General features: G+C 38.4%; 14 protein-coding genes and 3 non-coding genes across 31 annotated transcripts; 7 read left to right on the top strand and 10 right to left on the bottom strand.

Annotated features, from left to right (window-relative positions):
- Positions 1-1,581: 1,581 nt before the first annotated feature.
- On the bottom strand, positions 1,582-161,895 carry ccnd2a (cyclin D2, a). Of its 2 annotated transcripts, none has more exons than XM_056250993.1 (5): positions 161,642-161,895; positions 14,499-14,714; positions 10,666-10,825; positions 5,995-6,143; positions 1,582-1,835 (listed from the first exon to the last, which is right to left on the bottom strand). In XM_056250993.1, the coding sequence occupies exons 1-5, from the start codon at positions 161,702-161,704 to the stop codon at positions 1,659-1,661; spliced, it is 765 nt and encodes a 254-aa protein (XP_056106968.1). In that variant the 5' UTR covers positions 161,705-161,895; the 3' UTR covers positions 1,582-1,658. The 2 variants fall into 2 exon arrangements, with proteins under 2 accessions (XP_056106968.1, XP_056106967.1); XM_056250992.1 differs by lacking the exon at positions 161,642-161,895 and adding an exon at positions 16,069-16,484.
- Positions 161,896-164,435: 2,540 nt separating this feature from the next.
- On the top strand, positions 164,436-193,780 carry kdm7ab (lysine (K)-specific demethylase 7Ab). The gene is made up of 20 exons (XM_056250968.1): positions 164,436-164,583; positions 177,449-177,534; positions 177,818-177,935; positions 178,962-179,122; positions 182,502-182,643; positions 182,764-182,950; positions 183,396-183,558; positions 186,232-186,319; positions 186,543-186,649; positions 186,764-186,855; positions 187,267-187,353; positions 187,613-187,861; positions 187,946-188,070; positions 188,326-188,507; positions 189,039-189,136; positions 189,217-189,377; positions 189,489-189,637; positions 189,743-189,801; positions 190,529-190,796; positions 192,653-193,780. Exons 1-20 carry the CDS (start codon positions 164,486-164,488, stop codon positions 192,739-192,741), a joined length of 2,709 nt encoding a protein of 902 aa, XP_056106943.1. The 5' UTR covers positions 164,436-164,485; the 3' UTR covers positions 192,742-193,780.
- A 4,107-nt stretch (positions 193,781-197,887) lies between these two features.
- cnot1 (CCR4-NOT transcription complex, subunit 1) lies at positions 197,888-229,179 on the top strand. Of its 10 annotated transcripts, none has more exons than XM_056250947.1 (49): positions 197,888-198,046; positions 201,457-201,756; positions 202,289-202,396; positions 202,506-202,604; positions 202,716-202,784; positions 202,877-202,931; positions 203,032-203,235; positions 203,362-203,530; positions 203,759-203,885; positions 204,004-204,117; positions 207,311-207,481; positions 207,583-207,710; positions 207,809-208,049; positions 208,133-208,252; positions 208,365-208,487; positions 211,663-211,814; positions 211,910-212,060; positions 212,161-212,362; positions 212,481-212,618; positions 212,974-213,098; positions 213,212-213,498; positions 213,618-213,696; positions 213,824-214,075; positions 214,158-214,298; positions 214,386-214,565; positions 214,662-214,778; positions 214,892-215,002; positions 215,103-215,180; positions 215,270-215,447; positions 215,526-215,674; positions 215,769-216,065; positions 216,169-216,309; positions 216,404-216,508; positions 217,876-217,995; positions 218,080-218,274; positions 218,551-218,693; positions 218,784-218,892; positions 218,967-219,136; positions 219,228-219,459; positions 219,560-219,805; positions 219,894-220,057; positions 223,236-223,353; positions 223,641-223,742; positions 223,833-224,006; positions 224,131-224,325; positions 224,465-224,645; positions 224,726-224,858; positions 228,088-228,222; positions 228,304-229,179. In XM_056250947.1, exons 2-49 carry the CDS (start codon positions 201,655-201,657, stop codon positions 228,380-228,382), a joined length of 7,209 nt encoding a protein of 2,402 aa, XP_056106922.1. In that variant the 5' UTR covers positions 197,888-198,046; positions 201,457-201,654; the 3' UTR covers positions 228,383-229,179. The 10 variants fall into 10 exon arrangements, with proteins under 10 accessions (XP_056106922.1, XP_056106928.1, XP_056106924.1 ...); XM_056250953.1 differs by having other exon boundaries at positions 224,131-224,280; XM_056250949.1 differs by having other exon boundaries at positions 215,544-215,674.
- Positions 229,180-230,474: 1,295 nt separating this feature from the next.
- Positions 230,475-235,136, bottom strand: setd6 (SET domain containing 6, protein lysine methyltransferase). Its single transcript, XM_056250981.1, has 9 exons — positions 234,997-235,136; positions 234,755-234,838; positions 234,036-234,180; positions 233,808-233,949; positions 233,524-233,718; positions 232,565-232,691; positions 232,307-232,487; positions 232,080-232,222; positions 230,475-230,971 (listed from the first exon to the last, which is right to left on the bottom strand). The coding sequence occupies exons 1-9, from the start codon at positions 235,021-235,023 to the stop codon at positions 230,645-230,647; spliced, it is 1,371 nt and encodes a 456-aa protein (XP_056106956.1). The 5' UTR covers positions 235,024-235,136; the 3' UTR covers positions 230,475-230,644.
- Positions 235,137-241,348: 6,212 nt separating this feature from the next.
- Positions 241,349-245,083, bottom strand: LOC130085277 (cytochrome P450 2F2-like). Its single transcript, XM_056250980.1, has 9 exons — positions 244,846-245,083; positions 244,604-244,766; positions 243,808-243,960; positions 243,525-243,685; positions 242,948-243,121; positions 242,563-242,701; positions 242,041-242,228; positions 241,827-241,968; positions 241,349-241,742 (listed from the first exon to the last, which is right to left on the bottom strand). Exons 1-9 carry the CDS (start codon positions 245,005-245,007, stop codon positions 241,549-241,551), a joined length of 1,476 nt encoding a protein of 491 aa, XP_056106955.1. The 5' UTR covers positions 245,008-245,083; the 3' UTR covers positions 241,349-241,548.
- A 581-nt stretch (positions 245,084-245,664) lies between these two features.
- LOC130085276 (cytochrome P450 2F2) lies at positions 245,665-250,004 on the bottom strand. The gene is made up of 9 exons (XM_056250979.1): positions 249,805-250,004; positions 249,502-249,664; positions 249,165-249,317; positions 248,916-249,076; positions 248,554-248,727; positions 246,570-246,708; positions 246,305-246,492; positions 246,093-246,234; positions 245,665-246,009 (listed from the first exon to the last, which is right to left on the bottom strand). Exons 1-9 carry the CDS (start codon positions 249,964-249,966, stop codon positions 245,816-245,818), a joined length of 1,476 nt encoding a protein of 491 aa, XP_056106954.1. The 5' UTR covers positions 249,967-250,004; the 3' UTR covers positions 245,665-245,815.
- Positions 250,005-254,094: 4,090 nt separating this feature from the next.
- On the top strand, positions 254,095-288,781 carry LOC130085269 (transcription factor E2F4-like). 4 transcript variants are annotated; one of them, XM_056250970.1, is made up of 21 exons: positions 254,095-254,587; positions 267,505-267,606; positions 269,462-269,502; positions 269,611-269,683; positions 270,897-270,947; positions 272,231-272,400; positions 272,515-272,614; positions 273,513-273,664; positions 275,334-275,412; positions 275,927-275,977; positions 276,444-276,566; positions 276,655-276,777; positions 276,879-276,983; positions 277,101-277,209; positions 278,115-278,251; positions 284,909-285,072; positions 286,027-286,139; positions 286,225-286,329; positions 286,447-286,526; positions 286,892-286,972; positions 287,100-288,781. In XM_056250970.1, the coding sequence occupies exons 1-21, from the start codon at positions 254,432-254,434 to the stop codon at positions 287,310-287,312; spliced, it is 2,328 nt and encodes a 775-aa protein (XP_056106945.1). In that variant the 5' UTR covers positions 254,095-254,431; the 3' UTR covers positions 287,313-288,781. The 4 variants fall into 4 exon arrangements, with proteins under 4 accessions (XP_056106945.1, XP_056106947.1, XP_056106944.1 ...); XM_056250969.1 differs by lacking the exon at positions 254,095-254,587 and adding an exon at positions 264,801-265,010; XM_056250971.1 differs by lacking the exon at positions 254,095-254,587 and adding an exon at positions 265,604-265,732.
- A 781-nt stretch (positions 288,782-289,562) lies between these two features.
- fbxl9 (F-box and leucine rich repeat protein) lies at positions 289,563-295,131 on the bottom strand. Its single transcript, XM_056250973.1, has 8 exons — positions 294,734-295,131; positions 294,078-294,179; positions 293,633-293,947; positions 292,343-293,014; positions 290,948-291,166; positions 290,648-290,860; positions 290,091-290,308; positions 289,563-290,014 (listed from the first exon to the last, which is right to left on the bottom strand). Exons 1-8 carry the CDS (start codon positions 294,758-294,760, stop codon positions 289,846-289,848), a joined length of 1,935 nt encoding a protein of 644 aa, XP_056106948.1. The 5' UTR covers positions 294,761-295,131; the 3' UTR covers positions 289,563-289,845.
- A 9,315-nt stretch (positions 295,132-304,446) lies between these two features.
- On the bottom strand, positions 304,447-309,449 carry trim35-40 (tripartite motif containing 35-40). Its single transcript, XM_056251145.1, has 5 exons — positions 309,063-309,449; positions 308,883-308,978; positions 306,159-306,389; positions 305,334-305,544; positions 304,447-305,218 (listed from the first exon to the last, which is right to left on the bottom strand). The coding sequence occupies exons 1-5, from the start codon at positions 309,447-309,449 to the stop codon at positions 304,677-304,679; spliced, it is 1,467 nt and encodes a 488-aa protein (XP_056107120.1). The 3' UTR covers positions 304,447-304,676.
- Positions 309,450-311,567: 2,118 nt separating this feature from the next.
- On the bottom strand, positions 311,568-328,703 carry LOC130085324 (cyclic nucleotide-gated cation channel beta-1-like). The gene is given in 35 exon segments (XM_056251037.1): positions 311,568-311,927; positions 312,317-312,509; positions 312,663-312,809; positions 312,911-313,029; positions 313,161-313,244; positions 313,437-313,534; positions 313,648-313,807; positions 313,887-314,028; positions 314,583-314,705; positions 314,798-314,862; positions 314,956-315,042; positions 315,381-315,431; positions 315,520-315,728; positions 316,221-316,421; positions 316,812-316,966; positions 317,172-317,270; positions 317,502-317,534; positions 318,684-318,837; positions 319,087-319,297; positions 319,299-319,900; positions 321,308-321,341; positions 321,671-321,941; positions 322,813-322,872; positions 323,729-323,869; positions 323,962-324,241; positions 326,020-326,044; positions 326,127-326,199; positions 326,295-326,355; positions 326,461-326,570; positions 327,086-327,176; positions 327,290-327,314; positions 328,060-328,165; positions 328,257-328,285; positions 328,400-328,502; positions 328,583-328,703. Coding segments are annotated over 35 exon segments (4,626 nt in total). The 5' UTR covers positions 328,678-328,703; the 3' UTR covers positions 311,568-311,738.
- Positions 328,704-333,911: 5,208 nt separating this feature from the next.
- On the bottom strand, positions 333,912-345,060 carry mmp15a (matrix metallopeptidase 15a). The gene is made up of 10 exons (XM_056251010.1): positions 344,565-345,060; positions 343,041-343,189; positions 340,782-340,904; positions 340,387-340,691; positions 340,025-340,186; positions 338,094-338,353; positions 337,672-337,810; positions 336,826-336,973; positions 335,887-336,002; positions 333,912-335,529 (listed from the first exon to the last, which is right to left on the bottom strand). The coding sequence occupies exons 1-10, from the start codon at positions 344,715-344,717 to the stop codon at positions 335,087-335,089; spliced, it is 1,998 nt and encodes a 665-aa protein (XP_056106985.1). The 5' UTR covers positions 344,718-345,060; the 3' UTR covers positions 333,912-335,086.
- A 464-nt stretch (positions 345,061-345,524) lies between these two features.
- On the bottom strand, positions 345,525-348,960 carry zpd (zona pellucida glycoprotein d). The gene is made up of 9 exons (XM_056251026.1): positions 348,889-348,960; positions 348,753-348,801; positions 348,580-348,684; positions 347,603-347,811; positions 347,372-347,529; positions 347,062-347,304; positions 345,973-346,156; positions 345,788-345,893; positions 345,525-345,705 (listed from the first exon to the last, which is right to left on the bottom strand). The coding sequence occupies exons 1-9, from the start codon at positions 348,910-348,912 to the stop codon at positions 345,593-345,595; spliced, it is 1,191 nt and encodes a 396-aa protein (XP_056107001.1). The 5' UTR covers positions 348,913-348,960; the 3' UTR covers positions 345,525-345,592.
- A 650-nt stretch (positions 348,961-349,610) lies between these two features.
- On the top strand, positions 349,611-357,758 carry vac14 (vac14 homolog (S. cerevisiae)). Its single transcript, XM_056251008.1, has 19 exons — positions 349,611-350,260; positions 350,621-350,771; positions 350,914-351,081; positions 352,347-352,409; positions 352,496-352,603; positions 352,704-352,813; positions 352,913-353,034; positions 353,109-353,246; positions 353,396-353,536; positions 354,352-354,415; positions 354,656-354,800; positions 355,114-355,179; positions 355,263-355,410; positions 355,523-355,655; positions 355,816-355,990; positions 356,113-356,231; positions 356,765-356,844; positions 356,918-357,068; positions 357,188-357,758. Exons 1-19 carry the CDS (start codon positions 350,157-350,159, stop codon positions 357,348-357,350), a joined length of 2,349 nt encoding a protein of 782 aa, XP_056106983.1. The 5' UTR covers positions 349,611-350,156; the 3' UTR covers positions 357,351-357,758.
- trnag-gcc (transfer RNA glycine (anticodon GCC)) lies at positions 353,642-353,712 on the bottom strand. The gene has a single exon. It is a non-coding gene; the product is annotated as a tRNA-Gly (tRNA).
- On the top strand, positions 353,858-353,928 carry trnag-gcc (transfer RNA glycine (anticodon GCC)). Its single transcript has one exon. It is a non-coding gene; the product is annotated as a tRNA-Gly (tRNA).
- Positions 357,759-358,290: 532 nt separating the features above from the next.
- Positions 358,291-358,362, top strand: trnad-guc (transfer RNA aspartic acid (anticodon GUC)). The gene has a single exon. It is a non-coding gene; the product is annotated as a tRNA-Asp (tRNA).
- Positions 358,363-362,746: 4,384 nt separating this feature from the next.
- galnt18a (UDP-N-acetyl-alpha-D-galactosamine:polypeptide N-acetylgalactosaminyltransferase 18a) lies at positions 362,747-462,232 on the top strand. 2 transcript variants are annotated; one of them, XM_056251013.1, is made up of 12 exons: positions 362,747-362,876; positions 363,635-363,743; positions 421,657-421,849; positions 424,084-424,250; positions 431,839-432,022; positions 433,896-434,093; positions 435,794-435,908; positions 444,088-444,273; positions 446,512-446,649; positions 449,344-449,439; positions 458,763-458,927; positions 461,517-462,232. In XM_056251013.1, exons 3-12 carry the CDS (start codon positions 421,692-421,694, stop codon positions 461,661-461,663), a joined length of 1,554 nt encoding a protein of 517 aa, XP_056106988.1. In that variant the 5' UTR covers positions 362,747-362,876; positions 363,635-363,743; positions 421,657-421,691; the 3' UTR covers positions 461,664-462,232. The 2 variants fall into 2 exon arrangements, with proteins under 2 accessions (XP_056106988.1, XP_056106987.1); XM_056251012.1 differs by lacking the exons at positions 362,747-362,876; positions 363,635-363,743 and adding an exon at positions 385,652-386,168.
- The last annotated feature ends 8,906 nt before the right edge of the window (positions 462,233-471,138 follow it).

Raw genomic sequence — 471,138 nt, forward strand, 5'->3', positions numbered from 1 at the left:
TTAAACTGACACCGATGGAGTAATCTGCCCCAGTTATGAGCTGGCAGTATCAATGAAACTGGTCTGTAATTCAAACACGAGACAAAAAAACAAAACAAAACAAAAAAAACCTAAAGGACAAACAAATAAACTGACAAATAGATTAAAGATCTTAAATATTAGGTGATTTATGGAAACCATAATAGCTGTTGTTTCTCCTTTGGCCTCCTTTCCTGCTTCTCCTAACTCCATATCATCATCCTCATCTCAGCAGCATGCTTCACACCTCAAACTAACCAAGCTTCATCCTCATCATCCTCAATCATTCTTGCCTACACATTCCTTTACTGCTAATCAAATTTGCACACACTTGTTTGCAAACAACTCCATGACTCTTCTCTCGGTCCCTGGTTGGACCAAACACAAATCAGCCTAAGGCTCCTTCAACACGCTAACAACAAAATACGTAATAACAATATAAACTGTATACAATACAACTGTAATATTTAGTGGGAGGTTGCCCCAAAGGACAACCTTACCCACAAATTTTAAAAACAACTATTCTTGCCTTTAGAAGAAATGAGGGAACGTAGCCGTCTCTGTCCGCTCCCTTTTCTTGCCTCCTCATGTTCTGTGCACTGGGTTGGGCTCAGCCCTCAAGCAGTTTCCAGGCCAGTAAATAAAAGCATTTAATATAAGGCACTGATACAGGAGGCCCTCGAAGCATCGTGGAATCATTTGCTATCCCTGTCCAGACCATGTGCCTACCACTGAATCCGTCTCTATGACCAAACACTTGCAGATAGATGATTAAACAAAGCCCACATGACTCACACAAGAGTGCCTGATATAGGGTAACTTGTACACACTTGCAGATGAGCCAACATACACCACACGTAAATGCATGCACACAAGCAGCTTGACAAAAGCTTATTTGAAGTGTCTGTAACATTAGCATCAAGAGACAATAACTTGCTTGTTTAACAGGAATAATAATAATAATAATATTAAAATTATATTAATAGTCTATTGTCGTGATATGAGCCCGTTGCCCTAGCAAAAGAGCCCTGCGTTCTTAGCATACGACTTGTGTCTCACCGCTCCTTTTTAATCCCCATTTTCTGGTCCTAATGCACTCTTAGTACACAGCCAAGTGAATGGGTGCGTTCATTCAGACTCATGGCACATCAATGTGTGTTCAAGTTCAGGCATTCCAAAATGAACCAAAAAATAAAATAAAAAAATCACAACAAAACAGGAAAAAAAACATAGCCCCACTTTTTGTACCCTTTCAAGCCAGTCTGATACAGTAGACTCTCTATTTCGAAAAGCCCTTTACACTATCACTTTTGCATTAAATATCATATTATTATGTTTACACAATCAAAAGAGTTTGCAAAATACTACATGCTTCCCTTCTAAGAGTCTGAGGCACCGTAGAGGTTTTTGCATCATTATCAAATCATTTTAAAAATATCTATTTTTTGTATCTAAAATAGCTTAGATTTTTTTCTTTTTTTTTGTCATTTACGGGAGTATTTTTTTATTGGAAAATGAAGATAAAACTCTACAAAGACTAGCAAGCACTTTTTGTTGGGGTTGTTTGTTTTTTTGTCATTTTTGTTTTTTGTTGTTTTTTTCTTTTCTTGAAGACTGATCACAGCATTCCTGCAGCAAGCTCACAAGTTGATGTCTCGTACATCGGTTGGGGTGCTGGACTGGTCCTGGTCATCAAGTGCTTTGCTGCGCGGGCCACCCTGTTCCTGCTGCTGCTGTTTCTGCTGCTGCCGGCGACCCTCCCTTAGGTTATTCATCAACACTCTCTCAATCTGCTCCTGGCATTCCTTTAACACATCCTGCAATGCATCAGACACATAACGTTAGAAAAACAGGTCACTTACATCGCTGCAATGTACTTATCCAGAATCTCTTCATTAATAATGCTGTTAAAGCAAATGCAAATTCACACTCAGTTAATGGTTTAGGTCAAGCAAGATTTAACCAAAATTCTAACCTAGATTTTTCTGTCTACACCAAATATGCATCTAAAACAATAGAAGTTGCCCTGCAAGCAGAGAAAAAAAAGCTCTACCACAGTTTCCTATGTTAATTACATCTATATCCCATGGATAAAACAAGGTAGTGTTTCACTTGTTTTTTTTTGTATACCCTTTCATTTTCACAACAGGGAATCTCACTTGAGTCCACCAGAGTCTTCTTCCTGCTCTGTATAACCAAGAACAAACTAAATCTTTTTTTTTGGGATAAAATATGAAAAATGCTCAATGCAACCCTGTGGGTGGCTCCAAAGAGCATACAACATATTTAAAATGGCTTTCACACACTGTCACCAAAATGAGCAATGATGCCCTCTAGTGCAACTAAATGGATACGGTGATCAAAGCTCTCCCTCCTATTTAGTGGGTATGTCTGAGACACAACAGGCATCTGTGGGAAGTTTGCTGTGAATGGCCCATGGGAAGGGCCTGTGGAGAATGTGTTGCTTGTGGAGAGGCTGCATTCCTTTGACATTTACTGCTAATTAAAAGCTGATGGGCCAAAGTCTGAAATTATGTTTATGCATGGCTCCTGGGCCAGGCGAGTGTTTCTTGCCTGTAGAAGCAGTCTATTGTTTATCATTTATTTATTTTTTTATCGTTGAGGAATAGCTTAGTGTCTCTAGGTTTTTTTCTTTCATTGTGGATGACAATGCCACCATCCTTCTGGAGATTGTTTCCCACCACGATGAGCCATTATTAGTCATGAAAAATAAATTCCTTGTAGTAAATTAACTAAAGCATAAAACATGTAAAGGAACTGCCTGTGTCTTACCACAAGAATGCCAGGCCCGACTTCTTAAAAGACATTTCCCTGTGCGCTGGTCTTTATAGCTGCACAACCAAATTCATGCCAAGCCCCAAAGGCTTAATTCAGGCAACTCTAATAGCTTCAATGTGCGACTACTGGTAAAACCAGGACTTGCTCTAGAAGAGCTTCTCAATGATTAGATCCAGAGAAGGGTGGCACTTGGTGAGCTGCAGGATGGAGTGGGTGGTCCCTGCTTAATCCAACATTGCCCTGATCAAGAACACCCTCTATCCCACCGGAGCATGGCTACGTTTGTCAAAGTCAAACAAATGAATAAAAATCGGTCGAAACCACAAGAAAGATGGTCTACTGAAGAAACAGCAGTTATTGTGATGTCACTCAGTGTGTGCCATCTTAGACAGAAGAAGCCTAGAAGCATAAAGGAGAGACTTGAGTAGCCAAAAGTAAAATAAAAAATGGTGTCTGTTTTTTTAATGGGAAGTGAAAGCAAGGATTGCCGGGTTCAGAGCAAGGCCATCACAGCATTGAGAAATGAAAGGGATTAAGATGTCCCAGAGGCCTAATGCAAGAGGCCAGGGGGCCTAACACATGATCTTATGTACCAAAAAAGCCTTGAAGTTCTTCTCTAAATAATTTGCAACTCTTCAGCTCCAAATAACATTTCGGTTGCAAATAACAACGTCCTTATGACATTATGACTTAAGGCAAAGGAGCATTCTCAGCATACCAGACCCAAAGTTTCTAACATTTCACCTACTTTTAGAAACTGCGGTATCCCAAAAGAGTTTTTACTGTGCACTTTCTCTTCCTGATTAGTTTTTATAACTGCAGATCTTTAGCTTGTATAAAGCTATATTATACGTATTCTAGAGCACACGGACACAAATTAATGCCTCAACATAAACAAATCAGTCAAGGCCTCATTTAAAAGAACTGATAACTCTGCGACCCTGGATGCCTACAACATCCCAAAGAGCATAATTTACTGTATTAACTGTAGCTACAGTAACAAACTACTAGTGACACCCACTATCAGACAAATATTTAGTGTCTTTTGCTTCTTTCTTAGAGAGACCTTAGGGTGTTTGTGGAAACTTCAAGCCAATTTATCAGCCCTCTTGGTTTGGCATGCATGTGTGTACCTTACTGCTGCACAGAGTATGCTTCATCAGGTGTGTCTTCAGCTACACACACATTCCAAGGACGACTGGAAGAGGCTGGCTGCCCCTATCATATGTCTACTGGAAACTACAGGGACTGAACACCACAAATGTCAGCAGGGTGGGTTCCAGGCTGGCAGCATCGTTTGGCATTAGGTTGACTTTCCTTCATACTCTGTCTGACCGCTCACCTCCCAACCTCTGCCTCAATATGGAAGGTCCTCATACACTAAGGAAAAGTTTAGTACACAAAAACCTTGTTTATTGAAGACTAGGTTTTTCTACTTTACTTCTGCTATAGATATCTAGATAGGACCTCTAAGATTTTCTCAAAACAACAATTCTAATTGGTAAAATGAGTTATTCGTCCCAAACAAATTCAGTGCTCAATTAAACATAAGGGTGCATTCACACATGGTTAAATTGCTTGTTTCGAACCCAAGTTCGATCCTCCCCACCTGCTCCCGCTAAATTGTGTATACATTGTATTTTTTTGCCTTTTGAACTGCGGTATGTTTGTCTTATCTGAAGCTGCATGTGTTTACCCATTGTTGCTAGGTAACGGCAATGCAAGAGAAGGCAGCAAAATGCATTGCGTTGCCCGTCTCACTTTTATAGTTTGATTTTGTTTCTAAAGAACGGGGAAGTCTATGTTTGCAGTTTGTGGGTGCGAAACCAAAAGTGCTAGAATGAAAGCACTTTAAGATATAGCAGACATACCTGTAGCACTGCTAGCAATAACCCTTACACACGTGATTCGTTGCAGTAGCATATAAAAAAGTAAACAAGACAAACTGTTTAATTGCCTTCCTTTGAGGGACAGTTCACCCAAACATTTAAATTCTGTCATCATTTGCTCACCTTCATGTCATTCCAAACCTATATGTATTTCTTCTGAGGAACACAAAATAAGATATTTTGAAGAATGTTGGTAACCAAAAAATTTAGTATTTTTTTGCATTTGTATTTTTTTTGTGCAAATAATTAACCATCTACTTCCATTGGATAGATAAAAACACTGAGACGTTTCTCAAAATACCTTTTTTTATGTTCCATAGGTCATACAAGTTTGAGGGTCAGTAAATGATGAAAAAATGTTCATGTTGGGTGACCTATACCTTTAATTTTTCTTTAGGCTTTAGGCTCAGTGCGAGCAGGGTAGCGTGCATACACCCTACCTGCATGTTTTCAAAGGTATGGCTTGTTGGCATCCAGCAATGTGACGAGTTGTTCATGGAGCAGGCAGTTCATTCCTTCTGCCCTGGACCTCACACTCCTCAGACACTGAGCACCTTTACTGCTGTGGAGGACTATTTGTTTTTCCTCTGCTATGGTGCACAACTTCACACACCACATGCTGGGGCAGCAGTCATTCTACCAGCAGCAGTGCACTCTAGGGTATCTTGGGGAGGGTTGACCTCTTCAGGTCAGGACAGGAATTAAATGTGTTTCCTGGGTTATTCTCTTAATCCTAATTTTCTATTCTCTTTGGCTTTTACTTTCACCCCTAAAGAGATACTAAAAGACCTAAAAGAAACTAAATGACCAGGAGGTTGTCCCTCGTGCGACAGTATGTGTGAATTTGTATGCAAGTCATTTGCATAAAGCCATAGTATCCCTGACACATTCCCCTAGCCCTGCGGATTCTCTCCTTACAGTCTCTCAGTCAGGGTCAATCCCATTTCATTTCCAGTAATTCAGTGGCTGAATGTGAAATTGAATTGGAGCTGGACCCAAGCCCATTGAGTAAATAGGGGAAATGCACAGCCTCCTCTCACAGTCCTACAGGCACAGCAACACTTATCCCACAGATTACCAATAGCGTTGCTATTGGTAAAAAACAAGGAATCATCTTATCATGGTCGCTGTTTTAAATTAGAAAGCATCCCTATTTGATCACTCTACTTTAGAATATAAAAAAACTGAGGTAATCTGTATAGCACACTGGCCCGCATGGAAGTGCCATGTATCATGACTCATTAAAAGATGCATTAATAAAATGTATTGTCAAAGCAAAAATACTCACAACTTCTGTGTTTGTGATCTTGGCGAGCAACTCTGTAAGGTTGTCTCCCCACAGTGAGCGGTTAGTGCTGTTGAGCTGCAGGCCACAGATAGCCGCTGCCACGCTGCCCGTTGCAATCATGGATGGAGGGGACATGGCAAAGTTGAAATCTGAGGAAAGAGCAAACCAGTCAAGATTGGTCAAACTTTGAGTTCATAAAAATGTACTTTATCACACTTATACAGTATTTTGAATAGTAATATCAGATATTATTAAATTGATACAAAATTAACCAAAATCATAAATACAGATAAATGAAGACCCTTTCCATTAGGTCTGTGCACAGTCCTTTGCTAATGACTGCAGCCCAGGATAATGAGGGTTCACTTGGCTTGAAAAGAATCTGAAAAGCACCCCACCCCCATCCCTCTCCTCCAGTCACCCTTTGCAGATCGGCCCCTTTTCTTCCAGCTCCTAAGTAAATCGTGTGCTCCCTGAAAAAAAAGCCCTATAGCCTTTGGAAAGGATGGAATAAAGAGCCACAGTCCCCCTGCCAATGCTCACTGCTGTAGGTCCTTTTTCCACGTGTGGTCACAGGCGTACATCTCAAAGACCAATAACCTTGTTAGCTTTCTCACTGTCATTCATAATGCAAATAAGACAGCTTGTGAACGGGCCTGAAACCCCAAAAGACGACTGACTGCAAGAAGGGGGAGAAAGAAAGAGGAAAAGAAAGAACCAAACAACTTAGGCTGTCTGCCCCCTGCCTCATTGATTTCCATCTTTCTTCTTTTTCTACGACTCCCCCTCTCCCTATTTTCAGACTGTTTTTCAACACTTTTTTACTTCAGACACATACCCCCTAAAGTTGAATAGCATACATGTCATTGTTGTTACAACAGCTCGAGATTTGTGTCAGCGTTGCTGCTATCTTTTGGCATATTGAGTGTGGCCACTGGTGGACGTGGGTCTAGTGAGCAAGAGAGTGTGGCCTCATTGTCCGAAATCATCACCTCATATCATCCAACTGAGAGATGCAACATCAAGTCCTCTCTGTGGATTCCAATTCAACCTGACAGTCGCACAAAAGATGGGTGTTGGGGGAGGGTGTTGTTGGGTTTTAGACAGCAGGGGCGGCTGAGGGGGGCACTAAGCATCATTCTTTAATCAGTGTCCAGACCTTCGTATGGTTTTGGCAGAAGAAAAGACCCTCCTACCCACCTCATTCCCCCCATGCCATTCCTCTGATGCAGGGCCACCTCTGGGCTCACGGTCCCACAATCCCTGGCAGTCTTTGCATTACCATATTGTCATATTCAATTGCAAAGCAAACTGTGTGTGATGGCTCTGAGGGTGATTTTTCTTCCCCTTTCTTTTTAGAAAAAAAAAAAAAAATCAAAGCCCAGGGCCCTTTGATAACTGACGAGCATGCCTTCATTGCCTTTTTAACATTCAAAGCCAGCCATTTTCTCATTTTCTCAACTTATTATACACTCTTCCCTTTGTAGTTTTTGCCGGGCCAGACAAAAATGTCTTAAAAGACAAGTTCTGGTCAAGCAGAAAGAAGACAAAAACCGCATTGCAACTCTTAGGTCTTTTGGGGCAGGGAGAAAAAACAATGGAAAATAGATGCCCACACACAGCTTGCGTGTGCTGAGTGGGTTGCAATCTGATTTTTCACACTCTAGACAAGACAAGTTTGTCGGGGGAACAAGAGCATGCGCGTGCTAGTGGCAGAGCTGGACGCTCTGGTTTGTGAGAGTGGTAAGGGAAGAATGGATGTATTCTGCACGCCTTCATTGATATTCATGCTGAGTATAAACAGTGTATGTAGCTGAGTGGTGACGCCTGTGATGGAAGGCTCCTAGTAAGCGGCGGCTGGCTGGCCTGGTATACCAGCCTCTCACCCCCTTCAATGGACCATTCTCCTGCCCTCGCCACACTGCATCCCCAGAACTGTGCCAACACAGCAAGCTCCTTGGTGGGTGCAATGTGCTGTGTACGCATTTAACTTGTAAATTAATTAAAAGTCCGGAAAGTTGAGGAACGGCCAAAGAGACCGATGATTTGAGGGGCAATAAATCAAGTGCCAGGCTTTCGTGCAGATGCACAGGTTTGCCTTTACAGAAAGTCTTGTTTTAAGCAGTCTTGTTCGACCTGCCAGATAAAGATCAAACGTAAATATGAATTGGGCATCACAGTATAACACTTAGATAAATGGTAAAGCATGTAAGTGAAGAACTTAAAGACAGAGTTACTAAAAGAGTAGACATGTAACAAATATTCAAATAAATGTTCATTCATTGGCACTTTTTTGTAGCAGTTTTTAAACCTAACAGAATTTAAAATGTTTGTTTCATTATGAGGCTTTAAGTAATTAGTTATCAGCAGGTCTTTTCTGGGACATTCATGTATAACACTACATAGAAATGTATTACATTATTAGTCTATTGTCTTTTTTTTTTTTTTAATCTGTCACAAATCTTCAACAAAGTAAATTCATAATCAAAAGTGGCGTGTTGGTCTGCCCTGGCTGTAAAACCATAGTAAAACAGATTAATTCAAAACAGGAACACTCTTTGACTGTTAAAATCCTGTAACAACTTTTTTCAGTCTTGCTCCAGTGCTGAGTCTTTAGCAACAGCAGTCAGGCCGGTGTGGGAGGAAACAGAGCCTCTTGAATGAGAAATGACACGAATATGTCGTTAAATAGAATGAATTAATCGTAGAATTAATTTTCAGTCCTACTGAACTCTTCACCAGTCACTACTGTAGTTATTTATTTTTCCTAAGGGATTTCTCTGATAAGTAACCATCTGAAGAGTGGCAAGATGATCTCTACCTACAAAACATATTTGCTGCTAATATCATAACATGTCTCAGGTCTGTTATTATACATCTACAGACAATCTACGATGGAGAAGTAGGCTGGCTGCCTGGTGCTGGATGTTTAACAGTAAAATGGGGTATAATCACGTTTAATGAGCTTGTTCCTGTGTAGGCCTTCGACAGACTGCCCTCCGGAGAAACGCTTTATCGTGTGCTCCTTCTGCACTGACCCTTACATGCCTCTGCATATGAAATGGAGGGTTGTTCCTTTTGTCTCCTTTCTTGCGGTCTCTAGCCAAGCCTTCCAGCGATTTGCATATCTCTGAAAGGCCCCTCCATGTTATTAATTAATACTGAACTGGTCTACTCTGCCTGACCAAATCTCACAGAGTGCTCTAAACGGAACTGTTTTATCAAAAGCAAAGAACCATTAAAAATTAGCTGTCGTCTTTCCACACTCTTCTCTCCTTTCTCATTCAGATACAGGGGCCTTGATTTATGCATGTCTCAGAAAAGAGGGGGATGCTGAATTCTCTGCAAAGAAAGCAAACTGTACAGAGAAAAGAAAAGCAGCAGTCAGGGCATCTGCCTGGCAATTAAAATCTTTTGGACACCCCTCGAAAATCTGTTGTTTAACTAGTAACTAATTTGTGTATCGCTTATAACAGGAGATTTAACAAAAGAGGTATGTTGCACTGCATCTGCAATTTTTCGGCATCTAAAAACCAAGTTATTTTGTTAAACTATTCATATTATCCCAGCTATCATCAATGCTCATCCTGCCAATTCAAACCAGTTTCTATGGATTCTGTTTATGCCAGAGCAGTTTCACAACAGATCTATATCTATTGCAAAAACCAACAGCAGAATCAAAAGCTCCATGTTTAAAAGACCAGCCAGCTCCTCCTCCTATTCCCTCTCCCATCGTATGCCATTTTCCTAAAGTCAGAGTCACTCCCGAGGTTCATGGGGAGCTGAGCAACCCCAGGGAGGAAGAGAGAAGCCTGAGGGAACAAGGGTGGTGCACTGGATCCCATTACCGCCTATGGTGATGTTCGGTACAGGCTTGGCTGGGAGAACCAGCCCCACAAAGGCTCCTGATTATGGGAAAGTCGTCATGCCCTGAAGCATCTGGGAGGCGTGAGAAGAGGGGATAAGATATGAAAACATGACATGCTTCACTGTTTGGCTCGGCTGGAACAATACACTCCTCACGTTTTCTCACCCTCCTCTCATCTCTATGTTTGATCTCCTAAAGGTGGTCCACCTCTAAGAGCAGGAACAGCATAACCAATGGCTCAACAGCACACAGGAATGTCTTTAACTATCTGCCTTTTGAAGTGTCACTGCATTCAGAGTTAGCCACTGATATGCCCACCAAACATACCAGGCAAACACACAAGGCTTCCAGTGAAATTCTCTCCATTACAAGTCGCTATTTCAGTCCACATAGTTTCTCATGAATGTAATGAGATGGCATCTGATAATTTGCCTGCAACAAGAACCTGAATAAAGTTGCCATAGATACTAAACCCACAGAAGTCAGCTTTAATTTCAAGTTTTGCAAGGAACAAACATGGATCTTGCAACACATCACTTATTGAAGTGATGATGCAAGGTATCAACACCAACTTGACTAGGCAGTGGATCTTTTATCACTCATACTTAACACCAATGGAAGACACATACACGTTGACACTCTACTAAGTTATTGTACAAATGCATGTTGAGAAGATTTCATTTTAAACGAGTGGGATAAGTTCTATGGAGCACTGTACAAATTAGGAGTTAAAAATGCTTTGCAGGCATTATTTATTTCTAAACCAACATCCAACAATCCAACATCTACATTGAATACACTACCTGTTGCACAAAGGGCGATGAAAGTCTGCACATGTTTACGGATCAGGTCCAGCTTATCCTCAGGCAGTGGAAGTTTCCTCATAATGTGTTCAATAAAGTCATTGGGAGTGACAGCAGCCAGGTTCCACTTCAATTTGCCCAGGACAACCAGCTCCCATTCCTGTAAAAAGGTTTGAGGAAAGAAGCAAAATCACTATGGATCCAAACCTCAATAGTTGTGTGATCTGAATCCCTTTGCAGTATTTGAGGTATTAAGATATCAGTGTTTTTGCACATTCAACTGGAGTGACAAATTGCATCCTCAGTGGCTTCCTGTCAATAGATGTTTTCTTTTGATACCATAGACGTTGACAAGATCTAAATATCATTTTGTGAAGACACTGGATGTTGGGGTAACATTCTATATCAACCATTCAGACAGAAGGTGTAAAAAAATTATTTACTAGAGATGAGGTACTTAATAGGTTGGTACTATAGACCTTATGCGCCAGAGAAACGTGCTCGCAGCCATCTTTAGAATTTTGTCTTTGAACTTCAGTTTTTGCGGTAGCTCTATATATTTCTAAGGCATTGGTGAAGTGGATTTACTTATTGTAGAGTTAACTCAAGTTATCATGAGCATTGCAATGTTTTAAGTGGATGTCATAACATATGTCAGTAGACCGGGAAGATTTTAAAACGAGTGGTTCGTTCATAAATCCGCAAGATCTTACCTTCATGCTGTGGAAGTACAAACCGGAAGACAGAACACAATGAGCGCAGCGTTGAAAAGGGGCGGGGCTACATAAGGTCTATATGTTTATATATTAACTCTGCTGTTACACATTCAAATGTTGTTGCTATACATTTAAACCAGATCACACCAAATCTAGCCTCAGTAAAGCTCTGGGACCTCCAGGACATGGTTTGGCCTTGGCTAGGCAAAGCTACAAGCGGAAATCCTAAAAGCTAAAAGGCTGAATGCAGGCACACTTGAGTAGAAAAATAGGTCACTCAGATTGCCTAGTCACTTCACAGAGACTGTCCAGCATCAGGTACTTTCCTCCTTAGCATATAAACATAATTCTGAGTTTGTTTTATAGTAATCTGTCCAGTCAGAAGAGGCCGAAGTAGACATAGTTAAATATTGGACCTGTCATTAGCCCATTTGCAACCACAAACACACTCATAAAAACATTCATTTGTAGCCAAGTTGTATTTAAAAGGCTTGTAATTAGATTTAGATGTAACCTCAAAAGAAAAAACAAGGCTCAATTATGACCTTGAATGTGACTGTTCAACACTACTGATGATACTATTTCGTCTTTTGGGGGTACTCTTGATGCATAACATGAACTTGCTTTGACCTAACTCACAATGACGAATGTAAACGCAAGATGCTCAGTCATTTGGTTTCAGTCAAGAAGACAGCATCCTGCAAATAACCACTCCCCCTTCCATTTTGAACTGAGTAACAGGGGACCAAATGACTAATTGGGGAAAACTTGCATTTGCTGGGACAGTCCTTATGACTGAGCACTCGCTCAAATGGAGGTGGTTTTCTCCACAAATGAACCACATACACTTTCTTCATGAGATGGCTAAATATCATTGCCATTACATTCTGAGACATACAGTAAAGCCTTTACAATTGCTATAAAGCACAGACAAAAGATTACGCTGAACTTGTACCCCTGCAACAGCTTTCTTAGTGAGCAAGAATACAATGGCAGCCATCCGCTGATGCATGATTTCTCCACTTCCTCTCTTTGCTGGATTTCACTGGTGAGTGACTCACCCAAAAGTACAAACAGCAACATGTTCCTGTCTGTTCTCTCCTTAGGGGAGGTGCCTGATGTGAACATGAAGCCATGATGACATGTTGGAGCCACAGTCGCTCAAAACCATTGACTTAATACACCAAGAGGGGTATGATGGAATGTAAACTATGAGCAGAGGCGTTCTCCAAAAGAAAACCAATTACACGCTAATGTGAAAATGTGCCACTGCGTTCTGTCACTTTGGATCTGTAAAGTTTGGGCAGCAAAAATATGCATGTTGATTTTGGTGTGTTGCTTTGTTCTTAAAGGGAAAGTTTACCTCAAAGTGAAAATTGTGTCATCAACACAAAAAAAAGATATTTGGAAGAATGTCTGTTATTTTCATACAATGAATGTACATTGGACAAAAACAGCTGAAACATTCTTCAAAATTGTTTTGTGTTCTGTAGAAGAAAGAAAGTCATACAGGTTTGGAACGAAATGAGAGCGAGTAAATGATGACAGAATTTTCATTTTTTGGTTACTAATTAAGTGCAGGGACAGTTTTGGCAACTATAGAAGGCTCAAAACTACATAATTATGTATTAGCAAACGTTTGAGTACTGTATTTGTGTACATCTCCATCTTTGGTCATATTCGGAGCACATTGTTGAACCTTTATGAGGCCATGAATGACCACAAACACCAGCTTTAAGTAACTTTAGGACACCATATTGTCTTCTGTGGCTATCAACTCAACAGTCCAGTGTCACCTCACCAGTGCACTGATGGCAGCCCTAAAACTTAATTTGACATTCTTGCAACACAGCCTTGATGCAGGAACCCACTTCCTCCTTTTGTGCCCTCCAGTCGTACCTCCAGGCTGTCACTGCGGTTTCATTTACAAGAACTTCTTGCCAGCTAACGAGGACAAAAATGTAAATGTGACTGTGACAGCTGATATTCAGTTGCCTGCATCTGTTGGACTTTGCAGACCAGCAGAAGCTCCACAACAACAACAAAATAACACTAGGCAAGGCTGAAGAGAAAAAACAGGATGCCCACCCACAGCAGCAATTCGCTGACAATTTATGAAAAAATTCATTTTTATCTTTGGCCTGAGCTACTAAAACACTGCCCATTTCCACCAGAAATACAATGCTGAATCAGTAAGAGCTGAGGAAAAACTCACAAAGTGCAGGTGTAACATAGTCAAATGTTTTTTATGCCACACTGTAGCCTACTGTTTTTTCCCCTTGACACTGAGTGATTTAACAGCATATTTAGCTTTCATGTCTACAGTTTTTCCTCTAAATCAATAATTTACTCATATAGTTAGTTAACCTATGCAAATAGAAATGAGAAGAAGCTGAATGACGATATTCCAAAGATGAAAAGTTAGTCAATTGACTGTATCTCTCATTTGACACTTAAGGTGATGATACATGGGAAAACTTTTTGAGCAATGTTGCTGGGCAATGTTGCCGTCAACTGGCAACCAGGTGAGACACAGGGCCCTTGACCGATCTAAAGATTTCAGATCAAAATTTGTTGCCCATTCTCAAATGGAAATTTCCCAAGCAACATCGCTCGCAACATTGCACAAAAAGTTGCCCCATGTATCATCACCTTAAGACTATATTCACAAAACATACACCTAGCGGATTAAGACCTCAGCCCTGATGTTGCTGTGGGTTGCATATTTGCCACTAGATGGCGTAATAGCCCTGTGATGCATGGACACGCACTCAAATACCCTTTAGTTGATATTTGAATGTGGAGAACATCCATCAGGCAGAATATTCTGTCAAACAGAACCTAGTCTTTGTTTTAGACTACTTTTAATTCTTATGTGGCTGATTTTTAAACATACACAATATGAAAAATAATTCCATCAAATATTGCAGTGGGCTACATTCATTTTTAAATGAAAATTAAAATAAGTGGGATGCATTAAAAATATTTAGTGTATAACAGCAGTATGCAATTCATATTTGGGGGAAATTGTGGATAAAGTATGTAAAACAATTATCTAGTAGTTGCTACAGATAGGTTAGTAGGTTTTGGTATGCAAAGAGTTTATTTGGTGCTTACCAGCAGTTCCTGCGGTCTGATTGAGTTATCAGTATAGATGCACAGCTTCTCTGCAGTTAATGGACGCGTCTCTTTCAATTTAGACGCAAGAAACATGCACACTGCTCCGAGCAACTGCAAGTTACATTTTCTTGTTGGTACCACCGCTAAAAATCGGTCCAAGTAGTTCATAGCCAGTGGAAAAACTTCTTCCTCGCATTTCTGTTCCTCGCAGACCTGGAAAGGGCAGGGCATAACTTAATCAGTTCAGAGGAAAAGATGCACGTGGCGCAACAAAATTAGTGTAATTTATGACAATGTCTATATATATATATGTGTGTAAAATAATTATCAAGAAAAAACGAAATATGTCGTACTGTCCATCAGTGACATAGATATGAGGTTGTAAATCGTTACGGTAACATTAGAGATTGATTAAAAAAAAACGTGCAATTCCTGTCTTGTAGTTATAAATGTATAGGATGAAAAGAGGACTCAAACATCTTTGTCAATAAGCACACATTCCTTTGGTTCATTCAGTAAGAAACGAATTCAAATCACAATCATCCGAGCCAAAAAACACCCATGCTACACAGTACGGGATGTGTTTTTTTAATTCGTCATATTTTCATAAAATATTTAAAAATATAAATAAATTGTCTACGTCCACTATTCATACCTCTAAATATTCACCAATCCCTTTTACATCATTCCCGACAATTGACAAGTTATTAAATCGATGTTTTATATGATTAAAACGAGATTTTTTAAACGAAGTAGCATGCGGTCTAGATGAGTGCGTCACCATCGGAGCGAAATATGTTTTTCAAAAATTTGTATAAATTCTCCTGCTCGATTCACCTGAAAATTTAAGACATGAAAATAAAGCTAAGGTCCTCCTCTAACGTTTCCAACACTCAAAGATAAGAAATATGAAAGATTCCGACAAAAAACGAACTTAATTCCAAGGCTATAGACTTCGATCAGCATGGGTTAAGAAGCAGCACGGCCCTCGCCCCTTCCGCAACCATATATTTCAAAAAATTGTACAAAATTATAGAAAAGTAATTCCCAATATATTCAACCATAATTATAAACCTTAGACGCTCATTTATCAAGTAATGCACACGTAAAGAGTTGTTATGATCATTTTGTTGCGATAAAGTTGTTGTGAAAGAAAAACCAACATGGCGATGGTTAGATGTAGCACAGCGGCAAGCATTGAAGTGCATACGTGTGCATGGAAATATTTATCCTAAAAATAAATAAATAACATTAAGCACGATGCTGTCCACTGTGTTGACGGAACCAAAAACTTTAAGAAATATGCGCTTATGACCACTGACATATGTCGATAACCTCCATCCCCCTGCAAATCTAATCGTGAACTTGGTCCAAAATCAGCGCTTATGACTGCAATAAAATAAATAACCCGACAAAATCGGATCTGCCCTTTCGGAAATATTAAAGTAGCTCCTTCAGTTGCATTACACAATGCTTAGGCTACATGACAGAATAAAGGAGAAAACACTTTGCAAGACATTTTGAAGATACGGCGTATAAGCACGGAAATGATCGGATATGTACAAACCTCCAACATCCAAGTTGCCACCATCCTCCGCATAAAGGGCTGAATGTCTTTCTGAATGCATTTAAAATAAGAACACTGGGGAAGAAACCTCTCTTCGATGGTCAACAAGCTCTGTAGTACCCTGTCATCATATAGAAGATTCGGGTCAGGACGGGCTCTTATAATGGTGTCCATTTCGAGACAAAGCAGTTCCATGATTGTTAAAGTCCTTTTCGATCTCGAATATGCCTACCAACAGTAAAATATAATGGTTGCGAAAGATCAAAAAGTGGAGAAAGGACTTTTCGGACACATAAAATCAGTCTACAAGGCTGTCCAGGTTAGTCCTGATCCCTTTGCAAACTTTTCCCCACTAGTCTCTTTCTCTGCTCTGCTCCTCTCGCTGCAACATTTGAGGTCTGCAGATGTAAGGCTGTGTGACGCAAGCTTCACAAGCAAGCAGATCTTATTATTGGCCAGAGGCAACATGCTCGGTCTTCCTCTTTTTTTCCTCCATTCTTGCTCTTGTTATCATATAATAAATAGACTCCACAAGATGGACAGAAAGACAATATTTGCTGGTATTATGGTTCATCAAGACGTTCATCCTTAGTTAACTCACCCATTCATACATACGCGACTATTTTAACGACGTTGGGTAAACATTAACATAAACACACTGCACCCAAGGAAATACTCAACTTTTATATGGAGCCTATCACGAAGTGTTCTAAACCGTCATTGATTTATTTATTTTTTGCATGCTATCAAATGCACATCCTTGATCAATGGTGATGTCAGGCAGAAATTTGCGCAAATTAAACCAATAAATGGTCGAAAACTTTTCTTTTTGACTGTAAGGACACCAAAACGTCCCCTCGTCATCACAAAGTAGAAATAGAACTATCTTACATGAAGCAGCAACGCTTGTGGTCAACGAGATAGCTTTCTAGGAAATGCAGCGAAAGCATGAAGCAACGCTCTCTGGTTAGAGATAGCAGCTGCAATGCTAGTTATTCTCTTGAGCTGCTTCCAGTGTAGGCTATTATATAAAGCATTAGCTATAGTCTCTATTTAGGACCGAAAAGCCAAGCCTCAAAAGGAGATGTGAGCATTCCAAAATTGTGTTCTGCTATACCTAACATGCAGGTGACGGATTTCAAAAGCCCATAATGCACTCATTTATAAAGTAAGTTGCAAATGAGACATAGCAGTATAACCTTTCGTATCATAGGGGAATTACAATTAAATGGCGCTAATGTGTTTTCAAAGAGAACATCTAGTGAGTGAGTTATTGATCGAGGTGCATCTCGAGGTTCTCAAGCCTGTTAGTGATTCCGAAGAACTCAACAGACCGCAGCTATGTAGTCTACTTTTGCAACAGTTGCTTTGTTTCAACACTTTTTAAATGTGATAGGAAATGTCTCTTTAAAATCTTTTTTTCTTCTTCTCGCTGTAGATTGTTTCCCTCCCCTGTTAATTTGCATAGCCAATAGTTCTTCTGCGCGCTTTCGGATTGTTACTGGGCAGACTTTGTCAGTGGAAGTTCACCTTCTAAAACGCCAGAAAGAACCTAATCTATTTTACCGATCACCTGATGAATGTTGCTGCTTCACAGAGTCTGCCCCACGCTGATGACATGAAGAAATTTATACAACTCTACAGCATTTACAGCAATACAATCCGAGTGATGCTTTGATAAACTCATAGATCTATCAGATCTATATTATACCAGATAAACTGATTCTGATTACAATTCATGCAGGACAAATAAAGCAATACAATTTAAATAATATATAGGTCATAATTTTCAAAAGTTATGTCAGCCCATAAGTTTCTATTTTTTTATAATAGTAGCCATAGCCCATACTTTACCCTGACCAAACGCAAGGCTATTATAAATCTAAATGAACAGAGCAAGCGAAAATGATGCATATCAGCTACAAGATCAAATTAAGGTATAATTAAGCAATTCCAGTGACTTAAATGCTGAAACATATAGTCATTTCATTTCCTTATTAAAACATCCGCGTTCCTTATGTAAACTGCAGGGTTGCCCACACGCACCCGACACGTGAAATTTCAGTAATGCAGGGTGTCTGAGTGGGTCTCATCGTTCCAAATGCCGCATTAATTGATTTAAACAATGAGGGCTACGAGTCATTATAACATCAAAGATGCATCCTTTTTTATTGAAACAATATAAAGCTTTCTTTTTCTATCGCACTGAGTGGTTATCATTCAAATGTTCTTTAATAAAACAATAAGACGTTACTCAAATTATCCGCATTTGAAAAGCTTTAGATAAAAAAAACCGTTTTGCATAAACATGAAATATTTTTCTTATTACCATGAAATATAGATATAGGTAGATATTGTAAGTGTGCAACGTTTTGACTCATTAAGTGGTGTCTAATTCAAACCTTCATCTATAAATCAACGCTTTTAGTTTGCTTTGAACTCATTTAAGACATTCAAACAGGCATTTATATATATATAACGTCAAAAAGAGTTAACTATATTTGATTCAAAAATGCCTGTCTCTGTGGTTCACGCCTCTATATTCTAACCTGACCATGCTGTTTTTTCGCGGAATAATGACGTCACTCAAACGCTTCTCTACTGGGCTAAGCAGTTCAAGCTATTTCCCGGATGCCTGCAATTAACGCGATATCCGTGAAGACACACCCAAATAAAGTTTGCTAAACCATCCAAATATCATAGCTGATTATACATTTCAGTTTTTCACACATAAACTTGGGTGTTTTCTTCCATGGAAACTCAGAGCTTAAGGTTTGAGTCTCCATAAATCAAGGAAGCAAATGTGTGGATAATAAGAAATTAATTTAAGGACAGAAATATTTGCTTATTTGTTTTTTTTCATTTAAACTTAGAAGATATAACTCATGCATTACAGCAATAATCTACTGCACTGCACAAACACTTCCTTGATGTGAAACTATTGTTGAAAAAAAGAGCCACAAATACTAAGAAATTATTATTATAATTTTTCTAGAAAAATATGTTAGCAAACCTGAATAATTAAATAAAGCTATTTAAATGTATATTTCCGAAAGGGAGATCTTCCTGTAAACATGTTTAAAACATGTTTGTTTTTTATTATCAGGCACACATAATCATGCTTACTAATGTTATTTTGGACTTTTGTATTGCACTACATTATTTACAAAATCATCCACAATCAGTTTTATTTCATTGCATTTTAAATTACAAACATTTCTTTATTTAGAATATTGTTCAATTCACAATGAATTAATTGAGCAATTAAACTAGAGAGAGAACAATAATCAATAATCACAATTGTTTAGACTACAGATATTATCAAAATCCTGTAGCATTCTCTGAACAAAATACATTTATTTCCAGGAGAAAGTTTTTGAATAAACAGGTGGCCGCACCCAACATTGGCTTCTAACTATTTATGAAGTACATGCATTAAAATTCACTAAGCAGAAAATGTCTTTACAATGATAGCAAATTACAATTAAATTCTTAGTCAAAAGGCAAGAGAAGAGAATAACAAAATAACAGATTTCTCACAGTTATAGTGTCATGCTTGAGCAACAACAGATGTCCTTACTGAATGAAAACAAAAGCACTTAGCCATCCATCACAAAAAAATATTTGATATGCTTCATTAATTGACATAGTTTACAATTATTGTAAATGACAACTACTGGTTGAAACTGCCATTGAGAAAAAAACAAAAAAACAAAAGGAGTGAATGTCTTCATCTTTGGAGACAAAAAAAGTATACACAATTTACACAGAACTGAATTAAATAATCTTTTTTTTTAAACAAACAATATGAGGAGAAATATCTCTATTTAATTGTCTACACTAGTCATGAATTTATCTTAATTCAAAATGCACAAGCACATGAAACTTGCATTAAGATACATTCAAATATTAAATAATTAAAAATATATATTATGATTTTAAATGTTCTGAGGGGGGGGGGGGGAATGAAAAGATATATATATATATATATATATATATATATATATATATAACTATTCTGGATTAGTTCAATCTATATGACTTTTTATCACCTATTATTTTACATATAGTTTTAGACTTTCATGACCTAATGACATGAAATGTTTTATATTACACATTTATTGGGATGAGACAAATTCTTTATAACTGACTTTAATCTCATTAAAAAGACAGGTCAGACAAACAAAGTCTTACTGTTGTCTGGAAATGTCTTTGTTTAGCCAAATAGAGGTAAAAAGTATCAAAATGTGAAAGAGATGCAGAGGAATTAAGCATTGTTGACATGCTGGTGGGGACGTTGTAACACTGCTTCTCAATGTTATCTTATTTACTAGCACAAACCCACAACAGGTGCATCAGACCTGAGGAAATAACTGTATAGAGCATAATCAAGTATAGCAGCAGTCACAAAATAGCATCAGGCTTATCTCCGAATTGAAAAAAAGAGACTTTCTTTGCTTTACTTACAAAAATTACTGGAGGAATCTATGTTATTTTTACCCCATCATCATTACAGACATCAAACGCCAACCTGGACAATGTGTTGACAGACATTTTCTTCAGACATAGTCTGTCTAGTCCAATATGGCAATACAGATCCCTGCCAGCAGCACATGACCAACATTTCAGCATTCATACACCCGACCCCAGAATCCTCATATAAACACGATAGACATCTGTCAAAATGGGGGCTCAGTGTGAAAACTAAAACTCTGCACCTCACAAGTAAATATTACTGTGTCCAATATACCTCTAACAGGTAATGTCTTGTCTTTGTAACACACCAGCACATGTTCTGTTGGACAGCAGAGCCACTGCTGTCTTCCTCTCCTCTGTGCCTCTCATATCACAAGCCCTTGAGTTTGTCACTCACGCAACAGCTGCTGGCTGATACTTTACCATTCCAGTATCCATTTTTTCTTTCTCCCTTCAAGCTAAGAACCCACAAAGAGAAACAAAAGCCTTGTTGGAGAATGCAAGGACATTTCGGGGGCAGGTTATGTCCCTCAAGTATTTGTCAGCACAAAAAAGGCCATTCCGACTTTGCATGGCTGACTCTTCCATTACTGGGAAAACATCCTGAGAAGTTCCACCTGTGAGCAAAGCATACTTCAGCTTTGTCAACAATGTAGCAGTCGAGATCAAACACCCTTTGAGCAGAAACACTCTATCTTGAAACCAACTTGAAACTAAATGAACTTTTGTGTTGTGCACAGACCTTTTCTATCAGCTAAAAACCACCTGCAAGCAAAGTAGTGCTTGAGACTTCCTGATCCAAATGCAAGCTAAACACTTTCACTTTGCAGTTCTGTTAAGGTTCCTGTCATGTTCTCCTGTGATCCCACACTCACACCTGCACTTGTACGCACAAGGTATGGCATCTTGAGGTGGGTTTGCACCTCGGTTGCTCTAGTCACCTATTTGTGTTCTTGGATAAGGACCTGTGGGTCCCCAGCAAAATCAGGTGGGGTTAAAGCATAGATGTGAGAGAGATCGTCTGCAAATTCTCACGTTCAACATGCTTCAGGTGTCACCTCATTTAGGGTGTTCTCGGTAATAGTACTAACCATATATAACTTTTAAAAAAAACACTTCAGAAACAATAAATTAATACTTTAAATGAAAAACAAATTAGCGTACCTAAAAAAAAAAGAATATACTTGACTTTGAAACTTTCACTTTAAAGGATAGTGCACCTAAAAATTACGGTTCTGTCATTATTTAACTCACCCTCATATCATTCCAAACCTGTTTGAAGGAAATTCTTCTGTGTAAAACAAAAGAAGATATTCCGAAGACTGTGCTGATCGCTCTTTTCCATGTAATTACAATGAATGGGGGACTGAACATTTTAAGCTTCAAAAAGGACACAAGAGCTAAGCACAATATAAAAGTGGTCCAAGTGTTCTGGAGTTTTATGATAGCTCTGTGTGAGAAACAGACAAAAATACATGATATTATACATTTATCATTTTAATGGTGTTAATGAGAGAGGTAGCGATGTTCGATTGATGATTAAATGATTCTTTCAAATGCAATCTTTGTAATGAATCGTTTGATTTGTTTCATAAAACTAGTCCAACTCACTGACTCACTGATTCGGTTGCAACAGTTAACAGCTTACTTGAGGGGAAGATTATCAGTGAATAATGGCTTACATTTTTATCTGTTGATCACACAAATCTGTTGTACAACTTCAAAAGATTTGTAATGTCATACACAAAACACATGGACCGCTTTTTGGAGCCTTCAAGTGACTGTTTTAGTTCAACGGAGGGGAAAAAAGGATACAGGTTTGGAACGACATGAGGGTGAATAAATGATGGCATCATTTTCATTTTTGTGTGAACTACTCCTTTATTACCACTGAAGGATCTTAAAGGTTCAATGATAGGCCCCCATTCAGGCCTCCCCATCAGCAAGGGGCATTACAAATCAAATAGCCCTCCATCACGCTTACCCTACCACACATGAATTCAGAGCATAGCACTTAAGTCAGGCTGCAATAATCTGATCCTTTTGGGAAATTCTAGTGTCAGGTGTAATTTACGATCCGTATCTTTCAAGTTCCCCCTGCCCTGCTGCTGGCGTCAAACCCCGGGAGCCACCATGTATGCATTCGAAACATGTGTCGCTTGCTATCTCGCTCGCTGAAGCACACAAAGGTAAAGGGAAGCTTAACATCCTGGGAAAATCTCAAACTGAGTGAAATTACCTTGATCCAAAGATTCCTGCCGCATACCAGCTCGATGAACCCATAACACCACCACAGTAAAACAGCTGAGAGAGATAAAGGGCAGTACAGAGAACGATAGAGTAAAGTAAAAGAGAAAAGAAAAGAATGAAATACTGAAATAAAAATGCAAAGCTGACTACAAACTTTTCAAGCTTTACAAAGCTTTTCAAGTATTGTGAACCACATTCTAGACGGGGTCCCCCAATACTCAAGGAGCCTTGCAGTGAAATGGTGATTCAGCAGCACCTCCCCACAGGACAGGCCCATGATTCTGTTTGGGTTTATTTAAGAAGGGTGGAGGTTGTTTTGGCTGGGATGCTATTGTGTGAACAACACTAGAGGGAAAAATTCAGGGATTTGTGGAATTGCAGATTTAAATATCAGACACAACAGACACAGTACTGTCAGATGTTGCATTCTTTTAAGTTGGGGGAGTCTGAATCTTCTGTGTTTCAATTATGCATTCTGGGCTTTATAATACTGTTTTTTATAATACTGGTTGTTCACACCTTGTTAACCTACAATGAACCAGAGTTCTCGACACACTTCTGAGGTGAACAGAAGACTTTGAGAGGTTCTATGCCTCCATTTCTTAAAACTAAAGATAAGTCTGGACTGCTGAAGGTGTAATCAGTCCTAGAAATGATCTGCATGTAAAAGAGAGGAGAAAATAGAAATAATTAGAGAACATGTTTAGAGTAACATAAACTTATGAAAAGAAAGAGTATGGATATGCGGAGGGTGCACCAACTTAACCCTCTTTAAAAACACATTTAAATAGAATGTAATGAAACAGTTTCAAGCAGAGCCGGCTCTGGTTTCAAGTTACGTGTCGCATAGCACTATAATTTGAACATAAAAGCATACATGGTTTAGGATGGCAGGCAATTGGACTAATAAATGAACATTGCCTTACCTAATGCAGCAAAAAAAAGTTTTTTTTTGCGTTGATGCGTTGTAGTCGTGTCTAGGCGCAGGTCCATCATTTGCTGACACTTCAGGGATGCGTTGTGGTCGTATCCAGATCAGATGATGGACCTGCGCCTAGACACGACCACAACACATCCCTGAAGTGTCAGCAGAGATTGTGTCAACTAGACTCTCCCCTGTAAAGACCTCATCGACACGACAGCCATCGGCACTGATCCTCAACAAACCCTTCTCCATACCATGACTCAGAATCTGGTTGAATTTCGTCTGTGAGTTTGATGATTATCACCAAACTCACAGACGAAATTCAACGAGATTCGGGCCAAAACCAATTTGCTATCTGGGTAGAAAGCGCACAAAGAGTGCTCCCTTTATAATTACTTTAACGAGTTCGATTGCCCATAAAATCTTTAAGATATTAGGTTAAACTTATTTGGCTTGCTGTCCGCTGGAGAGGGGCTCGATGAAGCAGCTTCAACTCGAGCTCTGATATACCCCCCAGTGGCTAAATGTAGGACCTGTTAATTAAAGGGCAAGGTACCTAAGATGAAGGTGGAGTTTGGGGAGGTGGAGGGATACTGGAACAGCTGGGAGAAGTAAGCGGCTGCTTATATACTCTGTTTGTTGATTGAAAGATTGGATGGGCTCGCTCCTCCCTAACTTACGTTTAGGAACTTCATAAAAATCTGTCACTCACCTCAATTCATCACGATCACACAAAGTTCCGCTATAATCAATGAATCTGACTGCACATTGAATCTCTTAGACCCCATTTACACCTGTTATTAAAATGAGATCTGTATGAAGATAAGTTATCCGGATAATAAGTGTTCTGATCTTACCTTTGCGTTTACACCTTGTATTTTTAATGCGTTCTCGTTATCCACATTGAGTTCGGATCTCTGTCCTCCAGAAAAAAAAAGACAAAAAAAAAAGACGTTTGGCAGGTACAAATGCCATCACGTCGTACGGATTGCGTTTACACCTAGTAAAGATCCGAACACAATGCGAGCCAGACTACCTCCAGATGTGGTCAGGCAGATCCGATCACAGCGTATTTACACCTTGCATTAACATGCGTTTTTTATTATCCGGATAACTTATCTGGATACAGATTGCATTTTAATACCAGGTGTAAATGGGGTCTTATAACAAACAAAGTGTAGACCTTGTGTTAAATAAGTTAACTGGTTACAATTTCAATAGTCCACTTGAGACGTTCTACTAACTATAAGTGACTTTTCAACTACATCATTATAGTGATCTAACTCTCATTAGAGTATTAGTAGACTGTCAGTAGACTGCTAGGTTAGAGTTAGGAGAATAAATTTACTTGTAGTTGACAAGTTACTTATAGTCAGTAGAATGTCTTTTAGGGGACCAACAAAATAAAGTGTTAGCAGATAAGCAGACAGTCTACTAATCCTCTAATGACAGTTAGTTGACATGTAGCTGCAAAGTTACTTATAGTTAGTAGAATGTCTAAAGTGGACTATCGAAATAAAGTGTTAACAGTCAACTTATAACGAGAGGATTTGCTAGAATCGTGCCATGTGGATTCTGACTTAGACATGTCTGATTGGCCATTACGTTCAAGAAATCAACAGATAAGTTTGTTATTGGCTACATTGCTCAATGCTGCAAAACCTGTTTTTTTTAAACCTTTGATGCTCTCAAGAGAGCAACACCAAATCTGTTTCACCAATATGCTATAATTACAGGAAAACTGATCCTAGACCAGCAGTTATAGGCAGCTTTTCCTTCTAAATGCAATCAGAAGCAGGAGCAGCCAGTGGTTTGAGTGAGAAAATTTCACGCTGGTCTCAAGTCCGTGGCCAGAGAAAGGCTAATCCTTGCCCAGCCTAACATACACTCCGCTTAATCAGACCATCTTAGAGGGTAAAAACTTTGAACCTGCACGTATACCCATGAAGACGTTTCTAAAAATGTATCCGTAGTGAGAAGTCTTATGATATTGTTACAGAATGTATTATGGCAAGCACTGAGGCTTCCAAGATTTATTTTTTTATTTAAAATGCACACTAATAAAAGATAATGATCATGCATAATTGATAACATTAAATCTATTTAGTCAGACTATGGTAGACATTCATTAGGCAACCTTCTGCATATCATTCAAAATTGACAGCACGGATGTTCCCATCAGCTTGATTTCAAAAATGTGTCATGGATCATTTTCCACTGAACAGAATGAAAATGATAAAAAGAAAAAAAAGAAAAACTGAGAGTGAGTCAAACTGGGTTTTTAAGTCATTTAGAGAAAAGCAAGTTTCTCTAGCTGAATGCACCTGTTCGCCGAGTGCCACTTTGTGAACAATTATCTGCTCTATCATGATCTCAACATCTTGCTCCTGCAAGACAAAATGTGTGACTCCGTTTGTAAGCAAGAAATATATTCTTACATATTATCCCATTGTGGCGACCGGTGAGAATCTTGTGCATAAAATAAGCACAACACACACAGACATAAACACACAATGTCTGAAAGCAGGACCGCAGGGCATAACTTTATCAGATCTGAGTGGTTCTATTCTGGCCTTAAACTGTTTGTTGTGTTTGGAGTGATTCCAAGTCATTTTAGATATTTATCAAATGATACCTCTATTCAAAGGGATTCGGTTCTTAATTTCCCCTTTCCGTTTCCTGAAAACATTCCCTACGTGTTGCTGAAAGCAGACGCCGATGTAGAGTGTGCTCACACCTGCTTACATTTCATGAAACTGACTCTTCATAACTGAAATATTTATCAAATATAACATTCACCTTAAACATCAGGCTCCACAATAGAAAATAAAGAAAATGTAAAGAAAATAACAATTAATGTAATGTTAAAAAATACATATTTACTGTTTATCATATTATTATATTCCATAAAGTAGAACATTCACAGTTTCAGAATTTATTTTAGGAAATCCTAAGGGTTTCCCTATGGGAAACTCAATAAAACCCTGATTTGTTACAAAAATATATGTGTATTTTTCCATTCAGAGCTACCTGGATGGTGGCATTATTATACACATAATGAAATTTTCATTTAATTTACTAGAGTAAATATAGGGATATACAATCACGCATCACTGCATGGTCATACAACAAAAGAAGCACTTTCATTCATTATATTTTTGTATATTTTGAATATCTAGAGAACCCTGACCACCCAAAAGGCCATTCACACTGGCAAAGTAACCTTAAGAGCAGCCAATTTGAGGTGACGATGAAACAACAGAGTTTACTTTATGCAAATCAGCAGCGACATGATGCGCCGACTAACAATCGGTGTGCAGATCTGCCTCCTGATAACACTGAAAAAAAATTTGGTGTAGAAACAATTTATAGTAAGAAATTGCTAGTAAATTTCACAAACAATTACAAAGAAATGGCAAGTAACACATTGAATTAAACTGAATTTGTATTTTCTTGTAAAACACACTCCAATAATCTCTTTTTCAACAACTTTGAAAAGTCAATTTTACTGTGAAATGCCTACGAGCAACCAACAATACAGCAACTTGGCGACCTCTTTTCTTTTCATATGTTCTATATCAGTTTGGAAAGTTTTTACTATATATTTACAATCATGTGTCAGGGCATGGTCATGCAAAAAAACAAAAACATCTGAATATTTCATGTCTTATTTTATATACTGTGTGTTAATAGAAACATCCCTAACTTTATGTCACAGCAACAGAATCCGCATTATGCTGGTTTTAAAGTTAAACTTGAGAATGCAAAATGTTCAATTTAATTCTGAAACTCCGACTGATAAAAATACACTGAAAACATCTTGATCCCTGTTTTTTCCCCATTTCTCGCACATAGCCATGCTTACAGACATGCTTGCCTAAAGCAACAGAGGTAGACTCATTCTTAACTTTCTGCCCTGCTCCTGTCTACATTTAGGGTAGAGAAAGCCATTCATGATCCATTACCTCAGGAATTCCTCCACATAGTTGAAGAGCCAGTCCACATCACAGGCCGGCACTCACCTTTCAATCACTCCTCTGCCCTAATCACGTTAGCTCGTTCATAATCGCATTGCAATTACTGACAGGAGTGTGACCTCTTGCTTTCCGCACTCCCAATCTAATACATGTGTTTCGCCAAAGACAGAGGGATGCTTTGTGTCAGAGAAACAGGGGGAAATGAGGGGAAAAGGAAAGAAAACAACACTGACATGCTGTGTCATGCAAAGGCTATAAAAAGGGATGCAGCCTTTTTCCTGAATCATTCCGGAGTCGAGAGCACTATTTTTAGCGAGGCAGGGGAGTGTAAACAGCACCCGTGGCTGGAACCAGACCTGAAATCTTCTCCCTAAAAAGGGCTTCAGGAGGCTGAAGCCCCCATTTCTTACATATTCCCCCTTCCTTTCTCTTATTCTCTCATTCTTCCTTTCACCCCCACCCCCTTCATCTCTCTGCAAGGTAATCTCCATTACCCTCCCTCCATGCTGATTCAGGATTCAGAACTGTCCACTTCAATCTAGGGCTGTGAATGCTAAGAGGCCATTCAATGTGAGAAGAGAAACTCTGTTGGGGACGTGGGATGGAAATGCCTCGCTCCCCCCGTTAATTTCTCTAGAGCTCGACTTCCACTCTCCAGAGCTTCCCAGCATGTCAAGGGTCAGCCCCCCCCCCCCCCCACCCAGACCTCCTGACTGATGGGTCAACCCCCCCTGACTTCCACAGAGCTCTCCATGAGAATGCCAGAAAAAGAGAATGGACAACAAGCTTCTAATGAACTGGGGAGGGACCAATCTGGACCCCAGTGCTCGGCCATAAAAGATGCCTCGGAGAGACCAAAAGACCTTTAAAGCGATGTCCCCATCCACACTGCTTAGCTTGAGCAGTTCAGGAAGTTTGCCGACAGTGAATAGAAGCAGTTATGAACAGACGAGCCATGGAGAAAGGCAGTGAGGTGACAGCAGTAAAGCTACCTCTGAATTCCTACGCAGGGCCTGGGAGCATGGGAACGCATTACGGGCTACGGCGGTCATGCCACCAGAGCTTGAATCGGTCGCCCTTAGTCAAGCCTTCATCTGCACAATAGTAGAATTGAGTCTGGGGTCCATAAACGAGGTCAAATGGCGTGGTTCTTTAAACTCCTGTCACATGCTCCGTCAAAACCATCATCTAGGTAATGTCGTTACATGTATCCAATTAGTGAAATGGAAAAAGGGATAGTTACATCCCTGAGCTGACCCTGGGAGAAGCACACAGACACACAAGCACACAAAGTTTTGGTAAGCTTCAAAGGGTTCCTATGCTTATTGCATTAATAGGCATTTAACTCTTTCCCCTCTAGCATTTTTTGGGGAAAAAGTTGCCAGCCACCAGTAGCATTTTTGAGAATTTTCACAAAAGTTTCATGGCCCCCCAGAATATTTTGTTGAACATATCAAAAGAAACAGACCTTCTGCTTGAAAAAACAAACAAAAAAAACCTGTTTTATTCTAGCTTCATACTTTCCTTTTTTTATCAACATTGAATGTGGGTAAGTTTCTTAAAAAAAGCCACATTTTGAGCAAAAAGCTGTGAAACTCGTGTTTTTGTCAAAGACTACGTCTGGATGGGTTTTCAGAAAGATGATCAAAATATAGTTGGAGCAGATCAAGTCAATCAACACAAAGCTTCACAGTCCTATACCTCGTCCTGGGTCAACATTTCATTCAGTAACATTAGGCCGTTTTGTTATTTTACATGCTTAAATATAATATCACTGGTTTCTGCTTCTTCTTCACCTGTGTTTCGATCAGGGGATTCAGTACTTTTACAGAAGATGCCTAATAGCGCCCCCTACCGTAAAACAGTGAAAACACGGAACGCCAAAATTTGTGTCAATGGCGGGGAAAGAGTTAAAGAATGTTTTCAGTATTTTTTTGTCCACACAATGCAATTCATTGCGGTCCAATGTAGTTTTTATTTGTGTTTCACAGAGAGAGAAAAAAATCAAACATGTTTGGAGCGATATGAGGTTGAATAAATGATGAGAGGATTTAAATTTTTGGTCAAACAAATTGTGTATAAACCACATCCTAGGATGGTATCAAAAGGGGAATGTTGGTGGTAGCCGCAAACATGTAGACCATCTTCATTGCCAAGCCGTAATTATACCCAATAACACCTTTAACACAAGCAGGCTGTTGTTGCCGTCTCTCAGGGTGTGAGGTCAAGCATTTCCTGTGTCTATGAATGGTCGCCATCATTGGAATTGTCCTGCTGTGGCTGCTACCCTCCCCTCCACCATTCATTGAAGAGTCATATAAAGTTCGGCATCTCTTTTACCCTCCCTTCTTCTCACTTTAATAGACCCACACTTGCGTATACAGTACATGCCATTCATTGAACTTTGAGTGGAGCTCCAAAACAGAAATAAAAGTGCAGGCACATGAGTGTTTTTCAGCTTGACCTTGAAACACAAAAATTCAAAAATTCACTTCAAATGCATTTCAGTTTTCGAGGAACCTAAACCTAAAAAATGTCAAATCAAAACTCACAATGGGTCTGCTTAAAGCGACAGTTCACCCCAAAATTGAATAATTTACTCACCATCATGTCTTTCCAAACCTGTATGTCTTTCTTTATTCTGTGGAGCACAAAAGAAGATATTTTGATAAACAATTTTGGAGTCAATGGAGTCCAATGTTGTGTTGTGGACGCACTACTTTTTCATCGTATGGACAAAAACTGCTCATCAAAATATCTTTGAGGGTGAGTAAATGATGAGAGAATTTTCATTTTTGGGTGAACTTTCTCTTTAATCCTTGATGTTGTCAAACTCCCACCCCCCTTTTCCCACTTCAAGAACATGAGTGACTAGTTGAAACCGTGGTGTCAGGCATGGTGGGCCGGGGGAGCGTGAATCAGTAGTGTACCAACAGGTTTGGCTCCCACACCCTGTAGGAAAATAAATACTCCATAATGACTGCTTATTAAAACATGAAACGTGGGTATGACCGAAAGTGTGCATTCCATAGGAAATCCATAACAAGCAAATACATGTTCTCTCATCAGCCGTGACATTTCAAACACACGGGGGAGAGATTAACTACATATTTACAGTAGGTCAGTGACCGCAATGAAAGATGGCAGAGTAAAAATGTCACTCCGAGCAAATTACCAGATTGTCATCTTCCTCGCAGGTCTGCGCGTAAACTATAACCTGGATCTGATTATTGAAAAGCACAATATTAATAATAAGAAAGAATTGTAGACGGATGACAACAAGAACCAAAGAGAAAAAAAGAGACCATAAATATCACAATGACAAACATATCTTGTGCTAAGATGCATTTTTTAAATAAGTCGGATAAAAACGAATATATAATTTAAAAGCATTCCACCAATGGGATACTCTAAGACAGCAGTGTTCATCTTTCTTTTAGGAAAGAAAAAAAAGGCTTGTTAGCCCCCCTTGATAACCCCCTACACACACACACACACACACGCCCACCCACTCACTGCTCAGACTCTGTCCAGGGCCCTTCAGTCTGCTGCGATATAGATTAGGTTTCAGCTCTGAACTTGCATTAGTGTTGCCAGAATGACAGGGGTGGAAATTTCGAAGAAAAGAAAGGACAAGAGGTAAAAAAAAAGAACAGGAAGAAAGGGGTGTTTTAAATGCTGAGTAGAGGAGTTCGGTTATTATTGGAAAAAATCTAAGAGGTCATTCATGAGCCTGAGCCAAGCTATGAGGAAACTGCTCTCGTGTCTCAAACAGTTGGGGGATCTGGCCAAGTCCTACTTCAGCTGTTGTTCCAGGCCTTGCATTTATCACAGAGGCATTTCCCCCAGAAATCGAGAGACTCAAAGAGGCCAGGCGATTTGTCCCATGTCCTCTCAACCTCCAAAATTGCATGAAAAAGGACATTGTGTTGGAATTCCACGGTTTAAAACACCTAACAACAACAACCATAAAGCAAGACAAACAATGTGACAACACCTTTGTACCAAATCAACATCCTGAAGCAGATCATGTGAAAACTTTAACTTTGGTGAGTAAACCCTCAAGCTATTTCACATACTTTTTCCTGCCCCGCCCCCCTAATATGCCTCACCTTTAAAAAAAAAAAAAAAAAAAAAAACTTTGAGAGTGGGGGAGCTCTGTATTTGACATTTGAGGGGTTAATGATTATGAGAACAAAAAAAAATGTCTTTCCAGGTTTCTGCCATCTGTCAGTTTTATGGACAGCCAAGAAGGAAATTGGGTCTTTGGGTTGTTTGGCCCTAGAATAATGAGCCACTGAAAATGATTGTTATAGATGACCCCTCAGCGCCGTCCTCATATGGATCAAATCCAGCTGCAATCGGCAAGCTTCAAACAATCAAGGATAAATCAATTGGATGTTATGAGGAGAGGGAGGGAGCCAGGCTGGGAGCAAGGTAATGACATCCGCTGTGCTACGGAATGGAGGTGCTGGGAACGCTTTCCCGAGCCTTGTGTCGGCAACAAGGTTTTAAGCTACCTAGGCTGCCTGTACACAATTACCAGGGGAGGTGCTCGGCCCCCTTTCAGCACATGAGACTTGAGGAGTATGTATGTTTTGTGCCGTATGATGGGGGGCTGGATGTTCCTCAGACAAAGCAGCAGATAACATGGTGGGAAGGAAGCAAGTCTTGTAAGACACATTCCATGAGGAGTTATAATGTATAGCATGCACAACAAATTCACATGCACAACGCCAAAGGTGCATTTATGTGTGATGGAAAGTTACAAATAAAATATTCCTTGTCCTTGTCGTGTGTGGCATGGTTCAACTATAATTGCTGTAAAATATTAAAAGATACGATTATGACACACATCACACAGTATAGGTTAGATTCTATTGGAATCTAATCAGTTTGGCCTGAAGCGCTGTTGCAAATCAATCCCCTGAGGTGTTCAGATACAGATTTCAATTCATCCTCATGAAATAATTCGCAATGAGATTGGCATGTGCATTCATTCCAAAGCCATATGACACATCTCCTGTGAATCTTCTGATTGAATGAGCATGCCGAATACCACAGCTATGCTTTGGGAATTCTAGCAACCACCTTAAAAATATTTGGCTTCATTTAGACACTTGTTTTACTTCGTGCTAGCTGTACATACATGCTCTGCAAGTACTGTCCGAAACTATTTATAGCTGCTGTGATGTTCTGCTGTATGTCAACACTTGTGACAACAGATGTTGCTGAATGAAAGTGAAAGCTCATGGCCAGAGTTTTAAGGGACATCTGTGAGCCCTCCCGCTACATCATGCTAACACAGAGGCCCTTTGCCCTCGGACAGGAAGTGCGGGCTGCAGCCACTGCATTGCCGGCGCTTCTCACAGCAGCCTGAGTTATGATGTGCCACCATCATCTGCCGTGTCCCAACAGCTGCCGGGACAGTTGTTGAGCAGTGGTGTTGTTGGCTGTAGCACAATTAAAATGGCCGGTAGGGCTCACTTTTCTGAAAGTGTGTGTGCAGGTTTCAGCAAACCAGTTTTGATGTTTACGACGTGATTTTTTTTTACACACACAACAGCATTAATGACAACAGGAATAATGTGAAGATTAGGCAGTAGGAAAGCCCTGCATCTGCCAAAGTCTTTTAGAGTACAGTCGAAAAGACCTTCACCCATTCCCGCCTCATTTCTCCTATCCAGCAGGAACTGGGGACAGAAGGAAAAGGGAGAAAGGGAGGTGGGCTGTGGAGGGGGCTGCTTAGCACAAAGAAGAAGCCTGGATTAAGTCATGAGCAGCAAACGACATAGGTTGGATTTTTAACGGGTGAGATCACATCCTCTTCCCTCAGTGGCTGAGAGACTCATCCTCAGTCGGACAGCCGAGTGTTCGGCATGCCAAACGGGACATCCATTACTGGGACAGCAGCATGGGCTAGCGCACATACAATTGAACGTGCATTCACACATTAAAGTTGGCTACAGATTCAAATGCAAATTATAATGCAAACATATAGAGTAGACTTCACACGCTACAAAGTTGCAATATATAGGAAATTGCATGCAGACATACTGTACAGCCATCAGTCAAATCTACAACACATACGCACGCCGGAACAGTCGGCACAAAGGGACAAGCAAGCAGAGTGTGTCTGAGCATGTGTGCTGGTAAGTAGCATGGGAGGGCCGCAAGGTTACATAACTGTGCTACAGCGGGGCCCCCTTGTTCTCTTCCATATGGGGACACCAAAGTTTTTGCGAGACCCTAGTGTGGAGGAAGCTAGCACAAGCATTTGTTACAGCACTAGGAGAGACTATACATTTGATGTAAAACCAGATGGCAGATTTGTAGTCACAGTTCAGGCCTTTGAAAGGCACAAAGCTCACGCCGCGCTTCCAAAACCAGTTTGGAAGTAGATCAGTTCAGCGCTCAAATTGACAAATGGAGGTGCTCGTTAACACCACACGAAGCTCCAGGTTAAAACGCTCCCTCCCTGCTGCAGTCGGAACTAACCTTGACCCTCCAACAGAGGAAAGAGGAGTAGAGAGGATACGACGCTCGAGATGGTGCACAGATGGAGATATTCTCTGCTTACGGTCTCGACACTATAAGGAAATCTAAGACAAGGGGAGAGGAAGAGAGAGAGAAGTAGAAAAAACGACCTCAGTGTGTTGTGGGAATTTTCCTCCCTTCCTAAAATATTTCCTGTATGTCTTCGGCCGGGTTGCCTGTTTTTTATCCCCCCCCACCCCCTCCAATTCTTTCTCTCCGCAGACTGCCTTTCACTTTGGGGGGCCCTCAGACCCCCTCAGCCGAGCGGGGAGCTTTCAGGGTACCCTGATGGATGCTAATGGGGGACTCTTTCAGATCATTTTACAGGGCTGGGCTTTGATCTGCCGACTGGCTTGCTCTCCACAGGCTGGATATCCAGAGAACATGCAAATCCCCCCCTTACACACACACACAAAAACACCTGTGAAAAAACTCCAAGAGCATGAGGGAAGAAAAGAAGAGCTGCCAGAAGAAAGACGAAAGTTCACGGACACGGAAGAAAAGAATGAGAATGAGACTCAGAAAAGACAAAGGAAAGAACGGAGGGAGAGTATGTCAAAAAGGCAGGGACAGAGAAAGAAAAAAAGTGAGTGAGAGAGAGAGAGAGAGAGAGAGAGAGAGAGAGAGAGAGACGCTTTAGGGGGAGGGTGGTGGTCAGAGCCTGAGGCGGATGTATCTGCGCTGTTGAGAATTAGGAAGGAAGAACTGGAAAAGAAAGTCCGGTGAGGGAACCTCGTCAGTAGCACGCAGCAGCCACACTTTGAATGGTGGTTAAGTGTGGGGACAGCTGGAGGCAGTTGATTGGCTAAGAGGCTATGGAACTCGTGCTTCCTGTGGCCAGCTGCTATACCCATGGCCCCAAGTGACAAGGGTTATAATTGATTACTATCTGGCAGTTCAGCAGAGTGTATAGAGTGCATAGAGCCGCTGAAGTACAGTACAGCTGGCTACACAGTAAAATGAAAGAAAAGTTTTTTATCCCCCCTCTCTCTCTCTCTCAATCTTTCTCCTTTAGGCCACTGTAGGCATGGCACAGCACATGGTCTGACACCATCTAGCTTTCTAAATCTGTCTTCTTTCTTGTCCTTTTTCTGCAGTCGAAGCTTCAGAAACCCATTCTGCATCCATCTTGAGAAGGAAATGGGCCCCATGTGAAAGCAGACCCCTCAAAATACCTGACTTCAAAGCTATACATTTAGGTGTGCGGATTGCTTGCAGACATTGCACGCCAAACTAGAGCTGTTCCCCCACGTTGCTGGAGACCTTCCTGTGAGCCATGAGCTCAACCCTGTGAGCTCCATATTGGGAGGAAAGACATAAAGGGCTCTTGTGCGCCGGTGCCCGGCTCAGGTCCTAATTCACTTTATTAGTTTCATTGCTTTATTAGATTCCACGCAAAGGGAAAGAGGGAGAAGAAATTATGTACGTTTCTGAAATAAGAAGGATATTTTTGTAGCCTTTTGGAAACAAAAAGCTGAGCCTGATCAAAGCCTCCTGGAAGTCTGGGGTCAGATTGAGCTGCCATGCTTCAAAAAGGGAAGATAAGTATTTTCTATGGCTCTCAACCTTTTCTTTCTCCTCCTCCTCCTCCTCCTCCCCACCCCTTTAAGGTTTAAGTCTATGATGTCATGTTTTGGGGTTCTTTAAAGGAAGGAAGGATGAAGGCTTCTCTCTTCAGCACCTCTTTGTACTAATGGAAAGCCCTCCTCAGGACACATCCGCCCCTATGGCCTCGTGGCATCCAGGGGGCAGGAAACCGCTCCGGCCAGATGAAAAAGAGGAAGTGTGAGAGGAGAATCCTTGCTGGACACGATCCACTCCAACGGAGCCTTCTCACTGTAACAGAGGCTGAATGGAGATGGGAAGAACTCCGGAGTCTGTCCATTAAACGCAGCAGACAGTGTAACCCGTTGTGTCACAGACAGACTTGTTTTTTGTGCACTGAGCTAAGGTAATTTTTTTGATTCTAGCCTCTTTACCAGAAACAAGAATGAGCAATTCAACAATGCATACAGCTAAAAGGTCCATGCGGTGTCACTTTCTGTGTTTCTTTATGACTACGGGTGACAGGATGGAGAATGCTCACCTCAGTGGAAACAAATTCTGAGTCACCTCTTTGAAACGGCGCTATGAGTAGCAGTTTCACACCCCTAAATCAAACTTCACTGGGCCAAACTTACAAAAAATGTCGGATCTGTTGCAGGGGCAATTAACAATGTCATGGATTTTGCATGAATGCAGGAAGAGAAATTTAAGCTTTGATTTAAAATATAAATTTGCATGCCAGTGCATGGATAGATATCCCCTTTACTTTTAGAAATTCCAAGGTTCGTCTTTCTAGAAAGTAAAAATTATATATTCAAAATTCTTTTGTTTGGCAAGAGTACGAAAAACAACACTGACAATCTTTATGCAAAAACTGAAAAATGTATTGTTTTATAGTTGTGTCCCCCACACTTTTGAGATCATATAGCATTGCCTCCTAACTATTTAAGTGCCACATAATGAATTTTAAAGAGTGAATAGTGAAAGAAAGGGAAAAGTCATCCTTGTGATTTGTTCCTAAATCCCAAGCTCCGTTTCCAAACAGTCTAATGACTGTAGAGTGTGAACGGGCTGGAAAAAAGGCCTTTCCAGGAAGAAAGCAGGGAGACGTAGCGAAGAGAGCCTCATGATGACTACAGCATAAGCAGAAGCATCAAGACAGAGCCTCCGCCTCGGCTTTGGGCCCAGACTCCCAGATGTGTGTCATCTTCTGGCTCCGACTGCAGCTGAAGGTAATTTTGCTGGAGAGGAACCAGGGAGGGAACACCCCGCTAAAGCCGAGGCCCACAGACACAGCAGACAGAGCAAAACTTCCTCCTTTCCTTAAAGACATTGTTGTCACTGACCGGGACACTTCGTACCAGCAGAGGGAGAGGCACATGGGTGGAGGAGGGTTAGCGATGGATGATGTGATGACAACTGTGATCTCTCTTCAGACACCAACTCCTGTTCCAACACTACAATGGAAAGCAAGAGCATTACTAACTTCTCAAAACGCTTCCAAATGTGACATAAAAATGAGGGAAGGAATAAGGACAACATTGACTTCTTTACATGTAGTTTTGCAGCCCACTGTCACATGCTTCACTGCACTGCTTTACTGTAGTCGGTGCATTGTGTTTTGGTTTGTCTACGATTTTTCTTGTGAGTTATGGCCTTCTCTTGTGTCTGCTCTTAAGAGGCACCTAAAAATACCCAGTGAGGTAATGAGAAAGCCTCTGCACTATTTACATTTTGGCGAGTTGGGCTTTCAGAACAGAGTCTGCTGAGAGAGGCGAATCTTTGAGATGACTGAGGGGGGAAATTGTTAAACGTTCTACATAGAATGGCACAGATGGCTGGGGCTGAGATAAAAGGGGCAGACATAAAAAATGGAGAAGAAGCCAAGGCAGAGCAGTCATTCAGTGAAACAGTCAAAAGGAAAGAAAAGAGAGAGCGAGAGAGGAAGGTGCGCAAGACAGGAAGACAGAGACAAACACGAGAGACAGAAGTCAAAAGAGACAGAGAGAAAGATGAGAAAGACCGTGGCCCTATCTGAAAACTGAAAATATCCCCTCCTTTTCTGCTCTCGTTCATAAGTGCTGATATGCATGAGAGCTGGAAAGCAGAAAGGAAGATGGTGGCTGCGCAGTCTATACCAATGCTTCCCAACATTTACTGTTGTATTAACCCCACGGCCCCATCAAAAAGGCTCAAATTCCCTTTCATCAACACCAAACTAGAAATGTGTTCCTATTAACTCATATTAGTTCATTTAGCATCCACATGATTTTTTTAAGAACTGGTGCAGAATCTGAGATGAGAAAGCAAGAACGCTGTAGGCTACAGTTGTGAAGTGTGAGGCAAGTAAAGGTCACTGTTGCATAAATCTACCTCTATGCAGAGTCTTTTATATTTATATGCACATGTTCCACTACAACTCTCACTCACACAAATTGCAAAAACCTGAAACCCATAATATTTTCTCTCCTTAAAAATTAATTGTTAATTATAAATAAATAAATACATACACAAATACTACTACTACAACTAATAATACCTGTATATTATATATTATAAAAATACATATAATTGTGTACATTTATGAATATTTTATTTTTATATATTTAAATGGAATTGTATATAAGAATCTTTAATTGATGAAATAAATACGATTAAATCAAATTGTTTTGTTTTTTTGACAGCCCTAATATTTTATTTTCAAGTCTTTTTATAGCAAAATCAAGTCCTGGTTGGGAATCACTGGTCCTCTTTTTCATCTGTTTGAGAATCAACAGAAAAGAAAGCGGAAAAATATGTAAAGTGATAATGTCAAGTCACCTTTATTTTTATAGCCTTTTATACAATACAGATCACAATCAATGATGTAAACTTTACCAAATATGAGACTAATATAAATTCTGCTGTAAAGCAGCTATACAGAAAATAAGTTTGGTGTTGATTCAGTTCTGTTCAATATCTGTGTACAGTTCATCAACTACGAACTGAGTTCAGTTCAGCCTGTACTACTGTTTATAATAGGCATTCCAATTCACCTACAGTATCGAAATCGCTAGTTACGCATGTAACTGTGGTTCTGTGAATTCTGAATGACCGCCAGAGGCAGTGTAAACACTATGGATTATCGCAGCGCCAGCTAGATAGGTCGAGAGAATATACCAACAAAGTCACGTGGCGTGACGTATGCTGAGCCCTGGAGGGTAAAGCTACAGTAGCTCAGCACTCTACCTCGGTACGCCTTTCTCGCGCATTCCGAGTGACAGAGAACTCTGGCGGTCATCCAGAATTCACAGAACCACAGTTACATGCGTAACTAGCGTTCTGTTTCATTCTTACTGACCACCAGAGGAAGTGTAAACACTATGGATGACACATACCAACATAGTCATGAGGAATGCCACCCACCTGATGAAATTAAGGCTGCTCCAGAAGAACCGCAGAACTAACGGCATGATGAGCAGCAACGTTGACCTTATAAAACCGGGCAAACGTGCATGGAGAAGCCCAGGTAGCAGCAGTGCAGATATCCACCAGGGAAACTCCTCTAAAAACAGCCCATGAAGAAGAAATGGCCCTAGTGGAATGGCAAGTTAGTCTCCAGGGCAGTGGTCTCCCTGCCGCCTTGTAAGCCAGCGTAATGGTCTCCACTATCCAGTTCGACAACCTCTGTTTCGACACTGGAGCACCTTTCTTCACACCACCATGGCAGACAAATAACTGGTCTGACCGTCTAAATTGAACTGTAGAGTTCACATAACACTTCAAGGCCCGAACAGGACACAAGAGTTGGGCACTTGAATCGGACCCTGAAGAAGTCTGAAAGGAGGCCAGTTCAATATGCTGATTTATGAACTGAGGAAGAAGGACCTTCGTAAGAAAAGAAGGATTGGGTCGTAGAACCACCCCGGAGCCATCCGGTAACCAACGCAAGCACAGTTCACTAACAGACAACGCGTGCAACTCACTGACTCGTTTCGCAGTAGCAATAGCTAACAAAAAAGAAGTCTTCAAGGACAACCATTTAATGTCAACATTTTGCAAGGGCTCAAACTGGGGTGAGCACAGGAATGCAAGTACGAGTGACAAATCCCACACAGGAAAATGAGGATTCCGAGCAGGGTTCAGACGGCGTACGCCCTTCAGAAAACTGCAGACAAGACGGTGAGAGCCAAGAGAAGAGCCACCAACTGGAACATGATATGCAGAAATTGCAGCAACGTACACTTTCAACGTGGAAGCTGCTTTTCCTTCCTCCAGTAAACGTTAAAGAAAACTTAAGACACGCGGAATGTCGCATGTTGCAGGGTCGAGCCCCCGTTCCTTAAACCATGCAGAAAAAAGCTTCCAACGGGAAGCATAAATCTGTCGTGTGGAAGAAGCCCTAGCATTAGAGATTGTGTGAATAACAGCAGGGTCACAATGCTCCAGGGAAGGATTTAACCCAATGGCCAGACCCAAAGCTGCAGACGAGCCGGGTCCGGGTGCCAGACACTGGCCTCCAACTGGGAGAGGAGGTCCTTCCTGGGGGGAAGCTTCCATGGATTGCCTGTCAGAAGTCTCAGCAACAAAGGAAACCACGGTCTGGCTGGCCATCGTGGTGCCACGAGTAACACTCTGTGCTTGCACAGGGAGATCCTGTGCAACGTCTCCCATAACAGAGGGGTAGGTGGAAACGCATAAAGCAGGCAGTTCGGCCATTCGTGAGACAGCGCATCCTGGCCCAGGGGGCTCGACACTTCTGTCCTTGCGAACCATAAGCGACAGTGGGTGGTCATCTCTGAAGCAAAAAGATCCACCTCTGCTCTTCCAAATCGTAGCCAGATCTCCTGCACTACATCTGGATGAAGCCTCCATTCTCCTGGATGTACTTGATCCCTGGAAAGAGCATCTGCTGTCTGGTTGCACACTCCTGGAATATGAGCTGCCCTCAGTGAAGCGAGTCGTGGCTGACACCATGTCAGGATCTCGTGAGTCAACCATAGAGACCTGCGGGATCTCGTGCCGCCCTGGTGGTTCAGATGGAACACTGTTGAGGTATTGTCTGACCGAACAAGAACATGGCGGCCTGCCAGAACCGGCATGAAGTACTTTAGAGCCAAGAACACTGCCCTGAGTTCTACCAGGTTGATATGTTCCGCGGCCTGGATCGGAGTCCAGCGCCCGGAAATACCCCTCCGATTCCACGTTGCCCCCCATCCTGTGAGGGAAGCGTCTGTCGTGACCAACTCCCGACGAGAGGGAACAACACCCAGGGGCACTCCTGCCTTCAGAAACTCTAACTGTCTCCACCGCCTCAACGCACATATGCAACGGTGAGAAATTATAACCAGTTGATGACGATGTCTGGTGGGATCTAGCCGCAAACTGTTGTTCCATAACTGGAGTGGTCTGAGATGGAGTAAACCCAGGGGGATCACAACTGTAGCCGCTGTTAACATCCCTATCAGTCGTAGGACCACCTCGTACTGCAAAGACACACCCGGACGAAAGCGAGCCAAAAGTTGTAGAATGTTTGTCACACGTTCCTGAGACAGGGAGGCAGACATTAGGCAGGAATTCAGGGTCATTCCTATGAACGTAGTGGTCTGTGATGGAATCAAACGACTCTTTTTCTTGTTCACAGAAAACCCCAGCTTCTGCACATGTCTCAAGAGCAGTCTGGAGTCTTGTACGGCCTGCTGCTCTGTGGGGGCACAGAGAAGCCAGTCGTCCAAATAAGGAAGAATACGGATACCTCTCATCCAAAGAGGAGACAGAGCTGCGCTCACACACCTTGTGAAGACGCGAGGAGCAAGGGAAAGGCCGAAGGGTAGCACTTTGAACTGGTATGCTTGATTCAGGAAACTGAAACGTAGAAACTTTCTGTGATGTACAGCAATTGGGACGTGAAAGTATGCATCTTTCAGATCGACACTTACAAACCAATCGTCTGCTGTCACAGACCGGAGAACATCGGCTGTGCGCAGCATTCGAAAGGGAAGGACCTTCAGGAACAAATTCAGAAGCCTTAAATCGAGAATTGGGCGGAAACCACCGTCCTTCTTTGGAACAAGAAAATAAGTTGAATAGAACCCGTCTCTCTGAACGAGGGGATGAACTTTTTCTATGGCTCCCTTCTCTAACAGTGAACCGATTTCCAGAGAGAGAGCCACTGCGCGAACCGCGTCTCTGACAATCGTAGGAACAATTCTTGAAAATCTGGGAGGCCGGCGCCGAAACTGTAGAGTATATCCCCTGCTCAGAGTCGCCAACACCCAGGCGTCTGCTGTGTTGGATCTCCAGTACTCCAGTTGCTCTACAGAAAAACGATCGACCGCCGGCCTGACTGTCTCAGGCTTTACGTGTGCGATTTTTAGTGGTCGCGGGGGGACGCTGACGGGGCCCTCCCGGAAACTGTCGATGAGGTGGGCGAAAAACTCTCGCATCTTCAGGAACACGAGGTCTTTGAGGGGGCTGTGACTGAGGTGTAGCGTGCCGGCGGAAACGCTGCTCCGATGCGGCATAGTGATGTCGGGTCTGAACCGCTGGCATCCTAAAGGTAGGGTTGCGCTGCACCTGTGTCAGCTGACGAGTGGCTTCAGACAGCTTTACCCGCTTTTCCAACAGTTCCGGAACATTTGGACCAAAGATATGCCCGGGAACAAAAGGAAGATCTCTCAAGGTTTTCTTACAGTCCTCCGACAGTCGTGCTTGGGCAAGCCACACTTGGCGGCGGGCTGCCAGAAGCGTGGCTGTAAGACTACCCAGCTCGCGGGTCACATGGCCTGTCGCCAACAGAGCAGTTTGCAGAAATTGTGAAATAGAGGGATCTGCATTTGCAGGTTCCAGCGTACTGGTGGCAGCAAGAAGTAACTGGCAGATCGTGTTTTCTGCTCGAGTAATGTAGGCAACAGACTCGTATGCCTTTTTTAGCAAGGAATCCGTACGACCGCATTGCGCACTGGGGCATCGCACATTCCCTCGTAGAGCCTCATCAGGAGAGACCACCAAAGCTGCCACAGGCTGCTCTATTTCCGGAGCACGACCCACCCCGATAGAATCTGCTTCAGCCATAGATGCTAGCATTCGAGCAATCTTTGAGCGCCGCTTAGGTGGACCAGAACCAGTGAGAGCATTTGAGAATTCAGCCACAAAATCCTTACATGGTGGCATGGCAAAAGAAGTTGCAGCTGTGGTCTGTCTGAAAAACACATTAGTTTGTGCAGATTGGACAGGTGACTCATCAAGTCCTAGACGAGCAGCTGCCATTCGAAGCACAGCCAAAGTGTCATCGGAGGAGGACTGGGCTTGTCCAGACGACTGAACTGACCCCCCACTAGAGCCCTCTGCTGCTGGGTAACCAGTGAAAACAGCCTGAGGTGATGGTTGTGTAGCAACATCCATAGGATCCCCATGATCGTGAAAAAAGGAATCTGAAGCACTTGTAGAAAGCACATCAAACTCTGAACGATGAGAAAAACAAGGGGAATCAAGAGACTCTTCCCCAGCTCCCTGGTTTTGAACATTCTCATCCTCCTGTGTCATCCTCACAGGTGTAGCAGATGTGACCGGCTGAAGTGAGTGAAGCAGGCGTTTCAGCTCTGCCATCTCTGAAGAAAGCACCGACACCGTCATAGAAAGTGAACCTTTCTCAACATGTGAATGTTCATCATCTCGCGATTTGGCCTTCTTAGCTGGGAGGGGAGCACCAGCTGCCGCCGACGCCCTGCGCTTCCGAGTGCGCGAAGGGGCTACATCTAACTGCCCTAGTTTCACTGTAGAATTAGGGTCTAACTCGGCAAGACGGAGCCGTCGTTCCGACATAGGCAAAAGGCTGCAGTGCATGCACGGGTCCGTGAGAGCCTCTCGCAGATGTTGAACACCCAAACACGACGGGCAGATGTCATGACCGTCGTCAGGGAGAAGATTATTAGGGCACAGCTTACAAGTCAGTGGAAAACCAGTGGCTATCGAGCTGTGAGCCATAGTTACTCGCTAATAACACCCTCGGATAGTACCGTAAGGTTAAGTTAAGCGGGATGAAAAAATAATAAAAATAAAATAAAACGATTACCTCGGGTGAACCGACAGGTAATACCAACAAAAATTTTATGAAAAAAGATAAGAAGTGTCTAAAATGGCCGGCGGATTGAACCGAGGGACAAAAAGTGTTACATGGATACGAGGAAAAAAAAAACACTCTAAGTAACGTTAGATAACTTATGTCAACGGGAGACCGTTAACTCATAGCGCGGCAAACACAAGCCACCGGATTGCACCGAGAGGCACAGAGTGTTACCGACGAAGCAATATGAAAAAACAAAACTCACCAAGTGCCGTTAATTTAAATCCAAATCCTTGAAAAAATCCAAATCCTTGAAAGAGCGTAGACAGGCGCTGTCACAGCTTGTGAGGACGAATCTCGCTGCTCTTGTAAGCTGCACTTGACAGCGCGTCACTCAACCAATACAACCTATCTCAACTAGGCGAGAAAGCGAAAGAGGTAGAGTGCTGAGCTACTGTAGCTTTACCCTCCAGGGCTCAGCATACGTCACGCCACGTGACTTTGTTGGTATATTCTCTCGACCTATCTAGCTGGCGCTGCGATAATCCATAGTGTTTACACTGCCTCTGGCGGTCAGTAAGAATGAAACAGAACTATGGTTGCATAAGCTTCGCTATAAGTCTATGCTTTGTTGCATCAAAACCAATCACTGTTGCATACAATGTTATAAACAACCAACTAAACTTAAAATGAGTAACGTCCAGGCACTGTGAATCGCTGCCAGTGTACAGTAAGCGCTCCATAAGTGTGTTGACATGGAAGGCCATAAACTGAGAAAAGAGAGAGTGAGGCCAGATGAAAGCGGGCAGGGAGTGATGAACTGAGACAGAGCCAGCGGAAAAGAGAACTGTTAGGGCTTTCAGGTCTCTATCCCTCCGGACCACGAGTCATGACGCTATCTGGAGATGAGCCTGTGTGATGGTCTCTAATTCCAGCCTAATGGCCAGAGGCCTCCAGATAATGAACAGGATGGACAGACTTCCAAACCTCCCTGGGTGTGCAAATCTATGAATGATTGGGATCACGGCAGAGACACGTGGAAGGAAGTAAGTGTTTGTCCTCGTCTGCATGTCCTCCTTTCCCTTGTGACAGCGTCATTCAGTTCAGATTCAGATGAGCTCCTAATGTTTCACATTCATTGACACAACACACTTTCCTTTAAATTCCAACTGTGGGAATGCCAACAGCAAGGAACATGCTACTGAGGTCAAACAAAGTTAGATAAGGCAAAAATCGGAGTCATGGACTGGACTCTCTAGTCTAAACACAAAACCAAGAGAGAGAGAACAAGGACCAAATACGCTAAATTAAAATCGGCTTCCTATCAGGGCCTGCAAACGATCTTAACTGATTTTCCTCAAAGCTGGAAACAATTTGCAGGGTCTTGGGTGAGTAAAGTAATAGTGTAATACGGGCCTGATTAAGCTATTAAAGAGCTCGAGAGCGGAGTTACGTTATGTTTGAATGGAAAGGGGCTGAACACAACGAAACATAGATAAGCGGCTATTCATAAAGCATGTACACATACATTGGCAGATGAGCCTTAACTTGACACGTTGCAATACCACTAGCTACAGATGATTCACATTCCCACAGTCGAAATCATGTCAATCACTCCCGCTCCCTCCCACCCTAAAAATAAGAAAAGAGGAGAAATGTTTGGGTCTTATCTGCAGGAAATAGCATTTGATGAAATTACACTCCTGGGCCATAGCTTGAAAGTGATGGCCGGGCCCCTGCACTCATAATCGTGTCCCCTGACGTGCGGCCTGCCCTTGATCCTCGGCCGGACCCCACCAGGAACGCGGAAGGTAGACTGCGGAGGGCCAACTGAGCTGGGTGGGCTCGCTGCTTGGCCCTCGCTCTGGGACATGTTGGTATGTACGCTGGTGCTTCTGTGCCCGTTGAGGGACCACAGGCCTGTCCTCAATGCTGGACAATCACCACCCTGCCCAGAGGAGCTCATCTCAGGGAGATCATAGCTAGATCCTGCCGTATTTCGAACTAAGAACTCATTTCTATACCCCATCCTTGACTTAACATAAAAAGACAAGTATTTGTGTTCTGTCATGTCACTGCAAATTCTTTTCTGATCTAACTACAGTTAAAACACCGGCGTTAGGGATGGGTGATACCATTATTTTCTTTTCAATCTGACACCAAGTACTATCAACTCTACTATCACTGCAATTAATTAATTTGTCTGTTTATTTATTCATTTCCATAAAATGGTGATTACAGTATAGCCATTAAACATTGAATTTAACATTTAATATTGTTTACTCTAAACTACAATTTCTGTTGTTATTTATTAACAACCATGTTTTTAACAGTTTTTTAACAACCATGACAGAACATGAAACTTTCAACAATTTTTCAATTAAATTAACTTAAATCACACAAACTCATTATAGAGTGCAACAGTCGAGTTCCAGAGGTAAAAACTCCATTCATTTTCTCCATTTTTAACGACAACTTATAAAACCTTTACTATGAGCTACGAGGTTGTTAAACGATTTGGTTCTGTTGAAGCTGTCAGCCAGCATCATTTCAACTTAGTTTTAAAATAATTGTGTTCAACAGCAGAATTCGTGGTGAAAACCACATTACCCATGATGCTGCACAGAAAATTACACCAATCAGACAGTTGAAAAAGCAACAGCGCCAAAATAACCCTTTAGCTCCGCCCACTACCATGAAGCACTGTGAATGACGTTATCGATTCGGTCTCCCTAAACTCTCAAATATTTCAATATATATATGCATATTTTGCAATAAACTTAAAATAATAAACAGTATAAATTAGTAGTTTAATTTCTCCATAGTTTTTAATTCGATTTTGCTTTTCAAAATGCTTCATGGGATTGGTTTTTCCCTCACTAAAGCTGCTAAGTACACAATCTTGTACCTTTGTACTTTTGTCTTCTATAAGAGGTCATCATACTATAAGAATATCCTGTAAGTTTCAGAACTGAAAACTTCCTTGTTAGTCCAAAAAAAGCCTTTATTTTAATCCAGCCCAGAGAACCACTCGATGTGGAATGTGCCTATATTTATGATGTCATAGATAGGTGAAAGACCACCTCTGCAGAAGAACATAAATGCCTACTTCATCATACTTCATCATTGCAACTATGGCCCAGTCCACTGGAGTGTCAGTGAGATGACGAGGATCACTGGACTAAAAATAACATTAGGCTACCTTTCAAAGGATCCTAATGATAGGAATATGGTTATTTATTTTCAACAATGTGAATGTCTCAGTTGAGCATTATTTATATGTATTCAGTACATTTCTCAGTGGATTCTTTGGTAAATCAGTCGCAATTTGCAGAAGTCGAGTTGCAATGACGAGATCCCTGCATTCATGCGCTCAACATGTCTGTGATCGGCTACAATGCTCATCCCTGCAACCTTTCATGCCACAATATAAATGTAATGCTATAATCAACACTTTTCATGATTAGTTAACCTTGACAGCTGTTATAGTAAAAATGTTCTAAAAGTTTTCGAGAGAGTTCCACATGTAATACTAGCTATTTCATATGCAAACATGTCAGCCAATCACAGCAGTGGGTGTTTACACTGAAGGAAACATTATAAAACAATCCCTTTAAAAAAAGGATATCAGAAGTATCAGTCTTCTCAATACAGTACAACATTGGTATTGAACACATTAATATTAAAGATCTTCCCATTTCTAATTGCCATTTATTTCTTCCCCAACATGCTCAACTGTTTCACACAGATGAAGAGTGTCAGTCTCGACATGTGATGCTTAATTGACATTCTCATGAATAGAGTCACGCATGCATACGCTGGGGCTTTCCCCATTAGTAGAGACCCCATGTCAGCAGCCCAGCACAGGCCATAGAGCAAAGCCACCGGTCTATTTCCGATACTCGAGCACTTCTCATACTCGTGTATGGGATACCGATTTGCGGTGGCACACAAAGCCCAGGAACACTTCACCCGAGAAAAAAAAGTCCCCCACTCCCTCGCTCAGGGCGCTGCACCCCGGGACAGACTTGTGGTTAATGCCTGACAATTCCAGAGCAATAGAAACCTGGACTGGCACTTCAAAAGCTCAATCTCAGGTTGCCGTCTTCAGCGCATTCACATGTCACACACCCTCACTGCTCGGCCATAGTGTGGAATATACAAGATACTACACGCTCGTGGTTGGGAGATGCACTTTCCACATGATCCCTTGTTTGATTCATTGATGAGAAGTTCTCACAAGTTCTGCAAGCTTATCGAGATGACTATAAATACGATAGACACCCCCGGGACCTGCGCTGTATCCTTAATCCTCAGAGACTCGGAAAAGGAAATCATCGATTCTTCCCACCACTCGCTCTGGGAATGAGAGTGCCTGTGCTTTCCCCTTTTGCTAAACGGGATATTATTATTTTAACGTCCGATCGCGCACTACCCACGCTAGGCTATTTGTGTGGTATGGAGAGAGGACAGAAAGGGCCGGTGGAAGTCTGGACTTATGGAGTCACTGGGGTAGCCATCTCTTCTCAGACAAAGAGCCTCCTCTCTGGGGAACCTGATATTGACTTAGCTTCCTAACCTCCAGAAGGACTACACACAGCAGAGCAATATCACAATGACCTTTCCCAATATTACAGTGTATGTGGAAGTGGAAGTTGCAGGTGAAAAGTACCATGACATTGCACACATCAAGGTTATTTACCAAACCTGTGGTGAAAATGTAACACTGATGTGTATATCAATTCAATTTACAAGAGCACCTCTAAAATTTGAGGTCTGAATAAAAGAATAATACAAATGAACACTTTCAAGTTAGAATTCTAGTCAAATGTATTTATAGAGCTTTACTAAAAATGGAAATAGCATTAAATTATCATAACTGGTCTCCTATCACGTTATAGCAATCACATGGCAGTAAATGCATTGATTAATCGTTTCACATGATTCTGCTTCCTGTGAAAAATAAAATCATGAAATGCACATTTTTCTCGGTATATACGCTGCTTTCGTTTCTGCATGTGGAGAAAAATGGTTTAAATGACGGATAAACCATGGATTCAAATTGGGACCACTAACGCTTTATCGCATTTTAACTCAGTTAACTAATTATGTACAGTTGTTACTTATGGATCGTGACATGTTACGTTTTCCTTATTGTTTCTCACTTTCAGCTGTATGAAGCTCTTGGTTTTCTACAACAGTAACACCAGATTACTTGACTGGCAGATTTTTTACTCAGTAGGGACATTTTAAGGTTACACTGTTACAGTGTAAATGACATAATCAGGTACCGAGTAATATTACTTAAATACATGCACTTACTATAGGATTAAGGTTAGGGCTTTCTTTAGGGTTAGTTACTTATAATTATGCATCATTCACTGTTATTATTACCTTTAATTCTTTCAAAAAGTAATCAGTTTGTGATGCATATTACATGTACCATTTTGCCACCAACGTTTGAACATTTTGTTCCTTTAGAAAACTACATTTAAATGAGCAGATACACTGATTTTATCCCTAAAACCACACCAGGTTAATAGATCCTAGTGGAACTTCATTGACACATTTCGTTTCTGTATCAGCTTTCTAACTTCTTGTTAGATCAGTTTGAATATGGGTGAAAGTGAGCCTTGATGAAAAACCTGTGTGGCACTGCACTGATCTCAGATCTGCTTAGTGTAACCCAATGCATCTAAACAGGGTTACCACACAGGAACTGTGAGCGTGTGCGTGTGTACGTCCACACACTCCAGATGAATACGGAACAGAGCTGATGGCCAGCGGTGAAGACCATGTTCCCAACTGGTGGATAAAAAGAGAAAGTTCATGTGTTGACACACATACACAAACAGACACATGCACACAGCTGCTGTGGAGGATGCTGGTGGTATGCTGAAGCAGAACTTCACTTTTTTGTGTGTGTGTGTGTGTGTGTGTGTGTATATGTGTGTGTGTATATGTGTGAGAGAGCAGCAGCAGCAGCAGTTGCTCTGGCGATGTGGATGTGGATGTGCCGTGCAGCGGCTCTCCCCAAGTTAGCCGGCTGTGGTGATCTGGTGCAGACAGTGCAAACGCAGGCAGATGTTTCCTTCATTGAGTCGTTGTGCACCAGCAAACAGGGTGCTGAATAACAATACTTTGCGTATACATGAGGTTGTGTGTGTTTTCTATATGTTTGTCTTGCATTGAGTTATCAAGCTAGCAGTAAAGGACCAACCAGACATCCCCATGGGATTGCATAGCAAAAAGACAGGTCAATATTCCCTGTCAAATGTTTAACAAAGGTTGTTTTTTTATTTTAAGGAATAGTTCAACCAAAAATGAAAATTATCCCATAATTTACTCTCAAGCCATCGTAGGTGTATATGACTATCTTCTTTCAGCCAAACACAATCGGAGTTATATTTACAAATATCCCGGCTCTACCAAGCTTTATAATCAGAGTGAATAGTAACTGAGATTTTGAAGCCCAAAATAGTGCATCCATCCATCATAAAAGTAATCCATACGGCTCCAGGGGGTTAAGAAAGGCCTTCTGAAGCAAAGTGATGCGTTTTTGTAAGAAAATATCCATATTTATAACTTTATAAACTAGAATCACTGGGTTCAATACACAAGTCGAGTCCCGACGGAACACTGACCCGACGCATGACGCATTGACGAACATGAAGGTCACAAATTGGAAGTCTAAAACAAGAATTTTTAAAGAGAAATGTTGGAGGAGCTTGAGTTTGTTGCCCAGCCCTATTTGTTTGAACCGCGAGAGCCGTCTACTCTCACCTAAGCTTCCGCTACTCCTACGTCCTACACCAGAACTCGACTCTCTCATGAACGCGAAGACAGACGTTACTGGAAGCATTACAGTTTATAAAGTTATGATTATGGATATTTTAGTTACAAAAACGCATCGGTTCGCTTCAGAAGGCCTTTATTAACCCCCTGGAGCCGTATGGATGACTTTTATGATGGATGGATGCGCTTTTTTGGGGGGCTTCGAAATCTCAGGTACCATTCACTCCCATTATAAAGCTTGGAAGTTGGAAGAGCCAGGATATTTTGTAATATAACTCCGATTGTGTTTGGCTGAAAGAAGAAAGTCATATTCACCTAGGATGGCTTGAGGGTGAGTAAATTATGGGATTATTTTCATTTTTGGGTGAACTAACCCTTGATAATGATAATGTATCAATGATAATGTATAGACGAGATGGAAAATTACCATCATGGCAGTAGTTAAAGGACGTGCTGTCGATGAAAATATGAGAAGAAACAATGCCTCAGTATTAACAATTCACTAACAATGTTTTAAGGAAGAAAACTCCAGAAAGAAAATGATTGACCTTCTTTTAGCATTAAAAAGCTACTGTCAGGATTTACTCAAGACATGACAAAGGCTGACCTTGTTGTGTATGCATTTGTAGGAGTTTTCCCTTCAAACGCAACATTTATGGGAGGAGAGCATTTCAATAAAATCACACAACGTGATTTACTAAGGTTTTGAGGTAGTTTACCGCTGTTATTAACGTCAAAAAAATATGTCTTAACCATTTTGCACTTGACATGGCTGTGTTCTTTAATTTGTGCATCGCCATTAGATCTCCGGCAGAATTTTCCACTCCCATTGGCACATTTGGGATTGCGGTCTCATGCTAATTTGCCCTGTTTAGCAAATCTAGCCCTTGGACTCTTGCGATTGCCATTGCACGACCTTGAGTTTATTACCTGGGCTAATCCTAGTGGAACACTTTATTTATAAAGTAAAGGTGGAAGGAAAATTTCAACCGAGAAAAAATGCAGTTGGATCACGAAATATCCCATATACCATCTAAAACTCTTAAACGCTGTAGGGAAATCATGCCAACCCTATTAAGAACCTGGCGTTTTCTCTAGCGTCTTTAATGGAAGAGGAAGTGATACAGGCTGGTCTCCAAATCTGACATTTAAAACAGTACCAGCAATGACACACAATCTAATGAGACAGATGGGTCCAATAAGCGGGAGATTGGGTGGCATGTCTGAACCGCAGGGAGAACAGGCCGCAAGGAAAGACGCACTAAAGCGTTCCAGGAGAACATACAGTAAAGTCGGGGTGCAGAGGGGTTTTAGAAAACTCACACAGCGCAAAACTCAACTGGAGCTCAGCTGCAAGCAGGCAGCTGCACAGATCTGATCCCAGGAACTGAAAAGTGCAAATGTTCATGTCAAAAGTGTCAAGTCATTCTCACCAGAGGTTTTTCTTATAAATGACATGCACGCATGCACCAGTAGCGCGTACATACACACACTGTTCTACTAGAAAATTAGATTTATAAATATTAATAGAACATACATTTATTCTCCAAATTCACCTTTCCCCTGGATAATGTGTTGTGTATAAATCGCTGTTTTGCATTAGGAAAGCAACTTTAAATCATGAGTAGCCTGTAGCTTAGCAGATTAAAGTGGCACCATCTTTACTACAATTCAAACAAGTCACTCTGGCCCAAGCAAAACTTTATACTGTTTCTCATTGGCATCCAGACAGAGGAACTGGCAAGCCGCTTTAAGCCATATGTTCCACTGTCCATAATTACCTCTGTGTCAATACTGAATTTATTTCATAAACTTAGACAACCTCCATTTCAGGATTTACAGAGAATTATTGTATAAGTGAAGAGGCAAGAGTAAATGAAATGAGGTTTAGTAATGAATGGGATGTATAAATAGCATGGAAACCCCTCATGAGAGCATTTACAGGAATTTAACTGTAATTCAGGTTTCAGTGGTTCAAGTATCAGATCATTTGTGATACTGAAAATCTTTGCCGCTGTTGCTAATGGTACGATGCTTGGCCAATGTCTAGGTCAGAGTCTAAAGGTCAAAGAGTTGAAAAAGGAAATAGTTTCCTCATGTTGTTAGATAAATTGCAAAAAAAATTTTTTTTTAATTTGTCAAAATAGATTTAAAACAATTATTATTATGTTTTATATATAAAAATAAATGAGTAAATAATTTCAGTATGCCTTAACTAAGAAAAATATTTAAAAAAAACAACACAGTAAAACATAAACAAGAAAATAAATAAATAAAAATTATATAAAATATAAAAAATAAGGGAGTACATTCTCAGACTTAACTCAGACAAATACCAAAAAATGGTTAAAAAAACTATTTAAAAAATAATAAAATCAAAATGTTAAATAAAAGAATATAGTATGCCTTAACTGTAAATGTATGCAAGGACTGACCAGTAAACATCTAGCATTGTCTGAATGTGCAATCTATTGTTGGAGGTATTAAACAATGAGATTAAAAGGATGCAACATCTGAATCTAAATCACCACAACAAACAGAATATTTGCAGACCTGAGGATCACAGCATGTGCAGAGGAACAACTGAAAGAGCCATTGTCAGCAACACCCGCTCCTGGTAAGACGTGTCCCTATACACACACATGCATTATCACTTTACTGAAATAATGAGCCCTTAAAACAACACCCACCTCCGTGCTGTTACATGAAACTATGTGTATTTAGATACTTGTGGGAAATGTAGAAAAACTCAAAATGAAGCCAGCGTGATAGGATATGGCGAAATTGTCTGATGCCAGACACCGACAGAAGGAAACAACAAGAAAGTCAACACGACAAACAAAAAAAACTAGAATGAAGCACAGTCAAATCTCAAATGTTAGCAAAGAGCCTACCATTCTCCATGTTTATTCTTTGTTATAATAAACAATTCATCATTTCACTTCATAATTTTTAGGAGCACTGACATTACAAGAGTTAAAGCCCTGGTTACCACATAAACACATTTACTTTAAGGTCAACATAGGTATTATTGGGCATGTTGCGGGTTTTTTTGCCAATAAAAAACTTGATCACGTTAACAGCAGGTACTTCCTGGTTCCTAGCAGAGAGCTTCCTATATGCCCTTAAACAAACCTAAAACTTTCAACCCTTGATGGATGCCAAAAAATAGCCAAATTCTCAGACAAAAGGCAGTCTTTTATCATAGTAGGACTTTTTTATTAAGAGTAGTTCGAAAAATCAGACACAGAAGCTATGGAAGCTGCAGTGTAAAACCTTGAACCAGCACTTACTTTAATGTCTGCACAAGCTTTGGTTTATGTGAAATCCATGGCCACCTGCAAACAAAACAAAACAGAGAAACAAACGGTGATTAGGTCGTTCTATATGACTTATTTCACAATCTAAACATGCTTCTGATGTTCTCGGCTGGTGCATGGGGAGTCACGGTTTTGCCTATGGCACTGAACTGTACAGCCCAATGGAGCGTAGTGAACATATCTTCTTTTTTGTGGAAAATCCATGTCCTCCTTGTACTGAAATTGGTGGAATTCCCCTAATGGTGGCCAGTTTTAGAGGAGAGAAACCCCACACTTTCAGACCATACGGGTTTTGTTACTATTAAGACTTTGGAAAGTGGAAAAACTGAAAAAGTTTCAGCACAGTTGAGAAACGTATTTCTGTATGAATTAAACACTGTGAATAAATAAGGACATGGAAAGAGTGTAGGTTGTTAAGAGTACAAGAAGAATGACTCAAAAAACAAAGTGTGACAAACCGTCTCCAAAAACTTAAAGACTTCATGCCGCCACATTTTACTTGAGAGATGCACAATTTAGCTTTTTTGGTTTTAACAAAGAAATAGCAAAGATTAATAATATGCATTTGAACCCTAAGCCATCGAAGGAGCGACACTATAAAGACAGATGGGTGAATTTACTGAACAGTTGCGCCACTTTAGCATTACAGGCCCTGTTCACTGCAGGTATTAAAATCAATCTATGGTGATACAAAGTTGACAGGTGAGACACAATGCTATTTATGACTGAGCATTTGTATTACATTCCAAAGAGCTCTGTTATAAGCCCCACAGTAGAAAATTAAACCATATCCATTTCGACTGGAACGGTTAGGCAACAAGAACGGTTCGGCCCGATGGTAGAAAAGTGGCTTAAGTGGCTCAATGGAAACTTTCCATTGCACAAAAATGTATTTATAATGGAAAAGGGTTGTTCACTAAGGTTGTTCACTAAGGTTTAATGGTCACACTTCTTTTGGCCTAAAAATAAATAAAAAATAAACCTTTAGTCCTGGTTCGCTTAGCATTCACACTGTCATTTTTAACACCAAGCCTAAACATACGTCAAAAACGGCTTTTATGACGTATATTTTGGGATCTTCTGTGAGGAGACACGGTTCTGATGCTAGTACCGAACTGTGATGGAAAACACAGCGACTATAGGTATGCTTGAGCATTCAGTCCTATTTAGGGTCACATCTTGTGACACCATGTCTTTAGTAAACGTTGCGTTCATATTTCTTCAGAAACATACCAGAGTTTGTTTGGAAGCGTTCACACTTATCCAAATGAACTGCACAAAGCAATCGCACCAGGGTTCGTTTTAATCGAACCAAACATACCAAAAGGTTTTTCTTTGGGGAACCAATAATGGCTCTTCTATGACAACACTGCAAAAAAAAAAAAAAAAAATCTTGGAATCTTGTTTTTTTAAGAGCTGACAGTTATTTTCTTTTATTTAAAACCTCTCGTCAGTGCAGTGGCTGATTGACAGGTGAGTAGGCGGCCAATCAGCGCATCAGAGACGCATCAAGACTGATTAGTCTGGCTCACCTGGCAAGAATGGAAAGAAAGTAGACAAGAAAGAGCAAATGTGACAATCCCAGCGCATGAGGAAGAAATAAGGGGCGAGGGGGAAGCGGTTGCATCCCTAAAGCTACTGAGATGTGAAGTTGTCAAAACACATATTTCAATGTGAACAAAGTGAGCAAGGAGTATGCACACAAAAGCGTGTGAATGGGCAGATGTCTGGAGCAGATCCCAGGCTTCAGACTCTCAGGAAACTAGGAGATAAATGATGTGAGACTAAAGTTCTTCCATTGTTCCTCTTGCATTTAGAAGCAGCGCTATTATCGCCCAAAAAATGTCTTTGAAACTTGAGCACTTAGTGTGTATGTGCCATTGAATTACGCTTCTAGGGTGCTTTCAATGAAACCACCTGATTTGATAGTGAAAGGACAGATGAAGACAATTTCCTTTTTCATTTATACTTAACACAGGTGGTCAACAGTAAAAAGAGCTTGTGTTATTGATTCAGTAGTTACTGAATCAAGTTCAGGTGCTAATGCGGTTTAAACTGCATATAGTGTTTTGGATGCTGGTGTCCCTAACAGTCTTCTTAAAAGAATATTCCAGGTTCAAGACGAGTTAAGTTCAATCAACAGCATTTTGCAGCATAATCGTTTGGACTTATCTCTCGTTTACTTTAAGGCAAAAACTCTTTTTTTCACGTACTGGTCAATTTGGAGATTTTGGGCTATTTGTGTTTTAAAGAAAACATACAAAATACACTTATTTTATTGCACTTTATCTATTTGTCTGTAGATTTCAATATCTTTGACGGCCATCTTCTCAAAATGAGTTGTTTTTCTCATGCACTGAGCCAGAAATCACCCAATGTTACAATTTTATTCCTTTCTATATTCTGAAGGGGTTTTTTTACAGAGGGGTTGGTTCATATATCATTTGCCTGATTTTATAAAGCATTTTATGATGTAGTGATAAAAAGAGATATCAAAAATCCCCTCTGTAAAAACCTTTGACTGTAATGTGTCAACAAAATGAAACAAGAATTTTGAATCTGACTTGATCCAATGAATTTACCGGGGCAACAAATTTGTTCAATTGGAAATAACTTTAAACAGACAAGGTTAGTAAGCTATTTTTTTCACAGTTACTTCATGCTAACACACACATTGATTATGATTATGTCTTGAGGCTGTACTATTGAAACAATGAGTTTACACTGTAACAGAGACTGTTGTTGTTTTTTTTAAAGAAGGGGGAAATCAACATTATGCAACCAATCGATTGAGCTTAGTACTGAACCCCAGAATATTCCTTTAACTAGCTGAACCAGCAAGCCACCCGTAGGTCGACCGAATTCGAGCATGTTAATAGTTTCTAACAGGGACAGTACCATTTGTGTCTGTCGCTGTCAACCGTACAGCAGCATATATGTGTGGTCTGTGCTTGTTTTAGCACTGCCGTAGGTGTGGCATAAGTGCGTGTTTCTGCCTGAGTGCTGACTTAGCGCCGGAATATCCGCACCCTCCCAGCAGATTACATGACATATGGGGTTCCCACAGTTTCCATCACAAGAGATGTCTTCGACCCTCTGAAAGACGTAAATGTTACTCTGTCAGTGTTCGTGAAGATTTACTGGAGGTTATGAGAAAACATATGATGTGGTTTCTTACTCCTTGCTACCCTACTGTGGTGTGATGTGCATACGTGTGTGTGTGTGTGTGTGTGTGTGTGTGTGTGTGTGTGTGTGTGTGTGTGTGTGTGTGTGTGTGTGTGCGTATGTGTGTGTGACTGCTGACTCATCCGCTTTGCTTGAAAAAAGCAGCATCAAGTCGTAGCGGCAGAGGATGTGACTGTGGAGGTTCTTCCACAGCAAAGCTGGTCAACAAACTGTGTTTTGGATAACAACGGGAATCAGTTCTTGTTGTGATTCCGATTGCACTTAAAGGGGTCATATAATGGTACATGCACTTTTACAAGTTGATTGTACTGAAATGTGTGTTGGCAGTGCCTGTACACAACCATCATATAATGATAAAAATCCATCCAGTGTTTTTTTTTAATCTCCTTATATGTTTTCCCCTGCCTCAAATCAAGCCGTTCGACCGTGTGACGTCACACGGTCGGACGCCCCTCCCACGATTGTTGATTGACAGCAGCGTTTCAACACAGACCCGCCCTCGCTCATGAGGGAGCTGTCAATCATAGTCTGCGCGGACAGGCGCGGTCATTGTTGTTGCAGAATGGCGTCTAAGCGATTGTGGTGTTCTGTTATTGGGTGTAATAACGAACACAGCAGTCATTTTAATGTTCCTAAATCCGAACCACTGAAGACGCAGTGGCTGAGTTTTGTTTTCAAAGGGAATATTCCCCACGAGCAACGTCCATCAGATTGCTCACACACCAGACTGCTTTATAAATGAGGGTCAGTATAAAGCTGGTTTTGCTAAGAAGCTGCTCATGAATAAAGGATCGGTACCAACTATTCGTGTTCCTGCTGAACCTCTAGAACAACTGAAGTGAGTGTAACGTTTTATTAACCTTTATATTAATATTTATATTAATCTTTGCAAATCGCTTGCACGCTTCACGATGAATGCGTCTAAGGTTTACACTCAAGTTACATTATGGCATGTTTTCTATGTACGACGTTCTCAATATAATTCATAATCCCACGTTTATACTGAACAACGTGTTATGGTTATTGTGTTATTGTGTTACAAACGGTGTACGCACAGAACAGAGAGGCGGGGTGAGCAAAGCTCATTATCATTTAAAGGCATATGCACTGAAACGGCATGCTGAAAACAGAGCTGTTTTTGACCAGGTAAAATAAGTGTTTTCTTACAATACTAATGAGAATTTTTAATTAAAGTATATTACAAACTTTTAATTTAGACCCTAAAGAATCATTTTAGCTTCTACAAAAATGGCATTATATGACCCCTTTAATGATTCTGGTTCATCATCAATTTCTTTAGTGGTGTTCACTGTAAATCCTAATGCTCAAAATAATTAATTGGTTTGAGTGGGGTGAACTTAAATTAAACAAATTAGGTTAAATCAAATGTACTTTTATGAGTATTTAGAACTTTTTTCCTTTGAGTTCACAAAAATACACATTTTAATTAAATCTGAATCGTTTCATTTTTGTTTGTTTTTTGTTTTACAAACTTGTTTCTTTTAATTTAGACAAACTTAAATTGAAGTGAAACTGGACTGGAATTTCTATGTCCCAGCATGCTTTGCCATGACACTCGAAAGGGAGAGTAAATGCTAAAATTAAGTGTTATGTTTCTGTGCAAGATTAATGTTAATTGGGAGATTTAGTAGTGTTTAATGTTTTGATATGCTAATTTAGAAGTTTCTGTTATGTTTTTTTTTTTGGAGGGTTACCATCATGGTGACGAGTGGAGCACGAGCTTGGTTTGAGAACAGAAATATGTTAAATGTTATTTATTGCAGCACTCATTCAGCAATAGATATGCCATGCTAATGCTATCAAAGCATTGTGTTACCAATTAACAAGTTAACATTTACTGAATTAGCTAAAGCTAGCCAAGTTTCCACTACCAAAAATATTTAAGTTGAGATTACATGATATTTTTAATTAAAACATGAATTAGCTTCCTCAAATATTTCTAGTTAAGAATAATTAAAATGTACAAAAGGACATGGAGTACAAAATAAAAATCTGCCAGTTCTGAATTTCTAAATTTAAAAAATTTGATATAACTGATTACCCACATTTTGGGGGGTTTTGCCAACTTATTTGGTTGAAGAAACAATAAAAATTGTTCTTCAATAATGTAAACTAACTGAAATGGTCTCTTACCGATAAAAACCCGAAACGCCGTTGCTTGTCTGAACAGCATATGTGTGTATTTACCGGTAAAGCCATTCTGACAATTTTACGGTAATTTACCGGGATTGCTGTGTGAAAGGGGATAGTGATGATGTCTACACTGGATGGGGCACGGCGCGACAAATCCCAGACAGTAAACTTATGCCTTGTTTATTTATGACATACTCCAAGCACTCTCGATACTTCTCATAGGAAGGACAAATGGATTTGCAACGGTTGCTTTGTCTCGTTCACTGTAAACAACCTCTAGCTGTTGCGGTACAATGTGTCACATCAACGGTCGTGTCCGGTGTAGACACTATTTGATGTAAAATTCGCATGAATTCAGATTTACCTTTTCAGACTGAGGTTGCATTGCAAAACATCAGACCAGTATCGGATTAAGGATCACTTATGGAAGTAGCCCAAATCAGAATAAAAAAAGTTTAGATTCCATGTGGTCTGTGCTGTTCACACTGTCATGACAAAAACAGATCTGAAACACATATGAGCAACAGCTTAAAAACGGATTTGGGCCACATTTACCTGCAGTCTGAACGTAGCCATAGTTTTGGATGCTGGTGTACAAGATGAGATACTGGTGTACCCAAGAAGGTTCTTAACTAGCTTAACCAGCTCCAAACTATAACTGACTAGCATAATCCAGTCTGGAACAGCATGGAAATTCTAACCTGGTCTTTTTAGCAGGGTCATCGTAAAAGTGAAGACAAAAAGTCATTGCTCCTTTATCGTGTTCTTCTCTGATGCTTTCATCTTAATACTGTCTTTCTTTCCATCAGAAAAGAAAAAAGAGCTTTTACATAATGATTGGAATGCTGCTCTTTGTTTTGCGGGTGTGGTTAGAACAGTTCACAAGTGTCATCCAGGTGGGCGTCAAAGGCGAGAGCTGGCATCAAGTCCAAACGCACCTCTTCAATGCCTCCAATCTCCCTTTTTAAACAAACTGCTTTGATATATGTGTGGACAAAAAAAAAGCTGAGTAAACAAGTATGCAATACTGGAAGGACGGACAAGGTCTGTTCTCGCTCTGCCAGCGGGACGGTTTACCTTCCCATTTAGTGAGTACATGGAGGATTAAGCCAGAATCACTTCCTCTCAGTGTCTTTGTCCGTGTCTCTGTTTGTATCCTGGGAGGACTTCAGAGCCATGTTTGTTCACAGCTGACAGTGTCACGCAGATGTTTCTTTGGCGGCAGCACATGCTGGGATTGCATTGATAGAACTGTTTCACCTTGTCATGGGGATGAAAAAGAGGGAGAGACAGCGAAAAGAAAGAGAGATGCAGACAGAGACTGAATAGTCCATGAAAAGGCATTCCTCGGCAGTTTTGTGGGGTTTCTTAAGAACTGAAAAACACTGAAACACAGAGGGGCGTCATGCACCTTTTTTTGAGCTTGGTGGCCAGGCGAGATAAGACATGGTCAAAGAAAATAAAATCACTTTTTAGGTGTAAGTTTCTAAAGTGTAAGGCAGGTTAGTCTAGATAGGAAGCAAATTCTGAGCAAATTCATTAGAACTTAGATCGAGTAGATCGAGTCCATCAACAAAGCTTGCACAGTCGTTACCTTTTAGTGGGTTGGACATTTTTCTCTGTAATATTTTGATTGATATGCCTTTGAATGTGTAAGGATCATGTTAAGCTAGTTGTGCAAAAACAACTCCTATCAGCTCCTTCTGGTTTACACAGATATTTTTTCTTTGCTTGTTTTTTGTATCTGGAGAAGCTGTACTACTTCAGAAGATCACAGAAAACATGGATTGCTGGAAAAAAATCATCAATGGCGGGAAAGCGCCGTGTCATAAATGACGGAAAATCTCTTTAATGACGAGGAAAGAGTTTTTAAAAAAGCTGATCTGTCGAAGGTTTGACTCGATTGGATAGTAAATAGATGATTTCTATCATTTCTGTTTTAGACAGTTTTTTAAAACTACAATGATATGAAACTTAATTCACAAAAATTACTTTCTTTTGGAAGTCACATTCAAAATCTACATGGCTGTGGGACACACGTTCCTAGACACACACACACACCTTTGTAGGATCCATGGTGATTTTCCAAATAAGGTAAAAGGATGTGCGTGTAGAATCCATATCAGTTATTTGTCCTTGAGAACACATGAAGGCATGAATACTTTCTGTTTCTATTTCTACTGAACCTGTAAAGCCCATAACCGCCAGGTGTAAAACACTAGAAAAAATTTGTTAAATTTCCAAGTTCTTTGATCATTCATACAGACTTAAAGCTTTCACCCATCCACCCACAGACACACAAACTCACAAGCTGCAAAAACCAGGGGAGCGGCCCAATCAGAGAGGGACTGCATTCTTGCAGTCTCCTCACTCAGAGCTCACACAACATGCGGCTTTGTGGCCCCCCTCATCGCCAGTTCTGTTTAAGAAGACTTAATGGGACATAGACCATGCACTTTTGTGTTACACTTCTTTCGATATACCGGCACTGACAGCAAGGTTCAGGTTGGAAAAATGACAGGTCCGGGCAGGTCAGTGGAATCTGGACCCGGCACGTGAAAGTGTAGCTAGACAACAAAACTGGGACGGAGAGAAAAAGTTGCATAGATATGAGGTGTAAATAAATTAGCAACTTTTGCTTACTTTAGCGCAGTGGTTCTCAACTGGTTTGGCCATGTGACCCACATTTTCCCATGGTCATTAAGTCGCGAATGAATTTTAACCAAGCAAACACACACACAAGCACTTTACTTAAAGGAGTAGTTCACTTTAAAATGAAAGTTACCCCATGATTTACTCGCCCTCAAGCCATCCTAGGTGTATTGTATATTACTTACACTGACAAAAAAGTAGGGAAAAAAGTAATATATTAAAAAATATCCTGGCTCTTCCCAGCTTGATTAGTACTGCTGATAGTACTGCAACGTACTGCTGATATTTGCACTACGCCATGACGCACTACGCTACTTCCGATGTCATAAGTTGCGTAAGTTGTGCAAGTAGACCGCGTATGGCCGGAAGCTAGAATTTTACTTTGTAACATGTTAAAAATGAATATTTTTCTAATACTTTTAAGTATTGGACACTCTCACTCTCACTACAAAACAACTCTTTAAATAGGCTACTTTGCATAATTTGCATGAAGTCAGATCATCAATAAAGTATCTCCTCTCTATTAACAAAACCACAAACTGTGACACGAACGAACACACACATAGATGTACACGGAGCGCAGCGAATGAAGCTGCTGTCAGTGTTGAACAGCTGCATGGACTTCTCTGGACCGAGCCCAGCCACCTCTGTCCCACAAAGAGCTGCTTGTGCCCTCTCAGTTCGGCTTGAGTCGACATGAAACACACACTCACAGGGCCAGGGTCAGACCCTGTTCTTTGTAAAGGGAGCTGTTGTCAGACCTCATTGGCAGACGGAAGAGTGGAGGTCAAATGTCAGCGGTACGGGGGGTAGGGTGAGGGCTGAGGTGAGGAGAGTCTGTCCTGGGTTGCTGCACCTCAGAGCAGTTGACATGCTAATGCTATCCCCGAGTACCATGTGCAAATTAGACAATGGGTGCGTCTCAATCAGCTCCCTAGCTTCCCAGGTCGTGAATCAGTATATACCGGTACACAAATTCGGCACTGGCAAGGACGGTATGGACCCAGGGCTCACTAAACATTGGGACACTGATGACTCCGGCGACATGACAACATCCTCATTGTACAACATCACTAGTCTACTGGTATTTATGAACAACAGCATAACTGATATCTTTCTGACATTATTTTTTTAATGTTGTTTAAAGTACATTATGATAAATACTTTGCTTATTCATATACGTGCAACCTTTCAGCCATAAATATATTATAAATGTTAGCTAGATTGTTTATTACCTGTCTAGCGATGTATGTTTATGCTAAAATATATTTAAATATATAGAGTTGGTGAACATCAATGCTACCTGGTTTTCATGGTGCATTGTGGGACTTTTTAGGGAATTCAGAGAATTCCTATTTTAACAACATTAAAGTGACATTGAAACGGAGCCTCTGTTTGCAAGCGTCATGTAAAAGCAGGTACTTTCTTTGGCTAACTTAGAACCTTCTCTGGCTACAAACATGTTGTTGAAACGTTTCTCGTGTAATATGTTATTTAAGACAACCAAAATTTTGGGGGACGGAGTCAAGCCATGAGCCAAGTTTGCAGACCGTACGATTATAGTGACACTGACAGCTGATCTGGGACAAAAAAATGAGTTCAACTTTACGCAAATGAGCGCTGATGTTGCCTGTGTACGCAAATCAAAAAGGTGTTGTATGTGACTCAAGAAAAGTTTATATCACTTTCTAACAACTGTTTCTTAACACTGTAAGGTTTCTAAGGACTTGCGCACACATTTCGGCTTGTGTTAAACACAACACAGCGAGAGACATACATTTCGAAATGCTAAGTATACAGTGCACGGTTTCAGTTTGACACTGTCCTTCAGCTGCGTTAGGGACAGTGGTTTGACATTTCTAGGTCACTGAGCCACTCGCTAAACAAGCCTGCTCAGAGATGCTAGGTGTTTCCCAGCACAGTGGCCATACAGCCTGAAACACACGGCGATCCGGGTCTGTGTAGAGTGGAACTTGTTGACAATGGTAAGGCAAACAGGACCTATAACCTTTCCCACGGAGTCCCAGTAACCTGAAGATCATATAAAACACTCCAGTGTTTGCGACTATGCGAACTAGCACATCCTTAGCTGCTGACTCACGATTGGCGCGTATCAAAGCGTGTTCTCTTTTCTCTCACTGTACGAGTTTTTCTCACACTTTTAGATGGCGTGGATCAACTCTGCAACCTTTCTGCCGTTTTAAATATTTATGTCGGTTACGTCAAAGGGGTGCGCGTCTCTCGGCCAGATGTGTTAGCTGCAGTGGTGGAGTGCTGCTCTCAGAACGAGGCCGCACACATCACACGCAGTTTATTTTAGTCATTTCCTCTCCATCCTTCAGCTGTCTGTTAAGCTGACCACTCGCCCCTGCAGCTGTGGCCAATCCATAACCCCCCGCCGCCCACTACTATTCTTCTTATCAGCACACTCCTGCCGACCCACAACTGTCCTCGGTGGGACGCCTCTTCCCGGGCCACCAGTACAGAGTCGGAGTGCTGCCAGATTTGTCACCTGTGGAAACCTAGCATCTTCGCCGATTCGATCTGCTCGGGTATGGCAGCGGTTTGCAAGGATGCACTGGCACAAGGATTAGGCAGATGCTGGGCACTTTATATTGTCAGCAAAATATCAGGATCAAAAAAATGGATGTCAGACTACACTACTGTTCAAACGTTTGGGGTCAGTATTTTATACAGTTCTTTTGAACCATCAAAGAATCCTGAGCAAATGTATTTTTGGTTTCCATTAAAATATTAAGCTCCACAACTGTTGTCGACATTGACAATAATAAGAAATGGAAGCTTTAGCGTTAAGTTCTGCCAGGAAGACTCAATTGCTACGTCACTTATTACCTTCTCATCTATCCAATCGTGTCTAATACTTGCGGTATAAAAGACCAGTACTTACACATGTTTGAGTTCGCAGATGCTGACGCTTTCATTCACCTCCATCCTCCCCACCACCACCAGGATGGTCCCTTCCTATACCTCAGGGGGTCGGCTGCGCCCCTGCCTTCGTCTTCAGGCAGGAAATGCAGAGTCCGGACCCTCGGATTGCGAGCTATGGACGGGGCCTACGCCAAAGAACTTTATTGCTTGCTGGGTTATCAATAAATGTATTTATTGTTACAGTATTTATTCTCCCGAGTCTTTCTGGTAGAAATGTTTTTTTGAGCTGCAAATCAGCCTATTAGAATGATTTCTGAAGGATCATGTGACACTGAAGACTGGATGAATAATGCTGAAACTATGCAAGATTTTTTTATTTGAGTTTAAAAGATATAATTACTTCCACCTCAGAGTAAAAGACAAATAAAAACAAAAGGGTAATTGCAACTTTATTCCTCCTAAATGAGGCTTTATGTCATAATTGCACATTTCTTTCTTTGTAACTTTGTACATCAAAATTGCATCCACAATTCTCATATTTATGAATTTGTATCTCACCATGTGACAATTTCTTATTTTATTTTTTTTATCTCACAATTACCTTTTTTATCTACTATTTGAAGCAGAAAACAAAAAGCTTCCATATAGCCAATTATTTCAGAAGACAATAAAATACGAATATGGAAACAAGAACGTTGGATAACTCAAACATCTGTTTATGCAAATGGTCAGATGTCGCCGCTGACGAATCTGCCATGCAATTTGTGACGCAAGCCGCGCTGTACATGCAAGAACTGAGCAAAGCATGTACACACTTACATGCATACAATTACTGCCTCATTCATCTGCCTGACAGTCAGAAGCATTGAAGCTCAGAGCTGCAGAGGAAGTGGCTGGTATTTAAGACATGCCAACCAGAACTGGTCCTGTCGTCCGTCCGGCTCATCCGTCAGTCCTTTATTTTCTGCCCTTATAATCGGCGTGTCATTTCAGTATGCTGACTTCATTATATCTCAGCCTGATTTGCATGAAAAGCTCCTTTATGCTTCTTGGCTGTTGGTGTCATGTTACTGCTGAGATCATCAGCACAACTGTATTCCAGTCGGCATGGAAAGATTACGCTGTGTGTTTTATTAAAGCCTTATTGCTTTAGTAAAACAGTAGATTGCAATCCACTCAAACTAGGATACCTATGAATGCGTTGCACCAATATATACAGTACCTAGGTGTGCACCTCTATGTTGTATATTTTAGCACAACCAGAATGCTGTATTGACCAATAAGCATCCAAGAACTATCTGTTTTATAAGATGCTATAAAAAGGCATTCTGACATCAAATAGCAACCAACGGTTTACAAACGCACAGTAAAACTGTTCCCCTGTTAATGAAGTAAATCGCTGGCATTCAGTTGCTCTTTAGTCAAACCTAATTTCCAGTGTCTTGGAATTCATTGCTACAATACTATTTCTGCAGAGGAATTTGCTTGATTTCCCCATGTTTAGACTCAAAATAGCCAAATCCATCTGATCTGACAAAACCATGCCAGTTAAAGGTCAGCTTTGCCTCACAAGCCCTATGACCCACAAAAAAAAGAGAAGATCGTTCACATGACAGGAGAATTCCCTGGTGTATGATGGGTGGGAATTGCATCTTTGAGCAGGGGGAATTACTGCTAATAGCCCAGGGTGAACTTTGATTTGCATATGAAAACATGCAACATGATGACATCACGCATGCCGTTTCACTCAGGTGAGGCAGATGAACTGCAGGTCACTTACATTGGGGTAATCTTTGGACCCATCTATGCTGTTGGGTCATATATATGCTAACTAAGATGTATCCTGAGTCTAATTCCCCTTCATACACTGAAAAATCTGACAACACGTTTAAATACTACTAATACTGGTGTATAATATGCAGAGAATGTGAATTTTCTTTATTCACAGAATATGACCAACAGCATTTAAAAAAAATAACACTGTATATTGCAATCCACACAATATAATGGGAGACATATCAGATGTATATCAGATATACAGCGAGACTTGTGTCAGAATGGTTTGATGAACATGAATGTGAATTTGAACATCTCACATGGCCTGCACATTCAGCAGATCTAAATATTTTTGAGCCACTTTGGGGTATTTTGGAGGAGCAAACGTTTTCCTCCACCACCATCACATAGTCACCTGGCCACTGTTCTGGAAGAGGAGTGGTTCAAAATCCATCTGGCCACTGTGAAGGACTTGTATCTGTCATTCTCAAGATGAATTGATGCTGTATTGGCCACAAAAGGAGGCCCTACACCATACTAATAAATGATTGTGGTCTAATACCAGCTGTTTCAGTTTCATTGTCCAACTCCTGTATACACACACATAGGGCCCTATTTTAACGATCTTAAACGCAAGTGTCAAAGCGCAAAGCGCAAGTAACTTTGTGGGCGGATCCCGGCGTTGTTGCTATTTTCCCGGCGGGATAAATGCCTCTTGCGCCTGGCGCAAATCTAAAAGGGGTTGGTCTGAAGTAGCTTCATTATTCATAGGTGTGGTTTGGGCATAACGTGAAATAAACCAATCAGTCAACCAGTCATCCAACATACCCTTTAAGAGCAGGTGCGCATGTTGCATGGCGGATTGCTATTATAACGGCGGATTTACCAGGCGCGCGCCAGGAGCGGTTCACAGCCGAGGAGACCGACGTTCTTGTCAGGACCGTGTAAGACAGAGAAGTGACGTTGTATGGGGATGGGAGAAACCCACCCAAATCAGCGTCAGTTAAACAGGCGTGGGAGGAAAAAAACAACATTTTTTTACATCTTCATGGACACCACAATGATTTCCCTCATGTGTTAATATTTTTCCTTGTTATAATTCATGATTTGCAAAAATAAAAACTGCTGCATCTGTGTTGATGAGAGAATCAAAGTGTATGCGCGTTGTGCACCCGCTACATTATGGCCAAGCATGCGCGCTTAAAATAGCATTATGAACAACACGCAACGCGCCACTGACTTTAGACTAGTTTTTTTCTGGTCAGTGGCGCAATTGTTTTATAGAACAGCCTCCTCTTTGCGCTGAACCGCCCCGGGGAGCGCAAGTGTATTTCTTAGTTAACCGACGTGCGTCTGTGGAGGGAAAAGTCCGTTTTGCGCGGGTGCAAAATAGGAATGATACATGCGTCAGTGTACAAAGTCATTTGCGCCGGGTGCAAGATAGGGCCCATACAGTGTGTGTGTGTGTGTGGGCGCACGTGCGCGTGTCTCAAACACAGAAAGAGAAAAGGAGTGACAAATGAAGAATAATCACTTGAAGATGAAATATAAGCGTAAATGCTTGTGCATGAAGAGTTGAAGAAGAAATTTGTGTACAATACAGGTAAATTCCCTTATTAGGTAATCACTATCCTCGTGTTATAAAATACAGTAATTATATAATTTATATATGTTGTTACAAGTACAATTAAATCAATTAAATACATTTATTTACAGTACCTTTCAAAAGTTTGGGGTCAATTTTTAAAGATTTTCTAAGATTTTTTATGTTTTTGAAAGTAGTATCTTATGCTCACCAAGGCTGCAATTATTTAATTAAAGCTACAGCAAAAACAGTAATATTGTGAAATATTATTACCAATTTAAACTAACTGTTTTCATTTTTAAATAATTTTTCTTTTGATTCCTGTGATGTCAAAGCTGAATTTTCAGCATCATTACTCTAGTCTTTAGTGTCACGTTATCCTCCAGAAATCATTCTAATATGCTGATTTGCTGCTTAAGAAACATTTATTATTATTATTACTAATGTTAAAAACAGTCGTGCTGCTTAGTATTTTTGTGGAAACCAATATACAGGATTTTTTCCCCCTCAGGGTTATTTGATGAATAGAAAGTTTAAAAGAACATTTATTTGAAAAAATATATTTTGTAACATTAGAAATGTCTTTACTGACTCTTTTGACCAATTTAATGTAATTTTGCAGAATAAAAGTATGAATTTATTTTTAAGAAAATCATACTGACCCCAAACTTTTGAACGATAAGAGTATAACTTCAGAACATCTAAAAATGAAAAATTATTTAATGTGTCTGTTTTAAAAATATGAACTTTTACAAGTTCAATGCACATTGTAGCATAAAATTTATTGATGCATTTTAAACATAGCATGCAGTATTAGGTATATACTGTGCAGCTTTCAGTATATAGTCAGATAAATGCATAAATAGTAAGATTAGTGTGCAATTTTGTTATTTTAAACTCAGCCTCTGTCTCTCTATTGCTTGCAGCAGACCGACTCGGATTTGTTTGGTTTGCGTCCTCTATGGGCAACATGAGGTATTGCACTGTACATCTGTTGTCTGTTATCAGTTAGAAGTTACTGTTTTATTGAATTAGGATGAACATTTTTATTCAAGAGAAACAGGAAAAAGTGATTGAACGAGGTGGTGACAATTTCACTATGACATGAGAGGTGCACAAATGATTATCACTGGGTGTGTATGTGTGACTGAAAGGAGGAAGGGGTGAGAGATCGGAAGGGAGTGTGTGTGTGTGTGTGTGTGTGTGTGTGTGTGTGTGTGTGTGTGTGTGTGTGTGTGTGTGTCAAAAACAGAAAGAGAAAAGGAGTGACAAATAAAGAATTATCACTGGAAGATGAAACAACTGTAAATGTTTGTGCATGAAGAGTTGAAGAAGAATTTCTTTTTTTTTACATTACGGGTAAATTCCCTTATTAGGTAATCACTATGCTGATCATCATGATCATCATCTTGTTATAAAATATAGTTAATATGCCTATATATAATGTATATATCTTGTTACAAGTACAATTAGATCAATTAAAAGTATTTTAGGTAAACACATTTACAATTTATAATTTTGTGGTGGGATCAAAAAATGTCATTTTTTTACATTTTGAAACTGTATGATTCAACCATGTACACCAAGAATAACCAAGGGGAATTTTTGAGACCGTGAGATCTGATTCCCACAGCTTCTGATACATAATCACATGCATAAATATCCAGTAAACACAAAAACAATACACTGTAAAAATGTATTGTTAGTTTAACTTAAAAAAATGCAAGTTACCTGTTGCCTTAAAATTTTGAGTTCATTCAAATTAAAAATTTGAGTTAATACAATGAAGGAGATTGGTTTAATAAATAGAAACTCAAAAATGTTATGTTATCTGAACCACATTAATTATCTAGTTAATTTGACAAAAGATAAAACAAAGTTTTGATAAATCATGATAATAATTGTTTACAGTGTAGGCTGATGATGCATCATCCTCCATTTCCACAAATATTATTTCGATACCATCCATGCTCAAATGACCCATAATTCCCATAGCTACTATCTGTCATCTCTCACAGTAGCGAGGGGGTTTGTCTTCCCACAGCACACGGCTTCATGAACAGACGCTGCTGAGATCGCACTCATCGACCCCCCAGCGCTTTTCCCAGGCCTGTCTGATAAAGGTGAGGGTCATGTAATCTTATCGGCTGGACCGCTCGTGTTATTTCCGCTGGCACCCTTTCACACCGCTGTTTGTGCACAAACCACCCCTCCAGAGCCCGAGCCGCCTGCGGTAAGTCTTATCAGCATGAATAGAGAGCAGGGGACAGGGAACGTGACCACCTCAACAAGGAAATGCAACACTGCAAAACACTACAAACACATTCCCTCTCCTGAGACACTGTCGGATCCAAAACATGCTGCATGTAGAACCACTGTAAGCCAATGGAACAGGCGGGAAAAGATGGCCCCTATAGGCTAAGTCTACTGTAAACTATCACTGAAATTCAAGTAGGGGAATCATCGATTATTTCTGCGGAACTGAAAAGCAAGTATGACAGCTGTGGGATCTGAACACAGCTTATTTGAATTGACCTAATTGGATTTGTTTGGCAGGAATTAAAATGAGCTTTGCACTTAATTTGGCAGCCTAACTTTATTTTAGTAGTACATATACCCGCACATATCACTGCCGTTCAAAAGTTTTAGTTTGGTAAGATTTTTAAATGTTTTTAAAAGAAGTCTCTTATGCTCACCAAAGCAACAAAACACAGCAACAACAGCAATATTGTGAAATATTATGACCAATTTATAATAACTGTTTTCTATTTTAATATATTGCCAAATGCAATTTATTCATGTGATGCAAAGCAGAATTTTCAGCAATTTTACTCCAGTCTTCAGTGTCACATGATCCTTCAGAAATCATTCTAATATGCTGATTTGCTTCTCAATAAACATTTCTTATTAATATTAATGTTTAAAACAGTTGCTGCTTAATATTTTTGTGGAAACATGACAATTTTTTCAGGATTCTTTGATGAAAATAGGCTAAAGTTCAAAAGAACAACTTTTTAAAATCTTTTTTAAATTAATCACTATTAATTACTTTCATGTGCCCTTGCTAAATAAGTATTGTCTTTCAAAGAAAAATCATACTTATTATATATTACTCAACAGTAAATGTGATTCATTGACAGATTAAACGAATATGGGGGGAATTTTGTATTCTCTAAACTTCCCACTAAACACTGTTTTTCTAATGGACCTGAATCATAAAAATGCCCTATGTCATATCAGAAAGACTCCAGGTGCAGATGAGATTTCACATCAAGCTTCAAGATTTACAGCAATGATTATTGTAGTAATAAGTATGACAAACTTTAATAAAGTCAAGCCAAATCAAGTATAGAATTACATCATATTACTTTTACAACTTTTGTGCATTACATTCTATATAGGCTATTTACTAATAATTATTATTTATTATAAATATTTTTTGAATATATATATATATATATATATATAAATAATTTAATATTTGTATAAAATATACATAATAGTTAATAATAATAATAATAATAAGTTTAATTTATATAGCGCCTTTCCCAAGCTCAAGGATGCTTCACAATGACAGTAGATAAGCAGTTTACACATAAACGAACAATGGACATTTGCCCAGTCCAAGTAATGAGCGATTGCAGTTGCAAGTCGCATTACATTTGCAATACAAACATATAAACAAAGACAACAAACATTAATTATTAATTACAGACAGTTAACATTGTGACTGTGTTATGTCAAATTAACATTTTCATGACTGAAATACTGGTTAAACAAATGTGTTTTGAGTTTATGCTTAAATTCGTGCAACGTGGTTGTTGTCCTAAGAGCCAACGGAAGAGAGTTCCATAACTTAGGGGCTATAACAGAGAAAGACCTGCCACCCATAGACGATAGACGAAATCTCCGCTCACATAGGAGATCACAGCCAGAAGATCGGAGAGTTCGAGTTAGTTATAATTATATACCTAATTTGAAAATATTACTATCAACAATCATATATTCCTATGTTGTGCGTTTAATCTATAAACGGATGCTGTGAGATGACACAACAAAACTCAATTATAAACATTATAATGCAAGATGCCATGGAGAAAAAAAGGGAAAAGTAATTAATAAATAGCTTGTTACTTTAAAGTTCAGTTCACATTGTGAAGCTGGTGAAATGTACAATGGCAGTAGTAAGATATAAATTTGCTTGTGAAACAAATAACAATGAGACTAAAAATTAATATAAACTCAGCTTTCATTCCACCACATCCTGTCATCTGATAAAATACCCCATCCTCTCTAACAGCGATCTCGCTACATTCAGTTAACGCATGTCTGATCCGTGCTCCCCCTTTACCACCGGCGGGGTTCAAACTCAAACAAAGGAAAACAAGTGAGGTTTGTGCTGGTAACAGGTACCATCTGCGTCTGGTTACCTAGCCGGCAGTGGTGCATGGGAAAAAAGAGGCAGTGCTCCCCTAAAATGAGCTGGCCGGAAGTGGCCCCTGAGCCCCTCAAAGCTACACCAGAACACAATGTCTGGAGGTGTTACTGTCTCCCGTTTTGTGGTGTGAAAGCATGAAACAGGAGCTTTATTTTACACACGTCCTGTAAAATCTAGCTATATTAAGACCAATGATCTCCAAATGGTTGTGAGTTTAATTTAGGATTGTAATCTTTGTGAAGTATACAGTTTATACCAACTAAAACCATAAAACATAACAATCGTTAACTGAAAAAATGTATAATATATAAAAAAAAACTTAAACTTACTTAAAGCCTTTATGTATAAAGTAGCGCTGTCATTTAACATAAAAAGATTGTAAATATGTGTATATATATATACAAACTTATTTTATATGTGATTAATTGTGATTAATCGAGTTGACAGCACTAGTATAAAGGTATTCATAATGTACGTTAAAATGCATTTTATCTTTCCATTAATAACTTTAACCAAAGTTAAATATTTGCAGATTCCTTGTTCGTTTTAATCCAATAGGCGTAACAATAAATAGATAAGTATTATAATATATTATAACTGTGGTTACAAATATTATACAGACCATTATAAAGGTCTGTTCACGCTATGTCGTAATTACCGTACCGATTCTATCACATCGTCGTTCACCTCCTCGTAGAGCTCGTAATTACAACTTGCAAGCTGGGAATTTTCGGAGAGCTCCTACTTGTACCATGTGACCGCTGCAGATTCATTTAGGCGTTGATAGTGTTGCCATAGTAGAACATTACAGTAAATACGACGGCGTGAACAAAGCATAAGGTGCATTATGAGGCATAATTAATGCATTAAAAATAATTGTATAAAGTATTATATGTAAAGGCTTTGAGTAAAGTGTTACCAAACCTATTTTATTTATTTTTTTAAATCTTGGTGCCAAATCAACATTTTATTTTAATTTCATTAAGTTTATGTACTAAAATAACTAAAACTGAAATAAATATTAATAAAAAAATAATATGAAAATGAAAATGGAAGATCTCAATGATCTTATAGGAGGAAGTATAATACAGTTTCTTAAAATGCTCACTCTAGGTTTGGAACAGAGCAATATTGTACTTTGCCAAACCACTGTTATAACTTTCAATCAGCTTTAACTCTGCCAAAAGACACATACCGTCTTTCAATCAAATCGAAAAAAGAAATTTTCTTGGAGCCACATATTCCTTATTTAGGGAGTAATATCCCAACGCAATGCAATTGGGTAGAAAATAGCACTTCCTAGAGCACGTCTCCATTAAAAACCATGACCAAAACCATGACTTCCTCTGCTCTAAATTAGTTCCATTCCTCTTTTTCCTTAGGATGCTCTTTTTGGAACGCATCTAGGAATTGGCCAGAGTCTGTGTTTTGGTTTTTGTTGTGCAATGCACTGGAGCTTGAAGGAAGTGTTGAAAATCACTTGATGACTGTAAGAGCTTCGCTTCAGAGCCGTTGCCAGCTCTTCCATCATGATTTGGGGAGGAACCTCAGGGATACGGATGCTTAAAGGAGCCCATTACGTATTAAAAAGCCAAGACTACCTCTAAACACTCACCCAATCAGTATTTATTCCATTCTTGGTCAAATCTCAGTAGAATATTTTCAAGCACTGATGAAACGAATTAGAGATAATGATGAATTCTTTTGATTCAGTGGGGGTCCATGTGAGCGGGGGATGTTTTGAAATCTCGACCACAAAACTCTTTTCGCACAATTCTCGAATGGAATGAATTCATCAAAGTGACAAATTGCATGTGAATTCACTGAAGAGAAACGGGGGTTGCCATGTATAGAGTCGCCTGCATGTAAGCTATCAAGAAAAGGGAACAAATTAGCCAAACAAAATAGCAAACTGCTATTATGCTCTTATGAATTCAGCCATATGTGTTGTCAGCTACAGTTGTAATCAAAACGATTCGACCCCCACTGCAAATCAGATTTATTGGCAAAATGTACAGACTTTTAACTGTGTGCAATGATAAAATCAAACAAAAGTAATTGAAATAGCTCAACACAATGTTTCAAGTGGTTTCCCCAAATTCAACTGAAAATGCAAATTTTAATAACTTCTGCAGTCTCAAAATTATTCCACCCCTGAATAGAATCCCTTACAACAGTACAAATCTGCTAAACTGGTGTTGTCTCAAGCATACCAGATGCAAATAATCAAGGGCTTCATTAGTTGCAACAGGTGTGCTTGAGCTATAACACATGAAACACCTGAACTGGCTAGGTTTGTTGAGTGTCATGTTTGACTGCATGTTAGAAATATGGCCAAGTCAAAAGAATGGTCCAAAAGGTTAAGAGAAGCTATCATCACACTTTACAAACAAAGAACAGGATACAAAAAGATAGATAAGGCACAACATTTTTAATTTAGATTCAATAAAGTTGAATTTGGGGAAACCCCTTGAAACATTTGTTGTGTTGAGCTATTTCAATTACTTTTGTACTGAAATGTACATTTTGCCAATAAACCTGATTTGCAATGGGGGTTAAATCATTTTGATTACAACTGTACATTAGGAAATGTGTGTTGTGATGTTTTGCTGTGGTCAGTTCTATAAGGAATGTCCCGTGGGGTAAAAATGAGATAATACAATGTTTTAATGCTCAAGTCATTTCCTTAAACACATCACATGAGCTGTGAATGAATGAACCCTGGTAACACAACTTCCTGACAACTAGATAAAGAATTCCAGAGGCTAGAGAAAGAAAACTGTGGCATATTTTCAGAAACCATAAAATAAAACCATAAACCTGATGGCAGAGAGTGTGGAGAAAGGTGGCAAAAACTGACCTTTAGAAGTAAACAGGTCGATCTGTGTGTGTTTTCAATCCACAGATGTTTTCAACCAAATAAATAATCTGTCAAAAAGCAGGTCTTTTTTCCCCATTGGTTGTACTTGTGGATTTATATACACTAACGTTCAAACGTTTAGGGGTGGGTACAATTTTTTGTCTGAAAGAAATGAATGCTTTAATTTAGAAACTAAGTAACACATTACTTTTAGAAGTAACAATCCCCAAAACTGTTATTCAATATGGAATTAGTCGCAATTAGTAAAATCAGTTCAGAAATGACATTTCATTGAAAGTATAGGCTAAGTGACAAAAAAGGGTTTCTGCTCTATATTTGGTCAGAACCTATCCCTTTTCTCTTCAAAGTTTCCTCTTCAAGATAATGCCATGAATCTGAAACAGTTTTTAAAGACTTTTAAAGCTTTGATGTAATTCAGGTGAGATCTGGGACTGACCCGGTGCATAATCTGAACACCTGTAGTTTGTAAAATGGTAAAATGTGAAGGTGACAGGTTAAATACATTTTTGTGTGATAAGTATAAAGATTACCGCTCTGAATCAAACAAGAGGCGTCAATCCTTGAAATACCTAAAAATAACCATTCAGGTTTGGAAAACAAACAAAGTAATCATGTACGGTTAAAATCATTCAGTCAGGGTGAAAGGTGCTGGACAGATCTGAGGCCAAAAATAGGACTTTCATATAATGGCAATGAGTGCCAAGCCCTAAAACGCAGAATCTTCCGCATGTCATTTCCCCCCAGCAGTTTAAGAGCTGTCATATTTGCCCTTTGTCCTGGGGTTACTGATTTGCAGTTTGCTGCTGGCAAGCACTACAAACAGCAAACCACCTCCATGACCTCTGATCCCAGAAGGGGTGGGTCCCACATGTGGGTCAATATCTTTTTATATTAAAACAGAAAATGAGAAAGAAATGCAGGTTTGCATAGGTCATGTAGTGCAAACACACCGAACCCCTCAACACTGCTTTCTGTCACACAAATCAACAGGTTTATGTTGCATCAGAACTACAACAATGACATCAATGTGTTTGACTACCCAGAGGAAAATGTTATTGCTCAGAGTTTGCATTTTCATAGCTCAGAAGGGATAGTTCACAGAAAAATGAAAAACGAAAATCATTTACTCACCATCATCTCATTCCAAACTCGAATGACTTTCTTTTGTGGAACATAAAAGAAGATATTTTGAAAATATAGATTTTTTATAATTGTTTTATCCATACAATGAAAGTCATTGGGTCCAATCAATGTTGTTTTGGCTCTCACTGATATTCATTACAAGGACAAAAACATCCAAAATATCATCTTCTTTTTTATTCCACAGAATAAAGAAAAGTGAGTAAATCATGAAAGATTTTGGTGAACTACCCCTTTTATGGAGTTTTCAATAATGTATAATGATTTACATGTCAATTTTGTCTTAGATTCTCTCTTAAAATTACTTGACTCAAAAGAAACAATTGTTGACATACGATATTATACAGCTATATAACAAATAGATGGCTCATCTAAATCTTTATATGGCTCATTGTTCTTTATAGAATGATAAAACGATAGATAGATAGATAGATAGATAGATAGATAGATAGATAGATAGATAGATAGATAGATAGATAGATAGATAGATAGATAGATAGATAGATAGATAGAACGACAGGCTTTTCTCTGCATATTAAGGTAGGATAAGAGAACGTAATTTATCCAAAAAAAATTAACTAAAAAGTTGAAAGCACTACAGTACAAATATTTAACCTCAGAGCTATACTGTATACGGGAAAGTCTCTTGGTCATTATCAGTGTGTTGACTTGGATGAGTACATTAGACTTTAGTCTGGACAAACCATATGAGAATCTGACCATAACTGTGGGTGGGATTCTGATGCAGATGTTGTCTGTAACTGGGTTTCCACCCGGCAACTGGATAAATCATGAACACCCAGGACTATCATAAGTCAGCCAGCTGATTTGAGGAGCGATTTAATGGCAGTATGGCACAGTGCACAGCTTGACACTGCAGGGTTCATCAAGTCCATTTCTGAAATGGATAAAACCCTTAAATCAAAAAAGAAATCCAGACCGCACAGACAACTCCCCTTTTGTTGCGAAGCAGACGTGTAATCAGTTTTCTTTGGCGTACGTTAAATAAAGTCATAAAGTGGTACTAATGTTTTAATTTAGCACCATGTGTCTGCTGTGTGATGCTCATCCCTGCGTCCCGCTGACCCTCATCTTCAGAGACCAACAGTTGCTATATGGCTGGACCGGAGAGACCAAATAAAATGGAAGAGATGGTAGAAGAGATGGAAAAAATGAGAGGAAGGAGGGGTGGGAGACGGGGCAGGTGGCAGAAGCAAAGATGTGGACAAGCGGACGATACTCTTCCTTAAAGAATTGCTAACAACATTTTTCTCTTTTAAACTCTGTTCAACAAAGTACCCTAAATAACAAAAATGAAGTAAAGGAGTGAGAGTGAAAGATAGAGAAAACGAGAGAATCAGCTCATCTGAGGCTGTGCTGGACTCACAAAGTTAGCGATTACTGATTAGCCAGTTCAGGCCAGCAGGGAGGCTTGTCTGTCCTTGGCTTGGGAAAACAACATGAAAGGATGCCGGCTGTTTTGTGCGGGTGACTTGAAAGCACAGTGGCTATCAGAGACATTAGCCTTATCAATGGCTGGTGCTTTAGAGCTGAGCTATATGAAGCAACAAGGGCACGTCTCCAGCGAGGAGATAACTAGCACATACCTCCGGCCCTATTTGCATGCACCCGGGTAACAGGACGGATGGGACAGGGAGGGAAGTGGTTTAAAATAATTATTTAATGAGACTTTGAATTTGAAAAATCAGCCAGAACTAGGCACTGGTGCCAGACGTACCCCAAATGCCCATTTTGGTGGCATGGCCAGGGAGGTTGGCACGCAACTGGCAAAGCTATGGCTTCCAGATCCATAACATCTGCTGGGCCGAGCTGTCCTTGCTTGAGTGGGACAGATCAAGAGAATTGCAACTTTTGAGGTCAATAAGTGTGAAATAAACTTGGGTGAGGCAGGCTATTAAAATAAGAGTTTGACTTTGCTTTTTGAGCAAGAGAAGTCAATGTCTTTTTTATTAACAGTCACTTTTAAAAAAAAATTATGTAAAGTGTTAAAAGGTTAGTTCATTCAAAAATGAAAATTCGGTCATCATTTACTCAATGATTAACCTGAATTTAACCGAAACCAAAAGGGAACTGTAATTTAAATACTAAAGGTTCAAAAAAATTGCAAAAAAGGTCCATTGTCAATAGCGTAGAGATATATGAAGCACTGCTGCAAACCAAGCAACATTCTGTTGGTCAGCGTGGCAAATCACATGAACAACTTCGAACTTGAGGAGCGAAATCTGCATGACAAAATTTTTCACCCTCACACGAAACATGGGTTCCCATTGGAATGACTAAATTTACCTTTGCGAAATTTTGCTGAGCAATGTTAAATGTGACCACACCTCAAAGGTGCTGTATGTAACTTTCTCACTCAACTAAAGCATAAAAATACCATAATATGTTTGCATATATTGAGGAAACATGCTAAGTTCACATACTCGTTTCTCTGAAAAACACTTCTACAGCCAGTTATTTTACTTTGAAATGTGCGTTTCCAGGTTGGAATGTTTGTTTTGATTTGGTCTGTGATACTGCACGTTGCCAATTTTCATTGTCCATTGCGCTCGTTCCTGTTGCATGTGCTCAAACTGGCAACCCATGTGAGCGCCGTTGAGTCTGAGGAGGAGGGGGCGGGAGAAACGACGATCTCCGATATTTTGAATCGGACTGCAGTACCTATTTAGACTGCACCTTTAAGGCTTTCAAGCTTCAAAAAGGAAACAAAAGCAACATTAAAATACCATAAAAGTGGCACATATGACTTGTGTGCTTTATAACAAGTCTTCTGAAGTCCTATAACCATAATTTAAGGTGAAAATTAAAATCTGCCCCTCGGAGACTAGATCATTGAGTTAAACTTGATTCATAAACTAATCATTCAGGATGGGTTTGAGAACTGGATTGACTAATTCAATGAAAACATCTGATTGAAAAGAAAGATGGTAATTTTCTAGATGGTAATTTTGTGTCATTTTTGAAGTTGAAATCCCTTGACTAGTTTGGAAAATAGCAACCAGCACACTCATTAAAATGCCTGTATTTGTGTTATACTATAAAAATAAGTCATACAGGTTTGGAATGAAATGAGGGTAAGTAAAGAATTCATTAGAGTATTAGTAGACTGTTAGTTTAGGGTTAGGATAAGGGTTCGGGTTAGTAGAATACGTTATATGTTGCAAGTTACTTATAGTCAGTAGAGTTGTACAAAAAGTACAGACTTCGGTACCAAGTCGATACTGAAATTTTAAAATTGTGACGCTTTGAGCACTGTTGAGCGGAATCGTAAACACCTCTGATTGGCCATTGTGTTCATTGTACTCATGCGCTTATCGGATATGTCTGTGATTGGCTACAATGATCAACGCACGGGAGCGTTTGAGAGCACACGGATGTGTTTGAAAGTGTTTTAAAAAACGGGAGCGGTTTGCTGATAGACGCCTGCTTTCAAACGCTCCCCTCTGTATCTGTGTAAGCGCTCGGTGAAGAGCATCATTGATGTATATTTACAACATATTTTTGAAGCGCTGATCAATGTAGCCAATCACAGTCACATCCGATGAGCGCATGAGTACAATGGGCAATCAGAGGTGTGTACGATTCCGCTCAACAGTGCTCAAAGCGTCATATGTTTTACATTTCAGTGGTACATGGTACCGAAGTCGGTACTTTTTGACAACTCTAATAGTCAGTAGAATGCCTGTTGGGGGACCATCAAAATAAAGTAGCAGATATTAAGCAGACAGTCTACTCTCTAATGACTGGCCATTGACATGTAGTTGCAAAGTTACTTATAATTCGGAGAATGTCTAAAGTGGACTATCGAAATAAAATGTTACCTTAAACAGCAGTGAGTTATCAGAGGATTTCGGTCACCAACACCTTAACTCACCTGTGCACACTGACACACAAGAGGCTTTCACAAAACATTAGGCTGACTCCCAGTGGATGACTGCAGTTTGTACAAACATCTAGGGCAAAGTGCATCCTCTCTGTGTCCTACTACTCTTGGCCCTTTCGTACTTTTCCACAGGCTCAGCTGAAAGTCTGGCGCACCTTCAGAAGGACAAAGGTTTCCCACAAGAAAAACACACCGGGCCTTACAGTGTCACCCTCTCTTTCATTGTGCCTGGTTACATAACGCTAAACTAATCAATCTTAGGTCTGACTCCCGAGAAGTCTGACCCTGGGCTGGACTGACATAATTTTTGCCTATGGCACAACAAAAACACTACCTAGAAATAAAATAAACCACTCTTGTGAGAACTTCAATCCTTCTTGTGTGAACTTTCACCTCCACTAGTCAAATTAATGCTCTGGAATATACTCGCTTGGAGCAATTTCGTTACTCATCGTGAGGTTAAACACAGTTCACAAACCTTACATCGCGCTCTGAAGTGGAGCATCTGAATTGCGTTGTGGGATATGCTTCTGTGTGGTGGTACGGTAAGAATTACCAGTCTCTGAAAATATATAATAGTCATAGCAGGAAATTGTATTAGTTCAAAGTCCTCAGCCACAGCGAGGAAAAACCTCATCTCTGCATTTGTCCCTGTCATCGACACAAAGGGAACCACATTTTAACTGGTGATAGTGAGAACGCTCGCGTTCTGTCAGGTCTTATTCGTTCAATACGTGCACTCTTTGTGTGCTTTGCGAGCATTGGCCGCACGTTAAATGGTTGCAAATGGAGCCCACATCAACTGCCATAGTCACATATGACTCCCATGCATCCCGATCCACAGGCTACAGAGGGTCCGGTCAATTAGTAACCAGCAAGGAAAATAAATTGTGGTTTGTGAAGGCTTCCTCGCAGGACAACTTTAACAGATTGACTTAGTAAATGGATCCACGTTCAACAAAAACAGCCATTCCCTAACTGCTGATAATAATCTGGTTTTATTTAAACTAGTAGAGTGTGTGTAAGTAATAGAGATAGCCTAGTATTTTAAGGCAGACCAGGTCTTGACTCATTCATACTGGTCTGATAATTCATGTGAGCAAAACAAAATGTGCATTGTCATATGAACAACCAGTCAGTAATTACACTCATTTTAAGGATTTATAATTTGATTCACTAAATGAACCGGCTCAAAAGAGTCATACGGTTGGGAGTTGGACTACACTGGTTGTGTTGATGAATGAATGTTTTTGATTTACTAAAAAGAGCCACATAATTAGAGTAATTTGTTCTGGAATTGGACTACATTGTTAGCGGTGTATGTTTTTGATTCACGAAAAAGAACCTAAGTAATGAACCAAATTAAAATACTAATGTCCGCACCTAACCGTGATTGACGTTTCCGATTTATCTGAGGACTATTAACCTGAATTCACAGGCTTCACTAGTGTTGTTTCTGACAGGCTGTAATGTAATACAGAGGTATTTCAGCCACGGGAGAAGCCTTCAAAGGTGGTTCGCTCTGGCATCAACAAGTCATTTGGCTGCCTTTGTCACTTTATGAACAGAAACAGCTAATTTTATTTGGCACGTGAAAAGTGTTAATAAGATGCAGAGAAATTTGTTTTAAGATTTTCTCCTTAATGCAAAACAGACACTCCGCTGCAGTGTCTATTTTTAAGTTTCTTATACGGCATTCCTGCAAAATAACAAGTTTGCATTTTTTTTTACTTATGACAACAAAATAACTAACTCTTTCTCTGCCACCATTTGCTTTAAGTTGCCAGCCTGCGCTAGCATTTTTGATCACAAAACTTTCATGGGCCCCAGTATATCTGAACATGCAAGAATCATGCAATAACACCCATTTTAATCTAGGTTCGTGCGTTCTTTTTTATCAACACTTGAATGTGGGTAAGTTTAATAAAAATAGCAACATTTTGAACAAAAAGCTAAGAAAATCGTGTTTTTGTCAAAGAGACACATCCAGATTGGATTCAGAAAAATTATCGAAACATAGATCGAGTAGATCGAGTCCATCAAACACCACAAAAACTTCACAGTCCTATACCTCGTCCTGGGTCAACATTTTATTTGGCAAAATTAGGCAGTTTTGATTTATAAGCCGTTTAATGTCTGATATTCATGTATTTTACCTGTGCATAAGCAATGCTTCTATCGCTTCTTGTTTCTGCTTCTTCTTCGCCTGTGTTTTTATCTTCTTCTTTAGTTTTTTTTTTTTGACGGTTGGCAAACCAGCTTGAGGTGCATTTCCGCCACCTACTGGGATGGAGTGTGAAGCCTCGATGAACGAAAGGAATAATTAAAGGGGTTAGTTCACCCCAAAATGAAAATTCTGTCAGTAATTACTAATTATTTTTTACAGTCTATGGTAAATACTCACCCTCATGTTGTTCCAACCCCGTAAGACTTTCGTTCATCTTCGGAACACAAATGAAGATATTTTTGATTAAATCTGAGAGCTGGAGGATCACTCAAGCCTCTGGGGACCAAGAACGCACCGGTGCGTTTTGGCAGATTTTTTTTACATAGCAGAAAAATAGACTTAAACTACTCCATCATTTCTGGTCATACAGAGTTAAGACATATTCAAAAATAAACTGTTAAATGTCGACTTTTTTATGTGCCCACCTACAATCGAAATAAAATATTGTGCTTTTGTAAAATAAAGAAAATAAACAGGGTGTGCGTTCTGCTTCTCCGTGTCCATGAACTTTTTTTCTGGAGCACGTCTCTAAACTTAAAAAAAAAACTCAGCTAATTCTGATCATTTAAGTTTGTACTTTTAAATTATCTAATTTAATATAATTATCTAAACTTTTAAATTATCTAATTTAAAACTAAAATAAATGTTCTCCATTTATGTTATCTATATAAAAAGAGAGAGGTGTCTGCCATTCTCATTATCGTTCTCGCATCTCATTATTCCGCTAATGTGACACGCCCACGGAGAGCGCGCGCTATTCAAACGCTAATGATCTGAAGCAACACATTGAGACGTGTAAACGCCCATATCAACTCGGTAAACACACTATATTTAGTCAGATTAATGTACTGTCGTCTTGCGTGGCTGTGAGGAATAATCCTGGGACATTTACCTACCTCAGAACAAGTGCTGGTTTATTTTCACTTCGAGGAGCGAGCTGAACTGTAAGTGTTTTTATTCTTGTGCTTTTATTCATGTTCTAATTGCGATATATAATAACGTAGTGTCTGTAAACGCAAAAATAGCCTACTGTTTAAATTTGAATCATGTTTCTGTGTGTGTGTGTGTGTGACTAGTTTTGAATAGATTATAAAGTTTTAACTCTAAAATAGACATCAAATAAGCTTTTGTTAGCAGTTTCTGCCCATATGGGATCGAAACTGGCCTAAGGGATCGAAACTGGCCGGCCCAGAAAAGTTAGACATCGTTAAAATAGTCCAAGTGACAACAGTGGCTCAATTTTAAGTTTATCAAGCGACGAGAATACTTTTGCGCAAAAAACAAACAAAAATAACGACTTTATTCAACTATTCATTTCCTTCTCTGGGCCTTGAGATTTCACGTAGTGAAACTGCGCAAAGCTTCTAGGTTGTACATCACACACATGACCAGCGTCGGCCAATAGTGAGCCTACGTGTGACGTGCAACACAGAAGCTTTGCGCAGTTTCACTACGTGAAATCTCACGGCCCACAGAGAAGGAAATAAATAAAAAAAATTGTGTTTTTATATGGAGATTCTGTACTCTTTAAGAAGATGCGTAATAGCGCCCCCTACTGTATAACAGTGAAAACATGGATTGCTGGAAGATTCTGTCAATGAAACAGTTAACACATTCTGTTGTTGTTTGTTTAACAGTATTTAAATATTATTGAACATTTTAAGACACCATATCAATATAAAATCTAGCACTGCGTGCATTTCTATTCTGTTCAAGTACAAAGTATAGGCTATGCGTCACAAAGCCTTTCAAAGTATACAATGCTGATGATGAAATTTTGTGCTGTAGCCAGGCCCCTACATGTACCCTAGTGTACAAAACCGAAGTATACTTTGGGCTTAAACAAGGATATACACTGTACGTTTATTTTTCAAAAAATGTAAATAAAACCAATAAATCCAAGATTATTGGAATATGTTTTACAAGAAAATACTTTTTCTTACTTGTTTTTCAATTTTATTTAGCAATTTCTGAGTGAATATTATTTCTACACTCATTTTTTCAGCATTTTTTAAAATATATTTTTATACATAAATTGTGCTGAAATTGTGTTTTTTGTATGGGTTTTTTCATAATTAATAACACTAAATTAACATTTTAAATGGAAAGGCCTATAAATAATCCAACAATAACTTGACATAAGTTTTACCACATTTGAAACTTGAGGTGTCAACAAAAAGCGCAGAAGGCCCAACATGTGCATCGAATATTTGTGTCTTTTTAATATCATATTTTGGTTTAAAATTCCCTCATGCTTCTATATCTGCACTGTGCATGTTTTTAGCTCATCCTATTTCCCATAGACCTGTAATTTGAAGGTACTTAAAATGAAGCCGCCACAAAGCAGATCGGCACTGTGGTTCACTGAGGCTTCAGATCCACTAGAGACGAAGCAGCATGGGAAGACAACAAGAGCCATAAGCTCCAAATTATTGTAATTATCATATGCTTTGGGAATTTCCTGTACCAGATAATGGGGTATACGAATGTCATATGTAAAGCGTTATAAATGTGGAATTGTTTCATATAGTCTCTGATGGGCCCAAGACAGACAAACTCTGTGCTCCAGAACTCTGAGCTGCAGTTAAATTCACACATGTCCTCGTGTGCTAACTATAGGAGTGGTGGTCATCGAAGGATTACAGAGCTGAGACTTCAAACGCTCTTTAAAAGGAAGAAAACTAACATGACTGCTACCATTAAAGGGCAGATGCTGAAGCTACTGTACAACTTTCCAAAACCAAACTCTAAAAAACGTTTAACTAATATATTTATACATACATTATACATATATTATATATATATTTCTATTTTCTATCACGACAACTCTCCGAAATTTTTTATTATGGTAATGGATATGACGATGTTAATGTATTTGGTCTTGGCAGAATAGATCTGCTACTGCTGCTGAATTGCTGCTGTTGCTGATTATTGCTTCTGCTGCAGAGCAAGTACAGGGACTTGCTAATGCCAATACATATGCCAATACGCTGCAGTGAGTATGTAAGACATACGGCTGCTGCACAAATATCATATATCAATTACCCATAGCAGATACAGGTGGAGCTGGGGAAGGTGGAGGGTTTCAGATGAACTCTGAAAGCGTGCTACAAACTGCTATACTGAATGGTAACCAGCCATTTGAATGGTGAGCAGCAAGCTCATTGGCTGCAGATGCGACATGAACCAATCAGCTTGCGTTAAGGACACATCCGCCTGCGCCATCTAGTGTTTCTTGACAGAACTAGGCATATGTGTATATATACACACACACACATTACTCTTGCTAGGGAATTGTTGGGAGAAAGATGATGATGATGGCATGGCTAGATTGTTAAAGGGATAGTTCGCCCCAAAAAAGAAAATTCTGTCATAATTTACTCACCCTCGTGTTGTTCCAAACCAGTAAGACTTTCGTTCATCTTCGGAACACAAATTAAGATATTTTGAATGAAATCTGAGCGAATTCTGTCCCTCCATTGACAGCTATGTAACTACCACTTTGACGCTTACAAAAAGTTAATAAAGAGATCGTAAAAAAACTAATCCATATGAATTGAGCGGTTTAGTCCAAATTTTCTGAATAGACACGATCACTTTATATGATGAACAGATTGAATTTAGGGTTTTCACATGAGAAGTCTTGTGCACAAACCAATAAGCTACTCTAAGCAAAGATCAATGCATCTGAGAAACTAAATGGTACTATACTGTCTGTTTGAAGATGTATATGGATCTTTGTACAGCAAAGGCTATGAACTATGCAAACATTCAAGATGCCTAGATTGGCCGATGAGGAATGAAGCGAAGGCAGTGTTTTACATTACAGGAGTCCTTGGAGGTAACTAAATATGTCTGCATTTATGCAGGAAGCATGAAAAGAAAACAGCAGCAATGCTCGCATACAATCCACAATTTTCAAAATGTCAACCCACACATGAAAATACTTTTCAACACACATGACGTCAGATTATAAACGCTGACTTTTTGGCCTATAAGCAGCACCAGTCCCCCCTCCACGGCTCTGACAAGCACCCTGAAGTAGGTGAAGATCAAACACCCCAGCCTGGGGTAAATTATATCAGATTCCACTTTGTTACGAAGGCCTGCGTTCGCTTTCCGACATTTACAGTCGGGCCGAACCTCGCAGAGGCCCCTCGGATCTTTTTCTCTCTAAATCCCGACAGCCGCTTACGCTTGAGTCAGGAGGGGGGGGAAGGAAGAAAGAAAACGCAGACCATCTGACTTCCATTGCTCAGCTCGGCGTGTGTGTTCCGTTCAGCCACTGGTATTTGGATGAGGCGTACAGCGCAGTTACCAGAGCCCTGCTCCGAAACGTGTATGATGTCATTGAGGTTCAATCATTACAGGCTGCAGATGAGGCTGTTCTGGATGGGCCGGGTCAGTTCCCACGCTTGTTTGGCAGAGATCAGCTCCTGCAGCCATAATGTGAAGAAGCTTCTGGACAAGATTAAAAATGGAAAGACAAAAGAAAAAAACAGAAAGAGTGAGGATCTCCCTCGTAAGACTTCCTTTTTTGTGTACTGACTCGTTCTGAATGGCTCTTATGTTGCATTCCATATCAGTGAGTCTGCCCAAGAGGCCCCACTTGCGGGAGTCTCTTGTTCGATAAAGTCAAAGAAGTACAATAAAATACAGTACAGTAAAATGAACTAATGCCAGAAAGCAAGGTCTCTGCTAATTCTTCATTTTAAAGTATTCATGTTGATGGCATTTCAGCTGTTTATCTGTGAGGCATGCGTCTTCAAGTGTGGTGATGCGACATAAAGAAACCTCAATATAAAACCAGCAATTCCTGTAGTTTCTATATTTAAAGCATCGCCCTAACATCATCAAAATCTTTCCGTGCATCCAAATACGCTTACTTACATAGTATATATTATGGGAAAAGCAATTTGTCAAATAATCAGCCGGAATATGAAGTATTCATAAAACCGTAGCCAAAAAATGGCAGGGAACAGCAACATTTTCAATGCCAACATGGTGGATTTATAATACTGTAGGCTACTTTAAGATTTTGAATTCAGAATTGAACATGCCTTTTTTAATGTATTCATTTAGCAGATGTTTTGATCCAAAAAGTCATAAAATGGTAATTTAACTAGAAAACCAAAGTTTGTTCAAACAAATACTGTTTAAAAGGCCTAGAAGGTAGAATGACAGAACGATAGATGGATGGATGGAACAATAGATGGAACAATGGATAGAAGGAACGATGGATGGATGGAACGATAGATGGATAGAACGACAGACAGACAGACAGACAGACAGACAGACAGACACCTACACTGACAGGCACATCAGTTTCAGGGCATCAGGGTCACCAAGCTGGCATCTCAGCTCTGGCACAAGCAGATACCCATGAGGGTGAAGCACTAGCACTGGTAGCGTAGGGGGTGGCAGACAGACAGGGGCCTACCAAACAGCTTGCGACCATAACCCACAGTGGCTGGAGAACAATGAATATAATTATTGAAAAGAACACAGTCCAATTCTGAGAGTCCCTCCCCATCAAGTCTGTTTACTCGCGAGGGGGTTCGTGGCAGGGCACTGACCTCCCTAACGCCAGCGGTCCTTTAGAAGCGGCCGGTTGTCATGGTTTTCCTCCATCATGGATGACAAGTGTCCAGCTGGAAGGGCTTTCTGGGCCATTGATTACTCGACTGTATTCTGCAGATCTGCCCAAGCAAGTCAGAACAGCGGGACGAGGGGGTGCGACGTGAAAACAAACCCTAGAGTGTGACGGATAGGTTTTCTGAAGGTTACAATACTGAGGTAATATGGAAAGATTCTCCAGGGCTCGAACAATAATAAGTGGTGAATCACTGCTTTCATGGACCATTAGGAAGGAATTCCTTTTTTACTGCTTTTTTGGCTGCTGAGAACCCCAGACAACTGTTTGGGAGAGTGTCAGCGGGCCGCCTTTCAGCAGGTAGGCGGTGCTAGCAGCGCATTACCTGTGTAAGCAAAACTCTTGCGGCTTCTTGCAGGTGCCGTGACGTTCCTGAGGGAGAGAAACTGCTATGGATTCCAGCTGAAGAAACAGCTCCAGTTCAGTGCCATATCTCGCATGGTAGTCATATTCCAAGGGCAAAGGGGGGACCGTTTCCGCTGTGCTGATACCCAGTACAGTACTCTTATTCTGCAGATGAATAGACCTTGAAGTGTGTTGAAGAGTCTTGCTACTAACAACAAATAATAGGCAGCTTATGTGAGAGTGGCTGTGTCAAGTGCCACACAGAGTCGATTCGGCAACCGAGGGGCGCCTGCTGCACTTTTCCACCAGCTTTTGAATCACGTTTATTCGAGAGACTCGCTTGGTGTGTGTGCAGCAGGGTATGGTGTGGGTGTACAGAAGCACAGAGCTCCTCTGTATTGTGTTGCGCAGAAGAAGGTGGAGCGGGAGGAGGCGGGGTGCGTGGTTCGGGCTTGATGTAGGGGGTGTGAGTGGTGCCAGAGAGCTCAGAAACTGCAGGGAACTCCCTCCAGATCCCAGCTGCCCAGGTCTGGCTGCAAGCTGCAAGCAAGTGCCAGGCTTCTTAGGCCTTCCTGGAGGAGTTCCAGCCTGCATGGGAGGAGGCCGAGAAAATGCCAAAAATAATGTCTGGGCCTATATAAAGTTAATCCCATGGGTCAGACAATGCTGAGTCATAAAGAAAAGAAACACTCAGGGAAGTTTTTATAGAGGACCTGATTTCATTTGCCTTCAAGAGAAACAAAGATCATATTACAATGCATAATCTGCTATACCTGCTATTTTTCCAAATTAAGTCAGAATAGAAGGAAACTCCTACAGGTCTAGAGCATCAGCACTACATGTTGTCAGAATTAACTAGTCGGTGGGCTCCCTGAAGGTTTTCATAGGGGGATTTTTACATCAAACACTATTCGTCAAAGAATCACGAAAAAAGATGCATCATGGTTTTCACAAATATATTAAGCAGCACAACTATTTTCAACATTGATAATATTAAGGAATGTTTCATGAGCACCAAATCAGCCTATTATAATGATTTCTGAAGGATCATGTTAGACTGAAGACTGGCATAATGATTTAAAACTAATCGCCTACTCAGCCATCATGACTCTATACAGGTCCATATGGTACGACTGAATCAGACGATTCTGGCTTTTCTACAACAGAGTAAAGCTTATCTAGAACAATTTAATGCATTATTTGTCTAACAATCATGGGATTGAGTTTATTTTGCAGATAATTATGGCTTTTGTTGAGCTGATGGTCAGGATAAGCACGTGTTCCGAGCCATTAACTTGTGCGCTTGTTCTGGCAGCGGCTGTACTTGTTTGGTGGAGCATATGTCAAAAACGGTGATAGTGCACAGTAAACTATAACACAAGGGGATTCCACACTTTGGCCAGAGACGCCACACAGAACAGGGAAGGCACACAGAATGTTTTACAAATATTAAATATAAATAAATTGTAACACTTAACAAAAAAGATAAAGGAATCGGTCACCCAAAAATGAAAATTCTGTCATCTTTTACTCACCGTAAATGTTGTTGCAAACCTGTATAACTTTCATTTTTCTGTGGAGCACAAACAAAGACATCTTTTCCTTTTTTTGTCCATACAATGAAGGTCCACAGAGAAAAAATAACATCATACAGTTTTGGAATAACATGAGGGTGAGTAAATGACTGTTATTTTTAGTTGAACTATCTGTTTTAGTTGAACTATATTAATTGTAAACATTAGTTAATACATTAACTATTCTTTTTTACAGTATTAATTAATCTAGGTTAATTGATAAAAATGCTATTGTTCACTGTTCATTCATATTTGTTCATAGTAAAATAACTCATGTTGATTTTGTCAACTTGAAATGTTAAAAATGTAGGAATTACGATGAAACCCAGATAAAAATGCTGTTATAAAATTGCTCATTGTTAGTGCACCCAGAACTGATGCTCAAGATTGAAATTTGTGTTATGCAAATAGTTTTTGCAATAATATATATATATATTTCTTGACTTCCTTTATGCTGGGTACAATACATTGATCGTTCATGTGAGTGATAATGGTGTATCATTTTAACAATAAAAAAATCCAGTCTCGCACGAGAACTCCTATCTCACACGTGATCTTACGTTATCTCCTGTATCAATTCTCACATGTGGTTATGAAACCTACTGTAGACTAGACAGAGATGTCGGCGATTATTCCTATTGAAATGTTTAATGTGTGACCCCCTTTTGTTGATCCGTCAATGATAACGTGCAAATAAATGCTGTGTGAAAAGTGAGAAGAACAGCAATCCGATGACTTTGACAATCGTGCAGTGTGTACCTTTAGTGAATTGAGTGCAAAAACAATGCAAAAAGCATTTGCAAATTGCACATCAAACACACTATTAGCAGAAGCAATTCATTCTAAGTGACTCTCCTCAGAATCTAATCCAAACCTGAATCCAGAATCAAAGTATTTATTTCCCTTCCCTGAAGAGCTATTTCTGACGGACAAGTTTCTTTCTTGGGCATGTGACAAATATATTGTTATTAACATACCACCCTTTCCTTTTGTGTCTGAAATATATCTGATAAGAATAGCCCAGGCTGATGCCGCTGGAATCCCCCCATGACTCCGGAACGACCTGGGCGGTGATCGTGCCACTTGGCAGAATGTATCACTTTCCCAGAGCTCCACAGAGGATGCCTTTCCTTTGGAAACCAGGTAATTCTCGCCTGGAATGAAACAATTGACCTGTGTGTCATCCAGGCGTGACCACACTTTAGCATTGTTCCTGAAATAAGATATATTTGTCCCTTTAGAATGCGCACGATCAGACTCAATCCTATTTGGCCTCGTGCGCTCTTGTTATTCTACATGCCACACACTTCCCTTCTATTGATGAACATGTTTCCACAATGTCTTCCTGACTCGTCTGTGGCGTTCAGGGACATCTAATGTGCACCATCAAACACCTGGATTACATTAATCATGTTCCAAATAGACCAAATGACGGATAGAAACGCTGATGTAGCTCACTTAATAACAAACAGTGCTAAATATCTGTGGAAATGTTGACTTTTTCATTCGTCTCAATCCCTGACCCAATTGAGTATATCCAAATATGATTTTCTTTTTTTAATCCAGGCTCACTCAAAAAAATGTGCCAGTGGCATCATTCCTGCAAAATGTTTCACTTTCAAAGTGCACTAAAAGCGTATTCAGTTTTATCTGAAACAGATGTATGTGAATCTGGCCGTTTTATTACATTGTTTGTTGTACGTATCACTGCAGTTGAGCAGCGCTAAAAGGCTTAAGCTCTAACACATTCTAAACCTAACCGATAGTGTTAACATTAGCAAGCGTGAGACAAAAACACATTTGCTGATGCAACCAAGCCATTTTAGCTTGCTTTTAGGAATCTTTGAGCTCTTTTATCATGACCTGCATTTCATGGGACTCATACCCAAGCGCTCCGCTTGGCAAATCCAATGCTGTACTAGGTGAACTTCAGTGCAAGTTTACTACATCAGAAAAGTCGTACATATGGGGATGGTTATGTGATGCAAATGTAATAAATGGTAAAAGTGTTTGGAGGTCACATTATCATATTTTTGCACAGTTCCTTGCACAATACTAAGTATTTATTTCATCGATAATATGCCCCTGTAATCACTTGCGTGAAAAGAAATAAAAGTTATTAGTGTAGCTGGAAACTGCAGTGAATTATATGTATAGGTACGTTTCTGGAGTTTTGCAACCATGCAGGTAGAGGCACATTTTTCCAATGAGCCTATGTTGATTTTTTTTTTCTCTCTACATATGATGCAGATCTGTATTTTGGATGAAAAACATTTTCATTTTGCAGCATGGCCGATGGGCAGACTTTGGTCCAAGTGAAATGGTATGTTAAACTCTTTGCTAGTTCACACAGTTAAACAGAAGGTTGCGATTTGACTGGTGATCAGAGGAGAGACTGAATACTTGTGCACTTATATATCAAGGTTCTGGTCACACATCCTACACCAAGACCATTTTTCCAGTGCTGCAGTTCCTGGTGATGGTGGTGATAAATGTTCCGACACACAGGAGCATGGAAAAACTCATTTCCTCCTTGGCTCAAAAGCGCCAAGCCCCGAGAGACCCATCAAGGCAGACCAGTGTGAACACAGGGGACACAGGAGACAGAAAAGATAACCTAATCTTTTTGCTCTTCCAGATGAAGCCATCATGAAACCATTCAATCACGTGCAAACGCCATCATGTTGAAGACATCAAAAACTTCTACAAGACACTATAAACTCTAAAATTACCGCCTTCGGCAGACTCGAGCATATTCCCAACCTTTGTAGTCCTTGCTAGCAATTAGCAGAGCTGTGCTGTTAATGGCCTCTGAGGTGTACGCTCCCTTCAGACCCTGCTTTGTTTTCCCATTCACCACATTGTTCAAGAACGTTAACTCGCTACACCGGCCCCTTTGAGCAGGACTCACCAGAGAGAGCCCACCCTAATGCTGGCACTGATGCAGGAACGCATTTACCTCAAGCTCTCCTGCTAACATGCTGAGAGCTGCTGTTTGTCTAGATAACATGACAGAGGAGGAAGGAGAAACGGCAAGCATGCGAGCCAACTGGACATGAAGAAATATTCTTACTTTGTTAAAGTATTTCACATATGGTGGTCGAGAAGAGGACTTCTCTGCGTCTTATATAATATGTAATAGTTTTACAGGTTATCTGATGTGAATAATCTTTAATTCGCCTGACGCATACATCCGTCATGTGCGTATTCTGATAATAAAAAGTAGTTTTTGTCATATTACATTTAATATGATACAATAAAATAAGAAATAGTGCCATTATGATGCAAATAAAACTGAAATATGAACTGAAAATCAATCAAATAAAATAATAAAATATAATATGTATTTGAATACCATAATACCAGACGTTATATTATAATGTAAATAAAACTGATGTGCAAGAAAAATTGATTTAAAAATAAAAATAAAATGGATAAAATGTGGTATAATTGTATTCCAATATAGTAGAGAATACATTGATACTGCCATGGTAAATGTAAAAAAAAAAAAACATTGTGGTATCATGATGGAAATAAATATGTGCAAAAAAACTGATATAAATAAAAAATTATATTTAATAAAAAATACAACATATTTATATTATGATATTAATAAAACATTTACACTACCGTTCAAAAGTTTGGGGTCAGTGAGAATTTTATTTTTATTTTTTGGAGGAAAGAAATCAATACTTTTATTTATCAAGGACAGTAAAGACATTTATAATGTTACAAAAGATTCTATTTCAAACAAATGCTGTTCTTTTGAACTTCCTATTCATCAAAGAATCCCCCCAAAAAAAAAAAAAAAAAATGTACAACTGACAGACCAACAACAGTTTCAACATTGATAATAATAATAAATGTTTCTTGAGCATCAAATCCTCATATTATACTGATTTGTGAAGGATCATTTGACACTGAAGACACTGACACTGGTGATGCTGAAAATTCAGCTTTGATCACAGGAATAAATTACACTTTACTATATATTCACACAGAAAACAGCTGATTTACACTGGAATAATATTTAATACTATAACTGATTTTTGTTGTATTTTTTATCAAATAAGCGCAGCCATGGTTAGCAGAAGAGAATTCTTTTAAAAGTATTTAAAATCGTACCGACCCCAAACTTTTGAACGGTAGTGTATGTGCAACACAAATAAATAAATACAATAAAATAAAATTTAATTTAGTATTACTGTGGTACCATAAAAATTAAGGCAATACCATGATTCGTGTTGCTTTGCATTTTCCCCTTTATTTAAAGGTTAATCTAAGGTTAATCTAAAACATCACACGGACAGCTTGAACGGGATCAAGGCATCTGAAAACCCAGAGAACTCCATTCACATTATTGGATAAACATTATGCTCCCAGAGGCGGTGAGTCACAGCAGCGTCCCCTTATGATGTGGTCTCCTTTCCTGTCCGCTCGTATCCCCAGTACCGACTGCTGTGCCGTCCCTGGTGGTGTTTCTCGGAGGAGCTCAGCGTGCCGCACGTTTGTGACTCATCACAAATTGTGTGTGTGGCGGGGCACAACAGAGCCCTGCGGGGTGTCATAAGTGGCCCGTGCGTATAACAAGCTTCAGATAATAATAGAGTTCACTGCAGTCTGTAGCACACATGGCCTCTTAACCTCTCCCGGTTATTTTGGATAAAGATCATGTTTAGCATTTTCTTCCTAAGCCACAAGCTCAATTGAGCTTTTTAATATATGATATAACAGGATGTTGACGAGTTGTTAGTAACTCACGAGCAAGTGATTGTGAGGTTTCGTTTGAAGTACAGTACTTCACTTTGAATATTCACACTGTCTTAAAACTGATCCCTGGTTGTGAAAACTCAGTGACAGCATCTACAAACCAAGACGAGGGGGGAACAACATCCACTGCGTTCCTCACAGGACTTCCCAGAGAGATTTCAGGGGGATACGGTTACAGAGTGGGCCGTAAACAGAGGAATGTTGCTCAGAAACAGCTGGAAAAGTGCATGAGAATGATGAAGGATTAGGGTCCAGTGCACTGCGTAGGATGAGGACGCAACAAGTGCGCCATTAGAAGCCTTCCAAAAATAAGCTCTTTGACACGCCGTATAGACTCGAGATGGGCCAAAGTCTAGCGAGCCTTTCCAATCAGTGCTCTTTCCTAATAATATCATGTGGCATTTGTAAAGCATTAATACACATTGATAAAATAAGCCTTAAGCCTTTTTTTTGCCAAAAAAGATTATTTGTATTTTTGATTCTTAAATTTCCAGATTTCTGTAAAATGCTGAGGCAGGAATCACTCATTCCCATGTCTACATTTGAGTCGCACCTCATTCAGATCATGCAATTTCAATGGAAAATGCTATCATTGAACCTCCCTTGTGATGCTTAAAACTTTTTACCAGTGGAACACGGAGTTATCATCGAAATATCCAAAGCTGCTATGGTGATCACTGACTACAATTTATTTAAAAAGAAAATTTGTTTTACAAATTTATATGACAGTTCAGGATTTTCTCAGGTCTACACAAATGAAAAACTAGTTTTAAAACTAGACTGGACCGCCATTCAGAGCATGATGTCCTTGTTCTGATTTATATATATATATAAAAAATAATAATAATAAAAAAATAAATTAAAAAATAAAATAAAATAAAATAATTCACGATTTTACACGACAACGGCATTTTGTGGACCTGAAAACTCAAACTTTTGAAAACTGGTTTTAAAAGTGCACGTTTTTAAAAACGATATCATTATCATCTCCGTGTAAACTACAAAAACATGAATTCGTGAAAAAGGTGAGGTCATTCACATGCCTATTACGTGTTAAGTCTATAGACGCTACAACTTCAGTTCTGTTTTGACTGACTGACACTTTACTTAGTAGGTGATGATAAATATCGTCGTACCAAGTGAGCTTCTTGCAATACTGTCTCTCCCCAGAGACAAGTCTGTCTGAAGTCATGGGGTTCAGCGGCACCAGACATCCCCCAGTCCAGAATGGGACCCTCAAACGGAGACCATGCCTAATCTGAAGCTGCCATTCTCCCTGCGCCGCACACTTTTACAGTACGCTGTTTGCATCTGAGCTCTCCGCTTTTCCACTCCATGACTGATGCACTTAAAACAAGAACAAAGCTAAATTTCTGTCCCGCTCTCCCTTGCTGTCTTTGCTACCTTCCATCTCCCCCCCCCCCCCCCTCTTTGAATTTGATGAATCCCCGGAAATATTCATAACTGTGTTTTTTTCTGATAAGCATGCAAAATGGATATCAGAGCGCCTTGGCTGCCTGACAACACCAGGCTCTCTGACAAAGAGAGACTGGAGAGGAAAATGAATGAAAAAGAGAAAAGGACAGCGAGAGTCAAGACGATGCCCCAGCCAGTTCAAAGGGTGCATTCCTAGCATTTGACAGAGGGTAAATGATGCATTTCAAACTCAAATCTATTTCCTCTGTTTTAACCAAGTCAACTGTAAATAATACCGACTCACTAGAGATGTTTCTGGTCCCAAGACATTAAGACATAAAAGTTGTAAAAACAAGTTGAAAACATGCAAGTGGAATCTTCCAAGCTATAGTTTTGAAATCAACATGATTTTGCAAACAATTAATGCAGTTCAAACAATGAACAATCACAGCATTAAACATTCACAATATTGTACATTCTACTTCTGTCATGTGACAAGAGTCCCACAAAAAAGGGGACTTGATCATGAAAAATGGGCATTACAAACCAAAATGGAGTGAGAGCTTACAGACTTCCAGGCCGTATTGGAGCCTGTACCTGCTGGAAACCAAGCAGGTGACTGGGACATGGAAGATGAAAATCATCTCAGTTTATACCAATGGTAACACTTCTTTTTCAAATCTATTTTTACTGTTGCTATAAGTATTATTATGTAGGTAGACTGGTGTTTAATTACTGTGCTTAATTACTATTGGAAAGGCTGCATTACCTAAAACAGTAGTACGAAACAAAGCACATTTGGAAACCGAAGGATCAAGTATTTATTTAATAGCATTTAAAGCTACATGAATAGACAGGAAGAACAGCTGAAATATTGTTATTCATTGATATATCTTTAGAAACAGTTATTCAAAAATCTTTAGAAGCAGATGTGTTGCCTTAAAAAAAACATGTTGTATTTCCTGTGCTTAAACCTTTTTTTTTTACAGTCTATGGCTTAAACACATGCATGCAGGTGTTTATACTTACACACACACAAATACACATTTGAGTTGAAAAATATTTTTTTTAAGTAAAACAGATATAGTTGCCAGATAGCGTTTAATAAATACAATTTATTATTATTATTATTATAATTAAAAGTCTAAATAAAAAATAAAAATAAAATAATATTATAATTAATAATAATTATTAATATTATTATTATAAAAATACTAAATAAAGTTTAATGTTGGTTACAGATATTATTATTAATAATAATAATCTTTATTTAACATTTTAAAAAGTGAAGACACTTTTTTTTGCAACTTATTTCAATATCGTGATAATACAATATAGCCTATGATAAAAGCTTCAGCAATTGTCACAACATGAACATTTTATACCGTCACGTGCTTAGACCCTGACAAACAGACTGTACTTGTATCAAAACTGCTATAGGATCTGGTGTATTTACAGGTTCCAAAATGTTTTGACACACCTGACGGGAGAGTAGAGAAAAGTTTAAATAAATATTTCTAACAAACCATGAAACTTTTAGTAATAATTAATAATAATTGCTGAAGCTTTTATCACTGTATATTGTATTATCACGACATTGAAATAAGTTTAAACTCACACAAAAGCAATACACAAAAATGTATAAAGTAAACAAATAATTCAAACAGATTGAAGTGCAAAAGCATTATAAAGATCAATGGGTAACACTTTACAATAAGGACCCATTAGCTTATGTTAGTTAATGCATTAATTAACATTAACAATGAGCAAAGGCTAAAATTGTTACAGAAGTTATTATTCTTTGGTAACATTAGTTTAAAAAAAATACAACTGATCATTGTTTGTTCACGTTAGCACAGGTCCATTAAATAATTTTAATGTATTATTAAATGTTAAAATGAACATCAACTAAGATTGATAAATGATTGATAAATGCTTTAGAAGTATTTTTCATTGTCCGTTTATGTTAACTAATGGAGCCTTATTGTAAAGTGTTACCGAACAGTAATAAAAATAAAGAATCATAACATTTTCAATCAATATCAAGAGCATGTTGTAGTCCAGATTAAAATATAAAAATGTTTAAGTTTGAAAATAAATAGCCTATAAGTCTTTCAGTATTTAAGTATAGCTGGGTTTCAGTCACGTGATTATGATGACGCACGAAATTCAGACGGAGGGCAGGGAGTGAATAGCGCAATGGACGAGATGGAGGAAAGTCCGTACTGTACTACTTTGCACGCTATTACAAGAGAAAGATATAAACAAAAAATCAAACATATGTTGGACGTGATCCTTATTCCTTACGTTATGAAGAGGAGCGATTTTCAACTGAATTGAAAGATTTTCCTGCCATCGAGGCAGTAGATATCAGCAAGTACCTCGTCTTACAGACATACTTTGACTTTACAAAGTTTGGAAACGTTACACATTACACAAACATAGACACTTAAAGGGGTCATATAATGGTACATGCACTTTTACAAGTTGATTGTACTGAAATGTGTGTTGGCAGTGCCTGTACACAAACATCATATAATGATAAAAATCCATCCAGTGGTTTTGTTTTAATCTCCTTATATGTTTTCCCCTGCCTCAAATCGAGCCGTTCGTTTTTGTGACGTCAATAAAACGGACGCCCCTCCCACGATTGTTGATTGACGGGAGCGTTTCAACACAGACCCGCCCTCGCACATGAGGTAGCTGTCAATCATAGTCTGCGCGGCGCGGACCGGACCGGCGTGGTCATTGTTGATGTGCCGGAGCACTGTCTATGAGCAGAATGGCGTCTAAGCGATTGTGGTGTTCCGTTCTTGGGTGTAATAACGAACACAGTCATTTTAATGTTCCTGAATCCGAACCGCTGAAGACGCAGTGGCTGAGTTTTGTTTTCGAAGGGAATATTCCACACGAGCAACGTCAATGCTCTCATGTTTGCGCGAATCATTTCACACACCAGACTGCTTTATAAACGAGGGTCAGTATAAAGCTGGATTTGCTAAGAAGCTTTGCTAAAAAGGATCGGTACCAGATATTCGTGTTCCTGCTGAACCTCCAGAAGAACGGAAGTGAGTGAAACGTTTTATTAAACTTTATATTAATATATTAATCTTTGCAAATCGCTAGCTGCACGCTTCACGATGAATGCGTCTAAGGTTTACACTCAGTCAGGGTACATTACGGCATGTTTTCTATGTATGACGTTCTCAATATAATTCATAATTACACGTTTATACTGAACAACGCGTTATGGTTTTGTGTTATTGTGTTACAAATGGTGTATGCACAGAACAGAGGGGCGGAGTCAGCAAAGCTCATTATCATTTAAAGTCATATGCACTGAAACGGCGTGCTGAAAACAGAGCTATTTTTGACCAGGTAAAATAACTGTTTTCTTACAATACTAATGAGAATTTTTAATTAAAGTATATTACAAACTTTTAATTTAGACCCTAAAGAATCATATTAGCTTGTACAAAAATGGCATTATATGACCCCTTTAAGTTGTATTAACTCACATTTGATGAAGTGATCACTGCACACACGGCCATTTTCCCATTCGGCTCCTCCCGACCGCAGACGTAGGTTTGCAAGCCGTTTTTCCGGAGTTTTCCGGTCAATTTCTTGCATTTTCCCCCCTTATGAACAACAACTTTTGGTACACGATAAAAACTCCTCGTGGTTTGATCGATTTAAGTAACCATAAACGACGCAAGACATGCATTTTGAGTTTGTTATAGTGCTTTCTAAATACAGCAAATCACTCCCTGCCCTCCATTTGCATTTCGCGCCATGGCAACGCAGTGGCGTGACGTCATATGAAAACAAGCTATTTGGTGCTGCTGAGATGCATACCACAGCGAATACAAAATCTTAAATACTGTTCAGAAACAGAAAGTAGCACAGCTGCTTTGTTTACCAGGTTACTGGGGTAACGGCTGCATTTCTGATGTTCCATCAGTGCCATGCCTCTTTGATGAAGCATACAGCGGTGTTGTACATTTTAAACGGTTGATGGGGAAAGTATTCTTAAAATGCGTTCTAAAAATCGGAATAATTTGTAATAAAAAATTATTCACTGTATTTTGAAGTGCCCACGATAACAATATAGTGGATGTTCATTATCGTGATATATCGTATTGCCGTATACCGGCACATGTCAAGTCAAAACTGAAAGCACCACAAAACAGACACTTTGAGTCCTGCACAAAGCCAATGCGCCCACTAACTATCCCAGAATTCCTTTTCCACTCCTCAAAGCTAAGGGAATAATAGAAAGTTGCAGAAAGCAGGAACCTGCTCTAAATCTATCTGGGCCACATTTATCTGTCTTTTGTTGCCAGTGCTGAGACTGCTGAATGGTGTTGGGTCACAAGGGTAAGACGTCTATTCCTGCTCGGGCTCAGGGGGGTAAAGAAAGCGCGGCGGGCTCACCGGACTGATATTTTTGGAGGAGCGAGGACCCCCCTCCACCCCCGTTTTTTCCTTTTCCTCTTCTCTAAAACCCAAATAAAGTATGTGATGGATGAGCGAACAGAGGCGACACCTCCCCCATCAATCAGACTGAGGTGAACCCCCTCAAGGCCTCTGGAGGACCGACCGACCCCCCCACATCACACACATGCAGCGCTCCGGCGTATCCCGAAACAAAATTATGTACAATTGCCATAACCCAGACAGGAAGGGGAGCGGGTGAAAACGGGCAGGAAGAAAGAAAGAAAACGAGAAAGGAGGAGACGCGGGGCAATAAAAAACACAGCAGCAAATGGTCCTGGTTAGCAGCGTCAGAACAGAGGGGTCTTCTGAGTCCCTGGGCTGTGGGGGGACCCAACACCCCTTTATGTACGGGGGTGTGTGTCCGGATTGGTGCATGTGCACACACACACCAACTACAAGGAGGCAAATTCCTACAGGGTGGCGTCATCAGGAGAAAAGCAACTGGTGCAGGAACAACATACCTCGCACCAAGGAACCAAGACACTCGGACATGAAAAAACAGCACAGAATTCGCACACACACTTATTTTGAAGGGAAAAATTTAATCATTTCAGGCCTGCATGGCGCATGGGGTTTTCCCCGAACTGGCTAATACAATAACGACAAGGTTCTCGCCTGCCACATTGTCCGTTTTTTTTTTTTTTACACAAGTGTCCGTGAGCAAACCTCTAACTACCAGCATGTGCGAAGATGAAACCGCATTAGCTCCACAACAACAATAACCACGAAACATGACAGCGAAGAACAACAAACAAACCCCCAGCAGACCCAAAAGCCTGGTCTTTTTCATGCAAGGCCTCTCGGAGCAGGCAAAGGCGGAGGTGCCCGCTGGAAAACTATTTCCAATAACTGTTTCCACACCTTGCTGTCATCCAAACTGTGGGGCTATTATAAACCACAGAGAACAGAGGAGGCATTGAACGATGAAAATAGATGGACTCGAGGTGAACTTCAGAATAAGTGGCTGGAGTACAATGACATTATGGTCGTGCCAAGTTCGCCCAGCCAAGCTCTAAGGTTGGCATGTCAGTGAAAGCAGGTAGCATCTTCTTCAGGAATCCGTACCTAGAGTTTGCCAGAGGTCAAGTCAGGTGCTGTTGGGGCAACTAGAAGGCCAACATACTCAAAAAGAAGATGACTTAAGGTGCATCGCATTAGCTAAATTTTGTGGGCAAAAGGGGTCATTGTGACTGGACCTTTAACTGATCATGCTAGTCACCGTCATCATTTACACACCCTCAGGCGGTTCCAAACCTGTGTGACATCCTTTGTTCTGTGCAATGCAAAAATAGATATTTTGAAGAAAATGTTCTGAAAATGGTCAGTTGGTGTCTAAAACAACATTGATTGGACCAGAGTCAGGTGTGCTTTTTATTCAATTTAAGAATTTGCTGTAAACTGAATTGTTATCCTAATTGTATAATTCTACTGTATTCTATGTGCATGCAACTTAGCTAGTTTTATTGTAAATGAAAAAAGGAGCTCATAATTTACCATTAACTACAGACCATATTTTCACACTGACACCCCCAAATTGGAAACTTGTGATGGCACTGATGTGCATTCATGATAAATACAATCATCCAACTCAAAAATACAATCTTTCTAACTACCAGAGGTATTACCAAGATATCCGCCAAGTAAACTGACTTGCCTTAAAGTGTCCTGTAAAGGCCCTGATACACTTCAAGGGAAATAGAAGAATGAACTTTGATGGAATTTTGAAGGTTAGGGTTCATTTAGAGTTTGTTTTGGTAGTTAGAAACAACTTGCCAAAGCGACCTTCCCAGAACAGTTCACTCCGACTGGTAAAAACATGCCAAACTACCTTGGAGTTTATGTAATAGATGGGTGTGGCTTTGGGGCTCCACCTTCTTTGACTCGGAAATCTTCGGTTCATTTCTTCTGTTCAGTTCATCGAGGTCAGATACAGGTAAAACATGATGCTTTATAGTAGAAGTTGTAATTGTAATTCATAAACATAAAACAAATAAACAAATAAACTAACAAATAAACATGGCATGACTTGACAGGAGTGCCAAATTGTAAAGTTGGTGCAAACATATCCACATCGCTATGATCAGATGCTTTCTTAACTGCTGTTTTCTCACCGCTGTCATTTTGGTTGTGTGTTTATTTTGTTACTGAGAGGAAAGCGTGCAGCACATATTTACATATTCGGGATGTTCGCTAACAGTATACCGCTGCTCAAGTAATTCGAATGTTTCACCTCCAAGTGAAGAATGAAAAAGAACTTCACCATAAGTATATCAGGGTCTAATGTTTTTCATATTCTTCATAAAGACCCAACCCATGATGTCCTAAGAAGTCCAGGTGTCAACAGAACAGTCTGTTTGTTCAGAATCAGAGGGGATACCATATATACACAACATTAAACGATGGCGAACAGCTGCAAACATTTTCCATTTGAAGTGAAACATTCCTCCAGAAGGCCCTCTCTACTTCTGCAGGCTTCCTCTCGTTTCCATGTGGTATTTGTCCCCAGCTGAGCTCCAGATACTGCAAGAGCTGCAAACTTTCCCAAGAATACCATCCAACCGCATGGCGCTCCCTCGTGTTTTCTCTCACTCTTTCTCTGTTCACCTCTATCTCTCTCCTTCTCTCGTTCGCTCTCTCCTCCGACAGGACCAAGCCCAGCTCTCCTGGAACGCCGTTTCAGCACCAACACTTAGCATTTGTTTCGAAATGTCAAGTGACTGTTTGCATTTCCCATTGGAACTGCCTTATCCATTTTTGTTCCTCATGCTTGTCCCAAACCAGGAAACATATCATTCTCTCACAGTCAGCATTCACTTTATCTTTTTTTTTCTTTCCGGATAGCAAAATATGATCCGTGTTCAACAAAACCACTAATCATGTGAGAAGGGACTAATTTCTCAACAATTTGAGTACAGTTTTAGAAAGAATGTACGGTGGCCGAGAGAGCTCAACTGAAGAAAACACATGCAAATAGAAAAACACCCGCAAATTAAGAAAACATCTTCATCAGTTTCACAACACATGTGTGGTCCAAATACTCAAAACACAACCAAATACAGAAACGCGCTCCAAAAGTTCACAACACAACCAAATACAGAAACGCGCTGCAAATGGCACAGACCACAACGGAAATGTTTCCAGGGGACCCCAATAAGTGACGAATTTGGCTGGGACGTGCTTATTGCTCGTGAGCATCCCTATGCCCTACTCCCTTCGAAGGGCAGACGTGTGGACTTTGGAGTGAGCAGCATGGCACTTGTGTGCCATTATGTAGTCGTTTGGAATGCACTTGATGAAGGGAGCAAAGAAAGACAACGTAATTTCCTCATTATTTTCACCGGATGTTCCCATGACAACGCAGCACCGTGTCCATCAGCTGAATAGCTGTTATTACCAGAAATATCGTATTATTGCTGTTAACATAACTGTTGCAAATAAATATATATTTTATACAAAAAAGTTTTTAAAATATGCGTTATATATCTGTGTGAGTGTCTCAACTTAAAACTTGCCATCTCATCTTTGGACCCTGCAAAAACTTATTTAAACATAACATGACAACATTTGTACAATGTAACTGATGTATAGATTAACATCTTTCCCACATGTTCTTCTTCTTTTTTAATTATTTATTTATTTATTTTAGTTTTCAGCTCATTGTTATTTTCTCATTCTGATGACATTGAACATATTGTTAATACATTTTGTACATTGTCAAATAATTACATAATTATCAAAATAAATAAAATAAAATAAAATAAAATAAAATAAAATAAATAAAATAAAATAAAATAAAATAAAATAAAATAAAATAAAATAAAATAAAATAAAATAAAATAAAATAGCTGTAAGCACGTCCCAGTCAGGTTCGTCACTTATTGGGGTCCCCTGGAAACATTACCGCTGTGCAGCGCGTTTCTGTATTTGGTTGTGTCGTGAGTATTTGGAGCACACATGTGTTGTGAAACTGATGAAGATGTTTTGCTTTGTAGTTGTAAAATTGTCGTCTGAAAGGTGGCCTACTCATACAAAGCATCATGAAGTCCTCCCTCCACTAGAGGGCGATGAACATAATCCCCAAGATGGGGGTGAACACACCTTAAACAGTGCTGTCATCTCACTCAGAACCATTCACTCTGGCTTGATGAGCCTTAAAATTTGTTAGGGAAATAAAATTAGTGTAATAAAAAAAATATATATATATTTAATCAAATTATTTTATTTATTCAAATCAATATTTTTACTGGCCTCACCACAATTTTTACAGTTTTAATATTTATTAATATTGATTAACATAATATTTTAAAATAATAATAATGATAATACAAATAATTAATAATCTATTATTTCAAAGTATTATGTTTAAGTATATTTTTTACATTATTGTACTTGACATATTTTCTAAAATAATAATAATAATTATGTTTATTTGTTTTATTTAAAACAAAGCTGTCTTTACTTAACATAATATTTTATAATAATACTCATTGATATCATTTAAATATTATAAAATAATAATAATAATAATAATATCTGTATTAATTTAAATAAATAAATAGAAAAAAGAAAAACTATTCCATATGATGCAAAAGTTCCAAACTCTCTCAAATTGGCCAAGCGATCAGGATCCATATTATTGAGACCTAAATATATAATACTTTACAAAAGCAGATGTTTTGGTCAACACAATATCTCTAGGAAGACGTAAGCATAAATACTGAAGTGCAGTGCATACAGGAAGTCCCTTTATCTGTACTGATGCACTGTAGAATGTGTGGGCGTGCATGAAGCCAAAACAAGGTTGTGTAGACCTATGTGCTTCAAGCGTATTTATAGCCTCTCCTACTTAAGACAATTTGAAAATGTGGGTGTTGTGTGGTGAGATGTTTATTTTTTCACATCTATGTAATGTCATATGGCATTACAGGAACCCATGTGGGAACGCCTGGCAAAACTAGCCCCGAAAATGCCATTTTTGATTAGGTTGTTGCCCTTTTTTGATCCTTAGATCATGCATGGTCTTGTGTTGGGAACTGACAGTCATATAAAAACAAGAACTAAAGTTTCTCATAACAGCATGAAATCCCCTCATATCTCTGCAAGGCCTTGCGGTATGAGAGAGACAGTGCATTGCGACTGGTTGAGACGTTTATCTTACCACCTTTAGAAATTGAAAGGGAAAAGCAAGTGAAGTTGTTTTCTTGCGTCAAGGGGGCTATTGAATGTGTCGGTGGCCATAAATAACCTTTGTGAGCTCATAAAAATAATGGCGGGGATGCTAACAGAAGGCATCCATCTATTGTGGACACGGAATCCACCTGCTTACTCAATGAAGCCACAAGGTATCCAGTGAAACCTTCTCATTGCGGAGATCTTTATGAATGTTCTTTGTTTATTGTCAGTATGGAGTGACATCACAATGCTAGTAGTTCTAATCTATTTTGATGTGCAGCTCCCAAAATGCCAGCCAACAATGAAGCAAATATCACTGCTGAATACTAAATTTTGTGTCCGCTGAGTTCTCATTGACAAATAATACAGCTCTTTCAGCGTTATTTTCTTAATCTACACTCGAATACCTCATGGTGATTCGATATTAGATATTTTGGGGGGCACATTTATGAAACAGGACATTTAGTTGCTGCTTCAGAGAACATATTGTCCAGGGGACAGAAGGACCTTCAGAAAGTGTCAATCTCTCTGCCCCACTTTCCCTGACATTCTTCTTCTATAGGCTATTGTACTCTTCACCAAAAAAAAGCCTTCCCTCCCATAAGATTGCAGTGCACACCATGGGATCGCCAACTATATAGATATAGGCTTTACATTGCGTGTATATATATATATATAACTACATCTAGATTGAGACTCTAACACAATGCATCACCAGTTGTCTGGATCTAGATTAGATCACTCATGAAATAACCATATATCTAGATCTATATCGCAATGGGAATCACAGCTATCTAGGCTTTAGATTATATCTAAAATAGCTATCTAGATTGAGACTCTAACGCAATGCATCACCAGAGACCTGTTGCATGAAGCTAGTTGAACAAACTCTGAGTTTCAGAGCAGGTTTAGAGTTGACAGAACCATACAAATCCAACCTGGTTTTGATCAGGTTCAGCAGGAAAATAAAAGTGAAAAATAAATAGTGGAAAATAATTATTTAGTATGACCTAAATGTATTTTAAATACATTTTGGTATAGGTTTTTTTGTCACTAGGGAAGTCTCACCATGTATTTCAAATCTGAGAATGATTATTTTAAGATGATGCTATGTAATTGTTTTAGATGAGACTTTCTTTTTGAGCAAACCCAAGATAATGTGAGGTATGAACTGAAACAGTTTGTTTCTGCTAGCAGGTGCTGTAAGGGCAGAATTTCCAAATTTTTTTTGCCTACAGCGCAAATGAAACAACAAGCAATTTGCAATTAAAATTATTTAATTTGTTAAATATTTAAGTACTACTTGAGTACTTCTATTCGACGTTGGATGTTGACGTCAGTCTGACATTGGGTTCTGACTTTCATTTCCAACCAAAATCCAACATCTGTCCGACGTTGGGGTCCAGATCGGGGTCAATCTGACGTTATACTGACGTCCAGTGCCTGCTGGGCTCAGTTTGTTATCCGTATGATATTAATTTATGTTCAACACTCTTACAGTGTGATTGAATTGCAATTGCAATGTCATTTGAAGTTTATGCTGAGTGAATTCTGCATTTCAAAACTTCAATACAAGAGTAGATATTTAAAGTGCACTTAAGTATACTTGGAATAGTTCCACTTTAGCACAGACAAGTATATTTAATACAACTTTAGTTGAACTTCAGCACTGCTTTTGGACAACAAAAATGCATTTAGTACACAATTAGTTGTTCAGACTTTAAGTATACGAATTTAAAGTGTGCCACAAATACATTTAGTTGTACTAAAGTGCATACGCATAAATTGTGCTTAAGTATACTTTTTCAGTAGGGTAGGTATAAACCTTCCTATCAACTCAGGTTTGATCCAGAGTTTGTGATTAACAAGCATGTTCTGCGAACAGCCAATCACACGGAACACGGAGAGTGACAGTTTGATTCACTTCTCAGAATTTGCTTACAGGTGAGTCTTGACATTTTTTGTTCATTCTGCAGATTAACTTTAATACATATATGAATATCTATGAACATGTATGTAGGAACTGTATGAATGAAAAGCTAAAGTCACAACCATTTTCTAGCTCAGATAATCATAGCGACGGTATCAAAGATGGCGATGTCCATAGCAACAGAAAGTTTTATCACAACCGACAGACTGATATTAAATAAATGGGTCCAATAGACATGCGCGTTCATCTATCAGATATTTTAAATAACCAACACTGGCTAGAAAGTACTACAGTACCACTAAAGCAGTAACACACTAGAGTGCTCAACATACAGTATAGAAAGCCCACAATTCCCTTCTGTTGGAGTTCCCATCCAACCAATGGTGACTGCTGGTAAAAGCACCATAGAAAGCCAACAGATGGACAAACTGACTGAAGCTCAGCAGACATACAGCAGCTGTGTGGCCGGTTTAAGATGTGGTTAGGCAAGGGGGCAGGTGACATGACAACATAACAACAGATACACATGAGTGGTAAACTGACACACAGTCAGGCATAAAAAGGAAGGCACTTTTTAAATAGGCTTTCAATTCAGAATTCCCCTAAAATTTCAGCCCCCAGGCAAATAAACACAGAAAAGGAAGTTAAAACTAAATTCAAAAGGACACAAAATAATTTGCATTCGCTCACACGCCTGTTGAGCAGTGAACTGTTGAAGAAGAAGAAAAAGAGCAGCATTGCCGGTCTCCAACAACATGATATGATAGCATGACAGAAATGACCTAGAATTATTTGCGTTATGTAATTTGACAAATGGGTCAAAATAATGAAATTCTTAAAATTGTGCAGCTGTTTGTTTTGGAATAGTGGTACCAAATTATGTTAAAATTGAGTTAAATCTTAATGGATGTGAAGGAAATGCACTGAAATGACCATAATGATAAACTGTTTCATTGATGCACTGATAATACGATGATGCAGTTATGACTATATATATTCAATAGCCATAACTACAAGTCTGAGTCATGCAAGTCATGCTAGTTTTGAGATATAGTCGATTTAGAAAGCATATTCCTCCAGTCGTTGGATCCGTCGACCAACACTTAAACAGTACCGGCTTGTATCTCCGAGGTCCATCTGTGTATGAACTCATTTTAAATTGAAATTCATTCAAATGCATCCAACCTGTTGGCTGGAACTGTGCTATCTGGTTGGGCAATCAACAAGACTTCTTTATTTGCCTTTTTGATAATTGCAGGAATGTCTGGAATCGTTATCGTTAAAAGCAACATGGTTTCCTCGACTACCCGGTAGGCTAATTGTCCATGGCTCATGCTAATGTGGGTTATTGAGCCAAAAAGTGTAACGCAAACACAAAACAATACAGTTCCCATCTCTCTACTTGCTATGGACTGTTTCATTTGCACAAAGTGCTCAATTTGAACTTTACAGTGGATGATTATGAATCAATAGGAAAAAAAAATTTTTATAGACATTTTAATTTTTTATTTAATTTACACACTATATTATAGACATTTTAACTTTTTTTTAATAAAAAAAATATTTAACCAAAATACAAATATAAACAATTGCATATATATATATATATATATATATATATATATATATATACACACACACACACACACACACACACACACAAACATTCAGCTAATTCATATTCATGTACGTGAAACCATCTCTAGGGTTTACAGAAAATGGGTCGAAAAAGAGAAAATATTTTCTAGTGAGAGGCAGTTCTGTGGGTGAAAATGCCTTGATGCCAGAGGTCAGAGGAGAATAGACTGATTAGAGCAGATAGAAAGGCAACAGTAACTCAAATAACCACTCGTTACAACCAAGGTCTGCAGAAGAGCATCTCTGAATGCATAACACGTCAAACCTTGAAGCAGATGTGCTACAGCAGCAGAAGACACACCGGTGTCACTCCTGTCAGCCAAGAACAGGAAAATGAGGCTACGATTCTCACAGGCTCACCAAAAATTGGTCAATAGAAGTTGGAAAAACTTTGCCTGGTCTGATGAGTCTCGATTTCTGCTGCGACATTTAGTCAAGTCATCTTCATTTATATAGCGCTTTTTAACAATGGATTGTTTCAAAGCAGCTTTACAGAGATAAACATATAATTTAAGGTAACAGAAATTGTTTTAGCTTTATAGCGGTTCTTGAATAATGTTATTTCCAGCTAAAGTTAATTATTTTGATTGATTCACCTCCGTCGAAATGATCAGACTTTAACCTCGAACCTGTGATTAACGCTGACGGCGTTCACATGCTCATTCAGAATTGATTCTATAGTTATGTGCTTTTGAAAATATGTGCGCAGGTTTGTAATTCCATACAACCCATGCCTAAACAAACTACTTGTCTTGCCTATAAATTTTTATACAGAAATTTGTTTTATTTTATCACTTCGGGGTACGCGAACCGAAATTCACAACGCTTTATCTGTAGGGTGGGAAAAGGGATCCTCCATAGGGAGAGGATAGTTGACACTTCAGCACTGCATTGTCATCGGGTCCAGGCGAATCTCCTTCGTCAGATCTGGATACGGCCTGGATCCGGCAGGCTGCGGGAAAACCTCGGGATAAACAAAGACACTAATATTAGCGTAGATGCCATTCTTCTTATGATGTAACGAGTACATCAAGATTTAAGGGAAGTGTTCCCAGTTCCGGCTGACCTAATCTATGCAGCCTAACATTGAATTATAGAAGTCTATAATGTATTATGTGTATGCTAGGTCAAAGAGATGTGTTTTTAGTCTAGCTTTGAACTGACAGAGTGTGTCTGCTTCCCGGACAATGGTAGGCCAAAGTTTTGGTGCTAAATAGGAAAAGGATCTACCGCCAGCAGTCGATTTAGATATTCTAGGTATTATCAACTGGCCGGAATTTTGAGATCGCAATAGACGTGAAGGACTATAATGCTTTAAGAGCTCGCTCAAGTACTGCGGAGCTAAACCATTTAGTGCTTTGTAAGTAATCAACAATATTTTAAAATTTATACAATGTTTAATAGGGAGCCAATGCAGTGTTGACAGAACCGGGCTAATATGGTCATATTTCCTGGTTCTGGTAAGAACTCGAGCTGCTGCGTTTTGAACTAGCTGTAGTTTATTTATTAAGCGTGCAGGGCAACCACCCAGTAGAGCATTACAATAGTCTAGCCTTGAGGTCTTGAACGCATGAACTAATTGTTCCGCATTTCCCAATGAGAGCATATGGCGTATTTTAGATATATTTTTAAGATGGAAAAATGCAGATTTACAGATACTAGACACGTGGCTTTCAAAAGAAAGGTTGGTATCAAAGAGCACACCCAGGTTCCTAACCGACGACGAAGACTTAACAGAGCAGCCATCAAGTGTTAGACAGTATTCTAGGTTATTACGTGTGGAAGTTTTTTGTCCAATAATTAGAATCTCTGTTTTTTCATAATTTAGTAGTAGGAAATTACTAGTCATCCAATTTTTTATATCAGCTATGCATTCCGTTAATTTTGTGAATTGGTAAGTTTCGTTAGGTTTTGAAGAAATATACAGCTGAGTATCATCGGCATAACAGTGAAAGCTAACTCCATGTTTCCTAATGATATCTCCTAATGGTAGCATGTACAGAGTGAACAGCAACGGTCCTAGTACTGAGCCTTGTGGTACGCCATACTGAACTTGTGATCGATAAGACATCTCTTCATTTACTGCTACAAACTGATAACGGTCAGTTAAGTATGATTTAAACCATGCTAGTGCAATTCCACTAATGCCAACATAGTTTTCTAGTCTATTTAAAAGAATGTTGTGGTCAATTGTGTCAAATGCAGCACTAAGATCGAGTAACACTAATAGAGAGATAATACCACGATCGGATGATAAGAGCAAATCATTTGTGACTCTGATGAGAGCTGTCTCGGTACTATGGTACGGTCTAAATCCGGACTGAAAATCCTCGCAGATATCATTTCTTTCTAGAAAGGAACACAGTTGTGAAGATACTGCTTTTTGTAATATATTTGACAGAAAAGGCAGATTCGAGATCGGCCTGTTATTGACTAATTCTGTAGGATCAAGTTGTGGTTTTTTAACAAGCGGGTTTTATCATAGCCAGTTTAAAGGTTTTTGGTATGTATCCTAGAGACAAAGATGAATTAATGATATTAAGAAGAGGATATATGACCTCTGGAAACATCTCTTTCAGTAGCTTAGTCGGTATAGGATCTAACATACAAGTTGTCGATTTAGATGAATTAACGAATTTGCAGAATTCTTCCTCTCCTATAGCAACAAATGAATCAAATTTTTCCTCAGGCAGACTACAATGCACTCCCTGATGCAATGCTATAGTAGACGGTTGCATAGTTAGAATTTTGTCCCTGATATTATCAATCTTATAAGTGAAGAAGTTCATAAAGTCATCACTGCTGTGTTGCTCGGACACCTTGGATTATGTTTATTTTCTTCTAATAGGGTTGAAAAATAAGCAGATCTAGCAGCTTTTAAAGCCTCTCTGTAAGCAATCGAGCTCTCTTTCCATGAAATCCGAAATACCCCTAGTTTAGTTTTCTTCCAGTTGCGCTCCATTTTTCTGGCTGCTCTCTTAAGGGCCAGGGTGTGCTCGTTGTACCACGGCGTTGGACTATTTTCTTTAATCTTCTTTAAGCGGAACGGAGCAACTGCGTCTAAAGTGCTGGAAAAGAGAGAGTTAAAAGTTTCTGTTGCAATATCAAGTTCTTCTAAGCTTTCCGGAATGCTGAGATGATGAAACTGATTAGGAAGATTATTGATAAAGCAATCTTTAGTGGCAGAAGTTATAGATCTAACATATTTATAACACGGAGTCGGCTTTGCAGCCTTGGCTAAATGTAATTTACATGAGACTAGATAATGATCTGAGATGTCATCGCTCTGCTGCAGAATTTCAACGGCATCAACATCTATTCCATTTGATAATATTAGATCTAGAGTATGCTTACGACAATGAGTAGGTCCTGACACGTGTTGTCTAACTCCAATTGAGTTTACAATGTCGTTAAATGCCAATCCCAATGCATCTTTTTCATTATCTACATGTATATTAAAATCACCAACAATTAGTACTTTATCTGCAACCAATACTAATTCTGATAGAAATTCCGCAAATTCTTTGATTTAGATGGTTGAGTCAGAATTTAGCGTAAACAACATGAAAGCATGGATCCATGCCTTGCATCAACGGTTCAGGCTGCTGGTGCTGCTGGTTTTGTAATGGGGTATTTTCTTGGCACACTTTGGGTGCCTTAGTACCAATTGAGCATCGTTTAAACGCCACAGCCTACCTGAGTATTGTTGCTGACCATGTCCATCGCTTTATAAACACAGTGGACCCATTTTCTGATGGATATCCTTCCAGCAGGATAATGCGCCGCATGTCACAAAGCTCAAATCATCTCAAATTGGTTTCTTGAACATGACAATGAGTTCACTGTACTCTAATGATCTCCACAGTCACCAGATCTCAATCCAATAGAGCACCTTTGGCATGTGGTGGAACGGGAGATTCGTATCATGGATGTGCAGCCGACAAATCTGCAGCAATCTGATGCTATATGGACCAAGATCTCTGAGGAATGCTTCCGGCACCTTGTTGAATAAGCCACAAAGAATTAAGGCAGTTCCAAAGGCAAAAGGGAATCCAACCCAGTACTAGCAAGGTGTACCTAATAAAGTGGTCGGTGAGTTTATTTATTGGATACTATATATTTATTATTATGAATCATTTGTACTTGATATATGTTACATCAACAGTCCTATTTTAAAACTGATGAGGGCAGAACATTTGGATTGACAGGTAAGGGGTTAAAACGCAAACGTTCCACACTGTTTTTTGAACCAATGACGAGAACCTCTAAACCACATGAAGACGTGCCTGGTTCCAATAATTCTGAGAAAATGCCTTTGCTCATTCTCCATGCAATCAAAAAAACGACTGTACAATGGTAGAGTGAAAGGGATTCTTTTCTTGTTTGGAGCAGTCAGTAGTGCATACTCTTGGCTGGGGTCTGACAGCAGGGCTGCCTGACTGCAGTTCTCATTAGACTGTAAATATGATGTGGTTTGGAAGAGAGAGCCAGTACATATGGAGCTGTATGTGTGCCGCTGTCTGATGTGCGTTCAAAAACCACCAATACACACAGAGCTTCATTATATAGTGGAGAGAGGAGGAGAGGAACACGCAGACATGGAATGGGGCTGTTTTGGAAGGTCCAGGTTGAGTTTGGAATTATTTAACGACGGAGAATCCTGGTCCCAAAAGAACTGCAACAACGTATACTCGCCATATGGGTCACAATGGTCTAACTGACCAAAATGTGTTTATGTTATATTTATATTATTATAAAATTAATATTATATGTACACTGCCATTCAAAAGTTTGGGATCTGTAAGATTTTTTAACGTTTTTAAAAGAAGTCTCTTATGCTCACCAAGCCTGCATTTATTTGATTCAAAATTCAAAAACTGTAATATTGTTGAATATTATTACAATTTAAAATAAGTGTTTATAATTTGAAAATATTTTAAAATGTAATTTATTCCTGTGATGAGAAAGCTGAATTTTCAGCATCATTCTACAGATTTGCTGTACATTGATAACAATAATAAATGTTTGCAAATCAGCGTATTAGAATGATTTCTGAAGGATCATGTGACACTGAAGACTGGAGTAATAAATTACATTTTAAAATATATTCAAATAGAAAATGGTTCTTTTAAATTATAATACTATTTCACAAAATTACAGTTTTTTCCCTTTTTATCTTTTCTTTTTTTTTTATCAAATAAATGCAGCCTTGGTAAGAGACTTCTTTTAAAATCACATACATTTTTACCGATCCCAAACTTTTGAATGGCAGAGTATCTAATTAATTTTTTATATTATTTTATTTAAAAATAAAACCAGCCTAATAATGAATGATAAATTATTAATATATTAAATTATAAAGAAACTCACCGACAAACCAACAAAGGTACGTACTCACCGATTTATAAAGGTACTCACCGACAAATACATACCACCAATCAGTTGCTTTTGAAAATATATTGTGTTGCTATAATGTAATTTGAGCTCTGTTCATTTCCTGTCCCCAAGCATTACTTCTGAGCTGATTGTGGAGATGATACATAAACGATTTGAATTACAATTACTAGCAAGCTGATTTTACAAAAGCACAATGGCAGAGAGTGAACCACCCACTTCACGTTTCCTTTACCTTTGGGCCTGTAACCAGGTGACTGTGCATATTTGACACAGTCGTGGCATCAGAGCCTTGAGCGGACAACGCGCGTTCAAATTACACAGCGTCTCATTCGCTGAACAGCTCAGCAAGCGCGACCCGAGTTCTGAAAATAATGTGACAGGTACAAGACTATATGTCTGCAAAGAAAAGGAATCGATTGCGAACGTGAGTGTACGTTTCCCTTTTATCAACAAAACGTAACGCGTATCCGCCGCACTTGGGCATAATATGGACCCTGCAACCACAACAATTGTTTTGCTCCCTTAAGGTTTCTCACACAAAGGTACCTCTCGTATCAATATTGGTCAGGGGACCCTCCTGCGCCTCCAGAGGCTCAGTATTAAATTTGGGCTCTTTGTGCAGCCGGGGGATTTCCAGCCTGTGAAACGGTGAGATGGATGGGAATGGGCATTGCTCCTCTGGGCAGAGTTACTGTCGCTGTGTGGGAAAAGGTCTCTTATTCGTTCTCTCACACGAGTCGGGAATGACTGTCTCAGTCTTTCCTTTACCTTTAACTCAATCTGTCTCTCTATGCCTGTCTTGTCTTCCTCTTTGGGAATAGGTATACAGTGTAGATAGCCTACACTTGGCCGATCAAGTGAAGAGGCGATTGTTCTATAGTGACATCGGAAGTAGACGTCTCTCCTCTCTTGTCAACTTGGTTCTGTTTATGGATCAAACTGGGCAATGGACCCAAGACTTGTGTGCCAACTTTACATCATCTTTCTGTTGCTTCATTAGCTTAAAGCCACACGCTTCTGGACAATTCTTTGAAAAACATCGAATTTGAGAAAACAAAAGAGCTGGATATCCACATATAAGAAAACTGCATGGATTGATTATGCTTGATTTATGTACTGCACTGTAAAAAAAAAAAAATTACTTTAAAGTTTATTGAAGTATGTTTTACAAGAAAATACTATTGCAGTCTTTCTACTTCGAAATGAACCGGATGAATTAAACTTGACATTAAACAAGCAATTTATGAGTAAAAATGGTTTCAAAATAGTCTGAAAAACTGTATGACAAGATATTGGCTCAATAACATGTTTCAAATCGACAATACAATCTGACAACAATGGTATCATTTTTTCCTTCTTATTCTCTCTCTGGTATCACCTACAAAAGCCTTTGCACACTCAACTTTTTCCATACAATGAAAGTAAGTGAGGACGTGCGCTATTGAGTTGCAAAAATGAGAAGAAAAAATACAAAACCATACAATAGCTTTGACACAAAGGATATTTGGATGAACTAACCATTTGAGTGAAAGGAAATGGCAACTTTCTCATTTAGACAGGCTATGATTCATTCAAACTACAGTGCGACATTCAATGTAGTCTGTCTGTTAAATGGAATTTTACAACAAGAGCACATGTTTATTCAGCATTCATGAGCATCCAGACAAGGAGATAATTAGATATCCTCTCTCTCTCTCTCTCTCTCTCTCTCTGTTAAAAAAAGGCCATTCTTCTGACTCGATTCTGACTGATGTGGAAGGAATCTACAGTAACTGGTAAATCCAATGTCTCCGGTACCAAATCAAGCCTGAATGATGCCCGTCTTGTCACTGCCACATACGTGTTAAAAGCACTGACAAAGCAACATTACTTTAGGGGGACCAAATGTAATTGTTTAAGAAAAGTCCCATGTTGATCAACCACTAATCTCAAAACTGGAAGTCTAGGGTGTAGCCTAACTGTTTAAAAGTTTTTGGGTCGGTAAGATTTTTTATGTTTTTGAAAGAAGTCTCTTATGCTCACCAAAGCAAAAAAATACAGTAAAAACATTAATACCTTGAAATATTATTGCAATTTAATATAAGTGTTTTCCATTTTAATAGACTTCAAAATATAATGTATTCCTGTGATGCCAAAGGAATTACTCCATTACTCCAGTCTTCAGTGTGGAGCCACATGATCCTTCAGAAATCATTCTACTATGCTGATATGCTAATATGCTCAAGAAACATTTATTATTATCAATGTTGAAAACAGTGATTTTTCAGGATTCTTTGAAAGTTCAATTGAACAGGATCCATTTTGGGTTATTGCATTAAAAAACACACTGGATGGAAATTCCAGGATGCACATAATTTCTGTGTACTGAATTGAGGAAGATACTTTTTTTTATCCAATATAGAGGTCATGCACATATACGTTGGAAACACATTTAACTAATAAATCCCTCGATGCGCAAAAAAAAAAAAATCACACCTGACTTTGCCTCAACACTGGATGTGAATGAATGAATGAATGAATCATTCATTCATTCATTCTTTATTTCGAACAATTAAAATAAAAAATAATAAAATAAAAAAGACAGCAACACGTATGCAATATCCATCAATAAAATAAAAACAAAACCAAGAATAAACAAAAAAATGTAGCATAATAATCAACCTGTTCGAAAAGGGATAGGTAGAAGCCCTTGGCTTATCAGGACCTACCCCCAGTAACTACCCAAACCAAATCACAAACGAAACAAGATAAATCTAACTGAACGTTTAAGATAATACAGAAAAACTACTAAATTAACTAATGCTTTATCCTGAAAATTAAGATAAAGATAAAGAAGCAAAAACAGAAACCATTATCAAGCATGCTTTACAAGTTATGAGTTGTCGTTCGCCCTCAACACTTCTGTACTTACCTAAAATAAAACGTTTGTCCCTTTTTTTAAATTGCAACATGTTAACACTTTGTTTGATCAAATTACTCAGACCATTCCACAAAAGCACCCCACAAATAGAAATACACATACTTTTGAGCTTTGTCCGAGTCCTGTGTTGTCTCAAATTTAAATCCCCTCTCAAGTAATAACCCCCATCCCTATCTGTAAATAGTTGTTGTATGTTTCCAGGCAACTGTTTATTTATTGCTTTTTAGATTAATTGTGCAGTCTTAAATTTAACCAGATCATTAAACTTTAGAGTGTGCAATTTTAAATACAGTAAATTGGTATGCTCATGGTATCCTACTTTATTTACTAACCTAATTGCTCTTTTTTTGTATTGTGCTTAATGTTTGTAAAGTGGTTTGGATGCGTGGCACACAAGTGACCAATACAAAATATAAAGTGATTTTTTACTCAATACATTGCTTTCCCCATTACTCCAATACTCTGCGCTATTTTTGTTCTAACTTATTTGATATGGGGTTTCCAAAAGATTTTGTAATCCAAAAATGTATTTTCGTACACTCTTTCTATTTTAACATTATTAATCAATACTTTTACTTGTGTGTCAGTTTTAAGATTACCAAACAGCATAAGTTTGGTTTTATCTACATTTATTGATAATTTATTTAAGTCAAACCATATTTTTAACTTATTAATTTCTGCTGTGACCACCTCCAAAAGTTGCTTCAGATTTTCCCCAGAACAAAAAATATTGGTATCATCTGCAAAAATCACAAATTTTAAGAGGTTAGTCACCCTACATATGTCATTTATTATAAATGATTTTGGACCCAATATTGACCCCTGTGGTACTCCACAGGTGATACCCAAGCACTTAGATCTGTAATCCCCCTATCTGAACAAATTGAAGTCTGTTACTTATGTAACTTTCCTTATGTAACTCATTCAATCTAATACAACTCTTCTGATACCATACTTTTCCAGTTTATTGATTAACAAACGATGATCGATTGTATCGAAAGCTTTTTTTTAAATCAATAAATACTCCCACTGCATATTTCTTGTTATCTATAGCACTGGTAATGTCTTCAATTAACTCCATTAATGCCATTGATGTAGATCTGTTTGACCTGAATCCATACTGACTATCAACTAATAATTCATGCTTCTCAATGAAATTATCCAATCTAATTACATAAAATGTTTCTAATATTTTAGAGAACTGCGAGAGTAAAGACAATGGCCTGTAATTCATGAATTGATTTCTCTCTCCAGCTTTATATAGTGGTGTGACTTTAGCAATTTTCATTTTGTGATTGGATAACTGGACCAGCAGATTGATTTCATCGCACAGCATCTCAAATGTTGGTTTGATCATTCTGAAATGCCTGAGCCAAAGTCTGTCATGATGTGGTTTAATTCCCTCCCAGAAGCGTCTCATTGCATTCCCAAACACCACAATTCGAACCCAAGATAACATGACTACATCATTTAAGAGCCACAGTGCCTTCCCAGATTGCAGCAACTTCAATTTTTATTAAAGATATTTTGCTCTAATTTCACAGGAAGTGACGATTTTGTTCTCCTGAACACATGGGATGGAAATGTTGCTTTATTCACAAATGTCTTATGCAATATTGCAATTTTGCGCATAAGTTAAATTTCAAACTTAAAGAGTTTATAGACCCCTGGACTAAGTTTAAGGAAAGTGTTTGTTAAATGATATCTAATAAAGTAACCTCCTCCTGTCTATAGTGTCTCTATAATGTTGACTGCAGCTCCACCTGACATCACTGGCCTGCACAGAACGCTGGTCCTGTTCCCATGACTTTCTCTTTTCCCACTCCTTTGCTCTACAGCTCCCCAAACCTCAGTGTAAACGAAAGCTGCATTCCTGTGCAGCTCAGTTCAGATTACCTGCTTTCTCTAAAAAGTATACCGATGTGCCCTTGTGATGCAGGCATAAAAAAAATCCTACAAAATGATTGTTGTTGTATATTTGGCTCAGTTTGAGGCATTTATGTGACATGTTTTGTAAAAACAGATTCTCTTCTTTGTGAAAGGATCGACAGTAAACTGAGCCTATAAGTGGGTAGCCGCTTTGATCTCATTGTCACAGCTCCATGGGAAGCCTTTTAACGTTTCCGACATATAGGCTTTATTCTGTTATGCATTTTTTTGATCCGCTCCCTTAATTTTGAGGAACAAAGCATGTATAGGATATTGTCATCACTATCCATTTCAAACTAGTTTAACGGCTGGTAGTCTCATGTTTCTAATTAAAGACAATATCCAAAACTAAATATTAAAAAGTTTGTATTAATTAAAAATATTTTATATTATTATATTATCTTTTATATTTATATTATATTTTATATTATTAAAAATAAAAATGTTAATAAATATAACCGCTTTGATCTCATTGTTTCATGGGGAGCCTTTTAATGTTTCCGAAATACTTTATTTTGTAATGCAGAATATTTTTGATCTGTTCCTTTTTTTTTTTTGAGGAACAAAGCACTTAGGATATTGTCATTGCTACCCATTTCAAACTAGTTTAACAGTTTGCGGTCTCATGTTTCAAATGGAAGTGACAACTGTGTTATTTACTGTACAGTCAGGTGACGGGTGAGTGGAAACCCGATCGATCCTATCAGATAGACAGCGGTTGGGAAGAACATGTCAGAGCATCGCTCCGCGACGACACTTTGAACATCAACCTCGTCTCTTTGGTCAGAAGTTCATCCATTCCGCATTCTTGACTAAGGGATAAAGCTACCCTAATCCCTTTTACCAGGTAGCCAAAGTTGGCAAGCGCTGCCTAAGAATTCCAGCAGCATTCCAGGTCAGGGAAGTTGCTAGGGGCCTGGCTGCACGGTCCCGCACAACAAAGGAGAAACTCCCATTCAAAGAAAAATAGGGTTTTAAAGTTCTGTGAGAAAGTCGGCTGCCACTGAGACGGGTGTCATGTGGAATGTGACACATTTGAGGAGGGCTTTGGGAGCCGTCGGCGCTCAGAGAGGCATGGGGCCGCATGGAGCCGGCCCTCGAGGCCAGACCGGCCAGGAATCATGATGTGACTGCACTAGGCTGTGCTTAATCCCATAATGAGCCAGGCTGCGGAGTGACACGAGTGCAGTGGCTTTGAGGTGAATGTCAGCTCACCTGCCGTAGAGAGCCGATGGTGCCGGCGCACGGCCCGACAGCCATCGCCTGACCTTATTAACACAGATAATAATGCCATGCCATTAACCAAAAGTTCATTTTAATGCAATACAATCGGGGAAACTTGGTGTAGGTTACCCCATCCATCCATCCATCCATCCATTTCATTTTTATTTGATTTGATCAATTTAGAAGAAAATGAAGAAAATGACAACAATTCAATAAACTCAACTCAGTTTAATTTCAATTCAATTTAAAATCATTAGCACAGCACCATTTAACCAATAAGCCAGCAAAAAAGTGATGGGAAAATGTATCATTTATGAGTTATTAACTCTTTTTGTTCCACCTTCAAAACCATGTTAAATTGGGTTTTCTATTATTTGACATTTCCAACCGAAACCAAATATAAAACATGAAAAAATGTAGGTCATAAAGAAAAAAATAGGGTTAGTTGTGAAGTCACCCATAAGTAAAAAGAAACTAAATTACCACACTTATGCAACTAAAAGGTCATAAATTCAGTGGCACTGCAGGTCTAGAAAAGCAAACGGCTGAGGCCTTTGGTACAAGATGCTTCGCTGGAAGTTTGATGCCAAACTGGCCTTTCGCAGCAAACTCAGAAGAGAAGCAGCTCTGCACCTCAAACGAATGCAAACCACTTTCTTTGATTCTGCTTTATAAGGCAGAGGAAATATGAAAAGGTGGATTTCTCAGAAATTCTTGTGGGGCATAAAAGAGGAGGGAAAACAACAACACCACACCAAGCGCAGAGCAAGCGTCAATGTTGGTTGGGTGATAGGGGCTTTTTCCACCCTGCCAACCTGGGCTCTGGGCCCATACCACATGAGAGGAGGGTGGAGCAACACGCTCGCTAAAACCCCTCATCTGCACTATCAGAGTACTCAAGCGTTCAAGCTTCAAAAAGGATGCAAAGCTATCAAAAAAGTGGTCCATATGACTTATGCACTATCTTTCAAGTCTTATGAAGTCTGATAGCTTGAAGTGAGAAACAGACCCAAATTAAAATGGACTGTTTCCGCTCCAGAAGGCAATACGACTGAATCATTCAATCAATGAGTTGAACTTAATAAGCAGATCAATTTGGCATGTGAATCATTCATTTGGATTACAGTAAACTGCATCAACTGGTTCATTTGAAAAGATTCATATCAAAAGATAAGCACAAAACTATCAAATGAGTCAAATGGAATATAGCTCATACCGCTGCACTTATGAAACATGTAGGATGACACATCATGGCCATATTCCAGGATGACAATGTCAAGATTCATCAGGCTCAGATTGTGAAAGAATGGTTGGGAGGAAGCATGAAGAATCATTTTCACACATGAATTGGCACCTCTGAGTCCAGACCTTAAATTCATTGAAAGTCTTTGGGATGTGCTGGAGGAGACTTTACAAAGTGCTGGACGCTTGCATTGCCAATACAAGATCTTGACCAAAACATTGATGCACCTCTTGATGGAAATATCATCACAACATTTATTTCCATCAAGAGGTGCATACATTTTTGGTCAAGATCTTGTATTGCTGATAAATACTGTTCTTTTGAATGTTTTTATTAATCAAAGAATCCTGATAAAAAAAAAAAGTATCACAGTTCCCGCAAACATGTTTCCAACATTGATATAATAATATAAACTATTTCTAATTATTAATAATTGAGCACCAAAAATAGCTGAGCATCAAATTAGCATATTAAAAGGATTTGTAAAGGATCATGTGACACTGAAGACTGGAGTAATGATGCTCAAAATTCACTTTTGGGAATCAGCAATTCATGAATTTCTTATTCCGTGTTTTTTTTTTTTTTTTTTTTTGTGAAGAAAATGTGAGTGGTGCTTGTGCAAGGCAAAAGTGATGGTGTCCTTCACTGGGGACGTAGAGCACCTGTGGGTGGGATGCTGGGATCAGCCTTGCTCTCTGCCCTGCCTCCCAGCTGATGCGTCTCACAAGGCAAGAAGCCCAAGGTTAAAATCAGTAATACATGCCAGAAGAGCACCACCTTAACCTTTACACGCATACTTCCTGCGGAATCCAAAAGATGACCTCCACGGTGCATATCAAAGGCAACCTTCAGGAATCCGACAAATTAAAGAAACAATTCACCCCAAAATGAATGGCATGTTCATGGACAAATAATCATTCGGTTCAATTAATCAGTTGATTCAGTTCACAAAACTGGTCTAAATGATTTATTTACGACTCACTGACTCAAACTCAATGGAGAGGAAGATTATCAGTGAATAGCGATTTAAATTCAGTTTAAGGCATCAAAACATTCATATAAATCACTTTTATGTTGATACTTTTATGTTGCTCATGGTCCTTTTTGAAGCTTGAAAGCATTGTAACTGCATTTACTAACACGTTCAAGTCTCACCCTTTTGTGTTCTGTAGAAGAAAGTAATACGGGTTTGAAACGACATGGGGGTGAATAATAACAAAATTAAGATTTTTGGGTGAACTATCCCTTTAAGTCTGTTTTTTTTAAAGCCTTATGCTGAGCAGCTCCCATAGTGCTTGTGTTGTAAATATCTCTCTTCTTACAGTACATAAACTTCCAACTCTCCTTCCATTCCATCTCCTCTCCCTGCGTGTCCCTCTGGCAATGTTTGTGCATATCCATGTCAGCATTGTCTGGAGGGAAAAACCCAGATGTTCCCTCGGCTGACAGCATTGTGCTCGGCTGATGTACAGCCTCGAGTATCCGCACCACCCCTCGGCTCTCTCTGTCCCTTCTCTTTCTGATCTAGACAAGGCAGTCTTTGCACCAGGCATCGGCTGTTCCTAGAAATCCTGAATGTAGGCCGGAAGCTATGCTACGCTAGCTCCAGAATGCAAAAACTTCTGGCTCTGAGGACCTCCGACAGATTCCTGAGGTCAGCCTGAACCCTGACATCACAACCTCCCAGATTCCAGACAAGCTCCTCTGGGAAAATTGTTGCAAGGAACCAACAAGAACTCCAGTATTACATAGCAAATTGTTTATCATGAATTACAGCTATAAGAGCAGAGGATAGGAATTCTAAAAAAGGTACTCAAACATCTGTGTCAATGACGTATAAGAGTCCATGATAAAACATTTTAAAAAAAACTTTTACAAATCTAGTTTAAAACACGTGTCGAGTTCTTACAAATGTACTTTGTTTTCATGTTGTTTTGGCACGGAAAAACTTTTATACCATTTTCATGAAAAGTTTATATTTAATTACTCAATTAATCAAGTGGTGCAACCATCAAGTAAAAATGTATAACATATTTTCCCTTCAGGTCGCCCCAAATTGTTTTCATGGTGGTTTCATATGGTTTTGAAAAACTAAGTTCACAATTTTCAATAATACAGTAAAAACTGTAATATTGTGAAGTATTATTACAATTTACAGTTTCTAACACTGATAATGCATCAAAACATCATTTTAGAATGATTTGTGAAGGATCATGTGACACTGAAGACTGGAGTAATGATGTTAAAAATTCAGCTTTTGGAATCAGTAATTTATTACTTTTTTAATTAGGCTACTCTAAAAAGTAAAAAAATAAACAAAAAAATAACATTAATAACATTAATAAAAATAGTTTTCTTACATCTTCTTACATCTTTATTTTCCAAAATTATCAAGCTTTTTTTGTTACAAATATTGCAAATTATTAATTCATAAACATCAAAGTTTTTGGGGAGTCACACCACAATGCATTTCACAACATTGCCATAAAAAGGTCAAATTATTTGATATTTAGATATTTAAACAAAAGACTTATCAAATATCAAAAATTATTAATTCATAAATATTTTAATATTTAATACTACCGGTATATCGTTTTTGGGGGGTCATACCACTTGACTTTTCACAACATGAACTAACCTTGCCTTGTCATAAAAAGGTCAAATTATCTGATATTTAATATCATGAAGTTGTAATTTATAGAGTAAATATCATAATTCATATATATTTTTGGAGAGTCGCACCACATGACATTTTAAAGGTCAAATGATCTGCTATTTTAAGACTTATTGACCTTGACACACAGTCATGAGGGTCTGCAGGGGTCTTCTCTATAGGATATCCTGTCCTGTTATATGTTTTTCTCCTGCATGCTGGTCGCACCACATGACTGCAGCAGCTTTCACAACCTAGCACTCAAAACAACATGCAACACACCAAAACAACATTGTCATTTCTTTCTAGCCAAATTGTTCCCAGTATACTAAAGTAGGGGAAAGGTAAAAATTGACAACAGTGATTCCCTGCATGGGAAGCTTGGTATTCCCTCCCTGGGTGGTGGGAAGGGAGGCCAGGGCAGACCTGTCCAGATGGACCCAGGCTTGGCGAGGACAGAGCAGGGTCAAAACAGAAACTAAAGTATCAAAGCTAAGTGGTCTGCTTCCCGAAACTTGGCACTTTGCAGCAGCACTAAGGGGGGATATCAGATAAACTCAACCCTGCTGTCGGAATGGCTGCGTGTAAGGAAATGAGGTGAAGGTCACGACCTGGAAAGCACAGGTCAAATGTGGCGGCCCACCATTGGAAAGCAACCCATGCGATCAGTGCTGCTAACCAGCAGATGGCCATAAAATCTGAGTCGAAGGTTGATGGAGAAGCAGGAGGGTCTCTGAAGGCCAATGTCCGGCCTTTCTGAATGCAATGGATACATAAGTAACGGGGCAACTGTCACATCAGGACCACCCACCGCCCGGCCCGGCATTCCCCCCTTCATCTCTCGGCTAAAACCAAAGCCTCATAAATGTCAAGATTAGGAAAGGAGAAGAAAAAAAAGAGCACAAGTGTTTGGTTAACAGAGACATCTGTGCATGCTTTCCAACAGCCGAGAAAGATTTCGAGAGCTTTCCCGCAATTTTCTCTACTTTAAGTATTACTTTTTTAAGTTAAAACGTGAGCATGTGTGAAATGTTTCGAGTCCAATCTCGTTTAAACCTGGCTGGAGATAGGAAAAGGAAAGCCTTCTTCCTTTGCTAATCCACAACTGATCCAGTCGTTCCACAAGGATAAACCTGGCAAACTGCTAGACAAGACCCTTCAGGTCGGCCCGGATTGTTTTCAGGCTGCTTAGACGCTCAGATGCCGCGCACCTGATTAAAGCTGTGGCAAACCCAGAGCAGACAGATACAAGGTGGTCTCCAGGATTGAAACTAATCACTGAGAAATGTATGACAGGGTCATCCGAGAGCTTAAATTCCATGTTTTGTACAAGTTACCTAGTTTGCAGAGCGCTTGAACCACTAAAAAAAACGCAAGGTTTGATGTTTCAAACATTCAGGGGAATTATACAGCCACTTCCTCTTTGGATCAAGAACCAAACATATTGAGATGGTACATTAATGCTACGTTTACGTCATGTCGGAATTAGTTTCCAATTCGTAAAAAACATTTACAGCTTTGTCGAACTAAATCTCTGACTTGACAACATCTATATGATGTCACATTGTAAACATAAGTAAACATTTAATGGGGCTGGAGCAACGCGTCGACATAATCGATTGCACACTGTTTATGTTCATACCAAGCAGATGCTAATGCTAGTATAACGGCAGCTTAATACGAGCCTGCATATGTTCAGGACTCACAACCGCATTCAGGGGCAGTATCAAAAATGGCGATTTCCATAACATTGGGAAATTTGATCACATTTGACATTGACAATTGACAATTAAACCAGTTGTTTCCAATCAACGAGTCCAATCAAGTGTGAGTTCATCCATCAGATATTTTAAACAACCAAAAAGGACTTTAAATGCTTAGTAACCGAGTGCAGAGAGTTTGAGCTGCGCACCTCACACACACTGTAGCTCCGATGAACGCAAATCATTTGTCTGTCTCCATGAGTATACTATCTCTTCTCACATTATATGACGTGGCAGACAACTAGTTGTCCAGAGCGGTTTGTTGAGAATGCGGTAGTGTGTCCTGAAAATGTGCAGGTGTCAGTTCGATTAGAGAATGGGGTTGTCACGCTGTATTAAAGCAACCGTATTAAGCAGCGCTGCCATACTAGCCATTACCATCTGCTGTAAAATTTTAGTTTAGTGTGAAACATAATGGGGGATTATGAATGTAAACAGTTGGTAATCGATGCAATCGATTAAAACAATCGATTACATTGACGTGTCAATTCCAGCCCTAATACTTTATATTTTATACACACATCTCGCATAGTGTTGGGGAAAATTATATGATCAATAAGTTACAACATGTTTTTACACTGCTTTAACTCATCAAAATAAGATAAGCAATTTAGAAAAAAAAATGTATAAGTTATACAAGATTCAACTAATTTTTTAAGTCAATTTTATGTCATTTAAGTTGAAATTACTTAAAGCTGCAGTCCGGCGTTTTTTCTCTTTGTCGCCATCTCTGTTTGAAATCTGCAATTGCAGTCATTCGCGGAATTAACAACTTTACGTGAATTGTACTTCAACACCCTCGACACGGCACAGCGCGGATGAACACAATGTTTGAGGAGAGTGTGCAGCTGTCAGTCACTCCGCCGGTGTGGATACTGGCATTCAGAATCACAGATTATTCTTTTTGGAAGTATGACCAACATAAGAATTTTCACCGGAAAATGTCATCTGAACAAGTAAGAAACATCCACTTTTGTTCTGGTTCTGACATTGCAGTAGGCTAAATCGCGCTGATTAAATCTAACAATCGCTTATAAGTTATCATATCACGCAAAACCGTGAAAATTATACTTTGTTCTCAAATTGTTAATGTTAACAACGTCAGCATTGCGTGACTACATGTAATGTCCTTCCGATATGTATCCGTGTTTTCGCATGGGTCCGGTTGCAGTCTCTCTTCTTTCTGTAGCCACTCCGAAGTCCGAACGAAGTCTTTTGCATTTTACATCTGGTGAATCTCTAGTTGTCACTGGTGATTGTCGTTTGAACCTTTCTGGATCCGCCATCAAATTGATCCGTTTAATTATATCAAGTGCTGTGAGAAAAATCTCCACCTCCAGCATCCTCACACGCAATATAGCCTACTAGCCGAGACTCCTTCTTTATGTGTACGGATGTGACGTAATGATGCAAAGACATGCTCGAATCTCCCGCGGAAATCCACCAGTACCACTAGAATTAAAAACATTATTACAAGCTTACCGCTTTGAATCGAGCTAAGGAAAGAAGATAGTTTTGAACACTAGCTGGTTATGTATTTTCTCAAATATGTATTTTGGATAATTTTTAACCCAAAAAAAGCTACGGACTGCAGCTTTAATCATCTAAGTTGTACTTAAAGGCAGCAACTTTTATTTACAATGCATGCTTAAGATAAACAAGACAATCCCATCACTTGTGGACAGGATATTTTTTATCATTTGAAATCAAGCTGTAATTGTGGCAGATTAAGCAAAAAGTGAATAATTGTTAGTTTAATAGTTTATTAATATAATGAAAAGTTTATTATAGGAATAAAATAAATGCTATAAAATTAGCCTTAAGACAAATGTGTCAGCAATTTTATTGCAAACAAATGTAATTTCAACCACAAAATAATAATTAAAGATTTATAGATTTTTTTTTTTTTGTTATAATATAATATAATAATAATAATTTGATCATTTGAGAATTTGTTCATGGTTCAGGGGGGGAAAAGCAAATATTTAAAAAAATAACTAATAATTATAATAATAGTGGATACTATTCATTCACTCAGTGTTAGTTATTGATTGATTTGAGCATTGAACATTAAAAACTGTAGTTGTGGAACAAGATGCTGCATTGAATCCCATAAAATCTCCTCAAGGCAGGAGTCATTACCAACCCAATCGGCTGACAACCTCATTTCCGTCTCTGTACATGATCCCATGACTTTAGGTGCCTGTGGGTGGAAGACTAAGAAAGGGAGTCTAACCCTCCATTTAATTCATATTCTCATAGTGACATGTCCCCAGTTACTGCCTAAGTGTTTTAAAGCAATCTCATGAGGATATCCATTGTTTCTAATGAAATTGTGCCATTATGAGATTAAAAATAATTAATTTAAACAAATTATTTCAAAAATTACATTAACAAAAAAATACAATGAAAAAATACATATTTTAAATACAATCATTTTAAAATATATTAATACACTGTAAAAAAATATTGTTGGTTTAACTTAAAAAATGAAGTAACCTGGTTGCCTTAAAATTTTAAGTTCATTGAAATGGAAAAATTTTGTTAATACAATGAAGGAGATTGATTTAATCATCAGAAACTCAAAATATTATGTTATCTGAACCACATAAATTATTTAAGTTGATTTGACAAAAGAAAAAATGTTGTGATTACAAATCATGAACATATTTTTTTTACAGTGTACTTTTAATTCTTTCATATGTAAAGTCTTGAGTATGAGTATAATTATTCTTGTATAGGGGTCTATTTTCCAATAATGAAGGCTACTTATTAACCAAATATAAACATATTTGCTTATGTGAGAAGAAAGTGGCGGCAGAGCTAGAACAAATGAAACTAGCATATCTATAAAGGAAATCGGTTGCCGTGACAATGATCAAATACACAAATATACACAGCATCATCTGATAACAGAATGGCCAATCAGAATCAAGACCGAGAGTGGATTCCTAACATATTCTTTTTCCTATCACTTAAACGTGATTACTTGAAAAATAAAGCGTTTATTAGGTTTCTTTAATCATTATCCTTTTAATCATTAATCATTTCTTTAAGCACTCGATAATAATTAGACAAAATTGTGTAACATAAAAGGTAGGCTAATTGAAGTCACATGACTAAAGTCTGACCGTTTTAATGGTGAAATGTTAGACTAAAATGTCATAAACAGGAACAACACTGGCAATCTTGTTGTTTCTAAACCATTTCCTGTGTAACGTTTCTCTATCCTTTTTATTACAAATCACAATTAAAGCACAGAAAATACTTTTTATTTACGTTCAAATCTAATTCCCTCAAATGCGCCGTCGACTCTACAGTTACACAAAGTGCTCGGTCACCAGATGGTCATTTGGCTCCGACAGACACCTGGTATCAATGAACGGTAATTATTATATAATCAAACTAGCGTACCACCATGTTACTTTTCCCAACAGATGAGAAAGCTCTAAATACATCCTTGCTTGTTTGATGCCAGTCTGTTATAATCATCATCATTGAACACACAGCTAATGTTTGCAGTGCCACAAGCCACGGGCAGGGGCCAGGTGAGGACACCTACTGCTTATTCACGAGTGTTGTGCGTCTGAAGGTACCATGGGGATTGACATCGCCGCTGACATGTCAGCTGTTGTCTATTGTGCCGTATTTGGTTCACCCATATCAATATTGAAGCAACAGTGGAGGAAACAAACGTGTGATACAATCGAGCTTCAACTGCCTTGAATTCTGAGAAGCCTGTTTAAGAAATACTATGATACTAAGAACCAGACGCGTGCGAAGCTTTTGAATTAACCCCTTTTAAAATGAAACGTAAACAGGAAGACATGCAAAACATGTTTTAATACAATATTCTGCTTTTATTTTAGTGCTTCAAAAAAGCATGAGATTGTATACATCCTCAGATGCCCAATGCCCACCCTTTCAAACATGATAATCCTCACCCATGATAAATGTTAAGCAGGAAAACCCAGCGAAACTGGCTGACAGGGATCAACTATTTACACATTTGACTATATCCAAACCCTTTGTAAGATAAAGCAAAGGCGTTTTTAGATACGGTCGGGCCCAAGCCGGGTTCCTGCTGACCATCGTGATAGTCTATTTTAAAGTTACTACGGTAATCTTCCAAGTATTCACATGTTCATTGCTGGAAACAGCAGAACAAATGAGGTTAGAAGTTGACCATGTGCGTTCTAGTGAAATGTGTGGTTATTGGTAGGAAGCATCTACGCATGTCATCGAGCTGAGGCATGCGAAGCAACATTTATGACAGGCCTGTGTAATACGTCAGCAGCAGTAACAAAAACAGAGAGAGCTCACGTAGAAGAGACCAGGGCTAGTTGTCACTTTTCCATTTTACTGTCCAGGAAAAAAGGATACAGATTTGTGCAATAGCAGGGCATGTTGTCACACTATGGGGCAAGTTGTCACAATGGAATCTTAAACAGGATTTAATGGACAATTTAAACAGAAAAATAAATGATAAAACACAAAACAACAGCAAAAAATAAATATTTAAAAGGCTAACATTTTAATTAATAAATTGTACACATTAAGTACAATTCTTAAACATCTTAATCATTTCCCTATTTTAGTTTTAAGAAAACAGAATTTACAAGAATTATTCAAATTTTAGGACCATTTTGAACTTGATATTTGAAACCAACATACAAAACCACTGCTAGTGAAAACACACTTGTGTAATTAGAATTCTGACTCGAAATCGTACTAAAATGTAGCCCTTGTGACAAATAGTCTCCCCTATTTGACGCATTCCCTTGCATCTGACCTCATGTGAATAAGAATCCCGTTTATACATGAAAGCGAGACGAGAGAAAACAAGAGAGAGAGGCCGAGAAAGCAGTCGAGATGGCAGCAGAGCTCAGTGAGCACAGGGGCCCCTTTGCCTGGGAAGTTGGTTCAACGGTTGGGGCCCAGATGGCTCCACACCTGCGAGAGAGCTAAAAGACATCCAAATTTCCCTCACAATATTATGTTCCAGAACAATAACCCAGCTTTCCTGGCTTAAAAAAACAACAACAATAATCCAAAAGAAATTAGCAATTAGTGTATTCAGTGAGTAAATTCATTCCAGTGCCGACTCTACACAATGTGAACTGATGACGCGTATGAAAATGACAAAGACGTGTCAAAAATGAGGCGATGGGGCAGATGTTAATGATGCGACATATGGCTACTCAAAACAGGCTTGTCCACGAAGATTAATGTAAATACTCCAGTTATTAACAATTACGCTTTTAGATTAACTTTCCGGGTAACAATGACTGTTACTGGAGTAAAGGGCTTTTTAATTTCAGTATCTTTGGAAACCAAACACTTTCTCAATTCTTGGCTAACGGTATTACATTTTAGAAACAACATATAGTGTTTTCTTTTTATAAAAATGTTATGTTTGTTTGAAATATTGTTTTATAAGCAATGATCTTTTGTTGAAATATGGTTAAATCAGCCTAATTCAACTCAGAAACATCTAATTGACTTGCAAGTTTAAATATAAAAATGGTAACACTTTACAATATAGGTTCATTAGTTAACATATATGAACTAACCATGAACAATACATTTGTTACTGTATTTGTTAATCTTTGTTAATGTTAGTTAATAAAAATATAGCTGTCCATGTTAGTTCACAGTGCATTAACTAATGTTGACAAGATTTTAATAAAGTATTAGTAAATGTTAAAATTAACTTTAACAAAGATTAAGAAATGCTGTATAAGTGCAGTTCATTATTAGTTCATGCTAATGTAGTTAACTAATGTTAACTAATGAACCGTATTGTAAAGTTACCAAAAATATATATAAACATACTGTATGTTGATGCAACTTCTCACATTAGAAACAGAGACCTGTATATTCACTTAAAAATGTTATCATAACTCATTACCATTTACAGAGATAAGATACATCTACTGAACATTACAAATGACAAAAGTATCAAATATATGCTGCACATAAAGCATATATAAAAACTAACCATTACTAACACAGACATAATCTAATAATTACCATTTTAATGAAATTATCATTTCAAAAAATTATGTTTTTGAAAGAAGTCTCTTATGCTCAGCAAGGCTGCATTTATAGGAGTAAAAATATTTTAAAATATCTGTTTTCTATTTTAATATATTTTAAATGTGTATGTAATTTATTCCTGTAATGCAAAGCTGAATTTTCAGCATCATTAAAGCAGTATTCAGTGTCACATGATTTTTAAGTGATTTTATATTTTATATATTTTAAGAGATCATTTTAACTAGCTACATTACCATACAGATGTGCTGCATTAATCCCTATTATTATAATAAATCTGATAAATATATGTTAAATAGCTAAAGTCTTTTGAATTAAAGGCAGAAATCATTCTAATATGCAGATTTGCTTTTCATAAAACATTTATTTTTATTATCAGTGCTGAAACAATTTTTGCTGCTTAATATTTTGTCTTGTGAGCACATGAAATTTCTTTCAAAAAATCTTAAGTGCATTTTTTTTTTAAATTGAATGCTGATTAATTTTAAATGTTCAGTTATATAAAAATAAAATGCCTTTAGCTATTTAACATATCTTTATCAGATTTATTATAATAGGGATTGATGCAGCACATCTGTATGGTAATATAGTTAAAATTATCTCATATATAAAATATAATATTGCTTAAAAATATCTCTATTAAATTGAAATAGGACTTTCAGAACAAATGGGTTCGTAAAGATACTGTAAAAAGAAATTCCAGTACTTTCAAGGACTTTTCAAGCACTACTTTTTTAGTTTTCAAGGACTACAATCAGAGATCGCACTTATCAAACAACATCTTTAGGATTGTTTAAGGATTGTTTTAAACTCAAATTACAGATATAAGGTATAAAAAATAAACTTACAACGTATTTAATAGTATAAATGAACACAAAGTTTATAATGGCTATTATTATTCAATAAATAATATTTTATTTTATAATGTCGGCGTACTTCATATCGAGGAAAGTTCTGATGGGGGTTTAACAGATGGGCTGCAGTATTAATTTTGCGTGAAACAATTATTTGTGTTTTTTCAAAAAATGTAATTTCATATATTGTATTTAAATAAGTCAAGCACTTCTCAAGTAGGCTACCTGTTTTCAAGGGGTTTTCAGGACTTCAATTTCAAAAAGTCAAATTCAAGTTCTTCAAGTATTTAAGCACCTTGTACAAACCCTGTGATACTGTGAATATGGCCAATAAGAGCTTTTCGCCACTTCTGTGGTGTATCATATCATATTGACGTTCACAAGTCACGTTTCATGAATGGGGAGGCATAGCATCACCTTAAACATCACCTGTAGGAGGGCATCTTAAACTCTACAGCACATGTAGAAACAGCAGGAATCAGGATGAATACGGCAAAGTATTCGCCCCATTCAGCCCGATATTACGAATGCAGCAGTTCCATCTAAAGGATGAAGCCAGTACTGCATTCCACATTCAGATGCTTGTCTAACTGTACATTTCCTAACCATTATAATGAATTCCCTTTATTAAATCTACTTGTGACACTGAGTCAACTGGAATGAGAGTATAAAGCATGTCTAACATGCAGGGAAGCCCCTAGTCAATGACTGCGGGTATTCAGAACGCTGTCCTCAAAGGAATTCGGGTATGACTGCATATAATTGACCAGAGGTCCTGTGAATCCCGTGTGTTTGTTGTCAATGGAATTTTTCCGGCTAAGAAACATGCATTGTCTAAGATGTCTAAGATAAAAATGAAATAAAACACATTTGTCGCCTCACGTACACATAAACGCATATGGGCACGTATTTACGCCTACACTTGGGCTCTTTACATATCGGGGCAGATGTTCAAAGGGTTTGGTACGTAATCAGTGTCTTTTTATCATGAAAAACAAAAAACAGGACTGATTACAGTCGATAAAGTGACTCAATAGTGGTAAGCTCTGGGTAAAGAAAGTAAAACATTACAACAGAGGATTGTAATGCTTTAACCCCTGATAAACTCTAACGAATACACCTAAAACAGTCCTGCATGGTATGCCATTAAAAAAAAGAAAAATAGGGTAGTTTAATGTACAAGGTTGGCTAAAGTCCTAGAGATCAGCAAGTCAGGACAGCGCCACATGGGAAAGTGCAGCCTTGCTATGCATGGCCTTCAACCGTAAAGAGAGTCAGGAGGCAATCTTTAAGAGTGGGCGCCACAGACGTGCACGGACTCATTCATGTCCACAGGAAGCATACTGGAGGATGAGGTTTGACAAGGCAAGTTAGGCCATTCAGGGACTCTTCCCATTTTTAAAGGGACAGTTCACCTAAAAAATAATAATTATGTCATTATTTACTTAGCCTCATAAAGTTCTAGACCCATTTACCCTGGCCACTCTTTTTCAATACAATGAATGTGAATAGGACTTCTCCAAAATGACCAAAAAAAACCTATAGTAAAAATGATCCAAATGAGTCTTATGAAGTCATACAATAGCTTTGTGCGTAAAAAGTTAAAAGGAGCGTAACTTAAGTCGCTATTCACTGAAACTCCTGACATCTGCTCTGGAATGCTCATGAGAGAAGAAGCTATGTCTGATTTGTGAATGGATGAATTAGAATGATTCATTCACAAATCTGACTGAACTGGTTCTAGTGTTCACTCACTGATTCAATTATCCAGTCTTAGAGTTTAACAGCTCACTGGAGGGTATTTGTAGTAAATAACGACTTGGAATAAAATACACAATTCATTTTATGATACTTTTATGCTGCCATTTTTGAAGCTTGAAAACTTGGAATAGAGTGAGCACATTGTTTAAACTTTTTATTGTTCACAAAAGCAAAAAGTTGGAACGTCATGAGGGTGAGTAAATGATAACAGAATGTTAATTTTTAAGTGAATTATCCCTTTAAATTGTACACTGACATAGAAGATCAACAAATAGTTATCCCAACGGAGAGATATCCCTTGTGCATCCAGTATTTAATTCATTACGAGGTACTTATCATAACGGATGTCTGATTAACACTATGAAATACCACTAGATTAAGTCACCAAGGGGGTTTTTGCAAAACGCGAGTCAAAGAGCCACCAGACTGCCCTCTTGTGCATTGTTCTGTAAATGCATAATAGACACACTTTGGATCCAAGAAACCCACTCCAGTGCCCATGCAGCATGCATCTCTTCAGTAAAACACGGATTTTGAGTTCCATTTACTGGAAAAGCAGTGACTGGAATAAGAACAATCTGGAACTTGAGAGACGTTCACCTCAGTATATCCCACCATTCCAGCAGCTGACAGCTTTATGGTTCACAACGCAAAGCAAGTAGAACGGAGCAGCTCTCCAAAACAGCTCAAAGTATGTTTTACATGCCACAGCTAGCATACAAAAACCTTCCGTAGCTCACTGACATCGAGACAAGCATGTGTTTTAGACCTGCTTCCAAGAAAGAAAGAAAGGACTTTGTCCTGTTTTTTCATCCTAAGTGGAGTTTAGGAAGTTCAACTGGCCTGTTCTGAGGAGAGAATGTATCAAGACAACAGCTGGCCTGCTGATGGGGCCTTCTGTTCCCCGTTTCTGAGAAAGCTAGTAAGGACAAGATAGCTATGTCTGGCCAGAGGGAAATGACTGGAAGTAGAGATGAGACGAGGAGAAGGCAGGGGAGGGAAGGAAGCAGCTGGGAAGCTGATCACGTCTGCTTTGACAACATACTGTAGTGGCCATGGTCTCTAAGCCGCTGAATGGAGGGTAGGCCTTGCACAAGAACAGAACGGGGAAATGTGCAGGAGCCCGTGTGCGCTCACAGGAAACCCCAAATGAAGTCAAAATTTATAATAGTGGGATTATGTAACAGGAAGCCATATCTCCATCTGCTCAAGAGCCAAGCCCTGGGAGAAAGGGGGAAATTACAGAATAATGCACTTCAGACGTTAATTCAACGCTTTTGGTTCTTCGGTTCAGTGACGCCCAATTAGACGGCAGTGAATGGACCACAGATAGCAGTCGAGCCTTGTGTAGACTGCAGCAACTGTATCACCTCAAACAATCTATCTGTACTACTTTTCCTTTTTCCATATCGAAAAACATTGCCCCTTTCCCTAAGGCTTATACTTGATTTATGGCAATGTCCAACTTTAATAACTGGACTTTTACAAATACTAAAGAAAATACTATGGAGTGATGGAAAATGCCGAAGTTCACCTAAGAACTTTCCCACTATTTGCAAATACATTACAAAGATGCTTTATGGCCATTTTAAAGGTGTTCCAATCTAGGTGGTTGCTAGATGATTAATTATCAGTCCAAGTCAAAAGAGCACACTCTCAAGACTCTATGATATTCTAGTGTCTAGATATGGTTTAGTTCACCAAAACTGTCTTTTTTCCCACCCTCGTTTTATCGGCAGGCAAAAAATAATCCTGTTGTTTAGAAAAGCACCAGTCCTCAACAAGCCTTACCAATTGAAATTATCATTAACAATGTTAACATGCTACCAAAGTATCCATTAGCAATCAGATTAATGGCTCTATCGACTGAGCTCGATCTGAATTAAATTTTGATCGGATTGAAAGGGGCAGTGTAGACCTAAAATAATTTGATCACTAAGAAAAAAATTAAGCATGTAAACAAACACTTGAATCAGACTATTTTCTCAATCCAATTCGAAAATACCTTGCGCACATGTGCAGTGCCATGATGCGTATGTTTAAATGTTTTACGCCTTACAAGCGTATTTTATTTACCTCTCACATCTTGCAAACTGTTAAGTGCGGAGAATGAAAACTTTGCTAAAAATGCTATTTTGATGCTCTTTCTTTTTAGATTATCAAGGTAATAACATCAATTATACTCAAAGAAGCTCTGGTGACATTAGCAAAGTGATTTTCACTGCGTTCCGAAATGTGCGAGACCACAATTTATAATGGTTGCATTCTGAGCATTACCACAGGGGACAGCATAGTTATTGCACAGGTGTGCCTTAGGCTGGCCAAAATAAAAGGCCACTCTAAAATGTGCAGTTTTATCACACAGCACAATGCCACAGATGTCGCAAGTTTTGAGGGAGCGTGCAATTGGTATGCTGACTGCAGCAGGAATGTCCACCAGAGTTGTTGCCCGTGAATTGAATGTTCAATTCTCTACCATAAGCCGTCTCCAAAGGCGTTTCAGAGAATTTGTCAGTACATCCAACCGGCCTCACAACCGCAGACCATGTGTAACCACACCAGCCCAGGACCTCCACATCCAGCATCTTCACCTCCAAGATCGTCTGAGACCAGCCACCCGGACAGCTGCTGCAACAATCGGTTTGCATAACCAAAGAATTTCTGCACAAACTGTCAGAAACCGTCTCAGGGAAGCTCATCTGCATTCTTGTCGTCCTCATCGGGGTCTCGACCTGACTGCAGTTCGTCGTCGTCGTGAGTGGGCAAATGCTCACATTCGATGGCGTCTGGCACTTTGGAGAGGTGTTCTCTTCACGGATGAATCCTGGTTTTCACTGAAATAGGCCTTTTGTGTACATAGAAAAATTCTTAGATCTTTGAGTTCAGCTCATGAAAAATGGGGGCAAAAACAAAAGTGTCGCATTTATAATTTTGTTCAGTGTATGAAGGTTATGAAACAACATACCACTCTGAGACAAAGTCAAATTTCCAGGTGAGTTTATTTGCGCAATGGCTAGCCAGTTTGCAACTGTAAACAAACTGTAACAATGGTTGATACATTTAGTAAGAGAGAATAAAACTTCTGAGTGATATTCTCATGAGATGACAAACAAAAGAATGGTTCAAATTCATCGGGAACCGTAGCCAAGCACATGATTGAAGCAAGCTTCGTTTCTCATGCTTTGTAGGAGCACTGGCACAATATAGGAAATAGGACAAAATTAAGCAGCTACATATGCACTCTTGGATGTAGAGAAACCCAAAATTGCTGGCTGTAATGGAAATATAGCTTAATTCAAAGAGTAAAATCAAGGAAAGCATTCAATCAAAACCACCGTAGAGTTAATGTAACCAAATGACGTAGGCCGCCGTGAAAAGCTTTGTTGTTCATTTGGAGCCAAACAGTGTTAAGAGAGGGAGAGAGAAAAAGAATCATTACAGTTTTATTGGTGTTTGTTTTTTCTTGCTTTCTTCTGTGCTTTAGGGGTGTTGTCAAATGCATTAATTGGACACATATGATGCAAAGAGTTATGACAGATAAACGCATTCCAACTGGGGGTGTGAGCAAACGACCGAGAAGCCTGGAGACTTACACAAAAAAAAACTCAACTGAAGTTAAACATTGTTTTTACATTAGCTCCCATGCCTGTGTCCTTATCTAAGAGCGTTTCTCTTTAGATTAACCCAAAAAAACACTTTTTAATCATTTTAAGAGCACAGTTTCTGTCCTGTGTTTACGTATTTCCTGTTTACACAGGAAGTTTAACCTGCATATATCAAATACACCTTTTCAAAGTCAACATGAAAAGAAAACTCACCATATCTATTGTCTAAATTCATGTTAATTTATGTGAAAAAAATCCTCCATGTATGTTTTTTTTATTATTATTATTTGACCTTGTAATTTTTCCTCAAAATGTTATAACTCGATCCCCCAGTAAAAGGACAGACGTTTCTCTTGTGACGTATGCCAGACCTTTCCAATAATTTAGTTTGCTTAAATCCCGCCCTTTTCTTACAGTCGACCTAAAGTTTGCATTCAGATCTGCCTCCATCCAATCAACAACCGATGTTAAGACCCGCCCTACATTTTCTCGACATTTCTTTCATTTGGATGTACGTCACAATACAGAAGAACAGATCTGTCGCTACTTCTGATTCATTGCAACTTTAAATACCTAAAATACCAACGTGGAACAAGGGGAGGGACTTTCAATTTTGGAAAAATGAAAAAAAAAACTAAATGTTCACGTGTGTTTCTGCTAAGACTGTTACTATGAATTTAAGAGTACATTTGCACATAGATAGACTCAAGCTAACTTGTTAACAAGACATGGCCTGTGTATTGCATACTCTCCTAGTAGGTACCTATTTTGAATATGTAATTACTTGGTGACCGCTAAAAAGTATGTTCTAGTATGAGTGTGTATATGCAATCCAGGTGTACTACATTCACCATGTTGTCAAATTTCATGTGACCAACTAGTGTCAGTTGCATCGTTTCTCTGCCATTCTAAAAATAGTAAAGTGGCCATGTGCACTTCGGAATCTCTCAGGAAGTACTTTATTACACTTATACATATAGTATAAGTAGTATACTTTTTGCCAACTGTTTTATGAATACTGTGAATACTGTTCTTCGCCTCTACTATATAGTAGAGAAGTACGTGATTTTGGATGCAGCCATGGACTCAAAGCCCCAAAAACTCTAACTCTGACTTCACAAGGACTTTAATCTAACGTACTTCAAAGTGAATCTGCTTGCTTAAGCATTTGTTCCGCAAACGTTTTGTTAACATACTATGAGACTCTAGAAGGTCAGCCAAGGAGTCTGTTAGCATTTTTCAACGTGTAAACTCAGGAAAGTAGCAAGATCAGCACCAAGCACCGTACAAAAAAATTTGACCAGCGGCTAAGTGAGAAAGCATTCTAGCTATGCGCTGGATGGGACACAGGTGATGATTCATAGAGTTTCATCCCTCAAACAAAGGCGGGAGATACGCTACGGCTCGGGTTCCTGACGTGTTTCTGCAGCTGCCTGGCCGCAAACTTCATACACACCTCTTTCTGTTTACTATCCAGAAATACAATGTTTACATTGTGGCTGATGTTCTTATGTAATCAACGTCAGTATGTGTCGCTAATATGACGGGGACCTGTACAGCGTTCAAACCATGATGCTCTAGATTAAACCCATATCACCTGAATAAGGTCAATGTTTAAAGCATGCACAAACAGATTTTAGCCAAGTAGCTATTTGATACTGAAGTCTACAAATGCAACCAGTGGCTTATAGGCCTATATGTGATTAACACAGAGAAGGTTTTTCTTCAAAGATAAACACAGAAGAACCAGACTAAATTTTCTCATTCTGTGCTGCCATCACCTGGAAGATACCAGTTTCCTCAAGTTAAATTAGGTATCCGATTTTAAACTTATAGCTGTATATTCAAGTGATCGCTATGCCAAAGTGGCATTAATATAAGTTGTATATACAGTAAAGAGTGGGAGAGTGACCCCCTCAAAACGTGGATTACACCAGTGGTGGGAGATGACTTGAAGACTCTTTGTAAATATAACAAACTCTGAGAGCACAGTTGAATGACTTAATTGAAATCGAATATGGGACGAGTCCTGTCCATCGTCATGTGCACACTGGCCTTATCAGGACATGTGCAACTTTTAAACCGTCCAGGCTGCACTCTGGGAAACTTGTCCCTGACAGCTGCTGAAACAGGATTGAATCCTGTCCTATGTTTTGTTGTATTGTTCTCTTGGCAGGGAAATTGATTCATTTTTATAATTTTACTTTGTCATCATTATTTTTAAGGAGGTAAAGGATCCTTATAAACCCTGGCTGTCATGACAACAGAATTTCATTTAAAGAAATTGGCAGTGAATGTTTTAGGCAGTTTTTGAAGAGCTTTTGGGCTGGAAATCGTCAACCCAAATGATAAATGATATGATCAATAAGTTATGACAACATGTGTTTTTACATTCTTTAAATCATCAAAATAAGTTAAGCAATTTTCAACTTATACAAGTTATACAAGATTCAACTAATTTTTTATGTCAGTTTAATGTCATTTAAGTTGAAATGACCTAAGCATCCAAGTTGATTGTACTTAAAAATTTAAGGCAGCAACTTTTTTAGTGGTTCTGTGGGAGAACAGAAAACTCTTGAAATGGAAATGGGGGGGGGGGGGGGGGGGGGGGGGTCTTTTTTTGCCAATGTGAAATATAAGGAGAATTTTAAGCCAGATGAACCGCATCTGTGCCTAATTCACAAGAGTGAAAAGTGTTTCCCCATCGGGACAAGAAGAGGTGTGAAGACTTGCCTCTTCTGTCACCACCAGGTTAGTGTTTGGGTGGGACGCAGCTCTCTAGGTCTGGGCAGGATTTCACTGAAAACCTTCAACACTGTCATATGTGAGCGGTGGAGGAAAAGGCGTCTTGAGAAACGAAGACAGCTGGGCCAGCAGTTACGCATTCAGAGTTCTCATCACTCTAGGAAGAGTTTGTCTTTGAATTCTGTGGGAAACATGAACCTGTAACACCAGATTTGCCACTCCAGTATGCCAATAAATACAATGTAATACTTATAATTTAAAAAAAAGTTCACAAACAATCAGAAACCTGCAACTTCACTGGTTGTGCTATACTTGTTTTAATGAGGTGGCTTATATCTGTTTGTCTTTAAAGATAATCAATTCAGACTGAAAAAAATCAAACTGAGATCAATTGATATTACAGTACTTGTATTCAGCAGACACATAAAATGTATTAATAGTTACAAAGACTTTTACATGGTTACAAAATACTTCTATTTCAAATAAATGCTGTTCTTAAAACTTTCTATTCATCAAAGAATTCTGGAAAAAAAACTATTTTTACTGTTTCCACAAAAAAATATTTCATATTAGAATGATTTCTGAAGAATCATGTGACACTGAATAGTAAAGTAATGATGCTTATTATTATATTAAAAATATATATATTTGTAAATGTTTCACAAATATTACTGTATTTGATCAAACACATTTAGCGATGAGCATAAAATATTTATTTTTATTTTGCCATGACTCTGCAGTTTTAGCACAGTGGTTCAGAATAGTTGTGCAGGTATACTCTTACTTGGGCTGAGACTGATCAAATTTTAAAGATTACGTGGCCCGCTGTAAATAACATCTCTTTGAGTCCTTATAAACACAATAGGATCTGAAAGAATGGGGTTCTACTCAGAACATTCAGGCATGTGTCTTTTTTTTAATTTTGCATCTCATGACCCATCCAAGAATCATACAGCTTTGCCTAGTGACTGGTACAACACACAACCCCCATCCAAGAAACATCAAAATTTACGAAAAACCACCCTCTGGAGAGACAGTAACTGTACCTCACAGACAAACACATCTGTTAAAAATGAGCCTTTTTTTGGATCCTTGACTTTATCTATAACTATGACTTATGACAACCATTGTAAGTGAATGTTTTTAGCATGACTAGCCTAGCTTCAAATTAATAGCCACAATCATGCATGAGCAAAGTTGTTTAGAATAGTTTAGTGTCAGTCTGGTGTTTCTTTTTCTTTGGCTTTGCAGACACAAGGGTTTTTCTTACAATACATGAGAGTAATGCCAAAACCTAGAGTTTCCAAATGTCTGATGCCTATAGAAACACAAAGAAGACAAATCAATCCTCATGGACACATGTGCGTGCACAGGGGTTAGTTTGATGTCATGCAGTACGACATCTGAACTATTCTTCACTGCATTGTTACTGGGCAGCAGTGGCCCAAAATTAACCACGATGGAAGGAAACTAGACAAATTGAGAAAATTGTGCTTTGTTTGGCCAGTTTCCTTTGTGGTACCCATTTTACATAAGGTAGAACAATAAAACAGCATAACATCTGGGATTCTATTAAGTTTACGTCACCTATTGGCGAAGAACCTTTAGGTTTTAAAAAGAAAGATTATTTGAAAAATGTTCTGAAAAAAATGTGAGTGGTGCTTGCCCATGCTAGAATGATTACCAGGGTGTTGATATGCAGTTGCTAAGTGTTGCGATTTCTACAGCAATTGATATCTCGTTGAAATAATTATGAAAACGTTAATTAATAAGAGTTTATTTCATCAACGAGACAAAAAAAGGCCAATTTATTTATTGTAATTAAAACATACTGTTGACGAACATATGACAAGGAAAATACATCACTGCAAGATATTAACGCACTAACAGTCAGGGACAGACCTGAAAACCATATGAGGCCTGGGAATCCAACTTTTTCAATCCCACCGATATGACAATGTCCTTTTCCATTCTCTTGACCTTTCCCCCAGTGTGGTCAGCCTCCATAGGGCCCCTCAGGGTGGCAGAGGTGCTTTTAAATGCGATGGGAGGAATCTTCCTCAATTCACTCTGCCAAATGTCTGCTCTGCTATTCCTTCAAAAGAAGCCACCGGGCGGGAGTGTGTGTGTGTGTGTAAAGGCCTTCTTACGATAAAAGCGTATGGCCTTTAAGTATAAGCAGACTCCTTTGTCTGTCTGCCAGGAGTCATTTATATCTCCCGGATTAGTGGGAGCGAGAGCAAAGCCACGAGGCCCGATGTTTTCCAAACACATTGCAGTTAAAACAAGAGGGTCGTTCTGAAACGGCTCACTTGGGGCCTGGTACCCTCCAGAAAAGTGCTTAAATAGAGTGCGATGAGCAGAGACTAGAGCTAAATCATGCTCTAGCATCGTGCACACGAAGCGGGAGAGCGCTAAATAAGGCCAGGCTGCGCACGTCCCCGGCCCACACGTGAGAAGCGCGTTTGATGTTTCTCAGACATCTCTCGCTGGTGCCGGGTGCATTCGCTTGGCCCAAGCAACTTCACGAGACTCTTGTGCATTCAGGGTTGTTCACACGCTCACCGGCGGCTCATCACATGGCTTGACCTCCTTGCGGTGTACAGTTCCTTGTGAACGCAGGAAATGCGCCGATGTCAAGCGCGAGTGTGAATTATTAACCGGTGATGTAAGGAGCCGAAATGTCTGCGCCGATGTTATGACGCTCGCCGAGTAAAGTGAACGCTTTGTGCAGTCAACCCTACTGAATCGGGTCAGAAGCCATCAGCGCAACAAGGCTCCACACTCCACACGGGCATGTGGGATCTCTCTCTAAACCCATCACGAATTCCTCGCTCTTGGCAGCCACTCAAGTCTTCGCCTTATAGCCTCGATCTCTCTCTCTATCTCAGCGTTTCTCCTGTCCGTTCTCTCTCTCTTTTCATCAGAGCTGGCAGTGGAACTGTAGGCTGCATTCTGCACTAATTAACAGCCTTCAGAAGAAGACCACCAAACTGGTGAACTGGCACACTCTAAGCACACTTTGTTTGTTTTTCTGCGGCAGTCAAATGCACAGACTCCATGTCAGCGTGTATCAGGCAGCGACGGGGCCTCTGGGGGAGCTCAACACGCTCCTTCTCTGGATACATTGAGAGTGCAGTGTACCTTTTAAACTGTAAGCTGATATTCTTCCTTTCCTCGTCTTATGTTTCCCATACACTACACGTTATTAATCCTGATTTTCCACTCGCAGACAGTTAAGGGAGAATACTGAAAAAATGGCTGAAATAGGAATTCGTTCACATGAGTGACGATTGCTATGCTTGTTTGACTTATCAAAGACCCGATCTGAGAGAAGCATCGATGTATATTTTGCAGGTTAAATATCTAGAACTGTCTACAATCCAAGTCCTGCAGTGTGAAATGTGTTTTTGACTGGAACTGACATTAGCGATGACAGACAGTTGTGTAGAGTGATCCGACAAATTTAAAAAGTCTTTAACTTTAATAGTTCTCCCGCAAAATGTAATTTCTGTTTGTTTTTTTATAAAGTACATTGATTTGACATTGTATAGACAAAAAACAGCTGAAGCATTCTTCTACTTGTATGATCCACAGAAGAAAGTTAGTTATACAGGTTTGGAATGACATGAGGGTGAGTAAATGGTGACAGATTTTGTTTGAGGGGTGAACTTTAAAATCCAAAGTATACTTTACTTTTACACTTTTTATGTGTACAATTGGGTATGCATACAGTGCATACAAATGTCAGTACGCGTTAATTGAGTCCCACCAGCGCACCATTAAAAGGCTCCCAATTAGCTGACAAGGCAACCCACCAACGATTTAATTTTGAACATTAAGTTTAACACTGGCAATGGCTAGTTTGGAACTAGTCAAGTACAGCTATGCTGTTTACTACAAAAGAAAAAAAAAGGGTCAACCAGCGTAATCCTATTAGTGAAGCTGTTTGAGACTATTGCTAAAAGAACTCTGGTGGGGACACCATCAAACCAGCATCCCATCCTGAGGCCAAGCATCCAAAACACAACATTCTGGTAAATAACTTTCTTACTAGAAAGGCCAAGTTCTAAGGCAGATAATTGATTACTGGAGTTTGGAGCTTATGCATTTATCCAAATCAACGTATGCAAGAGTATTCATGGAACTTGACATACATTCAAGCTATAGGATCAAGACTAAAGACAACGAGTTCATTCGAGCCTCAACAAGGAAGTAGGGCAGCGCAGCGGCATGCTGGAAAAGAGGCGCTTGGCATAACGGCACACAGCTGAACGCAGGCAGGGTGAATGACTCTGTTTCTGTGTGTGTTGGGCAGCAGGCCTCATTAGAGGCCAGGGCGACAGAAGCCCTGCAGATGCAGCGAAGGCACCCCGGCCCTGCTCTCAAAATCCGAAGCCCAGACAAAACCACATTGTGTGAGGATTTATGGGAAGGCTTATGGACTCCATGAAAACAAGGCGCTCTCTGAAAGACACACACTGAGTCGGTGTGATGACAGTCCCTCAATGGTTTGGGGAGAACAGTAAGCAGTGTGGGTCTGTGTGAGAGAGAGACGGACGAGGACTGTGAATCAAACTGGAGGAAGATGACACTTGAAGGGTTCTGGTGGTGGCAGGAGGGGGGCTCGCAACCAAACAGCTGCGTGACGGGAAAGCGCAAGAGGAAGCAATCTGTGAACATACTGTTTGATATCTGAATGGGAGCGGGGCAGCTAGAGGGACCAGCTACATGCTAAAGACTCAGTCAAGAGTTATAGGAAATTACAAAGCGATTCACAGACAGGTCAATGATGTGATTCTCATTTTTAAATAAAATAATAAAATAAAAATATATATATTTCAAATATACAATAACTTGAGTGTATACCTCTTCTATGATTAGCATTTTTTAGAAATTCAAATTTAAAACTAATTTTGAATATGTGATTAGGCATAAAGTGAAAAAGTGACAATTGTCCTAATTTGATAGAATTGATATAATTTTCTATTATTATTTCTTTAAAGCAACACCAATTAACTTTTCCTCAGCGGTCGCCCTACAGGTTGGAAGCAGAATTGTCCATTACTGCTGTCGTAAATAATTTAGCCTTCCGCAGCCTACTGTCGCACACACGTACGCTCGCTGTTTATCCAGCACCGGCTTTGGAATCAACAATGGCAGACATCCCAACCTGCAAGAAGTCATTTCAGGGAGGTATATCTTGGTGACTGGATTGTTGACGGGGGGTGGGGTTGACTAGCTTTCGTGAGGCACACTTGCAAGGTCTCTCGCTCTCTCCCTCTCTGCCGTGCTCGCGCTATGTATGTTATGCGCGCAGTATGTTCTGTCTTGCATGCGCGCTCTAGATTCCGGCAGATTTGATCTAATTTGCGGGCATCAATATGCGGGAGACTCCCAGGCCACAGACAATTTGAGGAAGTGGTGGGGGAAGTGACGTATGCCGTAAAGCAGTCGAATTTTGTAGCTCTTTTTGTGCTCGGGTTACTACCCGAAACCCGAAGTTACATAGTGCAAGTAAAAGCGATACAGACCACGTCAGGCTATGGCAGTTAACCTATTGTAAGTCGATGTACCATCACAAGGGTCTTGGAAATATATTATGAAGGTTGAAAAACTACATAGTGTTACTTTAAAGAAATCCTGAATAATTAACAAAACTGTTTATTAATTTTTGAAAAACTTATACAAAATTTAAGTCATGTGGTGCAACCAACATTCATAATGTATATATACTCTCACCTAAAGGATAATTAGGAACACCATACTAATACTGTGTTTGACCCCTTTTCGCCTACAGAACTGCCTTAATACTACGTGGCATTGATTCAACAAGGTGCTGAAAGCATTCTTGTTGGCCCATATTGATAGGATAGCATCTTGCAGTTGATGGAGATTTGTGGGATGCACATCCAGGGCACGAAGCTCCCGTTCCACCACATCCCAAAGATGCTCTATTGGGTTGAGATCTGGTGACTGTGGGGGCCATTTTAGTACAGTGAACTCATTGTCATGTTCAAGAAACCAATTTAAAATGATTCGAGCTTTGTGACATGGTGCATTATCCTGCTGGAAGTAGCCATCAGAGGATGGGTACATGGTGGCCATAAAGGGATGGACATGGTCAGAAACAATGCTCAGGTAGGCCGTGGCATTTAAACAATGCCCAATTGGCAATAAGGGGCCTAAAGTGTGCCAAGAAAACATCCCCCACACCATTACACCACCACCACCAGCCTGCAAAGTGGAGGCATGATGGATCCATGTTCTCATTCTGTTTACGCCAAATTCTGACTCTACCATCTGAATGTCTTAACAGAAATCGAGACTCATCAGACCAGGCAACATTTTTCCAGTCTTTAACTGTCCAATTTTGTTGAGCCCTTGCAAATTGTAGCCTCTTTTTCCTATTTGTAGTAGAGATGAGTGGTACCCGGTGGGGTCTTCTGCTGTTGTAGCCCATCCGCCTCAAGGTTGTGCGTGTTGTGGCTTCACAAATGCTTTGCTGCATACCTCGGTTGTAACGAGTGGTTATTTCAGTCAAAGTTGCTCTTCTATCAGCTTGAATCAGTCGGCCCATTCTCCTCTGAGCTCTAGCATCAACAAGGCATTTTCGCCCACAGGACTGCCGCATACTGGATGTTTTTCCCTTTTCACACCATTCTTTGTAAACCCTAGAAATGGTTGTGCCGTGCGTGAAAATCCCAGTAACTGAGCAGATTGTGAAATACTCAGACCGGCCCGTCTGGCACCAACAACCATGCCACGCTCAAAATTGCTTAAATCACCTTTCTTTCCCATTCTGACATTCAGTTTGGAGTTCAGGAGATTGTCTTGACCAGGACCACACCCCTAAATGCATTGAAGCAACTGCCATGTGATTGGTTGATTAGATAATTGCATTAATGAGAAATTGAACAGGTGTTCCTAATAATCCTTTAGGTGAGTGTGTATATATATATATATATATATATTTGTGTGTGTGTGTGTGTGTGTGTGTGTAGAACAGAAAATTATAGCACAGAGGACCCCTTCAGACCGCATGACTCTCGCTTAAAGGACAACTCCGGTGCAAAATGAACCTCGGGTGTAATAACACATTGGTACAGACTAAATCGTTCCCTGAGATTTGTTTTCATGATAATCGAATGTAAAGAGTTTTATCTCTAAAAACAGTTTAGCTTATAACGCTAGTATATTGGGCATCGAGTAAGCAAAAAGAGATCGCTAGTTAATACCATTAACAAGGCTCAAATTACCCCCACACTAACACGGCAGCACAATGAGTGTCCTTACATGCAAACCGAAGCATTGAGAACTTTGTAAGTGTATAGACAGTTTAATAAGAAGATACTTTACACAGACAGTACAGTTAGCGCATACAGACAGCAGCCATCTTGGAAAACAGTCTCGATTAGTCAAACCACGAACACGGTGATACGTGAGCTGAACTGTGACTTGGAATCTCATATGGTCCGTTGTTTCCGGAAGAAAGCACTGAGTGCATAAGAGAAGCACTGAACGCAACAGAGAAAATAAAAAAATAAATATAATTTATCTTATCTTCAATATTATCTACACGTACTGTTCGCTCACCTTCGTGGTTCTATTGATCGAGACTGTTTTCCAAGATGGCTGCTGTCTGTATGCGCTAACTGTACTGTCTGTGTAAAGTATCTTCTTATTAAACTGTCTATACACTTACAAAGTTCTCAATGCTTCGGTTTGCATGTAAGGACACTCATTATGCTGCCGTGTTAGTGTGGGGCAAATTTGAGCCTTGTTAATGGTTTTAACTAGCGATCTCTTTTTGCTTACTCGATGCCCAATATACTAGCGTTATAAGCTAAACTGTTTTTAGAGATAAAACTCTTTATATTCGATTATCATGAAAACAAATCTCAGGGAACGATTTAATCTGTACCAATGTGTTATTACACCCGAGGTTCATTTTGCGCCGGAGTTGTCCTTTAAGACTTGTAACATATCAGATAATTTGACCTTTAAAATGTCAAGTGGTGAAACATTAAAATGTAACAATAATGTATAAATGATAATAAATTAATAAACAAAAATAATTATTAAGATGTGTATGCTCACATGTATTCAAGGTGTAATGAAAATATGCATTGTTTTTTACTTAATGGTTACACCACATGACATTTTTATAGTCATTAACTTTTCTTGAAAAAGTTTTTAAAAACCATATATGAAGCATGAATATAATAGTACATTTAACTTGCCGCATCTTTTACTAGATTTTAAAAGGCTTTTCCTTCTCTTTATCATGGGCACAATACGTCATGGACCCAGATATCGATCCAAAAGAAGACAGAGAGATCTATAAGATGTTATATAATAAACCCCAGTAAGTGCTTCACCAGTAATTCATTTCAGGCAGCCCTCCCAAGTACTTCTCCAAACAGATCCATTACCGCCACAACAAAGAAGGCACCCGCCCCTGCTCAGCAATCCTCCGACTAGCGTGCAACTGTGCATGCGTATCGCTCTGATGGCGGGAGAAGGGGGTGTCGAGGTTAAGGCTGGATCCCTGCATGGTCTCAATGGTGTTCTTGTGTTCGGCACCACGGAGGTGACTAGCTATCAGGGCCCCGCTTTGCGCGCACAGCGCCCGCTTTTTCCATTCTGTCAGCACCGAGCAGCACACTGGTTCCTTCCAAACTCAGCGCCACTTCATTAAATGACTTTAGACTCTTGGCAGAGGTAGTGGGAAAAGTCTATATTAACTGTGTGTGAGATCCATGGGGCGGCCAACAAAGGCTGTGGTTGTTCCCCCTGTAAGGGTTCGCTGTGCCGGGGAGGGGATTTGGGACCTTTAGGGGTACCTGCGGGTCTTGGATACTCCTTAGCTTGTTAAAGAAAGTCACGGTGTACTGCAAGTAAGTACCCAAACCTGCGTGATGACATCATACAGAATGATGCATCTGATTGGCCTGTAGACATTGCTGAGTAGTAACTGATTATATGAAATCTGGACAGCGCCGCCGCTCCCACCACGCGCATCACGCGCTGTGCGTAGGGCACCAAGTGCTGAGGGGGCACCAAAAATAGCCTAATGAAAAACCAATCATCAAACTTCTTGTTATAATCAGATTCAGCGCGTTCTTCCTCTTCATTCCGCAGCGGCGCCGAGCAGAGACAGAGAGCACGTCAGAAACACAGGACAGGGTGTGTGTGTGTGTGTGTGTGTGTGTTCATGTGTGTGTTCTTCTGAGCCTCATTGGTCTGTCACTGCTCGTCAATGTCAGAATATTTGAGATGACCAATCAAATCAAAGTAGGCAGGCTTTATGTCCACAGACGCTGAGCGCGAATTTTAACAGTGCAACTCGACGCTTCAGTGTACGGTCAAGTGCGAGATAAGATGTAAGTAGCTAAACTTAACTTTATTTGACAGGTTTTTTTAGGTCATAAATGTTAAACGAATGACAAAAAATAATTAGGCAAACTAATATAGTTTTGTCTAATTTCGCCATTTTTAACTGAAAATAGGCCTGTAACATGTAGCCTAGTGTAATAGTTTAGGCTACTGTCATTGTGAGGGGACAAGAAACATGAACAAAGCCGTTTTCATCATGTTAGGCACAGGATTTATAATGAATGTGTACATATTGAGAATAAAATACAAATTGTAACCTTTAGTAAATTAAAAAAAGCCAACTTTAGGAGGGGAAGAGACAGGGCAAGATAAAAACAAAGAGAAAAAGAGTGTGATGCTGATGAGGAGAGAAAAATAATCAGCTGCCCACTGACATGGTTTTAAAGCTGTTGTTATCGAATTATTATTATTATTTTTTTTTTTGCCTTCACAACATCTTAAAATGCACATCTGTAGTTCAGAAAAATCCAAAATTTCCCCCGAACACCCCTAACTAACCTGCCTCAAATTCGGGATCCCAGTGATTATAAAACCATGCCATTGCATGGTAATGAAACTAGTTAATAGTAAACATTAGACCCTAATCTAAAGTGTTACTTTTTAGCTTTTTAATTTTTTTACAAATCATACCCTCATTGGGGGCTTAGCCCCCCAAAATGAAAATCCTAAATGAAAATGTTTTTTTTTTAGGGGGGGCGGGGGGGGCATCATAAATGAATTATGCTTAGGGCACCAAAATGGCTAGCAGCGGCACTGAATCTGGATTACGTAGTCAGATTCTAAAAAATGTATTATTACATTTTAAAATACTTGTAATCAGACTACAATTAGTTTTTGATTAATTACACAGTTACTTAATATTCACAAAATGTCAGCAAACTAGTCCGAATTCATTGATTCTCCCGAATTCTTCATTTTTATCTTTTTAATGTTCCTTTCTAAAAGAAGTCTATTGCTTATAAATGTTCAGAAAGTCTTCGAGTTGCGTGGAATTGCGCACACAGGCTGGCCACTACTCACGCAACTATTAACAAATTGTTATAAACAAACTACTGTTATAAACAAATTAGGTCAAAAGTAATCTAAAAGTTGTCGGATTATATTACATAAAATGTAATAGATTATGTTACTAACTACAATTTTCATAAAGTAATTTGTATTCAGTAATGGGTTAAAATTTGTAAGTAATCTACCCAGCATTGTCTGTATAGAGGACATACACGAGTAACACACACAAAAAAAAAACTCCTATTTGCTCTACCTGGCTGTCGTGGCTGATGAATCGCAGCATTTGTGCTTATTCATTTCATATCGTGAGGTCATTACTTTACATAGCTGAAGTAAAGCTGACCGACGACGTCGCCGTAACAGGCCTGTCCTTCAGAAATTAAGCTACAGTGATGGTGACGAACAAGCTGGCACCGCCCTTAAAACAGAAAACCACAGATGGGGATTTTCAAAACCAGCGGTTCAGTTTTGACTGAACAGTCGCTTGCGGTCCCCCTCATACATAGGGATCTATTGAGCGCCCTTGCCAGAGCTATTTACACAACTTATTGAGTGTTAAAGGCCTCTCGCCCATTCTCAGCTTAATTGAACTAGCTTTATTCTCAGCTTTATTGAAGCAATAGACACTTTAAAACACTCATTCACACAACTGGCTATGGCGGAAAGTACAATCATTCAGCCGGGTGCACTTTTTGCTCCCCAGGCCAGTCCCGAGTCCCATTCTCATTTAGCAGTAAAAACAGGCAAAAACTATCGCAGCCTATTGCAGAACAATAGCTGCCTTTTAGAGAGCCATGAATGTCACACGCTGTTTTGAGTCCTGTGGCGGAGACTGAGAGAAGCAGTGATGTCAGGATTTACCGTTTGTTTGTGGGAGAGCTGGAATTAAAGTGAAATAAGGAGTGATGAGAGAGATGGGACAGTCTAGAAACAGCAGGATTATGGGAGAGGGTCAGACATCCATCACGGCCGTTCTCAGTCGGCGTGACCTGAGGTTCCCACACAAGTGTGCTCACTGCCTGCTATGTGTAAGAACGCACAAATAAAGACATTCATCCTGCTATCTAAATGAGGACATAGCTTACCATAAACTTAAACAATACTACTCATAAAGCCATGTTACTACACATTAATGCTAATTGCTAACACGAACCAAAAACGCCATGGCCATCCAAACGTGCCACTTCAAATTTTTGAGCCAGGTAAGGCTGGCCACACACTTGAAGATTTTAAGCCCAGTTTTGGGCCCGATTTGCACCCCCCAAGGATTTTTTTTTTTTTTTTTTTTTTTTTATTTAAACAGGAAAAGATTAAGAGCAATCGGGCCTGACTCAGCATAAAACTGATTTTCAGCAGGTTCCTGTTCTGCAGAACATGAATACCTCAAACACAACAGAACTCCAAGACCATACAATAACAAACACACAACAAGCACACAAACCACGACAGTAAACAAGCATCAGCAGGAGGCCATAAAGCCATCTCAGTGGTCACAGATATACCTGTCCATCAGATGGCGAGCACAAGTTTGTTTAAATAGTCTTATTGATGTTATAGATCTGATGTGCTGTGGAGTCTCATTCCAGGCTCTAGTGAGCAAATTAAAGAAAGATCTCTGTCCATAGCAGTTCCTAAAAGCCAGTATAGGGAGAAGTCCATTTGCAACAGATCTCGTAGTGCATACGAGCCTTGAACTGAGTTTAGGAGCCAGCGCAGTCAATCCCGCAGTAGTATGATGACCATTTAAGATCTGATAAAAAAGGTTCAAACCATGGCTTATTCTATAGTTCTGAAATGTCAAGGCATTACTCAAAGATAGTGCAACACAGTGGTGAGTCCAGCCTGGATCTGGGGTGTGTGGCCTGATTCGAGGCTTCTCGCACCTTTTTTTTGTTTTTGTTTTTAAATCCTCAATTGTGTGGCGTTATTACGATTATTTTACTGCTCCCTTTCACGTCGGGACCCACACGTTCCCAAATCATCAAAAACAAACAAGTTTGATATTTACGACGCCTCTGATGTGATACCCGCTATAGCCAATGAGAGCAAGCGAGCTTCACCAACCAGATGTTGCGTGCTTCTATAGATGAAACTTGGCAAACATGCCACGAAAGTGGAGTATTGAGAAAGAAATTCACCTATATTCTTTTTTTCTCCTTTGTTTTTCTTCCCATTAAACAAAACTCACACCAAGAGAACACGCTGACTACGTCGATTGCCCATTTGTTTTTCTTCTCAAGTCACGTTTGATCTTGCTGGTCTCACTGTGAAAATGTTACTACAAATCGACAGCTGTGTGGTCTTGGGGTCCGGAAGAATCATCTAGTGTGTGCATTCGGAGGATTATAATGCTAAAAATCGGTTGAAACTTCCCTTAGGCCTATGTCTGTGGTCTACAGCAGTTTTAAAATCGGTTAAGATTTGAAAATCATCTAGTGTTTCCCAGGCCTAATCCACTAGGCCAAAAAATCTGAAGTGGTAAAAATGCACAAAACAAAAGTTATATGGCCACATACATACATACATATAAATACATATCCTTTTTTATCTTTGAGGATGTGCATGGATAGCCCAGACATGCACAATTTAATTATGAATTCAATGCTCAAGACTATAGGCTATGAGAACCGAATAGATGAATGCTTTGATTCACAAACACACACTTTGTGAATGTGCCACAGATTATCTACCTAAAGCCCGGGACACACCAAGCCGTCGATCGGCCGACTTAGTTTTCTCGGTGTGTTCCGCACAGTTGGATCTAGGCGGACGCCTTCGGCGTTTTTCGGTGAGAGCGAGAACTCTGATTGGCTGATCAGCTTAATGAATGAGTGCACAATAATAATAGCGAAACTGTAGCAAAGAAGTCAAAACGGCACAGAAGGCTGTTCCAATTTTACGTCATCTTACCTGGGTGTTCCTGGGCGGTTATTTTAATTTTAACATGCAGTTTGTGTGACGCAGGCGACGCGATGCGACAAAACAGTCGGCTTTCATCAGTGTCCCTTGGCGAATAGGCTATTTCAATAGCCTATTAACATGAGCGGAGTGGAATAAAGAAAGTCTTTAGCAGGATTGATATTCAAGTAAGCACGCACTGCTTTGTTTATGGTTTGTGTATCTGCAGCGTCGGTTTCCCTTTTTGAATGACGAATATAGATTAATATAGCCTATCTGCAGAAATAGACAGACTCATTTACACGCAGGCGCAGAACACGCATTCTAGCTGACAGTCGGCAGTAGTTCTCTCCATAGGTATCATATTAACGTTATATGATATCTATGGTTCTCTCGGTGCGTTCAAGTCTTTTTTTACAGTCTATGGTTCAAGTGCAGCTTTTCCCCCGACGCGAGGCGACAACACAGTCGGCTTTCATCAGTGCTAACGTTCTTTGGCGTCGGTTTGGTGTGTCCCGGGCTTTAGGCGTCGGTTTGGTGTGTCCCTACCCTCTGAAACCACACACATTCCCTGAGGAAAACAGGCTTTGATCAAAGATGATGATGACCATAACGGGTTAAAACCTGTGATAAAGAAAAAAACAGCATGGCCTTTCTAAAACTGTTAAAACCAAAGGAGGCTTGCTTGATAGTTAAGCACACCACCATCATCCAAGGGGAGCAAGAAAGACGGAGTGATCTCCCAAATAAATCAATTAGGCCTACAATATTTGCGTCCTGTCGACAGGCACTCCTGTGTGATCACCGCGACTCTGGTTCATTTATTTGTTCTAATTAAGAGAGTCTACAGTCGGCCGGGCCTGATTAAAGACCCACTCCGATGAAAATAATGTTTTTCTAGGTGTTAACATGTTCTTGTGGCATTTTTCTGATGTTAGAGGACATACCTTGAGAAAAATCAGCTCAAAGTTGTATTTCTGAGTATTTCTACATTCAAATGGCTGTGAATCAGTAGCAGACGCCAAAATGCCGGCTAAAATCGACTGGAGTTGTGACGTAGTAACTCCACTGGGCGTCTCCACACGCGACGTCTTGGAGTGAAATAATGATCGGTGATCGGTGATAACTTTGATTAACTTCGGATAATAACAATTAACGTGTATATAATACTGTTGCCCCACCGGTATTGGGGGTGTAAGCTAGCGGGAGAGACAGAGCTCTCAGCAACGGGCAGGGGGAGGGTCGTCTCCGTGCCAACGGCTCCGCCCACAACGCAGAGGCGAATTGCTAATGAGCTACTGCCGCTCTGCTGAAGCGAAGTCCCAGAAAACGGCACAGGTTTTGTGATTTTGGCTAAAAATGGCATAATCATAATTTAAAGACCACTGGGAATGTTTAAAAATAGCTCAAAATATGATCGGAGTGGGACTTTAAGCTGTTGATCCCGGGATAATTAAGAGCAGTGCTTAAACAGGGAGCTGAGAAGGTCTACAGCGGAGTTTTCCTGCTGACCACCCGTTTTTACATGCAGTCCTTTCACTCTAGCCACATTTACATCCATAGCTTCTCATTTTCAGACACAAACCTCTCTCTATCTCCCACATGCATCTCTCAGCTGCATCAGTCCCACACTTCGCCCAGATTTTGCGTGCGAGACGCCATGGTCTGATTTCAAACGTCGAGTCACGCTAGCTCTTTCCCAATGTGCGTGCGTACAGTATGTCAATGAACTTTGGATGCTATGTGTCAATAATTACTCTTTATTCATTATTTTTCAGTCGTGGACCACAAACGGCTCGGGTTACTCAGTAGGTAGCCTAATATCCTGGCTGCTTCGTGTTAACGTGGCATATAAAAAGCTAGAATCCACTAGCGGTGAATATGACAGTGCCTCATACATTCTGCCAACGGAAGCAGAGGATATCTAAGTACTAAAGTTCACAATATTAGGGAAAATCCCTCTTTGAGAAGCATTAACCATCAGTAGTTATAACTTATAAGTAGGTAACCATCACCCACAAGTAGGTGTTTGCTGCCACCTACTGGAACACAAGTGATAGGCTACTCAAGTTTTATTATCCTCATATTTCAACACAGATTTAAAATGTGACTGTCATTGTTACAAAGAAAATAAAAGTAAAATATAATTCATATGGGTATAAATCTATTATTTAAAAGACATGTATTGTTTTACAGTGTTGTTATCGGTGATTTAAATTAAATTAATTAAATATTAATATTAGAAAGAAATCGATAAATGTTGCCTGGCAACTAACTGAAATAAATACTTTAAATTTGACTTGCTAAAATTGCTAAACCAAAAACTAAAATAAAAATACGCTAAACAGAAATATAAAACAATAATACAAATGACGAAAGCACATAACAAAATCCTTAAAACTTAAACTAAAATGAAAATGAAAACTGAAAACAAAAAATAAAAGTAAATATTGATAAATACAGTACTAAAATAATACTGTTGATGTATCCATTATTTATATTATTCATATACAATATATAAACCATAATATACATACATATATAAATAATATAAACCATAATATACATAATAATAGCAATACCTTTTAACAATGATATAATATTTAAACATTTAGAAAACTATTAAAAGAAAAAAAGAAAATAAATTAAGAACAAGAAAATTGAGCACAGCTTGTTCCAGAAGGTTCCAGCGAGCCACATTACATGTTTAGAAGCAAATGCTGGCCCAATATGGCATTTACAAAAACGCTTTTTTTATGTTCAACATATATTTCCTTTTTACAGTACCATAAACAGAAAATGTGTTACCAAACTGTCTCTGACCTTAATCTTCCATCCACTAGATGGCAGCATTCTCAAAGAAATGTATCATGTTTCCTTATTCCTTTGTGTTAAGTAAAGCTGTCACGTTCTTTGTTGAGATTTAACACACTGTTTTGTGCTAGGTAAACATGATTTCATAATTGTATGTCATTTTTACAGCATAAACTGAGTCAAACCAGTTTGAGGGACTTTACAAAAGGGATAAGGTAAAAAAATTCCCATGTACAACTTGAGCTATGGTCTTCCTGTTTATAATGCAAACAATTTACCATAATGAATGAGTCATACGGAAGTTAGAGCTTTTATTGCTAAGCCAAGAGAAATTACTATTTTTTTCTTTTCTTGCTTGCTAATATAAAAGTGATTCATGGTTCATTATCTAACCATCTTAACTCGCTATTGTCACTTTTGGCCTGCTTACCTGTATTTTGTAAAAATACACTATTGTTTGTGTAAACTGCTTTCTTTTTGTGAAAAGCTCTGTAAAAAATAAAATTTAACTGGCTTATATTACATAATATTTATGTTCACCTATAATATTTTCCCTTAAACAGAAGCCATTCTCAACAATAGTAATTGTGTAACAACAATAACAATTACAATAGTAACAGTGATTAAGGAAAGAAAATAGTATAGATTTAGATCATATAGATATCTATATATTAAGGCCTAAATGACAATAACATTCTTGTTTATGTCTCACAAATTCCGCTTTCTTTGTTTCCATTCGCATAGATGCCAGGAAAGCATGACGTTGAGTCGACCCAGATGAGCCTTTCACTGTCATGCTATCAGTCCCACAAACAGCTGCTGAGAAGACAACTACCGTCATTTCCGCTTCAGAAGCACAACAAACAAAACAAAGAACGCATGGTATGAGTGTAAGGATGCACACGTTGAGCGAGCATTTTCACTACCACAATGAATTACCTACATTCTCTGTAGGTATAATATAGGTATATACTTTGAAATATAGGTAATCATTTTTGTGTGAGGGAAATCACAGTGACTTGAAGGGATATTGTCAATATTTCGATTTTTTTTTTAAAAGCAACTGAATTAGATTTAGGCCCACATCTAGTCATATATATATATATATATATATATATATATATATATATATATATATTGTATAGATAGATAGATAAATTTTACAACATCAGATGTGTTATATTTTTATATATACTTGAAACATTTCATAATTTTAGTTTTATATATAAATATATATATATATATATATATATATATATATATATATATATATACACACACACACACACTGTATAGTCATTCTATATTCTTCCTGACTGAAACACTGATCTTGAAAGTCAACAATGTCATTTCTCAGAAGCCAAGTCTCTTTAAAACCACAGCAGGTGACAGAATGCGTAGGAGATAAATCAACCATAACAGCCACACGGAGAGATCCGCCATTTTGATTTTAAACTAAGAAGGGTGCTTTAAACACTCTTAATGCAAAGGATTATTGAGATATGCAAGATTTCCAATCAATCAATTAATCAATCAATCTGTCCTGACAAATACACTGCTGTGAGGACCACTGAATGTTCAACCTGCTCTCTGAATGACACAGATCTGAGTGCCTCTGTCTCAGGAGTCAGAGAAGACACTGCGTTGCCGATCGAGCCCCCCCCCCGGCAGGAAGCTCCAATCCTCCACACCCCTTCTCCTCCCCCTCCCCCTCCTCCTCCTCCTCCTCCTCCTCCTCTTCCTCAGGAGAGAGGACTCTGGATGAACGCTGCGCGTGCAGCGCCGAGGCTCTGAGATGAAGGCTGTACCCACATCCTGTGTTCATGTTAAATGTCTTATACGAGCACCTGCCTTGCCTTGCCCTGCCCCTCGCCTTCTGCCATTACCCAAAAACTGAAACTGCTGAGGCATTTTCTGTTTTGTTTTTAGGGTTTTGCATTCTGAAAAGCATCTGCTGGGCAGATTTCTCAAAGGAAGCACTGCATACATCACTAAAAGCAAACAAACACTGTAAAAACACTGTGTTATTGAATGCCATATACCTTCCATCAACAAGGATTTTGAAACCTAATGGTGCACTTGAAACATCCATTGTGTTAGAACGGCAGCAATGACTCGCTGAGCTGAACATTACACCATCAAACTCTAGATTTGATCACTTAGGTTTTTGAAAAATGTTCATAATATTTCCTAAAAATTTATATATTTTTAATGGCTTAATTTAATGACAAGTGTGTGGTGTGACCATAACATAAAAAGTACTGAAATGTATGTATATATATATATATATATATCTTTTTTTATTTTTACTTTTCATAGACGTAAACAACTTCAATATTAATGTCAAAAATAATTTTTCAAAAAAGTTAAACAACTTTTTTTAAACCCATTTTAACTGTTTTTAGAAAAGATTAATAATTAATATCAAGAGTAACCAAATTTCTTGACCTTAGAAAAATATCATAAAAATTAAATTTTTATAAAAAGTCAAAATGTTTCAAAAATATACTTTTTAATCATGAAAAAAAAAATTGGTTCTTGTATTATATGCATTATGCCACACTGACTTTACAAAGTTTTGCAGATATAAATATTTAAAACAAAATTGCTTCACTGCTTTTAAAAAAATAATAATTAATTAATGTAATAAATTACCTTGATATTAACAAAATGTACATTTTAATAAAAAGGTTAATATGTGTTATATTAAAAAAGTCACATGACAACAAAGTGGGTTATGCCACACTGACTTGAATTTACAAAGTTTTCCAAATATAAATATTTAAAACAAAATTGCTCCACTGCTTACTTATTAATAGAAGAATTTATGTAATTTTAAGAATTTCAACCTATTAATGAGGTTTTTTTTTTCTTATTTAGAATCTGTGGACAGTTACACCACCTGGACATTTTTGACGTCCAACCTTTAAAAAAAACTTCAAAATTACTTTTAATTCACACATATGAATTAAAATGTGTTAATAAAACAGTGTATTCAAAAACATTCTTGTATGAATTACATGTTAACGCATTTTGAAGAACTTCCGTACAAAACAAGCGTCACGTCACCGACCCATATAAAAAAAAATACAAAGTGCGTCCATTTGCATACAACATATATTTCACATTTTTTAGTCACCCTCTCCCAAACGATTGCATACATACATACACCTATACGAGTCATGAAAATGTGGACAAAACACCTTGACCCCTGAACTTCACGATATAAAAAAAAAAAACACTGAAAATAAGTAAGCCGCCCACCGATGCTCCCTAGGGCTCAATTGCGCAAGAGTTTATCACTTACGATAAGGATCTCATTACGCTTCATTCTTTTACGAAAGAAACGCGAGACGAAAATTACCACCTTACTAACAATATTCCTGTAGTTACCCATAAAGCTACTCTTTGTGTCACAACAAACAGATTTTGCTAAAGAAATATACCAAAAATCACTATTTTTCACCGACAGACGTCCCGGATGTCTGCCAACATCTTACTTGCGCTCGTTCTTTCAGAGATGAAAAAAAAAAGTGCTCGTATCATCGACGCAATAAAACAGTTAAACTCACACACAACCTGTAGAAATCTTAAACATGCCCCTTACCGAATTAACTGGATTTTCTGGCAGTCTTCGGCATGCGACATCCTCTCGTAGTAAAGTTTTCATACAACGTGCGACTGTGTTGTTTACAAAGTATTGAACAGAATCCCGATTGGTCCGGGTCGAGTCAAGGCGACGCCCCGAAGCTTAAAGCCCATCTGACGCGACGCGACAAACCTGTAATCAACGCCGCCTCATTTCACCGCGTACGTCGCAGATTCGTTAATTATAATGGAACGGTTCTAGACTGTCGAGTCGCTTGCAGTGTATATATAGCCTACGTTATTTATTTAGTAAGTTAGAGAGTTGGGCTTTTACCTCAACTGTAATGATCAGATTTTGCATAAGGTGGCGCCATTGTCAACCTTCTCCTCGTTGTTTTAGGTCTAGCAAACGGGGAAATTTACCATCCTTTCTTTTTAAATAGTGACATTATGTTTATGACCAGTAGGCATCCCCATACTATTAGCATAATATCATATAACTATAATATATATACAATAATTATATATTATTTAAATAGTAAAAAACAGGCTTTTTATGCTCATTTAAATGTTAAAATATGGGCAAGCATAATTGTCATAAAAATTAAATTCACAATAACAAAAAATAACTGGTCCTAAAAATGTGACCTGTGCAGATTTTTTTTAATAGGATTCATTAATATGAAGAGTAACAAAATGTAAAAAACAAAAACAAATTGATATTAACAAAATGTGCCTTTTCAAAAAAAGGTTGAAATATGTTACTTATTTTTAAAGTCACATGACAACAAATTGACTTCATATATAGGTCTATAAGTTCCAAATATAAATAACATTTAAAACAAAATAGTTTAACTTATTAATTTGAGTTTTACCAAATTGTATAATTTATACACTGAATCAAGTCTACACTGCAAATATATATATATATATATATATATATATATATATATATATATATATATATATATATATATATATATATATATATATATATATATATATATATATATATATTGTTGGATGTTGGTTTAACTTAAAAAGTAATTTACCTGGGGCCAGTTGCATAAACCTCTAAGACTATAGTCTTACAAGTTAGACATCAACATTTTTTCTTTAAGACATAGCTTTTTTAAACCAGTAACTTAAAAACAGATTAGCCTAATTTGAAACCGAAAACTAAGACTGACTGCCTCTAACTAACTGCTATGGGTCATAGAACTTAAGACACTGTCTTAACATATTGGCTATTTATGCAAATGGTTGCCTTAAAATGTTGAGTTCATTGAAATTAAAAATTTGAGTTAATGCAATAAACAAGATTGTTTTTATGAATAGAAACTCAAACTATTATGTTATCTGCACCACATTAGTTATAAGTTGATTTGACAAAAGATAAAAAGTTGTGATCACAAATCATGAAAATATATTTTTACAGTGCACATATTACCACTCATTGTTCTTTTCTTAGACACCACATTCTAGTTTGGTTGCTTTTGTATTATTCGCTATCTTTATTCATTTGTCATGTACACTGTAAAAAAAATGTTCTTACAAAAGAGTTATTACAACATGTTTTTACATTGCTTTAACTCATCAAATTAAGTTATTTTCAACTTATTTTGTTATACAAGATTCAACTATTTTTTGTCAGTTTAATGTAATTTAAGTTGAAATGACTTAAACATCCAAGTTGATTGTACTTAAAATTTTAAGGCTGCAACTTTTAAAGTGTACAATTTAAATTTTTTTGTTTGTCTGCTTCCCATCATGAACGGTAGCATTTAAGGCATATGAGTTAAATTTTGCAGAAATATATAGTCTTTTAGCCTTCTCGTCTCTAAATATGTTATCTTATTCCTAATATCATTAAACCTCCTGAAATTAAACGATAATTCACCTGATAGATCAAAATTAAATTTTAAGTTTAAAAATAGTAATCCGATGTAGGCTACTCAAAGTAAGATTTCAAATTAAAAAAGCTTTCACTTTCATACGTTCATATTTCATATGTAAAAAAAATGAGTATTTGCAACTTTGTTATAGCTACAAAAATTTGGAAACGTTAAATTGTATATTGTATTCTTCAATAATAATCTAATGAAAGCAAAATATTATTATGCATGATATTAATGATGAACATTAACTGTTTTTAATGTTAAACTATAGTTTATATTAACAAAAATAACAACTATTGGTTTCGGCTAAATGGACTTTGAAATCTTGGACTTCATCCATAACTCGTTTGCCTAATTTTTTTTATTTGGTTTTAAAGAATTACAACAGTCCATGTATTTTTTGGACAAATACATTAACCGTGACACATTTAAAGGTTAAAACAAATAGAGACATTTACATCTTTCTTATTTTTTAAACATGACATTGTATTTATAGGTATTGTTGAACTTCTGATCATAAATTTAAAAACAAAGGCTTATTTCCCCCAAATTTACATTTATGAATACTAAATTTAGCTAAAAGAAGTAGCAGATTAGTTAAGTAATAGGCTAATCCTTATTATAAGATTAGGAGAAAAAACGAAATAAAACAATTTTAAAGCACAGTTGAAAGCTGGGCGTGATGTGAGCCTTAATAAAAGAAGAGAAATTTGACCAAAAGCAAAATGAACGAGGACAACTCCAAAAGTCGTTTGCCTCATCCAATGCTTTTTATTATCACGTATTACGTAATGCATATGATGAAGTGATTTGCCGTGCCTCGCGCTCAGTGTTTATGCATGACGTCACGGCATGCGCTCGACGCCCCTCCCCTCGCGTTCTTTCTGTGTTGTTTCCGCATAATTAGAGGAATCTCCGCCCAACCCGATTTCAGCTTGGCTGCGTTGTTTGGGGACAGTCCGAAGATGGCGACGGCCCAGCTGTATTGCGTCTGCCGGCAGCCATACGATGTGAGCCGGTTTATGATAGAATGCGATATTTGTAAGGACTGGTTTCACGGCAGGTAAGGAATGAAACCGTTTCTTCGTCATATGTTGTGTCAGAAAGGCAACAAAAACACCCGCGTATGAAATCCTATGGCACTTCGGATGTCAGTAAGCCGCGCGTTGAGCTCGCTCGCTCGTACTGAGACGATTTCACGCTCTGCTTTGTCAATATTTCCAGGCGTTAATCGCACCCGGTGCCATTTTCATGATGTAAACACTCGTGTTGCGCGTAATTCTTTCCGAGCTTCGTTGTTGTTTTACATTAGCATTTGAGACTGTTTTTCCATGGCTTCAGCGATCAGAGCAGCGAAAATGGGTTCACGTATTTTCTCGGTAGCTTTGTGGCTAGGATTTCAGAGCATCAGCTGACATGAACAACTCATGTAGTTTTATTGTCACATAAGGAAATAAATGACAGCATTGACATGGGTGTTGAAGTGCACGTGAGATTGTGTGGTGTCAGACCATACGCCAAGGGAAGGTTATTAATATTGTACATTTAACTGCAGTTGGGTGCTGCTGTACATGTCAAAAAGCAAACTATTAGAATGTAATGTAAGATGAGATGTAACAAAGCAGTAAAATAACATGCAGTAATAATTAAAAAAAGAAAACGGTTAGAAAAGGAATATATGAGCTAAAGCATGATCGAGTGGTGCTGAAACTTGCGAGTGAACTTGTGCATGATATTTTCCTCTTAAGAATTGTTATTGTGGGAAAAAAAATATTATAAACAGTAGGCTACCAAACTTAGTTTCTATCATAAAGTGGGGAACAGAAAATAAAACAAGCATTTTAATAGTTTTATTGTTTGAAATTCACTTTCACCATAATGTTGATCGAACAACATCTAGATATTTTTGGTGACTTGGGATTGCTTTATGTTTTATGCAGCCTATATTGGGACTTTTATAGCTCTTAGCTCGTAAATTAAATGTATTTGACATCCAGGTTGTTTCTTTGTTGGGGTTTCTTCAGCAGTCAGTCTGTGAAGCGTGAAGAAACGTGGGGGGTTTCGATGAAAAGTTACACGGGGAATGGGGGGGGGGGATAACTAAACAAAGACGTGTGGTTGAGTTTACGAGATCAGACCCTTGCCTATTTCTCTCGTTAAGTGCCTTAAATGTGCATTACAGATTGCTTGGAAAGTAGCTTCCAATTTTGGGGTTTGCTAGGTTTAATGGCAGTATTAAATGTAAAAGGGAAAGACACGCTTGTAAAGGAGCGTAGCCCCTAAGGTTTCTGTGATTGTTTGGTCTTTTTGATTGACAGCAGGGGTCGGGCATTTAAATCCCCCAGTTATACAAATATGGGCATATGGTTCCGCCTCTTAAAGGGACCGGTACCGTTTGACTTGTACAGCGTGGAGCTGAAGCTGTGTGAAATGCTCAGGATGAAAAAAGAAAAAAAATTGCCGGAAGGCATCAGAGAACGTCGGGCTGCTTAAGTGTGATATTGCTGGCTGGCACATTTGTTTTTAGTTTACTTGTAAATCTTCACACTAGCGGTCAAAAGTTTGGAATAAAGTTTGTTTAAATGTTTGTGAAAGTCTCTTCTGCTTACCAAGGCTGTATTTATTTAATCAAAATTACAACAAAAACACTAATATTGTGAAATACTATTACAATTTAAAATAACTGTTTTCTATGTTAATATATTTGTAATTTATTCATGTGATGCAAAGCTGAATTTGCAGCATCATTACTCTTCAGTGTCGCATTATCCTTCAGAAATCATTTGAATAGGCTGCTTTTGTGCTCAAGAAACATTTATTATTATTATCAGTGTTGAAAACAGTTTTTGCTGCATAATATTTTTGTGGGAAACGTGATAAACTACTATTTAAAAGTTTTGGGTAAGATTAAAAAAACATTCAGCAAGTATGCATTAAATTGATAAAGTATTAGTTAAGACATTTATAATCTTACAAATATACTCTTGCACTTTCTAAATTTTGGAAAAAGATGTGCGTTTTCGGCCCAAATATTAAACAGCAAAAACTATTTTCAACATAGATTATTATAGGAACTATTATTAACAATTCAGCACCAATATAATTGATGATAATTGAACACCAAATCAGTGTATTAATGACTTTTGAAGGATCATGTGACACCAAAGACCGGAGTGATGATGCTGAAAATTCAGATTTGCCATCACAGGGATAAAATTGCATAATAAAATAATATATATTATTAAAAAAGAAAACACTTGAAGTTGGGCTGCTTTTGTAATCTTAACGCATGACTGAATGCAGGTTTGAATTCAGTTTCTTAATACCAGCATTTCAAAGGCCAATCATAAACCGGTCACAACCCAAATTCCCCACCCTTATTATAGAATATAAATATTTACCGTGGTTTTCAAGCATACGTGCATTATTAGGCCTCTGTATTTAAATTGCATGAGATGTTTAATTTTGCCAAGGGGCTTCTGTATCTCTGTATCACAACATTGTGGTGCCCACTGGCACTGTTGATAACACGGGATAATCATATTTTTGGGCTGCGTGGTTGATGTGTTTTGTTCTGTTCCTCAAAGGTTCAGTGTGTCACTGCTGCCTGCCATCATTGGGATTAAGCTGTCTTGCCGGTTGCCCGGGCCTGGCTGTTATCTGGCTCCGTGCACTGCCTGGTTTGGGAGGCAGGATCCGCTGGGGGCGAAGGCCTCCGAGAATTACAAAACTCCTGATATTCATGCCTGATAGTGACAAGAGGCCCTGATGTACAGTTTCAATCTTGCAAAAAAACCAAACAGCTCATACATGCCTTACCAACCAGGTGCAGGCCAGTTTTGCAAGATTTACAGTGACCTTGGAATGTTACCTAATGACTTGTTTAAATGGTTAGTTTATCCTAAGCAAATCCTCCTAAACCAGTTCTGAGGTCTCTGTGTTTTGAATAATCTGTGTATTTGCATGCTTGATGCACGTGCGTGGGTGTGCTTGTGTGTGTTTGTAGGAGGAGAAAGATTGATGAAGGCTCCACTGCCCAGAGGCAAGTTCAAAGCCCCATTCATCAACGTCCCTCTGAGGTTGAAAACACTGAGGAGAGATAGATGACTTCTGTCTTGTCAGCCAGGGTTTTTAGTAGGATTTGCCCGGTCGAAAAGTCACCCCTGTTTTTGTACGTGACATTAGGGATTCTTAATGGTGACAAGATGATCACGTGCTGCTTCACTAGAATATTATTTAGGATAAAATAAAATAAAATGTATTTTCATACATTGTTTTCTGAAAGAAAATGATTTGTATACAGTTGCTAAATTATAACATATCTTACATGAATATAAATGCATGATTCTAAACTCCATATCGGTTTTCCATAGTCTTCGGTAACAATATTATTTGAGCCATTTGTCAGATGGATTTTTCACAGGCTGGTTATGATTAACGGCCTTAAGTTGGCAACCTATTGATTTCATGACCATTATCCACTTTATGAATGGCACTGGATGATCTCACTGGTCATCTGTCACATTTGCCATAACTAATATGGGCTGTTCCAGTATTTTAATGCATTGAAAAGGGAAAATAGTTAGAGCTGTGGGAATGTCGCCTGAAACCACAGGTTTGGTTTCACTCATCACAAAATACTAGACTCTTTTGAATATCATGAGACACTCCAGTTTGATAATATTCATCATTATGTGACATCATTGATTCAAAATGTATTATTTTGCTATTTATTTGTTTTATTGTTGTAGTGAAATGAGTGATTAGCAATGAACAACTATAAATCTGTTCTGCATGTTAGATAGTGGAAACTTGAAAATAATGAATATAAAAAAACAATACAGTACCATTCAAAAGTTTGTGGTCGATAAGATTTTTAAAAATGTTTTTGAAAGAAGTCGCTTATACTCACCAAGGCTAGATTTATTTGATCAGAAATGCACTAAAAACTGTTATATTGTGAAATATTATTATTACAATGTAGAATTGTTACAATGTTTTCTATTTTTATATCTTTTAAAATGTAATTTATTCCTGTGATGTAAAGCTGAATTTTCAGCATCATTACTCCAGTCTTCAGTGTCACATGATCCTTCAGAAATCATTCTAATATGCGGATGTGGTGCTTTGTGGAAACCGTGATAGATTTTTTCAGAATTCTTTGAATAGAAAGTTCAACACGAGAATTTATTTGAAATCGAAATCTTTAGTAATATCATAAATGTATTTACTGTCAATGGTGAAATGTGTCCTTGCGGAATAAAAGTATTAGAGCCATTCCACCGAAAGGGTGACATTTCTGTCCCCAGGACATTATATGTATAAAATTGCATGAAAATTAACTCTAAAATACATTTTATTATTAAGCAAAATGTCCTGCACATTAAGCTACCTACAAATTTAACATGTATATTTAAAAACTTAGATAAAAACTACATAGAACACTAAAAAATTTCATTTTCTGCATGTCCCCACTCTCCATCTCTAAACTTTACAATGAAATATAATGATTCAAATCCTTCAGAAATCTGATTTTTTTTTTTATTGTTGTGTGACTTTATATCCAATCTGCTTTAAAATGAAAAAAGAAAAAGACATTTTATCTAATATTTGAGATAAAATACACATTTTAGTCATGTCCCCGGGTTTTCACTCAGTCCTGTTACCCTAACACATTACCCCCTCTGAAAAACTGGGAATAATCCACAAGACCATTTTCAACAGTAAGTTCATCTGGATCTTCTGAAGGCAATGGGAAGACCATAAGTTAGTCTTCTCATTTTAATTTCTGTATATGTGATGAAATTGTAACTACGACTGAGAAGGTCAATCTCAACATACTGTCCTGTTACCTAAACTTTTTCTTAGATTTTATTTGTTTATTTTAAAAATATTAACTTTTGGAAAGGCACTAGAAATGGCTCAGTGTCCTCATGCTATTAGCATGTACTATGTGGCCATATGCCATGTATTTGATAACTTTTTGCTTGAAAACTCAATCCTGTTACTTTCAGTCCTGTTACTATTTTTTTCATTTTTCTAAAAAAATTAAATTAAATCACTGTTTTTATCAGTTTTGTTTGGCCCATCATTTATACAATTATTTAATCAATTAAATTGTTTAAAAAATATATAAACTTGAGGCTTTGGTCTTCTTTAAAATGAAAAAAATGGCTTTGTGTTTTTTATTAAAATACACCTTGCCTTAATAGTGATTTTATTGTCACAAATATACATTTTTGGAACAAATAACCAACAATTTCTTTAAAATAAACACTTTCTTGTGGGGAAAACAAAGGAATTAATTGACATGCTTTTAAACTTGCTTTTTAAATGGCACATGGTTTTCGGTAACAGGATTGAGAAAACATGCGCCCATCTTCTGCTTAAACCTTGTAAAAAAAGTAAATAAAGTTGCCTGAGATTGACCAATACACATTTTGAATAGTTAAATATGTGTAGTATTAGATTCAATGTTGAAAAAGATAAAAAATAAAGTTTAATTTTGAAGAAATACAACAAGCAAATGTCACCCATTCGGTGGAATGGCCCATTAAGTTCTTTAAAAAAACAAACAATGTATTGACCCCAAACTTCTGAATGATAGTGTATCTAGTTTAAACTGTAAGGCTCTATACTATTTTTAATGGCAGTTGCAGTCTTGTTTATGTTTTGATCTCCAAACAAAGGTGAGAGTTTGCAGCACAGTTGCGTCTGGAGGAAGTGCCCTGCTCTTGTTGGGGTGATGGTCTTGGCCAAGCTTGTGGGTTTGAAGCAGTAAAGCCTAGTTTCCTATGCTAAATGCTGCTTCCTGTGCTCATTACTCTCAGGGGCTTGCCTGTGTTTAAAACAGACAGTCGGTTTCTTCACAAAGAGACATAAAGTAGGAGAGCGAAAGGCTTTAGTTTATCTTTCTTTGCCCTCATTTTATGTTCTGTTTCCTGCTGCTTCACTGTCTGTTGGCTGAGCTTTTTTTTGCACGCAGTTTCCTCCCCGACTTCCCTCAGCCTGGCTTAATTTAGCAAATAAGTGCAGCCACACATCAAAATGGTGTTCTTTGCAGTGAAGATTTGCCTTGCTAACACAAAGGGGTTAGGTTCACCTCACAATCCTGCTCAGCCACTTTATCTTACTGTTCTATCATTATGCCCAGAAGCAAAGCACTTAACCCTGTTTATTCCAGGGAGTCTTTGCAATTAGAGTGTTGTAGGTCACACAGGATGAAAAGTGTCTGCTAAATGACGAGTAACTCAAGCTCGGGACTGATGGATGCGGGAGTTCATTGTCAGCTTCTGCTTTGACACGGAACTCGGAAACCCTACACTTCCACATCATAATTAGGGAGTCTATCAATTAAAGTCAAGTGAATTAGCTAATTTTGACTTGTTTACCCAGCCACATGTCATTCCAAACTGGTATGACCTTTTGTTTCTTCCGTAGAATACAAAAGGAGAGGTTTAGCAGAGTGTTCACGCTGCTCTTTTCCATACAATGATAGTAAATGGTGTCCAGTGACTTGTGCTACTACTGAAACTTATTATGCAAACACATTTAAAATAAATATGGATTTCACATCGTATTCAAATTTGTTAAACTTTGAACATGCAAATTTGCGGAATTTACTAATAAAAAGCTACTTCGTTTGGAAGTGACCTCTGAGTAAGCGATGATAACGCATAATAGACCTTCTTTGCTCAAAGAAGTTTCGTTAATTTGACCACTCCTTTATGATAGCTTTGGTAACAAAAAGACCAAAATGTAAGTTGTTCACTTTTATTGTATAGAAAAATCTCAGATATTATGCTATAAGTTGCATTTGTGATCCACAGGAGAAAGGAAATCAGCAAAGATGAGGGTGTGTAAAAGATCACTGAATGAGAAGGAAATTAGACTAGAAATAACTAGATGGAATAAATGTGTTCTGTTGAAATTTAAAGTGATAATTTTTTCTAAATTTAATCTATTCTTTCTTCACTGGAAAAAACTATAAGTAAAATTTACTTAATTTTTCTTCGCCAAGCTTTTTTACATTCATATTTTTTAAGTAAATTTCACATCTAGAATTATGTAAACTCTACTTGACTAAGTTAGAAAATAAGTATTTTTAACTTGGCTAGTAAAAGGTTGAGTAAAATCTATTTGAGTTGAAGTTTCCTTTGTAATACATTTCACTCAAACAATATAACATTGAATTAAACCACACTTTTGAAGTATATGCTTTACTTTGAAACATCTAAGTAATTATATTGTGTGAGACAACATATCTACATATCAGAAGTTACGTCACGTGAACGCGGAGACCTCAATACTTGGTAGACAGTACACAATGACAGTAATATTTGATGGATCGTTTTTGTGTTTGAATGTGTCATTTTGAGAAGAAAATTAACTCCAAATGTCACAAAATGGCAAGTTACTAATCCTAACAACAAAAGCAATGATAAAACAGTGTAAATACTGCTGGAAAACAGTGAACAATCAACCTCATTAATTATTCTAGGCCCAGTGCATGATGGGAACAAGTTGAGTAATTTTACTTAATTTTATAACGTTGATATTTACGCTGTCATTTCTACATGCTTGAATTGAGTACTAATGTAGAATTTACTTAGTTTTTTTAATTCTTGCCTGAACTAACTTTTTTCATGTAGATTACATTGTTTTTTTCTGTAGTATTTACTTAACCACAAAATCATTTTTATCAGTGGTCTGCTAATTATTAGAAGCATCAGTAATAGAATCATTGAAGTGATGGTTCACCCAAAATGAAATTTTGTCATCATTTTCTCCATCATGTCTTTCCAATACTGTGTAACTCTTTCTTCTGTGGAACACAAAGGAAGAAATTTTTTTCAATCGGCTCCAATGTGGTTTGGTTTCCAATGTCCTTCAAAATAACTTATTTTGTGTTCTTCAGAAGAAAGAAAGTCATACAAGTTTGGAACAGCATGGGGGTGAGTAAATGATGACAGAATATTCATTTTTGGGTGAACTATCCCTTTAAGAAGCATTAAGTGGAAAATTGGAAGTGGAAAATTCTGAATGGTTAAATTCCTTGATTCCCATCCCTAATTCCTTAGTAGCACAAATCAAGAACAGTTGTGATGGAATGAATAGACACATTCCTTGAAATTCTCCACATTTTCATGCATGCTTTAGTCAGCAAGGAGGCCTCAGGCACAAACCATAGTACAAAGTGGGATTCTGAGAGCGTAGTGGGATCTATGGCTTACATACTGTGAATTCTGCCTGTGAACTTGCCATCACCATGGAGACTCTTTTCATCTGCTTACAGTCTAGGTGAACGATTGGTTAAGCCTTCAGGAGATCTCATTGGTTATGTTGGGTTTGCACTTATGATGACTCCTTCAAAGGAGCCTTCAAGTATCTTCCATCGTTCTTCTACTAAATCCCTTGCTAGGATCTACATTAGACCTGACAAGCCACAAGAAACCAGTCCTCACCCATTATCTCAAGAACCATCAGAAATGTATTGCACTCTCTCATTGGGGGCCCATGGGTACTTCTCTAAAAACGTGGCATTGAGAAAAATGGCCACATCCTCTTTTTGTTTGCCTAGACTTGTTCCATCTCCTGATTTCCACTGAGTAATGACTATCTCCATTCAGGCTAAATGGCAGGTCAAAAGAGCTCAGTGAGGAACGTCTGTTGTCTGAACGTTCTTCAACCATGGCTGCTCAATGCGCTCTCATGTCTTTTGAGTCCAAATCCCAACATCTTTTTAGGGCTTAAAGGCTATTCCTTCCAGACACGGACAACACAGATTTATGATATTGATGGAAGGGAGCCCAGAGTCTTGTTTGTGTTGTAATCTCTCCAGTCAATAAGCTTTTAGTCAAAGGATCATCCAGTATGGCCATCTAGTACATTATCTCAATGTTAATGTTGTTTTTGTTGTGACATGCGTCCTATTTAGACAAAAGATTTGGACCGATGCAGTGACATTCTATTTCCCTTGAGGACACCCCCCACTCCTCACAAAACAACATGCAATACCAGTGCAACAGCGTAAGCCTTGGCAATGAGTAAATGCAATAGCCTGGTAAGATTTAAATGAATAAAATGGCACTGAAACAAACAAGTCCAATACTGCATCTCTCATACTTTAATGCTATTATCATATTTCACGCTAAACCACCCACTGGAGGATGAAAAGTGTGCGGTTTAGCAAGTCTCACGAGGCTTTGTGGAATTTGTTTGTGACGATATTATGGTTGTTGGCCTGCTCATCTGTGTTAACAGGGAAACTCTAATAGTGGAACACAAAGCTGAATGATGGATTTATTCTCAGATATTTCCAAACCAGAATTAAAGGAAAGCAAAAACGTATTAGCTTCTTGGCAAGCTGCCATCTAGGACCTCATATTTGACTGATTTGGTATGCAAATAATGCAATATGCACACAAATATTGGGTAAAATAGTCAATTTATTATTTTTATTGAATGAATTTAAAAACTATTTAAATATAAACATTTCTCTTGCCTTGTCTGCCATCTTTGATTTTATTTTTTGAGCTTGTTCTGCTGGTCCCCTTTTCAAATGTTTCTATGGGTGAGTGCAATTTAGAAAATACATTTTGAAACTATATATATGGTAAACTATATTAATAAATGGCATAAAACTAGTCAATTGTTAGTTCATGATATCTAATTTAATAATTAATGGTAACGAATTGGAACCGTTGTTAAGTGTTACTGTTTGTTTATGCATATATTGATTCATATTTATATATAAATAAACAAGCATGGACTAAAAACATCAAGACTTCAAAAAAACAATAGCACATACTCTGTCATATAATCATTATTATTTAACTTATTTCAAAATGCTCAATTACTTGTTTTTATGTGAGTACTTGACAGCAACACTCGATTATTTCATCACCATTATTTCATCATTTAACTCCATAGCAGAAACTTGCCAATAATATTGCACTTCATATTTTCTTTGGCTGTTGCATCATGCTCTCTTTCTGCCTGAATCTTCTTGTTACGCTAGCAACCCACCAGTCTCTCGTGATGTAAGCTCTCTTGTGGCCTGAACTCATTCAGATTCAGAACTCAAGCAGTCTTTTTTTTTTCTCCCTCCCTGTGCTGTTCTTTTCTCCCATCTTGCTTGGCAACAGATGAATGTTTTAGCATCTGTTATCGTGGCTCAAAAACTCCTGAGTCAAATCTGTTTTAGTGACACAGTGTTCTTCACCACAGATTATTAAGATAGAGTAGGAGTCAACCTTTCTCTCAGATTTGAGGGGAGAGCCAGTGTGTCGTCCAACAGTAGGTCAAGAACTGAGGCGGTGTGATGTAATGATCTCCATGAGTCACTTCCTGCATGTCCTTTTTGGTCGTCTCATCTCAATCACAAGTGTGAGAGTCTGAAGGAAACCGAGGGAAGGAAAGTTCTTGGCCGGCATTTGCAGTGGCAGCTAGCTTTTTGTTTGTTCTGGCTCCTTTGAGGAAAAAAACGTATGTAGATGTTGACGTGGTGCACTCGCTTCCGATTGATCCTTCATTTTAATTTTATAAAACGTCCCCTCATGCCACTCCAAACCAAGCTGGTGAGCATCCTGTTCAGTTAATCCAAATGCTATTGGTACTTTCATGTAATCGAACGTGATGATTTTATCCAGACGTGCAAATGGGATTCGATAGCTTTTTGTGCAATGTAAACATTCTTCAAAATGTTTTTTTTTTTATTCCACAGAAAAAAATAAGGTTCTACAGGTTTGAAACGACATGAGGGTGACTAGGCTAAATTATGTCAGATTGTTTTATTTTTGGAAAAAGAAACAATTTTTCATTTTGTTTTATTCCATTTACTCAAGATTATTTTGGAAGGATTTATAAACCCATTTAAAAAAAGAGAACACAATCATTAGAATAAATTATGTTATGCTCGTGGGTTTTTTTTTATTGTATGCCCAACATATTGCTGCAACAGCTGCTAAACAGAGCTAAAGAAGTGTCACATTTCACTTAAACAGTACACATTTGCTTACATTCCTACAATAAACACTAAGCCAAAAATCATATTGTGCTAGAAGCGTAGAGGATTTCACAAATAAGTTTCCTGAACAACAATCAGCTGACCCAATTCCTTCACCACTTTAAATGATGCATAAATCATTTGAAACTAAAAAACAAAAAAAGCGCTGAAAACATGTTTTAACAGGACTGTAACTTTGTTTTGTCTGGCAGCTAATGTTGTTAATAATGTGAGAAAAAAACAATAAAACCCACATTTTCCCAGTAGGAAGGCTAATTTCAATCTTTTGATGTGGACACCACCATTGCCACTCAAATGCCACTGTTTCCCACACTGGTTTCCAACATAAACATACTCCCCTCCCCCGTTCACCTCATGTCTCGTGCCCTGGAGCCCAACCAAATGTAACCTCACATCTGGATCTCTGGTTTAGCCGGGCTTGTCTGGGGTTAAACATAATCGACTATAGATGACCCAGTCTGGTGTTACTCTCCGGTCACTGCAGAATCTGTTAAATCTTTGGGATTCATCGAGGTTGCTAATCAAGGCTACTAGTTTTTTTTTAAAAAGCCATGGTGCACCACATGCAGATTGTTTGTTATATTGCAGTGTCAGACTATTTCAGGTTACTTCCAGCTAGTCTTGCGTTCTCCACGTGAAGCCCTCATTGTTTGGAGCACTTCACTCTGGGTAACGTAACACTCAAACCAAGGAGTTGGAGAAATTGCTTTCTTTGGCAACATCGAGCAAAACCTGAGCCAGAGAAGTGTGCAAGGCCTTATTACCTGCCTGGCTAATGAATCTCCACACGATGCCAAGAGCTAGCTTGTCATATGACTTCCTGTGAAACAACATGCCTTTAAGCTAATTGGAGTGTGCGGCTGGAAGTGGAAAAATTAAGAAGTGGGGCAAAGGGGTTTTGAGCTATAAGATGCCTGTTGGCAAAGCTACCGAGCACATGTTTTAATAAGCTCCATCTCCAAATGCGAGTCAGTTAGCATATTGTTATATAGCAAGAGTGTCATACAAGATCCTGTCCTCCTTCCTCAAAGTAATTCCACTGGCTAAGACTGGGTAATCATTGCGTTATTAGAAATCATCAAAAAAAAAATTAAAAGCTACAAATGGTTAAATGATCCATTTCAATTTCTGGTAAGGTTAAATGATCCATTTCAATTTCTGGTAAGCTGGTAAGAACAGCTTTTTTGATTAGCTAGATATAATAATGTGCTACATGTCATCATTAGTATTTGTTTTTACCATTTATTTGCATTAAGAAGCACAATATACACTGAAAAGTTAAGTTTAGGGTCAGTAAGATTTATTTTTAAAAGAGATATTATATTGTTATATACTATTATAAATATTTATATTGTTAGAAATATTTTGTTACAATATAATATTATTTTCAAATTTCAATATATTTCAAATATACTTTCTATTTTTCAAAGAATCCTGAACAAAATGTATCATGGTTTCCATAAAAATATTAAGCAGCACAACTGTATTCAACATTGATAATAATAAGAATTCTTTCTTGAGCACCAAATTAGCCTATTCGAATGATTTCTGAATGATCATGTGACACTGAAGACTGGAGTAATGATGATGCAAATTCAGCTTTACCATCACAGGAATAAATCACAAATATATAAAAATAGAAAACACTTCTTTTGAATTGTAGTAGTATTTCACAATATCAGTGCTTTTGTTGTATGTTGATAAAATGAAAACAGCCTTAAAAAAATCGTAGTGTATACTGTTCTTGCATTTTGCATAGCTGTTTGAAGGACTATGGCTGCTTATTGACTTTGGCTTAACTTGCATCAAGGATTCATTAGTCATTGATTGCACATACAGTATCCCCAGAAAACAATTTTGTGCATTTAAAGAATTAATTAGTTTGTTTGTTTTCTTGCAGCTGTGTTGCGGTAGAAGAGCACCATGCTGTGGACATTGACGTTTACCACTGTCCCAACTGTGACGTCCACCACGGACACTCCCTGAGTATGTATCCACTTTTTTGACTGTTAGACCCTATTGGTTCACCCTTACCAGTAAATTGAAATTAAGCTCCTCAGACTTTTCATTTTCATGTTTGGAATATGTTACCAACCGAATTATCTGATGGAGACATGAACTAGTTTAAGAGGATGCTGTTCATGTCTGGTCACTGTGATCAACAAGCAGTAGTGCACAACAGATGTTATGGCATTGTGGTAGTATAGTAATGACTGCGATTATTGTTCCGAGGCCAGACGTATTGAGTTCTCTCTGCCTGATTTTACAGTGAAGAAGAGAAGCAACTGGCACAGACACGACTACACGGAGCCAGATGACGGCAGTAAGCCAGTGCAGGCTGGCACCTCTGTGTTTGTGCGGGAGCTGCAGGCCAGGACCTTCCCTAGGTATGTGTGCCAATTGTGGGATGCCAACACAGTCACGACAAAGCACTCCAGCGCTCGGTGCCACCCATGATGCCACACGATTCACATGGGCACAGCTAATGCACTTCTTTGAAGACCGCTCATTGTGGCAGTGGCCTGAAAAGTTTTATTGTAGTGCAAGTCAGTACTTCAGCTAAAGTAATAGTTCCCCCCAAAAAGGATATTTTAAAGACTGTGCTTGTCGCTCTTTTCTATATAATTTAATGACAAGCTTCACTAAGGTTGCAAAAGCACTATAAAATTACACTACTGTTCAAAACTCTCTTATGCAGTAAAAACAATAATATTGTGAAATATAAAATGTTTAAATGTCCAGTTTAATATATTTAAAAATGTCATTTTATCCTTCAGTGTCACATGATCCTTCAGAAATCATTTTAATATGCTGATTTGCTGATCAATAAAAATGTCTTATTATTATCAAATGTTTAAAACAGTTGTGCTGTTTTTGTAAAAACCATGACGATTTTTTTATGCATTTATGTGAAAGGGAAATCTTTTGTAACATTTATAAATTCCTATACTGTCACTTTTGATCAATTTCATGATTTCTTGCGTAATAAAAGTATCAATTTCTTTAAGAAACTAAATCTTACTGGCCCCAAACTTTTAACTGTGTATGTTCCAAGTCTTTCCACATCTTTTTGTAAGAAACAGACCAGCATTTTTTCCCCAGTCATTATTCAGTTACAAGCTTTGCATCTATGGAGTTGTAAACCACTGCAATTAAATAATTGAGTCAGTAACTTAAATCAGTTTGATTAATGAACACATTTTTTAGACCTTTTCATGTAGACCAAATCGTTTTATTCATGCATTGAACATTAATACTTCTCTCATGAATAGCTTTATCATATTCAAGATTTTCAGTGAACAACTAGTTTTTTTTTAATATAACAAACTGTTTAAATTTTTGTCTGAATAGTTTATACTTCATGTTAATCACGCCCGCTCTCTAATCAGTAATTATCCTGTTTTATTCTGCAGTGGAGATGAGATCTTGCAGCAAATGCAGGGCGGTCATGTCACCCAGAGGTATCTGGAGAGACATGGCTTCCGCTATCCCATCGTTGTAACCAAAATGGAAGGGCTTGGTCTCCAATTACCTCCGCTGGATTTCTCCGTCAAGGATGTAGAACGCTACGTTGGTAAGGAGGGAGATGAGTTAGTATCATCCTCTTCCCCCTTTTCCTTCCACCTTTACCCATTGTTCTCCACATTATAGTACTGAGCAGCAGCGCTTCACGCTTTAAATATTAATTCCATTAAGAGTTATCTTCATGTAATGGAGTTGCATTACAGTCCATCCACTGCGGGGATCAGATGTTAATCTTAGGTGAGTCAAATGGGTCTAACCTTTTAGCAAACATTAATCAACCCATAATGAAGTAAGTGTGTAGATAAAAGTGGTGTACCTTACACCAGCCTAGAAGGCCTCATCTCATTGAGAGTCTGGTCTTTATAGTGTCCGATTACACAGCCGCTATATCTTTCCCACTGAGCTTTGTCCGTAAAGTTTAGGTTACAGCTGGCTCCTCTACCTCTCACATTTGTGTGTATAACATATTGTTATCATGATACACACAGCGATCAGCTGCTCCATTTGGGTCCTGGAGGGGTGCCTGTAGCCCACTGGGAATGAAAGTGTGGTTATACTGCACTTACTGTGAGGCTACTGCCACACCTTCTGGTGTCTGTCGGGCCACTGCCCACTGCTAATGTTTTAGCCCTTTACCAGCCTGCTAAGTTTCTTTTCCACAGATTTTCAGATGTTCGCCTCATTTACTTCCAGTTCACACTGAAGAATATGATTTGTAGTGTGTTGTGACCCAACAAGTTTGGTCCAAACTTTTAGGCATTTCCTCTGCAAACACATGCTAATTGTTGACATTTTCGCTCCTGTTCCTGCAAATGTTGATTTGCTGGCAAAATGAGCTGTTGAGATGCATGACGGGGAATTTGTGTGAAATGTCAGTGATGCTTGTTTATTTGATCAGCTCTTTAACCTTTTCTAAGCAAGGAAATATGTGTGACTTTTTTTTTAGCAATGACCGTCGATAGCTGCGACATCCCTTAGCATTGTTTCAAGCTGATTTCTAAACAGCTGGCTGATGCACAATTTTTTGCTGGAACAAAAACCAAAATTAAGGATTTCATTTGAAAACTAGAACCAATAATAACATTTTGGTAATTAAATTAAGGTAATTTAACTTTATATGCTGTTCTGGGTGCTGTGTACTCTATTAAAGTTGAACTAAGTAACTTTTTTACCTTAACCGAACAGCTTTGGAGTCATTGTAATGTTTATATTACTGATTTTGTGTTGAATGGTGGTCGTCTCGCACCCCCCTGGTGCCTGTGAGCCCCAAAACCACCCTTGCAACTTTGGGCCGGCGGGCCGCCGGCCTCAGTGTTAGGAAGTATCGTGTGATATCAGGTCTCGCGAGGTAACGAATTGCTTTACGGCAAAAAACAGATCTGATAAAATTCTGATAAAATGAGCATCAAACAGAAATAACCCGGCGCCGTATACATGTGGTGTTCGAGGCGCACATACAATACAGACTGCCGACAGTTAAACAGGGCGCGCGCAGCTCTTAAAGGGGCCATACCTTATTTCCACTCGTTACAGCGTCCATCCTACTGAACAGGTACCGGTGTACAGGGGGAGGGGATCCGGCCGTGAGTGCGAGCCATCTCTGCGTGAGTGCTATTCACGACAGTACAAGTGCTCCACAGCGACTCTAGGGGTCGCTGTTTGACAAAAACGGAATTCCTACTTAGTGCTGCTTTAAACCGTAGTTTTTAGGTAACCAGCATATTGCTACTCTTGCATCATTTCACGGTAAAGTGCGTCCACTTTGCTGACTTGTTGGCGGCATTCAAAAGCTGAAAAATGCTCCCTTCGGAGGATGCATTCTAAGGAAGGAAGGCATCAAGGCACATCCGAATCCAATGTTAGCCTCACTTCCTGTCGTTTTTGAAGGCAGCATAGATGTATCCTTTGCTGCCTATAATATCCCTCAATTCTGTGTGACAGTTGAGCTAAAAACAAAAACAAAAAAATGGCATCTGAAAGTTGTAGTTGGTGGTCAGTTTATGTGTAACTGTACGTTTTTGACTTTTAATGTTATTTCTAGCAAGAAATTACTATTATAGTAATTAAATATTCGCTTGGGTATCACCAAAGCTCGCTCTATTCTGTTGTAGATCATTAAACCGTTCCAATGCCTTAGAAGTCTCGTGAGGTGCCTTTGTGCGCAAATGCTTTCTGCTAAATCATTTCATGATAAGACTGCAAGGCAAGAAGACAGAAGCATAAGCTTGGTTGGGCGCACAAAATAACAGTTCACCGGATTAAGTGCTAATTTCACTGTTTCACTCAATGATTTCAGCCCTTCAAAACGATCACTAATCTTGCTGTATATAAAGAACACTTCCCATTCTTTTCTGGTCTATGTGCAAGAGATTGTGATGTGCTTTTTAGCATTCGTAGCATAAAGCTAAAAACATTAAATTTGAGAAGTGTGAGAAAATCTGTAGACTGATGCTATGCGAGCCAAAAATCTATGTATATAGTTGAATTGCTTGATGAATGTTCAAGTTAACTGCAGTGACGTTATGTCTGGGGCAATGCACTAAAAGCTCTAGCTTTTGTCTTTAATGCACTTTTGACAGGATAGCTGCCCAGCTAATTCAGTTACTTCAGTGGGCAGCTTGCTTGCATGGCTCCCTAGCCAGCAAAATCGAACATTGTGGGTTTTTCCCCATTGCCATTTGCTTGTAATGAAGAACTGCACTCTACGCCTGCTTTTGTGAAAGCCGCTTTTGTCCCACACTGTTTTGGGTACATTTTATGTCTCCATAACTATAAAAATGTTTGTTGTTACTGGTTAAAAGGAGTACTTAATGGCATAAATGTTATAATTTATGCACATATAAACACATATTACAGTCTTGGAGCTTGAAGTGCCTGGATTTTTTTTTAAATCAAACCCGTATTTGTGGATTTGGAACCATAAAGGATCCGATAGACATTTTTATTAGCAGTGTTGCAAGTCATGATCCCAGAACAGCAGTAAAGGATCTCTTTATGGTCTACTTTGTAGGATGAGTTTCTTTCTGGCTTGGTACACTAGGGTGCCGTTTGTGTACACAAGCACCAGCTGTCCTGCTCGGTGTTTGAGGTTTTTCCCAGCAGCTTTCTGGTGGGGTTTGATGTTCTGCCTGCTAGTTGTCTTTCTCACAGTTATAAACATCAGCTGATTTCTTGTTAAGAAACATCAAATAAGATCTTTCATTGTAGTTTCGGTGGAGAGTTGGCCTTATTTGAGGACAATGGGAAACTTTTTAGTACCAAGAGTCTAGTCATTTGACATGATGGGCATTTAAAATATGATTTATGGCCATGTTGATTATTGCAATTTATCCCTGTTGAGTTTGTTTGGGTAATGATATTTGTTGTAGTATTCTGTTCCTTTGATGCCCACTCATGCACATCACTCAGTTTGCTCCCTTTGCTTATAGGAGGTGACAAAGTGATTGATGTCATCGATGTGGCCAGGCAAGCGGACAGTAAGATGAAACTGAGCACCTTTGTGAAGTATTACTACAGCCCTCAGCGGCCGAAAGTCCTGAACGTCATCAGTCTGGAGTTTTCAGACACCAAGTTAGTATTGTTTGAGAGCGACTAATTTGCAATTACTGACAGATAACACAAAGGTGCCTTTTTTGAGTGCAGGAAAAAAAAACTTACATTTTGATGACAACTTGAATGTCTTGCACTCAGGATGTCAGAGCTGGTGGTGGTCCCCGATATCGCTCAGAAGATGTCTTGGGTGGAGAACTACTGGCCTGATGACTCTTACTTTCCCAAGCCGTTTGTGCAGAAGTACTGTTTAATGGGTGTGAGGGAAAGCTATACCGACTTCCATATTGATTTTGGAGGCACATCTGTGTGGTACCACGTCCTGTGGGTAAGTTTGCATCACAAACCTTTGATCTTTCTATTCATTAGATATTCCTGAAAAAAATGTATCACGGGTTCCACCAAATGAATGCTTCTTGAACAGTAAATCAGAACATTAGAAATGATTTCTGAAGGATCATGTAACAATGAAGACTGGAGTAATGATGCTGAAAATTCAGATTTGCCATCACAGGAATTAATTACATTTAATTACAATTAAACTGTATTAAAATAGAAAACAGTTGATCTATACAGGGTGGGAAAAAAGTTATTTTAAATTGTAATAATGTCACAATATTACTTATTTTGAATTAAATAAATGCAGCCTTGGTGCGCATGAGACCTCTTTCAAAAACTAAAAATCTTACAGACCACCAACTTTTTAAAGATTTTTCAAAAACACTAACCAAAATGAGTAATGATCAATGACTTATTAATTGCCTTACCTGTAGGGGGAGAAGATCTTTTACTTGATAAAGCCGACCCCGGCCAACCTTGCACTATACGAGGAGTGGAGCTCATCCCCGAACCAGAGCGAAGTGTTCTTTGGGGAGAAAGTGGACAAGTGCTACAAGTGTGTCGTGCGGCAGGGAACAACACTTCTGATTCCAACGGGTTAGCATTATTTCTTCTTTTTGGGCACATCAGTTTTATTTTTTATTCTATTTTATTTTATTTATTATGATGCTATTCAAATAAAATAAAATAGAATAATTGAAATTAATTAGCTTTTTTTGCTGAGGTTGCACAATAAATTAAATTATACTATAGTAACTTTGAGGTGTATGTATTTTATTTTATTTGTTATTATAATTAGGTCATCCTAAGGTACTTTAAAGGGGACCTATTATGCCCCTTTTTACAAGATGTAAATATAAGTCTCTGGTGCTCCCAGAATGTGTCTGTGAAGTTTCAGCTCAAAATACTTCATTCTTGCATGTCCAATTTGCCCCTATTTGGCTGTGAGCAAAAGCACGCCATTTTCGTGTGTGTACCTTTTAAAGGAGTAGTTCACTTTAAAATGAAAATTACACTGATTTACTCACCCTCAAGCCATCCTAGGTGTATATGACTTTCTTCTTTCAGATGAATACAATTGGAGTTATATTGACGCTTCCGAGCTTTATAATGGCAGTGAATTGCAACCAACAGATTGAAGCTCAAAGTGCATCCATCCATCATAAACAAACTCCAAACTCCGGGGGGGTCCGGCTCCGCAAAGCGAGGAGTTTGTGTAAGAAAAATATTCATATTTCAAACTTTATTAAGTAAAATAACTACCTTCCGGGCCAAACGAACATACGGATTTGACTTAAGTGTAAAGCGCAACTCGTGCGAGTAAAGCGACATACTGCTGATATTTACTCTACGCTATGACGCACTACGCTACTTCCGACGTCATAAGTTGCGCGTTAGCCGCAAGTAGACTGCGTTTGGCCGGAAGCTAGAATTTTACTTTGTAACGTGTTAAATATGAATAATTTTCTTCCACAAACTCATCGCTTTGCTTCAGAAGGCCTTTATTAACCCCCCGGAGCCATGTGGAGTTTGTTTATGATGGATGGATGGACTTTTTTGAGCTTCATATCGATGGTTGCAATCCACTGCCATTATAAAGCTTGGAACATTTATTAATATAACTCCGATTGTATTCGTCTGAAAGAAGAAAGTCATATACACCTAGGATGGCTTGAGGGCGAGTAAATTTTCATATTAAAGTGAACTATTCCTTTAAATCCAAAAAAGGTGATGCTCCCCACCCCTTTTCCAGAAGAGGGCAGAGCCTTTACATATCATGCTTCAGATACTCTGCAACAAACAAAACTGGGGAATCTCACGCAGCTAAATTGTCAGGAGCAGTGTTCAGCCTTATATGTTTGAACCGGAGTCGGACACAGATGAAGAGACTCCGGAAGAAGTTACAACGTTTTTAAATGGTTAGTTGTTTATGTGATGTAGTTGTTGTGGAGTTAGCTTTATTCAACTTATCGATTAGCATCTTCCGCCATGATCATCTATAAATTGTTGTACAGGTGCTCGTGTGGAAACTGTAGTAGCATGTTGGCATCAACCCATCTTTGATAATCAACTTTTGTGCAAATCCAGCATTGAACTGTCCGGCGTAAAATGATTTGCACAAACATATAAGACTTTACCTAATTTCTTCGGCACATTTCCTTCATAAATGAAATTCATCCACTGTGTCCTCAAAAAATGATTTTACTTTCTGATGGTGCAAAAACTATACCTTTCACATTGAAGGAGAAAAATGAAGTCTTATTCATTTCATTTTAGGGTTATTCAGGGTTTATTAGGGACACACGAATGTTGGAACTGGTATTCCACTTACTGTGGAGCAGCTGTCTTTTAATGGTGGTTCCACAGGAAGGCCAGGGCTGATTTGTGTTTTTCGTTTCAGGTTCAGACGTAGCAGGAATGAGCAGCCACTCGTACCACCCAGAGAGCCACATGAATCTTAGCTACATCTTATCCAGTATATTGTTCATTAGTGAAGCTCCACAGCCTTTTTTGAGTTACAATACAAACATCTAGTGTATCGTCATCATGACTTCGTATTATATATGAAGTCAAATGATGGGGTATAAATGGGTGGCATCATAAATCTGAACATTTCATGAAACCTCACACTCAAAATGAGCAGGTCATGAGGATACGTGGTCTCTTAAATGAATCTGGTTCCCAGCTGTGTTGATGGCACTAGCAGACCGGTTTAAAACTTTCACATCCCCCTGCTGTGAGACAGACTTCAAAAGTCCTTCAAAAGCTACGATATGAAAGTTGCTCATTGTCAGGGCTCTGCCTCTGAATCTGATGTATATTTATGCTTTCCCACACTTCGCATGTGGCCTGTATGTTGAAGCGTAGACAGGAAGTCGTGGATGTAGTTGACAGACTGGTTGTTTGGTGGGCTCTCTGCAGTCTGCAGTGGTTTTGAAACACTGGGGGTTTGATTCACCTCAGAAGATCTCAGTTAGCCGTATAATCATGGCCCACCCACCAAATGTATGTGAACTTTTGCTTGCCATTAAAGTCCTGTAAATTTACTGCATTTACACTGTTTGTTGTAGGAGCATGTTGGTAAAGTTTGAACTTGGAGTGACATATCAGTGGATTTTGTGAAATTGGTCTCTCGGTCCAGCTTTGCCGCACACCGGATATGAATGTCTTACTGTTGGCTAGAAAGGGACAGCTGCAGTTCAGACCAGATGTCTGAGTGTGTCTGCATCTGTCGGTCAGCTGTTGACACACTCTTGACCTCTCTTGCAGGATGGATCCATGCAGTTCTCACCTCTCAGGATTGCATGGCTTTCGGTGGGAACTTCCTCCACAACCTCAACATAGGCATGCAGCTCAGGTGAGCGAGTGCTTTCACTCTTCAGAAATCAGAATCGGAGTGCTGTTGCTTCTGTTAGTCTTGGTGTCTCTTAAAAGTTGACCAATGCGTTTTGCAGATATACATTTTCTTTGTTACATTGATTACATTGTCTAATATTATTGTGTTTTTCATATCAGCATATTGGTTTCTGAGTTGTGTACTTGTTGTGGCTCAATTGTAACTACTTATGTCCTCATATTAGGTGCTATGAGATGGAGCGGCGTCTGAAGACTCCAGACCTCTTTAAGTTCCCTTATTTTGAGGCCATTTGCTGGTATGTAGCAAAGAATCTGCTGGAGACTCTCAAAGGTACGTCGTCTTAAAATCACTCAGCATGTCAATACAGGGCACTTAAATCATTGGCGTGCTGCCACTCCGTTCCCTGGTGTCCATCCTAATCGTCTGTTTATTGTCTGTCGTCAGAATCACGAGAAGATAACTGCCTGCCTCCAGAATACCTGATCAAGGGAGTGAAAGCTTTGATAACTGCACTGAGGAACTGGCTAAAGAGAGAGGTGAAGGAAATTGTCTTACCACACAAGAAACTGCATCATGATATCAATTCCGTCATATCAGCAGCGAACCGTACCCCAGACTATCCTTTTTATGCGGACTCTGGGTACTGTTCGCAGGTGCGCACCCGAGTTCGGGAAACAGCGTTTACATCTTTTAAACCAACCAAAATCTGATGTCAATTGAACCCGGGTGCGCACCAAAACTGCTAGTGTGAAATCACCCTTAAAACAACTTAACTCTAAAGCCACCTGCAATCAAACCATTGTACATTGTAATCCCTGCTGAAATAATGAGGGCAAGGGGCATCCCAAAAAGGTCGATATCTGGTGTCAGTGGTACTGGGTAAGAACCTGAGGTTTGTTCTGTGACACAAACCCCTTATTGTCTACCATGTGTGCCCATTTGCCCAGGTCACAGAGCCAGCCAGCGAGGTCCCTGACCATATCAGACCCAACCATCTCATTAAAATGCTCACTAAGGAAATCCAGTACCTTGAGGTAAGCCAGACGGCTTGAAACCATGGCCATACACAGGCTTTTAGAAATACAGAGGTCTGAAAACTGAGCTTGCTTAGGGGGGTTTGGGTTGGATTTCGATTCTCCTGATCTACATATGTGCATTTTAAGTAAACCTAAAATGTAAAGTGTAAAATGGTCTTATTACGAATCAGTTTGTGCCGTCTAGTGTTCTTCAGTTTGAGTTGTTTAAACTTGAGTCGTTGTAGTTGATCTCACAATGCTGTTTTAAACACTCTAGGAGTATCAGAATGGGAATTGTGGAAGCAAGCCAATGAAATTTCAAGGAAGCTCTGTGTGTCCTTCCACGCGGTCGGCACACGAGAGAGGGTCTCACGCGCGCATGAACGCCAGACGCCTTCGTGACCACCACCATCATCATCATCACCATCATCATTCTCACAACCTTAAAGTTCCTTCCAACCTTGACATCTTCGAACAGCACACACAAGAAGTTTTAAAAAGACTTGAGATGGGTCCTTATGAGGAGGTAATTGGGATTTATTAATACCATAAATGCCATTCAGGCTAATCTATCTATAGGGAATAATTTTCCTGAACAATCGTCTTTCAGGATGCCACCTTTAACCAGAAGGTCAACGGCAAGTTCAACAAGGTCTCTACGGCCTCAGCTGCAATGGCAGAGCGGAGTTTGGACACTGACTTGCGACTGGTACTGTGCAATGGACGTATAGTCAGGTATACCACATTAACCTATAACGATTATCACACATTAGTAATTGCAATAATTGTAGCACTTAAAATGACCAAATACAAATGACTCATACTGGCCTTCATGATGTTGTTAAATTTAAAAGGATTATGTAAGGTAATAGTCATTTTAGCACTTTACTTGCAGTTGCAATGTTTTTCTTGTCCTATTTCGGCTTTTTTTGGTCATAAAATATTGGGAACACTTTCAAGTCCTTTTTACCCCTCCGATTGTCCACACAGAGATAACAGGCTGCATGTTGGTGAAAAGAGACCAGGGATAAAGGAAGAGGAGGACCTTAGAGATGTGAAGAGGGATTTACTCAAGGTTAAACCAGTACCTAAAGAGGAGGAACAGGAAGTGGATATTCGAATGAATGAGGATAAGCATCATCATGTAGCCAGAGAAGTGACATCCTTTACAGGTACCCTCAAAAGTGTCAAATTCAACCCTGCAATTTTATTCACAATTCTTGTGAATAAAGTTTTCAAATATTTTTTTTAGTTAATATTATGTACATCATTTTTTTCTCCAAGCGATTTTGTGTGCTCTAATTAGTGTTATTTTAGTGTTATTTGAATTAGCTTTTATTTAATAAATTAATATACATTTTATAATAATATATTTGTTGTATTATCTGTTTTAATGTTTTTTTTATTTTAATTTTTAGTTATTTTTTTATGTGCTTTTTAAGTTAAATTTTTTTTTTTTTTAGTTTTAATGCATCAACTTAAATTTATTTCAGTTTATTGCCACTTTTTTTTATTTCAGCTTTATTTCAATTGACAGAAATGTTTTTAAAAGTGTTAGATTTAGTTAACGATAATAAGGCTAGCTCTAATCACAAGCATCACCCATGTTAAAACAGTTTGTATTACTTATTCTCTCAGCTAGTGCATGAAATCTCACTGATATTTTTGTCCCTGCCAGTAATAAGGAGCTATGTCTTCCACAGATCTTAGTAAACAAGAGAATTCAGATCTCAGGAACAGAGAAACAGTACATTCAGACATCTCATCAGACTCTGAATCAGAAGCGGAGTTCACTACACGGGTATGTTGCCATTTCCCTTCATGCACAGGAAGAGCATAAAGTCCTAGTTTAGGTTTAATCTGCTCTTCTTATCCATGCAGAAAAAGAACTGCTCTGAGGAGGAATCTGAAAGCTCTTCAGAGGAAGAGGAGGATGAAAAGATTAGGAGGAGTGGAGACGATCAAAATGAGGCCAAAAGTTGCTCCGGCTACTTCAAGGAGTCCAGGCAAAGACTTGACCATTTTGAGAAATGTCTTAAAGGGTGAGAGCTGATAGATTTTTTAGATGCCTGACATTGTCACAAGACAACAAAATGCTGGGGAAGATTTTAGGGTTGTGCGTGTGTAAAACTAATCTCAAATCACATTTGCAGTGAGTCTGCTACCTCGCCAAGCAAAGAAGAGGATGCTATCCAGGGAATGCTGTCTATGGCAGGGCTGTTGTATTCTCACCAATCAGAAGATCCCAGCAGTTCACAGGAATCCTGGTGGTCCCGAAGCAACCATCACTCCCCTGACTACAGTAAGACTTCATGAGAGTTTTTTATCGCTAAACAGCTTCTTTTTTCCCCCTATAACGTAAACGTATTATTTTGATGAATATTGCATGTTCTTTTTCAATTCTCAGGTAAGAAGGAGATTGCGTCAGGAGAGGAGAACCAGGATTCAGACAGCAATTCTTCACAGGTAACTTCTTAATGAGTTTTATTCAATATTTGCATACGTCTGTAAACCCAATCTTAATCTGGCATACTGTTTAGAGTGTATCAGTCATGTTCCAGAAGTAAAAACTGTAATTAAACCTTTAAAAACAGACCTATTATGAACTCTGGGGTTGTTAATCAATGGTATATGCCTTTGTTTAAGCCATCTGTTTGCATCATTTAACCTTATTTTTAAAATAATCGTGTTTAAAGCGGAATTCGTGGTAAAAACTACATTACCCAAGATGTTGTATAAAATTCCAGCAATCAGAGAGTTCCACCAATCAACAATATATATTTTGCAGTTAACTTAAAATAGTGTTTCTATAGGTGTAATCAACAACATAAAATGGATAGTGTAATATTTCACCATAGTTTTATTCTGATTGTCATTCGCAGGGCTACATGGGATTGTAGTTTTTCCTTCACTAAAGCCGTTAGTTCTTGTGCCTTTTGTATTTTTGTCCAATTTGCAAATACGTTTTTGCTTCAAATCAAAGTTTGTTATGTTGTGATTTAACTGGTAGCTAATTGGTTTGGCTTGTGGCTTATAATGACTTTGCATAAATTAAAGTTTGTTTTAATTTGAGAAATGAACAAACAAACAAATAATTTATATTTTATTTGATACTAATTTATGCATTTATTCAAAATAGAGGGCACATAAATGTGGCCACTGTTTCAATCTTTTTTCTTTCTTTTTTTTTTAGGAGGGATTTCGGGAGCGTGAGCATTCAGAAGGAGGATATCAGGCCAAACTCATGCATAGGATCCAGGAACACAAGAATTTCATGGACAGCCAGGGCAGTGGCAGCAACAGCAGCAGTGAGGCGTGGAGCAGTCGCACACACTCCCCAGCCCATGGGGAAAGCCTTACGTTGGGCTACCAATACTGTGAGGCATCCCTGTCGCCACCCCTGCACCCGTCCAAGAGGCCTGCCTCAAATCCTCCACCAATCAGCAATCAGGCCACCAAAGGTACGCCATTACCATTTTCTCTGCACATTAAACATATTAGTAAGTCGTTTTACTTCCGCTTTTGTATGCATTTATTTAGTTAGTTAGTTAGTAGGGGTGGGGAAAAAATGTATTCACATATGAATCGCGATTCTATCTTCTGCCGATTCTCAAATTTATTAAATTGATATTCTAAAGTGTTACATTTTTACACTTGTACAATGTACAAACTTTGCTGTACTACAAAGTTATTGACACGTCAGAGTGTTATTAATCACAATAAGCCACGAAAAAGGACTCAAGGCGGTGCTCGTGCTGACAGACACACAGCTGCCTGAAGCTCGAGCACAGATGCCGCCTCAGATGCATGCGATCCTGAATGCAGTTCTCTTTCACAGCTTGAATGCGCTTGAATGGTCAAAATACACATGCAATTATGTCAAAATGCACCTCGTGTGGAGTATTCACAAAAACAGTCTGTTATGTCCTACGTGAACGTAAACAGTTGGGAGCAAATCGGATGTGTAACAGTATATTAGATCCATGCATTTGTTCTTAAATGGACAGCAGCCTAATAAACTGTACCCATCTGTTTCAATGATGTTAATCAAAAAATAATAATCTGAAAATCACTCACTGCTTTTGACTGAATCGCTTTTTTATCTTATTATGAATCAATTTATATTATTCTGACAGTGAAGACTATACAGTGTTTTATTTTTACATTTGATTATTCAATTTCTGTAGTATTTCTTAAGACAAAACTAGGCTACTGTACCTGAAAAACTTTATTTAATTTGTATATTTTTTTCTGTTGTATTTGTCGTATTGTTTGTTTATTTGTATTTTATTTACCAGTTTTATATTTGCAAAAGTTATTTTATTTTATTTATGTACAAAGTAGTTTTTCTATTTGTCTCAGGGCTGCCTTGCTTTATTACAGAAGACTGTAATGTGTGCAATGATTACAGTCAGCTTAAATAACATTTGTTTTATAATACTGGGTTGACTAGAAATAAAGATTATAATATAATATTTATTGTTTTGTTTTATTTATTTGTTTTTAATTTATCTGTTTTTTGTTTTAAAGGGATAGTTCACTTTGAAATAAATTTTTGATATGTTTTAGCTTACCTCAAGGGCATCCAAGATGTAGGTGTCTTTGTTTCCGCAGTAGTTTCAATTTTGATATTTTTAGGTCAAACCGTTCTGGTCTGTCAGTCATATAATGCAGGTCTATGGTCACCACCTCAAAGAGCATGCACAGAGAAGTCCAAATTAAACATGATTTAATGACTCGTAAATGTAAGTACACATTGATGGCCTAAGACACGAAACGAGCGGTTTGTATGAGAAAACGAACAGTATTTATATCGTTTTTACCTCTTGTAACGCACTGACCGAAGCGCCCGTGCCCTCAGATCACTTGGACGTGGCTGTGTTTACAAGAGGTAAAAACGATATCAATGCTGTTCGTTTTCTCACACAAACCGCTCGTTTCGTGTCTTAGGCCATCAATGTGTACTTACATTTACGAGTCATTAAATCATGTTTAATTTGGACTTCTCTGTGCATGCTCTTTGAGGAAGTGACCATAGACCTGCATTATATGACTGACAGACAAGAACGGTTTGACCTAAAAATATCAAAATTGAAACTACTGCGGAAACAAAGACACCTACATCTTGGATGCCCTTGAGGTAAGCTAAAACATACCAAAAATTTATTTTAAAGTGAACTATCCATTTAAATAAAATAAATGCATTTTGTTTGTTTTTTATTTATTTTATTTATATATATATATATATATATATATATATATATATATATATATAATATAATTTATTAATTATTTTTCTCTTTTCTCTTTCTTGTAGGTAAACGTCCTAAGAAAGGCATGGCTACAGCTAAGCAGCGACTGGGCAAGATTCTCAAATTGAGCAGACACAACCCCTTCTTTGTGTAGTACTAGTGATGGGATGCTGAGTGCATGTTAAAGGTGACAGGGTTTTAAAGTGTGTTTGGTTCAACACATTTGGTCATAAACATTGTATTGGCTACCAACCAACCCAAAGCTTTAGAATGATCTGAAAAAGCGCTTTGCCCAACATGGTTTCCTAGTTTTGCTAATATCCATCCAAAGGATCAATGTGACTGAAAGGAAATAAGACAGAAAACATCACTTTTTAAGGCTTTTGGTTCTCAACGCTTGCATCAAAATCAGGTTTTCAAAGCTGAAAGCAAAGACTAGCAGGCTGCTTCCCACAACTAAAAACACTTCACTTCAATGATGTACGCCTTAAACAAGGCAGCAATTGAGTGATGAACTGATTTCGTAAAGGTGCTTTTTTTTTTTTGTCTTCTCATTTTGTGATTGCAACCGACTTTTCCTAGCAAAGAAAATTTGCATTACTGCCTAAAGAAAAAAATTACCACGGTTGATCGCTTGAACTACCCGACCTCTCAATCAAAATGTTCTCATGTTTTAAGAGAAATGAAAGAAAAAAAATATTTTTGTCAGCATTTGTATTCATATTGGCATATTTTGTATTACAAGCTAAGTAGTGTGCGGGGTAGTTTAACTATATTTGGTCCTCTGTTGCCACCTAGTGGACATCCGGAGACTGACTGTTTGAAGCCATCATTTATATGGGGCACGTGACAACACATTTTCCCTTAATTTATTCCTTCTTTTTTTTTATGTTGGTGCTTGATTTTTCTTTTTTCTTTTTTTTCTATACTGTTATTAAATTACATATTTATTACTGATGAAAGAGAACCATTTATTTCACTAAGCATTTAGGGAGATTTGCTGTTCTTTAGGGTCTTAATATGCATCTGTTTTGAAACATGTTTAGATATTTGTGGCCGTACAGACATTTGTGCACGAGCTCAGCCATTTTTCAAAATTTCAGCTGCATTTGTATTACATTGTGGGTAAGAACAAAATGTGTTGTGTAATGGGAAGCTAATATTTAATCAAAAAACCTGCCCAATATTAGTCCCATTATTCAAAATGTTTGAAAAAAAATGAATCCGTACTGAACCAGTAATGTCACCTCCTGTTATTTGGCTGGTTTTTACTGTTATTCTAAATATCTGTTTTTGTTTCCAGAAGTATAAAGTTCAGCTGCCTCATCAATTTCTAAAGCATTGAAACACTGTTTGAACTGGTGCTGTGTATAGTGAGAAAACGAGACGTTTAAGACGGCCATGGAGCGTGGGAGAATGTTTACCCTTTTTTACGTTGAAATGTATTTGGCTACACGTCTTTTTACAAAGAAACGAAAAGAGTATTTATTTTTGTAAAATAAGTCTTAACAGAGAGAATTGTACCAACAACGTGTATCGAAATATGGCGATAGCCTGGCGTTTTGTAAGATGTGTGTGTGATTTGGAGGTAGTTTACTCTGGTTCTGTGTGAAAGACCTCAGGTAATTGTTCACGCTCAAGGTTTTGGATTCCCTTTGATGAATGCCAAATAATGTAATTATAAAAGTCAGGTCTTGCTTTCAATTGTGGTGTCCCGACAGCGAAAAGAGCTGTTTTATCTAATCTTATATGAACATTTCTTGATAAGTATCCCCATGAAAGGAAATCTCCTCCTTTTGTATTCCCATTATGTTTAAAACATTTACAGCAACTTCAACATAATCTACAAAGCTCTTCAGGCAATAACACACATTCCATAAGCTTCCAGGAACTTTTCTGATGGATTTCATTGACTTGCTGAGGTACAAGTACAGCAGCTCAGGGCTCACATATGGACTGGTTTTCTGACTAATTATTCTAAGGGCTTCAGTCAACCCAAAGGTGGACCGAATTGAACAGGTGATCACAACCAGCTCAGTATTGCTACTGTATGTCATCTTCCAATGTTTTTATGATGGTTTATTGTGGACCACGACACTCAAGCATTGTGTTTTGATCCATTTGGAAGATAAAACCACAATGCCATTAATGTAGCACCTGTTGTTTTCCCCCTCGATAAGGCTATTTGTCTGACCAGGATTTGGGCCAAAGTGCAGTTTGGGGGATTGGAGGAGCTTCTGTGTCTATCAAAAAAATCCCACTGCACTAACCATGTCCTGCATTAGCTATGTTACACACTACACTGTTTGATTTTTTTATTGTTGCTGTTTTCTTCAACACGATGATTATCTAAATGTGCTTGAGAACTTGCTGGCCTGCAGGCAGGGTTTGTACGTTGCAGGACTTGTACAGTATTTATTTGGCATTCTCGGTTGTGTTTTCCATTTTCTGGTCTTGCAATCAATTACTTGTTTGTTTATGGTGTGTCCTCTCTCATTTTCAATGCATTCAACTGTTTGAAAATGTTTATATGGTTGTATAATTTTGTTTAATATTTTGTGACACTGTAATCCACAGCCAAGTCTCTTTAAATTGAGATTTTCAGATTTACAATGTGGCCTGTACATATTAAAAGTTTTACGAATGAATATGATGTTTCTGGGTGTTTTGTTAACATTGATCCATGCTCACATTGCTAACCAGCTGCATGAGATTATCAAAACCGATATTGATCGCATTATTTGGGTCCTTAAAATAGCCCATGAGAACTAATTAGAACTGTAAAGTTTTCTTTTGTAATATTTTTTTTGTTTAATTATGTTACATTTACAAATCACACCATATAATTATACACACACACACGCATGCATACATACACACACATATATTGCATACACTACATTTTATATATATATATGTTTGGGTGTGTGTGTATATATATATATATATATATATAGGGCTGTCAAACGATTAATCGCATCCAAAATAAAAGTTTGTGTTTACATAATATATGTGTGTGTAGTACTGTGTATTATTATTATGTATATAAATGCACACATGTATACATTTAAGAAAATGTTATTTATATATAAAATGTTTATATAAAATATACATTATATATAGGCTACATTCAGTCTATATACAGTATATACATGCAAATGTTTCTTAAATACACATGCATGTGTGGGTATTTATGTATTAAAAATAATTATACAGTACACACATATATTATGTAAACACAAACTTTTATTTTGGATGCGATTAATCGTTTGACAGCCCTAATATATATATATATAGTAGAGATCAAAATTAAAGAACAACATACAATTTCCTAAAGTTCAAGGTCACTGCTTAGTGCTATTTAAAGTTATCCTAACAGGAGCAGAAGGGCTGTTTTTTTTGTTGCATATTTCATAAGTGAAATATATTTTGAAGTACAGTATATGAAACCTAAACGAGACAATTAAAAAATAAATGGTCAAAATTAGAGAACTCATTCAGATTCAAGTTATTGGTGATAATGTGGAACCTGGTGCTAATTTCCTTAATTATCTGTCAAACCCTATTTAACTGGCAGCAAACTATCCAATTTTAACTGACTTTGCAAGATGGCAAGCCGCTCTGGTGCCTGAAACCCTACGACACCAGGTTGTCCAGATCAAGGCCAAAGGGATGACCCTGCTATTGCAACAGAAATTGTCCGTTCTAAATCTGTGATTTCTAAAATATTGAAGCTTTACAAAGACACTCACTTATTCATTCAAGTCCCCCAAAACGGCTGGTCGTCCACGTAAGACAAATGCACGAGAGGACAGGGCGATGCGGAGACCTTCAATGGGGAATCGGTTCTACACTGCAAGCTGGAATTGCTCGCCAGTTCAGAGCTGAACACAGTAAGGATCTGTCTCGGCATACAGTGATTCGGACTGAAAGCTCACTCTGCAGTGACCAAGCCTCTCATCAGCAGAAAGAATGAAAAGGCTCACCTTTGTGGAGGAGCATGTTGTGTGGACAGAGGAGAACTGGTCGAAAATTCACTTAAGTAATGAAAGTAGGTTTAATTTATTTGGGTCCGATGGGACGGCGTCAAACTGGGGAAAGATTGAACCCAAAGTGCGTAAAGAAGTCAGTCAAAGGTGGAGGAGGAAGTGTCATGGTTGGGGGATGTTTTCTGCAGCAGGAGTTGGGCCTATACAGCTACATGAATGCAAATGTTTATCAGAACCTCCTTCGGCAACATGCGGTTCCTTCCCTGCAAGCATCTACCAATCAGCCCCCAATTTTCATGCAAGACAATGCCCCGTCACACTGCAAAACGTGTAAAGCAGTTCCTTGAAGTGGAGAAGATTTAAATAATGAAATGGCCAGCCCAGAGTCCTGATCTGAACCTGATTGAAAATCTATGGAAAATTCCTGGCGACAAAGTTGTGGCTAAGAAACCTTAACTATAGTTACCGAACTGTGGAAGAGACTGGAAGAAGAGTGGCCCAAGATCACACCAGAGCAGTGTGAGAATCTAGTGATGTCCTGTGGCCGCAGATGCGCTCGGGTCATTCAAAGCAAGGGCCTGTACACTTCCTACTAAATTTTGACTGCTGTAAGCCTCATATTTTAGTTTTAATGTTTTCTTTTGTGCTTCAATGGTTATTGTTCTCTAATTTTGATTTTGAAGTACACCTTGGTTATTTTGTAAAACATGCTAGTAGAACAATGGTATACCCACAGCTAATATTCCTTCAAATTTCAAGTAACGAAGATTGACAATGTTTCTGAAAATAATAAAGTGTTTATATTGATCTCTACTTGTGTGTGTGTGTGTGTCAAAAGTTTGGAAACATTACTATTTCTGTGTTTTTGAAAGAAGTCTTTTATGATCATCAAGCCTGCATTTGTTTGATCAAAAAATATAAATATAATAATTATATATATATAATTTGCATTAGTTATATTTACAAATCAACAAATAAAAAAAAAATTACACATATATATTTCTTTAATTTTTGCATATTTTTCATGAACAATCATAAACGGATGTTTCATTAAAAAAGTGTTTTCAGATCTATTCAATTCTTATTTAGAAAAAAAAAATGAAACCACAATCTTGCAACAACAACAAAAAAACCCAGCAGAGATCCAATCTACTCTAATTGGCAATCCATTCCCACAGCAACAGGTGTGCGTTTGCATGTGCGCGAAGCCTCCATCACTTTGCACCATTTGTGCGCATGTTGAGGGGTGTCAGTGCGCGTCATTTAATATGTTGCGTAGTCGCGAGCTCGTGCGTCGTGCGCGAGCTCAATAACCACCGCACTAGGTGCGCGCGCGTGCCGTGACAGTCGCCATTTTATTTTGAAAAACCCAAATCGAACCGAGGGAGAAAGCGACCTTTTATCAGTCAAGATCAGAACGAAGAAATACGACGAAAATGATCATCCGCTCGTAATTTTTCCAGGATCGAGGTAACGCGTCCTCTGGCTGCGTTCGGGGTTTAGTTAAAATCTTACAAATAGCTGAATATATGAATTGCTTATCATATGTTGTCTGCTCGGCTAATTTAGCCTTAGCTCTTTAGCGTGTAGCTTACCTTGCTGGTGGTTTTAACGGCCAAAAAGTCTTAAAATCCCAACCGGCTCTGCGCGCACTGGTACGATCACAGTTAACGGTCGTTAGTAGTTCGGTTGATGTGACCATTAATATGCATTTTTGAAAACTTTATGAATATAAGTAACGTTAATGCTCTTGTGGTGCGCGCTATAGCTAACTACATGGTCACTGGAGTGATTTTAGACACCGAGTTTGTTGCCTTGCTCTGTTTCTCCAACCATATAAATTGTGTTGAGTGAGGCCCGGACGACAGCAGTGTAGCTGTATGCAAACCTGCATGACTGCTTATGTTTACTTGCACTGATTTACATGCTCTTATCATGTATACCAAATTGTTTTTACGCAACTATCAGTGCATTTAATACGACTTTATACATGAGTAAGATGTTTGGTTGCCATATTTGAGCAATATTCATGTTAGAACTGTATGATATGGAAGTTTTTGCCAGTGTTTTACTTGTACTGGCAATCATAACTCTTGCCTGTTGTACATTTCTAACATTAATGCCCAAAACAAACAAGCAGACTGGTCCTGTCAGCTAAGTGATCTCGATGAGCATGTCGGGAACAGGCTAGTGCTCGTCACCGTTCGAAACAATGAGGTTTTAGGCTGTTAGCTTAGCCTAGCTGTTAGCCAGCACTGGATTAGCATGACTGCTGTTGAATCTGACATAACTGGCCGTTCAAAAGCTATCGGGAGTTAATTTCGGGATAATACAGTTGAGTAGGGGATAAAACTCTATCCGAAGAGGCGTTTCGTGTCATAATTATGTAGATATTGATAAATAAGAAGCAACTTGGATGAAAGAAGAGTTAGCACTAGGAATGCTAACGGTGTTGTCCACAGCCAAGCTGGGAGTGTTTGATCGTTTGAAGTCAAATTGTTGTTGGGAGTTGTTTCGTGAAAATGACACGTTACCTATTTGTAATACAGGTTCATTTCTATTTAAATAATATAACGTTATCGCCAGTCATCTGTGTTTTACGTGACTAGCGTTTGTAACTGAAACTATAATGTATTATTGCTTAACTGCCCTCAAGAATCATTTGGGTTTTTTTATTTTTATTTTATTTCGATTGTTTACACTCAATATTTCAAGAATGTGCTTTAGCAGTTAAATGAGTTTAGAAAACATGTTGTTGTGGAAATCAGTCTTGCTTGTTTTAGGTTTCAAAACGTCACACTTCATACATATATTTTCTCATAAATGTACTTGCAAGCTCTTGGCGGCTTTATTGTAGCAGGAACCGAACGTTATAAAGGTTTATTTACTCTGTTTGTGCGACCCTTCAACTTTAGTCGAGGCCTGTGAGTCTGAGTGTGAATGACTTCCGGTTTTGCAGCTGTACCGTTCAGTGTCTCTCCGCGCGTTAAAAATAAAACAGAAAGTGACTGAAAATATGTAACTAGAGTTATAAAACCTTTTTAAATTTAAAGTGCTTTAATTGACTGTTACACTGTAAGGTTTTAACGAATTGAGTGTTAGAATCTTAGTATGTTGAACGTTTTTAAAGGGACAGTTCCCCCAAAAATGAAAATTCTGTTATTTGCTCACCCTCGTTACACACCTGTATAGAGGCATCCTAATTTGTATACTTATTGACTATTCTATACCATTGTGTAATATAAATAGTTCAAACTGAAAAATCCAAAAATAAAGTGCTCTTGAAATACCTCGATGATGCACTTAATTACAGGGTTGGTTCACCCAAAAATGACAATTCTGTCATTAATTACTCACACTCATCTTGTTCCAAACCCGTAGTACTTTCAGACATCTTTGGAACACAAATGAAGATCTTTTTGATGAAATCTGATCAATTTCTGTCCCTCCATTGGGACAGAATGCAGTCCCTCGCAACTGACAATTCGACGCTTCGAAAAATTCATAAAGATATCGTAAAACTTATCCATATGAATTGTGGTTTAGTCCAAATTTTCTGTAGACACCCTCGCTTTGTGATTAACAGATTCAATGTAGTCTTTTATTCACACAAACATTGGTCAGCTAACATAAACAGACTCAACCTGCTTGGCGTGTGAGAACAAACCTCTTGCTGAAGCTCAAAAGGGCTGCGTAACATAATAATGAACCTCATTTGTTCTTGCTGAAGCTCAAACGTGCTGCGTAACACATGGAGAATGAACCTCATTGGTTCTTGCGAAGCTCAAATGTGCTGCGTAACATGCAAATGAACCTCATTGGTTCTCACGCTTCAAGCGAACATGCTTGAGCTTCCGTTTACCACAGCTGATGTGTGGAAATTTTAGACAAAACCGCTTAATTCAAATGGATTCATTTTACGATCTCTTTATGAACTTTGTGAAGCGTCAAAGTGCTAGTTGTGTAGCTGTCTATGGAGGGACAGAAAGCCCTCAGAATCCATCAAAAAGATCTTCATTTGTGTTCGGAAGATGAACGAATATCTTACAGGTTTGGAACAACATGAGGGTGAGTAATTAATGAAAGAATTTTAATTTTTGGGTGAACTATCCCTTTAACCGGGGGGAAAAATGAAGCATGGCTTGTTGGCCACTTCCTGCAGTCAACTGTTGCAGCTTTCCTTGTATAGTGGAGGGACAATCAAACTCTGTCGGCATAACCTTATTAGACTAATACATTAGACAAGGGGTCGGCAATACAAAGTACTCACTGCGCTCTCCTAGCTAATTAGGTGCTAAGACCGATGTATCCGTATATAAAAATGCAAAAAAGCTTGCCAACTTCAGCACGCAGAGGGATAATAGCTAAAGAGTTGTGTGTGTACCGGCATTTAATTTAAATAAAAGGCCTCAAACTTGCATACGCATGTACATTTTGAGGTAATCATTCCTCAAAAGTCTCTCAGCCTGTTTTATTTAAGGTGCTAAATACTATTAAAGTGTTAGATTTTTTCCTGTGCTAGCGGACTGATCGCCGACCGCTGCATTAGACCGTGTAATGCATTGTATGTGTATTATGTCATTTGAGTTCCACAGAAATAATTAAGTCCGGTCCCAAAATAAGATATTTCGATGAATGTTGACTTTCATAATATATGGACCAAAAACAAGACATTTCTCAAAATATCATCTTTTGCGTTCATACAGTCATACAGGTTTGGAACAAGTAAATGACCATTTGTTTTTGGGTGAACTGTTTCTTTAATGTGTTATGGTATGGACATATTTTTGAATGTTTTATACGGCAACTGAAGATCTACTGTGCGCGCATTTTAATTTGCTCTTTCTAATTGCTTTTTGTATCTCATTATGTTTGTCCAGATGTTACACTAAGAAGTGCACTGAAGGACATTACTTGGAATCAGCATCCACCCAGAGACTGCTTGTTGGAAACCAGACACTTTTCACACTTTTTGGGGGGGGGGGGACTGACAGAAGTAACCTATCACTGAAGTGACTAAAGGGGAATAATGGTGATTTTGCGCCGGGCTCGGCCGCCTGCTTCCGCCCCAACCAGCAATGAATCTTGACTCGCTCTCGCTGGCTTTGTCTCAAATCAGCTACCTGGTGGACAATTTAACTAAGAAAAACTACAGAGCCAGCCAGCAAGAAATACAACATGTGAGTGCGTTAGTGTTTTGGTGTCATAAATACACTTATGCTATGTTCAGACTGCAGGCAAATTGGATTTTTTCCTCAAATCAGATCTACAGGCAGATTATCCACACTATTAATTACAAGTGATGCAATAAGATTTGTCAAAACAAAACCAACCTATCTGCAAGGGTTGCTTTGGTAAAGATGTAGGCGTACCCGCGTATGTGAGGAGGCTTTCAAAAAGAATGCAGGAAAATATTTGGATCATCTCGCTCTCCAAATAAGCGCCCCATCGAGTTGCAGTGCAGAGCTCCTCCGTCGCACAGGAAAATGGCAAAATCTTTGGACTTACCATTTAAATATCATATGAATACTGGCGTTGTCGTCACCAGTTTTGATGTTATTGTTGTGTGTCGTGTCAAGAGTGATGCAAAATTGTTTATTTTTGCTTGCAGTCTGAACATGGCCGTAGTTTTTAACCTGGAATATTAAGTGAACATTGTTAGTTCCATCAGTGAACTAAAGGTACTCACAATTTGATGCATCACTTTCTTAGATTGTGAATCGTCACGGCCCTGAGGCAGACCGGCATTTATTACGCTGTCTCTTTTCCCATGTGGATTTCAGTGGCGATGGTAAAAGCAGTGGCAAAGATTTTCACCAGGTAATACATGTAGCTTCTGCTTTGAAAATGGAGACTGTTTATCAAAAATAAAAGCATATTAGTTTTAATTTTGTTTAATGTGTTATTTCCCATCTCTTATTTGCTTCAGACACAATTTCTGATCCAGGAGTGTGTCTCTCTTATTACGAAACCAAATTTTATTTCAACGCTTTGCTACGCCATTGACAATCCCCTGCACTATCAAAAGGTTTGTTCATCTACCTTTCAAATTTAACCTTTTATATTCAATGCCAGTCTTGATTAAGTGCTTGTTTATAATACATTTTGTTCATTGGTTGCCTGTCTGTTTTTTTTGTAGAGTTTGAAACCGTCACCTCATTTATTTACTCAGCTGAGTAAAGTTCTCAAGCTAAGCAAGGTTCAAGAGGTGGGCAAAAAGCTTTCCAATATATTTCAAAAAGTCAAAAATAGTAGTTTTCATCAAATTAATGTGAGAACTAAATCTGTCTCTTTCACCAGGTGATTTTTGGCCTTGCTCTGCTGAACTCCAGCAACGCAGACCTTCGAGGGTTTGGTAAGTGTTCACTTCCTGAATTATTTGTTTCAGTTTCGCTTCTGGGGCATTAGATGCGAAAGTTTTCGGCGCAACAAACCCTGGTTGCTTTCTTCCACAGCTGCTCAGTTTGTGAAGCAGAAGCTTCCTGACCTTCTCCGTTCGTACGTGGACGCGGACCTCGGAGGGAATCAGGAAGGTGGCTTCCAGGACATTGCCATAGAGGTTCTGCATCTGCTCCTCTCCCATCTTCTGTTCGGGCAGAAGGGCACGAGCGGAGTCGGACAAGAGCAGATTGACGCGTTCCTCAAAACACTGTGCAGAGGTTAGTGGAAAAGTCTACTACAAGATGGCTGCTTACATGTTATATTTTGCTAGTTCTCCGGATTGAAATCAGTTCTCATGCTGTGCTCTAGAGTCATTTAGTCCTGTGTTTTTGTTTGTGTCCCAGATTTCCCGCAGGAGCGCTGTCCTGTGGTGCTCGCACCACTGCTGTACCCTGACAAACGGGACATTCTCATGGACAGGATCCTGCCAGACTCTGGAGACTTAAACAAGACCATGATGGAGAGTTCCCTTGCTGACTTCATGCAAGAAGTTGGCTATGGCTTTTGTGCAAGGTATTAACAAACACCTAAAAATTTAATTCGTCATCTGCTCATTCCCATGTTGTTCCAACCCTGTGCTTTTTTTTGAAGGATTTTGTCATGTGCTTTTGCCATAAATGTGGTTAGTGTTTAGAAAAAGTTTTGCGCTCCATTGGGGAAAATGTAAATTGATCGAATTTTTAATTTAACTCTTGACATTTAAAGGGATTCCCATGTATTTATTGATTGATGTTTCCACAGTCTTGAAGAGTGCAGGAACATAATCCTGCAGTATGGGGTGCGAGAGGTGACAGCCAGTCAGGTGGCCAGAGTGCTGGGCATGATGGCCCTCACTCACTCCGGGCTGTCAGACGGCATTGGCCTACAGGTACGTTCTCTGTCTGGGTGTGTTTTTGGTTCTGCTGGAATTCTATTGTAACAAAGCTTGATTAAACAGAGATTAGGGAGTGTGAGCAGGTTTAAATAACTGGTTTGTGTATCTGTAGTCCATTTCCAATCCAGTGGGCGGAGGGATCTGGAGTGATGGGAAGGACAAGAGTGATGGGTCTCAGGCCCACACCTGGAATGTTGAAGTTCTGATTGATGTGGTCAAAGAAGTGGTAAGGTTCTCATTATTTTAGATAAGACTGCAGCTGCACATTCTCGGGTTCTTGTTCTTGTCCTAAATGCATGTTATAAGTGACAAAAAAATCAGAGCAGAGTGCATATATGCAATATATATTGCAGTGCATACATTTAAAGGGGTCATATAATGCCATTTTTGTACAAGCTAATATGATTCTTTAGGGTCTAAATTAAAAGTTTGTAATATATTTTAATTAAAAATTCTCATTAGTATTGTAAGAAAACACTTATTTTACCTGGTCAAAAACAGCTCTGTTTTCAGCACGCCGTTTCAGTGCATATGACTTTAAATGATAATGAGCTTTGCTGACTCCGCCTCTCTGTTCTGTGCGTACACGTTTGTAACTCAATAACACAATAACCATAACGCGTTGTTCAGTATAAACGTGGGATTATGAATTATATTGAGAACGTCATACATAGAAAACATGCCGTAATGTACCCTGAGTGTAAACCTTAGACGCATTCATCGTGAAGCGTGCAGCTAGCGATTTGCAAAGATTAATATATTAATATAAAGTTTAATAAAACGTTACACTCACTTCCGTTCTTCTGGAGATTCAGCAGGAACACGAATAGCTGGTATCGATCCTTTTTTCATGAGCAGCTTCTTAGCAAATCCAGCTTTATACTGACTAGAGCCCGACCGATATATCGGCGGGCCGATATATCGGCGGGCCGATATTATCGGCCGATTTTAGGCATTTTCCTAACTATCGGTATCGGCATTTATAATGGCCGATAAATGAATATTTTAAAAAATGCGGGTGCGGTGATTCATGTAAGGGTGGCGCTGCCAATAAAGCACCTAAAAGCTGTCACAAGAACTGGCAAAAGTAATGATTATGAATACAACAAATATAGCAAGGAGACATTTTAATTGTTTATTAATAAACAAGTGTTTTCAGTCAGTCAGCCAAAGATGAAGTTGACGATGCTGACTCGCAATCTTCAGTGAACGCGTGCCAGAGAGAAATGCACATTTCATACGATTACATGAGTCTGTCTGTCTTTCGTTTTGAATTGTTCTGTTTAAAAGTAGACATTTCAATATAGATATATTTCAATTCTCAGGTCTATACGCTGAGTTTCGGTTCATGAGACGAGCTCCAGTTCACCCGCAGGCGCCTCCGTGTCGAGATTATCTATCGTCTGCTAAATTTACTGCTTATAAATTAAATCCAGGCAAATGGTTGATGAAACATTGATTAAAATTAAGATACAATTAATACAAAACGAAATTCACTTTGAAACGAAAGGTTTTGTGCTTTCTGTTTGATGTCTATGTGAAAGTTTCAAAGCATATTTTAGTGCCGCTTTCAGAGCGCTCACGTCCGTAGTGCTGAACTGTCGCGTCTGTAACATTGTTTTTTCCTCATAAATGCGAACACGAAAAATAATAAAATGAATATTTTATGTAGCCTGTGGAGACTGAGAGCCAACCCTTCTTCATCCGGTGGGTAGTAGCCTACTTGTACTTTGCGCAGTGTAATTCACAGAATTGATTTCTCTGCTACAAGCCTCTGTCACGTATGTGAGCTTTGTGACTATTGCAAGCGCGCAGCTGAGAAGTCCTGATTATATTGTCTGCTATATTTAGGCCTATTTCTTATTTATTAAGGCAATTGGTTGATGAAACATTGATTAAAATGCGTGGCGCGAGCGATCTCCGACAGTAAACTGATTCTGCTTTGTCTCGGGTAAACAGCTGTTGCGACGCGAGCAGTAACGGCCGCGTCCGGTGTAGACACAGTGTTAAAGCTCATTCTGCCTGATAACGCTACGTTACAACATCAAGCAATATTCCAAAAATTTATATAATTATAACACTTTATATAGGGCCATTTTGCATTAAGAGTAGCCTAGTTTCACGTTTAGTACATTTTGCTTACTAATTATTTAAAATAGTATAAAAGTACTGTACATATTTAAAAACGTTTTCATATGATATTATTAATTTTACTTTAGTAAAAATATCTTTTTTAGATCTAAAAAGAGGAGAAAAGAGGAGAAAAGAGTTCTTCCTCCACTGGTAGAGATTAGAGTAATTAAGAGTAAAAATAGAAGATAATAAGGTTTTGTCAGTGACAATTTTTATATATTTATTGATACAAGTTATGACTAAATTAAAAGACAAAGTCGTTAGTGAAGATTATGCAACAGTATTTAGAATATAATATAATATAACATGCAATGCTAACTAGTTTGGTTACAGCTCAGCTGTATAATTCTCATTCTATCATTACCCCTGCCTCCATTACATATCTGTGTCACACAAGTGTTTGATTACCACATTTGAGTGATCATTGCAAAACGTGTTTATAAAATATATTTTTTCTGTTTATAGCTACTGTGTAAAGTACCCATCAAAAGTTTGTACACACCAATAGGAAAGTGTCCAAACTTTTGACTGGTATACTGTACTATAATACACATAAATAATATTGCTACTGTATTATAATATACACATAAATAATATCGGCCGATATATCGGTATCGGGCTTTTTTTACTCCCTAATATCGGTATCGGCATCGGCCCCCAAAAATCCATATCGGTCGGGCTCTAATACTGAGCCTCGTTTATAAAGCAGTCTGGTGTGTGAAATGATTCGTGCAAACATGAGAGCATTGACGTTGTTTGTGGGGAATATTCCCTTCGAAAACAAACTCAGCCACTGCGTCTTCAGCGGTTCGGATTTAAGAACATTAAAATAACTGCTGTGTTCGTTATTACACCCAAGAACAGAACACCACAATCGCTTAGACGCCATTCTGCTCATAGACAGTGCTCCAGCATATCAACAATGACCGCGCCGCGCAGACTATGAATCAACAATCGTGGGAGGGGCGTGCGAGCTTGTGACGTCACAGGCTCGAACGGCTCGATTTGAGGCAGGGGAAAACATATAAGGAGATTAAATCAAAACCACTGGATGGATTTTTATCATTATATGATGATTGTGTACAGACACTGCCAGTGCATGTACCATTATATGACCCCTTTAATTAAATCAGTCTTTTTGCGATTGTATAATCGCACTAAGCCATATTGTGGTTTTAATTAATCATGGATCTCTCATTTTAAATGCTTTACCAGGTCTAATGTTAGTTATGCAGCTAAATTTCCCCATATTTTTAGCTGTATTTGACTCTGCTTGTTCTCCTCAGAACCCCAATCTGAATTTCAAAGAGGTGACCTATGAGCTTGATCACCCAGGCTTTCTGATCCAGGACAGTAAGGGGCTTCAGATAGTGGTATATGGGGTCCAGAGGGGACTGGGAATGGAGGTGTTCCCAGTGGATCTCATCTACAGACCATGGAAGCATGCAGAAGGACAGGTAAAGTTTTTAATTGATCCCAAATCATATTAAATTAGTCGTCCAGAACTTTGCAATGGAAATGAAGTAGCATATTGAATCCCTGCTGTTCTGTTCTCCAGTTATCGTTCATTCAGCACTCCCTGATGAGTCCTGAAGTGTTCTGCTTTGCTGACTACCCCTGTCATACGGTTGCTATTGACATCCTGAAGGCCCCACCTGAGGATGACAACAGAGAGATAGCTACATGGTTAGTGCTGAGCCATTTAAACAATCTAGTCTTTCCAAAAAGTGACTGTTTGGTCCATCTGTATGTTTAATATCTTCTCTTTTCCCTTTGGTCAACAGGAAGAGCTTGGACCTTGTGGAGAGCCTCTTGCGCCTATCTGAAGTTGGGCATTATGAGCAGGTGAAGCAGCTCTTTAGCTTTCCCATCAAGCACTGCCCAGACATGCTGGTGCTGGCGCTGCTACAGATCAGCACCTCCTGGCACACACTGCGTCATGAGCTCATCTCCACCCTCATGCCCATCTTCCTGGGCAACCACCCCAACTCCGCCATCATCTTGCACTATGCCTGGCATGGACAGGTGGGTGGATTTGACATCTATTTGAACGACACGGTTTCATTACTGTGTCACTGTGTATTAATGTGCCTGGGTTATGTTTCCAGGGCCAGTCCCCCTCAATCCGCCAGCTGATCATGCACTCTATGGCCGAGTGGTACATGAGAGGAGAGCAATATGACCAGGCCAAGCTATCTCGTATCCTGGATGTGGCTCAGGACTTGAAGGTACCAATCTCCTGCATGGCGTAGATAATAGGTTTGGGGACTGAGAAACAGTTCTTATGCAAAACCGGTTCTGAAACATTTTTTTAAATTCTTATGTTTCTGTACATTGCAGTCTCTATCGATGCTGCTGAATGGTACTCCATTTGCCTTTGTAATTGACCTTGCTGCACTTGCCTCTCGCCGTGAATACCTCAAACTTGACAAATGGCTCACTGACAAAATACGAGAGCATGGGGTAAGTAAACATTCAAATTTACACTACTGTTCAAAAGGTTAGGGTCGATAAGTATTTATGGTCAAACTTTAGTTTGTCCAATTCTTACTATTAACTATGATTTTTGCCTCAATAAACTCCTAATTACTGCTGCTTATTAATAGTTAGTAAGGTAGATGTTAAGTTTAGGTATTGGGTAGGGAGGTAGAATATGGTCATGCAGAATAAGGCATTAATATGGGCTTTATAATTACTTATAAACAGCCAATATCCTAGTAATATGCATGCTAATAAGTAGCGAGACTTGGACCCTAAACTAATGTGTTACTGGATTTATTTATTTATGCTAACCATGGCTGCATTTATTTGATCAAAAATACAGTAAAAGCAGTAATTGAGTTTTTTGCCATTTAAAATAACTGCTATTTTAATATATTTAATTTATTATTTAAAATGTAATTTATTCCTGTGATGGCAAAGCAGAATTTTCAGCAGCTATTACTTCAGTCTTTCTTTAGTGTCATGTTCTTTTAGAAATCATTCTGATATGCTGGTTTTGTTTTAAAGAAATATGTTTAAAACAGTCATGCTGCTTAATTTTTATAATAGAAATTTAGTAATAAATTCTGTTGTAACATTATGAATGTCTTTACTATCACTTTTAATCAATTTAATACATCCTTACTGGGAAAAAAATGTCTAAACTAGAGGTTGACCGATTCATCGGTGTATCGTTATCGGCAAAAATCCACACCGATAGTTTTTCCGGGTTGCGTCCGTTGTTGGAGCGGCTGAGAAGAGTTTGCTGTAGGAGAGCACTGAGAAGAGACTGCTGGCATTAAACAGAGCTAGAGCGGCCTCTAGAGGCCAAATAACAAACTATCACTGGCTGAGTTGTTTACGTTAACACGCGAGGCTGCTCGCAGCACAGAGAGAAAACGCTCCACGGAGAGCGCTGACACTTCAGATGCGCATTTAAAACACCGCAAGCGAAACGGTATGAATACAGAACACTAAAGTACATATTGCCATATCATTATAAAGTAATTTGTGGACTAAATGCTCCATTAGCAGAGAAAGAACAGCAGTATGGTTGCCGTCGAGGCTGAGAGGACTAACATTAGTAGTAGGGGTGGGAATCTTTTACCATTTCACGATTCAATTCGATTCCGATTCTTGAGGCCACGATTCGATTCAAAATCGATTTTCGATTCAAAAAGATTTTCGTTTTAAAACGATTCGATTTTATCCATAATGATCCCGTGCGCAGAATGATGCACTTGAAGCAACGCGAAGTCACAGCGCGCAGCGCTCCGGTTTGAAAAGTTCAAAGCACAAAACGAAGAGATTATATCTGTCTATCTATGCTTAATGTATTATATATATGCAACAGTTTATTGAGCATTTTCTTTTAACAGTTTTAAATTTCAGTAACAGTGCGCATGAAGACCAATTCATAGCGCTCTCCAGTGCTGTAATCTAACAGACACCCGGGTGAAAGGATTATGATTTAGAAAACGCTATAACGCGACGCGCTGTGTGAATGCTGAATGGAGAATGACTGAGGAGAGATGAGTTTCTATTAACTTTAACTAACGACTTAAATATTCATTTTTACCTCACATTATGCTATTGAATGACTTTAGAAGTCTTGGAATATAGTGCCAACACTTTATGGTGCTTTACAATGTTTTTTATGCCTTTAGCTTAACAATAACACAATAGTATACACATTAATATCGGACCTCACTGAGAAGCTGCAGCCGTGGCGGGATTATTTTAGGTGTGGCGGCCGGCCACGGCAGATGAATGTAGAAGCATCATATTTAGAAGCATCAGAAGCTTCATAGAAGCATCCATATTTGCTTCCTCTGATTTGCCGCTCACGTTCAAAAACCGACTGCGTGCATGACGTCCGGACGTCCCGTATAGGCTATAGTTACAAAAATGGAGGCGAACAGCCAGCTGATTTTATTTATTTATTAAATCGATTCTTGGACATTTCAGATCGATTCTGAATCGTTGCAAATGAGAATCTAGATTCTTCTGTGAATCGATTTTTTGGCACACCCCTAATTAGTAGTGGCTACCTCAAGCGATTAAAGCAATGACTAAAGCACACGCAAACCCGACCCAAATGTTTTGTCGCAATGGTTACCATCTATTTCCATTAGTTTATATCCAGCTGGTCACTTTTATGCATTCATTAGCTGGCGAAGTTGCATATTTAAAGCTAGTAACGTGATTTCTTTCTCAACATTGATATGTTCATGCAGCCGACATAAACAAATCACAAACGCATTCGATTTAAGTTCTTTTTTTATCACTACAATACATTGTTATTTTGATTTAGATAATCAAGTGTTCTAAAATAGAAGCAAATAAAGTGAGACTATACATGTAATATAGGTCTACATTTATGTAATTTTAATGCTCTGGCCTTTGCCGATATTTAAATATGGCCATCTTTAAGCATGACTCTTTGGATTTATGGTAACGCTTTACAATAAGATTCCATTTTTAGCATTAACTAAGGTTAATGTTTTAGAAGTATTCATTGTTAGTCTGTTAATTTCAACATTTAGTAATACATTTTAAATGGAGTTTTAATTACATTTTATCTTATTACCTTAATGTACTATGAACTAACATGAATGATCAGGGTAAAATTGTATTTCTCAACTATTAATACATGCAGTAAAAACGTATATTGCATAATGCATATAGTTCATGAAAGCTAGCTTATACATCCTTGTTACCAAATGGGACTTGCAAAGTGTTACCTATAAAATTTACATATTTTTCTAGGTTATAGCTAAAGAAATATAATTTAAACATTAAAATATTACAGGTCAAATATGTTTATGTATTTGTTCTGTAGAACTTCTCATTTTAATATATTCATATTTGTATATTTATTTCATTTAGCACATTTCAGTTCAGCACTGTTTTACTTGGAGTGTTATGTTTGTTTTTAATCCAGTATCCATTTTTAAAAATATCGGTTGAATAATTGGTTCTTCGCATGTACGGTCTAACCTAAATATCGGTATCGGTAAAATCCACTATCGGTCGACCTCTAGTCTAAACAAATGATTTCTTTTCAAAAACTAAAAATCTTACTGACCCCAAAACTTTTGACCGGCAATGTATTTGAAGTCACTAAAGGCTGACGTGTTCTGTCTTTGTCCATTAGGAGCCGTTCATCCAGGCGTGCGTCACGTTCCTGAAGAGACGATGTCCCTCTATCATGGGTGGTTTGACCCCAGAGAAAGACCAGCCGAAGAGTGCTCAACTTCCTCCTGAAACACTGGCTACAATGCTTGCATGTCTGCAGTCTTGTGCAGGGTCCGTATAGAGCCTTTACATGTTTCTAAGCATTTCAAGAAAATGGTTGGGTTGCAGTTAAACACTTAGCTTTGTTGCTGGCTTCTTTTGAGCAGGAGTGTGTCTCAAGAGCTGTCAGAGACAATCTTGACCATGGTGGCCAACTGTAGCAATGTGATGAACAAGGCCCGGCAGCCGCCACCAGGAGTCCTGCCAAAGGGACGAGCTCCCAGCACTAGCAGCTTAGATGCTATCTCACCTGTTCAAGTAACTGTGACCTACTTTACTGAAGATTGCTATAAGTGTCAAGATTCCCTGAACTGCATTTTGATGGTGTTGTACTTAAATCTGTCCTGTTGTATTCCAGATGGACCCTCTCTCTGCGATGGGCTCTTTGAGTCTAGGTGTCTCGTCCACCTCTCATACCCCGAGCATGCAAGGATTCCCCAACCTGCAGGGCTCTGCCTTCAGTAACCCCCAGTCCCCAGCCAAAGCCTTCTCAAACCTACCAAACCCAAACCCCAGCACAGCTTTCCCAGGAATCAACCCCCTCTCTTCGCAGCTCCAAGGTACCATAAGACAACTGTGAATTTAAAAACTCTGAAAATAAACAGTAGTTCAGCCTCAAGTTTGGACCAATTACAAATGATTTAGAATTTCAACAAATTTCTTGAACTACTTCTCAAGGTCCTCTGAGCTCAAGCTTGACTGGGATTGGCTCAGGGTTGGGCATGCCTGCCGTCAGCAGTGACCCCTTCGGCACCAGGAAGATGAGCACACCGGGGCTAAACCCTCCCACATTTCAGCAGAGTAAGATGAAGGCCTGTAAGTGGTGGTGTGGCTGAGAAGAGTGCCAGGCGCCTCAAGCTGTATTTCCTCTCATAACTGGCCCTCAGTTTCTCAAAGTCCTTTTGACATCCATTTCAAAGTGTCTTTAACTTGTGTAATTTTCATCCCTGGGCCAAAAAAGTATAATTACAATCTAAGAGGAAATACAGGTCAGTCTACATTACTGCAAGATGTTTTTGGCAACTAGTTTGTATCCGTGTGAAAATATCATCCAGTTCCTTCCATTAGACCTATGAAGGAAAACAAGCTGTTTGCCAGGAACTTTAGTAGATCTTTTAACATGTGATTTTTAAATGCATAAAGTGCGGTAACTGGGTTTTCTATGTTGTAGCTGACCTTTCTCAGGTGTGGCCCGAGGCAAACCAGCACTTTAGTAAGGAGATTGACGACGAGGCAAACAGCTATTTCCAGCGCATCTACAACCATCCACCACACCCCACAATGTCTGTGGATGAGGTGAGGTTGAATTAGAACTGAATGAGAGGAATGACACTTTTGCTCATTCCTAATACCTTAACTCTAATTTCCCAGGTGCAGCTTTCACATTCATAGTTATTCTTTTAATGTAGGTGCTGGAAATGCTGCAGAGATTTAAGGACTCGAACATCAAGCGGGAACGGGAAGTTTTTAACTGCATGCTGAGGAATCTGTTTGAGGAGTACAGATTCTTCCCTCAGTATCCAGACAAAGAGCTGCACATCACCGCATGCCTCTTTGGGGGAATCATTGAGAAGGGCCTGGTCACATACATGGCGCTGGGCTTGGCCTTACGATACGTCCTGGAAGCCTTACGCAAACCTTTCGGATCAAAGATGTATTACTTTGGGATTGCTGCTCTAGATAGATTTAAAAATAGGTACTGTCACTAGTTTTTCATGTTTTTTCCAGCCAACATACAATTAAGATCTCATTTGGAAGAATTTCTTACTATACTCGGTTGTAAATTTGTTTTTAATCTGAGCCACTCTTCCTCAGACTGAAGGACTATCCCCAGTACTGTCAGCACTTGGCGTCAATAGCCCATTTCCTGCAGTTCCCGCACCATTTACAAGAGGTAACCTATTTCAGTTTTATTTTGGTAGATGCCTACAGCATCTTTCCATACTTTCTCACTCTGCACTAGTCGGTTAAACTTCCAGCTGAATAAGTCTCCTGTTGTATGTTATCCATTTTCTGTGTAGTATATAGAGTATGGCCAGCAATCCAGAGACCCTCCTGTGAAGATGCAGGGCTCCATTACCACCCCAGGCAGCCTGGCTCTAGCCCAGGCTCAAGCTCAGTCTCAGACCCCTAAAGCCCCCCTACCTGTCCAAGCCAGCACCTTAGTGACCACAGCCACAACGACCACCACTGCTGCCAAAACCACCACCATCACAAGACCTACAGCTGTTGGACCGAAGAAGGACGTGCCAGTAAGTGAACACAGACCAATGGTAAATATAATAAAATGACATTTACGGGAACAGTGACTAAGATGCACTCATCTGTTATTTGATGTTTTCATTTCTTCCCCAGCCTTCAATCAACACCACAAACATTGACACCTTGTTGGTGGCCACAGACCAGACTGAAAGGATCGTTGAGCCCCCAGAGAACGTTCAAGAGAAGATTGCGTTCATCTTCAACAACTTGTCCCAATCAAACATGACCCAAAAGGTTTGTTTATTTCATTGGCATGCTACATTTTATATCAAGACGTTTGTGCTTTTAACCCCTAAACCATCTCTTGCTGTTTGTTTGAAGGTGGAGGAACTGAAAGAGACTGTGAAAGAAGAATTCATGCCCTGGGTCTCTCAATACCTGGTCATGAAGCGCGTCAGCATTGAGCCCAACTTCCACAGCCTGTATTCCAACTTCCTGGACACACTGAAAAACCCGGAGTTTGTTAAGATGGTTCTCAATGAGACTTACAGAAACATCAAGGTAAACACTTTTTTTTAAAAATAGCAAGTTCAAGGACATACAACTGAGGTATAGCTATGTTACGGTGACTTCAAGTTGTCCTGTTTTGTTTCTCAGGTCCTCCTTACCTCTGATAAGGCAGCTGCTAACTTCTCAGATCGATCCCTGCTGAAGAATTTGGGTCACTGGCTTGGAATGATCACCCTTGCTAAAAACAAACCCATCCTATACACAGTGAGTTCATTATCAATCACCTGTGATTGAAACATTTACAGATGTTTAAAAAATGAATCAAATTAGTTTATACCTGCAGTGTGACTGCATTATTGTTTTGCTCTGTTCTATAGGATCTGGAGCTAAAGTCTCTCTTGCTGGAGGCTTATGTGAAAGGCCAGCAGGAGTTACTGTATGTTGTTCCCTTTGTGGCCAAAGTCTTGGAATCAAGTCTGCGGAGTGTGGTAATCATGCAAATTTCTCTCCCAGTCTTGCTGTCAGGTGTTGTGTGGGCCAGTTTTGCGAATACCTGGACATAATCTTAATTTGTGCTGTGTTTTGTAGATCTTCAGACCGCAGAATCCTTGGACCATGGGTATCATGAATGTACTGGCTGAGCTCCACCAAGAACATGACTTAAAGGTCAGTCACTTCTCATTGACGCTAAGGATATGGTGCATAAGCGTCTAGTGGTGTAGTTTTCACTGAGTCCCACAATTCGTTTGTTACAGCTTAACCTCAAGTTTGAGATCGAGGTGCTCTGCAAGAATCTGTCTCTGGACATCAGTGAGCTGAAGCCAGGAAACCTGCTGAGAGACAAAGAGAAGCTGAAGAATTTGGAGGAGCAGCTCTCTGCACCAAAGAAAGAGACCAAGCCTCCTGAAGAAATGCTGCCTATAGTTACTACAGGTATAACACTAAAACAGGCACATGTAAATTTGCATGTTTTTTATATCATTTTATATTTCCCTGTTTAACCATAAGTAGACTCAGTTTCATTTACAGTTGCTCCCTCGACTCCGGCCACCACCACAACCTGTACGGCCACCGGGCCACCCACGCCACAGTTCAGCTACCATGACATCAATGTGTATGCCCTGGCTGGCCTTGCCCCACACATCACCATCAATGTTAACGTTAGTCTCACACTATATTAAGTCAATTTATCAACTTTTTATTTTTGAATGCTTTTAAATTGTACACTACCCTTTCTTCACTGTTTTTTTATAGATCCCACTGCTGCAGGCCCACCCTCAGCTGAAGCAGTGCGTGAGACCAGCAATTGAGCGTGCCGTACAGGAGCTTGTGCACCCAGTGGTGGACCGATCAATCAAGATCGCCATGACCACCTGCGAGCAGATAGTCCGGAAGGACTTTGCGCTAGACTCCGAGGAGTCTCACATGCGCGTGGCTGCCCACCACATGATGCGCAACTTGACCGCCGGCATGGCCATGATCACCTGCAGAGAGCCGCTGCTCATGAGCATCGCCACCAACTTGAAGAACAGCTTTGCAGCAGCTCTTAGGGTACGGAATAACTTTCTCTCATTCAAAATTGACACCCTTCCTAGCTCAAAATTAAGACTTCTAGTCGCTTTAAGAATTTTGACTGGATGAACATACATTTCAGGCTCCCACACCCCAGCAGAGAGAGATGATGGAAGAGGCGGCTGCTCGCATCGCACAGGACAACTGTGAGCTTGCGTGTTGCTTTATCCAAAAGACAGCAGTGGAGAAAGCTGGACCTGAGATGGACAAGAGACTGGCAACTGTAAGTCCCTCATCTCTGTCCTTATTGTTACTCCAGGCGAGCAACAGTTGCTTGTCACGTCTAGTGTAATCTGATTCATTTCTTTATCTTGCAGGAATTTGAGCTGAGGAAGCACGCTCGTCAAGAAGGCCGCCGCTACTGTGACCCCATGGTACTCACCTATCAGGCTGAGCGTATGCCAGAGCAGATCAGACTGAAGGTGAGAGCTCTTCCAGGGTTTTTCCTGCATAGAGAATTACGAGGCGGCCGCATCCGTCAAATTTCGTGCCGCCTCCAGCTCTCAACAAAACTCGGAAAGACAGTCACATGCTCAGATACACTTTTTTCCAGCGTGACTGTTCTGTTGCGGGTTCCCGGCCTGTGTCCATTCTCAAACCGTATAGTTTGCCGATAGTGCTGCGCAGATCATAATCCGTGGCTCGGGCAGGCCAAGTAATAAAACACAACATTCCAATTAATCGAGGGTGGATGACAGATAAATCATTATAATGTGTTGTTTAATAAAGACACGGAACTCTCATCACGGTCAAACTCTTACTTTCGTTTTCAACAATGTAATTCTATTCAGGGAAAACCAATCAAGGAAAACATTTCAGGGCTCAACATTAACGGTTGTCCGGGACACTTTTTTTTTTTTTTGAAGGGACAAGTGAAAAAGAATTTTACTTGCCCAACCGGACAAATGCCCTGATTAAAACAATTTTAATATAAAAAAATAAAATAAAAAATAACTAGGGAATCACCGAAAACGCAAGGATGATTCTGATTTTAATTTAATGTAAGTGGCGATTGATAGACTATAGTTGATAATAATATAGGCCTACCGAATCTAGGACTACTGACCGTAACAAAGTTGCGCTGTTGAGGCTCGCTCAGTTGTTTATAAAATATTATACAGTTAAGAAGCATCACACGACCAGAGTGCTTGTTTTCCTGAATACCATCTCGATTAAAACCGAGACACTGATTTCATAACAGTTCAATAAACACAGTTAAAATTAAGTCACTTACATTTTAGACCCAATGACTGTGTTCTGTTTCAGCAGCGAAAATGGTTCTGCTGTGATTTTTGTTTGGAACTATCTCACAGGAACACTCAGCCGTGTTTCATTACTGAATGATTCAGCGTTTTGAACGAATCGGTTGAGTCAAAGATTCAATTAACCATTCATAGAATGACTCGCTCATTAAGACGGTCGCCTGCCACTTACTGGTGGTTTAGTTTCAAAGTATCATTTTTTTCAACATTCCTTATTTGTATATTCATTTAATACAGTTGTAATTTTTCAATGTAAATTATTTTCATTTGATTGGTAACAGCCTAGTGTCTTAATATTCTAATTGAATGTATTGATAAAATTTATCAAAAAAATACTGTGGGAAACACAGTAGGCTATATGATGGTCTAGGAAAAATACAAGTTTTATCTTATTACAATACATGATCAGAATTTTTCCGCCTCGTTTTTAACCTGGAAAAAATGTCTTGGCAAACTTCTCAAAGGTCATTGAGTTGATGTACTCTCTCTCTGACAGTGTTAGATTCTAACTTGCTGCTCCTCTCCAGGTCGGTGGAGTGGATCCTAAACAGCTGGCTGTTTATGAGGAGTTCGCCCGAAACGTTCCTGGCTTCCTACCCAGTAACGACCTGTCTCAGCCCACTGGTTTCCTTGCTCAACCAATGAAGGTACAGCCCCTGTCATTCTTGAAGAGATTTTGTATGGTTGTCACATTGGGTAAGTAACTCACAGGTTCTTTTTCTACATTGCAGCAACAGGCATGGCCCACTGATGATGTGGCTCACATCTACGATAAGTGCATCTCAGACCTTGAGCAGCACCTGCATGCTATTCCACCTGCGCTGGCCATGAACCCACAGACCCAGGCCATACGCAGCCTCCTGGAGGCAGTTGTCATGGCTAGGAACTCCCGTGATGGCATTGCTGCCCTGGGACTTTTGCAAAAGGTTAGATAATCTCTGGGGGACAAACTTGGGGAATAAGCCTACATGGCAGTGTTATCCAATCCTGCTCCTGGAAGGCCACTGATCTGCAGAGTTTAGCTCCAGTCCTAATTAAACACCTGAAATATCTGAAAGGTCTTCAGGATCACCAGAAACTTCCAGGCAAATGTTTTGAAGCTAAATTCTGCAGGACCATTGGTCCTCTAGGAGCAGGATTGGACACCCCTGCAGTACGGTCTCAGCTTAAATCTAACTTCTCTTTTGCTTGCTTGCTCTCAGGCTGTGGAGGGTCTGCTGGATGCCACCAGTGGTGCTGATACTGATCTGTTGCTAAGCTACAGGGAGTGCCACCTGCTGGTGCTGAAAGCCCTACAGGACGGTCGTGCCTACGGTCCACAGTGGTGCAACAAACAAATCACCAGGCCAGTACCACAACTGTGACGTAAACTTGTTTGTCTCAGGCATAGATGGGTCTTAAAGGTCCTAACCCTTTCTTCTATGTCCCCCTGCAGATGCCTGATTGAGTGCAGAGATGAATACAAGTACAACGTTGAGGCCGTAGAGCTCCTCATCAGAAACCACCTGGTCAACATGCAGCAGTACGACTTGCACCTGGCTCAGGTGAGGATAGTGTCTCTCGGACTTCAAAGGAAACTGATGTAAATGAGCGGATTCTTACTCTTCTGTGTTTTCAGTCCATGGAGAACGGGCTGAACTACATGGCCGTGGCGTTCGCCATGCAGCTAGTGAAGCTACTTCTGGTTGATGAACGCAGCGGGAGCCACATCACTGAAGCAGATCTCTTCCACACCATTGAGACACTGATGAGGACCAGTGCCCACTCCAGAGCCAACGCTCCTGAAGGGTAAGATACCATTTATGCCACTGGTTGAAGTGAATGTTATTTTTTTTACTGAACATTTAAGTAATCTGGACAACTTCTGTGTAACCACTAGTTTGCCCCAGCTGATGGATGTTGTCCGCTCTAACTACGAGGCCATGATCGATCGTCACCATGGTGGGCCAAACTTCATGATGCACTCTGGGATTTCTCAAGCCTCGGAGTATGATGACCCACCAGGTCTTAGAGAGAAGGCAGAGTACCTGCTGAGAGAATGGGTCAACCTGTACCACTCAGCAGCTGCAGGAAGGGACAGCACTAAGGCCTTCTCTGCGTTTGTTGGCCAGGTTAGCCAGGTTAAAGAGCACTCAAAATACAAAAGTTTTCTCAAGGCTAGAATTGGCCTGCATTACTTCATTGTGTCACACCTGCATTGTTCTTTCACAGATGCACCAGCAGGGCATCCTGAAGACCGATGACCTCATCACTCGCTTCTTCCGGCTGTGCACAGAGATGTGCGTGGAGATCAGTTACCGTGCTCAAGCCGAACAGCAGCACCCGACCACCAGCCCTGCCATCATCAGGGCCAAGTGCTACCATAACCTGGATGCTTTTGTTCGGCTCATCGCCCTTCTGGTCAAACACTCCGGAGAGGCCACCAACACGGTCACCAAAATCAACCTGCTCAACAAGGTTGGAATGCTTACAGCGGTTTGTGGCTCAATGTTGACTTATTTTTTTTGGAGGTCTTGATTAATGCTGCATTCTTGTCTTGGTGCAGGTTCTGGGCATTGTGGTGGGTGTGTTGATCCAAGATCACGATGTGAGGCAGACAGAGTTCCAACAGCTTCCATACCACCGAATCTTCATTATGCTCCTGCTGGAGCTTAATGCACCAGAGCATGTGCTGGAGACCATCAACTTCCAGACCCTCACTGCCTTCTGGTAAGCACACGGTTTTAGACTTGAGATCTGGTTAAATTTATCATTGCTCGGCCAATTATCATGGGCAAAATCCAGTCATTTCAATAGGAATCCATGAGGTTGGGAATTTGATGTAGGTGAAAGATTTTTCCCACACAGATTTGGTAAAGCTGATTTGTCGCATTTACCAACATGCTTGGTTTGAAAGTGACTTCTTTGTGAGCTAGGCTTCATACATCTTTACACTATTGACAATAGATAATAAAATTTTGCTAATGTGAACTAGGGATGTGCACGAATATTCGAATTTTCGATCTGTAATTATTATTTGAAAAATAAAATACTATTCGAATTTTACTACATTGCTTTGCTGGCCGTAAATGCTAGCCTGACTTCGTCATACTCATATTCTAGTCAGAATGTGAGTCTGATACTGCTCCATAGGGCTTTGATTATGAGGCGTGTCTTAACCGAACCAGGAAAAAAAAACTCTGCACTCAATTGGATAGACCTACAACCAGGGTCCGAAATTAACACCCGCCAAGCGCCAAATGCGGGTAGATTTTCCGTTTGGCGAGTAAATCTCAAAAGGCTATCCGCCCCACTGGCGGGTGAATGTACATACCAAAATCGTAATGTAACGAGTTAACGTTAACGAGTCCTCTTATCGATGCTCCTGCTCCAAAGCTAATTTTTGTCCCGCCATAGTCTTAATTGATCTGTGAGTAATGTAGATGACAGTTAGTGCGTGTGACATAAACAGGGCGCAACTGAAGAACGAGCAGAGAGAGAGAGCGAGCTCCTAAGCGCTGTCTTGCTCTCTCTCCTTGTCACATATTAATCAAAATAAATCGACACGATAGTAAAAGGTCGGAAGACCATAGTTTCATGTGGAGCATTCGGATATATTTTTTCCTGATTTACCGCTGGGTGTGAATTGTGCTAAAATACCTTATCTTCTCTGAAGCGTTCCGCACATTCAGCTGACATAAACCACACTTTAAATTAACGAAAAAAACCTATCCAGTGATTAAATGTTTTCTGTGTTGACACAAATCTTGTGGGATGTCCTAGCTGCCGGGATAATCACACAACGCGAACACATCCGATAATGACACGTCCGATTCGCGAACTAATGACTCCTTTGAACCGATTCATTTTAATGAATGGTTAAAACAACTGATATTTCCAGTCCTTCAGTTACTGATCGGATCAGTCAGAGTGAATGGAGAAAAAAAAATAGGCAGAGTAAAACTAAATATTTTTTTGAAATAATTATAATATATTATTATTGCATATATTTTATTAAATATACAATTAATACATTTAATTTGTACAGAACTATTTTCATATAGGCACCACCACAAAAATATAATTTTAATGTGTGTAAATTGTGTAATATGTGTGTAAATAATAGACCAGAAATATGACAAAATGTTTAAATATAGCCTATATATAAATTAATGTAAATGTGACACAAAAGGCTGTTTTTGGCCGGTAAAAAATATGCTTGGCTGGTGGATTTTTTCATCTACCAGTCCCTGTGGCAGGTGAGCCAAAAAGTTAATTTCGGACCCTGCCTACAACCAATGAGAGCAACGCAGTAAGTCAACTACTTTGCATAGCACAGTTGTCAACTACAGAACTCAAATGCACGCACGCTGGAAGAAGTAAAATAACGAGTGTTGCTTCTTTTTCTTGGTCCTCTATGAGTGCGACCAAAGGAGAAACCACACCGACCGCAGGGCTTTCATTGAGTCCCATCTTCTTAGAGACCATCGGAGCCAGCTGATAAATTAAACTTTTGTCGAATCCTGTGGGAAGGACGGCAAACACATCTTTCCGATCGACAAATGCCTTGATTGCAGTTCTCTGTTCGTCTATTAAAATGAATGCGCTGTCGATTTCTTTTACAACAGACGCGATAGCGGAATCTATACATCTCAGTTCTCCAGCGGCAGTCATCTCTGAGGGAAACCAGTTCAACCCAAGCGCTCTATGATAACGTGATGATTACGTCCCTGCTGATCATCTGTCCATCATCGTATAAAGCCCGCCCTGGCAATTTGATTGGCCCGAATATTTTTTGACTGATCATAATTACTCCTCAATGGAGCGAGTCCAGACCGAACTTCCCGACCAAAAAATGTTGTGGGCGGGGTTCGGGCTGGCATCCAGGCTACATAAATGCAGTGAATCCATGATAAATCCCAAGCACTAACTCGCAGTTATAATTAAATGCACTCGGTGGCGCTGTGGAGTGTGTTAACAAGTTGTGTGTATTTGATCACATAATGTTGTCGTCTGCCTCGCGAAGTTTGGAATTACTTGAAAATGATCTTACTAAATGGAATTACTTTTGATCTAATTAATTAATTAATCTGAGTTATAATATCATCAACACAATGAGAAATCACATGAAATCCAAACAGTCGAATGAGGAAAGACAGCTGTCCATCACTGCATTCACGACTGCAGGTAAGCGCAGCTGGACCCCGCGTGATCCGAAATGATAACTTATCTTATAGCAAAATGATTTTGAGACATATACTTCCTTTAGGTTTCATTGAGGGAGACAGGTTTAAGAACAGAAAACGCAAAGTGCTGTTAGAAACTTAGAACACCGTTATCTGTGTGTCTGAAGCGTTCTGTCAGCAAAGCGCCTTTTCTCCCTCGAGCATAAATTGCTGGCGGTGCCCCTGCATGTGTATTGTTTTTCTCAATAAAAACGTGAAACAATATAAACACGATAATCATATGCTGACGTGTGTGTGTCTGTGTACGTTCTGTACGATATCTGGCGCAATCTGCTTTATTAGGCGTTTTTTTTCCCGTTCGCACTGCTTAAGCATGCTTTTATTAATGCTTTTGTTTTTTATATTTTTTGTTTACACATAGGCCTACTGTTTAATGTTTTCAACTAAAAGAAAACTTTAACATATATTGTAAGCTTGTTGTGTATATTGCCTAATTGTAAGTTTGTTCAGAAATGGTGACAAAAACGTGAAAAAAAATGTAACTTAAAAAATAACGTCTTTTTCATTAAACGTCATTTAAATGAACGAATAATCGAAAATTCGATTTTTATGAGCCCGAATATTCGAATGCAATATTTTTAAAAAATGCCCATCCCTAATGTGAACACACCTTTATGGTTTTGATCAGTCTTTCAGTATTAAAGGACCATCGTCTCTTTCAGCAACACCTTTCACATCCTGAGGCCGACTAAAGCACCTGGTTTTGTGTATGCTTGGCTGGAGCTCATCTCTCACCGCATCTTCATTGCCAGGATGCTTGCGCACACACCACAACAAAAGGTTTGTATTTCCTGTATAATATACATCATGGGTGTTCAATCCTGCTCCAAGAGGACCACTATCCTGCAAAGTTTCTTTGACTATAACTAAACACACCTGAAATGGCTAGTCAAGAGCTTCAGGATTACTTCGAACTTCAAGGGAGTTGTGTTGGAGCTAAACATTGCAGGAAAGTGGCCTTTCAGGGGCAGGATTGGGCACCTCTTATGTCCCTCCACATCCCATATTCATGCCAGTCAATCGCTGACTACCCTCTGTGCCTTAAACGTCTCTTTCCTCTCATGCAGGGTTGGCCAATGTATGCTCAGCTGCTGATAGATTTGTTCAAGTATCTTGCACCCTTCCTAAGGAATGTTGAACTCAACAAACCTATGCAAATTCTCTACAAGGTATTAATACAGTCTTTCCTCAAACTGACCCAGTGAACCACCAGACAGGCTTTTGGTGACCTTGCATTGTTTTTCTCTGTATTCTCCTAGGGAACACTTCGTGTGCTGCTTGTCCTGCTACACGACTTCCCAGAATTCCTGTGCGACTACCATTATGGCTTTTGCGATGTCATCCCGCCCAATTGCATCCAGCTGAGGAACCTGATCCTGAGTGCCTTCCCCCGCAACATGAGGCTTCCAGACCCCTTCACCCCTAATCTGAAGGTAGAGAGTTGCACATCACATTTGACGACATATGTGATACTTTGTGGTTTAGTATGTAGTCGTAACTTAAAGTATACTTGTGGTTATACTGTGGCGTGTATAATAATCGGTGTGTCTCCACCAGGTGGATATGCTGAGTGAAATCAATATCGCTCCCCGCATCCTCACTAACTTCACCGGTGTGATGCCGTCCCAGTTTAAGAAGGATCTTGACTCTTACCTCAAGACCCGCTCTCCTGTCACCTTCCTCTCTGAGCTGCGCAGCAACCTGCAGGTAGAGGGTGCCACTCTGAATCACAAAACCGTTCACAGCAGACTCGTAAGTTAATCTTTTGTGGCGTTATTAGGCTCTTGACAGTAAAACATTAGTTCGCTGAGTCTAAACACAAACTTGACTTGACAACCCACAAATGTTTATTTTTAATGAATAATTGCATACAAATGCACTGTACCTCCAGGTGTCGAATGAGCCTGGAAACCGCTACAACATCCAGCTGATCAATGCTCTCGTGCTGTACGTTGGAACCCAGGCCATTGCCCACATCCACAACAAAGGTAGCACTCCTTCCATGAGCACCATCACGCACTCGGCACACATGGACATCTTCCAGAACCTCGCAGTCGATCTAGACACTGAAGGTGAGATGCAAAAAAAGTTTTGTTTTTGTGTTCCCTCTCTCTAGTTTTATTTACATTGTGACTTATTTTCCTCCTCCCAGGGCGCTATCTATTCCTGAATGCGATAGCCAATCAGCTGCGTTATCCAAACAGCCATACACACTACTTTAGTTGTACCATGCTGTATCTGTTTGCCGAGGCTAATGCTGAAGCCATTCAAGAGCAGATCACCAGGTATGACATTTAATGATTTATTTTTTTAACAAATGATAACAGTTTAAACATTTTTATTTATATAATTTTTATTTGTAAGAACGAATGCAATTATTTGTACGGAGACAATACTTTATACATTTTGCGTTTTCGGTCTCTCCCCAGCCAACACAGAACAGACTGCTTTAGAAGAAATTTAGTTATCATCAAAGGGGTCATGAATTGCTAAATTTAATTTTCCTTCAAGTTTTGACATAAGAGGTCATTGTACTATAAAAATTATCCTGTGAGTTTCAGAACTCAACTTTTCTGTTAGTACAAAAACAGCTTTTATTGAATTCAAAGCTCAGGAAACCACTCGTTTCATTTTGTCACATAATAATGTGTGACGAAAGACCACCTCTGCAGTAGGGCTGTCGCGGTGAAGGAATTTACCTTGCGGTTATTTTGAGTGGCTCAATAGCGCGATATGTATTAGATGGGTATTATCGCCATTTATTTATTTAGATTTATTTATTGCTATATAAATAAGTGTTATGATGTGGTCAGCAGCATGCACAAAAACGAGGATATTTTAAGTAACCAATGTAACCGAAACTAAACTGCGTCTCTGTGCATTGAAAGGCTGTCACTCAGCGCGCATTGTTACGGCAACGAACTGTTTTTGAGTGAGTCAGTTAAAGATGGATGTAATGAAACATGGTGTTAACTATTTTTTACTTTGATCTCCACTTTTCAAGGCTCAGCTGACCAGCAATGCGTTGCATGGGTAACGCTGAAGCTGATCCTTCACTTAGAGACCAATAGCATTGATTCAATTCATGACTCACAAATTTTTTCCATGCTGACCATTCATGGTAAATCCCCTTAAACGTTAAAAGGATGATGCAACAAATATTTCGCTTTCCTTGGACACAGCAACCTTTTTTAACGAATATATATGACTCGACCACAAAGACAGACGCAGGTAATCGCACGCGCTCAGTCGATCTCTCTCATTCACTGTCTGTTTAGGCTTAAGTGTAAATGCAAGAAGCCTCTGTACAAATCACCATGATAAACAGTCTCGTTATCATTATTAACTTATTTAACATTCAATACACATGCACGAAGTTCAAAACAAGGGTATAGCCTTATGAAAAAAGAAAAGGCACGATATCGCGGTTGCTGCGGTTGGCTTGTCAGTACGCGCGTACTCAGGGTTTCCGCGGAGTCATAAAAAGTCTAAAATTTAATAAGAATTTTAAGGCCATAAAAAGTCATAATAACGTCCGGATTTTCCATACAAGGTCATAAATTACATTTAGCCATGTCTTAAATTGATATGCTCATTCATTCATTATCGCGATATAATTTTTCTTGATAAAACGATATCAAGAGTTCGATAAATGTTCGATAATGTTTGTGCCAAAAGCGGAACGAAACTCATTTGAACCGTGCGCCTCACGGACTGTTTATCCGCTCGGCTTAAAGTCCAAACAGCAGCGCAGCGCGAGCTCAGCTCACTAGAGCAGAGGCGTTTACTCTGATCGGCCTCGGTCACGAGATCCAGTGAGAAGCGCTTGAATTCAGCGAAGAACACCAATGTCTCAGTGATTTAAACCAGTAAAGGCAGATGAAACAGCGCTGACGAACAGGAGAAACACTGTGCGCAACGATACAGTCAGAAATCTTTTCCGTCTACAAATTCCCATCATTTACCATGGATTTACTGTAACATTAGCCTACTAATATTAAATGTGGGATATACATATTGAATTGTATTATATTATTAATGTAGACAATGTATTAAAGGACTAATGGAATATGATTACAGTATTTAATGTATTTAGGCTACTGTTTTTCATACATTTCATGAAGATATGTGGCATCAAAGTCAGGCAACACAAACCTGTTTCAAGACTTGAAACAATATGCCCCATTAGCACATGCAGAAACTAAGAAATTAATTTTCCAATAAAGATATTTATTTTAAGGAAAAATGACAAATGTTTGAATGTTCTACCTCAGATTTGTGAAATGTTCTCGTGTTTGGCAAGTGTTTGTCATGATATGTTCCGACAATAAAGAGTAGTTTAAAACAACAATTAACGCTCTGGTTTCTACAACTTTCAGTTAGGAGCAAAAATCTGCCTTTAAACTTGAAAGAAATAAAGATTTGACATTTATCGTGATAATTATCGATATAGACTAAAATATTATCGTGATAATTGTTAATTGTTGTTCCTGTGTTATTGATACTTAGGAAAAGGGAGCCTTCAGTTTGTTACTCTTAAGAAAATGGAACCTTTAAATAATGAAACTTATTACTTTTAATGAAAGTCAATAAAAAAAAAGACTTTTGAAAGGAAGTTATTTTTCGTAATTCGTGTAGGTCATAAATTTAAATCATAATCGTCATAAAAAGGTCTTAAATTCTTAAATTTGACTGACTAAACCCTGCAGAAATAGCCTGACTACGTCAGACTTCGTACTTCCGCTCAATTTCAGTTCGCTTCTGGACTCAGTCTGAGATAGCGACCTATCTCTCAGTTTTCCTCCGGCCTGAAAACAGCCGGCCAATCAACGAACAGAGGGCGGGCTGAGAGCTGTGACGTAGACGCTAAGCGCCGAGTTTAAGATTGTATTTTAGTTAGGGAAATCGGAAATAACCGCGGATATGGAGACACGGGATGCAATTCGCTCTGTTGTGGAGAATATTCCCGGCATTTACAAACTGAAGCCCGAACAAGAAAAGAGTGTTTGTTAAACTTGAATGGAGGTGATGTTTAAGTTGGAGAGAGAGGTGATTGCGTTATGTGATTGGCTTACGGGTAACCAATGATTTTATACTTCAGACAAGCGCCCACACCCCCCGCGAGAAAGAAAACACTTTTCAATTATGCCATTCCAGACTCTGTCTACAAAGCAAAGTGAAGTAGCAGAGTTTGGTATTACCAGGCTACTGCAGAAACCCTGCGCGTACTACAATATTGCGGTTATCGCGACAGCCCTACTCTGCAGAAGAAAATCAACATCACTGCCTCTTTAGCCCCGCCCACCGATTCACTCGTGTCATTTTAGTTCCATTAACTGTTAAGATACAACTTTGGATTTTAATAATGTATTAGTAAATGCTTTAGAATCATTTTTAATTGTTAATTCATAAACTGTTGTCAATTGGAACCCTTTCTGTAAAGTGTTACCAAGAATTCTTATAAATGACAATAAAATCTAATAAATGAAGTTAACTGAAGTGCTTGTCGTGCAGGGTCCTGCTGGAGAGGTTGATTGTGAACAGGCCGCACCCATGGGGTCTGCTCATCACCTTCATAGAGCTGATCAAGAACCCTGCCTTTAAGTTCTGGAGCCATGATTTTGTGCACTGCGCCCCAGAGATCGAGAAGTAAGGTGGCCAACATGACACAATCCATTTTTTCTGCATTTTTACAACAAGATCTGCAACGTTTCCTCTCTCTCTCTGCAGGTTGTTCCAGTCGGTAGCTCAGTGCTGCATGGGACAGAAGCAGGCCCAGCAGGTGATGGAGGGAACAGGTGCCAGTTAGGCTGCAGGAACTGCTCCTGTGCCCAGAGAGAGAGCGCGAGAGCTCTTCCTCTCCCCAACCCTTCATTTGCCCCTCCAACACCCTGCACATCTGATCCACACACAGCCGGCACTGGATTACCGCTCTCCTTCCACCGGGCGGCATCTGACCTAAGGAGTTTCTTTTCTTTTCTTTTTTTTCCTCCCTCAACAATTAAAAATGTTCAATGTAAATATTAAAAAGGGACATTTAAGAGCAGATTTTGAGTATTTCTTTGTCAAAGGTGAGGCACACGCTTGAGCACATTTCACTCCTTGCTGTTTGGCTCCCCCAAACTCTCCATAAATTATTTTTTTGCCTTCAAGACGGATTGACTTTTGTTTGGAAGCTTGGTAGTGGCTAAGGAAGCTGTCTTTTTTCATTTCTTTTTATTTTGAGGTTTGGTTTTTAAGGGGAGAGCTATCAGTGTGGTGAGCTGATGGGATCGGACTGATGTCCTGGACTGCAGGGTGGGGGGGTCACTAGTTTTGCACCTGTGAGGAAACAAATCTTGGGTTGGAGGTTCTCCCTGGCACTTGTACAATTGTGGAAATATTCAGAAATTTGTTGGTAAATTGGATCTTTGTGGTTTGTACAAAGATTCAACTTGCAGAACAAAAAAGGACCAATACAGCTCATTTTGTAAGGATTTCGAATGTTTTGTAAATGTATTGGTCCGCGTGTTGTATTTTGTAGTAATTTGTAGTTGCCTTTAGTTCCGCTACTTATTTCCTGTATGTATGCATTCTGTAGTTACTGCATTAAACACTTGAACTGCACCTTTGTTTGCCTGCCATTTTGATTGCATTGGGTTTGTTGAAACAAGTTGTCATGTTAACTTTTATTTCTGTTCACTATCGTTTGTGACTTTTTTTTTTTCCTGATTTAATTATACATTTAATTTAATGCAGTAAATGTTGTTTGGAGTTTAAGTTATTTTTTCAAAGTCAAAACTGCGTTCAAGTCCTTTTGGGAAGTTCATAAATCATAATCGGGGTGTGTGTACAAGTGATTTTGGTTGGAGTAACTGAATTTTGCCGAACTGGAATTTTTTCAGTACTGACAAATGGAAAGCCATTTAAGCTTTACATTAGGTGTATAATTGATTGAATTTAGAATTACCTTGACAAACTTATGAACTTCAAATGGAAAGATGCAAATTTCATTTGCACGCCTTAAAATCCTCACTGGAAGGACGTTACAGTAGCTGTTTCCACCCACCTATTTTTATGCACATTTTGATAACGCAACAAAGGTAGATGGAAATGCCAAGATACGCATAAACCTTGAAAATACACAACCTTTTTTAATCCGAGATGACTTGCAGATAAACTACTTGCTTCAACAGTGGACAGTGGATGTGATTGGATATCTGGATTAAATAGCGGACAAATTTAATCAGTTTCTCAAATGTTGGTTTGATCATTCTGAAATCCCGGAGCCAAAGTCTGTCCTGATGTGGTTTATTTCCCTCCCAGAAGCATCTGACGACGGCGTTCCCAACACCAGCATCCGAACGGAAGATAACATGACAACGTTTATTTCGAGATGTTGGGGGAAAGAATAGCATTTATGATGTTGCGGCATGTTGTCTTGAAAACATTGGCTTGAAACCCAGCTTTATTCCCAAATATTTTATGCGATACTGCAATTTTGCGCACTCGCATCTCCTTCATGCTCAATGTTCTTGTCATGTCATAATTCTGACGTGACTGAAGCTCAAACAGCATGGCACGATTAAAAAAAAAAAAAGCAGCATGCAATGCAACATAAAAGCGTATGCCAGATGCAAACGTGGCTTGAACCCACCAAAAGTCAAACGGCTAGGTCACAGAACGCGTTTTTGGAGACGCTTTTTTAAAAAGTTGAACTGATTTTACCTTTTTTTGATCGTGTTTAGAATGCAGTGTCATGCGCGAGACGCTACAAAAGACGCAAGGCACGAGCGCAACGGTTATACACGTCCGTCCAGCGCGTGTTTACATAGAAAAACAATGGAAAAGTAGCGCATTGGAATGGAAAAACGCGTTCTTACACACCACAACAGCTCAGAGTCAAAACACAATCTGAAACGTAAGATTCCACATTATTTTACTGAAAGGGAAATGTACAGCATACAAAATGAAAAACCTACAAACTATACAGAGTTTGCAAATTCAGTTACACCATGTTGCCTGAGGACTTCTTTCCTGGTTTGCCAACTACAGTGTTTCCCAGAATGCAGTGTCAGCACTGTATAAGATATTAAGACGCAGGTTTGGTGAGCTGTTGCAAGCGCTGTAGGATGCTCTTCTGACCGTAACGCACATGCAGAGCTCTCTTCTCTCTGCTGCCGAGTTCAGCCAGAGCTCCCTGATCCTCCAGCCGCCTCCTGTCCATCTCTACATCCTCAGAATAAGAGTCCAGCATCAAAGCAGATGCTGTGTGCAGGAGACACTTCCACTCCGCTGACAACCCTGTCAGTCGGCTGAAACTCAGAGCCTCCTCCATTTCATCATCATCCTCTTCGTCTTCCTCCCAGCCTTCGTTTTCACAGAACTCCTCGAAATCTTGCACTGACATGCAAAGGACCTACTCAAGAAAAAAAGAATTTTAAATATACACTACCAGTCAAAAGTCTGGAATCATTAAGATTTATTCATGTTTTTGAAAGAAGTCTGTTTTCTACTTTACTATATTTTAAAATGTAATTTATGTCTGTAATGTCAAAGCTGAATTTTCAGCATCATTACTCCAGTCTTCAGTGTCACATGATCCTTCAGAAATCATTCTAATATGCTGATTTGCTGCTCAACAAACATTTCTTACATTTACAATTTTCAACATTAATCATTTATATAAACATAATGTATTATATAACAAGCATTTTTATGGAAACAATTTGTTTTTCAGGATTCTTTAATGGACGGAAAGTTCAAAAGAACAGCTTTCGATAGTAATAGAAATCTTTTTGTAACATTACATTTCAAGGTTTCTGCAGGTTTTATGAAGATAAATGTAAGACTTTTTAAAGACCTTTTTAAGACCAGGTAAAGAATGTCAAAGGAGAAACATAATGAGTTGTATTAGCAAAATAGTGATGTTCTTCCTCAGTAAGTTGTTTTCCAGTGCAAATGTCTAATGATTCTTAAATCAAGAAGCATTTACTAGAGATGCAAAAATGACAAAATATGTGCAATTGATCAAAATAAAGTGAGTTTATGATCAAAACAAGAACAAATATCTGCCAATGGGCTTAAAAAAACCCAATGTAATTCAAAGGCACATTTTCATGACACATTGACAGATATTTGTTCTTGTTTTAAGCATAAATAATTTCAGCATAATAATTTTAAGCATAATTTTTCAAGACCTCATTTTGCATTTGTATTTTAAGTAAATGTATCTTGATTTAAAGATGTTTTGATATTTGTATTGGTAACAGGACAAAAATACTGAGGAAGATATCCATTATTTGCCATGCATGCAACATTTAGTTCCACGACTTCATAAATGTAAGACATTCTGCTCTGATTTAAGACCTTTTTAAGACCCGCAGAAACCCTACTGTCACTTCTTATCAATTGAATGTGTCCTTGCTTAATAAAAGTATTAATTTCTTCTTTTAAAAAAAAAAAAAAAAAACATCATTCAAGCAAAATCTATAATTGACTTTTTGTCATGTGGATCAAACGGTTACCTTCAGAGTAGTGTAGAGCTCGTTGTAAGTGAGGGAGCCTAATTGTCCGAAGATAAAGACTCCTTTCTCCCCGACAATCTCCATCTCGCACAACATGTTCCATTTGTCCACTAAGAGCCGTTGATCTGCTTCATTTTGTGCCACTGTAAATGCAATAAAACCGTCACGAAATGTATTTCTAGAAGCAAAACAAGTTCCTCTTTTTATAAACATCTGTAAAGTCACACCTTGCACTGCTGCTTTGTACACACTGGACATTTGTATATCTGCGGTGTCATTGCTATTCATAGGAAACGGCTCTGCAAAGCCGTACATGTGGAGGAGCTGCCAGTTCGCCATCTGTCCATAGGTGTTAAACACCTCCTCGCCCTTTCCAATGTGCCGTACGGACACCATCTTCAGACACTCCTGTGCAAGGGAACATGTGAGCTGTGAGATTTAAAAGCATAAACAATAAAAAAAAGCAATATGTCTGCACCACATACAGGTGTATATTCCAGATTGGCGTTGTGCTTGGAAACGTGATTCAGCATGTCAGCCATGGGCACCATCATCGGAGGGTTAGGCTGTTTTTCTTCTTCTTCATCCTCATCCTCTACAGGCTCTTGAAAACTGAGACATGGAAATATTGAGAAACGTATGGAAGCCCATTTCTGTCACATCAGGGGAAAAAAACATGCTTTGGTAAATCATAATTATGCCATAAAAAGTCATAACTATGATATACCAAGTCATAATTATGAGATTAACAAGTTTAAATTATGACATACTAAAATAAAAAATTATGAGATTATACAGTCAGAATTATGGCACATGGTATAGTGAGATTAAAAAGTTACAATTATGAGATAAAGTCAAACTTTTAAGAAAAATTGTGACGTTTTATGTCAGAATTTCAACTTAGTGTGTCATAATTGTAACTTTTTATGTCATGATTATGATTTACAAAAGCATGATTTTTTTCTTCTTCTGTGGTGTAAATGTGCTTCCACAGAAACGTTAGGAAATGTAACAAATAAAATTAGGGATGCATCATGCACCATTATTAACATTCTGGCCGATATGATAAGCATATACTTTATGTTATGACCGATAACCGATAAATGGCCAATATTAAAATTCTACTATATACATTATAATGCTGTGATGGCTAAAATGTTCAGTATGAAATTTTTTTTTTTGATTTCCTAAAGATTACATTTATCAGTGTTATTTATTAGTCACTTTAGTGTGCATTAGATAATGGCAAAGTTTATTTAAATGTATAGCATGCACAATTAAAATATCCAATTTGATATACATCTATTTAATCTATACATTTAAATATCGCCAATAACTGATTTGGTATATATAGTGCATCTCTAAATAGAATTTTATTTTATTTTATATATAAAATTATTGCAAATTGAATTTCATCAAATGTAATAGCTCATTGATATCTCACCTATAGGCCATTACAAATGCTACCAGGCTCTTGTAGAGCTCCAGGTTGTGCTTCTCGGGGTCCCACAGGTCAGGATGGGACTTCATGAAAGGAAGCACTATGTTATTGTACTCATCCTGGAGTTTTTTCAGATCAGTGTTGACAGCCTCAGGAATTCCTGTGCCTTTCAGGACTTTATCACGCTCCTCCTCGGACCTTCAAAACAGAGACATCATGACCATGAAGAACTGAAGGATCCTTGAAGGATATCTTGAAGGTCTGCAGATATTCACTGCAAAACTTACCAAAACATGGGCTGATCCAGTGTCTTAAAGTCTGGCCAGAGAGACAAATATGGTTTCCAATGGGATTGTGAACATGTGTACTCATATAGGAGACCCAGAAGAAGCGGAACCCAGCCTGATGCGCTCTCTAAAGTTTTTTTCCCTAGAAAATAACCATAAATTCAAGATTTGGTGGTTACAAGCCAGCTACAGGAGGTGGAATTGCAATAAACCTGAATGTTCTCATACCTTCTTCAAGCACTCTTTTGACTTTAGTGGTACCCTGATGCAGGAGTGTCTCTCTGGGAATGGAGAACAAGATGTGTCCCTCTTCAATGTCCTCTTTGGCAAGCATGCCATATTCGGCTACTGTACCCTCTTTACTTAAGTACACCTAAAGAAATTAATATCAACTGTGGTGAGTAAATATAAATATATAAAAATATAAAACGCCTCTCAGGCAGATATTTCAGTCATGCAAGTGCAGCTCCTATCTCTTTGAACGAGGAAACATCAAATTCTCCAAAGCTGTTCACCAAGCTTATGATAAAATTTCATATTTGAAACACCAATCTGCCAACTGTCTCATAAATTTTGTTTCTAAATGCTCAAATCATGCCAAAAATATTTCAGGCTGGACCAGCCAATGTGCAATACATTTTATTCCAGCATATTGCGTGTTGCACTTTCTCCTCCCATTCATAGTAATCAGTACACAGTCTTTGTCTAAAACCATTGGTAAATATCTCAAAGGGTTTTATCACCATCATGACAACAATTTCTATAACTATGTAATTGTACTAAAATTACTCAAAAATAAACAAATAAACAAATAAAAAACAGGAAAAAAGCACAACAAAAGTACTAACACAAGCTAAAATTAAAATGAAAACTGAAAATATAAAAAAAACAATCAATTTTTATCAATTTTATTTACAATATACATTGATATTAAATGAACAGGTTACCTTATCGCTGAGCGTCAGATTCACACTATCACACCAAACCAGGAAGTTTTTCAGGGGGTCCAGCACACAGATCTCATCATCTATCTGAAACCACACATGATGCTATGCTGAAGGCTCATCATGATTATACACAACAACTGTAAAACATCTGTGTTTCAAGCTAAAGACAATATTTAAATCTAAATTATGAATTAACCTGCGAGGCTGCGAATAATAATAACTTGAGGAAACGTTGGTTTTACCTTTGGCCTTTTTGTGTCTGTCGCCATTTCATTAAAATGCAACCTCGTCGGTGAGATATTAAATTATATATTGTTTTATGGTGACCACCACCATCCATGTGAGGAGCTTCGGTCACTTCTTCTTCTTCTTCTTCTTCTTCTTCTTCTTCTTCCTGTACGTCTGCAAGTAACACAATAATGTAAAATGGCGCCACCTACGATACTGTTAAGTGAACGACAGAATAAAATAATATAGAAATAATCAACGTATAATCAATCCAACAAACATAGGGTTGAAGTCTGGTTCTCATGCATCCCCAGGCCAGATAAACATTGAGGCTAGATCCTCACTCAGTGAGACGTCACAAGTGTGAGGATATGGAAATAATTCACTAAGCAAACAGACATACATTTACTATGACAATAAAATGAAGCATATAACAGAAACAATGTTATCTTTATCTGGCATAAAGGCTTCAGATTTCTCAGGTCGGCCCTGCTCATTCATTGAAGTCATGAGGAAATTTCCACTTGTCCTTCAAAGACTGACTCAGGTAACGTTAACAGGGAACATATTCTCAGAACTTTGGCTATTGTTCTGGCAAGATTCTCTTATATACATATTAACAAACGTTCTTCCAGTAACATTAACAAAACATGAACTCATGTTCTCTGAACATTCTGAAACTTTAAAACATTTTAAAAACTGGATGTTCTCTTACTCTCGTATTGCGTAAGTTTAGTTTACGCTACGGGAAAGATTCATCTTCTCGAGATATTGAAGCCAAAAATTATCCTTAATTTTGTATTCATTGTCAACGCAGTGCAGCAGCTAGCAGACCTAAGGTGCGTTCCATTCGACAGGGTCCCTACGCAGTGTTCACTGCTCCCTACTCCGCCCTGCAGCGTCATCAAAGAAAGGCAACAACAGGGTCGCGCAGATTATGATATAATTTAGCCTAATTAAATATTGTAATTTACTTTGGTTTATAATTTAAAATCATATAATAAGCCTATATATACAAAACACGTAGCCTATCTAATAAATAAAAATCAAAACATTGTATTAGTTTATTAGACTGCACCTCAGCTGCTTCTCAACACTTTTAATTTGTGTAGATATTCAAATAATAAACTATGGAAATGTAACATTCATCACCCCAACCGTTCATAAATACTCTAGCTTGTATAATAATAACAGCAACAATATTTATGAATACTCAAATGCATACGTAAACTCAGAGCCGTTAGAAATTTAAATTTAAAATCTCTTCCAACGGCTCTGCTCGGGTTAGTTCAGACTGGTGAGGTGATGCACAATGACAGTTGGTTGATTTTCGCTCTCCACTTCCTGTGAAGTGATGTATCGATGTTCCCTTATTCCCTACGCCGTTTGCAGTGCCCTTCGAACTGAAGATGTTTGTTCCCTTCGGATTGGAATCTCACTTAAAGGGATACTCCACTTTTTTTGGAAATAGGCTCATTTTACAACTCCCCCAGAGTTAAACTGTTGAGTTTTACCGTTTTTGAATCCATTCAGCCAATCTCCGTTTCTGGCGGTACCACTTTTAGCATAGCTTAGCATACATCATTGAAGTGGACAAGACCATTAGCATTTCTCAAAAATAAATGACCAAAGTGTTTCGATATTTTTCCTATTTAAAACTTGACTCTTCTGTAGTTACATCGTGCACTAAGACCGACAGAAAATGTAAAGTTGCGATTTTCTAGGCTGATATGGCTAGGAACTATACTCTCATTCCTGCGTAGTAATCAAGAAACTTTACTGCCGTACCATGAGAGCAGCAGGCGCAGGCACTTAGTCCCGGTCACGTTGGAAGTTACCGAGCTGGGGACTATTTTCAGGCGCTGCGTCATATCATTACGCCTGCTGCTCTCGTGGTACGGCAGTAAAGTTTCTTGATTATTACGCAGGAATGAGAGTATAGTTCCTAGCCATATCAGCCTAGAAAATCGCAACTTTACATTTTCCGTCGGTCTTAGTGCACGATGTAACTACAGAAGAGTCAAGTTTTAAATAGGAAAAATATCGAAACTCTTTGGTCATTTATTTTTGAGAAATGCTAATGGTCTTGTCCACTTCAATGATGTATGCTAAGCTATGCCAAAAGTGGTACCGTCAGCAACCAGAGATCGGCTGAATGGATTCAAAAACGGTAAAACTCAACAGTTTAACTCTGGGGGAGTTGTAAAATGAGCCTATTTCCAAAAAAACTGGAGTATCCCTTTAAGATGGCGAAATACCCTGTGAAGTCCACTTCGCAGTCCACTTACGGTCGAATGGAACGCACCTATAGAGCAGGCTGTCTTTACGCCTGGTGTGGCTGCAGGTTTGGATAAATAAAGGCCGAATTTTTAACTATCTGGACGATTGGCTGATTCTGGTGCAGTCAGAAACAGAGATATTATCTCACAGAGCTGGGCTCCTCAGTCATCTGGAAAGCCTGGATCTCACGGTCAACTGGACCAAGAGCTCATTACTGCCCAGTCAGTCAATTTCCTTTTTAGGAATAGAACTGGACTCTGTAGCCATGACGGCTCGCTTATCAACACAGCGCGCGCACCATGTTCAGCGACTGGCCGCGTCTTTCCAGAAGGGCAGCACCGCTCCTCTGAAGACATTCCAGAGGATGCTGGGCTACATGGCTTCAGCTGCTGCGGTACTTCAGCTGGGTTTGCTGCGCATGCGCCCTCTGCAACTCTGGCTGGCCGCTCGTGTGTCTCACCGAGCTTGGAAGTCCGGCTGCGAGCGGATCAGTGTGACTCAGAGCTGCATTACAGCTCTGCAGCCCTGGTTAGCGGCCGACTGGTACCAGCGGGGAGTGATTATGGGAACTGTCTCATACCAAAAGGTCATCTCAACAGACGCGTCCAACTCGGGTTGGGCCGCTCTCTTCGAGGGCAGACCGGCCTTTGGCCTGTGGTCAGACCAGGAGAAAATCCTCCATATAAACTTTCTGGAAATGATAGCGTTCGAGAACGCGCAGAAGCGTTTCCTCCCGTTCATACAGGACCGCCACCATCTGCGCTCGCTGAGAGCTGCGCATGTGCCAGGCCACCTGAACGACGGCCCAGACAAACTGTCCAGGGACAATGTTCCCCCAGGGGAATGGACCCTGCACCCCCAAACAGTCCAGTTGCTATTGCGCCTTTTTGGCAAACCGGAAGTCGACCTCTTTGCGTCACAAGACAACGCTCACTGCCCAAAGTTCTTTTCAAAGAACGAGGACGCGCTGGCCCAAACCTGGCCTAGCCGCCCATTATATGCTTTTCCTCCGGTCTCTCTGTTGCCACAGGTTATCAAGAGAATCAGGGAAACACGCCACTCAGTGCTCCTCATAGCCCCGCGTTGGGAGAACCAGACTTGGTTCCCGGATTTGACGTGGCTGTCACAGACAGCCCCGTGGCCAATTCCGGTGAGGGCAGATCTCCTCTCTCAGGCTCGCGGCTCGATCTGGCATCCCCATCCAGAGCGGTGGTCTCTGCATGTATGGTTGATCAACGGACACCTGTTGCCCTGCCAGACGCAGTTATGAACACAATTACGCAGTCTAGAGCTCCTCCTACCAGAAGGCTCTACGCGTCTAAATGGACTGTGTTCTCCAAATGGTGCGCTGACAAAAACCTGGACCCACGTAGGTGTGGGGTTTCGCGGTTGCTTAGTTTCCTTCAAGAGCTGCTGGATGAGGGAAGGTCCCCTTCCACCCTTAAAGTCTATGTGGCAGCCGTTGCAGCGTTCTCAGAATCGACGCACGGCCAGTCAATAGGAAGGAATGAGCTTGTCATCCGCTTCCTTAGAAGAGCCAGGAGGATGAATCCCCCGAGCCCCCCGTCAGTTCCTATGTGGGATCTTTCTTTGGTTCTCGAGGCCCTGAAAGCAGGCCCCCTTGAACCTTTAGACTCTGCGGATCTAAAATACCTATCACTCAAAACCGTTTTTCTGATCGCACTGTCATCAGTCAAACGTGTGGGGGACTTACACGCGCTGTCTGTCAGCGCTGGGTGTCTTAAGTTCGGACCAAATGACTCAAAAGTCATCCTCAAACCTAGACATGTTCCTAAAGTGATTGGCTGGCACTCCGTTCAGAGCTCAGGGTGCTGAGGGTTTACATTACGCGCTCCGCCCCTTTCAGGCGCTCAGAGCAGCTTTTCGTTTTGTTCGGAGGGCGCACCAAAGGTCTCGCCACCTCGAAACAGAGCCTATCTAGATGGATAGTGGACGCTATTGCAGCTGCTTATGCGTCAAAAGGTCTGCAATGCCCTTTGGGCATCAGGGCTCATTCCACCAGAGGCATGGCCTCTTCGTGGGCATAGTCCAGTGGAATTTCTATTCATGACATATGTGTGGCGGTGGGCTGGGCCTCCCTGTCCACCTTTGTCAGGTTCTATAACCTGGAAGTTCCCGCCCTGCAGGCTAAACTGCTGTCAGTTTAAGTGAGATGTCAGTTCTGTCCAGGCATTCGTGCGCAGGCTACTCTCATATGACTTAGCTCTTCTGGTTGAGCTGCACTATATCAGGTTATGTGCTATATGCTTATACATTGACCGGCGTCGCCACTCTGTATTCCCTGTGAGTGCTTATGTACATGCGCTTATTCCTGCTTATCTGGGATCCCCGGGCTTCTCTGGGACTCATGAAGTGGATGCTGGCGTGCACGGCGTTGACAAAGGGTTCCCGTAGTGTAAGCTAAACTTACGCAATACGAGAGAACCTCTCGTAAGAGAACAAATCGATTACCTAATGTAACCTCGGTTCTCTCTAGATGAGGGAACGAGTATTGCGTAACCTGCCGTGCTCGCGCCACGAGCGCTATTTTGCTTCAGTTGATGAAAACCAGAGATTCAGCCTCCGAGCCCCGCTTATATACGCTAACCCACGCCCATTCTGGCGGGCTAGGACGCGTTGGGGGCGCGAGCGCCCTTCATTGGACGTGATGTCACGTCGGGCTCACTGGTAGGCTGCTGCAGTTGCCGCAGGGCAGCCAATGAGCACGCTAGACAGCCTGCTCTAGGTCTGCTAGCTGCTGCCCTGTGTTGACAATGAATACAAAATTAAGGATAATTTTTGGCTTCAATATCTCGAGAAGATGAATCTTTCCCGTAGCATAAGCTAAACTTACGCAATACTCGTTCCCTCATCTAGAGAGAACCGAGGTTACGTTAGGTAACCGATTCGTTTTAAACATTTAGAAAACTTTAAAAAACTTAATGGATACGTTAGGAAAACATTCTTAAATTCTTATATTTTTGCTAGCTGAGGAGGAGAGGTTGGGAATGATGTAATTTGCCATATAGTATCCAATTAGGATTTCACAAGCACTGTATAAACACTGATTCTATGTCATATCATTGTTTTGATGACTCATGACTGTTAGTTTATTGTGTGTATCCATGCTGGACAGAGGATAAGTGGTTTGGGATCCAAAGATGGATGGATGGATGGATGTTTGGCTGGGTGGATGGATGGCTGAGTGGGTGGGTGGCTGGATGGATGGATGGGTTGGTGGATGGATGGTTGGGTGGGTGGATGGATGGTTGGGTGGGTGGATGGAGGGATGGGTGGCTGAGTGGGTGAATGGATGGATGCATGGATGGATGTCTGAGTGGGTGGGTGGTATGAATGGATGGGTGGGTGGATGGAGGGATGGGTGGATGGAAGGCTGAGTGGGTGGGTGGATGGGTGGATGGGTTGATGGATGGATGGATGGATGGATGGATGGGTGGGTTGGTTGGTGAATGGATGGTTGGGTGGATGGATGGCTGAGTGGGTGGGTGGTATGGATGGGTGGATGGGTGGGTTGGTTGGTGAATGGATGGTTGGGTGGATGGATGGCTGAGTGGGTGGGTGGTATGGATGGGTGGAGGTGTTTTTTCCTTGCATTCATTCAGAATTTAGCTATTGAGATATAAACATTTCAAAATGAAACCAGTCCAAAGGGAAGATTTATGCAAATATTGTATAATATTTGTGTTATGTATTTCACTGGGATATTTGCTAGGGATGTTTCAAAAACAGACACAAAGGCCACATACAACAGCTTGAATAAACATTTATTGTGGCATACATAATAGACAATGTCAATTATTGCAACATTCATTTTCTATCTAGAGGTTGCAACAATTACCACCCACTTTTTCAGCCTATATATTTCAGAAAATATATTTCCTAGAAATTTTCTCCATAGGGATTACAAAAATATCATCAATAAATCACAAACTTTCATTTGACGCAAAATGCATAAATTCAAATAAACTATTGACATAACTTTAATCATACATTTATTTTAAATATATATAGTAGCCTTAGACTGACTTGATAACATCATTTGAAGTGCTTTATTATTAGGGCAGAAATTGTTGAGCTTTTTATTGAGTTTCCAAAAAAGTTTCAATTCCACTTTGGGATTATGGGTACTGTTGTAGATGAACAGGAATCACAAATTTATCACAAAGTGTTTGTAGATAATGCTATAATTAATATTAGATGTTCAAAGATAATCTGTTTATCAAATTATATCCTATGCAGGGGGAAAAAATATTTGGCATTATGATTTATTGTTGGACTGTCTCTCTGCACTTGATGTGCATTCTGTAGGGTTTGGGCGTCATGGTGATCCCATACACTGGGGTGTAATCTGGTTCCCCGGCATCATCGGGCCACACAAACTGGAAACGGCGTAACAGAGTGACCGTGACCAGGAAGAGCTCCATCCGTGCAAGACCCTCACCGAGACACACACGAGGACCTGTAAAACACATACAATGATGATCACAGAACAAGTCTGGAAAAGATAAAACACAAAAAATGTTATACATTTCTGAATGGTTACCTGTAGAGAAGGGTATAAAGGCCTCAGGCTTCTCAAACTGGCCCTGCTCATTCAGGAAGTTGTCTGGGTTGAATTCATGAGGAAACTTCCACTGGCCTTCTTCTTTTAGTACAGAACTGAGGTTGGGAATGATTACAGTTCCCTGACCGAGGAGAAACAGTTTAAATTCGATTTGAAGTAGGAAAAACTCCGGTTTCTAGGCAGGTTTCCTCACCTTTGGGATGTTGTAGCCCATCAGCTCAGTGTCTTTGGTGGTGCAGTGAAAAACACTTAGTGGTACAGTGTTAGCGACGCGCTGAACTTCATGAATCACAGCCTGTGTGTACGGCATATCATGTCTGTCTTCATACGATGCGTGATCTTTACCCCCCAGAACATCATCAATCTCTTGCTGACATTTTGCTGGTGAGAAAACAAGGCCACGTTTGTCTGTTTAAGTTCTCTGAAAGGAGTTAGCTAATATGTTAACATACACCCGAGTTGACAATATCCAGTTAAAAAATGTCAAATTAGCAATAGAATTCAAAACATCATATATTTAGCTTCTTTAGTTCAATTCAGACTTAAAAACTGTAATGCCTGTTCTAGCATCGCTAGTCAAAAAAGCGATTTTTCCATTCCTACAGCTGCCATATTGAGCATTATGGCAGCTGTAGAGACTGCTCTACTGTGTCTGGTTTAACCTAAACCTGCTTTAAATTAAGCAAAAATCTATGTGTGCTTTTTTTAAACAGACCTTGAACCTCTGGGTGGTTCATGAGGTACAGAAAAGCAGTTAGGAGGGTGTTGGAAGTGGTGTCAGTCCCTGCAAAGTGCAAATCCAAAATGTTCATGATGAGCTGGTCTTCAGAAAAGGTGGAACCATCATTTTTTATCTAGGGAATATAAGATATCATTCATTCAGTCTACAACTATGGTGCATTTGTTCAAGAATAACGTGGTGACACAGTTTAAGACCACCAGAGTAAACGCTTCTATTTTTAAAATTACAATTTATATTATCAGCATAACAATTTCGAAGAAAATATTTCCAGATTTAAATTAGATTAGATTTTGAACCTCTGGTTTTCAATTTGGTCTTAGAAGTTTGGACCCTTATGTATGTCAGAAGAAATTCTCACCTTATCAAGCTCATCCAGATAGCAGTCAATGAAATCTCTCGGCTTTCCTGAAACTCTTGTGCTCTTGTGTTCAGCGATCAGACTTATATTTATATCTTTTATCTTCTTCACATTATCAAAGGCTTTTTTAAAAGGCAGGGGCAAGATTCTCAATAAAGGAAGTGTGTCATATATCTGTTAGGAAAGGACATATACAATCTTATACAATTACTCTAAAATACAAGCCCAAATTTGAATGTCAGTCACATTTAGTGAAATGAAAATTTTATAAATATTATTTATTCTAAAAAACATAACATAAAAACCTCTAGATGTTGACAAAATTACATATTTAGAAGTTATACAGGCTTAAATTTTACAGAAAAAAAACAATTATACATTCATGACTCATCCTGCACTACACAGATTTTTGTCCAATCAGAGGCTCTCTAGAATGAGAATGCCCCTCCCCCTATTAGCCAACTGTACCAACTTCCTCTGATTAGCAATAGCATGTAACATCATAGTTTAATAATTGGCTGTAGAGAAAACTGCAATTATCAAGCAATTTAATGGGCGTTTTGATCTAAAATCTTACCATGTTCCATGGTCCATTGAGGACCTTTGAAATCTCTGTAATGAGCTGAACGAAGCACTGAAGGAATTCATTGTTGTAATCAAAACGGGATCCGAACAGAACCAAGCCGATAACATTTGATGCTAATTTGTGGAACATATTTTGAGGATTCACAGTTCCTCCTGTACAAATGTAAATCAAAAAGATTGACATTTTCCTTGTCAGCTGATATATAAAATAAATAAATCATATTGTCTCCATCTTGTCGATCGAAACTTTTTAAAAAACACAAATAAATAAATACCAGCATTTTTGTCTAAGTAAGAAACAATGTGTGAAATCTCTCCCAGAATTCTCTCCTCCATGGACTGCTTCCCCAGGCCAAAGTTCCTCATGGTCATCAAAGCAAAGCGTCGATGATCCTTCCAAAGGGGGCTATAGTTAGCCAATACAACACCTTTAGTAAAATGACGTTAGTTAAAAGTTGTAGGGTTTCTAGCACTAAAGATATTCCAACACATTTTATTTATCTCATATTATAACATGTAGACCTGCGGTTTAACAGACAGGGCTTAGATTAAGCCAGGAATAGACGTTAGTTTTCAATTAGAATATTTAATTAGCTTTTGCCTTAGAAAAAAAAAACATTACTGGTGTGCATCTCAAGACAAAACAATGGCATTGACATATTTTTAGATATACCAGTGCAAGTTGATTTCAGTTCAAACAGTTCAAACATGCATTTTAGTCTGGGTCTAGTCCTGAATCTTGTCTGTGAAATCGGGGGATTGCGTTCCTGATCCTGATATAAACTGTACATTTTATTTAGTCCTGTTGTGTTGCGTTGTGCGCGTGCTCAAATCACTCGTGCATGCTCTAGTCTACGCGACGCGGAGTGATACTGGAGCGGAACAAGTTGGGCAAGTTACTGTGGGTCAACCTCATTCAGGAACGACATTATTGATGCAGTACAGTTGGAAGTATTTTCGCTGGCGGAGCAAAAGAGTCATGTTGTGTCTAACTAATATGTATGTCATTCTTTACTGAACTGTCGCTAAACTGTTATTTACGTAGCTGATACAGCTTGTAGTAGCAGTTACCTTTATTCTCCGAGATATGACTGATCATGGAGTCTTGAGGCCGTCCTGAGAAGTCTTGAGCCTTTGCCACCAGAGCTTCCTTGATAACCTCAAAACTATTCAGAAAAACTGCTGGTCTTGATCCAGTATACAGACTGAAAATATTCCCATATCGTTTTGCAAACTAAAAAAAAAAAAAGGAAAATTATTTTACAAACAAGAAAAAAAAAGAAACGTTTAAACTTAAGATGACAAAGCCATACTCTTTCAAAATCCTTCAAAGGATTGGCCATGTTCAAATGAAGCAGATTCCCAAATACTGGCAAAGGACGAGGTCCTGGAGGAAAATTCTTCGGCCTTTGGATCCGGACTAGGAGGAAGATGAAGAAGATACATATCCACAGGAGAATCAAAGAGCCCAGCATGCTGACTGATGTCCAGCTGTTGTCTCTCGGTCTCAAGCAAAACAAGCTTGTGAACTCAAACCACTCAATCTCTTGGTACTTCTCCTATCTGAACAGATATTGGCAGTGTTCCAGAAAGATAAAATTAACCCAGACAAACAAGCACTGCTCAAAATTCTGCGTTTCTGTATTCACCTGAATTCAACTGGTTTGAACTCTGCAATTAAATACAAATCCCTTCACACTATACTGGTGTGCATCTTGAGACAAAACAATGGCACTGACATATTTTAAGGTATGCCAGTGCAAGTTGCTTTCAGTTAAAAGAGTTCAAACATGCATTTTAGTCTGGGACTAGCTTAAGCCTTGTCTGTGAAACCGGGGGTACAACAGATTTCTATTTCAAATAAATGCTGTTCTTTTTAACTTCATCAAAGAATCCTGAACAAATCTATCACGGTGTCCACAAAAATATGATAGCGCAAACTTGTTTTCAACATTAAATGTTTCTTGAGAACAAATTAGCATATTAGAATGATTTCTGAAGAATCACGTGACACTGAAGACTGGAGTAACAGTCTTTTCATTTTTAGATTTCAACAATGATTATTACCCTACAAATGATTAAGTGAACAAAATAAAACCACTCTGGCACACATTCAGACAAGATGAGCCAACTATTTTGTAAAAGTTTTTTATTTAAGGACTGTCTTAAGATGCATTGCGATTGTTTTTATGACCTTTTTTTATAATATACCGTATATGACCAGTCATAATACATACTGTTATTAAAATAATAACATCAAATCATCTTTTGCAACAGAAAAAATTATAATTTGACTGTCTGTCTGCACTTGATGTGCATTCGGTAGGGTTTGGGGGTGAGGGTGACCCCGTACACTGGGGTGTAATCTGGTTCCCCGGCATCATCGGGCCACACAAACTGGAAACGGCGTAACAGAGTGACCATGACCAGGAAGAGCTCCATACGTGCAAGACTCTCACCGAGACACACACGAGGACCTGTACACCATGTGCGTATACGATTTACAAAATGCACTCAAACAACTCAAAACTATACCTGTATCCGATTCTAAATCCTTTACCTGCAGAAAAAGGCATAAAGGCCTCAGGCTTCTCAAACTGGCCCTGCTCATTTAGGAAGTTGTCTGGGTTGAATTCATGAGGAAACTTCCACTGGCCTTCTTCTTTTAGTACAGAAGTGAGGTTAGGAATAACAAAAGTTCCCTAGAGAAGAAAAGGAAACAAAGTTATGGTTTTAAAGGCTTAAAACTCTCTTTATATATGGTTTCCTCACCTTTGGGATGTTGTAGCCCATCAGCTCAGTGTCTTTGGTGGTGCAGTGAAAAACACTTAGTGGTACAGTGTTAGCGACGCGCTGAACTTCATGAATCACAGCCTGTGTGTACGGCATATCATGTCTGTCTTCATACGACGCATGATCTTTACCCCCCAGAACATCATCAATCTCTTGCTGACATTTTTCTGGTGAAATAAAAGCTATTTTAAGCTAAAGCAATGATCGAATTAATTCAAATGCATTAAATAACCAAAACACAAACCTTGAACCTCTGGGTGGTTCATGAGGTAGAGAAATGCAGTGAGGAGTGTGTTTGACGTGGTATCAGTCCCTGCAAAGTGCAAATCCAGAATGTACAGGATAAGTTGAGCTTCAGTAAACGAGGAACCATCGTTTCCTCTCTGGTGAAATTAAAATAACCACTGATTAGAGATTAATACAAACAACTTTCTCAATCAGGTAAAATAGGGATGCACTAACATTAAAAGTCAGCGTTTTCACAAATTCGCGTTTTTGTAGTTGCACTTTGAAACATTTTCAGGCCCACAAAACGCCGTTGTCATGTAAAAGAATGGCCAAAACGCATAAAAAGTTTTCCGTTTTTAGTTGAAAACGGTGTTGTGTAAAAGGTCCCTAACTTTAAGGCTGTCTATTAATCGAGATACATTTGAAAACTGTGTTTTTGTTTCAAAACGCTCTCCATCCACACTAGCGTTTTCAACCATTTTCTAAAGATTTCTCGTCCACACTGAAATGTCGGAAGACGCTTAAATCTTCTTACTGTACATGCGTTAAACATAATAAAAGCTCACTGAGATGATAACAAGAGACCAGACATAATAAAGTTCTCATGTTATTCTTCTGGCACAATCACTATTAGCAAAATATCTCACACTTACTTACGCGTTCAGGTCACACTCATTCACCACTCTAAGTTTGTTCTAAAATGCAATTGCCCTCATATTTTGCCGCAGGACAGCAATTGAGAATAAATTCATCTTGGCAGGAATGTAATATGAAAATTTTACAAAGTAACATGTATCTTTAGCAACATTGTGAAAGTGAATAGCACATTGCAGGCACATACCGATATAAACATATCTATCGGTAGGCTACAATATGCGTCACATGACTGAACATGCATCCTCGTGTCCAAATACCTCTGTTTTCTATGGAAGTTTGTTTCCGCCACAGAATGAAAAATAAAAAAGGTAATTGCGACTTTTTATCTCACAATTCTGACTTTTTTTCTCACAATTGCGAGTTTACATCTCGCAATTCTGACTTTATTTCTCAGAATTGCGAGATATAAAGTCAGAATTGCGTGATATAAAATCGCAATTGCGTGTTATAAAGTCAGAATTGCGAGATATAAAGTCAGAATTTATTGATATAAAGTCGCAATTGTAGGTTATAAAGTCAGAATTGCGTGAAATAAAGTCAGAATTGCGAGATATAAAGTCAGAATTGATTGATATAAAGTCGCAATTGCGTGTTATAAAGTCGAAATTGCGTGTTGTAAAGTCAGAATTGTGAGATATAAACTATTCTGAGGGAAAAAAGTTAGTCTTTTTTTCCCCTTAGAATTGGACTGATAACAATTGCGAGTTTATATCTCACAATTCTGAGAAAAGATGTCAGAATTTCGAGACATAAACTCGCAATTATGTGTTATAAAGTCAGGATTGCGAGATGTAAACTCGCAATTGTGAGAAAAAAAGTCAGAATTGTGTCTTTTTTTCTCGCAATTGCGACTTTTTTCCTCAGAATTGCGACTTTTTATCTCAGAATTGCGACTTTATTTCTCAGAATTGCGACTTTATATGTCACAATTGCAACTTTATTTCTCACAATTCTGACTTCATATCTCGCAATTGTGAGATAAAAAGTCGCAATTATTTATTTATTTTTTATTCAGTGGCGGAAACAAGCTTCCATAGTTTTCAGAGTCCACATAATGCAAAAACTGCGTTTCAAATGTATCCACTTAGGAGAGCGTCTTCAAAAAGCGTAGTTTTCACAGATGTTTTCAAATGTATCCAGATTAGTGTAGATGTAGCCTAAGTGATCATTAGATAATGGCAAAGGTAATATAAATGTAAAAATAGAGTAAATGATGTACCATTAAATATCCAATATCAATCAATACTAATAAATTAAAAAAAATCTCTAATATCGTCGATAACCAGTATGGTCCCGATATATTGCGTATTCCTAAAAAAATACCATTACAGATGTGCAAGCACCTTATCAAGCTCATCCATATAGCAGTCAATGAAGTCTCTTGGCTCTCCTGGGACTCTTGTCTTTTTGTGTTCATCGACCAGTTGTGCAGACAAATCTCTGGCCTTGCTGGCATTTGTGAAGGCCTTCTTGAAGGGTAGAGGCAGAAATCTCAGCATAGGAAATGTATCGTATATCTGCAATAAAATAGAGAAAATTATTCATAAAAATTCCAAAGGACAACTACAGAAAATATTTGTATATGTCTTGGTCAGTAGATAATCCTGAAACTCGTATTTTAATCAGACTTTTGGGTGTCTCTGTATGTGTATTTTATTAGCTGTGAATATAAACACTTAAAAGATGAAGTGATAAAATGCCTCACCATGGCCCATGGTCCATTGGCAATCTTTGCATTCTCTGTATAGAGGTGAATGAAAATCTTGAGGAATTCGTCTTCATAATCATAACGGGATCCAAACAGAACAATGCAAATGATATTTGATGCAGCATTGTGGAACATAGTCTGAGGGTCAAAGGACTTTCCTGCAAGTACATTGATCTGAATGTCAAGTCAAGCTCTTGTGAGTTTGTTTTGAGATACCGAAAATAAGATTAATGAGTACATTATTACCAACTATTTTTTCCAATTTAGCAGTAACATGTGAAACCTCTCCCAGAATTCTCTCCTCCATTGACTGCTTCCCCAGACCAAAGTTTCTCAGGGTCATCAAAGCAAAGCGTCTGTGTTCTTTCCAAGAGGGGCCATAGTCAGACAAAATTACACCTGCGATAATATGTAACTGTTATTTACGGGCCTCAATGGTACTAAGTGTAATCTCAGATAAGGCTGAAAATTGCTCTGTGGACTCTGTATAAAGAGGAGATTGAGTGAACAACCTCAAAAACATATTGATTAACCGTATTCTGTACAGAGGTATAAGAGTGAAGGTTGATTTGGAAGTATTTACCGCTTCCCTTTGTAATATGGTTGACCATGAGGTCCTGAGGGCGACCTGCAAAGTCCACAGCCTTAGTAACAAGAGCTTCCTTCAAAACCTCGAAACCGTTAAGAACTATCCAAGGCTTTGATCCGAGGTACAGACTGTAAACTTTTCCATAGCGATCTGCCAGCTAAAAGGTTTAGCGTTAAGACATCACACAGGGCTGCTCATTATGCAATACATTACCAGATGTTTTAAACAGATAACTCTTGGCAGTTGTATGGTTATTCTTAAAGTATTTATTTATGTTCAAATAATGTAATACGGTACCCTCTCGAAATCCTTCAAAGGATTAGTGATGTTTAGCTCTAGCAAATTCCCAAATAATGGCAGAGGACGAGGTCCTGGAGGAAAGTTCTTTGGCCTCGGGATCTGGATGAAGAGGAACAGGATGAAGATGCATATCCACACCAGTATCAGAAAGCCCAGCATGCTGACTGATGTTCAGCTGTGAACTGCTCACGTTTCACATTTAAACTCACAGATAATAACACACCGAGCCCTCCCACTTCAAATAATGAACATTCCCATGGAGCATGATGTTGACTGAAGGTTAAAACTTAATATACCAATAATAACCAATCCAAGGCAGAGCTTAATTATTTTCCTGCACAATGTAACATTATGTTCCAGTCATAAAACTGAAATGTCTATCTATCTATCTATCTATCTATCTATCTATCTATCTATCTATCTATCTATCTATCTATCTATCTATCTATCTATCTATCTATCTATCTATCTATCTATCTATCTATCTATCTATCTATCTATCTATATATCTATCTATCTATCTATAAACTGAATCAAAACAAATTGTAAATGTGTTCAGAATTCTGCTAAAAGATATTTTTCAAATAATTCGTAAAGTGAGCAATATAACGTATGGCTTCCGTATGCAGGCATGTATTATGATAATTATGAAAAATTGAACTGCAGCGCGCTCCATTTCAGAGGCATTGGGGCAGATTTCAGACTGCTCCGCTTATTGTCACCTTACCTCACGTAAACCTCGCTCTAGTCTAGACCAAGTCGATATCAATCCGCTATGTGTCTGCATCAGGTCATGTCTGTTCTTCCTATGTGAGTAGCGTACCATCAAATTAACCCTCATTTGGGTGTAGCACTTGTTATCTTCGCTGTCATTGACAAGACACCTGGCTGAAAATAAAACTTCCTTCACCCCAGTAAAACCAATGTAGGCCTAATATATTTTTGTTTAATAATATTTTTTCTTTCGTAATTTGATGGTAATATTTATGGTTTATTTTTGCCATTGAAAAAAAACTGTTTTCTAATTGTTTAAAAAATTTTTTTTTTAAATAATGTATTCAGATTATTTATAGAGTATTTCAGATTAATATAGAGACTAGGCCAAAAGTGTTACTATTTTTTACGACCACTTAGCCGGCTCGAATCATCCCCTTTATTTTTTGTGTTCACATTCCAAATGCCATAAAAGTCACCAAGTTTCGTATAGGCCTACCATTCCGATGAAACTGTGATTTTTTAGAAATTTAAAATTCAGAAATGACCGAAAAGCACCAGAGTTAATGAAAGTATAAATCCTTAGTTTAAACGTGCTCATGTGAATAGCCCTTATAGAGAAACCTAGTTCTGTTGTGTTTGTTTTAGGCTATATTTGTTCTGACAATAGCTTTTAAAACATGACTTTCTTTTCCTCACTGGAATCCCTCTACAACTTGTAATATTTTAAAACAACATTCGGAGGAAATTACTTAACCTGCATGGGCCCCGCCGGCGGGCCCATTTGCCATTGCATGTTTAAAACAATAATATCTTAATAAAAACCTAAAGTAATATTGCCAAACTATATATCATTTGAAAGCTTAAAATCTTTAGTTTTCATATTTGGTGGCTGTTATCTAAAATAAATTACAGAGGAGCAGTAATTTATCAATTTGCAACAAGAATATTTCTTATTCATTAGGAGTATTTAGGCCTTTATTTTGAAATAACAATTAACACGAAAAATCATGAAAGATTGGTAGAAACCTCAGTTTGTTTTCATGCCATGAGTTCAAAAGATAACACCAATTCCATTTTATGAGAAAAAAAGGTCTGAAAATGTTTTAAATATAAAGAAAAATGTATGGATTCTCAATTTCTGATTGGCTGCGAGCTATAACGCTATAACGTAGTCTTTTTATACATTTATTAGAGGTTGAATTCAAATCAAATACTGCCAAACCACCCATACTACTTCTGAATAGGATGTCTACTTCATAAATTGTATGAAAATTATGGAAATACATGGTTCAGATCACTCAAAACATATATGAAAATGGAGGCGCCCTTATATGGGCAGTAATGGAGTCTAGTGAAAAAGTTGGGTACTGCGCCCAAATAAAATCTTACTGAAAGCTCATTTTTTTGGATATCAACCTAAAATTTGGAATACAACTTGATCAGATTTTTGTCTTTAATTTTCTTGCAGTTTTACAGTAAAATATATTTTGTAATATATATATTTTATATAAAATATTAATAATTATATTTTTACATTACACAATTTCATAATCTCAAACTTATATAACTTTTTTTCTGTTTCATTTTTTATCATTTCTAGACTTCTACAATAATCTGGAAAATGTCTTCTTTAAAACAATACCAGCCATAGGTCTATATTCCAAAGCATTCCTGAATTACAACCATTTAAGTTTGGATAGTGATTTTTATGTCTATGCAAAAAAAAGGGGGGTGACAGTTAACAGGTTAAGAGGCAATACTCCAAACTCTAGATGGAATTCTATGTATCGTGTATAAAGCCTGTCAATCAACATTAGAGCGCCACCCTCAGGCTGAATAACGCAAAAAAGTGGCAAATAGCACATAGTGCCAGAAATGTTCTGAGTGTATTATAAAATTATAAAGCTTACAAAATCTGTGTCTATCTATCTATCTATCTATCTATCTATCTATCTATCTATCTATCTATCTATCTATCTATCTATCTATCTATCTATCTATCTATCTATCTATCTATCTATCTATCTATCTATCTATCTATAAACTGAATCAAAACAAATTGTAAATGTGTTCAGAATTCTGCTAAAAGATATTTTTCAAATAATTCGTAAAGTGAGCAATATAACCGTATGCAGGCATGTATTATGATAATTATGAAAAATTTAACTGCAGCGCGCTCCATTTCAGAGGCATTGGGGCAGATTTCAGACTGCTCCGCTTATTGTCACCTTACCTCACGTAAACCTCGCTCTAGTCTAGACCAAGTCGATATCAATCCGCTATGTGTCTGCATCAGGTCATGTCTGTTCTTCCTACGTGAGTAGCGTACCATCAAATTAACCCTCATTTGGGTGTAGCACTTGTTATCTTCGCTGTCATTGACAAGACACCTGGCTGAAAATAAAACTTCCTTCACCCCAGTAAAACCAATGTAGGCCTAATATATTTTTGTTTAATAATATTTTTTCTTTCGTAATTTGATGGTAATATTTATGGTTTATTTTTGCCATTGAAAAAAAAATGTTTTCTAATTGTTTGTAAAAAAATTTTTTTAAATAATGTATTCAGATTATTTATAGAGTATTTCAGATTAATATAGAGACTAGGCCAAAAGTGTTACTATTTTTTACGACCACTTAGCCGGCTCGAATCATCCCCTTTATTTTTTGTGTTCACATTCCAAATGCCATAAAAGTCACCAAGTTTCGTATAGGCCTACCATTCCGATGAAACTGTGATTTTTTAGAAATTTAAAATTCAGAAATGACCGAAAAGCACCAGAGTTAATGAAAGTATAAATCCTTAGTTTAAACGTGCTCATGTGAATAGCCCTTATAGAGAAACCTAGTTCTGTTGTGTTTGTTTTAGGCTATATTTGTTTTGACAATAGCTTTTAAAACATGACTTTCTTTTCCTCACTGGAATCCCTCTACAACTTGTAATATTTTAAAACAACATTCGGAGGAAATTACTGAAATTACAATACCAGCCATAGGTCTATATTCCAAAGCATTCCTGAATTACAACCATTTAAGTTTGGATAGTGATTTTTATGTCTATGCAAAAAAAAGGGGGGTGACAGTTAACAGGTTAAGAGGCAATACTCCAAACTCTAGATGGAATTCTATGTATCGTGTATAAAGCCTGTCAATCAACATTAGAGCGCCACCCTCAGGCTGAATAACGCAAAAAAGTGGCAAATAGCACATAGTGCCAGAAATGTTCTGAGTGTATTATAAAATTATAAAGCTTACAAAATCTGTGTCTATCTATCTATCTATCTATCTATCTATCTATCTATCTATCTATCTATCTATCTATCTATCTATCTATCTATCTATCTATCTATCTATCTATCTATCTATCTATCTATAGGCCTATGTCTGCTGCAAGTCAGAAAGCCTTAAAAAGTTAACAAATGCCTAATGATAAAAACATTCAATGGTTATTCACATAAAAACCTGCATTTCACAGATACCTATCTGTATCTGTGGCCCCCACATGGCCGCTTCAGATGTGCCGTTCTTATCGCCCCCTACAGGCCGTTCCACAGAGCTTCCCATTTTTAGCAGGTCATCCCATGATGCACCGCGCCATCAACGGCTTCAGTCATTCAAGCAGCTCAGCTCTGGTGCTTGTGAGAGCGCCTGTTCTTGTTAGGCCATCTGGGTTCGGGTAACCTGTGTCCTGAATCGGACCGGACCCTGAACGGGGGCTTAACTCTCTCATTTCGAGGTGAACTTCCCCGTCCATGCTATAGGAATCACCGGCCGGTGACGGGAAGCGAGCGTTTGGGCGGCAGAAGCGGTGCTGTCAGCGATATAACAACAGAAAGCGTTCACTATACAAACATAAACCGACCGCAGGCAGAACTGTGGGGATTTATTAATACTTTAAAAGCAACTTGATGGATTTAGAGACCGGAAGAAACGAACTGGGTGCGATGGGAGATTCGCTGCAGCCGCAGACCCCCAGTCGCCACGAGAAAAGTCTCGGGCTGCTCACGACTAAATTTGTGACTCTGCTGCAGGAAGCGAAGGACGGAGTGCTGGATTTGAAAGCTGTAAGCACGAGACGAGCTCATCATCACTATCACCGTCATCAGCTATATGTTTTCAGTATCGCACGCGAGATGGACAGCGCCTGCTGAAAATGCATCGGTTTTATTGTTTGCATGCAAACAGATGCACTCCAGGTTGTATAACAGAACAGAAAAGTTGATTAAAAAGTTTCTTTGGTAAGGGAGGAGGGGGTCGCGTGCATGTAACGTAATAAGTTACAACCCCTCTCTCAACTAACGTTAGCCGACAGCTCGGCTTAAATAAAGTAGTTCCTCCACTAAACCAGGCGAGCCAGCTAACAGGTTGCAAATGTAATGTCACTAGCTACTTGTCTGCGAAGCAAACCCGCTCATGTGGTGTTTGTTGTTGTATCCCAGAGGTTTCTTGCGGTTAAGAAGCTAATCCCACCCGGACTGAAAACTCAAACAAAAGCCTTCAAAACAAGCACGTGCTCTGGAGTTTGGGATAGTTTAGGCCTGTGCGACCAGGCGATGCGCTTCTTTGCTTCCTTTGGGGTTTAAACACGATATTACGCGCCTTAAACCGTATTAAAATACTAGTTTGGTCATTTTAATGATCTTTGATTGTGTATTCAAAGCATCGAAGTCGTTTAGAAATGAACAGGTCCTTCTGGAACTTGATTGCTTTAAGTTGCTTGCTTGTCAACTCTTTCTGGGCTGTTTTTGTCTGTTTTGATAGGCGATACGTCTTAAAGGGACAGTTCAAAGAAAAATAAAAGTTCTGTCATTTTTTTCACCCTCATTTTGTTCCAAACCCATATGACTTGCTTTCTTAAGTGGGAACACAAAAGGAGGTGTTAGGCTGTATGACAGCCTCAGTCACCATTTACTTTCATTGCATGGAATAAAGATGCAATGCAAGTGAATGGTGACCGATGCTGTCAGTCTCTCACATTCTACCTAATACATTCCCCACAGAAGAAATAAAGTAATAGAAAGTGAGTAAATTAGTTTATTTTTCAGTGAACTGCTCTTTTAAAGGCTTTTTATGCGATATATTTGCAATGTGCAAAACACTTGTGTGTTTTGTGTAGTTAGTCCAGTTGCATGTGATGAGAAGAATCAATAATCTCGTTTGGCTTCTTTTGTGTGAATGTGATTTAGGCTGCAGATACTTTGGCTGTAAGGCAGAAAAGGCGCATCTATGACATCACCAATGTTTTGGAAGGCATTGGACTTATTGAGAAGAAATCCAAAAACAGCATCCAGTGGAAGTAAGGCAATTCTGTGAATGCTTTCTGGTGGCTTTTTTATGTTGACATACTCATTGTTCCCATTTTGATGGTCTCTGTCGGTGCATTATTAGTGTTTTGCATCAACACATTCAAGATTTTAGTGGGCCACTAAGAACGTCAGGCATCTTTTCCTTGTGATTCTAATTAGAAGGATCTAATCTTATTGTTAATTATGCAAATATTTGCTATTAAGCAAGAGTACATATAAGAAGATAAGAGGTCCAATGCTTTTAATTCAAGTAAGTTTCTTTATCAAAGAAATTCATAGTTTTATTAAGCAAGGATTTATAAAATGGTCAAAAGTGACAGTAAAGACAGTTACAAAATATTTCTATTTCAAATAAATCAAGTTCTTTGCAACTTTCTGTTCAAGTATTTTAAAAGTACAAAAATATTGAGCAGCCTGACTGTTTTCAAATGTTTCTTGAGCAGCAAATACACACATTAGAATGATTTCTGAAGGATCATGTGACTGAAGACTCGAGTAATTATGATCAAAGAAATGAATTACATTTCAAATAAATTGAGATAAAAAAAGTAATTTTGAATTTTAATAATATTTCACAATATTACAGTTTATTTTTGATCAAATAAATGCAGTCATGCTAAGCATAAGATACTTCTCCCAAAAACATTAAATAATTCTTACAGACCCCAACATTTTGAACAGTATATATAATTATTAGGGCTGTCAAAATAACGCGTTAATTTCGATTAATTAATCTGAGAAGAAATAACGCGTAAAAAAAAATAACGCAGATTAATCCATTCTGTTTTGACCTTTGCGGAGCCGTTCTAGCCGTAGCCACCATTCGTGTAAAAAGAAGGAGGGAGACAAGAACGCGCTGCTTGGATCATTGTTTGGAACATTTACTTATAACAAACGGAGTTCGTCAACTGTACCACATCAATGCAAAGCATCCAGGAGTGTGTGTCTGAGAGGAAGCGCGCTTCTGTGTGTGTGGGTTGTAACTTTTCACGCGCTCTCACGTCACACAACCATTTTCTCACGCACAGAAAAATCGCGCACCAAAGAGAGGACACGGAAACAGACAAGACAGAGCACGTTACTTATATTAAAAAAATCTCAGCTGTCAGATTCTGTCAATTTTATTACGAAAATCAAACAATAAATACCGTTTTGGCGCTTGTAAATGTGACATGACAGATCCCATAGCGGCACGTGAACCGATCATCTCTAGCTAATAGTAAATAAACACGAATGACCAATGTTGAAAGATACAGTAGGGCAGCCTAAAACCTACCGAAATGTATATTCCTCGATCAATCAGTGTTTTTCAACCGCGAAAAGAGGTCAATAAAACAGCTGGAGAACAATTATGTCACATAACATTTAGCCTAAGTTACCTCAGGAAAGCCATTTCATGACCATATCACGTCATAGTTAGCTATAAAAAAAGAGCTATAGAGTATTTTTCTAAATCTATGTAGCCTACTACTATATTACATATGTATTATATTTTTACTTCAAAGTTATCTGTAATAAACACGCATTATATTTAATTTGAGCTATTTTTAACCTTAAATACTACCAGCTGATATGGCTCTCTGTATTTTTACAGCATTGGGTGAGATTTTTTTTTTCTTGAGAAAAATGAATGCCTATCTTGTGTACCTAATATTTATCCAAATGAGTCAATATTGCATTAAATCAAAAGAATGACATTAAATTGAAATCGTGAAATTTGTGTCAAGCAATAATAATAAAAACGTAGCTTACCAGAAATTGTACCATGTAAACATTGTAAGATTGTGTATGCGATTAATTTAGATTAATTAATTACAGAGTATGTAATTAATTAGATTAAAAATTGTAATCGATTGACAGCCCTAATAATTATTATTATTATTATTATTATTAATTATTTGAAACAATGCATAGCACGTGCCAATGAGCAAATTATAAAGTTTATTTTAAGAAATAATCCAACCTAAACATCTTCTGAGACAACTGTTTATATGATTAGGCTGTGGCTATGTTTTAGAGAGCTGTCTGTTCAAGTGTCAACTAATTCACTTGATCTAAATGTCTGTTTCTCTTTTCGTTCATTTGAAGGGGTGTTGGTCCAGGTTGCAACACGCGTGAAATTGCAGACAAGCTGATAGATCTCAAGTTGGAATTGGAGGATCTTGACAGGAGGGAACATGAACTGGACCAGCAGAGAGTTTGGGTTCAGCAGAGCATCAAGAATGTGACGGACGACTCAATAAATAGCCCATATCCTTCTATCTACACCTTTGTCCACTGTTTTTGCTTTACATGCCCTTATGATACTTAAAATTGATCCTCAAAGTTAAGTTTTTATTTGAAAGGTTGTTTGCCGTAGTCTCGTGTAGCCAGACCTTCAGACTTATTGCAGAAGGTCTGGACTCTATAGCAGCTTTCTTTGGACAAGGACCACCCAGAGGCCATCTAACTGACATGTAAAGCAACCAATCATGGTTCGTTTTGTTCAGCGTCATGTTTTGAGGCGTGAAAATGTAATGTCGATGTCCCTACAATAGACCAGACTGGTGTGTAAAACTCTTGGGACATATTTTAAAGAGTATATGCCGCAAACTTCACATACTTGTGAAAATCAGCGTTTAGTTGATTCTGATAGTCGCTCAGCATCACAGTTGTAAACACGGCAGCTTTCTTCCACAAGGGAGTTTGGCGTCACGGCGGATTTGTTTCCAGGTGGACCGCGACACACACGTCTCCTAGAAATCCTGTAAAATTCAATCAGATGATGACTTTGTGTTTCCAATTTTCTGAGAACTGCATACAAGTATATTACTCTTACTATTTTAGAAGTAAGAGTAGGTAGGATGTGGTTCTGAATTCAGCATATGTTTGCGGTTTATCCTTAACTTGACTCACTCTGGCATATGTAACGCATCAAGACCTCTGCAATTGCTTTAAAGGTTGGTTTTTCCCATCAGACACCCAACAAAGCAGCAATGTCACTGGAACAACACATATATGTCATAAAGCTACATATTTATGTTTCCTCATTGCAGTTTAACTCTATATATGTTTGTCTGCCACTAGGTGACACTCTTCTAGCAATCAGAGCTCCCTCAGGAACACAGTTGGAGGTCCCTGTGCCTGAATCTGTAAGTGCTGCTTGTATTTCCATTAAAATCTACTGGATATCTGATAAATATCTGATTGATGAGTAATTCATTTAGTTAATTATATATATGTATACACACACATCACCATGGTACCCAAAAGTTCATATAGTAGTACCATAATTCTTTTTAGCACGGTTCTATTAGTGTTATGACTCTTTCATATAATTTATGCTTCCTAACCTACACAATCCAGAAGCTAAATACACTCACTTTTTTTTGTAGCATGGCAATGGACAAAAGAAGTACCAGATTCACCTGAAGAGCTCTGCAGGTCCCATCGAGGTCCTCCTGGTGAATAAGGATCCCTGTAGTTCTTCTCCTGTGGTGCTGCCCGTGCCCCCGCCAGATGACATGCTTCAGAGCCTGTCCACCCCTGCTTCAACTACCTCTGCTGCTGTCACACCCACCAAACCAGCAGCCAACAGTACGCCATCGCCCGCCTCCACCTGCCAGAGCCCTACCACCTCCACCACCACCATCCCTCCCAGCACAACCACTGTCTCTGCTGCTAGGACAGCCACAGGTTGGACAAAAAAAAAAAGAAGAAAATTTGTCATTAATCAAATAATATCTGAAAACGCTGTTTTTTCCTTTATTACAATGTACTATGATTTTAATTTTTACTAATTGGTAGTGAAGGCTTGTATGTGTGTATATACATATGTGTGTGCGCTGAAACACGGCAACTAAACCCAAAGAATTCAAACGTTTTATTACAATAATGTTATGTATATGATAGTCCCAATTATAGTTATTAATGTGCAATTCTGTTTGAGCTAGATGCGCTGAAGGCAAAGATGATCACCAGTAAACTGGAGCGCTTTACTAACGCTTTGATTAACTTAACTAAACACATCCTATATGAGAGAAAATTATTTCAATCATATTTCAAACAATTCAAAACCATCGTGGCGAACAGTGTGCATCTGAAGTGTCTCAGCTGAATGAAATGATACGTTATCTATCAGCCTAATTTACTTATTGCGTCTATAATGATAACATTAAAAATGAACATATATCGGCCGATACCGATATGGTGGCAGATATATTGTGCATCCCTAATATATAATTTCTCATGCTTTTTTATTATGTACTATTACTAAATATAATATCTTTTTTCCCCTATGGGGTTGTAGACATTTCAAGCACCTCCTCCTCTGATACAACAGCCAATCCTGCGTCTTCAGCGGACACCCAGCAGCTGCAGTCATCTGCTTCATTGGACAGCTCTTCACTTCCTGATTCATCAACACTTTTTGAACCAATCAAAACAGACCCTTCCGATCGTAAGTGCCCATGCATTTGAAAATGAGATCACAGTTTTCATTTGAGAAGTTTCTTGTTTTACCAGTTTTTATAATGTAGAAAGTACTGGTAGTCTATAATAAATTAGGAAGCTAGATGAGGTAAAATAAACCATATTTATGAGTTGACATTCTCTTGATTTTTGCTTATGTAAGTGTAATAATTCTGATGAAATGTAAAAATAATTTTTTAGCCAAATATTTGTGATGATCAATTTAACCATTATGCAGCATGACAAAAATGTGAGTTTTCATTGACTAAAACTAGATGTAAAGCCAGGATTAGGACTTAGTTCAATTAGGGCAATTAATTCGTTTTTATAAAGGTGCCTTAGAAAAAAACATTACTGGTGTTCATCTTGAGACAAAACAATGGCAGACATATTTTAACATATGTCAGTCCAAGTTGCTTTTAGTTAAAACAGCTCAAATATACATTTTTGTCTGGGACTAGCGGGGGGTTAGTCGACTAAAACTTGACTAAACAAGACAAGGTTGACTAAATATGATCAAATAAAAAGTACATTTGACACAGGACTAAGACTAAATTTCAAAATAGCTGACAAAATTAGAAAAAAAAAGAAAATTCTCATCTGAAATGTCTGAAATTTGGCAGTTCATGAGTTTGAATCTGGCTCATTTACTATCAAATTGGCTTCTTTAAACAATTGTGACTCTGTTTTCCTTTTTTTTTTTCCAGTACTGGACTTCCCCAAAGATCTTTCAGAAATGTTTGACCCTAAAGGTGAGGACCTGTTTAACATGCTTGAGATTTGCTGCTTTATCACATTCTACTGCTAAATGTGCTTGACTGAACCAATGAAGAACCTTTTCATATTTGACATGTTTCCTTCTTCCTCCATACAGAAATTATGAGTACAGATTTGCTTGAGGAGCTGATGTCATCAGAAGGTAAAGCCGATCATGAGTCAGCCCACCTGTACCTAGTCTATTACTAAACATGAAATGGAAGTTTGAATGTTTGTGTACATAACAAATCAAATGTCACATGAACGATGTATTATATCATGTTTATATAATCAATAAAACTAATTTAAATTTGACCATCAACTGAAATTATATCCCATTTTAGATGCTAACATAAATAGACTCAGTGATATCATGATAGGTGTGATGACAAATAAAATGAGCAACAGTTAGACACTGCTTCATATGGTTACACAAAGATGGCCACAGTATCACTCTTCTTCTGTCTTTCTCTCTCATAGTTTTCTCTCCGCTCCTCCGTCTATCCCCTCCTCCGGGTGACCATGACTACATCTATAACCTGGATGAGACGGAGGGCCTTTGTGACCTTTTTGATGTTCCCATTGCCAACCTTTGACCTCCAAACACACCGTACAACGAGAGTAGTGTACTTAAAAGAACTTTCTTTTTTTAAAACCCTTTACAAAGGAGGAAAAAAGAAAGCGTGGCTCTGTGTCAGATCCATATGTATAATAAGCTGATTCTGTGTGTATATAAAGCTTTTTTTATATGTGTATATTTACTCCGACCCCAAAGTGGCAGACTGAAAAAGAACTTTCCCTTCTAAATTCAACTGCTCCGATCTGATGAAGATATCAGACATCCATGGAAACCATTTTTGTTAAGCAATTCGTCCCCAACTCATTATAAGGCTGTTTTTATACTACTTTTGTATAGACACATGTTTATCAGATAATAGACTAAATTCACCATCAATGGTTCAATGAAAATACCAGCTGGATGTGTCTTTTTAAATGGTCTTCCTGTTCTAAAATGGCACGTTTTCTCCCTCTCGTTTTATCACAGCGCATTTACAGATCTGGATGCAATTAGTATACATATTATTCATGAAAAAGTGTATTGCTTCCATAGTTATGCTTTTGAAGAATGCATAAAGCGATTCAACCAATAAGAAACAGTTTGTTCTCATCTTACAGGAAATACCAGCTCTCAGAAACAATGTGGAAGTTATTAAGTTACACTACCGAAGAGGCAGCGATCGTAGTGGGGAAGCCTACATTGTGTGGAATCTTTACAGTTTGGTGCTACAAAGCAAAATATATTTATCATAGCGTAGATCCTCCGAAAAAGTGAAGGAACATACTTAAAGTGTTGGATGAGCCATTCCTACTTTGTCTATTTCAGGTGTGTATTGTTAATACTTTGTGTCTGACTCACAATATGGCTAGCTACAGTGTTGGCATATGATTTTAACCTTGTTTAATGAAATGACTGCTGTGGAAAGGTCACGCATAAAGCCCTGTACAAATGTTAAATTAGATGCCAATGGCTATTTTTGTATTTTAAAACAGTCCCTCCTGTGTTTTCAGTCCATACAGTACATTTGTTCTTAACCCGTTTATATATGTGTATAGATACTTTTGAAAGCAAGTGATGTCTTTATTATGTCTGTATATGAGAATAACTGTCTAAAGAAGGATGTGGGTTTATGGGGGAAGTATAGAGAAAGTCACAATATGACAAATGGAGTATCAACATGCTGTGTAATGAGCGCTGTCCGAACACAATGTCATTATGTGGGTTCCTCACGGTGTTGGTACTAATGGTTGTCCCCCTCCCTCACCCCCCAAAAAAATCTCGTTTTCTTAATGTTCCTACCTGCTAAATAATATTTTTATGCTTGTACACAGTAAGCATTTACCATTTATTTTTGTATCGATAGATTTCCAACTGATCTGTTTTTCAGTAGATAAATAGTGCGCAAGTTTCCTCTATCTCCACATTGCACTTTAAAACAGTTTATCACGCAGGTAACTTCCAGCCCTATGCATTGAATGGGTTGGGCGAGTCCATTTTACAATATCCAGGGAATTTGAGCAGTTTTCAAATCCTCACTGTGTCATTGCAAAATACCGGAATCCTTGTTCTTTACTGGAATTGTCATCCCCATGAAATAAAAGACCTTTTTGTATTTGTGATGCTCTTTAATTTGTCTGATTTTATGGTATTTGCTTCCCCTTTTTCCTTCACTTAATTCCTTATGAGTCTGTCATACTGCTTCTAGGTGCTTGAGTCATATCCTGCAGATCCAGGCATTTCTGTTCAAGTTTCACTTGAATAGACCTATTGTAGTGTAGTGGTTAAAAACTTGGGTTGGTTACATAGTTTGAATGCTTGAATCCCTCAACGATTGATCCAAAGGTATTTCCACTCTGCTTTGATAAAGGCACCAAGCTTAGGTTTTTAGTTGCTGAATTAATAAGTTAAATAAGTATGAAAATTGTTTTGCTATTATAAGGAAATCTAAAACAAAAAGTTAGGGGGGAAAAAAGGTTTTCAGTTACCACAAAAGTTAAGTCATTTTTAAGTTAAAAAGTTCATAATAAATTACACTTATGCAAAAAGTTGCACGCAATATGTAAATACAGAAAAATGAACAGAAAAGACACACATTAAGGTGTAATTATGGCACAGGAAAAAGTCACTATAACACCAAAAATTGCATTTTGTATTAAGTTTATTATTGATTTCTGGTAGAAATACTGCAGTGTTTTATTAATGAATAATAATAATAAAATATGTAAAGATATTATATTCAGATATTTTTCCATACATCACATCAGTGTAAAAGGACATTTACGGTATACACTAATAGACAACCGACATCTCATGTCTAACTTGCGCTGTAAACAATAGCTGTGTTAATTAGCCTACGGTATACAGTTAGAGGTGGATAGTAACAAAGTACATTTACTTGAGTATTATTTTTTTCTGGAAACTTTTTACTTACAGACGTTGGATTTTGGTTGGAAATGATTTTCAAGTGATTTCAGATTTTCATTTTCAACCACAATACAACGTCTGTCCAACGTTGGAGATTAACGTCAATCTGACATTGGATTCTGACATCAACCTGATTTTCATTTTCAACGTTGGGTTTGGTCTTCTAAATGCAAATTTTGTCATTGCGGCACATTAAGTACTTTTACTTAATCGGTCTTTACAACTTTTACTTGTAACGGAGTAATATTTGACCAGTATCTGTACTTTCACTCAAGTAAGGAAGTTGTGTAGGCTACTTTGTCCACCGATATCAACCTCGCCCAGATGAACAATTAGCCTACAAGGATAGACATGATAAACTGCTCTTTTAATTCTTTCAAATAATATAAAATTGTATTAATTATTCTTGAACTGACCAAAGGGAGAAAGTTACATTTAAAACATACATTTTAACATTAGACATTATATTTAGATGTTAAATCCACTATTGTTTCATATAAACTTATTCCGTCTATTTATGCAACTACGGTACATCAGGAGTAAATTACAGAAAAATTTAGAGTAATCCCTTTCTTTACTTTTTAATTAATTTACATTAATTAAATTACAGTTATTAATTACTTAGTCATGCATTACACCCAACACTGGATAGGTTAATTTAATTTAATTATAACTAGTCTGGAGCGTTTCAGTTCAGTGTAAAGTTTCTGGTCTCAGTCCTTCAAAGAAAATCCCATCAATTTTTTTGGAGAGCCGAGTGTCCACTCCCTCCTCCAGGGGGCGGGAGGGACACTATTCAACCCGGAACTGTGAATGTGGTCAATTAGAACTCTCCGAAAACTTTCAACGAAATGTAACACCCAATCTATCGAAATTCGAAAAGAATCAAATCACCGTCGCTGTGTTTCGCGCGACCAAAGCGCAAATGTTTACCCGCTTCGCTACTCCACTTTCTCGCAGAGTCTGATTTTCTCTCTCTCCCGCTTACAACAGGTAAGACGAAACAAAATAACTTTTGTTCGAAACACTTTGGCTGCTGCTTCTCTCTAACGTTAAACAAACCAAAACATATTACATTCATGTTTGTTTTGTACTGGAATCTGAACTATTGTTCTGAATAGAACAACAAAGCTTCTGTTGATACTTCAAGACTGTAAAGCAGCGTTATATACTAAATGTTAATGCACTGTCGGGTTTATTATATGCAAAAAAGTTGTATTAATATGTAAATGTCTCCCTGTCCTTTATACCAGACGTCAAGTTATTACTGGATAATATCCACAGCCACGCGCAAGAAATTTTGAAATATGTGACTAATCTTTCTAGAACTTTTGCATTTGCTGAAGGAGAGCCGGAGAGCCAATTCCAGTGTGATTGAGAAAATTAAAGCAAACCTGGCAGGAAAAGTGTGTGTGATTGTTGGTGGTCTGTCAGAGGGGGGCATGGATGAAATTCCAGGCAGCCTGAATTCCTCCATATACTCCCACTGGAGATCAGACTGTATCAGACATGCTCATGCTTCACAGGGCAAGGATCAGTTGGGAATGCTGTCAGCAGACCCTAAAGTAGTCGATGTAGTCCGTTTTGACCATTTCTTTCTTGTTGCAGCCATTTCTCAACCCCAAAAATAGTGTCGGGAGGGCTGTGCTGTCACAACTTCTCTCTGAGCGTGCTGAGGCATGCTGGGAATGGAGTCTGGGAAACACAAACATTCGGTCTGTATCGGACTCAGCAGTTCTTATCCCAAGCCTAGATGGAAGGCCGTAGTTTAATCTGCTTGAAAAGAGCTCATTAATGTGTGGAGGTTCTCAGTCATGTGGTTTAGATTATTATCAAACTGAGTTAAAGGGGATAGTTCACCCAAAAATGAAAATTGTCATCATTTACTCACCCTCAAGTTGTTCCAAACCTGTATGAATTTCTTTGTTATGTGGAACATAAAAGAAGATATTTTGAGGAATGTTTGCAACCAAACAGTTGTGGGGAACCATTGACTTCCATAGTATTTTTATATCCATACAATGGAAGTCAAAGGGTCCAATCAACTGTTAGGTTACTGACATTCTTCAAATTTTCTTTCTTTGTGTTCAGCAGAAGAAAGAAACTCATTCAGGTTTGGAACAACTTGAGGGTGAGTAAGTGATGACAGAATTTTCCTTTTTGGGTGACCTACCCCTTGAACAAGTGATCTTTCTGTTAATAATCGCACAAATCTTGGAGATATGATAGAAGTTACAGCTGTTGGGTCCGATGGGTCCAAGTACATATGGAAGTACTTGATTCTGTTTAACAATTCGGCAGAGGCTCCTTAATGAAGCAGCCGTGTGCATATGTACATCTCAGCCTTCACTTTCACAGGCCGCCCGCCCACAGTCTGTTCACTGACTACCGGATGCATATTACATGCAAAAATAGCAGGAGCTGGCTGAAATCACAAGCTTCATACTGATTGGCTGGCTTTAAAGGGATAGTTCAGCACAAAATAAAAATTTTGTGATTATTTACTGACTCGTCTCATGTTGTTCCAAACCTGTATGACTTTCTTTTTTCTTTGGAAAATAAAAGTGATTTTGAAAAATATCTCCGTTGTTTGTCCATACAATGAAAAAAATCATTGTTTTGGACCCCATTTGGAATGACATGAGGGTGTGTAAATGATCACAACATTTTCATTTTTGTCTTTAAAGGGATAATTCACCCAAAAATGTTCATTCCCTCCCCCCCCCCCCCCCCCCCCCCCCCCAATCACACAAAGGATGAAAACTATGACTATAAAAATTTAATATTCTTTCTAATTCTATGAGAATAGTGAAGTCCACAACAATAAAAACAATGAGATACTATTTTGCTTTAAAGAGCTTGGGTATTTAAAGTGGCAGACTTATAATAAATAAACAGAATATTATCGTACCTTTGTGTGAACGCAAATACAGTTATCATTCTTGGTGTGAAAAAGCCTTTATTGCCCTTGGAATAATCAGTATTTATCATTTATGGATGGACCGAATTTCTGGTCACAAAGTCTAATAAGACTCTTGTAGGACGGTGTGTAAAACTAACTATGGTTGGTCATTTTTGTCTGAGTGGACATTTCAGGACCAGGATTATCTGACTGCAAAGTGGACTAGACTTAATGTTGATAGTCAAAACGAGCACATACTTTTACACTATTAATCCCAGAATGCCGAGTTAAAGTAATATAAAGCACAACATGAGAGACACACAAGTTCTTCTTTAAAAGAGGAAGAACACAGAAAACACAGTCAACCTGAAAATAGAATTAGTGACCTATTTAGTGTCCTAGTGCCTGTACATTTCACCCTTTGTGGCATTTTGGTATGTTTTGAAATGTCAGAATACTTGTTAGGTTGGTACCGTTTCAAGTTTTACAGACCATTAAACCACCCAGCACGGCACAGCGTTTGAATACTTGTACATCGTTTTTAGTGCTTATTATCTGCATTTCTACCCCTTATCTCTCTTTCAGAGTTGTAGACGCTCATCTCTCAAAATGCCACAGCAAAAGGATATTGTAAAGATTGCCATTCAGATGCCGGGCGCTTACCCGCAGCTCATTCAGCTAGACCAGGTGAGCCGCCACGCACTTCCCGTCATAAAACGGACGTTGACCAATGTTCATGCAAAAGTCCGAAACTCGTCGGCAGTCAGCATGTGAGGAATAACAGCACTGTTCATTCAGTGTCATACTGAAGTTCACACAGATAAATTGGTAACACTTTATTTTACGGTGTCCTTGTTACATATGTTACATGTACTTACTGTAGTAATAACAGTAAATTATGCATAATTACATGCAACTAACCCTCAACCAAATCCTAATCATACCCTATTCCTATAGTAAGTACATGTAGTTACTTAATATTACTCTGTACTTAAATATATAATTACACTGTAACAAGGACACCTTAAAATAAAGTGTAACCGATAAATTACATAAAGACCAAGGGTTTTTTATGAGGAAGTTATATGTATACATACTGTGCGTTTGATTTTGCAGTTTGCTTACAAGTGCAATACATGTATGTGGGAAGCATTAAAATAGCAAGTTTAAGTTTTGTAATAGCAACTTTCACTTTGAATTTCCTTGGAATTTGAATGCAGACATGATCACTTATTGTATCAGATTCAGAATGACTCATTCTCACTCGTTACAACTTATTTGAATAATCAATACTAGATTAAAATGTATATTAAACTTGAGAGAAATATGGAAATGTAACAGAAATATAAACATGTATGCATTACTAAGTTCTATTTTTCATTACTAAGTGAAGGAAGCCTATATATAGCCTATAAATTATTTTATTAATTATTTTAGTCATTTATATTATGTGTGTATATATAGGGAATATCAAAGTCTGCTCTCGATACATATTACTTTGTTGTATTTAAAATTGTAAGTGAAGCAAAAACTCAATTAGTGAGAAAATGGAAGCATGTTTATTGTTATAAACTCTTAATTGTTATAAATAATTTTCTTATTATAAAAGTTTCTTATATTAAAGATGCAAAATATCTTGTAACACATTTGTAACTGAAATTGATTTGGTCTATATGATCAAGGGCATTCTGTTGCTTACAAATCATAACCAATTAGTTCATTCTGAATTGTTTTGAATAAGCTATTATTGCCGTCTACCCGGTCGAAGCATTGGGTGGACAAATGCTGAGCATATTCAGTATCTTCAGAGGCTTTGATCCCATTGTTTGGGACGTCCTAACAGAATGTGTTATTGTCTTGAGGACCCAGCCATTGTCAGAGAAACTCTCCTTTGGGTTTTCTAAACCATCAGATAACTAGTTTGAAATGAATGAACCCGTTGTGTGACTCTGATTGGTACTTAAGGATTTGAAAGAACCTCAAACCCCCAATGACCTTCCCTTCTGCACTTCCTCGCCGTTCCCAGCGCTTCCACTCGCTGCCAGCCCGTTCACCACAAATTACAGGCCACCGATTGGTCTACCACCCAAACACTAAAATTTCTAATCGGTGAGCCACAGGAGCTGCCACAAATTATGAGATATTTCAGTTGTTGACTTTGGAGAAGTTTTGGCTTTGTTTTAGTTGTATTAACTTACTTCAACTTCCATTTATTGTCAGTTAGTTGTCAAGGCACTGTTTCTAATTACCGGTAGTTTGTTTTTTAAGTTTACATTTTTCATCTAACGCTTTATTTTAGCTTAACAAAAACAATAATTTTAGTTAACACTACATGATTCATTCATTTCAATAACAAAATGTTTCATTCAGAAATTAACAACATGCTTATCACAAGAGTTGTATTCAAATCATTGCATGTATGAATGTATGTTTTTTGTATGTTTTTTGTATGCTCATGTATGTTTTTTTTTTTAATAAACTAATAGACCCAGAAAAAAAAAGGATCATATTTTTTTAATTCATATTTGTCTATCTGTTTCAGAAAAAGCCCCTCACTGCCGTCATAAAAGAGGTTTGCGAAAAGTAAGTCTGTGTTTTTGACTCCAGACGTGTTTGTGTTTTTCCATAGCTGAAATGTCCATGATGTAAAATACCTGTTTTTGTAAAGAGCGTTGTACTATTTTTTTGAAGGTGGAATCTTCAGGGTCCTGACAACTATGCTCTCCAGTATGCAGATGGGATCCAGACGTACATCACTGAGTCTGTAGGTCATTTGCATCATCTCCAGTCTGTATGTGTGTGTGGACTTTAATCCGATGATGTCGTCAGTTGCTCTGGTTATATATTTTTTGTTGATCTTGGGTGGGGTCAGACTTGGACTTCATGTTGTGTTTGCTCTGTTTCTGTCTGTCTGTCTGTATTCTATGCATGTGACTCTGAGAGCTGATGATGCTGGGTTTTAATGTGCTCTCATTCATTTGTATCATCTAATGAATGAGAGCACATTAAAACCCAGCATCATCAGCTCTCAGTCACATCCATAGAATACAGACTGTGTGTGTGAGAGAGAGTGTGGAAACAGTGAATTCCCAGACAAGTTGAGGCAAAGGCTTGAATTCTGATTGTGCACATAAACCAGTGAGCCTTGTGCTGCGCTCCAATTGGGCTTTTGAACACATAATAAGTAGATTCCAGCATCATAGAGCACCACAACAATGATGCAATTCTATAGACAAAAACAACACAACACGAAGTTTCCCCTGACATATTTAATCTACACTGGTCTTAAGACTTTCTTTCTTTCTGTAATTTTTTTTCTTTCTGTCTCTTTCTTTTTTCTGTCTATCTCTTTCTGTCTCTGTCTTTCTTTCTTTCTATTTCTGTAATTTGTTATTTTTCTTTCTTTCTTTCTTTCTGTCTGTCTGTCTGTCTGTCTATCATCTATCTCCATCTGTATCTCTTTTTCTTATCCTCCTGGGACCCAGGAATATACTTTTGCCGACTGTAGTGGACATTATATTTTAGTGAATTTCTCTGACACCATACATGTCACAGTTTTAAGTCTGGATGTCCTGTAAAGAGATACCAAATTTTCAGAGATACCAAATGTTTGGAGTTTTCACCAGGACAACAACTCCTCCTTGGTCTTTAAAAATGACTGGAATTAATTTAGTGATCAAATGTGTCCATTACAGAGGACATAGCATAACATGAATAAAATAGCATTTAAAAAAAAAATTAATTATTTATTTTTTACCGTTTGTTTCTTACGCTCTAAACAATGTGGTGACAAAAAATACTAAATCCAAAAATGCAAATTCTAGGTCACAGGAGGTTTTTTTTTTTTTTTTTTTTGCTGTCTATCCGTCTGTCTCTATACTACACACATACTATATGTGCAAGTTATAATGAAGTCTAATAATAGCAGTATCACTTCCTGTACACTGACTGTTGACTGCTTTATGACTTTGTTCTAGAACCGCCTGGACATCAAAAACGGCAGCATCCTGCATTTAACCAAAGCACCAGTGAGTGTCTTTGTGAGATTTTGACAGCGACAGTATTTAAAGGTGCAGTGTGTAGATTTTTGCGGTATCTAGCGGTTCGGTTGCGAGTTGCACTAAGGGCTCAGTCCACTGCTCACCCCTCCCTTTCGAAGAAGCTACGGTGGCTAAAACGGGACAAACATATCGTCGTCTGAGACAGCAGAGAATAGCCAGAGTAAGCCAAGTTTCTGTACCACAGTCCATTATAAACCACATCATGGATAAAGTTTACAAAGCCATAGTCAGGTGAGGATCAAGGGTCTTAATATATCATATAATAATAGTAATCAGCTGATTGTCTCACGAACGTAACCAGCACATTTCTCCCCACATAGCAAACCCATAATACAGCGAGGGAGAAGAACCACATGAAACTATCCAACTACATATTTTTTCTAACAGGGTAGTAAAAGTTTAGCTGGCTAATATGAGTTGTTACTGTGGCTGAGCTGGTTAAAGCGTAAAGCATTGTTTATACTCGACGCGTCCGCATGAGCGCAAAGGTGCGCGCGGCAAAAATGATGTGATTGTAACAGCGCGCGCGCCTCCGCATCCCCTAGACACCATTTACTACACAAAAATTAATTAATAATAATGAATAAAAATATTGTTTTTTTTTCTCTGGTTTTGAAAACTCTTCGCGATCGACTTAAAATGCTTCCAAGATCGACTTGTCGACCGCGATCGACGGGTTGGTGACTCCTGTAGCGTTACTGTTTTACGGTCAATAGTACTAATCAGCTGATTGTCAAAGCCATAACACAGCGAGGGAGAAGAACTAAGTTACATGAAACAATCCAACTACATATTTTACACCACTGACAAGAGAAAAGTCACTACTCACAGTGTCTATGGCTAGCTTCTAGCTTTCTGCGGCTTCTCTTTCAAGGTAGTGACGAAACGTGTTCGGTAGCGCTGTTTGTTTGCTGTCGGCTACGGTAGAAACATGACGTCACAATATGTCGACCTTCATAGAAGGGGGTGCCCGCGGTTATGTAGATATAAATGTCTCATTCTAAGGTAATAAAAACATAACGGTTCATTGAGTAAGGTCTTTATACACCACTGAACACATAGTTATGGATCTTATATTGCATTTCTGTCAATAGATCCTCAGAAATATTACACATTGCACCTTTAACTACCTTAATGTATCTAAACGCATCTGTTCACTCAGGCTTTGTGTTAGAATCTAAATGTACACAACCATAGTACCATGTAATAGCCATGTTTGCTTGATGATTTTATAACAATGTGTTTGTCAGGGCCGTCACGCTGAAGATCTGTATAAAGGCATTCAATGTTCAGACTCCGGCGTGCGCTGTGACTCTCTGAAGCTGCTGGCCACTGTCTCCACCGACATCACGTTCGCCCAAGAGTTTATCAGTCGTGATGGACACTCCCTGCTTGTCAAGATAGTGGAGGAGGCTCATGAGTCAGTTTCCTGCCTGTCTTTGCCCCATTTCTCCAGCTTAGAGTGTTTTATTGCGGCCCAATATAAAGATCAAACGTATCAAATGGTGAAAGTATGATTTTTTTCTTTCTCCAGGGCTCCTCTGATAATGACACACACTCTCACTGCCTTCATGGAGCTCATGGATCATGGCATTGTGTCCTGGGAGAATCTGTCCAGTGTCTTTATCAAAAAGGTGCTAAGCTACTCCCTTCACATCCATAATACAGTATGGATACTGTAACAAACCATCCGTCTGTCATTAGATGTCTTTATTACACTGCTTTCTAAATGCTGGATTCTGATTGGTCGGTTGTGGCATTCTGCAGGCACAATTTTTATATTTTATAAAATGCTATGCCTTGTATTTATGAATAATTATTTACATACACTACCGTTCAAAAGTTTGGGGTAATATTTTTGATATGTTGTATTTCTTTGATGTTTGTATTTCTTTGATAAAAATTCATTAAAACCAGTAATATCGCAAAATATTATTACAATTAAAAATAGCAGTTTTCTATTTTAATACATTTTAAAATGTAATTTATTTGTGTGAATTAAAGCTGAATTTTAGAATTACTCCAGTATTCAGTGCCACATGATCCTTCAGAAATCATTCTAATAGGCTGATTTGCTGCTCAAGAAACATTTATTATCAATGTTAAAAACTGTTGTGCTGCTAAATAGCTCTGTGGGAACAGTTATACATTTTTTTTTCAGGATTCTTTGATGAATAGAAAGTTCAAAAGAACAGCATTTATTTGAAATAGAAATCTTCTGAAACATTATAAATGTCTTTACTGTCACCGACCCCAAACTTTTGAACAGTAGTGTATTTATTAATTAATTGTTTTTTATATTTTAAATATTAAAATAATAATGATGATAATAAAACAAATTATCATTGCAATTTATCTCATGTATACCCTTTCACCCTGTCATACATGTTCACACTGTCTGTGTTTATTTTGTGATAATAATGGCTTACTGTGAACATTATACAAGCCTCTTACCAGATTTCCTTTACAAAATGACGAAACTCATTGGTTACCTTCTCAGTTGTTGCCTATTCAGTCATGTTTGTTTTTCAGATTGCCGGGTTTGTGAATGCGAAGGTGCTGGACACGTCTATCCAGCAGGTGTCGCTGGCTATCCTGGAGAGCATGGTGCTCAGCAGCAGTAGTCTGTTCAATGAGGTCAAACTCGAAGTCACCCTCGAGAGACTCCTCTCCCATCTCCAGGTGTAAGTACAGAAGAGTGCTTGATTATTTGGCTGTTTTAACTTTTTGCAGTATTGGAATTTACTTAATGGTTGTGGAAGACAAATAGGTTCTTTAAACCGTGAAATGCACCAGATAAATGACAATGATGATGCTGTTCTTTTGAACAACAAAATTATTATTAGTGTTTTGTAGGGGTGTCCCCGACTAAGGATTTTCATAGTCGAATCAGATTCGTCAAGTCCTGCCTATAGTCGACTAATAGTCGAATCATGTGTGTGGTGTTGGGGGAGGGGGCGGGGCTTTAACATTTTAAAGCCGCGATCTACAGAACATCACACAAAGAAAGATATAGAAGAAAATCCTGTGATAAAAGCCTGTGTCCGTTTGAGTCTTTTCAAATTGTGTGCGCAGATAAAATACATTCTAAAACGCTTAACGTGAAAAACGCTTAACGGCTTTGTCCTAAAACTGTTATATTAAAAGATCAAATTCTGTACACACCTTATTAATAAAGCATACTATAGCCTACAGAAAAGCAGATGAGCCCAGAATATGAACGCAATGCGTTTTATTATAGGCTACGTTAAGCATTTTCCTCCCATAGAAAACCGTTAAAGAAAAAGCTTTACGTGACTTTCTATCTGAGAAACGCGTTGCGTTCATATTCTGGGTTCATCTGCTTATCTGCACATAGAATGGTTTCTTAAGGTGTGTAGCCTACTGTGTACATACATTAAGCACGTAAAAGTGCCATTTAAGCGTTTTAAAAGCTTTTAAGCGTTTTAGAACGTCCCGAGGAAAACCAACCTGTTAACGTTGGCCGGCAGAAGTGCGATCATGGTTTTCCTGATGCTAAATCCAGCCTTGGAGAATATCCTTTCTGATGGTGTGCATCTTTAGATTTTCTTATCCCAGACATTTTTAAAGATTTAAATCCCTGCCGACAAGACGCTCCTCTGTCGGTCACGGATCGAAAGTGAAACTTAAATCTGTCACGGGTGTTTGGATTTATTCACGCTGCACGTACGTTAAAAAATATTTATTAAAAGCTTCTTTCTTTGCACATTTTTATTGACAGCATTATCATAATAGGCTGTATATTAACGTATTGACAGAAAACCAGTAGTTCTATGTGAAATCAGACATTGAGCACACTCATATAGCCAAAATGACATAATCCTCGTTTAATAACACATCTGCGAAGATTCGACCGTGAGATTGGTAGTCGAATCAGGCTCCTCCTATCGAAGCATCGAATCTTCGACTATTCGGGGTCACCCCTATTGTTTTGTATTGTTTTTTTAGTTCGTTTTTTAACTTAAGACAAAAATATACCTTTTACTTCCTTTGTCATGCAAGTGAATGTTTTTTTCCTCATTCATTAAATACCTTTTGGTGTAGTTCATGCTGTAGACATGTATCCTGTTTAAGATTAGCATGTGTTTTTAGCATTGTGATATTTAAAGGTACACTATGTAACTTTTTGCCCTCTAGCGGTTAAAAAACAACTGCATGCATTTTTCGGAAGAACATTACCATTAACACCAGTAACAAAGACTACCTCAGCAAGCCTGTTTTGAAAAAAAGAAAAAAAAAAGTTACATAGTGTACCTTAAAATCAGCATTCTAACATTAATGATTCTCATTTTCCCTCCTTTTTTCTTTTTCTTTCGTCCAAATGCACTGTAGAACAAACCAGCAGCTGCAGACAAAGGCCATGGCTCTGCTGATGGCAATGCTGCAGGCTGGTAGAGAGGCAGACAGACAGGTGAGTGTTCTGTCTCTCTGATATCTTGGGTTTTGCTGACACTGTCTGTTGGGATTACAATAGTGCAAGCAAAATAAAGAACCTTTTTTAGTTAAAGGCTGATTATTGGTATATTATTATCTTGAGAGCTATTTTGGATTCAGCTTTAGAATCACATGAATAAATATATATATTTTTAAATAGATTAAAATAGAAACAGCTATTTTAAATTATAATATTCCACAATATTACTGTTTTTTTACTGTATATTTGATTAAATAAATCAGCCTTGGTGAGCATGTGAGACTTATATGTAAAATATTATGTATAAATGTTTACTGACCTCAAACAATTGAACAATAGTGTATATTTTTGTGACTGATGGTAAAACATGGGCAGGTAGTTGGTTTTTGGACTAGTTTAGATTCAGAAAATCAGAAAATTCACTGATTTTTGTAATAAACCTGGTATATGGCTTATTTTGAATGGTTATTTGCACTTTGTAAAAAAAAAATCTTATTTTTAAATGTTTCAGGAGCTCTTTGACTTCCTTGAGAAGAGGAACCTACGACAGTATATTCACAAGGTGAGAATGTTTTGAAGCTCTCGTCTATTCATATACTTCCTATTTTGTCCTGTTACAGTCACAATCTGTACATGACTTCAGAAACAATATAAATGTTAAAGTGCCCCTGTTATTTTATTTTAAAGGTTCCTTATCTTGTTTTGGAAGACTCCTAAAATTAGTTTTACATGCATCCAAGGTCAAAAACACTTTAATTTTCTCATAATAAACATTGCAGCATCCCCTATTTTCACACAGTGTCTAAAACGGTTCAATAAAAGATTCGGCCTCTCTAAACCCCTCGTTTCTGAGAACCTACTCCGCTCTGATTGGTCAGATAGCCCAGTCTGTTGTGATTTGTGTACTCTGTTCTGCTCTGATTGGTCAGATGACCCAGTCTGTTGTGATTGGTTACATACTACACATGAAAGGTATATCTGAAAAAGCATAATAGCAAATACGATTTAACAACTGTTGCTGTTTTCAGAACATCATCCACAGCTCTAGTTCAGTAGGAGATGAGATGGCCCACTACCTCTATGTGCTGCAGATGGTGCGTCTAAACCACCTGGAGCCCCGTATGAGGACGCCTCTGGACTCCTACAGCCAGGTTTACTTTCATTCTGTGTCTTCATTTGATTTCGCTCAGTCGCTCAGTCACTTTTATTTTACACACACATTTCTCCCATATCCTTCAGGAGCAGAGGGACATGCTCCACGGGTTGCGGCAGGCCGCGTTTGAGATAGAAAGCGAGAGCGGTCTGAGTAATGAACGTAGACGGTCGCTCTGCGCTAAAGAGTTTAAGAAGCTCGGATTCTCTGTGAGTTTCCAAAAAAAAAACAAGTTGTAGAAATGTGAATACTGCACAACAAACCTCAAGGCCTAATTTAGAGTATGATTCTTGTTATCTTTGTTTGTCAGAATAACAGTAATCCTGGTCAGGACTTGAGCCGGTGTCCTCCGGGTCTCCTGGCATTGGACACCATGGCGTATTTTGCCTCCCGTTACCCTGATGCTTACAGCAGGGTGAGTGAGCCCACGTGGATATTTTGTTATATAATGCAAGACAAAGACTTTTTGGGGCCAGTATACATCACTATATCAGTATGCATTGACCCATAAGTCTCTGTTTCACTGTCTCAGTTTGTGCTGGAGAACAGCAGCAGAGAGGACAAACACGAGTGTCCGTTTGCCCGAAGCAGCATCCAGCTCACGCTCATCCTGTGTGAGATCTTACGCATCGGAGAACCCCGTGAGTGAACTGACACAGCTCTGGAGATGGTGACAATTATCAGATGAAGATTTTATAACTTAGGCTATCAATAAAAAGCCATCGCACACCTGCAGATAATAGGTGCGTAGGAAAAACGACCAAAAAAGATCGGTCGACAATCTGCAGACGAGAAACTCCCGCACACTATCAGAACTTGCATTTAAAAACTCTTTATTATAACTTAGGCTATAAAATAAATATATGGTTTTGAGGGCCAATATGACTTTTCATCACCTGAAATTTTGTACACCGGAAATTTTTTGCAAGGCATATTTTCCGAGTACAAGAGTATAACTTTACTTCTGACTGTACTTCTATCCCATATAGCCATTTTATTTGCTTCAATTAAAAAATGTCTTCTTAGGCTTGTTCAGAGAGGGTATTTTCAGATGTGATTTTTTTTAAATCATTTATATTTATATATAAAATATAACTTATAATATATATACTGTATATTGTGTATGTATATATTTTTATTTCTATTTTTAACTCTTATTTCTCATGTCGTTATGTATATATATTATATACTTATTTATATACATACATACAGGACCAGTCAAAAGTTTGGAATCATTACTATTTTAAATGTTTTTGAAAGAGGACTATTACGCTCATCAAGCCTGCATTTATTTGATCAAAAATACAGGAAAAAAACAGTAATATTGTGAAATTGTATTACAGTTTAAACTAATGGTTTTCTATTTTAGTTTACTTTAAATTATGATTTATTTCTATGATGCGAAGCTGAATTTTCGTCAGCCATTACTTCAGTCTTCAGTGTCTAATGATTCTTCAGAAATCATTCTGATATATTAATGTGCTGATATGGTTATGTTATTGTCATAAGTTCTCATATACTCATCTTTCTCATGTCTCTTTCGTAGCCTCTGAGACCGGCTCAGACTATCACCCCATCTTCTTCGCTCAGGACCGACTGCTGGAGGAGCTTTTCTGCATTTGCATTCAGCTCCTCAACAAGACGTGGAAAGAGATGAGAGCCACGCAGGAAGACTTTGATAAGGTAGATCATCACATTTACAATCTCTGTGCTTATAGGGACTTTTTCCACATCCTCTTTCATTTCATTGTATAAAAGTATTGGTCTGCTGTTACTGAAACTAGTGTATTTTTACAGTATTCATAACATTTGACTTTCTCTTTATTTTCCCACTTATAATATTTAGTTTTTTGCACCAAAGAATGTTGCACATTTGTTTAATGGGAGGCTTGAAGCATTTTCCACCTTCTCACTGAGCCTCAGAATTAAAATGGCTTTTTTGCTAGTGTACCTTGAAGACTTTGATATGTAAATAGCCTCTTTTATGATTAATGTAATACTGTAGCTAACACTGGCATTTATCATGATGGGTCAAGTTTTTAAAAACTGAATATGTATAGATATACAAAGTGGGCATTGTGTTAAATCTGAATAACCTCCTAATTACCTGTATTTTTGGCGCAGTTTCCAGAAAATATTTCAAAATAACAAGGAAAATTCTGCAGTCCATGATATATTGAAGTCAACATGAAATTAAATTGGACACAAATTACTTTTTAATACCTGTGTTGTTATCGTTTTATAAAAGTTTTAATATATATATATATATTAGGTATGTCCCGATCAGGTTTTTTTGCCCTCGAGTCCGAGTCATTTGATTTTGAGTATCTACCGATATCGAGTCCCGATCCGATACTTATATAATACATAAAAAAAGAATAAAGAAGAGAGAAAAAACAGATCCAGGATGTTCCTTATTTTTTATTTAATTCACCTTATTTTAACATTCAACAACTCTGTTAACAAACAGAGCACTTCTGTGAGGTAGCTTGAACAATCAAGTAATAAATAACATAAATTCTTCACTTTTGGACTTTAGTGCTACAGTAAATATAGAAAAAGTCTAATATAAAAACAAATAGCACCTCAACTTAAAATACCCGGCAGGCATGTAAACAAAAAATAAAAATGTTTTAAAAGTGTATAAAAAAATAATGAGAATATATACAGTGCCCTCCACAATTATTGGCACCCCTGTTTAAGATGTGGTCGAGGACTTCTAAAAATTCTCCTTTTTTTAAAAACAACATAGAACCCAAATGCAAAAAAAAGAGAAAAATCCAACCTTTTATTCAAGTATATTACTTTGGTGGTAAAAAAAAAAAAATCACACATTTAAAAAACAACAACCTTGAAATCATGTGTCCCACAATTATTGGCACCCCTAACAATTCCGCTGAAAAATTGTATTGATTTTTTTTTAAATATATTTTTCTGTAGTTGCTAAAGTTGGTCAGGGTATCTAGGAACTTTTAATTAGTAATTCGTGACTTCCTGTTTCCCTGGGGTATAAATATGACATGACACAGAGGCCTAATTCTCTTACCCATTTGTCAACATGGCAAAGACAGGAGAACACACCATTCAAGTAAGGCAGATGTGTCGACCTTCATAAGTCAGGCAATGGCTACAAGAATATAGCCACTCGCCTTAACTTGCCCGTATCTACAGTCAGAGGAATCATTAAGAAGCTTAAAACAACTGGAACAGTGACAAACAAGGCTGGAAGAGGTCCCAAGTTTATCTTGCCACAACGCACAGTGAGGAGGATGGTAAGAGAAGTAAAAAAAAGTTCTAAGCTCACTGTCACAGAATTGCATCAAAGAGTGGCATCTTGGGGTCACAAAGTCTCCAAAACAACCATCAGACTATATGCCAACAAGCTGTTTGGGAGGCATGCAAGGAAAAAGCCTTTTCTCACTAACACTCACAAACGTAAACGTCTGGAGTTTGCTAAGCGGCACTGGGACTTCAACTGGGATCGTGTGCTTTGGTCAGATGAGACTAAGATTGAGCTTTTTGGCAACAAACACTCTAAGTGGGTCTGGCGTAAAACAAAAGATGAGTATGCCGAAAAGCACCTCATGCCCACCGTGAAGTATGGTGGAGGATCTGTGATGCTGTGGGCCTGTTTCTCTTACAAAGGCCCTGGGAACCTTGTTAGGGTGCATGGCATTATGAACGCTTTGAACTACCAGGACATTTTAAATAAAAACCTGATGGCCTCTGCCAGAAAGCTGAAGATGGGTCGTCATTGGGTCTTTCAGCAGGATAATGATCCAAAACATGTGGCAAAATCTACACAAAAATGGTTCAGCAGTCACAAACTCAAGGTCCTCCCATGGCCATCTCAGTCCCCAGACCTTAACCCAATCGAAAACCTGTGGGGCGAGCTAAAGAGGAGAGTGCATAAGAGAGGACCCAGGACACTGGATGATCTAGAAAGATTGTGCAAAGAAGAATGGTCAAAGATCCCTCTCTCTGTGTTCTCCAATCTTGTGAAATGTTATAGGAGGAGATTAAGTGCTGTCTTGTTGGCAAAAGGGGGTTGTACAAACTATTAACATCAGGGGTGCCAATAATTGTGGGACACATGATTTCAAGTTTTTTTTTGTCTAAATGTGTGATTTTTGTTTTACCACCAAAGTAATATACTTGAATAAAAGGTTGGATTTTTCTCTTTTTTTTGCATTTGAGTTCTATGTTGTTTAAAAAAAAAGCAGAATTTTTAGAAGTCCTCGACCACATCTTAAACAGGGGTGCCAATAGTTGTGGAGGGCACTGTATATATACATTAGGGGTGTAACAGATCACAAAACTTGCGGTTCGATACGATACAGCAAAAAGAAAGAAATGCCAGAGAAATTTCCTATTTATTAAAAGAAAAACTATTTTTAAATAAGTTTGAGTTTTCCTACATTTTGAAACTTTCAGGTTTATAAATGGGGGTAATCTTTGAAGGATGAACAAATAATGTTTGGTAATCACATTAAAAATAACATTTAAATATATATTTATATAATATGAGTTTTGAAGTGCAACATTAAATCCATGTTCATTCACGGCACGTTTCTCCTGGTTCCCACGTCAGCACTGTTTGATCTAATAGAGATCTACGGTTAATAACGGAGAAATTTGAATGCTTCTCACTAGATCTCGCAGCAATGTTATTACTTCAAATGTTTTCTTCACTGGATCTCTTAGCACAGTGTCGCTTGATCTCGCGCTGCACAGATGTTGCTGGTCCGAACTGATAAATGGTCCGTTAAGCACAATATAATGAGTAGCGCAGTTTCATTCCGCTTTCATTACGTTTGCCATTTGATGTTGCGCAACGTTGTTGTGGTCGCGCCAGCGCGGATTTTGTCGGCAGGAAAAATGGTCCTAGGAATCGTTCGGTTTGTATGCGTACCGAACCGGAAGCCTCGTACCGAAACGGTTCAATAATTACGAATACATGTACCGTTACACCCCTAATTTACATATATCCGAGTCCTGATCGGGAGGTAACGTCCGATTCCGATCGAGTCTGAAACCACGTGATCAGGCCCGATTTCCGATCACGTGATCGGATCGGGACATCCCTAATATATATACATATATATATATATATATATATATATATATATATATATATATATATATATATATATATATATATAAAATTATTTTAATTAAAAATATAGCTGAAATAAAATGTAAATATTGGGTTGCCTTGGCAACAAACTGAAATAAAGTAAGTTGAAGTACTAAAATTACTAAAATTAAAATAGTAATTCAATTAAAGATAAATATTTGTATTTAAAAAACTAATAAAAATGACAAGAACATACATTTACGAAATCTTACATTAAAATTAAAATGAAAACTGAAAATATAAGAATAAAAGCTAATTCAAAACATTAATAAATATTATAATAGTATATAAATAATACTAAAATGATACTGCTTAATAGACAAAATCATTTTATTTTGTACACTTTCATTTTTTCTGTCCTCAAAAGAGGCTCCATTTCATAATCCAATCAATTCCTGTTGGATAAAATGAATGTCCCCTATCCGTCCGTCCATCTGTCTGTCACTGTTTCATGTTGACTTTAAAGATCCAAACAAGTCATGAGAAAACTAGTGCATTTTTAAGGTTTATTGTTATTGCCTATCATTATAAGATCAAAGTGTATTCTTGAAAGCTTTATAATTTGTCACTGAGTCACAATAGATGTATCTGAGAAGTGACCAGCTGCAGCAGTGATTTATAGTTTATAGAACAAACGGATATTGATCAGTTCATCTGGATGCGTCTGAGAAACGTCAAGCTGGTGGAATGACAAGCATGCTGCTCCTAGACCGAAGAGACAGACTCCTTCTTGAAGTGCCTTTGTGTATATCAACATTCCCTAAATTGCTACGTCTCCTTTTCTGATGTTAAAGAAAGCCTCCAACTATTCAGCGGTGCAACAAAACAGACCTCCATTTAATAAATGCTTTCAGCCCGTAAACCTCGTGACCCTCGTGACCTTTGGGATGGAGCGAGTGTCCAGCTGACCGGCCTGTCTTTTGTTTTCACTGACCGTCGCCCCCGCCACACCGACCTCATGGGCAGAGACTTTATAAAGGGGTATTAGAAGAACAAAAAGAATCCCGCTCCCTAGCAGAAATACAGATCAACAGTAAACCACATCCCAAAAATAGCTCAGTGTTTTAATGTCTAAATTGTGTTTTCAATGGAAGCCCGCCCTTTTTTTCTCTGTGCTGTATGTTCTTTTTTGGGGGGGGGGGGGGGGAAGCAAATATATATTGCTCATATTGAACAATTCAACAGTTTTCTTGATGTCAGACATGAGAAAAGTAGCCAAAGTTAAGCTGTTATTTTTCCTCTAAGGGGAAATTACTCACACCGTGTGTGTGTTTTCTCATCAAACATACTCAATTCACTGCTTTTTCCCACTATCTTTACACCCTGACTGTGCTGTTTCTCTTTAACGCCAGTTAATTGTTGCTGGCATTGTGCTATGAACTGGTTTGCTGAGGGGGTGTGTGTGTGTGTGTGTGTGTGTGTGTGTGTGTGTGTGTGTGTGTGTGTGTGTGTGTGTGTGTGTGTGTTTTAAAGGGATGTGTATGAGTTTAATGGGGGGCATCTAGAGGGAGGGACCATACAATCTCTCTAACACATACACACACCCAAACACCTACACACACCCATACAGTGTCACTGTGGTTGTGAAGGGACCACAGCTGCTGCTTTCACCAAGGCTGAGGTAGGATGAGTGTTGTAATACTATTGACAGAATAAACATTTTCTTATTTTATTTCAATAACCAAGATATTGAGGAAGATGTAAATGGTGTGAGGTGCTATCAGTATGTTGTGCATATATGTACGAGTTGTAATGTTGTTTATAATACTTAACTCTCTATTGCATCGTTGATGACAAACCCATATTCTTTACATTGTAAGCATGTTATGCATATTAGATGGAAATGAAATGGTTAATAGTGAAGGGATAACCTTTTCTGGCATTTTTCAGCACTTAGAAAAGACCTCAGAAACTTGGTATAAAAATTTATAAGTAAACTTTATATTAAACCATTTAGTCATACATTTTTTTTATTGTTAACACATGCACAACATTTCTGAAATGAAAAACTCATATTATACAATATTTAAATGTGCGATTGACTTAAGAAAAAAAAAAAAAAAAAATCATGTTATTCCACCAAGTGGGCAGTATTATTTGTCGAGTCACTACTCTGAAAATGATCTGATTACTCAATATATATCTGTCTGTCACATACACTACTGTTCAAAAGTTTGAGAAATTTTTATTCAGAAAGAACGCATTGATCAAACGTGACAGTAAAGACATTTATAATGTTAGAAAAGATTTTCATTTTCAAATAAAAGCTGTTCTTTGATATTTATATATTTTTTAAAGACTGTATCACAGTTTCCACAAAAATATTAAGCAGCACAGCTGTTTTCAACATTGATAATAATTAGAAATGTTTCTTGAGCAGCAAATCAGCACATTGGAATGATTTCTGAAGGATCATGTGACACTGAAGACTGGAGTAATGATGCTGAAAATTCAGGAATTAATCACTTTTTAAAATGATTGAATTTGTAATATTCTTATTAAAGGTAGCTGTGTTGGGCTGATTTGTGAGTTGTTTTTACCAGATAGGGGCAGCAAATCCCACAATCTGATATCTTAAATTCAGTCATTTGCAGGACCAGAGATAATCAGTTTTTTTCCCCTGCTGTTTTTTTTTTTAAATTTATTATTATTTAATTTTTTTACATATTCTGCAAAATATATTTGACCAAATCTGCAGAATTAGACATGCAGTAACATACAAATACCTCAAATGAATTGATTGCCATTTTGCAAAACATCAGTACTTGAATAATACACTTACATGTTATGGTCCTGAGAGATACAAAACAATATAAAAAAATGTAAAAGATATAAACATTGACCTCAGAGTCTAAAGTGAGCAGTGTTGTTGTCGGCTAACGTTCCCTCTCTTCCGGTTGACTGAGCGTGTCATTGCAGTTCTGTCTGTGTCACAGCAGGACGCTCTCTTCAAGAGAGACCCATATTTTCATTGTCCGTTTCTCCTCCCCTGCTGTTTTATTTGAGTAGCCCCCATCTCCCCTTTTCGATCTTTCTTGACCTGAATCCCAGAGACATGTTGTTCAGGGGTGAGTGAGGCCAAGCAGCCTGTGTTTATTGGAGGAGATGGACACACTGTGGGACTTTCAGGCAATCACACACATTGCAAATATAATATCAGATTTTTTTAAATAATCACATTTTCTCTCGTTCTTTGTCTAAAGGTGATGCAGGTTGTCCGGGAGCAGATCACCAGGACTCTGTCCAGCAAACCCACGTCTCTGGAGCTCTTCAAGAATAAGGTGAACGCATTGAACTACAGTGAGATTCTCAAACTCAGACAGACGGAGAGACTCCACCAGGAGGAGACGCTCGCTCTACCTGTGCTGTAAGTAGAGATGGGACAAACCAAGCTTTCAATCAGTTGAGCCAATTGCTTCGCAAAATGATTCACTACGCTGAAGTGCTCAAGGGCAGACGCTGGTGACGCCTGCAGGTCAAAACAGTGCAAACTCAGCCCAAGCACACAAAACCCCTTTTACACACCAATTGCGATTGACATGAAAAGAAAAGCGCAAATACCATTTAATATGAAGAGTATGTGTTATTTGATTCATTTGTTTTTTTGTTTTGTTTCATGAAGAGCTGTGTTAATCATCCATTAAAAGACCATTAACTATTAACTTAACAAATGTGTCATTATAAATGTTTACTGATCCGAGATCAGACAAAAGCAATATAAACACTGATTCAACTGTTTCAAAAGAGTTATGACATGATATAAAACCTCATTTGCTGAAAATTTGGCAGTTTGATACAGATGGAAGCTTGTTTCTGCCACAGAGTGAAAAAAGGTAGACTCTTTTTCTCACAGTTATCACAATTCTGATTTTTTTTCTTCAGAATTGCGAGATATAAGTGAGAATTGTGAGAGAAAATGTAGCGTAACCTTTATATTTTGTATTCCGTTGCAAAAAAAAAATTGTGAAATTGTGAAATGCAAAAATGAGGAATGAGGTAAATTCGCAATTTCAAATTTAACTTGTAGATGTAAACTTGCAATTATGGGTTTATAACATGTAATTTTGAGATTGTGAGAAAAAAAGTCTGAATTGTGAGATATAAACTCAATTTCAAAAGAAACTCAAAAGCTCAAAAAAGGCTCAATTAATTATTTTTTTTTTTTACTATTGTTAGTCTGTGGTGGAAACAAGCTTTCATAGATGCGCTCTCCGAATCACTGGTTCGAAACAAATGATTCGCAAAAGTTATGAAACAGTGTTTTCAAAAAGGCCGCTCTATCACTCCATCACATGAGTTTTCTCGTCGTCTTTGCGTCCAGTGAGCTGAAGGAACGTCTGAAGCCGGAGCTTCTGGAACTCATCAGACAGCAGAGACTAAACCGTCTGTGTCACGGGACGCTCTTCCGCAAGATCAGCAGCCGACGGAGGCAAGGTGAGACGCCAGGATCCTCTGAGGAAGACATCAGAAAATGATTATTAGGTCCTTCAGTCTGAAGTAATTTTTCGTTGTTTTTCAGACAAGCTGTGGTATTGTCGGCTCTCTCCTAATCTCAAAGTCCTGCACTACGGAGATGTGGATGGGGAGACGGAAATGCCCTCCATCGAGGCTCTTCAGGAAAAGAGTAAGTGCACTTGAGTCCAACTCCTCTAGAATGAGCATGTTCACAAGACTCTTTTTGAGTAAATGACCTCTGACCTCTTTGTCAATAAAAATTCACTTCGTTTTTATGTCCCCTCAGTTCCTGTCGCAGATATCAAAAGTGTGGTGACTGGAAAAGACTGTCCCCATATGAAGGAGAACAAGGGAAAACAAACCAAGGTATGATGCTAATGTTCATCAGTGGCTTCTATTCAATATTCAAATAAATATGAATTTAGGCATCACAACATTATACAGGATCAAAAAAATGGATATTCATTTTGAAGTTTGCTAAAGATCGCATTAACAGTTTTATTACATTAAAGATGTATTTTAAGTGAATGTTAGATGACGGCAAAGATAATGTAAATGTAAAAATGAAATGTCTAATATCGACTAATACAATCTCAAATATTGTTATATTACAGATATATTGTGCATCCCTGAAATTGACCATATTAATGTTCTTAATGCACATTCATGGTGTTATTGTGAAAGAACTGCACTGAACGGTAAAACTGTAATTCCTGTGTTTGGTTTCGCAGGAGGTGTTGGACTTGGCTTTCAGCATCACGTATGACGTTGAGGAGTACAGCTTGAATTTCATCGCCTCTTCCAGAACAGATGTGAGTTTAATGTGTTTTTCCACTACTGAACTGCTGGAAGTTATTAACTCAGGTCAACTGGTATTAAATGAATTGACTTTGGTTGGGGGTAAAAACGAGTCTTATTTGTCCTGTTTTTGTCGTACAGTTCTGTCTGTGGACGGACGGGCTTAACGTGCTTCTGGGGAAAGAGATGAGCAGCGAGAGCATGCGCAGTGAACTAGAGATTCTCCTTTCTATGGAAATCAAGCTCCGCCTCCTGGACCTGGAAAATGTCCCGATCCCAGACACGGCCCCGCCAATCCCCAAACCCCCCAGCAACTTCAACTTCTGCTACGACTTCAGCCAAGCTGAACAATAACACAAGACCCATAAGCGTCCAGTCAGCAGCGGTTACTGCATTGGCAAAAACGGGAAACAACTTGAGGCTGAAAATGGCCACTTGGTGGCAGCAGAGATGCAGGTTCTCAGATTGGGAGACATTGAATTCAAATTTCAGGGCTTGATATGAAAAAGCACTTTGAACAATCATAGTGAGGTTGCTGAGCGTGTTTGTCCGTGGTACTGTGCTATAATATAAGTGCCTGCGGTGAATATGATAGTCATGCATTGAGTATTTTTTTACATTTTGTATCTAACGTGCCTTTTTAGACCGGTTCGAGATTCTTAACGCACACTTTTTGCCTCCTTTTCCCCCCCCTTTTACATCTTTAGTTTCTACCAAATTTATACTAAAAGGCATTAAATCACATTGAGCAGCTTATTAGGGAGGGGAAAAAAGATTCAAATATGTATGTTAGTAAAAGTCTGTGCTTAATGTTGACGTCCTCATTGATTCCCTTCATAATGGCCTTGAAACTCAATATGGTACTCAACTGGTACGATGTTATAGAGCTTTTAAAACAATCGCTGATTAGGAGTTCATCATGGAAAAATATATCCATTGCTTCATCATTGATGTGCCTGGAAAATTTCATGTCTCTGTTCGTTCGTAAATTGTAGGTACATATGCAGATACGCACAATGTGAAACTCATTTATACTGATGCATGGCATTATTGCAATGGCAGCATGTGCTGTATATTTATGTTTTCATACAGGTTGCATTATTAGGTGCACATAAAAGGTCAGTGTGCTGGATTAAAGCGGTGACAGATTGTTTCTGACAGGATTTGGTACTGAAGTGGGATTAAGCTGGTTTGTGTGTTGTTAGAGGAGTAGTTTGACCAAAACACTGCATGAGTATATTGGCGTGATTTGATACTTTTAGCCATGTCACATAATCATGTTTTCAACTTACACTTGATGTACATAACCTCACATTGTATTTTTGGTTTATCTTCTCCTTTTCCCCATCAGTTCAAAATACAGTTATCACTGTAGGATTTTACATCAGTATTTTGTGTGGGAGATAATCATGTTTCCATTTTAAAAGATTTAGCATTTTAGCAGGGGCCGGATTTCAAGCACTTCTTTGTATGTTAAATTTAAATTAGTTTTGAGATCAAAAATATATCATTCAAAAAAAAATCTGTGGTTTCTTTGTATAATGCATTAATAGAGCTGACAACTTTAATTTGTGGAAACGCATGCAGGATTTGCTAACACTTATGTAATCCACTGATTTTGTGTTCTTTTTCTGTGGTAGTCACAAATCAAATGTCATCGATCTAGCAAAAAAACAATCCATTTACTGTATTTGCTGTTTTGTGTAAAGCTTTCCTTGTTGAACCTCTGGTATTGTGTAACAATCTTGATCAATGATGTGTCCGTATTAATTCAAGATTTGTTTATTCTTTGTATGGAATAAAAGAATATAAATTATCATAAATCATCTGTTGCGAATGTGCATTTTAAACGACACAGGGAGAGTCTTTCAGTAATGATGGAATTCACATGGCTAATTGATTCAGTTTAGCGAACAATTCGTTAGGCTGGTTTAAAATGGCAACTCGTCTTTTTGAACAATTCCACTAAAAGAAACGACCCACAAGAGTCGCTCGTTATGCTTTTGTTCGTAAAATCCGGTGTTTTTGACTCACTAAGAAGAGTTTTTTTGTTGTTCGTAAAAGCCGTTTTAAAAAAAAACACTGAAGAATTTTTTTTTGTTCTTAAAACCCAGTGTGTTTTTGATTCACTAAGAGTTTTTTTTTTTTTTTTTTTTGTGATTCGGTCATTGGTCTCGTTTTCGAGAGTTAAACCCGTGAGGATGTGAATAGAAATGCGTTTTTGCGGTAGGCCTATTATACCGTCGTTTTATTTCCTCACTTCAAAAAAACAAAACTGAACAGACAAACTCTTTAACATCTGATGTAAACATAATATTTATTTTGATGTGGCAGCAGATTCACACACACGGTGATAAAACTTGCACTTTCAATGCTCTGTCACTTTAAAAGCATTGAATGCGCTTCAGGTTCAGGTTACATAGGAACAAATAATATCATAAAACTAATGACCTTTGAACATTACTATGTGTCATACAGCTAAAAGTTCACCCTTATTTGGTGCTGCCGAAATACTGAAGTTGTAAGGTATAGACTTATAAACGCAGCATATACAAATCACAGTGGGACAGAACAATTTATGAAAAAGACAGAAGAAAGCATTAATTCTTATAATAATTTATTGACATATACTGCCTGGAATACAGCCAGTATGGAGTTTTATATCTACTAATCAATAGCAGATCATGTTTATACTGGAATCATTTGAAATGTGTGAACACAAGAGCTGAAACCCCTACATTCAAAAGCAGTGATTCACCACATAAATAATACAATTATGGTCCTATGCAAAAAAATAAAGCATTTAGAAATGTATTACTCTTTTATACCTGAGTAAAAAGTGCTTTAAATATATTTTCATATGATTCACTTTCACTGTATTACAGAATCAGAGTACAATAGTGAAATCTGTGCCATTGGCAAAGCGACACTGGACTTTCTCAAGGAAGGGCAGGCGGGACTGGAGGAGGTCCACCTGGTGCACGGTTATGTCCTTGCACATGGACACATCGAGGGTCCTGAGTCTGTCGCAGTGCAGCGCAATTATGGAAAGAGTTCTGCAGGAACACATTAACCATGTTAAGCAGAGCTCAATTGTTTAGTATGAAAACAGCACTGAATGAGGTCACTCACTCGTTTGTAACCGCGTCGCAGCAGGCCAGGAACAGATGCTGCAGTCTGTGGAGGAGCGGAAGGGCCCGCGCCATACCTTGGTCACTGATCTGGGGACAGAGGTTGAGTGCCAGGCTCGTGAGGTTGCGGCAGTGAAGAGCTACGGACACCAAGCTGTCGTCGCTGATCTCAGGCAGCATGGAAAGCGAGAGACGCTGCAGGTCTGGGAAACGGAGTACCTGAGGTGGCCAGGAACATTTTGGTTATAAATATTCAGTACCAATTACCCCCCCCCCCCCCCCCCCCCCCCCCCCAAAAAATCTTATCTTTGTATTTTTTTAAGATTATCCTATTCATATCAATGTTATACACACGTTAGGTCAAAAGTAATCTAAAAGTAATCAAAAAGTAGTTCCGATTACATGACCTAAAATGTGTAATGTAATAGATTATGTTAGTAACTATAATGTTCATAATGTATTTTGTATTCAGTAATGGACTACAATTTGTAAGCAGCACTGGGTACACACTTTAAACATTATTGCTCACAAAAAACACCGTTTCTATTATGCACTGACCTGTGTGATACTGGTGTCGGTTAACTTCGAGCAGGCCGACAGGTCCAGTTCCTGAAGACCCCTGAGGGCCAGCAGTGATGCTCCTTCCTGATCTCTAAACGCCCCCAGGTCCTCATCGGTTACGAGACGTGGCTTCTCCTGGAAAGGCAGGCTGGGAGGCTGGAAAAAGCCCATGTTTCCAAATGTCCTAGTAAAGCTTGGGCCTTTATCATCCTTCACATTTGGGGCATTTATGAGCAAATTGTACATTTTGTGAAACATTATATAAGTCCTAAAAAATAAATTAAAAGTCAATCCCACCTCTTTGTCTCTTGGTTCACAATTTTTGGTGGGCTCCACCATCCCCAGCAGCCCCCAGTCAGAGATCTCTTTGCACCAGCCGAGCCGCAGCACCAGCAGCGCAGGGAGATAGTTTGCGATGGCATGAACACTGAGGTCAGTGAGATAGACGCAGGAGGTGAGGTCCAGCTTTCTCAGGTTACTGCCCAGCAACTGCGTCAGGGAGAACATGACTGTGTCCTGCTTGAGGACAGAGGGTGTTAGCAAGAACAGGGACAATACAAAAATCATTTTTGATGAGTCATTTGAGGAAAATATTCAAATGAAATTTTGCGAAACAAAAATTGTATATTCAAATTATCCTAAATATGCCAAGAATAATTTGTATATTTTAATACTGTTTGGTTAATTACAAATTATAATTATTATATAGTAATCATTATATTCAAATTCAATATTATATTATAAAAAAATATTATAAAAAATTAACACAAACAAAAAATACAACACAAAATAATAAATTATATTATTATATACATCACAACATTATTATTTCAAGTATGAAAAATGGATACCTAAATTATGGCAAATTATTGCTATTTATTTGTATACTATTTTGTTAATTATAGTAAGTATTAAACAATTATAATATGAAATATAATTATGACATTAAAATGTATATATAACATTAGTTTATAATTTAAAAAAAAAGTAAATAACAGAAAAATGAAACACTCAAATTAATTGAGACACAGACATATTTTAACCGTATAAATACTAGGAACTATATTCTCTGAAGGCGAAGCACTGCTACTTGGGCGGAGTGATAACCGCAGCACCTGAGACGCGCCGTGGTGAGGAGCAGAGAGTTCGTTCAGAGTTTGGGTACGGCTCGTCTCTGGTGCTGCGGTTATCACTCCGCCCTAGTAGCAGTGCTTCGCCTTCAGAGAACATAGTTCCGAGTATTTATACGGTTAAAATATGTCTGTCTCTCATGTGACTTTGTTTTTTGTACACTCTGTGACTATACAAATCACAACATGTAAATAGGAAAATGTTTGCGTTATTTTGTCACTTATTTGGATTAGTATGCTAGCTGCAACCATTTACATCCAGTCTTTGTGCTAAGCTAGGCTAGCGGTGGGTGCGTCAGACAGAGTTACAGCACGCACGGAGATGAAAAAGGTATGTATGGACTTATCTAACTCTGGGGGATACGGTGAATAGGCTAAAGTCCCAAAAAGTCGGAGTGTTCCTTTAAGTAAGGGTTAGATATTGACAAAGGTGAATGAATAGTAAAAGTAGGGGAAATAAGCAGGCACAATTAAACATAATATCAGCTGATATATTGGCTGATAACTGATATGGTCCAAATTTCCTTTTATGTATACGTGCCATTCAGCACTATTGCCTCACCCTTATGTATGAGCAGTTTCTAAGGCTAAGGGCCTGCAGCTGCGCCCTGGGCTGTGGACAGGACAGTCCCTTCACCAGGTCTGTCCCGCTGACATGCAGACACTCCGACAGATCCAGAGTCCTCAAGCACGGCAGCGCCATCAGCTCGGTCAGGCCTTCATCTGTTATCTTCCAGTCCTGTGAGAGGGTCAGCGACTGCAGATCCTTCAGCTCAGTGGACACCGCCAGCACCGTCCTACTGGTCAACTCAGTGCACGCGCCGAGGTCCAGCGTCCTCAGGCCGTTCTGGTGCTTGCAGAGGATTTCTATGGAGTAGTCGGTCAGCTCTTTACAGCCGCGTAGACTCAGATCCTCCAGACGGAGGCCGGGCACCTGAGCTATGGAGCGGAGGGATTCGGGGGTGATGCTGGTGCGACTCAAGTCCAGGCTGTGGAGCGTACAGGCCTGCTTCTGCAAGAGAGTCAGGAGGTTACGGAGGGAAACTAGAGCCGAGGAGCCGGACCCAACAGGGCTACCTCGGTATGGGTCAAACTCGAAAGCGATGTGGCATCCGGCCAGGGCCAGACCGCGCAACCTGGGCGTGCAACTCGTCAGCCGGTTGAAAGAGAGATCGGAGAGGTAGCGAAGATCAGACAACTCCAGTTCCTCCAGGTTCCTCAAAGCGTTCCCCACCTAATATTGCACAAATATTAGATTGTACTTAATACAACATCATTTTGACAGATAAAGCAGCATTTGTTTAAAAAAAATTATTTATTTTTTACATTTACATTTTTATACTATTTTATTAATGATAAAAATATAGTTAATTTAAAATATTATCATTTATATATAATGAAAAATTATATTATGAATTGTACAAAATATTCTATTCTATTCTATTTTTGGTAATAAATATATAAAAAATAAGTCAGTTGCATAAAGATTAGATCATACTTGATACAAAAATCATTTTGACAGATAAAGCAATAATTATTTTAAAATGTTTATCCTATTTTGTTAAATATAAATATATAATAAAATTATATCACTTAATTTTATAATTATATATATTTTTTAAATATATATATATAATTATATTATATTATAAATTATACAAAATAAAATTATTTATGTAAAATAATATACATTCAAATAAAATATTACATTATATTATTAAATATATTATATTATTTTTGTTAATAAATAAATATTTATAAATGTTTACGTTTCAATTTAGGCATCACAACATTATAATTTAAATTATGAAAAATAAATATTAATTTTGAGATGTTTCTTTAAAGATGTAACCTGTCGACGGTGCTCCTGTCTTGACAGAAAAGCCCCAGACATGAAGAGGCTGTCCAGCCCGTGAAGGTCCAGCTTGCGGAGGCCGGTCAGATGTGGTAGGAGGCCCAGCAGGGAAGACTCTGTGATGCTGCTGCCCGGTAGAGCCAAACTGTCCAAGTGAGGGCCTAGGTGAAGCCCCACTTCCAAAAGTACTTGTCTTGACAGGCTGGATCCATCAAGATGACTGATGACTAGGCCACAGCGAGGGCGCCTTGCAAGTGCACGGATAAAATCCAGTGAAGATGTGGAAACATGGAACTTGAAGGTGGCATTTTTCTAGATTAAAGCACCCAAAAGGCCATTTAAACAACTGCGAAAGTGGACTAAACCAAAACATGAATGTCTAAATTTAAATTTAGTATAAATTTATAGATCATCTTGATATTCGAATGAAAATGAGAAAAACCTGAAACCGGTGGTCTTGGCTTGCTTCGTACCAACTCTTACAGACCAGTGACGCCTCCTTTCGATCCGTTACATGAAGGTAACTCAATATGTAGGAGATAATCTGGAGCAGAAGGGAGAAAATGTACAGGTTACAACACTCTCTCTGGAAAATATGAAGACAAGACTTAACTATATAATGAAAGTTGTCACATTTTGCTCATGTTATACATTGGGGGGGATTGATGAATAAATAATGAATATTTTAATTATATAATATATGTATTATAATTATATATACACACACACACACACACAATTATAATACATATATATTATATATATATATCGTTTTATTGTGACAACGTTCCCCATATACAGAAAAAAAACATCATACAACATATACTGATATTATTAAAATATCTACGCCAACCAATGTCTGTCTGTCCGTCTATCTATCAATCGGTTTTTATTCTCCTTCTTAATGTTCATTCTGTGCTATGGTACAGAGTCAAAAACACAGTAAAACTATGGTAAATTTCAGTAAGGACATTCTGTCGAATAAACAGAAAGGTAATGAAAATACAAGTTAAGAACTCATGTTAGCCTACTTGTTATTACAGCTCTAAACCACTAACTAGCGGCTAGCCTATCCAGTGTATGGATGGACGGACTCACCTCAATAGGTAGGTGTGGGCTCTCCATGACTGCGCTCACTTCAGATATCTGCTCTTATTAATTATCATTAATATAAATGTAATATCAATATTAAATCGTTGACTCAGATCAACGATGTTTATCATTAAAGTGCCAGGTCGCGGACTGTCAACGTGCTAAACATTCAAGAGCACGGGACCATCTGATAACACTCTCTCGTTGTTCCTCCTCACACAGTATTAAACGATGCACCAAACCCCAACATTATCCACAACACGTTCCGCTACACATCCTAAACCCCTCAGAAATGCGAGCAAAAAACAAACAAACATTTTTTCAAAGAAAATAATAAAGAACTGTCACAAGAACAACACTAGCCATCACGTGCAAGAAGCGCGCAAAGTCACCTGGGAAACGTAGTTTAATGAAAGACAGAACCTGACTTTGGATTTGTGTCGACAGATGGCGCAGTAATTCATTTGAACGTGATGCGAGCACATAAAAATGAGCCATATACAGCCAAATTTCTACGAATTACTTCATAATATAATTTAGTGTATAATATATTATGCTTTTTGCATAATTGTTCAACATTTTTGCATTGATGCAAAGTACCTCTGCAGCAATATACAGTAATTCTGCATTAATGAGCAGTAGGCTATTTTTGTATCAATACACACAGGTGTCTTTATCTTGGCCTGGTGTTGGTGCCACTCACTCTGTCTGTCATTCTAGGGCCGTAAGTGCATGTAAACTAAAAACATGTTTTGCCTGACAAGGACAAATAGCTATATGGTTAATCATAAAACATTCACCACATAATTATAAAAACAGACTGCTGTTTGTACAGTATATGAGTAAGCAATTTATCGAACAATTTTATCCAATAAAACATTTATTCATTTGTCAAGGGCTTGTGTTCATGTGATTTTTCCAAATAATAAATAAATAAATAAATAAAAAGAGGAAAAACCCACACAATTAATTAATTCACAAAATAGACAACTATACAAATGATTAACCCCGAAGGCTTTGATGCAAGTGCAGTCACTGTTTCTGTCTCTGTAATGTTCCTGTCAACAACAATAAAATAATGACTAATGCAGAAATAATAAATTATGATTGTATTTTAACAAGCTATTGTAATTAGTGCTGTCAAGCGATTACAATTTTCAATCAAATTTTTTTTTTCCAGAAACTGCATCTGAAGTGACATTTACTGCAGCTATATTTACTGTTTAATGCAGCTCAGAGAGGTAGCATGAATGCAGTTAGAATTGCATAAATAATGCTATGAGATTGGGTTTAAAAAAATGAATAGGCCTGCTGAAATATGAAATTAGTAAAGAATGAAATTATACTCTAAATATGAAACTAAAACCGCTAGGTGGCGGCAAGCCACTGTTTTAATGAATGAGTCATCCATTCAACCGATTCATTAAAATGGCTGATTCTTTTAGGAATGAAGCAAGTGAGTCTCAAACAAAAGACAAACACTTAGTGAGACTGTGGCAGCATCTGAAATCGCATACTAGGCGAAAAACATATGTGACGAAAGAAGTATTTCCGACTTCATAGGCTACAAATAAAAGAGTAGGCAAAAAGTACCCGGGATGACCTACTTCTTCAGTCGAGATTCTGAAGTGTGCATCCGATAAACACTTTACATCCCATAAGGCCACAGGAGAGGATTTGTGAATGGCAGTGTCCAAAGTGCTAATCCTGGAACTGGTTTCACCTGTGGCGTGCACTGGGCCGGGGGCTGTAGGCCTGGGGGGCTTGCATGGAGTATTAGCTATTGGTTACAATATGTTTCCGGCCGAATCACATCCTGCAAATTCATACAAACTTGCCTCGTAAAACGGTTGGCAATTTGTTTGTGGTAGTCTTGATATAAAAGCTTAATTTCAACTACTTTAACATAGTACGTAGTAGTTGTTAAAAATAAGCTTTTTTACATTAAATCAAGATATTGGCACGTCTGACCCAGAGCCGTTAAATATGAGAGTTGCGACACACTTTGATCTCGCCGCCACGCGGTCACGTGGTTTATGTAGCTCTCAATAGTTCCAAACAGAGCCATGGCTCTGGTTCCAAACAAATCCGCGTTGCCAATGATTTTAAAGCGGGGCAGACAGCAGCAGCTGTATTTGTAGCAATTATCGGTAAATATTGACGCATAATGTACATTGATTTTTACGTTGACACTTAAATGGCTTGCATATAATAACATTGTTTTTTTCTGGGGAGTAGCAGAAACGGCATTAATACGTTTTTGTGTTTATTGTTATAGGGAAATGGGGTGCTCCCATAACGTAGAATACATTTATAGCACAACAACGACCATTTGCAGCAAATTTCTGTAAATATGATGGAGAGACGGCATTAACGTTAACAGTGTGGTCAGTTGAAATGAAAATGGAGATATGGTTACTGATACTGACTGGAATAATTCATAACATTAACGTTATTGTTAACGGGATTCATTTAAGTATACATACTGTACACAGTACATAGTATGCATGTATTTGTGTGTGTTCTGATGAATGGTTTGAAAGGATGAAGGGGTACATTAGCCATACTTAAATTAATCCTATAACGTTAATGTTAGATCGTATTTATAGTTGTTTCACTCAGTAACCATCTCTCCAGTTACACGCACATGTGTATAGCTACATACACACACACACACACACACACAATACATATATATATATACACTCACCGGCCACTTTATTAGGTACACCTGTCCAACTGCTCGTTAACACTTAATTTCTAAGTAGCCAATCACATGGCGGCAACTCAGTGCATTTAGGCATGTAGACATGGTCAAGACAATCTCCTGCAGTTCAAACCGAGCATCAGTATGGGGAAGAAAGTTGATTTGAGTGACTTTGAACGTGGCATGATTGTTGGTGCCAGAAGGGCTGGTCTGAGTATTTCAGAAACTGCTAATCTACTGGGATTTTCACGCACAACCATCTCTAGGGTTTACAGAGAATGGTCCGAAAAAGAAAAAACATCCAGTGAGCGGCAGTTCTGTCGGCGGAAATGCCTTGTTGATGCCAGAGGTCAGAGGAGAATGGCCAGACTGGTTCGAGCTGATAGAAGGGCAACAGTGACTGAAATAACCACTCGTTACAACCGAGGTATGCAGCAAAGCATTTGTGAAGCCACAACACGCACAACCTTGAGGCGGATGGGCTACAACAGCAGAAGACTCCACCGGGTACCACTCATCTCCACTACAAATAGGAAAAAGAGGCTACAATTTGCAAGAGCTCACCAAAATTGAACAGTTGAAGACTGGAAAAATGTTGCCTGGTCTGATGAGTCTCGATTTCTGTTGAGACATTCAGATGTTAGAGTCAGAATTTGGCGTAAACAGAATGAGAACATGGAACCATCATGCCTTGTTACCACTGTGCAGGCTGGTGGTGGTGGTGTAATGGTGTGGGGGATGTTTTCCTGGCACACTTTAGGCCCCTTAGTGCCAATTGGGCATCGTTTAAATGCCACGGCCTACCTGAGCATTGTTTCTGACCATGTCCATCCCTTTATGGCCACCATGTACCCATTCTCTGATGGCTACTTCCACCATGTCACAAAGCTCTAATCATTTCAAATTGGTTTCTTGAACATGACAATGAGTTCACTGTACTAAAATGGCCTCCACAGTCACCAGATCCAATAGTATCCAGCTGCAGACCCGCAGCACCACCACTTTCAGAACCCCAGCGCCAGAACCGGAAGTAATGGGCGGAGCTTACGTTCTAACACCAGCGCCAGGACCGGAAGTGAGGGGCCGAGCTTACGTTCTAAACCGAGTAACGCCACCTAACGTTTTGGAGCGTAGTTTGCTTAGACACGAAAAGGAATTATTACACACGAAACGTCATACTTTATACATATTATAATGATACATTAAGGTATAGTACAATAAGCATTTTAAAACGTTGATTTTGTGTAATATAATTATATATAGTTATCCGTTTCATTGTATTATGAGAGTTACTTCCTGATCATGATGGTGAAAAATAATGCTGGAAACTTATGGTCATTTTATATACTTTATTTCACAAGAACATGTGCAGCATGCATTTAACTTTATGTAAAATAATGTCAAAAATCTAAAAAGAGAGAGAAAATCCGGCATTGTTTTAAAATAAACAATAAAAATGTACCGTACTTCAAATAATAGCCGAGTCCCAAATAGACGATTGTCTCTTTACATGCCTGGTGTGGCTGCAGGTCTGGGTAAATATAAGGCCGGTCTCAAATAGAGGTCGGGTCTGTTTTTTAGTTTCAGGTTGTATTCTAAAACCCGTCAGATCGTCCGCTTTTTGGCGGCCGCCAAAGCCAATTTTTGTCCCGCCAAAGCCTATTTTGATCGGTGAGTGATGTAGAATAGAATGACTGCTGCACGTGACAGGGCGCTTAACGAGCAGAGAGAGAGCCCTGGCCCCGCGCGCGCACTCTGATGTCTTCGAACAACACGAGCGCTGTCTTGCTCTTTATTTGTCACATACCAGTTATAGTTCATACAACGAGCAGTGACTCACTGTGTAATAAAAACATATCCTAAATATTATTTAAAAGGTGCAACAATTTTAAATATTTTTAAATAGGCCTACTTGCAAAAATGTGTCATTGTAAATAATTCCGCCCCTCCCTCACTTCCGGTTCTGGCGCTGGGGTTCTGGCACTGGGGTTCTGAAACTGGTGGTGCTGCGGGTCTGCAGCTGGATATATCTCACCAGATCTCAACCCAATAGAGCATCTTTGGGATGTGGTGGAACGGGAGATTCGCATCATGGATGTGCAGCCGACAAATCTGCGGCAACTGTGTGATGCCATCATGTCAATATGGACCAAACTCCCTGAGGAATGCTTCCAGCACCTTGTTGAATCTATGCCACGAAGAATTGAGGCAGTTCTGAAGGCAAAAGGGGGTCCAACCCGTTACTAGCATGGGGTACCTAATAAAGTGGCCGGTGAGTGTATATATATTATATATATATTGTGTGTGTATGCATACTCTACCAACCAATGTTTTGAATCAGTAGGCTAAGATTTTTAATGTTTTTAAAATAAGTCATCTCTTCTGCTTACCAAACCTGCATATTTGATTAAAAATACACATTTAAAAAAAGAGACAATTTAAAATAACTATTTTCTATTTTAATATATTTTAAAATCTAATTTATTCTTGTGATCAAAGCTGAATTTTCAGCATCATAACTCCAGTCTTCAGTGTCACATGATCATTCAGAAATCACTCTAATATGTGGATTTGATGCTCAAAAAACATTCATTATTATTATCAATGCTGAAAACAGTTGCGGACAATTTATTTCAGGATTTTTTTATGAATAGAAAGTTCAAAAGAAGTGTTTATTTGAAATAGGATCTTTTGTAACATTATAAATGTCTTTACTTTAACTTTTGATCAATTTAATTCATCCTGAATAAAAGTATTGATTTATTTTATTTATTTCCCCCCAAAAATAAAATAGCAAATCCTACTCACCCCAAAATTTTGAACGGTAGTGTTTAATGTTACAAAAGCTTACTATTTCAGATAAATGCTGTTCTTTTGAACTTTCTATGCATTATATAATCCTGAAATAAAAATGTAAATAACTTTTTTCAACATGGATAATAATGAGAAATGTTTCTTGAGCATCAAATCATCATATTATACTGATTTCTGAATGATCATGTGACACTGAAGACTGGAGTAATGATGCTGAAAATTCAGCTTTGATCACATGAATAAATTGCACTTAACTAATAATAATAAATTATATATATATATATATATATATATTAGGGCTGTCAAATGATTAATCGTGATTAATCACATCCAAAATAAAAGTTTTTTTTACATAATATATGTGGGTGCACTGTGTATAATTATTTTATATATATAAATACACACACATGCTTGTATATATTTAAGAAATATTTTCATGTATATACTGTATATAGATTTATATATAATTTATATTATATATAAATATAAATATTTTATATATAAATAATATTTTTTTCTTAAATATACATGCATGTGTGTGTATAATTATACACAGTGCACCCACATATATTATGTAAAAAAAACCTTTATTTTGGATGTGATTAATCGTGATAAATCATTTGACAGCCCTAATATATATATACACACACACATGTATATACATACTCGCATAGAAACAGTTGTTTTAAATTGCAATAATATTTCACAATATTACTGTTTTTTTTCTTGTATTTTTTATCAAATAAATGCAACTTTGGTGAGCAGAAGAGACTTCTTTTAAAAACATTAAAAATCTTACCGATCCAAAACGTTTGACTGGTAGTGTATATACACATTGTTCTTGAAACTTTTATGTCAATAAAGCCATTTGAATTAAAAAAAAAATTTTGTGTTTTGAATTTTGGAGGGAAGGGGGACTGCTCCCATAAGGTATAATACATTTCCAGTATTTATTGTATATATTTTTCTCATGCTTCTATGGTCATAATTAATAACATCCTTATGTTATGTTAAAATACATTCACATAAACCTGCACAACAAGCAAATATCAATTAAAGCTCAGTTTAAGTCAAGAAAGAAGTTTGGTCAACAGTAAAAAATATACAAGGCAACCAATTGCATTCAACAAAACATTTAATTATATATTATATCTAGGGAGAGGGTAGGTAAGTTTTCCTTGAATCTTCTTTCTTCAAAGAAACTTGTTCGACTTCCTACAGGGAGAGAAAGATGGCAGAAAGCCGGCCAGAAAAGGAATACAAGTGTTCACAATAGCCATTACATTCTGTCCCCGAAGCTGATGACCTGCTGGTGAATCGAGAATCAGTCAAATGCTTAGCCATACACTGATAAATAACAAAAGCATTCAAACTTCACGCAATAAGTAATACTACGGTAGTTACTTGTATTTGTGTGTGAGAGCATTCCCCTGCCAGAAGCAGAGTGTGTTATAGGCCCCAGAGGAGACCGGGTCTTGAAGAAAAGCCTGTTGCTGTTGGAGAGAAACGGTGATAAAGTTAATACATTGAAGGACAGATTAAATACACATTTAAAGCCTATGTTTCCTAAACATTTTCATGAGGTTGAGAGTACACACCTACTGTTAGGTCAATACCTACTTGGACATTTGTCATGATTTCTGTTATTTTGACTCTACTCCTGTACATAATTTGAAATTAAATGAGAACAAAAATATCTATATCTATATACAAACCACTATTGTTATTCAAATTGCTATTCTTACACAACACCATTATGGAAGAAGATGGATGATTATTTTGCTCATCTTACAAATTGTGCAAATTAGGGAAAAGATCATTTTATATTTGTATTGCATTATGATACCATATAAAGCTCAGCCATACATTCTGCTTTTCTATGATGTTCAGGATTTTTTATACTGTCATAGAGGTGGAAATTCATTTTCACGTTTTAGCATTGAGGTATTATTTGTGGGGGTACTGCTGTACTTATTTGCTTTAGATGTATTTCTAATATTCTGACCACCTCATGTATGTAAATAGGGTTAACATCACATTTAACTATGACCTCTCTGACTGGTACCTAACGTTAGTGAAGTGTTGGTCATGTAAGCTAGCTGCAATTATCTATTATCTTCCAATAAACATCAACTAAAGTTGGCTACATAAATTACAACTACTGACAAGACTCATGAGAGCACGGCTAATGCGTTCAAATATAAAAAATACAGTCATTTCATGAACTTACCAGCGAGCGTACTTCGGAAACACTGAAAATGAATGGGGTTCAGTGCTGGAAGTATCAGTGTTTGGAACTATCGGCTGCTCCACGACACGCGTTACTTCCGCATTCCAAAGTTCCTATGGCGGTCTATGGGAGTGTCGCAACTCTGTTTTTCAACGGCTCTGGTCTGACCGACAGAAACGTGTGCTCCACTTTTTTCAAGTTGGACACACCCACATTTTTTCGGCACTGACGCCGCTTCCTCTGGCAGCCAGCTCACCGCGGGACAGTTGTCACTGCAGCTCACCGCGGGACATTGGTGCTCACCGCGGGAAAGTTATCCCTGCTGCTTACCGCGGGACAGTAGTGCTCACCGCGGGACAGAACCTGTCACTGCAGCTCGCTGGCGCTCTGAATGCTGCTGATCTGCTATTCTGCACATCACTGCCCTCACTGATTCACTCACTGGCGGAAAATCGGCCACAGATAGGAGTCTTACTGGCTTTTGCGGTTGGTCTTTACATGGCTGCTTCTTTTTAGAGCCGCTGTTCTTTTTTATTGGACGAACAGGGCTCTGCTTTTCTGCACTGGCTTGTTTCCACACACTGCTCCGGTTCACAGGTGCTATCCGGCGAGTCACCGGCTGTGGGAGAAGAGCAGGAGCAGAGGCAGCAGCAGGGTGTCCTAGTAGCGGGGCTCGAGCTGTCACTCGGGGGTTGTGCGTCTTGAAAGCAGCCGTGCCGCCCAGTGGAGGCAGAGTCAGACCTGGAGATTTGTTCATTTCCCAGTGTGGCTTTTCAGTTGTAGTTAAAATTCTCGCATGCGGTGTCTGGTTAGGTCGGGTCAGACCATTTGTATTCCCATTTCCTATCACCATGAGCGTGGGTGTGTGGCCATGAGTGGGCTTCACAGGCTCTCGGTGCAATGACGGCATCTTCAGCACACGGTGATGCTGCCTGATGGTTATTTGGTTAGGTGTAGTCAGATCATTGTTATGCCCGTTTCCAATCACCATGAGTGTTGTGTGCGTGGGTGTGTGGCCAGTGGGCTTCACAGACTCTCGGTGAATCGACGGCATCTGCATACGGTGATGCTGCCTGATAGTTGTCTGGCTAGGTCGGGTCAGATCATTTTTATGCCCATTACCAATCACCATGTCCACGAGTAGTGTTTGCGTGGGTGTCTGACCAGTGAACTCCACAGACTCTCGTTGAGTTGACGGCATCTGCCTGATGGTTGATGATGGCGGTAACGAGCGAACGATAAGGGATGACCCTAAATTAGCTTGAAACATTTTCAAGACAAATATTGCTGTTCTCTGTGAAATCCTTCTTTATAGCTGTCAATGTTCTCTCACATGAGCTTGTTCACACTGGAGCGCAATAGCACAGTGATATTCACTCGAAGTAGCATAGTCAAGCACATCGTGACGTCATAGAATGTTAATAGCGTTGGAATGTAGTACGTTGCTCTTTGGTATTTGGGTTTAAAAAATGCTTATGCATAAACAAGTAGCCTAACATTTCTTGTATATAAATATGTGTATATAAATCATTTTTATTGATCTAATTCACTAAAGTAATATTTTTAGTCATTATTTAAAATGAATTAAAATACCCATTTTTGACTTCTTTTTAAATAAATGTGCTTTATTTTTTTTTATAACTTTAACTGTTTACATGCCCCATTTTGAAAATGGGGTTGCAAAAATGGCAAATTTTCTTAGCTTATTGAGGAGTTGATTCAATTTGCTAACATTTGCTATTATTGTGTAATCAATAATAAGTCTTCCTAATCTAGTGTTTAATAAAAGATGTGTATTTCTAACCCTACTAAAAACATGTTTTTGTTCAGTTCGAATTAATTGTCATTAATCGAGTTACAATCAAGAAGCTGTAGAAAGGTATTTTTTAATCTTTTGCTGTTGACCTTATACAAGTCACTAACATGCACCACACATACAATCAATACAATTAATACAATCTTGAGTATTTCTGCATTTTAGTTCCACTTGCAAGCTCGTATGTTTGTTCTCAACATACAATTGAGATTGCAGGAATTTTTTTAGACTATACCAGTAACATTAACCCTTAATCCACATTATCCTTGAACATTCCTCAAAGTAATTACAAACTAAAGAGACCATATCAATAACAGTAACACGCAACAATGTAAAGTAAGGAAATCAAGAACACTTTATCTGACAGCCAACGTTCTTCTCTTCAGATCTCTTCAGGTTTGGCCTCAGGCAAAATAGTGAGAGGGAAATGGCCCTCTGTGTAGAAGAATGGGAAGACCATCTCAGTGAAATTGTGTGTGAAGGTGTGATAGACAGTCTCACAGAGGCGATCTGAGAATGACAGCTGTCCTGCACTCATGTCCAGTTTCACCCTCACTATCGCAGGTTTCTCAAATCCAAGTAGTGGGACGTGCGACTCCAGAGGATCCGTGACACTAAGATTTTCCCCTTCATGTCCGATACACCAGACTCCACTGGGCAAGGCGTTGGTTCCTTTTCTTTGGACAGACTCTGTGGCGACACCTACCATCCAGGACGTGTTGTCCTCCACTTCAACGTCCCATGTGTGTGTCCCTGTGGAAAAGCCCACAGAGCCCAGCACACAGGGACAATGATCAAATCTCTCCAGGTTATTGGGAATCTGGTCATAATCATAATTTATCTCGTATTGACACCACACGTTCATCAGATCAGGAGATACTGTGAGGTCAGAGTGGGCTGTGTTAGGGTCCAGAACCACAGGACCTATCGATCGAGAGAGAGAGAGAGAGAGTTCAAAAACAGAAATGACATGGATTGAAAAGAAAGGTTGTATTTTGTGCATTAACTAGTGTTTGAATTGTTACATGGATTGACTCACTGTAACGGATAGATCGTCTGACTTTCCTCCAAACATTGAGATTAAAGTTGCCTACATACTTGGCAATGTCAATAAGATCTCCTGGAGTCATCTCTGGATCCTGGAATTCACACTGGGCTCTGGGAAAACATTCAGCGGCGAGACATGATTTGATCGATTTGAAATTTTCATCGATAGTTAGAGGAGAAACTATGGAAGCTTGTTTCCACCAGGGAAAAGTTTATATCTCACAATTCCTAGAAACAAGTCAGAATCGCAAGCTATAAACTTGTGAGATAAAGTCACAATTACCTTTTTTTTAATTGTGAGATAATTATATCTCACAATTCTGAGATAAAAACATCAGAATTGTGAGTTATAAACTTAGAATTGTGAAAAATAAAATCAGAATTGCGCGTTTATATCTCGCAACTCTTACGTTTTTCTCAGAATTGTGATATAAACTTGTAAGTGAGAAAAAAAAGTCAATTGTGAGATTAAAAGTCCCAATTACCTTTTTTGTTCCGTGATGGAAACTACCTTCCATAAGAAATTCTGCTTACCTCATCATTGTGTCCTTGAAGTTCTATTGAAAATGTAGGAAATAGGAAGGAACAGATTTGAGTTTTTTTCTTCTTCTTCAGTTTAATACATTATTTTAAGGTTAGAATGTATGGACAATAGTTTTTTTATTTATTGTTAATACATTTTTAAATAGTAACATTGTTGTTATTAATTTTATAATGTACTTTTTAAGTTGTTTTTACTGTACATCTGTACCGTAAAAAATCATGCTTGTAGGAAGAGGGTGTAAAATGGCAGATGACGACAAAATGAAGGGCTAACCTGAATTATTTTGATGTTCCCACTATTTAACTCCCTTTCCAAGTCTTTAATAGTGGTTGTGAGCTTGCCGATTTCTTCATCGATCTTCTCTTTTTTATCTTTCACACTTTCCAGTTTTTTCTCCTTTTCCAGTTTTAGTTCATTAAGCATGGCATTTTCTTCATCATCCAAAAGCTGGTGAAGAGGCTTAAATAAAACCTTGATCTGACGTTCCAAAACGCTTTCCACTTCCTGAAAGGATTCACATTAAACAACAACAAAAAACCCATACAAAAACATGTGCAATAATATTAATTATTCATAATCATCACCTTAGTTGATTATATTAAAGGTGCACCAATCAATTTCCGTTTGATTTACTGATCAATCTTTACTAAAAATGACTTGTCACCCATTATCAAAGTCACCATGAAATGAAAACTGACAATAAAAAAAATATATATAAAAAAAATGTATGGGATATTGCAGTATTTATTATAAATGATTTATCCGTGCAGATGATTATTTATTTTTAATTCACTTGCCCTTGTAATCTTTAATCAAAAGAACTTCCCCTCCCTTTTCCAGTGACATCTCTGATGATGTGTTTACTGGCACGAGGGCGGGGCAACCTGTCACTCACATGAATAAATCGACCAATAGCAAACCACAACCATCAAATCAATTCCCCATGGACAAAATCAAGTCCCACGTACATTTTTTCTTGTTCATGGAGCCGTTTCACTCAGATATAAATCATAGTAAAAAAAAAAAAGACTATCGCAACTTAAACTTCCGTTTAAAGCTGACTTTAATTTATTCCACACAACCCAAAGAGTCCAATAAAAGTTGTGCTCCAAAAATAACAACACAATCTCATGGCAATTTGTATTTTACATTTTGATGAATTCGTGGCTAATTCATATGGATCTGTATGATCTAATTTGTACGTTTTTGTATGATCTATTCTACTTATGCCTCAGTGAGGGTTATGTTTAGGGGTGGATCACATGGTGTGAATTCATATGTAATTGCCACCTCGTAAAATAGTTCTGTTTTCCCATGAGACCAGGTTGCTGTAGAGCAGAATTTGACTGGTTATGTGATCTAAAATCATTTAAAAATCCAAAAACATTTCCCAACACAGATTACGTAATTGATACGCTGCATTGATTAATAGAGTTTAAAAGTGACTTTAGTGAGCTGTGCTTCATGCATTGCTACACTGTTGACAATAGACTATAAAACTTTTTTTGTAAGGCAGCCCCTGACTAAAGATTTTTCTAGTTGACTACTAGTTGTTCATTTAAACCATTAGTCTTGTAGTCGCACATTTATGGTATTAATCGGCATAAAACGGAAGTTGTAAATAAATAAGTCTTTTCTTCCCTATTGTGACGTATATCCGAGCGAAACTGCTTCTGGAATGAGAAAAAAAAATATTCTTTAAGAACTGATTGAACCATTACTTCAACCTGCAGATACCCACACTTGGACTATTTGAATGCTAGTTTGCAGTTGGTTGTGGAGGATATATTGCCACACCCTGTGCCGAGACACGTCACATTTGAATATTTTATTAATAAACAAACGTTTTCTGAGCAGTGTCAGCTTCAAAGATAAAGTTGACTCCGCAGTATAGAGGATGCGCCTATCAGTGTTGCCAACTTAGTGATTTTGTTGCTAATTTTAGTGACTTTTCAGACCACTTTAGTGACTTAAAAAAAAAAAATCGCCTAGTGACAAATCTAGCAACTTTTTGTACAAACCTCCAGTAAAGTGTCTTTTTTATAAACATGAATTCAACATATAACAAATAGTAATACACTCAAAATGTAAACAAATATATACATTAATGCACATCAGTCGTGTTAACAATCTTCGCTAATTCATGTAGAGGGTTTTTTTTTCTGTGACCAACAAACTAATTAAAATTTGGTCGACTAAGCCTCTCCACTCGACTGTTTTTTTGCCAAATTTTTTGATAACGTGAACACACATTTACGCAGGATAAAACAGCTTTTTCTAGGCCACTGATATGACTGAACTCATCATTACATTTTTATTACATTTTATTATTAAAGTAATATTCACTTGTTTGGGGTTAAAACATTTGTGACGATGTAAAAAGCAGATGCACCTTTAAAGGGATGTCACATCAACAAGTACGGTTGAGCATCTGTTCCTTTGCTGATCAATATTTATAAGTCAATACATGTTTACATGATATCATACTCTACAGAAGACTAGAATTAACTGCTTGATTCATATGAATATATTTTACAATCTCTTTATGAAAGTTTTTTGAAGTTTCAGGGGAATAGACTTAAGTGGAGAGAGAGATTTCTCAGATTTGATTAAAAATATCTTAATTTCTCTTTTCGAAGATGAACAAAAGTCATGGGTTTGGAACGACATGAGAGTGAGTAAATGATAGCACATGTACACCATGGAGACGTCTATTTGATGTCTGCATCTACATCTGCAAGTCAAGATGTGTTTTTAGAGTGTTTGCTCATCTGCAATATGTCTCTAGGACCTTTCCTGTCAGATATTAAATAGACATCTTTAAGATGTTTATGATTTTAGAATGTATGTAAAGCTGATTTTTTTTTAAAGACGTTCATCAGATGTTTGTACACAACAGACTTCCGACACCATAGAGACGTAACTGTGCTATAATGACAGACTTTTGGGTAAACTATCCCTTTAAGAACATTTGTAAACTTCCAAATGCAATCTTACATATATCTTCAGTTCTGTAAAATAACACTCAGACTTGGCTCCTATCATGCGAAGCATCTTTGTCTTCAAGAGATCAAGTTTACCCCGCAGAACTCCCTAAATTTAAGACATTTGACTTATTAGAATATTCCATTTTTAAAAGTTTTCTTAACATCACGAAAGTGGTCTACATCTACAAACCTTGTGTTCCTCGGCGATCTCTTGGACAGGACGGTATGTGTGGTTTCTGTGCTCTTCACATTCTCTACAAATCTCACACAGTAACTGCTCATCATCACAACACACCAGAGTCCGTTCCTCGTGGTGAACTTCACACAGCTCCTCTAGATAGCGCCTGTGATCCAGGAATGCTTGACACAGGTTTCTCAGAGCCAAGTTAAGGGAAGGGTTGTTAGCAGATATTTGTCTGCATAGTGGACACTGTCTCGAGACACTGACTCTCCAGTACTGCTCAATACAGTCTTTGCAGCCACTGTGGCCGCACGGAAGCACCACTGGATGATTGAAAAAATCGTGACAAACTGGACACAAAAAGTCTGCATCGCAAAACGGACGTTTCGACGCCATTTCTTGCACTTAACCCACTCGTTCACTTCAATCAATTGCCTCGTCACAGACTCACGTCACTTACGTATGAACAGCGACATCCGATTCTTTTCAGTGTTTCGAATCAACCAAGAATTGGATTTAATCGGTTCAAGTGGTTCTCGAGTCAATTCACCGACTCATTTAACCGTTAGGTTTAGATAACCCTTTCGTTCGATTCGTTAAGAGTCTATTTATTAACTGAACTTGTACATATGAAAACAATAATAAATAAAGTAACACTCTTATAAAATAAATAAATAAATTTGCTGCACTAGTACGTGATGCAATCAGGATGCAATCGGTCTTTGTCAGACACGTGGGTTTGTTGTGTGTGACGTCACCGCAGGCCAGTATGTGTGGAAGAAAATGACGTAAAAGAAGTATGACGTCAGAACCCGGAAGACTAATTCAACAATGTTTCTTTCGAAATTTTCTCATGTTTTTCTCTCTCTTCAATTTGATTAAAATAAGGTCTGTGGTAAAAATAACTTTTAGCGTATTTAATAGCCTCGCTATTTAATACAAAATTCAAGATGTTTTTTTATTGCATAGGGATAGTTTGTGGAACTGAATTTGGTGATTAATGTGTAATTATAATATTTAGATTAGTTTGTAATGTATTAGTTAGTTTGTAATATATTGTATGGAAATATTGCTGTAATATATTGAGACTAAAAGATGCAAGAAAAAAAGCAAAACAAATGTATAGAATACTTACGTTTTCTAGTTTAACCATTTAAAGTTATTCCCTGGATAATTTATTTTTTATATATATTTATAATTTATATGTTTATTTACTTTGATGCTACTATTATTTTAACAGTAGTCTACTGTAATATACCGTGTATGTTTTTGTGTAAGTGTTCTTGTTCTGTAATAAAAAAGGGAAAAGGAGAAAATAATTCAAAAGAACAGAAAAGATTTGGACAGCGGAGCATCAAAGACAGAGACAGACATACAATAATTTAACCTTTAATTATGTGACAATTTTACAATAGCCATGCCATTCCAAATCACTCAACTTTGACCTACAGTTATTGAATTATTTACAGAGTATTTACTCAGGCCATCAAACTTTTAGCTGCTTAGAATGTACTAAACATATTCTAAACATTCTGCAACAGCAATATAATACAATAAAATAAACAGATTCAGCATTTAACACAATTTGCACAAGTAAAAATAAATAAATAATAAAAATAAATAAAGCTTGTGCATAATATTCAGCTGCTAGCTCTAAAGTATTTATTCTATTTTACATGTGATTGTCCAACAAGCATAACTAACTTTCCAGCGTTTGTTGTATACTTATACATCAAGGAAAACAAGTCATCAGAGAAGGTTTATATAAAAAAGGCAGTTTTCATTTTCAAACCTTCTGCCCATCTGCTCTTGGTTCTGAAAAGCTGACCAAAACCAAAATCTTTCAACATTGTAAATACATTAAAAAAAAATATTTTTAGGCCTACATCTAGATATCATAAAAAAAAATGCTTGTATTTCGCACTTTGAAATGATCACAACTATTATCTTCAGCACAGCAGACAGATGTTGCACAGAGAAACTAACCAACCTGATAAGAATAACAATAGTTCCAAAAGATGCATTTTATTACATTCAGAGAAAATGTCTTACAGTGTAGTTGTGCATATCATATTAATCATCTTTAGTTTAGACCTTGAGTGTTTCAAACTGTCCACACTTCTAAAACCAGTACGTTTATAAGTGAACTGTTAGGACACCGGGATATACTTTATATATACACCGGGACGTCTGGTCACCTTACAGAAATGCTACAAAATGCAACAAAAAAAATATGAATCCGAACTCATAAAGCAATGAGCACTGCTGACTTAAAAGATATGTACAGTGCTTGACAGTGATCAGGGTTTATTAAGGCACTTAAGTATTGGATAGCAGGAGCAAACGAAGGTAAACCTGAATATTTCCGTTCTATTTTATTAAATGTAACTAATGTATATTATTTATTAAGATGAAAATAATTAGACAACCGTTCTGTACAGTATTCTAGAAATGACATCAGAAAAAAGCTGTAAGCATCCGGATGCCCCAGGTAGATATATAAAATAATATTATTATATTCATTAATATATATTCTGAAAGAGAAAACTACCTGATGAGAAGACAGTTTTGTGCATTCCAGATGTTCACTTACGTGACCGTACCTGACCTCACGACCCGTTTCAGAGTTGAAACACTGAGCACAACGGTGTTCTGCAAATTATGGCTTATTTATTTGCCGCTGGATTACCTCTGTGCAATTGTTTCTTCCTCTGCTGGGCTCTCTTCAGCAAATACATTCCCTTCCCCAGTGCCGGTGGGGGTCGCGGGGATTTGAACTGAGCTGTCTGACATCTGAGACAGTGTGTCTGCATCTTGCTCCGAGTGCGGTTCATGGACTGGTGAGTTGGGCGTCGCAGAAGAAGAGACGGAGCGCTACATGGGAAAAAAGTAAAATGTGTTTGATAAATACATATTTAATATGCTTTTTTTAAAAGAGTGATTATTTTATTTTTATGCATTATTCAGAATCGTTCACATCAGCATCGCAATGCATCATAAAAAAAAGACTATATTCCGCAGCTCAAATGAATAGACATACATAACTCCCGTAGTAGATCTAGGCAGATGGAGCTGGAGGATTTCAGAGGACTAGCCTACAGCAAACACTGAACCAGACTATTTCAATGTTGAGTAAGCTATTTCATAGGCTGCAGGATCAGCAGAGGCCAATCAGGTAAAAAAAACTGCTCAAAATACATAAATATACATATAATTATATTATTATAGACTTGCATTATAGTAATTCAATTCAAGGTACATACCTGCAAGGAGACACTTGATCTGTTGGTCCCGTCCTTCAGTTTGGACCATGTTCCTTTCATTCCTGATTTCACCGTCATCTCCAGCGCTGCTTTTAACAGTTTGGGCGTCTCTGCACGAGGAGGAATAATCGGGATGGGCTCCTTCTCTTCCTCTTTCTTCTCAGCTGGCTTTTTATCCTTCATCAACATTTTCCTAATGGGCAGATAGCATATTACACCTTATTTAAACAAAAGCTTAGTCTGGAAATGACATAGTGAAATATCGTTGAATCATCATAGTGGAAAATGAAAGTAAAAAGGGTAAATATTTATCATTGATGATTTTCCTTTCAGCAGTTGCACTCACTTTGCTTTCTTGCGGAGCAGTTTCTGGGATTCCGGATAGTGCACAATGATATCATTCAGGTCCTTTTTGGTCAGGATGAGTAGGTTAGCAAAACCACGCGCTACAACGTTAGCTGTCCGTCGGTTTACTCCGCCTACAGCAAGCAAGCTTTATTTGGGGAAACAGACAGAAACTAAGATCAAATTTGACAATGAGGGATTTAAGACAATGTACAGTATACCAACTTAATTATATACAGCCGCCCTCACCTGACCTCTCCAAACACCGCTCCTGCTTTTAGGGTCACAAACACAGTCTTTCCATCGGGACCACCAACTACCTGGACTTCCCCTGCCTTTATGATGTACATCTCACGGCCCACTTCATCCTGTAACATGAGAGGTTGACATGATAAACATTTCAGATTTATATTCCTTTGGTACAATGGCTTGTCTTCACAAACACAAGTACGTATAAAAGTCTGTTATGTGGGCTAAACATCTTCTTTGTGTTTCTTGCCTTCTTGCAGACATAGTCTCCTGGAAGATACACCACTGATCTGAGCCTCTTCAACATGTCAAAGATCATCTGTCTATCGCAGCCCTGAGAAAGACACAATGAAAAAAGTCAAGGCAGGTTAAAGAACTGTTCTGGGTTCCCTCCAGTTTAAAAAATAATAATTTAAAAAATCAAAATCTGCAGACTGGCTCTGACTTTTGGTAACTAGCATTGTCTTCTGGAGATTGCAAAAATGTACACAAAAGTTGTGTTGTGTATTCCAGCCATTGCACTTGCCTGAAAGAGTGGCACTTTGCTGATAATGGAGTAGCTGACATCCACTGCTATATCCAGCCTCATCTTATCAGGAAGTTGATCTAGTAGCTCTTGTTCATCTGTGTGAAACCACAAAAGTTTAATTTTTATTATATGATAATGGATGGCCAGAGGGATTATGGATGAATGTCTGTAATGTATTTTTACGTTGATGTCTGTCTTAGTGTCTTACCCAGCATGCCTTGGGACTGCCACGTGTAGCTGTACCAGGTTTTCACTCTGTTCTGCACGTCTTTAGGTATGTGGTAGGAGGCCATATATTTAACTGTGTTATCCACACAGGCACGATAGTTTGTCTGAGCCGCCGTAGCTGCACCCACAACATCTCTCATCTGACAAAAGACAAGCCTCAATCAATGATATTAAACTATAAGTCTTTTGATCTCTTTCACACCATGATAATGGCCTTACCTGACCAATCATGATGGAGAACACAAACACTCCAATAAAGTAATTGATGAGCTGAAACACAATCTCAAAAAGTGTTGTGGGTCCTGGCAGGCCGCCAATAGTCAGCAGAGTCTTCACAGCAAAGTAGTAGCAGCGAATGTAACTGAAAATGTCACAAAGCAAACATAAATAGTAATTATTTATATCTCAAAACATAAACGTTGAAAATATTATCAAAAAAAGGTTTCATATCATGGAAAAAATCATATAATTGATTTTCCTTTTAGAAATCGTTGTGATTGTATTACATTCATAAACATGAATACATTAACATATTAACGCCTATCCAGCAGATTGGTCTACTATGATAAACAACAATATTTTGTTGATGCATCAATCCTAGTCAGTCACAACAGAGGTCATTTACATATAAAGGTTCTTAAAGGTACAGGAGCAAAAACAATCAGTTTAATACTGTTCATCAGAGAGAAGGTGTAAAAATTACCATGTAAAACTGTTTTTGGTGCGGAAAACCTGAACTAATATTGTAAGTGGAACGGAAGAATATATTAACACTCACACACGCATTTTAATAACTGTAAAAAAAAAAAAGTAGAATCCTTTTTGAAGCTAAGAAAGTGGGACTTTGAATATAATGTGAAAGATCAATGGTAAATTGATGTAAATGAAAGCTAATAACAAAATTGATTCACATACCTATTTCCCGTCCCATCATAGGCCCAATCTGAGAAACCCAGACCTTCATATGAAGAGCCCCAGTAGTACAAACAGGCATTGCAGTGGACCGCATAAAGCAGGTAGGTGGTGGTTCGAATGACTCTGATAAACGAAATAAGAGATACGAACCAAGATAATAAATTATTCAGATAACAAATGCCCAATACAAAAGTTTATAGAAACTAACAGCTAACCTGTAAACGTAAGCGTTGGTCAGGATAGCTTCCAGACGCTTGTTGAACTCAAAGAAAGACATAAACTGCACAAAGGAAAGACACATTAAAGAATTAACAAAGTTCATCATGGACTGATCTTCCTAAAGCCCAGTTAAACGGTGAGAGTAGCAGCTTGCCTTCAGGATCCTGGGTAAGCGGAGAAGTGGATTAAACCCTGTTTTGAAGTAGAGAAGCTCTAGAGGAAGTAGACTGACAACATCCAGCTGCAACACAGGAAATGAGACCCTTAGGAGCCGTTCACACAGAACGCATTGTTTTTCAATGTAAACGCGCTAGACAGACGTCTTCAACCATTGCGCTCACGCCTCGTGTCTTTTGCAGCATCTCGCGCATGACACGGCATTCTAAAAACACGGCGCTCAAGTTAAAAGTTCAACTTTTAAAACGTGTCTCTAGACCTTTTTTTCCGTTCCACTGACCTGCGTCTCACGTTTTTAACAGCAAAAGCGCATTCAGTGTGAACCACCCCTTAGAATACAGAATGTGTCCAGTACTTCAGAGCATAAACATGAAACAATAAATGGCATAAATGTCTCATTACCTTGAATCGTACAGCTTTGATGTAATTATCTCTCATTTCTTTCTTCTCGCTCTAAAAACAAAAAGTTTGCAAAACACGGGGTGAAAAAAAGCATTTATTTTCCTTTACATATTCTAATATTTTGCCTGACTATATTTACCACAATGTCCCCATGTTGCACAAACTGAAGTCGGGGTTGAAAGGCCAGGACGTCCAGAATATAGACGGCATCACATAAGTAGTCAATCAACAGCCACACATGGATGTTATCCGGTGTTTGATAAGGAAACGCCCAACGCACAGGAATCATCCAGGCGCTCCAGTTAAACGCCAAAGACACGCAAAACAGCCAAAGTACGTAGATCAGATCTACAGAGAACACAGAGCAATGTGAGATTTTATCGTTTGTTTTACTCAAATGGTTTGTGGAAAATATTGTGATGCACTAAAATTTTATTTAAAACTAAACAACATTTTTTGAGTTGAAACTTGAAATGTTGAATACTGAATGTATTTAGTTAAAGTAAACTGATTTAAACGAATTAACAATTAGTATGACTCATTAAGTTCAATTCAATTAATTAAACCATCAATGTGCACCAAATGTAAATTATGCAAAAAAAGATCATTTATAAACCTTATGCCTAGTTGCCAAATGCTATTAATGTTTTAAAAAGAGAGAGGAATGTGCAGCTTGGGAAAAGGGTGTGAGAACAGAACAAAGAATGAAGGAAAATCAGTAACTGATCGGATTTAAGTGCAAGTAATGGAATGTCGAGACAGCTAAAATGTAGACAGCTGTAGGCAAGTCTAAATGAGTCCACAGGATTACAATGAAGAGAGGAGAGAAGGAGTGCTCACTAGTGAAGGGGTCGATGCTGGTTGGAAAACGGTACTGCAGAAGACGAGCAATCCTGGACTGAGGTTTCATTTTACAGCACAGGAGCTTCGTTTTCTCCTCTTCTTTCTCGGCGGGGGCCTCGGGCACCTCGGGCACCTCCTGCTCGGTTTTCTGCTCTGCTGGAGGTTCCGGAGGAGGAGCTGGAGCTTGCTTAGCTGGGGCTGTTCATAAAAGACCATATTATTTGCTATGTAGACTTAGATATTTGGACACTGAAGTCACTTAAAAAGTATGAATTTCATTTAATTTATTACATTAAAAAGTGCCATCTGCAAACAAATGATGCTACAGCATCCAATGACTTTTAAATTGAAACTTTTTTTTGTGAGGATAAATAACCAGTGAGCCAATTTCGCAGATGATTATACTTACTTCATTAAAAGAAGCAGAAATCGTAATCACAATTAAAATACGATTGATTGTGCAGCCCTAATATATCTATTGTCTTGTCAACACATTCCTTTCTGAGAAACAATTTGCTTGAAAAGTGTGCTTCTGCTGCTGTTCTTTAAAATAAATGCCATTGGCATGTTATTTTGGGCTTAACTCACAGCCAGGTGGTGTCTCATCGTCTGAATTGTCTGGATCAATCAGTTTCTCTTTGACCCGCTCTGTTCTCTCTTTGAACAGCTTGACCAGCTCCTGTAATCTCTCGTTTACTACGGTACTAGTCTGGCTGGCAGAAGAGGATGGCCGTTGATTAAGCCTTAAGACAGAACATAATTATTAGTAAATTTAACATTTAAATAATTAGATAATTCATTAACTTGTATATTGTTGCTAGGTTTCCCAAAGCACATTATAGAACATGCATGATTTGCAACCAACCTATTTCCATGATGTGTTTTTTATTATATCAATATTTAATTTTCATGCATTCATTTTAATTTCACATTTTATGAGTTTATTACCCGTCATCTGCACTTGAGATGCTACTCTGGCTTGGCCAGGCCCGGACTGAGGTTTCTAACTCCTCCTCTTCCTCATCATCTTGTGAGTAAAGTCTCTTGCTGTAAGAGAGAGTTAAGAGAAAGTTATGATGGACCTCTACAGGACTGGAATTATAAAATAAAGAGCAACAAGTTACAATAAATGCTTTAAACAAATGACATTTGGATATGATAAGCAAGGAAATGATGAGTAGTCTTCACAAACTCAAATACGCACACAAATGTACAGAATAAAGTGGTGAATATGGAGTAGATTGAGATGAGTCCTGAAATAGACTTAAAGATTCTTACATCTTGGTCCAAATTGTCTGTGGTTTTCTGTCTCTGCATACACCATTTGCATCCAGAAAAATAAGTGTGTGTATGTGCGTATGTAAGTGTGCAGACAACAGAAAAGAAACAAAACATGAAATGTATATTTGGATTTCAATAGGGCTTTTCACAGTTGAACTTGTGAACGCAATGATATTGTCAACCATGTTTCACATTTTATGCCGAGGGTTTATAGATTTTCACATTGTACATTTTAAACCCTGAATTAACATTTTAATTAGCATATTTATGAGATCAATAGCATTAGCTGCTTTTCCACCATCAGGCTGAACTGTTCTAAGAATGTTAAGGAACGGTTCCAGTTATATTTATATTTGAGCTTGGTTCGGCACAGGTTACAAGTACGCTAGGGTATGCATACATACAATGCATGTGACAAATTTCATCATCAGCATAGTGATGATCGAAGCCAGATTTTTCTAACTACGCAGAGTCTGTACGCTCAGCTGGCATATGCACCTTCAATTTTTTTAACTTAGTTTGTCCACAAGATCATAACACTACCCAGGGACATTGTTTCACAGTCGAAAAAGAAACTGATGAGACGGAACAACAAACTCCTGGAGACATAACAACAATAGATGCACTTGTGTCTTGAGTCCAAAGACATTTTTATCTGTCAAAACTTCTGGAGAGATATAGCGCAGACACGGGACACTGATGAAACTTTCTAGTGTCCATGGGTTGTTGAGCACCTGTGTTCGCACGCGCTATCAAATGAAGTATACTTTGAAAGGATATGTTCCGCTGTATTCATACACTAGCGTTCGAGTCAAAACTGAAGTATACTTTGGGCTTTATGCTAGCTCAGGTCAAGTGCAGTGCAAAAAACATTTACTCTTTAGGTGCAGTCACATTTACCATTGTTCAGCGAATTTTCACAGGCAAATCCAGTCCTTTCTATAAGAATCCACACGATCGTGAATTTTCGGTGAAGGCAAAAGATTTCAAGTTCAAGTTGGTCACATGAATTCGCTGACCAACAGAAAGCTGCTTGATTTCAAAGTGACTTCTGTGTGAGCTTTGCTTCATACATTGCCACATAGGCAATAGCCAACTGACTTTTCTGCCTGCAAAATTTTGCATAAAACGGCACCTTTTCTACATTCAATGTGATTAATGAAAACAAGGCAGATTTACCTGGTTCGATTGGCTTTACGGACACCAGGCACAGTAAGGGTTTTGAGGTTGGGATCCTGTGGGTTTATTATAGGGGGTATAGGGCGAGATCTCCCTCGGTCAGAATCAACATCTTCCACATTCACGGCTGGGTGCACACTCAGTCTGGAGCTCACTGAAGACAAAAGATTATACATAAAAGAAACCTTGACACTGACACTTTCAGTACCGTCCTCTTCAAGACTTACCTTGAGGTAACCGGGCCTTAGAGTTTGAGGTCAATGATTGGTACATGAAGAGGTCACTTTGGTCACTACAGGCACCCACAATCTAATGTTCCCTAAGTCACACTTGGCAGCAAGGCATAGTACAGCAAAGCATAGCACAGACTGATCTAATAGAAAAAGGCAACAATGTGGATCACCTGAGGGTCTAGCAGAGGTGGGGTCATCCTCAATGTGGAAGGCAGGGTTGGAGACGCCTGACAACTGCCTGGAAGGGGTGATGGGTGGCAGACGGGGGTAAGAGGGCACATTGGGCAGGTCTAGGATGGAGCATGGGGAAGAGGGCGAAGGGGTACGGGGGGAATTAAGCGGGGACTGGCGGACAAGGCGGTCCAACTCCAGATCCCTACTCTTCAGCGGTTGCTCCTTGGGCATCCTGTTCCGGCTTAAGTTTGTTGAGACGGCTCTGAATGTTAGTGTAACACTGCTGGGCACACTGTGGAATGTTGCTTATCTTTTGTGGAATGCTGGATATTTTTTGTGGAATGCTGGAGAGTTGTTGTGGAATGTTGGAGATCTGTTGCGGAAGGATGGAAAACCGTGGAATGCTGGTGAACCTTTGTGGAAAGTTGGACAACTTTTGCGGGAGGTTTGATATTTGTTGCGGAATGTTGGACAGCTGTTGTGGGAGACTGGATAACTGCACGGGGAAGCTGGGAAACTGAGGAGCACTAAAAAACGTCTGGTTGGGGAATTGTGGGGTGATTTTGGAGAATCGCTGGGAAAGTTGTTGGGGTAGCTGAGAGATTTGTTGCGGAAGCTGTGCCAGTTGAGGAGGGAGCGACGGCAGCTGTTGGGTGATCTGAGACAAAGCAGGGGGCAGATTGGGCATGGAAGGCACTTTGGGCAGGGTGACGTCAATGTCTATCAGGAACTGGTTGAAGCCGTTGAGGGCCTGAGATGCATATGGTACACGCATGAAACAGCTCTTCAGCGCATCACATCTGGAAGGGTCTGTGGGGAGAGCAGCACATATTCAATTATATTGTATGTTGCATGATTTGTTTACAATTTATGATGCTCAGTCATACAGAATATTCTAAGAATAACGTCGGGAAATGCCAATTACATCGGCCCCAAAAAGTATTGCATTAGATAAATGATCAAACCAAATGGCATTTATTTTATTTTTAAAATAAAATATCACAAGCACATTATTATTTATTATTTAAAAAAATAGCACAAGCACACTTTTTAATCATAATAAATTCACAAAAATAAATCTGTTGATTAACAAAATAATAAATCTAGATATATACTAGAACTCAAGAGTAAGGATTATTTTACTGGCCCCAAAACTGAGAATTATGAAACAGTAACTTTTTTTATTTACATTTATAAATGAAAATTTTAAACAATTGTTATTTTAATTTAACACAAATTATTTAACATGTATTATTTAATTCTTTGAAGAATACTATTATTATTATTATTATTATACACATTTTGTTTAACAAGTTTTAAGCTTACTTGACAAGGAAAATTTGCATTAAATTAGCTGAAAATTATACTGTTATTATAATTAGGCCTATACAGAAAACTCAAGAGACTAATATTAATAATCACTTTTGCTGTAAAACATACTAGTTTACATTACACTTTCTGGTTGTCAAACGTAAGTGATCATTAATGTAAACTACAATGCAATGATATTAATCCATTTGGCTTAAAGGGTTAATTCATCCAAAAAAGACAATTCTGTCATTAATTACTCACCCTCAAGTCGTTCCAAATCTACAAGTTATTTGTTGATATTGAAGATCTTTTTAATTTAATCTGAGAGCTTTCTGTCCCTCCATTGGCAGCCTTCGCAACTACCACTTTCAAGCACCAGAAAGGTAGTAAAGACATCGTAAAGTAATCCATGTGACTCCAATGCACATCAGAAATTACATTTTTGTAAATAAAGGTTTTTGCGCAAACAAAGCACTCGCGTCGCTTCATTAAATTAAGGTTAAACCACTGGAGTCACATGGATTACTTTTATGATGTCTTTACTATCTTTCTGGTGCTTGAAAGTGGTAGCTGCGTAGGCTGTCAATGGAGGAAAAGAAAGCTCTCAGATTTCATCAAAAAGATATTCATTTGTGTTCAGAAGATGAACGAATGTCTTACGGGTTTGAAACAACATGAGGGTGAGTAATTAATGACAGAATTTTCATTTTTGGGTGAATCACTAAGTGCCAAAATACTTTTTTTAGAGCACATATTAATTACTTTTTAAATATGTGATTTAATACATCTGAGTAATAAAAATGTTAAGGAAATATATGCCATTTGGGATGCCATTCTGTGACTTTTTACCATGTTAGCATCAAGGTGTTTGCGTAATAAATTTCCGAATGACTGATAAACACTCACCACTACTTTCCTCTTCAGTAAATGTACTCTCCACCTACATAAAGCAAAATTACAGAATTGTGAGACATTTATTTCAAACACTGTAACAAAGAAGAAAAAAGCAGCACTAGTACAAAGAGAAAATATGATCACTGCAGTACGGTGCTTATGAGCACAGCGTACTTTATTCAGTGTAACTTCAGAGAGGGTTTTACAGTATGTACTTGGTGTAAACAATGGATAATAATACCAGTGAAAAGCCATTTACACAGAGGTAAAACAATCTATTTAAAATAGCATCTGTTATGTAACAGATATAAAGCCGGATGACCAACGTGATGATACTTAAAGTTTAAAGTTAGATGGACAGTAAAAATATGTTACCGGTGAATCAGTTCGTAAAACGGAGGAGCTGGTAATGGACTGAGGTTGCTGAGTGATCGGGTCAGGTTCTTCTTCGGCTTCACTGGAGTCTCTGGGCTCCTCCTCCTCATGAAGCTCTTCAGGTTCAGGTTCAGATTCAGGCTCTGGTTCCTCCTGAAGAGGTGAAGAGGACTTAAACTCCTCCACAGGGGTTTCAACTGCAAACGCAGTGTCTACAGCTTCTGCCTCCTGTCCTTCTGGAACAAACTCCTTAACTAAAGGTACTTGACACCTGTGGATACAAACAGCATGACGCATGAATCAGCTATTAACGTTACATAAACAACAGGCTGATCACATATGTAAGCAACTAACACATCTGTGTCAGCGACAACAAATTAACTCGCATAAGCACAATTTTTGCATGATGGAACAACACGAGGCGAGATGTGTGTGTTTTTTTTTTTTTTCAAAAACCTCCTTTAAATAGTATGGTCATTTATTTTAAACATTCACAAAATATTAAAACCGAAAGCTATAAGCTAGCTTCACGCGTCATCGTCGTTTTATTATACGTTAATTAACTTACTTTGAAATCAGACCCGGTCTCTGAGCGCTTCAGGTGATGCAGTGTTCATATCCGTCCATTTTTGTGGCGTTTATTTATAAATGAGCGTGATACAAATGTTATATATTGACGCGATTAATTAGAACGAGACAAATGTTCATTCTGGAAGTAAAGAACCTGCGCCATCCATCACTGCGACGAGGCAGAAAACAAGCATCTGAGGCGGGATTAGTAACTATAACAACCGAAGAGAGGGCACGGCGCGCCTCTAATATGGGATGCAATGCGGTTGCTAGGAAATGCGTGTATTGTAATGATGTGTATTGTAATTTTGTGTGTGGCCATATTAATATAAAACACAGATCTACAAATACGCAGAAGCTACTTTCAGTTAAATTTTGTATTGCAAACACAGACCAATGTGAAAACACAACAATGAAAGCATGACAACAGTTGATAGAAACTATGATAAAAAAATGATTCTTCTCAGCTGAAAGAGACATCCCAGCTTGTCCATCCCATCCCATCCCATCCCAGACATCCCAGCTGAAAGAGACATCCCACCATGATATTATACTATTTTCAGATGTCTTACTCTGCAATTTGACTCCGTGGGACTTCTATATCACTGTCCTCTTCCTGCAACAATTGTAGTCTGTGACACAGAAACATTCAAGTTATTAGACTAGGCCTATATGTTACAAAATATTTCAAGCCTATGTTGACAAAATGTAGAATTTTAAGAATCGGTCATTTAAAGACCATACTAATGGACTGCTAATCTGAATATTGGGACCCTGACATACAGTAGCCCTAAAAAGTCACACTTAAAAGTGCATGAATTTCATTGCAGATGCCACTTGGCTTGATATTTTGTGTGTGTGTGTGTGTGTGTTTGTAGATACACAAACACACACATATTTTAATAAATAAGTATATATAAATGAAAGATATCAATATATATATATTTACAAACATTTGTGTTAGATGTGATCAATTGCTATTGATCTATTTGACAGCACAAATTTTTAAATATATATTTTTATATTCTGAAACCTAACAAGTTTCTTTTTGAGAAATGTTTTACTTGAAAAGTATATCTGTGCTATAATTCTTTCAGATAAATGGCACTTTTCGAATTATAATAAAAAGTCAAATTAATAAATTCATTTAATTCAACAAATTAATTATAGTATTTTAAATATTACAATAAAAATATTATAATAAATATAATAAATAATTATATATAATAAATGAATTATTATAATAAAATATTTAAATATTTTAAACTTTATATAAAATTAAATAAAATGTATATAAATGTATCATAATAAAATATTATAATACATTTATAAGTAATTTATCTATAAATAAATATAAGTTTGGGCCCACTGAATACTTTTGCTATATTTATATGCATATACAGTATACTGTATATGTTTGTCATACACAAAAAGAGTATAGGTCTGATCGATTTCTTGTTATATTGTGCATGAGTTTGCATGAATTACTCTTGATCAACATCTTCGGGCTCTTCCGCAATGGTCTGAATGCCGTGCCGGGCCTGTGTTAACTCCCTGACAGCCATCTCTGCTGTGTGCCGTGCCACTTCTTCTGCCATGCGGGCCATTGCTAGACGCTCCTGTATCAACCTGCACCACAGAACAGCACCACAAGTAAGCCTGTTTCTAAAGTTACTTCAATTATTCGATCATCATCCTGCCACTGTGCTTTTAGTTATTACCGTTCCTCCATGATCAATATGGCGGTGTCCTCCGCCTCTCTCCTGATGCTCTCGATCATGGGCGTCCATCGTGCAGTTTGGGTCTCTGCGTCCTCCAGCTCTATGTGTGCTTGTGAGAGTGGAAGAGATTGTTCCGGTGACCAAGACGTCTGTGGATGGGACTGATGTTGTGAATATGGAGGTGAGTTCACTGCTGGACATGTTTCCTTTGCTTGAGCCTCATCTTCAGAGTCAACCTCCTCAAGAATGAGATCTGCAGGAACTGATCGAGCACTGCCTGCTGAGGACACAACCATGCTTGAAGACTGCTTTTACAACTTAAAATGTCATCACGTGATTCTGTGGGGGATGATTTCCATTATTGTGCTGGGTTTTGTTCCTTTAAATTGAGTGTGATAAGGCATTTTTGAACGGAACAGTCATTCAAGTCAATAATTAGCCTGGTTTGTTTTTCCTTTACTTTTAACATTTCAAACATCAGGATACATTGGCATTTGAGTGCTTAGAAAATAGGAAACATCTGTAAGATTAAATAAGGCCCCCTATAAAAGGGGTTCAAATGTTCCTCTCAAATATTTTATTATTTATTGTATTACTTATGGTTAATTACTTTGGTTGAGAGCAAAGTTATTTGCATGCGTTTTCCATGGAATTTAATTTGATATATTATTTTAGCCAATAGAGACTGAACCCTTTACATGTGTGCAGCAGTCATGCATTTTCCTTTAATAATGCAATGTATTAATACAATATTAATAATTATTGACATGAAGTATTTCAAATATTAATATACATTAAATACATAAGGATTAAATGACAATAAATAAAAACAAAGTGTGCAATACTGTTCAAAAGTTTGGGGTCAGTAAGATTTTTTTATTTTAAGAAATACTTTTATTTAGCAATGATGCATTATTGATCAAAAGTGACAAAAATATTTATGTTACAAAAGATTTCTCATTCATATAAATGCTGTTCCTTTGTATTCATAACTTTATACTCATCAATGAATTCTGAAAAACTATATCATGGTTTCCACAAAAAAATTAATCAGCACAATGTTTTCAACATTGACAATGATGAGAAATATTTCCTTAGCAGAATATTAGAATGATTTCTGAAGGATCATGTGACACTAAAGACTGAATGGCTGTTGCAAATTAATTTTTTTCCATCAAAGAAATCAATTAAAATAGAAAATATTTATTTTAAATTGTAACAGTATTTCACAATATTACTGTTTTTTTATCAAATAAATGAAACCTTGGTGATCAGAAGAGACTTTCAAAAACATTAAAAACAATCTTACCAACCCTAAACTTTAGTATATGACTTAAAAGCAGCCACAAATACAAGTCAAGGCAATTCAATATGTTTTTAAATAGTGGTTTCTCACGACTCACTCCATTTAAGTAATTTAAAAAAACTAAAACATAAAAAACATATACCAGTCAACTAATGAAACATGCAGTAAAATGAATAATTACATCTCATAAGGATTACATGTTTTAAGACTTGTACAGTCAATCTAAACGTCAATTCAAAAAGATCACTGCAGCAGCAACAAACACCCATCTGAGAGATGCCAGCCATTCATACAATATTCAGAGTCTAAAAACATCAGTCTTGGTTAGTTATACAGTACAGAGAATGTCAAGCATTACATTCAGTAGATTTTCATAGCTGCCTGGTCATTCAAAAGAGCTACAAAGCCACTATTTAAATGCATCTGTCTCCACTGTCCATTTGTCTGTGACTTTGTGTAATGCAGTTGCGTGCTCTCTCTCCTTTTGTTTAAGGGGTTCTCAGTGTCCTCCCCCCTGTAACAGAAGGAGAAGATGGACTGAATTATGAGTTTGTCCTACACTGCAACAGAATCGCTCACCCTGAAGTCTTACTTGTATTCTGATGTCTCACAGAGTGGGTCATGTTGTTACGCATGCAATGATCTTTATGCGTTTTCATATTCTACTGAAACCACACTAGAGTTTCCAGGAAACAAACTGAGTTTGTTAAGAAAAACAGCGTAAAGTGTTGAAGGAGGAACGTCTTACTCACCATTTTGCACAATCCTCCCGTCCTCCTGGTGGAAACAAAGAGAGTCAATGCTGAGCAAGAACTATTAAAACCATGGTAATAACGTCAAAGCATTGCCCCTTACTTACCAAACATTCTTTGTTTTTAAGCACCGGCTGTGGCATTGAAAGTCCCAGGCCCTGAACAATCCAGCCCACCATACTGAAAACAAGACCGCATGGGACATCAAGTGGACATCTATGCCAATATGCCTGTAATCACTTGCAAAAGAATGAATCAAATTTGACATGACTCACCTGGGAGTTTTTGGATCAATCTCCGTCATGCTGGTTACTGACTCTGGAGGAGGTGAATATACTGTTGATTTGAGAAATAGTGTTTTGGTTTTTTACCAAACATGAACCTAACAGTTACGGCCTTTAAAAATCTAGCTTTTTCCAGATCATACAGTTTGAACAATACCTTTGTTTGAGCATTGTGATGACCTCGGTGTTGAAGAATTGGAATTTGGGGGTCTGGTCACATGGTGCGGTATAGCATTCTGGAAGCCACTCTTTATCCAGCTCATTACACTGTTCACACATTGAAATAAGCAATAATGTTTCTTAAAAGAACTTTGCAAGGGGCTTAAAGTCACTGTGAAATCAAAATTGAGAATTCTTTTTTTTTTTTTATGTGCCCTCATAATCTTTAATCAAAATAACTTCCCCTCCCTCTTGCAACAACATCTCTTCTCTTCTCCGATGATGTATTTACTGGCACGAGGGCAGAGCACAACCTGTCACTCACATGAGATCGACCAATAGCAAACCTCAACCATCCAATCAATTGACGATGGGCAAAATCAAGTCCCGTCCTACATTTTTTCTTATTCGACAAGCTGTTTCACTCGCATATACGTCACAATAGGGAGGAAAAGACCATCGGAACTACCGTTTCGTTCTGACTTTAAGTCTCCGTGAGATTCCCTACATGTGATTTTGAATGTAATGATGCTTGCCTTAGCAAAAAACAAACAAAAACTTGAGGCACCTAATACACCATATGTCACCATTTTCCCCTGTGTGCTTTACAGAATGACACTCACTTGGGAGGGAACTGAGCAGGGATTTCCACCTCAGACACCTCGTCTTCTGACACCAGCTCTACTACTGGTATATGTGGCAAAGGCTCTTGATCTGGTGGAAGAGATACACAAGCATGAACTCACTGATACTAATTCAACCATAGAGCTTATTCATTTAACTCATACTTTCGCTGTTTTCCATTATGGAAACTGTCTGATACACACCTGGGAGGTCCTTGGCTTCATAAACCTAAGGTAAACAGAAAATTAAAACAGAAAATAAGACAAAAGCAAACAGCAGAACATTATTAATTTTGATTTGCAAGAATTCAATGTTTTTATTTTATTTATTATTAAATAGATTTTGTTAACACATGACTAATAATAACAACAATTGCATTAGGATTTTCTATTTACATTTTGAATATGTTCTTGTAACGAGCAGGACGAGTGATTGGCGTGATTGATAATGAGTGACACCTGTGCGACTGTCTCGATCTCCACTGTCATCGCTCCTCCTTCATGCTTCCGCTTCTCCGTGAGAGATACGAGCCCGGTGCGTCGCGCAGAATTTTTTCATTTCAATTCAAGATTGAAATTTATCAATCACGCCACCGGCCTCGTGCCGTTCTCTCACGGCCCTCGGCCTCGCCCTGCTCGCCACAGTTCTCAATAACATTACATCGAGAAACATAAATGAATCATTATTTTTGATACATTTTATCTAAGCTTTTAATTGTGTCTACACTGTAAACATTTCTTTGATCAATAAGTTATGACAACATATTTCTACATTGGTTTAACGCGTCAAAATAAGTTAAGCAATTTTCAACCAAAAAAAAATGATAAGTTACAAAATTAAACAAATTTTTAAAGACATTTTAATGTAATATAAGTTGAAATGACTTAAACATCCAAGTTGATTGTAATTCAAAATGTTTTACGGTGTACATCATAGATCTGAAGTAAATGGAAAAAGTCAAAAAGTCTTGCACCTCTGTGTCTTCTTCAGATTCCGGAGTCCCTTCCTGTATGTATTTCTCATCAGGCTGTGGGACCACCTTTCCAATTCCCTGCGAGATCCAGCCAATAACTCTAGCCCTGGCAGACAGAGAGCACTCACTGTATGGACACTTCATGCACAAGGATTCTTCACTGATGTTGCTGATAAGAATAATGTTCATTGCCTTACCTGTCAGCAGCACCTTCCTCCTGCAGTGACTGAAAGATGGTTCAAAGAAGAGTTCATTTCCAAAGAAAAGATTTGCTTTGAATGCACACTATATGCAATACTAAATGGTGTTAAATATAAATTATTTGAAATTAAATCAATACTTTAGCATCAGAGTTGGCTCTCGTAAGATGAGGACTCCCTGCAGGTTGTGGCAGCGCACTTGCAAAACCATTGGAAAGCCAGTTCAACATGCCATTCTGAACACTGAAACAGAGAAGTATAGGTTTCAGGTTCAAACATTCACAGAGTGTCTTATTTTATGGATAAGATCAGTCAAGACTCACCTGCCCTGTGAGGTTTGGGATGATTGGTCTTCCTCCCTGCCTGTTTTGTATGAATTGAACTTATCTGCATGAGAAGAAGATAGAAGGAGGCTCATTGTGCAATAGGATACTATTTTGATTGATTTTATAGTACTGTAGTATTATATTTTACATTATTCCCCCCCAAAAAAACATTTTAATACATTTAAGCGGTAAGGGTGCTGTGAATGTACCTTGATTTGAGGTTTTCCCATTCTTCAGAGAAAATAAGATAAGATATAAGAGAATCAGAGATTTAATACACGAGAGAACATGACTTTGATGGTTTGTGAAGTTAGAATTGGCCTTTTTAACATTTTTTTAAGAGAAAAGGAAGACAAAAAATGATAGGGTAAAGAAGAGGGAATGGCATCATAAAATGTAGCGAGCCAGATTTGAACCTGCATTACCAACATGAGCACCATGGGTCAATACAATATGTCAGAACATATGCGCTAACCGCTAAGCCAGGGGTCTCTAACTACCGCACTGTTACTGTGAAATTCAGTCACAAATATTAGTGAGGTGTGTATTATGAGCGCAGGCTTGGGTTTACCGTTGTGATTGGCTCGTCCTTCAGATCGTCCTGTGTATCAGGAGGATGTGGCACGACCTTCACCACCCAGTTAAACATCCTGAGAGAAGGCGATAAAACTCTATTAAATCAATAAATATCTCTTAAACACATTTACAGTGTCTGTAATGATGGAATAGACGATGGAATAATAGCATAAACTTCCATTATTTGAATCATCATGGTGTAAGTATAGATCTTAACCTGAAACAAGTTACAGTTAATTATGTTTCATCCTCGTCAAGCTTAACCTAAAACCCAGGACCCTCGCTGAGAGCTAATGCTTGCTTCATATGCTTCAGTCCATAATGTTCAAAGAGATTTGTTTCTAGGACAAGGATTTCATCTTTAGGGAGAGCCCAATGAAGTTCCTTTATCCAAACCTACAGAGCATCTTTACAGGGAAACCCCACAACCGGTTTAGAAATAGAATGATGTCATGTTTGTCACATCCATTGCAAACATAAGAGGTTTGATAAGCTTGTTAATGAACAATGAATGTAGCTTTTCATGTGTGTGTACAGACTAATTCTCACGACAGACTCGCTCTAAAATTCTCAGACAGATTTGGACACAGTTGTACCTCATAATCGAAGCAACCAAGATATTTTGTAAGATTGTTCAGGCCCATTATGGCAGCCATTAAAACCATTAGCAGTCAGCAGTTTCACTACAAGGGGTGACCAGGGAGTCAAGCAAAGGCAGTTAATAACTTCCTTTATCTTCACTCTGCTCATCTAAATGGACTCGATCTGTCTTTTATCTACACAAATATTCTGCACAAAGCAAAATGAACAGTCCAATCAGGTTTAGCCTATAGAGAAAGATGCTAACTATCTGTGAGTTTAGCATAGCATAGCATAGCTGATGTTTTACAATTACCTTGCAGGTTGTGGTTTTACATCTTAAGCTTGCAAGACTTATTATAAAAGATATACATGTTAACTTTGCTAATGCAATGTTAATAATGTATTTATATAAACTACTGTTCAAAAAATTGGGATGAAATTAACACTTTAATTTAGCAAAGATGCATTATATTGACAGTAAAGGCCCTTGTAATGTTACAAAAGATTTCTATTTCAAATAAATGAACTTTCTATTAATCAAATAATCATGAAATTTATTACAGTCTCCACAATAATATTAAGCAACAAAAACGCAACATTAATAACAATAAGAAATGTTTCTTAAAACACCAAATCAGAATATTAGAATGATTTTTTAAGGATCATGTGACACTGAAGACTGGAGTAATAATGCTGAAAAGTCATCTTTGCCATCAGGAATAAATTACATTAAAAATATATATTAAAATAGAAAACACATTTTTTTAATTGTACAAATATTTCACAATATTATTGCTTTTACTGTATCTTTGATCAAATAAATGCAGCCTTGGTGAGCTTATGCTATGTGCCTTGCATTGGTGCGCATAACTTGAAACTTCCTCAAAAACACAGAAAAATCTTACAGACCCAGACTTTGTAAATTAACATTAGCCAAAATTAATAAATGTTGAAAACCTATTGCGTTGTTAGTTCATGTTACTATTGTGCTAAGTACAAGCCAATTTTTTTTAAAGATAACAATTTTAATCACAAATCACTGGTCAGGAAATTAGCAAGAGTTGCATAAATACTGTAGATAAAGTAACTCAGCATTGAATAGCCTTCCCTATACTTGCAGGCAGCTTTTTATAGGAAGAAGAGTCAGTGTTGTTCCACTCAATGTTAATGGCTTCAAACATTAAAAGCTTAGCGTTTAGCCATTTTGGGCTTGCCCGTTTTTTTTGTTTTTGTTTTCGGGATATAGGCTAAAACCTTATCGGATATATATAAATTAAGTCCACTTGCTAAAACGTTTAGAAATAAAAATTTTACTATGATTAAAAGGATTAATATATACAATTACTTGTCATAATCAGATCTAAATTACTGCTCCCTTCTAGATCTAGAGCAACATCAGCATACATAATTTGAGTGATTCTGGGGGGGAAAACAGGTATTATCAAATATCAATTTTCTTACCTGAATGCTCAGCAGTGGTTGGGCATTCCGTAAGGATTGACACCATCCAGAGTGGACTTCAGCAGTCTGTGAGGATTAGGATTGAGGCAGGACTGGGCAAACGGGATTAAATCTTAAAGGACGGTGCTACCCCACATAAGATTATACTTAAAAACAATGGTAGCTGTTAACCAGGTACAGTCAAAGTTACAGTCAATGAGAAGACAATGCTGAAGTTGTAAGGTTCCGGTTAAGAACTTGTGTTGTCTAGCTCAAAAGTTGTTGTTTTTTATCATGCAATTGTGCAAACCACAATCTTTCCCTTTGATAAGACAATAGATCTAAAACTATTGTTTTGCACATAGTTTTGACTATGACAAAATGTCTACATTTTTAATTATTTTTTTAAAACTTGATGTGAAGGTGTTCTGTGATTATGCTTACTTTCACAGGTAAAAAATGGCAAAACATTAAACCCTAAGATTTTATTAGCACACACGGCTAACCTATAATATCATCAGCCAATATCAAGAGTTTATTGAGTGGATCCTAGTAAACTACATGATTTAGAAGGAGCTTTGAGAATAATAGTTAATTACGGTATGTGTCAGTATAAGGGCTAACACAGTTTTAGATGGTATTTAAACACACTGAAGCATAGCCTGCGTCATCAGTTCCCCTCTCTGAGATTAACCCTGTAGCTAAGCTACAAGTAAAAGTATGCAACATACAGAAAACACGTTCTCACACCCAATTGGTAAGATTTGGGTGTCATGCAATTAGGCTAACTAATCAGAGCTGACAGCAAAAGAAATTAGCAGAAAGATAGCATCCAAAAAAGCTATTTCATGCTACATGCTAATTTTGTTAGCTTAAGATGCCTCTCTTTATCCTGCACCTGAACTATTTATTCCTGGTCCAATTAAGTGCTACAAGTAACACAGTTACTGTGATTCTTTGACTTTTGAGGGTGAGCGCATCTAACTTTTTGCTTTTGGAAGCCAATGCCATTGCTATGCCAGGTCTGAGCAGCTAAACGGCAGCAGATCCAATAATGAGATAAAGGCAGGATAAGCTCTGAACCAGTGAAGGGCCAATGCAACTGATCAAGGGCAGGCTATTGCCTTGCAAACACAAACCACAGCCGTTTTCAGGCAAACCATGAACTGATCTCAGGTAAGCCCCTAAAGCATATCTCTTATCAGCACCCACAGGCCAGTGTCAGCACAGTGTCCTTCGAATGTGATTGGAGGGAATGTAGAAGAGAGTTGAAGAGACATCTAATCCTCTAACAGGATACTGGTGGAGATAGTGAAGCAAGGGGTCCTGTGAGTTTGTTTTGATAATTAAAATGAGAAATGAAGGGCGTAGCTTGTTTGGTCTGGTTGTTATAACTAATTGTGGTCTTTAAAGTAAATTATGAGTAAGATTAAGATACCCATAGATAGAGGAAAATACAAAATGTCTGAACTTATTGTGGTGATTATGCATTTGCCTCATTTAACAGGTTTGACATCAAGACAAAAGCACCAAAATGGCTGCAGCATCAACCGCTGATCCCGTTAGCCTCTGCTGGTAGATGTCGTAACTACACCATCTGACTATAACAAGGATCTTTTTAGGATTGATGGTGTCATTAGAACTAACCATTAAGTCCACCTAAAACCCTTAAGGTTAGCCCTTTGTAATGCCTGATCAAACAATATAAATATAAAAATGCAGACTAATTGGCAAATGGTACGCTAAGCTAGTTCACTGAAAGGGAAGCTAGCTGTTTGTAACTAACGGCTGATCCCCCAAAAAAGTAAATGTATACAAATTTATAATTTAACATTTGCGAAGGATAGGCTACAGGCTAAGCTAGCAGACTAATTGGCTTGTGGTGTGCTAAGCTAGTTCACTGTAAAGGTTTCTTAATGCCTTATCAAACAAAATATTATAATACTTATAAAAATGTATAATTTAACATTTGTGAAGGGTACATGCTCAGCTAGCGGACTAATTGGCAAGCGGTACGCTAAGCTAGTTCACTGCAAGGGTAGCTAGAGTAGCTGTTTGGGAAGGGCAACTGTTAAGCTAGCAGGCTAATAAGCTATCAGAATGCTAAACTGTCTTCCTGACTAGTTAGCTTGCAAAATTTAAGCTAAAAATAACAAGAAATGTTTGATCACACAATATATAGTTTTGGTAATAATTATATTACATAATATTCTATGTAAATGTAATTTAAAAGACTTTTGCCCAGGGTCACAGACAAGGCTTAAGCCTAGTCCCGACTAAAATGCATGTTTGCACTGTTTTAACCGAAAGCAACTTGTACTGATAAATCTTATAATATGCCAGTGCCATTGTGTTGTCTCAAAATACACTGGTAATGTTTTTTTCTAAGGCACGTTAATAAAAGCTACTTAAATGTCCTAATTTAACTAACCTAATCCTGTTTTTTCTAAGCCCTGTCTGTGAAACCAGGCCATAATGGTCAAAATAACAGTTTATGACATACATAACTCTAAATTGTAGTATTTAAAATATTTAGGCTTTTTCTAGAATTTGTTTCAATTGGTGGACAGCTACATTTGGCACCTTCAGCACAATAGCAGGAAAATAACATTGACACAACACTACCAATACGTAACTGATATGCTTAGAATAAAAAAAAGTTAAAAAAGTTTAACAGTGTTATTGTTCTCAAACCAAAACAAAGGAAGTACAAAATCAGTAGAGGAAGTTAAAAAAGGCATTCTTACAGCCGTATACTCCATTTTATTGTAAGCAAGCTATATACCAGATAATATCTGTGAACAAAAGCAATACATGCCCTGCATGATTTACTCAACTGTTAATATAAAACAATGCAAATTAAAAATAAATCAAATAAAACATCAAATTAATAGTCAAGGGAGTTTTTCATTTGGCACTACAAAAAGCACAAAGACATTCATATTGACATAAACTACAAAAATGACACAGGTTTAAAACACAGAAGGCCACGTGAACAATAAAAAGCATTTGCGCTTTTCGCTCAAACTGTGCGTCTACTACGAAAAGCCTGTGCCGGTCAGTAAAAAAATTATATTTCCAACACAGTGGTGATGGTCTGCACTATTAAGGCACAGATTCAGCCTTGAAAGGCACTGATGGACACAATCCGAAGCCAGAATTGCCTCTCAAAAACAAAAAAACTCACAACTGGGGAGACTGGAAGTGTGGCGGGGAAAACAAAGGAAAGTCCCACAGGAAGACAAACTTTGAGGGGGGGAAAAGAAGTAGGGGCGCGCGAATGTAGGTCATGATGACAGTACAGCCATGCCTCGAATCTCCTCAATTCCCCCTCCTCCTTGTCTTTGGCACGCTCAGTGGAACTCAGGCAGAGGAAATGCTGGCAGGCTACAAGCCCCCATCCCCCTTTTTCTCTCCAAAAATCAAAATCCAAAATCAGCAACATCTGTGTAATGCAAGCCAGGCTCCACAGGGAAGAGACTATAAACCCTGCTAAATGTGCGTGAGACAATTTATTAAGCCTGGCTTTTCTTTTAACCCTGCACTTTCTGCAAGACCTCGACACTGAGTTTGCGGTTTCCTCCATTATTGAGGCTGGTTAGCAGAGGATGTGAAAGAAATGTGCTGATCTGAGCTTGTTCTCATACATACAATGTTTCCCACAGTGTACAACCGAACAGTTCGGGCTCAACAGGAAAACAGAAACCTTGCAGACGGACGACTCACTTGCAACATCACACACAACCGTAAAATGACCACAAAACAATCAAAATACTATCAAAAGTGCAAATTCTATGTTGGGAAGAGGGTTTTTGATTGGATGAGCACCATGAACAATCGAATGACAAGGTGTGTATGTGCAGAAATACTTGGCTATTGGGTAGCGAAGGTGTGCGAACTTTGTCAGACCCACTGCTGCAGGGACCTTTTGCAGTGAACTAACACTTTGGGCGTCTGTTTCCTCTGAAGTGTGGTGATTATGATGTATATCACTCCCAGAATGCACAGCACCAGAACCAGAGGCACAGTCACCAAGATGAGGGTCATGATGTGCTCATCAGTCTCATTCACTCTTAGAATAACATCTACTTCCTTTTTCTCGTCCTCTTTGTTATCATTTCTGTCCTCTGTATCTTCTTCATCACCATTTCTGTTGTCGTCAGGGTCTTGACCGTTGTTGGTTGTCTCTGGCGATCGGCGGTCTGGATTTACATTCGTTTCCACATCAAAGTGCACCCGGCAGCCCATGAAATCATTTAAAATTGATCTCGGGTATCCAGCGTCAACCTTCATTCGCTTGTTATCGAACCTCCAGTACTTGGTGTCTCTGTAGAAGTAAGTGTACGCTGTATGGAAAAGAGTTAAAATGGGAATTAGTGTAAATAAATACACTAGTGACTAATGATGACATAAAATTCCATGTCATGATCACCAAATGTTTGATCAAACGAGATGCTAGCCAATTGTGGGCAGGCTCCGAATTCCAAAGCTATAAAAAGATGTGCCAAAGACGATCATGAACAATGGCGTGAAATTAGAAGTGAGAGCAGAACATTTCCAAGTCAAAGGTCTTATTGCGCCCCAGTTTTTCAGCAATGAGGTCACATTTTCCCTCTCAGCTTTGGATTAATGGACTGGTCTCTCTTTTTTCTTGCATTCAGCTGTGACATTTTCTCGGGCAGCCATCCCCCAGCCTGACTCACCTCCATCATCGCTGAGGAAGGCCCCTTTTGGGGAGCCGGGAATGGAACCCCACACACTCACTGGTTTAGGGTAATCTTTATCCATGACACGGGATTCTTCACTAAACCGCCAATATCTTCAAGAGAAAGCAATAATGGAAAAAAATTTGAACTTCTCATTTTTAACTATGAGGGAAGAACAAAACACTCAATTTGGTTAAGCTATTTATCTGATAAAATTATGTGGCAAAAAAGGGGTAAACAAAAGCTACAGGTTTAGTTTTACTATGAAAAAAAAATGCATATAAAACCAAAAACATGTGTTCATAATTTCTTTGTATGAGAGCCTGGCCAAAAATTTGGCATGTTTCATTGCGTTATCACAAATAAAACAATTGACTCGAAGCACAATTACGCAAAATGCTTTAAAAAATCTTTAACACATTATTAATTATTTGAATAAAGGGTGAAGATATAAATTTTCCAAGGCCGGACACCACTTTTGGCATATATTAGTGCTGTCAAATCGATTAACCCCATCTAGCATAAAAGTTTGTGTTAATATAATATACGTGTATATATACACGCACACACATACTGTAAGCACACACACATATATTATATAAACACAAACTTTTATGTTAGATGCAACTAATTATATTATATATATATACTGTATATATATATATACACACACACACAGATTATGTATATTTCATAGTCAGTTTTATTTGTTTTAGTTTTTATTTTATATACAGTATTAAATTTGTGTTTAAGCTATGCTAATTCATATTAAAATAATACATTAAACTTTTTTTTCACATTGCAGTAATGATAATCCCAGATCAAACTGCACTCTAAAGCAAGTTTAAATGAAAAATTATGTTGTTCTATTGACTGATCTGTTGATATCTAACTCCCAACCTCTTGACACATCTGGCCTTTTCCCGGCATGTTTACCTGTCTCCTCTGAAGAAGTACGTATAGCCAGATGGTTCCCACCACACTGCCGTGTCCACTCTGTCAGGCATGCCTTGACCATAACGAAACAAGTCCTGCGGGTATCCAGGTTCCACGTCTGCTTCTCTGAAAAGCCAGTATTTACTTCCTGCAGGATTGATACAAAACACAAAGAGCCACATTAGAGGGAAAGGGAGGGGTTGCATGGCTGAGAGATGATATCACAGTGCTCTCTATTCAACTAGTGAGATTGCACAAAATATGTTTTGTGTTGCATGAAAGCAAATTTCCTTTCAAGCAAATGCACAAATGAAACATGAAGTCTCACAATCTGCATAAAAACAAGACAATAACTGTGGCTCTTTCCACTACACATTCCCTACAGCAAGTTCTCCGGGTTTCTTCTCTCAGAATGAAAACAGAGCAGTCAGCATCTGGAGTTGAAGCTGACGCAATGCAGACGGAGTCCTGTGATGCTGCCAGACTTTCCTTCTCTCCTCTCAGAGTGTTTTACAAGTGACATAATTTGACTTCAAGATGCTGTTACAGCAAGAACAGATGTTTAAAGGAGAAGAGGATTGATATCTAGGAAATATTTAATGATTTTGGTGTTGTCATTTTTGAAGATGTCATAGTCTATAATTCTCATACAAACAAGATGCACATTCTCTGCTTTTTGGATCGTAATCTGCAGCTTCACTGGGAAAAACCCCCCTGTAAATCTGTAAACCTCCTTAAAAAAGATAAATAATTGAGAAGCAAAACTGCATAAGATAGTTTTTTTTTTTTTTAAAGCATACACCTCACAAAAATTAAGTTCTTAAATATTGAATTCATGACTCGGACCTTTAAAGAATACAAATTTCCCATCATGCCGTTCATAGGCAGCGTCTATGTTCTCTGGAAGCCCCATCCAGAAGAAGGAGATCGGCATTGGGTAATTATCCAAAACCCGGTTCCTTCTAACCCTCCAGAACCAGCGACCCTGAAAAAGTAAAACAACATTCATTTAATCATAACACTCAAACAGAAAGATGTGTGGATTTGTATGCTTTGTTGAGAAAAGTTCAACCATCATGTTCTTGCAGACACCTGATTCAAATTGTTATCAAAAACAAACAAAAGACATCGCTAGTGTTTTACAATGTTCCTATGCAGTTGCTAAGGTGTTCAAAGTGGTTTTTAGCACTTTGCTACGCAGTTGCTAGGATGTTTTTTTTTATCAAGAACCACTATAACTGCATTTACTGAAGATCACTCGTTCTAACCTTGAACACAAACATCTCCCCTCTTAGCATGGTGACCGTGTCAAAGTTCCCCTCGCAGATGTCAGGTGCATCCTGATCCGAGCGTGCTGTGGGCCGGGGTCTATGGGTGGGGTTGACCGGAGGCACCCAGGGCTTGGTGGGCTGCAGCGAGGGTCTGGTAGTTTTTGGTTGGGCCACTGTAGTGGTTGACTCTGGCTCGGCAGTGGTTGTAAACAGGGTTGTGGTGGGAGTTGCTTGAGTGATGACAATCTCTGGAGGGCCTGTAAATACCAAACCATAATGCATTTTCACACTTAGCTAATCATACTCTTTTCCACACTGAATAGACTCGAACGCGTCACACTTTTCCATCCAGCACCAGAAGGCCCATGAGACTCATTCAGCCTGCAGTGGAAGGCTTTCAAATGGAGAAAACAGACTCAAACAAAGACACATACACTGAGAAATTCGTTGGTGCAGAACCCAATGCAACTGGACTGATGTCTCAAGCTCATACAATAGAAAAATGTGGATAACTAAATTATGAGCTACATTGTGAGAACTCACAGTTGCATCAGATACACATTTTTGACTGCAAAAGTGTCATTTGGACTTTTGCATAAAAGGGGCATTCACACTGACAGCAATTCAATCTTTTACTTTCTTTATCTTTCTTTACTTTCATTAATGTGGCGTTCCACATGTATCACTCTGGGTCGCTTGTCTGTTAGTGGTGGAGATTTTTCAGCGGCTCTTTTTGCAGGTTTCACTGTTACACCAGACAAACGACACTAAATCTTCACTCAAATGATTCATTCAGAATTACTGAACAAAACAAGTGACTTTCATCATGAGTAAATCATTGAATCATTCAGTTAACCAATTCATTCAACCTTCTACAATTCAAGTAAATCACTCACATTGTGACCAAATTTCATGCTAAGCAACAACAACAAAAATCTTTAATTAGCCTATTGCTAGTAAATTGTATGATTTCACTCGCCTGTGATTCATTTAGAGGCAAAAAATAAATTTAGCGCAGATATAATTTCATTGCCTACTGTTCCAATTGGACCAGTGCCGCATTGTCATAAAAACACATGCAAAAGTAAACATTCAAGCGCAAGAAGATCAATTCAGTACAAAACTTCAGTGTGAGAAGTTTTGTGTGCATACACATGCGAAGTGAGTGCCCAGAAAGCTGTGTCTGACAGTGACAGCACACGAATACTAAATTTATTTTCCCGTCTTTCACATCTTCTTGCGCTTGAAAAGACAATTTCATACAAAATGATGTCAACATGCCTGTCTTGGCTAGTATCCTCCTAGTAAACATAGTTGGTTATGTCTTAAGTGAACGAAAACAGTGGAGAAAGACCACGCATGTGTAACAGTATCAATATATTCTGTGCATTGTCTTAAAGTGACAGCAGCCTAATATTCCCGCTGTTGTCTGTGTTTTTAACACAGAAAACAAGGCGACTCAAGGTTCAGAGTGTCTGTAGAGGGTTGTCATTAAAAACATTGATACATTCAGGAACAAAGCAAGTGACTACCTTTATAAGTGAATCCCTGCATATCTCAGTAAACCAACTATTTAAAACATTGATTCATTCAGGTACGAAACTGTCTTTTTGAGAAAATGATTGAATCATTTACTTATTTATGAACAACGCACCACTACTGTGTGTTACTTGCAGACACACAACGTTTCCGTTTTTGCTTTGTTTAGAACTTATTTGTTGGCAGAACAAAAAGAGACAAAGTAACTGCCAATATTGGTTCTCAAATGTAAGTAACTCAATATTAACCTCTCGTTTATAGAACTGTTCTGTAAAAGCAGCATCACACACACAAATGAATGTGAATTCATATCATGGATCTAACTCAACTAACTATAATGGATAGTAAGATAAATGAACTGAAACAGGAAGTATATTAGACTAGCTTACCATAGATCTGGTGAATGCCATTTATATCATCTTCAGCTAATGAGAAGCTTTCTGTGTCCATCCACTGGTAGAAAGGCGACATGATGGCGGAAAGGTCTTTGGAGTGCTCCAACCCCAGTGTGTGACCCAACTCATGAACAGCGACCAGAAACAAGTCAACACCTACAACCACAAACAAAAACAGTGAACCAAATTACTACACCTTATACTAAGAAAAAACAATGGGTTAAATCTGTTGGTGAACATTTTAAGACATTTAAATGCTGCTAACATCTAAAGGTTCTGTGAGAAAGTAAATGCTTAGCTAATATAAAGTACATTTTCTTTGAAGTAGGAAAATGATTGCAGAAAATTGTTGACACCTGAGCCCTCCCGTTGGTTCAAGGTCCATGGCTCGTCTATGTCAAAATGTGTGTCTCCTCCCATTCCGGGACCTGGGAAAAAAGCATGTGCCAGAGACCCTCCTTCCCCATCGAAGAGAGACATATCGCCATGATACCCAGAGGCAAACAGTAGTATTATGTCAGGCCCCTCACTGCCATTTTTTATCTCATGATATGGGACCTCCTCGAACCGCAGAGGCGTTACTTTCTCCCATACCTGAAAGGCTTTGTGAATAGCCTCATAGGTCTGCTCCTGGCCAACTTTGGGTGAGTGGTTCTGAATACTTGAGCAGGAAATAAAGACATTTTTTTCTGGTCATTATTAACGTGATCAATGTAAGTTGAATTTGTTTTTGTGTTGATGTGTCATTCACCTGTAAGTCAGCTTGTCCTGATCCCACTTGTGGCCAGTAAGTGCGTACCGCTTACGCCGAGCACCTCGCTCCGTTGACTCCTCAAAACGATCAGGCACTCCACAGCGAGGTCTTTTCATGGCCCTGAAAAAAAAAAAAAACATTATATATATATATATATATATATATACACTAGGGGTGGAACGGTACATGTATTCGTATCGAACCGAAACGGTACGGGCGTCACGGTTCGGTGCACGAATTTACACGGAGAATACACGGTATAAAAATAAATAAAACTGTAATACGGAACTACTGTTAGATACGCGGGTTCTTTAGGGACACATAATCTGTACCATCGGCTTAGCTCTGAACGCGTGTTCACTTCAAACGGTGGCTTTATACGCGCGTCCTATTCGCTTTGGACTAGCGTCGAACTAGACGCAAATTTGACGCTCTATTCGCGTTTGGTGTGACCGCATAATGGACAGGCTGCGATGTCAAGATTGCAATGCTGGAGTTTGTGTGTGTGTGTGTGTGTGTGAGAGAGAGAGCGAGCGAGAGAGAGAGGCGCGCGGGCGCGATCAACCTGTGTGTGTGTGTGTGAGAGAGAGAGAGAGAGAGGCGCGCGATCGAACAGTGGAAACATAAAAAACATACTCCGTCATTTTGTTCAGATCATTAAACCTGCAAAGTGTTTACTTATATTTGTGTACACTCGCAACAAAACACGACATTGTGCTTTTGTCACACTGTAAACTCTTGTCAAACTGTAACCTACAACTGTCACCCAACCAAAATCACACACACACACACACACACACACACACACACACACACACACACACACACACACACACACACACACACACACACACACACACACACACACACACACACACACACACTGTTTTAAAAGCAAAACATATTTATCCAACTCCATTTCAAAACAGTCAGTGGGTCCCATCTTTTGGACATTCATCGCATTGGTTTTCATTTCTTGTCCTCGGAGCACTAATCTTACACATTTTACATTGATTAAAAAAAGAAAATCGAATGTGTAATGGTAGTATTATTTTATACAGAAATCAATTATTTATAATTCAGATGAGAATAATGTTACATTGTTAATTAATAATGTTAATTAAAATTAAGGAAAACAAATATATTGATCTGAAATATTGCAAAATAATTTTAAATTAATTCAGGTACAATTACCAAACATATTGCAAGGTCTTTTTGTCTTTTCATTAATTTAATTAATAAACTAATTATATAAAACAATTGTCAGTGCACTACAAATAAACTGGTTCTATGCCTTTATTAATAAAACTTATTTTAAAAATACAATGCCTTCTGCATTTTTGTTTTGCTTTTCCCTCCATTGTACCGAAATCGTACCGAACCGTGACGTCTGAACCGAGGTATGAACCGAACCGTGACTTCTGTGTACCGTTCCACCCCTAATATACACACACACACACACACACACACACACACACACACACACACACACACACACACACACACACACACACACACACACACACACACACACTCACACATATTTTATCACAAGTTACATATAATTTAAAAAACATTAACTTATTTAAAATTATTATCTCTATTATTTTAAAATAAGTATAAACAGTGTTATTTTAGTATTAATTATATACTATCATGTACCATGTGCTTTTAAAAATATATATTTTGAGTTTTCAATTTAATTTTAGTTTAAGTTTTAGTAATTATTGTATGTGTTTTTGTCATTTTAATTCGTTTTTTGACATTTCTATTTAGATTTTATTTATATCTTGTCCAGTTTTAGTTTTAGTAATTTTAGTACCGGTATTTCAACTTAAACTTATTTAAGTTTTTTATTATTTTTTTTATTTCAATTTTTTCATCTAACACTAAATTTTATTGGATTTAATTTCAGCTTTCCATTAACAATTTTTTCTTAGTTTTTAGTTAGTTAACAATAACAACACTGGTATAAAATATTATTTTTTAATAACAACAACAATAAATATAAATGCGTTTTTTAAATAAACTAAATTATTTTAATAATAATAAAATTATTATTACTCTTGTTATTAAACATATTCATTTTATTGATAATTATTAAGTAATAAGTATTATGGATAATCTACATGACCTGGTTACACTGTAGGACAGTAACTCATGAGACTTTAAATTTTCTCAGTTAACTCCACACAATTAAAACAGACTGAGCTTCTGTTGTTGTTTCATGAGCAGTTAAATAAGAGGAAATCATACTTAAGAGTGGCCAAGTCCATGTGTCCGGTAACCTCCAGGCCATAGAAGCGCTGCATATCCTTGATAGCGCTAGAAAGGATCTGGGCTGACTGCATGGTGGACATCTGTCTGCTAGCCTGGGACAGGTAGCCATATGTCCTCAGCCATGACTTTAGGAAACAACAGACACAGATAAAGTTGGAGAGTGGACAATGTATTGAAACAACTACTACCAAGAAGTGTGGTGAGGATGGGATTACACAGCAACTATCCATTACAATCCAAAGGGAAATGATAAACTAAAACTAAACACTGTCAAAACTCAAACCATATTTTAAAAAATGCACCAGAGTCACGTTTTGAATGTTTGGTTAAGCACTGCAGATTAATAATCTGAATATGTTCACAGTTAAGACTTCAGCCACATGGTCAGGCTATGAGTGAGGACAGATGTAAACATCCTTAGGCACATCCTTACACACCATATGATAGATTTGGAGATGTTCACCAGGGGTTATATTGTATGGTTAGTAAACAGACAGGATAAGATTCTGAGTTGTTTCTGTATTACAGCCCCAGATTTACATGTAAACCAATAAAAACCTATATGATCCTATGAGGAGCGAAAAAAACACTTTAAAATGTGCTTTTATTTTAAAAACCAATTGCCCTGAGGATGGTCTTTTGACCGAAAGCTTGGTCTATTAAATTTGCTTTAAGGATTTGAGTGTGCGGACAGTTTATTTATTGAGATTTTAAAAACCAATAAAAAAAAGCTTATAAATTAAAGTTCTAAGTGTAAAGAGAGACAGTCTGAGATTCCTTTTTTTTAAGACAGATACTGCTTATTTTTTTATATTGGTTATGTCTCCATCTCCAATAACCAATATTTGGAACCATTTTATTGATGCTTTCAGATGCAATTATAGAATGATCAATAAACTATGACAGAAAAAGATATATCCATAATTAATATTTTTTATAATAATAATTACTATTGTTGTTATTTATACAGTATCATTTGTATTCAAAGTTGTTCTTATCTATATGACCATATATTTTCATCTTTGTTTTGGATGTCTAATTGTAAATTGTCGGCATTTCTCACTTTAGTGAAAAGTAGGAGGAATGTCATAAAAAAAACACCCATCTCTGAATGTAAAGTTTTCTTAAATATGATGCCGTTTCCCCTAAACTGAACCTAAAACTCATTTTCTAATGCTGTCAAATCGATTAATCGAGATAATCGCATCTAACATGAATTTTTGTTTAATGTGTGTACATATGTGTGTGGGGCGTGCGCGTCTGTGTACATATGAATGTATAAATGTGTGTGTACTCACACACACACACACACACACATATATTATGTAGCAAAACTTGTTAGATGTGATTAATCGATCTGACAGCGCTATCATTTTCCAATCCTGAGCACCAAAAAATACAGAAAAAAGAATTTCACATCTCGGCATTAACAGATAATAAAGCCACAGTTTTTTTTTCGTGTATTTTTGTACAACACTCAAAACGAGGTAGTCTACAAACCTCTGCGTTGAAAGCTTCTTCTTCTGCAGCTGTTTCAGCAATGTTGACAAACAACAGGATGAAAATCATACTAATGGGTCTCAGCGAGCGATGCGATCTAGTCCTCCGGGCTGACATCTCTTCACTCCCGGGACAGCAATGAGAAATTAACATACAACCTTCTTCCCGCTTAAATGGAAACCTGAGAGATTGTACAGTCTTTTACCACAAAAAACAAGGTCATTGTTCTTCTCTGACTACAAACCCACCAATTTAGCGCACGTTTCTCTTCTCCAGTCAAGTTTTCCCTCGTGTTAACAGTTCGTAAAGGTCTCCAGTGGCGCGCGCACGATTGTAAACTACAACATTAGCATGAGCAGCAGCTATACCTATTCAATATTGAATAAAAGACTACTTGTTGATATTTACATTGTTGTCTATGTTTGATGCAAGTATGTGCCGCCTGGAAACCCATCAAGAAATGTCGAGGACCAGGCGGCGCGTCCTCGGAGCGATCCTCAATTTTTTTTTTTTTGCAGGACACCAAATATGAGCATGAAATCTCATCTGGATCTCATGCTGATCTGCGGCACGCAGCCGCACCCGATTCCCTGCCCACTTTCTCGGTTTACCCCTGTGATGTGTTTGCTTTTATAATACACAAACCACATATTTAAAAAGAAAATCCAGATGAGGTGAACAGTACAGAAATCGGTTTATTTACAGAACGAAAAAATTAAGCAAATTTGTTCCAATTTTAGTTCTCACTGCCATCTGTTGGCCATATTCAGTACTGTAAAAATAAAGGTCGATACGGAAAAAAAAAAACTAATAGTAGCCCTGGTTGATCAATATGCGTCTCTCTGGAAATCACATTCAAGCTTATTTTAAGTCAAAAACAGAATTTTCTTGACAGAGCACATAAAATGTGTAAGGGCCCATCATGAAGAGTCCACGCAGGACTACCATCCCAAGAGTTAGCTTGTGTTCTTGGAGTAGCTTTTGTACCCAACACAAACCACTATGTGTTGTGTGAAAATGAGTTTTATTTAGGTGTTTGTCATGTGTCGTCTTATTCCAGCTTTAGCAATGCTGATAAGGATGAGAAAGAAGATGCCCAGAGTCCAAATCACTCCCAATGGAAGCGCCAATGTGAGGAGATCTAAAATGAGAATACATAGTTCAAACGTGATATAAAGCATTTGCTATGGTATTTATATATTAAATGCCATATATAAACATACTTATCTTGGGTCTAACTGGTAGCTCTCGTCTGATTGGTCCATAAGACAGTAGGCCTTGAGCCTGCTCCTCGACAACAACCTCTCTTTTAGATATAGTTTTACATTCCTAAAAATAAATCAGGTCAGGTTAAAAATTGAAAACGTGATTGTCCAAATCCTAACAGGTAAAAAAAAAAAATGCTTACAGGAATACAAGACCATCCATCCTCAGGTGTGCAGAGATGCACAGTGCAGTGCAGGTAGAAACTGTGGGGCTCGTGTATAAACCGAAACATATCAAACGAGTACCGGACAGTCGAACCCTCACCGTTTCTTCCTGCAGGGTGCGGCGTACCGTTACCAAATGAAGTCGTTTTGTCATTTGCGCACCTTAAAGACAAATAGGAAAACGTCGAGGCATATTCTGAAGGGTGAAATATTTATTTGGAAATTATTGCAACTCAATCTCGTGAGAAAAAGTAAGTATTTTACAAGCTGGCGATTTCGTACAAAATTATACAACGCGGTTCGTATGGAAACGTACAAATATTAGAAAAGTAAGCATGAAGGCAAGTGGTGCTCCCTGCAGAGCCAAATGACATCCAGCTCCCCCTCTCTGGATGTCATGGGTTGAGCTGACCAAGTCCAGCTAATCTATCTTTCTAATGGGTGGAGGGATAGAGTTAAGGATAGGGTGTAGTTGGACCTTTTAGCTCCACCATTACACCCACATTACACCTAACCATCACTGGGACGCAAGCAAATACAAAAAACATACAAATTAGATTGTGTGAACTCATATGAATTAGAGTGCGGTCACATTTACCACTGTTTGGCGAATTTTCATAGTTTTTTTATGGATGAGGGACAAGTGAGACGAAACATTTTCCTTTGCAGATCTCCCATTGGATTCAAGTTTGCTGAACTTTTCCAAATCATATTGGTAAACACGGCGAATTTGCTTAGTGACCTCCGAGTAAAGCTCCAATCACACTTTTCAGCGAAATTTTGCATTCAATATCCAGTCATTTAAATCGAAATTAAATCGAATCACCCCCCCCCCCCCCCCCCATTTACATTTTACTGAGATGTCGCTTATTAACCATATGCTTCATGCATCGCTTCACTGTTGATAATGGACTTTTCCTAATGAGTCCACACCTTACCAATTCACCAAGTAACGAATCAAAAAAGTTACGAACTGCCATGAGAGTGTGTTGGTTATTGATGCTAATTAGAGACACGTCTTGGTCTTGGATTTAACATTTACAGATAAAACGATTTCCAATACTCACCCGTTTGCCAGCAGTGTGTGGCTAAAGCCTGACTTATCATTAGCTTGAGGAGTCTGCGAAGCCCAACACTCATTGACTTTCAGATGGAAGAAGTCTTCTGGCTCCGTCACTTGAATCTGCACGTAGATTTGATCCCCGAGCTTAATAGTGGGTGGGCTGGTGAAAGCCTCAATGTATGTGTGATCTTTGAACAAACTCATCTCCACCTTGGCATCCACTTCATCCACCTTGAACATTCTTTCACTTTAAAAACAATCAAATCGGTTGAATACACTTCCTTTATCAATGTAATTTAACATCAGAGCATTACCTAGAGAAAGAGATGATTGGAAACGCCAGGCTAACTCTGCGGATGTATGGATAGATGCACTTGTACTCAATCTGCACAATCGGATCTCTCACAATGTTTCCGTAGACAGGTGGGTCAGACATCAGTGTTAAAGAGTAAACAATGTGTGTTATGTTCTTCTGTTAAGTAGATACCATTTAGGAATATGTAATATGTAAATGCTTTTTTAAAATGAGAAAAACAGTACTTTACCTCCAGAGGTTTACCTCCACAGGCAGAGTACTGGTCCATTGGTGTGTGCACTGTGAAATAAGCTGATCCAGAGATCTCCTCTCTATGTGCACGGCAGCTGGCGTTAGTCAAATGAACCGCTTCAACTCCCACATTGTAGTATTTGAAGAACTCTTCGTCCACCAGGATGGAAATGAAGTCTTTGCCACACGTCACATTCATTGTTGCGACTTGAAAAGAAAATTGTCCAGTTAAAACAACATGACAAAGAAAACAGCTGGTTTAGTTTTAGTACTTGGCAAAGAGCTTGCATGGGGCCAGTTGCTTAAACAGCCACTAAGTTAAGACTGTCTTAGGACCAACTAGCAATTAGTGAGGGCTAATCAGTCATACTTTTCGGATTCAAACTAGCCCAATCTACCTTTTTATGTAACTTTAAAAAAGGTGATGACCAGTCTTAGAAGAAAAGTTAGATGACAACATGTAAGACTAGACCAAGCAGTTTATTCAACCGGCCACAGGGTCAGATTCACAAAATATTCTTAAGAATAAAATTCTTATTAACTGCCATTTTCTAAGACTTATTTATTTTCTAAAACAAAGTTTATAACTTAAGAGATGATAAACTGATTTTTTTTTTTTTTGTATTCACACAAATACTTAAATGTCCTTGTCTTTTTTCTTAAGACAGACATTCAAAATCATTGTAAATAACTTAAAAGATGATTACCTCCAACCTCCAAGATAGAGCCGGTCATTTTAGATTTAATTTCTTTTTAATAATAATAAAGGACATATTTCAAAACTTAAGATGTGTTCAATAACTGCTTTTTAGGATTATTCAAATGAACATTTTAGGATTTTTTTGTAAAGTTTAAGAACACATTTTTCTTAAGCTTTTTGTGAATCCAACCAGCTAAATGCTAGGCTGGGAGATACCAGCTAAGCAAATCAACTGGTTTAAGCAGTCTCTTTCAGCAAGGCTGACTGTCCTTTACCCTGGTCACAGAGATCTCCGAAGTAGCCAACTGCACATTTACAAGTTTGCCTCAGCGACAAAATGCAGGTGGTCGGGTCAGAACATTGTGATATCTCACATTCACCTGGATGAAAAATGGCTTTAATAACTACACTTCACTGAGATGACACCATTTCCATCACGTTACCTTACCAGAAACACCCCCAACAGCACAAAGTAAGGCTGCAATATGCAGAAGCACCTGTGTGAGGAAAAATGACATGTTAAATCTTACACTAAAACACTGATATTGTATCACCCCAAATAAAATAAAGTTAGGAGTTCACACCTTTGATTTCTGATACCGTGCCATTTGTGTCACAAAATCCTTTTTTAGAGTTTTTTTTTTAATTAGCGTTTGGAAAATTATTTAGAAAATAGCAATTTTAAGTAGCCTAATATTTAGTCTATATGTCAAAGGGTTCTTACTGAAGTAAACATGGATTAAATACTTCAGAGATGAAACCCTAAATGAATTTGATGAGTCACACCTGCTGATCGGTGTATGACATCAAAGTAACGCGAGAGCGATTAGAGAGCACACGGCTCCGTATGCTTTCGAATCGCTCTCGCGGTACTTTGATGTCATACACCGATTGGTCTGCATATAGCGCCGCTTCAAGTTGAACACAACTAACTAACCAGTGGACTGGCCGTCTGAGAAGTTTAACCACCAATTACATTTTTTTTAGGTCGGTATACAGGCACAAAAAAAACCCCCAAACACATATATATATAAAGTGACAATTAATAAACATATTCTTAAAAAGATAACTTAATATATAGGCTAATGATAGGTCATATAGGCCTACATTATATGTACAAATACATACAACCACCTTTTTATCAAGAAATAAAACCTCAGCCATTTATATTACTATTTTTAGGCAGAAATAGTTAAAGTATAGTATGCTAGCTAGTATGATGTTCCGAATTCAGCAGTCATGTGTTTTCAAAGAACATGTGACTCTTGACGTAATCAAAACAAATCCATTCATCGGAGCTCGATTTACCAGCCGTAGATGTTTGTAGGAAGTCATGTGAGTCGTGATATATGGCGGCTATGGTCAATTTCTTACATTGAAAATCACTGCGATCTGCTTCTGTCATCATTGGCGAGGAAATAATTATCTGGTTTATGTTCTGTACAGAAACAATCGTTTCCCCCCGGATCATCGGCTCTAAATTATTTAAGTTATAGAGGTGTTAAGGCTTTTATTCTGCTTTGGCTGTAACTGCTCATCATCTGCTCTCCGCTTTCAGTTCAGTGTCGCAGACAGCAGGTCCTGTTATTTTATAAGTGATGCTTGTGATGAGATTCTGCCTCGGAAACAGATTTTAGGGCGCCGGTTTTGTTTGTAACAATACAAGCGTGTGATGACGAAAATCTCTTAGATGAAACATTAACACATGTATTCCGTCATACACTGACCGAACTGTCATCTAATGAGACATTCTCTTTATTCACTCACTGAGCTGTATTCAAAGATCAGTTTTAACATTCGTAGTTGTGTCCTATGCGTAAGTTAAGGTTTTTTTCTGAAATACTTGGAAAAAATGAACACAGAAAAGGATTTTTCTCCACTGACACCAAACATTGTGAGAGCTCTCAACGACAAACTGTACGAGAAGAGGAAGGTGGCAGCTCTTGAGATTGAAAAGTGAGTCATAACCTATTATTTGGTTGGTCAAAATACTCATAAATAAGAGAATATGCAAAAGGATATACATATATTTATTAATATTTCCATTCAGTAGACTTGTGTATACTTTCTTATTGCGCTGATACACATTCTACTGCATGCAGTAGTTTAACATGTATAGTTCGTTTCTCTCTGTACTAAGTCATTGGTATTTGCTATTTTGCCCAATGGAGAGCTGGTCATCTGACATGCCACATGATCTCATTAGTCATGCTTATGATCAATAGCCCATAGTCCAAACAGCGTCTATTACATAAATAAAAGTAGTTTTGAAGCCTAGCCAGTATTTTCAAATGCTTTTCCCCACTCTTCTGCCAGGCTTGTACGGGAATTTGTAGCCCAGAACAACTCTGCACAGATCAGACATGTCATCCAGATATTGGCCACAGAGTTTGCGCTGTCCCAGCACCCTCACAGCCGAAAAGGAGGCCTCATTGGGCTGGCGGCATGCTCCATTGCCCTGGGAAAAGTATGTGAACTAACTGTGCAAAACAGGAGGTCTTTGATTCGTTGGTGGTTATCGAAATTGACTGCTAGACGTTCAGTATGCATGAAATTCCAAAGCAAATATGGTGATTTTGTTTGGTTATCTTATCTTTTGTGCTTCTCAGGATTCTGGATTGTACCTGAAGGAACTCATTGATCCGGTTCTTACCTGTTTTAATGACTCTGACAGCCGTCTTCGTTACTATGCCTGTGAAGCCCTTTACAATATAGTGAAGGTTGCCAGAGGAGCAGTGCTGCCCCACTTCAATGTGCTGTTCGATGGGCTTAGCAAGGTAAGCTGATGCCCCTTCATGTATAGACGCACGCATGAAAGGTAGAAAATGAGTCACATATGGTATCTCATGCTAGTCTTGAAGAGTTTAGTAATCAGTACCATAAAGTATTTAAATAGAAAGTAATATTTCTGTGGGGTAAAAAGCAGTGTTGTTGTCACCAAATAAAGGGTTATTATAGTTAAAACCATAAAACACTTTTTTTTATATAAAAAAACTTAAACGACAACATTTCTTATTTTCTTTTTGTTTACAGTGATGTAACTAAAATTAAAACTGTAATAAAAATTAATTTAAAAACTATGTAGACATGCATTTAAAAAAACTAAAAGAACGTTTTTGGCCATTGAAATAAAGCTGAAATGAAATAAAATATAAATATTAGGTCAAAAAGTTACTTCACCCAAAAATGAAAATTCTTTCATAATTTACTCACCCTCATGTCATTCCAAACCTGTAAGACTTTCGTTCATCTTCGGCACACAAATTATATTTATAATATTATTTATGAAATTGAGCTATTTCTGTCCCTCCATTGACAGCTACTCATCTACCACTTTGACGCTTCAGAAAGGTCATAGAGATCATCATAAAAATAAGTTTAGTCCAAAATTTTCTAAAGAGACACGATCGCTTTATATGATGAACAGATTGAATTTAGGCTTTTATTCTAAACCGCTCAATTAATATGGATTAGTTTTACGATCTCTTTATGAACTTTTTGAACCGTCAAAGTGGTAGTTGCGTAGCCGTCAATGGAGAGATAGAAATCGTTCCGATTTCATCAAAAATATCTTAATTTGTGTTCCGAAGATGAACGAAAGTCTTACGGGTTTGGAACAAAGTAAATTATGACAGAATTTTCATTTTTGGGAGAACTAACCCTTAATGACAATACTGCATTAACTGAAATAAGTTTAAGTACTAAAGTTATTAGAACTAAAATAAATACATTTAAGCTAAATAGAAAAATTCAAAAACAAACTTATAAAATACTAATAAAATGACAAATGCTAAAAACAAAATTTAAACTAAAGTTAAAAATGAAATTATAATAAAATAAATGTAAATGGCATAAATAATACTGAATTAACACCTGTAAAAAAGTTCCTGTTATAATCTTTTCTAAAAGACAGTAATAACTGAATGGAAGGGAAAACACGGTTTAATTGTGTTACTGACATTTTGAACATAATTCCTATTATTAAGTCAGTTTTTTGTTGAGTTGACCCAGACTCACCTCGCATGTGATCTGCTCTTTATAGCTCGCTGCAGATCCTGATCCAAACGTAAAGAGTGGATCTGAGCTCCTGGATCGGCTTCTGAAGGTGAGTTTGATGAGAAACATGTGGATTCAGTAGTTATCAGATGAAATAGTGACATAATCTGACTTCCATTTGTCTTTTATTTTAAGGACATCGTAACAGAGAGCAACAAATTTGACCTAGTGGCTTTTGTCCCTCTGTTGCGTGAGAGAATTTACTCAAACAACCAGTATGCCCGCCAATTCATTATCTCCTGGGTGAGTTGAGCACTCTAATAGTTTTAGTTCATGATAACAGCATTGATAATGGTTGGATTACGCTTTTGGGACTTCCTGTGATGGTTTGACTCTGCTCCAGATCCACGTGTTGGAGTCAGTTCCTGATATCAACCTCCTGGATTATCTGCCAGAATTTCTAGACGGACTCTTCCAGATTCTTGGAGACAGCAGCAAAGAGATCAGGCGGATGTATGTCTCACCATCTCCACCTTTACCTGAGATTGTCTCTTCCTCTTTTCGGTTCCCTTTTCTCATTTTTAAAGAGCATTAACCGTTGCTGTTCAATAGGTGTGAGGTGGTTTTGGGGGAATTCCTGAAAGAAATTAAGAAGAATCCTTCCAGTGTCAAATTTGCAGAAATGGCCAACATCTTAGTCATCCACTGTCAAGTGTCTGATGAATCAAAATCCAGTGAGTCCGATGTAAAAATATGTACAAGGAGTGTATAGGCAAGTAGTGTAATTATCTATTTTGTCTTTCTGCAGCTAACGATCTCATCCAGTTGACGTCTATGACATGGATGAGAGAATTCATCCAGCTTGCTGGGAGAGTTGTACTGCCATATTCCTCTGGCATACTGACAGCAGTGCTGCCTTGCCTTTCATATGATGACCGCAAAAAGAGTATCCTACACTGCGTTTGCATATACTCTCAGTCTCAGCGCTGCATTTTATGTTAGATGTCTCGTGTGCAGTGCCATTCAGCTAAATGTGTTTCTGTAAATATTAGGTTATCACCGCTCAGATCTATTTCCTCAATAAACTCCCTCCAGGTACTAAAGAGGCTGCCAGTGCATGCAATCATAGCCTGATGAAGCTTGTGACCCCTGAAGACGATGAAGATGATGAAGAATCACAGACCAAAACTTCTCCTCCAAGTGATGAGACGCCAAAGAAAGAGGGAGATCTGAATGGCATGTTTTTTATTATATATTCTTTTGGTGCATTTTATTATATTTTTACTTATTTATTTATATTTGTGGAAGAAACTTGAGCTGAAGGGGTAAAAAAAATGTGACTGCATTGGCCGGGAATCGAACCCGGGCCTCCCGCGTGGCAGGCGAGAATTCTACCACTGAACCACCAATGCATATCTGCACAGACAATGTCGCCCCCTGGCTATCAATAAGAGGAATGGAGGGATGGAAACATGCCACCTAGTGATCAATATAGAAATTGTCTTTGACAGGGGCCTCACTTTGGAAGCCAGAGGGCGACGATGAGGTTTCAGGAAGGCATTGGTGGTTCAGTGGTAGAATTCTCGCCTGCCACGCGGGAGGCCCGGGTTCGATTCCCGGCCAATGCATCCAAACTTTTTCTTTTTCCACATGCTCCTACATATTTTCTAAATAGGTATTTTATTTACACTGTATTACACTGCATTAAATTGATTAAAATGGACATTTTACATTCTTACAAAAAAATTATAGTTTCAAATACTGTGCTTTTGAACTTCTTATTCATCAAAGAATCCTGAAAAAATGTATCATAGTTCCCAATGTTTTCATCATTGATCATAAGAAATTATAATCAGGATATTAGAATAATTTTTGGAGGATTATGAGATCCTATGGTAGTGTAATTAATAAAATAACGTTTCCTTGATAGTGCCAGTAATTGTTTCCACATTGTTTTCCTAATGTAAAAGAAATGCATAATGTTAAGTACATTGCAATACTTTTAGTAACATTGCCTGCTTTGATTTGATATTGTCTGTTTTTGATTTTAGATTCCCTAAATGAGTCTCAGGAGTCTGTAGGTTTCAGCAACATCTCTTTCTTCACTCCAGCAAGGTACTTTTTGACATTCACTGACTAGAAAACACTGTATGTCTTTCTGTTTTTATGATGTAACACATTAAACATAGGAAATAGTTCAATAATTAATTAATACTAATTGTAATAGAGGAGTCATCCAGTAGCTTTAACCCTGAGTAGTTTACTCCTCAGAATAAATGCAACGTCAAATTGTTTACAACATCAGAAGCCATTGTTGAGTTCTGCAAGATCTCTGATTTACACTATGCTGTGCAGTTCTGACAGGTCTGTGGTAAATCTGGATCTGGATGGCATAGTGCAAGTACTGGACAGACATTTACATGATTCATCCACTGGAATGATGACTCGCATCGCTGTGTTGAAGTGGCTGTACCATTTGTACATCAAGACCCCTCGCAAGGTTTCTTAAATGTCCTTTTAAAGGGATAGTTCACCCAAAAATGAAAATTGTCATCATTTACTCAGCCTCATGTTGTTTCAAACCGGTATGAGTTTCGTTCTTCCCTTTGACTTCCATAGTCGGAAAAAAAATACAAAATATCTTGTGTTCAGCAGAAGAAAGAAACTTAAACAGGTTTGAAATAACATGAGGCTGAGTAAATGATGACAGAATTTTCATTTTTGGGTGAACTATTCCTTTAAATATGCAGTTTCAGGTAATACTAAAACATGCAATGCTAAAAGTGATTAATTCCACTGTATGTCTATGGCAGATGTTCAAGCACACAGATAGTTTGTTCCCCATGTTACTGAAGACACTATCAGACGAGTCTGATGAAGTAAGTCATCATAACTTCCAATCATCTCAGTGCCAATCTACCAAGGCGAAAGCCATTTTAAAGAATAAATATGTCTCACACAGGTGATTTTAAAAGACTTGGAGGTTTTAGCAGAAATTGCATCATCACCTGCTGGGCAGACAGACACTTCTGGGTTGTGCGACAGCTCTGATAGCAAAACAGAGCTCCATATTCCAGGTGGGGTCCAAGATGGACAGCCAATGGTAGTTGGTGGGTAACTAATTCCTGGTACTATTTATATCTGGCTATAAACCAGAAAAGCCAAATGATACCAAAAAAATGCGATTTGTGAAATCAAACCAACATTTTTTTTATTTGACAGGATCTAAGATGACAGACTTGTCTCCCTCAACTCCCAGCATGAACTCATACTTCTACAAGTTCATGATTAATTTGCTCAAGCGCTTCAGTTTAGAGCGGAAACTTCTAGAAGTAAGAGGGGCCTTCATTATCAGGTAAAACCGTCCTAGTTCCTTTTAACAAAGACTAGTTCCTCAAAGATTTAAACCTGTGGAATTGTAGTAGTTCAAGAAGAAACTCCTGTAAATCTGAGGACACCACTAATCTTTCAATGTCAGATTATTTTTGTAAGTTTCCTCCTCTACTTCCTAACAGGCAGCTATGTCTCCTCCTGCACGCGGAGAACATATTTCACTCAATGGCGGACATCTTACTCAAGGAGGAAGATCTGAAGTTTGCCTCCACCATGGTGCAGACACTTAACACTATTCTGCTTACCTCAGCCGAACTGTTCCAGCTGCGGAACCAGCTCAAGGACTTGCACACACAGGTAACATTTGCTTTGAGGTCTAGAATCTTTAAAACAGATCCAACACACTAAGAATGCCTCGTGAAATCCAGTCAAATTGTGCTAATAATTATTGTTCTCCATTTCTACTTTTTCCCCTTCAGGAAAGCTGTGCTCTTTTCTGCTGCCTCTATCGCTCTTGGTGTCACAATCCAGTGGCCACTGTGTCCCTCTGCTTCCTGACCCAGAACTATCGGCATGCCTACGACCTCATCCAGAAATTGTATCCTTGCTGTAAACAGTCTATAATATATCTTTCTATTCCAGAATGACTCCATATTTTGTTTGCTAGTTTCTAGTTTAAGAAGTCTTTTATGTTCACCAAGGCTGCATTTAGTTGATTAAAAATACAGTAAAAAAGGTAATATTGTGAAATATTATTACAATTTAAAATAACTATTTTCTGTGTTAATATATTTTAAAATGTAATATATTCTTGCGCTGACAAAGCTGAATTTTCAGCATCATTACTCCAGTCTTCAGTGTCACATGACCCTTCAGAAATCATTCTAAAATGCGGATTTGCTGCTCAACAAACATTTCTTATTATTATCAATGTTGAAAATAGTTGTGCTGCTCAATATTTTTGTGAAAACCGTGATCATTTTTTATTTTTTGAAAGTTCACAAGAACTGCATCTATTTGAAATATTATATTACCATATATATTAGCTAATAGTTATTAGCCTATTTACTGTAAATCATTTAATCCATCCTACTTTTAATTACAAAAAACACCTTTACTAGAGCTGATCAGCGGAGATCTGGAGGTAACTGTGGACTTCCTCATGGAGGTGGATAAACTTGTGCAGCTAATCGAGAGCCCCATCTTCACCTGTGAGTGTTTCTCAAACTGTTTCTCATATATTCTCAAACTGTCTCTCCACATTAACACTCATTCTCTTTGCAGACCTTCGTCTCCAGCTACTGGATGTAGAGCATAACCCGTATCTCATCAAGGCTCTGTACGGCCTGTTGATGTTGCTTCCTCAGAGTCAGGCGTTCCAGCTGCTCTCGCATCGGCTCAGCTGTGTGCCAAACCCTGAACTCATGAGGACCGTGTAAGTACCAGAACCACACTGAACAATCAGAGTCGGTCTGTTCTCATAGTACTTAATAAAAAGTTTGATATCTTCCAGATTGAATATTCGGCCTGTTCTCGGGTGTTTTAATTTTCCAGAGATCACCCAAAGGCACCCGTCAAGGACAAACAATTGGCCCAGCCGCACATCGACTACAGTGAACTGCTCCAGCACTTCGACCGAGTCCAGAGCAAACATCTGGAAGTGAGGCATCAGAGAGCGGGTCGCTCTGAGCACCCAGACAGGAAGCTGATGTTGTAAAGGGTCACAGACAGGATGAGGATACGTAGCCTTTGTCCAAAAACTATGGTACATGGGAGATTGGAGCCTCAGTAGGACCTGTAGTGGGCATTCATGTATCACCTTGTTCAAATTTTTATGTGTTTGAGCTACTATAGGCATGAGGGACTTTGATGTGCTTTATTTTTAAGATACGTGAAGTGCTTTACGTTCAGGTGCTGGAGTTGTTGCTGTATGTACTACATACACACTTGGACATCATTTGACTTGGTAATCTGTTACAGATTAAGGGCCAATGGTTATATCATTCCCAAAACACTGGTTTAATGTAACCCTCCCCAGAACATTTATACAGATCACCTTGCACGTACCCCTGAGTGATTATTATTCAGAACTTTTAATCTCAAACATGACATGTACTGTAAATGAGTCTTGAATGGATAATGTCTTTTTTTGTATTGTGATTTTATCCCACACAATCCACATCCAATAATTTTCACTGTTTTCTTAGCATTCCCATTGGAGTCTGTTTGTTCATTTCATCGTTCTTTCCACATTAACCCATTCACTCTTGGCCTTATGTACATGCAAGCCATTTCTCTGTAATGTGAAGACAAAGTTACAATAAAGTGGAACGATCATTATTTCGTTTCTGTTGTCTTTAATCTGATTCTTTTATTCATCACAAGAACCCCAGAAAATATCCCTTTTTGCAATCCAGCAGGTGGCGCTTTTGTTTTACTTTTTCTAAGAAAAACCTTTCAACATCAGGCTGTATAGGAATAACATAATTTCTCACCGAAAATCCGCAGACGACGCTTCTTGATTGGTAAAACTTATAAATTGATAAAACGAATCCACAATCTGAGTTCGAAGTTATGAATTTCTTTTATGAGGAATTTAATCATTTCACACTTCCAAACCAATATTTTTCAAATGCCCAAAAATAACCACGACTTACTCCTCGTTAGTATAGTGGTAAGTATCCCCGCCTGTCACGCGGGAGACCGGGGTTCGATTCCCCGACGGGGAGAAAGATTTTTTTTTTTTTTTTAAAGGTATGGTTCACCCAAACATGTTAATTTGATAAATTACTCACCCTCAAGTTGTTCCAAACCTCTTGAATTTCTCTCTTCTGTTGAAAGACATATTAAAGAATGTTGGTAACCAGACAGTTGACAGCACCCATTGACTTCCATAGTATTTTTTTTTCCTACTATGGAAATCAATGGGCATGACTCATATGACTACGCTTGTTTATAGTTTAAACACTTTTTTTATTTTGAACTAAAACATATACATAGTAGTTATTTTATTCAAACGAGAACAGCTCTTTCCGTGTGCAGGGCGGAAGATGATTTATGCGCTGCTTAATTAAATAGTAACAGGACGCAGGAAAACCAACTCGGAACAGCGCCAAGAAAACCACTTGTGGCCCAAAATATATCGCATCGGTAGTGATTAGCACTACCATAGAGAATGAATAGGATACGTTTAGGGAAGATAAGCATTCAAGATAATCTGTTTTCAGATCCCAGACGGAGGTTCGACTCCCAGACGGGGAACATTTAAAAGAATAGAATTTGTTATGCATAGTATTCAGAACTGTGATGTTTAAAATGACTAAAATACTGTTTCATTCAAGTATCTTACATAAAAGTATACCACATACAAAGAGTTACCATGGTTACTAGATTCCACCAAAATACTTACTGCAGATCACAAGGTTAATTTGATATCTTTCACACTGTAAAAAAAGGGTTTCAGAGTGATTTTATTTAAAATGCATTAATTCATTTGTTTGTTTTTTTAATACCATTGTAATTTTTGTAAGGTAGACTAAGCTTTAAGGCTAATGTTATAAAATGCATAGTCTATAGTAGTATTTACAATCTTTTTTTAGCTTTTAAAACGAATACATGCTTGCACTATATTGACACGAGAACACAAAACTGCCCTGTTTGTCTGAAGTAGACATGAAGATCTGCTTTTGAAACTTCTCTTTTTCTCTCGCCCTTTGATCATGGATTCTTTTGAACATTCTCCATTCCGCACAAAAAAGATCTAACTTCACATTAAACATAACACTTCTCTCAAGTCCTCTTATTGCAGATTCATCCACACACTGAACAACAATTTGACCTAGAATCGTTTTTTGAGTTTTCACCATGGTTTTCACCCTGTATGCGTCTATGCTCTATGATCAAATGAATTTCAATATTTTTAACAATATCCCGTGTAGCCTTGCATGGGCATACCGGAGAGAAGCTGTAATTCACCGTGATTTCTGGTGATTCACTCTCCACATGAACCTTAAATACGGGTGGAATGAGCAATGTGATCACACTGAGAGTCTTTGAATTATCTATAACTTACAAGGACATTCAAATTTATTTTTGCTACAGTAGGGTTTCTTATGTTTGCTTTTGAGGTAGGCTACACTATGTAACCTTTGGCCCTCTGACGGTTAAAAAACAAAACTGCATGCATTTTGCGGAAGAACATTGTTTTGGTTGTGGTTCAGCTCTGCATGACTGTGCGGATGAATATGTTTTTTTTTCTCATAACTACAAAAAGAAAGAGAGATTATCCTGCTACTGCTCATAAAACATTCACAACTAACTTAGGCCGCGAGATATATAACTTTAAGCAGTTTAAATGGAAAGGATCTCAAGATGACTAGCACAGGTAATGTCCATGCATAACCCATAATGTCGTGATTCTTCACGGTAGATAATGCTTTATAACTGTGTTAGAGACAGCTATACATTCCATATAGCTGGTCAATAAAATACTTACTCACCGCGTCGCTTTTACAACATTTCAAATCGCTCAGTTCCCGCTATCTCCGAAAAGCCAAGCCAATGTTGATTCTCGTCTTATTACTCTGTCGCGTTCTCATTTTGCCTGCAGACTCTCCTCAGTTCGGTTTGTTGTTGTTTTTAAACAGGCGATTCCACGGAGGTGTGCGATAACTGCCCCAGCATGTCGCTCGTTCGTTGTGACAACTGTGCCACTCCCACACACCAATCATGCGGCAAATAACTTTTCTCCATTGACGGATATGACGAGACAGAGACACGCAGAGACCATGGCAGAGACTCATGCATGGGCGAGTGACGTATGTACCCAATTTACTTTCGAAAACCATCCAAAATATAAACACTTAATAAATAATAGGCTTAGCATAGTGAATCAGGGTAAGACAAAAACACGTGTTGGAAGAATAATTGATGATGTAGCGTCTCATAATTTAAATTTTGTTAATTTTTACCAACAGAAAAAGTTACAGCTTATAACTTAGGTAATTGGATACCAAAACATATGAAACCCCACCAAATTCATCATCAGCCGAGATTTGGTCATCCCACCCAACAATTCTATCAAAACTATCCCAATCAGGCAGCACACAAATGAAGGTTTAACTAGCCTGTACTTCAGGAGCCACTGATTTATGAACCAACAATTAAAACTTAGGGCAAGTAGGCTATAACATTTCTCTGCCTTCCAATGGTCAATGAATTGTCCTTCTACTTTACGAGCATGGCATAAAACAAGGTCAAGTTGACTTTTTCTTTAATATTCTGCTTAAGAGTATGGCTGCTGAAAGATAAAGGGAAAAACACCATTATAAACTTAATATATAAGATAAGAAACCATGTATCACCATTCGCAGATCAACTTCAAGATAAAAGCAATATTTGCAGTCTACACAGACAGAATAGTAAATAGAAAAACAATGAAAAGTCCAGTAGGCTAGTGCAGAGAGAAAGTCTCTATAGAGAAAGACAGTGTAAATGGTTTGATAAAACATTTATTAGTTAACTGAAGTCATACACTCCATGTGGAGATTGTTACGCATGATATATTATGTTTGTTATTTGCTCTGTAAGGTTTAATTGGCTCACTAGGGCTTTTTTTATCACACTGATTCTCTCTAGGGACATTGTAGAATCCTCTCCATTACAAACTTCAAAAAGGAAGAGAAAAATAGAAAAATTTGGAGTGAAAGAAAGGTTCACTTGACTGATTTTTAGCAAAACTTTTTCTCATTTTGGCCGTGTTTGTACCTTGATGAAACTGTGGACATAAGACAAATGGTAGAATGAGAAAATGCCATTCTCCAGTAGGCTATCAGTGATATAATAATAGATTGCAGGAGACGATCTTTGATATGCAGCGTGCAACTGTTCTGTCTGCGCCTTTGCTCGGTTCTGCCTCCAGTGTTGCTGTTCTAGCGGAGCAGAAAACTTCAGATATTCATCATTTCCCACTCCTCAGACTGTCAGGTGCATTTTGTTGAGTTTCAGCAACACTCTCAGACTGCATTTAATCAGATCTCATGGTAAAAAGACTGGTATTGAAGACGAATGAAAAATGAAGGAAATTGGATCTAGACTGATATGAACAAGGTGTCTGAGTTTATCTGCTTAACCCTACTGGTAAGATAATGTAACGCCATTCTGAAAAAAAACATTCTTCCTCCAATGATGGCCATTCAAAAGTAGCCCTGTATTCTGACTAAATGATAATTAAAAACCAAACATATTTTAATTAAAATGGAATAGCTAAATGGCTCTACAAAAGTATTAATTATTTCAAAATAAAATACATAAAATATAAGTATAAAAATACATGACAAAATGCAGCTGGGAAATGGGTGATCCGAAACATGATTGCCTAGACATACTGTAGTGTAGTAGATGAAATAGAGGATAGAGTCTATACCGAGGTAAACGAAGGTAAACACAAATGTTCATACTGTATGTTTCAAATCTGTATGGCAAATTTTTTCTGCGTACATAAATATGCATAGCCTTGAGGCCAAATGTTTTGTTTATTACTGAGATAATTATAACATCAGTTCATTATAATTAAAATCAAGTTACCATGAAATAAAATGGACAATTCTCATTTAAAATTGCAAGACTATCGCATGCCGACATTAAACAAACTCAAACGAATTTAGACATGACATAATCAGTAGTTAGAAAAGATGCATACTCACTCCTAAATGAATATGAATAACACAATCCTGTGTCACTTCCGCTAACAATAATAATTTGAATGAATTTCATTTTGAGAAAATTTTGGAGGCGTAGCCCACCCCAGAACCCTATAAATCCAACCCTGAATGGCATTATACCTCTCTTGGAGAATTTTCCCTTCAAACTTTATGTTCCCCACACAGGCTCATAAGTTCTTGTTAAACCTCACCTTTGTAGGTTAGATCGTTCAACTATAAAATGAGTGCAGGAAGTCATGACCCATTTCCTCCAAATCCCATAAAGAGGTTGACAATAGGAGACATGCTCAAAGAAAAGCTGCTGTTCTCTGTCCAAGCCTAAGATGATTAATAGCCGGCAGTCTCTTGCTTTGTCTGAATGAGAATTGTTGTATATTGCTTTCCAGGATCCTCTCACTGTGAGCAAGTCCTTATATATGAGTGTGTCTCAGTATGAAGGTCCTGGGGGCTTTTGCTTTGTACAGAGATGACAAATGACCCTGTAGCCAGTTCCCACTTTCCTCGCTGCCCTCAGGCAAACGGTTTGTTTTTTCTTCTCAGAGTTATGAAATGTTTGTTTATTTCGAGATGAATAATACTGTCTGAAAATACTGTGCTGTGCATCATTTGAATTAATACTGTTTGTATCATGTCTTTTTGTATTTTCATGCATAGTTTGAGAGTTGGCCTATAGGCCTACACAATAAAACAAGCAAGGTTAAATAAATCGGAACTTTCACAGAGCTTATAAAATATAAATGAAGACATAAATATGCTAGTGTACGCGTAAACATAAGTTCTAGGAGATAAGACACATTTAAAAATGTTTGTAACTTCTGGGAAACTGGATCAAAAATATTGATGACTCATCCTGCACTACACAACATTTTGTCCAATCAAATGCTTTAAAATGAGAATGCTCCCACCGACCCCCACCCCCGGTAATGTATCTACAGGCTATTGGCCATTTAAAAAATAAAAATAAAAAAAAGGAAGAAAGAAAGAGCCCTTTGATATGCCATGGCCAATATTCCTGTTTCAAAAAGAAAGGACAGAAACCGGTAAAACCTGTAAAAACACTTAGCACGTTTTTTATACTCTATTCTTACAGAAGTATTTTAATAGATTCAAAAGATCAACTATTAAAGGTAACATGAATAGTCCTGAACCTTTGTATATTGCTTTCAATGATTGTGCACTGATGCAGAAATAATCAAAAACTGCTCTTTTATTTATAGCAGATCAGAGTCGACATGACCACTCTAAACACTGACTGCTTTATCTCTGCTTCCTTTCACAGTTGAGAAGTCTGGGAAATTGAAATAACAACCTTTGAGTCATATCAATACAAGTAATATGAAGTTTCTGCCTCATAAAACATCTTTCTTGATAAGGGAAACAACATGAGGGTAAGTAAATGTCTACTCAACCTAATGTTGTTTCAAACATTTATGACTTTCTTCTTCCGTGGAACATAAAAGAAGGCAGTAAGACTTTTTTGTGCCATTTTAATGTTTATTTGTGCCATCTTTATTTATTTTTTTGACTTCCTCCCTAATACGGTCCCTGCATAAAGCAGTCAAGGATCCTCTTGCAGCAGTCTCTTAAATCATGTGCCGAATAAATGACAGAAAATGATTACATTTCTTGCCAGGCGTGGCACTGCATTTTCACCCTGCTCTGAAATACTAATCATAGTGACTCAATGATGGAGGGTTTTGTCTAGGCTAGCAGTTTCATAAACCATAGTTCCTTCAATGATCAATAAATAATTATTTATAGAGATGTGGGAAATAAATGCACGGCAAACTGCGTATATTCTGTTGCTTCCTGATGATCCAATATAAGTATCTTGTGCCAGAGAGGGTTTGCAGACAGTTTTTCTCCTCACTGTTTGCAGTATTCACCTTGCCGTGGCAGACACTCTGTTATTTCAGACAAACACACCATCATTTGTTTGGCCTGCATTCTCAAGATTGGTTCCTGCCTCTCAGTGGAGATAAATGATTGTGTTCTTTTTTCTGACAAGCAGTCAATACTTCATTTTGTTACATCTCAGCTCGTTTTAGACGCACAAGGTTTTTCGGGTAAAAATCTGCAGTGCCTTGCAGTATAGACTTAATTCAGCTAGTCTTTTCACCATTTAAAAAAAAAACAGTTGTTGTTAAAGTCTAAAAATCACTTAGCAAGATAAACATTGCCAAACAAAGATTAGAAGTGAAATTCATACAGAACTCTTGTAGCATGTTAAATGATAATGAAGTTTGACTAAGAGAGTTCGCCTAAAAATTCAAATCTGTTTATTTACTCACCATCATATCGTTTCAAATCTGTATGAGTTTCTTCTGCGCAACATAACACGAGAAAGTTTGATGAATGTAGGCTACTGGGTGGTAAATGGCTGGAGACATTAGCTATGTTTCCATCCAAAGATGCGAATTTATGCACAAAATTGGTATATCGCATTAAAAATGTGTTTCCACCCCATGTGTTCAAGAGAACAAAATCGTCACTTCCTGGGAAATTGGTGAAAAATGCCTGTAATAAAATGGAAGTTGCTGCAATCGGGAAAGCCACTGTGGCTCTTTTTTCCTTGCGTCTCAGATCGTGCAGATGAAACGCTATAAACGTTGTCATGTTATCTTGCCTTCGGATGCTGGTGTTTGGGAACGAATGAGACACTTTTGGGAGGGAATTAAACCAAATCATTTTGGTGACAGACTTTGACTCAGGCATTTCAGAATGATCAAACCATCATTTGAGAAACTGTGTGACGAAATTGGTCAGCTGGTTAGTCCAGTTATCCAATCACATCCACAGTTGAGGCAAAGTCACGTGAGTATTTTGCTGCGCATCGAGGGATTTACAGAGTGGTGCAGGTATGAAATCGCTTTACAGTCTATGGCCAAAACGCGGAAACAAGTTAGCATTTTAGCACGTCCGGTTCCATCGTCCCGAAGTCAATGGGTTTTTTAAATGGGATTTTGGTTAAATGGCTGAAATAAGGTCTGTGGTGAATTTATAATTGTGCTCTTATAAACTATTCTAACTCAAACTTTATGGGAAAATGTATTTAGATAAAAACTGAAAGAGTTGAAGAGTGAAAAATATCTTGATGGGCAAAATGTGTAAGTATCATAAACATTTGTTGATCACAGAGTTTTTGTTGTTGTTGTTGCGATAATCCAAAAGCCTATGGGAAAATCCTATTGGGTTTTGTCGAGGGAACTAGGGTATAGGCAACAGTGCTCGCATTCTCCGTGTTCATTAGTTTACGATCTGTCCTGTCTGATACATTATTATAGAACTGTTATACATAGAGACAGTAGGCTATTATATGAAAAGTTATTAGCGTATGCCGTGTGGTTGATGTGTTGCTGCAGTGTTGCATTTTCTCCTCAGTGTAAAGGTTAAGAGGCCCATCTATCACTGTTTTCCATGTTCGTATAGTTTCTGGAGTAAATATAGGCTATAATATGTGTGTTTACATAGCTTTTTTAAAAATGGCGGGTGCTGGTGTTTCGCGTGCGTTCGGCCAATCCGCGTACACTAACGTCACGGAAAGTTCCTATAGTGCTGGTTTAGACCATAGACTGGTTTAGAGACTGGTTTACTCTGAGGTAGGAGCTAAATTAGTTCCTCCAAAAGAGTTCCTAGAACTAAAATTTCCGCTGCGAAATTCCCTTATGATGCTAAAGCCGATTGGTTTACAAAGTGACATCATACCTGCACCACTCTATTTGGTAAATGTGTTTCCATCATAGTTTATGCACGTCTTCTTATCGGATAAAACATTTATCAGCCTTAATTGAGCGTGTTAGTTTTTTTTAATGCACATTTTTAGAATGTATGCGCATCATGGCGTTTCCATTCACCGTGTTTTTATGCAATATCCCAAAATGTACATAAAAATGGGTGGATGGAAACATAGCTATTGGCATCATTTGTTAACAAGTTATTATTTTAGAAAGATGCAGATAACTCAAGGGTAACAATTGAAACTACTGCAAAATACGACGTGAAATGCCCTCTTAAAGGAATATGGGACATGGATTTTTATTTTTTTATTTTAATATGTTCCTTGAGGTTCACTTATAATATATGTGAATCAGAATCTCAGCAGTTGGGTCTCATAGCACAAGAGCGGATCCTGGCCCCTGTGCCACCAGGTTGCGATTACAAAACGCAAAGCCCCATGCTGAGGCAAGTCAATAGATTTCGAAGAGTTTCATTTCCACAATTCACCCCTGCAACCACATTCAATCTCTACATTGTGGTGTTTCCTACAGAGATATGCAAATATGAATGCTGACATGATTCCCTAGTGATGATGCACTAGGTAATGAAATGGAGTGAATGCACTTGAAAACAGATTATGGGGGAAAAAAAAGAAAAAAAACTTTTGTTCCTTGTGTATTCATGAGCTTCACTTCAGTATAACTGGAGGACAGGACATTTATATCTCTTTGTCAAAGAAACTGAATATATTTCTGGGGTTGATTGGTTTAGAAACCTAATCATGCCATTAACTTAAACTGAAGAAGAAGGTCAAGAGTACTTTTCATCACAGAAACCTGTTTACTAAAAACTATTCAGCAAAGAGGAAGCAAAAACACGACAATCAAATATGGTCAAATAATGTCAAAACATCAATTGTTCTGCTTTATATCGCTATATGTGGCTAAGTACGGTAACCCTTTCCTTCATTCATTTTGCATTCGTGGCACATCTGAGGTGCTTCTTAGGTATAATACTAGCACTTGAGGAAAAAGACTGCATTTGTTCTCTGTAAACAGACACGTCTCGCCACCTCTCCAGTTTAAGAGGATGACTGTTCCTAGGACAAAACTCTGGCTCTGGATCAACCAGGTGCAAGAGAACCGCTCGCTTTCCCCAGTCTCAGCTTCTTTGTCACCTGATCTTCAGTCACTTACTCAGCAATGTTCTCTCAAAGGTTTAGTCTTATTGACATGAAAAGGAATCACAAAAGAACTCAGTTAAGAGAAAATAACGTAGACTGAAATTGTTGGAAATACAAACATCGTTTATCTTGTCCATTATAATGTATAATGTATGCAATGCTGCAATTTATAACAAAAAACTTTTTATTGATAAAGAATCTGAGACGTGCTCCGATACCCGCCAGCGATGACTTTAAAAAAATGAGTTGAATCTTGTATAACTTGACTCTTTTTGATGAGTTAAAGCAATGTAAAAACATATGTTGTCATAACGTATGTTTTTAAAACATAAGTTATGTTTTAAAACAGGTCAAGAAATGAGAGCGATATGATCCTCTGAGCTTGAGTATCTTGACTAACAATTTATTATATTTATTATTTATTTAATAAAAAGGTATTTTGAGCAGTAGGATTGAGTTTAGCAAAATAATAATACATTTATTGCAAATTGTTATTTTTGAATAACTTCTGTTCTGTGGATACAAGTTGGGCATAAATGTAGGCTAATTTAGTTCATTATGATTTTCACAGCCTGTTTGATATGTCTATTTCTCAGAACATTCTCATATAGACTCAACAAACTGTCTTTGAGTTGTTTGCTTGAGAAATCTTATACATGGTGGTCAGCTGAGTGCAAACAGACATAACTCAAAGCTCTGGCTGCAATAAGCACAAATCGGAAAGATGGGCTCTGAACTTTTGCTCCTTAGTCAAAAAGCCCTGATCTGTGAAAAGACTTCTTCAATGAGAGATTGGATTTAGATCCTCCAAACTTCAAATAGAGTATTTCTCTGTCTCTATATCGCTCATCCATTCACTCCCACACATTAGTGCCACTGACAAGCTTAGCTCCGAAAAGAACAAAAAACATTTTCAGTTTGCATAATGTTATGCAGATCTGTTTCAGCTCAGTTTACTTAAGCTATTCCAAACAACACAAAAGTTGTTTATCTTCATTAAAGAGGTGAATTAAAGGAAATTGACTAGTCAAAAATGATTTAGTGCACAGGCATTTCACTTCATTGCTTTTTAACACAGCTACAAGAGTGGAACATGGAGCAGCGAGATAACAGTATATATTACAATCCTAAAATCATTCACAGGCAGCACATTAGTGATTGCTGAAAGTGTAACATGGTTTAATTAGCAATAGATATTTGATATAGGCTAAGCAACAATAACAATTTTTTTTATAGCTGTTGGCATATTTAAAGCATACAGTGTCAACCAGGCAATAGGAACACACACTGTATTGACATCAGGAAAAAAGATGAGTAGAGCAATTGTTCTGCAATTAGAATTTGAATCTTGCATGTATGAAGATTTTATTTGGTACATTAGATGAATGTTCTTGAACTAAGCTCTTAGTTACACATTGTTTACAATCCTGTAAATGTGGATAAAGCATAGAAATACATTCACCTTGAAGTCCAAATCCATTTTTACTCACTATTAGAACTTCTTATCGTGACATATGTTTTAAAAACATGCAGCAATATCTCTCCTGGCAGACAAATTTATGAGCCGGACATCTACTGTACGTCCAGCATATAGTAGTCTTATTTTTTTCTTGGCAGTGTAGTTTGCCTCTGGCCATCTTTTCCTCATTAAAACTGTTTATTCTTTTTGTGAGCCAATTAAATCACTCATGCTCAGATGTATAATGAATATTTAATTATATAAAGAGTGCTTTTTGAATAGCAATTTACAACTCACTCATATCTTTTAGAAAATTCTTTTGAACAAAAACATTTTTGTACCTGATATATCATTATAATATTGTTCTTGTGACTATAAACTGTCAGGAAACACAGACTCATAGATATACGGTAAAGCACAAATGTGGTTTATTGATGAACAAACATGCACAAGGTAAAGGGTTTGCAGGCAACAGAGCAGAGGAGGAGGAGGTTGCAAACAGTCCTGATAAGTTTCACCACGCACGCTTTGAAATGATTGTCGCTGAATAGTTTGAATGACAGTCTTACAGTTTCCGTTACAAGTTTTTGAAGATTACCCCTGCAGGAACTGGAGACAGAAGATAATACCTGGAGGTAGCACTAGCAGAGATGAAGAAACAACAGGTAAGTAGTCCATACATAGTCATAGACCAGATCCTGATGAGTGTGTGGAGCTGGCTTAAATGGAGTGAAGTTGAATGATGGCAGGTGTGGATGATTGAGGAGTGTGTACTGGGGTTTTAGATTTTCAAGGGAAAAAACGCAGGTGGTTTTCTTTACAAGAAAAAAGGTGGATGAAGAGATCAATCTTAAATTATATGGAAATGTACTGGAGAGGGTTGAGTCCTTTACATTTTTGGGAATGGTTTTTGATGCTAGGTTGACATGGGCCGGCCACACTGAGAAAGTTATAGTTAAATGTAAAAAAGTATTAAATGTGATGTGGTGTTTGGTAGGAGTTGACTGGGGCGCGAATAGAAAAGCAATGAAGAGGATATATTGGGCACTGATTAAATCTATAATAGATTATGGATGTATAGCTTACAGAGATGCAGCTAGAACAATATTGGCCAAGTTGGATGTGGTGCAAACACAAGCATTAAGGATATGTACTGGGGCGTTTTGTTCATCATCTGCAGTTGCAATGCAGGTAGAAATGGGTGAGATGCCACTACAATTAAGAAGGGAACAACTGGCAGCCAATTATTGGGCAAACCTGCAAGGACAGGGTAGGTCTCACCCCAAAAGAGCAGTTATGCAGGCATGCTGGGAACATGAAAGGGTTAAAATTCAGAGTTTTGGATGGGTGGGTGATACTATTGGGAAAGAGATGGGATTAGAGGGAAAGGAATTTAGCCTAACAGTTCCGCTGCCAGACAGACCACCTTGGTTTTTTTGGCAGACTAATGTGGACCTAGAGATTTTAAATACCCACTCAAGAAATAGAGCGGAGGTGGATATATGTCAAGTATTTTGTGATAGGATGAGTGACAAGTATGGTGAATATTTGGTCATATTTACTGATGGATCTAAAGACCTTGAGTCGGGAAAAGCTGGAGCTGCTTTCAGTGTACCAAAGATGGGGGTGAAAATGCAGAAGAGAATCTCTGATAATTTATCAGTATTTACCGTGGAATTGGTAGCTGTTTGGTTGGCATTGAATTGGGTTGAAGAAGTCAAACCAGAAAAGGTTGTCATATGTTCAGACTCAAGTGCAGTTCTGGAAAGTTTGCATTCTTTTAAGTCAAAAGCGAGACAGGACATAATATGTGAAATACTAGAAATTCACTCACCGATTTGTCAGATGGGGATAACGGTAAAGTTAAATGGGTTCCAGCACATGTGGTAGTGAAGGGTAATGAAATGGTAGATAGATTGGCAAAGCAAGCGAGTAAACGAGAAGAGGTTGAAATAGTAATTACAATAAGTAAAGCAGAAGCGAAAGCACAAATCTGGTAAAAAATTATTAAAAGTGGCAGGCACACTGGGATGCGGAGGAGAAAGGAAGACATTTATATAACATTCAACAAAAGGTTGGGACAGAGAGGGTCACTGGAAGGAAGCGAAGGGAAGAAATTATCTTCACGAGATTAAGAATAGGACATTGTGGGTTAAATAAGTATTTACATATTGTAGGTAAGCACGTATCGGGTAGGTGTGAATTTTGTGCAAATATTGAAACTGTGGAGCATGTGATTTTTGAGTGTCAGAAATATGAGAATGAAAGCGGGTATAAGAAGGTTAGGGGGGCAAGGGAATTCACTAAGGGAATTGCTGGGGAAATCGGTAAATGGTGTGAGTGCATTGGTATTTCAATTCTTAAAAGAAACAAGACTGGCAGAAAGGATTTAGGATGATTAAATTATTATTATTTTTTTTAAAGAAGGAAAAAGAAAAGAGGAAAATAATAAAAAGTTATTTTTAGTTTGATGGTTTATTTATGTATTTATTTTATCTCCGGTCCACACTCCAGTATAGTAGGTGGCAGGAATGCACCATTAATGTTGGATGCCAACCGCCGTAAAACGACAGAGAAGAAGAAGAAGAAGAAGAAGAGGAGTGTGTACAGGTGGGAGTCAGGAGGGATCATGGGAAATGTAGTGCGAAGGGGACAGGTAATGGTGAGGTGACTGGATATCATGACATAAACATTGTTTATCTTCAGTTATGTTATTGATTGTTTAGTGGCATTTACATGTCTTTTCTCTACCTTATATACATCCTCTTGACACTGAGCATCACAGGAACTTCACTAAGCTGGTTTGAGTCCTACCCGTATATCTTTCAAGGTGTCTTGAGGAAGAGCTTTGTGAAAATCACATCAACTTGTTGCTGGGGTACCTCAAGGTTTGGTACTCAGACTCTTTCTGTTCTCTTTATACATAATATTGTTGGGACCATACTATCCAGCCACAGTTTTACTTTGGGGAAACCATTTAAAAAAGAAAGTTTAGGATAAAATAAGAAAAAAATATTACTTTTGACTGTGCTGTTTACAACATTTATTTACATAAATATTCAAATATTTTTTGGTGAGAGGAAATCTATTTTTGCTCTAAACTGTAAAAAAAAGTTTCTGCCTTAAAATTTTAAGTACAATCAACTTGGATGTTTAAGTAATTTCAACTTAAATTACATTAAACCGACTTAAAAAATGAGTTGAATCTTCTATAAATTATTTCAAAAAACTTATTTTGATGAGTTAAAGCAATGTACAAACACATGTTGTCAAAACTTATTGATCATATAATTTTAACTTAATTTTAACTTAAATAAGTTCTTTAGGTAAAAGAACCTAAAGGACTTTATATAGGTAGTTCTTTAATAAGTTCTTTATAGTTTCCACTATAAAACTGTATAGTGTTGGTTATTGTAAGTCACCTTCACAAAATGAATACATAAATAAAAATATTAAACAACACTATTACATCTACTGAATGTAAACAACCTGTCTATTGCCCACAACCCACGTGACCCCATTGACTTCATACTAAAATTCTGGTCATATAAAATTCAATTATTTAAATATCTGATATATTTATTACTATGCTACATTTTAAGGTGTCTCACATGCTGTGGCTTCTTCCATACTGGCAAAATATGTTGGTGTCTTCTGACTGATGGTTGTTTAATTTGCATACTGTCCCATGCAATGTGTCTGAATCAATATCGTGTTTCAAATTTCCTGTGTGAATATAAAGCATCACAAACAAAAGTATTAAGAAATGCCCAAAGCTCATGAATAATTAATATGAGTCAGCTGAACTGCATCATAAGTAATCAGGCCCTGGGCTTCCAACAGCACAAAAAAAGATTAAAAAAGAAATGGATTGTTCTCTTAAACAGGTGCCTTTTAAAGTTTGATCTTTAAAAGAGCATTTTTGTACAGCTTTAAACATGATATGAAATAAACAACTTTAAGTACATTATATATATATATATATATATATATATATATATATATATATATATATATATATATATATATATATATATATATATATATATATATATATACACTATACATACAGTAAATTACATCAACTTAACTTAAAAAAGTGAAATTAAAAAGCCACTCTTTCAATGAGCTTCAGTCATTTATTCCTCACTCATTTGAAATGGAGGATGTTTTTGGTTTCACATACACAGCAGGATAAAAAAAAGTTATCTGTCAATTTCCATTTCAAGGAAATGCGCTTGACAGGGTTTTGTTAGCTTTGGTCTTTGTAAACTGGATCATGACAAAAAAAAACTTTAATATTCAGGAAAAATGTCAAGAATGAAATATCACTATTTCATACAGAACTTGATGTTATGCGATTTTTTGGCCTGGTCTCTTGTTGTTCTTCTGTTGAAGTGTGAGTTTCACCTGCTCATATGAAACCATTCATCTTGAGGGTCGACAGGACTGCAGAGATTCACACTGTCTTGTTGATATAGAATGACAGAGCTTGAATAAATATGGAGTGATGATATATTTGCGACCATTACACTGGGAAAGCATTGCCATACGGATGACGGGGGCAGCAAGCAAAGCCCCCAGATACATCAGAATGGCTTTATGGTGCTTCTATGCAGAATAATTCTTCAGACAATTTGTCACAATTCTTCAGATCCATAAGAAGATCTGCATTACTGCAACAAACACTTAGTGAGGCAACCGTCCTGTGCAGTTTAAATCATGGTCCGAAATTGGCAAAACAAGTCAGTGATTCACATGCTTGTAATGTGAACTTAATAATGACTGCAAGGACATATTATATTTGAATATGATAAATATTAATACATATGTTTATTTGTTCTTACTAAAGACATTATGGAGGAAATGGCTGAATATTAAAAACAATTTTTATATCTTCTAAGATGTGAATGGTGCTTATAGAAAACTTGCTGCCATGGTGTTGCTCTTGTCCAAGTGGATGCCGTCCCAGGTCTATTATATTTTGGTCTCTAGATATGGATCTGGAAGGGATGAAATGATCATTGACCTAAGAAAATGTTGCTAAAGTAAAGAAACGGCTCACAAACCCCTTTACGTTTGTGCTTTAAAAGGCTCCAAAGTTCTAAAGTCAAGATGACCTTTGCCGAAGTCTTGACTTGGCGTCGTTACCTGAATTTATTGACCGTCATTAATGGATTGGAAGAGCGTACTGAACATATTTATGCATTCACATAAGCCTAATTTATCACTGTGCCATTCTTTTTGTCTTTCTCTCTTTCTCTCTCTCAGGACGTGGCTCACCTCTTTCTATAAACACTCGTTATATAGCATTATCCATCATGTCAGAGGATGAACCTCAAACACCACACACACACACACACACACACACACACACACAGGGTGATATGCTGATACAGTCTCTGTACCAGGTAAAAGTAAAGCAACAGTCATTCAATTTGTTTTTAATGATCCCATGCAATGCAAAAAAATATGGTATGGCATAAGTAATGACTAAAGATCAAAGCAATATCATTCATGGAGCATGCATTTTTAGTCTGGGGTAATATAATTTTTTTTTACATTTTAAAGCTTTCAGGTAATTTATAAGAGTTGACACATGGGTTGCCATATAAAACTGCTCAGAGAATTTATTAGTGTCATTGCAAATGTTAAGAGTGAATACATTTCCTTAATCATCAGTCTGAATTTAAATAACATTTTCTTGTGAAATATTGTTGAGGAGGGGCTGTCTTATTTCTCCTCAGCTGCCTTTTGGCCAATTTGGCTTTCTTATGCTTTATTTAGGCATGAACACAAGACTTCAAAGCTTCCTTTCATCCCACATCTCTGTAGCTTGACCTTTTTGTGGTGACCTTTTTCCATTTGGCCAGTATTGTTATTAAAACATGTTTTCCTCTGACATTTGCTTTTCAAACAAGCGTACTGATGCCCTCAGTAGGAGCTTCCATGAGCTTCCACATCAAACAGATACATGTTCAGAACATTTAATATTGGACTTATGAAGTTATCCTCAATAGTACAGCACAATCAGTGTTTGTATTCAAAAAGAGCTGCTCAATTTCTAGTCCACCCTGACTCGGCTGCCTAGGATTTCAAATGTGTTTTTAGACGATTCTCTGTAAAATAAGTGTTTTATTGAGGATACTTTTCAGTTTTGTTCTACAGCATAAATTATGCACAGTCATCCCTCAAATGTGAATTTGCACTCTAAAAAAACGCTGTTGGCCTGTCTGATTTGTCAAAAAGAAACTTTCCGGTTTTGTTCTACAGCATAAAACCTATACAGTCAGACACCTTAAATATCAATTTGCACTCTAAAAACATCGCTAACAAGCTAACAATGCTACATATGGACTCCAATGGGCTGTAGGTACAACTTTTTTAATGTCGACACACAGTTGTACCCCAAACGTGAATTTTTTTGCGTAAAAACTTTGCTTAAAGTTGCCAACAACCTGGTCTGTCTGATTTGTAGAGAAGAAACTTTCCAGTTTTCTTCTACAGCATAAAAGTTGTTAACATGCTAACAATGCTACATAAACACTACAATGTCCTGTACAACTTGTAAAGAATCTTCTACAGTACATCATAAATTACACATTGTCATTCCCTTAAAAACGAGTTTGTGCTCTAAAACAGTGCTGTTTTTTGCTAAAAAAAAAACATTGCTAAAAATTGCTAACAAGCTACCAGTGCTACATAGCCTATGGCCTGTATGATTTGTCAAACATGTAAACTTACATTGTATTAGTGCTAGAAATCCACCATTGTAAAAGTCCATTCGAAAATGGCTTGAAAATGCTACATGTCTTCCAGGGGTTCGGACTTCAAATGGAAACGATTTTAGAAAGCTAGTAATAATACAGTTAGTTATGCGCCCAGAGATGGCCAGACATTTTTCTACACTGTTGAAGCACTTTCCAGTAGCTACCTGCGGGTGGCCGGTCGTAGGTCTCCATAGTGATTGGAGTGTGTTAATGGTTTTGCTATGGAGAAGAAGTGGAGTGGATTTAGATGAAGCTCTCCACATGTGGTCAATCAATCTGCAATACAGCAAAAGTGGCTGTGAGAACAATTAATCAAGTTCCTGTGATGTAGCATATACAGGCAACATGTGCAAGAACACTATTTTTCCATTTTCTTTTTTTCTCTGCAGAATGTATTGTGTGTGTACCTCTCAGAGGGAGGGAATTGCATGTAAGTGCATGTAGTTCAGTGTGTAAGTGTAGTGTGGGCTCTGGAGACAGCTCACCCTCTCCCTGGGTCTCTGAATTACTCCTCAGGTTCTCTCTGCCTGCCTAATGATTTGAGTTTACAGCCCATTGCCTCCCATCTCTGCATGCAGCACATAATCTCTTTGTAGAGATGATAATTATGGCTTCATAGAGCTCGGAGCCCTTTTCTGAAGCAGTGCCTTGCTGTCTGGGATGGAGTTAATGAGAGAGGCAGAACTGAGTTAATCCATCCTGAGGACTCGTTGCCCTGTGTTTCGTATGTTTGAGGCCACAAGCAGCTGTGAAATCAGGTAATAAGATACAAAACACCACATCTTAATCTCCGTAGCTTCTTCTCTGACTGTGATGAGATTCTAATGCCCATTTAAGCCTCAGGAATCGGTCTCATCATAAGAAAATTATAAAAATAACAACAAAAACAGTTGGATCTCAGAAAAGATAAGAAACGACTTTGCCACACTGATTTGGGATTATTTCATCTTTACTGGATCTCATAACTTTTTAAGGTACAAATACGTCACAGATGAAAGTGTTTGAACAGTGCACATGTAAATGAATGGATAGAGGCTATATATATATATATATATATATATATATATATATATATATATACACTCACCAGCCACTTTATTAGGTACACCTGTCCAACTGCTCGTTAACACTTAATTTCTAAGCAGCCAATCACATGGCGGCAACTCAGTGCATTTAGGCATGTAGACATGGTCAAGACAATCTCCTGCAGTTCAAACCGAGCATCAGTATGGGGAAGAAAGTTGATTTGAGTGACTTTGAACGTGGCATGATTGTTGGTGCCAGAAGGGCTGGTCTGAGTATTTCAGAAACTGCTAATCTACTGGGATTTTCACGCACAACCATCTCTAAGGTTTACAGAGAATGGTCCGAAAAAGAAAAAACATCCAGTGAGCGGCAGTTCTGTGGGCGGAAATGCCTTGTTGATGCCAGAGGTCAGAGGAGAATGGCCAGACTGGTTCGAGCTGATAGAAGGGCAACAGTGACTGAAATAACCACTCGTTACAACCGAGGTATGCAGCAAAGCATTTGTGAAGCCACAACACGCACAACCTTGAGGCGGATGGGCTACAACAGCAGAAGACTCCACCGGGTACCACTCATCTCCACTACAAATAGGAAAAAGAGGCTACAATTTGCAAGAGCTCACCAAAATTGAACAGTTGAAGACTGGAAAAATGTTGCCTGGTCTGATGAGTCTCGATTTCTGTTGAGACATTCAGATGTTAGAGTCAGAATTTGGCGTAAACAGAATGAGAACATGGAACCATCATGCCTTGTTACCACTGTGCAGGCTGGTGGTGGTGGTGTAATGGTGTGGGGGATGTTTTCCTGGCACACTTTAGGCCCCTTAGTGCCAATTGGGCATGGTTTAAATGCCACGGCCTACCTGAGCATTGTTTCTGACCATGTCCATCCCTTTATGGCCACCATGTACCCATCCTCTGATGGCTACTTCCACCATGTCACAAAGCTCTAATCATTTCAAATTGGTTTCTTGAACATGACAATGAGTTCACTGTACTAAAATGGCCTCCACAGTCACCAGATCTCAACCCAATAGAGCATCTTTGGGATGTGGTGGAACGGGAGATTCGCATCATGGATGTGCAACTGTGTGATGCCATCATGTCAATATGGACCAAACTCCCTGAGGAATGCTTCCAGCACCTTGTTGAATCTATGCCACGAATAATTGAGGCAGTTCTGAAGGCAAAAGGGGGTCCAACCCGTTACTACCATGGGGTACCTAATAAAGTGGCCGGTGAGTGTATATATAAGTAGTATATGCAGGACTTGTCATGAACACCCGCCAAATGCAGGTGGATTTCTACAGTGGAGAGTTTCGGCGTGGGATTGAGCGTATTGTGCATAATTTTACACATTTTGTGCTCACACCCAAAGTCCACATGTATAAAGCTGCCTCTCAGTACTAAATTGAGTTATTTTTCGCTGCTTATTGCGCTTAAACAGTAAATAATGTCAAAATGCCGTGCTTGGCGAGTATTCACATAAACACAGTCAGTTATGTTTTAAGTGAACCGTTAAGAAAGTGAACAGTTGAGTTTTACTTTAAAACTGTGAGAAAATCAAAGCCATAATAAACTATTTGTGTTCCAAATTTGAGGTTGATATCTCAGAAAATGAGCTTTCAGTAAGATTTTGTTTGGGCGCAGTACCAAACCTTTTCACTAGATGAAATTTGTTTCCCATTTATTTCTAATGTGGTCATTTTTCTACCACGAGGAGTACAAGTACGACTAATTTTTTCAGGACCATTTAACCCTTTCGAATCATGTCCATGATTTCTTTGGTCTATAGCTGTATTAATATGAACTTACATAGAATTGCACAAAAAACATATTTTACTCATTGGAAGTGCAGTTTTTCTAGTCCAATTGAGGTAGTTGTGAGTCCTTAATCCACCACGGATGTGGTTGTTGGCCCAGTAGCTCATCAGCATCGTCATAATTACAAACCTAATCAAGACCAAACTGCAGATTTTATGATCCACCACATCATTAAGTAAAGAATCACAATCTACTAAATAATTTTCAGAGTAAATATTTTTATTCGTTCTCTCTGTTGTTGTAAACAGTTATAACCCCGCTGTATATGGCAGTATAGGGAGCAAGGAACAGTGAAAGAGTTCCCTTGTTCACCATAGCAGGAGCTTTCTGTTCCTAACAATGCTCTGCTGAGCAGTAACAATCCCATGAAGTGGATGAGAGACTGACATCATTCTCTGCCAGGGGTTTGAGGGTTTATTCCTATAGGACTGAGCATGCCATCATGATTAAAATGCATCTTACATGGCTATCTTACATTTATACCAGGCGCAATGCAAATACTGCATAATATTCTCAACCACATAAGATGTTAGTACAGAAGCAAGAAGCCAATGTCTGTCTCGCTTCAGACTTTCGAAGTATAGAAACCCCTTCTGTTACCCTGTAACTCAGTGGTTGGCCTGAATTTCTCCATTATGGATGAAATTGTCCAGAGGATGTTTACTTGTGGAATTTATTATAAAAATGCCAGAACTTACAGCAAATAAACTGTAAAGGCAAAGTATTGTAAGTCTCTTGCTCCATTATCACAACTAACACTGACTATGACAGGACTCCGCAAGAAAACCCAGGGTAGAAAAAGGATGCAATTTCAAAACTTTATGACTTTCTTTCTTCTGTGGAAACCAAAAGGAGAAACATGTTATAATGTGCTGGTTGATCTTTTACAAGCAATTGCAATAAATGAGGCTTTCATGCTTCAAGAGGACGCAAATTCACCACAAAATATAATAGTTCATATGATTTGTGTGCTATATTCCAAAGTCTTCTAAAGCCACACAATAATTTTGTGTGATGAAAAGTCCTCATTGACTAACAATCTTCCTATCCGCTGCAACCAATTCAATCACAACCAGATCTGTGTTTACAAGCATTAAGCCTGAGTAGATCATAGAGGCATAGTTTCTACAATTTACTGGCTTATGTTGCTTTTGAGAAACCGTTTCATTGAACAGGTAAGACTTGAATGATTAAATGTTCATGAATCACTCACCAAGCTACAAAATACTACACCCCATCACTTGAGTAGCCTATCTGTCAAGTAATTGACTAAACAAAATGGCCAAAAATCCTAAAAGGTTCTTATCATCTCAAACTCTCTCATACACATTCACACAAACACACATTGAAACACAGAACAAATATGACATACAGGTATGCCTCTGCAACATATTATGAGGTGAGGCACTGAAAGGACCCAATAAAGTCTTCCAGCTGGCATGGAATATGATTCTAAATGGCTTCTGATTTTTTTTAATCAAGTGGCAACATGGTTTTTAAAGTGCTTGCTGAGTGTTTCTATTTAGTTTCATTTGTTGTAAAGCCTATACGCTTTTCACAGGAAGCAGTTTACCCTATAGCGTATATGAAATCGCTGGGTCATCTTTACGTAATCTCTGAACAATCTTACATCAGCTTCAATTTTGCCTTCAACAGAGTATATGATTCAACTGTTAGATAATTCATATTAACAATGGCTTTTGGAGTTAAAATAATTTTAATCAATTCTGCCGGATGTATTTGGTTGAGGGGGAAACATTTAACTGTTTGTTGCTTTCTGCATCATAATATGTAAAAGAAAAAGCATTTCACAAATGAAGGCAGAAATATCCTTTCGCTGATGATTAGTGATGCATGGTTTAAGATGAAAAGAGGCTTGAAATATCCAATTTGTGTTTATCAGATTATGTTATGATTCACTGACTCATTTTCAGTAATTGTGCCAGTGTTTTAAGAGCATAATTTTCTGTCGAATGCATTTCATCATTTTTTATTTTAGTTTCGACATTTGGCCCTCTCTTGATTAAACGCATTAGCTCTCCCGTACACTCTTTATAAAGTAAATTACCGCAGAGTGGAAGTTTTATTGAGTTCCACATTCCATAAATAATGTATCTGCTGAATGCCTTTGAACCAAATGAACTTGATGAAAAATATAAGCTATACCTGATTGAAAAATATACTGCAATAACGTTTGCCTGTAAAAAATATTCAACCTCAATCAGCAGATTTTTTATTGAAGGACACACAGTACACATCTATTCATGGTTGCGTAAAAAAAAAGGACTGGAAATCACAATTTAAAATTCAGGTTTTCAATGACCATGGGAACCCTAATCGTTTTTCCTAGAGAACGTGAAATGATATAGTACGGCCTATCACAAAGCTTGCTGTACCTCGATGACAGTGTAATCATACCGTCTGAATGGGGATGAAAGCAAGCCGGACTCTCTGTGTTTAATGGATTCTGAGAAAATAAGATTCTCTCAGGCAGGAACTTCTAACATTCCCTTATCTTAAAACTGCCAGGAACATGAATACAAACTAAGCACACAGATTTTCATATCAGAGAATAGACTTGCACAACAGAGACGGTCTCACAATTCACTATATGATACAAGTTTGCATCTGTAATAGAAGTAATGCGTTTCATAAATTAAACTGTATGTTGACATAGTCTCACTGTATTGTGCATTATTTCTGAAACACATACTGTAGCTAAAGATTATTATCAGTATGTCTTGTTCTTGATGAAATTGAGCCTGCTTTCCCACTGTTATCAGAGTATGGACAATCTTTCAATGTTAAATAAGCTCAGCCGCTTTTGAATTGATCTGACCGCCGCTTAATTCACTAAAAATCTCTCCGCAGGACAGTATGACCCGACATTAGAATTCTCAATTGATTTTGCAAGGTGAAGTCCACATTTGCAATCCCAAACCCTTCCACTATCTAAAATGACATCTAATATGGTGTTGGAGAAGCTAAAACTGTATCTTGCCAGGCTAATCATTATTTAAAGCTGTTAAACTATAGTCATGCTACACTATGAAAAAGTAAGGCAAGGCAAGTTTATTTTTATAGCACATTTCATACACAATGGTTATTCAAAGTGCTTTACATAGAAAAGGAATTAAAATAATCATAGTATAATTACAACAGATGCGTAAAAAATAAACATATCATGCATAACAACTATTTAACTAAAGGCTAAAATACTATTCCTGCCTAACTGAATCAGTAAAATCAGGGAGTCAGGAATTTAATAAAACAAATTTTTAAATCTGAAAATCACGTATTGAATTTACATTTGAATTTGAACTTACTTTGCGACCGTTAAAAAAGTTTTATATAGTATGATATTCTATGAATGTAATCCGGATGTACTACATCCTCCATGTTTTTTCCATACACAACCTACCAGTGTCAGTTGCGTCGCAGTATGTCATCCAGTGACTTTTCGCCTACTGTTTTTCGAATACTATTCAGACAAACTACTCTGTTGGCGTACTGTTTTTAGCATACTATATAGGGAAGTATTTGATTTCGGATGCAGCCTATGTGTTGGTTTTTAAGTTCCACAGAGGTCACACCTTTAAGTTTTGGCTGGACCAATGAGAAAGGCGGGAAAGTTCCTTTGTTTAAAAAGCTGACTCATTTGCATGATTGAAGTAAGCTGGCAATTTGTGTCCATTTATACTCTGATAAATATAACAAACACACACTGGATTCTATAAGGTGATGTCAACCAAAGTGTGAGTCATTAAACGAGGAATATTTTGAAGACCACCTAGATGGGGCAACATTAACTAGTAGTTCTATCATCAGGCATGCAACACTATACAATAAAAAGTCAATATACAAACAGTAATAATATACATACTGGGGGAAATGCATGTTCATTTATTAGACAGATTTGTCAATGAATTAGTGGAGAGAATTCCATTTCTATGGGACTGCATGTCTGTTTGTTGTAGCCTGTACTTCTCTGTGCAGGCACTATCTCACAACGGAGTGTCTTTGAAGTGTATGAGGTGAGCAAAAGGCTGGTAATTCTCAGAGGGGAAACTACATCACGGAGTCTGCCTGGGTGAGGGGTTGTGAAGATTAAGTGGAACAATGGTGTGTTTGGTCGGTCCAGTCTCTGCACATATCAAATTTAAGGTAATGAAAATTCACCCTATCCATTTTCTAAATCAGGGTTATCATATTAAACTAAAACCATAAAACAATTATTATAAACATTGTAAAAAACAGAAACTAATAAAAATGACAAAAAATTCAAAATATGAATGAAACTATAATATAATCTGAATAATACTAAAACAACACTCATGTATGCAGTCATTTGATCCATTTAGATCCCATCTCTGCAAGCTCACATTCATCTGCCAATATTTTTGAGTGCAATGCCCACGTCTCAAAATCCAATCAAAAAACAATGCACAGAAGAACCAATGAACCCAGAAGTCTCCGCCCTACATTTCTTTCTCTTTTTCGATAATCGGTTACACTCGGATGTGTCACAATATGGAAGAAAAAATCTTTTGCTACTTCTGTTTCATTGTGACTTTAAAGGAACTCTGGGATTCTGGGATTTCTATCACCCTCTGTGGTTGAAACGTAAAATTGCAAGTGAACCGTTTTACACTTGAACTTGAGCTTCAGATCATCTTTTCTCCACAGATGAATTTAACAATTTGAGGTATTGTAAATAATTTATATCTAGCAAAAAAAACTACAAGAAATCCTTCATAATATCTTCAAAAAATGTTTTGATTCAAACCAATTACACCGCAGCTTCCCTCATGTCACCCTCACCTTCATGTCGTTCCAAACCCATAAAACCTTTGTTTATCTTCGGAACATAAATTAAAATATTTTTGATGAAATCCGAGAGCTTTCTGACCCCCCATAGAATGCAACGTTATTACCACTTTCAAGGCCCAGAAAGTTAGTAAAGACATCTTTCAAATAGTCCACACAGTGGTTCAACCTTAAAGTTATGAAGCGAAGAGAATACTTTTTGTAATATTTCTTTTAATAACCTCTGTCAAAATCAAGGGCCAAATGCAAAATACCATTTGTCTCAAATAGGAATAAAATAAAAAACAGCAGTAAAACAACAACTCCTAAAAACAATAGGAGGATTTCCATGATTTCCCCCCCAAAACTATAGTTAAACGTAAACCCGGCCCGTGACCGATTTCATTGATCACCACCAGTCTGTCAGCAAAAGTTCAAACTTCTGTCAAGAGTTCAGAAAAAAAATCGTGGATGGATCTGATCGTGGCAAACAGTAATGCTATATATCAGGATATGCTATCAATAACTAAGATTATGGTTATGGGGTTATTTGTTTCAGCATTTTGTAATCAATCAGTACTGTGATGACCAATTTCTTTTGAATCGGCTGAGAGACGGAGTTTGCCAACTGGTTCGAGGGGGAAAAAACATGCAGTGCATAATCCTCCACATGTTTCAACATTCACCAAGTAGGTCAACTAGTTCTCATGAAAAGCAATCAGATTAATGCACCGTCGCATGCTCTGCATCAGGACTAGGGATTCTGATTAAGGAAAGTTCACATTGCTCTTCTGGGCAAGAACCACCATTGCTATTGATATTCCAGGCAGTGTCTCCTTCCTTCTGTTACATAGCCGATAGACCCTAGACCTCTCATTTTAAATTACAGCCCAATAATATCTCACTGCAGTGGGGGCTGTGGCAGACAGAACGGAGCGTATTCTGTCTCATTGATCTTATGCATACAGTAGCTGAGTCATAGGCTCCATGCTTAAATACATTGCCACGGGAAGTCATGGCTGGATGTGTCAGTAACCAGGTGGTGCAGAGTACATTTTAAGGATGTACAGATCATTTTAGTGTAAAACAAGTGATTCAAAAGCGATTAAAGCGACTATTTCAGCAGGTGGAGCAGAATATAGTAGATAAAGACTCAAGGTCTTCACATCTCCTAGAAGACACACTGTAAGTTCTCACCCTTTTTTTTTTTTTTTTACCATGATTTCGGTAAAATCTAAAACGAACCGTGACATTTTGTCTTGAGATCAGTCAGACCTTTGGTCTAGATCCCCTAGTAAGTAATTACAGGCCTAAGTCTCTACCGAGAAATTCTCTATCCTTTAATATTTCAGTGTCCATTCATGCATCATTTCATGATCTGGTGTCTCTGTGTACATGTGGGTAAACTAAACAGGTGAAAGAGTAAGTTGGCAAGCCAAAGACAAAGATCAAAGCCAGAACCTCAGGGTAGTTTGCTTCTGATTCCATCTGTTAACGTAATGTTTCTCTGATGCTTTTTTTTCCTCGCTTGATCAGCCTGAAAGCCCTGAATAGGGAAGGCTGATGAGGAGCATCTTTGAAGGCTGTTTCGATTGCACTCTTTCATTTGAGTTACAACCTGACCGTTTAAGAGGATACCACAGAGAAGGGAATTTGGTGCCTCTTGCCTTCAAACAGAAATCCTCTAAATATGTAAAGGGCTTCATTAAAATGCCTTTAATCTTTCTAAGAAAATAATCACACAAGCACTGTCAGATATTTAAATACAGATACAGTAAATCACAAACTATTGCGCATCTATCAAGACATTGTGTCAAGATTTATTTACAACCCATCTCAACAACAGTTAAAAATAACTCCTGCTGTGGAGTAGATGGGTGAGTCAAATCAGTGATCTCAACTGATGTGTTAGGATCCAAAAATAAGTTGCAGGTCTGCAAGGATAATAGAGAAAATGCTATTAAAAAATACAAACCATTTGAAATTTACATCAAATAATTGCATGATATGATGACAAATTAATTGTATATTTTGGTGAGAAAAGTCCTCAAATAAGTATAAAAGACATTACATGATTATTGCAGATAAGGCTGGCCTATAGGCTATCGTCCACAGCAATGTGTAAACTTATAATATCAAACTGAAAGAAAATATGAATATAAATATTCACAATGAATATTGAATAGGTAAGTTAGGATTACAAAACAAAAAGATTTACCTTTTATTTTGTTTTGTTTTTAAAGAGGAGAAAACGTTTCTGTTGTTGTTCCGTATAGTTGTCAGTCAAAGGCCGTGCGTCCAATCCTTTTGGCGCTTGGAATAAGCTAGCCAAATTAGGCAAATAAAAATTAGCATATAATACATTTCAATGTTTGACCAACGACATTTTCGCTTAGTAAACAATTTGGTATTATTCCCCATTGTATGTCCAATGTAAGATCTGAGTAAAAACCAGTTCCATTACTGCTGTTGAACTTCATTGGCTGTCAACAGCAGCGCGCGCTGCTACATGGTGCGCGTGTACCCCTGGCTCATGACGCCGTCAAGCAAGCCGTGCGCGAGTTGCCGAGCTGTAAACCCGCTGTCAAACAGTGCGGACGAGCGCGAGAGACATCAGCGCCTATCCGAACAGCTGCCGCTTCCTGTCACATAAGATGTCCTGGACACGCAAAGCCGAAACGTTATACGGGAGATCATTCCGCCCGGCTGTATGAGAGCAAAACCGCCGATAAACGCGTAAAGGATTTGTGCCTGTTTCTGCGCGCGCTGCGCACGTGGGGATGTTGCGATGGCATGCACGAGGAGAACCAAAACTTTGGTGTCCACGTGCGTGATTTTAAGCGGCATGACCAATATTTTGTGTCTGCTCTACGTCGGATGGATCACCAATTATGTGTCTAATAACGGCAACGTCAAAGTTGCAGGGAGGACGCATGAGAAAAAGTTTGATGATGACAACAGAGGAGAAACCCTGAGGATTATAGAGAGACTGGACAGGCTGGAGAGTGTTGTTAACCAACACATACAAGGTAATGATGTTTGTATATGGCAGCATATGATTTATAATAATTGCATGTTCTCTCTTTACAGTAGCTTATTTAGCACAGTCGTACTTTCAGTAGACATGAAAATCAATACAGGTTTACAGACATCCCAAGTCTCCCGGAAGTTCCGGGAGTCTCCCGCATATTGCTAGCCTCTCCCTGATGCCCGCAAATTAGTTCAAATCTCCCGGAATCTAGAGCGAGATAGAACATACTGCGCCCAGAGCTTAGAAAAACTCATATTTAACGGCTCTGACTGCGCGCATAACATACACAGCGCGCGGCGCGTGCAAGGCAGAGAGGGAGAGAGCGAGAGACCTTGCGAGTGTGCCTCAGGAAAGATAGACAACCCCCCCCCCCCCCCCCCCCCGTCAACAATCCAGTCACCCCCCCCCCCCCCCCCCCCCCCCGTCAACAATCCAGTCACCCCCCCCCCCCCCCCCCCCCGTCAACAATCCAGTCACCAAGATATACCTCCCTGAAATGACTTCTTGCAGGTTGGGATGTCTGGGTTTAAAGAGGCTTTGCTGATGAGCCTCTTTTATGGCTCTGCCTCTACTTCTATACATCCACATGCATGAATCACATATTCATAGAGATGCATTGCATTGCATAATACTAGCACCTCTATCTGGACTGTATTCATCTCCTAACAGATCTCTGTATTCAGCTGGTGCAGTGTAAACTCAGGTTTATTGTAGCTAGAGAGGGGGGCATAAATTTAGCACTTGGCAAAGTCCTCACGTAAACATCAGTCCTGCGGCTGATGCCATCATGTTGCTTTGCTGGACTCAAACAGGACAGCTGGCGAGTGATGATATCCTGCAAGAGTTTGACCAGCCTCTCATCCTGGATGATTAATCATCATTAGTGTACTGTTGATGTAAATCTGATTCAGTAGTGTTATAAATTCTGGCCTTGGAAAGAAATAAGAGGGTGTTGTCTCCAAAATAAACTCACATTCATGCCTTAACAGGCTTTGTGTGAGGAATTGTATTTCTGTAATGTATTAATGCATGCATTAATCTTGTTGAGAAGCATTTGACTGGATTTATGGGATATGTTGGCCGCATGTACTATATACAGCTCCTGTGCTGAGCTCAAGGTCTTAAAGCTTGCTTCTTGCTCAGAGCAGTCACAGTGAAGCCATAAATGTCAATCAAAATATACCCTGCACACCTACACGGTAAGACACTTAAGCAATTGAGTGTATCATACTACGGTTTTGCAAGAAGATATCACATTGTGATGCCTTCCTAGCTTGACGTTAAGTATTTTATGTGAAATGTGTTTTTTGGATTTTAAAATGCTATACAGAGAAAACCATAGCCATTCATCGTCTGATTTCCTTAACCCTCATGTGGTGTTCGGGTCAATTTGACCCGGAGAAGATTTTCTTTTTCCCGAAAATACTAGTTAATGTTATCGCTTTGGACTGAAACTTAGTGACTTTGTTCCCAAACGGTATAACTAACTCTCAGTGTTTTTTTGAAAAATTTTCTTATTTTTTTGTGGGAGTATTGTTACCTTGTTACACTTGTGGTGTTCCCGGTCAAAAATGACCGGCCTATAAAAAATAGCTTATAAGTCACTCATTATACCATATTTTCACCCAATCTTGGATTCAATCTTTTTGTCAACTTGTTCTCTTCCAATTAGGACTGGTTTTATATTTCTGTTTGAATCTGATTAATCGTGGGCCTCATTTGTCTGAGAGTAGGCATCTCATTTTTTGAGTAAAAAACAAATAATTTATGAGTAAATTTGGAAATATGAAAAAAAAAAAATGAAAAAATGGCTACGGTTGATCACACTAGTCTACTCTAATGTTTCACCAGGAATTTTGTTTTGAAACTTTTGTTTTGTAAAAAATATGGCACATAGTCACACTTGTGGTGTTCCCGGTCAAAAATGACCGGCCTATAAAAAATAGCTTATAAATCATTCATTATACCATATTTTCACCCAATCTTGGATTCAATCTTTTTGTCAACTTGTTCTCTTTCAATTAGGACTGGTTTTATATTTCTGTTTGCATCTGATTAATCGTGGGCCTCATTTATCTGAGAGTGGGCATCTAATTTTTTGAGTAAAAAACAAATAATTTATGAGTAAATTTGGAAATATGAAAAAAAAATATGAAAAAAAATGGCTACTGTTAATCACACTAGTCTACTCTAATGTTTCACCAGGAATTTTGTTTTAAAACTTTTGTTTTGTAAAAAATATGGCACATAGTCACACTTGTGGTGTTCCCGGTCAAAAATGACCGGCCTATAAAAAATAGCTTATAAATCAATCATAATACCATATTTTCACCCAATCTTGGATTCAATCTTTTTGGCAACTTGTTCTCTTTCAATTAGGACTGGTTTTATATTTCTGTTTGCATCTGATTAATCGTGGGCCTCATTTATCTGAGAGTAGGCATGGTCAAAAATGGTCACAATGGCCGACCATTGAAAGTGAATGGGAGAGACTGAAAATAACAGAACAATTTAGTTTTCAGGAGCATGTTCATTATTTTCATGTACACATATGAGCATGTGTGCTTGCAAACATTGAGCCCTTGGACCTGTGCATGTATCGATACATTTATACACACGCTACCCAGACACACACACGTTAAACCACACAAACTTTTTTGAGTATTACACACATTCTTTTCCACAGAGAGAAATTTGATCCTACCCTAACCTGCATCTAATATACATTTATCCATCTGACATTACCACACACACACACACACACACACACACACACACACACACACACACACACACACACACACACACACACACACACACACACACACACACACACACACACACACACACACACACACACACACTGGCCGTGACTGCAGTGACCCGGCTTCAAAAGAATCTTTCTTTCATGGTCTTGTTTCATCACAGCTTCCAGACAAAATATTATGACATTTTGTTTTGGAACTGTGAGGTTCTCACACAGAACTAGACAATATTTACAAATATACATCATGTGATAGCACAGGCATATATAAAATGCCTCACAGCACCTTGCTTGTCATTCATTTGTGGCAGCACAATGGCAAAACAGCTCTGCACATGATGTTATTCATCCGATTTTTGACTCAGAAACTAGTGAGGAGGAGGAAATGCAGGATGCATCTTGCAGTGAAGATGTTTCTGAAGAGGAAGGCCTTCAGAAGAAAACCTGCCTTGCCTCATAGGTGGGGATGAAGGCCAGGACAAAGTTCCATCTTTTGACCAGAATGAAACGGTAACCTCAGCTGGGTCCTCATCAGTTGTTTCAAGCTCCGTAGCCGATTCAGTGGTGCCTTCCTCTTCAGAAACATCTTCACTGCAAGATGCATCCTGAATTTCCTCCTCCTCACTAGTTTCTGAGTCAAAAATCTGATCACGGCCTGTGTGTGTGTGTGTGGTAATGTCAGATGGATAAATGTATATTAGATGCAGGTTAGGGTAGGATCAAATTTCTCTCTGTGGAAAAGAATGTGTGTAATATTTAAAAAAGTTTGTGTGTTTTAACATGTGTGTGTCTGGGTAGCGTGTGTATAAATGTATCGATACATGCACAGGTCCAAGGGCTCGATGTTTGCAAGCACACATGCTCATATATGTACATGAAAATAATGAACATGCTCCTGAAAACTAAATTGTTCTGTTATTTTCAGTCTCTCCCATTCACTTTCAATGGTCGGCCATTGTGACCATTTTTGACCATGCCTACTCTCAGATGAATGAGGCCCACGATTAATCAGATGCAAACAGAAATATAAAACCAGTCCTAATTGAAAGAGAACAAGTTGCCAAAAAGATTGAATCCAAGATTGGGTGAAAATATGGTATAATGAGTGACTTGTAAGCTATTTTTTATAGGCCGGTCATTTTTGACCGGGAACACCACAAGTGTGACTATGTGCCATATTTTTTACAAAACAAAAGTTTCAAAACAAAATTCCTGGTGAAACATTAGAGTAGACAAGTGTGATCAACAGCAGCCTTTTTTTTTTTTTTTTTTTTTTTTATATTTCCAAATTTACTCATAAATTATTTTTTTTTTACTCAAAAAATGAGATGCCTACTCTCAGACAAATGAGGCCCACGATTAATCAGATGCAAACAGAAATATAAAACCAGTCCTAATTGAAAGAGAACAAGTTGCCAAAAAGATTGAATCCAAGATTGGGTGAAAATATGGTATAATGAGTGACTTATAAGCTATTTTTTATAGGCCGGTCATTTTTGACCGGGAACACCACAAGTGTGACTATGTGCCATATTTTTTACAAAACAAAAGTTTCAAAACAAAATTCCTGGTGAAACATTAGAGTAGACAAGTGTGATCAACAGCAGCCATTTTTTTCATTTTTTTTTTTTCATATTTCCAAATTTACTCATAAATTATTTGTTTTTTACTCAAAAAATGAGATGCCTACTCTCAGACAAATGAGGCCCACGATTAATCAGATGCAAACAGAAATATAAAACCAGTCCTAATTGAAAGAGAACAAGTTGACAAAAAGATTGAATCAAAGATTGGGTGAAAATATGGTATAATGAGTGACTTAAAAGCTTTTTTTTATAGGCCGGTCATTTTTGACCGGGAACACCACAAGTGTGACTATGTGCCATATTTTTTACAAAACAAAAGTTTCAAAACAAAATTCCTGGTGAAAATGTTAAGTTGACTAGTGTGATCAACAATACCAATTTTCTTCAGATTTTATTTAATATTTCCAAAATTATTCAAAAATTTAAAAAAAATTACTCAAAAAATGAAATGCCTACTCTCAAATAAATGAGGCCTATGATTATTCAGATGCAAATCAAAATATAAAACCAGTCCTAATTGAAAGAGAACATGTTGACAAAAAGATTGAATCCAAGATTGGGTGAAAATATGGTATAATGAGTGATTTATAAGGTTTTTTTTATGGCCCGGTCATTTTTGACCGGGAACACCACAGGTGTTATAGGGTTTTGAACACCACATGAGGGTTAAAAAGTGTAAACGTTCTGGCTCTTCTTTGGTCCTGTCAAAAGGTCAGAAAGCTCTCAGATTTCATCAAAAATATCATAGTTTGTGTTCCGACGATGAATGAAGGTCTTATGGGTTTGGAACGACTTTTTTTTGGTGAACTAACCCTTTAAAATCTCGGGGGCTACTTATATTTATATTTTAGTTCAAAGGGCTGACCAAAAAGTTTGGGAATCCCTTTGGGAAGTGAAATTACCGGTACACATTTCATCTTTAATGTATACAAACTCCCAATTCACATATATAAACTGCTCCTTTGTACTATAAGTCAAAGACACAGGCCTAAGTCATGGGTAATCAAGGCGCCTCAGATTTGCTTGCAGTCTCCTCCAGTTTTACGATAACTGAGTCAGTGGTTCCTGCCAGAGAGTCTTATTTCTCCAAAATTCATTAAAAGGGAAGAGTACGGTTTTCACGCCCATCTGAACTGTCTGATTACATTGTCATTGGCAGAGACTGAAAACAGACCTTCAGTTTGTGTTGGCATGAGCAACAGTGTTGATGTGCTGTCTTACTGAGAGAAAGAAATGTAGCCAATTCTTCCCTTGTAACCCAGTTTCAATTAGCAAATGTGAACTTTGGTTACTGGAAGGTCACTGTGAAAATATGTTTATTACATGGCTTTGTTTGTGACAGCCAGGAATACGTGTTTCGGTGTTGTGTTATTTGAAATGCAGAGTGTTAGGGAGAAAGTAAGAAAGCCAGTTCTAGCCTTTGTCTGTCTAATGTGTAGATGTTTGTCTAATATAAAAATTAGTTAAATTAGCAAATTAACTTTTATTCCTTAAAGTGATAGTTCACACTAAAGGAAAATTCTGCCATCATTTACTAACTGTCATGTTTCAGACCCATATAATTTAAATATGTTGAACACAAAAGAAATCCTGTGGAATCCGGTCTTTTCTTTCTATTGTGATGTACAGTATATACGAGTGCTTCTCGAATGAAAATAATAATACTTGGACTTGATTTAGTCCATCAGGAATTGATTGGATAATGATGTGCAGGGATTAATCATTAATAATAAACATTGCAATATTTTTAACTACTTTTATCTTTAGTAAATTATCTTTAAGAAAATCATTTGTCGGTCAATATACACAAGTCAAGTGCAAACCCAATGACTAGTGTCTAAAGACTGTATCTATGCCAACCATAGCTGTCAACATTTGGTTTTCAAAATCCGGGAGATTTTTTCGGCGCGGGGGGGGGGGGGGGGGGGGTTGGGGTGTTCTCTTTCACACATTTCTGTTATTATCAATGTAGCTGACTGCACAGTGAATCTTTCATAATATATACACTTTGTTTGTTATAATTAGAGGATTTGCCAGCATACAGAATTCAGCACTGAACAAAAAAGTTTTGAGCGGTGAGGGGAGTCCATCTTAAATGCTTCTGATTGGCCATTGCGTTCAAGAAATCAACACATATGTCTGTGATTGGCTACATCGCTCAACGCTGCAAACATGTTATAAATATAAACTCTGGCCTGTAAATCGTTTTTGTTGTTATTGTTGCTTTTCTGCAACAGATGAATAAAAATGTATTAGTTTTTTGTGTTTTATTCATAAATATTTCTAGTTTGCGGGAGTCCCGCGAATCGTTTTATTCTCACACACACAGAGTGAGTGCATTACCGCCCGCGCTCGCACTCGGCCATCAAATCTAGTCCCGCGCCGCACTCTATTTCGGGTTAAGCTTTCCGCGACTGCGCAACTGGGTTATAGGTTGCCAGGTTGAGATGACAAACGGGTTGAAATTGTATATGGTGTGTGGATTGTGTGAATATAATGCATTTAATACAAGATCTGGCAACTGGTCAACATCGGACAAACATATTGTTCCGATTATTCATAAAGGAGTTTGGGCCATGCAAATTACGGGAGTTTCCCGGGAGAAATAACAAACCGGGAGGGGTCCGGGAGATAGGGCTAAAAAACGGGAGAAACCCGGGAAAAACGGGAGTGTTGACAGGTATGATGCCAACTCAGTGCACTCATATTGCTATGAATGGGAGAAAACGCAATATGATGAAATAAGTCCCGCCAAAGTCCCTTTCAAGGAAAGTCTCTTCACTTGGCGACCATGTTTGCAACGCCTCTGGGCAGCTATTTCGGGCATCCAAGACCAATTTCAATGGGGGAATCCTGAAATCTCAAGAACTGCTTGCCGAACTCACAATTAAGTAACATATTTAAAATCAGCAACAAAATCTGTCATTTACTTTCCCATAAATGTTGTCTCTTATGCTTAAATTGTGTTAAAAAGGCTTATTTTTCAGGCTAAACCAACCAATGTGCATGTGCAGTCCTAAGCACGAGTCTCTATGGAAACTGTAGTTTCAGCTGCAGTGACGCAATGACTTTACTTTTATCTATTCTACTATTAGGCGGGACGTATTACGGCATATTGCAACCTGGAGTTTCTCCCATTCATAAGTATTAGAAGTGAACCATCTTTATATTGTCTTTGGTCCCGCCTTTTAAATAAAAGAGCCAATCACAAATTGGTAAAGTTATCAATGTAGTTGCCAGTAGAATTTCCTGTTCCCATAAAAACAGTCAGGGTCCTGAGGACTACACATGGGCGTTGGTTAGAAATATAGTTTTTTTTTAATGCTATTTGAGAACAACATTCATGGGACAGTTCATGATTTTATATTTGAGTTTGGTAAGCAGTTTTTGAGATTTCAGATTTCAGTATATTGATTGGAGTTGGTCTTGCATGCCCAAAATGGCTGCCAGAGCTGCCAAATATGGCCACCAAAAGAGCTGACTTGCTGTTTTTTTTAACACCCCAAACATGCCCACTAACATTGACTCAACCAATGGTGTGAATTTGGGGCAAAGCTACCAATGGGTTACCAAATTGGATGAGCGATAGCATGCAAGGAGCGTGTATGAGAAACCTGCTTGACAATTTGGCAATGCAATTTTAATTTAATTATTTTAAATGTATTACAGCTTAATTTGACACACTTTCCACAATAAAGTCCATTCCACAGATTTCCCACCCAAAATCAGTGCTTAAAATGTGAGGCCACAGTTTCCATCTGCTCATGGCCAATTAAACAAGCTTCCCTCCTCTAAGGTTAAAGCCTTCAAAATCATAGCCAAGAACTGGATCCAGTTTATGGCGAGTACAGTAGAGTCTTGTTCGATTGCTCATGGGTGATTGCTGTGCAAACAGCTGCTGAGTTTTTCTGAACATCTGAACAGCAATGCTGTATAACTTACTCATTCTTCACACAGCTCTGCACTGGAGATCAGCAGGGTGTCTGAGTGCCATAAAAATACCATCTTCATACAATTGTCTTCTCTTCTCCGTGCCTGTTCACAAGTTCATAAGTTCATGAGTCACACTTTCGAGCCGAGTGTTACCCCGCTAATTTATTTTGGACTGTCTCATTACGGTGCGCTTGCCTGACAATTAACGCTGGATGTTTTTGCATGCACACCCCGCAGGCATGTGTTGTTCTGTCGTACTGCCTCTGTTAAATACCACCTGAGATTGTTATCGTTATCAAAGGTGTTTTTGTCCACGGTTCTCTTGTGTGTAGGATAGGACACACAAGGGCTCGTTTTAACACTACGCTTCACTTGCTAATGGGAAATGAAGGAGAAATACCAAAGGGAAGGAGTGAAGTGGGAAGAGGATACTTGATAACATGGAGGTCACAAGGAGCGTTAAGACTTCGCTGTGGAAAGTTGTTTCCTCAGAATGTCTTGATTGGCTCTTTAAATGTGTTGTATTTAATTAAAGGCGAGTAATTGTTCAGACACCAATCAGATTTTGATAATTAAATGAGTTGTCTCTGTGGTGGCAAGGCGTTCTCAGTCTAGACAGTGAAAATGTATTACCAGCAGTTAATTTACTGCAGTCTTGCTGTGAAAAACATTATTTGTTTTTATGATCAGGGTACATGGTAACCACTGAAAGATTTGTTGTACACAACTGCACGCAAGATTAAAGTAGGGATGCACCTTTAAACGTTTTTTTTTTCCTGTGAATTTTACTCATGCTTTAAAATAGCTTGAAAGTAACTCTACACCCTTGCTTCATGTAGTATAAGCGAATCCATGAATATGAAAATGAACCCCGCCTCCGCTCACTCATACAGGGTCGTATACAAGTCGATTTATCAGAATGTTAAAGCGTTTTATGTATCGCTCTCTACAACGTCGGACACATAACCGTAATAATGAGCTAATGTGTTGCTAACCTGTTCGCCATCTCAGTATGCTTTCTAAAAATCAGCATCCGAAACAGAAACGTTTTGAACAATTTAGAACGTCAGTGGAGAAAGGCATATTGTTCATCATAACATCATAATTTACATCACCCACTATATTGCTAAATGTACCCAATTTTTCATATCATCAGAAAAAATATACTGGGATAACCTGGCTTCTCTTGAGACTCCCCTGCTTCACAGCAGTTAATGATATGCTAAAGCCACCGGCACATTGACGTGATTGGTTACAAAGTAGTTTGTGGCGTCAGAAACACCAGCTATTTCAAACCGCGGCGATTTCTTTCTTTTTTTTTTCACTGCAGATTTAAGGAGAAAATACTCAGCAATGGTGTTGACTTATGAATTTGCACATGGTTTGACTTAAAGCATATTAAAAACACCACATAGACATATAATTTATAAACAACATTTAAAAACTGTATTTTCACCACAGGGGGACTTAAAGTATCGAAGGCTTCCTCAGCAATTGGATGCACAGTGATATGGACAGTAACTATGGCACCGGATTTACTGTATCAGTTTGAGTCCTCATCCTTTTGGAAGTGCATGCAAAGTGAATTTGGTTTCACAGCGCACATCGACATGTTGTCAGCATGAACTAAACTCTTTCAGGCCTCAGCTACAACTCCAGTGTTTGAGGGTGACTTTAACATTAAGCCAATAATTATTTTCATGTCATGGTGGATTACATTTACATTTATTCATGTAGCAGATATTAAAATTCTAATTTGTCTGAATTGAAAAAAGGAATGCTACAAGTGAATTTAGGCATCACAACATAATAACGTACAGTATAAAAACATTTATTGATTGGCTAAAGGTTACATTTAAGAATTAAATTATTAGGGTTAATTATATTAGCTATCACTTAGATTGCAACACAGAATGCATTATTTATACTAATCTTCTTGTGCAACATGCGTTGAGCTGAAGCAGGCGTCGTCATGTTTGCTCAACAGGAAAACGTCTGTACACGAAAGGAGGCAATATCACAAGCTAAGCGTGTAAATTGCCCGTAAGTCATGTTTGGGGGGTCAAGATTATGGTTAAACATAATGCGTGGGAGGCATTTCCGTTTGATTCTGGTTTTTGTAGCTTTTGTTTGCCTGTCATGATGAGGTCAGCTCCTGATAAACACGTTTCTTCCCCTCTGTCAGTGAGCTCCGTTTAGGGTGCATCCGACTGCACTGATTTGTCAGCTTGTCTCACGTATGTCTGTCATTCGGAGAACAGCCCGTAATCAAGCTAGAGCTTCAGTAATCCTCAGAGAAACCATTCAGCTTTATTCCACCGTCCAGTCAGATGTGAGCTGAGGGAGGAGGTTGGAATGAATGACAAAGTTATTTGTCTTCATGATTGCATCTACTGAAGTCTGACAACAGATGCAGATACAAACTTACAGTGAGGTGACTTGTGATTCAATCCAGTGATCTGATCCGTTAGAAAGAATTACCTTAGTTGATTCACACGTTAGTCAGCACTTTGGCCTGTATGTTCGTTTGTCGTATGCCGTTAGCCAAGCAAACATTCGACTGGTGCTGCTCCTGAATAGTGATGCAGAAACACTCACTGAGCCAATGACCCAGGGTGAAAAACTGAATCAGCTGCCCTTGACTAACCGAGCGAGACCAAATACTGTGTGCGGTTGAGATGTCCTTGCTTGAGTGAATGACAGTTCCCTGAATATCTCGGAGAACCTGTAGCATGTTAAGTCTCCTGAGGCTTTTCTAGCTATTACTTTGCGGCAACAAATAAAATGAGACTACTCGCTACTTGCTTGGAGAAATTGCAACTTTTTTTCCTTGGTAATTTTAGCGAAATAAACCCTGATGCAAAGCTTATAACTTATAAAGCGTATTTAATGTCTATTGAGTTAATTGATTGTATTATCTATATGTATGTATATATATATATATATATATATACTGTATATTAAAGGGTGCATAAATTGATTTCAAGTGTACGCATTTATAATATTAGAAAATATTTCTATTTCAAATAAATGCTGTTCTTTTGAAATGTATATTTTTCAAAGAATTCTGAAAAAAGGTATCACAGTTTCCACAAAAATATAATATAATATTAAGCAGTACAGTGTTTTTTCAACAATGATAGTAATAAGAAATGTTTCTTTAGCAGAGAATGATTTCTGAAGGATCATGTGACAATGAAGAGGAGTAATGATGCTGAAAATTCCAATAGTATCCAGCTGCAGACCCGCAGCACCACCAGTTTCAGAACCCCAGCGGCAGAACCAGAAGTAAGGGGCGGAGCTTACGTTCTAACACCAGCGCCAGGACCGGAAGTGAGGGGCGGAGCTTACGTTCTAAACCGAGTAACGCCACCTAACGTTTTGGAGCGTAATTTGCTTAGACACGAAACGGCATTATTACACACGAAACGTCATACTTTATACTATTATAATGATACATTAAGGTATAGTACAATAAGCATTTTAAAACATTGATTTGGTGTAATATAATTCTATATAGTTATCCCTTTCATTGTATTAAGAGAGTTACTTCCTGATCATGATGGTGAAAAATAATGCTTGAAACTTATGGTCATTTTATATAAAATATACTTTATTTCACAAGAACATGTGCAGCATGCATTTTTCTTTATGTAAAATAATGTCAAAAATCTAAAAAGAGAGAGAAAATCCAGCATTGTTTTAAAAGAAACCATAAAAATGTACCGTACTTCAAATAATAGCCGAGTCCCAAATAGGCGATTGTCTCTTTACACGCCTGGTGTGGCTGCAGGTCTGGGTAAATATAAGTCCGGTCTTAAATAGAGGTCGGGTCTGTTTTTTAGTTTCAGGTTGTATTAAATCTTCTAAAACCCGTCAGATCGTCCGCTTTTTGACGGCCGCCAAAGCAAAGTTTTGTCCCGCCAAAGCCTATTTTGATCGGTGAGTGATGTAGAATAGAAGGACTGCTGCGCATGACAGGGCGCTTAACGAGCAGAGAGAGAGAGAGAACCCTGGCCGCGCGCGTGCACTCTCACGTCTTTAAACAACACGAGCGCTGTCTTGCTCTTTATTTGTCACATACCAGTTATAGTTCATACAACGAGCAGCGACTCACTGTGTAATAAAAACATACCCTAAATATTATTTAAAAGGTGCAACAATTTTAAATATTTTTAAATACTTGCAAAAATAACCATGCTTGTGTCATTGTAAATTCCGCCCCTCCCTCACTTCCGGTTCTGGTGCTGGGGTTCTGGGTATGGAGCCAGATCAGACTCATTAATAATTCACGCAAAAAATACGATTCACACATGCGTAGACAATTTCACATGCGTGAAACCTAATTCACGTACACACAAAAAAAATTCACGTGCGTGAAAAAAAAAAAAATTCACAAAAAGCAATTCACATGCGCAAAATAAAATTCTATATTCATAAAATACATTTCACAAATGCAAAACACAATTCGTAGATATACAACTGTGCACAAAAACCTTTGAATCTTTAAAATGTACGAGTGTGTCCTTGAATTTGAATGTGCAAATCGTCATTCACGTACGAATCGCCTTGGATGTGTGTGTGTGTATTTTTGAGACTTTCCTGGCAGCGCTTACTCGTAAAACAGAGCAGTCGTACTCTTCAGCCAATCAGATTTAAGCTCATCAATCGACCAATCAGTATCACATGAGGGCGGGCCTACCTGCATGTTACGTCATCAGCTTTCGACCAGTTCATGGCTGAGCAGAGGTAAGTGCAGTTACTCGTTCATTTCTGTGTTAACTGAAGTTAAAGAAGCTTGAGATCAGTTGATGCAATAGTTTATTAACTGCTGTTTAGTCCACATGTGAACATAAACATTTATTTTTAGTATTGATGGATTTTCATGTCCTGTCCACCACACATTCAACTGATGATAATGTATGTAATGACGTGCATATATAGGAGACATGTTTTGTTTTAAGCATCATATATTATGTAGTTTTATTGTTTCAGATTTCCGAGACAGATGATGTATGAAGTTGCAGACAACCAGTACTGTGATCTTACCATTCCTGTAAATCTTTGAAAACAGTCCTGTTGCAAGCCATCCATTTTGACAGTTGTTTCAACAAGAGGTTGAAAGTGATGCATTGTTACTGTATTCATTTGTCTCCTGCGGACTATATGTACACGCTCTAGGAATACAGCCCTGCTATGCATGCATTATTAAATGTTCTTGTCAGAATGAAAAGATTCAAAGACATAGTTCAATTTGATGTACACGTTTTATTAATTTTAACGTTTCCGAAATTCTTTGGGAATAAAATATATATAAAATGACTTGATCATGATTAATGTTCCTGTTACATATGAAGATCATGAACATTCAGTACAGAGAAATATACATCTCTTCCAGAGTTGTGAGATCCAGTCAGAGTCTGCTTTGCTTTTAAAGTATATAAATATAAGTGCAATACATCAAGTGAAAAGTGAACAAATGAATTGTGTTCAATCCAGTCATCAGTAGACCTCTCTGTTAGGACATATCACATTTTGTCCTGATATTTAAAATAGTAAAAACCTATAGTACGAGAGGTGCAGACAGAGGACGTGGGAAATTAAGTGATGGTATTTGAATAGAGTTTACTGAGTAATCTTAGTCGCATAATCTTAATTGCCTCTCTATGATAAGTACCTTTGTCTTATCAGCACAAAATCAGATTTGCCTATTTTACTAAGCAAAGTAAAATTAATGCTTCACAATATTGTCCTGTGAGACCTTAAGATGACAATAAAAAACCTTATTTAAAAACCTTAAGATGACAATACAGCACAAAACATAAGGAAATGCATGTTGAATATTGGTAACACTACAATATGGTACAATAACATTACTTAATGTATATTAACTAACCATGAGCAATACATTTGTTGCGGTGTTTGATAATCTTTGTTAACGTTAGTTAAAAATATAGCTGTTTATTGTTACTTTACAGTGCATTAACTAATGTTAACAAGATTTTAATTAAGTATAAGTAAATGCTGAAATTAACATTAACAAAAAATAATTAAAGGCTGTTTACGTGCAGTTCATTATTAGTTCATGTTAACTAATGAAACGTTATAGTAAAGTGTTACCAATTAAGACATAAAAACAAAAGTATAAAAGAGAATAAAGAAACAACATGGATTAAGATGTTTGTGACTGCTATCCAGATGTCACACCAAAGGTGAGTAATCCTGAAAAATGCAGGGAAACAAGTGTTAATAATAATTTAACAACATACACAAATAGCAAATAAACACTGGGTGCTCATTAAATAGGTCTATTCACCATTATAAGAACAATCTTGATGAGGCCAGTGCTGAGAGAGCTAGGGTGGGTAGGTATTGACCACAGATGATTGTTTTGCAATCATTAGCGTGATTGTAGCTGAGAGGTGTCTAAAATACAACAAAACAAGCATCATCCTTCTTCATTTTTGACACGATATGGGACATCTGATTACAACAACACTTGCTTACATCAGATAATAGTTCATAAACTATTGCTTCAACTGATCTCTAACTTCAGTTAACACCGAAATGAACGATTAACTGCACTTACCTCTGCTCAGCCATGAACTGGTCGAAAGCTGATGACGTAACATGCAGGTAGGCCCGCCCTCATGTGATACTGATTGGTCGATTGATGAGCTTAAATCTGATTGGCTGAAGAGACTGCTCTGTTTTACGAGTAAGCGCTGCCAGGAAAGTCTCAAAAATACACACACACACATCCAAGGCGATTCGTACGTGAATGACGATTTGCACATTCAAATTCAAGGACACACTCGTACATTTTAAAGATTCAAAGGTTTTTGTGCACAGTTGTATATCTACGAATTGTGTTTTGCATTTGTGAAATGTATTTTATGAATATAGAATTTTATTTTGCGCATGTGAATTGCTTTTTGTGAATATGTTTTTTTTTCACGCACGTGAATTTTTTTTGTGTGTACGTGAATTAGGTTTCACGCATGTGAAATTGTCTACGCATGTGTGAATCGTATTTTTTGCGTGAATTATTAATGAGTCTGATCTGGCTCCATACTCTGGCACTGGGGTTCTGAAACTGGTGGTGCTGCGGGTCTGCAGCTGGATATATCTCGAAAATTCAGCTTTGCATCACAGAAATAAATAACTTTTTAAAGCTGCAGTTTTTCCTCTTTGTCGCCATCTCTGTTCGAAATCTGCAATTGCAGTCATTCACAGAATATTCAACTTCACGCGAGTTGTACCTCGGCACCTCACAGCGCGGATGAATCCAATGTTTTGAGGAGAATGTGCAGCTGTCAATCACCACGCGGTGTGGATACTGCATACTGCCATTCAGAATCACCGATTCTTCTTTTTGTAAGTATGACCAACATAAGAATTTTCACCCTAAAATGTCATCTGAACAAGTAACATCCACTTTTGTTCTTCTGACCAACTAAGGGGAAAAAAGCATTGCAGTAAATTGCGCTGATTAAATCTAATAATGATAAGTTATCATATCACGTCAAACCGGGCAAATTATACTTTGTTCTCAAATTGTTAATGTTAACAACATCAGCATTGCGTGACTACATTTAAAGCCCTTCAGATATTTATCCTTGTTTTCGCATGGGCCCGGTTGCAATCTCTTTTTCCAAACTCTCAGTCCAAAGTCTTGCATTTTACAGCGGGTGAATCTCTAGTTGTCACTGGTGATTGTCGTTTGAACCTTTCTGGATCCGCCATCAAATTAATAAGTTTAATTATATCAAGTGGTGTGAGAAAAGGCTATAAATCTCCACCTCCAGCATCCTCACATCCATAGCTTATACTAGCCGAGACTCTTCTTTATGTGTACAGATGTGACGTAATGACGCAAAGACATGCTCAAATTTCCCGCGGAAATCCACCAGTACCACTGGAATTAAAAACATTATTACAAGCTTACCGCTTTGAGTCGAGCTTAGGCAAGCAGATAGTTTTGAATACTGGCTGGTTATGTACTTGCTCAATTTATTTTGGATAATTTTTAACCCAAAAAAGTTACGGACTGGAGCTTTAAAATATATCAATGTTATTTTAAATGGTAATATTTTTTTTCAATTCTTACCGTTTTCACTGTATTTATAAATAAATAGCCTTGGTGAGCATAAAACATAAAATCTATATTATTGTAGTTATGTATACATAATGAAAAGAGCAAACACTACTCAACTAAAACAATGAAAGAGCCTTTAGGTTCATCATAGAGCCGAAAACAAACCATGGCGACTGTCTGTCATAGCTGGACTTCTCATACCCTGACCCAGGATTTCATAGAGACTGGGCCGTGGCTCACCCAGCGGGCGCACCTGAGGGACTGAATTCAAATGTCTCTCTGTGACTTTATTAACCTTTGCACTGGTTAGAGAGTGCAAGAGTATATCGCCCACAGCAGGAGCTGCATCTTAAAACTCTAATCACAAATGCACCACATAGCATCCTGACAATTGTGCTCAAGTTGTGTGCATCAGGACAATAATGCTTCCTGAACAGAAGCAGAAAACAGATCAGTGGAGTTGTCTCTTGTTATCATGGTGCTAAAGCTGGAGAGCCTTTGTGTTTGCAAAAAAACCTGTATGACTGTCTTGATGCATTTGGAAAAGTTGATGTGTCATGCGGCTTGCTTGCACAAAAATAGATGTTTCTTCACATCATGTTTGTATAAGGCTATTTAACAGATACATATGTGACTCAATCAGATTTTTTATGGAAGCTTGTGTCGGAATAAAAAAAAAGTAATTGTCTTTTTTTTAGTCACAATTCAGACTTTTTCTCAGATTTGTAATTTTATAACTCACAGTTGCCAAGTTTATAACTTCAAACTCTGCAATCTCACGATTCTGACTTTCTCACAATTGCAAGTTTATACCTTGGCATTTTGACTTTATTTATCACTATTCTGAGTATATAACTCACAATGCTGAGAAAAAAGTGAGATAAAAACTTGCGATTGTGGGGAAAAAAAGTCAGAATTGTGAAATAAAAAGACGCAATTATACCTTTTTTTTAATGCTTCCAGCTTACATTTTAGAGCTGGAATCTCAAATTCATTATTTTTAACTGAACTATCAAACCACATCCTGCACTGAGTTCTTATTAAGTTTTATAACTTCATCTTTATAAATTCTTATATTGTCTCTGATTTTTGTAGGTTTTTTTATGGATCTAAATTTAAATTATGACTTCTGTTCTGCTCAACAATAGAGATGTTCCTTTGTATTAGACGCATTCCAGCTGCAAGCTTTTTTATAGAAATTGGTAGGGACAAAATAAACCATGGCAAAATTGGTGGAAATGACACGCATATGAGTTCTGGTCGGTCGTATTTGTCATGTTGTGACTGGAAAATGTATTGTAAGTCAGTACTTGGCAGACACTTTTTAAACATGTCCTCTAGGAATTATTTTTCTGTCACATTTCACTCTCTGATCTGGCATTTATGTAACATGTTTTTATTTAAATAAATAAGTAGCTCAACAGAGTGTTGACTTTTTTTAATGTGTGCAATAGGGACCTGTGCTGGGCTGTCAAGACTCACTTGTATGTATTAGGCCACCTGTTAAAGAACTGACATGAGAGTGAGGGAGAGCTTGTAATTGATGAATTATTTTAGTTACACTTTAAAAAATCAACTTGCTCCATGCTCCTAAAAATGCTCTGTCTATTAATATGGTTATCACTGTCAATCGGATTCAATCGTGCATTTAAAAAAGGTTGCCAATCCAGAAGCTTTGCAATGTGTAGTTAGCAGCATGAAAAATATTATAGGCTATACAGAAAGCGAGCAAAGATCGCTGCCATTATGATCACTGAAGCTATCAATTACAACGCAAAGTAAACAAAGCTGCACTCTTGCGGAAACTCCCCGTAATCAATGAAGCCTTGCAACGAATCTCTTATTGACATCATATTTTACTTTGTTGTAATGAAAGGATTCGTGAGCATGCGGAACTCGCGCTGAACAAAAACTCTGCCGTTCTGAGTAGAGTTGAGTAGATTCGGACTAACTTAAACACATCTGATTGGCCATTGCTGATTGGCTACAAAGCTCAACACTGCAAAAACATGTTGTAAATAGAAACCTTTGACAAATATATATTTGTATATATTTTAAGGTTATTCTGATTAATGTGCAATTTGTGTACTTGATTTAATTAAATAATTTAATCAATTTACAGTCCTATGCTAATCTTATATAATGCGGCCTTTAGGAACATGAATACACTCTTCTACAAAATGTCACAATTTATGTGGCGAAATTTGTCACATAATTGTGTTTCTCTCTGGGGTTTTTTTTTCAAGCAATCGTTGGCCTTTGAGAGCACTGTGTTTTCTGCTTTCCAAGGTCACTACAGTAATTTCATCTAGAGCATCTTATGCTTTAATTTGTTTGGCAGAAGTGACGAAGCTAGATGAGGCTGTAATCATACTTTTTTTTTTTTTCACCAGGATTGTGTTTTGCATGTAGAAATTAGAGCTGTAACGTTTGATTTATGCGGCCAAAGTCATTCATTTTGCAAGGAAATCAACAAACATTCTGTTCTAGAGGGAAAAAACACTCTTGCCTTTATGCAAAGCCTGTTAATGGTTCAGACACAGATTTGAGATTTGGAGCCCACATATAATAATGCATTATATCACCTGAGGGACATTCACTGGCATGTCTGTTTCTAATGGTGTTCTGAACTTCTGACGATTAACATGGCCATCCGGGGCCACCCATGCACTCGAATGAACATCCTGGTAACTTCTAGGTCACCTGCTAATGCAATTACTAGCACAGCCCACGGCCGGCCATGTGAACAAAAGGCCATGCAAGGCGTGCATTAACTAGCTCAGTTTCAAAGCAACCGAAAGACCCCAGTTTTCTTGGAGCATCTTTTTGTTGCTAGTCCTTAATACAAGCCAGTGAATGTTATCAGTGTGACAGGAAGTCTAATAAAATGCAGCAAAAAGAAAATGGGTTTTTGTGGCCTTTTGTAATACTGGTGTCAATGACAGAGGACTGCTAAACAAGATATCTGATTGGTTAGACTCTGACATGATTCAAGGATTGTGAGTGCAATAAAATGAATTGAACGAATTTTTAGAACAGAGCTGTTGCCAAAATTTACAAAGGTTTTATGGATGGGCACCCTCTACCCCAAGCTGAAAAAATTCTTCTTCATTTATACCAGGTTTAAATTTGATTATTGTTGTTGTTCTGGTTATTATGATTAATTTATCTAATTTAAACCTGCAAATAAACAAGATTGGTTGACAATATTATACATTTAAAAACATAATTTGATGATCATTATTATTTCAATTCAAGTTTATATGTATAGCGCTTTCTCAAAATACATAGTTTCAAAGCAGCTTTACAGAAAATTATTATCATCATCATCAAAATAAAAATTTCTGTTGTGCTCATATGATTAATAATCATTATTTTATTAATAACAACAATAATAATCACATTATTTATATTTTTATAACAGCCAGCCTTAATCACAACAAACGTTATGACTTGTTGATGACTTTTTGCCTTTGGTTTTTGACTTTTAAAAGTTTGCTTTGTGAAACATGCTGAAAGAAATTATTTGATTAACTTAATTAAGTCCTACATGATAAGGTTTCTAATGAAACAACCCTGAGCATTTAAAAACCTCAGTTCTGCATAACATTCATTCCTTTTAGCACTGCTTTAATGAGAAAGTGATTGTGGAAATACTGAAATTCGTGAATAATTCACTGCTCAATGTCATGGATTAATAGCAAGACATGAAAATCGCCCACTATTTTCTTTTTGCCAATGAAAGAATAATTGTCCGTGTCGGAGTGTGGAATCCATTCAGAACAGCAGACTTACCTACAGTGTCTCAAAGTCTTAGTTATTATATTCACAAGCTCTTTGAATGGGTTAGGAAATGCATTGACCGATGATCATTTAGCTCAGTGTGGTGCACATCATGGCCAGCATTTCCCAGCAGGCCCACCAAATTATTAGCAACAAAAGGTTTTAAAGTCATTTCTGCGGAAAGCACAGTGGGCTGTATTCTATAAGTGAAAACCTCTAGGAAGAGAGACCATTTCATATACATTTACATTATGGCAGTTTGCCTGTAGCTATGTCAAGCTAGCATGGAGGTATTGCTAGTGACTTGAATGTTTTAATTACCCAGAAGAACTGATAAATGTGAGACCTGCCTCCATTTCACACTCTGCAGGGTTGCTTGAACTCCCAGCTGTGTGTCGTTTGACAGCTTCGGCTTGACTTTGAAAGGCTGTTAGCACACTCCAGTTAAAGAGGCTAATGTTCGTGATTCCAAGCTAGCGCCTGTCACAGACCGCAGTGATGCTTCACATCTCAAGTGCAGTGCTGTACCACGTGAGCTACTGAGTAAGTTTACTACCACACTACGTTAGAAAAACCAAACATATGGAGCACGTTATGTGATGTTAATCTGATGTCAAAATGTATTAGTTTACAAATCAATAGAGCTGTGTGGAATATAATAAACTAGGCCACTCTACTTTTGTCTGATGTTTTCATTTTGATTTTTACAAAACGATCATGCATGAATGTGAAAACAAAGTGCAGGATGTTATAAAGCGCAATAAGCCACAAAAAATCTAATGTGTAACATTTTAGTAGATCCATGATTTAGGTCTTAACATAATAAACCTTCTGTTTAAAACTGTTATTAACGTTGATCAAGCAACAAAAGGAAAGAGGGAATCACTCACTGCTCTTTACGAAATAACTTTTGCAGCGTTAATAATAATCAATTTATTTGTAATTAATACATATTTCATTATTTTTACATTTGATTAATAATTAAATTTCTGTATTATTTCTTACCTGAATGCTTCTGTTAAATAGATGTTAAAGGAAAAAAAGGAAAAAGTACTGTTAATTTATTTTTCATTCTCATATTGTATTTGTTCTGCTGTTTGTTTTTTGCATCTTTGTTCTTATTTTTAATAACAAAGATATAATAACAGAAAGAACTATATGTGATTATTAATTTAGTAATTATTATTAATAAAAGAATGGGAGGAAAAGATGCATCGTGATGCATTGAGAATCGTTTTATAACCGAATCATGATCGTTACCCTCTGAATTCTATCGAATTGTGAGGCAAGTGAAGATTCAACACCTCTTCAAATCAAGCACTATGGTCAATCAAAGCATAGAATAGTGTAAGGAACTGTGAAAAGTCTTTTTTTAATCATAATTTGTGTGAAAAGGAATAAAAGTTTTACTGCCACTATTGTGTTAATTTCAGCTGGAAACTGCAGTGAATTGTATGAATTGCTTACGTTTTTGGAGTTTTGCAACAATGTAGGTAGAAGCATATTTTTCCAATGAGCCCATTTTGAATTTGTCAGCTAACCAGTTTACTCTCCTTCATGCTGTTTTTAAAACCTAATGACTTCATGTTACCATTTAACTCTCCTTAATGTTGATTGAAAACTCTATGGCTTTTTCTCCTGTGGAAATTTGGAAGGCCGTGCTTGTTTATTTTTAATGCACACACAATGAATAAAAACTGAAGCTTTGAAACATCAAAAAAGGATGCAAAAGCACCATCAAATTTCTGTAAGGAACATACTGAAATCCAAGTCATTATTCTTCACTACTGCTCCGACCGGATCATTGTGTCGTGTTAAGTTGAACTCAATAACCAGATCATTCACTGAATGATTGAATCAGACTGATTCATTGAGAATATCTGACGGCAAAGAATGATTCCTTCATCAATAATTGTCATGAATACGCCAAGAACAGCTTGTTTTGTGTTCCACTGAAGAAAGAAAGTCAAACATGTTTGAAATAACATGAGGGTGAGCAATTGATGACAGAATCTTTTTAAGTCTCTATTGTATTTGTGGTCTTGTCTTGTCAGACTGACTGTAAATCATCACAGTCTGATAGAATGGGGCTGTTAGGATTGTGATGTTTTAGCTGTGTGTCTCTGAGTAAGGCTTACTTTGGCATACATGTATGATTCACATGCTCAAACATGTCTCTGTGAAGTTTGAAACCATTGCGTTTCGGTTACATCAGTGGCATCTTGGAGGCATCAAGTGCTTCTAACATCTGAAGCACTTCAGATTTGTGGAGATGGGATATTCATAGGAACACGCCAATTGAAACCGACTTTGTTGCTGCGTAATGGTATGCGCCTCTCAAGTGGGGTACTTGGCATGCACTCGGGTGTAATATATCCTACGGCAGATCATAAAAAATTAATTGATTATTTAGTTGCCAGGACATTCACGGCCATTGTCTGATCTATTAATGTATGTGTCTTGTAGCTTCAGTTGGGTATTTAATGTGCCTTAAAGAAGGCGACAGGATCTGTCAACTTGGATGTCTCATCAGCTGTCGTCATGGCGCCGGCAGGATATTTGAACCCAGCAGATGCTTACATAACAGCTCTTAATGAGAAGAGCAGCCAAAATGGCATTCATCACCAGTGAGTGGTTCACTTAGCAGCTTGGTCATTTCCACTGTTGTGAATATAACACCTATGCGCTCTTAACAGTTTTATGTGATCTGATTAGGCCTGACATTTTGAGAGGTAGACATTTGGATTCAATTAATTGAAGGAGCAGGATGTCAGTTGTACATTTGTTGTCAGTTGCATTCAGTGCCTAATTTGGGTCACTGTACGATGGTTTCAGTCTTCTGTCCGTTGTATTTGTGGAAGACATTTTCTGAAACTTTGGCTGCAAAGGAACATATTGCAAAGGCGTGTATTTTGAAAAAATAAATGGAGCAACCAAAATGATATTATGTCAACAGTTCTCCCACTTGTTTTCTTCTGCTGATGTGGATGATATACTGTTCTAAAATATTACTATATACTAAAATATTATTTATTCGGTGTCGCCGCGACACCACTACTAAATATACACTTCGAAACATAGTGTAACCTGTGTAGTCTGACTCCTGAATGAATTACTCTTATGAGCCGGTTCTTTTAATGATTAAAAAACCACCACGCAGCCTGCTGTCTGACTCTTGAACGAATGACTCTTATGAGTCTGTTCTTTTTAGTGAATCAAAAACTTACAGAGCAATCAGGTGTAGTCCGACTCCCGAACAAATGAGTCTTGTGAGTCAGTTCTTTTAATGAATCAAAAACATACAGTGCAACCAGTGTAGTCTGACTTCTGAACAAATTACTCTTGTGAACTAGTTCTTTTTAGTGAATCCAAAACATACAGTAAAAATTGTGTAAACAAATAACTTTTTAGTGAGTCAAACACCTACATCGTCAACTAACTGTAAGATTTTGATCAGTAGTACTGACTGGTTGTTCAAATGACATTGTGTAGTTGAAGTTTTGTCAGTATTTTATAAATGTTAATGAATGAAAAATGGCAGGATTTTTGCTTGTTTAGCACTGTTGTTTAATACTAGAAAAGTGAAAATTCTGTCATTAATTACTCACCCTAGAGTGTTTCCAAACCTGTATGAATTTCTTTCTTCTGCTGAACACAAAGGAAGATATTTTTAAAGAATGTCTGTTACCAAACAAGCCTAGGGCCCCATTGACTTCAATAGTATGGGAAAAAAAATACAATGGAAGTCAATGGGGCCCATCAACTGTTTGGTTACTGACATTCTTCTAAATTTATTTTGTGTTCAACAGAAGAAAGAAACTCATGCAGGTTTGGAACAACTTGAGGGTGAGAAAATGATGAATGAACAGAATTTTCACTTTTGGGTGAACTATCCCTTAAGGCCAATTATTTGATTGCATTAATGCTGCATTTTAATTGAAGTGATCTCATCTCGAAATGACTTTGCAATGCAATTGCTCAATAGTGGCCCATTTTCTGCCTCTCTTGTGGTCAGACAGATGGCCGGCCTGGACTGCGGATCACGTTCTGCTTCGCTCTCCTCAGGACCGGCTCTGGCTCCAGGCTGAGCCAGGTCATCGAATCCAGCCTCACTTGCTCTCTCTGTCACCATCCCCGGAAGGCTGCAAAAACTCTCAGAGAAATTGAATAAAATATATTTCCTGGGTTTGCCAGCAAGCTGTCTTGTTCCATAAGCTGCTCAGAGTGTGATGGAGGGGAAGGCAAATGTGTGCAGATGGAGCGTTTAAACTGTCAGGACACGTACCTTCTGTTTCTGTAGTCCTGGGTTCCTGTCTCAGGACACAATATTGTTTAATGACGGTGGTTGGGACATTAGCCCTGTAGCCATCCTACTTTCAAGGGATTCATGTCCTATACTCGGAAAAATAAATAAATAAAAATGCTGCTTGGCGGTTATGGTCTGGCATTAATGGTCAGGGAAGATAGATATGAATCTCTGGGTTTTAAAGGCCAAGCCTCCCTTTCCCCTCTGTTTTTCTTCCTTTTTCCTCTCTAGTCCTCTTACAGTCTCTTATGCTCACCAAGGCAGCATTTACTGATCAAAAATACAGTAACAATTTGGTGCTCAAGAAACATGTATTATCAATGTTGAAAACAGTTGTGCTGCTTAATATTTTTGTGGAAACCGTGATAATTTTTTTTTAGGATTCTTTGATAAACAAAGTTCAAAAGAACAGCATTTATTTAAAAATAGAAATATTTTCTAACATCATAAACGTCTTTACAGTCACTCTAAAGAAATGCAATGCATCCTTGCTAAATAATAATATTAATTTCTTTAAAAATAAAAAAAGATCTCACTGACCCCAAAAATCTCCATGAGTTTTTCTGGAAATATTAATCTTAATAAATAAAGTGAATTTGGAATGTGTCAGCTGCATTTAAATCGTTAAAATGACTATAAGTGTACACCTTGCATATTCTATAGGGTTGTAACAAGTCACAATATATCGCAATACAAAAATGCAACAATATATATCGTGGATAGTGACGATATGTATTGTGAATAGGCCTATTCACCCAAAATGAAAATTACATGAGAAGAAATTCAAGTTTTCAGAGTTTTAGTGTCAGTATGATATTAAACTACTATATATAAGATATTTGGATATACTATATATTGAATATAATGTATAATAATGCAATGGGGGAATATTTGTGGGTCCTGATAATGCCAAATATCTTATGTTACCAGTAAAAAGTGGCCTACATTATTTTAAATATAATCTAGTCAGTGACAGAGTGCAATTCGTCTAAAATAATTCTGTATTGTCAGCTTCAGAATCATGAATATTTTCATTCTGGTGTCAACATTGTCCTGCAGCACCAAGTCCAAGCCTATTCATTTACACCCACAATGTAATACCAAATTTAACCATTTTAATCAACAGTACATTTTTTGTTAACCTTTCACCATATGTCTTGGAGTATCGCAATAATAACGTATCGTGAGTTCAGTATCGTGATATGTATCGAATCGTGACATGAGGGAATCGGAACACCTCTAGTTTAATGCATGCAGGTTTCTACTTTGCTCGGAAATAACATTAGTTTAATTATTATGATGGAAGAATTGTGTATTTAAAAATTCTCCAGCAAGGGAAGCTCTAAAATATTCCAGTGGCCATGTATAAGAAATATGCATAAGAAATCAACAATTAAATGTGATTCATTCTAGCTCTTTGGAAAAGGCAGAAGTAATTACAAACATATCGGAAACATGAATTTCGCTGAGTGCTCGCTAACTTCTGATGTCTTTCATCTGAAATATGCGCTTAATATAATCGCTTTGAGGGTAATAAGGTCGGTCTGACCCATATCAGTATAATTAGTCTACTTTGAAAACTGTGTAATGAAAAGGGATGAAGCCAGATAACAGGTCTATGAGATCCAGGAAACGCAAAGTGGCATGAATATATTAGATAGCACAGGAATCTGCATACAGTACTGTTGGCAAAAAAAAGGTTTTAAGCTAGTTATTTACACGATGGACTCGATGATGGTGAGATCAGATCATATCGGCTGTTGTCAGACTCCTTGTCCATACAAAAATCTCACTGGATTATTACAATTAATGGCAAAAAGGATGTTTGGAAATGTAAACTTATTTCCTACTGACACACTACAGCAAAAGATATAAATAACTGGCTTAAAACCTCTTTTTTTGTACAAATACAAACGTGGCTAGAAAGTGACCTCCATTGTCCTTGGAAAAAGTCAATTCAAGCTTATCATTGTCATTGTACAGTTATAAGATTTTATTTTATTTTAATTTCTTAAGGACACTGACAACTGGAGTAATGGTGAAGCCTTGGTGAATATAAGAGACTTCTTTCAAAAACATTTTACTGACTCCAAACCTTTGAATCTATAAGGAAATACACGTACCGACATGAAATATAAGTAATTTAAAAAAGTACAAGTATAATACAAAAGTAATATAAATACACAAATCCGTTAATAATGTTGCAGGTATGGTCATGGAATAACTAAGGCTTTCCATATTACATAGATGTGTATGGAATAATATATCCAAGAATGCTGTCTAAAAGACCCCTTATGCAACGAGTAATACCAGAATTGATGGAGCATTTCAGAGCCATTCACAGCACTATCTGTCATGGTTACAGATGCTCTTGCTGTGTAGTACAGCTTGTGGAAATGGCTTTGGGCATCTGGTCATTGTGTTCTGCAATGTGAAGCTTTTCTAGCAGCTCTTGACTGGCCTGAATGTATAATGACGCTGTTAGTGTGCAGAGAGACGATCCGGCACTGAGATATGTGCAAAACAGCACGAGAGACTTTCAGATGTGTTGAAATACAAGAGCTATTTGGATTAGGATACACTGCATTGAAAGAAAGCAATAAACTGTTTTATGATTGTGTCTGTGCCAAATATTTGCACTGGCATAATAACGTGAACCAAATTGCTACAAACAATAAACAGAAGTGTGTTTAGAGCTGTTTGCATTGTCCGATGGTCTAAATCGTTGCATGAAATTTCCGAGATAGTGGACTGTGCATGTAGTATGGCATCATTTATTCACGGCATATTAAAAAACTTTTTAGACGATGTGAAAAAATCGTTGTTGTGTATCTGTGCTCACCTCACTTAATTTAATCAAGTAGAGTATCCCGTTACCTCATAGTCATGCACTTCCTTTCTTACAGCAGCAGCTTTAAAACTATTGTTGCATCTTCACATAATTAATGTATCTTAGGAGATGCAGGTGGAAAACATTATGCATTATTTATTACCGGTGATCTATGGGTATAACAATGGGTAACTTTGGTCTTGTGTACTTTCTGAAATAGCTCTTTTAAAATGCACTTTTCACTCTTTGTTTAACTGATTTCATTTGTCTACTAACAAATTAAATGGATTAGAAAATAAATAATTTATATTTAATGATTTTTAAATATTTATTCATATTTAATTTATCTGCTAACATGGTACAGCAGTGTTGTTAATTATATACTATTATAGTATTTATACTATTTTTATATTTTTAATTTTAATGTTAAAATAATTTTTAATGTTGTTTGTATGTCTATGTGACGTTTTTTAATATACTTTAAGACAAGTCATGTACAAAATCCAATTAATCAACACCATTGCTGAGTATTTTCTCCTTAAAACTGAAGTGATCTAAAGAGTTTCAAAAACGCGGTTTGAAATCGCTGGTGTTTCTGACGTCACAAACATGTAACCAATCCCGTCGACGTGCGGGCCGGGACTTTTCCACAGTGAACTCAAAAACACATTTAAGAAGGGACTGGTAAAATCGAGTACATGTAACAATATAGCAGGTGAATTATGTAAATTATGTGTGTTATGATGAACTATATGCCTTTCTTCACTTCTGTTCTGTTCAAAGCGTTTCTAACTCAAAGCTGACTGACTCTGAGATGGCGAACGGGAACATGGTATATGTATTAGCAACACATTATTAGCTGTTTGAGATAGAAAGAAGTCAAGCCAAAGGCTAATCATATTAATTACCGTTATGTGTCTGACGTTGTAGAGAGCGAAACATAAATGCGTTATCATTCTGATACATCGACTTTTAGACGACCCTGTATAATTCACTCTTCTGAATCAGTTTCTGGTTCAAACATATACAGTATGGCTGAATTAAACCAATATTTCCACTTGTCATTATGTATCGTTTACTAAAATAATGCATTTGTAAAATTGTATTGACTGCAGGGAGACTTTAAAGTTGTAGTAATTTAGTCAATTTTGTGCTTTTGCCCTTTTTTTATTTCTATTTAGCTTTCATTTATTTTTATTTCAGTTTTATGAATTTTAGTACTGTACTTAAACTTATTTTATTTCAAGGCAACATTTCTCATTTTAGATATCATCTAATATTTATGTTTTATTTTATTTAAGCTATTTTGCTATTTTTGCAGAATTATTTTATATAATTACATTTATTTTATCTCAAGCATGCATTATTTTACACTTGTCTTTTCTCTCCTTGGTAAGCAAGTACGCTAACTTTAAAAAAAAAAAGAAGAAGAAAGTTTGTCATGATGAAAACAACACCACGTCTGATTTTTTTTTTAACAAAAAAATTCATAAAAATCACTTTCACTCAAGAAATATTGTGTTATTATTAGAATGGTTATGTCACTTTTAATGGTCGAATATCTGGGTCTGTTAAAACAATAAAACAATACAAATCTTTACATAAAATACATTTGAAAAGTACAAGAATAATGAAAGCTTTGAATAAAGCTTCCCAGACAGTTTTAATATGACCTTCAAGTTAAAATCAGTTAGCTTTAATAAAAATCAATCCCTGGGAAATAAAAGTGGCTGTAGATGAAGAAACACCCATATATTGTTTTTCCAGTGATATGCGTATCATATATGCTTATTGTGTGTATTGTATTCTATTTTTTCGGGAATCAGAGCTGTTGGCCTGCTGCGTTGTCTCATTGGTCTATGGGTTTGACAGCAAAACATTAGGTCAGCTATGTAACTCATTAGGGTCATGTGAGTTCTCTCATATTTTGGCTTTCGATGTCGTCTTGGGTCTGTGAGTCAGAGTCATCCTCAGACCTCTTCAGAAAAATACACATGCACACAAACCACAAGTGACATGCGCGCTCATGTGAACCCTTCATTTGTGGCAAAGAGATTCTCCGAAATGTCAGAAGGACATGATGTTTTTGCATTTGCAGGCTGTTTGCATGCGCTCTTCAATAGTTTGGGTTACATGCTGGGTGTCTTGTTTTACATTCGCTCCATAGAGCTGGCACTGACAGGCAGACGCCAGCATGCCACAGGCGAGGTCAGAAATGCTAGCCGTCCGTTGTGACGCAACCCTCCCGAGGCGTTCACATTTTAAAAGGAGAAACTACTTTCTTTTGGATTGGATCCTTACTATTTTTCTCTCACAACCTTAATCTTTTCTTCTAGCTGTGTTTTAAAGGAATGGTTCTCCCTCATGTCGTTCCAAACCTGTTTGACTTTCTTTCTTCCGTGGAAAATATTGGATAATGTATTCTCTCAAAGCTAGCGTATGACTTCGGAAGACTTGTAATGGTGCACCACTGTTATGATACTTTAATGGTGCTTTTTTTTGTCATTTTGAACCTCCACAGTCCCAGTCCTCGTTGTTTTTCATTATATTGAAAAGATTGGCCTTCAAAAATGTATCTGGTGTTCCACAGATAAAAAGAAAGCCAGGTTTTGGTAGTAAAGAGATATTTTTAATGGAAATACTACCTGATTACTATACCCTTTTTTAAAATATTTAATCTGTAGCTTACAGTGTTTTTTTATTTTGTTGATGGCCAAAGAGATGAAAAAGTAATTTACTTAGCAGTGAGAACTTAATCTAACAATCAGGGCTGTAAGTACATACATGGTGTGTAGTGTGGGGGTTTGTCTCATCAACTTTACTGAGCACAGCGGTTAAGGATTATAATAATTGATTTCATACAACCTTGTAAAATGAGCTTATAGTTTTTGTGGACTCTCTATTTGCTGAGTAAAGGCCATGTTAGTACTTCTTCGGCAAGCATGAATATTTTTATTAGTCACTTATTTCATACATTGAATAAGTCTTCACTTTTTTAACAGTAGTTTGAAAATGGTTATTGCATTAAAAACAATTCCTGTCACTGGTGAGGTCGTTGCAAAGATATATGTCTTTTAAATGTTACTATTTAAATATTTATTTTCTATATTTTATATTGTATTGCTGGGTGCAAATTGTGTGATGCTGAAAAATAAGAATTTAATATTATTTAAAAAAAAGATGTGGGAGAAATTATATTGTAATCATAATAGTTTTTTAGAATTGAAATAATGTTGATTTTGCCATGAATATAGCCATTGCTGCTGATATGGTGTAAAATCATAAAACAATTATTAATATAAAGGGGGGAAAGTGCATGATGGTGGAAAAATATGTATTTATTTTTGTGGATTTGATTATAATTATCGCTATATTTGGTGAGTAAAGACCATCTTAGTACTACTTTGGCAAGAATTAATATTTTTATTAGCAATTTATTTCATACTGCTTTAGTTTGAAAATGGTTATTGCTTTAAAAAACTTTTTTTGGCGTTTCTACAGGAGGTTGTAAAGTTATGAATGTTTTTAAATTATGTTAATTTGAATGATTGTTTATGTTTTATAATTATTTTATGCATTATATATTTATTTTATATGTTTAATATTATTGTATTGCTGTGTGCAAAGTGTATGATGATGAAAGAATGTCTATTTATTTGATGACGATAATTATAATTATAATATAAAGGCGGGCTTTTGTCTGTTGGGTTAGAGGAGCTATTGTGATATAATATAGAATTATAAGTAATTAGCCCAGTTGGAACCTATCCATAACATTTGAAGTATACATTTTTAACCTGTATTTATTCCAAACAAAAATAAGAACAATATGTCAGAAAGGGTGATGATTTAAAGAAAATGAATGGCTAAGTTAATTTTAGCATGTTTAGTCTCTAACTTCAGTTGGCTTGTTGCTTAGCATTTCTGTATGTAATTTAATTATTATCAGTGTGATTTCCACATACCTACTGCTGTTCAGAAGACAAGGCTGAAATGAATCACAGTAGGTGCTATAAGCAAACTTTAAAGTCTTCCTTTTGTTCACATCATATAAAAATATCCTTTTTTTCAACCTACTCCCACTGATCTGTCAGGTTCTGCAGAGTCTCTGTTTGACTCTCTCCTCTTTTCTTAGCATGATACAAAACAACAGTGCCATTGAAACTGCATAGATTATCGTCTGAATCTAAAGTCATTTCGAGCACAACGACGACAGAGGACACCTGTTTAGAGTATTTACTCTGCATATCAGTGTGGTCATGTTGAGACTACCTGAATTACATGTTGAACTGAACTTCTAAACAAAATAATGGAGGCTTTTTGGACCATAAATACTGTTATTCATCTTGCAGCTTGATTCCCAGCCAGTAAAACGTTGTGGCCTGTTTTCTGTTGGCTCTATTTGAATGTAGGCTAGTATGCTGAATAGATCTGGAACGAGGCTAAGCTCTATTTTACTGTAAACGTGACTCTCAAGCCGCATGCCTAGCCTTCTATTTGACTAATTCGAGCCACAGTCCTATGTTGAGATCGCTGATGCTGTTTGGAAATAATTGAAAAGAAGATAATGGTCACAAAGTAAGGTAGAAATCAAGAATAGATTTTTTAAAATTATTATTATTTATGATTTCGGATGTAAATGTAAAGGAATGGCAGCCTAAAATGGAATACACGACAGCCCCTTAAAAGGTGTTTATAGTTTGTGAAAGCAGTGTCTTCTGCTGTGAAGTTGGTTTCAAACTGTGTGTCTGCAGTGGCAAAGATGAATGATTCTCCCCAGACCAGCTTTTTGCAGTGGCTGTAATTAAATAACCTCTGCTGTTAATTAGCATTCCTTAATTACCTGCATTGCATTGGCCTTTCATTATTCTTTGAGCATTGCCAGGGCTCTTTCCCCTGTTCTGCCTGCGTACTCAGCAGTCATAGTTCTACAACCTGTCATATTTTCTTAGTTTTTGAATGTGATGTAGTGGAAGATATTTGCTGTCTATGCAGCTTGATGGAGAGTTTCTGCAAGAAGGATTGGCTTTCCTCAAGACCTTGATGGGATCGCCAAGTTGATGAATGGAAGTTACAGTAGAAATGGAATGATAATTTTTCGTGGTAATAGTTTCCAAACTGCAACGGGCTGTCTTCCATTGCAAAGTAGGGTGTTATCATACCATAATACCGTAGTATTAAATAATGCCATTGTATACACTACAGTACTCCCAGGTATTGTCACGTCCAAATATGGATTTACCATGGTACATAGTAAAAACACATAATTTTACCTTAGTATCATGTTTTAAAAAAAACATGGTATTTTTTTCATTGTGTTGTTCCTCATATTAGTTTATTTATTTATTTATTCATTCATTGTACAGCACTTTGGTCAACTTTTTTTTAAATAATTTTTTTAAATGTGCTTTATAAATACATATTGATTGATTGATTGATTAATTTTTGTGTGTGTGATTATATTTAATTATATTAGAATGAATTGTTTTATGGCATTGTTAATATTAATGCATTAATAATAATAATTATTATTATTATTAAATATGTCAATTATTAATAATACTATTTCAGTTGTTATTAAAATGTATACTATTATTATTATTACTGTTATTATTGAATAATAATAATAATTGTAATATTTATATAAAAAACAAATATTTAAATATGTATGAATAATAATAATAATACTTATTAGTAAATATTAAAATTATTATTATTATTATTATTCAATAATAACACTAATTTATTTATTAATAATAATTATTATTATTTAACATTTACATTTACATTTAGTCATTTAGCAGACGCTTTTATCCAAAGCGACTTACAACTGAGGACTAAACCAAGCGAGTCATCGTGAAGAGGCAAAAACAACGCAAGAAGTGCTCAAAATACAAAGTTCAGACACAGCTCGGAGTAGCATAAGCCAGGCAAGCGAGGATTTAGAGCAGGGGTGGGGAACCTTTTTCCTATCAAGGGCCATTTACAATTTTTTAACATTCTTTAAGGGCCATTGTAATGAGGTTCAGTGTTTGGAAGGAAGAAGAGAGGTTCGGCGTGACTGGGACTCGTACGTTTTATTCAGAGGTTTAGTGGTAAAAAAAGAGGTGGGTAAACTATAAATTCTGGTGGACCACGACGTGGTCACCCGGTAAGGTGGGCCACTGCCTACCGGTGTATGTGTATCTCCTGATGACATTGCTATAGGCAGGGCTCGACATTAAGCCTTTTCATACGCTTGTCAAAAAAGTTTCTCGTCCGAATTTTTTTTTTTTTTTTGTTAATTTATTCTGAAACAATATTCTCATCAGTGTTCAATTAGCTTTGATATTTAAATCGGCATATTGTAATATTTGCACCTTTAAAGGGCATCCCCTCCCCCAATATTATTAAATGTATGCTTCATCTTTCATTTTAAATTCCTAAATTTGATCAATAAATTAAATTATTTCGAATAATAAGACACTATAGGGCTGATCAAATTAAATCATACACTGAAAAATTACAATTGCATAAAATAATGTCATGAAATAGATTTAAATTTACAAATTAGAAACGTTGGAAAGAATGATCTACTTTTAAACATAACACGAAACCGCCAGTAGGTGGCGGCAGGCGACCGTCTTAATGAGTGAGTCATTGATTCATTCATGATTCAAACGATTTGTTCAAACGGCTGATTCATTCAAGATTGAGACAGATGTTTATGAATTAAATGGGTCATTGAATCTTTGACTCAATCGATTCATTCAAAATGCTGAATCATTCAGTAATGAAAACAGGTTGAGTGTTCCTGTGAGATGACCCGTGGTTCTGCTGTGATTTTTGTTTGGAACTATTTTCGCTGCTGAAACAGAACAAAAACAGCCAATATTGCATCTAAAATGTAAGTGACTAAATTTTAACTGTTTATTGAACTGTTGTTGGAAATTAATGTTGTTGTTGGAAATTAATGTCACATTTTCAATCGTGATGGTGTTCAGGAAAAATAATTGAGGTTGCTTAACATATGTTCAAAATATAAAAACTCCACATTTCGATTTTTTATAGGCAGTATGTTGTTAACTGAGTGTGTTGTGTGTGCGCTTAGTGTAGATTTCTCCTCGAGAGGCTGCGCGAGCGTCAACAGCGCAACCGTCAGTAATAGTCAACAACACTGACAGTAATGCAGCGCAATATGAAGAGTTCGTCTTAGGTTTAACAACCTATGAAACTAATAATTAACAATATGAAACTAAAACGACATAAGCTTAATTTATAGCTATTTAGAGGTGGATAAAAGCACAAAAACCGGGAACCGGCAAACGTTTAAACCACTTTAATACATTAATACGCAAATGACAAAACGAAAGTAAAAGCAGTAGCTCCTCGTGGACGACGACCACACACACATAAAGTAAAGTCCATGCCTGGTCCTCCGCTGTCTTCGTTCCGATCCTTTTACGCGCCCCGAAGCTGATCAGTGAGAAACTTGAAACCGGTGCGGGGCGCGGTGAGAAACTTGAAACCGGTGCGGCGCGCGCGCCCCAGAAGCTCATCCGTGAGAAACTGAAACCGGTGCGCAGGTGACTCGCGCTACTGGCCTCGCCCTGCTTGCCGCTTTGCCTATTTTGTGTTTTCTGTCACAGGAAAAGTAATGGCTGATATTTTTGGTTCTGAAGTTCTTTTTATTTATTTTTTTGGGAGGATTTGACTCGCGGGCCGCATCAAACTGTTTTGCGGGCCGGTTACGGCCCGGGGGCCGGACGTTCCCCACCCCTGATTTAGAGGAAAGGATTTTTTTTTTTTTTATTATTATTTTTTTTTATGTGAAGTGCTCCCGGAAGAGATGAGTTTTCAGTTGTCTTTTGAATGTTGTCAGGGATTCTGCATTCCGGATGAGGGTAGCAAGAGGGTAGCAAGGGTAGCAACAGCAAGAGCAATAATAATACTAATTCTAATATATAAAATAATTAAAATATTAAACATAAAATGTGGAAAATTAATAATGTTGTTATTGTTTTTTAAATAAATTATTGTAGTTTATGAATTATATGCAATTTGTACATTATTTGATTTTACAAACTCAGCATGAGTGAACATGAGATATTGTTAAAGACCTTGTGACAGCCCAGGTGTTGACCACCCTTACCCAGAAGCCTTTGGGCTTACACTGCTAACACTGTTCTTTTTGTCTGAACTTCTAGAGAAACCTTTAAAAGATGGAGACGACACAGCCGACATGTCCCTCTCAGACTCTCTTTTTGCACGCTGGGGTCATGACCTCGGCCCAGAGAGCCGCAAGGTGGCCCTGAAGAAGTTCCAGTACTACGGTTACAACAGCTACCTCAGCGACAGGCTTTCTCTAGACAGAGCCATCCCAGACCTCAGGCCAGACGGGTAAATGAATCACTCTTATTAGCATATATGCACTCACCCTTTGTTCTTTTGCAACTGTATTGATTTTCCTGTATCATTTTGTTCATGGTGAACACAACAAAGAAAGTTTTATTGACCACAGTCTGGTCAATAAAACCCAATCGAAAGTCAAAAAATAAAATAATTTATAATTTTATTTTATATATTTTATATCAGGCAGTTGTCATAGAAAACTGACTGAAAGCCAAGAATAAATGCATATGCATACAGACAATTCTATGATACATTATGAATATTAATTGTAATGTACATTTTTCTGGAGCCCCTAAAGGGATATGGTGGGGAAAAAATATGGGCTGGGAGAAAAAAAAACAAAATTTCAAGCTTTTGCAAGCGAACACAAAGTTTCTCGAGGAAACCATTGTTGCGAGAAATTTTTTTCCCCCCTACCATTCCATATTTTTCCCACCACCATATCCCTTAAAGGCCTCCATACATTTTTATATTGTTGTTATAATAAGTTTAAATATTAGAGTATTAATAAGAAAATATTACACTTTATATTAAATCTATAAAATGTATAAATATATATAGTAAAATACAGATCATATTTTAATAAATTATTTTGTCTGTATGTACAATATAAAAGCCATTTATTTAATTTAGTTAAAACACATGTTTTTATAATGTTGCACCCATGTAGTTCACCCATGGATTTATTTGACACATTAGTAAATGTAGCCCAGAACTAATCTTTCAAAGCGTCAAACTTTTAAAGTTCTCGTATTATGCCCCTTTTCACAAGATGTAAAATAAGTCTCTGATGTCCCCAGAATGTGTATGTGAAGTTTCAGCTCAAAATACCCAACAGATCATTTTTTACAGCATGTTTAAATTGTCATTTTTTGGGGCTCAGAAAAACGCGCTGTTTTAGTGTGTGCCCTTTAAATGCAAATAAGCTGCTGCTGCACGGCACAAGGGGCGGAGCTTCATGAGCTCGCGCCAGTGTTGCCAGACGTACGATAATTATCGTATTTGTACGATAATTTTGACCTCTGTATGATGTACGATCAATAATGAAAAAAATCCCATAATGTACGATAATTTCAGAATTTTGTGACGCTTCAATCGGAGGTCATTGTAATCATAGTTCATAATACTCATTGATTTAGCTGTGGATCTACGTCATGATTGTGAGGAGAAACTGAAGGTGAGAGAGCACGGCAGAGAGGGAGAGAGCGAGAGACCTTGCGTGTGTGCCTCAAAGCTACACCCCCGTCAACAATCCAGTCAACCGTTTGGCTCGTTTACGATGATTTTCTTCCAAATACGATAATTTTGAGCTACTGGTACGATACTTGGGTATTTCCAATCTGGCAACACTGGCTCGCGCTCAGTCTCTCAGGACAATTTCATCTCACGGAATGATGATAATATCAGAAACTCTCAGTAACGGTGATCATTTCGAGTCGGACAATAATGCCTACAGAGTCAGAGTGCTCTATAGAGATGGAACAGGAATAGTTTAGTAGTTTAATTACGGTTATTATAACGTATTTGTCATCTGCTTGTATGTATCCATTATTTATTAATAGCCTACAAGTCTGCTGTTTCGGACCAGGTCCGAATGATGATCAAACATATACTGATGAGTTTAATAAAGTTTATTGTACATCACACAAAAGATGAAGCGTCAGTTTTACTTCAGAAACTCACCGTAAGAGCTGAGTAAACAGTAAGTTGTAAGAAGTGCGCAAGTTGAGGGAGTTGAGGGAGCATTCCTGTGGGCGGAAGTTAGTCAAAAAACTGTTCTACTGACGTCATTAAAGAAGGAAGTAGAGGGATGTAGTCCAAACGGGCCGTTCGATGTAGGCGACTTCTGTTAAATAAAATATCTCGCTTGGCATCGCTTTGAGCTTTATAATTTTACAGATATTATTTGTACTCTAACAACAACATTACACACTAACTAAAGTTTGAAACATGGGATCACGAAGAACGGGACCTTTCATTAAACACCTCTGGTTTTGTGATTATAGCACCTATGTAAAATGGTTGTATAAAATCAATGTCTTGTACTTTCATTTTTAAAACTAAAAATACATCATCCCCTTTTAGACTCTTCAAACTGAAATTCAATTCTGTTCTCAAATGCTACCAGTGCGATTAAAGGCATAACCAAGGAAACTGAGAGATATTGTCTTCTCTTCCAGGTGTGTGATCCTCTATTTATGTCTGTTTTTTTCCTCCTGCAGGTGCAGAAACATCTCATATCCCTCCAGTCTACCCCAAGTCAGCATCATCTTCATCTTTATGAATGAGGCGCTGTCAGTCATCCTGCGTTCCGTTCATTCGGTGATCCATCGGACGCCCTCTCACTTGCTCAAGGAGATAATCCTCGTGGATGACAACAGCAACAACGGTGAGGGCCTGTTGCTGCCCCAGCACTGCTTTTTTGATTTGCCAGAGGCAGACAGGGACTCCTTCAGTGGGGATTGATTCTTGTATGACAGATTACTATGAATAATGCATATGAATGTGGATTCATGTGGAAAGGATATCTGAGGTCTGTAACATGATAAGACTAGGGGATTATGGGCAGCAGATGTACATGTATCCAGTATGCTGCTGCACATCTAAATGTTTTATGCTTTGGCGTCTGAAGCGAGACTTTTCTCTCACAAATGTTCTGGTCTTGAAGCAACCAGTTTAATCAAGTAAAATCTTTATTTAAAGAGAAATCTACTTAGGCAGTGTGCCAACTTGCATATGGCCTGGTTTCACAGACAGGGCTTAGAATAAGCAAGTAGTAGGCCTTAGTTTGATTCGGACATTTAAGTAGCTTTTATTAACGTGCAAGGACATAATAAAAGCACATACAGTACTATCACATAGAGTATAAATGGGTTTGTATACTGTACATAAAAATGCATAGCTTCCCTTCTGGAAAAATAAAGTTTTTTACATATGTATCTCCTTACATATTGTGACATACATAGTGAGTTTCTCCTCACTATTTTTACATTTTACTTGCACATTTTCTGTAAAGCTGCTTTAGCAGATACATTTCTTATACAAATAATTTTCTGTTCACATTAATAGTGGTGGGAAAAGATATGCTGTCAACTTAATAAAATAAATACAAATTATGAAATATATTAATAATAATAAATGCCAATTGTCAATAATAATTAACATTTCAGAGATCATTTTTAATATTGTATAATCATCATATAATATATATATGATACAGTGACCTAAAAGTAAAAATATATTTTTTAAGTTTTAAAGATATTAATAATAATTATTGTTAATAATACTAATATTTTACAGGTAATATTTTAATATGATATAATATTATTAAATATAAGATACACTGTCAATATAATAAAAGTTAAAATATTAAAATATATATATATTTTAAACACCAGGTGTTAATACAAAATTATTGAAACATAATTATACAGGTTGTGTTTTATATTACAGATACATTTTTATATTAGGAAAAGTGAAAACAATTAAGTATTTAAAAAATTTAAAAAAATAAAACAGATATCTACATATAGTATTGAACTGATTATTTTTCTCACACAGTAAAAAATGGTCTGTATACTTATATATATATATATATATATATATATATATATATATGCTTTTATATTTTAGCAAGGGGATCAATGATTTGTGTTCTCTTTCATAGGTTCACTCAACGCTGCGTAGCTTAGGACGCAGTGGGAACGCCCTCTGGGTGTGCCGATTGTCTGAAGCCCTTATAGAATCACGCCAATTCATTGGCTGATGGCGCGGGTGCCGCCCCGACGCTCTTGCGTCGTCACATTATATTAGTGCGCGCGCGCCATCTGCTCCTCAGATTTCTCTGCCTTCACGAAGCGGCCATCTTAGCCCTTCGGTCTCGGTTTTTCTGGCCCAAATAATTCGGATTTATCATCAGCATTCTTCATCTGCACTTCAGCGACTGCGAATAGTGGAACTCAGTTCTCCTTGCGGTGAAGTGCCATGGAGTTTCGTCGTTGCCCGCCGCCATGCGTTCGCTTTATTGCGAACGACGACCCTCACAGTAAGTGTGTTAAATGTATGGGTTTTTCACATGCGCGCGAGGCTGTTTTAGGCTTGTCTAAATGCAAGTTTTGTGACAACCTGCTTCTCAAAACCCTCCGCTCTCGGCTCGCGGTTTTTGAGAAGGAGTCATTCGTTCCCCCCCGTCGCGCTCCCGAGGCTGCCGAGGCCTCGTTGGAATCCGCGACCTGGGGTTCGGATGTAGAGCTCGAGGATATAGAGTACGAGCAGACGGGCCAGGCCCTTTCTCTCCCTCCCTCTCCCGAGCACGCACGCGGTGTTCGGCCAGTCGAGTTTTCGCATGATTATTTATGCCCCAGCCCGAGAGCGCGCGAGACGGTTTCTTTCGGCCTGGAAGATATTATTTACACTACAGCGTCCGACTCTGAGGATTTCGGGCCTGTTTTAGCTACTGACGGTCTCCCGCCTAGCGGCCAGGAGGCGCGGCCTACTGCGGCCTACACGGAGCTTATCGACGTGCTTTCGCGCGCTACGGAGAAGCTCTCTATCGACTGGCCCGACGAGCCCCGCGAGTCTCAATCGTCTAAACTCGACGAGAGATTTTTAAGTGGCCCTAATTCTAGGCCTGAGCGGAGAAAGCTGCCCTTCTTCAGTGATCTGCATCACGAGATCTCCAGATCCTGGAAGCAGCCTTTTTCCGCGCGTCTAACAAACGCGGCAGCCGCTGACTTCACCAACCTCGTTGGTTCTGTGGAGCAGGGCTATTCCGCCTTTCCAGCGGTTGAGGACACGTTGGTCACCTTTCTCCGTCGTCTGCTCCGTCGTGGAAATCTCGCCCCCTCCTTCCCTCTAAACCGTGCAGGACTACTTCCGCCCTTTTCGGAAAGTCCTACATGGCAGCTGGTCAGGCAGGCATGGCCCTACATACTATGGCCATCCTCCAAGCCTACCAGGCGGATGTCTTGAAGGAGATGGACGAGGGAACAGGAATTACGCCAGAAGCTGTCAAAGAGCTTCGTAAGGTCACGGATCTGGCCTTAAGAGCCACCAAACACACCGCACGCGCTATAGGTCGTTCTATGGCAGGGGCGATTGCTGCAGAGCGCCACCTATGGCTTAATCTCACGGAGATCCGTGACAAAGAGAAGGTTTTCCTCTTGGACGCCCCAGTTTCTCAATCTGGACTGTTTGGGGAGGCGGTCAACACTGTGGTTGACAAGTTTCGGGCCGCAAAATCCCAGTCAGCTGCCCTCAGGCAGTTTATGCCCAGGAGGGCTAGAGAATCCTCTAACCCCTCCCCGGCTCAACCCAGAGAACGTTCGTCTCATAGGCCGGATTTTGCTGCTAGGAGAAGTGACTCGGTTCATCCCCCACCTGCTACGGTTTGGGGAGCCCGCGGTCGCCCGTTCCCCCGCCAGCGACCTCATAAGCGTCTGGAGCTGAAGCGGTCTAACAAACCCTTCGCTCCAGCCTCCTCGAATCGTTCCTGACCCGCAGGTCAGAAAGAGGAGAGCTTCCCCCGATTTACGAGGTTGGGACAGACCGCGAAAGCGTTTCTGCCCACCTCTAACTCGCTCTCCTTCTCTAAACCTGTCACTTTCGCCACCCGGCGTGTTTCGAAGTGCAGTTACTACTCGACCTCGTTCAAACCGTCCGGCGCCGGAGGACGAAGACGCGTTCAGCTTTCTCCCCTTGCCTCCGATGCGTTTGATACCTGCTGCTCGCGTCCTCGGAGACACTTTCGGTTTTCCTCAGGAGCAGGCAGACCCTATGATCTTGATCAAACAGGCAGTGGTACCTCCCGCTACGTGTCAGGACGTCAAGTGCCCTCCTTCACGTTGGACCACGCCACCCCACAGGAGTCAGCGCGTCACCCTAACTCAGGTATGTCCGCCACATTGCAACACTCCTCTTCCTCTCTCAAATTTCTTTCAAGAATGGAGGCGTCTGCCAGGGGTATCGCCTTGGATCCTCCGCACGGTTCGGCTCGGCTACACACTTCAGTTCTGTCGCCCGCCCCCTTGCTTCAACGGAGTCTTTCCAACTGTAGTCAACAGCGCCTCAGAGGCTTCTGTACTACAGCAGGAGATTTCGTCCCTTCTCCTCAAGGGAGCAATAGAAGAGGTTCCTCCGAAGGAAGTCGAGCAAGGCTTCTTCAGCCGTTACTTCTTGGTCCCGAAAAAGGGCGGAGGTCTGCGACCAATACTGGACCTGCGCCGGCTAAATTTCTCCCTTTACAAAGGGAAATTCAAGATGTTGACGCTGAAAGCTATCATATCTCAAATTCGAGCAGGGGACTGGTTCGTGACAGTAGACTTGAAGGATGCATATTTTCATATTTAGGTCGTATGGCGACACAGGAGGTTCCTCAGGTTTGCCTTTGGAGAGAGGGCGTACCAGTACAGGGTCCTTCCCTTTGGTCTCGCTCTAGCGCCGAGAACGTTCACAAAGTGTATGGATGCTGCTCTGGCCCCGTTGCGGCTCCAGGGCATCCGTATACTCAACTACCTGGACGATTGGCTCCTTTTAGCCCAATCCAGGGAATTAGTGACTCACCACAGGGACATTGTCCTTCGTCACATTCAGTCTCTCGGCTTGAGGTTGAACACGGAGAAGAGTGTTCTTACCCCAACTCAAAGCACAGTTTTCTTAGGGGTGCGCCTGGATTCCGTTCTGATGCAGGCCCGTTTGGCTCCTGCCCGGATTTCCACTTTTGACATGTTTGGCTCGCTTCACGCTCGGCCATTGTGTTTCTGTGGGCACTTGCCGCAGGCTTCTGGGTCTCATGGCCGCAGCATCCCCTGTGCTTCCCCTAGGGTTGCTCCACATGAGACCGTTTCTGTGGTGGATGAAACTCTCAGGTGCCCGGTCCACAGGACCGGGTCTTCGCCTGTTGAAGGTGTCGCGCAGTTGCTTCCGCGCCCTTTCAATTTGGCGGGACCCTCTCTTCCTTCGGAAAGGGGTCGACATGGGTGCAGTTTTCCGTCGCCAAATGGTTACGACGGACGCCTCTCTGACCGGCTGGGGTGCGGTTTTCGAGGGCAGACCAGCATGTGGGGTCTGGACTGGAGAGACTCTCTCTTGGCACATAAACAGCTTGGAGCTGAGAGCTGTTTCCCTGGCCCTTCTTCACTTTCTCCCCTTTCTCGAAGGACACCATGTCATTGTCAGAACAGACAATATGGCGGAAGTGTCTCATGTAAACCGACAGGGGGGATCACGGTCGCGCACCCTGGACAGGCATGCGCGCCACCTTCTCCTGTGGTCTCAGGGCAAGTTCCTTTCACTGAGGGCAGTCCATGTTCCTGGGATCCTGAACCTCGCAGCAGATTTTCTGTCGAGGCAGAAGCTCAGGTCGGGGGAATGGATGTTGAACCGCCGAACAGTTGCCCTGATTTGGGAAGTGTTCGTAAAAGCAGAGGTGGACCTCTTTGCATCACAGGAGTCGTCCCAATGCCCACTTTGGTTCTCCCTGAGCCCCCCAGCACCATTGGGGATAGATGCGTTCGCCCACCCGTGGCCAATGCAGAAACTTTATGCATTCCCGCCTGTCAAGTTGATCCAGGCAGTTCTGTCCAGAGTGAGGGAGAGCGGAGCCCGTCTCCTACTTATAGCCCCATTCTGGCCCTCCCAGCCGTGGTTCTCGGAGCTGGTTCCTCTTCTGGAACTTCCCCCTTGGGAGATTCCGGTCAGGGAGGATCTGCTGTCCCAGCTTCAGGGCAGGATATGGCATCCTCGCCCCGAAATTTGGAAGTTATGCGTATGGCCCATCAGAGGCCGCTAGCTTTGAGCTTTGGTCTTCCCGCTGACGTCCAGGAGACCATTGCGAGTGCAAGAGCCCCTTCCACGAGAAGGTTATATTCCTCCAAGTGGAGGGTTTTTGAGTCGTGGTGTTCGACACACGCTACGGACCCAGTCAGCTGCCCAGTCGGTTCAGTGCTGGAATTCCTACAGGAGAAGTTTGCTTCTGGAGCGGCCGCTACTACTCTGAGAGTATATGTTGCTGCTATTGCCGCTCATAGGGAGTCGGATGAGATCCCCCTAGGTAAATTGAGGTTAGTCTCAGCATTTATGCGTGGGGTTAGGCGCCTGAAACCAGTACGCTCCCCTGGAATTCCCTCTTGGGACCTGTCGGTCGTCCTGGAGGGCTTAACGGAAGCTCCCTTTGAGCCCTTAGAGTCAGCTCCAGAGCGGATTCTGACTCTCAAGATTACTCTTTTGTTAGCCTTGGCTTCTTTGAAGCGGGTGGGGGATTTACAAGCTCTTTCTGTTAGCAAGACTTGTATAGACTTCGCTCCTGGTCTTGTCAGGGTGACTTTGAGACCGAAACCGGGATATGTGCCCAAAGTATTGTCAACAGCATTCCGGTCTCAGGTTATTAACCTTCACTCTTTCCATCCTCCTCCTTTTGTCTCCGAGGAGGACAAGAAGCTTAATTTGCTCTGCCCTGTCCGAGCATTGAAGTTATACGTGGATCGCTCTGGCGGTTGGAGAAAATCCAACCAGCTCTTGGTATGTTTTGGTGCTGGCCGCCGCGGGCTTGCCGCATCAAAGCAGAGAATTTCCCACTGGGTTACCGGGGACTATTTCACTGGCATATGAGGTGCGCGGTCTGCCTTCACCTCTTAGCATCAGGGCACATTCCACCAGAGGCGTGGCTTCCTCTCAAGCACTTTTTAGAGGTGCCCTCCTGGAAGACATTTGTGTAGCGGCAGGCTGGTCCTCTCCGCACACTTTTGTCAGATTCTATAGTTTGGATCTTGACATGACTCCAGGTTCCCAAGTTTTATCTGCTTGAACCAGTCGTGTGAGTTATCTGGTCTTTGTACTAGTTACGGCAGTGCTTAGCTTGGCGAGTTTGGTATTTCGTTCCCACTGCGTCCTAAGCTACGCAGCGTTGAGTGAACCTATGAAAGAGAACGTCTCTGGTTACTGGTGTAACCTATGTTCTCTGAATAGGGAACGAGACGCTGCGTTCGCTGCCAAGTTCCTTGCGCTGCCGACAAGCTCCTTTTTCGGCAGAGAAATCTGAGGAGCAGATGGCGCGCGCGCACTAATATAATGTGACGACGCAAGAGCGTCGGGGCGGCGCCCGCGCCATCAGCCAATGAATTGGCGTGATTCTATAAGGGCTTCAGACAATCGGCACACCCAGAGGGCGTTCCCACTGCGTCCTAAGCTACGCAGCGTCTCGTTCCCTATTCAGAGAACATAGGTTACACCAGTAACCAGAGACGTTTCCTTCGCATTAAAACGTTTGAAAAGCCCTGGTGTAGACTGCTGGCTTAAGAAAATTATTTTCTGAAGATAACTGCTTTGTTGTGGGGTAAAGTACACTACTGAGGTGGGTTTATCTCGGGTGCATCTGAAAGTAATGCTTTTTATTTGCTCTCAGTCACCTCTAGAGTATTTGGTTTTTCCAGAATAATGACTTCACAGTGGTTATGCTACAGTGACCTTTTACTCTGCGCGTGTGAGGTATAGCGAGGGGGCAGGGGGGTTAACGTGAGGTACAGAGGTTTGGACATTTCATTCTCTCACAGATTGGCAGTGGCCCCACGTAACACCATCTGGTTGCCATGGTGAGACAGGATGATGGCTTTCTGTCTAATAAAAACAAACAGCACGGGAAACAGAATGGGAGGGGAGTAATCACCAGCAGACAGCGGTGAAGACTCCAAATATCACAGACCCCTGACAAATATTAGTGTCTGATGTTTGCAGCGCTTCAGTACATGTTCGTAATTCCCTGAGAGGTCGAGGGGGGAGTCTATATAAACGAATTTTGATTAGAATGTAATAAAAGTCAGGTGCAAGTCAGGTGCACGTGTCACTAGGGTCTCCCGCTTCATTTCTCCTGTGCACTGAAACCTTCTTAGTGGCCACAAGGGTGATTTAGTAAACCGCAGGTATGAGTGTTTATATTGCAGGTTTTTCAACTAAATCCCTCTTTCCCTTCCATTGACTCAAAGCTGAACTGTCGGAAAACCTGCAGAGGTTTGTGGATGAGACCAACCAGCAGCATCCCGACTTCATTAAAGTGGTTCGGCATGAGAAACAGGAGGGCTTGATTCGCTCTCGGGTCAGTGGCTGGAGAGCTGCGACCGCCCCCATCGTGGCCCTGTTTGACGCCCACGTGGAGTTCAACATCGGATGGTCAGTGAAACTTGATTTGTAGGTTATTTTCTTCCAGAACTGAGCAAGAAAATGCTAAAAGTTTTTTTTTATTTTTTTTTTTTATTACTTTTTCTGTCTAACATTTTGATGTATTCAAAATATGATTGAAAGTTCATATAATATAAAAGTTATAAACAATTTACATGTTAAATATTTATTATTTTTTATTTATATATATATATATATATATATATATATATATATATATATATATATAATTTTTTTAATAATCTTATCTCCAGGGTGTTGGTTAAAATTTTACATTTGTAAATTTGTCACTGTCACTGACATACAATTTTATCTTGGTTAACGGATCAGGTGTAATTTTATCACCACTTATGAAATAAAAGTAGTATGACTGAATTGAAGGATTTGATTTTTAAAGTATTTAAATTTACATTTCCTTATATTGTACAAAACTTTTATCTGCTGATCAAAATGGTTCAGTAAAACTGATTTAGACCAAAACATGACCAAACACTATTACTTAGCATATTATGATCACATTTTTCTTGATGTAAATATTTTAATGATACTGTTGGCACATATTCATTTTTATTATACCAAATGATGGCAGGTAGAGTTTTAGTAGAATGTGGGCTATGAACAAAAATGTAGAAAATGCTAAACAAAATTATAATCAGTAAAAATTGTTCATAAAACTATTATTATGGAAATTTCCACATTAAATCGATCAAGGCAATATATGTAACAATGGCTTTAGGAACAATTTCCACTGAACAATTTGCATGTGTTTCATGAAAGAGGCCCAAAGGTTCTGAATAAATCTCATTTTCACGTCCAGTTTTCTGTTACAGCCTATTTGTACCCAGTCTGATATGACTAAACAGCATGAAAGTACAACATATTCATAAAGTTTTGCAACAAAACTATTTGGACAGTTTTCTGAGAATGCCATTCTCTGTTTGGCATTCAAACAAATAGAAAATCAATCTATCCTCCAAATAATACAAAAAAAAAAAACTATTTCTGCAAGGAAATTCATAAACATAGTCGTGCTGGCATTTTCATGCTGAGAATTCAGATTTGGTGTGAATAGGCCTTCTGCAAAATGTTGTTTTTGATCATTGTTTGTATAGAGTATTATAACTTGTGACCCTCATTGCTCTTTTGACCCCCAATACGACTGAATTCAAATAATTGCTTGCTTAACAAATCACGTTAAGTCAGTATCACTGTTCAAATGTAGATGGAGACCAACTGTATGTGGATGGAAATGCTGTTCTTCCTGTGCGGTGTGAGTTCCCTGTGGGTGTGAGGCCAGGAATATTAGCAGAAGTGCCTGTCTACTGCAATTACTGTTCTAGGCACAGCTGTCAACTCGCATACCTGTTAATTATTCTCAGTGCAACATGTCGAAAAAAAACCTCTTAAAGGGCTTAGATAGCGTCCAAAGTGTATCTTATGGATGTCAGCTTATTCCTGCTCGAAATTCATGCTGCGTTCCATCAGTCCATGGATGCACCTGGAAGTTTCTCTGGGGTTCGATGTGTTTTTTTTAGAGTGGATAGTACAGCTTATAGCTTGCCTGAGGCTATTTTCCGAGTCCAAATGCAGCATTAATGCCTGTCTTCACAACTTTTGAGATGGTCTTTGAAAGTACCATTATCTCCGACAGTGACATTTTAAGTTTTAGATCGATGGGTTCTGAAAACTCCAATCAGCTTTAATAATCAAGTGTGAAATCACCTTTCAGTTGCAGTGGCATGAAAGGGGCTTCATTAAACATTGTATTCTACGATTTCGGAGCTCCAAGAGACAAAATTAGATAGATCCATCAAAAACCCACTGCCCTTGAACTTAAAGCATGTTCTATTTCTATTGATCTAAGGGCTGAACCAATCCTTCACAGAATCAAAGAGGACAGAACCCGGGTCATCTCGCCATCATTCGACAACATCAAATACGACACGTTTGAGATCGAAGAATATCCCCTCTCGGCTCAAGGGTTCGACTGGGAACTTTGGTGTCGCTATCTAAACCCTCCCAAATCCTGGTGGACACAGAAGAATCAAACTGCTCCAATAAGGTATTCAAGCAAGATACAATCAGTGTCAGCTCAATGGTTCTACAAAGGCAGGTTCTGATCTATCTATGACTAGTGTTTGTTTTAAAGGGATACTCCACTTTTTTTGGAAATAGGCTCATTTTACAACTCCCCCAGAGTTAAACTGTTGAGTTTTACCGTTTTTGAATCCATTCAGCCGATCTCCGGTTCTGGCGGTACCACTTTTAGCATAGCTTAGCATACATCATTGAAGTGGACAAGACCATTAGCATTTCTAAAGAAAAATGACCAAAGAGTTTTGATATTTTTCCTATTTAAAACTTGACTCTTCTGTAGTTACATCGTGCACTAAGACCGACGGAAAATGTAAAGTTGCGATTTTCTAGGCTGGTATGGCTAGGAACTATACTCTCATTCCTGCGTAATAACCAAGAAACTTCACTGCCGTACCATGAGAGCAGCAGGCGTAATGATATGACGCAGCGCCTGAAAATAGTTCCGTTGTGTTGACGGAAGGTGGCCTATTTTCAGGCGCTGCGTCATATCATTACGCCTGCTGCTCTCATGGTACGGCAGTAAAGTTTCTTGATAATTACGCAGGAATGAGAGTATAGTTCCTAGCCATACCAGCCTAGAAAATCGCAACTTTTCATTTTCCGTCGGTCTTAGTGCACGATGTAACTACAGAAGAGTCAAGTTTTAAATAGGAAAAATATCAAAACTCTTTGGTCATTTTTTTTTTGAGAAATGCTAATGGTCTTGTCAACTCCAATGATGTATGCTAAGCTATGCTAAAAGTGGTACCGCCAGAACCGGAGATCGGCTGAATGGATTCAAAAACGGTAAAAACTCAACAGTTTAACTCTGGGGGAGTTGTAAAATGAGCCTATTTCCAAAAAAAGTGGAGTATCCCTTTAAGACAGGCCTTTAAACTAAAAAATCATTTAGGACCTTTTTTGACAAATTACAGAATTACTGTTTAGGTTACCTTACAGTGAACCTCATATGTTAATCAATAACCAGTCAATTTGGTCAAATATAATCTGAATGCTTTTTTAGATTACCAGATTATTAGATTAGAATATATTTAATTACACGTTGGTTGGAATATTAACAACCAGCCAGTAAATAGACTTATGCAAGTCCTAAACTAAAATATAATGTTAAATTTCAGAGTAATGGTTCCTGGTTCATTTCCATTAATACATAACCACAAACTGGCTCATGGTTCAGTGAAGGAGTCAATTGTGAACTCAGTAATGGCTCTGATTCACTTACTGAGTCAGTCTGATTCAAACTCATAAGTAAGTTTAACATGGATTCATGAACACTTTTTGACTGAATTCTTAAGAATCATTTGACAGCGAATCGGACATTCCGACTCGTGATATGTTCGTTGCTGCATGCAGGAAACACTGTGCCAAATCTAAACTAATTTAGGAAGTAACTAACGCCATTGATAACACCAGATGATATCTGACAAAACTGCAAGATTCAGATTAATCACGATTAATCGATTTGACAGCACTAATTTTTTTTTTTTTAAATCACTCTCCTTGCCCTCTTAACAACCTGTTTCCTGTGTTAAATGGTGACTCAAGAAATTGCATCAGACAATTTAATGCCAATTCCAAAAGACTATATACCCTTAATTTAGTAAAATGTGTTTTCATAACTCATTTGAGTTCATTGTTGCCGTGTGCCATCTCCTCTCTCTGCAGGAGTCCCGCTCTGATCGGTTGCTTTGTAGTCGATAGGGAGTATTTTGAGGAGATTGGTCTGCTGGATGAAGGGATGGAAGTTTATGGAGGGGAAAACGTGGAGCTGGGGATCAGGGTAAGAGCTATTCAGAATGCCTACGAGAGTTTTGAAAGTACAGCAGGAGACAGGATGTCTGGAGTTTGAGTAGACAAGTAGACGCATGCCGATGAATAATGCCGTTTCATTTGATGAAAAGATGCTTTATACAGGTTGTTCTTTGAGGGCAGATGGATATGTGGGGGTTTGCAGCCTCTGGTGTGTGTCTGTGCGTGTGTGTGTATGCGTGTGTGTGTGTGAAATGTTTTTTTCCGACATTGTGCAGCCCTAGTGTGTATCATCACACACAATTAAAGTGGAGCTCTCTGCAGCTTGCTAATGATAACCTGCCATACAGACGTTTTGCTCCAAACTGGCGGGGTCCTGACCTCTCAGTATTACACATGTACAGAGCCCCATCGAGACCTCTGCCGACTCCCATCAAACCCAGCGGCACTGTAATTTGCCTCCGCAGCCAGAATCCAAGCCCAGGCTGTGAATGGAGCTCGCCAGCGGACACACAGCCACTTGCTCTTACTGTGATTTGGCCTAGCAAAGTTGCAATCACTCCAGGCGGGGTGCACCATCACAATACAGAGCGGATCAAACCCCCCCCATTACACGCACAGACATCCATTATGAATTTTTTTTCTTTTCTTTTTTTCTGATTTCATCACTAAGAACCTCAATGAGCAGAGAGGAAATGGAAATGTCTCAGGAAGAGGCAGGCACCATGTGTGCGGCGGGATTCGGATAATGGCTCTCAACATCTGTTCATACAGCTGTGTCTCTACAACCTAATTCTTCACTCTCATCTTTTAAGCTCCTTTGTGCCTCCGAATCTCCAAATGCAACATCGCACAAATGTTGCAACCCAAAAGGAATGATATTGAGATGAATGTTCATTGTCATTTAGTTGCATGTTTAGTCTATTTAGATCAACAAATGCTAAATGGACTGCAAAAAAAATCATTTTAAATCAGTATTTTTGTCTTGTTTTACAGTGAAAATTCCTAAAAACAATAGAAAATTCTTTGAGATGCATCTTACATTTGATTTTTAAAACTATCTAAATCTATTTTTCTTATAACATTGATGATAAATTTTGTTTTAAAAATACAGCTTTTAAAGTTTTTATTTTATGCTTAAACGACGAATAAATAATTTGCCAGTGTTGGAAGACAAATACATTTAATTCAAGATGTATTCTTTGAAAAGTTTTGGTAATTTACATTTTTGCTTCTAAAATAAAAGTTATTTTAAATACTATAACAATATTTGGAATCTTATGATTAAGAATACTATGATTCTTAAAGGTGACCTATAATTCAAAATTGAATTTACCTTGGTATAGTCAAATAACAAGAGTTCAGTGCATGGACATGACATAGAGTGAATCTCAAACTGGACTGTTTTCGCGTTCTCATTTAATTCACGTTTATGAAAAACACCCCTGAAAAACGGTCGGTTCTCCACACAAAACCGACTGTGACGCAATAGTCGGGATCATTAATATGTACGCCTCCAAATATTTGCATAATGCCAGCCCTCAATGCCAGGCGGAACTGCGCAGCCGAAGCATGGCAGTTGCTCAGTGTGGATGTATACATGAACACAAAAGTATTTTTTAGTTCCTTCATCTGAGCCTCTGAAGAAACAATGGGTTAATTTTATTTTCTCTGGAAATTTCCAAACATTTCACCGACTGTTTCCTCAACTTGGGCCAATACAGAGCTGGCCTCGGATCGAGCTACCAAGCAACACTTTCTGATGTGTAATTGTTCAAGGTAATCTTTCTCTCAAAATCGTTCAATACTGTTTATGCATCAGTAAGTCAAGCCAGTGACTAAAATATCAGCTTCACATCGTTTCTTTTAGTAGGATGAAAATAATCGTATTTAAATTGTGAACAAATTATATACAGAAAGCGATCAAAGAACAATCTTTCCACACAGCGCGAGTTTATCTGGACACTTGCCAAACTCGTTATGAAATCAATGACGCACGTTACTGCACAACGAAGCTCTTAATGTATTTACATCATCGTGTTTGCATTGGTGAAAGCAGAGAGAGTGCAGAAACTGCTTTGCAATGATAAGATCTTCATTCTCGCGATCAACACACTGTCATCTGCTCAATGCTCATCACGGCAACATTTTATGTGATGGGAATAGATCTAAATACTTTAAAAACATCTCACGATTCGTTAATCTCGATAGCTGTTATAGTAAAAACGTATAATAGCTGTAGTAAAAGTATTCGGGAGAGAGTTTCACATGTAATGCGTAGCTATTTCATATGCAAGCATGTCAGCCAATCACAGCAGTGGCCGCGGTTACACTGAATCCCACAGCAGACACGCCCCTTCAAACAGAGTGTTCAAATCAGAGGCTAAAAGCAGGCTAGGAAAAATGCCATTTATTTCTAAATTATGATCATTTTTTATCTAAAAAACATACTAACATTATAAGGGTAACCCAGGAAACATTATAAAATAAAAAAAATAAAAACATTCTAGGGCACCTTTAAGATGAAGATGTTACTGTTTTTGTACAATCTTCTATGCTGCAGTTATTTTTTTGCAGATATTTGGATTGATGGTTTTCTGCACCCTGTCAGTCAAACTCACGCCTGGAGGCACTGTCTGAAGAATTTTTTTTTACCGTTTTGCTGACCCTCATTGACATTGTGTTGACGGGAGTTATTTTGCGCTTTAGAAGAGGGTGCACACTCAATAAAAGGTCAACGCATCTGTGCTCTTCTATTCTTAGCCCTCGCTAAAGGGCTCTGCTTATCAGTGATGGAGTAATGAATACTGTCTTTGATCAAGTTAGATGTCAGCATAGTTTTTTTTTTTTGCAATCTGTTGCCACAGAATGTCAGTTTTGTTCCAGGTAAAGAGTAATAATGACTTTGTCAATAATGTCCCTTGGGCGACATGTTTATTGGTGGTTAATTCAGTCAAGGTAGGGTAGCGTTGAACACATATAAGGTCATTTTATTATTCATGCATCATGAAAAATATGCAACAAAAAATATTTTCTTAATCAAAAATGTTGCCCTTTTCTTAGTTAAAAAATATCTAAATGTCCTTAAATGTATTTATGATGATGATGATGATTATTATTATAAAATTAATAATATAATATATTAAAAAAAAAGGTTGTTGATTGTTGCCTGTGGAATGTTGGTCCACTCCTCCTCAATGGCTGTGCGAAGTTGCTGGATATTGGCAGGACATGGAACACGCTGTCGTATACGCCGATCCAGAGCATCCCAGACATGTCCGGTGAGTATGCTGGCCATGCAAGAACTGGGATGTTTTTTCAGCTTCCAGGAATTGTGTACAGAACCTTGCAACATGGGGCCGTGCATTATCATACTGCAACATGAGGTGATGGTCGTGGATGAATGGCACAACAATGAAAGGATCAGGATCTCGTCACGGTATCTCTGTGCATTCAAAATGCCATCAATAAAATGCACCTGTGTTCGTTGTCCATAACATACGCCTCCCCATATACCATAACCCCACCGCCACCATGTGCCACTCGATCCACAACGTTGACATCAGCAAACCGCTCCCCCACACAACACCATAAACGCTGTCTGCCATCTGCCCTGTACAGTGAAAACCGGGATTCATCCGTGAAGAGAACACCTCTCCAAAGTGCCAGACGCCATCGAATGTGAGCATTTGCCCACTCACGACGACGACGAACTGCAGTCAGGTCGAGACCCCGATGAGGACGACGAGCATGCAGATGAGCTTCCCTGAGTGTCATGATTCTGCCTTAGTATTCTTGATTTTCCTATTCGTGAGGCAGGATCATGACAGAATCATGTTTTATGTACAAGCGCATGGTCTGTTATTTGGACCATGTGCTTGTGTTGTCTCGTCTCGTTACCCCGCCCCCTTGTTATCCTCGTCTTGTCATTATTGTCTAGTCAGTTTCACCTGTCCTCGTCATTAGTGTTCCCCATATAATCCCCTTGTGTTTGCTGTCCTGTGTCGGTTCATTGTGATTGTTATCTGAGTGTTAATCCTTGTCAAACCTTTGTCAGAGTCTGTGAGTATCTTGTCAAGAGTTTTAGTCCTGTTGCGCTATTGCCTGTAAAGGTTATTTGTGCCCCTATAGTTATCTGTCTCAGTCTAGTTAGTCTTCATAGTCCTGTCTTGTTTTGCCCCCTCGTGGGCTTTGTTTTCCCGGTTATTTGTTTAATAAATCGTGTTGCCTTGACTACTGTCTGCTATTGGGTTCATCCTTCCTCACCGTCATAACAGAATGAACCGACCACCAAGGAACCCTGCAGACAGTATGTCCTCTTTTGTTGAGCATAACCCGGATGACCTTGCACAATGGTGGCGGAGGACTATTTCTGATGCAAGTAATGGCAAGCTGCCAATTCCTCCCCAGGGAGACCGGTCCCTGAGGGAGTACGCCCAGGTTGCAAACGAGAGGAGGCTTTTCCTACCTGATATCCTCCTCAACCGCTACCTCATTGCGGGTCTCAACGCTCCTCCACCCCTGGCTGAACGGGAGAAGCTGGTCTGCTGCCCGTTTGGTGAGATGGTGGATTGTTTATCACGGAGGGAGTCGCGGGGTTCCACCTTGTCGTCACCATCACCCAAGCTGTCAGTGATTCCGGAGGGTCGTGTCCTGGCTGTGGTTACCCTGGGGAATCAAGCTGGCTCCACTTACAATCCCGAGGCATCAGCCGTACCCGAAAGTCTCCTCGGCAAGCGAGATAGACGGACCTCATGGGAGTCTGCATCCGAATCCTCTGCGTCGGAAATAGCCCTGTCTGAGACTGTCCTCCATGCCCAAGTCACAGCTCCTTTTGAGCTTCCCCAACCAGTCACTAGTCCAACAATGGCATCTGCTCCGCGGCCAAGGAGAAAGAAGAGAAGGAAGGGAGTCTCCAATCCTCCGTCTCTGTCTTCCCATGAGCCCGCTCCAGCAAGCGCCGTCCATGAGCCCGCTCCAGCAAGCGCCGCCCTAGAGGCCGCTCCAGCAAGCGCCGTCCCAGAGCCCGCCTCAGCAAGCGCCGTCCCAGAGCCCGCCTCAGCAAGCGCTGACCCAGAGCCCGCCTCAGCAAGCGCTGTCCCAGAGCCCGCCTCAGCAAGCGCTGTCCCAGAGCCCGCCTCAGCAAGCGCTGTCCCAGAGCCCGCCTCAGCAAGCGCTGTCCCAGAGCCCGCTGAGAGAGTTGCGGCCGATCTAGCCGCTAAGGAGGTTCTGCGAGCAGTTTCAGCTCGTCAGGAGATGCCCGTCATCATTGCGGCCAAGACCCTTTCCGATTACCTGTCTCGTCTCGTCGCTATTCTTGAACCCCCTGTCTGTCCTGCCTTGTCCTCAGCTCCCAAGCCTGTCTCTGTGAGCGCTGCACCTGATCCTATCCCGGTGAGCGCTGCACCCGAGCCTGCCGCTGTTATTGCTGCACCCTGTCCTGCCCCTTTGCCTGCTATGTCTCACGTCAGGAGTCCCGGTTCCGCATCCTCTGTGTCCTCGTCTGAATCTGTTGCTGCTAATTCCCGGTCTGTTTCCCCGTTCGTCCCTGTTTCCACCAGCCCCCGGACTGTTTCCCCATCTGTCCCTGTTTCCACTAGCCCCCGGACTGTTTCCCCGTTTGTCCCTGTCTCCACTAGTCCCCGGACTGTTTCACCGTTCGTTCCTGTCTCCACTTGTCCCCGGACTGTTTCCCCTGTCACCATTAAACCCCGGACTGTTTCTCCCAAGACCTCTACTCATGTGTCCCCGTCCAAGCCTGCCCGGAGTTCTCGTCCTCAGCCCTCCTCCCGTGGACCCAAGACCCCCAGTCCTCCCATCCACCCTGGACCTCCCCCCATGAACTCTGTGTTTCCTCCACCTCCTTTGCCTTGTATGTTGTTTTTGATTTTTCACCCGAACCCTGTTATTGTTTATTCCTGTTTGCCATTGTTAGTGTTTTCCATGTTTTGTTGGTTCGTGTCTTTGTCACAGTCTGTCATGTCCCGTGTTTAATGTCCCCTTGAGGAGCGTCTGGTAGCCGCTCCTTAAGGTGGGGGTTCTGTCATGATTCTGCCTTAGTATTCTTGATTTTCCTAGTCGTGAGGCAGGATCATGACAGAATCATGTTTTATGTACAAGCGCATGGTCTGTTATTTGGACCATGTGCTTGTGTTGTCTCGTCTCGTTACCCCGCCCCCTTGTTATCCTCGTCTTGTCATTATTGTCTAGTCAGTTTCACCTGTCCTCGTCATTAGTGTTCCCCATATAATCCCCTTGTGTTTGCTGTCCTGTGTCGGTTCATTGTGATTGTTATCTGAGTGTTAATCCTTGTCAAACCTTTGTCAGAGTCTGTGAGTATCTTGTCAAGAGTTTTAGTCCTGTTGCGCTATTGCCTGTAAAGGTTATTTGTGCCCCTATAGTTATCTGTCTCAGTCTAGTTAGTCTTCATAGTCCTGTCTTGTTTTGCCCCCTCGTGGGCTTTGTTTTCCCGGTTATTTGTTTAATAAATCGTGTTGCCTTGACTACTGTCTGCTATTGGGTTCATCCTTCCTCACCGTCATAACACTGAGACGGTTTCTGACAGTTTGTGCAGAAATTCTTGGCTGGTCTCAGACGATCTTGGAGGAGAAGATGCTGGATGTGGAGGTCCTGGGCTGGTGTGGTTACACGTGGTCTGCGGTTGTGAGGCCGGTTGGATGTACTGACAAATTCTCTGAAACACCTTTGGAGACGGCTTATGGTAGAGAAATGAACATTCAATTCACAGGCAATTCAATTCACTCTGGTGGACATTCCTGCAGTCAGCATGAATGAATGTGTTTCAGATGCTCTGGATCAGCATATACAACAGCGTGCTCCAGGTATCCCCTTTTTTTTTACTTTTTCTTCCATTTTAGATCACTCTTGGTTACATTTTTTTGGGAAAGAGACCAAGTCTTAAATGTCTCCCAGACAATATAAAACCGGTTTGATTCTCATTTCATGCTTGCAAAATTTGCCTCTGTGCGATTAAGGTCTGAATATCTCCGTCTGCAGCAGGTATTGTATGCAAATGTGAGAAATTCTTTTTTAATGCTTTGGGAGAACAGACGGCTCAGTCATGGATCATTGGGATTGCTGTCAATGATTATGCATATAAATCATTCTCCTGGCAAATAGGAACAACACGCATCTGTCCACTTCCTGTTGAATCCCGCCCAACAAGTCTTGGCTTTAAAAGCCTGCCAAACAAGCAGATCAGACAGAGCAAATGTGATACCCCCCTTCCTTTTCAAACAAATATTCATATTCAAAATACGGCATCAGGGTCTCTTGATAAATCAACTTTTTGTTTGACTGAAACGACCCTGACATATGTCCCAGCCAGATGTTGCAATTCATATTTCACCAAACCAGGCCTGAATGCAAGTGTTTGGGTGTGAATGTCTGAATGAAGTGCAGCATGCTGGCATGTGGCCTATATAATCCCGAGTGAAGATTTACTAGAGAGATGTACAAAGCACAGAGAGATGCTCCCGGTTTAGAAGCTCTGCATGAGTGCAGTGGGTGGAAAAAAACAGGGAATCAAACCAACACACACAAATAAGCTGCCACTCTCCATTTTCAGCCGCATAACATGCACTAATTGAGGGTAAATCATTGAACAAATGTGTATTACTGTATATGAAAGCACTCCAGGAAAACAGCAGCGGTTTGTGGTTTTTCTCCCATCTTTACTGACACAAAAGGCGGTTATATTGCTCAATGTCAGTAGCATGTAAGGGAAATATGTTAAATTATTACAAATGAAATGGTCTGTTTGAGCTCTCAAATAGGTTCTTTCGATATTCTTCTTGTCATGCTTTAGAAAGCCTCTATTGTAAATGAAGAGCAGTTTTGGGAGTTTAGTTTGAACAAAGAGCTCTGTTGTGTGGAAGTGAGTAACCTTTAGATGATAATTGTGGGATATGAGCATCCTTGATTTGAAGTGTATTGTTTAGCTTATTTCGTCTACAAACCCTTTTTAAATTTTCTAATTAAGTACAAAAGTGCTTTTTGTTCCTTGTGGAGTTTAATTTATGTGGGTTTTTTTCAGTAATTTGGTTTATTCTGCTAAATGGACTCACATACTCCCTAATGAATCATAAGAACTTGGCGTATTTGTTTTTGTAGACTGCCTAATGGATGTGAAAGGGCATTTTACAGAGCGATTTTTTTCTTCGTCCTTCCATTCATGTGTGTGGAATCAGGTATGGCTGTGCGGAGGAAGTGTGGAGGTCATGCCCTGTTCCAGAATAGCTCATATTGAGCGCGCCCACAAGCCCTACACGGAGGACCTGGCAACTCACGTACGCAGGAACGCTCTGAGAGTGGCCGAGGTGTGGATGGACGAGTTCAAGAGCCACGTTTACATGGCCTGGAACGTTCCACAACAGGTACTAAACCTATGAATAGTTGACTGGATGGGCCACGTTTAAAGAATTTGAAAATCTGGGATTTAAAATATACTGATAAAATAAATATCAAATAAACTAATAGCTTTTATAAGTGTGGAATTAAAAGAAACCACATTATATAAAATGTATAAGAACTATTTAAGAGTCTGCAATATTTCTGAATCACCAATCCAAAAAAAGGGGGTCCTATTATGCTTTTCCACTTTTTCCACTTTAGTTAGTGTGTAACGTTGCTGTTTGAGCATAAAAAAGATCTGCAAGGTTACAAAGCTCAAAATCCACTCCAAAGGGAGATATTTTATTTAACAGAATCCACTGTCCAAGAGCCACAACGATCAACGGCTCATTTGGACTGCAATGTGATTTTTCCTAATCTTATGAATTCACCGTGTTATAATGTCCGCCCACGGAATACGCAAAAAAGAGGACAAGGCCTGGTCGAGCCGCATTAGAAAAGACAGTGTTGTCGCTATGTTTCCAAAACTCTGACGAACTTAGAGTGGCTAAAACTTATTTTAAACACTGTTTCTGAACATTATAATCTCAACGTTTATCGATGCGCTGCACATTTTATGGAGAACAGCTTGTTTTCTGTTGCTTTTGTAAGCCGTTCACTGCACCTTAGGAAAATTAGCCATGGTTTTGTGATCGATCACTGTTTGCATTACCTTAGTTTTCTGACAAATATCACGATTAAATGGTGGATAACATCGTATCTATAATATATTGTATAAGAAAATTACAAAAAACATACCACTCTGAAACCTCCTGTGAAATCTGAGCTTGCAAAGTCTGTGCATTAAATCCATTCTGCATGATCCTCTTGTTTGTTAACATTGTCAGGGTCTGAATCGGGCTCAAATTGTTATGAAATTGACGCTATCCTTATTCATATTTACTCTAGAGAAGAGCTTGCAGTCATGGAGGGGCAGGACATTTCCCGAACACATGGGCTAAGTGCTGCCAATCACAACACACTGGCCCATTTAACCAATCACAGCACATTTCGAGGAGCTTCATCGAAATCGATGTGTTCAAGCCAGACTGGGGAGAGAGGAGCTGTAATAATGTAAAATGTGTGAAAAATAATAAATTTTTTGAACAATCAAGCATGAGAACAAGTACACCCCAAAAACAAGATCAAGACTTCGTAAAAGGGCATAATAGGACCCCTTTAAAGAAATCTTATGCTTACTAAGGCTGCATTAATTTGATCAACATTACAGTGAAAACAGTAATAAATTTGTGAAATATTACAATTTAAAATAATGTAATTTATTCTTGTGCTGACAAAGCTGAATTTTCAGCATCATTTCACCAGTCTTCACTCTTCAGTGTCACATGATCCTTCAAAAATCATTCTAATACACTGATTTGCTGCTCAAGAAACATTTATTATCAATGTTAAAAACCGTTGTGCTGGTTCATATTTTTGTGGAAACCGATATGCACTTTTCAATTAACAACATTACAAACACTTATGTTAGATGCAATTTAATCGATTTATTAAAAGTAAAAAATAGTATAGTGAATACTACTTGTGAATAGTAGTATATCAATTAGGAAAATGCAACATGGAACAATTTCCACTTGACGTTTCAGATTTTTTTTAACTACTGTATATTATTAATATGATAAATTGCTTTACAACCATACGTAGCATGCAGTTAAATGTAATTATCCATTGAACATTGTTTTTATCATATTTCAGTAGTCACTGTTTTATTAAAAGGAAAGGCCTCTGGAAGTCAATCACCATACTTTGATTTTTACTATGGTTAAAGGTGATTATTTAGGCACTCTGCGTCACGTTGCTCCTAACAACACACATTAACCATGGCAGATTTTCTGAGAAACACGGCCTTGAGGGGCTTACAGTTCCATATCAGTACATGAATGTGATGGATGTTAAAGGACACATGCTGTTTTGTCATTTTGAGGTAAGATTTAATGGGTTGAGATGTAATGACCATGAATAATTTAAGCTAGAATAGGCGTTAGGGCTTTTTAACGAGCTCTCACTTCTGAGCTGTACAGTACATGACGCATTGAAATGCAGCTGCATATAGAATCACTTCACTTAAAGTCAGCATAAGTGCCTGAACCTGAAGGGCTGAGATAGATGTACATGAGAGCTTTCATGTTCTAGCAGCTATTCGATTCTGAACTCTATAAATGAATTCTTGTATGTTCACGACTGCATGTGTTTGTGTGCAGGACTCAGGGATCGATATTGGTGATATCAGAGACCGAAAAGCTCTCAGAGAGAGACTCCGCTGTAAACCCTTCAGCTGGTTCCTGAAGAATATTTATTCCGAGATGAGAACCTACACAGACACCATTGCTTTTGGTGTAGTAAGTATCCACTTCTTTTCCAATAGTAGTCAACAAAACCGGTGTCATTTGTGTCCCTCGTATATACTCTGTGTAAATATGACCTAATTAACCCTCTGGGGTCCTTCATTTCAGGGTCACACTCAGGGTCTTCGGGACCAAATGGTCCGGAAGGGTTTGATTCATATTTATTAAAAGAAAATCATATATATATATTTTTTACTTGTTTTTTAAAAAAAATTGTCTTTTATTTTTTGGTGTTTTGAGAAAATTTTATGATTTATAATTAATATTTATGCAATAATTATGACCCATTTTTTCCCATTGAATATAATATAAATTTTTTATAAATATGTATTTTTTTTTTTTTTTTTTTTTTTTTAAAGCTGTATTTCATTTTAGAGTCAAGCCTAGGCCTCATGAAAACAATTTTTGAAATGAGATGGATGCCATCTGCTGGACACACTGAGCATTTTTATCACGCAATAGCACATTTTTACCACTAGTGGATTTACAGCTCTCTGTAGAAAGGGTTCAGAATTCTTGTGAGTTTTGCACATCTTTGACAATTTTTTTCAGGTTGTTGATTTTAAAATATAATAACAGATTCTCAAAGACTATTTTTTGTCTTTTTTTTGTTTGTTTGTTTGGTTTAAATGGTAATTTGAACTGCCAGTTTTACTTTATAATACAGTCAAACCTGAACATTGCATTAGAAAGAGAACAAATGGAAAGCATTTTGTTACCCAATGTTTAATTCTAACTTAATTCTAACTTATTTGATTCATTGATTTGATTTCACATATTTTCACATTTCTCTGTTACAGTTTCACATTACCCTATGTCTGTTTGTGTGTGTGAGTTTGTCTATTTTACAACCTTGATGGCTTACAGACTCATGCTTTCATTGCTGTGCACTTTATGTCTTACATTGATGAATAATTGCTTTTATTTCAGACATTTCCCAAAATTAGCTTTCATTTGTGTGTGTGTGTGTATGTGTGTGTGTCTGTTTTGCACTCTTGATGTTTTAGAGATTCACCCCTTCACTGTTGAGTCCTTTTTTCTGCATCCTAGCTGATTTGTAGATTGTATGCAAAAAAAAAAAACTCTGACAATTTCCCATTCATTTCCTATGGGGGTCATTTTTGACCAAAGAGCAGAAGTGTGACGACCACTTTGCATGCTTGGATCATGACCTCAATATTTTTTCTTTGTTCACATACCTAATACCATAAAAGTCACCTAGTTTCGTAACATTCCGATGAAGCTGTGATTTTTAAAAATTCAAAACATATTTATGTAATCTGAATTTATTAGTGTGTTTGTGTATAAAAGTGTGTGTGTGTGTGTGTGTGTGTGTGTGTGTGTGTGTGGATGTGTCTGTTTTGCACTCTTGATGTTTTATAGATTCACCCCTTCACTGTTGTGTGCTTTTTTTTCTGGATCGTGGCTGATTTGTTGATTGTACGCACAAAACAACTCTGTATTGTCACATTTTTGTCAATTTCCCATTCATTTCTAATGGCGGGTCCATTTGGACCCGAAGGCCCTGAGTGTGACCATTTTTTTTACAACCACTTAGACTATTCAAATCCTGTCCCCAATTTTTTTGGGTGTTCATATACCAAGTACCAACAAAGTCACCAAATTTCGGACCATTCCGATGAAGCTATGATTTTACACATTTTTTTATTTTAATTCTTCGGGTCCATTTGGTCCGAAGAACCCCAGAGGGTTAATAGATGATGGCAATTTTGATTGTGTAAATATAGACATTTTTCTAAACACATCAACAGAAATACATTATTTTATTATTTTCATTTTATATTTATAATTTTAGAATATATTAATTTAATTGTGTTTCCAACTTACCTTTGCTGTATTCACAAAAATGCATATTTTGATTAGATTTAGTTTTTGAAGAAGTTAATACTTTTATCAAGGATGTTTCTAACTGATCACAAGTGACAGTAAAAACATTTATGATAGAAGATTTCTATTTCAAATAAATGCTGTTCATTTGAACTTTCTATTCATCAAAAAATCCAGATAAAATGTTTCAAGGTTTCCACAAAAATATCTCATAAAATCTCAAAAATATGACCATAATTTTTCATATCAATTAATTGTTCAAAAACATAGCATAGATATTTGTATAAATATAAGCATTACATTATTTTTCTAAGAGACATCTTGTCATTTCACGAGGTTTGTAATGTCAAATTAAACTAAAACTTGGTTACCGTTCTGACGACATAATTATATAACAACATAGTCAAATTTATTAATTTAGCTTGACAAAAGACAATGCAGTTGATTAGCACTTAGAGACATGACATCACTATATCTGATAGATGACATTGTTTCTCATAATATTGAGTTATAGAAATAGTTTGTACTGAGTATTATTTTTCTTTCTCATGGCCTACTGTTTCATCATTTATCACAATGCAAGGCCAACAGAGTGGTTTTCCTAATTGGCATTCTTTTGTGGAATAGCATAATTAACAGCTCCATTGTGAAGATAAAAGAAAGCTGAGCTCCAGGCCATTTTCACACACATTGGCCATTAGCAGACAGAGGAAGAAAGATGGTTTTTGTGATCTTAATTCATCTCTTCCTCTGCGTTTTTTTCAGTGTGAAATGAGTCTAATGTGTCGGTCCATTTAGTTCATCTTTGTTGTGTGTGTGTGTGTGTGTGTTTGCATGTAGCTGAGGAACAGCCTGAGGCCGGATCTGTGTGTGGATCAAGGTCCCGACTCCGACAACATTCCCATCCTGTACATCTGCCACGGCCTGACGCCTCAGGTTAGTGTCCAGTCCACTGCACCTTCTGGCTTTCATACTTTTCAGCCCTTAGTGTGTGTGCAATTCATTTATACATAAGTGCTCATGTCTGACTCCATCATGTCTCCTGTTCTGTCATTCCATGTTTCTCACTATGTCAGCACAGTATGTGAACTGAAACATCTTTAAGATCTTATTTTTGGCCTAGAGATCCAGAACAGGAAATAATGTGTTAAACAGGATCAGGAAATGTAACAAGTTGACCATATCGGAATCGGACGATATTTGTTCATTTTTAATGTTATCGTTATTGGCCTGATAAGAAAAGTTCGCTGATATATTAAAGCCAATAAATAATGTATTATTACTCCCAGCTGAGACACTTCAGATGCGCGCTGTTCTCCATGATGGTTTTGAATTGCTTGAAATAGGATTGGAATCACTTCAAAAAGGAAAATACAGTTATAAGTGCTACATGTTATGCAAGTCTGTCATATAGGCTACATAAAATTACAATGAGAACAGTATAATTGTGTGCTTGGGACATGGCTTTTAATCGTGAGACTTTTGTTTTTGTAATCAGGCTCTCTAAAATTATATAAAAATTTGGATTTAGATTTATCGGCCAATATATCGGTTATCGGATTTCAAATATAAAGAATTAATTTATGTGGGTCAGTTAAAACTGTCAATTCCAACGAATTGAATGAAACTTTGAATCAAAAAGTGTTAATTACAATTTTCAGTAGCACTTTACAATAATGTTCCATTTGTATTAGTTTACATGAACTAACTACTTCTAAAACATTTTTTAATCTTAGTCAAAATTTGTATCTGTTAATATTATTTAGGTAGGTAACATGAACTAATATTTTTATTAACTAATGTTAACATAATAAATACTGCAACAAATGTATTACTTATTGTTAGTTAGTTCATTAACTAACATTAATAGAACTTAAAGTGTTACCAAATTTACATATACATATTTAAAAAGATTCTTCCTTCAGTTCATTTTGTGAAAACAGTGTGGAAAACATGCCTTGATTCATTTTAACACATTTTTTCACTGTATTTTAGCTCTTGTGTTAAAAACTTTGAATCTATTTGACAACAACGGCTGTTGAAAAAAAAGATTTAAAAAAATATATATAAAAAATAATATTTTAAACCATTTCAGAGCGAATACATAAATATTGAGATATCAAAAGCCTGAAAATATCAAGATTGAACTTTTTATAGCTATATCATTCATCCTTTTTCCCATCTACTGTACAAAGGCTCTGCACACTTCAGTTGTTTAATTCATGGTAAAAATGTAAGTCATTTCCTCTATGAAGATTTCTCTTTTATGAAGATTTGGCTTCGGCATCTCCTTATATGCACTTGGATTGTGCTTTCCCATCTTCCCGTTACAACTGAGCTCAGTGTTTCACAGTGATAGACTGTCAATTTTTTTGCAACCCATAAAACAGTCATTATATTGCATAAAACCTCTTCATTATTTTGTGCTGATGCCCGAAATATGAATTTTTGAGCAGTTGGGCTGCTTGAGGCAATCCAGTCTGGTTTTTTTTTATTTTTTTTATTCTGAGTGTATTACACCACCAGGTTCCACAACAAATGATATCCTGCAAAAATACTGTAAAAATAGGGAGCTTTCTCCATAAAGCATCGACTCACCGGGGGATTTCAGATTTAGACAGATTCCAGGGCTATAGTCACTATAATGAATCTCAATAAAGAGCAATGACTTGGAACACAAGCAGGGAGGGTTGTTTCACCACCACAGGCATCATTTAGGTGAGGAACAATTGTAGAATGTGAATGTGTGTCAGAGATATATAAATGAGAGCGAGTGAGAGGGAGGGAGGGAGGGAAAGAGAGAGAGAACAGCACTGTCAGCATGATTTTAACTACTTAGTTAGGTCTCTTACACCTGCTGAATTCATATCCGTGTGTGCTTCCGCCTTTCTTATTGGAAACGACACAATGGTACCAAGCAATGCAGTTTCTATTTTTGCTGATTCAAAACTTTCTAGAATCTGTTGAGGAAATCAAAATTACACTATTGCTAATTATAGGACATTTTAGTGGCTTCATGGCTATTATTGTACGATGTTATAATATACGTAATATAATATAATATACTGTTCCTGTTTTCTTTACTTCCTTGTTAATCTCCTTGGTTCTTAATTAGATAACTCATGTTTTGTTTCAGTCAATCATCCTCTGTGTACTTAAGCCCTCAGTTTCCTGTGTTTCATTGTCTGGTATTGTCTATGTTAGAAGTGGTTGTGCTTACTGTTTCTCCAGCTCTCTCCTGAGTTTTCCAATAAGGATTTATTCATTTGAAGTTTTTTGTTTCTCTAATCCTTCGCCATTACGCGCGTCATTACAGCCACTGTGACAATAATGCATATACAGGTCCTTCTCAAAAAAATAGCATATTGTGATAGTTCATTATTTTCCATAATGTAATGATAAAAATTAAACTTTCATATATTTTAGATTCATTGCACACCAACTGAAATATTTCAGGTCTTTTATTGTTTTAATACTGATGATTTTGGCATACAGCTCATGAAAACCCAAAATTCCTGTCTCAAAAAATTAGCATATTTCATCCGACCAATAAAAGAAGTGTTTTTAATACAAAAAAAAAGTCAACCTTCAAATAATTATGTTCAGTTATGCACTCAATAGTCAATACTTGGTCGGGAATCCTTTTGCAGAAATGACTGCTTCAATGCGGCGTGGCATGGAGGCAATCAGCCTGTGGCACTGCTGAGGTGTTATGGAGGCCCAGGATGCTTCGAGAGCGGCCTTAAGCTCATCCAGAGTGTTGGGTCTTGCGTCTCTCAACTTTCTCTTCACAATATCCCACAGATTCTCTATGGGGTTCAGGTCAGGAGAGTTGGCAGGCCAATTGAGCACAGTAATACCATGGTCAGTAAACCATTTACCAGTGGTTTTGGCACTGTGAGCAGGTGCCAGGTCGTGCTGAAAAATGAAATCTTCATCTCCATAAAGCTTTTCAGCAGATGGAAGCATGAAGTGCTCCAAAATCTCCTGATAGCTAGCTGCATTGACCCTGCCCTTGATAAAACACAGTGCACCAACACCAGCAGCTGACATGGCACCCCAGACCATCACTGACTGTGGGTACTTGACACTGGACTTCAGGCATTTTGGCATTTCCTTCTCCCCAGTCTTCCTCCAGACTCTGGCACCTTGATTTCCGAATGACATGCAAAACTGAGCAACAGTCCAGAGCTGCTTCTCTGTAGCCCAGGTCAGGCGCTTCTGCCGCTGTTTCTGGTTCAAAAGTGGCTTGACCTGGGGAATGCGGCACCTGTAGCCCATTTCCTGCACACGCCTGTGCACGGTGGCTCTGGATGTTTCTACTCCAGACTCAGTCCACTGCTTCCGCAAGTCCCCCAAGGTCTGGAATCGGTCCTTCTCCACAATCTTCCTCAGGGTCCGGTCACCTCTTCTCGTTGTGCAGCGTTTTTTGCCACAGTTTTTCCTTCCCACAGACTTCCCACTGAGGTGCCTTGATACAGCACTCTGAGAACAGCCTATTTGTTCAGAATTTTTTTTCTGTCTTACCCTCTTGCTTGAGGGTGTCAATGATGGCCTTCTGGACAGCAGTCAGGTCGCCAGTCTTACCCATGATTGCGGTTTTGAGTAATGAAACAGGCTGGGAGTTTTTAAAAGCCTCAGGAATATTTTGCAGGTGTTTAGAGTAGGGCTGTCGCGATAACCGCAATATTGCGGTACCGCGCTACTGACAGGCCAACCGCAGAGGAATGCAAGTAACCGCAGCAACCGCCAAACCGCGTTTTCTTTTTTCATAAGGCCACCCTTCGTAGTTCGTACCATGTGTATTGAATGTTAAATAAGTTAATAATGATAACAACACTGTTTATCATGGTGATTTGTACAGAGGCTTCGTGGATTTGGACTTAAGCCTAAACAGACAGTGAATGAGATCGCCTGAGCGCGTGCGATTACCTGCGTCTGTCTTTGAAGTCAAATCATGTATATTCGTGAAAAGGTTGCCGTTTCCAAGGAAAGCAAAATATTTGTCGTATCATCCTGTTAACGTGTAAGGGTAGGCTATTTACCATGAATGGCGTCAGCGCTGGTCAGCATTACACAGCGTGAGGAAGCCGTGGGGGGAAAGCAGCGAGTCACGCATTGGTCTCTATAAAGTGAAGCATTGCTTCAGCTTTGCCCAAAAGTGAAGCATTGTTGGCCAGCTGAGCCTTGAAACGTGGAGCTCAAAGTTAAAAAAAATAATTAACGCCTTGTTTCATTTCATCTATCATTTAAGGAATCAGTTTTTTTCAACGTTTTCGTTGAATAAACGGTTTAATGACTCACTCAGTCTATGACTCAAAGACAGTCCGTTGGCATAACAATGTAACTGCGCGCTGAGTGAGTCTTTCAATACGCAGAGACGCTGTTTAGTTTCGGTTACATTGGTTACATTGTTTTTGTGTATGCTGACCACATCATAACACGTATTTATAGCAACAAATAAATATAAATAAATAAATGGCGGTAATACCGCATATCGCGCTATTGAGCCACTCAAAATTACCGCAAGGGAAATTCCTTCACCGCGACAGCCCTAGTTTAGAGTTAATTAGTTGATTCAGATGATTAGGTTAATAGCTCGTTTAGAGACCCTTTTCATGATATGCTAATTTTTTGAGACAGGAATTTGGGGTTTTCATGAGCTGTATGCCAAAATCATCAGTATTAAAACATATTTCAGTTGGTGTGCAATGAATCTAAAATATATGAAAGTTTAATTTGTATCATTACATTATGGAAAATAATGGCCTTTATCACAATTACATAAAATCAATCCATTCACTAAACCGCTTATAGTCTGTAGGGTCGTGGTTTAGTGAATGGATTGATTTTATGTAATTGTTCTATAAAATATTGATTTGTATATTGTGGTGGAAAATTTAAACTGAATATTAAGAAAACCATGTTTTAATATTTGACCTTGTTTAACCTGCTAAATCTCTAAAAACCATGTTCTAAGACTTTCTGTATTTTACATGAATGTGTGTGTGTCGAACCCCTGACTGTGTGTATAAATAACAAATATGGGAAATGAAACTAGACAGATGACTAAGTTAGAACTTGTGATCAATGAAGTAATCGTCAAAACATATTCTTCTCTACCCAGTAACAGAAGAGACTGTAAATGAATAACCAATCAAATTAATGTCATTATGCCATACCTCCCTATTGTATAAAAACTGTTGTTTCCGTGTTTTCGGTGGGATTCTCAATGGAAATTGTCTGAGATCCTCCGGCTTTGTTTATTCTTGGGAGATTCTCTGAGAAATGCTCGAACTCCTGGCCGTAATAAAGAGCATTCAAGGGACATCTACTGAAGTCTGTCTGTCATTTAAGCTGCGCAGCAAAGAAGTTAGTTTAGAAAACTCGAAGCTAAGACGTCGAGAGGGACGTAAGAGAGCTTGAGTAGAGTAGTTCAGAAAACTCGAAGCTAAGACGTCGAGAGGGACGTAAGAGAGCTTGAGTAGAGTAGTTCAGAAAACTCGAAGCTAAGACGTCGAGAGGGACGTAAGAGAGCTTGAGTAGAGTAGTTCAGAAAACTCGAAGCTAAGATGTCGTAAAACGACACAGAGAGCTTGAGTAGGGTAGGATTAGAAGAAAAACTCAGCGGTTGTCGATTGTAGACAAAGGGAGCTGGAGTATTACAGAGTGAGCATTTTAGGAAAAGCGGATAGTCAGATTATAGGTTAGCATTAGAAAAGAAAAATCCATCACAATATATTATTAGAGTTATAAGAAAATATATCATTTTTATATAATTTTATATATAATAGTTAATATTAATTAGTTATTGTTGTTATTATTATTATTATATTAAATATTTTATATAATTCCCACGACCCTACAGAGGATACGCAATTTGGAGAATGGATGGATTTTATATAATTGTTATAAAAATAATTATTTTTATTTGTATATATTGTTAAAATTACAATAAAATTAAATAAATTAAATATGTGTATATGTAACTGGTCACATGCTATCAGAATGCTTAAAGTCAGTTTAAATTAAAAAAAGTTGCTGGCTTAAATTGAGTACAATGAACTTGGATGCTAAAGGCATTTGAACTTAAATTACATTAAACTGACTTTTTAAAAAAATGAGTTGAACTGTGCATAACTTGTAAAAAAAATATTTGTCATAACTTATTTTAAATAAAAAATTGTTTTACAGTGTACATATACAGTACACGTGTATACATATACACATTTAACTTCTCCACCAGACAGAATATTTCTGCATGATTTACAGTGCATCATGTCTATTTGCACACTAAAACTAATTTCAAGCATTCTGATAGGATATCACCGTCTCTGTACTTGTGGTGCTGGATTAGTTTTATCTTTAATGGGCTGGTAGACAATACCTCAGCTAAGCGTATTAACACCGTGGCAGTTGCTCGGGGATTTGAGCATGTTGGAAAGGGAGCATAGAGATGCTTACTCTTTCTTTCAGTGCGTTATCTCCCATTCATTCAGCAAAAGGAACATTGTTCCCATACAACAGCCATAAATCTCCCAAGCAGTAAAAAGCAAGGTTTTTCAAGCAGAAACAGTGCTAAATGGGTCCCTTGCAAGTTGAGTCCTTATTTTTCTTCTCTCTTACATTATTCCCCGTCCCATTTTAGCCCTCCATTCCTTCCCGTCACAGTTCCAGTGCTCATCAAAGGATCCCGAAGGATATGCATTGTTTCCATTGTGAATGAATGATTAGTTGTTTTACGTGTCCGTGGAGATGCACTTGCTGCCTGTTCAGCCTTTGTGTTCACAGAGATTTTCATTTCAAGGTGCCTCGCATAAGTTTGAGCCATTTTGCATTGGTGCCGTTCCAAAGTCAAACAACTTGATTTCATTTTACTGTAGGCTCAGGTGTTCCACAGAAAAAAAGTCTTGACACACACAAAGCAATGGTAGCTCTCAAAAAAATTTGGACGGCCAAAATCGCTCTAGATGGTAAACAACAACCAATTGAATCTATGTTTTTGAGAAAAGTATGCATTTCTTTGATGCACTGCATGGGATATCTAATCAATAATATTGTTAGCACTTCTCCAAGGTCTTGTTTTTAAAGTAAAATATCAATCCATCCAAACCCTGAAGAAAAATTGTGGGCATGTTGCATGAAATGAATTCTTTCTGAAAATGCTGGTTTTTCCTGTATGGCAAGGGATTAAAGTATCAGGGCTATTGGTTTAGGACTCTGTCCATTCCATTTGCCCCACATGCCATCAAACAGTGATGTAAACGTGAATAAATTAATTTAAAAAAATTTGAATGTCATGTTTCTGTAAGTAGAACATTTAATTTCACAATACGTCAGAGCGTCAGTTACCTGCTGTAGGTAAAAATAAATGAAAAAAACCTAGAGTGATAAGCAAAAATCAGGGCTGAATAATTTCCATATTTTATAGTATGTAGTATTGAGATTAGTGGATGCCAAATCATCTTATGATGAAAATAGTTTGCTAAAGTTGGTGTATTATTTCTAGTGCACTTGTGAAGAATGCGTTGGTGCATGCTTTTTTGCTAATATTACCCATAAACCTTGCACTACAGAAGAGGAGTTTTAAATGTATAAACCCAAAAGTAACAGTTAAATTAAGAAATGTATTTATATAGGTGTTAATACTTACATAGAAATGCAAACAGAACATGACAAAGAGGTTTGTGCTATCAAGCCGCAATAGTAAAATGTCACATTACTTGCAGATTTTCTTTCTACATGCTTAAAAGTATGTACTTTCCCATCACCAGTGATGTACACACACTTTAAATGCTTTGTAGAAGTGGCCATTTGGCATTCAGCCCATGTTTGAAATGAACAAATGAGTCTTGATTAAAAAAAGTTCATCTTTCCTGTTGGGCCCATTAAGATGCTGGGATTTGGAACTGAGCCACATCGTCTTAGAGATTTCACAGGAAAGACACCATTAACAAACATGAATAATTCATTCTATTGCCTATGTAATACAGAGCTGAATAAAGCACGATTTACAAACAGACATTCAGACGGCCCAAATGAATTAATCTGAATGATGAAACGCATGTCATGGCATTACAACTTTCTTGTTATTGCAATTCAGGCCTATGCTTTTAATAAAATAACATTTAAAATTTTGTTGTAACATGTACAAATTTCTTAACAAAACTTTCTTTTATAAAATGTTAATTGTACAAACAATTGAAACTGATGTCATACACTACCTTTTAAAAGTTTGGGATTGGTATGATTTTATAATGTTGTTGAAATAAATCCTATATGCTCACCAAGATTGCATTTATTTGATCAAAAATATAGTAAAAACAGCAATTTTGTGAAATATTTCTACAATTTTTTCAGTTGCCATTACTCCAGTCTTCAATAGCTACTGTATGTTTCCATCCAAAGTTGTGAATTTAACTTTGTTAAAATTCGAATATCACATAAAACATTTGCGAATAAAGCACCATTTCCATCCCATGTGAACAAAATCGTCACTTCCTGGGAAATTGGTGCAAAATTTCTGTAATAAAAATGGCATGAGTTTGTTTTGTTGAGCATCAAGGGATTTATTTAGTAAATGTGTCTCTATCGTGGTTTATGAGCATGTATTCTCATTGGATAAAAAATGTATCCTCCTCAATTGAAGTTTTTTTCTTTTTAGAATTTATGTGCAACTTGGCATGTCCATCCAGCTTTTTTATGTGATATCCCAAAATGCACATACAAATTGGTGGATGAAAACATTGATAATATTAGAATGATTTCTGAAGGATCATGTAACGCTAGCAATGTGGAAAACAGTTGTACCGCTTAATATTTTTTTAGAAGTCGTGATTTTTTCAGGATTCTTTGATGAACAGAAAGCTCAAAAGAACAGCATTTATTTGAAATGGAAAAAGTTTAAAAATATTTAAGAAAATATCCATTTCTTTCAAATATATTTCTGACCCCAAACTTTTGGACAGTTGTATAATTCCCATACTTTCCATTTGTGAATTATATTTTCTGTTATTCTAAAGCATTGCATTTTACTTTTCCATTAAATTTTACATGGAAACTTTTGCCTATATATATATATATACATACATGCACGCATAAGTAGCCTACATTTTTGACCGCTCACACCTGCTCTTTCTTAATTATTACACTTTTTATTATGTTACCATTAGCCTAGCATATTTTGAATACATATTTTTATACACTTTTATACATTACATGTATAATTTAAAAGATGTTTTTCTCTTCTGTTGTTTCAGAATGTGTACTACTCAAACTCTCAGCAGTTGCATGTCGGAGGCTTGAGTCCGACCATCGACGACGATGACAACAAGTGCCTGGTGGACGTGAACGGCCGGCCGCGACTGCTGGAATGCAGCTACGCCAGCAACAAGCACATGAAGCTCTCCTGGCTCTTCACTCAGGTATACATCCAAAAACAATGAATCACATGCTCAAAAACGTTATTATTCTCATGCTCTGTAAAGTAAAAATATGCTAAATAAATTGTATGATTATTGCATAAATATCTTTCTTATGCTAACTATTGGTTGGAGCCTAGATTAGTCTAAATGAGTATGGTATTGGAATGGTCAGTTTGTGCTGTCTGGTTTGTTTTTGAATGAAGTTTCATGAAGAGCTTTACTTTTTCATAGTGTGCATTACATTCTACACAAAGCTTATTACACATAGACCTTACTGCACAGCTCAATTAAAAGGAGACCTCTTATGCCTCTTTTATAAGTCTTGATTTTGTTTTGGAGTCAACTTTAATGCTTGAAAACATTATTTTTCACGTATTTTGCAGCACCTCTCTTTCCAGTCTGTCAGTAACGTTCTGTTTAGTTCCTGTCTCTATGAAGCCTCTCCTTCTGAAAAGCAGGAGTTTTGTGCTCTGATTGGTCAGCTGGACCAGTGTGTTGCGATTGGTCAACCGCTTTCAGTGTGTTTCGTAAATATCACCGCCTTACCTTAACCATGAGGAGTTTCAACACACTACACTACTAACGCAACTCAACCAGACCCCCCCCCCCCCCCCCTTATTTTTTCATATGCTACAATTATTTAAATGAGGAATATTGATGTTCGTTCGTGTTTCAGGGAGTTCAGAAACAATACTTACTGATATAGAGACTTTAACAGCAACATTACAGACTAAAGGAAAGAAAAAAGATAATAGGTCCTCTTTAAAGCCTATGTCAAAACTGTTTTTATCAAGTTCTGTGAACATTTAAGTACTAGTCCAAAACTTTCCCTTAAAATCCGCTGTCAATTTGCAGCATCTGTTAGCCCTCCGGCTGTGTGACTACAATGGACACTTTCTGGATATTGAGCATTAATAATTCAGAGGTGTGAGTTGTGTGTGTGTGTGTGTGTGCTGTAAAGCTCTCCTAATTCAATTCAAGCGTCGTTTTGGATTGTTGCAGACATCTTGATTTCATCTGCACACGGTCCGCGTAATGAATGTCTCTATTAAAAGGTGGATGAATTAATATATGTCACAGCAGGCGGTGTCATCTAAAAGGTTTAGCTGAAGTGTGGTGGAAATGTCAGAACAGGTTATTAGGAAAGGGTAATGCTAACCCCTTGGGAGAGATGTCGAAGTAGATGAACAAACACACGCTATCGAGAAAAGTGTAAGAGTATGAAGGATATCAATTCTCACACAAACCCTTGGGACGTGTTTTTATGTCTCAGATGAGCTCGGTGGGATAAAGGCTTTATGGCGGCCACCTTTTTTCCCCTGGAGTTTCTTAAAATGGAATCAGGTGCACCAAATCCATTGTGGCCTTTTAGATGTGATGAATAATTGATGACAAAACCAGTGAAAGAGTGAACTGGCTTTTGGCTCATTGGAAAGCATCAAAAATGGCTTTAATTAAGTCTTTATCGACTCACATTGTCTGTTGACAATCTGCCTGTATCCAGGATACCGCTTGGCAGGTCGTGAATGAATGCGCTGTTAAGCTTACCTGACACATGTACCCAACTGAAATATATTATTTAGCTCTTCAGGTCATTTGGCACCACCAGCAGTCAGGGTGAAAACAGTGATATTATTTTTTCAGGGACATAATTGAAGCAGATGTAGTGGTCCCTATCGGCGACACACACCTGTTAAATGATGCATGCCAGATTCTTTTATAATTACAGCCGTCTTAATAATGCCTGGTTCATAATCTACATGACCACGAGAAATTATGTGGAGTTATACTACTTGAATTAAAAATTATATTTTCAGAGATTTCACTAGTATATACGTTTTTGTTGTTGTTGTTGTTGTTGTTGTTGTAATAGTGTGTCTAAAGTTTGACATAGTTATGCACTTTGTACTCTACCGTCTAAATTGGTCAAAGATGTCTACCATACCATATGGTATTCTCTTCAATAATATAGTTTCACATTCAGCACAGTATATCACATTTTGTTTTCACGTGCTAATGTTACAGCCATGAATATAATAAAGCGGCACAAAAGTAACAAATATTCCAACTGTGTATCTTCAATAATATGATTTAGCCTGTGAAGCAAGACATTTGGCGTTTCATTCAACTTGTCTGAGTTGGATTTCATACGGTAGCAGATGATTGGACGAGGCCGACACTTCGCCCACGGCCTCCTCTTTCATGTTTCAGCTGTCTCCGGAGCCTCCTTCAATACTGTAAGACTCCGAATCCTTGAGGCTCTTCTTCAGATGCAACCACTTTAGGAACATCACTTTCCTTTTGACATTGTTCTAAAAGGCTTTGGGCTTTAGCGGTGTATTTCATACTGTGTTTACTGGCTAAAAGAAGAATGTTTCTTCAGGTGTAAACGTAGCTTTGATTTCTCACTTAAGAGTCACTTGGATTCTGCCATGCTTTTAGCTCTGAGGGATTTTAAGACTCGTGAATCATATATAACCTGTTTTTTCTGAGAAGTATCCTGCTTAATGTTCCTAAATCAACATCCTGTTTGGTCCTGGAACAACTTTGTCATTGTTCACTCATTTTGATGTGTATTGTGTCTTGCAGGGAGGCTCCATTCAGAATAGGAAGTCGAAGCGATGTTTGGAATTGGTGGAAAGTGTGGAAGTGGATCATGGATATCAGCTGGCCCTTCAGAAGTGCAGCAATCAAAAATGGACAATTACCAACATATTGCCTGGGAAAGTTCTATAGGCATGGTGTCTTAAGGGACATATCACTGGATATACTGTGTCCCTTTACACACATCGCTGTGTCATCAGCTGGAGGACAGGGTGCTGTTCTCTGTTATTTAACACTGTAAACATCTTCATGTCTTGTGCCGGACCTCAAAGACTTCATGGAACGTCTCCTGAATTTAATTTTGGCCAAAAGAGATTGTTGGTTTAGAAACACTGATGCTTAAAGGGATAGTTCTCCAAAAATGAAAATTCTTTTATCATTTACTCATGTTGCTCCAAACCTGGGGCGCATTTCCCAAAAGCGCTGTTAGCCAACCATGGTGGCAAGTTCCGTTGTTATCAGCATAGTTCAGCGAGTCGGTGTTTCCTGAAACCATAGCAAACAGCATCGCAAAGTTGTGTGGTTGACCTGAGTTTAGAAGCATAGTTTCTTGTTTGCATGACATGTGGGCTTAATAAATCCTTATATTGAGCAAAATAAACATGCTGACATTCAATACAATCTATATCTTTCATTTAGAATATATGCAAATTTTATTTACGTCTTTTAGTTTGTCAAGAGATTTAAAGTGTGTTTTTGAAGAGTGTGCATGTGCCATGATGACTTTATGGCAAAAATCTGGCATTAATTTCGATCTCAAACTGATTAAAAGAAGTTATTACTCCACCACCTGCGTGGCATCATTAACCAACGTGGTTGAAGGACACATTTTGTGACAATATGGTTTCGGGAAACAGTCGTGACTAGCTAGTTCATTTCTTCAACAATGTACCGTACTATGGTCGTTAAGCAGCGAGTTACAATGACTTCCTTCTTCTGCAAACCAAAAAAAGGAGACATTTCGAATCATGTTGGTAAACAACAGTTTTGACCATTGACTTTCATTGTATTGAGAAACAAAAATAACACTCAAAATACTGTGTTCTGCAGAAGAAAGTATGGCATATAGGTTTGGATTGACATGAGGGTTTAATGATGACAGAAATCTGTTTTAATTTGTGAGTGAACTGTCCCTTCAAATGTTCTTCTGTATGATTGGCTCTTGTGTCTTTAAGCATTTAGTCATTTTGCTACTGTGTAGCACTCATTTAAAAGTGTTTTTCTTTTTCTCAAGTTCGTGAATGATGGTTGTGATTATTTGATGTGGAAAAGGATATTTTATAAATGTAAATAATCTTTATAAATAATATTAAAAACTTTTAACTCTTCATGCTTGAATTTTACATATGAAACAAACGTTTTTCCTGGTTTAAGCTGGTTAAGCCTCAGTGTTTTTAACCTAAAACACAAGTCTAACCTGCTAAAGTTGGCTAAAGCTGGTTAAAACACGGTTTCATCAAAGTAATAATGGTTAAAAATGGTAAAATCTCTGTTCATATGGTTTTCTATTCATTGAAAGAGAGCTCTGGCATTCCCCGAAATTAAATTTCCACATTCACAGTTTCTGCTTTTGAGAAAAACTTTCTGTCTTACAATCTACCATGGGACAAAGCCCATTTAATCAAAGTCAGTAACACTTGACAACCTCACTTGAGCTCTGAGCTATCCAAATCCCTCAAATCCTTAAAGCGCAGACACACACGTTGCTTTAACAAGGAACAACAGTTTCACGAGTCGTTCTGTTTAAAAAGGTTTACTAGAAAAAATGGGGGTGGGGGGGACGACCACATTGGAAACCCTGGAACTCCAAAGACAACTGGCAACACGCATTTGGCAATCTCATCCGCACGATTTCGTACGATCTTTTTCCGCCCCACTGACGGTTAAGGTTACGTTAAGGTTACCAGTGGATCTTCATGGTTACTTTTTTTCGTATATTGCCATATAAATAACATTGTACAATTTAATTCATAATCACCAATATTTTTCAATTTGGTGACTTGGTGGACCTTCATGCTTACTATTTTTCCTAACAATCATACATTTTCATATAAATCAAACACATTTATATGAAAATGCGACTGTTTTGGTGACTTGGTGGCTATTTTGCATGAATTTGTACAATCTCATTTATACAATCTGCTTACGCCCCACTGACACTGACACAGGTTTAGTGGTTAGGATTGGGCCATCATGCTTTTTCTAAAAATGCTCTTTCTAAAAAACCACACATGCAATTTCATGTGAAATTGCGATCTTTTAAAATAATGTCTTCTCATGAGATCGGGTTGGAACGGAAGGTCATGGCTTGCTATATTTTAAGCCACATAAGTGTCTCAACATTCTCGTGACAATCTCTTGGTAAAGCAACTTGAATGAATCTCCTACATCCCCTGAGATCAGAAATCTAGTTTTAGAAGTGCATTTGTCAGGAAGTCTCAAATATACCTGCATCCTTGAAATTGCCTGTATTGATTTTTTTTTTTTTTTTAAAGAAGGGGGGGGGGGGGGGGGGGGGGGGGGGGGGGACACATCAAAAAAGACACATCAACACTGAGACGATCATATGAAACAATTTCTCATCTTCTTTCTATTTCTCTCTGCACTTCCAGACCTGTCAGAAATGCAGTTTGCCTCCTAAGATGATAAAACTCCTATTCCAACTGACCTTCTGAGGTGGGAAAATGAACATATTTTATGTCTGGAAACACAATGGCTGTACACCAAAGTTCTTTATAAGATCTGTTTAGCCTGGAGTGGAAATGGAAGACAATGATATCAAAAATATATATCGGAGTGAATGCAGTTAAAAATATTTCAGCACATTTGTAAAGGAAGGTAGGATTACCTATTTCTCTTAATAAACATCTTTTAGACTGTAAAACTAATGTAATAACATCGTAGTGTGTAGTGAATGGTGTAATACATCCATACATTTGGCTTTGATGATAAACCCTCTCCTTCCCCTGCTGTATTTTACTGCTGAGTATCCAGAAGAATTAATTTAGCATTATAAATTCTGAGCATGATCATTAATCAAAGGTATTAAGGCAGAACTGTCCCCGCTTCACTGTCTCGTTGATGAGAGTATTAGAAGTGTAAGAAGCCCAGAGCATTTCAAGAGCTTGTTATCAGGCCTTAAAAGTGTTGGGTTAGCACTTCTGAACTTCATAATCCCACAGGCTGAGAAGCCAAACCCTCTGAGTTTATTCAATTAGGCCTACTCTATAAGGAAACTTCCACTATCTGCTACAGTGCTTCTACAAGTGTTGTTCAAATGGGGCAAACAATAAGAATACTGAACATTTTGTTTATCTCAACTTTATAATGAATATGGGAATTGTTTTTTCTTTTTTGCCAGTTACATTATTCACACCACATAAACAGTAGGCATGAAATGGAAGTTGCGATCGACTTTTCTTCTCTATTGTGACGTAGGCTACAGTATCCGGGTGAAACGGCTTCTCAAACAAGAAAAAATATATATGTAGAACAGCAGGACAATCCAAAAACAACAGTACAACCAGGGGTTAAATTGGGATTTATTATGGGGGGTGGGGGGTTAGAAGGGGCTCGCCCTAGGGGGGTCCGAGGGTATGCCTGAGCCCCGGAGAGCCCCGGCCCAATTTAACCACTGTCCACTAAAGAGATGTCAGCCTCGCTTTCATTTTCGCATTTCCCCCTCCTTCTTACAGCGACATCTCTTCTCTTCTCTGAAGATGTGTGTGTGTGCTGGCATGAGGGCAGGACAACCTGTCACTCACATGAGATCACGGCAATAGACTGTCTATGCAATAGACCTTATTCACAGCAGCGCCATTTTTGATTTCTTTTGGTCCTTTTCTTTTGTACGGGAATGAAAGCAAGGCTGTGAGGGATAGACATATTCTTCAGTGGGTTGTACTGTTATGTAATGTATTTTTGGATTGTTCTGCTGACGAAACACTGCGAAAATATTTTTCAGTAGTAAGAAATTTCAGTAGGCCTATACAAGAAAAAAAAAGTGTCAGAAAACGGTTTGGTGTAAGTGACCCCTTGGCAATCAAATGTAGTGAAAATTACCTCATCTCTCCTGAAAAAATAATACCCTGAAGAGCTGTTTACACCATTTTTTTTGGCCATTCCTTTACACGAAAACAGTGTTTTCGTATATATTGTCTCCATGTAACCTACAAAAATGCAAATTTGTGAAAATGGTGACGTCGTGTGTTCAGTCTATAGGCGTGTAGTTTTTCTTTACAAAGTGACATCGCCAACTGGTCTGGCATAAAGAACAGCGATTTTAATCGTTTTCGCGGATCCTTGTGAACAAGATCATTTTGACAACATTGTCGTCTGTAAGCAAAAAACGCAAAGGAAAAACATTTCCGTTTTTAGTACATCGTCGTCGTGTAAACGTACTGGTACTGTTAAGATGGTTGACTGGTTTTCGCTGGTCTTCCAGCCTGTTCATAGCTTTTTTAGCAGGCTGGTTTTAGAAGGCATTTGACCAATTCTGGGAGACCAGCTTGACCAGTTTAAACCAGTTACATCCAGCTTAAACCAGCAAAGACCAGCCAACCATCATTTTAGCTTTTTTCAGTAGGGCTAATAATATTACTGTAATGTTGTTTGGAGTGTTTGTCATGTTGCTTGGTCAACAACTTAAGATGTGGTCATGTTTCATTGAATTGTCACAAATATATTTCAATAGGATTCTACACGATCTGGAATTTTGCACGAGGACAAAAGATTTCCCCACACAGATTTCAGAATGTGTACAAGTTGGTCATGCGGATTCGCTGCTTGATCAAGAGAAAGCTGCTTGGTTTGAAAGTGAGTCCTGTTTGAGTTGTGATTCATACATCGCTACACTATTAACAATGGACAACTGACCTTTTTTTGCCTGTGAAATTTTGTGACCATACCTGATTATTTTTTCTTAGCAGGAGCTAAGATCCAGGAGTCTCCTCAGTCCATGGACCACTATTAAAAATTCCTATAAAAAAACAAGACTTTCTCAGTGTCACTTTATAATAGCCTAACTTTAATTAAGAACATTAGCTAATGTTATTACCTTATATGTTGCTTAATGGATCATTAGCACATTTCATTCCAAATGCCATACAAAATTTGAAAACAATTGAGATCACTTTAATATATCTTCCACAGACTACTTGGAGTTTTTAATGAGTGATTATAGGCCTGTGTGTTTTAAATGTGTAACATAACCTTAATGTATAAATGAAGATGTTTCCGTCTGAACAAATAAAAAAAGAAAACAAGGAGATTTAGAATCCTTAAATTCAGCTGAATTAAATTAAGTAAAACCGTATGGTTTTTAATTCTTTCGTGTGCGAGAAATTAGCCAGTCCCATCTGGTGTGTGCTGGCCCACACACACATTTCGAGAAGCATCAATCGTAGGCTATATCTCGCTATTGGCACCATCTGCATTAACGGAAAATGAAAAGAAAGGAAATAATGACAGTTCATGCAATCGTATGTTGCTCAGCGATTCCTGCTGTGGTGGATAATGGAGCAGAAAAGAGTTCAAGCTTGATTAAATGGATTCACTAGCAACTGTGAAACCGTTTGTGAAGGTTGCTGGCAGGAAATCAGAACAGAAGGCAATAGCGAAATTGTCTAATTGTCATCGTTTGACGAAGAACAAACTGTTTTAGTTGAAAAGACCACACCAGAGAATTACAAGCAGATATTACTGACACAGTTTAATATGGAGAAAAAAAATCCCAGCCAAAGGCAAGAACCCTTCGGCTCACACAGACATTTCCATAACTGACTTCAGGTTTGTCTCTTTTCATACTTTCAAAACATTTGTGCGAACCATAGAGGACATGTTTATCAAGGAATATCTTACTTTAGCAGTAATTAAGCATAGCCAACCAATAAAAATCAAACCAGGAACATGTAGCCTAATGTATTTGTTAGCCTATTTGTTTTCCCAGTGATTAGATTTAAGGTCCCAGACACAGAAGTAAACATCTTCCGAGGAGCAAGAGGGAAAAGGCCTAGTGAGATTTCACATAGCAGAGGCAATCGATTCATTCAATGCAACGAAGAACACACCAGTCTGTCCTTGAGCGGGTTTGTTTCATTTGACATGCTTGGCAGGTCGGTGAACTGAGCTCTGTGGAGCCCCCGAGCTTCTTCCCGAGCCTCTTACTCTCATCAGCTCAAAACCGCAGAAATATTGACAAGAAACGGCTTTGATATTTAAATCATATAAATGGGGGGTCATATAAATCCATGCAAACATGCTCAATTTGTTTGCAGTATTATATGTATATATACACTCACCTAAAGGATTATTAGGAACACCATACTAATACTGTGTTTGACCCCCTTTCGCCTTCAGAACTGCCTTAATTCTACGTGGCATTGATTCAACAAGGTGCTGAAAGCATTCAGAGGTGTTAGTGAGGCCAGCAGGGGGTGCTCACCCTGTGGTCTGTGTGGGTCCTAACGCCCCAGTATAGTAATGGGGACACTATACTGTCAATTGAGCACCGTCCTTCGGATGAGACGTTAAACCGAGGTCCTGACTCTCTGTGGTCACAAAAAATCCCAGGATGTCTTTCGAAAGAGTAGGGGTGTAACCCCGGCATCCTGGCCAAATTTGCCCAGTGGCCTCTGTCCATCATGGCCTCCTAATCATCCCCATATATATATACCAATTGGCTTCATCACTCTGTCTCCTCTCCACCAGTAAGCTGGTGTGGTGGGCGTTCTGGCGCAATATGGCTGCCGTCGCATCATCCAGGTGGATGCTGCACATTGGTGGTGGTTGAGGAGATCCCCCCTTCTATGTAAAGCGCTTTGAGTGTCCAGAAAAGCGCTATATAAATGTGATGAATTATTATTATTATTATTATTATTCTTTAGAAATGTTGGCCCATATTGATAGGATAGCATCTTGCAGTTGATGGAGATTTGTGGGATGCACATCCAGGGCACGAAGCTCCCGTTCCACCACATCCCAAAGATGCTTTATTGGGTTGAGATCTGGTGACTGTGGGGGCCATTTTAGTACAGTGAACTCATTGTTATGTTCAAGAAACCAATTTGAAATGATTCGAGCTTTGTGACATGGTCCATTATCCTGCTGAAAGTAGCCATCACAGGAGGGGTACATGGTGGCCATAAAGGGATGGACATGGTCAGAAACAATGCTCAGGTAGGCCGTGGCATTTAAACGATACCCAATTGGCACTAAGGGGCCTAAAGTGTGCCAAGAAAACATCCCCCACACCATTACACCACCACCACCAGCCTGCACAGTGGTAAGAAGGCATGATGGATCCATGTTCTCATTCTGTTTACGCCAAATTCTGACTCTACCATCTGAATGTCTCAACAGAAATCGAGACTCAACAGACCAGAAAACATTTTTCCAGTCTTCAACTGTCCAATTTTGGTGAGCTCTTGCAAATTGTAGCCTCTTTTTCCTATTTGTAGTGGAGATGAGTGGTACCCGGTGGGGTCTTCTGCTGTTGTAGCCCATCCGCCTCAAGGTTGTGCGTGTTGTGGCTTCACAAATGCTTTGCTGCATACCTCGGTTGTAACGAGTGGTTATTTCAGTCAAAGTTGCTCTTCTATCAGCTTGAATCAGTCGGCCCATTCTCCTCTGACCTCTAGCATCAACAAGGCATTTTCGCCCACAGGACTGCTGCATACTGGATGTTTTTCCCTTTTTTGTAAACCCTAGAAATGGTTGTGCGTGAAAATCCCAGTAACTGTAGATTGTGAAATACTCAGACCAGCCCATCTGGCACCAACAACCATGCCACACTCAAAAGTCCCAATGAATTCAAAATTGACCATACTTACTTTGTTTGCCTAAATTGATCGTTTTGTGGTGAACAATTCATCCATGCAAGTCAATCCACACAAAAAATTTTTTTGGCTTCGTAATCTTTAATCAAAATTTGAAATTTCCCCTCCCCTCTGCGTTGGAGGACCTTCCCTGATGACGTAGGTTTCACGGTTTGGGCGTCTTCTTAACATCCGTAATCACGCCCCTCCAACTGACAGTAGACAGGCTGAATGAAAACACCTACTTTTCTAGATCCAATCAGGTGCTAGTTGGGAAAAAAGCCAAGCCCACTATTTTGCCTCATTTAAGGTGTGTTCGACATCGGCTGTGGCTGGATGTAACCGATCGGCGAGAGTAGCCGCGTGCAGGCGGGGAGGGGCTGCAAATGGAGACGTGAAGTCGGACACTTTCTGGTTCCCGTAGTGACAGCTCACGTGGTGTTTGTATACTTTACCACAGCTGAAGTGAAATAAATTCAATATTTGCCAAATGCACAGATGTTTCAGACACATTTTCATTCAATACTTTATGTACTGCTTCATACTGCATCTGTTTGAACAAGAATAAAGTTCAAAATAGCCACTATCAATGAAGTGCAGTCGACGTTTTTAATCACTTTTATTTTGATAAACATAACACAATATAGCCTAACATCACGACTACATGAAAAGAGTGTTTACTGTTATAAAAAACTGATTTGTGAGCTTTAGTGGAACTAAAGGTGTGAGAATAAACACGAAACGCACGTGATCGTTGTCATGCGGTGAATCCGGCCAATCGTGGAACAGCTGTGTCGTCATCAGAGCTCGTGCAGCCCCGAGCAGCCGCTCTTCAGAAGCTGCGCTGGCTGAGTTCTCCGGCTGCTCTCGAATCGCTCTCGCGGTATTTTGATGCTATACGTCACAGTCACGTGGCGTCGGCGCTGTATCAAGTCGGACAACATTTCTAACCGGCATGCACTGCTTCAAGTCAGCCGCCGATCGGTCTGCGCAGAGCTGCATGAAGTCGAACAAGCCTTTAGTATTCCGTTTCTCTCGGAAATACGTCACAACACTGGAGAAAAGTCGTTGGCAACTTCCGGTTCACGGAGACTTTAAATCACCTTTCTTTCCCATTCTGACATTCAGTTTGGAGTTCAGGAGATTGTCTTGACCAGGACCACACCCCTAAATGCATTGAAACAACTGCCATGTGATTGGTTGATTAGATAATTGCATTAATGAGAAATTGAACTGGTGTTCCTAATAATCCTTTAGGTGAGTGTATATATTATATATAGAGTAGCTAATAAAATCAAGAGGGCAGTTTGAGGAGGTTCTGGCCACCTCTAAAAATCAGGAGGTTGGTCAAACGATTGACTTTGTATTACTTTTAAATGCACTCCTGGAAGCTTCTGCCTATGATTTAAGTCTCTGCTCTTTTCACACAACAAGTAAAGTCAAGTTTCGTCACTGCTGCAAGAGTGTGTGATGTTTAACAAACGGTTCACTGGCGACATCTGCTGGTAATGATGAGTAATCTCTTCAGTGTCACATGCTGGGGTTCTGTTTTGTATTGCGTTATGCAAGAGCGACACAAACTGGTTGAAATTATTATGCAAATGAGTTATAAAATGTCACAATTCTATCCAATAAATATATTTTAAATGCGTATGCATTCCTCTCACTATGATTTCTTGGAACCAACACGTTATTTCCATCATTCTAGATTTTTAATTTAATTTAATTTGACATAATGCCATTATTGCACAATATTTTTTCGCAATTATTGATAATTATCTCTGTCTTAAATC

Source organism: Rhinichthys klamathensis, unplaced genomic scaffold, assembly GCF_029890125.1.
Source record: "Rhinichthys klamathensis goyatoka isolate OS25496 unplaced genomic scaffold, OSU_Roscu_1.1 h1tg000076l_1, whole genome shotgun sequence".
NCBI lineage: Eukaryota > Metazoa > Chordata > Actinopteri > Cypriniformes > Leuciscidae > Rhinichthys > Rhinichthys klamathensis.

What these genes read in the sequence shown, in the direction of transcription:
- cnot1 (XM_056250947.1), top strand. Translation starts at nt 201,655, where the DNA reads ATGAATCTTGACTCGCTCTCGCTGGCTTTGTCTCAAATCAGCTACCTG. An exon ending in TGTCTGCAGTCTTGTGCAGG is followed by an intron (nt 211,815 to 211,909) that starts GTCCGTATAGAG and finishes TCTTTTGAGCAG; the next exon opens with GAGTGTGTCTCAAGAGCTGT. An exon ending in CCCTGGGACTTTTGCAAAAG is followed by an intron (nt 218,275 to 218,550) that starts GTTAGATAATCT and finishes GCTTGCTCTCAG; the next exon opens with GCTGTGGAGGGTCTGCTGGA.
- fbxl9 (XM_056250973.1), bottom strand. Translation starts at nt 294,760, where the DNA reads ATGGAGAGCCCACACCTACCTATTGAG. An exon ending in GAAACTGCTCATACATAAGG is followed by an intron (nt 291,167 to 292,342) that starts GTGAGGCAATAG and finishes GTCCTCAAGCAG; the next exon opens with GACACAGTCATGTTCTCCCT. An exon ending in GTGAACCAAGAGACAAAGAG is followed by an intron (nt 290,861 to 290,947) that starts GTGGGATTGACT and finishes CCAAATGTGAAG; the next exon opens with GATGATAAAGGCCCAAGCTT.
- setd6 (XM_056250981.1), bottom strand. Translation starts at nt 235,023, where the DNA reads ATGGCGACAGACACAAAAAGGCCAAAG. An exon ending in GCATTTGTAATGGCCTATAG is followed by an intron (nt 232,692 to 233,523) that starts GTGAGATATCAA and finishes TCCATGTCTCAG; the next exon opens with TTTTCAAGAGCCTGTAGAGG. An exon ending in GTACAAAGCAGCAGTGCAAG is followed by an intron (nt 232,223 to 232,306) that starts GTGTGACTTTAC and finishes TTGCATTTACAG; the next exon opens with TGGCACAAAATGAAGCAGAT.
- mmp15a (XM_056251010.1), bottom strand. Translation starts at nt 344,717, where the DNA reads ATGTTAATTTCTCATTGCTGTCCCGGGAGTGAAGAGATGTCAGCCCGG. An exon ending in GAACCAACGGGAGGGCTCAG is followed by an intron (nt 340,187 to 340,386) that starts GTGTCAACAATT and finishes TTGTGGTTGTAG; the next exon opens with GTGTTGACTTGTTTCTGGTC. An exon ending in TACTTCTTCAGAGGAGACAG is followed by an intron (nt 336,003 to 336,825) that starts GTAAACATGCCG and finishes TTTCTCTTGAAG; the next exon opens with ATATTGGCGGTTTAGTGAAG.
- trim35-40 (XM_056251145.1), bottom strand. Translation starts at nt 309,449, where the DNA reads ATGGCGTCGAAACGTCCGTTTTGCGATGCAGACTTTTTGTGTCCAGTT. An exon ending in TTACAGAACTGAAGATATAT is followed by an intron (nt 306,390 to 308,882) that starts GTAAGATTGCAT and finishes GAATCCTTTCAG; the next exon opens with GAAGTGGAAAGCGTTTTGGA. An exon ending in GGAACATCAAAATAATTCAG is followed by an intron (nt 305,545 to 306,158) that starts GTTAGCCCTTCA and finishes TAAACTTTTCCC; the next exon opens with TGGTGGAAACAAGCTTCCAT.
- ccnd2a (XM_056250992.1), bottom strand. Translation starts at nt 16,263, where the DNA reads ATGGAACTGCTTTGTCTCGAAATGGACACCATTATAAGAGCCCGTCCT. An exon ending in TGGCAACTTGGATGTTGGAG is followed by an intron (nt 14,715 to 16,068) that starts GTTTGTACATAT and finishes TGCCCTTTCCAG; the next exon opens with GTCTGCGAGGAACAGAAATG. An exon ending in TCAGACCGCAGGAACTGCTG is followed by an intron (nt 10,826 to 14,498) that starts GTAAGCACCAAA and finishes ACCTTTTTACAG; the next exon opens with GAATGGGAGCTGGTTGTCCT.
- LOC130085276 (XM_056250979.1), bottom strand. Translation starts at nt 249,966, where the DNA reads ATGCTGGGCTTTCTGATACTGGTGTGGATATGCATCTTCATCCTGTTC. An exon ending in ATATGGATGAGCTTGATAAG is followed by an intron (nt 246,709 to 248,553) that starts GTGCTTGCACAT and finishes TAATTTCACCAG; the next exon opens with AGAGGAAACGATGGTTCCTC. An exon ending in GAACCACCCAGAGGTTCAAG is followed by an intron (nt 246,493 to 246,569) that starts GTTTGTGTTTTG and finishes TTATTTCACCAG; the next exon opens with AAAAATGTCAGCAAGAGATT.
- kdm7ab (XM_056250968.1), top strand. Translation starts at nt 164,486, where the DNA reads ATGGCGACGGCCCAGCTGTATTGCGTCTGCCGGCAGCCATACGATGTG. An exon ending in CAGGCCAGGACCTTCCCTAG is followed by an intron (nt 177,936 to 178,961) that starts GTATGTGTGCCA and finishes TTTATTCTGCAG; the next exon opens with TGGAGATGAGATCTTGCAGC. An exon ending in AAGCGGAGTTCACTACACGG is followed by an intron (nt 189,137 to 189,216) that starts GTATGTTGCCAT and finishes TTATCCATGCAG; the next exon opens with AAAAAGAACTGCTCTGAGGA.
- vac14 (XM_056251008.1), top strand. Translation starts at nt 350,157, where the DNA reads ATGAACACAGAAAAGGATTTTTCTCCACTGACACCAAACATTGTGAGA. An exon ending in GCAGCTCTTGAGATTGAAAA is followed by an intron (nt 350,261 to 350,620) that starts GTGAGTCATAAC and finishes CTCTTCTGCCAG; the next exon opens with GCTTGTACGGGAATTTGTAG. An exon ending in ATATGATGACCGCAAAAAGA is followed by an intron (nt 353,247 to 353,395) that starts GTATCCTACACT and finishes AACTCCCTCCAG; the next exon opens with GTACTAAAGAGGCTGCCAGT.
- LOC130085269 (XM_056250969.1), top strand. Translation starts at nt 264,831, where the DNA reads ATGTGGTCAATTAGAACTCTCCGAAAACTTTCAACGAAATGTAACACC. An exon ending in ATAGTGGAGGAGGCTCATGA is followed by an intron (nt 272,401 to 272,514) that starts GTCAGTTTCCTG and finishes TTCTTTCTCCAG; the next exon opens with GGCTCCTCTGATAATGACAC. An exon ending in ACAAGGGAAAACAAACCAAG is followed by an intron (nt 286,527 to 286,891) that starts GTATGATGCTAA and finishes TTGGTTTCGCAG; the next exon opens with GAGGTGTTGGACTTGGCTTT.
- LOC130085277 (XM_056250980.1), bottom strand. Translation starts at nt 245,007, where the DNA reads ATGCTGGGCTCTTTGATTCTCCTGTGGATATGTATCTTCTTCATCTTC. An exon ending in ATCTGGATGAGCTTGATAAG is followed by an intron (nt 242,702 to 242,947) that starts GTGAGAATTTCT and finishes TATATTCCCTAG; the next exon opens with ATAAAAAATGATGGTTCCAC. An exon ending in TGGGCTACAACATCCCAAAG is followed by an intron (nt 241,969 to 242,040) that starts GTGAGGAAACCT and finishes CTCCTCGGTCAG; the next exon opens with GGAACTGTAATCATTCCCAA.
- galnt18a (XM_056251012.1), top strand. Translation starts at nt 385,928, where the DNA reads ATGGCATGCACGAGGAGAACCAAAACTTTGGTGTCCACGTGCGTGATT. An exon ending in CCAGACCTCAGGCCAGACGG is followed by an intron (nt 421,850 to 424,083) that starts GTAAATGAATCA and finishes TTCCTCCTGCAG; the next exon opens with GTGCAGAAACATCTCATATC. An exon ending in TCTCCTGGCTCTTCACTCAG is followed by an intron (nt 458,928 to 461,516) that starts GTATACATCCAA and finishes TGTGTCTTGCAG; the next exon opens with GGAGGCTCCATTCAGAATAG.
- zpd (XM_056251026.1), bottom strand. Translation starts at nt 348,912, where the DNA reads ATGGCACGGTATCAGAAATCAAAG. An exon ending in CACGGTATCAGAAATCAAAG is followed by an intron (nt 348,802 to 348,888) that starts GTGTGAACTCCT and finishes TTCCTCACACAG; the next exon opens with GTGCTTCTGCATATTGCAGC. An exon ending in TGCTGTTGGGGGTGTTTCTG is followed by an intron (nt 348,685 to 348,752) that starts GTAAGGTAACGT and finishes TTTTTCATCCAG; the next exon opens with GTGAATGTGAGATATCACAA.